This window comes from Camelus dromedarius, chromosome 7, assembly GCF_036321535.1.
Source record: "Camelus dromedarius isolate mCamDro1 chromosome 7, mCamDro1.pat, whole genome shotgun sequence".
NCBI lineage: Eukaryota > Metazoa > Chordata > Mammalia > Artiodactyla > Camelidae > Camelus > Camelus dromedarius.
In genome coordinates this window covers 37,906,197-38,482,912 of record NC_087442.1, presented here as the reverse complement: position 1 = coordinate 38,482,912, position 576,716 = coordinate 37,906,197, and the positions used below count along the sequence as shown (strand labels likewise).

General features: G+C 41.5%; 1 protein-coding gene across 2 annotated transcripts; it reads left to right on the top strand.

Moving 5' to 3' along the window:
* The first annotated feature begins 120,330 nt into the window (after positions 1–120,330).
* On the top strand, positions 120,331–380,721 carry BMPER (BMP binding endothelial regulator). 2 transcript variants are annotated; one of them, XM_064487450.1, is made up of 15 exons: positions 120,331–120,520; positions 143,319–143,404; positions 173,235–173,334; positions 199,640–199,722; positions 203,129–203,219; positions 207,114–207,196; positions 272,010–272,109; positions 277,055–277,164; positions 281,751–281,891; positions 284,007–284,111; positions 288,062–288,107; positions 303,772–304,101; positions 310,473–310,809; positions 368,650–368,780; positions 379,319–380,721. In XM_064487450.1, the coding sequence occupies exons 1-15, from the start codon at positions 120,448–120,450 to the stop codon at positions 379,498–379,500; spliced, it is 1,998 nt and encodes a 665-aa protein (XP_064343520.1). In that variant the 5' UTR covers positions 120,331–120,447; the 3' UTR covers positions 379,501–380,721. The 2 variants fall into 2 exon arrangements, with proteins under 2 accessions (XP_064343520.1, XP_010986377.1); XM_010988075.3 differs by lacking the exon at positions 120,331–120,520 and adding an exon at positions 142,018–142,261.
* Positions 380,722–576,716: the final 195,995 nt, after the last annotated feature.

The window sequence follows — 576,716 nt, the reverse complement described above, 5'->3', positions numbered from 1 at the left end:
CAATGTGTCACAGATATAAGGGTCATTAGTGAGCACCACTGGCTTGCAGGTCTGTGGCTAGACCTCATTCTGCTTCCTTTCTGGGGATGACATTTGTTCTTTCTGGTTTGGAGCTGACAGAGACCTCTCCTGGCGTTGGTGTTAGCAGTCTTCCAAATGAAATTAAAACCTAACGTGCATATTTAGTTGGTCTTAAAAGTACCTCACAAACAGTCGTGATTGCTGAGATCTGTGCTCTGCAATCCTCCATGGGAATGGAATCTGGAGGTTTTAGGCAGACAGGTGATACAGTTTGGAGTTGGTGTTGAGGCTTGAAGACTGTAGCATTACAGCATTCAGTTGGATGTGATTCAGAACAAGTTCAGACAGTCTTCCCTTTAGAAATCTATGCATATCGGAGCTCTATTTGTCAAGAGGCTTGAAGGCATTTGGCTGCCAAAGTGCTCACATGGAGTCTGGACGACAGCCCATCTGGCCTCCTCTGGACTATCATTAAGCGCACACTCTGAATGTTTGCCTCGCTGGTTTGGTTTCCTCCATTCTGTTGTCCTTCCTCACTCTTTCCCTTCACGCCATACATGATATGCTCCTCACTAGCCTTCTCTTTAGTTGTACCAGATCAACTATTCAACTGTAGTAGCTGTTGAGCAGAGACTATCTTTTCTATTGTCTTTCTGGAAAGACTATCTTTTCTATTGTCTTTCTGATTGTTCCAGGTAGCAGGAGCTCAGAAGTGGGAGGGGCCTGTTGCTTTCACTGGGGACAGTGGCACTGCAAAAACTGTGGTGGGTTTGATGCATAATGATGAGGCAGATGATGGAACAGTCAGCCCTGGATTGGCTTCTCGTCTGCAGGCTGAGGAGTCATTAGAAGGTCAGTTTTGAGAGGAGCTCCAGACTACAGCAGAGTTCCAATGGAATAGAACTTCTGCATCAAAAGGTACTCTGAGGTACAAATCTCATGTCTGAAAGAAACCAGTTCTTGTTTTGTTCTGATTTGATCTTCAGTCTTTGAGGCTGAGGCAAATCTGTTTAACAGAGCCCCCTTGTGGAGAGTCACAAGGTACAGTGTTACATTAAAGGCTCTGACAAGTTCTGAAGCAAGGAAGCCTATTTCTTTTCATATTGCACTTCCTAATATTATTAAGTCATGGACCTCTTTTTTTCTGTATTTTACTATGTACTTACTGGAAAACTAGTGTTCTACAAACTACTCTTTGAGAAGCACTGCTCTAAGAATTTTATAATTCCAAAAATTCTCCTGCCTTCAAAAACAAAAACAAAAACAAACACAAACTTGTGTTCCCCTGGTGATTAATAATAATAAGTTTTGAAAAAGTTAGAAAGGCCTGTTTTCCCTTTCTTTAGAAATAGCAAGAAAAATGGATGCATAAATTAGCATATGCTAACTGCTACAAAACAACTCCCTAAATCTTAGTGGGCTTAAACTGTAAAGATTGATTTCTCCACTATTCCACAGTCTAATGCAGTTAGTGGGGAGCTCTGCTCCATGCAGTCATTCAGGGATCCATACTCCTCCTACTCTGTGGCTTTGCTATCTTCAGAATGGGGCTTTGAGGTCCCCTGATGTGGTCCAGTTGAAGGTGAGGGAAGAGAGAAAGAGACAAGAAGACACATGTTCTTAACTTTCTGGGTCTAAAAGTGACATAGCCAATTATGCTCACATTCCATGGATGAGATCAGTCCTGAGCCCCACCTAGATACATGTATGCTAGGAAATGTGGCTTAGCTGTGTGCCACACCAGCTGTGTGGCCTTAGCTGTTGAACATCTAAATCATCTCTGTCTCTGTGAGAGAGAAAAAAAATTACTGCATTTAGGAGTCTGAATCCTATTCTGACGCTAATCTTAGTGGGAGACCAGAAGGAAGGGACCCAAGAGATGGAGAAGGTGGTGGATGCTACTGAGAAGAAATCAAGGGAGGCGAGAGTTTGTGGTGCCTGCAGCAAAGAGAAAGAGATATCCAAGAGCTACCAGTGAGATGAAGAGCCAACGAATCCATGATCTCTATGAATAGGGAATGCCACATTGAGGCTCTGAGAAGGGACTGAATACTGTTGAAGTGCATAGGCAAGCACCAACCCCAGGACGGATGTCGGGGTAGTAGCTATCCATGCTACGTCTGTACTAGGGAATTGCTCTCATGTTGTTTATAGCATATCTGAAGAAGAGACTTTTCTTGGAGGGGAAACAACAACATTTCTTTTAAGTGAGCACAAGCCTGGGAAGAGTTTCATTTCACTTTTCTTAGCTTTACTTTTGTAAGATTTTTTTTTTTTTCACTAGCCCAGTGCTTTTCAACCTGTGTGCCACCAATGGGTTACATGTCCTGAGATAATGGTCTTCTCACACTTTGAGGAATGAGACAGGGTTGGGATAGAACCCTCAGCAAACTCCTCGGCCTCTGGTCATCTCCTCTGTTCACTGTAGTGAATCATACCAACATCATCATTTTTAATGTTCACCATGATGTGGAAAATCCTGGGAAGTGGCCCATGAGCTCAGTATCAGTGACTGCTAAGGCACCAGTTGGCACCAACTGTAGTGAGCCACAATCAACCCATAGATTGCAACATTTATTTGTTTATACCCTGCATTGCATTAATGCCTGTCAAACAAGGTGCAATCCAATGTGAAATAGTTGAAGAAAATATGATAAAGGGAAAATAAGGGTTGGAAGGAGAAGAAGGAGCCAAGAGTGAGGTTGATACACAAAAAAGCATTGCTTGGAAGGAAACTGGCCCTGAACTTTCTAGCTGCCAACGCCAAAAAAAAAAAAAAAAAAAAAAGATAATAAAGTCAGTTGTGCATTCCATGGTATCAATAAGATAAAAATAAATTGGATATTCAGAAGGATAGCTATTCCTAATACCAAAATGGGTCCTAAAAGAAGATACTATTTTCATAATGACCCAAACCCTTCACAACATTCTCAGAGTGAATACAAACACATGTGTTGAGGGACTTTTCTTTATAGTGTCATTCCATGTATGTTCAGGTCAATACTCCAAGTTTCAGGCTAGGAAAAGCAGTTTGGGAAGGGGTGAGAGTGGAGCCAGGAGTGCATCTGTACATGAAGATGTTCAACATCACTGGGAATCCAGAAAATGCAAGGCCGCTTTCCAGCTATCACATCGGCAAACATCATAAAGAATTCAAAAGAATAATAATGCATCATACCTGTGAGGGTGTATAGAAACAGGAACTTTTTATAATACTAAATGGATACAATCTTCTTGCACCACAGTTAGGCAATACGAAACACATCAAGACATGTGTAGTCTAGAGGAAGACTTTCTAGGAAATTCATGGAAGGGAATAATCATAGGTGTGTCCAAAGATGTTGCTACAAAGATGTTCATTGCTGTATTATTTCTAATATCTAAAAATGAAAAACATAGGAGATTAAACAAATTGGAATTCACCCATAAAATTGGGATGGGCATTAAAAATCATATGGAAGAAAAAATTTTTAAATGAATCATGTTGGATGATTTTTCTTGACATGGAAATATATTTGTAATTAAGTAAATGAGAGAAGCTTATCACTTAATAGTATGTACAATATAATCTCATTTTCTTAAAAGAAAAGAAAATGCACATATATGTACACACAGCACTTCCAAAAATATAAATAGTGGTTTTCTGCTTAGGGTGATATTTTGAGTAGTACTTCCTCTGAGTATACACTTTTTTCCCATTTTCTCTGTTTCTTTTTTCTTGTCTTTATTTTCTAAATTTCCTACATCAAGAAACAAAACTTCCTGTTTAAAATGGAGGTAGGAGAGAATCATCTTTACACTGTTTAAATTCTTGTTTCAAATAATGGTAGCGAGCAGAGGGACAAATTGTATATATTATGCTATGCTCTTTGTGTAAGAGATGTGACGCTCTCCCCAAAAGTGCCTGTCACATTATTATTCAGTGCCATCACCTCTGTAGTAGTTTGTGGTAGGGTCTTCTACTTAGATTAATATACCTGCTTACCAAAGGGATGGCTTATAAGGCATTCACCCATGCAACATCCTCTTGGTCCCTTGATGATGTCATCTTTTTCTCCTCAATCCAACTGCAGTTCTCACTCCCATGGTCACATCCTGGTCCTTGCCATCTCCAGGAGCTTCAGAAATAGAACATCTCACTCTAGTTTAGCCTCTTGTCCTTTCCAGTTTTTCAGTCAACATTCCCTGCTTTACGTTTGTTCTTAGAATTAACTGAGACCCCCAGTCCTGTGATCAGCCCCTCTCTGTGCACATAATTTGTCATCATCTATCACCTACCTCTTGTCTTATTTCCATGTTGTTCAGTCTAGATTTCATAAAATGACTTTCTTGCACATGCACTAAGTTGAGTTCATATGTTCCAACCCTGGGTCAATCTGACATCCACCTTCTCCTGGCATCTGAATATCACCAGAGGAAATTTGCACAATTGGGTAATTTTATAACATCATATATTTTAGAATAACTACCCTAATTGGGATCTCAATGGAGCACAGCAAACCTGCTTCATTTTCCTGGAGAGCTCACTCTCCCCCTTGTTTCCCACCATGGCGATTCCATTCCTTCTAAGTTTTCTTTAAACCTTGGTTTCACTGTAATCCTTCCTCAATTTCAGCCTCATGGTGGAGGCTCTGGGGCAGCCTCTCACCATGTTTCCTTCTGCATCATCATTTGTCTTCCTGGACATTAAAAAACAAAAACCCAAAACAATGTCAAATAGAAAAAAAGGAAGGAAAGAAGAAGAGGAGGGAAAGGAAAATGAGAAAGAAAGGGATGAAGAAATTCTTTTAAAATAAAAAGAAGCTAGAAAGTTACAAGGAGAATAAAACTAAAGCATTGCCTGCCAGCAAGGTGAGGGGAAAAACGTAAAGGAAAAGGAGTAGAGTATTAAAAATCAATTTAAATCTTTGTAAGATAAGGTACATGAGGTTAAATGGGTAATATTTAAAATAAAAGATAAAAGGCTGGAGGCTAATAAGATAAAAGGTTAAAAACATAAAAGAAGAGGTAAAAATGTTAAGATAAAAGGCTCATGAGATGAAAAGCTAAAAATGCAAAAGTAGATGAGATTAGCAATTAAGTTCAGGAATTCAGGACTGAAAAGACTAGGCTGAAAATTCTTCAGAGTTGAGTGCTTAGGGGATAATAGGTTTCCTGGTGACTTCTATGCATTTTCTGGTGGCGTCTGTGACAGCTGGCTCCTGGAACCTCCCACTACCCAGCAGTCATGATGTTGGTAGGTGGTTTCCTGATTGTTGGCTTCTTTCTTACCTCTGCTGCCAAAGATTCTGCACCCAATTCCAACGTGTGTGGGGGTTCCTAAATGTCCAGGCAAACAACTCTTCAACATCAGCTGGGTGTCCTACATCTCAACTTAATTCTGAAACTGTTTACACCCAGAGATAGCGTCAGGTTCCACGGATTGAGGGTTCTGTCCAATAAGACTGCTCCCACCCACCACCCCCCATTCAGATGTCAATTACAAGTCCAAGTTGTCACTTGTGCTTTTGAGTGACAGGCTCCTTGGGTTTAATTAATTTGCTAGAGCAGCTCACAGAACTCAGAGAAACATTTTAGTCACTAGACTATCCATTTAACATAAAAAGATATGATTTAGGAACAGCCAGATGGGAGAGAAGCTCAGGGCAAGTTCTGGGGAAAGGACATGGAAGCTCTTCTTCTTATAACTTATCTTGGAGGCTTCATTACATAGGTTTGCTTGATTAAATCATCAGCCATTGGTGATCAATTCAACCTCCAGCCCCTCTTCCTTCCTGGGAAATAGTGGAGGTGGGACTGAAAGTTCCAATCTTCTACTCACAAGGCTGGTTCTCCTGATAACCAGCCCCCAGCCTTAGGTGCCATCCAAAAGTCACATCATTAACATAGCAAAAGACACCTTGAGTGCTCTCCTCATTTTGGAAATTGCAATAGTTTTAGGAGCTCTGTGGCAGAAACAGGGAGGAAGACAAATATATATTTCTTATTGTAAATCACAATATCACAGCCTCAATCATAGGTGTTTGGTTTGAATTTAAGAACCTAAGGTGTCCTTGCGTGCTCTTCACAGCTCCCAGCTTTTAGGGAGCATCCCAGTCTCCTCAGCTTAGCCTGTGGGATGCAGCAGGGGTGCTGCACACAGTCTATGCCTCCAGGCCTGGAAGTTGAACCACCCCATCAGGGAGCACCGTGCCCTCATGCCTCTTTGCTTTCATACTTTCCAACCTATTTGCCTGGAATGCCATTCCTCCCGCCTGCTGCCTGGATAGGTTTTGTGGATTTGCTTGTCTGCCTTCCCCATGAGAGCAAAGGTCGGGGACCGCTGAGAATTACATGAAATTAATAATAATAATAATAAAGCACTATCCATTTATTTTCTCATCAGAGCAACAACCCTGCAAGGTAGGTCTCGAAGGCCACATTTTGCAGATTAAGAAATGAAAACTTAGTCATTTATTTATTTGACAATTCTTCATTGACCTACTATGTGCCAGGCTTGGGGGTGAGGGTTAAATAACTTACCCAAAGGCACCCCTTTAGAAAGTTGCAAAGCCATTTTTTGAACTCAAGCCCCTCCAATTTCCAAGCCTGTGCCCTCACTACTATGTTTTTTCTCCTCAGCACAGAGTAGGTGTTCACTAGATGTTTGTTGAAAAAACACAAAAGAATGAATGATGCAAGCTCCTCATGTAATATGGAAATTTGTTCTTGCTTTCTTGATTCGCCTCCTCTGACATTTGGCTATGATATCACTACTTGGAGGCCCCTGTGTTTGCATCTTCAAAGTAAGATGCTGCCAAGGACAAAGAGTGTGTTAGAAAGATGTCAAAGGTAAACACATAGATTGCAATACAGCTTTCTTGAGAATCTTCCTTTGAGAAGGCTATCAGGATATGAACTATTGAGTTTTCAAGTCTAAGATTTCTAGGATTCATTTTTATGGTTTGGCAATGGAATGTATGGTTTAAACAAACACAATAAAATCCCAACTACCCGTGGCCAAGCAGCCACTTGCTGTCTTTCAGTGTGGGGAAGTAGGGCTTTTAGGACTAGAATGTATCCAAAGAAAAGGTATAAAATGACTTTATCCTTTTCCTTTTTATAAATGTTCATTTAAGACATGCCAAATTCCTGAGGAGGTTGTCGTTTTATTTGTTTATTTTTTGATTTGTTAGTAGTATTATAGAGCATGAAATCTTATTTAAAAGGCATTGTTCTTTCTTCAGAAAGATGCCCAGGATTTGCATTCTCAGAGACTAAATCCAGAAATCAAATACAGCTTTTCCCTCTTTGGGGCATCTCTATGTTCCTTAATATATGCAGGTGATTTTCCTGCTAAAGATTCTTCAGAGACAGAGTGCAGGCAATTTGCTGTGACTCATAGTGAGTTGATTTATGTGGAGATTGTTTTAAATGTAGTGTATCCCTTGGTACGCAGTATAAGTGCTAGTGTGTCGTCTCCATATGGTTGGTGCAGGCCATTTGAACAAAGTACCAGATGGAAATCATCGTTCAAATTATTCCTTTCCCATCTCCTAAATGCAAACAGCCGAATGGGAAACCATTTTCCATAGCTTCCAAAATAATAATAATAATAATAATAATAATAATAATAATAATAATAATAATAATAGTAACATTAATAATAATAATAATAATAATAATGGTGTTAAAAATCCTGACAGATACCTTCAGAGGGCATGGTAGTATAATGACCGTAACTGCTATAATGGGACTCTTTTACAGATGGCAGCCGAGGCAGATCAAACCCTTCATTAGTCCTTCTAAAAACTGTCATATACTTTCTCTTCTTTATGGTTCAAAACACAAAAGACCCTTTGTGCCTTTAGAAACTTAGCTGCAATTCCAACTAAAAAGAGAAGCACATTAGCTGCTTTTATGCATGAGCCATATCATCAGCATAAAAATGAATTTGTAATATTTTGCCACATGTGATGTATTATTGCTGGGCTGTGTAAACAATACTGGGCCTGAAATTGAGCCTTGGGGACTCCCTTTACAACTGACAAATTGAGAAACAAGGCCATCAACTCTCACACATTGCATCCGGTGAGTAAATAACTCAGCCAAGATCCATTTCCAGCCCAGTCTGAGATAATCTCTGTCCTGTAATAATAAATCATAGTCAAGGGCGTCGGATGCCCCAGGCAGATCTATAAACCTGTAAACACTGCTATGCTGCACAAGTTTGATCTCTTTTAAAAGCTCAAGCCAAATCATTCATGGGTTTAATCTCAGCATTGGTCATAATTACATTCACAGCTCCTGTCTGCCCATCAAAAACAGCAGGGTTGCTCTTTGGAAACAGATCAAGGTAGTAGGCTTCTGTCTTTGTTGATTCTTTGGTTTCCCCTTCTACACTCATGGATTAGGCAAGAGCTGGTATCTGCACTGAGAATCAGGTCATGGAGACCCAGGGATAAGCTCTATTTATTGCAGAGGAAGGAAGCAGAAAAAGATTGCATGGTAAAGTGGAATTGCTGAGGCAAATGATTCTCTGTCACAGGACCTGAAACAAAAGTTTTGGCCAGCTGTGCCCTGGAAGATGGCAGATTTGCTCAGTTCTGCTTCCTAACTGTTTTTCGTCCCTTTGTTTCAGTAGCATATGTCCCTGGTTTCATAGGTTTAATTTTCTGTTTAGTGCCTATGTTGGGTACAATGGGACTGTTAACAGTTGTTGGTTGCATAGGGTCAAAGCTGATAAATGAAACTTAATGTTTGGGATTTCTCAGTCTGTATTTAGTTCTCTAACTTACCCTAAAATTCACTATGTATGCCTCTTCTTATGAGCTGCACACCCATGAGCTCAAGAACCAAAGCCGGAGAGGCTAGCAGGCAATATTAAGAGAGAACTTGGAGTTCTAGGTAAGATGCAGAATCCTTTTATGATTAATACTGGCATGAGAGGGGATTTGCATTTGTTAAACACAAAATTCCAGACACAGTGCTGCCAGGCTTGGAAATGTTCTCTTATTTAAACATCACAGTAATCTTGTTGGTGGATGATACAATCCTTATTTAAGAAATAACAAAACCAAGAGGCCAAGTAACTTGTCCATGAACACAGAGCTGGGATTTGAAATGCCCTTTTTCCTATGTCTTACTCCCTCCTAAAAGTGGTATCTTAAATTTATGTTACCTCTTTGTCTTAAGGCTTGGAAGGCAAATAGGACTTACACCAAATTTGGTCAATTAGTAGTAGTGCCTGGAATGCTGCATTGAGAAAGATTCTCACTGGGAAAGATTCTGTGGTCGATTAATGATGTCTGGCATGCGTGCTGCAGGGAGAACATCTGCACAGGGGCTGAGCGTACGCTGACCCTCCCCTCAGGTTACTAGGAGGCATGGCCTATCTTTTGGTAAAACTGTGCCTGTGTGAACTTTGTGTTGAGTAGTAGTGTGTATCCACAAGTAGCCTGATGTTTATAGATTGCTGGCAATGTATTGTTCACGACCTGTTGAGAAGAAATTTCCATAAAAAGAATGCTTCCAATTGCTACTCTAGGAATGATGAAGTTGTGGTCAATCAGCATTTCAGGGCTCATATTCTTAGAAGTAGAACACACCTGATGGCATCCAGGAAATATCTAGGGCACCACACCCGGAAAGCATCCTATTTAGAGAACAATTATTTCCTATTTTCTAGTTGAGTAGGAAAAAAAGAGGGAAGTAAAAGAAGCCTAAATAAATTATCACAACAAAAACTCCTCCAACCATTAGGTAGCACTATAATCGATTGCCCGTCTTTTATGAAAGTTTTGTGAGTTGCTTGCTGGATGCTGTTTTCTTTCCACATTCAATTCTTTACCCCACTTCTCCAACCTTTTGTCCTCAAGACAAACCAACCACTCAATGGTCCAGTGAACAAATATCATCTCCATCAAGTATCCTTTTTTACATTATTTTTTCCCCCTATAGATCTCATATTTTAAATGCTTTGGTCTAGCAAACCAACTTAAATTAATAATAAAAATTCATGTTTGGATTTTCATTCATCAAAGACTGCCTATCAGAGCTTCTACTCAGTATAACAAGTGTTACCAGATGAGTTGTGTTTCACTAGCTTAAAAAAAATTAGTGTTTTAGATAGTATACATGTATAGTCTTATCAAGGGTAAACATAAGGATTCTGCTGGGCTTTCTGAAGTGATGGGAATTGTTCACCAATGCTCATTACTGCCTTTAAAGACGTTTGGGAGTGAGTGTCTTCAAACCCACTTTGAGAATGAAATAATTAATTCCTGGGTGCCTGGTAGAAATTTGTACATACAGGATGGTGATGCTAACTTCCTAAAACCAATGCTTATTGATTCTCTTTATTGGCCAAACTTGATCATAAATTCAAGCTCCTCACTCAGAATTAAATTCTCTATTTAAGATTCTTACACATGAATAACATCTTTAATTCCAAGGCCTTAGGACTCACCCAGAAAATGAGGCCACATTTAGTTTAAATTAAATCACCAAAGGTCTTCTATGATTAATTGCTAATAGTGCAAGAGACTAGAACTCAGGACATTAGGGATCACTCACAATTTTAACAATTAGACCACGCTTCTTCCCAGATACAATTTTTAAGACCTACAAATAAAAATAAACATGTTTTCCTGGCTGCAAGATTTCAGCTTTTATTTCATTCCCAGTTAGCGCCTGGAACCCAGCCGTCCAGAAGCGTCTGAGAGAGGGAAAAATAGTAAGACCAAACGTTGCTCAAAACATTGGAGACAAGTTTGTTCTAGCATGAACTGGGATTTTACTAGATTAGGGATTAATATAAGCCACTTCCTTCTACATTATTTCTCACTGTGTAGTGAGCATGATAACTCAAGGGCCAATGTCATAGATGTCTTAGAAATCAAAATTCAAGAATTCAATTACGAAGCATACTTACTCTTTGGTTTCTTCCACTGATAGAAGGAAGGATCTTCCTATTGGACTAAGCTTAAAAAGTGTAAAAATTTTATGGTAAAAGCGATGCCCAGCCAGTGTTTGTATTATAAGCTAATCAGGCTGATCCTAATAGTCACCTAATCACATTACCCTCCCTCCCTCCAACTCTGTCCTTGACTAAACATCTTCCTAATAATGTGCCCCAAATGGTTTCAGATGGACATGCACCAGAGCAGATGGGAGAGGTGATTTAAATTTTTTTCTGAAAAGAAAGGAACTGGAAGGGACTTAAGTGTAAAGTATCATCAAGAACATTAGAAGAGATCTGTGAAAATTGTCACTTGCCATTATTTAATCCAGACAATAAGATTACCAACATAGTAAGGGTCTTTCAACAAGAGTTGACTGAGATAGTTGCAGGAAGTCACTGAGGATTCAGAGCCCAGGGTGAGCTTTTTCAGAGTCTGGTTCATTGTATTCTCAGTGTCTAGATCTTAGAGAATTCAAGACAAGAGCAAAGTTCAACTATGTCTGAAGAATAACCTAAGAAGTCCAGAGGCTGTTGTTGGCTTAGTCAATGCAGGCCCAAAATAAATGGACAGATTTCAGAGGCAATTTATGATCAACTGGGATTCAGAAAATGCAGAGTGTGTAAACCAGTGAAATTTGGTAATCTCAAAAAGGAAAGGAAGACTTCAAGTCCCCAGAATGGTACCAGATATGACCAAGATGCAGACAGGTGTCTACCAGCTGTCATTCAGGCATAATCCAGGGCGGGACCCCCATCCTGGTTTAGAAATTAGGAACACTGAATTGCACCACTGTGACTTTCTTTTCCTGGGGCTGTGTCTGGCCTGAATATAAAGATGTTTGGAGGAGACCATAAATCTAGCCCATGACCCTGGCTTCAGTCCAGTTCCTCTCACTTCCCTAAATCAGGTCTCAGAGCAACTTGAGCTTAATGCAGGGGAAGATAATTCTTCTGACTGTGGAAAATATTAGACAGTGAAATAGATGAAAATATTGGTTGTAAAATCTGACTAAGAAATAGGAAGAGAGTTATTTAGACCTATTTTCTTTCTGCCAATCATGGTATAGATATAATTAGCCCTTTAAGCCCCAGTTTCTTCATCTTTAAAATGGGGACTATAGGAGTATCTACCTTGAGTGGTGGTTGGGAGGATAAAATGAGCAGTGTAGGTAATATACCAAGGCTGTTGTAAGTGATCCCTAAATGACAGGGGTTTTTTCCTTCCTATCCTAGAGGTGAGAGACTCCAACTGACTGTTATTCTGTTTGAAAAGACTCTTTCTTTTGTTATCTTTCACACTATGTACACACACACACACACACACCACCACACACACCACATACACCACACACACACACACACTCCTACAGGTATTAAGGAAAGTGTTCCTTTAAAGCTGTGTCGTGCTTAATCTCTCAGGCCTTGGTGAAAGCTACAGCCCCTCTGCTTGGACAGTCGCTAGGTTCAGAATGACTTTTAAAGGACCAAATGATGGAAAGTGAAATGCTGAACCAGTTTCTCATTGTACTGAAATGTATCATTTTAGTGACCATTGTTTAGAGACAGTGTTCTCAGTTTTTTCATGGGTGCCTGCCCTGAGCCTAGCCAATGTGATGACGTTACAAAGTTCATGGTTCCTGTGGTTCTGATACAATAGTGTTATGATAACTTTCAAGCCCTGTGCTAAGTGTTGTACACACCCATGAGCTCATGTAACTTTTCACTAAGACCCTAACACATAGCTACTCTTTGACTCTTCATTTTAATGATAAGGAAATTGAGGATCAGAGAGGGTAAGAAATTTGGCCAAGTTCACAGAATCAATATGTACAAACATAGGATTTGAACTTGCATCTGTGAGAATCAGACCCCAAGTTCTTAACCGCTCCCTTTCTTCACTGCCTCTCATTCTACCATGGTGATGGGAATGGCAAGCATATATGATGCTGCAGTATTGACTTAGGGTTGAACTTCGGAATGAGAACTTGGGGAAATGGGCTGTCACGTGACCTGTCAAAGAGTTGCCTGTTACTGTCCTTTTCCAGAAGAGGGGTGTCTTGTCATACCAAGCTCAGCCGGGTGAAGACCCAGCCCTTTTCTTTGACCTTAGCTTGCCTTTTATTTCATGACTTGGGCTGTCCCTTCCCTTGCAATTTAAGAGAGATCATCAAAAGTTTATCTCAGCTATCCCTCTGCCCCATAGTAGTCAAATCAAAAGCACAGACAGGTCAGATTTTCTCTGAGTTGCAAATTTGTCAAGCGTCTTGTAAATGATAACTCTTCCATCTTACCCCAACGCTGTGAAGTAGATGTTCTAATCACCATTCTGCAGGTGAGAAACCAAAGCTCAGACAGGTGACTAAACATGTCTGAGGTGAGATAGCTAGTTGGGGGGCAAACTGGCACATGGATCTTAGTTCTAACTGAATGCGATGCTCTTGCTTTTTACTCACGCTGCATCCCAACACTCTAATGCAGTGCTCCTCAGCCAGTGGCAGTTCGGCCCTGCAGGGGATATTTGGCAATGTCTAGAGACATTTTTGTTTGTCACACTGGGGGCAGCTACAAGCAACTAGTGGGCAGAGGCCAGGGATGCTGCTAAATATCCTACAATGCACAGGACAGTCCCCACAACAAAATACTATCAGACTCAAATGTTAAAAGTGCCAAGTTGAGAAAGCTGCCCTGAAGGTACACGGGGAAGCTGTGTGGTTAGGGGAGAAAAGAACAAGCTTATGGCATCCAGGTCATCCACAGAGAGTGTATCTCATCCCTCAGTTCTGCAGGGGAGGTCTAATTGCCTTCATTTCACACACAGGGAAACTCAAGCTCAGAGAAGTTAAGCAACTTACCCAAGATTGCAAAATTAGCAATCACTGGGGTTGAAATTCAAATGAAGGCTTCCTGACCAAACCCAAAGGTTTTCTCCTTTGTCATAATTGCACTTCCCTGGACGCTTGCTTTTCTCCTTGAATTTAGACTTTTAGTCTGTCTATACATTGTTCAGCTGGGTCAATGTTTCTCAAGCTACAAAATGCATCATTTTCACAAGACAGTTAGTGAAAACACAGATTTCTGGGCCCCACCACAGAGTTTCTGATTCAGTGGGGCCAGGGCAGGACTTGGGAATTTGCGTTTCTAACAAGCTCTCTGTGCTGCTGCTGCTGCTGGCCTGCTGGCCACACTCTGAGAATCACATTGTTAGGTCCTTCGCGTGTTTTCCTTTCTTCTTTTCCGGGTCTTCTCCTGCCTCCTCCTGGCCTCTCCCTCCCCCAGCTGTCTGGGAACAGGGGAGTGCTGAATGTGCAGCCTGGCTCCCATGGACAAGCTGAGGTTGACAGGCCCGTGAAATATTAGTGGAACATGTGAAACCCACAACCTTACTAGTGCTCACTGCAGAGCTCAGCCAGACTACATGCATTATTGGTCCAAGTGGTCCTTACAGTCTCCCGGGAGTGAATTAAAATCATTTGCTGGTGACATAGGCGGGTGAGCTGGTTCTGGGTCGGGTCTAGTCTGGGTCAGAGAGCACAGGCTGATCTGTCATCGGAAACACTAAAATCCCCTCCCCTGGCGTCTCCTAGGGGACCGTGGCTGCCCTCTGCACAGAGACAAGAGGGGTGGAGGTGCAGATGGAGGCCTGTGTCCCGTCCCTGTGTCTGGCAGCTGTTCCGCTCATGGGGTGGCTGCTTTGGGCAGCAGTAGGTGGTCTGCTTAAGGGGCTGGGAAGTCAGGCTTCCTACAGGCCTGGAGGTTCCCTCCAATTTATTACCTCTGAATACTTGGAACATCTAATGTGCCCAAGGTCCAGGAATTTGTGATGAATGTTCAGTCAAGACATATGCTGTGCTCAAACCAGTGCTAAGTAGGCCGAGGAGGAGGAGATAGAAACTAGTATTTATTGAGCCTGATTATGTGCCAGGCATTGAGCTTGATGCTCTACCATCATCTTGTTTAATCCTCATAACAGTTTTGCAAGTTCAATGTTCTTACTAGCATGAACAAACCAACTGACTTACCCAAGCCCATGAACCTTGTAAGTGGGGTCGCCAGGATTTGAACCCAGGGTAATGACTCCAACAGCTGTTATCTTTCCAGCTAATGAGAGACAGAGAGAGAGAGTGCTTGAGAGCTTGGGGTTTGAAGGGGGTGGGGATGCCTTATGTCTAGTGATTTACTTGGCAGTTCTTATGACTTTATCCAACCTTTGTCAAGTAATTTTGGAAAAGTACTTCTTCTTTTGTGTGGTGCTGAGAAATTTAGAACGAGGGAGAAATAATACATCAGTAAGGCTGTAAGGGGATTGTTTCCATCATTAGGTAAGTGATGTGCAGAGTGAATATTCCCCTCAGAGCTTTGTAAAAGACATAATAAAGTCCAACTATTAATAGATTTTCAGAAGAGGGATAATACAAAATATTAGGAAGCTGAGACTTGGTCAGGGTACAAATGCAGTTTGTTCTCCTCTCAAGCAAAGTTTGCCATCTTGTCTTAGAAACAGACAGAACTCCATTGCTTTTTTTTTTCCATTTTTTATGAGTAGGAAAAAGAAATCAACTTGCTTCCTATAGTTTCCCTGACTTGTGAGAATAAAATCAAAATAGATCTTTGTAATTTTATCCCATCCCAGAAGAAGACAAAAGAAATATAAGCCCAAGGGATTCATCAACCCACTCTCTCTGTGGTCCCCAATACTTGGGTCTTAATTGCGAGTGGGAAAGGCACTTGAATTGGTAAGACTTTTTCAGCATCCACTCATCTGGAGCAAATTGTGATATCCATGGGATGGGAAGAACCAAACATTTAAACCACTGTTGTGGATAATTGGCCTTAAGCCTCCTAATCCTATAATATGCTTAGTGATGTGTGTAATAGGCCTGACTTCCAGCACTGCCAATTGAAATTAGACCCAATTCACAACATACATAATAATACCTTTCATTACTTAATGCCTTTTACAGTTGTGTAAAGCATTTTCAGTTACATTATCTCATATACTCCTCAGAACAACTCTATGAAGGAGATATTTTCATCTTCAATTTATGGACAAAGACACTGAGCCTTAAAAAGATCACACGATTAGTAAGGGGCAAAGTCCCAACTCAAACTCAAACATTTATGTCCTATCCAAGTGCTTGTTCACTACATTTCTATCTGCCTCTTTGTTTTGTAAGTTTGACTTTGTTCTTTCAACTTGATTAAATTTTGTTTAAAATAGCTTTTCCCTGATAAAAATAAACACATATTCCTACTGAAATATAGAAAAATCAGTGAAGGAACTCTACCACCTTGACAAAGACAACCACTTGTCAACATTCTGCTGTATTTTTTTTTTTATACATATTGAGTCAGCACTTCATTTTGATGGAGTTCAGATTGCATGTCTATCTTTCTGTTTTCTCTCCCTAGGTGGCCCTAGCACTATTTCTAGTGCATAGAGCCTGAAAGTTGCTCTGAAGAGATTTACTGAGTAGTTGGAGGGATAGAAGGATGAATGTGTGCATTCATAGGCATGTGTAGGACATAATAGAATTAGAAAAAATTGTCCCTGCCTTTGAAATGCTTGCCAGCTAAATATGACAAGACTGGACATTTGCTCATGGAGCAAATTTTTGGAACCAACAAAACTATAGGGAAGCATCCAAACCCAGAGTTAATTACGTGGTGTAATTATGTAATTACCATATGTAAGTGCTGAGAATGGGACTGAGCAGCATGAATTGGGACTAGTCCAGGGTAGAGTTCCTGGGGGTGTGATCTTTACTTAAATCTTGAGAGAAATGATGTTTGTGGTTGGCAGGTAGGTGTTAAGTTTCTCTAGTCTTTTCCAAAATGATGGACCACAGAGAAGAAACTGTGTCACTATTACTTGAAAATTGAAAGTTACTTGTATTCTAACAATTTTCTTTTGGGTCCCTTGAGTGAGAGCACAGTACATTTAGTGGGCCAAGGAAACCTATTCTTTTAATCCATTTATTGAAAATACAAATATAGCCTGTGTTTCTGAAAAGTGCTACTTTCTAATCTCTTGGGGAAATATGAAAGGAAATGAAAATGGCTGCTTTACTATTTAAGCTTTGGGAAAAAGAAATGGTGCAAGCTAAATAATTTACAGATTAAATATCTGGGTGTTAGAGAAGAGGTCAGCTTTGTTGTTTTTAGAAGAATGATTTATGGGTCTACTTAGCTTTTAAAGTCCTGCTGTGACATTTTGAGAACATGCTTTTCCATTGATAAGTAATACTGTAGTGTGACAGATGAGGAACAATAGCATAAGTTTGGCCTGCAAAAACTAACAGCTCTGAGATTTAGCATAGAAAATGAGAAATTCCCAGAGAAACTCTAGGTTGATAGTTTGAGAATGACACCCAACATCGCTTGGAGTCCTTGAATACCTTTTCCAGTGGTCTTCATGATTCAGTGGAATGTGCACAGAATTTGAAGTTAGATCTGTGTTCAAATCCCAGCACTACCACTCCCTAGATGTGGGCCTTTGGAGATTTTACTTAACCTTAGTAAGCCTGTTTCCTTACTCTCTATATGGTTTAAATGGCTATGTCACAGGGTTGTTGAGAGGATGAAAACAGTTATGTAGGTAGAGTGGCTTACATAAAACTTGATGTCTACTGGACACTCAATACATTCATACACTCAAACATTCATTCAACAGATGTTTGGCGTGTTGCTAGAGGCTGGGGAATACAGGAATAATTAAGACATTTAGTCTCTGCCCTCGTGGAGCTAACATTTTAGTGGGGAAGACAGACCTAAAATATAAGTAAACAAATAAGTATATATAGTCACTATAAATTTAGCCAGATGTTAAAAAGTTCCCAAAGGCTGAGACTGAGAATATTTGGAGTAAGTGTGAAACTACTTCACAGGTAGGAGAGGGAATACCTTTTTGAGCAGGTGACTTGAAACAGAGAGGTATAGCAGGAGAAAGAGCCAGCCATGAGAAGAGTGGGGATAAAGCATTCTAAGCATGTGCAATAGTCCTGAGGCAGGGAGTAGCATGGAGTGTTCCAGAAACTGAACAAGACCAATGGTTATGGCCTGGAGAGCAAAGAGGTGAACGACTAGGGAGGAGGCAGAAGTCAACAAGGATGGGTCACGCATAACCTTGGTAGAGAGTTTAGATTTCATTCTAAGTACAACTTCATCATTAGTTTTATTCCTTTCCCATTATAATTTCAACCATTATTTACCACCAAGAACCTGCCAGCTGTCATCCAGTTTTGTAGGAATTCCAAAGAGTATGTGCTCCAAAAATTAGTGAATTAGTACCAGGTCGGCAAGAAAGCATATCCTGTTGTGCGGTTAAGCCTCTGGAACCAGCAGTGAGTGGCTCCTAGACCAGCACTCATTTCACTGCCTCACAATGTGTCAGAGCTGTGGTGGGCTTAGAGGTCCTCCAGTTCTCTCCCCCGTTTCACAGATGGGAGAGGAGGTCTGCATCGGGCATGGTTTTAAGATAACAGGGAGAGAGAAATTGAAGAGCTAATTTATTGGTATTCTGTTTTCTCGAAAGGGTGCTGGGTGCTTTCCTACTTAACTTCCTTAACCTTCACAGATACATGTAAGGTAATCATTTTGGTCAGGTTTCCCATATGAGAAAGATGAGTAAATTGGCAAAGAAAGTGACCCCCTGTGCAACTATTTTGGAAAATAATTTGGTTTTACTCTGTTAAATTGAATTTTCATGTACCCTTGCAACCCCAAATTTCCACTTCTTGGTATATTCCCAAAGGAAATGCATACATGTGAGTGCCAGGAGACACATATAAGAATGTTCAAAAAAGTGTTGTTCTTAGTAGCAAAGAACTGGAAATAATCCAAATGCCCATCCCTAAGGAAAGGATGAATAACTTATGGTATAATCGCACAATGCAATATTACACAGCAGTGACACAGAGTGACTTTCAACTACCCACAATGATATGGATTTCATTCAATATAACAGTAAATGAAAACAAGTCCCAAATGACTTCTTAGAATATTTTACTCTTCTTACAAAGTTCAAAAATAAGCAAAACTAATATATCAAATTAAATTAAACATAATAAATTAATAAAAAATATAATAAATTAAATTAAATATAATAAATTAAGCATACATATATGTGTATGTGTCAAACTTTTTAAAGCAAAGGAATAATAATCATAAAATTCTGGATACTGGTTACCTCTGTGTGAAGAGGCAGGAGATGGGATAATAGAGACACATAGACAATATAGGTAGATATACTTCAAGTCCTTGAGTACAGTAATGGGTTCGTGGATATTTATGGCACTGTAACTGAATGAATGATTGAGTATTGATTGAACGAAATAAAAGTTCCCCCGTTAGACCAATGATGACTGTTTGAACTAAGATAATGAATAATAGACTCCACAATTGAAGTTCACTAAAAGAAAAAAGTGACTTTTTGGTCTTTCTGTTATGCTGGGATGCCTGAGGATTAAAAACAAATCTTTGACCTCCTATTAGTAGAGCTCTAAGCTACCCTCTTTGTAATTTCATTATGTGTCTATAGCCACCACTACCTATATATCCGCAACAATACCACACTATTTTGGATTTTGTTGTTTATTGTATAGATTTGTGGTCTTCAAACTTTTAAAATCATGCACCTAATCAGTAACACATTTTTGAACATCCACTTCTAATATCTGTGAATTTATTGATAAACTATGTACATCTATCTACTATTATTAATATATCTTTTTTTGTTTTAAACTAAAATAAAATATAAATAGAAGTTTGAATAAATAATTTCTTCTCACACTCCAATAGATTATCCTGTGCATCCCACTTTGGGGAGATCTGTAACTCACTAAACCATGTTATACAAATACTTTACTTTTGTATTTCAAAGTCTCACCATAAATTTTCCTATTTGATGTTCATGATATCCTTAAGAGGCAGGATGAGCAGGTAGCATTATACCATGGCACCAAAGGGAAAAGTGAAGCTGAGAGAATTCTTGGTTCTCTCACAATATTGCCAAGAGAGGGGCAAAGTTTGGAATAGGAGCTGGATGGCCTGGCCCTTCTCATGGGCTCTTCCCACTGTGTTTGGGAGCTTTGAGTCTAATACCAACAGTGTTACGTGATTCTTGAAGTCAGGCCAGCCTGACTTCAAATTCCAGCTCTAGTGCTTAGTTGCTATGTGTGCTTGGATGGGTTACCCAATCTCTCTCAATCTCAGTTTTCTCATCTGTAAAGTGGGGATGATTTTATCTACCCCACGTGGTAGTTGTAAGAAATAAAAATAAGGCCAATAGATTAAAACCTAATAGGACAAGATAGTCAATAAATGTCAGTTTTCTTTTCCTTATTCCTGCTTCCCTGTCCCATTATATTGTCATAGGTGATTTAGCAATTTTTGGAAGGCAGAGGAGGAAGCAGTAATTTTAAACAATATATGAAATACAGTTTCATGTATTTAATTTTAAATGCAGAAAGTCCTAAACAGTATTAACTATGTCTCTAAATCTGTCTCATCCTTAGACAGGATTTTTGGCCCCTAGGTGGGCAGTGCCATCACAATAGAAACAAAACAGGCCAAGGCTGCTTAAAAGCTGTGTGGTCCACACAGAACTTGTGTCTCTTCCACTTTTTTGGTATCAAATATGGTGTCACATTGAAATAGTTCATAAGTGTATGCACTTAAAGAGCTCTAGCTCTTTGGATTGTAATATGATATTTTTCTTATCTCTCTCTGATGGAGCAGCAAAAATGTTTTTTGTGGCTAAACAATTATACTGGCAGGAGAAGGACCTACTAACCTGGGCACCAGAGAATCATACAATTCATATGCACCCTTATCCGTGAACAAAATTCCTATAAACATAAGATATAATAACACTTCTTTACAGAGCTGACCTACTGAATGCCTGCATGTGTTTCTAATTTGCGTGGAATTGTTCTCTCAGGAGATTCCATTCTCCCTTAAAAAACACAAATGTACAAACACAAAACTTGATTTAAATGAAACAGACACCTTAAGAATCTTAACAAGTAGAGTTGACCTTTGAATATAGTTCTACAAAACTGTATTGTGCTCCCCAAGTGTTGCCAGGAGGCCTCAGACAGATCAATGCATGACAGCCACCTTCCTGAACTTCCATAAGCACAGGTCCAGAGGGGGACAGATTCCATGAGACCCACGGGCAGGGGTGACTTGGCCAAAATCAAGTGGCATTGTTTTTCCCCACTGTGCCAGGCTGTAATCAAGAGCCCTTCTTTCGCCCTGGAAACTAGCATCATGTGCTTCCCCTCATTTGATAGTAGCAAGGCCTTTTAGCACAGAGACCATGGGAGGTTGGCTTTCTGTGTGAAGAGAACACACGTGTGCAGGAGCATACACATGCCCACGCAGGATGTGCTTAGCCACACGTAGCTGTCCACACATAAGTTTTTCTTGACCAGGAGTCCAGGTTCATTGCCATGTCACAGATAGAGGTTAGGGAATGAGATAATAGAACAAAATATACTAAATCTGTTCTGAGAGCAATTTACCATTTTGCTGATGACACTCTGACATCTTAAAAAGGCTTGGGTAATCTTTTGACCTTCATTTCTGATGGTTTTGGCCAAGGGCATAGTGCCGCTTATGGGGGCGCCATTCGTCCAGAACAGGCAGATCCACAGGGACAGAAACAGATCAGAGGTTGCCAGGGACTGGGGGCAGGAGGAATGTGGAGTGACTGCTTCATGGGTACAGGGTCTCTTTGGGGGTAATAAAAAGGCACTGGACTTAGGCAGCGGTGACAGTTGTACAACATTGTGAATCTACTAAAAGCGCCTGAATTGTATATTTTAAAACAGCGGATTTTACATTTAAGTGAATTTTACCTCAATTGAAACAAAAATAAAGAGGGACCAGAAACTAAGAGTGTTAAGCACGGAACAAATGTCAGATTCCCCCCAGTGCTAGGTAGGGAATGAAGGGCTGACTGCATCCTGGAGATTGCTGAGAGCCGCTCGCGGGGCTGGGACCAGCCTGGGAGGAGGGTGGTTGGAGTTCAGCATTAGAGACAGGCAGGTCTGGGCTGGTGGCCCTGAAGGCGCCCATTTGTCTTTCCCTGGTCACTGCTCCCTACTCATGCCTGCCCCTGTTTGGCTGGTTTTTCTGACTTTGGATTGTGTTCTGGGGACTGACTAAAGCAGGAAGTGCTCCCTAAAATGCCTGGGTCTGATGTCCCAAAGCACAGCCTCTGCTCTCCTTTGCCTGGGATAGAATCCAGCCCAGAGGGGTCCTAGTGCTGATGCCATGTGTATCGCTGGAGCCTCCACACAACAGCCCTGGGGTCCCCCAGGGAGCCCATGCTGGTGGCGAAGTGCAGGGAAGCTAACTTTCCCAATTTCAGTGGCCAGAACGTTACCCACGCATGTTGACATAATGTGCATTTCTCCTCGACAAGAGAGCCTAGTGTCATTTCTGAGTTCAGTTCATGAGGAAATCAATTTATTTCTCAGGTAAATCAATTTGTGTTTTTTATTTGGGAAATGAGAAAGTTGGGGCTGAGTAACTCATGTAGATTTTTTTTTTTTAATCAGCTCTCTTACAAAACATTAATGTTAGGCCTGAATTTGGACGTGTAATGTAAAAGATCTTTTCTTTTGTGCATACAGCAGGACTGAAATGGTTTTCTCTGGCATAAACTCTTTTGTCTTGAAAAATACCAGTAATGAATGCTATGAATTTCTGTATCGGAAAATCTGAATCACCCTGGGATCCACATGAGTTCCTTGATGAAAATGTGAAATTAATTTTGTACTAAATAAAACTTGAAAATGGTTTCAATTACAGGGGGAAAAAAACGTGAAATGAAGACAGTAATTCCACTGTATCATATTCTTGTTTCATTATTCTGAATTAAAAATAATCATTTCTAGATACTGTTCCATTTCATAAAAACATTGAGATTATGAACGTTAGAGGTTGTGGTGATACTTAATACAAACTGTCACCTTATCAAGAGAGTCCATGACTGCTTTGGAATAGGGGGAAATGGAGGGAAGAAACAAATATTTATGGAGCATCCCCTGTATGCCAAGATCTGGGCCAGGAATAGCCACAGTTCTTTCATTTTTTTTTCAAAGTACCTTTTAAATTTTTATTTTATTTTGGAGGGGGGAAGTAATTAGGTTTATTTACTTATTTTAATTTTTTTTAAATGGCGGTACCGGGGACTGAACCCAGGACCTTGTGCATGCTAAGCATGTGCTCTACACTGAGCTATGCCCACCCCACCACAGTTCTCTCATTTAACTCATTAATACTCTCATTCAATACTCATGACTGTCTGAGATAAATACTGATATCTCTGTTTCAGATGAAAAATAAAAGCTCAAAGAGATTTTATAAGAGATGACAAAATGATACAGCTTATAACTGGAAGATTATGTGTTTCTCTCCTACTCTGAGGTCCACTTTTCTTTGCAATCCCATAATCTATTATGGGAATTCAGACAACGCCCTCTCCCACTCTGTGGAGAAGACCTATGCCATACCTTCCCCCTCTTCAGCCTGGGCTTGTACACCACCTTAAATTTGGCCCAAGTTTCTAATCTTAGTCATCGTCCTTGTCCCCACAGTGAGTGGAAGGAAACTTCTTGAGAGAGTCCGCATGACGTATCAGGAACTGTGGTCTGGATAGAAAAGTGAACAGAACACAGTTCTACTCTCTGAGAGCTTCATTCCAATGGCAAACTTTGCAGTATTTGACCTCAGTGTGTTCACCTAAAAATGGCAATAATGGTACCTGACCTTAAGGGTTATTGTGCAGATTAACGTAGTGTCAAGTGACTAGAATCAAAATATGTTAATTCCCTTCCCACTACCACCTCCAGGTTTGGGCAAGAAGCAGATGAGAAGCTTCCTTAGAAACGTTAAAAGGCGAGATGGAGTTGGAAGGCAGACAGCAGTTGGGGTTTTCTTCTACGTGGTGCTACCGAAACCCTGGTGAGTTCACATAAGCATATACACACGCCAGTGTATGCACACATCTTTTTAAACTGAAATCTGACTGCGGTATAGTTTCTAACCATCAAAGTAATTTAAAGACCACTCTGTGGTGGGATTTCATGACAGCAGGATGAGGCCTGAGTAGAAATGGTTTCTTTGCCACACTCTGAATGGCACACCACTTGGGGTCTCTATCACTCTGTCAAAAATGGGTCCGAAGCAGAACAAGAAACCGGAAACACTTTCCTCATTCTAACATTTAACTGCTGTCAGTCAAAGGAAACTATTTTTAAGTAGCTAGTTTTTTCAAGAATGAACTGGAAGCCTTTATTGTTAGAGGCAGAACACAGATTAATCACTGCAGGTGTTGAAGCTCCCTCTCACAGGCCTGACAGGTGAGTCAAAGACGCACAAACCAAAGAAAGAGCGAGCGAGCGAATGCTTGTGTGGGTGAAGATGTGAGAGCTTCATCCTTCTGGGCTCCGAGGCTCCGTAGTGACTCAACACAGAGCTTTACCAGTGGTCTTGAGCCCGAGAGCGCTAGTCTCGCTCAAACCCACCAACTCTAAGTTTTCTAAATAATTCAGAGCGCTTTCATCCATGTTCTCTTGTGTTGCCCTGGAAGGCAAATAGAAAGAAGAACAAAAGCAAAATAACATCTTAAGTTGAATTTCTAGAATGTGTTGGGTACTGTGCCAAGTACTTTCATGTGACTTTATTTTACTTGGTAGGAAATACACAGGTTTAATCTTCCCATTTTGCTGGTCAGGAAACCGAGTTTCTGTTGGATATGGGCTTTTGTCTTTTTAAGTGTGTCTGCTTATGAATGTTTATAGTACGTTGAGGAGAGTTGGACACAAAAGCGATCAGAGATTTTATCCATTTGAGACTGAAGGCAGATGTTGGAGAAAAGCAAAGCAAAATCTGAGAATACATAAAGGAAACATAATCTGGCATTGGGGGGGAGGGAATACGTACTGTGCATGCCCGAGCACCACACCCTAAAGAAGGCGTCCCTTAATCTAGTCCCTAATTCTGGATCGCTGCTTGTTGGTCGTGTAATATGGTCATTTTCCCATATAGCAGGTTCACTACTTTGCATCTTGGAAAATGCTAGGGAGCTGTAGGCATGATTCAAGCCTGTTCAGGTTTGGCAAATCAACAAGCTCTTCAAGCCTGATGAAAACAAATCCAAACAAAACGTGAGGGGCTTGAAAATGAGTGACAGGATTTGGAAACTGAGGAAAGTATTTAGATAGACCCTTTTCATCACAATTGTCCTTAAGTTTGCTGATCTTAAAGACAATGATGGAACATCTTCCTGCCGCTCTAGACTCACTTGCAAAGTGGTTTTCAAACTGCGTTCTTTGGAATCCTAGGGTTCCTTGGAGGACAACCCCCACTCGTGGGGATCCCCTTGGGGAAAGGGTATGGTTAATCTGGAGGGGCACCAGCTGCCTCCCCATCACCCAGCTCTTCCCTCCCCTCACCCCACCTTCCTTTCAATCAGAGCAGCTCTGCTTTTATCGGTTTTCTGTATTGGCCTTCCCCATTTGGTTTAGTTTATAAAAGTTACATTACAACTAATAACAATTTTAAAATCAAGGCTTTAGGAATGGTAGCTCTTGGAATCTAATACAAAAAGCCCTCCTCTGAGGAGATTTACCTTAAGGTTAATGACTTGGAGAGATTCACCTGAAAAAGTGTGGGCCAGAATTTAGGGAAGCACGTTTCACTTTCCAAAATCATGTCAGCTTTCAGGACTAAAAAAGAACAAAACCATTGTGAATACAAAACATATCAGAAAAAGAACAAAGTGTGGCAACACCACCAGTGAGATCAGACTCCCTTTAGGCCACAGACTTACTGATTGGAGTTTTCTGATGAGGCAGACAGATTCATGGAAGGCTGCCAGGAAATTCTGGACATCAAATTGCTTTTGCTAAGCCAGCCCAGTGGTGTAGTAAAGAGCTAAGGAGTCCCAGGAGAGGGGTGGGAAAGGATTGGTCTGTGTTTCTCTACCCCTGATGTGGGCCTTTTTCGATTAGGAAGTGGAGTGTGAAGGAAGTTATCGGGGGTGAAATCAACTCAGCAAGAAACCTTTTTAGACCAAAGCCCAAGGAAGACTAATAAAACCAGTTAGGCTGCTTCATGCCTACCCTATGTTGTGCATGTAGGTCAGCTCGCTTTACAGCAACGATGGACACCCCCAAAACAAAACACTCAGTTCTACGAAAGGATTTCAAGCCCCCAAAGGATGGCCTGGTCCTTTCAAGGGGCATTTGCTACGTGAAACTTTAGTACAAGCAAATATCTGACACACACTGTTTCTAAATTAATGATCAAAATGAAATGTTACCTATCATATGGATTAGGGATTATATTTGGCCGAGAGAAACAAAGGACCTCAACGCAGAGCCATAAGCAAATTACTGGCTCTTTTTTCTTAGATAATGGGAAGTCTGGAGGCAGCTCAGGGGTGTCAGGATCCTGTCCTTGGTGAACTCTTGGGCTTTCTTCACTGCGGACCAGTGGTTGCTCCCACCTTTCCTGGCATCTTCTCCAAATTCTGGGCAGGATGAACGGGCAGATAAAGGGTGAAATGGCGGGAGACTGCTGAGCTCTTCTGTCTCCTGCTCCCACACTCACATTCTGAGGAGCTTTTCTGAAAACTTTATCCAACAACTTTAGCTTATATACTTTATTTAGAGCTACATCACATGCCATTCCATCCACAAAAGAGGTTTGGAAGTACTTTTATCTGGGCATGTTGTTGTCCCCAACAAAACTGGAGCTCGTTTCTAAAGAAGGGGAGAAGGTATACCATTCTGACAACTAGCAGTGTCTACTAAACCGACCAGAAGATTCCCTCCTCCCAACTCCTTAGGGCACGTCCGTAGCACCTCAGGGCCTGCTCTACTCCACCTTTTTAAGTACGGCCATCCCTCAGTGTTTGTGTGGGACTGGTTCCAGGACCCTCATGGATATCAAAATCTGCAGATGCTCAAGTCCCCTATATAAAATGGCATTGTATTTGCATATAACTTACGGACATCCTCCCATATATTTTAAATCATCTCTAGATTATTTACAATGCCCAATACAGTGTAAATGCTATGTTGCCAGCATGCAGCAAATTCAAGTTTTGCTTTTTGGAACTTTCTGGAATTTTGTCCTTCTGAATATTTTCTATCCATGGTTGGTTGAAACTGCGGATGTGGAATCCACGGGTAAGATGGTACTCCGTTCTCAGTGTAGTTTTCTTTTTGTCCTGGGTTCTGCTTTTCTTCACGACCTCAGGTCCCTCATTAGATTACACATTGCACTTGGGTAGCAGGCATGTCCCTGGCTAATGATGGTTACAAGTGCAGCTTGAGCTGAGTCACATCGCTGTGTGTGGGGAACGCTGAGTCCAGTCCTTTGCAGACGAAGCAGCTGGTGGCAGGCTTGGGAGAACTGATCGGTGATTACAGGGCTTCCTTTCAGGTTTGCTGTCATGAGGTCAAAGGTTCACCAATGCCAAGTTTACACAATTTGTTCAAGTGTAGCCATTGTTCCACTGACGCAGCTGAGAAATGACACATCCCTGGCCTAAATTGTGCTAGAAACTGCTCTTATTTAATGCCTTATGAATTCTCTGGCTTAGTTCCTACAGCAGATGTTTCAAGCTTAGTATATCTAACCCCAAACTCTGACTATATTTCTGTCCCCTCCTCAGTAGAAGGTAACTTCAACTCCTACTTTGCTTATAACAAAAAACATGAGGTCAGTTGACACGAGTTGTGTCCTTTGTACCTCTAGTTCCAGTGCTGGACTCTTCCCCACGGCTCTTGACCCTGTCCTTCTCACCTCTTCCAGGGCCTTGTTTGCCAGCGAGCACTTGCTCCCTAGCATTTTCAGTCCCTTCATCTTAACTAGCACCTTCTTATTTCTGTACAAACGATCATGGCTACTCTGGTCCAGATAAAGCTTCCCTTTGTTCTGCTACTCCTGTAAGCATCTCCTTTTCTCCCCCTCCCTTTTCCAGCAGGTTAGCTGCATCCCCCACTGGAAGTCCCATCTCCTGACTCTTGTTGGATGGTCCTCTCCACACTGCCGTGTGCCCTGTCTCTCTCTGTCTCTGGGCCCAGGACCCACTCTCCTTCACACTTAGTAGTGGAAAGTGCTCAGGAAAAAAGGTGGGGGTGTGGGGCAGAATCTGAAGGTTAACAACTGTATGGTCTAGATTGGGAAATTTCTGGTGATTTTTTAAAGGAATCTGTTTATTCTTCTATATACTTTCTAATTTTTTTTTACATTAAGCATAGTTTTCATCAGAAAAATAGCTCAAATTTGTATAAATATCTATCTACTTAGAAAAGTAAGTACATAAAAGCAAGAGAGAGAGAATAGAAATCAAGAGAAGTGGACTCAAACCTTATTCTTTCATTCACTAAATGTCTCTAAGTGGGTTTCCTCATCAATAAAAATCCATGAAACAGCAACCTTACTGCCTCCTTTCCAACCTTCCCAGGGTTTTTGTGAAAATTAAATAAATTAATGTATGGTAAAAACAATTTTTCTTAAATTATCTTCAGTAAGGACCATTTTTTTCCTTTTTCTTTTTAAAAAATATGTTAACTAATGTCCATAGTTATTTAATTTCCTTAGTTTTTACCTAATGTCCTTTATCTGTTCTAGTATCCCCTCCAGGACACCACAGGACATTTAGTTGTCATGTCTCAGCTCCTTAGCTGTGACAGTTTCTCAGACTTGCCTTGTTTTTGATGACCTTGACAGTTTTGAGGGGTATTGGTCAAATATTTCATAGTGTCCCACTATTGGAATTCCTCTGACAGTTTTCTCATGATAAGACTGGGGCTCTGGGCTATTGGCAGGAGGACCACAGAGGTAAAGTGCCATTCTCGTCACATCACATCAAGGGTACGAACTCTCAGTATGCTTGCTGACTGTTGAAGTTGACCTTGATCACCTGGCTGGAGTGTTTGTTTCTTATTGCCATTCCATTTTACACACGGTTCTGTTGCATACCTCTTGGATGCAGTCTATGCCACTTCCAGCTCATATGCTAGCACAACCGAATGAGGCCACTGGTCACATGCTTGGATGGTATGTCCACGTTGAGTGTGGCCATGTCAAGTGCCAGAAATTTTCTCATGCATACTCTCCACTCACCTGCTTATCTCATCCCTGACCAGTAAACAAACGTTTGCACACTGGCTGGGTCTGTGACCCCACTTTGAGTAGCATCATGTTAACACATCCAACACAGGAGATTTCAATAAATAATTTGAAATCAAACTGAGTATGATTCAGAAATGAAAGGTAAATGTGAGTTGGAATTTCAAAATCATTGCAGTGAGAATGAGGAGTGATCTTGGTGAGAATCCTTTCAATTCCCTTATCCTGCAGTTGTGGAATGTGAGCCTCCGGAGTTTGGCTCCAGATGGGAATGTGATGGCAAACCAATGCTAAGCCCGGGTCTCTGGTCCCTAACCAGGCCTCTTCCCAGCCTCTGACTCAGACTGGAATCAGAGAAAAATCAGGTCCCCCTCCACAAAAAAAAAGCAGGGAAGAAAACAAAGGTGGAGGGGGACAGGGCTTAGATCTACAGCAACACTAAATTTCTCCCTGACTTTCTGACCTCCTTTTACCCCATGAAAACTTCAATGAGCAGCTGAGAAAACCAAAACATTTAAAGAGAAGCAGACGTGCTTGCCTGGATATACTTGGTATTCTGATACCAATTACCAGGTTATTTATGCTTTCAAGAGAAATAAGTTCATCTCCCCTTGGCACTGTCCCATCTGTCCTGCCTCAGTACAAATCAGAGAGAAAGAAATTCAGGGCTGAGGATGGAAAACAAATTAGTAGGTGGTAGAGTCCCCCTCCTCACCTGCCCTGTTCACTTCTATTTCCCTTGGGGAGGGGGTGGAGACAGAAAGGAGATGTGGGTGACGGGCTAGAGAAACAAAAAATCAGGGGCGTTAGGAGACGTTTACTCATTTGACTCCTTCTTCTGTGGAAATGTATTTAGGATTAAATTAGACATGACATTTAGTAGACTCCCACCGGAAAAATATTTTCTTATACCTGACGGGGCTCTGGGAAAATGGAACAGCCTGGCAACCAGGCTCGCCCGGCCAGGGTATGGTGGGAAGATTAGATTCCACGGGGTACAGTGTAACGCGCCACATAGACCCTGCCGGGTAATGCACGATGGGATTCTGGGGCTGCCTACTTCTTAGCCATTCCTCAGCTGCTTTTCTCTAGTTTTGGAGGTTTCAAGTTTAGAAGGGAAGGGTAGTATCCGACATGGTTGTTATCTGACTGGGCACTGCCTGCTTCACAACTTTCCATCACTGCCTACGTGATGAGGTCCCTGAACCTCACCCACCCCACATCCGAGGCCCACCTGCCTCTGTGGCCTCACCTGCCTCTCCCGCCCTCACAGATCATCCTCACTCCTTTTACCACCACCCTTTTGCACAAGCTCTCTCTTCATCCTAGAAAACCTCCCTCCTCATCAGCTGTTGAAATCACATTCATTCTTTTAAAAAAAATTTTTTTATTGAAGTGTAGTCAGTTTACAATGTTGTATTACTTTCTGGTGTACAGCATGTCTTAATCATACATATACACACATATATTCCTTTTCATATTCTTTTTTACTATAGGTTACTATAAGACTTTGAATATAGTTCTTTGTGCTATATAGTAAGACCTTGTTGTTCTTCTATTTTATATGCAGAAGTTTGTATCTGCAAATCTCAAACTCCAGTTTATTCCTTCCCGGCCCCTTCTCCTTTTGGTAACCACAAGAATGCAGCAATACTAAACCTATCCTAAAGAAATATTGAAAAGTCTTCTCTAAATAGGAAAGAAGCAGGAATCTACAGAAAAGAGAAAACCACAATTGGAAATGCGATAACTACAATAAACAGCAAGGGTTACATGAAGATGTAAAAGAGGATATCAAACCTCATTCATTCTTGAAGCTGCAGCTCAAACATTACCTCCTAAAAGAATCCTAACCCAACTCCTCAGGCTCAATAAATGGCCCTAACCCCACCCCCTGCTGCCTATTGAATGTGTCCACAGTCCAGCACTTAACAACATTGTTTTCAGCATTCATTTATATGCAAAGCAGCTACGAAGTGCTACCAGGCTCACTGTTAAGAGCTTTGCATAATTTTCTTATTGAATCCCACCAGGGTCTATCAAGTAAGTTCCATGATTACCTTCCTTTTGCAGATGGAAGTAGAGCCTCTGAGAGACCAGGTGACTTTCTCAGTGATACAGTTTTTATAAGATGTATTTAAAGCCAGGACTTTCTACTCTTGAATCTTCTCCCTTTCCTTGGCTAAACTGCCACATTCAACTCTGCTGGTTATCCACGGATCTAACGCCATCTCCAGCCCCCACCCTCTTGGGAGCAGAATCCCCATCAGATTGCTCTCTGGGTTCCCCTGGGCCCTGGCTCACTGGAGCAGCCTTGACTATTTGTTGGCTAATGTAAACTTACTACTTGCTTGAGCTCGCTCCTGAAATCTTACCAGGGTGAAGCCTTTGACTCAAAAGGTTGTAGATGATGCTACTTTTGTAAGAAATAGCCCAGCATTCAGGAAAATCCACAGCTGAGTCTTAGTGGCTGCCATGTGATTTCCTTGATACTGAGGGCTCTTGTGGTTAAAAACAGGAGGCTTTTGAGTGCCAGTGAAACCTTTCTCTTAATAACCAACCTTAGCTCCATCCATCTCAGATCCACTGCAAGACTTGAGACTTTTCATGTCACTCTCTCACCCCTGTCATGGGCAGCAGTCTGTTTTGAGAGTAAATCATGACCCAGCAGCTGACAGCTTCTGCACAACTGGGGGACTAGGGAAGTCTTTGGAAGCCATTGGGTTGCCTCTTTTTACTCTCTTGCCCTGGGACAAGTCTCAACTCCCAGACTTTAGAAGCAGCTCAAAAAATAGAAAGACACATCTAAAAAAAGAAATTCAAACAAATTCACTAAAACACACAAAAGACTTTTATGTGTATGTGTGTGGGTGTGTGTTTATCTCATCAGCTTCTATTGAGTCTCTACATAGGGTTCCTTGGTCTGTTCTTGAGAAGAGGCAGAAGTGCAGATCCTCAAGGCAAAGATTCATGGCATCCTCGGGGCCAGCAGAGCCCTCGCGACCAGGCTTTGAGTGTGCTTTCCTTACCTCGGAAAAGTATTTCATCTATTCCCACGCATCTCTTTTCCCTCATGATGTTACCAAGCTTTCCCCATCCAGAGACCCACTGGGATTTTAAATGCGGTTGCGTGACATTCATAATTTAATTTGGAGGGCTGGCCTCCTGACAATGCTGATTCTCCCTACGTAGGAACATCATGTCTCTCCATTTACTCACGTCTCTTAATCAGATTTTAAGCTTATCTCCATACAGGACTTGTGCATTTCTTTAACTGTATTTCTCAAGGGTCTGTATTGTTGTGGCTGTAGCTGAGATTTGATGTTGGCTTTATGCACACACACGCCAACTGTTTTTAAAAAGAGGAGTGTCTTGGAATGAGACAAGTGGGCTAGATTCCTTTTATAGCGTTTGAGACTGTATCACCGCATGGATATGTGCTTGTGGCTCGCAGGGCCTTGGTACATGGCGGGAGTTCAGGATCATGAGACTGATGGTTAGGGAGAGGGGTCCTTAATCATCAAAGTGAATGTGGCCTGTATCGGTACTTCCCCTAACTCAGGGACCTCAGCAATCTTGTGTTGTTGCTCACACACCTGCAGGTTGGCTGTGATTCAGCTCATCTCATTGGGGCTTGGCTGGGGCCTCTGCCTTGGGCTGTGATGGCTGGGGTTGCACTGAGCTTGCTCTGCTATCTCCTCAGTTCTGCACAAGATGGTACAAATGTCAGATGGAACTTAAGGTCTCTTAAATTCTGGACATTAAATTGGTTTGCTGTCAATGCTGGGCACTTGCATTGGCCAAAGCAAGTCTCTCAGCTGAACTCAAAGTCAGAGGGTAGTGTGGTAGCTGAGCTAAAGCTGGAGCTATGTTTCTCAGAATGCCCTTCCCTGCATGGTTCTGGAGGAGAGTTGGGCACCAGAGAAATCTGCACAAGATTTGGAAGGTGGAAGCAAAACTACGGTCATGTCTATGACTGTCACAGATCATGGCTGAGGACCTGCTGGCTCACCTTGTCAGTGTGGAGCAGCAGCCAGCCCACAACTCCAGTGCCTCCCACAAGATCACCTTCAGCTTCTTTGCACCCTGTGAGCTCTGTGAAGGGAGAATTGCACCAGTTCTGCTGCAGGTCTGCACAACCACTGGAGTCTTGGAGGCAGGGGGACACCCATGTGGGAAGTAGCTCATTCTTGTGACCTCCGATTGGCCATTGCTCTTCTCCTCTTGGCATACAGCTTTCCTTCTCACATGCTGGCCCTGCTGACCTCAGGCCTAACAGCTGATGCAAGCACATCACCCTAACAATGACTGCTTTACACACTCCCAAGATCACGTCGAGTCTAATCCTAAAATAAATCCACTGTTTGCCCCACGGTTCTGCTTCTGATTGAACCCTTCCTGATGCAGGTGAGGAGGTGCACCTTCCCCATGACATGGCCAGAGCAAGAGAGGGTGAAGAATTGGGGCCAGTCATTCATTCTACTGTGTCATGTTCTAACCCTTCAAAGATGGGAGTGTGTGTGTACAAACCCTTTCTGAATATTTTTTGTAAGGGTTAAGGCAAATGGGGTTTCAGTTAACTTCTAGAACAGAGCAACTTTAATAATCAGTATCTCCCATATTGCTTAACTAGAGATTTAACTCTGCTGCACTATCCATTTTAAATTATCTGAGAGACCTCCAGACAGTAAGTCTTCTAGAGAAGTTACTAATACTTCATTATAAAGGGATTTTTTTAAAAAAAGGAGTCTCTCTTTTCAATCAAAGCTGAAGGTCAAATCGCATTGTAACAAATGCTCCTCCAACAAAATCGTGTATTATAATTAAATTTCTAAGGTCTAAATCCTGACCTATTTACTTGGAGGAATATTTAATAGGGTAATATGGTAGAATAATTAAACAACCTCGGTCTCTTTAGAGTTTTTTTTTTTTTTTTTTTTTTTTAACGGGATTTGATCTTTAGCATAAGTAATTTCTTCTTTAATTTCTTTTACCACCATCCTGGATTCCCTGTTTCTTACTGGTCCAACCCATGGGCTTAAGTAACATTTTAAATGTGAATTTCCTAAGAAGTCTTTTGTGCCTTTATTTTTTCTTAAAACAATTTTGGCTTGCCTGGCCAGGGACACCAGCTTTGGGGCTTTTAGGAAGATAAGACACTTCAGTGTTTTCTTGACAGCTGAACTAAAGAAAACCTCTTACACACACGTCATCTGATTTGCTTCATGTCATTTTGACCGCTCCTTCTGACAGTTTCTATCTCATTTTTCTTTCAAAAAAGGGTATCAATTTCAAGGTTTAGAGTACTTAGGATTTAGAATCTTTGATTAAAAAAGTGAAATTTAATCTTGAATCATGGGTAGGGAAATGTGAGCGAGGTTAGCAGGCTTCCCTTTGATAGAAGACTCTTGTGACCAGTATTTATTATGGTAATGCTTCGTTATTATAAACCTCCTATGAATAATATTTAGGGGAACTCCCACACAACAAGGCATACATTATAGCACCCAGGTTAGGAGGGGGGTGACAGCAATGAACTGAGAAGCACAATTATCTCATGGTTATGCATGCCTATGGAGTGTGTTATTACTTTTGTTTTTTACAACTTGTAGAATATTTTCGTTGTAGGTGAAGCATCAGACACATTTTTATTCAAAGGAAGAGAAACAAAACGAAGGTTGTGTCTGCTGTGTGTTCTGAATAGTACCCTGGTGGCTCCAGTCCTCTAGTTGGGGGGCTAATTTATAACTGAGCGTCTCCCAGGCGCCAGAACATTCTGCTTTATTGTCTGTGTCATGGTCTTCTGATATCCATGGCACAAAAGGAGTCATTATTTGGAAATAGTGATTAGTCCGTTTGAAAAGAATGGCTTGCTGGTTTGCCTCCAGTAGGTATTGTTTTTGGTTGATTTAGTAAAAAAAAAAAAAAAAAAAAAATCAGTAAAGCTTGGTGTGTTTGTTGTCCAAGAAAGCATCCAAGAAAGCAAGTAACCATGCAGCTGGCATTTATTTTGTTGCTAGAGGTTTTCAGGCCATATAGACTGGGCTCTAGGGTAAAAATAAAGCAATTCTGGGGAATAAAAGGGAATTAGTGACTGTTAAGTACTTAATGAGTGCCAGGTAGTTAACGCAAGGCATCTCTTTTAATCCTCACAGCAACCTACAAGGTCGATATTATTGTCCATTTTTGCAGAGGTGAGGAAACCCAGGTTCAGAGAATTTGAATGAGTTGCCCACATTGCTAGAATGTAATTGGCACCTATGCAAACTGAGGTCTGCTTGATTCTGTAACTTAAACAGGCTTCCATTAAAATAACATTTCCTGAAGTGCACTTAAAATGGGAATACCGTGGATGAAGTGTGGAAAGAGACACGGGGAGGGATGGGCCATGAGCAAATGCGTTTTGGGAATATGAGGTCAAAGATCCTGATGTACTTTTTAAAAGCACAGGACTTCTCAGAGCTTTATAGTATACCACCACACAGGATTTGCGACCTGCAAATGCCTTTTTTTTTCCAAAAAGGGATCGTAATATTAAGAACCTCACAATGCCATTTGTCCCTCAAATGCTTTTCGAGGGAGCATTTGGTGACATTAATGTTCTCAGGAACACCCATATCTCTGCTGCTGCCAACCTGGTGTTCTCCCACATCTGCCTGAAACTCCTTCACAGATGATTTTTTTTTTTTAACATTTTTTATTGATTTATAATCATTTTACAATGTTGTGTCAAATTCCAGTGTTCAGCACAATTTTTCAGTTATTCATGATGATTTGATTTGAATCCAGGAAGAGGATTTTTTTTTTTGTCACTTGGTATGGTTGCATGACCATCTTGCTCTGAAGAGAGAGCGAGCAAGCAAGCCTGAATCTGTATCCACACGAGGTGACCGTGTGAACCTGCTCCTTTGCTTGCCTTTTTCCCTTTTGCCTTACTTTTCACCTTGAGTATGAGCCCTCTTCTGGCCACTAGGGCGCAGACAGCAAGCCTCACTCAGCCTTCTGTTCTCGTGTGTGCTTCATTCACATCTACTATCCCAAGCTGGTGTAAGAGGCGGGTACACACATGGATAACGATGCTATAATATGATGTCAAATGATGGTGGAGAGATGCCCAGAGTACAATGGTAGTACCGAGGAAAGAGTGACTGTATTGGAGAAGAGAAGGAGGGATGGGGGAGGAGCAGGATGGGATGCCTGGGTCTTAAAGACAAGTGTATACAAGGAAAAGGGCAGTTCACATGGAGGGAATGGTGCTAGCAAAGGTCTACAGCGTGAGGCAGCATGATCTGTGTAAGAAAACAAGCCATTCCAGCAGTGGCTGAAACATAAACTGGGGGACAGGAAGTGGGTGAGTAAGAGCTGAGGCTGCTGAGAGGGATGGCAATCAGGCCATCCATGGAAGACCTTTCTGCTATTTAAGAAATGAGAGCCATCTGGAATCTATGGGGGGACATTGTGAGGTTTGAAAGAAGAAAGCGATAGGGTCAGATCTGAGTTTTAAGTTCCCTTTGTGGACAAGGCACAAAGCCTGAGATGAGGAGACTGATTATGAAGCAGTGAGCAGTAAGAAGATGTGAGAAGTGAGATGTGTCACCTGTACTAAGGCAGTGCGAACAGTGATGGAGGCAAGAAACAGATTCGCACCATATTTAGGAGGGCAAATCATGATTGGGGGTTGATTGGAACTAAGGAATAGAAAACATACTTCAGCTAGAGCATGGATTGGAAATGAGGGGCATGCCCATTCATTTTGATCTTTTATATCAAAGGGTGTGAGATAATTCTAAATGCAGAAGCCCCATTGCTAATGCTCTCATAGCCTCCTTGTTCATTTGTTCCCTGCTGAGGCTTGGAGAAAATTGCTAGTGCAACCTGGGAAGAGGTCTTAACCTGGATTTGCATGCTAAATAGTCAACAGCTCAACTTAGAATACAGAAAAGCCACAGGGTATGAGGAAGGATCTGGTCCCAGTTTCTACATGTCCCACGCCCTGGCTCTGCTACCTGGGACCAGCTCTGCAAATCTGAATGTCCTCATCTGCAGAATTGGAGCTAGCCTCTGCTCTGGGGTGTGGGTGTGAGGCTGATCTCTCTGCAGCATTCCTCCCTCTGTCTTGGCAGAGATTGATGCCACCCATCTAGCTAGCTAGGCAGGCGGCCCTCACCTGAAGCTCTGTGCTTGGTCAACGAGACTAGTTTCCTTCTCAGATAGAGGAGGACCATCTTTCTGACTTGGGAATGTGGGGAAGTGTGCTCCTCTACCCAGCCTTCCCATGGTCCCTCAAGGTCCAAGAAGAAACTTGGAGGGCATTTGTGACGGTGAGATGCCATCACAGATATAAAACACTTTGTAAACCCTAAAAGTTTCTTCCATTTGGTTGTTTTTATCCTGAACAAGGATTCTGTTTGTTCAGTCATAAAACTTATCTGGAGAGAATACCGTGGTAGTTTATCCTTTCTGTTCCTTTGCCTTATACTGTTGTCCATAATTGCTGTGGCTGTTGTGGTTGGCAGTGTGACCTGATGATGGTGAATCCCAGCAGAACTCTTACTCATTCATTCCACATCAAATGAAGGAAGCACCTGACCACTGAGGGAGACCCCTGGATGCCCAGATGCTCTGAGGATCAAGTCCTAGGGCCTTCAGTACCTTCAATTACTCCCTAACCCACCTGGGACCACAGAGGCCTTGTATTAGTTTTCTATTACTGTGTAATAAACTATCCTTCAAATGTAGCAGCTTAAAAGAGTACACATTGATTATCTCACAGATTCTGTAGGTCAGGTGTGGATTAGCTGGGTGTCCCTGTGTCAAGATCTTTCACAAGTTTACAGTCATGGTGTCAACTGGGACTGTGTTCTCATCTGAAGGAGAGAGAGGGCTCACTCCCGAGCTCACTCGTATGATGTTGGCAGAATTCAGTTCCTCGAAGCCCATTGGACTAAGAGCTCCAGGTCTTTGCTTCCTGCCAGCTAAAGGCCTTTTTCAGCTCCATGTCATTGGGCCTCTCCATAGGGCAGTTCATGACCTGGCAGCTGAATTGCATCAGAACAAGAAGGGGATGCAGGACAGAAGCCACCTCCCTTTGGAAACCAAGGAGAGACCAAGACTCTCTCCTTGATCTAACTCCAGTCAGGCTCCTGTAAGCCCTTGAGGACCCCACCTTGGGCTCTGTCCTTGGTCTGCTTGTTTCAAGTTTAGCGAGAATCCTGCTGAGTCACTTTAGCTGGAATCCCCTTGGTATCTGCCCACCATTGATACCTGACTAAATTCCTCATCCCCAACCCTCCATATCTTGTCACCCTGGCCTGACTATAGCAAAAATTCTTCTGGGCCAGGTTAGCCAGATCCTCCTCATCCTTATGTTTCCTTAGTCATTTTTCATCCACTGACCCCTCTCCCTGCTCCTTGGCGATATATACCCACTTGTCCTTCTTGTATTCAGAATCGAGCCCAGTTCTATAACTGAGGCCTCTCTTCCCTTACTGCAATAGTTCCTGAATAAAATTTGCCTTTACTTCTCTTACTTCTGTCCAGCCCTGGGTTTTGTTGTTGTTGCTGTTGTTAGTAATGTCATCTGGGAAATAGCATGCCATCCTTTTTGCCATATTCTGTTGTTTAGAAGCTAGTCACTAGGTCCAGTCCACAATCATGGGGATGGGATTGCACAAGGCTGTAATACTGGGAGGCAAGGATCAGGAGGGCCCTCTTAGAGGCTGCATACCACAGGTCTTATAAACAGTGGTCACAAGACTCCTTCTCTGGGGCTGTCTCACAGTCTCCAAATGATTGCTGCGCCTCCAGTGGTCCCTCTCCACTGGGCCCCAGTTGGCTTGATGGTCTAGGCTTTGATTTAGGTGATATTCCCAGGGTTCTCCTGGGACTTTTGGCTTCTACCATCCAATGAACACTTGGCCACAGGCTCCTGCTAGGTCACTTTCCTCTGTGGACCAGAGCTCCCAGCTCCTGCTTATCTAGGAGGAGGATCAAAGAGGAGCCAAGCTCAGTGCAGCAACCCACAGAGTCATATTTGGGCTTCCTGAACTTTGAAGACTGCTAGTTCACAATCAATCTAGAGTTTCTTGATAACTAAATCCTCTTTGTCCCCAGATGGAAATCAATACCAGGTTGTGGGAGATGTTATCGTCTGAAATTTGTATCCATCATCTCCCTGGAGAGCATGCAGGCTGGCCCACTGAGGCCTACCATCTTGGTAAAAATTCCTAAATGAATCTTGAATGCCTTGAGGACCTGGAGTGACCTGTTTTTCCACAACATGTAAGCAATCTTCTCTAACAGCATTGGACATTTCCCTTTTGGGCTTGCTAAACTGTGGAAAAGAAATATGAAAGAGCTTTTAAGATGCTTTCTGATCCTGGGGTGAGCACAATTGCACTTTTGTTTACCTTAATGCACCAGGATCATTACCCAGGTGCCCCATCTGGATGAAGCCTTGAAAGCGTATTAACCTGTTGACTTTGTTAATAGTAATTTAAGAAAATCTCTCAGGCTCCAAACCCAGCTTTTTAAAGCCAAGTAAAATGGTCTTTCCTTGTTTTCTATGTTGACGTTCATTAAAGATTTGGGTAAATGTAACTGAACGGTGACTATGTTGCTTTTTGGTGCCGGCCAGTTATGTACATTGGCTCTTGCAGGCAGAGGGTTTTTGATCTGCAGAGTCTGTAGAAGATGAAGGCTTTGGGTGTTGGCTGACCTTGACCTGAACAGGGGGAGGACTTACCTTTCTATCCTGTGGTCTAGTAACAGAGACGGCAGTGCTAAATGCAGGGGAGTCAGTGGCTTTCCAACCCCACTATGACAGAGGGCCTCATTCCCCAGAACCACCACAACTGCTCAAAGGAAGTTTGTGCCTCTCATCTCCCTGCTTCACCGCCTGCCTCCATTTACCCAATTAGAGCAGCTGAGGCCATGACCTGCCCGCTACTTTCCTGGTTTCACTCAGCCGACCCACCCGCTTTGCCTTTGGAAGGCATGATGGATTGGTTTGAAACAAAACCATCTCGTTCCCAAACTGAAAGGTTCCTTTTTACAACTGGGAACAACTTGAAACCACTGGAGAAAATCATGTGCCAATTATGTATAAACTCCTTTACCACAAGGTATAAAGGAAGCCATAATTCGGGGGGCTTATGTTTGATTGAATTCATCTGTTTCCATTTTGTAAATAGAGAGGAGGGAGAATCCATAGTCTGGGACAGTTGACATAATGCAGCTTCTATTCCTGGGCAAAAGAAGGCATGGCCCTGTGGCTTCACTCCCCAGAGCCAGGCTTCCTAGGTGTAAAGAATCACCAGAAATTCCTGTGCTGGAGGGAGGGGAGGTGAGACTTGCTCAAGGCAGTGCCAGACTCTCCCAGAACCATAGACACAGAAGAGAAGGGACGATGTTTTGTCAATCACCCAGCCAAGAACAATAATCTTCAACTGGGGAAATACCCAGGTCCCCCATCCGGGATGAGATTTACACTGATGGGTCTTGTATTTGCCAGCAGCTGACAAGTCAGACTTCACCCTTAACATCCCTAAGTATGTTGGTACTAATTAGATGAAAAATGAGATGCATTGTTAAAACTGGCTTTCCTTTCCAGCTTGGCAGCTTGACATTATGGGACACTGAAACCTCAAATTGCCTTGTAGAAACATGCCTGAGGGTAACTGCGCTATGTGGGTAGGGAGGACCCAGTAAGGGAAAGAATAAAGATCCCTTCACCATCAATGCCATCTGTCATTAATGAAAGACTGGCTTGTTAATGGGCCCAGTAGATTAATTGGTATCTTTCTCCAAATGTGTGTGGCTGGTGACCCCTGATGCTTGGATGCACTGGTTTGGAAGTCAGACAAACTTGGGTGTAATCCTAGATTTTCCACTTAACTAGTGGCATGACTTTTGGTCCCTCTTTGAGCCTCGATCTCCTTATCTGTAAAATGGAAAATTTCATTGGGCTGTTATGATGAAACAATATTCAAGAATCAGGTAACATTGTAAAATTGCATCATTGGCTCTTTCCTTTCCATTCTGGGCTTCTCATTTGTGGAGAAAGCTGGCTCCTGTATCATCTAAACTCCCCATGATGGACCAAGAGGAATCCTTATCATAGAGCAGAGAATGGCCATATTCAGAAGTTGTTATTAAGCGTTTTTTTAGAATCTTTCTGTATTCTCCCCAGGCCACTGTGGATCAGCTGTTTCTATTTTAGCAACTGTGATAACTGGCCCTCTGAATCACTTCTTATCTTAAATCATTTTCTCTTGTTAAATTTTTAAATATAAAAATATTTTTCCCCCAATGCAAATGGATTGCTGTAGGACCATTGCTGTTGTTTCTATCAGGTCAGCCCTTGGTCATCCAGGGACTAGGAGTTTCATGCCTTATACAGACCCTCGTTCCTCCCTCGCCTCCTTCTCATCTCTATTCTCAATTCTGCAAACTTTTCATGGTAGCTAAGTGGCTTACATGGGTGATCTAATTTAACCTTCTTGACTGCTTTACTTCTACTCCTATTTTACTGAGAAGGGAAGAGGGTACAGAGTAATTGAGCACCTTGTCTGAGATTATCCAACAAATAAGTGTTGGGGGTGGGATTTGGACCCAGACAGTCTGACCTCAGAACCTGAGCACTGAGGGCTGCGCCTCCACCCACCAGGTGTTCCTTCAGCCCATGCAGAGACACTGCACACATGACGGCACAAGTCATGGAGCTCAAACCAGATAGAAGACTCCCTTGTGAAAGATGATGGCGGGGCAGGAAATGGAGTGTGAGGTTCGGACACAACTGGAGGACTCACACCAACACTTAGTCCTCAGGCTGCCCCTCCTCATTCTCATAGGCAGCTGAGGTCTGGAGTGAGCGCTACTCCCGGAAGGAATCAACTCCCACTTTCTCTAAAATAAATTTTACTGTATTTTAAATGAGGTGAGGGGAAAAATAGAGAAACATACTATAGCTTCCCAGGGCAAGTCACTCTTGACATCCTAAAATAAACTTGGCTACACTGCCTACGTCTCTGGAGTAAAAATTGTATTCAGTAGTTATCAAGGTTTGTGCTCAAGCGACTGCTCCTCCTGCCCCTCCTGCCCCTCTGGAGCCTCAGAATTGTGTTTTTGTTCATGGTTTATGCCATGACCACACATCTGACATATTTTTCCTGTTACTTGTTTCAGGCACCAGAATCACTCAGCTTCCCCTAGGCCTGAGACATAATGGCTCTATTTTGCTTTTAGGATATTCCCGCCTCCGGTATTCAGACCTTCCTAGGTTTGCTTAGTGATGTGAATGCAACTTTTCTCATGAGGCAACAACTTGGGCTTTCTGGGCAGCCCTTTTGCCTCCACCCATTTGATGAGCAGATGTAGCCCCTGCTTGTGGGACAGACCTAGACGTTTTGGAGGATCAATCCTATCAACGTGTCCAGGGTAATTTGTCTTTGTGGGATGGGTAATGAAGGGGTCTCAGAGACCGAGCAGCACAGTAATTTGTTCCGTCCCAGACAAGGATGTTCTTATCAGGGATTTACTCTCCGTGCTGCTGAGACACAGCCTGTGGAGCTCTGACAATATTTGCTTTTGAAAGGCTGGAAGTCGGTGAACCCCAGCAGCACTCTGGCTCCCTTCAAGGCAACTGACCTAATCTTACCCTGATGTAAGCGATTTTAATTCGAGATTCCGCCTAATGATTCTAGTGATTTACATTGTTGTCATTCTTGAGTGTGATTATGTTTTCAAAGAAGGGGATCAGCCTGTGGAGACATTTTCCTCTAAATGCTTCCTTTGAAGGACTCTTCTCACCATGGAAGGGAGGGAAGCAGACAAAAGAGGGTCTTCGGTAAGACAGCCAGGGTCTCTCCTAGAAACTCGGGGAAGAATAGCATCTATTGTACTCACGTGACGTTTAGATATCTGTCATCCCACATCACTTGTACTGATCTTCTGAGCCGTGCTTGGGTGTGTTGGAATTTTTAGAGTTTTCTATGCTCAAGTGTGGCTTGACCCAGTGTTATTGTCCAAAGGGTCTCCTTGATTCCTACCACCCCAGAGATAGAGCAGGCACTCTGCAAAGCATTTAGATCCAGAAGGGATACTGTAGGGAAACTTGATGAGCCTAGTGATTATTTGAAGACTAGGAGGAAAGTCAGAGCAAGGAGTAAGGAGATAGAGTCTATAACCATTACCGGAGAACAGTCTTCAGAACTCTGGTAGCTGCTGAAGGAGGGAAAAGTTCTGGCCAGGTGGTTAAAAAGTATCTTGAGTGAATGTTATGATTGTCTGTGTCCTTCCTTCGACATTGGCGGTACATCTAATATACACCAGGCACTGCTAGGGTCTTGGGTTTACAAGCTCCATCATCTGTCACTTGAATGATTATAAGAGCCCCCCAAACTGGTCTCTTTGCTTCCATCTATTCCCTCCCCTTAACAGTCTGTTATCAACAGAGCAGGCCAGAGTGATCCCAAGAAAACCCATGTTCAGATCATATCACCCTCCAAAGGCTTTCCACATCTCAGAGTAAAAGCCTGGACAGTAGTCAGCAAAGATGTACAAGATCTCTCCCCGACACCCATCCCCCACTCCAGCACCTCTAAATTCTCAAGCAGCCACTGAGACCCAGCTCACATACCACTTCCTCCTGGAGCGGACTTTGGGCCTCTGTGTGCCCCTTAGCCCTTTGCTTGTGTCTCAGTTTTAGCATTCACTGCACTGACACCTAATTTTTCTCTCATCTTCTCTGCTCCCAACATAGTCTCTGAGGTTCTTGCAAAAGGAACTGGATTTTACTTATCTCAGAGTCATCCCAAGACTGAATGCAAAGGAAGTTATCACTGAATAAATAAATGAGCAAATGAATGTGTGAGTGACTGAGTGCTCCTCCTCCATGGTGGTGTGCATGGCTCAGGCTGTGCTGCGTGGAGGCCGGCCGGCCCATTCCACAGCGGGGCCCTGTTAATGGATAGCACCACACCTCGCCGTGGCTGCATTTGGTAGCAAAAACACTTCATTTTCCTGCCCCAAGAGACACCTGGGGTCTAACTACAATTCCATCCTAGGCTTCTGGAAAAGTGAACCCTGGCTGGAAGATGCTTTCTTGCTTCCTCGGTCCTGGGCTGGCCCCAGAAGAGGGTGGGTAGGATGGGGAAATACCTTTGGAGTCTGACCTGTGCCCTGCCTGCACCCTGCCATGCTCTCTGGTTGAGCTGGACTCTGTAGCCTGGCCCCCCATGCTCTGAAGCTCCGTCGGTATAAATATTGTCCTCCACTGTGAGGAAACGGGGAAGGAAAAGCCATCATGGGGGCTCGTGTCTGTGGTGCCTTACAGGAGATAAGTCTGGGCAGAGCCAGCTTTGCAGTCAGGCTGCTGCTGTTTCCTGCGGCAGGGGGAAAAACCCTACAGGAGGCTCTGAAGGGCCCCCTCCCCACCCCTCACCCACGGGCACTGATGGCACCTGCTGTGGGCCAGGCCTGCCTCAGGGGCAGGCGCATAGTGGGCTCCCAGCTCCTAAATGGTTTGGAGAAATTATAGAGGGGAAAGCCATTTGCTCATGGCACACTGCCCTGGTGGGTTAATCCAGTCCATCAGAGAGAGCTCTTCCTGAACAACTTGTAATTAATCTGGAGAGCTCACGGCCTCGGGAGATTATGAGACCAAATTACTCAGTAGGTTTCAAAAAGTTAGTCGTTGTCCATGTGGAGAGAGTAGCATCTTCATTGGACAAGCTGGCGGTGAGCCTGCAAGGGCTGTCAGTGGGTCTGCTGGGGCAGAGGAAATGCAAAGGCCTGGGGGAAGAATAAAGGTAGTGATGATGTCAATTCTCATAGTAGTCAGCTTTTAGAGACCAACTGTTCTGTGCCTGACTTTGTGAGCTAAGCATTTTATTTGCATCTGCTCCTGTAATTCTCATAAGTGGTGGATACTGTTATTACCCCTTTTGACAGGTTGAGGGGAAAGGAGCCCAGAGACATTAAGTAACTTGTTTATAGTCACACAGCAAGGGTGCTAAATTAAAATCTAAACTAAGGCACAGGGTCTCTAGATCACCCATAAATAAGTGGGTTTTAGTTCCTGTGCTGCGATGGGTTGGAATGACCTTGGTGAGACCACACACATCTTCTCCTTGTGACTTAGGGGCATGTCTTAGAGGGGAAAATACATTTGATCGTTAGCAGCATGACCTTACAGCAAGACATGTAATCTCTGAGTTAGTGTCCTCGCCTGATGAAGTAGACATAATGATACTCTCTTACCCATTTTGGGTGGTTAATGTAATGGTGTATTGAAGTACATGATAGACACAAAAGTGCTATTCAATAGTCAGGCTTTGTGATGAAATTATCTACAGTCATGATAAAGTGAAAGCATTAGACCCGGGCTCTCCGATAGGTCTTTCTGCTGTAATGGAAATATTCTTTACGTGTGCTGTTCAGTACGGTAGCCACTGGCCCCATGTGGCTGTTAAAGCCCTTAAAATGTGACTAGTGAGATCGAGGAACTACATTTTAAATTTCATTTAATTAATTTAAATTTAAACAGCCAGCATGGCTGGTTGCTACTCTGGTGGCAGCACAGGAGATGGTTTCATCTGGGAAGGGCTTTGGAGACCATTTAGTCCAACCCCTTTCTTACACAGATGATGAGACTGAGGTTCTAAGTGGAGCAGGAACTTGCTCAAGGTCAGACAGCAAATTAGCAGAGAGCAGGTCTAGAACGAGGTCTTCAAGCACGCTGATATTCTCCACTTTAAAAATTCTGTGAAGAGAAAAAATATGTATGTATATATATGTAAAACTGAATCACTTTGCTGTACACCTGAAACTAACATTGTAAATCAGTTACACTTCATTAAAAATTTTTTTTTTTTTGAAATTCTGAGTATCCCTGATTTAGGCCAGGAAATTAGAAAAGAGGACTGATCATTATTAACCTAAAACCGATGTGAAATACTAGGAAGACTGGTTTCGAAGGTGCACTGAGGCTTAAATGGGCGCTAAGACAGGGGTGCCCACGCCAATTTGTGTGAAGCAGCACGTGACTGTCTCCACTGGGAGCCTAACTGGGTGTTGCTTTGACCGAGTAGGGATTTTCTTCCTCAGAGTCAACAGACAGGAAGCCCTTTTTCATTGAAACCCATCTCGACAGTGATGGAGACACCTCTGGTGAGGTCCGTCTCTCCAAGGAATGGCCCTGTCGGTGATGGCGGGCTTGGGGCAAAGTGGACTGTAATGGTATATCTGTGGAAAAAAAGAAAAGGCCTGTGGTGTGGCTGCAAAATCACAATGTATAATTGGGCCTGATTTTTTCCATATGTATCAACAAAAACAGCCTTGCTTTCATGGAGATGAAAGCGACCCCTTTCTTTGGTCATATTTCCCTTTTGTGTATAGTTCCCAGGTCTCTGCTGGGTTCATCATTTTCTGTTTAAAACAAACCTAAAAGAGAACAAATCAAAAATTAAGGTATGGAAGGACTTAATAGAGAAAATATCTTTCTTTATATTTTTGATGGCAGAGAGATATGTGTTTTTCTGTTTTCTTTCTTTTCTTAACCAAAATAAAATTACTTTGTCAGAGTTTTATTCTTGATAGTGAAAGCAAATAAATGCTTAAGCGCAGTAGATTAATGTATACGTGTGAACTGCCTTTCTTAAAAGACACTCATATATTCAATCAACACTCCTTTTGTATTAGTTTGCTCAGACTGCCATAACAAAAACCACAGACTGGAAGTCTTAAGCAGCAAAAATATATTTTCTTACAGTTTTGGAGGCTAGAAGTCCGAGTTCAAGGTGCCAGCGACTTTGGTTTCTCCTGAATTATCTCCCCTGGGCTTGAGACAATCACCTTCTTACTGTGTCTTCACGTGGTTTTTCTCTGCAAGTGTCCCTGGTGTCTCTTCCTCTTCTTATAAGGACACCAGTCCTGCTGGATTAGGGCTCTACCCTATGAACTCATTTAACCTTAATTACCTCTTTGGCTCTTTGGAGGCCTTATTTCCAAATACAGTCGCACTGGAAGCTAGGGCAACAACATGGGTACTTTAAGGGGACATAATTCAGTCCTTAACAACTTATTGTGCACCTTCTATGTGCTGGGCATTGGAGAGACAGAGAAAAAAATGATATACAACCTGGCCTCTGACAGACGTGTAAAAAATGAACGTGATATGCAATTTATCTACACAAGGGCATTGAGGGAGAGAATCCACCTTGTTTTGGGGAATGGACGAAGAAGGATTCTGAAAGGGCTTCAAAGACAAGATGCTGAGTGAATTGAATTTTGAAGGGAAGTCTGGCACGAGCAGGATGGCAAGAAAAAGAATAAAGAATACAGATGAAATAAGCCAGCTCTCTCTCCTGACTTCTGGAAGGTTCTAAAATACTCTCCCCCAACTTCAAAGGCCTAACTTCTAGGCTCAGAGATGATTTCTTTCATTAAGCAATTGTTCCCTTAAAAACAAAACAGAAAGAAAAATCAGCATTGGCTTCGAATGCTCTTGGCTACAAACATCCTAAAACCACGATACAAGCTGGAATGAACAACAGGAGCATGAGTATTTCGCCCTGAGCAGATCAGTGCGGGGTTCTGGGCACAGTGTGATCACTAACTAAGTGATGGCATTGAGGACTTAGGCTTTTTCTCTTTGCACTTCGCTTTTCTTACCACTGGCCTCAGCTGGTTATAATGGCCACCAGTGGAAGTCAGCCGACATGCTTCCTTATTCACACCCTGAGGGAGAGAAAGAGAAAACCTCTCCCCCCATCATTGTTGTGCTGGAGTTGGTGTCCTGGCTCGTGAGATCCGAATGTCAAATTTTTAGGAATTTTGCAAGCAGGTTGTTAAACACAGCAGTTATTAAAAATTAAATCATGTAAACGTAAAGTGAAATAAACTACATTAAAAACAAAGATAATAAATATTCAAAACTCATCACTCCCTGTTATTTTACTAGTTTTACTATTATCCATGCCCTTGACATGATTTACATCTGTCTGAATGATGGAGCTATTGCACTTGCCTCTCCAACTCCGCACTGATGGCTTGAAATAGCTGTGGTGGAAGTGTGTACAGCACAGAAATGGGCAAATGCTGTAAATCAGGTCATGATTCATTGTTTATTGATTGTCCAGCCTTAAGTGATGGAGAAATGTAAATAATGCAGATTAAACTTTAAACAGTTCTAAAACTGTTACATTGTGAATAGTACAAAAACTTGAGGGATATTTTTCCAATGTTACCTGATTCAGCTAAGAAGTCATTCACATCATTGACAAATGAGTGAAGTTCTGACCGTGTGTCTTCATTGTTTTACTTGTTATCAGAAGCGAAAGCAGCCAACATGCATGTCAGTACTACACTCATCCATCAGTTACAACTATAGGTTGGTTATAGATGCAAGAATGGCAAAAGCCAGCAGGAGTATTCTGTAAAAATCAATTTGTGGTGTGGAATTTACAATAAGGAACATTTCACGTTTTATCGTATTTGTAGATTTTGGGTTCTACCCATCCGTTAGATCAGTAAAAATTTACAATAAATACACAGATACATATAGATAGCAGTATCTATATGTATATATGACTGTATTTTTCCTGGGACAGCCCACTGTTAAGCATTTATTAGCACCACTCCCCTATTCCTTTAGTTTGATTAGGCCAATCTAGCTTACATGCCCACCCTGAAATCTGAAATGTCATGCATTAATTCCCCTTTGTGGCTGGGAATGGGTAGTTTCCTGAACTAAAAAAGAGGATTTGTTAGGAAAAAGGAAGCAGGGGATGAATTTTGGCTAGGCAAACAAAACTACCTACAACTATAAGGGTCACTCACCCCCACCAGCAAAAATGATACATTAATACCATATCAGTCTTTTTATTTCAGTGTGAATTAATGTATGACACATTTTCCAAAAGAACAGGTGGCTCAGAGCACACTGGACAGAACTATTGACTACTTGGGCCAGGTAGTTCTTTGTTGTGGGAGCTGCCCTGTCAATACAGGATGTTCAGCAGCATCCTCGGCCTCTACCCTCTTGTTGCCAGTAGCACCCCACCTCCGATTGTGACAACCATAACTTCCCTAGACACTGCCAAATGTCCCCTGAGGTCTGTTTAGCTGATCAACTACTGATTTCAACCCAAGACTTTGGGTGTCATACCAGAAAGTTTTTAGTTTCTGTTCCACTCCCTCTAAGGTAGTGCTGTCTGTAATCGAGTGTTAAATTCATGGCTCAAAGTAATACCAGAGGAAAAGACACATTTCTAGGGGCTGGAACCCTGGGCCCCATAAAAGTAAGTCTGGGGGCCAATCTTCTGTGCTTAGGAGAGGAATGTTTCAAAGACTCCAGATACTAACCTCTCCTCAACTTGGTAGATTTTACCATGGCTATTTTCACCTTTAGGACTCAAAGGGTATGAAGCCCTTGACCTGAAGATCTGTATATGAAGATCTTTGAAAAGGTTGGTTCATTTTAAAAAACTTAAGAAGATTTTAGGATAAATTAGAAGGAGGAGTTTGTCTCGCTCATGCTTGGGTTCCAGAAGCATCAACTTTTCAGACCACAGCCATGGTCTGATGTATGTTCCAAAGGAAGCAAACAAAGGCATCTGAGCAATATGTAAACTGTCCAAAGTCTGGGAAATGTCCTCATGCCAGAATCTATCGACATTTGTGTAAAATAAGCTTACCCAAAGCTCTCCTCTCCTTGAGAAAGCCCTCCTTAGACCTGCTTCCCCTTCCAGCTTCCAGCTGGCCTTCATCTCTCCTCAATACGAAGGATCTCAAAGGATTAGTCTTCATTTCTGTCACAGTTTGTTCTCCTTCTGTTCATTCCTTGGATTCTGTCCCCAGATACCAACAATACTGTTCAGTTGTGTTCAGTCACCCCCTCCAAACGTCCCACTCTTTCTCACCCTTAGAACAGCCTTTGACTCTGCTGGTCGTCCTCTCTACCTTATGTTTTTGCCTCCTGTGAGTTTCATAATGCCATGGTGTTCCTCCTACCTTTTGATGAGTTCTTCACTGGTTCTCTTTTCTCTGTCTCCTGATTGGATAGAAATGTTCCTCAGGATTTCAGTCTGTTCCTGTTCTCCCCTTTCCTCTCTCTCTGGGCCGTCTTCTTCTCAGCACCTCCCAACTCTAAGTGTGTAGCTCCCACGTCTACATCTCCAGCTACACACGGCCTCGCTCCTTGGCTCCAGAGATGGGTATGTTCATCTTCCTGGGCGGCTCGGGGAGTGGCATGTGTGCCTCAGGTGCTTCAAACACAACACGACTAACATGGAACTCCTTACCTGTTTTCCTAGCGTGCCGCCTTCTCATCTCTGTCACAGTTAATGAAATTGCTTTCTTTCATGTCTCCCAGGGTAGAGACCCTAAAGACACCTTGACTTAAACTTCCCATGTGACTCAATCCCAATGGGCCACTTGTGTCTGAATCCTGTGAATTTTGCTATTGTCATTTCCCTGGTGTACCTGCCCCTCTTTCCACTGTCACCAATCCACTTTAGATCACAGTCTGGCAAACTTTTCCTTAAAGGGACCGGATAGTAAATATTTTAGGCATTTCGAGTCATACTGCCCTTTGTTGCAACTATTCAATTCTGCCCTTTCCCTGCTGGTAACCGTAAGTTTGTTTTCTATGTCTGCATGCCTGTTTCTGTTTTGTAAATAAGTTCATTTGTATCATTACTTTTTAGATTCTATATATAAGTGATTTCATATGGTATTTTTCCTTTTTTTTCTGTCTTACTTCACTTCCAGGTCCATCCATGTTGCTGCAAATGGCATTGTTTCATCCTTTTTATGGCTGAGTAGTATTCCATTGTGTGTGTGTGTGTGTGTGTGTGTGTGTGTGTGTATATATATATATCACAACTTCTTTATCCAATCATCTGTCAATGGACATTTAGATTGTTCCCATGTCTTGACTAATAGTAAACAGTAAACAGTGCTGCTGTGAACATTGGGGTGTATATATCTTTTCGAATTAGAGTTTCCTCTGGATATATGCCCAGTAGTGGGATTGCTGGATCATAGGGTAACTTTATTTTTAGTTTTTTAAGCAATCTCCATACTGTTTTCCATAATGGCTGCACCAAACTATGTTCCCACCAATAGTGTAGGAGAGTATCCTTTTCTCCACACCCTCTCCAGCAGTTACCATTTGTGGACTTTTTAATGATGGACATTCTGATTAGCTTTGATTGCATTTCTCTGATAATTAGCAACAGTGAGCATTTTTTCACATGCCTATTGGCCATTTTTATGTCTTCATTGGAGAAATGTTTGTTTAGGTCTGCAGCCCATTTTTTGATTGGGTTGTTTGGTTTTTTTGTTATTGAGTTGTATGAGCTGTTTGTATTTTATGGATATTAAGCCCTTGTCAGTCGCATTGTTTACAAATATTTTCTCCCATTCCATGGGTTGTCTCTTCATTTTATTTATAGTTTCCTTTGCTGTGCAAAACTTATATGTTTAAGTCGATCCCATTTGTTTATTTTTGCTTTTATTTCTTTGCCTTGGTAGACTGACCTAGGAGAACGTTGCTAAGATTTATATCAGAGAATGTTTTGCCTGTGTTCTCTTCTAGGAGGTTTATGGTGTCTTGTCTTATATTACAGTCTTTAAGCCACTTGGAGTTTATTTTTGTATATGGTGTAAGGGAGTGTTCTAACTTCATTGATTTACATGCGGCTATCCTGCTTTCCCAATATGACTTGCTGAAGAGACTGTCTTTTCTCCACTGTGTATTCTTGCCTCCTTTGTTGAAGATTAATGGACTGTAGGTGTGAGAGTTTATCTATACTTAGCACTATTCAATATGGCAATTACTAACCACAGGTGGCTATTTAAGTTTAAATAATTGAAATTTAATAAAATGTAAAATTCATTTCCTCAGTTGCATTAGTCACATCCCAAGTGCCCACTAGCCACTTGTTACTAGTGGCCATCATATTGGACAAGGCAGGTATAGAAATTTTCCATCGACATAAAAAGTTTGAGTGAGTAGTGCTGGTCTAGGATCAGCAAAGTCAAATGCCTCGTAGCTGAAAGTTAACCAAAAAAGGGTGGGGCTTTGTTTGAGAAGGTAAAGTTCAAACATGGTAAACATGCTGGTGATGAGAGTTGGATCAAAAGCTACAGATGGTTCTACAGAGTTGAGGCCCACTGGAATCTGCCCAACATCCATGTGAAATGGGAGATAGTCAGCCCTGAAGAGATTACCTCAGAGACTCAGTAGTTCCATTTACCTGCTGAGAGTACCAACTGTTACAGATGTTATTTGCTTTTTTCAATGTAGATTTAAATGTATATTTGGGGAAGGGATGTTCCACAGCAGTATTTGTCAAAATGGGAATCAAGATCAAGTAGTGGGTCCTAAGTCGTTTAGGACACAAGCAGACCTCTTAGAAAAAAAGGACAGACTGGGAAAAATCAGTTGGCTCATAAATTTAAAGGCCAATGTTATTTTCTGAATCTTTTGTGTCAGTGATATTGGTATGTATTTCTTAATGTGAGTCAGGCCCTAAACGTTTGAAAACCACTGCTTTTCAGAACATAGATTAGCCCAGAAAGGGAAAAATATGTTTAGTTTTTTAAATGCAAAACAAAACCCCACCAGACTTAAATATCTTTATGTAGGGCTGTGTGTGGAGAATATATGCTCGAACCTTTCAGTCACCTGGGCAGAGGAAAAAAAAAATCAGACTTAGAAACAGCCTCGCAGAATCTAACCTGTCTGTTCTTTACTCTCACTTTCTGGAAATGTGTGTCTCGTTACCAATTCCTGAATGGTCTGCATCACAGAAGAAAACTTTTTTCCTGCCGTGGGAGGTAGCTTGTCACTGGAAACTGCTGGAGCTTGCCTGCCGGAAGTGGACTGACCCGAGGGGCCAAGGTTAGCTGGTTAGATCGTGGGTGTCACCCCCGCATGCATGTAAGAGGCAAGACCAGAAAGTCCTTGAAGTTTTCCCCAGCTGCACAGCCCAATAGTTACCTTCTTGCTTGGCAGAAACAAAAGCTCTATTAAATTTTGAAAGGAGAGAATAGTGCTTGTCTTATTCACACATTAATATGATTTATTTTAAAATCCTGATTCTGTTGCCTCAGAATGACTAATAATGCTCTGTTTATCTCTTGGAACATTGACAGTGAGAGTTCAGATTTCTCCCTCTAGCCTTCAAAATGGGCTTTTTTGGAGCTGGTGGGAGCCCAGTGTACTCACTACCCTATACATTACATAGTAACATGGAAACCTTGATTGCTGACTTTGGCCAATTTAATAAAATTAAAAGAAAAAAAATCCAGTTTAATGAAAACGTGTATGGATGGCCACCCAAATTTGTTGAAACCCTGAAAACTTGATTAGTCACTTTGAAAAACAGCCTTGATTACTTTTAATTGTCATTAAAAGTTCAGTTTTAAAATTCTTTCCTCAGGTTAAACATCCAATCAGTTCTGACTGAAATTTATACATCGGCTTGTTGTAAATGAGCAACATTTCCATAGGCAAGAACTTTGTGCTTCGATAGGGGTAGATGTTAACTGAAATTTTGGAAGTGGTTTTGCCTGGGCATTTGGATGGATGAGACCATTCCAAATTCTTTTCCCCTGAGCTTTTCCTATACAGATTTCATGTGGTGACTAACAAAGTTTACTTCAGAATGTTTCTCTATATTTGCTTTTAACCCTTCAGTTTTCTCTATGAGGCACTGTGAGTGTTAACAGGGCGCAGCTGCCAGCTCCCTGAGTTAATCGTAATTACATCGACCCAAATTCATATCAGCTAACAAATTTAGACTCCTGGGTTCTATATTCCCAGGGGCATCTCTGCCTGACTCTCTGTGGGCACCTCAGACTCAACACATCCATGTATTCCTGCCTCAACCCTCTGCATCCTCCAGCTGTAACCCTGCCTTGGTGAACGAGCATTTATCTCATATCTTAAGCTAGCAGCCTTGACGCGGTCTTGAAGGTTTCCCTTGTCATCAGCCTCCCCATTAACTAACAACATCAGTGTTCTTTAATGATAAATCATTAGGGTTTATCAGATCTTCCTCAGAAATGCCTCTTAAATTTCAGACTCTATGGGCAGTGCCTGCAGCCGGGCTCACTATCTCTTACCTGGATGATAGCCCCAGCTCCCTAAGTGGCTTGCCTCCCCATTTCAGTTCCTCATCCCTGCATTGTCTGTGTTATCTTCCTCAGAACCAACAATCATACTGCTGACACATTCTGCTGTTGGACTTACTTCTGTAGGACAAACCCTGTTATCTCCTGTTGTTTGTGGGATGAAACCAATCTCCCAAGAAAGGAAAATGTCCGTCACAATTGGCCCTTCCCAGATCTGGTGCTTTGGCCACACTGAATTTCCTACCACTCCCTTCAACTGGAAGGTGTTTTTACATTCCCTGCCTTTGCGATGCTCTTTCTCCTAGAATGCTCATACCCTTCCCCCGCAAAAAATGCCTTTTTATCCTCCAAGACTAAACTCAAATACCACCTCTTTGGGGCATCTTTTGCAATTGCTCCATGAAGTCTGTTCGCAATTGCTCCCTCTTTTTTGCATTTCTCCGTTATAGCACTTTTCATGTTGTATCACAATTATCTACCGAAATATGTGTGGAATTCATTAGAGCTAGCCTTCAGATGTTGCTGGATCTTCCCCAACCAGTTTGTAAGAGAGCATGACCCTTCCTGGTTTCCTTGTGATTGGGTGGGATCAATGACTAGTTCTGGACAATAAATTGAGAGCCGGAGGGATGAGTGTCATTTCTAGACTGGAACGTTTCAACTGCTGGTACAAGAATCTTCAGACGTCTCTTTTCTTCTAGCATGATGACTGGCAGTGTTAGAGATGGTGATTGCTCCTTCAGCCTAGGCACCTGACTCACAATGCGTATGTAACATGAGCAAGAACCTTTGGTAATTTGGGACAATGAGATTTTGGGGTTTTCTGTTACTGCAGCATAACCTAGCTAATCCTTCCTGGTACAACAGGTGTCACCCCCCTGGGACAGTGAACTCCTCAGCGGGCTTCTTTCTATTTTCTGGGCATCTCTGTTGTCTTGCAAGTGCACAGTAGGTGTTCAGTGACATGCTTGTTGAATAAATGCATGCATAAATAAGGTATTTAAATCCTAGGGAGAGCAATAGAAAGTTATTAGTAAAACTATAGTGTTTCAATGCCTATTAAAAAATAACAGCCACTTGAGAAATGCCCTTAAATCTAATTCAATACTGTTTTCTCTGATAACAGTTTTCATTAAATTTTCAGTGCAGTTTTGTATTCTGGCTCTGGACCTTGAATTGCAATGAGGGCAATGTTTGTTAAAGAAATCGTACAGGAATACATGTTTTGTGTGTAAATCTCTGTGTGGTTGGGTCCTAATGGACCATTGGAGCTTTTTAGGAAACAGCACCCAACAATGTGCACGTTGCCATGATTAGGTGAGCTACTAGACTGGCCCGAATGCTCTGAGACCCAGTAACGGGCTTCAGATGTCTATCTACTTATCCCCACAGAAGCTAAGGGACTAGCTGTTTTGAAGCAACTGGTTACTGAGACTTACATTTTCCTTCAGGGATCGAAAATGACAGGGAGCTGCCCTTAAACCAGCTGTATGTTTGCCTTTGGAAGTGACCAAAACTCTGTGTTAAAGCCCCACCCATGAGCTAATCACTTACATTTGGAGCTGCTTTCTCTGTCTTCCTGGCAGAGGCTCAACATTGGGAAACTGTGGCTAATGGCAGGGAGAAGGAACCCTCCAAGGCTTATCTGGCTGGGGAGGGCTTCAGGGGATCTTTATAACCAGAGAAAAGTAAAATACGGCTCGATTAACCATGATAAGATAGGAACAGGCAAAGTGGACAGTGTTTTGAAAGGGGACAAGCAGAGACACAAGGGACTGTGGGAGGGAGTCATGGTTTTTATTTTATTGCATTGGAGCACGCCCAGCTTGTGCTTCTCCAAACCTATCATCTGGGCAAGGGGTTCCAAAGCCTTTGCCAGCTCTGAAACTTCTCGCAGTATGACTTCTTTCCATAGACTGAGAAGGGGCGGGGGAGACAGTGCACTGAATAAAAGAGGATTCTGCCTTGGACTCAGATACTTCTGGCTGGAGGTCAAGCCTCAGAGCTACCACCTATTAGCTGTGTGACCCTAGGCAAGGTGCTTCACCTTATCGCACCTCAGTCTCTTCATCTATAAAATGTTGTGCTTATGATATCAGAGTGTTGTGAAGATTTAATGAGATAATGCATGTAAAACTCTTACTATTATTAAGCACATACTAAAACCTCCAATAAGTTGAGTGGTTATCCAGTTCCAAATATGCATTGGGAAGTCCAGGACTTGCAAGCGGTGTTCTGCTCCTGAAAATGAACCAGAATGGAGAGGTTTAGGCGGTGGGAATGAGGGACAGAGAGCTGGGGCACTGGAGGTGAAAGGCCATTTTTGTGACAACTTGTGCTTTGGGTTCTCGTCAATGAAAATGTCTTATAAGATACACTTACGGGTCCTGTTGTCTCTGCAGCAGGCGGCAGCAGCTCAGACCTGCAAGCCTCCTGCTGATGTTAAGAGCCTGGGAGTCGAACAAAGCTCACAGTCTTTGCTTCACAAAGCAGTGGGCCAGTAGTGGCTGTTTTTTCAAAGGCTGCGTTTGAGCTTTGTCAGCTGGCTGGGCTGAAGTGTATCCTGTGTCCACTTCCCCTGTCAGCCGCCCATGGCAGGAACACGTTTCTTCGCTCAGTGAATGGCAGGACTTTAGGGCTCCCTGTTGACAGAGCCAATCCATCTTTCTGCTATTGCCATCTTGAAATAACTTTGGAACAGCTTGTTGGGGGAAGTGGAAGCAGCCATGATGACTGAGAAGTTTTCTCAGGGAAGGAGGAGCACTTATTGCTAACAGTCTTTTTCCTTATGGAAACCCTGATGAGGGTATGTTAGGGAGGGGGCCCAAAACTTCTGGGCTCATTTATGGGGGGAGTGGGAGGCCCTCTCACAGGACAGCCCAATGTACCCCACTCATAAACTCTCTTAACACAATGTCTTTAAAGGAGATTTAATGAGTAGGAGAGCCCCTGACAAAGTCATCTTGCATCCTTCTCAACCTCTTGGAGCTACTATTGCCCGGATCACCTACCGTCACTAGAGCAGAGGTGGTGCTACTTCCTGTCCCTACAATGGGCCTCTGGCACTGGCCTCAGAGCTCCCATGGCTCCAACACCTGCTAGGTGTTTTGCAAGCATGCTACTAGTGGTTCATTTCCATGTGATTGGTCTTGGGTTTTGAGAAATGTTTTCTGTAGGCAACAGAAAGCAAGGGGATGGAGACACACCTCATCACGTTTAGTGCTCCCTCCCTCAGAGATGGATTATCCTCTGTATGAAATAGCCCAGACTCATGGGAAACTAAGTCTTCCTAAAGGCTGATGAGAGTGCAAACCAGCATTCTTGCTTTTCTCTTCTTCCCCCAAAGTCAAAAGTCAGGTTATGGGACTCTCTTGTAGAAAACCATCTGTCTAGTTTGGCCAGAGGGAAGGTTGTGGGCTGAAAGTTTAGCTTGGTCAAAGTGACTACATAGGCGGTTCCAAGCTGGTTCTAAAGTCCAATATGGGCAGGCTCATCTCAGTACACAACTCCAGGGGGCACCATTCCTATCACAGACCATGTGACTGGCACCCTCTGGAGTTGTGCAATTTACAACCTGTGTGGCAGGAGGCAGCAACCTGAACTTGAGCCTCATTCCCATGTGACAGTAATCCTCAGATCCTCAGCCTCGTGTTAGGTTCAATGTACTGCTGCATCATTGCACTAGTCAGTGGCTGCAAGTCACTTATCTAATATTAAATTTGCAAATATGTTCCTCCTTTATTATGAGCTAAAGAAAGCCAAGATCATCATTGCTGGGTCACTCTTACCGGGATTTAGATATGCTGGCTTTGCTTTTCTTATTTCAATATTAGAAATGAGAGACAGAGGGAGCAGGTGGAGGTACAGCTCTAGAATGTGAATTAGGTCTACCTGAGCATTGTGATCATTTATCTTAGTGTGCCAGCACTATCAAAGTCCTTAGTTATGTGTGTTCTGATGGAAACAGAGTCAAAGATCACCAGACCAGAACAGAAGAGAACAGAAGCTCTTTAGGCAAGGACTAAACCATCATTCTTCCTGAAGTTGAACATACTGCCTGGCATGATTAAAAGGTGCATCAACACTGAATTTAAATTTTTACCACCAATACTCCCGGCACCACCTTGCTTTTGGAGGCCTGGTGAGACTTTAGCTCTCACACTTCAAAGCAGAGAAGAAGACAGAGATTATGAGGTGCTCCACCCATTCCTTATCCCTCGCCTTGGGCTGCATTTCTCTTACTTAGTACATGATGACCAGCATTTTTAGAAGAATATTTTCAAAGAGAAGTGATAATCTTGTTAAATTTGGCAAAATAGTTTTATTCCCTGCTTTTTCTCACAGCATTGTCACCAACCTTCAGTTTTTGATTAGCTAGAAATGTGTCTTGCAGGAACATGGGATGTATTTGGAGAGCAGCAAGTGTCACGCTTGGTACAGATCCCATTTTTTTTAAATGGGAAGATCAAGGCAATTGATTCAGAGTTCTATCAAAGGTGACGCTTATAAAGGCAGTTTTCTCCTCCTTAGCTGTTTTGTGAATCCAGCCCATCTTGGCTTAAAAAGTCACAATAATCCTCTGGCAGTGCTAGAGTTCACAGGGTCCTTAGAGATCACCTAATACAGCCTTCCCTTCACAGCAGAGGTCCTCGGAGGGCACGTGAATCTGATGCTTGAGTAATTTTGGCAAACGTTACTTGCCTTCAGCCATGTGGGGCAGGAGGAATTGTCAGGGACCTGGGGGTTGGCATTTGCATCTTGGCTCTTCTGCTTGTGTTTGACCTCTGGCAAGTTCCTGGACTCTGTTCTCCTTGTGTATTAAGCAGGGGTACAGTTTCTCTCTGCCTGGGGATTGTGAAGAGAATTAGAGGAGAGGGTGCCTTTCACCGGGCCAGCCACCTGGTAGAGTCACGCTGTCATCATTAAAACGCGCTCCCTCCTAGGTATCTCCAAAGCTAGTCCTTGCCTCTGATTGAATCATTAACTCTAAATTCTCTATAAGAACCATCTTTCCTACACAGTCAATAATTAGCAAAGCTCTTTTCCCACCACTGCTGCCTATGGACTTGAAGGGAAACTTTCTGGGCTCACTTAGGGACTGAGCCCTTGATAGGGTGCTTCAGTGGTTCTTCAGAGCATGCCCTAGGGAATTTTAAGACCACTCCTAAGTGAGGGGATGACTCCCTTCTCCTGTGTGACGTCCAGGTTCCCAATGACCCTTCATATTGCTGTTCGGGGTTGTTGCGATCTTGCGGAGAGTTGTGGCACACTCTTCTTCTCCTTCGTCTTCCTCCTCAAAGGCAGACGCTCATAGATTCACATTTTAGTGACTTTCCGTATCATATCCAAGGCCACTCGCCAAGTTTGTAGCAGAGCCCGAAACCTAGGATGCAAAACACTAGACCACGTTCCCTCCCTTCCTACCACAAAGACTAAGAAAAGCTTGTGGAGCAGATGGTTAATGACAAATGACTCTCATGCAATTTGAGGCTATCCCAGGCAAACAAGATGCTCGTGTATGGAAGGCTGTCTTTCCCTAGGTCTCTCTGGGGCTTTCTCTGTATTCTTCTCCCACTGTAACTAGAGTCTGGACTTGAGGTTGGGATTTCAATTTTAAGGTTTATGGTACAGCATTGATTTGTGTGGTTGCTTAACTGGTTAGGAACCCTTCAAATTCTACTTTTCAGCCACCTCTTATGTTCTGTCTCTCATGTTCTAGCTCCTGGGAGGTGTGACTATCTGCTGTGTTAGAGCTGTGAGCCCCTGAATAATGTCCTAGACTTCTTTGCAGCATTGTATCCCTGACTTAGTTCTGAAACATGAGCATAACTGTACCCTCCCATTGACTGACTGCACTGCCCTGGAACTCTGACCTCCTCCCAACCAGAAAAGGCTACATATTGTATGATTCCAACCATATGACATTCTGGAAAAGACAAAACTATGGAGACAGTAAAAAGATTAGTGGTTACCAGGGGTTAGTGGGGAGGGAGGAATGAATATTGGAGCACAGAGAATTTTTAGGGCAGTGAAATTATTCTGCTTGATACTGTAATGGTGGATACGTGTCATTATACATTAGTCAAAACTCAGAGAATGTACACCAAGAGTGAACTCTAATGTAAACTATGACCTTTGGGTGATTATAATGTTTCAGTGTATGTTCATCAATTGAACAAATGTACCACTCTGATGGGGATGTAGATATCAGGGCAGCTGTACATGTGTTGGGGCAGGGAGTGTATGGAAGCTCTCTGTACTTTCTGTTCAGTATTGCTGTGAATCTAAAACTGCTCTAAAAAGTAAAGCTTTTTTAAAATGTAGACTTTTTTTCCAATTCTCCTAAGAATTGCCTTAGAGATTAGATTTTTTAGTAGGACATAGGGGATGTCGGATGTCCCTTGGTAATAATTCCCACCTTCCATGCCTTTAGTACCATAGCTCATTCTCTTTTGGTAAACTTTGAATGAATTGACCTTGCTGGTAGTTTGCTGCCAGTGGTTAAGGCAGGCATTACAGTGAATGAAAAGATGTACCATTCTGTGGCAAGTACAGTTTGTACCAGGGCAAAAAATGCCAAGACAGAATACTGTTAACCACCAGAGACTTTTCTACCCAAGTCTGGAAACAAGGTGGGGCCTGCTGACGTGCTGGTGATGATCTCTTCCTTGATTGTGTTCCATGCTTTTTGAATCCTCTATTTGAGTCAAGATAAAAACCATTATAAAGAGCTTTATCTGGGCCTTTGAGAATGAAGTCATTCCACCTCAAATCCTTTGTAGAACGAGGCAGGTGATAAATATTTCCCTATGTGAACAAGTAAGTAAGCAACACACATTTTGGTCAATAACTCTTGCTGCTCGTTTTATTAGGTTAATCTCATTGCTTAATAAAAAAAAGTTGTTTTTTCACAAGTTCACTCTAGGTCTGGGGGAGCTGCAGGGGTGGGGCACGAGGAATTTTCATGTGAACCTAGAAAACTTGCTTATCTGTTCCTTATACCTGCCTCTTTCCACACCCAAACACTTTCCCCGGATCACCAGGATGGTTGGGAAAGGACAGGATTAGGTAGGAGAGGACGTGCCTCTGTCCCTTCTCATCCTATGCAATCAAGCTACTCCTTACCAAGTGATGGAACCAAGAATGATCAGGAAGGAGGGATAGTGTTGACACCAGTGTGGTTCTACAGGCACTCCAAGTGTGCTGGTGGAGTTTTCACGGGCTTGTTGAGTAAATCCAGGAAAAGCATTCTTACATCTGTGTTGTTCATCAGTGGACATCCTTGTGCTCTCAGGGCCTCCCCCTTAAGATTTGGGTTCTCAGTCAGAGAAGTATCAGTGAGTCAGGTGTAAGATCCTTTTTCTACCTTCTTCACATTCACTGAGTAACCCCAATAAAATGTGGGAACTTTACGAGTCCAAATACTTCCCTAGCACTTGGAACTTTAGAAGCATTGCAAATACCTTCTACCCTAAATGCCTGATACCTTTTGGCTTGGTGTCACTGGGCTCTAAGGGGACTAGATTTTCCAAAGGGATTCATCCAGGCTTCATTTTGAATGAACTAAGAGAACGGGACCTATGAAAATGAAAGCAGTCTCTTTTTCCACAGGAAATCAGGTCTTCTGAAATTTGAGTGTCTTCGTTTGTGTTGGCATTGAGTTTTGGGTGAAGGTTTAGCTGGATTCTTGTTTTCCTTAAAATGTTCCTGTCCATAGATATAATAGCTAATGAAGCTGAGTCACATGATCCAAGTTGGCAAATATTTTACTTAAGTCACCAGGAGTTTGGCATGAATAAAGATCGAACAAAGATTTAGGATTAATGTCCTTGGTCCCAAAAGGTGAACTAAGTTTTTGAGACTCTTCTTTAAGGGATTTGCATCCAAAGTGCCATCCACCATCTGGGTATTCAACAAAAAAGAATTTGGATTTTTTTTTTTAGGTCTCCCTTTAGTCCACTTCTAAACCCACATAAAAGCAGTTTGGGACTGGTCGGAGCCTCACAGAAAGAAATAGGAGACTGAGATTTTTGGATAAAAGTTTTTCCTTTTTATGGAGATAATTTGCAATAATACCGACTTTCAGCATAGAGTCCATAGCCTTTATCTTGATCAGAAAACATTTTGGATAGGGTGGTGGGGTGGGGGTGAGCTCGTTGCCTGCAGTGACTCCCGCACAGGGACCCTGAATAAGACATTCATTGGCAGAAAGGCAGTGGTTACTGAAAATGGGTGGGGGAAGGGTGGAGGGGAGGTGGAGTTGAGTGGGGCTTGGGTTCCTTTCTCCTCAGGGAAGCTATTTTTTGCTTTACATGCAAAGAATTGCTTTGTACAGCCAAGTTGGTTTCGATCTTGTTTACATAAAAGAAATCGAACATTTATTTTGTGCCGGGTTATTTTTTTCTTCCTTTGCCAGTCAGAGGGTCCTAGGCAAATCAATAAACAAAGACCCTGCTCTGTTTCCACTTTGTGGCTGGGGATTTGAACTGGGTAACCCTTCAATGACTGGATTAGCTACTTCTGTGGGAACTGAGACTTTCTGCCTTGGTTAGATGGGTTATCGGAGACGTACTGGTCATGCAGCTGACGATGAAAGTAGGAGAGAAGGAAACTGCTTCTTTGGCCTTTGCAGAAACCACTTGCAGCCCTGAAGTGTGTGATGTGTTTGCTCTAATCTTCACCCAGGCAACGGCTAGCATTGTTGTCGGGCATTACATTAACCCAAGTGCTTTTAAAAACTACAGCTCTGAAATTTGACTCTGCAAATGTGGAATTCCATAGAGGGGTTCCATGCTGAGGGGCAAAATATATTTTCTTTCTTTCTTTTTCTTCCCTAAATTTACCTGCCGTGAACTTTTGGACAGACCCTTTGTTCTCTTGTTTTGGGACAACATGAAAAATAAGGGGGGATGTTTACAGTATGAAATCATTCCCTTAACCAATGTTCAACTGACTGGCCTTTCCCCTTTTAAAGTTCACAACAGTGATTTTTATAGTAGACCATTGTCTATAAATCCCGACCACTTAATTTCTTCTTTAATTCCTTTTAGCATCGGTTGGAACAGAATGGCTGAGGTAGGGGGGAATCAGGGCTTTGGTGTTAGACCTAGACTTGAAATCTTCTTTCATCCCATACCAGTCAGTTGGCCTTAGATAAATTATATAACTTCCCTAAGCCCCAGTATCCCCTCCATAAAGCAGGACTGACGAGACTTATTTTAGACACAACATCTATAAAGAGGTTGGCATAGTACATCATACCACAGGCTCTCAATAAAAGATACTTGTTATTGGTTTCATTCTTCAGAGTTGGAAGTTGTGGTGACAGGGTCCTTCAGTGCAAGAGGGCCTGTGTCACAGATTGGTGGCAGTGGCTCTTCACTATTCCTAGAGACATTAGGACAATACTGGTATGATCAGTAACATGTCAACATGTCAGACATACAAAAGATAAGTATTTGTGAGTGTACATGTGTATAAATGTATCTAATATACCCCACAGAAAGCTTGCATAAAATTTAAGTAAAACAAATTAAATTGAATTAGGCAGTCCTTGCTTTTTGCCAGATAATCTTGTTATTCAAATAATCTTGTTCCTTTGAGTATACCTATGTTTGAGCACGTGTAAAATAGTAGAAAAAAAATAATGAATTAGTCGAGAGAACTATGAGTCTAAGTTCATCCGCTTACTAACTGTATATGTTTATTATCTAACCACTTAACCAGCTGGAGAAGTACATGGAGTACTAATTAAAATTAACAGCTAGTATTTATTTAATGAGGACCTGTAAGAGGCCAGACAGTGTTCTAAACTTTTCACATATATCAAAGTCATTTGATAGTTACCTAAATAAAGTCTCTTGGGGTAGGCTATTCTTCACCCTACGTTACAGATAGGATCACTGAAGCTCAGAGAGATTAAGTATCTTGCTCAAGGTCACACAGATGGAAAGTGATAGAGCTAAAATGTGAACAGAGTTTGACTCCAGAGTCCATTGTTTTAGCCACCATGTTATTCTCCCTCTCGTAATGATGGAGAGGTCTGTAAGCAACAGCCCTCAGTGTGAGTCCCAGAAGCATCCTTTCCATCTACATGATCTTTGTGAGATTTCCAACTTGAAATCTCTTCAGGTTTAGCTCAGATAGTGGGCTCATGGCAATTTGAGTGTAATAAAGTAACACAATAAAAACTATGTAAAAGGACCAAGTTAAAGTCATATCTCATGAAAATATTAGAATCTGAAAGTCATTGCCAAGGGCAAAAATCACCTGGAGTCAAAACTACCCTGGAAAATTTCTTAAATTGCTCACCATGTTCTGTGTATATAGCTGTGTGCATACAGCCTGTTAGAAAAATGTTAAACCATGAGGTAATGGGTTCTCTACAAACTCCAGTGAGCGCTTCGCATGTGACTAGCCTTTCCTCCTGGTGGCAACACTACTTAAATTATTTTTTTTCTTACTGACTGTATAGAATTGAAATCATATCCTTAAACACAAATGATATGGCCTGACTGGACTCTGCAAATTTTAGCTGAATTAGAGCCGCTTTCTTGTTGGTGGGAGCCATCTGGCATTTCCCAACATCAGAATTGCCATGAGGATCAAATAAGAAGGGAAGTTGAAACTTTTTTTTTAAGAGTCTCTAAACATGCCACTGTATTATCTTGGAGGTGTGCACTTGTGTTCACCTTGAATCATCATTGGAGACCTGTGATATTCAGCAACCTTTGCTCACAGTCACAGCCACTCAGCTCACTGATAAGTTGATTGATCGGTTGGTTTTTAACTGCTTCCTTTTCTGACTCTAGTTTTCTTCTGTCCTGTAAATGTAGTATTCAACAAGGCTTAGGGACACTTGAATCCTTGCTCTTTCACAACATGACTTTCAGCTCTCACATCCTGTCACACCCCCCCCCCCAACTTAATTCAGTTCAGTGCCACACATTTATCGCGGAGCCTGTGCACCAGGCTCTGTGTTTTCTGCAGTCCTCACTGTCAGGACACTCCAGTTAGCTGAGCATCCCCCTTCCTTTTGGAAACTACTTCCTGACTTCCTAGTTTCTGTTGCTGGCAGTAGCTTCTTCCTGTCAGATGAGGCTGACACCTCAGTCATATCATAGGAGGCTCCTCTTGTCTCTCACTCCTGAAGAGGCACCAGGTTCTGATTCTATAATCTTCTAATTCTTTCGCCTTCAAACCATTGCAGGAGCTCCTAGTCAGTCTCTGGCACCATGTGTCTCTCCAGGTTCATTAGGGCATGTGTGTTTGTGAGATTAATTTTCCTTAAAAGTGGTTTGTACTGCTTCCAAGAGAAATCTAAATGCATTCTGACCACAGCCAGTTTTTCTTTCTGCTTCTATGGAATTCTACATGAATCCTTTTCTTCAGTCACCAAGTTGTGTTTCTCACTGTTTTCCCAAATACCCAGCATTTCTTTTCTGAATACCCTGTATTCAGGAGATGGCAGTTCTTCCCAAAATTAATCTGCACATATAATAGAGTTGCAATTGAAATGCAAATGGATTTGTTTTTGTAACTTCTGAAATTTGTCTGAAAGAATAGATACACACAAATAGCAAAAATATATTTAAAAAGAAGAAATTGGAGGGGACGCTTACACTGGCAGATAATAAATTGTAACATAAAGCTGCATTCAAATAAACATGCAGAACCTGTAACAAATGGATAGAACAATGGAATAGAATAGACAGCCCCAAGCGCAAGGGTATGCCTATTTTTTGTATGTGGGGATAAAAAACCTCCAGCACTTAAAAATAATGTGAAAAATGGATCATCCAATAAATAACGCTAGAATAATTTTTATTTAAAAAATTAAGTTAATCCTTTACCTCTAACCATAAACTAAAATAAATCTCAGGAAGATAAAAAAATAAAATAAATAAAACATACCGTAAAACACCAGAAGAAACCTTAGTTAACTATTCATATAATCTGGGTATGTGGGAGGTCTTTTCAAGCATAACCCCAAGGCAGAAACCATAAAAAATTTAGATATGTAACTACATAAATGTGAAATTATGCATAAAGTTACCATAAACAAAATGAAAAGCAAATGGTAAAACTGAGAAAAATATTTGTAACATGTAAGACAAACAGGAGATTAATACCTTCAATATAGAAGGAATTATTACAAGTCTATAAGAAAAAGATAAACACTAGAATAGAAACAAAGGGGCAAAGGCTATAAAGAGGCAATTCACAGTGAAGAAGTAGAAATGCTCAATACAAATATGAAAACACATTTAAACTTGCTTGTAATCTAAGAAATGAATATTTAAATGTACCCTCTGAGGATTAGCACGTTTCCTTTTTCACTTTATAAATTTTTGTATTCCTTAACAATTTTTTAAAAGACATTCAAATAAAGTTAAAAAATAAAATATGCTATTGTGAAATTCTTGTAAACTGGTAAAGAACTTTTCATCTTTTTAACCTTTGAGAATGATCTTCTAGGAGTATATTCATTGGAAACTTATCTATCAATAAATACATTGTTAAGAGAAAAACGTAGCCAATAGATCTGAATATGTGATGAGGTCCCATTTTGGTGAAAATATATGTAGAAATATAAAAACATGTAGGAGAAAATCTGGATGCATATAAAATAGAATGTTGATGGTTTGTTTCTCGGTATTGGAAATATAGTGTTTTTATTTTCTTAGTTTTGCTTAGCTATTTTCTAATTTTTCAACCATGAGCTTGTCTTGCCCTTAAAAAAAACCTTTTAAGTATAACATACATACATAAAAGTATGTAATTTGTAAGTATTGGCTTGATATATTGTCAGTGAGTGAGTACACTTTGTTATATTAGTTTCCTAATTTTAGCATCCTTTGCAATCTGGATAGGCCAGGAACCTCTCAAATTATCAAGCACTGGTTCCTTTTTGTTAATAGTTCCTTCCTCAATTTATCTTTCCTCTCACATTTTACCATAACCAGCAAGAAGGGACGAAGCTGCATCTTCTACACTTTGCTTGAAAAATTCCTCAGCTAAATATCCAAGATCATGATTTACAAATCCTGCCTTCCATCCAACAGTAGAACTCAATTCAGCCAAGTTTTTTCCCACTATATAATGTGAATTGCTTTTTCTCCAGTTTTTAAAAACATGTCCCTCACCAGAAGTACCTTTAACATTCACATTTCTTACAAGAGTCTGTTTAGGATGATAAACATAGTCCCTACAATGATAGAAGCTTTCTCTTCTGCTCCCTTTACTTCTTTCTGACCTCTCATCAGAATCACCTTAAAAGTCCATGTTTCTACTAGCTCTTTAAGGCAACCTAGCCTTTTTCTATCATGTGCCTCAAAATTCTAACTTTTACCTGTTACTCAGTTCCAGCACCACCTCCACACTTTAAGGTACTTGTTACAGCACCAGTCCCCTTCCCAGAACCAAAATCTGTGTTAGTTTCCTAGAGCTGCCATAACACATCACTACAAACATGGTACCTTGAAATAGAGATATTTATTCTCTCACAGATCTGGAGGCCAGAAGTCCAAAATCTAGGTGTCAGCAGGGCTGTGTTCCCTCTGAAGTCTCTAGGATTGAATCCTTCCTTGTCTCTTTTAGCTTCTGGTAGCTCCAGGGTACCCTTGGCTTGTGGCTGCATCACTTCAATCTCTGCCTCCATCTTTACGAGAGTCTTCACATGGCCTTCTCTACTCTGTGTAGCTCTGTGTTTTCTCCTTTTCTCTATCTTAAAAGGACATCCATCATTGGATCTATGGTCCACCCTAATCCAGGATGATCTCATCTCAAGATCCTTACCTTAATTACCTCTGCAAAGACCCTTATAAGGTTAGATTCTAAGATTTGGGTGGACTTATCTTTTGGGAGATACAATTGAGCCCACATTACTGATATAGCTACCACTCAGGTCAAGAAATAGAATATCCTCATGCCTCCTGCAGTCTCTACTCCTCTCTCAACTCCATGGATAATTGTTATCCCTACTAACAGAAGAGGTTGGTTTTACTTGTTTTTAAATATTATGTAAATAGAACCATACACTATGTAGCCTCTAACATCTGGCTTCTCTTATTCAACGTTATATTTATGAAATTCACCTGTGTTGTTGCATGTAGCAGCGGTTTGTTCATTTTCACTGATACATAGTATATTTTATTGCATATCTCATACTTTGCTCACCTATTTTTACCGTTGGTGAACATTTGGGTTGTTTCCAACTTGGTGTTTCTGTGAATAATGTGGTTTTGAAAACTCTTGTGCATGTTATTTGGTGCACATATGTAAGCATTTTTGTGAGGTGTATACTTAGGAGAAAATTGTTGGATCATAGTATATATGTTCAGATTTAAGAGTTAGTGCCAAACAGTTTTCTAAAGTGGTGATGTAAATTTGCACTCTCTTTGGGATGTATTTGAAAATTCCAGTTGCTTCACATCCACACCTTTACTTGGTGTTGTCAGACTTTTTCATTTTAGCCAATCCACTGAATGTGCAGCAGTATCTCATTGTGGTTTAAATTTACATTTCCCTGATGACTAATGAGAGTGAGCACTTTTTCATATGTATATGTATTAATTTTTGTTTATAAATATGAGTTAAAGTTGTATTGAAAAATTACTCTCCTGTCAGACATTTCTATTGAACCACGCAGGTGTGCTTCCATTCAGATGACACCTCAAAAATACGCTGGTGGGAGAAGACTCACTTTAGTCTGTGAGATAAGTTACTTTTTCTTCCCTATCTGTTTGCTAGTATTTCTCCTTTTTTCCAGTCTGGGAAAAAAGTCATCTAGTTGAGGCATGGAAAACTTTTGTTTTTAATCTGTGAGTGGCAAATTTCTGAAATATTCTTAAAGTTTTTAAAGGTCCACCCCCCCACCCCCGCCACCCCAACTTACCCTACTCCTACAAGAAGTGGTCTTCAATGTCATGGAAACCTAAGGGAGACATAGTTACTTGGTTTAAGCTCTGCTTATTTGAGATTGGCTGTATTTCTTTACACAATTCTCATGTCCCCAAGCTTGTGGTAGAGTTAGAGAGTCGCCACCTTTTCTACATCAGGCTATAATGAATTCTATCAGTGACAAAGAAATTGCCGTGTTAAAGAGGGCAGGTATGGATAGCGATGATCCAAATCTGAAAAAGATGGTGAGAATGTTGGGTGACAGCTTTGGAATCAACACTGATGACTGCTAATATTTACTGCATGTTTACTCTGTGCTGGGCACTGCACTAAGAACTTCACAGACACGGCCAAAGTATTCCTCACAATAGTCCCATGAAGGCAGTGATGGGAAATTAGACAGTTATTCCCATTTCTTCCCTCTCTTTTGGTTACAATATTATACATTCTCCCCTTAACCATGTGACTTTGCAGTATTACAGCAGGCAGAGCGTAAGCTCCCACTTCATGGATGTTGGCTTTGGCCAAGAGACTTACTTTCACCAATGAGATATTAGTAGACATTACAGGAGCAGTTTGTTTGGGTTTTGGGCAATTGACTTCTTTCACTACTGTGGTCTGAATGTGAAAAGCAATCTCCAGGTAATCTGTAGTCCCTTAGTCTGGGTGGCATCACAGGCCCTCAGGTGGAGTGGATCTGAATGCAATTGGAAACCTGAGCCCAACCTAGATCAACAGAATTACAGCCAACCTGCAGACTCATGAGTGTAAAAATTAATGTGTGTTGCTGTAAGCCATTGAAATTTTAAGAACATTTATTACTATGCAACAGAAACTGACTAATAGATCAGTACTCTTTTTACACTCATCTCCTCAGTGAGTAAATTTGGGCTTTGAGAACTTAAATAATACCCCCCAAATGCACACCTAATAAGAAAAGGAGCCAAGATTTGAGCCAAGACTGTCTGCTTTTTGAGCCCCTGCTCTTAACCACTACCCTATATCTCCTTTGAAACTTAAACAACAGCTTGAGGCAATGGGCCAAAAACAATAGGATGGAATTTAATTGGAATGACAGTTAAAATAACAACAAAAACAGCAGTAACTGGGATATAAGCAGAGAACGAGCAAGGTACTCCTTGACTACAGGACAAATGGTGTTACTCAAAGACTCAAGGCTCAACTGAGAAGGAAAATGTGGTTCAGTACGAGGCCATATTAGTGGAGGGACACTGGCTAGAAGAAGGAAGATGACAATGCTTTCTACTCTGGTTTGTCAAAGGACACTTGGACTGCTACCTTTAGTTCTAGGCAATACATTTTACTAGTAACATTGACAAGCTGAACTGTCCAGGTGAGAGTGAACAAGATGCTGAGAAAACTCCTAGCAGTTGTAAAATGAAGGAACCTAAGTATTTGACCTGAACAAGAGAAGGCTCCAGAGGGAGATGACTGTGGGGACATCTAAAGGGCTAAAAGAAGGCAACATAGAGGCCAAGTTACCATCACCTCCAACCTGGACTGCCACTGTTGCCTTCAGCACCCTATTCCATTCACCATATGCAGCCACAACTGATCTTTTCAAAACAAAAATGTCTTGACATTGTGTGGATTTTTCATGGCGCCACCCCTTTCTCTCTTCACCAGATACACCCGATGCATATGCAGGTACTTACACACACATCTATGTATACTGTCTTCCATATGCATTTCCTCCAGTCCACAGAGCTTGAGGCAATGTTTAGTGCTAATGCTTTGTTAGAGGTCTGGAACAGAGAGCCAGGTAGAAATAAGGTATGGGAAAAGGGAAGAAACAAGACATGATGGTGTAGTTATGTGGCTAGCCACAGCTCCATGAAGAGACAGGTAGTGGCACAATTAGTTGGGTATCTCCAGATAGGCCATATGGAGCCACTGGGTCTCCAACATTCCATAGGAGGAAGGAAGAGTGGAGTGAGAGAATTTATTTGTTTATTTATTATTTATTTTATTTTATTTTTTAAACATTTTTATTGATTTATAATCATTTTACAATATTGTGTCAAATTCCAGTGTAGAGCACAATTTTTCAGTTATACATGAACATATATATATATTCATTATCACATTTTTTTCTCTGTGAGCTACCATAAGATCTTGTGTATATTTCCCTGTTCTATACAGTATAATCTTGTTTATCTATTCTACAATTTTGAAATCCTGTCTATCCCTTCCCACCCTCTGCCCCCTTGGCAACCACAAGTTTGTATTCTATGTCTATGAGTCTGTTTCTATTTTGTATTTATGCTTTGTTTATTTGTTTGTTTTTTAGATTCCACATATGAGTGATCTCATATGGTATTTTTCTTTCTCTTTCTGGCTTACTTCACTTAGAATGACATTCTCCAGGAGCATGCATGTTGCTGCAAATGGTGTTATGTTGTCGGTTTTTATGGCTGAGTAGTATTCCATTGCCCCTCTTAAAGAATTTATTTGTTGATTCCTTCCCAACTCCTGTGGATGCATTTCTTGTGGAAATTGGATCCCAGTCCCTAAGACATGAAGTTTCATCTGATTCTAGAAGTGATAGGAGACAGCAGAGCCTCCATGGGGCCAATCAGCAGGGCTGAGATGGGGCACTCAGGGGCATGCTATGCTAGAGCCTGATGTGCATGCAGTGGGTGGGCCTAGACAGTGAGTGGTGCTGGGGGTCGGATGGCAGCTCCCATGGCTGTGTCATCCAAGGTGTTACATGAGTAAGATTGAGGCAGGAATCTGAGGACGTGGTGCATGTATTGGGTCTAGCATACACACACACACACACACACACACACACACGTTCCTTCAATTGTTCCCACTATTTTGAGAATAAAGACAAAATCCTTTGCATGGCCTACTGGCTCTTGCCCACTTGCCTAATGTTGGAGTCACAATGGCTTTCTTTTTGTTCCTTGAGTTATCATGATCCCTCCTGCCATGAGTTTGTTCTTTCTGAAATGTCCTTGTCCCTGACCCCCATTCAAGCATCAACTCCTATTCATCCTTTAGTCCTCAGCTTGTCAGTACTTCTGAGGAGCATTTCCAGCTACCCGCTCCTCTGCCCACTCCTGTAGCCTAGCTGGTACCATACCATGGAACTCTCTTTTCTCTTTCCTTCTGAGTGCTTTGCCCACACTCATCAGTCATATGTGATTCATGTCCATTTCCACAAGTAGAATATAAGCTCCTTGATAGTGGGGCCACATCTCTTGCTCCCCATTCCCTACTATACCCCAGTTCAAAGCCAGACACTACAGCAGGTACTCCTTCATGCATAAAGAGTTTCAATCTGAAAGAGAAATAGTATGACAATGAAGACCAGTTTATACGTTATAATTATTCTAAAGGGTCTGTGGGCTGCCTCAGGTGGGTTTCATTTGTCTGTTAGTGAACAGAGATTCATGGATCTAAGATTGATTCATACATCAGGTAAAGGTTGGCCCAGATGACCTCTAAGAGTCAACTCAGAGAATTTGTACCTTAAATACTCCACATATTCAGATCATGCCTTGAATAGAACTTACTGGGAGGTGCTCTGGCATGCTGTTCACTGGCATTCTCCCTTTCCTCCTTGAATCTCCAGCCCAAGGAGCATTTTGGAAGCATTTGATGCTTCCAGCTGGATATTCAGGAGGTTTGACCTTGTTGGTCTCTCTGTTTCTGGTGATTAGAATCTGTGATCCAAAGACTGGCGTAAAATTTGTCACCAGTTCTGTTTACTCAGCCCATTTGGGCACTTGAATTTGGAGAGGGTGGTAGGTGGGGAAGCTCACAGAATATCGAATTCAGTCAGGATAGGATGCGGAGTGCAGACAGGGAGGAAGTGAGCAGGGGGTGAGAGGGACAGAATGAGTCAATATGTCCTTAGCTAACGAAACTGGAGAGGGCTCTGCAACTTGTCAAAGGCTGGCCCTCAGGCATCCCAGGATGAGCGCTCACAGTTTTTGCACAGCGCCCTTCTGCTTTACTGTGTTGGCTCCAGCCGGCTCAGCATGTGCCAAAAACCAGAACCCCCAAAGGCTGGCCTGTGTAGCAGCGCGTCTCTTTAAGAGTTTATTATTTTTGCAAAGTTCTAATGTTCCTTGCCTATGGTTTGCCCTGGCAAATGCTTGTTAATTCAGTTTCATTGTTGCCTAGGGAAAAAGAACCCCAGTGACCCACTATAATAACCACTTTAATGTGGGGGCTGTGCTTTGGGCCTGTGTAGTATCCTTTAACAAACGAGCAGAAGTGGCCAAAGTTATACTAGGCAATGCTGCCAGAGGTTTATGATAAAATCTCCAGTCACTGCCAGGGACAGTGTGAACCCTGTCAGTCTGAGGATTAACTTTTCTGTAGTAACAGCTAAGACTTTTTTTTTTTTTTTTTTTTTTTTGATGTGGGGGCAGGCACTGTGCTGGTGGTGGAAGTGGGGGTGAGCGAGATGCTTTCACATGCATGCTTTCAATAAGTCTTCATGATAATTCTCTAATGTGGATATTATTATCCCTGCTTGACCAATGATAAAACGGAGATGCAAATTGTTTAGATGATAAACCCAAGGTCACACTCGTGATAAATACTGGGTCTGAAATTCCACTCAAACTCCATTACTTGCCCTGCACCAGGCTGCCTCTAACATAACTTGAGAATATAGAGCCGGATGGCCTAAGGCTGGTTATTTGTCACCCATTTGTCAATAGGAACCAACACTTCACCTGAAATCATGCAAAGAGAATGAATTAGGGACAAGAACAATGAATTTTTCAGCTGGACCTTCACTTTCCTCCTAGGTGGCATATAGAAGGTGTTGACAAATGTCGGAATAAATTACAAAATTTTGAACTAGTCGTTGCTGTGTTTGTTCAGCTGCCTCTTGTCTTAAATTCCCATTCCAATGCTGAACCCAAGTTTTCCTTTGTCTGACAGATTCCAACATGAACTTTAAATCCCCCAAATAATACCTACTTTGCAGGGTTGTTGTAAGGAGAAACTGAAAATTACAATAATATGTGCAAATGATCACATTCTCATCTATCACCTCATTGCATTACATGAAAAATTAAGATCTGGAAAATGCAGGAAGTTAAAATGTGAATATACAGACAAAAGAGTCCTATGTAATTTTTAATACTGAGCAAAAAAATTTGGCTCTGAATTTCCTGCTGGTCAAAGTAAAAACAGAAATAAGATGAGGTATAAGATACTAATTTTCATGAAGAAAACACTATAGAAAATACAGTTTCTCAAGGGACACCAAGATTTCCCTGGCACTTAGATCTGAAATAGATTCCTCTAGAAGATTGAGGCTGACACTGGATCATTTAGTGATCATTGTCTTCATCATTCCCCTCCCCCCATTGCATTCAATAGAATTTTAAAGGTGTCTTCGATATTGCAGTAGAAGCACAGTCCACTGAAAGGAATTCTGCAAAATGACTGAAAGACTGTGGTTCATTGGTATAGATTTCTGGAGCTCCAGCAAATTCAGGATTAAAATCTAAAATTAAAAAAGACAGAAAAAAATTTTTTAAAAGATGGATAAATGCACATCTTTTCATCTATCTTCTATAAATGACATTTTAATCAATGGAATCTCAATCAAAAATTGGGCAAAGGGTAGTCTGAGGTATATAAGGACAGTAGTGGCCTCAGAGTTTTTTCATGGGGTGGAAGCTTAAGAGGGACAGTCTGGCTGGGCATGAGGGTCCTGAGTAGAGTGACCAACTTTTCCACTTTCCTTAGAATCTTCTTGATTTGGGGACTAAAAAATCCCACTTCCCCATGTGGAAACTCTGACTGGGCCCCTTGCTATGATAGGCTGAGAACCCCCAAAGTTTAACTTTTGTGTTTTCAATGATCTATTGAGGCACAGGAAACTGTGGCTCTGGCCTCCTGCATCCTGCTAAAGCGACACAGTGTCCTGAAGAGGGACGTGGAAAATCAAACCCCTATTAGAGTTGGTCGGAGCCAACTGTGAAGATATTGGTAGAATATTTCTTTCCATGGGATTGGAAAGGATCTAGTAGAGTCCAGACCAGCCACTCTAGCCTTACTGAACTGGAAACTGTTCCTAACCATTTCAGGTTTTGGAATTTTCTGTGTTCAGGAAAAAGATGCTAATAACAGATTTTTGAGTTGTTAAGTCCTAGAAACAATGCCGGGTACTTTTTACATGAATTATCTTCTTGGGTCTTGGCACTAGAGCGTGGTGGTGGAATGAGGGTCCCACTTTCCAGGGGAGGCAAGGAGGTGTGGGTGAAGCAGCTAAAGTCGTAGAGCTGGTACGTGAGGGGAGTTCTTCCTTTCATTGCCTGCCTGTTACTCTTTTAGACATTATCAGCCTTCACTCTAATAGAGACTGGCTACCTGACCTAATCCATGCTTTTTTTGAATGCCAGCTGGATTGGAATTGAGGTTTTGGGGAAGGCATGGTGGAGAACTGGTGTTTTAGATGATGAGCTAAACTTGGCGCCACACCGAAGCTGGACGTCCCCAGCCAAAGCGGAAGAAGAGCTGTGCAATTCTTCAGTCAGTTCAGGGCCACCCAAAGTGATTCTGCATCCTCACCTTGCAGGCAACCTCTGGGAGCTGCAGGGCCCATACAAGGGACACTTGCTTCTTTTTCTTCTCTTCATTTCACTCCATTCCTGAGCAGCTAGTCTTCCTACTGCCCTTCACGCAGAGCCAAGGGAGGCCTACACAAGGGATGTGATTGCTCAGCCCCCAACAGCCAGGAAGGTGGTCTTTGATTTTTGATTTCCAAGCACCCAGGTATTTTAAAAGTCAGCACTTTCTCCTGTGGGACTTCAGCTGTATTGGCATTTTTCTGGTGAAGTGTGAGTTAAGTGAGTCGTGCCATTTGGGAGATCGGGTCTGCTGAATTGTTCTTTCTGGCCCTTTATGCCGATTGCTCTGTGTTGGAATAGCAATTCCACCGCATCTGCCTGCTATGAGTTCAGCTGGTGTCATCACCGTCCTCCTGGACCCATCAGCACTCACTGACAAACAAGGGAACTGGATCTGTGTTGGACACAAACTTGACTCAGTTATGTACTCTGTCTCTCTGTAATCCCTCTGGTATTGACAAACAGAACTCAGGGATGCGGGCGGCAGTGACAGCTCCTGCAGACAGCGTGTGTTAGCACTGGCATTATCGTCCTTGGCCCTGACAGCCTGGGCACTAGAGAGAGGATTAAGCAATTAGTATTGTGTATGTTACAACCATCTTTTTATTCCTTGTGACTTTTCAGTTTTGCTCACTTCATAAAGATGTAAAAGGGGGCTTTGAGTAAAACAGATGCATTTATGCATTTTGGGGGGCCTGATGGGTAGCATATGTCTCAGACATTCGGGCAATGTTGAGACATTATTAAGTTTCTCCATGCACAGAGCAAATTATCTTGCCTTTGTAACAAATATTGGCTTAAAGGGGACTTTGAGGTATTTTGCATATATTTAGAAAATAAAGATCTATTTGAATCTCAGACTTATATTTGATGGGTTGGTAGGTTAGAATATCACTTAATGGACTTTGTTCCCTAGAACTTTAGTGAAAGGTGGCTTAATCTCAGAGGGTTTGCCCTTGAGATGGGTTTAATATGATAGTTACATATAGCTATTTATTTTGCATTTATTTTTGATTTGGCCAAATTCTCTGGATATTCAAAAGGAATGTCGATCATATCTCTCAACATCATTTTTATGAGTGATTTTATACATTTTATACATTTCCAGGGTAGAGAAGTCTATTACAGCCATTATAAATTAGGACCTTTGGTCTTTATCATAGTGTGTGATTTTTAGGTTGTAAAATTCTGCCCCCTTATATTCTATATTTTCATTTCTCTTAATTTATTTGTTCATTCAAGACCTTTTTTATTGAGCATCTACTATGTGGAAGTGGCAGAAGTCTAGAACAATCTGAAATATATTCTTTGCTCCCTGAAAGTCCACTGATTATAGAGTTATCACAAGACATTCTATAAACTAAGTACCAAATAAGCTATGGCAACAGTGAATGGAGTAGATTTGCTGCAGGAATGAATCAGTGAGGATGGAGAAGACAGACAAGACTTTACAGAGGAGGGAGTGTTAAGATGGCCTTTGGAGAAGGGAAGATGTGCAGGAAAGAAGGGGGAGGTTCTTGTTGGGGTAAGAAGGTAATTAGCTATTCACATTTGGAGTTCAAGTTAAGATTGGAAAGGAAGATCAGGGTGGACTGGGTCAGACCTGAATTGTCACGTTTTTCTGATGTGAATGAGAAGGCTAGTTTAGAAAGACATTTGATAGGTATTCACAGGACAGGTTGGCAGGTGGGATGAGCAAGGTGACATGAAGAGAGACTGGGGATCCCTGAAAATCCAAGGGTGCAGCAAGGGGGCCCTCTCCAGTTACCAAAGAAGGGGAGAAGAGTGAGGCTTTGCAGGAGAAGAAGTAGCTATGCTGAGTTGTTAGGAGGCGGAGTAACAACCAACATTTTTGGACCCCTTCTCATGTGCCTGCCAAACTACTCGGCCCTTTGCATGTATTTAATCCTCACAGAAACTCTGTGAAGTAGGAACTATCATTAGTCTCATTTTCAGATGAGGAAACTGAAGCTTAGAGGAGTCAAGTAACTCGATCAACGTCACACTGTGAAACTCCAAACTCCCAACCACTGAGTGTGTCTTACTGCCTGTCTGTGGAGGGAATTGAAGAGGTGGAGGGAAAACAGGAAGAAACTTTTAGAAAATATTGGAAATGTAACATTTCAAAAGAATTTTACTATTATTATCATCATTGTTTTTAGCCTGGAAAAACTAGCCAGCTTGAAATAGAAATGAATAAATTACATTTTCATATAGAAAAAAAGATACTCTATAAAGTGAAAGAGAAGTTCATCCAAAATGTCCTGTCTTAAAATAGACACAAAATTCAGAAATGCAATGCGTGATGTTTATCTTATTCTTCTTTATTTACATGTTCTCATACACAGAGCGCTATCTAATATGAGACTGCCAATGTGTGCATGTGTGTAAACGTCACACAGGGTCCTGAACAAGTTTAACCTTGATTCAGGCTTGACGTGAAAAAATGGCTGTCGTTTCGACTTTTAAAAAATTATCTGTTTATTTCCCTTTCGCTGTCGATCACTCCTGGTTGTAATGCTGAAATCCTACAAATACAGCACAGTTAACTAGCAAAATGAGCTTAGTGTTCTCGGGGCAGTGCAAGTTGAACAACACATAATTTGGCACAATTTGGTGGGCCTGAGTTTAAGACAAATACAAGACTGAGAGAGCATAGAGGCTTTATTATTTCTGAGTGAGTTCATGCAGTGTTCGTGGGTGGAACTGATCAGAAACCCCCACACGGCCCTCTGCCACATCCAAGGCGTTCAGTCCTTATGCTTTCATAAGCGTCGTATTCACAGCACAACGTTTCTCCTTCCCAAATAGGAATGTTGTTGTTTCAAATGACCATCTGTGCTTTTGGCAGAATAGTGACTGCCATCTCCTTTTGCTCCCCCAGGCCCTGTTGGTGTCAGGGAGAGTTTGGAAGGGCAGTGTGAACATTCAAGGCAGAGTGTGTGGACACACGGCTCTGGTTTTCTGGAAATTAGGAAAAGGATGGTGGAGGGGGGCTCTCCACAGGGCGGGTAAACGTGGCTCCACTGTCCGGTTGGAGTGCTTGAGATTTCATTTACAAACAGGAGAGAAGGATGTTAATGGAGACTTGCTTGAATTCTTGAGAAAAAGGAAGAGGAAAAAAACTAAGATTTGATAAACAGCAGAAGTCCTACTGTTTAACACGGGCAACTACAGTCAATAACTTGTAATGGCCTACAATGAAAAAGAATATGAAAAGGAATATATGTATGTATATATAAAAATATATGTATATATGAATCACTATGCTGAACACCAGAAATTAATACAACGTTGTAAATTAAAAAAAAGAAAAGTAAGACTTTTCAAGTATCTATGTTGGATAACTCAGGTGGCCATATACCCAGTCCCAGATTTCGTTCACTACATACAACTCAACACAACAAGGATTTGACAACAGAGGTGATTTCTACTTCATCACAGTACCTCCCTCCTTGTCCCAAAGTTGCAATAAAAGAGGGTTTTATCTATGCCAAAACAATGGTACTCATCCAACAACAGGGCAAATTAATTTCTTTTCAAAGCATTTGAAAGGGCTGCATGTTCTTTCCATTGTTTTCCGGTGGTAGGGAATTGGGTTTATCCCTTGCCTCCACATACTCTCTCCTTCACCTCAACCTCTTGTGACCAGGAGTCAAATCTGGGGGGAAGAGATGAGGACTTGATGATCACAGTTGCAGCTGTAATATGGGCTCATGGACTATAAGAAAGGTAACAGATCTGTACAAGAATTAGACCCAGAACCACTTTTTCCTACCATGAAGTCAGTGGCTGAACTAACCCACTGGCCAGAATCCAGGTAGTGAGTATTTATAGCATCATGTTTCTACACTATTTTGTGTCAATAAGTAATAAAGTGCTTTTAGCCAGAGGGTGTTTGATAGATCTTAGCCAATCACAGCTAAGAGATGCTTTCAGTCTTTGGGGTAAGCATCTACTACAGGAAACAGCCCAGAGAGTAAAGAGTTCTAGAAAGGGGATCTGAAACCTTGATTCCTTCTCCACCTCTCAGTTAACTAGCCATGTGACATTGTATAAGTCAGTAGACATTTCTGGGATTCTGTTTCCTTACGTAAAAATAAAAGAAAGAAAGAAAATGAGGACAGTATGAGGCATCCCTGCCTTTGGGCAGGTCCTGCTTACTACTAGTTTTTGTAAATAGAATTTTCCTTCAACAGAGCCACACCCATTGTTTACATATGTGCTAATATTTCAGCTAAAACAGCAGGGCTGAGGAGTTGCAACAAGGATAGCATAACCTGCTAAGCATAAAATATTTACTGTCTGGCCCTTTACAGAAAAAGCTTGTCTACACCTGGATTAAATGATCTCTGAGGACACTTTCACTTTTTGTCCCTAACACCAAGAAAGAAGAAAGGGAAAGTGAGAAAGGGAAGAAGGTGATTTTAAAGTTATAAATCTGAATCAAAAAACCAGAAAGCAACTGGCAAGCAATTCACAGGCCGATTGTCCTAACAGTGACAGGTTGAAGCACCCCCTGCTGGCCAGGAGGACCTTTTGCTGTAACTAGGCTCAAGGACTACAAGAAAGTTAACAAATCTCTGCAGGAACCAGACCCTCAGACTCATTTTCAATACAGAGGTCACTGTTGGTCAGTAGGGAAGTTTCCATTTGCTCTTGATGAATTCATAAAGCACATGCTTTCCAACATGTTGATTGTCCACTGTGGATCGGGTGCCCCTGAGGAAACACAGCTGTCGCCCAGATTTGGGTGATGTAGCGATCAACGTGTTATGTAAGGAAACTAGGGGAATTTGGGTCCTCAAGCTGGCGGGTAAAGCTCCTTTGGAGAGAAGTAGGACCATGAGAGGACAAGGAAAGCTTGCCTGAAAAGAAATTAATCATGGTGAATGAAGCCAAAGCTAATAAACAGTGCTGGATGGGTTCTCATGGCCTCAGACAGTAGGTGAGGATGGTTATTGTTGTGACTGCAGTAAATCATACTAATCCCAATGCCAAAAGCCACTTTGAATGATGGAGTGAAGTGGCCTGCAATGGCGACCAGGAGGCTCTCTGTTGCTGCCCCTGTTGGGCAGGGCTGCTGTCAGCTCTCTCAGGCAAGCCCTGCATCCTGTCTTAGGGGCCCAACTCTGCCTTCAGAGGAGACTTGCAGACTGGCAGATTTGAGTTTGGTTTGGAGTTTTGTTGTGTGTTTCTTGGCAGGAGGGGACCATCCTCCATCCATGGAGCGCCCCGGATTAATGGCTAAAGTAACACCTACTGGCAGGACCAACCCAGGCTGGGGCAGCCTTTCTGCTGTTGACTCATGACTCCTCTTGACTCACAGCCTCGCTTGGTTTTGTTGGCTATTTGAGGCTCCTGCCCTAAAGTCTGCCTGTTTCATGATGTGAAAAATATACTAAAGAGTACACGTTCCTTCCTCCCCAGAGTGGAACATGTGCTCCTTCGTGGGCAAACCTCAGGGAAGTCAAGAGGAAGTTGTTTTGTGCGACAGTGAATCCCAAGCCAAAAAATAAATTAGCCTTAACTTACAAAGTTTTGACTTGGTTGCTTTCTTTCTTAAGTTTCCTTGAACTTCTGCCCATAATCTTGGGGAATGGTTGAGATAAAGTCCTAAGAACCCAAATCCGAACGGAGGCTTGGGTTTTTCCTTTTGGCTCCAGTGAATTGAGGTGAAAGTTGCCACAATCTTGGTGTGTTTTCTTCTCCTCCAGGATAAATCTTTTTGGAAACAAGATGGGATATGAAAATATATGGCTATATGTTGGTTTACTGACATTGTTTTTTCCCTCTCTCTGAACCCAAATTGTGCCAAAATGTGCTGTTTTTTTCTACTTAGTAGAAGGGTGGAGATTTTTATTTCCCTAATCTCTCTCTCTCTCGGGAATATAAGAAAATCAAAACATCTCCTATGAAGTTTTAAAATGGGTTAATTTAACTTGGAGCATGGCTATTACCCTCTGCTACGTATAAAACATTTATTTATATCATGGGTAGACATTGAGTAATGTGAATTTTCTTCATTTGTGAAGGATATAATACACAAACTAAAGGAATGGTGAAGCATCTGTTGAATTGCCTTAGTCCCCTTATTACAATGATGCTTAAAAAAAAAAAAAAGAAGAAATAAGAATGAAAAATGAACCGAATTTCAGGAAAGCTAAACAAGAAGTTCCTGTGCAAAAGGGCATGCAAAAAGGAAACTGCTGGGCACATTAGTCCCTGTGTGTGTGTGTGTATGTGTGTGTGTGTGCACATGCACGCACATGAGCTCTCACGCAGTAGGGTGAGAAACTAGGGGGAGTCTGACTTAGGAAAGCAGTTTCTGGAGTGCAAACGTAAGAAGAGAGGTCTCTGAGATTCAGGGCAGTGGAGCGGGAATGGATTCCATATCTACCAGAGTTCTTGTGTGGGCTTGTGCCTGCTGGCCTGTGTAAAAGCAATAACCATCATCTCTGAGCTTCTAGGAAGGAAGTCTGACCTGGTCCCCATATGTCCTCCTTAGACAAGAGACCAAAGCTTGGAGCATAGAAGAAAAATAAAATGGATTTGAATGAAGGATTACTGAGAAGAGGAAGGCAATGAGATTCAGCCCAAAGGCCAACCCCTCCCCACCGCCTCTTACCTCTTGGCCAAGAACAACTGGCACTGGAATGTTCTCTGGATTTCCAAATGAAGCCTTACCTGACAGTTGCTTGATTGCCTCAGTCAGGGGTGGGGGTGGGAGGAATTCTTATTTCTGCAACAACTCAGTTCAGTTGAAATTTTCCTTTTGTGGGTCACCTTTAAGCCAGGATCTTGAAGATGTCAAAACTACCTGCTAAAGTTAATTATTTTCCAAATGACATAGACCACAGAGAAGGAGATTTGTTTTCATCTCACCTCCTCACCCTCCACAAGTCGCAGCCGTATGTGGACTATGGGGATTCCTGTGGAGTCACTGTCCTGGGAGGAGAATCTATCTGGAGCAGTGACCTTGTCATTGGAATTCATTTAAAAATGGACACTCTGGGGGGACCTTTTCCTATGTCCCACCTCCCAGGGACAATGAGCACTTCTAAAACTTTCAAAGACATTAATTTGTAACACTGTGTGACAAATGGTGGCATTGCTCCAAAACATGTGGATTTTCCTTTTATTGGTCATATCTGTGATGCTGAGCCTCCCAGGCACATGGCAAAGTCACACACTTTACATGAGCCATGAAAATCCATCAAGCTGACATTGACTGAAGGAACTGAGAATTGAGGACCTTGTTGACACAAGTAGATGGTCAATACATATTTATTCAATAGAATATATTTGCTTTTAAGTAGAAGTTGAAGAGTTTATGGGGAGGTGTTGCTTTAAGAGAAGCAAAGTGACTTGCAGATGGGCTCACTCTCTTGTTGGCTTTTTAACCTTGAGCAGCACCTCATCAGGTAGATATTTTTTAAAAAGATAGTACCCAATGTTGGTGACAGATTGGGAAAGGGACATACTCCTACATTGCCAGTAAGAGTGTAAATTGTTATAGGTTTTGGGCTAAAATTTTTCATACACTATAATTCAGTAATGCCTCTTTTAATAATTTATCCTAAGGACATGATCAGTAATATACTTAAAGGTATATATATATATGGATTTTCACCACATTATTTTAAGAGTGGAACCTTAGGAAATAACAAAATTCCCAATATAAGAAAATGGTTAAATTACTTATGACATACATATTCTTCAGACCTAAAAATCAGTTTTGAAGACTTTAAAGATGTAGAAAGGAATATTCTTCCAATATAATGTTAAGTGAAAAAAGCTAGGGAATGAAATGAATTAATTAAATAATTGTAGTACACAATATATGTATAGGAAGAATATTGGAAGTACATAGTCACTGATGCATTTTAGTTTATATCTGGCTGGTGAGACTATGGAAATTTTTTTTCTCTACTTTTTATATTCACCATCTTTTCAACAACATGCATATATTCCTCTTATAATTAAAAATTTATCATTGCGTTTTTTGGGAAGCACTGAGCAGTTTATTAAAGGGTATGATGGAAGTAATACTATTTAATTTAGCCATGCCCCATTTTATCCATAAAATATTTGAGGTTAATTATGAGAAATAAATATGGTAAAATGATTAAACATAATTTAAAAATCAGTATTGAAGAAAAAATAAACTTGTGTACAATATCAAGACTGAAAGATAAAAATAAAACCCAGATCTATCTGCCATGAACTCCTACTTAATTGTATTAGTCAAACCATGGGTTGGATGAGGCTTCCTAGTGGCTGAAGCAAAGAGGGAAAACCCCTTGGTGGTGCAGAGGCAAAGTTTTGAGGCCCCCAACCTGAGACATTAATGTGGGCCTTTAACTGGTAGACATCAAGGGGTGAGGTGAACATACTTCTTGGCAATATTTCCACTGTGGAGGCTGCTGTAAGACTGTTTTTGTAGCGTTACTCAAAGGATGTGAATGGAGTAGCAAAAAATGTGACCCAGTGAGCAATGACATGGGGCCTGTCCTACTGGAGTTTCTTCCTAAAGCAAAACTCAACAAGGACTTGAGTGCGGGTGGTTTATTTGGGAGGTTATCCCAGAAAGCAGAAGCGTGAGGCAGGGAGAGCCCATAAAGAGGTTTGGTTGGTTTGGTTTGGTTTTTTTGGTAACGGCTTTATTGAGACGTAGTTGGAACACACACAGGGAAGCTTATTCTTCTTTCCATTCTTAAGTAAATATACAGTTCACCCACTTAAAGCATGCAGCGCAATGCTCTTCAGTACATTAAACAGCCTGTCATTGAGTTGGTTACTGGGGATCACTGGGGTCCCATCATGCTGGAGACCCTCTGAGGAACTAGGTAGAAGACTCCTCGGAATTGTTCCTCAGAGGAGAGGAGGCTGGGACATCGCCCCTCTCTGAATATGGGCAATGTCATATGATTCAACCTATTAAAGATTATGTTGCCAGGGCATAAGGTAGAATATTTACTGAATCTGACGTGGTCTTGATCTGCAAGTACTTTAAATCTAAGGCATGGGAAAATGATGAAGACTCCTGAATCTTGCAGACAGTAGGGGGTCCTTTGAGCAGTAAACCCAAGAAGAGATCACATCACAGACGAGCAGGATGGTTGGTATATTAACGGAAGTGAGGAAAGAATGAGGATAATGTTTTAGACTGCTAACTTCAGAGGACCAGCGTCTTCTTTTTCAATATCTCACTTCCCTAAGCTAGTTGCTTTCAAAATCAATTGTGGAAAAAAAAAATTGTCCTGTGAAATTCCAGCTCAAGTAATTTGTAGTGCTACCTAATGAGCAAAATACATGTGCCACGTATATTAGTTATCTTTGTCATGGGCTGAATCACCCATAACGACATTTATCATCCTACAGTTTCTGTGAGTCAGGAATCCAGGCACAGCTTAGCTGGGTCCTCCAGCTCAGGACTGCTCACAAGGTTATAATCAAGGTGGTGGCCATGGCAGCGGTCTTCCCAGGACTGCAGCAGGATCCACTTCCGAGCTCATTCATGTGGTTGTGGAATGGAGGGCCTCAGCTCTTGATGGCTTTGGGACAAAGGCCACTTCTAATACTGGCCATGTGGGTGTCTCCAAAGGACCATGTATGTCATGAGAACTGAATTCCATCAGAGCAACACGTGAGAAAGCAAATGAGGGCAAGCAAGATGGAAGTCACAGTCTTTTATAACCCAGGCTTGGAAGGAACCCCCAGTACCTCAGAATGTGATCATCTTTGAAGACAGGATGCTGATAGAGGGGAAGTGAGGTCATTAGCATGGGCTCTATTCTAATATGACTGGTCTTTTTCTAAAAAGGGGAAATTTGAACACCAAGAGATACACAGAGAGAAGACAGTGTGAAGAGACAGGGATAACACCATGTGAACACAAACACAGCCATCTGCAAGCCAAGGGGAAAGGCCAGGAACAGATTCTTCCCTCACAGCCCTCGGAGGAACAAAACTTACCTACACCTTGATTTTGGACTTCTAGCCTCCAGAACTCTGAGACAATAAATTCATGTTTTTTAAGCCACCCACTTTGTCGTACTTGGTTACAGCAGCCTAGCAAACTAATATAAGTGGCCAACAAAATGGATGGGTTTCCTGCAGTCATAGAACTTACAGTCCAAGGGCTGTAACCAAATAACCAGATAACGAAATGTAATTAAAAACTGAAAGACATACTCTGAAAAAAATGAACAAGGCCCTATTGACGCATATAAGAAAAGAACTCATCCTGGTGCTGCACACTCAGATCTGAAGGATGAGCAGGTATTATGGAGATAAAGAGTTACATTCATCCAGCACAGATTCCTAGATGAATCTGGATAAAACTTTGCTCTGGAAAATTCCAGCAGGGAAGAGTTTAAACACTACATCCACTGGGCTGCTAAGCGTTTCGAAGGAAGGATAGAAATCCCATTTCTTGAGCCATTTGAGATGGTAGAGGAGAAAACCCTCCAGTGTCTGTTGTAGGGAGTTTTGCTCTGACCCGTTGATTTAATCTGCGTCTCTTTCATTTTTCTGATTCTCTAGTTGCCTTTCAAGCTATGACCTGACAGTTGAAGGGGCTCTAATGCCTCCTTTCTGTAGTCATGACATTTCTTCCTTTATAAAACAAATTGTGCAGGGCTAATAAATTAAGACACCCTCACCCCAAAAAAGGTGTTAGTTAAAACAAAATCAGTTACTTAGCAATTTTCGCATTCTGAAGGAGGAATAACTGTATTAAGAAGTTGAATATTGGGATAAATTTGGCCTTTGGCAACCGAAGAGGCTCTTTTCAAATGTAACATTCCTGAGCAGTGCAAAGGTTTTAAAACTGAAGGCATTCCTTTAGAAGATTTTAGAAGCCATTTGGATTATCTAGTTGAAAATCACAAGGTTGATAGTTGATTCGGCTGGCATATGAGTCATCTTATAACCAGCCTTTTTTAATTCAACACCCCAAATCTGGGATGCTCAGATTTCAGCCGAATTGACCTTCAAAATCTGGGAAATGTGTCAGATGGCTTTAGCAAGCCAAAAGCCTTGCTTTTGTTTTCCTACACACCACCTCCAAATGGATAAAGTTTAGAGGCAGTGACAGTCTCTTTGCCATGTGGGCCTGTGTCACTGAGACCTGATTTGTTAGTGACATTAGATTGTCCAGACAGAGGCGTGAGTCTAGATTGCCACCAAGGTCATGCTGGATGGGGGCAGCCAACTACGAACAAACCCAACCTTCCCTCACTTTGAAACCTGGGCATCTCAGCCTGAGCTGTGAGGCAGGTAGGAAAGCCCTGATTTCACATCTTCTACTTTTCTACACGCGGTGCTTCTCTGCTCTGCTGTATTTGCCTGAGTTTACTGCCTCCTCTCTGTCCACTGTCATAGCAGCCATCCTTTCCTTCTATAACTCCCTGTAAACATGGGCTATCATCGGTCATGAAGGCCTGGAACCTGGTTTATATTTGAACTTGTTTTCACACATTCTCACTCAGATCATTTAAGGGAATCTCTTATGCCTGTAAGGATGACATCTATGTCCAGGAAAAGGCATGTCAACACTGGGAAACATTGTTGGGTGAGCCCAACGAGGTGCCCAGTCACGGATTCCAGCCAGCCCTGTCTTGTGTCCCTGGTATCTGATGACTAAGGATCATGAAAGAGTGGCCGGTCTGGGAAGGGAAGCTCAGGCTTGCTCTGGGATCCAGACAGCACAGGCTTGAGAACAGCTTGGTGGGCGGCCAAGGACGGCCGTGGACTCTTCACACTGTCGGTATGCTCAAAGATGGTTGTGTCCCACTGCTGGTGTTAAAATGAGGTCGGAGCCCTTATCTTGGACAGCCACAAAGAACAGCATGAAATCTGAGACTGAAGGTTTGCTTGGGGCAGAATGAAAGCACATGCTAATGGCTGTTTGTACATTGCTGTCAAATTCTACTTGAATTGATGTGTTTGCTCTCGCTCTTTCTCTCTCCCTTGCACTCTTGTGTGTGCACACACACACACGGCACACTGTGCAGTCAGGAGGTGAAGGAGACATTTGCCCCAGGCACAAAATTTAAGGAGATCCTTAAAAAAAACACTATCATGGTAAATAATGTAAATTTAAAATAATAATGCAATATTTAAAAAAATCAAAATTAATGCAAAAAACCCCCAAGATGAATAGAATATAAAAACTCTAAATAGAGGCAGGATCATTTTTATTGTTTTTTCCTTTGCCTTCAGTGCCAAAATAGTTCAGCTCAGCATGGCACTGAGACCATTCTTGTCTTTATTTAAAATTTTTGTGTGTTTTAATGATGGATAATTAATTTTGATTTTTAAAATGTTGCATTAAAATGATAAAGACAAAAATTATTTATCTTGATTATTGTGGAAATAATAATTTTGTGCCAGGACTGACCCTGGAGACACAGGTGTCAGACAGACAGACAGACATGTGTAGACACACACACATACACACGCACGTGTGCCCATTCTGCAGTTCACAAGGAATGTAGTCATCTTTGCCTAAAATTTTAGCGTATGCTATCCATTATTTGTTATTTCTTTCTTGTCTTCTCACAAGTGCCGCTTTGTAAAGCAATTCTCTTTTGAGAGCTATTTTGCCAGGGAGCATATATTACATTGTTTTATCTTGATATCACATTATCAACTTGTACACAGATTGTGCTTTGACTTTCAGGTAGGAATCTCTGTTGACGTAAATTTTCACAAGTCTTTCTGTCCAAAACTCATCTTTTAGATGTCTGGGAGTCCCCCTGGGCCTCAAACCTAACAGGTCCTAAAACAAACTCATCACCCCACTGCCCCAAGCCTTCAGCATGGTTAAAGCCTTTTCCACACACACACTTATCCAAATTAGAAACCTGGGATTCGCCTTTCCTGCTCCCTTTCCCCACTGAGCCCTTCCTAATCTGTCTTTGCAGGATCTCTTGATTTCTACCATCTTTCCCATTCCCATGTCTCTGCCCCGTTCACATACTCCAGTCCACTCTCCTTCTGACAGGCCTGGGCTCCTGTGCTCCCCTTCTCCAGGCCCCGCTTCTCACTGCAACTAGAGGGGCATCTTTAAAAGCCAGATTGGAAGAGTCCCCTTTGCCATGATTGTTGGAGGATTGATTGAGCTGTTTGCATTTACTGAATGTCTTCCCATGCCTGGCACCAGTTAGAGCAGGGACTACACAGACTGCTTGTCTGTCCTTACCTCCCACGCCCCTCCTCCAGGCACCATATGCCCCACCAGCCACACTGCACTCGCCAGCTGTAGCACCGTTGTCCTATTCAGAGCAGTGGAGACCATAAATCACCCTGTTCTCTTGGCTTTAGTTACTTGCTTTCCACGTTGTTCTCCAAACTACTTCACTCTTTCCTGAAGCTGATCCATTTCTACTGGAACCTGTTTGGTTTGGTGTAATTACAGGTAAGCTTAGGTTTGGGGCATAGAAAGAAGACTCAGTAGGGAGACAATAGTGAAGGAGGGTATAAAGAATGCTTTGCCCAGGGGCATTTGTCAGGGCCGGGACCAGAGCCATTTTGTTTTGTTTTTCTCAGAGAATACAAGGGATTCCCCAACCAAGAATTAAATAGAATGGAGTACGGTTTTGGGGATAGGTGGAAGTTGGCGTCTGAATCTGTAGAACAAGAAGCTAGAGAGCTGCTGATCAAAAGGGGTCACACATAAGTGTAAGAGCCAGAGTTTGGAGCCAGAAGCCCAGAAGCAAGGGCATGAAAGCAGATGCAGGAAGATCAGGAGCAGTCTGAAAGGGGTGTTGGGGATGTTGCTCAGGTTGGGAGGCCATAGGCTTTTACCTACTGTCTGGAGCAGGGGCAGCCCAGCTGTGGCCAAAGTCTGGAATAGGATGTCTCGGTTATGATCCAAGGTCATAGACGTCCACTAGTTAGAGGGCCAGCAGTGGGGGTATGCAGCTGGCCTGGGCTGCTGATCTGCTACCTTCTACCCTTGGGTCATTAGTCTTCTGAGGTTATCTTTCCTAGACCCTTCCTAAATCCACTATTGATAAAATATTGTTTCCTACTAAAATGGCTCCCAAAGTTTCTCTTGGGAAGAAAGAGAGAATTTGAGTGACTTGATATCCTGTATTAAGCTCTTTGTATAAATTCCATAGAGTTGGATGAAAGGGAAAGTCAAAGGGAGAGTAATATTGCTTTTCAGCATATTTTGTTATTCTCTACATTCAGATAGACCAAGAGCTAAACCTCACCAAACAGAACCGTGCATCACACCCACTGCTACATTTTGGATTAGACTTGAAAGATGGACAAGGAGGCAATGCTGATTCTAAGTTCCACATTTAAGCAGAGTTGTTTCACTTTGTCCAGCATTTTCACAACTCTGTTAATTGCATTGTGAATGACCTGCTGACATCAGAAAGAGCGAGGCTTCATATCTGTGGCTGGTGACAAGAGGGTGGGGGTAAGGAACCTGAAGCCCTGTCCCCACTGCATGAAGAGATGCACCCAGCATAGCACTTGGCACACAGATGCCTGGCAAATATTTGTTGACCAAATGGGTAGGAACACCAGTGACATGCTTTTGTTAATAAGAATATGAAAGCTTAACTTGATTTTGAAAACATCCTCTTAGAAAAGATGTAATGCCTGAATCTAACATACTCTTGGTGAACTTCCATTATCAGGGAAAGCATTTTGAAAGAGACTCCCCAAATTGAGAAAAGTTTTTAAAAATATATTTTTAAATATATTTTTTAAAGTAAGTTGACAGCAGGGCAGCTTCAGAGTGAAGAGGGACAATACTCACAGGCAATTCTGGAGGACAGTTCTTGTTTCTTGGCTTCTATCTAAACCCTTTGACTTTCCTTCTGGCATTCTCATCTTCCTGTCTTTGGGGGAGTGCTCTGTTGTATGTGGGTCCACAAGACTATGACTCACATTATGGAATCTAGGAGTCCAGATTCTTCTTCTCTATTGCTCAGTGTCACTTTTAAAGGCCAAGGGTGCAACTTAAAGGCCAAGCATATGATCATAGGGCCAGGCACATGACCTGAGCTCAACCAATCAGAAACTACTTCTGGGAGTCATTTGTTTTAGAAATATCTTCTTCCTAATATAAAAGGCCCTCTCTTTTATGACAGCATGGACTCAATTGACAGCTCTCTGTGAATACATTATCCTGATCTGCAAAATCTGGAAGCCAGGAATCACTGAGGAATTAGAGCACAGTTCCCACCACCTGGGGGGTACTTCAGCTCTTCAAAAGACTGAGGCATCTCTCAGTAATTAAACAACCCCAGGTTCTGTGTGCAGAAAATGAATAGGAAATGGTAGATGGGATTCTGGAGCCGAAGCTTCCCTCACAGTCTGTAGGTATAATTACATTCGGCCCATCAGAGGTTTGAATTCCAGGAGACTGGCTTGAGGGCAAGGGGTCAGACCAGTGTTTACATGGCTGAATGGAAAAGTGGGAGAGAGGAATGGGTGAGTCAAGATGCATCATGCTGGCGTGAGAACGAATTCCTGTCTTCCTCAGCAACATCATGCACCAGCCAGCTGCAGGAAAGACGAGGCAGTCCCTCCAAAGCGAGGTGGGGTGGAGAGAAAGTTGCCTTAACTTTCTAAAAAGAAGTTAATACCCTATTTGTCTCTTTATCTAAAGTAAGGAGACTCCTAAAACGAGAAGCTTCTCCTTATAATACAAGGCTCCAGGACAGTGAGCTTTCACCTCAAGACTTCCTTTTGGAGCCTACAGAAGTCAACTGTGCTCTTCCTGGGGAACTGACAAAGGCCTTGAAGAAAATGCTGGTCTCCCTGAGGGAGCAGGTTCACTGTGCTTCTCTCATTACAGTGGAAAGGGCTCATCTTGCACTTTTTTTTTTTTTTTTTTTTGGTCTATATGTTCAACCCTACTGTAGGCGAAAAGCATCCTTTTCTCAACAGGAGTAAACTATCATTTTGTTAATATTATTAATCAGTACTATAAACTGAATTGTGCCCCCCCCCCATTCAAATGTTGAAGCCCTAGCCCCCAATGTAACTGTATTTGGAATAAATCCTATAATTAAGTAATTTTGGTTAAATGAGGTCATAAAGGTAGGGCCCTGATCTGATTGGATTTGTGTCATTACAAGAAGAGACACCAGAGATCTTACTCTTTCTCTGTCTCCCCACCATGTGAGGACACAGTGAGACGGTGGCGTCTACAAACCAGAAAGAGAGGTCTCACCATCAACCAAAGCAGCTGGCACCTTGATCTGGGGCTCTCAGCCTTCAGAAGTGAGAGAAATTGATTTCTGCTGTTTAAGCCACTAGTGTGTGGTATTTTGTGATGGCAGCCTGAGTAGACTAATAGAATCAGTAATTATCCTGAACTGCCTGTGACTTCTTAGAATAAAATGTTTACCCAGAGGAAGTGATAGACGTCTCTTTGTGTATCACACTGTCATTTAGAAAGACAAGGGTACTAACATTATTCATATTTTTACTTGTTTTTCATTGGGTACATGCCTGATAGGAAGCTGTGGGTTAGAGGGGTTTTGGAACTTGCTAGATCACAGAGTGGGCAAGTTGAAGGCCCTGGTCAGATATGACAGGTTTGCTGGGCTCAGAAACTGGGCTGTACTTGTTTGCTCTGCCTTCTGCACCATCCCAGCCTGCAGCAGACTGAGTTCTCACCTTTCTCATCTAACATTTCACTTTTGCTGTAGGAATTAAAACCACTTCATAAGCTGAGGAAGATTCACTGAGATCCATTGTTTATTTGATCCCAATTTTGCAAGGAAAGAAAGAATAAAAGAAAATATTTACAGAATATGTTGCATTTTTAAAAGCCTATAAAAAAAAGGAAAGCCTAGAAGAGTGACATCAGATGGTAATAGTGGGTTTTTTTTTTTTCCTGAATAGTAGGATAACAGTGATTTTATTTTGTTTTAATATTTTTTTGGACACTTTCACTTCACACGCTCAGCTTTCATAATCAGGAAAGCAATTTTTAATAGTGAAAAGGAAAACCCACTGTCCTCCTCATGTGGCATATGTGTGCTCGGCCACAGCACATGGGGACCAATGGCTCCTTGTCTGGAAGCCTGGGCACCAAGGTCAGGGCTCTGGAGAACCAGAGAGAGAAGCAAATGGCAGGAGCTGCCCCCGAACAATCCCTTTATAGAGGGGTGGGGGTGTGGAGGAGATACAGACACTGGTTCAGTTCCAAAGCTAACTGGGAAAGTGTGAAATGATTCCCATCTGGAGCTGCCTGGTGACGGGAGAGGAGGTGAGGCAGGGTGGGGGTCTGTGGTGGGGTGCCTACAGCTGCCTCCCTGTGCCCCTGCCCTTCCTCCCAACTGTGACATGGGAGGAAGAATGACACCTCTCTCTGACTTTTGGGTGACCCAGCCACTCTGACAGGGTGGCCACTGTCAAAGTGACATTTCCAGATAATGAATTGACCCACAGAAGCTGAGCCATATCTTTGCAGATCTATCTTTATCAAATAGGAAAGAAATGAAAAGCGAATTTCTTGCTTGTGTTCTGGAGAGTTTGTGGCCTAGATGGGTGGTATTCTCCATGGTTATCTTGGCAGTAATCAGTTCTTGTTCCCTCTTATAGCTTCTGAAGTGCCATTTTTGGCAAAAGAGTGGGGGAGAAATATTAGATGTTGAGGAAAAAGAAATAGTAGGGTTCCCACCCCCAACTCTGTCCCTCAGTTTCATGATGAGAAGTTGTGAACGGTAGAGAGCTAGGATTTCTTGAGAGGGAAATCACGGTGAATAAAAGCTTCTTATAAATGCTAGAATATTCTGGAGGGGATCCTACATATTACAAAGTAAAAGGGCTATTGTGTTTTCTCCAGGGAAACTTGGGGTGGGGCGGGAAGCAGTGACCTGAACACAGCAGAACTTCTGGAAGGATTTGCAGCTTTACCAAAACAAGGCTCTCTTTGCTTTTTTGTAACTGTCTACCTTGGCCATTAGTTTCTGTAACTCTTGGATGGCAGAGATCCTGTTCTGTTAATCCATTTGCTCCTTCCACAATTATTATTTAGCATCTGTTATGTGAACAGGCATGTGCTACTCACTGAGGGGAGATAGATATATAGATATAGATATAAAATAATATATATATATATATATTATATGTACATTTATTATATATATTTTGTGTGTACATGGTAGTGGGCTGAGTGATGGTCACCCAAAAGATAGATAGGTCCATGTCCTAACACCTGTCAGGTGTGCAATTTTGAGTGATTTATATTTCCAGTGGAGATAATAGTTGAACCTCAAAGGATTAAATGAGATAACTTAGATAAAGTGCCTACATTGTCTAGTGCAAAGCAAGTCCTCAGTAAATGTCAGCTCTTTTTATTGTCCTTCTTGTCTCAGTTTAAATGACCCTCCTAGGGGAAGCCTTGCCTGACCTGAGATTGTCTCTCTCATATGTTCTCATAAACTCACTGTCCTTCACCCATCATAATCCTCACCACTCTTTATTTCAATTGTGTGTTTAATGCCTGTCCACTTTGATGAACTGTTATGTTCTATTGTTCCATGAGATTAAGCATCTTTTTGTCTGCCTTGCACACTCATGCACATTTACATGTATATTATATGTAGGAAACATTACATAGATCAGTGAGTTTCCCAGGCACTCTGACTCTGGAACCCCCCTTTTCACCATTACAACGCATTGCTTTTTAGGATGGAGAATGACTAGGAGTAGGACTGAGCCTGGCTTTCTAGGCAGAGGCACCAGGCAAGGGCTTAGCACACTGGGAGATGTACAGTAGCTACTTCTGACATAAATGACTCCATCCAGTTCACATCTTAGTCTGAAAAAGAACTTAGAGCCAAATTATGACCTTCTTTCATCAATGGTCTTAGTCTCGGCTTCTGCAGAAGCAGATGCTAAGACAGACTCTGATGGAGGTGATCCTGGGAAACAGAGGTAGGAGAGTGGGGTGGTGAGACAGGGAAGAGAAGGCAGCCAAGATAAGAGTTTATTATCAAGCAAGTTCCCACTGTAGGTGGCTGAAGATTAGTACTGCTGTGGATGGCTGGGAGCCAGCATGAGCACACCCTGGGGTGGAAAGTGTTCTCCCTGAGAGGCAAGGGAGCTGGGGCATTTACACACCAACATCCATTAGTATTTTGTTGAGGGTTCTTCATGGGTGACATGAATTCCCTTTACTTTTGCCCAGCCAAGTAGCAGCAAAGGCTTTCCAACAGAGAAACATAGGTGCATTTCCTTGGGAGGCTGTAATTTGGGCCATGGGGAGACTACTGTGAACATCTGTCTCAGGTGATTGGAAGGATTCATTTTCTAAGGTTCCTGGTCCTGAAGCTGCTTTTGGAGAAAGCAGTGGGGCATTATTTCCAGAAATGCCACCTCCCCTAAACTGGACATTTTGTTCCCCAACTTAAACCCATATTCAGTCAAAAGCCCTACAGCAATGAGTGATGGAGTCAATTCCTTTCTTTTCTTCTTCCTCCTCTTCCACATGATCAAACTGTGTTTATTGTGATTTGAACAGTGCCTCTATTTAAGGTAGAATATTATAGAGAAATAGGCAGCCATGTTGAGGGGTGGAGGTGGGGGTGGGGTCATGAGCCAGGAAAACATAGGTAAAGAGAAGAAACCTGTATGTGGAAATCATCTCAGTCACTCCCAAATCCTGTGATACAAGTTTAGCATTGGAAAATTAGAGAAGAATCTTTTCTTCTTTTTGTGGGATGGGAGAGGGTATGGGCACCTGGGTGTGGGTGTGATTTGAAGTCCAGCACCTCCCTGCATATCTCAAGTCCAGTGAGAGAAGAACCTTTGGGACCTGTGTACCTTTTGGAAGCATTTACCTTGGGCTTCATAAAATTGAATGTGAAAATTGTGTGGAAAGTTGTTACCAAATCCTCCTGAGGGAGGACACACACATGGTGGGACTGAGGATGGAGGGAAGTGGATTTCTCTCCTCTCCCACACTGGTGGCTGAGGTCTCTTGCTCAGAGCCGCACTGAAATGAATCACTGGGGGGAGGAGGGAGGGAAATCTTTTCTTACCAATCTAAGAACCCTCAACATTTGTAGAAAGGGGGTCATTTCAGAGGCCTCAGAGGAATTTCTGGAAGAAGAGGTATAACAACATCTCTATAATCCCCCGCTAAGGATAAAGTGAAATAAACTGCACATTTTTGAAAGCAGTAACAGCAGTGAGCAGCCTCAGAAGTTGGTCCTCAAACTGGGACAAGGAATCCCTGGGAGGTGTTGAAGGCTGAAGTTGTTCAAACTTCAGAGTGCTGCCTGGTGATGGTACCGACCCCGAGATAATCATTGCAGGGTGCAGGGGGGCACAGATGAAGGGTGTGGGAAGCATGGAGAATGCTAGCCACCTGGAATTGGGGAGCAAAAATCCTGGAGCTATACTGCTCTTGCCTGGTGACAGGAGAAGGTGTCCAGGACGGTCAAGTCCATGTTAGTAAGTGTTTGAAAGTCAGTATAAAGTCTATTCAAGAACACTTGAGGTACAGTAAGGCCAGCAGGTCAGGAGACGATTCCCATTAAAAAGAGTTTGTTACTCCCAGTTCCCAAAAGGAGAGAGTATGCCACATCAAGGTGGGCCATGCAGGGAGGCACTGGGTTCAGTTAGAAGGCAGAGGGAGAGAGAGAACTGTGGACAAGAGCCTTTATTATGGTTTCTGCTGGGAGGAACAGGCAAGGCAGAGTAAGCAGGCTTAAGGTTAGCCCGTTTGAGTGATTTCAGTGGAGTCAGGGACAGAGGAGCTGTCCCTGGCTGTCCGGTACCCGGCTCTGGGGTGATTAGGGCAGATGGAGAGTAGCCTGGAGTGTGAGAGCCTGATGAAGGAGGAGGTTGTTGGGGTATGAGTTCTAGACTGGTTGGTGTGTATTTGAAAAGTGTGTTCCCTGGTGAGTGTTCATATCTGGGAATTAGCTAACCCTGGGACAGGCAGTCTCTCCACAGTTAGCAAGGCCCTGAATGTCAAAGCCATAGCTAATACCACAAGCCCGCTGGGAGGTGGTGAGCATCATTTTTTCTTTTTCTTTTTAAACCTTTCATAGAAGGTTAAAATACTTTACATTTTAAGTTGTGGCCCCTAATTAGCCACAGAGACCAGCCCTAGTGTATCCACTCGTGAAGGGAAGTGGTTATATTTGTCCCAGGCCTCACATGGAAAGGATTTTGAAATCTTTCTCTGTAGAAGGCCTCATATGCATAAGTACAAAACCTTATTCATTGATAATAAACTTCAGTGGAAACTCTTAATCATGTTTTTAAAGGCTGCTGTTTCAAAGCAATCCAGTCAAACCAAAGCCTTCATTATTTGAGAAATGTTTTTATGCAGAGTCGGTTGATAACACACTTTGAAAATGAATTAATAACGAGCTTGGGTAAGTTGGGTATTCAAAAAGATGTCAGGGAGTGTCCCCCATTGGAAGTGGCACAGTGTGGTATAAAGGGGGTGCCTGTCTCCACCCCACACGTTGCGGCTCTGAACGCTGGCTCCCGGTCTTCCTCTCGCTCTCTCGGGCTGCCCTGCCAAGAAGAAACCAGTCAGAAAATTACACAGAACACTGTATTTCACTATATGGCACTATTGTCACTCCCATTTGCATATGAATTTTCTAGACTCAGATGGCAGTACAACAGCACACAGAACACCAGGGAGCATATGAGGGAGTGGGTGGTTTTCTCCAGCACATGAATTCCTGTGCTTGACCTAAAATAAAAGGCAATAAATGCAAAATGTTTTTAAAAAGAGAGAGCTTTAAACCTCAATAGACTCTGGTTCTTGGACTTGTGAGCACAATTTGGTCTTGGACTCACTGGGCGAGCTCTCGGGGAGAGCCGAGCACTTAGAAGCAGGAGCACACGCATTTCAAAGCAAGGGTTGGCTCTGGGAGCTAAGGGTATCCTGGTGTAGTGCAGCATCCAGAAAATGTAGCCAGCAGTTCACTTCTGTCCAAGAGTCTGATGCTCACGTTGGAAAAGTTCTCTCCGGTCATCCAGTGCAAAGTAACCGTCTTCAACTCCGGGCCTTGGGCTCTGTGCTAATCCTACCCAATTTTAGCCTGTCTGAGGGCTGCTGATATGGCGACTCAGCTCTCAGTAGACTGTGCTGTGTGGGGACAGCTGGAGTTTACTCTTCTGTAATGGCTTTCTGCCACCACCCCTGGACTTGCCACGGGCTCCCACTCCTTGTCAGCAGTACTTAATACAAGTGCAGAGTCAACTCTAGCCCAATGTGGTAAGAGGTATGACTTATGCCATTTGCAGAAGAAAACATTCTCATCCTCCCTAGGTCAAAGCAGATGTTGAAGGGCTGCCCTACTCTGCTCAGGCCTTTACAGTCAGTCTGAGTGACCCAAGTGCCCGTGAGCCCAGAAATACAGGCCATAATCCCCTCCAGGGATTCAGGGTATCGATCATTTTTTATGAAAACGAAACCAAAAGAAATGGGCAGGTGGGAACAAGAGGTTGCAAAAATTTTGCCACATGAGAAAAAAAGATTCCATCTACTGCCCCTATCATTTCATAATAAAAGTAACACCAAAATCATGAATATTGTCCTGTTTTCTCATTTCCTCACTGTCTGGAGGAAATGTTGGCCTAGATTGCTAGGCTAGGCAGAAATAATTGACTCGTATTCATTGTGTCTTCCAAGTATACCAGGCATTCTTTTCAGCTCTTACATGTATGATCTTATTTTTCCCTCTTTAAAGTTCTTTGATGATTTCATACGGTCTTTTGCAGTGGTGGCAATTTACCACTTACGTCATGTTGGGTGCATTGATAGGGCCTTTCCTAGGGCATTGTGTGTATAGGGCTCCTGAGATTAACCGAGGCTCAACTGGAAGAGTGCTCGATTGATTAACAGATTGATTAACAATGCCTGCCAGGGGAATGTCAGTGTGGCAGGGAGGAGGGGTAGGGTGGGTGGGTATTTGCCACCCCACAGTTCTCCAAAAAAGTTTCAGAGTCCTCAGTGGGCACTGAAGGTACCTGACAGTTGTTGGAATGCCTTTCCAGATTTGCCTCCTGCCTCCTTTAAATTCAGTGCCAGGGCTTCTCCAACTACCATAGGCACATGGATCTCCAGGGTTCTTGTTAAAATGTGGATTTTTATTCAGTAAGGCTGAGATTCTGCATTTCTATCAAGCTACAAGATGTTGCTGGTCCGTGGATCACACTTTGAATAGCCAGGTGGCTTACCAGTCATTCTTGGAACCTACAGGGTGCTTTTACTTTCAGTTAATAATGATTGCCATTTATTATTTACAAGGTGCCAGGCCCTGTGCTAAGCATTTTGCATAAATCATGTTATTTAATCCTGACCAGAAACCTCTTCGATAGATAATTGTATTAATCATCTTATTTTATAAATGAAGTAGACCAGACTCCGAGGTTAAATAACTTCCTCAAATTTAGAGGACAGCAAGGGGTTGGAATTCAGCCCTGACTGGACCACAGAGCATACATCCTAACTCCTTGCTACTTAGTCTGGGGATTCCAGTGTCAGCGTCCCCCTGGGGACTTGTTAGAAAAGGTCCTACCATGGACCCCACTGAAACAGAATCCGTGTTTTATCAAGACCCCAGGTAATTTGTGTGCACAGTAAAGTGTAAGAAGTGCTACTCTAAGCAACTATGACTTCTCAGATTTCCTCATGCTATTCCTTTCAAAATAGAAAATCTTGGATCACAATTTTTACCATACCATTTCAATCAAGGATCTTTTTTTTAATACTCTGCAGTTTTGATACCACAAATGTGACCCAAAGGGCATTTTTACTAGGTTGCTGAGGAAATTTTTGGCTTGCCCAAAAAAATCAACACAAAATAAAACTGACAATGGCTAAAGATGCAAATGGTAAAGCTTATCATAAATGAAAACCTACCTAATGGGTCATTTCATGTCGATCATATTGGATACTGTAGGAATTGGCTTAGGACAAAAACTAGACTTGGTTGAAATAATCAACATGAAATAAAACTGTCAACAGCTAAAATTGCACATGGCAAGATATAGATAAAAAAAAAACTGATAAAAGAATCACATCTTCTTAAAAATGAAACTGCAAAATTGGACCCAGAAACTTGAACTTGGTGAAATAGTGGCCTCAGAAAGAAAGTTCACAAAGGCAGAGATTATTACTCTAAACTTATTTGTAGACAGCAAAAAATCCCAATTAATGATTCAATATTAAGTTCTGTGAGGGCAGAAATCAGTACCTATTTCATTTATTGTGTATTCCCAGCATCTAGAACAGAGCCCAGCATATAACAGTGTCTCAGTTCAAAATGTGTTGCACAAATTCTTCAAATTTACAAGGATTACAATCTGACTTAAAAAATTCAGTAGAACAAAAACGAAAATGGAAAAAGTATTTTAAAAGGTTTAAATGTGCAATATAGGATTTGATCAAAGAAGGAAAATTATTTAATGACATTTGACCCAGAGAATTCTTTTCATCTGAGAAAGATTTCATGAGAAGATGATTCATTAGTGTTGGCAAAATTTGGATAAGAAATTCATAAACATGAGCTAAAATAGGCTAGAAGGGTGAGGTCATACTATCCACCTGGTCAAATGGTGGAGTCAGAAATACGGAGCAAAGCAGCTGCATGAGAACAATCTGTATTCCTTCTTTCTGGCAGCAAAACTTAATTATCTTTCAATGCCTAACTGAAATTGAACATCTTGCATTAGGCCTTTTCGGATCCAAAGGAGGACATATTGTCCCCACTGTTTTCACCCCTACCATTTTGACCCAAGGATGTGTTGACAATACCGAAGAGCCTGTTGAAACTCATCAAAGTTGGAAAGAAGTCTTTTGAGAGCAGTGAGAGTATTTTCATAATAGAACAACCTTCCACTATTTGAGAATTGCTTGCAGTTTTATTACAGTTTAGCTAAGAAATAAGTACTATCAGACTGTTATTTAGGTCATAATGTATATTACTAAAGATAATATATAAAATACAAAGTGTTAAATGATTAACTGCCTGAAAAGTTACTTCTTGTTCATAATATTGAAAACTATAAAAATTCACCAAAAATAAAGAACTGGATATAAATATTCCATTAAAATAAAATTGCTCATCGTTGAACTATACATGGCAGTTGAACTATTGATGAAAGAATAAAAACTTCTTTCAAAATTTAAATCTGAATAATTGAACTCAGGAAATGGGACTAGATGAAAATAATCACAGAGTAAAGTTTACAGGGTTATCCAGTACCTATGCTTTTAAGTATGTTCCATAAAGACATAGACTAAGTATGAAAAAGTTGTATCTTAAAATGTTCATTAAGAAGTTATCTATAATAGAAAAAATTAACAAATACTGCTAAAAATGGAATATTCAGGGAATATTAAGTAAATTATGTCACCTTCTCTTGATGGCTGATGGCTATTTCCTAGACCATTAGCTCTGTGCTTATGTCTGATCATTTTTATTTATATGGAGATGAAAATAATATTTTCCCCATTCACCTTAACAGTTTCACGAGCTGGCAGTTTTGTGGGTGGTTGTGTGATGTCGCCGAGTGACAGAGCCCTGGAAACACAAAGGCTACTGCTGTTTCATCTCCAGGATACCAAACACCAAAGCTGTGTCAAGGGCTTGAGTTGGGGCAGTACTGAGGGATCAAAATGTAATCTTGGGCCTGCCTAGCATTCTGGGACCTAGAGATTGGAGGATGAAGGAATGAGATGTAGAAAACACACTCGGCACCCTCAAGTAAAAACCCTACACCCTGTCTTTCTTGATTCATTTATTCATTCATTCAACAAATATTTATTTAGTGCCTACTGCCCACCAGGTGTTGTTCTAGACAATGTTCTAGATTTAGAACCCCAAATCCAGAGATTGGCTGGTGAACAATAGAGATAAAAATTCCTGCCTTTGTGGAGCCTACATTCTGGTAGAGAGAGACGGTCATGAAAGTATATAAATAACTTATACAGTGTGTGAGAAATTGAGAATAAGGAAAAAACAAGACAGAGAAAGGTTACAGGGAGTGCTGGAGACTGGGGCTGTAATTTTAAATTGGGTAGTTGGTCAGAGAAGGATCTCATGAGGAGATGGCATCTGAGTAGATTTGAGGGACGCAGACCAGTTAGCCATGCAGATACCTGGGCGGTGCACCAGGCATAGGGAGGGGCTTCTTTCTGGTATTTTCTAGCTTTGGACTTCATCTCTGGCTCAGTCTATGGTGGAATAACATAAACCTTGAAAACAGTCTCGAGATTAATACATTTTTAGAAGAGAAACTTGGAGGTCCCCTCCAAATTTGGAGGAGGGACCTCAAGGGTACAGAACTATCTTAACCTTAGTCAGAAACTGTTTATAAATCTGCAGCTTTCCAACAGGAAAAAGAGCTAGGAAGTTTTGAGGCCCCATAAACCCTCTTTCTGCCATCAGAGTTTATATTAGACTTTCCAAAATGTTTTTTTCAGGAACTCAACCTGAATGATAGCTGCTCAGTGAAAAAAGGGTTTCATTCTTAAGGAAATTTGGGAAACACAGTGTGCTCTCTTCCCAATTTTGAAGAGTGCCTTTGAAAGGCTGTGCAGTAAAGAAGCCTGTTGATCTTGGTTTAACCCCAAGCTTTCCTAATGTACTCTCATGCCATAGCTATTAATATCCTATGGAGCATATGCTCAGCAGAGCACTGTGGGCCGCATGATAATGTTCAGGCTCGTTGCAGCCTGTCTGGTAATTGTTCTTTCCCTCCTCCATAATCTTGGTGTTGTGGGATTGTAAGGCAGGGCTAGGTGATAAAATTCTCCTGCATAACCACTGGGTCCTGGACACAGAGGGCAAATATAGAAAAGCTTTCAGAATGAAACTGACTTGCTGGCTAACTGTTGCTTTGAAAGGAGTCATTGCTGGTAGGAAATGTGGTCCTGCAGAAAAGGTCCATCAGAGTCTTCTCAAAGATGGGCAGAAGAATATTTGGGGAAGCTACACTACCTTCTCTCCAGGGTAGACCAACCCAGAGACATAATTTTATTGCACACCTAAACATGAGAGTGTGAGAGAACTGGGATCCAAGAAGCAAGGCCACAGGGATTTTAGGGAGTAGACTAATTCTACATAGAAATCTCACAAATGCTTATCTTTTGCTGTCCACTCAGCTGAGCTCAGATCTGACTGTCCTACGGTCACCACTCTTTCTTAGTCTATCTTTAGCTACTAAGATCTGGGCTGTGGTTATTCTTTTCTTCTGTAACTTTTCTGCCATCCTTTAATCTTCTTTTTCCTCTTATTTTCTTCTATTCTTTTGGCTAGCCTTTCAAATTTCCTATCCTTCCTTTTCCTTTTTCCTTTCAGCTCTCTCTCCTTTCCCCTCACCCACAGTATCATTCTACACCCATATATGACCTACATGGCTTCATAGGGTCTGTCTTCTTTCCCTGCTTCCATTTGGTCCTCTTATTTCAGGTCTTTGGCCCAGGAAGTCAGACCTTTATTTCTTTGGTGCATCTTTTTTCAGAGCTACCTAGGTCACACCCATTTTGGAAAGCAATTCTCTTTGACTTTGTTTACATTTTTAGTGATACATAGGATGTATATTTCCGTTATAACAAAATCTCCTATTTGGGAATGTGAGATAGACTTCCATACTCACCACATTCATCAGTGCAAGGAATTTATTCAATTATTCAATCATTCATTCATTCATTGAGCAATGTTTATGTGCGAGCCACTGAGGGGAGAGAGACAGAAGACACAGTTCTGCTCTGAAGAAGCTGACGGGCCAGTTGAGAGATACAGGGACAAAAACCAGACAATCTCAATAGAATTCAGCAAGTGTTCTACTAGGGGTAAGGAAAGAATGCTGTTGGAGGACCATCCCTAACCCAGCCCAGGAAGATTATGGAAAGCTTCCTAGTCTCAAGGGTAACCAGTCCTTAATGCGGTAACAAGAGGTACAGGAGCAGTACAAGTTTGAGCTCTCAACTGAAAACTGAATTTTGAAAAACTTTTATCTTCCATTCTCAGTTTGAGAGCTTCTCAATACTTAAAGACTTTCCTATTGAGATCAGTGGTATTATTAATAAATGGAATTTTAAAAAATACTGTATATGCCCTGGTTTCAAACAATAGTACAAAGCTACAGTAATCAAAACACAGACAGATCAATGGAACAGAGCAGAAAGTCCAGAAATAAACCCACACATATATGGTCAATCTATGACAAAATAGGCAAGAATATACAATGGGAAAAAGAGTTTTTTCAATAAATGATGCTGGGAAAACTGGACAGCTACATGCAAAAGAATGAAACTGGACCACTTTCTCTCATCATATACAAAAATAAACTCAAAATGGATTAAAAACCTAAATGTAAAACCTAAAACCATAAAACTAGAAGAAACCTTAGGCTGTAAGGTCTTTGACATAGGTCTTAGCAATATATATGTATTATATATATTATATATATTTTATACACACACACACACACACACACACACACACACACACACACACACACACACACGTGTATATATATTTATTTGGGTATGTCCCCTCAGGCAAGGACAATAAAGGCAAAACTAAACAAATTGGGCTTTTGGAAACTAAAAAGCTTTTGCAAACAAAAAAGGAAACTGTCAACAAAACAAAAAGGCAACCTACTGAATGAAAGAAGATATTTGTAAATGATATATACCTGATAAGTGGTTGATATCCAAAATATATAAAGAACTCATACAACTCAACATCAAAAACCAAGCATCCTCATTAAAAAATAGGCAGAGGACCTGAATAGATATTTTTCTGAACTAGACATATAGATGGCCAACAGACACATGAAAAGATGCTAAGCAGCATTAATCATCAGCGAAATGCAAATCAAAACCACAGTGAGGTACCACCTGGCACCTGACAGAATGGCTTTTATCAAAAAGACAAGAAACAGCCAATGTTGCTGAGGATGTGAAGAAAAGGGATCCCTAATGCTCTATTAGTAGGAATGTAAATTGGTGCAGCCACTGGGGAAAACAGTATGGAGGTTTTCAAAAAAGCTAAAAATAGAACTACCATATGATCCCACAATTTCACTTGTGAATATTTATCTGAAGAAAATGAAAACACTAATTCAAAAAATATATGTGCCCCTATGTTCATTGTATCACTACTTATAATAGCCAAGGTATGGGAGTAATCTAAGTGCCCATCAATAGATGAGTGGACAAAGAAGATGTGGTATATACATACAATAGAATATTACTCAGCCATAAAGAAGAATGAAATCTTGCCATTGCAACAACATGAATGGACCTAAAGGGTATTATGCTAAGTAAAATAAGTCAGACAGAAAAAGACAAATACCATGTAATTTCACTTACATGTAGAATCTAAACAACAAAAATGAACAAATAAAACAGAAACAGACTCATAGATACAGAGAACAAAATGGTGGTTGTCAGAGAGGAGGGGATTTGGGGGATAAATGAAATAGCTGAAGGAAATGAAGAAGTACAAACTTCTAACTATAGAATAAATAAGTTATGGGCTTGTTATGTGCAGCATAGGGACTATACTCAACTCGTATGGTGACAGATAATACCTGGATTTATTGTGGTAATCATTTTGCAATGTATAAAAATATCAAATCACAATGTTGTATACCTGAAACTAATATAATATTATATATCAATTATAATTCAATTTAAAATAAATTATGTAAATTCAAAAATTAAATTTAAAATATTATATAATGAAAAGTGTTAACATTTGGATGATCTGCATAAGTCAGTGTAATATTTTCCACTGAATTAAATTATAAAATCATGCAGGATAAAAGATACTTTCAGAATGCAAGACAGGCAATGGATTTAATATAAAAGAGTATGAAATGTTCAATTCCATGATATCAAATTCTACACTGCAACTAGCCTTTGAGAAATTAACACTCATCAAGATATTGTGTACTATCAAATAAAAGTATCTAAAATTATCTAGCAATAGTATAAAATGTTTCTTGCTTTTCCAAGTATATAACTGTGTGAGGCTGGGTTATTTTTAGAAATTTCAACCAAAACAACATATTGCAAAGTATGAATACAGGAAAAAAGAGAGTCCAGCTGTCAATATTAGCCAGACATTAAAGAAATATGCAAATATGTAAAAAAAAAAAAACCCTACTATTCTCTCATTCTTTTGGTTTCAGAAAATATAGCTATTATTCATAAAATGTTATCTTTTCATTGAAGTATAGTCAGTTTACAATGTGTCAATTATTTCTAGTTACTTTTCATAAAAGGTGTTATTTATGTTAGGATATAATTTTTATATTTAAATATTTTATATTTAAAATTAAATTAAGTAAGTAATATTTTTAAATGTTCTTAGTTTCAGTTTCTAATGTGTTAAATATTGCTAGCTATAACTCTGATAAACTAAAGCTCTTTGGTATCCTCAATAATTTTTAAGACTGTAAAGACGTTCTGGGACCAAACATTTTAAGAACCACTGGACTAGACAATCCTTTTTTAAGCTTCCAAGAAGTCAAACTACTGACTTGAGACTTGTGGGTACAGTGCACTAACAGCAGCTTACAAGACCCTCTCTCTTCTGGGTCTATCTCTAAACTTGGAGAGCAGCGATTTTGGTCTTTGCCAATAAAAGTCTTTTTAGTCTTCATTTATCACTTGCATGTACTTACACTTCCTCACATGCTTCTGTTGTTAAATACAGAATTTTTGAATTTTCATGGGCTCACTGTCCAATCCCAATTGAACACGTTTTTTTCTGCCTTTTGCAGTCTCATGCATCCCTGTGATGCTGTTCTTACCTTAAAGCTGTACAAATATTTATTGAGTGTCTCCCATGTGCAAGGCATTTTTTTAGTGAGTGGGGAGACAATATAATGAAGGAGATGCTACCCTGTTCTTGTGGAGTTGATAGTCCAGTCAGAAAATGTAATGTATAGTATAGTCATCCCTTGGTATCTGTAGGAGATTAGTTTCAGGAAACCCTGTGGGTACCAAAATCCAAGGATGCTCATATCCTTTATATAAAATGGTTTAGTATTTCCTTATAACCTATACACATCCTCCCTTAGACTTTAAATCATCACTAGATTACATATAATACCTATTATAATGTAAATGCTATGTAAATAGTTGCCAGCTTGTGGCAAATTCAAGTTTTGGTTTTTGGAACTTTCTGGAATTCTCTTTTCCTGGATGCTTTCCATTAGTGGTTGGTTGAATCCATGGATATGGAACCTGCAGATATGGAGGATTAACTGTATTTAATTGCACACTTACTTTCTATCAGGTTCTGTGTGTTTTATATGTAGTATCTCCCTCTCATCACAACAATTCTCTGAGGTTAGTACTAGTATCTCCATTTTACACAGAAGGAAACAGGTTCAGAGAAGTTAGGAAATTTGCTAGTCACTGCAGTGGACATTTTTGGTACACCCACCAAGACCTTTTCTGTGTATCGTCACCAGTGCTGTGCATCCGTCCCAAAATTTGATGCATCTGGCTGCTAATGGCTTGTAGCTGCAAAATTCTTCACAGGATTGCCTGCAGGTACCAGGGCTGCCCCACATCCCCAAGGGCCCAGGAGTTTACTGCTGAACCTTCCCTCATGAGCTGATGGCTGACTTGAGGTGGGAAACCCCACAAAAAAGACCAGTAGGACCCCCAGGCAGGGCTACTACTCTCCTGCTATCACCATCTGGTTCCCTGGCCCAGTGGCTTTATCTCACTTTTTGCCTCTGAAATGGCTAAAGTCTAGGAAAGTGGAGCTCACTCCTGATTGGTCCATTTCCCTCACTCCTGATTGGTCCATTTGTAGTACTTCATTTGCATGGAGCTCATTCCTGATTGGTTATTTCCCTCACGCCTGATTGGTCCATTTCCCTCATTCCTGATTGGTTATTTCTCTCCCCCCTGATTGGTCCATTTCTACAAAGCTTGTTCCTAATTAGTCAACTTTTGTTATACCTTATTTGCATATGATGTTGCAAAGTGTAAACTGGCAGCCTATAAAAACCTGTGTAAACCTACAGCGAGGTTTGGCGTGTTAACTTCTCTGGGCTCACTGGGCTAATAAACCTGAGTTCTCCAACTCTCCGAGTGCTGCTTGGTCTCTCGTCTGGATCCAGGTTGCTGTCACAACTGAGCTGTAACAGTGAGCTGTGACACATTCTTCTGCAACAACTGATGCTCAGATAGGAAAGCCCAGCTTCTTTTACCTCTAGATAAACTCTGGGTTGCAATTCATACTTCAGAGATTTCCAGGGAGCAGGCTGAGGCTGGGTCTTTAACTGAAATCAGACCCTTGCTTAGCTTTTTCTCCCCTAGTTTGCTTCTCAAACTTTTACCATTTTTTCCTGGGAGTTCTTTGTTGAGAATTCACTTGAACTTGAATCTTTAGCTCAGGATCTGCTTCTGGGAGAAGCTGACTGAAGCTAGTTATACACCTTAGTGGCAGAAGTCAGGATTTGAACCCAAGGCTGACAGACTCAAATAGGCGTACTTTTAACCAGCATGTGTTCATGTGTTCCCGGTTTATTGATTTGGACTTGGCGAGTTGGTCTACCTAGATGTTAATTCTATACAACCACCTTTCTCATCCTGCCACACACAAGGGTGTTTCGTTTCATCTTGAGGATATGTGTACTTCATGCTCTTGATAAAAACCCTGCACAGAGGAGAAAGTCACAGGTTGTCAAGCTTTTAAAACCAGTCAGCTGAAAACAAGAATGTGTAGGCACACGCTAGCTTCCTCCCCTCCCCCGCCGAAGAAAAAATAAAGGAAATAGCAACAAACTCTTCTTTCCCACCACTGATGATGGTAATAGATAAGTGAATGGAGAAAGAGTGGGTTGCCTGTAACATACCATGGGCTGCTTCCATGGGATCAACAGCAGTAGCAGCTAGAATGTTCTAAGCTATCACCACCTTTGGAGAGGAGAAACAGCGGCCTGGTGTGGGGGGGGGGGGGCAGTCACACCGTTACCATGCTGAGCTCTGTCTAATGTGTTGAATGTACAAGCTGTTGTTACCCAGTGCACTCGCCACCTGCTGATCTGGTCCCAGAAACTTGAATCAGGGTGACTACAACTACCCATCTGTTGCCTTTACAGAAAACACTGCTGGTCTTGACTGTCTTGGTTGCCCCCTTGTATTGTGGGGTCCTTGAGTTTGCGTGGTGTTAAAATTCACTGGAGGCATAGGGACATGTATCCTCCAAGCAGCATCAGCATCAAAGATATTTCTGTGAAAAGGGCCCTTCTCCGTTGCTACAGAACTATTAATTTTTTCAATTAATGAAGGATAAGGTGGTCCACTGGAGAATTTTGGCTTGGAGTTCCAGTATTTAAATAGGTATGCTAAGTGGGAGGCTGGAGAGACCTTAGATTGATCTAGTTCTTGTGACCTCTGGGGCTGGGGTGGGGGTGGGGGCAACTAATTTAAGTGCTGACTTTGGAAGGAGCTGTTCTGTTGAAGTTTGGAGCCCTGGGCTCAGGTCACAGCTGCGGCATTGGAGTATTTCACCGAGCTACACTCAGTTGAAAAGCTGACAGTCCATCCTGTGACATGCCTTGGGATCTACTCTCATCCCTCAATTTTATCTTTTCTCTCTTCCTCCACAAAAAACTTGAGTCTTACTTGAAACTATGCGTATAGGCTGTAGGGCACAGTCTATTTTTCAATTTAAGGAAGAAAAAGCCCCAGTGAGAGTCTTGTCTTGGGGCGGGTTAGGTGCAGAGAACCCTGTCCCGTGATCCACGCTCCTTTTAGGTTAGGCTGAACACAGTGCTTTCTTCCTTCTCTCTGCCAGCAGGTCTGTTGAGTTTCAAAGCAAGCATTATCTGGAGAAATCCACTAAATTTTGTACTCTGCTCTGGGAAATTTTCTATAGCAGATATTGGCACAAAAAGTGCGTTGGGGGTGCGGCTCACCAGAACCTACTCAGATTGCTAATGAAGGTAGAGTAAGAAGCCACACTCTGACAACTTCCCTTTTTTGTTTCCTTCCTTACCCTATGTCCTCCCTTCTCTAGCCTGAAGATACAGATTCTGGAAACTTCCCTGGGGTGGGGATGATCAAATGACCAATGACCAACCTGATCCTGGGAGAACCTAGACTTGGCCACAACCTTCAGCAGAAAGCCCCAGTAAGATTTCCAAACTGCATTCTCTAATTTATGGAACTGAGAAATGAATCAGTTTTCAGTGGATTGATGCAAGTGTGTGAAGTCTTTCAGAGGAGATACTTCCTTTCATTGTGGCATCAACATGATCTATAAGTGATGTGTTCAGTCCTAGCTTTGTCTCCTCTCCCTCCTTCCCTTTCATTTCCATTTACTTGGGAGAAGAATCTCTTGAACAAAATGTGTGTTATGATCTTAACCCCTCCAAACACACTATAGTCTTCTTGGGGCACAGGACATCTCTCTCCTGGTCATGGTGGATTCATGCTTACATTGTGAAACCTAGAGAAGTAGAGGATGGGAAAGTCTTCTGGCTTAAAATTCAGTTGAGGGTTTGAATTACCCATAATATACCAACTGCCTCCAGAAGGTTGATTTCCATCTCAGCTCAGAGAATATGCACTCACGCAGAGACTGGGCAAAATTGAGAGGTGGGAAAACTTGGTTTGGCTCCCACGGCCTCGCCACCGCTTCCCAGCAAGTGTCCTGCTCACTTCTTCCCTCTCCTCCTTTCCCTTCATCTCTTTCTGCTCCCTGCAGACCCATCGATTCTGGTATCAGGCATCTTTGGATTTGCAGCTCAGTGTCAGTGAATTTAGTTCAATGTGTAACTCTTCTCTGCATTTATCTTATCTTTAATTATGGGAGGAAAGGCTCTGCTCTCTTAAAGCCATTGTCAGGGACCTCGAGGGTTATTGAGGGCCCAGAAAGAAAACTTCTTCAGGAACCAAAAGAAACACCATCTGAAAATTCCTCAGCTAACAAAATTGAGTTTAGGACATCTGCTTTTGGCCCATTCTCATTAACCACCATGTCCCTGGAGACTGGTTTTCCTCCTAATATGGTGAAATATGCCAAAAGTAAGTAAATTCTCCCGTGGGATTTAAAGGATTTAACTGAATCACATGGAAAGTTACCAGATCTTCTGAATGATTTATGTGGTGGAGGCATGGTTCTATTTGGATGAACTTCTTGCTGTATCACAAAAAAAAGAAAGTAAAATATTCAGTATATACTCACCAAGTGGTTCCAAGGGCCTTGCCTTGAAAAAAGACACAGTTTGTTCTAAAAGTTAGTCTAGAAATGTATAAAAAGAAGTCACATTTTTATATTGAGTTATCACGTTGCGATTTTTTTCCACTGGCACTGTAAATAAAGTTGCTTTTCTTGGTAGTGCATCAATTAATTGCTCATGAATTTAAAAAAGGTGTGTACATGTGGTCTTAATCTAGTGCTAACACATTGGATGGAAATGTGAAGTCCCTCAAATTTATACCGAACACTTAAACACATGAGAAAAATTTTAGAATCTGAAAACCACATGGGGATGCTGGGTCCCAGACACAAGCCCTTATTCCCTCAAAAATCTACAGCATATCTTAAAAGTGGAAGTTCAGTCCCACTTAAAAAGGGATTATTTCTATTCTCAGCCCTATTTTAAAATGGAACAGTAGAAATGAATTCTATTGGGTTCTGTTCACATCTTAGTGACCCTACAGGAAGGATTCTTCTCAATCAAACATTTAATTGCCATTTACCTCAAAGACCCTAGATAGTGTGTGGTATTTTTCAACAACTAGAGGGAATCAGGAAAAAATAAACAACTTCAGTCTTTTTTTTCCAGAGGTGTCTTCAACTAGAGAGGCAAGAATTGTCAATGAATCTTACATTATCATAAAGAAAAGAATGATCTGTTTTTGAAAAGAATAGAATCCGGGGATCCAAATGGAATTCATGTAGTTGTGCGCTCCAGCGTGTGCCTCATGTTTCAGGTGCTTTTGGGAACGTGCAACATGTCTCTCTGGACACACCTCCTCACTGTGCTTTACCTAATAGTTTCTACTCAGCAGTGTCCCTCACACCACCTGAAAACCAGCAGTGGTCCTAAGGAGGGAATTTAGATGCTTATTTATGTAAGCGACTGATCCTCTTGGTTTAGGAAGGCTAGTTCATAAAATACAGTTGACCTTTGGAATGAGGTGGGAGTTAGGGGCACCGACATCCCACCCAGTGGAAAATCCACATATAATTTATAGTCCCCCCTCAGTAATATACACGGTTCCTCCATCCATACGTGTGGTTCTGCATCCATGGATTCAACCAACTGCAGATTGTGTAGTACTGTGTACTAACTATTGCAGAAAATCCTAAGTGGACCTGTGCAGTTTAAACCTATGTTGTTCAAGGATCAACTGTATTAGGTTTAGAGATTATTCTGAGAACCTGATTAAAAAGAAGAAAAAGGGAACATGCATATCATATACACATGGCATTTTGTCCCAGGGTTCCAGTAACTCTAGGCCTAGAACATCATTTTGGGAGAGTTTTCATTAGGCCTACTTAAAAAACATCCATGGTAGACAGTAGGAAAGAAACAGGGTTCTGACCTTGGGCAGAGGTATAATTCCTATTTCCAGTGACCAATTAATCCAATCCACCAGAATAACTTTTACCCTTGCTTTTAAGTGGTTTATAAAAATGAACCACGGAAAATGGCACTGCTAGGAACTTTTCAGAACTGGAAATAGGATCAAGTTGGCTCTAAAAACAAATAAATATAATATACACCAAATTCAAGTTGTAAATGCTATTCAGGCCAGAGAGGCAAAGGAGGAAATGGTAATTACTTGGGGGAGAAATGGTAGAGGTGGGTGGGGAGGGAAATGGGAAGGAAAGACCAGATGTTCAATTTTTAACATCAGTGTTTCTGAAGCCAGGAATATACTGCTGACCCAGGCCTGATAAAATGTGCAGGGATTTCCAGCAATCCACAGTCAGCTGACTTGTTTAAGGAGAAAAACAACAATTTAAAAATAATAAAGTTAGGCTGTAAATATAATTTTCTTATCTGGGATTCTGGTTATTTATACCTCAGAATGAATAGCTGCATAAAGATCTTATTGTTTCACACTGGAACAAGCTTCAAGGCCAGGGAATGCCTTGACTTCATGAGGTTATCAGAAGAAAGTGCTGTCTTTTTAGGTGATAGACTGACATGGATTTTATTCAATTGCCAGTCTGACATTTATCAAGATGCTAACAGTTATATCAAAAACAAACAGAAATCTTCATCTTGTTGCTGGATATATGGCAGTAATACTCTTCCAAAAGCTGATGGAAATGAATTTTTTCGCTTTTCGTGAGAGCCATTTTACAAGTTTGTTGTTGCTGTTAGAACAAAATGATTTTACCAAAAACACTGAATGAGCTGTACATTGCCTTCAAAATCTGACATTTGGTAGGTTTGGCTGCCTAATAATATCATTTAAAAGTTTACGATCTGTCCACGTTTGATTTGACCTTGCAATTACCAAACCAAAGAAAAATGGCTTTTACAAGGATATGAATCCAATTGAAACTTTGCAAGATTGGAATCATTTAATTTTTGGAGGTTATGTTTCGTCCAAAAGCCTTCTGTGGTTTGTGTACCCCAAGAATAATTTTCTATCCAAGGCATAATTGAATAAAGCAATGGATAAAAGCATCTCCCATGTTTCCAAGAAACCTAATCTGGTCCAGGGGTGGGAGTCCATGATCTTCTCTCCTACCACCCTTTACAACATAAGCTGGTAGGAATTTTGCAAGCTTGCCTACACAAAGAGAATTACACTGCATTAACCAAGTCTTAAAACAGAAGTTGTCGATTTTATGTCAGGTTTAAAAAACTTTATCCCAAATAAGTATATTTTCTTTTTTATCAAAATACACAATTTATGTTTTTCAGTACTGAAGAGAGAGAATAGATTATTTTCAGCAGAAATAATCCTGCTTTTTTTTTTCCCTTGACTCAAGATAGACAAAAATATTTTTGCTATTTTCTTAGAAAGAATGACCTCAATATCAACTGTTAGTTTCTGGATACAACTTTGGCAACCTCAGTAAACCCATGGTATCTTTGTGTTGTATCTTGTTGTTAGTTTGAATCCTTTATAATCCAAAAACATCCCAACTTTCTAAGGCTTAGGCCTATTTATTCCTGCACCTTAACCAACCCTGTCTTTCCTCCAAACATAAGTCCTAGCTGATAAGCTAAACAAAAAGTCAGTGATAATATGGAACTTACAGATTTCAGCAAGAATTTCAAGGTGATAAATACTTGCATTAATTTCATTCTATATCCATCATTGGATTAGTTACTAATTAAAGCTATCTAACCAGGGGTGTTTGGTAAACATTTGAAAAACTCTAATCAAGGGTTTTCAGGAAGTTGACACAAGGTGTGGTGGGCAGCCTCCCAATATTCTCTCCCTTGTGCAGTCCCCTCCCTTTGAACGTGGGCTGGGCCAAGCAACTGGTTTTAACAAACAGAATACAGCAAAAAAGATGAGCTGTCACTTCTGAGATTAGCTTTTATGATTCTAACTTCCATTTTGCTAGCATTTTTGATTTTGTCTTCTAGGCTCGCTGGCTTTGATGAAGCTAATTCCATTTTGGAGAGGAGTATGCGGCAAGGAACTGAGGGAGGTCTCCAGACAGAGAGAAACTGAGACCCTCAGTCTAAGACCCCATGAAGAATCAAGTCCTGCCACCACCTGGGTAAGCTGGGAAGCTGATCCTTCCCAAGTTGAGCTATGAGATGACTATGGACCCAGCTGACACCTTGATTGGAGTTTGTGAGAGGGCCTGAACAGAGCACCCCACTGAGTTGTGTCTGAATTCCTGGCCCACCAGAACTCAGAGCTGATAAAAGTTGTTTTAAGCCATTAAGTTTGGGGGTAATTTGTTATGCAGCAATGGATAACTAATACACAAGTGCTACAAGGATCATGTTTTATTCTGTACTAGTTGATCTAACTGTATACTTAAAATAGGTACATTATATGGTATGCAAAGTATACCTCAATAAAGCTATTTAAAGTGTATACTGGAGCATGGGTTAGAAAGCATAAATAATATTAGAAACAACACATACATATATTTATGAAAGAAGTGGTATACAAAGTATATGAGTTGGCTAGAAGTAATGTACCATAAAGTACCTCTCTCTGCCTTTGCATGTAAGAGGCATACGAATATGTAACTCAGGAGTCCAATACTCCTTTAAATGGTTCCCTAGGCCTAGAATTCTCATTCAGCCCTGGATTAGGACATCACATGGAGGGATAATTGTGGCTTGATGTGACTCAGGTTAGCTAAGATCTACTGCTGGAACACTGTGGCCTTTGTCTCAAGTAAAACGTCCAAGCAAGCTACTTGTCAAGGAGGCTGAAGGATGGAGTTGATACTTCCCTGAGTGTACACGAGCAGATTCTGAGACATTTTTGTGCCTGCACGTTAAGAGTTGTTTGTTTGTGACAAACAGAATTTGGTCAGAGAGTTGCTTTCATTGTAACACACTATTTGCTACAGAGAACATGAGAACTTTGTAGCTCTCACATTTTTCTAATAGAAGCTAAAGAAATCAGCCAGAAAGAATGAAACACATGTGAATGACCAAGTTGACTTAGACCATTCTGCAAAAGTGCTGATGTGCCAAGAGGTTAATGCATCCGACGGCTGGTGTCCCTTAGCATTTTTCTTTGATATGGCAAATAATTGTGTAAACTGGCCTCTCAGCCAAGCCATCGGTTAATTAGCCATCAGTTAAGCAGATGGTACTGGCTCTTCTCTCATTGGAAAGCCTTCCATGGTTTCCTGTTTGCCAAGAATGACATCCAGCTCCTTTGTCTTGAGGTTAAGACTCTTACAACTTTTGCTTTCCTCCCTCTATCAAACAGCAAATCAAACAACTTCTGAAAAGTGGGCAGTTCTTATACTTTCATGCTTCCTTGTCTTTACTCATTTAATTCCATCCAGGTGAATGATATGCCCATCCATTAGATTTGGACGAGCAGCAGCTTCTCATATCTCAGGCCCTTGGGTACAAAGATTAATCAGACACGCCCATAAGAAGCTTATTGTTTAGGGTGTGAGTTGGCCATGTCAACAAGCAATTCCAGTACCATTTGGTGAGTGATAAGATAGGTTTCAGTGGATAGATTAAATGTGGACACCAATTCTTTATGACTCCTCCTATTAAAAAGTGGGCTTTTTGCCCACCTCTTGAGTCTGGGCTGTCCTTGTGTCTTGCTTTGATCTGTGGGATGCAATGGAAGTGACATTGTGTCCTTTCTGACCCTTGGCTCTAGACACCTTGCAAGCATCTGCATTCTCTCTGGGAAGCCAGATGCCATGTGAAGAGGCCCAGAGGAGTCTACTGGAGGACAAGAGGCCACATGGAAGAGAAATGAGGTGCTTCAGCTGATGGCAGCATTGTAGTAATCGTGCTTTTTAATTTTCTGTATCTTACAATGTTTTGACATCTTGAGGGGCTGTTACAGCTGGGGAGAGACTGCCCCTCCCAAGGCTGGGTAATTCTTGGAGGAGGAGGTCAGCTTGCCTGGAGGCTGTCTTCCATTAGCAGACTGCTCCATCCAGTGCCGAGCCCCAACCCACCTCCATATCTAACTCATTACCCTGCCTTAAATCAACCCAGGACCAGCTACCAGACAGCTAGGGACAGCCTCTGTGTCCCAGAGCCTGTAGAAATTATTCAAATTAGCCAGTCCTAAACAGTTTACCATGCCTTGCCTTTCCCATGAAAACCTGAAGAAAGTCTCTGGCTTTCCCCTTGCTTCTGCCTCCTGTCTAAGACCTGGTACTTTCCCAAGTAGCCCTGCATAGTGTGTGTCCCCTTCTCTTGAGAAATGTAAGTAATGAAAAGCTTCTTTCAATGCCATTAGCATCACTCAGTCACCACCATAAATTAACATCCCAGGGGTACAAATTTTAGAACAAGCACCAACTGGTGGGATTCTCTAGCCTCAGTCAAGCCTTCATCTGACTACAGCCAAAGGAATGGTCTCAGGTGACACCAGTAGAGCCACCTGTCCCCCGCTAACTCCAGTTCAAATTGTAAAGCTATGAGAAACTAAGTGTTTATGGTATGGGGGGAAAATGTGCTGCAGTGGAAAACTGCATTGTCTAGGGTACATGCTTCCAGGTTCCCAGATTCTGATTCTACGAGGGCCATTTCAGAACACTGTAAAGTGTTGCGAACTGATTTCAATCCAAAACAATTCTTATCTATAGACATACAAATGAATTCTATCCCATAGAGACAATCCTTCTTTCCCCTCTAAAAGTCAATATTGCCTCCATTTTCACTTCAAAGTTCCTTTGCGCCGTATAGATTTATGTTTCTCTGACTTCTTTGAATCAGTTATGATGTCTACCTGTTTCCCTCATTTAATTAATGGGTTAATTAAGATCTTTAATGCATGCTCATTTTATATCAATACGAGAGTCCTGATTTTACCTGTTTTGAAAATTATCCCCTAACATAGTTATTTGAAACCATTAGGTTTTGAGGTACAGCAATAGGTAAGTGAAAATAGTAATAAATAACTGAATCGACTATACATCAATAAGAAATAAAAATAAATAAATAACTGAATCAATTGCTGGCATTCCTTTTGCCTCTATTTCTTTTCTACCCATATTACTAATAGAAGATGCCACTTCTTTGTTGCATAGATGATAAGCATTCATAAATGAAAATATTGGGAACAGTCATGTAACATTCTGACTCAAGAGAGGCAGTAGAGTGATGAGGTTAAAGTCATGGGTTTTCACCATTTAATATGCTTGGGTTCAAACCCAGATTTCTCCATGTCTCAGCTGTGTAAGCTTGGGCATATTTGTTAATATCGCTAAGCCTCAATTTCCTCATGAACCAAAATCATATTACTGCATAGGATTGTAGTAAGCACTAAACAAGATCCTGGAGCAGATACCTTTGATTGCCCAGCTGACATCCATTTCCTTACTTCCAAACAGAGCCCCAAGTTAGTCTAGGTTGTCCACATTACCTACAGCTCAAGAGAGGTGTCCTGAGTGTGTCAACTAAAGAGACTATGGCTCTTCCTTGACACCTGCATTTGTTTAAGAGAGGGCACAGGATTGAGTTGACCCAGTCATACAAACAGGAATGCTTTGCATCCCATGTTGGGAAAAAGCATTCTTTTCTTTTCTTTTTTCTTTCTTTCTCCTGCTGGATGTGAACCAGGAATTGTATGAACTCTTATTGCTGTAGGCAGCCATCTTGTAACCAAGAGGCAAAACAGCTGTGGGACAGAACCTCTGCTGAGAGGCAGAAAAGCAGAAGGACAAGAGCTGCAAGCTTAGAGCCTGACCTGTAGTCAGTGTTCAGCGTGTGCGATCTAAGCAGTACCTTGGGTTCTGCTGAGTTGGAGAATCCTCATTTGAATCTGCACCAAAAGGATCCTGGAGTATCAGCCAGTGAGGATTGGAAGAGCTACTCTATTTCCCGTATATTGTGTAAGATTTCCTTGAATGAATTGAAAAGTGCAGTTTTAACATGTGACCAGCCCTAAATGATTATTCTTCTTAAAACCAAAACTCAAGTACAACTGGGACATTGGCCTCTGTGTTCATTGCCTGTAGTCATAATTCATTTCCATCAAAAATATAGTCTCTTCTGCCAAATTGTTGAAATTACAATTTTCGAGAATCTGGCAAAGAAGTATTTTTCCATCAGAGAGGTAGCGTTTTTACTGTGAATGTTGCTCATGATATTATAAAATAACAATAGTCAAAATCTTGCTTCTGATAATAGAGTCCCCTTGAAGTATCTGCTAGCACCACCACGAAGTGACCTCCAATTCCAGCCCTCCGTGGGGGATGTGATAACAGAGCTGGAAATTTTTGCTGCTGGCTAACACTTAGCATATTAGATTTAAGCTTCCAAGCATTCTTCTGTATACAGTTTTGCCAAAATGAAGGCACACACGTGCACAAACACACAAGCAAACTTTTTTTTTTTTTTGAGAAAACAAAGCCAAAACAACCACATGAAGGAGGAAGAAGCACACTCACAAGGCATGAAGTCTTGCTTTCTTCTAGCCTCTTAAAAGCAACAATCTCATTTTAAGATGTGGGATGAAAAAAAAAAAGATGTGGGATGAGAATAGGGAGTTTATCTAAAGTGATGCCCAGTTTTGGGAGGAGTTCTTGTATACCTTTGAGTCACAGCACTGATTCTTGTGTGATTTTGACAATGATCTGTTTCATCTCCTAACAGGACCTTTTTCAGGCTTTCCGTCTGGTCAGGTTTTTGGCCCTCCCCAGCAGGATCCAGGGACATCTCCACAGTCAAGTACCAGCCTGGGTTCTTGACTAGAACCTAGGTCCTCTGTGATCATTCAGTGCCTAAGAAGAAGTCCAAGTCCCAGTTAGGGTTAAATGTAAAATCCCGTCTGTTGGTACAATTCATTAAAAGACAATTTGCCTATAATAGCTACTTAATGTGCCTGCAGTATATTTTCACCATAGACAAAATCAATAGAGACAGTCAATAAGGAGAATTATCACCAATTTCCTGACAACTCCATGGTGACAGCGGCTGGAAAGCCAGGGCAGATGGGCAGGCCACCTGGATGGGCTGCACTTGGGAAGGGGTTGCCTCCCAGCCTGTGGAAGACAGTCTAGACTGGTCATCTCATAGTGCCAGCCTCGTCGCTCCCAGGAGAACTGCACACGGTCCCCTTCTACTGCAGTAGACCATGACCTTGATCTCGTACTTCCCACCCTGGCTCCCAGCCCTTCCCTGGGTGCAGACGGGATAGGGTGAGGCTCTGAGACTGGACTGTTTTGATTTTCATTCTTGTTAACTCCAACCAGGAAACTCTTTAGAACAAGGGTAGCTCATTGCTAATTCAAGCTGAGGGAGGTTGTGCTGTGGAGTTACAGCAGAGCAGACATATTCTTTCATTCTGGAGTCCTCCACATTGTTTGTCTGTCTTCGCCTATTCTATCCATGCACAAAGCCCCCTCGCAGTAATGACAGCACCAACAATATAACATAAACAGAATAGGACGTCAAGGTCCTGGACTAGGATATATGGGACTATTCAGTAGCTATAAGTGAGTTGCACAAAAGGACATGAAGGCAAAACAAAAACAAAAACAAACAAACAAACAAAAAACCCCAAAGAGCAAAAAACTAACCTCCAAAAGACTTGCTACATGTTGTTGATTAAGAAGACAAACACACGTGTTCCTCAGCGAGGCCTGCCTTCTTCCCTGCTCACTGAGCCAAGTTTATTCAGGTAGTAAAGTTGTCCAGGTGTCAGGGAATGTCACCCTTTTCCAAAGCCCTGCAAGAAGCCTGTCATGAACTTCAGTTTCCATTTGCTTGGCACCCTTACCCCAGCCCCTTTGCAGTGGGAGTGGCGGTGTTCAGACCAGTGACACGTAAGGGGAAGTATCCTAAGATAACAGGGCAGAAACTCCTATAGGGAGAGCCTATTGCATTTACTCTTTCCTTCTCCTTGTGCCCTTAGTGTGAAAGCTTGATGGACTGTGTTTTTGCCACCATCTTGCAACCTTGGAACTTGGAGGAAAGATCAGCAGAAGTGTCAAGTCACAGAACCAGACCTCCCAGGACTACGTCTCCAGACTTCTGGTCACGTGAGAGAATCAAATGCTTTCACGATTTAAGACACTATTGGGAACGCTGTTCACTGAGGCTGACCATACCCTACTGATACACATAGGTACTATGACTATCTCTAGGGTTTAAATGAAGACAGTTGAGGTTTCTGGGGACACATTAGTGTGTAGCAATGCCTGGGCTGGAATCCTCCTCTTTCTGAATCCAGAGCCAGAACACTTAGTCCGCCTTATAATAATTCTCTAACTTTACCTGGGGACCTTGTCAAATTGCAGATTGCTCTACTTCACTCCAGAAGATTCCATTTGGCAACTTTGGTGTGGGGGTCACCAGAATCTCCATTCTAAGCAAGCAGTACAGGTGGTTCTGATACGAGGGCTTCCAAACCCCAGTTAAGGGTCACTGCCTATGTTATTTACCCCTCGATCAAGTTCATTTCTTTCCAAGCCTACCCTTCCATCACTTCAGACTGACCTCACTACAGCACCCATACCTCCTCTCCTCCCCCTCCCCCTCCTCCTCAGCACAAGAGGAAATCCAGACCCTGGCCTATCTTAGCATAAAAACATCAGGTCCTAATTCTTTGGAATCTGAGGCTGAAAGTAAGAACAGTTAGGAAGAAGGTGGAAGACCATCTCTTCTCCTCTTAAGCAGTTCTTTCTCATTTGTCAACTGGACATCCTGGGGGGTCACAGATTGAAATAACCAGCTCTAAGCCTTATTTATTCCACCAACCAGCCATCTCTTTACCTAGATGTCAACTCCTTGAACAATAGAGAAGTAAAATCATCACGAGTCTTTGTCTTGGGAGAACGTGTAGGAAAGGAGGAGGGGAAAGTAATGCACACATTCATTTTTGTCTCATGAGGAACCCACGTGGTTCACTGTTATTCAGCAGAGATCAGTCCCTGGCTTTGCCTGAGAAACACAGTCCAAACTCAATACTGTAGGAAGCTGTGAACCCAAACTTTTTAATTTTTTTCAAGAATTTCCTTTTTAATAATTAAAAAAAAATCGCCAAGCCCATGTGTCCCATAAAAATAAATGAACGTTTTCACTCTTGAACCAATAAAGCAGATGAAAGTTGGAAGCCACGTAATGCTCTCTGTGTAGCTCATCTAGGCCACGCAAGGACTTGGAGAATCAATCAGTTTATGGCTTGCCGATGGGAGAAACTGAGGAAACACCAGGTCCGTGACCCCAAGTAGGGCCACCAGAAAGTTGCCCGCCAGCTACTCTTTTGGAAAAGCGGCTTTCCTGAGGGTTGGAGAAAAGCCCAGATTCTGTAGCATGGCAAGTTCCAGCCTAGCCAGCAAGTTCAGCTGCGTTTCTAGCTGAGTCCTTCTTGCACCCAACGACCCGTTACAGAGGGCCATGTTGCATCCTGCCTTTGTGCCTGCTCCCCCTTCTTGCTGAAATCCCCTCGTGCTCCTTCCTCACACAGCAAACGCCCACTCATCCATTGCTCACTTATCACCAAGGGCTGTTGGTCCTCCCCTGTGGCTGCACGGCCGGGCCCTACTGCAGCACTTGGATACCCGATGACACCTATGTGTTCTCATGTATCTGGCCATCCCTCCATCTCTCATCAGAACATGCATGGAGCATCTCGAAGGCTGGATCCTGTTTAGTTCATTTTTATGTTTCCAGGTTGGGTCACACAGCCAGGCACAGAATAGATGCTTATTAAATGCTTGTTGAAGGCACACATTGATAAACCAGTGTAGACGCGGGGTCATTTGAGAAAAAAGATGGCACCTTCCACCCCACTGTACTCCCTAAAAGAAGTTGGAGGAGGAAATGTGAAGGAGGAAGTTCATTCAACTTTCTGGCTAGCCTTTCCCAGAGGCTGTGTCTCCTCTTTTGGTCCAAGGAATGTAAACACTCAGATTCCTTTCACTGATAAACAACTTCTTATATTAAAAAAAAAAAAAAAAAAAAAAAAGAGGAAGGAAAGCTGACAGTTACTTGGGGGAATGGTTTCTGCCGGGTCGCCAGGGAACATGTTTGTGACTGAGATGGGTATTTGGGCAAAGACACTACAGGGAGGGCTGGGATCACTTAAGGCTTATCCCCATTTTGGGGGGATTTTTTTTAAGGCTTTTCTTCTCTTGGGAGGAAGTCACATCCCGGCAGTGGCTGTCACGCTACGCTCAGTTTAGTCCTGAATGAGAAAACCCTGGGCTATAGCAGTATTGCCCCTCTCTCTCCTTCAGTTCAAAGGCTGGAAATTGAGTAACAGACATACCATCAAGAGGGATTTTCCTTCCACCCAGAGGGTGTCAGCCTCCCCACCAGGAGGCTGGAGTCAGGCCTGGTTAATGTATTTACCCAGGCCTCCAGGCAGGGCGGCCCCCAGTGATAGAGGGCTGCCCCCTCTAACCTGGGCTGTCCCGCTGGCTTTCTTCTCAGAGATCCAGAGACTGCTATCTCTGAGCAGCCTCTTCTCACAGAAGGTTCAGGTAGTTGAATTTTCACAGTGGGAGACTGGGGAAATTGGCAAAAGGGTATTGATGGGAAAAGCTCATAAGATGGAGTCGAAGAGAAAGTTCTGAATCTTTAAGCAGAGTGAACTTTGTTCCCTTCACTGGGGTACGTGGTACCAAAGAAGAAAAGATGGGGACGTGGTGGCAGGGGAATAGGACAGGGAGAGAATCAACCTTCGTAAGAGCCTGGACTGATGGTGCTGTTTTTCATGTATCGTTTTATTTAACACACTGAGTGCCCTTGAGACCTCTATTATCCCCCCTCCCACTGCACATATAGAGCGAAACTGAGGGTGATGGGGATCAGGGGGCTGCCCAAGGCCACACAGCTGGGACCTCTGGGGGTCAGGATGGGAATATGGTCTGTCAGGGCCCCGGCCATGAACCAAGTACAAGGAGTAGAAAATTCATTTAAAAAAAAAAGAAAAGAAAAGAGCTGTGCTGAACAGTTAAAAATCAGATCAGCTTGTATTTCTTAAGTGGTCTTTCTCTGCCAGGCATCATTCCTTTTAATCCTTATAAAACTTCCATTTTGTTGATGAGGAAACTGAGACTAGGAGAGGTCATGCTGCTTATTCAAAGTCAGAGAACTAAAAACTTGTAGAGTCAGACCTCAGACTCAGGGCATCAGGAATCCTAATTATTGAATTACTAATTCACTGAATGATTAATGTAATAGATAAGGCAGGGAAGAATGCACTTCTGCATAAAGGAGCAAGAGACAATAAGAATGAGCTTGTAGACACAACATTGTAAAATGATTATAAATCAATAAAAAATGTTTTAAAAAACGCAAAAAAAAAAAAAAAAAGAATGAGCTTGTAGACTCTGATGAACCATTAGGAAAATAATGTCCTCCCAAGACGCCAAGTTAGGAAGAGTGGAATCAACCTGGTTTCAGGGGGTAAGTAGGAAAAGGAGCAGAGAACAGGTGAAAGCACTTTCTGCTGGAGGCTAACGCCCCCTACAGGTCACAGCACCCTCCCACTCTTCTCCCAGGTCTTGGGATACCTGCAGATGCCAGGATATTTTAAGCTCTTTTGTGGTGGTTTTAAACAGGCACACAAATTCTTTGATACTCATCCCATGAGATAGGAAGTGTCTATGTACCCTCCCTTTGAGTCTAGGTGGGCTTGTGATTTGCTAATACCTAACAAAATGTAGCAAAACTGACTGCAAGAGTTTTGAGGCTGGCTCAGACAAGGTGACCCAGTTGCCCCCGTTTTGGCTGGACACTCTCCTTTGGAACCTTGAGCATGTGAGAAATCTGGCTCCCCTAGGGCTGCCAGACTATGAGGAAGCCAGGTCATGTGTTCTGGCCAACAGCCCCAGGTGAGGTCCCAACTGACAGCCATCCTCAACCACCAGAGATGTGAGTGAAGACTTTTCCTGATGATTCCAGTCCACAGCCTTCAAGTCACACCCCTTCCACCTCCATCTTTTTATCTTCCCAGTCCAGATCCCAGATATCATGGAGCAAAGACAAGCTATGACTTTGCCCTGTCAGGATTCCCAACACATGGAATCCAAGAGCATAATAAAGTCACTGTTTTATGCCCCAAAGCTGTGGGGTGGATTTTTGAGCAGCAAGAGTAACCGGAACATCATCTCACTTCATTTATTTTTAGGGGAAGCCCATGTTCCTTTCCTTGCCCCCCATGCCAAGCTCTTACTTTTCAGTGAACTGTGTGGATACAGTGGCAACCAACCTCTGAAGACCGCACGGGCTGATCTCATCCTTTGATGAGGGCATTGGGAATGGCAAAGATGAGCCGGCTACTTTACAACTGCCTCTCTTAGCCAGGCTCCCAGGCTCCACTCCCAGCCCCTTTGCCATCCTTCACTTCTAGCTGACAGCTCCTCACCCCCTCCCCTGTGCATCCCATTTGGATGGCAGATACCTTTCAGTCCACTGAGCCCCCAAGGCAAAAGCTTCCCATCAGCTCTAGAGCCATTTCTGTAGTTACTCCATTCACCACACCCCGGGAGCAGCTATGGGCTTTTTGTGAAAGTGTCTGGTATAAAGTCGCCTTAGCGGGTATTTACCTGGCTTGGGTTCTACCCTACTGGCGCAATTCCGTGGTTGTTAAAACTCTTCAAAGAACTAGATGAACCCGTTTCTCTTAAATTGGTGCCTGGTAGGAGATTTCTCATTTTCCCAGTACAAAGTTCATTATGGTACCCCACTGCTAACTCACTATGAGCTACCCTTTCAGCCAGGCAACAGAGAACAAAGTTCAGAGTCCAAATAAGACTTTTCTTGTGCTCTTTGGTTTTTTTTTTTTCTTTTTTCTGAGTTGACTCTGGAATCTAGCATCCATCCAGCATGGTGTGCTGGTAAAGTTTTGGATCTAAACAGCTCAATGTCTCTTCTACTTACTTGCTGGTACCCTTAGCAAGTTATCTAAATCCTCTGAGCCCCAGTTTCCTTATCTGCAGGATGGAGACAATAATTCTTACCCTGGATTGCTGTGAAGATGGAAACAGATAATGTGGTAACCAAGTTGGCTAGAGTTAGGTTAGCTGAAAAATCAGGTCTAATATTTTGTTATTATTTTTGTTGTGGTTATTGTTCAGTAAATCCTACCAGCTCTATCTTCCAAATAAAGCCAAAATCTAGTCATTTCTCATCACCTCCACTGCCAATCACCTGGTCCAAGCTACAATTACCTCTATTTGCATGACTGTAATATGCTCCTAACTGGTCTCCTGGTTTCACCCCTGATGCCTTTTGCCCTTCCACCCAGCAGCCAGAACAATCCTGTTCAGTCTTGTCATGTCACTCCCAGGCCCCAAGCCCTTCAATCACTTCCCTTCTTACTCCGTAAAGTTTTTACAATGGCCTACTAGTCTGTGCAAGGCTGGACTTCTATTACCACTACGCCTTCATCTTTTCCTCTTCTCTCTCCCTCTCTCTCCTTTCTTGCTGTTCCTCCAACAGCACACACCTGCCCTAGGGCCTTTGCCCTTTCCATTTCTTGGCCAGAGAATGCATGACTTGATCTCTTTCAAAGCTTGGCTCAAATACCCTCTTCTCCCTGAGTGCTTCCCTGACCATCCTATTTAAAATATCCCCAGTGCCTCTTTTCTGATTTATTTTTCTATAGTTAATCACCTTCTAACATACAATTGACTGACTTACATTTATTGTCTATTTCTTCTAACTAGGCTATAGGCCAGTTGAAAGCAGAGATTGCTTTCCTTTGGTTGATTGCCATCTTCAGTGCCCCAAACAGGGTCTGGCACAGAGCAGACCCTCAAATATGAGGCTGCATTGACCACAGAACACAGAAGCAACTTACTTGGCTGCTGGCTAGTATTTTACATTAACAAAGATGACTGGGTGCATTGGCGGCATCATCAATAGTTTTGTCTAAAAACATTGTCACGGTGCTGCCCTTTTCTAGTTTGAGAATATACTTACGACAAAAGCCTTGAGTAAAAACCCAGCTGAAGTCAAAAGATGCTGGGACAGTAAGACCGAGGTCTTCTGATTGCTGATTCAGAAGGCCCCTGAGAATCAAGTATGGACTCTCATTTTCAAGACCAGCTATATAATTTGCAGGGCCGAGTGCAAAATGAAAATGCGGAGTGGCCCCTTGTTCAAAATTATTAAGAATTTCAAGACTGAGACAGCAGAGCATTAAACCGAGAGCAGACCCTTCTGAGCTCAGGGCCCAGTGTCACTGCACACATTGCACAAGCACGATGCTGGCCCTCCTCATTTTCTACATCTGTATGTACATTTTTCATCCAAAGAAAACAAACCTTAGGAGGCTTGTTTACTTAGTGAACTTTATCCACCTAATGTCTCTTTAGGTTGCCACAAGGCTGGAATACTTAAGAGTATCCATTCTGCCTGAGATCCACTGATATTCAGGCTTCAAAATAATCTATTTCTGTTTTGTACTGAATTCTACCACAACCTCAATTTTAGAGCAGAAAGATTAAAAGATACCTAAAATACTCTTCCTACTCCTTGAATAGGTTACAATCTTATTCAAAGACAGTGCTAAATCCTGAGGCTAGAAGTGTCCTGGGGCCAGGTAAACAGGGATTGAAGCTTCTGAAAGAGATAAGGTCATTTCTGGCCCATCACCACTGTTACCCGTGGTCTGACCAGGAGTAGCAGTCTCTGGTTTAATGGTTTACAAATGTGGTTCAGCCTGAGAGATGACCCGAAGACACAGTGAGAATGGGACTGAGATACAGTCCAGGGTGGAGGCAGGGCCCCAGGACTCCAGATGCCATCAGGTAATTTTAGCCAGTGATGGTGACCCGTGCTAGAATCCACCAGGGCGTTGCTGGAGAGTCAGCTCCCTTCCTTGGGCTTTATTTTCTCCATCTTTCAAAGGAGGATTATACTGTTCAGAGGTTATTTTTTAATATTAAACAGATTTTAGATATCCTCTTGCATTTTGAGTTTTTTGGAGTCAGGCAACACACGCACACACACAAAAACCCACACAAGTTCCTGGACCCCTTTATTCACATTTTCTGGGGGAAAAGAAAAGAAAAAAGAAACTTTTTGCATATTTTCATTACAGGTCCATTTTGACATCTTAAATTTTTAAAATGACCTAAAGTTACCTCTAGATTTTCAAAAAGTTCTAAAGATGAGACGATCTGGCCACAAAAGTCTAAAAAATATTAAATTAATGAGAAACATTAGTTCAACATTTCAAGAACAATTTGTCACCAAACAAATGAATTGGAACTTATGGAGGTCTTTCTTACAAGACTTCAAAGGTTTTTCTTAAAGATAACTAAAATAAGTTTCATACACTATCTAAAAATTTCTGTGTACACCTACATCCTGAAGTGAATTGTTTTTTTTGTGGGTCAGAAGTAAACCATTTGCACAGGAGGACATGTGATCATTCATATTTACAAGGGTAAACTTTTCTTCACCTCCATTTTGGTGTTTGATAGGGCTGTGAACATTTCAAGGGAGTTTGGCTTTAGTGTGATTGCTTAAATGTGTCCATTAAACTGTGGGCATCGGTTTCATAGGAAGTGAAATGTTACAAGGTTCTCAACTCTGGTAGAGACAGAAAAATTCTGCCCAACACATTTGGAATCATAGGTTTCTCGCCCTTTACATAAATATTCTGAGAATTTAACTCCCTATCTGGTTTTCCGCAAGGTTCTCACATAAGCAGGACCCACTTTCATTCTGACCATTCTCATTCATATATTGTCTACAGAAGGCGACAGCCGGCTCCAGAAATGGGAGACTGGGCGTGGGTCACCTTGTTTCTGTGCAGTCTTAACGAAACTGCTGCATTTTCGGGGATGGCTAGCAGGGTGCAAGGAATTCCTTCGCCTGCAGAGAAATCCACAAGGAACGTTACAAGGGAGCCGAGTTGTGCTATCTTAATGGCGCTTAGCCTGGTTCCTCTGTCTCCACCAGGCGATACATCCCTGCAAGCCAGTCAGCCAGGACCTGCTCCTGTCCGCATATTCCCGGCTCCTGCAGAGATTCTCCTTTTCCAAGCCCCCCTCCTCCCCTCTGATCTTCACATTCTTTCCTTAGATATGTTAATACCCTCTCAGAGGCGCTACCTGGGGCAGCCTCTCAGTCTCTTTCAGGGGATTTTATCTCTCTACCCAGATCAGCGATGGCGCCCGTAGAGTTGTCTCACAAAGCTGCCTGCTTCCCTGTTTACAAGTTCAGGTGAGGGTTGCAGGCTCGGGGTACAACTTCTGTGTCCCAGATGCCTGACAGGGGTTTTAAAGCATTCATACTTGGATTGTGCTAAATTCAAGGCTGGGCCCCTAAATAGCTATTGTTTCTAATTGATAAAAAGGGATAAAATAATTGATAGTGCAATTGATAAAATAATTGATAATTATTAAAATTATTAGGTTGGATCATAGGAAATTGCCAATATTCAGCTCTATAATTATAGAAATGTTCTGTTTCGACCTAATACTACAAAATGGTTTCAGATATCAATGAAGAGATATTGAAAGATTTTTGTTTTGTCTTTTCACTGTGTTCTACCCCCCAATTTCTTTTCCTGTTCCCTGTATACCTGTGCTAAGACCACGCACACGTACAAACACAAACATACACACACTAACAGTATGACTTACTTTTTCTTTTTTAGGCCCTTAGAGAGTTAAGGAAACCAGACGACAGTGAGGTAGCACATTTACATGAATAAAAAGCAGTTCTCCTCACAATATTCTTATCCTTTGTTCAGGAATATCCACCCCCCACCACTCCCTCTCTCCCAGCTCTGACGGAAATCATTCTTTTAGCTTGAAAGCAATGAAGGCTTGAGGGCAGGCAGCTTGTACAGGGAACAAGCCCCAACACTGAGTCACAAAGATCTGGATTCTGCATTTGGTTTATTTCTTGGTATGTGATCTTGGACAAGTTACCTAACCACAGTGTATTCCTTTTTCTCATCTGAAAGATGAGGACAGTAATACCTACTTTATGGGTTGAAGGGAGCCGAATAAGATAATGTACATAATGTACCTAAAACGGGGCTCCAAACTCAGTGAAACCAATAGAATGAAACATCCCGTCCCTGGAGCTTCCGGCCTCCATGCCTCCCCGTCTACCACACGTGGCTCAGAAACCAAAGAGCCGCACTGTACGTGAAGTGACATGTGGCCTGGGACATTGGGTGTCTCAGTAGTAACCAGTCTGCCGGGTGAGTCATGGTTTGCGATGTATCTGTCGCTTTGGGAAAGATAACTTGCAGCTGGGGAGGCACAGAAGTGGCTTTGTGGCGTCAGTGACATTTGGGCTTGTCCCTAAGGATGGTTAAGATTTAGACATACCCTCTAGGCCAGCATGGTCTCATTAAACTTTCTGCAATGATGGAACCATGCTATCATCTGTGATTTGTGTTGGCTAAAACGTGTGGCTACCGAGCACTTGAAATGTGGCTGGTGTGGCAAAAGTGTGAGTCTTAAATTTAATTTTAATTAAACAGCCACGTATGGCAAGTGGCTAAGGTACTGGCCAGCACAGGACTAGGCAGAGGAAAAAGCAAAAGTGAAGTGACAGAAGCAGGAAAGAAATCTTGGGGGCAGGCCTGGCGTGCACCCCGCGTTGCCCTGGCTGCAGCCCAGGGTGCGAGGACACTACTTAGCAGCACAGGCAGCTGGAGGGAGATGTGCGGCGAACTGATCATCAGTGTAAAGAGTTTAAATGTTCTTTTCTAAGCCATGGGAGCTAGTGAAGGTTGGTGAGCTGGGGAGTGACAGCATGTCACTCAGCTTCGGAGTGATCAATCTAGCAGGAGCTAGAGGAGCGGAGTTACTCTGATTTGACCCCCTAGAAGCTGGAAATGGAAACTTTTGGGAGTGTGACTGTGAAAACCTAGGTGAAGCTCTTCCTGAGTGCTGGGCACTGTGCAGACAGCTCTGCCCTGCGTTATCTCATGTCACTCGGAGGCAGGCGCTGCCAACAGATCTGTCTCACAAAGGAAAATGGGCTTCACCGTTGGTTAAGTTACAAGTCCGCCAGCAAGTACGGAAAGGAAAATTCGAACTCAGGTCTGTTGGATTCCAAAGACCGCAAAGGAAAGTATTTAACTCTACTCCACCTCTGTTTTTGAGCTCCCTGGGGGAAATAAGAGAAGTCAGTCTCCCCTGGCAGTGTAAAGAGAGGTGACACCAAGCCAACCCTAAAGGTGAGGACTTGACAGTAAACGAACTGGGTGTGGCTTTTCTCAAGACCTGAGACAGGAAACGCTTTTCTTTCCACCTGCATTTCTCAATGGGACTCCCTGTTCTGTTGCCAGGCCTGACCTCTCTCATCTTCCTACTGCCTTGGTGAAAGACTAAATTAGGCTATTACCGAGCCCATTAGCTTGCCTATTTGTGGGCCAGAAGAGTTATTATCTGTATTTGGGGAACTCTCCAAGAGTAGAGACTTATTTCCTTCCTGAGATCTCTTCAATTTGCAGGCAATTATCTGATGGCTTTTAAAATTTCTTTTACAATCTTCTCTTAAAAGGCAGCTCAATGTGGTTTTAAAAACACCAATTTGAGAACTAGGCTGCCTAGATCTGAATCCTGGTTCAGTCTGACTTAGAGCATGTTGCCAACAATACAACCTACCTCAATACAACCTACTTCACAGGCTATTTTTAAGGAATCAATGAGTAAAGGTACTTAACATGCTTAGAATTGTGCAAAGCATTTCCTATATGCGGTTTACAAGCATTACCATTTGCCAAAAACTGGGCGGGGCTGGGGCAGGAGTGTCCAGGAGGAGGAAGAAGCAATTCTCAGAAGACCGCTCTAAAACATCTGGGTGTGAATCAAAAGGAATTGGTCAGAAAGATAATGGAAGGCCAGTTTTCTGAGTTAAGATCAGACTCTTCCTTAAAGAGAAGCCATACAAATGTAAACACTTGCAGAGAAGGTAGATTGGAAAGGAGGGAAAAAGGAAATTTTGACAGGTACTTGAAAGAACAGTTACTACGTGCGTGGCAGCAAACCCTTCGCACTTTCGGGCAGATGACAGGGGCTTAACCTCAGTCCGGGTCGCAGCGGGCACTTGTTAAATTGCAGCTTCCAGAGCTCAGTGCTGCCACCTACAGGGCCTGCGAGGCAGAGCGCGCAGCTCTCAGGGCTCCTAGGCGGCGGGGAGCTGGGTCCACGCTGGGTGGGTAAGCACCTCACTAGCCGTCATTAACTCCCCTCTCTTACAAGTTTTAAATGCTTCTGGCCCCAAAAGTTCTGGGACACATTTTTAAACATTATTTCCAAAAGTGGGGGTGGGGATGAAAACATAAAATGAGGCAGAACTCCACACACAGAAATGTAGAAAATATCACCCTGATGTAGCAACAAGTGCCAGGCACTGAGTTAGTGGCTTGGCACATGAAACTGCATTGAATCCACACAAAAGATAGTGTCAGTAGTATTCTGCCCATTTCAAGGTAGGTTAAGGAATCCAAGACACAACTGTTTAGAACCTGAGCCACTCCCACTCCAGTTGTCCACATGTCATAACACACTACCCGACAAATTGTTTTTGCATCGTTCCCATGTATAAAAGGGCACACAACTGAGTTGACCAAACAGAATCAACAGTCACAAAGAGCTTCTGTTTGCACATAGCAAGTGATGCCTACCGTGAGCTTTGAAAATCTGAACCCCTCAAATGATGCTAAAGCAGAAATTTTCACTTAAGGACTTTATTACCACAACTTCAATCTTTGTCCATTTGTAAATTATTTCTATATATGCAAGCCGGCCTGAATGAATTAATGTCGTAGCCTAACTACAAAGTGCCCTGTCTTGCTTTTACCAAGTCAAACTCTTATAATTAATTGACATTTGGACACATTTGGGCTACATTTGTACTACAAAGGTTGTGTTTGAATTGATCATCCTGTGGTACTAACAATGCTTCTCAAAGTTTAGTGTACACATATTCACCTGGGGACCTTGCTGAAATGCAGATTCTGATTCAGTGACTCTGGGTTGGGGTCTGAGGTTCTGCACCTCTAATAAGCTCTCAGGTGATGTGGGTGCTAGCAAGCATGTTTTGCGTTTCAGAGAACTTAAAGATTTGCAGTTCTGTTGAATCATCAAAGTAAAATTTTACTGGCTTGCATATTACTTATATTTGATTGTTTTCAAATGCTTTGAGAATCAGTAAATTATATGTTCCACCTAAAATACTTTATCAACTGAAACAAGGAATTTACCAGGATATTCTATTCCTTTACCCAGGCTGGATTGTAAAGTGTTTATCTTTAGAAATTCTGGGACCTAAAGAAATTTCACCTTTGATCAGAGACTAATTTAGTCACCATGAAAATTATTTTCCAAACTCTAAGGGAGAGTAATGGTGGTACTAATGCAAGAAAAACTTGTAAAAATTAAACTTCCCGTTTTTTTCAGGTTTTTCAAGCTGACGTTTTTTGCCATTTAGGAAACTGGCTATATGGAAGTATAGAGTAGTAGACCTGGTGACTCACTTAGAAACCAAGAAGCAGTTGGGAGGGTATAGCTCAGTGGTAGACAGTATGCCTAGCATGCACAGGGTCCTGGTTCAATTCCCCAGTACCTCCATTAAAAAATAAATAAGTGAATCTAATTACCTCCCCCTTGCAATTAATTAATTAAAAAACCCAAGAAACACCATCTCATATCCCTCAGATCTGGGGGGTCCATTGATGCTTACATTTAGCAGTGTCTCCAGATGTTGAAGGGCAGAAAGTAACACATTCACATGTCATACAGAGCAAACATCTATGATGCTCATAGGACAAGCTATTTATAGCAGTAAAGAATAAAATGACTCATCAACAGACTGCCACTTAACTTGTTTGTTTTGTCTGGTCCCCACTGAACGGCATCTGTTGGTATTATAATAGCTAATGCCCAGCAGTTATTTCCATCATACACCTCACTGGGGATGAGAAATGCAATGGAACTAGATCCTCTGTTTGGAATTGAATTTTTCCCCAACATCAATTAAAATGAGCAGGAAAGGTGTTGTGTTCTCCCCTACGACTTCTTATTTACACGAATAAAAGCTATATACTTAAATGGTTCAATGTAAACGACTGCTTTAGATGTCGTAGAGAATAAAATGTCTCAAATTAGAATAGTGGAAATTATTGAATAATAACAACATGAAAGAAAGTATGGTCACTTCAACAGGCACAAAGTACCTGTTCTGCACATTGCAGTTTTTCCAAAAATGTGCATTTATTGCCTTGCATGGCCTTAAGATTGATTGCTAGGTTTGCATAGCAAAGACTGACATGGATTAAGGTACTGGCCCCTCCCCAGCTTAAGTCTGAAAAATCCACAGGGTCACGTTTTCAACCCTGGACCAATGAATGTGGTCAGAGGGATGAGAGATAACCATTGGCCCAGCTTTGGCCACGTAATCCCCCTGTTTGCTGGAAAAGTGTGAGGGAATGGGGGGGTTATAATTATTTCAGACTTTAATCAAACCATATATTTTGAGAAATATTTCCCTAAGAAGAGGCTTACTCTTCTGGGAAAAACTCATGTCCATCACAACTTTGGTCAAGTGACTTCATTTATTTGAACCTTAGTTGAAGAGTCTGTATGTTTGTTTGAAGGAGTAGAATTAGGTGCTTTCGGAGGGCCCTTTCATATCTAAAATCTCTAGTTTTCAGTTACCTTCTTAGGTATGAAATGATTTCATATCCATCCCTGAAAAGCAGACAGAGGTGATGCTATTTCACTCTCTTATTAAATGGGGAAACCAAGCCTCCTGAAGTTAATGAGTTTGCCTCAATCATTAGAATGTAAAGTGGCAGAACTAGGACTAGATATTAAGTGATTGGATTAGTTCTGGAGAATTTCCTTTGAACACTACGTACATTAGTGAAATTAGTTTTATTCATTCCATAATGACCACTAACTAATTTCATTGGTAGCAAACTGCTATAAATTAAGCGAGAGTTGAAGGGATAGTTCTGATGAATTAAATCTCGGGCACTTGAATTTTTAATTTTGCTGCCTTCTGAGAGGTGCTGAGATTGTTCATTAATATGATTACTGTCGCTTTGATGGGAGTTACTGGAAAGTTTGGCTTGGGGAAAGAAAAGCAACTGAGAATTCAAGTTGAAAGCAATTGCTTTTAGAAAGAGACTGAAGGAAAGACTGGGAGGAACTGATTATTATCTTCCAGCTCACAGACACTCGATATTATTCGTGAAGCTGATAGCAGTCAAATAAGTCACTATTGTTTGTTTTAAGATTTCCCTAAATAAATATTTACACCACACAATCAATGAAGTCTACAAAGTCAGTGGGATGGGTTTTATTTTTAACAAGTCTTAAATTAATTGTATATCCTGTGCATCTACAAACATCTATTAAGATAACTTTGAGCACTAGTTTGCAGCTCCTAATGATTGGCTTTCTTTTTGAGTAATATTTCAGTCTAACATATAACATTTTTACGACCAAAGGGGAAAATAATCTTTGATGAAGAATGTATAAAATTATGATTTGAAAGCCTTAATGCGTCTGCCTTGGGTCTGCCAATTAATGAATTTATCCTCAAGGAAATAAAAATTAATAGTAAAAAGGATGTTTGCTAAAGCACCTCAGAGTAGTAAAAAAAAAAAAACAAAAACAAAACAGGAAACAACTTAGATGCGAGGTTACTAAAGAAGATTATGATACCTTCATAAAATTGGGACTTTTGTATAATAATTTTAAAATGATGCTGCCAAAGAATAATTAGTGACAAAAACATTCACAATAGCTTAACCAACAAGAACAAACGCTCCAGAGTCAGGCTACCTGGATTCTGATTCTAGTTCAAGCAACTCCCTGTTGTGTGACCTTGAACAATTTACTTAATCTTTTGTGCTTAATTTTACTCAGATATAAAACGGGGCCGGTAATGACAGTACTGCCTCATAAGCTTGTTGGGTGAAATGAATGAGGTAATCTAAGTAAATTGCTTAGCACAGAGCCAGTCACTATAACAAGATTATAAAACAGTACAACATTTTTTTTCTTTGCTAATCTGTTTTTCCAACTTTGGGGGCCAACAATTATGTTAATTTGGTGATGATGAAGAAAATACAAGTTATTTAAAAAAATTATTAAACATTTTAAAATTATGATAATATACATATAACATAAAATTACCCACCTTAACATGTTCAAATGTACAGTTTAGTAGTGTTAAGTACATTCATGTGGCTGTGTAACCAATCTCCAGAACTCTTCATCTTGCAAAACTAAAACTCTAGACTCATTAAACAGTACCTCTCTGTTCCCTCCTCCCCCCCAGCCCCCAGGCAACCACCATTTTACTTTCTGTCTCCATAAACTTGAATACTCTTGATACTGTACTGGAACTATACAGTATCTGTCTTTTTGTGACTGGCTTATTTCACTTAGCATGATGTCCTCAAGGTTCATCTACATTGTAGCATGTATCAGAATTTCCTTCCTTTTTCAGGCTGAATAATATTCCACTGTATGCATATACCACATTTGGTTTATCCATTTATCTGCTGATGAACATGTGAAGTGCTTCTACCTTTTGGCTGTTGTGACTAATGTGGCTATAAACATGGGTACAAATAATTACAGTTTTTTTTCAAAGAAAGCATATTATAAGTTCCCCTAAATTTCCTAAAACTGGTAAGATGCAAGTAAACAGGGACTACAGGTGATTGAAATCCTAGACTTGCTCTTTCTCTCTGAAAGTGCTTCAGTTTTTAATAAATAAATAAACTAATTAATATATTGAGCTTTTTATTAGGCACTTTGTCTTTGAGGCTAGTTATTTCAGAAAATTTTATATTTAGTTGAAAATAACAAGGGAAAAAGCCAACAACAAGGGCTGAAACCAGACAGGTGCTGCTCATCCTCTCATAGTCAGGACAGTCTGAGGTCATCAGCCCAGAGCTCATATTGCATTTCATGGTTTCAGAGTCTAATCTTCTCTTTTCTTGCTCTGCCAAGTCCCTAAAGCTTTCTTCCTGGAGTCTTTTCTTGGGACTAAGTGGCTGCTGGAGCTCCAGCAGCTTTATTTCTGTTTCTATTCCAGCCATAAGAAAGGAGGAGAGGAAGAAGGAAGAGTATGTCCCTTCTTTAAAGATGCTTTCCATTGGCTAGAAGTTAGTCATGTGGTCACTCTTATCTGTAAGAAAGGCTGAGGAAAGTGGTGTTTATTGCCCATAAGCCATATGCACTGCACAAATTAGGGGCTCTAAAGTGAGGAAAAATGAATACTGAGGGACAGCCAGGGTTTTCTCCCAGAGTGTAACATGTTAATTAGCATCTTGGAATATATATCCTTAGGTAGATAATGTTGAACTGTTTTTCTCTGAGTCTATAGATAATCTTGAATAATGATTCTGAGGCAATGGTGATTTGCTGGCTCAGCTGATGCTTCCTCCAAATGAGACTGAGCTTGTAAAACCTAGAACGATAGACTGGTGCCTTGAGTTTGTGCTGAGATTCCATTTATTATTCCCCACTTAAATAGACAGATAGGGCTGTGGTTTTCTTGCCAATGAAGCTGGTGATTGGGCAAATTTGGTTGGGGAGTTACTGACCAGATAGAATGTGGAAGACCCTCTCTCCAAGATCATTCTGTACTAATGAGCACACATTGGTGCCTACCTAGTGGAGTCAGATTTTTATCTGATTTCTATAACTTCCAATATGAAAATAATTTCTTGATTAAATATTTTAGATGTTGACAAAAGTTAACATCTTCTTTGAAAAATAGCTGCTTTTGTTTTAATTGTAGAACTGGAGAATCTGTGACACTCCAATGTGGTTGTTTTGGCTGATGGATATTTAAATAAACAAGTACTATGTGAAACAGGAAAACTTTACCCCATTACTCATGAAGTACCATCATCCTTGAGGCAGAGATGGGGTGAGGTCAGAGGTGGGTGAGGGCCAGGGAAGGAGTGAGGGGAGTTTATTACAACATTAATTCAAAAATTTAAAAAAAAACAGTGATTTTGTTATTTCAATGCAGCTGTGTCTAAAAATGCCTTGGTCCCATCATCTTTTTTCAAAATGCCCTGCTTTAAAAGTGAATAAACTCTTTAATGAGTACAGTTGTATGAAAAGAACTTTAAGATTACAAACAATAGAGAAAATGAGAAAAAGAGCAGGTTAATTATTAATTATAATAATTATATAATTAATAATTAAAATTCCATTTTAATAAACATTTAAATAAAATAGACCAATATCACTAAAATTATGCTTTTGTCATTGTCCTCACTCTCCCTACTGCCACAAAAAGTAATTTCAGGGCTTCTGATTTTTTGGAATGATACTAGAGCCCTCTGGCAGAATCTAGAGGACTTCTCATCAGCCTCAATGGTACACTCTCCTGTCTGAAGAACCAGAAACTGAGCAAATCAATAGCAAAGCCCAGTGCAGTTCTTTAGTGTTTTCACCTACTGACCTAAGAGTAAATTCACTGTTCAACTGGTGAGCCATATTATGGTCTGCTTTTCAAGGTCCTGTAACTTGCATCATTGGTGACAGTTCAGTACAATAGATACTTCAGTACTGATTGCGACAACTCTCTAACTTTAATCTGCATTATATTTAAAACATCCAGTGATCCTTTCCTCTATTCTTATGACTCAAGAAGGCAGAACACTGAAAATGGAAAGCATCTTGATCAGAGAGCCAGAGGAGCTCTGTTTAAACAGACAATGCCCTTGACTAGCTGTGTGGCCCTGGGCTAGTCACTTCCCTCTTAGCCTTCAGAATTCTCATTCTTAAAGGCAAAGCATAGGGAATTGGTTTGTATGATCTCCAAGATCTCCAGTGCTTTAAAAAATGTTAAAGGCAGCATTTCTACTTTCATCCCAAGAAGAATCATATAATCATTACTGAAGAGGCTGAGACACTGATTCACGTGTACTATGCACTCCAACCCCCAAACCCTTTCGAACAGATGTAGGTGAAAATGGTGCTCTCATGAATAAATGTGCAGATTGCTGACGAGACCTGCAGAAACAATTTCCATTCTAAAGAAATACAGTCTGGTTGTTTCCAAGAAGTAGGCACCTATCCATGGTAAACACCCTGTTGCTCATTTGGGCTGGATACTTCCAGGGCTGCCTATGTAGCCCTCGGTATCTGCGAGCCTTTCCACAGCGCTGCTCAGCCAACAGACAGCGCCAATTGAATGACGGCTGCCCAGTCTCTGTATACGTGTGTCTCCCTGCTGTTACTTGCTGCCACTCCTGAATTGTCCTTTCCCCTACTGAAGCCTTCTCCGCTTTTCAAAGCTCAACTCCTGTGCCATCTCCTCCATGAAGCTAAACCTCCTCTTTCTTTAAACTTCGCTGACAGGCCATGTTATGCTCTCTTACATTCACTTCAGACCTTGCACTGCATCCATTTCTAAACATGCTTTCTCTTCCTTACTAGACTGGGCTCCTAGGTAGCAACTTCCCTATCCTCATGAAGTCTAAAATGCCTGATGTCTTTCCATAAAGCAAAACCCTCACGCATTTATGGAATACTTCCGGCCCTCCCTAGTGGTTGGTATCACAATTTCTTTACCCTGCTGCCTTGTTTGAAGGGTCTATTTATTTCTGTTTTTAGGAAGCTGGGTTGATGTAATTTCTCTTGAAGTTACTTTGAATCCATGTTACTGAATGGTGTATTTGCTAGCATTTTTCAGTGCAAATTCAGCATCATAGTTTTGAAGGGAGATGAAGAGAATTTCTCCTACCACGGGCCTGGTTCCTTTTGGGTCTGATTAGGTTATATGTTTTATTTTAAAGAGAATGAGATGGCTCATTGTCTAGCTGAGACTAGAACAGGCCCTAAGTTATAGAATGATCTTTGGGTCCCATTAATTCCTTTACTCTGAAAAATGTCATAAACAGAGTCAAACACATTTTGTTCTCCTTTGGATTTCAGTCAAGAGCTTTTGGGGATTTGGATGGTCCCACCCTTTAAACGTGAAGGCAGATCCATATGCTTTTCAGTGCACAGCCTCTTTCTTCTTTTCTTTCTTTTTTTGACCTCAGAATATCTCAGCTTTGTGTAGACAGAGACCAACTGGCAGCTGATAGACTGTCACTTGAAGGGGTGGTGGCAGCAGCAGTGGAGGGCTGATAAGCTCTTTGGGGAGAAGGAAGAAGTAGGGCCCTTTTGCTGAGAAGGCAGCAGGGAAAATCACTGGTGGCAGCTGATTGGAACAAATGGGAAGAATGGACAAGTTTGCCAAAGGCTTCTGTATATCCTTCCCATTGGTAAACTTCCAGGTAGATGAAAATATTTTCCAGGTAGTTTTTAGGTTCACACCTATAGGGAAAGTTCAGGGCACTACATCTTTGGTTTGAGAAATGCCACACACACCTAGATTCCATCATACAGACTTTTGTCATGCAAACCCTTGAAGATGTCTGCCTATAACTAATGTGTCCTCTTCAAATATTCTGCAATTCCATATCTACTGCTGAGGTCTAGGGCAATGAAAAGCCTCCCAACCTCTCCGTTGTTCCGTTTTCCTTAATTAAGTCACGATTAGCATCTTTAGCTAAAGCCTCATGCAGGGAGAATCTTTAGAGAGGGGTGGTGGTTTCATCGGACTGTAATTATCTGTTGTAATAAATGTTTTTATTTTATTTTTTTAATCGGTCTCTATGGATTGAGAGGTAAGGCTGGGTTTAGAGATTTCTTTTTTCCTTTTTTTTTTTTTTTTTTTGCACGTTCTCTTTATTGTTAGTGAATACATTAAACACTGATTTTCAAGAAGCTGCCTGGCCATGGTGGTTATTTGGGGAGAAAAAAAGCAACCACACATCATCTTTCTTCTCTTTTAATTTAAGTTTTACACTAAAAATCTGTTTTGAGAGGGAAATGGAGCGTGCTAAGCTAATGACAGCTTTCCCTTCTCTGATTTTTTCCGTGTCAGAGCAATGCGCTTGTATCGGCCCCTTGGCGTGCCGGTTTGTGGGCATTGCTGCCTTAAAGGAAGCTCTCCATCTACTCGAAAAAATAAAAACAAATAAACAGCGCTCCCCTACCCCTTCCAAAGCCAGGAGGGCTTAAGAGGAAACTATACTAAATGTGTCGGCAAACAGACTAATTCATTTGCAAAGGTATAGTTTCTGCGACTACAGACAACCCACTTCGCCGGGAAATTGTTAGGTGCGCCCCGCTGGGAAACATGCTTGGCTAGTCGGTGATTGTTGTTTGGATGCAACCAGGCCGACCAGCCAGGAGGGTCGGCGTGTGGTGGTGGTGGGGGGGGGGGGGGGGCCGTTTCCATTCTTGGGGAAAGGAAGCCGGCGACCCACGGTGAGCTCCGAGGACGGCTGATCATCAGGTCCCAACACTTGCCAAGCGTCCCCTAATTCTCATTTGGTTACAAAAACTCTTCTCTCCTCCTTTGAGCAGAGGGTGCCACGGCTTGAGCGGAAGGCCGCGGTCCGGCCAGGGTGGATCCGCCGGCCGTACGGTCGGACTTATTGTCACCCAGGTCTGCGAAGGCGAGAACTCCGAGCCTCGGCGGCTCCAGCCAGAGATTAGCCGCCCCGCGGGTCCCTCCCTCTTTCTCGGGTGAATGAATGATTAGTCAAACAGCACCCGCCCCGGTCCGCCCGAGTTTGGAAGGGAGGAGTCATGGAGCGACTGTTCCTTTTTTTTAAGGGAGAAAAGCGTTAGCTTCTGTACGTTTATTACTCTACCTTGCGCGTCGTTTCAATTTCTGTCTTCTCTACTGTCATGACGCGCAGACACATAAGCACAGAGCACTGATCTCGAAGGCCCCTCGCCCCTCTGACTGCTCGGCCTGTTGAGTCCGCTGTCGCGCCCCCACCAGAGGGAAGTAAAGCAGGGAGTGAAAAGTTAGGGGGCCCCCCGGCCCCCGTTTGTCGCTCCTTCCCAAAGCTGGGACACCTGGAAAGAGTGGGGGTGATGAGGCGCTCTGCGCCCCATATTCTGCTCCCTCCCAGGGTTGGAGCACCCGGGCGTGAGCAGGGGTGGTGCGGCATACCCCCTTAGGGGAGGTTTCCGCGGGGAAGGGAGGAGGCGCCGCGCGCTCCGGGCGGTGGAGACACGCCTGCCCCGCTGGGATCCGCGCCTAGGGGCAAGTGGTTTCCCTCGAGGGGCTGGGGAGTGGGCTGGAAGCCCAGCGGAGACGAGTGCAGGGCGCGGGCTTCTGCAGTCCCTCCTGCGCCGGGGCGCCCCCAGCGGGTTCCCGGAGGCGCCCGGTGCGCCCGGGTCTCCGACGCCAGAGCGAGCGTGCGCGCTGGCCGGGTCGAGAGCCGGTGGGCCGGCAGAAGGTGGGAGTGCAGCAGTGGAGGACGCGGCGGCAGCGGCAGCGCCCCGGGGCAGTCGCTGCAGCCCGGGCGGCGGCGGCGGAGCAGCGGTGCGCAGCGGGCTGCGCAGCCACTCCTTTCTGCCTATCTCCAGCTGCTGTGACACCCCCTTCTCCCGGCCCCCGCTCTGTTGTAGAAGGGCAGACGACTAAACCGCTGCAAGCAACTCCTTAAAAAAAAAAAAAAAAAAGCCGCATTGGAGGAGCCTGGCCGCAGGACCCTCCTCCCTGGGCGCCCCCCACCCCTCGCCTCCCTCTCCCGCCTCCCCCGCCCCCCCGGCTCCCGGGCGCCCGCCTCCCTCCTTCGCGGACTGTCTCCCGACTCGCCGGCTGAGAGCCCTTTTTGACTGCGAGCGGTGGTAGCGGAGCATAGGCGGCGGCGCGGGACCTGCAGTCGCCCGGGATTCCCTCCAGGTGACGATGCTCTGGTTCTCCGGCGTCAGGGCTCTGGCTGAGCGTCCCTGCCGGCGCTCGCCCGGGATTACCTGCTGCGTCTTGCTGCTGCTCAATTGCTCGGGGGTCCCCATGTCTCTGGCTTCCTCCTTCTTGACAGGTAGGGGAGGGGGCAAGAGGCACCGGCCCTCCCGGATGCTGGTTTGGTACCTGGGAGAGGAGGCACTGGCTTGCCCCGGGGACGGGAGGGTGGGGAGCGAGCACCTTGGAGCCTGCCTCTCGCTGGCGGATGGGGATGAATCGAAGCCAGCGGAGTTAAAGGGTGGGAAGGCAGTGAGTAGGTTAAGCGGTGGAGAGCGGGAAGGCTGTTGATAGCAATACTGTAGTGATAATGGAAATTGTTCTATTTGAATTTGAGAAATTATTTTTAGTTTTCTTCAAGCTTTATTTTGATCTCTTCTCCCCGATACAATTGAGAAGAAATTTTACACCGTTTTCCACCCGTCAGCCTTTCTCACTCTATAGGTTTCCAATATAGCTTTTGTACTGGGAGTGACTTTTAAAACATCCGCTCTCTAGACCTTGAATTTAAAGAAACCATCATATTTTAAAAGGGTAATAATAGCAGGATATAATAATTATATGCTTTCAGGCAGGTGAAGACCTCAGCTGCTATTCTAAAGGACATACTGTACTGACACCTGGTGCAGAAAAGAAAATATTGAGTCAATTTCTAAGAGAAGAGGAAAGAAGATAGTGTTTCAAAAAGTGATTTCAACTCAAGACAGTATGCGGCAGATTCATATGAAGGCCTGTTCATTGACACGGTCCTGAATTTTGTTCAAATTTAAAATCTACCCTAATGGCCAATTTGAATTTTTTGCATATGGGAGTGTGTGTTTAGTCGTAATGCCTTCATAAAGGAGGGGTACTATTAAAGACCCAGTGAGATACTTAGAATTGTGCTCAAACCATCTGAGAATAGAAAATCTATCTATATAGCACAGCTTTTTTTTTTTTTAAACCTGTTCTAATAAAACTAAAATAGATTTTTTTTCAGAAGGACCTTTTCTGGTGAACTTGATAAGTTAAAACTCATTAGGAATTTCTGAAATTTGGGTATAGCTATTTCAAAAAGGATGAGTGTAAAAATTCTATTTTTTTGTAGTAATGCCAGTCAGCTAAGTTTAAATAACTTTTTTCTTCCTTTACTTCAGGTTCTGTTGCAAAATGTGAAAATGAGGGTGAAGTCCTCCAGATTCCATTTATCACGGATAACCCTTGTATAATGTGTGTCTGCCTGGTGAGTATGGAGATCAGGTAATGCGAAGTCAGTTGCTTCCTCTGAGAGGGTGAGTGGATTAAGTGTAGTAATATAACCAGCTTTTAATAACTGATTTTAGTCATTGCAAACGTGCACATAGCTGGTGAATTGAATTCAGTGGAATTTCTGAGTTTTATGGACTTTGACAATTTCTGTTTTATCAGGCTGGGGAATTCTTATCTTTGATACCACATTACGTAAGTAAACTTAAGATGGACTTTGTATGGCATTGTCTCAGTGATAATTACCATTTGCACTTCTGTTCCCGGGAATGGCTATTGCCTCCAAACCACTGGTGCCACCAAACTTTCTGCCTTGATTCTGTAGTCTGAGCTTAGTGTGAAAATGTTAACATTTAGGTATAAAGGTCTGGGATAAGGTATGTGAGCAGGGGAAAGAAAGGTGACATACACAAAGCACAAACATCACGGCAAGATGTAATCTTGGATTTCTTGGCCTCTTATACCCTTGGCTCTCAAAACCAGTCTTTATATTTCTGATTTGGAAGCATGAGTCAGAAAGGACATTCTATCCTTAGTAGAGAATGATACTTGGCTGTCAGCTGCTTAGTTAACACTGGCAGTGGCTAGTAGGTGAAAAAAAATAATAATTTGTTTCCATTTATTTTAGCGGAATAGTTAATGATAAGATCTAATAAGTAACCACATGGGGGAGATTAAGTTATACGAGTAAGAAGTTCTGAGATGACACAGAGACTCACAAAGAGCAACATTTTTGCTTAAAAGTGCTTTACACGCCAATCACTTTTGGCAAACTTTGATTAAGAACTACACATCACAAAACCCTGTTGGAAATACATTAAGGCAGTCAAATGCAAAGCCTCAGAGTGATAGATGACTGAAATTTATCAGATCAGCATGCTGTATGGAACTGGAAAAGGGATTCTTCTGTGTTTTGGTGAAAGCCAAGCCATCTGGGTTTAAACTACCCAAACGTTTTCATGACAAGAGATGAGGTCAGTGTTGCAAAATGATAAATGGGTGAAGGTGAACGTCTGTATCAAATGATTATCAGGTTCTGAAGACTAAGGAACTCAACAGAAATAAAGGTTAAGAGACATTATGCTTGCAGAGATGCTAAGTATTGCTGCTTTATGAAAAGAGAGCTAAGCGAGAGGGACCCTTTAAGTTTTGTGTTTATGAGCTGCCTTATTAAGGAACAATCTTTCACTAAAGGACCTGTTGAAAAGAAGCTTTGCGCTTAAATTCTGGCGTGGCTGTATACTTACAAATGTGTGTGTGTGTGTGTGAAAGAAGATAATATTTTTTAATTTCTCCTATCTGTATAATGTGAGTAAATTATTTTATCTTACTCTCTTAAGATTTCAGAACAAATTAACCCTGATGGGGAAACGTTTAAAGGAACTTGAAGCTCCACATGTTTTTCCTCTTCGGCAATATTGTTACATTTATAAAGTTTAAATATACAGGTTGGGTTTTCCAAACTGTTCCCAAATAATGTGAAAAATTCTCCACCCAGCATTGCCCCTTTTCAGTCCTCCTGCCCTGGGGGAAAACCTTTCTCTGAAAGTACAGCCTTACTGCTAGTAAGACAGATGTTAGAATCTTGCTGTTTTGAAGGTAAAGAGTAAATCTAGGAATGAAAAGATGCATCAGTAAGAATTCTGGAGTGATATTTATTCCAGAAAAGCACTGATTAAGTTCAGAAGGGTAGTAGATTCATTTATATCTTTGAGTAACATTTGGAGGTATCTGCCTTAGTGAAAGCTGTCAGAAATACTTTCTAAGCATATGAAGTCGAGACTCTGGCAGCTCGACTCACTTACTATTCAGAGGATGCCTCAGAGCTCTCACTAGCTGAAAGGCTCAGTGATATGTTACTGTGACCTTTGCAGGGGTTTAGGATTACAGGGCCCAAGTTGTCATAGTTATTATTGCTTCCCAAACATTTGTAATACTGATAAAGTTGAGTAAGAAGAGGTGGATGGCCACTTCTTTATCTGTATCTGCTCTTGTAAGTTTCTGAGGGACCCACTCACGACAGTGAGCCCCTCAGAAACTTACCATGTGCCATGAATTTCAAAGCACCCAGACCGCCAGGAGGTTAGTTGGCATTTTTATATTTAGGCTAGAAGGTAGACTTATTGAGCAAATAGATAATGTCAGATTAGCAACCAATATTTATATGAAACACTTTATTTGTTGGTACTTATCTAAGCCTACATTATTTCATTTAATCCTCACAAAAATCTTTTGAGGATTTTTACACCCCCATTTTACAGATGAGGAAACTGAGGCTTAAGGAAGTTTGGTAGCTGGTGCAGGTCATATTTTAGTAAACAGTGGAGCTGTAACTCACTCTCACCTGCCTCTAGAGCACACACCTCTAACCAAGCAAAACAGGCTATTTTCTAAGTTAAAGATGTGAAAAAGCTAGGAAAAAAAATAGAAAGATTGTTGAGTTATTTTACTTTTTGGCATTGCTTGAGTTATTTTGCTTTTTTTCTCTTGAGTCTTTCAGGAGTTCGGTTAGCTAACATTTGTTAATCACATTATACGAAAGGAAAATCTCGTTATGATTTCAGTTGACCTGCAGGGAGCTTTAGTTGTGAGCTAGTTTTATATATGTACATTAAGAGGGTATGTAATAGTCAAAACTGTACTTTGGATAAAGAAAATAGTCATATTTAGTTTGTGTTGGTCCAGCCTTTTGGCAGAAAGTTACCTAAAGCTGAGTATAAGCTCGTATCTTATTTCATAACATGTACTAAAAAAAAAAAGCTAACCTCAACGTATGCTTAAAAAAGATGTAAAATGTTACAGTTGGGAGGAAATAGGTGGCACAAAGTCCTGCATATAATTACAGTGTAAAAGCTTGAAAAACCCCGCAAAATCAACTTAGCCTGATTTAAACCTTGAAGCTCCGAAATGTTTCAGAAGGTGGAATGAGCTCATTTCTGTGGGAATTTGGAGGATGACAGTGGGCGCAGTGGCCACGGCGAGCAGGACTGAATAATTTTATTCTCATCTGTCCTCGTCTGCCTAGACCTGAGCATCTTGCCAGCATCAGCCACGGTCCAAGAATAACCTGTTTGTTAGCTGACGATGGATATCGTTTTAAAGTGTGTGGGTCAAAAAGCTGCAGTTCAACTGTTCAAGGGGAAAGGTGAGAAGTTGGACCACTGTCCCAATATTCAGGGAAACGGGGAGACAGTTTGGATTAAAGATGCAAGTGCTTCATTATTCAGTTTGAAAGCAAAGCACAGCTTTTTCCCACCTTACAAAATGGTCTTTTGTGGGGCTGAGGAAGGAAGGCGGAGACTTACTGCTGTTCTGTCTGATGTTTTTCTCCTTCTCGCTAGAATTTTTTTTTCCTGTAATGCCTAGGACAACGTGTCGGTGCCTCCTGTGAAGTACAGCTGTCCCTCCAAGCTAATGACTCTAAAGTGGTTCTCTGGATCTTTTGGGCGCCCGCAAATCCGCCCAGTGTGCCTGGGGAAGTGGTACCCCTGCTCTTCTCACCCCGTTTCCACCTAACCGTAGCGTGGAAGGAAGTGGCACAAGCCAGTGAGCTCGGCTCAGTACTGGAAACCTGAGAAAACTTTGGAGGCTGGGACTCAGAAAACCAGAAGTCAGTCGGGGCTTAGTTTGGCATACATTTTCTTCAGCAAAAAACATTATTCTGAGGTTTAAATTTCCTCTTTTAAATCCAGAGGTGCAATTTCGAAATGGACCCTCTGCTCATAAAAAGCAACGTGAAATTTGGTGTTACAAGAAGCGGGGCTCCACCTAGCCCGGAGCCCACCAAGTGCTGCAAACAGAGGGGGCTTTGTCTGCTGTCTTCTACTTTGTAATCGCAGAAATCCCCCGTCACTAAATAAGCAGCTACCAGAATCTCTGATTCTCTCGGGTTCCTTACCTCTGTAAAATCCTTGTGCTTTTTAATTGTTCAAATTAACTGGCTAGAGAATAGTTATCTGTCATCTGGACAAGTGTTAGGCATGTGTTTGAGGACGAGGGAGACAGCTGTGCATCAGGATTCAATTTGTGCGTGTGTGCACGCCTGTGAAGGAGAGAGGTGGAGAGGGGGAGAGTGAGGTGGGTGAAGGACGAGGAGAAGGAGAAGGGATATGAAGCGGTCCTGATGTGTTCAGAGAGATACTGCACTCAGTACGTGCACATCTGCAGAGGTTGTCAGAGGTTTTTTTTTTTTTGAAAAGTGTTTTGTATCATTTTTAGGCTTTGGGTTTTGGATGCTCAGTAAGGAAATGATCAAGATTTCTATGTTTCTGTCTGTCTGTCTGTCTGTCTGTCTTATTTATACTTTGTTCAGAAGGTGTTGTGACCAATTGCTTTTCCATGGAACAATTTAGTTAATAGAACAGTTTTAGGGAAAGGTAACTAATTTATGGCATCTTGCTGGCAAACTCACCAACATCAGCTCTGAGACAGTTATTATTACCCATGTCTTTCTTTTTAGTTTTCATATATGTACTAATTATTGTTTCTAAGAACAGATTAGATCTTTAGCTTTTTAAACTTACCTAGTTATCAAAGGAATACAGCCAACTACAAAATAAGAAACAACAGAATGTGGTAATCCAATCATTAGGACAGTCAAATGTGCTTACACATATTCAAGAAATCAAAATAATTAGTTCATTTGTGTCATTATTATTACTGTTTTTTTTTTTTAGATTCTTCATATAAATGATGTCATATGACATTTTTCTTTCTCTTTCTGGCCCACTTTACTTTGAATGATAGTCTTCAGGTCCATCCATATTGCTGCAAATGGCATTATTTTATTCTTTTTTATGGCCGAGTATTGTTCCATTGTATGTATGCACCACATCTTCTTTATCCAGTAATCTGTTGATGGACATTTGGGTTGTTTCCATGTCTTGGCTATCATAAATAGTGCTGCTATGAACACTGCTGTGCATATGTCTTTTTAAATTTTTTTTCCTCTGGATATATGGGTATTATTACCCATGTCTTATTGAGGCTCAGGAGGTGGAGCGAATGTCCTGAGGTGACATAGTTATTGAGAGACAGAACTGGGATGTGAAACCAGTGTTTCCTCCTCTAAACCAGCTTGTTTCTGCCAGTCGTTTACTACTTAACAAAGTCTGCAAATACTTCCAAGGGCTTCAGAGAGTTATTTCAGCCTCTGCAGAGCTGATGTGGGCTCACTGTGGTGGGTATTTAGAGTGATTTTGGTCTTGTAACACAAACCAAGACTGGACTTGGAGGCCCTTTCAGAGGAAGACACAGTTTGGACAGCTATTGGCTGATACTGTATTATTTTGGCAAAGAGATTTGGCCCAGGCATCAGACAGACCTGGGTTCAGATCTTGGCTCTGTTAACTTACTGGTGGTGAAATAGGGAAAGTTATCTCACCTTTCTGAGCCTCAGTTTCCTCATCTGGAGAGTGGGATGGCTTTCACCGCTGCGCTCATAGGCTTGCTGTGGGAAGTAAGTGAGATGCAGCAGTTCGGGCTTGGCCCCGGGCTTGGCATGCAGTCAGCTCTCTGGGATGATTCATGATTGTTGTTGCTGATGATGACGTTACTGTTTAAACTCTTATTTCCTCAATGGAATAGGATGTAAAGGTTCATCAAAAAAAAAAAAAAAGAGAGAGAGAGAGAGAGAGAGAAATCGATGGAGAAGAGACATAGGGATAGTGATGCCAAGCCCACCCATCGTTATGAATGAACAGGGCAAAGTCAGTAATGTTTTGTGGGGTTTTCTGTCCCTCCAGACTTGGACTGGACCGATCTGAGCTCCTTCCTTATTGGTCCAGGGGTCTGTGAGCCCTGGTGTAAGTTTTCCCCTTGCTCTCCATTAAACACTAAAAAAACTTTCCGTGGAAGAGGGGCCTCGTTTTTCTGCAGAGTATTTACATCTTGATGCCTGTGGGGTCACCTTCACTTGTACTTTTATTAGCAGAGGGATAGGGTTGGGACTCAGGAGCGCTGTAATCCTGGAAAAACTGCCTAGTGGTCTGGCATCATGGGGATTTTCCTGGCCTGCCTTGTGGAAGTCTCCCAGCCCCGTTCCAGACCTGAGGGGGTTTTTGCTGCCTACTTCCTTGTGGGCTCCCCTCTTCCCCACCCCATCCCATTTGAAACACACTTTCTTTTCATGTCAAGGCACCGGCCTTTACAGTGCGCATCAACAGTAAACTGTGTTTTAAGTGTAGGAATTGATGGTGAGGAAGGAGAGCCCTTCCCCAGATGGGGATACAGATAAAGTGAGGGCAGGAGAACAGGACATAGTGGCCAAAGTCAGGCAAGGCACAACGATGGAAAGTAAAGCCCATTAATAAAAGTTTGTTGAATAAACAAAGTATATCAGTTTCTCGCACCCTCTTCTGTGGTGCTTCTGTCCAACCAATGGTCTACGGGATACTTTGTGCTCTAGAAGAATACTAATAACATCACCTTCCGTGGCACCGGGAGGTCAGGTGTGCTTGTTGAACTTAGTTAAGATCAGCAAATGAGCTGGGTGTGTATTTTAAGACCTCTCGATTCCCAGCTCCAGTTCTATAAAACACCGCTCAAAGCACTAGGGATAACAGGTTATAAATTCAATAATATTATTCTTTCTTCCTTCTCTCCACACTTCATTCTCCCCTTCCATTTTTAGCCTTTTTTGTCTTTGAAGCATTGTGCTGGTTGGGCGCCTTGGGGAGGCAGAGACCAATAAGACAGATTCTGGCCCACAGCCTAAGTGAGGAGAGAGACACGTGCATAAATAAGTTTCACAGGAGTAACAGGAAAGCACTAGACTAGACTTGAACCCAAGTACTAGGGGAGTTGTTGATGAATTCTGATTGGACTACCTGGGACCTCAATGGGTGGAGCAAAGAGAGTCTTGGCAAGGCATGATTGGAGGGAAGGCACAGAGGAGTGTATGCTTGGGAATCATGGGACGGTGGAGTCCAGTGTGCCCAATGTGTCCGAAGCTCTGATGGAAGCTGAGTTCGAAGGCCTGCGTGGAGCCATCAAGGGGAGAACCTTGAGTGCAATGACAAGGAGATCAGTTCCACTAGTGTAGTTGGGGGAGCCATTTAATACTTTGGCATAACCACATGACACAATAAGATGTGTTTTCTATAAATGTCTTTAGAAGCTTCTGTGGGAGATGCTTAGAGTATAGGAAGGCTGGAGTTTGGCCAACAGACTCCAGGGATGGTTGTGGTCAGGGAGAGCCAGCAGCCTGGAATAGGGATGGGCAGTGGGAAAGAAGGTGTTGGGAGAAACCAATATTGCTTATTCTTTCAAATTACTTTAACTATCTTCTAGTGCTAGAATATTTGGATGAAAAGGCTCCAAGTAGTGCCCAGAAAAACATAGTAATGAAAACGCAGTAGTCATTACAGTGGGATGATGTGCTAGTGTGTCTCTTTGCTAACTACTTGGTGTCTCTAGAGCGTTTCTAGGTGCTGCTACTTGAATAGAATGGTTACTTCCAGATGTCTCTCTGAAAATTCCATTTTGGGTGCCAACTCTCTTTTCTTATTCACAGAAGTAATGTGATGCATGTGACTGTGCTTGACCCCGCTGGCAAATTATTCAGCCTGGTAGATACTACCATGATAGTACGTACTCTCAGCAGTAGCACACATTTTATACAATAATCGAAATTGGATGGCTCACCTTAAAAAAAGTGGACCCATGTGCTGGGACCCCTGGACTTGCAGAGGAATTTTTGAGCCCAAGTTGATAGCACTTGGCAATAAAATAGCTGGAAGAGGTGAGAGATGGGATGGATTGAGGGGAATTTGGGAATTCTAGCCAATGTTATAGATAATGTAGGAAGGGAAGAGGCCACAGATACGAGGGATAATCAGTTCAGACTTGATGGGCTGGGTTTGATAGACTTTCCGTGCAGAAAAGCCCAGTAGGCTCGTCAGAATGTAGATCTTGATCTCAATAGAGAAATCAGGACTAGAAGGCAGCAATTTGTTAACTGTCTACGTCGAAATAAACTTCAAAACTTTGAGAGTACTTATTTGTCTTGGGAAATTGAGATTTCAAGAAATGAGCGTACAATAGTAACTAGAAGACGGGCCATATTTAAGAGAAGTTTAGAAAGGAAGACGCCAATGACCGAGCTAGTTACAGGAGACAGAGAAGCAGGAACGTGCAGGTCAAGACAGAAGAGATTTGAAGAAGAAAAAACCTGATTTGATGGAAAATTGCAGAGTTAGATGAAACCTTTTAGGAAACGATCAAAAAAGGAACTTTCTCATCATCTTCTCGGACTATTTGAAAGCATCAACACTGGTGCCCACCTCCCCGGTACCTGCTGCACATTTTCACCTGGAATAAAATTGATCATAGATGGAATTTGGTGAAACCCCGTTTGAGAGAAATCCCAAACTAAGATTACTGTAGGGATGTTGAAAATTTAGTGCAAAAATCACAAATTTTCCAAACTTTGATATGAAGAGATTTTAGCAAAAGTGAATAGATACCACGTGACATTTTAAAAGGTCCCCAAACGGAACTAATTTCATGAATACAAGTAAGAGATTTTTGCAATGTCTTTGGAATGTTTCTAGAGTTCAATGCAAAAACAGACAAGGCTACATTTAGACATTTTTTATTATGAATAAGAGACACAATATCAAAGAACCTGCCTAGTATAAAATCTCACCATTATAAACTTTAAAGTTTGCTCTATGAAACAGCTAATGATGCTTTAAAAAACAATGTGCTATAATTTAATCCCTTAGTTAGAGCCTCTGGGAAAAAGAGTTTCTTTTTTCATTAAATTTTTAATGCCTGTTTTGTCATTGAAGTACAGCTGTGGAGTGGCGGCCTTGGTTCTGAAATTATGGGTTCAAATCTCACCGGGGCCACCGTGTAGTTGTGCATCCCTGGGCAGGCAGTTGGCCCTCTCGGAGCCTTCGTTGTGGGTGCTGAGCAAGTCACACTGACACGTGTGCCCTTCAGCTCCATTTCTAAAGAGGAATCATACAGACCCCGCCTGTTGGCTATAGCCATTCACTGAGGTGATGTGTATGGGTTAAATGGGCTGGTGTTTGTGAAAGCCCTTTGTAAACAGTGTAAGTGGAATTATGATTAAGGGCAAGAACTTGAGTAGAAGAAAGCGACGCATATGCTGTGAACCAGTTTTTAGCACGTACTTCAATGCGAATATTTTTTAAGAATAACAGTGCAGTGGTTCCTGTGTCTACTCCTTAATAGTTGTATGGCCCTGGGTGAGTTGCCTAATATTTCTGAATCTCGACATCTTTATTTTCATCGCAGGGCTTTTGTCAGAATTGTGAGTTAAAACACTGAAAATTTGTAAAATGGGGTCTGGAATTTGGTAAGCACTTCAGAAATGATCGCTACTGCCACTGTGTAAATGCTAAGAAGTGATTCACTAGACTACTGAGCTACTTCTAAGAAATGATCAAACGGACTCAACGGCTTTTATTTCATTTTATTGTCAATTCCTGTGCAGTGTGTTTACTCTGAATTTCTGTCAGGCTAGACAGTAGAACTTCAGTAGAGGTGACTGCCATCTTTTCTGGTAAAAGAAAATTCTGGAAGTATTTGGGGCTTAGCAAGATGGGCTGCTCCTCTGTTTATCATCTTCAAGAGTCCACTTGTTTGATTGGCTTCCATCTATGGGCAGCGAATGACAATGTTGCGTTCACAGTGAGGCCGAGCTGTCCTTGGTGACACTCGCCACTGAATCAGGAAGTGGCAGGTGAGAAGCAGAAAGCAAATGACGGAGTGGACCCCCTGAGCCTGCCACTTCTGAGTCCTCACCCTCTGAGGGTGTGCAGAGCCCTGCCATCTGCCCAACCGCGGTCAGTGTGTGGATGCCCATGGTGTGGGACCTCTCCCTGTACAGAGGAATCCCAGGTGGACTGACGTGACCGGATTTGGACAGGTGGACCCTAAGACTTCACAGAGCTTTGTATGTTTGCGGTGAGTGGTCCCACCAACTCCTCTAAGAACGTGCATCTTCTCGCCTATAGCATGTTCTGTGTTGCACGGTAGTTACTTGGGCAGCTTTATCTTATGAGCTGAGATCTTTGAGGGTAAGAACCTTGTCCCTCATCTCTGTAAGCCCCATGGCTTCAGTGAGAGGTCCGCAACTTGGGACTTGAGTGGGAGTCAAGCTGGAGTTTCCTGTTTATAGTTTGGGTTGTTAACACTTGGGCTAGTTGCCCCCGCCTCCGGCCCCCAAGAATGGAACTTCAAGTTCCAAAACATGATTCTCCCGGAGTTTGTCACAGAAGGTCAACCTCCTCTATAAAAGACATCCTAAATAATCTTTACAAAAACACTTTTTTTCCCTTTGAAAGGAAGGTACTCACATTTGAAAAGTAGGATCCTATAGAATAAGACCTGCTTTTATTTGTGACAAAAGGAACATTCCCTCTTACAGAAATATCCTGCTGCCGAAAGCAGCCTCCTAAGTGACAACGCAGGAGGCGGTGCCAGGAAGGGGGGCGGGGCGGACCTGGGATTTTCTCAGTTCTGCTTTTAAAAAATCACAATGAAAAATGCCTCCGATCCCTGTGTCTGCCATTGCCTGGTCATTTCCTCCCCCTCCCAGTGAGGCTGACTCCGAAACCTTGACACAAGCCTCAGTGTTTATATTAGGTTTTGGATGTTAGCTCCCTTGGCTTCGGGGAGCCGACTCTGTTGAAAATTATGTTTTTCTTTTAAGGACAAAGGCCTTATTGTATGTTCATGTCGTGCAGTGTAATGAGTTTTTTTTTTTTTTTTTAATGTTAGGTAATGGGTGGGACTAACCCAGATCTGCCAAATGAGAAGCTCAAAGGTCTGTATCCTAAATGGCAATTTGAAGGTTGTGTGCAAGTTACTCAACAAGAGAAAATGAGAGGGTGGGACAAATAGCATCTTCAGTGACCAGAGCAGGTCCCCTGAATACCCTGCTTTGATGGAATAACTAGAAAACAACTCTGGGAGAGGATGTGCAATGTGAGTGATGATATCCCCGGAGTACTTCAAAGGGAAAGACCGTGAGAGAAAAAATAACGGCGATAACAATCCTCGCATTTTCACTTGTAAAAGCACGCACTTCCCAAATAGCTCTTGTATTCTTGGTCAAACAAGTAGATTTTGGCCAGATGGACTGTCATGGCTGCTAAGGCCGTGGCATAGGCTGAGCATCTTATTTTGAGATGCCGGGCGGTGGGCCTCTCTCTTGTGCTGCTGGACTTTGCAGCTGTGAGGGACCCCAGAAGACTGTTTCCAGGAGGGACCGAGCTGGCCCTCTGAAAGGAGCCAGGAAGACTAGAGGGCCCAAAGCTGTTCTTACTTTTATTTGGGCCTTGTAGCATCTTTTTCTTAATTTTTCCTTCTCTTTCTCAGTTAAAAAAAACTTTTTTTTTTTTAAATCTATCCTCCTAGGTTCCCCGTGGAGGCAAATCTGCAAACTGCAGCATTAGCGATAATGTTCCTTTAACCCCACACTGCTTTCCTTTTAGTGAGCAGAGTAATGACATTTGCATTCTTTTCCATATTTATTCTTTGAGCCTCTTATTAAAATATACTGGGAGGATTCCTTTTCCATTTTCTTTTCTAATTGAATAGAACCATTCGAGCCAAGATCAGACAATGGCTTCCTCTGGGCTCAGAGGACAGGGCTGCATCTTATCCGTGGCCTGGGGGGAGGGACTTGCCACTTCTGCCTCCAGGAGAACCTTGCTGTGCAGTATTTGACCGCCTCATACTGTCCCAGTACCTCTCAGAAATTCATGAATTTTGGACACTTCTGGTTTGTGGATTTATAGAGCAACAGCAGAGGCATCACAACTTTCATGTGCCAGTGTTTCTTGGTCTCAGGGGGCTGCCGTTTTCCTGGATGAGAGGACTGATCAGATGAGATATTCTCCCCCTTGAGAGCGGCTGGGCCACGTACCTGGGTTTGTGCTCCTTGAGCGGAACGGGACCTATTAGAGTTGATATGTGGTGGTTTCCTGTTTTCAAGCACATGTGTGAAACGGTGGTTCCAGGACCCACGGAGGTCACCCTGCAGCCTCATTAGCACCTCAGGTTAACACCCAGATGGAAACTCCTTTCTCCTAAGAGGTGACTCAAGTCAGAAACTGGGGACTAGGTGGATGGCAGGGAAGCGGCAGGGGCCTACCTATTTTGGTATCATTAGTTATTTGCAGGGTGGCTTCTGTTGGAGGAAATAACATCACTTTCTTCTCACTGGGATGTGCAGGGAGGGCCTGTGCCAGACAGCAGTGGCCTCCTTTCCCATGTGATTGCCTGTGTGTGTAGGAGACTAATTGGGATTTATTTAAAAATGTGACTTTTTTTTTTTTTCTGTTTCATGCAAGCCATACACTGGGCAAAGGCAAAGAGACATTTGCTTAAAATACTTTACACACTAGTTGGCCAAGTGACAGAAATATAGAGCTCCCAGGTTTTGGCGTTAGACTGAAGCATATGAAATATTGGATATTTGGTGCTGACCTATCGAAACAGCAATTTTATGTCTTTCAACCTCAATTTATGCTTTGAGCACCTCCAGGCTTTTTCACTGGAGATAGTTATCCTGGCGGGTTGTTGCAATGTATCTTAATGAAGGGGGCCTTTAAATTCAGGGTGAATTGACACTGGGTTCACAAACTAAAAATCAAATGTGGTGATATAGTAAAACGTAACACCTCTCAATCTCTGAGCCCCCCTCTCTGAATCAGCAGGCTCTTCTGCACGTCCTCAAGACCCTCCTGATGGTGTCAGGGAGGAGGGAGGGAAGCAGTATTCACCTTGGTACTGACGAGATGGGGCATGTGGTGGGTGTCCTGCAGGAAACTGGGAACCAGACTGCAAGACCGAAGTAGGAAAATGATTGATGGTTATTAAACACAGCACATATGTATCAAGCATTTATGTTAATAATGGCCCGAGGCACTGTGAGATTGGAAAAATGCTTTTTTTACATAAACAAAAAGAGATTAAATTATGGTCCAGATAGTTTTGAAGTTAGGTCTCTTTTATTGCTTTCGAGTTCTTTGAAAATTGATGAACACATGCAGACCATAGATGTTAACTCTTGGTTGGAGTGCCTGATTAATCAGAACAAATTATTATTCCTTGACTGTACTAGATGATATATTTGTATACATATGCATTGTGTATGTACGCATTTAATATAAAATTTGGATCATGGATTTAGTTTGCAAATGACTTTCTCCCCTTAGAGAGTCTAAAATAAAACTGTGAACATGTGAGTGAAGCAATGTGTTGTATACACATTGGAGGAGGCCCTTAGGGTAGACCTTTGAGCACTGGTGATGAGGGACAATTGCGTTCCCATCACTGGCAGCCTCTCCCTCCTTCCTCCTCACCCACCCACCTCAGTCTGAAGTGGCCTGTCTTCTCTCACACAAGTGTAGGTCATTAACAAGTCAGTGCTAAGAATTCTGCCTTGAGTTTCCCCTGTTTTCCCACCAGGGCCCCAGCAGAGGTGACTCTCAGTTTTTAATGTGCACAAGAACCTCCAGGGAGCGTGTTAAAAGTGCAGATTCTGGGGTTCTACTCCAGAGATTTGGACTCAATAGGTCCGGCAGAGGCCTGAGACTCTCCATTTTTAATAAACTCTTCCCAGTGACTCTATACAGGGGGCCAACATTTGAAAAACTCGTCCCAACTGAGGTGAATAGAAAGAGAAGGCTCTATGAACAGAACCATAGATATAGATAGATTCCTATTGAAGCCACACTAGGTAGTGGTCAGGTACGGCTCAAACTCTGTTACTGGTACCAAACTTATCCATGGGTCAACTCTTATTTATGTAACATGATATTTGTGGAGCTGTCACACAGTTACCTTATACATTAGCCATCTTTATTGAAGTGCTCCTTTTTCTCTTCGAGTCCTCCCCTCCGTCAAGCCTCCCTTAGTCACTTGATCAGAATTAATCACTTGTTCTTTGAAGCCTTACGTTGGTTTCTCAATCTATAGCCCTTATCCCTGCCTACCCCGGAGTTTCATTATTTGCTTGGCTATCTTCCTACTGGACTTTGGGCTTCTTCAGGGCACAGATAGTGTCTAATTCTTTTCACCATCACTCAAAGCATCTTGAACAGCACCTTGCACACTGTAAGTCTCAATCACTACTTTATGAATCAACACCATGTTCTTAAATTGGAGGCAGCCTTACCTTCCTCTTCCTCAAAGCCTCGCGGGGAGGTGGATAGAGGTGGCTTTCTCAAGAAACCTGTTTCATAGTTGAGATAATTAAGGCCCAGATAAGTAAAACAAGACAAATCTTCCACTGCAAATCAGTAAGAATTGGGACTCTAATTCAGCTATGGGAATCTTGACTCACCCTGGGTAGTCTCTACTGAGATAACTTTCAGAGGATGTTTCCTGACCACAAGTGTTGAGAAAGCACCCCAAGGGGGTGAGAGAGAGATCCAGCAACTCACTTCCCTGGGGAATATGTTACCCGTGCCTGTGGTCCAGGGAGGTAGAGTCCTGCCTGGTGCCTTTGGGTGGGACAGGCGGACCCTCTGGGTTGCTGCCAGCCTTTTCATGGGATGGACTCCCGCAGGGATACACTCCGTTTCCTGTGGTCTTTCTGTGACAGACAGCAGCTGCAGGGTGAAGCTGATGTGACGTATGTTTCTTGCTTCTCCAGCACGAGCCAGCTAGATGTAGCAATTTGACAGAACGGCCAGGGTTTTATGACAGACTTGCTGTGATTCAGCAGCATCTGGAGGAGCCAGAGGCAAGCAAAGGAAGAGCTAAGGGCCAGGTGAAGCGGGATTTAGAGATGTCACTCCGCCCTAGCCCCTTCCGCTCCCCAGCCTCTGTAACAGAAGCTGTTTCCTTCTGCTGGCAGCTTCCGTCCGGTAGGTCCCTTCCTTGTCCAGAACAGGCCCATTCTGGGAAATCCCAGTCCCCTCCGCTCCCCTGATGCCCCTGGGTCCTGCCCACGCACTCCTTTCCCTCGTCCAGGGGAGCAGAGAGTCAAGCGGGCGAGGTTCTGATTCATGCTGCCTTCACGTGGTTCTGGTCACGTTGCTAAACTATCTTCCATGCTTTTAATGAGAATCCTTTCTCTAAAAAAATTTCTCAATGAGCCTGGCATTCCATTGTTCCAGGGTTCCACCTTTATCATTTCCATCTTTATTATTTTTCACCGTGTTATTTTCCTTCTCTGTTATTAGCCCCACATTTCCATGATGTCACCCCTCCTCCGGTTTTGTGTCTTGTTTTTCTCCGTTTCAGCTTTTAATTCTTGGTTCCAACCCGATAATGAAATGCACAAACAGAATGACAGTGGGGTGGTGGTTCTTCCTATACGCAGCCTGTCGGCCAGACATTTGAGGGATGGAATGGCCAGCGGGGAGCTCTCTGACATTGGCCGGTGGAGGCCAGAGGAGGGCCGTTTGTGATCATGACTAAGGGGTCAGGGGAAGGATTGCTGGGAACAGCTAGGCTAGAGCAGTGTCAAGCATCCAGGTGGGGCTTTAGTAAATATTTTTCACTAACGATGGTGTGCTGATATAATTTAGCCTGGTGGAGAGAATGCCCAGGGGAACTTTAACAGCCTTCAAGTATGTGGGAAGAAATACGATGTTGAAAGGACAGAGAGGAGTACAAATCCCAAAGTTGCAACATATCCTCAGCTCCAGCTTCTCCACTGGCCGCTGCCTCTCCCTCGCTGTCAGAGTGAGCCCCAAGGTGGCTGTGGGGTCTTGGCTTCCCTGCCTCTTGGCCAGTGCCTGCCTGTGAGTGCAGGCCTCTTCCCTAGATCCAGAAATCCTAATTACCCTGCCGTAGATGAGCTCATGCTCCTAGCTCTGAGGCACATTTGTTGGGATCAGAGATCGAAAGCAGGGTCTGACTGTGGACTCTGTTCATCCCAGAGTTTTGGCTTTAGACTGTTAGTAAAACTGCAAAAGAAAGCTTAAAATGAGGGAGTTTCCTTTTTCTCCCCTTTTTTTTCACTGCCAGGGGCTTAGTGTTCTCTTACTCCCACATCCATCTTTTACACTCACCTTATCTTTGCTCACCAGGCTCTGGTGGGTCCCAGCTCCCTTGTTCCGGGATGTGGATCCTAGAATTTTTCCTTGGTGTTCTCAGATCTTCTAGGCAGTCAGCATTTTCCTGAACTTGAGTCTGTTCCCTCGGAGATGTAGCTTGGCAGGCACGGTGGTTATTAGCACTAGGGGTGAGGAGTGGCCAGCAGTGGTCAAGACAGCATCTCTTCCGAGCTTTCTATGGTGGACAGCGACAGCGTCCTGAGGCATCTTGGTCTGTAGGTATTGACACAGTGGCAGGTGCTGAGAGAAGGTGACCTCTGGTGGCCACTGGATTAATTTAATAATCTCAGCCAGTGATCATGTGCAGTTGTGTGCATCTGTGCCTGCGTGTGCGTGTGTATAAGGACTTACACGTCTAGAGTTCTCTCTGCATTTGAATGCTGGGTTTATAAGAATTTTGTTTATTTGGCTGCTCTTTCTTAGACCTTTTTACGCTGGGTCTTCCTTACCTTCTTGAACTTTAAATATTGGAGGGCTCCGGAATTCGATCAAAACATTTTCTCTGTTTGCACTCTTTCCGTAGGTGATTTTTAGGTAATTTCATGGCTTAAAAACCATCTATATGCTGAAAATTTCTACGTGTTTGTTGCCAGATCTCTCACCCTTCAAGTGGGCAGACTTGTAAATTCAAACGTCTACTTGGCATCTCCACATGGATACCGAGGAAGCATCTCAAACTTAAAATGGCCCAGAGATATTGTCCCCCTCCCACCCCCAAATCTCATTTCCCTCAGTCAGCAGTGCCAGCTGCCCGGCTCCAGTTTTTCAGTCCATCATCCATGGTGTCCTTCTTTCCTCTTTTTCTTCCATCCTGTGTTCGAGCTATTAGCAAATCTTGACAGCAAAACCTGGAAAATGTATCTGACAATTTCTAACTACCTTCATTAGCCCTTTTACCTCTGGACAATACAGTATCAACCAGTGACCCCTGAAAAGTTTATATCCAGTTATTTCACTTACTTACAAGAAACCCTCCAGGGGCTTCCCATCTCTCTTGGAGTACAGTGCGGAGTGTCACCAAGGCCCTGCGTGATCTGCCTTCTGATGCTGTCTCCGGCCTCCCCTCCTGAAGCAGCCTCCCCTCTCAGTCTGCTGCTCCAGCATGAACCCACCACCTTCTCGATAAGGGCCTTGGCGCTGTTCTGACCTGAAACACACCAATATGTTTACACATCCTCATTTCTTCACTCTAGCCTCTGAGAAAATGTTTCCTTTTTAGAGGTTTCTTTTTTTTCCTCTGACCACTCTCCCTAATAGTGCACACCCTGTCTTTCTGTTCCTTGTCCTGCTTCATATGTTCCAGAGTCCTCATCAGTGCCCATTATTCCACATATGCCTTTGTTTCCTGTCAGCTCCGTGAGGATGTGGCCTCTCCTACCTACTCAGGCGGTACCCCAGGGCCTGGGTCAGTACTGGGCCCCCCCCAGTGCGTATCTATTGGAGGAGTGAGTATATGCCGTGTGTGTTTAATTTTTTGATTCAATAATTTGAAGATCTAACTAACTCTCTTCCTCCAAAATAAGCTGAATTTTCCTTTCTCCTCTAAACTCTGCCTTTTCTGTAATGATGACTTGCCATTTTCATAGCTCACGTTACCTTGCTTTGCACGTCGAGTCGGATGGTGGGAAAACCTGTACAAGTACACTGACCAAAGGTGGAAAGTTGTCTCCAATGGACTGTAACATAACCACAGTAAAGTATTTATTAAGCAATAGTAATTATAAGATAAAATGTATCCTGTTTAAACCATTTTAAAAAATAGACATTACTGCTTATACTTAGGTAGCAGAATAGTGACTGGTTTTGGAATGTAAATTACAATTCAGTATGTTGGCATTTTCTACTTTACCTGAGAAGTATTGTAAAAGAAAAGCTAGCAAATTGTGTTGACTATTACAATGTCATAGAGCAAGAGAAAAGTGGCACAAAATATTTCCTGTGATACACATAAGACAGACTGTTCTCTCAGCGATGCCTGGCCGCGTTGCTGTACCTACTGGGGTGTCATCATTGAGGGAGATTCCGTCTGTGCGTTGTCAAATCCCAAAGGCCAGACCTACATAGGTCAGATTCTGTCTCAGTGAGATAATGGTGTAACATAATTTCTCTGAGGCTCATTCAGGGGCCCACGTAGTGTCTGGAGAACCAAGAGGATCTGGATGATCTCAGGGAGTTTATGGCAGTGGAATTTGGTTGAAACAGACCTTCGCCTCCTCTGAACTCGTGAAGAGCACTGTGTCCACTCCTGTTGCAACATGTGAGGTGCTTTTGCTGTGTTTGTTCTCTGGCCCTGCTCCCTCTTGGACTGTAAGCTCTTCCAGGGCAGAGAATGTAACTGATTCATATGTTCTGTTCTCAGCAAAACCTGGCACGGTGCCTGGCCCACGGCAGGGGCTCAACAATATTTGTCAAGTGGACTCATGGATTCTTAGTCAGACAGATTTGGATTTTGCAGTGCCAAGGTTGAACCTGCAGAAAAATCCAAGTTTGGAGCCAAGATGTCACATTTTCTAAAGGCCATTTGTTTTCTGTTGATGTTTTTGTCTTATTTTAGATGTTAAAGCTTTGGAGATGCTTTTTTATGATGAAACCCTTTTAAAAACTAGTTATTAAGGGTAATCAGCATGGCAGATCCTTTCTTTTTTTTTAAGTGGGGCACATGTCATGAATCCCTTTAACAACACGTTTATGTTAATAATGTTTTCTGGGTGACAACTTTCATTTCTTAATAACACCTTAATCAGAAATGGCATATATGCAAAATTGGCATTTGTTGACTGTTTAATGAGTTTGAAAGTGGAAGCTAGTGGATTAAAACTACATTCTAAACCTATGAAATACACCTGTGGCTTCTCTGGTTCTTTCTGACATCTGCATGTGGCCCTTGGGGAAGCCCTGGTGAAGAGAACATGCTGTTAACGGCCCCCGTGAATGAGTCGGACCAACCCGAGCTCACAGGCTTGCCCCTGATTGGGGGATGCTGTCTGAGGCTGGCTCTTTCAGTTCTGGGAGCTTCCTCCTGCCCCCTCGCTCCCCTTCCTGACATTGCTCAGGCTAACTGGACACTCTGCCGTCAGTACCAGTGTGAATACAGCTCGGGGGCAGGGATGCTTCCAGCACCTGACGCATCAGTCCATCCTTACCGCTATCCGGAGGCAGGATGGCAGGAACCAGCTCTAAAACCTGCCATCCCAGGGGTCCCTTTGAAAGCCTCTGTGATTGCTGGTGGTTGGGGTCAATTGTGCAGATGTCTTTAAAAGTGTCTCACTGGTGCCCAGAAAGTTACTTTGTCAAGATGACAGATGGGCTGCGAGCAGTTCCTCTGCCCTGCCTGTCCCCTGTGATGTCAGCTCCATTTACTTGTCAAGATCAGGTATTTTTGTAGCTCCCAACAGCACACGGGCTTTCACGGGCAACTCATGAAAAATCTTCTGTTCTGCTAAAAATCTGCTCCGTGGCTTGCTGTTGCCCCGCAGGAATAAGGGTCATTTGAGGACCTGGTGAGCCTCACCCACTGTGGGTGGGTGGTGCAGGGAGGAGGTTAGTGCTGATGAGCAGGTGACAGCCCTCCAAGGTGGGTCGTGAGAAGTGGCTTGCCATCACCCGTCTCCTGGGCAGGACACAAACAGGATCTAAGACATGCGGCTTCCGTGTTTTGGATGTGCTTGCTCCTCACGGACAGAGAACCGTCTGTGTGTATTAAAAGGGTCCATTGAGTTTGCAGCTTTGTTGTACAGCTGGGATGCCCAGCTTCTTATATTGGATGAGTCAGAAAAGGGGCTGCCAAAGTGACCTCCCCAGGTATCCTTCCTAAACACCATATTGAGATCTTTCCTATGGCAGTTACTCCACTTTTACTATTATTTTTAATTTTTTAACCCTCACTCCTCATTCCCTTCAATGCCCCTGCCAACCTGGCCAGCCACCTCCGTGCTGCTGTGGAGATGGGGAAGCCCGATTAACGCCCTCTGGTGTAGCTCCTGCTGGTGGTTGGGGTTGGACCCCCATTGTCTTCTTGTTAGTTCAGAAGAACTCATCAGAAATACGTAAACATATTCACAGAATCTCATCTCCCCCCGCCCCCAATTTTGCAGGGGAGAAAGCTGATTCATTACTCGTCCCGTGCTGAAGGGCGCCTGTTGTGTAAAAGAATCAGAGTCAAAGGTGTTGGGTGAGGTAGCTGGGCCAAGTGTGCACAAGGCCAGATTACTCTGCAGGCCTTTATCCCCCTTCGCCCTGGGTTCATACATTCGTCCCGCGTCAAGAGTCTGTGGGCGTTTTCTCCGCAGCCCTAACTCCATCCCACATCCTAGGTGTTTGAGTCTCTTTTCACTGGGGAGGAGAAAAGGGGTAGACTGGAGAATTTGGACCATATAAAGGAAGGATGCTGACATCCACTCCTCTCAGCTCACGTACCTGGATCCTGTCCCTGGGCAGAAGGGGACACAGTCCACCCTGTGGTTTTCAGGCCTCCTTCTGGGAGCAGCAGTGTCACGGAGCTGTGTCTGTGACAGGGCCCCCTGCACTCAGTCACTGACCGCTATGTGTTCAGTCCATTCCAGTTACGTTAATGTGGTGCCACCAGCAGATTGCTTGCTTATACGATGTACAGTATAATAAAAACCAGGCAGTGCTACTTTCTTTGGGCTACTATTTTTATTTGGTTGTTATTTCTTTTGTGTTCTGCCATCTCTAATGTTTTGGTTCTATTTCAAAATATGATTAAACAGAATGAGGAGCTGCTTGACTCTGCCCTGTTTTAAATCAGAGCTGTACTTGAGTAGCTGGGACAATCTAATGGCCTGTGTTTCTTTGTTCTGAGAGTTCCTTGAAAAGGCCAAAAAAAAAAAAACAAAAACAAAAACAAAAAACTCAACCAAAAAACACAACCCAAAAAAACCAGACCAAAATCTTTAAACAATGGAGGACCCCCAAACAATCCCTCCAGCAAACTCAAGCCCGTTAAAAAAGAATTGAAATGTTAGGTGAGTAAAAAGGGCCCCTTATTAATCCCCCGTTGCTCCTGCTGGCACGTGTTCCATTTTCAAGGTACAGTATCAGGAGAACACTGTCATTTAGTGATGTATGAGGGCCATATATCATCAGAACATCGTCTGGGTAGAGGACATGGGCACTAAAAGACACGATTCTGGCCAGACAGAACGGCAGGGGGTCTACTTCTTTTCTCCAATCCCTCGTACCCCCCTCTTGCCTTTTTCTTTAATCTCCCTCTGTTTTGTATTGCAGAGAAGTGAATTTCTTCATGGGATATGACTTGTTGCAAAATAATCAGGGGGCCCCAGTGGGCTTCATAAAGTCTTTTAAATGGCTGGGCTTCAAGGGCAGCTTTGTTCAGAGTTTGCACTGTTAGCTGGGCCAGGGGAGGCCGAGTTTGCCAGGGTCCAGGTCTCTGGGGGGAAGGCTCGCCGAGCTTAGACTAGAGGAAGAAAGAATAACACTCCCAGATGGAGTGCGATGGATCGTGTGATGTTTTGCAAGATGCTTTCACATGAAGTCTCTGAAAGTATGTTCTTGCAAGATGCTTTAGCGGGAAGACTCCGAAAGTGTGGCCGTGGGATGCAGCCAGCCTCCTGAGAGAGACACCCCCCAGCTCAGATGGAAGGAAGGAACTGAACGACTTGGAGGCTTTTGGTCCAGGCTCTGGTCTGTCTTGCCAATGACAGGGCACTCAGAGACTGAGACTTGTTTTGAGTTTTTAAGTCAGAGACTAATCTGTCTTTCCTAAAAGGCACTATTTTTACTCCTGTGTTCAACATGAAATCATAAACGAAGGTTTATAATGGTCTGAAAATGGAGAGCGCTTAACAAAGGCAAACATTTCAATTTCTTGGCTGCAAGGAAGAGATGGCTCATCTCTGCCTCCAAACCCAGCTGTGTGGCATAGTGATGAAATCAGCGGGTCCTGGGCTTGGATCTCTGCCGCGGCTGGCTGTGTAAAGCTGGGTAAGCCACTTCTCAGAGCTTCAGTTTTACCCATAAACTAGGGGTAAATCAGTGCCTTCCTCAGGCTTGTCTTGAGGGTGAAAAAGGACATAAAACACAAAACGTGTTCAGCACAGTCTGGCAAATAATAGATTTTCTGTACACGTCAGGTGCTATTATTCTTAACAACTCAGCAGCCTGCCTGGAGAACTATTACGCCGCTTTATTGTTTGGTTAGAGATAGATTGCGGCTCTGCGGCTTTGGTTATTGAAGGGGTTTGCAAAAGCAGTGGAGGTTGGGGGTGGTTCAGAAAGATCTGGAAGTGTTACTTTACATTAAAAGCAAGGGCCACTGACACCTCTCACTTCTACAGACCTCAGACACCTCCACCCCTTGTACTGATCTCACTTAGCTGGGGAAGAGAAAAGATTTTGGCTGGGAAGTTTGGGTCATTTTCCCTATCGAACGTCCTCTCCTCACCTTAGAAATGGCTTTGTCAGTTTTTTTTTTTTTTCCCCAACTTTCGTTGAGCTGAGAGACACACGGCCCAGAGACTCATAATCGTACACTAAGGCTTTGTAGTGGACCAAACTGCCTTTCCTTTTTTTTTTGTTTTTTTTGTTTTTCTCTCCCAGCTCTTTCTGTGCAAGAGTTACGGTGAAGTCAATTGCACTATCAGTAACAAAGAACAAGCAAGTCAAAGCTTAATTAAAATAATAAATCATCAATCAAATTTACTACTGCCATTGGCAACCACTGAGCTATCTCTGTCTCCCCCACTGCCCTGGTGATTATTTTCTAAGAGATTAAGAACAGATTTCGTCCAGAGGAGTCCGGCGGGAGCAGGTACAAACTCGTGTTGTCTACTAAGGCTTGCAAAGGATTTTCTCTGACCGTATGTTTCAGAGAGGGAATCACTTTGCTTTACTTTTTTCGATTATCAAAACTGGTGACAATAACAAAACCTGCCCCCTCTGGGTCTTTTCTTTTGGCGTTTGCCTACCTCTCTCCATTCTAAAACTGTAACGTCTCACAGTCGGGCCTGTTTATTCAAGTATTGGCCCATCCCTTCCATGGGGCCCCTTTTACAGGTTGCTTTCTAACAGGGCAGGGAGCATGGCAGGAGACCTCACATGTCTGACCCAGGTGGCCTGTCTTAGAAAATTTCCAGACTCGCTCAGCTATATCCTAATCTATTCCTAAAATCTCAACAGTCATGCGGGAGCTAACCTAATTTTAATATGATACACCCATAAATTTTAATGCTGTGCCTTAGCAACCAACCTCCCTGCCTGGCCCCTTAATCCAGGTCTGGGAACCAGGTTCTCATCCCAGGTCCACCTCTAGCTAGCTCTTTGAGGGACCCGAGACACTTAACTTCATTGTATGCCATTCCTCCGTCTGCAAATCTTAAGAAACCTGTGAGGATTAATGAAATAACGTCTGCAGAGCTCTTTACAAGAAAAGTGCTATGTAAACATGAAGTATTATTCTTCTGTTTATGAGACGTTTTATAATATTGCCTAGGAGATATTGTGACCGGTGTTCAAAAGTACCGTAATGTTCCTTTTGGCTTTTTTGAGGCTGGAATTGGGTTACAAGGAGTCACTTTGAGGAGAAGTTGACCTCTTTGACTTTATGCATAGGAAGGCTAGGCATTCCGAGGGAATACATGTGCTGGTGTTGGGTCACCTTCTTCCTTGGGAATCTTGACGTAAGACATGTGTTCCTAAAAACAAATTCCTCAGTGAGCAATTTTGAGACTCTCAAATAGTGAAACGCTATTGTGTGTGCACTTCAAATAAATTTTCTCATAAAAAGAATCTGATTTAAGGGTCAGAGTGTCCTATTTGTGCTCACTGACCACGATGGCTTTTGAGTCAAGGCTAAATCCTCTTCTGTAATTCTCACTTGGGTCCAGAAGTGACACTGCTGTTTTTTGTGTGATCTGCTAACGTCTGATGTCTTGTTTCCCCTAAGGGCATGTATGTTTCAGGAGAACAGATAGGAAGCTCGCAGCATGATTTCCTACTTGCTCCCACAGCACTGAATGTGATGACACGGGTGCCAAGACTTTGGTCCGGCTGCTCTAGAAATTCCACTGCTGAGCTCCTTTACTCTGTTATTCTGCTGGGCAACCATCCCTTGACAGTAGCTGATGACAGAAGGAGTATCTTATTCAGGATGACTATGGATCCAGCCCCATGGGTATTTGCATTTTGACAGGGGAATCAATCTGTAGAGCCCCTTCCCAAATAAGATTGCAGTGATGAGATGACAAAGGGGTGTGTGCATATAAATGGGAGGGCGGGGTAGTCTGGAGGGTTTCTAATTTAGGAAAGAGTAACTTCTACCTCTTTATCCCTGCTAATGATCCTACCTGGCCCATGTACTTTTCTTTTTTCTTTTTTTTTAGTGGTTATAATGTGTTTATTTTCTGTCCCTCTGAGATTCAGCCAGGTTCAGGAATTTGTCCAGGATTATAGAACTAGGGTTCAGATTCTCTCCTAGAGGACCCTGGGTAGCCCGCACCTCCTCCGAAGCAGTAAGATAGTGACTAAGTTCCCATGTACTTTATTAACATATTTTGCTGTTCATTTGGGGCAGAAAGCAAAAACAAACAAAACAAAACAAAACAAAACCAGTCACGATTTCACAGCCTTCTTGATTTTCTGCAAAAGAATCTGGCACTTAGAATTTGCTAGTTTGCCAAAGGACAGCTGTTTGCCTCCAAGGCAGACTTTGCTTTCCTAAAAGACACGGATGGCAGGAAAACAATGCCATCTTCTCGAGGTGGAGACCCGAGTGGTCAGCCACCTTCTAAATATGGCTGATCACATGGAAGCCCTGCAGGCAGGGCACCAGGTATTTTCATTTTCTTTCTTATTTCAAGAGATTAGTGTTGCTGTTTCATAGTCTAGAAATACAGTGTCTGCCAGCTGACATTTCTCCCTCATCTCTCTCATCACATCGGCTGCTGTGTTTTCCTCTCCAGATTTTTGCATTTTATTATTATTTTAAAATACAAATGAAAGGTCATGTAATACTTTCCATATTCTGTAATAGGATTGGTCGTGGAAGAATCTTAGAAAAAAATATCTTCAAGACATTGGCTTGAAACAGAACAAAAGCATCTCAATTTTTTTTTTTTAATTCTCTTTGAGGAGAGCAAAGAGGAAAATCTCACTATGGTCTTACTGTCTTCTCTATATTCCACCCTCATCAACAACGAGCATCGTTTCCTTCCAACCAGACACTGAAAAGTGCTCAGGAGGCACTAGCAGGTCTCTTGGCCACAATTCCTAAGCCCGGGGAACTCTGTGCTGCCATCTAGTGGCAGATGTTAGACATAGCAAGCCGGTTGCTGGAATCCTGTTTGAACTTGGCTGTGTCCAGAGCTGTGGTTTGGCTCGCATCCTTATAGAGCTTTGTTGCCAACCATGTAGGCTTTTTTCTTTTTCTCTCCCTATGCCCCCCTTTTATTTTTGCATGTTGGCACTTCATTTCATGCGCCTCCAGAGGCTATGTTTTGAATTTTGATATATTTGGTCTTTCGGGAAGAGGGCAATAATGCAAACAGATGCCTTTGACAACAGGTAAATCACAGGGTGGCTGACCCTAGAAAGTGATAAACGCGGAGAGACACAGACTGAGAATGAAAAACATGATGAGGTTTATTACTCTTATGCACTGGCTAGATTGGAGTTTTTGCATGTCCTGACTTTCCTCCAGTGCATTTTTGCCACCATTTCAGCAGCTTAGATTGGGGGAGACTCAAACTCCAGCTGGAATCTTGGGGAAATGTTATTTGGGGATGTGAGTCTAGCTGTCAGAGGTGTGAAAGGCACAGATACCTGTTAATACTCAAAAATGGTGCAATTTTCCTTGTTAGCAGAGAACAGCTGGTGTTTGTAGACCTCCCCACAACTGGGGATGACACAGCTCCTTGGAGTTGTTCTGCTCTTGTTAGAGCTTATTTCACATGTGTGGAACCACCTGGGAGGCACCAATCTCCCCAGGGGCCTTGGAACTGTGTCACTCTTTTGTTCTTGTCTGTATCCTGAATGCCTGGGAAGTAGCAAAGTGCAGCATTTAAATGTGTGCCTTTGGAGTCAGACAGACCTCTCTTTGTGTTTCAAATCTGCCTCTTGTATGACCTGGGCAAATTTCCTAACCTTGGTTCCTCACCTGTAAAATGGGGGATGATGTGGAATTTTTTTGTGAAACGCATACAAAATCCTTAGCACAGAGCCTGATGTGTAGAAAGCACATAGTAGGTATGAATCAGCAAATAACAAAGTGAACCAAATGAGCCACGCCCTTGAGCGAGAGCAGGGGACGCTTGGTGCACGAGGAGATGAGGCGGCCACTGGAGAGGGACTCGTGAAGGCACAGCTCTGTGTGTGCCACTTCTCACCAGAGCTGCTAGCTTGAAGACCAGTGTTTTTGTCTCTCGGCAAAATCAGGGAAAACAAAGCGAGTGGTCTTAATTAACCTGTGCTTGAATTTACTCTGTAGCTGCTGGACTCAATTAAGAAGATGGAGGAATCAGCCTCTCATCAGTGATTTTCTGTAATTTTTCTTTCTTTCTTTCTCTGAGGGCCTGAGATTCTAAGTATGTGCTCGGTATCCACGCAATCAGACAGCAGGGAAATGATCAGAATTGGCAGCTCTGTACCAACATGACCCTTGGTAGAATATAAAAAAACTCCATGTGTTATTAGAAGGGGGAAGACTCCACTAAACCTGTAGCTAAGATTTAGGTTTGTTCTTTGTGTGTGTGTACACAAGAAAAAATTCCAGATGTGAATCTACGCACCATCTGGTTGAAATCACTTTTGTGCTGAACAGTAATTACAAGCTATTTATTATGAATCTTGGGATCTTGCTATGGAGTTTGACTGGCTGCTAGGTTTCTAGTTTAGCAAAGAGTTCCTGTACATGAGGGAGTGTGTCTTCTTACTTATTAGACCTCAGATTTCAACTTCACACCCTGCTCTGACTCTCCTTAGAGTTTTGAATTCCTTGTGTTTGAGGATTCTTCCTTTCAGAGAGTAAATGCGCTTGGGGGCGGCCTTTCCCTTAAGGCTGCAGCCAGCCTTGATGAATGCATAAAGCCGAGGTAACAGATGCTCCAAGGTGATGCCCTGGGGTGGGGGCAGCAGCTGTCAAACTAAGGTTTTGCCCTTAGCAAAGGAGGAACTGCACTTTGCAAAGCACTGCTCATAATGCCAAGCAGCATATACACCTGATTATCGTTCCTGATTACTTTGGTGGTAGTAAAAGAGCACTATTAATTTTTTAACATAGACCTTTTAAATTTGAATTGTGACCATAACTGTGTATTACATTTGTAATATAAGAAAAACTGTGAAAATAAATCAAAGAGCCATGACTTACAGTGAGTCAGGATGCTACCAACATTATGGAGAAGAGAGGGTGGGGGAGGGAGCTTTGGGGGGCTCGGAGCCAGGATACCTGGGTTCAGATCGCAGGAGCTGTTCACTATGGGACTGTGGACAGCTCCCGAGCCCATCTCGGCCTCTCTGGCAGGGAGAGTACTCCCTGCACAGCAGTGGTTCTTGGCCCAGACTGCTCATGGATTGCCTGGTCCTTAGATAAATCAGATCTGATCTTCAGGGTGTAGGAGACAGTGCCGGGCTTTGTTAAGAACTGCATACAGATTCTGATGTTCAAATAAGGGTGAGGACTACTGTCTCACAGGATTTTAAGGACTCAGTGAGGTTAGCCCTATGAGGACCTCTTCCACATAACAGACACCAAAGAGGGGGAAGAAAAGGAGACTGGATTACTCAGGCCAACCACACCTTCCCATCATACACCGATAACCAATCAACGAGAAACAAAAGGTCTGCACGCCAGCCCTGTGGGAGGGGCTACAGTGGCTGAGCACTGATGCCCTCTCTCTAGGTAGCTATGCAGGTCCTGGGATGGCCCCATCTGTGTGCTTATCACATTGGTCTCAGGGTTCTTTACTGGAAATGATGGTCCTTTTCTATATGTGTCATCTAGTGGGAACTGGTCAGGGCTTATTATTCCCAGGCGCCAGTGGCCTTGCAAAGCCATCAGGGCTGTGAGACAACAAGACTAGGTGGAAATGGAGCTGTTGGGATGGCAAGGCCCAACTGTCCAGGGCTCCATGGACCTCACTCTGGGGGAGAGTTAATTGGTGAGGGAGTGGGGTTCTGGGACTTTCAGAGGCTCTGATCGTTCAACAAGGGAGGAGATGATAATCTGGATACATTTTAGAATGAAATCCTGGGAGCATCTTGGGGGGTCTGGAACTCCCAGGGTATTGGAGGGCAGCACAGAAGGTGACATGTTTTATCTTAGAACTGCTAAGGAGGGTGGGTGTAGCTCAGCGGTAGAGTGCATGCTTAGCACGCACAAGGTCCTGGGTTCAATCTCCAGTACCTCCATTAATAAAAACAAAAACAAACCAGAACTGCTTTAAAGCTGAATTTGGTGTATGGGCTGGACATGGACTCCCAGCCCCCAACACACACACACACACACACACACACACACACACACACACACACACTCACACTCACTCACTCACACTCACACTCCTCACGCCCCTCCTTGGTGCTGGACCAGAAGTGGTCCAGCTTCCATACTCTCATGACAATGAAGCATACTGGGTCCACTTGTGAACCTTCCCAAGGTCATTGTCAGGACTGAGTCAGGATTCTCCTGCACATATTCCAGGAGGGTTTGAAGATCATCTCGAGGTAAGAGAGCTGGACAGTTGCTCCTCTCCCATCTGCCCCCACATCAGGCCATGAATGTGGTCGTACCAGCCTTAACTCAGGGTAATGGGCATTGTGCACATTTGTGAGCTCAACTTGAAATCCACCTCTGCCACTGCTGTATGATTTTGAAAAAGTCGTCCATTTTCTCTGAGCAGCTGTTTTCCTGTTTGTAAATGGGAGTTAGTCATCATACTTAGTGATATACTTAGTTAATGATAAAATCATAGGATTTTAATAAACATGAAAGCCACAGCAGCTAGCACTTAGGAGACACTTGTCACAGTTCCAATCTTGTTGAACTTTTGTGACATGGTATTTTTGGTTCATGTGCATCCTGTTCTACAAACAGGTATATACATCATGTTTGGATCTTCTCAAAGTCATTTTTACAGCTAACCTTTCAGGATAAAACCAAAGATGCAAATGGTCACCACGCTTTCATTAGCATAAGTGCTAATATAACGCAGCTGTCCCACAGCTATAAAACACTGACGACCGTGTCTCTGCTTGGCATGGGGAATATTATTTTTTCTCTTACTGAGCCGATTCAATACTCAACTTTGTCATTATTTGAGTTGGAACTTTAGATTGCTGCATTTTAATGCACTCAACTATTAAGGATTGTTGGACAGCCGTGTGCAAATATTTTTGTTCTCACGATGCAGCCCTGGTCCAGGTAGCCCAATGGGCAAAATATGATTTACACAAATATTATCGTTTCTATAGTGTGTACGAAAAAGAAACCTTAGAGCAGAGCAGGAGAAAGCCTCTCTCTCTCTCGGAGTTGGGTTATCACAGTTAAATTGGCTTGTAAAGAAGGGACTTTTCATCCCTTCTCATCTGCCTCTAATCTCAATCTGTTCCTGGATGGATTTTTCTCTTCCCCAAAGAGCAAAATCTCATTTGCTATCACAGAGTTTTCCTGCCAGGATGAAGGCAAGACAGGAAGAGGGAGGCTAGGAAAAGCTCAGCCATGTGCCAGGATTCTGGGGACTGTCTGAAGTTGCTATCAATCTTCTTTTGTCTCTTTCTGCCCAGAACAAGGAAGTGACCTGTAAGAGAGAGAAGTGTCCAGTGCTGTCCAGAGACTGTGCCCTGGCCATCAAGCAGAGGGGAGCCTGCTGCGAGCGGTGCAAAGGTGATTTATGTCTTGGCCGCCTTCTCTTTTGGCTGTTCCTTCAGGCCCTTCAGGCATTTCTATTTCTCTTTCTCTCACCTTTCTCTTCACTCAGCTCTTGGCTGGGGGGCAACAAGTGGGTGTTGGGAGGGAAGCTGGGGGTTGGGGGCTTGGTGGTAAGGGAGCTTTCTCCTAGTGGGGGGATGAAAGTGTGGTGAGCATCTGCATCGCTGGCTTATTTTCTAAAGTAAGTTGTTAGAATGTCACAGAGGAGATGTGACGTGATGCTGCATGTGGCACACACACACGCCAGCCTGTTTTGTTAAGAAGTTTCAAAATGGTTTTTCCAGTCTCTACGTTTGCCCTGCCCACCTCTGCCAGAGGAGTCTTTAAGACCAATTTTTTATCATTTTGGTCCCTATGAAATTTTTTTCTTTCCTTCCAAATTAAATATAAATTCCTCCCTCTGTCTTTGAAGTGTCCCTAAAATACTCTTGCTCCAACCCCATCTCCCGGAGCTCTCCGGCACGTCTCCCTTGACCACGCTGTTCTTGCCTCTCTGCCTTAGCCCAGGTCGTGTCTCCCTACCTGTCCAGTTGCTGCCTGTGCTCCAGGTCTCCCAGCCCTCCTTCATCACTTTCCCCGTTAAGTTTCCATGGCATCCAGAAGTTTGCACAGACACTTCAGTGACATGCTTTTTCCCTTTCATTGTCTCGTTTGTGTTCAGTAGATCATCAGCTCCCGAGGACAGGAGCCAGGTCGTGCTCTGACATCACCTAGTGTCTGTCAGCATATGTGTGAACAGTGCTTCATAGAGTGTGGTCCCCCAGGGGTCAAAATGAGCACAGTGGTTCAGGATGTGGGCTCTGGAATCACACTGAGTCAAGTCTGAATCCAATAGTCCTGGGTTGTAAAGAGATTTATCGCCCCAAAGATGCATCCTGGGTTGCAGAGTGTTCCCCGAAAGTTCACGGCCACTAGGATCCTCAGACTGTGACCTTAATTGGAAATGGGATGTTTGGAGATGTAATTAGTTAAAATGAGGTTACACTGGATTAGGGTGGCTCCAAATCCAGTATGACTGGTGTCTTTATAGGGAGAAGACAGAGATGCACAGAGGAGGTGGCTGTAACAGGAGGGAGGGGCAGGTATAAACACCTGGGCTCTGTTGCTCAAATTTGGATTCACTTGCTCTGGGGAGGCAGGCTGAGCACCTGTCTTTTAAAAAGCTTCCAGGAGATTTGACACACAGCTCAGCGGGAACCCCTGAAGGAAATGTTCACCTAGTACAGGTGATTTCTATCCCACAGAAGAATATAACCTTTTAGAGGGGCCAGGGGGAAGCCTAAGAGAGCCATCAAAAAGAGCCCTACGGACACCAGGGACACCTACAAAAGCACCTTTTGTAGTGACAATCCACGAGCCTCTACACTTAATGAGGATCCTGTGAACTTTTCAACACACACTGTTATAAAAAATCCACCCATCCACCTGTTAAGGATTAATGATGGTTTGTGAGTAACTATGGTTATTACAGGAAACTATAATAATCGTTTGTTAATGCCTGAAAGTAAATAAATAAATTAATTAAAAAAAAAAAAAAAAGACAGAGAGGCAGAGGTTGGAGCTGTGCTTCACAAGCCAAGAAATGCCTGGGGTTACCAGGACCTGGGAAAAGGCCAAGAAGAATTCTTTTCTAGAACCTTCAGATGGAGCAAGGCCCTGCCAACACCTTGCTTTTGGACTTCTAGCCTGCACAACTGTGAGAGAATAAATTTCTGTGGTCTGAGGCCGCCAGGCTTGTTCTCGCTCGTTCCAGCAGCCCCGGAACACTAATGCCCCAACATTTCCACTTGAGCCGGTGGAGACGTGGGACCTGTCTCTCCCCCGGTTCCCTCGTCTGTTAAACGAGAGTAATAATTGTGCTGGGGGGAATCAGACAGGAAGATACACTCAGAGTGTTTAGCACAGTGCCTGGCATGTAAACATTTCTCAGTTAATACAAGTATAATAGGTCCTCTGGAAATACTTGACAGACTTGATTGTAAAAACATGTTTTCTGAAACCTTTTGGAGCAGGAGAAACCAACCACTGGCTTCTTACCTCTTTTCTACGGAATTGGGAGTCAGATGTTTTACCCATGTAATTTCTGAGGGCTACCAATGCAAGATCTGAAATAGTAATTTCTTAGGAATCTCCCAAGCAGATGGTCAGATAAAGTAATTACAATTAAGAGTACGTTACTGTGCCAATGTGTGTCTAAGTTACTGTTGTTTCACCTTAAAGAACCTCTTTTATTTCATACTTTTTTAACTTCTGATTTGCCATCTTCATCTTGCAAGGTGGCCTGGAGTTGGCTGCCACAGGATGCCTGAGGCTTACGGTCCATTTCCCGTAATCTATAGTACAGGAGGGCACTTTCCGTTGCTGTAGTGTGTAACCTTCTTTCCTTCTTGTGCTGCTGTTTTCTTTATCATCATTCTGTCCTCCGATTTTCCTAGTCTTCCAAGGGAAAGGGATACTTGTGACAAATACATTTCCTGAGTATTTTTGAGCTTAAGAAGTCTCTTCAAATTAAACTGGACGCAAGAATAGATCAGTGATCTTGGTGTCCTGAGTTCTCTTTCTGAAGGTACTGTCAAGACATTTTGGCAGAGGTCAAAATCCCCAGCCAGTGCTTCGTGAAGGTGACTTCATGAGAGAAACTCCTGACTTTTCAGGCTCAGGAGGAGGGTATTAAAGTTGCCCCCTTCATTTTCTTCTGTTTCTACTCTGTAATACAGTGTTTGCCTCCTGGGTTTTAAGGGACACAGTTGTATTGGCCCTTAGCTACTAGTTTATTTATGTTTTTCTGATTAGAGGAGTTACATATGCTCATAGAAGATGCTTTGAAAAATAGTCTAAATTGTGGCAAGGCAGAAAATAAATTACTAATAGCCCCACCACCCGGAAGTAAGAATTGTTAATATTTGAGGTATTTTTTTCCTGTTTTTTTTCCCATGTAAAAATGTTTACTAGTTGATATCTTATTACTTGTACTGTATTATTTCTGGTTTACTTTCTCCCACTTAAAGTCAGGGCATAACATCTTCTCAACTTATTTTGAAATATTGTCCTTAACGGGTACATCAGATTCTGTGTGGAAATATACCAACATTTATCGGGTCCTTTCTCTGCTTCTGGGCGTTTAGTTGTACCCTGGATTTTAGCACTGGGCAAGGGTGAGTACAGGTAACCAGCAGTAAAGAAATAACGACCAAAAAGAGCACCAACAAGGGTCCAAGAGAGGAGATCTTGGTGTTAGAACAGAAACCGCTCTGGGTTTGGCCTCCCAGGGAATCTGGGTAAACCTTTCCTTCCCCCCATCTCTTGCCCTCTGATCACACAGGGGAACAACAAACCCTGAGTGTGGAGCAAAGATTCTGAGACGGCAGCAGTGCTTCCCGAGGCTTCTTCCAAGGAGCGTGCGCCATGCCAACAGTGGGGGATTTGACTTTATACAGAGGGATTCAGTGAGGAATCTATTAATGAGGAGTTTGTTGATCATATTTTATTTTAGAGCAGAAGGATGTCTAGGCAAGATTATCCCAGGGTTAATTTTTTTTTTTTCAGTCAATGCGTACATCTATTTGACCATGAGGTAGATATTATTTATGAAGCCCATTTTGCAGATAAGGAACTGACTTAACAACCTGTTCAAAGTCACAACAAAGTTTGAACCGGCCAGCCGGGACTTGCACCCAGATCCTACAGACCCCAGGCCCCGTGCCTGGCGGCCAGCCGCCTGTGGGGCTGGGGGAGGGCCCGGGACATCCGTGCCCGGTGCCCCGGATCCACATCCCGCGCTGCTCTCGGACTCCGCGCTGCCCCGGAGGCCGCTGGCCACCTGCGGGCGGAGGAGGCGGGGACCTGGTCCCTCCACGCGGGGTCCGCCTGCGATCCCGGCATTCCTCCCGCCCTGGCTTCCCGCCTCCGCGTCGCGCCCCCTTCTTGGCTTCCGGGGCGGGCCCGGACTCGGTGGTAGTGACTTGAAAGACGCGGGGTGAACCCCGGCCCTGTTGTCTGCCCACCAGCTTCAGGGTCCAAACTTTTTAATCAGATCAAGGAAGAGTCTGCAGTGATTTTTTTCTTAGCAAAGAAATGGAGCCTCTTGGTTTTTTGGATCAGTTAACGCGTGGTGACAGGAGAGCTGATGGACTTAATCCTGCTGTACTTTGGAAGGCATTCACTGTCAGAGGTACCACCTTATGCTGTTTTTAAAGCTGCTTACCTTGTAAAGGTGAGCACAGCACGTACCCAGCTTGGCAGGACATGGGTCTGCCAAGGCTTCCCAGCAGAGACAGCCCTTCTGGAAGTTTTCCTACCTCCGCAGGCACAAGGGGAAGGGAAGGGGGCATCTGGTATGCTAACTGATTGAAGCAATAGTCCAAGCTAGTTGCTCTGAGTTCCCCTTGAGTATTGTTTCTGTTTGTCCTTCCTCCTACCTGAGGGAGTCGTGAGTGTAAACAGTGTTTCTCAGAATGCAATGGCCCAAAGAATCACCCGCGGAAATGCAGATTCTTGGGCCTTGCTCAGGAATAGTAGTAACGGAGATCCTCGCCGTCTTTGTCAAGATTTCAGGGGCTCGTAATGTAGTCCTTACTCGGAGCCGGGCACTGAATCTGCACACCCTAGCAAGGGAGGGCCTATCACAACCCCCTTTTACTCATGAAGAAGTGGTGGCATTGAGAGGTTTAGTGACTTGCCTGAGGCCACAGAGCTAGAAATGACAGAGCTGGGGACAGACGTCAGGGTTGCAGGCCTGCTGTATCAGGAGCGGCTACACTGGCTCCCTGAGGCTACATTCTCAGGTCTCCACCCAGACTGTCATTGGGGGCTGAGGCTTGAGAACCACTGCTACCAGGTAAAGAAAGAGGAAGAGAGAAGGGGGCCCTTCTTCATGAAGAAAGGAGGAGCACACCTGTGAGAGGCTCTTTTTGCAGTCAAATGCTCTACCACTGAGCTATACCCCCTCTGTGAGAGGCTCTTTTCGATATCTGCTCCAGTCGGCGCATCTTTGGGGTGAGAAATCCCTATGTTCTTCACAGCCGTGAGGCTGTGATCCTTTGCTTTCTTACTATTTTGAAATTTTTGTATCATTAGAATGATGGTATAAGAAAGAGTAAAATAATGACCGGGAAGATATAAGTCAAATGTTGAGATGCGGGTGAATGCCTATCAAAACTCTTTCCTACATACTCAGTCGGGTCAGTAAACAGCAGGGAGCTGGGTGGGATTTGAGCTGAAAGAACTAGCAAAGAACCTTCTGTCATTTGTTGAAACTTTTTTTTTTCTTTTCCAACTTCTCTTTCTTCCTCCTTCCTCCTTAGCATAATTATCTTTAATTTGAACTTTAATTTTGAACTGCTACATTAATACATTATCATTCTAAAAATGCAAACAGAAAAGGGCATCAAGTCTCTTCTGAGCTACGAAAACCAACTCTTTTCAGAAAGACAATTGTTATCAACTTACTGTATCCTTCCCACACCTTTTTCAGTTTATTACATTATACATGTACATATACATAAGTATGTAATTTTGTATGTGTGGTTTTATTTTTTACATAAATGAAATAGTACTTATTCTTTCACAATTTGCTTTTAAAAAATATCTCTATAATAATATGACTTAGGCATTTTTCCATGTCAGTTCATGCTTTTTAGTTGCATGGATTCCACAGCATAGATGTACAATCATTTATTTCACATCTCCCTACTGATAGACGTTCAGATTCTCAGTTCTATGCCAAGCTGCAAGGAACCAGCTTGCCATTTTTATTGTGCCCGCATGTGTCTGATGCTCAAAGACAGAAACCTAGAAATCAAAGTACAGTGGGGCGAGGCGTGCACATGTTAAATTGTAATGGACAGTCATCAGTGGCCTCTAAAAAAGGCACAGCTAGTCTCCTTTCCTATTGCCTTGAGAGTTTTTAAGCCTTTCTTCCTAAAAGATGATACACTAGAAGGGGAGTTGGTTTTACACATAGCAACAGTTAGGCGAATCCGCTGCTTCTGCCTTAAAAACTTGCCCCTATAGCCATGTTGCCCACACGCTGCCCATGCAGCCAGTTCTTTTAGACTGCCACATGCATGCTCCTATCCCAATTCTTTTCTGTTCTGAATCTCTCCCATATTTTCCTCCCCCTTTCTGTGGTTTTGAGAGAAATGGTATCAAACTTCTTCTAAAGAACCTAGCCAAGGGTCAACAATTACTTTTATGTTTTTCAGTGGAACATAGAGAGTGCAGATAGTTGTCAACAAATTAAGATTTGAATGATGATATTTTTGCAAAATCTCAGTGCTGGTGAACTGAAGTTATAGAATCAACTCAATTTAGAATATAGACTAGATGAAAAAAGTGGGAAGCCATTCTTGTTTCTAAGAGCGATTTTTTCAGTGAGAAATACCATCATCATCACTCTCATCCTAATTATCAAACGTACTCCACATCTGACGCATTTGAAGACTCTGTGGTTATTACTTTTTGTTTTCGATGCTTCCAATATGGGGAAAATGTGGAGAGAATGCATGTTATCAGCTCATTCTCTTAAGAGACAATCTCCTAAGAACTTTGGGCCATTTAAAATTCCCATATTATATTACTTTATGTTTATATCTATTTTATTCTGTATGTACTGACCAAGATATATAGGCCACTTCTGTGATTAGTGTATATTTGGGCCACTTCTGTAATTACTGTCCATGGTTTATTTATAATTATATGAAGCCTTATTTCATGCTTTAAATAATTACAGAAGTTTACCTTTATTACATCCGTAAAGCCCTTGCTCATTCTCTATGGGTCTTTACGGCTGTTCTTTGCTTGAGGCCAGGCTGCTTATCAGGAACACACATCACGGATGACATGGTTCCTACAGGAAAACAAGATCTTCTATATGCTGATCACCTTCTGGTGGGATGAAAAGTGGAACCTGCTTGTATTTACCAAGAGCTCTGATCCCTTGAGAAAGCTGTGGCATTTGCCTTTCCACTTCGTATTGTTGAAGCCCTGTGGGTAGTGAGGTGTGAATCATCCGGTTGATTTTAAAATCTTTATCCCCACCTGTTACCTTCATAGGCGTTTCCCCACAGTGCTGAGTTAGTTGGTTTATGGTCACCGCTTAGTCCTCACAACAGCAAGGTAATTTCTGTGAGAAAACAGGAGGCCTACTAGAGAAGTTAAATCATTCATTTGCCAAGGTGTTCGTGACCCAAAGATCAACCAGAGGATGGCCAAGGAGCTTACTCTACTGAGGGGACAAGGAAATACCAAACAGGCGGCAGGCGGGGAGGTTCTCCAGGAAAGGCATATCAAAGTGCATAGGGAAAGGGAAGGGGGCCAGCTCGTGGGCCAGGGGCTCAGGAGTGCACTGGGGAAGGCTTTCCAGAAGAGGCAGCTCATTTTCGTGATCAAGAAGGAGCTCACCACATCCAAAGAGTGCTGTTTAGGGAAGGGCTCCCAGGTGAAGGTCATGATGCACACAAAGGCATGGAATAGTTCTTAGGCATTGGCCGCCACTCAAGATCACCTAGGGAACTTATGAAAATACCAGTTCCTGGGCTTGTAAGTTTTTGTTTATTGATTGTTTGGGGGAGGGTAGAGGGGTCAGACGAAAATGTGAAGAATCCTAATACGACTTCTACTTCTTTTCCTCCAAAAAAGATGTTGATATTGAAAACTCAATGATAGAGTAAATCAGCTGAGGACAGAAATAGGAAAGCTCATATTTCCAAAGGGATTCTTAAGAAGGTTTTGTGTGTGTGTGTGTGGATGTGTGTAGGCACTTGTGTTCCTGTTTGCTTCAGTCAGATGGCTCATATGTTCCATTCGTTCATTCACTGATTCAGCAAGTATTTCCTGAGCCACATGGCAGGTATTTATGGGATGGCACTGCTCACCAAATTGTTCTTACCTTTTCTGAAGCCAGATTATTCTTTAAAACAAAATAGTAAGTAAATTATAACTGATTCTTCTCAAGCAAGTGTTTCAGTGTACTTTTCAGATTATTTTATGCTAATAATTGTCATACATTTTTCATCCAAACAGCTTAATAACTGGGCAAAAGATTAATCTAATTTGGAAAAACTCAATATTGTTTGATGAAAACAAATGAGATCATCAAGAGTCAAACAGATGGTTTTGGCAGCTTTTCTGTGTTTACTTGGACGGAGACTCACCCTTTAATTTGGGGTTCTTTCATGAACAATAATGTACTTGTTATCTGAATATATGTTTGTTATTAGTGGATCATAAATGAATAAGATGTATTTCAAACATTTATAGGTCAGATTCCATCCTCTTTCTTCATATAGAGCATAAAATATTAATTGTCTACAATACTTTGATGAAAGATATAAGAAAATAGTCTTTCATTTGTCAAATGGGATTTGTTTTCCGCAGTCTTGTTTTTGATTTTTCTGTGCTCCATCTTGTTTTTCTATGGGTTGTGATCCCATGGGTGGTATTTTCTTATAGTTTAATTTTTATATTTGATTAAAAAATATCCTCTGATTTCTCAGAAAACAAAAGGAAAGAGGCAAAATATAAATATGTTGTACACTGATTTCCAAAATCAGACAGCCATCCCATGTTCTGGTAAATAATTAAGGAGCAAAGCATGCATGGAGAATTTTAGGGGGATTGGGTTCATTCAATGGACCAAGAGGTGACCAAAGTCAAAGGGAACTATGAATAATAGTAAAAGATTGAGTATTATTAATTAGAGCTTGCCTTTCATACAGTACAAGGCTATGAATAAGAGACCTCTTCTTGTGTTGCTTCGAGAATAACCTGGAAGATGACCAGGCCTTTCAGAATCTTGCTCTGTGGCTGTTTTGGAGGGAGTCAGCCATTTACCATATATAAGAATGAGCATTTAAAAAAAAAACTTAAAAAAATAATTACACTCCCTGTGTTGACAGAGTAAATTATCCTATTGTTTATACATTTTTAAGATGGAAAGGTTGAGTAAGCCATGCATGTGTCAATCCGGTTGTTTGCTTTTAACCAAACTTCTTTTGAAAATCATAACCGTGCGTTGTCTGTTGCCCAAAACAAAAGAGCAGCTCTTTCCTCAGCCTCTGTTTTCCTTTCTTTCAGACGTGACCAAATGTCTTTGGTAGTTATACATGATTGATCTGGATGTGGTTTACCCCAGGTTTCATACCTCAAATACGGAGTGGCCTGCCTTAAGGTTGATAAAACTCATCAGTCACTTTAACTACACTGTGAATTAGATTTAGAAAATATTTTGGAAAAGACAAACCCGAATCTTTAGGTTTCCATAGACACTGTTATATTCATCCTGAGGGAAGGTCATTATCATTCTGATTTAACTAATGAAGAAGCAGAGATGCTGAGAGAGGTGAAGTGATGTTTTCAGGATCCCACAGTTGCTCAGGGGTAGCGGGGCCCTGACCCCCAAAAGCTCCATCCTTCTTCCTGGCATTACGTCTACCGCCTGTGAGATCAGGAGGGAGGAGAGACCTGGAGAATTAGGAGGACTCTGGAGATTAAGCAGTGAGAAAGATGCTGGCGTCAGTTTTGTCTGCATCAGTTTGGTCTCTGTCACCCCACTTCTCCCTCCATAGACTTTGACAGTTTGGATGGACCAGCAATTTCAAAGGAAGTATGTGGGCAGAGAAGCTTTGTGGAGATGATTGGAAACGGCATGTGGCTTAGAAGGTGGTGGCTTTTCTTACTAATTAACATTTTGGGGGGAACCCGTAGGTTTCTTTTCCTCTTCAGTATCCATGACTGTACTGCAGCCAAAATCCAAAGAGACAATTTAGAGCTTTACTGTTTTGTGAGAATGTGTATGCCTGGTTTCTGAAAATAATAGATTTAATTGCATTCATACAATTAAAACTATACAAAAGCGTCTATTATCAAAGTAAAGCTTCCTCCGACTGTTGACCCTGGCCACCTTGTACCCTTTGTTGGTGATAACTATTTTTCAGATCCGTGGGAATCCTCCCAGAGCCAGTCCCTGCACACACAGTGCAGTCTCCACCAGCTGTACTCCTAGCTGTTTTAACGCTGAGACCCTGACCTATCACTTAAAACATCTTGGGAAATTGCTTTGCTCTGGAAAACATCCCCTCCATTGAGCTACTCAGTGCCACTGTTACTTTTACCATGATTTTAACCTAGGAGAATCCGTAATGTTTTTTTTGTTGGAAGTTGTTAGATTATGAGATGCCTGCATATACATTATAACCTGTAACTATTTGAATTTTTAAATAATTAATTTTATCTATCCAATCCAGGAATTTGAGTAGAGGTTGTTATTATGTTTTTATGAGACTGACGCCCTACCTACTGCGCTAACGAGGCAACTTATTATGTTTTTAAAGACAAAAAAAAAAAAATGGGAAACTTGAGAGATTTCTTTTTCCTCCCTCCTTTTCCCTAACTGGAAAAAAGATGTATAAAATGTTATATTTCATAGATTAGTTTCCCATAATATAAACCAGGCTGTTTTGGCATTTACATAAAAATGACCCTATTTGTTTGAAAAGATCTTGTTAACATTAAAATCATACATTACAAAAATCTGTTTTTGTTGTTAAAAACTTGTGAGAAAACTTAAAACACAGATCTGCTTTCCTCATCAAATATGTTTCAGCCCTTTCATTCATGGTGTCATGGTTTTAGATTCCATAGGATTTTGGAAGGCAGTTTAAGGAGTTTGTGATTGCCTTTAAGTTAGAAGATTAGATTTCCAAGGCTTGCTGCTGACTTGAGCTGCATCAGTTTTTATTTTTCTGAAGTGGGCAAGTTGTGAATGTTCCTCATTGTGACAGAGGAGGATGGTGGCCCTGGTCCTCTAGTGTATCATATGCAAAGTGTTGCCATCAAGTGTCTGCCTGGCAGCTGTATCAGAACATGGGCTCCTCTCCCATGGCTACCAGCCTAACAGAGCTGCCTTCAGCTACAAATGCCCAGTCTGTTAATTTTCTACTGATGTCTAACAAGTTATGACAAAATTAGTGGCCTAAAATAACACTTGGGATTTATTACCTCACAGTTCCCATGGGTTAGGATTCTGGGCATGGCTTACCTGGGTCTCATAAGACTGCAGTCAAGGTCAGTCAGGCCTGAGGTCTCATTTGAGGCTCAAGGTCATCTTCTAAGCTTGTGTTGTTGTTAGCAGAATTTGGTTCCTCGCAGCTGTAGAATGGCTTACTTCTTTAAGGCCAGCAGGAGAGTATCTCTCTGACCTGTAGACTCTTTTTAAAGCTCATGTATTAGGTCAGGCCCACTCAGGATAATTTATCTCTTTAATAACTCATAGTGAAATCGATTAGGGATCTTGATTACACCTGCAAAATCTCTTCATCTTTGCCATGGGACATAACCTAATCTTGGGAGTGACATCCGTCACATTCACAAGTCTTGCCCATGCTCAAGGGCAGAGGATTTCACAAGGTGGATGTATCAGGGAGTAGAAGTCTTGAGGGTCACCTTAGAATCTACCAGCTGTATTCAGAGCAGCTCTGGTATGCACAGGATGTAGAAGCAACTGTTAAGAATGGCCCTTAGAGCTAGGATATACCGTATGGACCCTGCACTCAAGTGCTAGTAAGTGCTCCCCCTTGGCTGTTCCCTCTCCTCCTCTAGTTAGGTGGCCACCAGCCCGCAAGGTCTGGCTCCTGTTTATCCCTCTAGCCTCCTCTCATTCTGGATTCCTGCGGGTGAAAGACTTTCTTTTACTTCCCTCAGTGTTCCGTGCCTGATTCTTGTCATGGGTCTTTGCACATACGGTTCTCTCTGACTGGTGGCTTTTCCACCCTGTGTCATCAAGTTGACTTCTACCCTTTTTTCAGCTTTCACTTCAGGCATCAGCCCCTGGCCTCCATGGCTACTTGCCATAGAATTAATTATCTCCTTCTAAATGCTAGGCACAACTGTGGTATCTCATTTTGATTTTCTGTAACTTCAGCTGAACTGGAGGTTCTGTGAAGGCAGGGATTGTAGTATGCTGAGCTGTGATCACTGTGCCTGTCACAGAATAGTTGAATATAAGTTGGAGAAAGGCAAGGAAGAGAAAGGAAAATTGGAACCAAATTCTAGTCTTTCTACTTCAGTATGGGTCTCATAATAGCAACTGCATATTTAATATATTACTATTAAGCTATACATCTCAAGTCCTTTTCAGAATTGAGCAAGACTTAGAAAAAGTTGAGTGAGAATTACAGAGAGAATAAAAATGGATAAATAGGAATGAAAAATGGCTGGATCTCTAGAAACCATTCTCAATCTCCTGACACTTCACTGGTTTTCACTGAATTCCATACAGGTTTAAAAAAAATCCCTAAAATCACCATAGCCTAAGTGTACTCTCATGTTGTAGTGGCTGTAGTATATTTTAGTACTTGTAGACTTAGTGATAACCTAAATGTAATTTTTGGTAGATCTTTCACTGTATTGTGCAAAGTTAGCAAATAATGTATAGTCATGACTTCAGATTCCCTAGTTACCACCATTTTGATATGATTTTGTGGTTCCTTGTATAAAATCATATAAAACATATTTAAAAAAATTTTTATCTATTTTTATTGAGATTAACATTGGTTTATAACATTAGATAAATTTCATGTATACAGCATTATATTTCTACTTCTGTATACACTACAGTGTGCTCCCCACTAAAAATTTAGTTCCCCTTGTCACCATATGGTTGATCTCTTAACCCATTTTGTCCTCTCCCCTCCCCTTCCCTGTGATAACCACTATTCTGTTCTCTACATGTTTGATAAAGCACACTTTTAATTTGGCTTTGAGTTTTCTGCAGCTGCTCTGAAAACTGTTCTGTGACTGCTTATGACTTGCCCACCGTGGAGAGTAAAACGCTCTGCACTTTAAAATGACTTTCCCCCCTCCTATCTTATATTTCACTATGGGAATGGAGTCACCGCGATGCTTACCATCTCAAAATGTCTTAGAATCGAAACAGTCTTATATCCTCTGAGATGTGTAATAACATTGTTTCATGGAGGCTCTTAAACTGAGAAAATAAAGCGAGGTATTCTGAATGGAAAGTTGGACTGCATCATCAAAGACTACAGGGAAGAAATAATTTGACACAGAAGCCCCTAAGTTCTATTTAAGTTCTCTTATTTGCTGCTTAAGTTTGGCAACTGCAAAATTGAAGCTGAGTCTGTATGTGTGAAATGTATCTATTTGTGAAGGTGCATGAATGTACATGCATCTATTTATGATTTTAAAGATGACCATCATGCTGCAATTATAACCATTTTTGGGTTTTGATCAGAGAATACTCTCTGCCAGTCCCTCTAGAAGTAGGCACAAGTTTCTTTTTCTCTTTTGATCAAATATTTTACGTTGTCTTTTCAAGAGGTATCTCACCCTGAGAGCTAACGTGTATTTGCTGTAGAACTGTATCTGCTGGAGCGGCTGACGTTGAACAGGACCGTGTGATCTTGAAGGTGAACAAAGTGCACTGGTGTGCTCATGAACTTGAGTGCCTCCTTCACTCGTATGGGCTTATCTACACCAGGGCCATCTAATTATGTTCCCAGCAGCTTGGCGGTTAAAGGGCTTCAGATGTTTATCTGCAGACGTGCTTGGGCATCGACCGGCTGATGGTTAACACATGAGGCAGCCCTCTGACGACCTGAGAATGTCTGGACGTTCTCCGAGCCGTACCTGGGCCCAGCAGAGGGATCAGATTTAAACACACACTTGGAGGTTTTGAAGTTTGGGGTTCTGGAGACTGTGGATGGCCACCTTGATGGGGCTGTGAATGCAGTGTAGTAATTTCAAACCTCTAGTGGCAGGACCACATTGGAATGCTAAGTGCAGACACCGGGGTCCTATTTTCAGGCATCTTGACAGGGAACTTCTGTGCCTCAGGGCCTCAGGATGGAATAGTTATAGACTCAGTCATTTGAAGAATGAAGGGAAAGGGGGCTGGACCTGGAACTAGATCTGGAATCAATTCCCAGCGTTGCCACTTCTTGTTACTTGACTTTCACTAAGCTGCTTCTCTCTGGGCTTTGGTTTCCTCTTCTGTAAAAGGCAGAGGCCTTGAACCTGAATGTGCCTAGAATTGCCGGGGCTGTTTATGAATTATTCAGGGGCTCAAGTCCCACTCCAGACCAAGTGAAACGTAATATCCAATGAGTGAGGCCCGGGCATATTTTTTTTTTATTATGGTAAAATACACAAAGCAGAAAATTTACCATTTTAAAGTGTATAGTTCCGTGGCATTCAGTGCATTCACAGTGTTGTGCAGTCATCACCACTGTCTATTTCTAGAACTTTTTCATCATCCAGACTGAACCTGTATTCCCATTAGTGACTCCTCATTCTCCCTTCCCTGCAGCTCCTGGTGACCTCTATTCTATTTTCTGTCTCTATGAATTTGCCTATTCTAGGTGCCTTGTAAAGTGGAATTATCTAATATTTGTTCTTTTGTGTCTGGTTTATTTTATTTAACGTGACGTCTTCAAGGTTCATTCATGCTGTAGCATGTATCATAATTTCGTTCCTCTTTAAGGCCAAATAATATTCCATAGTATGTGTACACCATATTTTGTTTATACATTCATCCATCAGTGGACATTTAGTTTATTTCCACTGGGCATTTCTATTCTTTGTTAGCCCCTAGGTATTTCTTTTGGTTAACAATTTTGGAGGCCACTGGAATGAATGTTCCTCTGATTAAATTATGAGTTTGTGTATACCAGGTTTAGGAGAAGGAAGGTGAGATATAATGTTATAACTGGAAAGATGTGATTGTTGGTATCCTTAAGTATTTTATCTAGGTTTATAGAATAAACAGCATGACCTCTGATGCCAATAAAATACCCTAAACTCCCAAATGTTCATGGCCTGCTGTTAGGAAGAGAAAAATTTTATTATTTAACATTATAGTTAAAATAAATAGTTCTGTATACAGTGATGTTCTGAAGTGCTTATTTCTCTAACTCTGTGTTCAGTGACATCGTGTTGCTAGCTCGGAATTGACCATGGTGGTCGTATTTAGACCTTGGAAATTGGAATACACTAAAAGGTCAGGGCTTTTCTCCTCTGGAGAGCTGATTGTTAAACACTAGGAGCACACCACTGACTACCGTGTGTTCGGTATTTTTCTTCTTTTTAACAATTATCACTAACAAAAGAAATACAGTTTTTACCGTCAGCCTTTGTTGAAATCCAGAAGTCCTTGGTTCCTCTTGGATTTGGGAAGTGCAGGAGATTGACAGTACAGAGCTCCCGTGATGTGTCTCCATGTCAGCTCTGTATTGGTCAAAGTGGAGGCTCATCTTTTGGTGGAGATTCCTCCTCATTCCTCTCCAGGTATGACCACATCCCTCAGTGACTGCTTTTCTCAGCAGATATTTGCTGTGTCTTGTACAGAGTCTGCCCACAGATTAAGGTCTTTTTCAATTTTGTCCTGTTTTAGAGAGGGTGAATTCTTCTCTTTAATGTCCTTATCTACCCATGTTTCGAATGTAACAAAGACCTACCTCTGGTTTCATGGTATAAGATCAGAGAGGGCTACACCCAACCTCCCAGCAGACTCTACATACATGTTGGGCTATGTAATCAGACATCCTTTCTGCTGACCACATAGTTCTAAAATCATCCCAAGCAAATGAGGCTCTGCTCAGACTTTCTAGAAAAGAGCCCAGGTAAAGAAGGTGGCAGATAAGAGGCAAAAGATGGGCTGCAGGAATCTGCATGTTCACAAGCCCCCTAAGGATGCCTTTGGTCCTTGGACTGCTTTTTGATGAATTCTTCCCCAAAATGTACTAGGCAAACACTGACAGGCTTCATCCTGCAGTGGGAGATGCTCCTGGATGACGTGTGAATCAAGCCTGACCTTCCCATATAAATTCTTCTTAAAATGCTATAAAAGGGGTATGCCCAGCAGGGGCATTTTGTAGGCATAAAAAACTTATTCTAAAATTTATAGGCAAAGGACCTAAAATAGCTCAAACAATTTTGTAAAACAAGAATAAAGTGGGAAGGATCAGTCTACCCAATTTCAAGACTTACAGCATAGCTATAGCAATAAAGTCAGTTTGATGTTGGTGGAAGGATGGACACAGTGATCAATGGAAAAGACTGGAGAACCCAGAAACAGACTCATCCAAATATGCCCAACTGATTTTTAATAGAGGTGACAAGTTAGTTCAGTGGAAGAAGACAGACCTTTCTGACATATGATGCTGGAAGAATTAGACATCCGTAGGCAAAAAAAGAAATGTGATCTAAACCTCATATATTATACAAAAATTATCTCAAAATTGATCATGGACTTAATGTGAAATGTACAACTCTAAAACATATATAAAAAGCATGTAGGAGAAAATCTTTGAGACTTAGGCTTGGGCAAAGAGTTTTTAGATTTGGCACCAAAAGCACTTCCCATAAAAAGGAAAAACTGATAAATTCGACTTCATCAAAATAAAAAAAAAATTGCTTTGTGGAAAACCTTGTGAAGAGAACAAAAAAATTAGAAAGTGGGAAAAAGATATGAAACAGTATTTCACCAAATAATATATGTAGATGGCAGTAAAGCACATGAAAAGATATTTTACATCATCAGTCATTAGGAAAATGCAAATCAAAACCACGGTTGCCAAAGCTTAGGGATGGAGGCTGTAAGTAGAGTGAGTGTAGTTATAAATGAATAGCCTAAGAGGTCCTTGTGGTTATAGTACAGTTCTACATGTTGACTAGTTACACAGATTTTCATATATGATACAACTGAATAGAAACACACACACACACACACACACACACGCACACACACACACACACACACATGATTGCTTATAAAATCAGTAAAATCTGAATAAGCTCTGTGGACTACACCAATGTCAATTTCCTGATTCTGATATTGTACAATAGTCATGCAAGATGTCAGCACTGGGGGAGGCTGGGTGAAGGGTATGTGGAACCTCCCCATATATGTATTTTTTATACCTTTCTGTGAATCTATAATTGTTTCAAAATATAAAAGGAAGAGGAAAAAGGAGGTGGTAAAATATTCCCAACAATTTTTTTTTCTCAGTGAACCATACACATTCTATTCAGTCAACCATAAAGGTTACATCTGTGTAATGTGCTTCCCAAAGTATAAAAATGATGCAGGGCACTACATTAGTCACACAAATGATGTTTCATATGTGTGTTAGATACTCATTTCTTCTTTCTGCTGGTCAAAGAGGTTTTCACTGATATCTTTGAAATTATGTTCGGGAGACTGAGGATTCCATTCGTGACTTGGAATCTGTAGCCGCCATAATTTATCCCATGAGGTTGTTGGTTGTTTTGCTGTCTTCAACTAAATTTTATTTTCTTAAGCTGCTCCTGTGCACCCCAAACTGTGAAACATGTTTCTGTTTTGAAAAATGCATGAATCCAACCTGAGATGTTTGAATGTGATCTTTTGATCCCTCGTTATTTGTTGCTTCTTATTGTCAAAAGGCCTGAGGCATCACATGGTTCATAGCCAAAGTTAAAGGCATTTAGAACAGAGTTTAAATGTAAATCCACAGAATCAGGTCTTGAATCTTCAGCCACAAAACCTGCATTTTACTTTATGATGCTGGTTTTCAGACATCGCTGGAACATGGTGTTACAGTGTCATGTAAGTGAGCAAGTGAAAGACAGCACATCGTCTCCCCAGGGGTATCATTTCTCCTCTTGAAGCTGCCACTTTCTGAGCTTCTTTGGTGCACCTCGCGGGACCTGATTCATGAAGGTGGATTTTGGAGTAAGATAAAAAGAGTGGCTGTGTGACCTGGACAAAATAATTTAGCTTTTCTTTTTTTTTATTTTATTTTATTTTTTAACTTTTTGTTGGGGGGTGGTGGTAATTGGGTTTATTTATTTATTTAATGGAGGTACTTGGGATTGAACCCAGGACCTTGTATGTGCTAGGCACGCACTCTACCACTAAGCTATCCCCTCCCCCCAAGTAATTTAGCTTTTCTGAGTCTGGTTCCACATTTTAAAAACCAGGGGTAAATTGTTTTCTGCCCTAGAATGCTTTTTATGAAAATAAATTAAATCACAAGTGAAAATTCCAAGTACAATGCCTCAACTCACCTGTAATAATTATGCAATGCTTTTAGTGTTTTCTCTTCTCCTGTTGGAGGGTTATTTACATAATATTTCTGAACATATTTTTAGAATTCATCTTTGGAAATGACCTCTAGTGACATTTTCCTGCCCACATTAGAAAACCAGGCTTATGACTTCACAGGACAGTCTCTCCTGGTTTTCCCTCTTCTCCCAGTTTTGCTCAGTATGAGCTCAGCCTAGTTCTTTCTTTTTTGCCTGTCGAGAAGCCGTGGGTGCTGGCTGTTTGGCAGTAGGGTAGCTGCTGCAGTGCTGATTCAGCCTAGAGGTAGAAGCACTCTCAGATTTAGAAGTATTTATGGTTAAGACCAGATCAAATGCGGCAATGATGAGGGATGTGGCTCATATAGAAAAAGTTGTTGCAAGCATTTTTGTCCTTCATGCATTGCATATTTCCTTTATTGTATTAATTATATTAAAAGTTTGAAAGCATATTTTATCAAATAGAAACCTAACTTATTTGTGGCTCATAGAATGTGTCCTATTACCTTAACATCAATACCAGATATTGTATGTATTACAACACTATAAAGTTATGAGATGGGTCCTGTAAGCCACAATTTCATCACCTTACAGACTTCAGTAAACCCATAGATTAGAAATCCAAGTAAGTCACATGGAGATTTTGTGTTCCTATATACTGGTAGAGTGAGTTGAATTTACAGGTTATCTGTACTCATCTGATATATCTGTGTCTTTAGGATTTTATTCATAAAACCATCAGAAATTAAGTTAAATAGTGTTCTGCCATTTATTTTTCTATTGTTGACTATTTCATTTCAATCATCTGTTTAATTCATCATTGGGAAACAAAACCAAAAATCTATAGAAAAGAATGTTCTGTAAAAAAAAAAAAAGAAACAAAACTAAAAAAAGAGAATGTTGTGGCATGGGGGCACATGCCACTCTTTAAGAACTCAGTTCATGGGCCTGATTCTTTCTCTTGGTATTGAAGAAATGGTTTGACTATAAAATTCCCATTAGCTAAAAATAAGCAAAATTGCCTGCAGGATTCATGGTAGGTACAGCCTTGAAGAGTCATAAAAGCCTGTTTTAAATGAATTCCTAAGGACATGATTTAAGCCCTAGAATGACTAGTCAGATTTTATGTTTATCCCTTTTGATTATACTTCCATATGTTCCTGGAGACCAGTGTCCAAAAGTGGTTCATTAAAAAGATCATATTGGTCTGGGGTAATTTGGGGCTTATTGACCAAGTCCAGGGGGTGGGGCTGCCTGATGGGGTGGGGCTGCCTGATCAGTTGGCCCTGCCCTGCTTCCCTGGACCATGTGGCATGAACTGACTTCAAAGACCCCGTGGTTGGTTTAATTTTAAATAAATATGGCAGTTTGCATGCTACCCCCACCTCAAAAAAAAAAAAAAAAAAAAAAAGAGAGAGAGAGAGACAAGAATAAACCAGTAATTTGGAAGACCAAAGTGGATTTTGAAAAGAAAAGACATCCTCCTGAAAATTAACTAAAAATTAGCTTTGCACATTGTGGGAAGAGGGGACTGAGAATATGTTGACAGGCTTCTCATTTCTAGGGTTGAGTAGGTGCTGGGATGCTCAAGGACTCTCCTTCATTGTGTTCAGCCCTAGCCGGCCTGGTCCATGGTGGAGTTAGGAAGGGGGTCGGTGTAAGAAGTGAGAGACTTTGACATCTGAGTTGCTCCAGGAAAATGTGGTGGAATAGTGCATGAAACTGGTCTAGTTGCCAAAGGAGAGTATGTGATGGCCAAGGAATCTCATCCTTTCTGCATGTATTTTTTTCCTGTGGTTTACAGGAATAGCTATATATTGGTGCTTATTATTTATTACCAGTGAAATGAAACATTTATTAAATACCTGTTACACAGAAAGTACTGTAAACAACCTAGAAATAGACATTTGAAAGGCCAGATGTTCCTGGAGAAGGAGCACAGGAGCACACCCTCAGTGGGGAAGTTTCCAGGAAGGCTTCCTGGAGGCTGTGACCTAAGTTGAGTCTTGGAGGAGGAGTTAGCCAGGCAAATAAGGTGAGCCTGGATGGCTCATGTGTCATTGTCGGGATGATGGAGATGTAGGGAATGGATGAGACCTGGGTTTTTCAAAGAAGGGGCCAGTGTTTTCAAAGTCATAATGATGCAGGAAAAATGGATGTAGGGCGAGAGGATGGCCATGTCCTAGGTCTCGGTTGAGCCCCTGGAACATGCCCCACCAAGTGTGGGTCCTTAGCTCCCTGCAGGAAAGAATTCAAGAGCGAGCCACAGTTGAGTAAAGGTAGATTTATTTAGAGACATACACAATGCATAGAGTGTAAGCTGTTTCAAAAGGCAAGAGAAAGGCCACAAGGTGTGGGGGTTGGGTGCTCAGATTAGAGTAGAAGTAGTTACACACTTCACAGACAGAGTGCAGATCGTCTTCAGAAGATGAGGGAGCAAGAGGTGGCCATGAGGCGCCCTGTTGCCAGTTTTTATGGGCTTGGTAGCTTTATATGCTAACAAGTGGGAGGACCATTTTAACTACCCTGGGAAAGGGCTGGAATTCCCAGGAAGTTGGCCATTGGCCCCTCTTTGACCTTTTATGGTCAGCCTTGGAACTGTCTTGGTGCCTGTGGGCATGTTATTCCCCATGCTAATATATTACAATAGGTGTATAATGAATCTCAAGGTCTACTAGAAGTCAAATCTCCCACCATCTTGAGCCTCAAGGCCTACTGGGGGTTGAATCTTCCACCATTGTGATGTTAATTGCTGCATCATTCCTTGAATGGCTGTATCCTGCTTCCTTCCTTCCTGTCTCAGCAAGATGAGATTCTCTGGCCATATTTGGGGGGGATTCAAAGTGCAGCATGTTTGCAGTGTGGTGAGTTTGGGAGCAGCAGATAAGAGAATAAAGAAGTGAGTCAAGTCCAGACCTGATAGTTGTATATGCTGAGCAGCTTGAGTTTTATATTAAAGGTCAGTAGTTTTCAATCCTGGCTGCAAGTTAGACTCCTCTTCCACTTCCTACTTCCATAGGCTCTGATCCAGTTGGTCTAGAGAAGAAAGGTTGGGGATAGGTACCAGTGTACAATTCAGCCCAGCTGAGAACCATCAGTCACTGATAGTTAAAGTGTGTGAATGAGTTAAGAAGACCTGGACTTGAAAGAGCACACACTGGTGGCTGTGCAAGGAGGATGCTTGAAGAGGGACCCTGTCCCAGTCAGGAGCAGCCAGTGAGCCTGCTGTAATCGTCCAGGTGAGGAACAACCAGCAGCTTAGTTGAGGAAGTGGAGGAGTGGAAGGAATGGAAAGATACTTAGAAATTTTTATTTATTTTTAATTTTTTTTTAAGTTTCTTTGAAGGGTAGGTATTATTATGTATATTCCTTAATGAGGAGCCAGGACCCTGCCCCAAGGCTGCACTATTGTTTCTTGACTACTCCTCCCTTGTTTCTGCATTCCCTCCCTTCCCTGATTAGCAACTGTCTGAATCTGCCCTTTGGAACTCAGGGAAGATCAAGGAAGCTGAATGAAGCCTGTATCCTGCAAAAGAGAAACAAGGGACAGAAAGGATTTGTACCAGGGAGTGTTGGGTGGTTATATAAGTGGGGGCACCAGGCAGATAAGGTTGAGGAGAGGGAGGATGATCCGGAAGATGGCAGTATGCCCACCTTCAGCATAAAAGGTCTTTACTTCCTCTATAAATGAATGCCAGCAGAAATCAGTTGGAACCTGGCTGCAACTGGGTGGTAGTAACAAGGACTTAACTGGATATGATCCAATTCTCATTGTAATATAATTAACATTGTGGTTTAGGCCCCCACCATGGGTTTTTCTGTGTGCATCATGGGTAAGGACATGCACAAAAGAGGGTGAGCATGACTAAGCACTTCAGGGGCTAAAGCCATCAATCAATCAGAAGACCACCTCTGAGCAAGGGTATGAGAAGGGGGCAAACAAAGACCATTGCTATCTGCCCTTGAATCAGCTTGCTTCCTGTTTTGGGAGGTGTATTTTCCCTTTGCTAAATAAAACCTTTAAGATTGTAAAAAAAAAATATATATATATATATATAATTTAAAGAGAGCATCTAGAAGATGTGTGGGGGTGGGGGTGGGTAGAGGAAAAAGGAAAATGCGGTCTACTTGCCACAGAGAAGCCCTGTAAGATAAGGACAGAGTGTCCCCTAGATCGGGCACTTAGTAGGGCAGCTGTAGCCCAGGAGAGTGATGTTTCAGTGATGGAGGCAGAAGCCGGATAGCCTTGGTTGAAGAACTTGAACCTATGGAAAGAAGCATTCAAGTTCATTATCATTAGGGAAAGGTGGATAATCCCAGGGACCCAGATGGAGTTCCAGGAATGAAGGAAAAAGGCTGGAAAGGTAGATTGGGACCACTTTGTGAGGCTGTTGGTTGCCAGGGATTAAGTTATTGGCAAAGGTAAGATCCAGTTCTCTGCTCTTAGGCTAATGTTAACATGAAAATAGAGAGGATTAAGACTAGAAGGGTGAAACTGGGTGGAGCTAAGGCTCATTAGAAGGCCAGTGCTATTTTCTATGGACCTGATGATTTTTAACAGCTATTTTAACAACAGAATGATGAAAATGTGTGGTATTCTCTCTCCCTTGGGATGATGTGGCTGCTGAAAAAGGCCACAACTAATAGGAAAAATGAGTTTTATTGCTTAACTGTGGATTCAATTTATTTGTGTTCTTCCTGTTTCCATTGCCATGTTGTTTTCTGGGTTGAATAGTTGACTAGGCCAAGCTTCTCTACATTGCATTGTAGAATGTTTAGTATCACCTCTGGCCTCTATGCGCTCACCCTCACATGTGACAACTGAAAATATCTCCTAACGTTATGAAAAATCCCTTTGGAGGGGGTTTAAAGGGGGAAGGCAAAATCACCCTAGATTGAGAACCACAGATTTAGATGTATTGTAGTGATTTTATCAGAAAATAACCACTTCCTCCTGCTGCAGTATAGATGGTTTTAATGAAGCTTGTGAAATCTGAAAAGCTTTTTATCACCAAAAGAAAACTAATGAATGTTTATAAATTCTGTTGTCGAAAGCTGATTTAAAAATATTTAAAGAAAAAAGGAAAGCCGCTTTATTGCTTGACTAACCATTCCTCTGCCTGCTTCTCTTACCCACCCTTTCATTTAGTTCCCAAATCTGCTAGCATTTAATGTTTATAAGGACAGAGTGGATTTTCATTCCTAGGCCATTAAGTCCTCAGTGCAAAGGGTATAGTGAATTAGAAAGTGCCCAAATAATACTGCCGGTTTAGACCTGGATGTAAAAATGTGGATTTCATGTAGGACCTGATTCTAGCGTTAGTTTAATACCTAATGCCTCTAGCTTTGAGTAAGCCACTTTAAGCTTTCTCTGCAAATATTCTTATCTGTAAATGAAGGAGAGGAAATATATTTTCTGTAAGTTTGCTTCTAGTTCTGAAACAAACTTGTCTTCCACTAGAGGTAGTTTGAGAAACACTGCCTCAGTGTGTGAATGGGAATTTTTCTTTGCCCCTCTTTCTACCCAGGCCAATAACAGGTACTTAATACATTCCTCTTCTGGGGTTTCAATGAAAAGAGGGGCAAGATATTGCCTGTCTGCCCTATTAGCAGTGTAAAGTTAGTGGCAAATAGATTTTATTGTAAAGAAATTTGCCTTACAGAGAAGAAGAGGTAATTGTGGTAAATCTGAGGTTCGCTTTGATTGTATGTATACGGGAGGCTTCATGTTGCTCATGTTGGTGTCTTTCATGAAGATAACATGTGTTGCGTAGAACGTGAACCCAAAGAGCAGTAAAAAAAAGTCCATTTTAAAATTGTCCTATTTGCAAATGTTAGCCACTATATATGAAAATAGATTAAAAAAAAAAAAGAAGAAGAAGAAAAATAAATAAATAAGTACATAAAATTGTCTTATCCCCAAGAATCCCTTACATATGACATCTACCAGAATGCTTGGTCTACTGGAGTCCCTAAAACCAGTTGATGATTTGAGGGGAGGTGAAGAAGGAGAAGGTATGGATTCCACTTGTGAAGGAGATTAACACAGATGTTTTTGAGGCTGTTCAGTCACTCAGACTCATCCAACATTTGGCACAGTCTACCACACGGACTCGGGTGTGGTAGACTGACATGTCTCAAGGGCAGTTAAGCAATGAAGCACTTCACTGATTGACCTTGGTCATTCCACGTTAAACTGGCGAAGGAGCCGGCCTTCCAGTTGAGTTGTCTGAAACAGAAAACACTGCTGGGTTCCCTGCGTTGTGGACCACTTGCGCCAATACCTTTTATCCTGAATTGCGTAACATAATCCAGAGCAGTCTGCCCTTCTCCTGGGAGCCCTTGCGCATGGCTTGGCATTGTTTGGGAACAGTCTCTGGGTATGCGCTTCCTGCCTTGTCTATACTTCCTCCAAAGTGAGAAAGGCAAGCCCTTTGCCTGCCCTATTAGCAGCATAAAATCACTCTTTCTTTCAGTGTTTTTTTTTTTTTAATCCAGAGGATGAAAATATATAACATATTTGGAAACTCCACTGGCAGACTTGGCAGGCGTTTCATATTTACTTGGACTTAACATGAATTGGATTTGGTCCTCTGATTTCCCTGCCTCCATCTCTCGGAACAAGTTATTTATTATCCGAGTGAGTCTGTGGCAGTGGATCAGACATGCACATGGCATGTCTATTGTAAGTGCATTTGTTCCGTAAGATTTATGCTAGCCCAAATTGTTTTCTATTGGTTTTCATTGTTGAAAATTTACTGTATTCATTCTGGGTTTGGCGTTAAGTATTTGTAGTGTGCTAGGGGTTTCTGTGGTTGAACATTTCATCGCTGTAACACTTCATGCAAAGGAAATTAAAAAATGTACAGTGAAAGCATTTCCCTAATATGTTTCCAATCAGCTGTGTACTTTAGTAATTTGATTTGTAGGAACTGGAGAGAAGAGTATTATTGAGCTATCTTCAATCATTCATAATTCTCTGGGAATTCAGATCATGGCTCCATGTTTATGAAAATGTCTATTGAAATTTTCTTACGTCCGTTATTCTGTTTGTATGTATTGAGGATTTTTTTTCATTACCACAGCAGTATCTAAAGTAATTCAAGGAAGGAGGTGAGTCTCTTCTCTGTATCTTGGGCAAGAAAACCTGATGTGAACTGAGGTTGATTGGCTTGCCAGAAGCCAGTCATTGGTATACAGAGGCAGGCCTTTTTATTTCTGCGTTACCCCATGTGTGTGTTCCTGCTCCTGTACCCTTTGGGCTGAGTAATTGGACTGTAATTGGTAAATTCTTTGCCTTATGGGCTCCTAATAATGAAATATGCAGTGACTGGAGGCATAGACAGGTGTATCTTCCCTGAAAATGTAACTCGTGGGGTGGAGGGTGTTATTTGGATAAACTAAATCAAAATCTAGGCTGCAATCCTTGCACTATTAATTCTTTGGCTCTTTCTCCACGGACTTAAACTAACTGGCATGTTTCCTTTTTTGAGGATCTCTGGCCTTTGACTTTGAATGAGCTTGACTTCTGTTTTGGCTAGTGAATGGGTATTTGATAATCCATACATTGTTAGTTTCAGATTTCCTTAATCTGGTTCACTACCTAAAAGTAAAATCAAAGTGATATATGAAATCACAGTTCTTAGAGCTGGGAGGCAAGGCTTGGGAGGTTTCATTTGTTGACGACAGTAGCTTTCAAGAGTCTTAGGGAGGTATGGGATTTTGTAATCATTTCCTTTATTTTAATTTTTTTGCTTTTATTTCCTCCCATGTTTTTAAACTTCCCTCTTGACCTTCAGCAATCTTGAGTTCATTTAGTCTTGTGTAAAATCCCCTCTCACAGTGGTGTTTTTAGCTCTGGTTCTCCTCACACTTCACAAGGCATAAATAAAGTCGCGAGGTTATGCATTTTGGCCAAGAGAGTTCATCAATCCATGGTTTTCCATCTGAAAATATAGTCTGTGAGGTTAATCTTTTCAGTAGTCAAAGAATTAATTTAAGCGACAGCCAAGTGGTTATTTAAAAGGCTTAGTTGTGTTTGGAGGAAAATATCCAAAGAGCACGATGGCTCCTGTGGTCACTAATTCTGGCTTAGGAGATGGAACGTCTTTTGCTCCAAAGATAAAGGAAACCCACACTTATTCTTGGCCTTTTTTCCTGCTTCTGTGTTTCTGTCTAGGTTGTACCTATGAAGGAAACACCTATAACAGCTCCTTCAAATGGCAGAGTCTTGCTGAACCCTGTGTCCTGCGCCAGTGTCAGGTAAAGTCCGACTATTTTACTCTCCAGTGAAAAGAAATCCATAAAGTTCCTCCTCATAAACCCCTTGCAGACAACAGAGAGCAAAACGCCAAAGAAAAAAGCAAAACAAACATGAGAAACAAATGGAAAACCAACTGTCTCCTTGTACATATTTATTGTGACATTCACCATAACAAGACAGGTACAGGATAGATAGCGCATAGGACTTGCTTCCAGAAACACACAGCAGAATTGTTCACCATTGTTAAACTGTGCCTGGAAAAACTCCGAGAAGATGCATATGTCCTTGGGGGAAATTCATGTCTTCCTGTGAGTCAGCTTTGAGCAAAACACGAATTCTTGTTAGCAGAAAGAGGTATTGTTAGAGGATATATGTTTTCCCTCTTTGATTCAAAACCATTTTGAACTGGAGCCAATCTGTAAACTGTATTAAATCAAAGCAATTAGTACACTGTAACCCCAGTGATTTCAACCCGACAAATTTAAGAACCACCAGCCCAGCTACTAAGGAGCCCACTGTGCCTGGCGCTTGCTGAACTCTGAAAAGAGCACTGTTTCCACGTGGCTGTAATCGTTACACAGGTCTTAAACACAGCAAGATAAACCAAAGGGGAAATGAAGAATCTCAATTTTCAGACTCCTTACCTCTAAAGACATACTCTGTTAAAAAAATTAATGCTCATCTCATTTTGACATAATTAAAAAATTATTTTCTGTAGAGAAGATGCCATTAAATTGTCTTACCCATAGCCTCATTCCACTGTCCAAGGATATGCTTTTGCATTTAAAGGAGAAGGACGAGTAGAATCGTGCATAATTCTCTCTGATCTTATCTCAAGTATATTGACAGTTTATTGAAATCTGAATTGTATGTAATCATGTTATTATATGCCCAGAGTGGGCATGTTCACTTGTAAGATTTTCAGTTATTTATTCAGTTAAATATCCAGCTTATTTATGCAGAAATCTAAAGTATTTATGAAAATAAGCTGGGGGTAGAATAGATATGAATAATAGATTCATTGAATCAATAAATATTTGTTGAATTTTTACTTTGGGTTAGACACTCAGTCAGCTTCATGGAACAAAATGATGACAGCAATGACTTTTAATAACATCAAAACCCCCACATTCATTCGATAATTTGCACCATTCCTTCCCCACCCTGCTTCTTGACTGACGCAGTTTCCAGTGTTTGACAGAGATGCTCTGAAAGCCATGGTTACATTATCTTTTAAACATGACAACTGCACGCCTTTTGGAGTGTAGTATAACATTTGTGTAAAACAGTCAGAAGTCTTGAAGATGCTCAAGTTGCATGGACCAGTGGTGAATGTTGCTGCCTTTGGATAAAGGCCATTTAAATGAAAACTATTATCTGGGAAGGAATATTTTGTTGACTGAATAACATATTAAGCCATCATCAGTTGTGGACACTGAAACTCCTATTGCTTATCCTCTTTGGTCACGAGCCACTCAGCAGGGCCCAGAGAGAATGATGCAGGAATAGTGAATTGTGATTGGAAGAGATACTAAAGGCCAGTGGCCCTGGAAGTCAGGAAATGCTGAGCTGTTGGATGAAGCACAGAAAGGGGACCTTAGCTACCAAAGATGAACTTTGCCTTTTAATTTTTCTCCTTTTATAATACTTTGCCCAAGCCCTGCTAGCTAGTTTTAAAGTATCATTTCATTCAATGACCATAAAAGTAAGCCTCTGTTAAGGTAGTTACAAAAATCTACTCCTCTGCTCAGCTCGTATCTGTGGACTATCTTCCTTCTTTAGGACGGAGACCTTGTCTATGAATGCGGGAAACGACTCTTTGCTGGTACCTGTCAGGGAAGTCTTCATTTAAGATGCTCCTCTGCAGAATGACACAATTGCAACCCCTCTCTCCAAGATCTTCTCATCTCAGGGCACAGGCAGTAACAGAAGAGAGAGTATAGTGTAGTGAGTAAAATATGGGTGTTGCCACCCACATAGCTTGCTACTTAGCCTCTCCAGATCTCACTTTCATCCCCCAGAATATGAGAAGAGTACCACCTCATAGGGCAGTTGTAAGAATAAGCAACACTGTCATTTAAAACACTTCTTGTAGAGCCTACGTGGACTGGGTACGACCGGGTACCAGACAGATAACAGCTAGTCTAGTGATCTGGTTTATTTCTATTTGAGTTGAATTCTAGCTTTTTTATTATATCTTCCTACCAAAGGAGTTCCAATAGTGGAAAATTTACCTTTATTTTCCACTTTAAGTGTCTTATTGGAAGAGGAAAATCTAAAGATCAGAGACGGGAAATTCATGCTGGGAACTAACCTGAATCCTCCATCTGGATTGCAGATACCAAGGGGAAATTGATCCTGGGCCATAACTTTCTGCACTGCTTCAGTTGTATAACTAAAGCCCAGTTCCTTTTTTTTTGACGTTGTGTATTGCTGGCATTTTTGCATTTTTTTTTCCTTCCCAAATGTGATATAGACCGTAGTAAATTCCCCTGGAAGTGGAAGCCTCAGGCCTGACACCTTTGAAGACATTTAGGATATAACCTTCCTTGTTGGGTTGAGATGACGTAGTAGCAGACAGGATGAAGAAAATTATCTAGATGTCAAGTTGTTACATATTACCTAGTTTTTTAAGCTTATGTTACCCTCTCCCCTCAAAACAAAATTAAACAATCCATTTTCTACAATGGGTAGAGAATATAGAGAAAATGAAAGACCAATTCTGAAAATTAATTTTAAAACTATTTCAACTGACATTAAAATACTGAGGTCCCAAGATCAGTTTGCAATGAGTCCCCTGACTTCATTAATAAAATCTATGGTGTCTAATTTGGTGTAACGTAGTATGAACTGCAGAATAGTTTTATCTCATTTCTTCATTTGATGATTGAGAGTCAGGCTCTCAGTGAGGCTCAGTGAAACTTCTAAGATTGCAGAGCTGGTGTCTAGTTATTCCTAGAAGGGTGATGAGGATTTAGGTCTCCAGATGCCAGTCTGGGGTATTATTTTGTACTCTGTGCCTCATAATTAATGGCTTAAAGTGTAATAACAATTATAGAAAATACAATTAAGTGTTGAAAACTTGAAACAGTTGTGAATGAACAGCTGGATTCCGTCAGCTACTGACAGAGGTCTTAAATACTGGATTTGAAAGAAAGAAAGAAATTAGAGCCAAAGAGAAAGAGCTAGGACGGGGAAGAGAAGGGTTGACAGGATTTGCACTTTGACATGGAAAGTGTCAGTGGTGTGAGCTGGGGAGATCAGACCTCTTTTGTGCCTTGTCCCTCTGGACCTGGCACCCATCCCCCCTTGGCATTTTTTATGGCCGAATTCTTCTACTACTTTTGTCACTTTCCAAACGTGGGAATTCTGGGTTGACTTTGCTTGTGGCGTTCTGTTTTTCAGGAAGGCGTTGTCACAGAGTCTGAGGTGCGATGTGTCGTTCATTGTAAAAACCCTTCCAAGCATCTGGGAACGTGCTGCCCCACGTGTCCAGGTAACACTCTCAGGAAGGGGAAGGCGGCAAGACCCCATCCCCTGGTCCAGCACGATTCTGTTGAAATCTTCTGAGGTCTCTCAAGAGTGCATGATTTTCCCCACTCCCGCCTGGAATTTTTCTCACTTTACATCTGTGTACCTGATGGGTTTAGAGAGCAAACTCCTTTGCATAGAAATGTCCGGTTGGACTCTCTGGTGTGCCCGGGATGACTGCAACGTGCTGTAGGTCTTGGCATGTGGATGCTCCAGGCTTGGAGGCCTGTTTTCCACTCCACAGAGCCACAGGTAACGCTTATTTTGGAAGGAAAGGCTGTGGCTTGCCCTTGCTTCCAGAAATGTCTTTTTACTGCCTCGTATTGCAATACCTTGGCCAGAGCTCACGTTGGTGATGAGGTGACCAGATGTTTCCTGAACCCTGGGAGCTGTGTCCCTAAGTGGATTTAGCTGAGGGGTTTGCTGGTCTCAGTTTTCCGTGTGGTACAGCAAGTGGGACCCACTGTCTTTGTAGAGGGCCCCGTGGCCTCGCCGACAGCAAAGGGATCTTTCCTTTCCAGTGACTGGAGTGTTTTCCTCTTACTTTTCTGAACAGGATTACAAAGGCCTCCCGCACCTTTTCTTGCCCTTAGGTACAAGCCCAGGGATTTTGAGGTGAGAAATTTTTTTCTGATCCCTTAAGCCCCTGGCCCCTACTCTTCAACAGATGTTCTGCATTTTGGGTTTTACTCTGAGTGCTTTTCCTCACTGGAGGCGATACTCACAACTACTTCGCTTTGCTTTTGAAGTTAATCTCCAAAGGGCCTTCTGTTCTGCAAACCTTCCCGGGAAATGGTGAAGGCATCGCAGTGGGATGCTCTGTGAAGATGAGCCCCCGGTCCCTTCCCCTCCTGCCATTCTCCTCCACACAGTCGGCAAGGCGCCCAGACCTGGGTCCCTTCCAGAGTCCAGCCTTCTCTTCTTTCTGAATGACAGCAGGGACAGTCTCTCTCCACTACTTCTAGCCTCCCTGAGTTCCCTGGACAGCCTTTATTGAGCCAGACATCCTTTTCACACTAGTATTTCTGTGAAGCTTGTATTATTGGATAAGCTTATATGAAGGCCAAAAACTGGTTGAGAGTGAAATAATTCTTTCTATAATTCAGTTATTTTGTGTCTATCAGACAGTTTGCCTGAGAGCTCCTTTTCTCTGAATGCATTGAATACTTTGTACCGTGTAACCATATTCTTAAATGCCTAAAGGGTCTTTATTAAGTTAGCTCAGTAGTTCTCTAGGCTGCGCACGAAACTCACCTGGGAAGTTTTAAGAAAATAATCTGACGCCCAGGCTGCATCCCAGACCAATTCCGTCAGAATCTCTGAGGGTGAGATTCAGGCCTCCCAGAAAATTTCTGTACACAGCCAAGCCTGAGATTGATAGCGGGGCAAATTTTATATGCTATGTAGATTTAAAAGTTATTGTAGCTCCTAAGTATGCATTCAGTTGTGTCAAGGACACCGCTGCTTTATTGATACAGAATCAACTCGGCATATGTAACATTCCTTCTCACTTAGGAGACAGTCATATTTTTAGGCTGCCTTTGAAAGTGTGCATATACAAACAGCAGAGTGAATTTACTTCTGCAGTTGAAGTTATCATATTTGAGCAGTTGCTTCTTTCACGTTGTTTTTTGGTCGAGTTCCCAGGAAGGAAAGGCTGAGCTCCGTGATTGCACATTGTACACTGTTGTGCTAAGTCCTCACCGCCATCCAGTGAGTGTTGGGGAACTGTCCGCAGTTCACAGGGAAAGAAAGTTGACTCAGTGAGTATAGGTCCCTGCCCAGGGCCCCTGAGTGAGTAAGGGCCAAAGACGGGGTTGGGTTCTGGCTGCTTCTTCTTGGCCACCATACTGCACTACCTCCCCTGAACCCACACATGATAAGTGTTCTATTTGGGTGCAGATGCCTCGGGAGGCAAATTTTTAAAAGTTAGCTTGCCAGTGCCACACACCAGCCCTCTGACACCCGGGCAGGCACTGTGCCCTTGGTGAGGGGGTCAAAAATCAACTTTGTTCTCTCTCCTTACTGTCAAAGGCCAACCTTTGGGATGCAAATCAGAAGACCGAGGAGAGGTCACATCCAGGATGCATCATCCTTTGTCTTGGGAAGGAGGCCTCAGCCAAGTCTAGATAGGGACAGTTAAGGGAAGCCCCGGGGTGCTCTCCTTGGTAATTCAGAAGGATTGGCATCTGTCCTTGATCATGGAATGGTATTCCACATAATGACAAACACGTACAGTTTGTGGTCAGTCTCTTCCTGAAACAGATTTCAGGGCATTCTTGGTTGTCTGCTGCTTTCTTTCTGTCTGACTCTTCGCTCAAGGAGGTTGGGTTGTGATGAGAACAGTGTGCATGTGATGTTCATTTAAAATCTCCTTATTTGAATTGTTCAATGTAGACTATTGTGGTTAACCTGTCTAGCAAACCCCCCATGACAGAACCAGTGATGCAAACATATATGAAAGCATTGAAGACCCTTTGTTGGAAGTGTCCTTTGAAAAGAGATGACTGGGAACCTGCTATTATTAGCAGTGCTGAGATACAGCCATGGGGAGGGATCCAAGCTTACCAGGTCGCCCTGCATCAAAGGGAACAGGAGGTGGCTGATAGCCAGAAAGATCTTAAAACCACAGTTCACCCAGCTGTTCAGCTCCAGGAGCATTTGTCTCCATGCCTTTCAGTTGAACAGAGGGCCCCATATCTAGCTTTAAACGAACAGGTCCAGTGGCCAGATCAGGTGGTTCTGGGTGATGCTCATTTCCCTTTGTCAGGAACCAGCTGCTCTAAGAGTTTGGTGGGTGTTGATGATGACTTCTGTTGACAGGCCTTGAACATCTGCTGTCAGTCTTTCCCAAGAGCCCCGTTTGTTGTGTTTTGCCCATCAGTGGTGCTGCTCCCAGCACTGTCTACGATGTGCAAAGTGACCTCAGCTAATCTGGCAAAGCATCTCCTAAGGACAGTCCTGAGAAAGGTGATTTTGCCATTAGCTGACAGTCCTCCCATGGCCCATGTGACACAAGGTTACCAGCCAGCCTGTGCTTCTGGTCATCGGTGAGATTGCTTAAGAATATAGCAGTGACCTGAGCATCTCTCTGAATCAGAGGCAACTCATGGGCTTTTGGTCCTGTTTTTAGCCACACTTGGTGAGGGCATCATAACCCCTTTAACAGCACAGAGGGCGGGACTGAAAACCGGTGTGGTACTTCCTGCCTCGCCTTTGTCCTTTCTCGTCTTGGTGCCTGACCCTCTGTGTGTGTGGCCGGTGGGCCAGAGCTGAGTTTGCATCCCAACTCTGCCACCTGCCAGCTGGGTACACTGCTTCCTCTCTCTGGGCCACGTTCTCCTCATCTGTTGGGATGATGACGAGTCTGTCCTTTGTAGGCTCACAGAAGATGGAGTGAGATCAGGGGTATGGTAGAGGTGGGGCACTTGCTGGCCCTCTCAAAGTGGCAGCTCTTTGTGTCATTTGCTCCTTGGCTCATCCTTGACTTCTCTCACTTGACCTTCTCTTTGCTTCTTCTGGCCTGTCTGGGGTTGGCTCCCCGGCTGTGGTCGAGGTGATCATGGGGAGCTCCTCAGATGCTGCTGGGCTCACCACCCTGCCCTGCTCTCGCTTGGGCTCCCAACCAGGTGCTTTAGATGCTTTCTGGCTTCTTCAGATTTCTGGGCTCATGTCGATCTCTGGTACTTTATCATTTTTTTTTTCACTATGAATCAATCTTGTTATCTTGTTCTCTGGTTGGAAGGGACACTGTGCTGGGGGGCGGTGAGGTGGGGGATGGATGGGCAGTAGGTAGAAAGATGGTGTCAAGCTGAATCAAGGCTGCTGTCTTAATTTGATCTTCTCCTTTGCTTTCCAGGCTGTGTGTTTGAGGGGGTGCAGTACCGAGAAGGGGAGGAATTTCAGCCAGAAGGAAACAAGTGTACCAAGTGTTCCTGTGTTGTAAGTACTGCCCTGGATGTTCCAAGGCTGTTCCTTCTGGCTCAGTGTGGCTGGGTCTCACCAAGAGCAGCCCTGATTCTCTTGACAGCCTTTCCTCCTCTCCCTCCTGGTGTGGAACCAAGGGAACAGCTCATGCCTCTAAAGCAGGTTTCTCAGCCTGGGCAGTGTTAACACTCTGGGCTGGCAGTTCTTTGGGGAGGGGATCCTGTGCTTTGTAGGATGTTTAGCAGCATCCCTGGCTTCCACGCATGAGATTCTGGTAGCGCTCACCTCCCTCAGTTGTAACAAGCAAAAATCTCTTCCGACATTGCCTCGTGTGTCCTGGAGAACATGGCCACTCCTGATTGAGAACCCCTGGTCTGAAGAGTGAGGGAGAGAGGCTGACTTCCCTCTACCTTCTTCTTTGGGAGGATACTTATCCTTTGCTCTTTGGGCCAGAGAAGCTTCTCACTAAGGCAGCTGTTGAGTTCTTCAGTGCAGTCAAATGGGAAGCAGATGGAGATAAATGCAGTTTACTTCAGAGAGAAGCTGATCTGAGGATTGGTCAATTACATTGAGGGGAAATAGACAGGAGGAAAGGGCCCCTACCGAAACTGTGGGCTCCGGCAGAGAAGGGATTAGTGAGACCAAGCCACAGACTTGCCTTTCTTAAGCGCTGTTGATTTGTAATTCATATACTAAGGATCTCTTCAGAGTGCTCAGGAAGGAAAAAGGAACTTGGCACATGCGATACTTCTTTATTACCGTATTTTTAATTTGTAGTAAAACCCTTGGGGGTGAGTGTGGTACTGGTGATGATGTGGAATCCAGTCTTAAGCAGCTGTTCCAAGTTATTTACAGTAGGGAGTTAGTACAACCATATATTTTTTGAACTTTTAGTCTTTTATAATAAAGAACATACAGTACTCATCTCAGGATATTAAAAAAAAAATACATGGGGAACTTCAGCATCCTAATTTCACCAAAGCAGAATCATATGTGGAGCATCCTAAATCATAGTATTTGTCATTTTTCTTCATGTCTTTTCCAAAATATTTCCCCCTTCTTCTAGCACACGTGCACACACAACCTAGAGAGTCCAGATTAAAGTAAACCTGACCAAGGGTGATGGTTTTTGTTTGAGGAAGGCGGGAAGGAAGGAAAGGAGGGAGAGAGAGGGAAGAATTGAGAGGATATGCATGCCTATTGTTACCTATCTATAGATAGATACAGGCGTGGCTAGAGATACATGTGTAAATATAAATATGTAAAGCACAGAGTGCACATCATATTGTAATACTGTACACAAACACAGAAGTGATTTATTAATGAAGATGAAGATGAGTTTGCATATTCAGACTCAACTTCCATGTTTTTCCTGTCTTGCTAATTCTAGTTAAATAGCTTTATGTTATTTTTGATGCAAGCAATTTCCATTTGCCACTAAATGTTTCTCAATTTTATTTCTTCCATATTGGTAGCTATAAAGTTTTCTGACAATTTTTTTAAGTTAATTTAATTTCATTCTTATGGGTAGATTGAGGAAAAAGAAGACACATTTCAGCAGGAAATTTTAAATCTGCACCTGGGTGAATTGTTTTTTTCCATAAAGATGTGCCAAGGTTAGGCAGCTGAGCCTCCTTGGGGAGGAAATTTAGAAGGTGGCAAGGAGGATGGAAGGTTCCTAAAGTTCTGCCAGTGAGAGTGACACAGAATTATCCAGTGTTGGGAGCTGGAAGTGAGCTTAGAGATTATACGGCCAGGGGTCACCTATCAAATGTACTCAAGCCATTCAGATTTTAGGTGTTTTTAAACACAATGTGTGCTGAACGAAACACATCAGAGGGCCAAGTTCAAGCCCCTGGAAATCCTGCTTTCATTTTCAGTTGAAGAAAGAAAAACCGAAAGATGTGGTTAACTTGCCCAAGTTTTCCTGCTTTATGAATTCTCTCCAGACCTATATTCTACCTCAATTTCTATATCCCTGTATTCTAAATTCCTACATTGCTGTATTCCTAACCCTATATTCCTTCTGGTTCTCTGTGTTGCCACCCTCAGCACTTAAGGGGCAGCCAGTGGCTTTGACCGTGTCCCTGTTGTGGGTCTGTGAGTTAACAGGGTAAGTGGAAGGGACGATGGAGCTCTGGTTTGGAGACAGGACATTTGTGAGTCGGCTTGGGTATCGGGAGGGTCATAAGAGCAGTTTCTCTTTTTGTGAATACAGAAATTTGAGGCATACGCTTTCTTTCTGAGGCTTGTTACTGAAATAAATTGGGTTTGTTTTCTTTTTAACATGCTTTCATGTTGTTATCTTTTGAAGTAGTACACTAAAAAAAAGATAATGTCTTGGCAGTAAATGGCCCTGTCTTGAGAGTGGCAGCTGGGCAGATGTTTGCTTTAGAAGGCAGTATTGCAGACGTGTAGCCAGGAGTGTGGAGGTGCCGCTCCGACGCTTGGTCGTGAGAGGTGTGGGGAGTGAGTTGCCGTCTTGCTGAGTGAGACAGAGCTGGACAAGGGCTTCGGACAGGACCCGTGTGAGGTCAGGTGCTCAACTGAGAGGTTACAGGGAGGGGCATAGGCTGCAGGTTCCCTAGGACAAAACGAAGACTGTGTATGATAACCTGCTGTGCTTTGGTAAAAAGGAAAGCAATAATACTATATGTAGAGAGATGTAAACACATTTATGCATTTGAGCATATGTGGTATTTGTGTGCTTATATATTTGCATGAAGAGATGTCCGTAAATGTGAATGTCTCTATCCACACACACATACACATCTACATAAACATGCCTGTCCATATAAACACAGACACACATATTTACACGTCTAAGTTTGAATTCTTCCAGAAGCACACCCTGCAGCAAATGTGTGAGTGTAAGGAGTCTCTGTGGGAGACAGAGAAGACTCTGCCAGAGGAGTGAGGAGATGAGGCGAGGATGGGGAGGCAGCCAGTCCAAGGTGTGTCACTGAGCGAGTCTCACTGTGCATGAGCAGGGCTCACTCCTGCTGGGCAAACTCTGGAAGCCCGTGTAAGAGTCATGCCTCAGCATTTCCCACCCGGGGGATAAGAGAGATGAACTATGTTTACGCCAGTTCCCATCTGCTCCAGGGAAATGTCGATTGGGTACCATTTTGAGCCTGCCACTCAGGTGACCAAGTAGCCTCCAGTAAGAGGAGAAAAAAACAGAAGGGCAGGCAGTTGAAAGTCTGGTGTGTGCATGCAAGTGTGAGGTTGAGAGGAGGTGGTTGGGGCAGCAGCAGTCAGCTCCAGCATATATGTGTATGTGTACGGGTACATGTATGTGCCCACAAATACGTACATCGATATTTTCACGTCTCTGAATATGTATGAATATAGGGGTATACACGTGTATGTGTATGTATCCATACACACGTCTTTGGAACCCTGATCACTAGCTTCTCCCTAAGCCCATTACTCTTTATTATGCCACCAGTCCTTTGCTCATGCAACCACCCCTATACAGAGTTCCTTCTTTTTTCTTCTTCACCTGGTGAGTGCTTGGCCTTTCAAAGTCAGTTATCACCACCCTACAGCAAGTCCCTGACCACTGCATCCCTAGGGGCAGAAGCCATCACTGCTTTCTTATTTGCATTCCTGAGGCTCATGGCTCGCACTGGCTGGCTTCCCTGCCATCCTTCCCTCCCTCCTTCCCTCACACGCATACACATGAACACGCAGCACACTTCCAGGTGAGCATGTGCCCCACTGTAGCACAGTTACTGGTTTGTTTTCCTGTGTTTGGCCGTGTACTCCATCAGGGAGGAGCGTGTACCTTCTGCTCATCTTGCTAGCCTCCGTGCTCAGCACTCTGGGCGCTCAGCGATGCTAGCACTCTGCTCCTCTCATATTGCTGTCTTGTGATGGATGACACTGTAATCTAGTCATCTCTTCCCTCCCAAACTGTGACAGTTCTGCCCTTTAAATCTGGCCAGCTCCTTCTTGCCTGGGAGAATAGCTATTATGTTGGCTAGATATTTCATCCTCATTAGATTACTGTTTGCCTTGGAGCACACCGTATGGAGTCATGATGTGTAAAGCATCTCTAGCGTATATTACCCGTCTCTGATGGATGAATTGCCAACTCCTTGAGGTGTCCCTCATTCTCAAGTAAATATGGTATATGTCACGTGACTTGTTTTTTACATCCAGCCTCCTTAGTTATACTCTCCAAATTTGTGAAAACCTGTTTACCCATATTTTCAGGATGTGGTGACAGAGGCAGACCACCAGAAAGACTCTTCATCTGATTGAGATGGATTCCTCAGATGAGGGAACAAATGCCTCACACATGATTTTACATCCTTGATTTAGCTCAGGGCAGTATATACGGCATTCCAGACAGCTGAGAACATGCTAACATTCGAAGAGGTCTGGAGAGGATTTCACAACCGCTCTTCTTACCCATTCCAGAAGCAGAGCGTCTCACATTTTTAGTTGTGAAAATAACATCATGATTGACAGGGAAGATGCAGTGCTTTACCATCACTTGTTAAACTGTTTCATCCCCACCCCTTATGTAAATGACAGAGCCTAGACAATTGCTTCTCTGGAGAGCCAGTTCTAATGAGGATGGGGAAAGCTTGCGTTCCTTTAGCTGTTTCCTACAGCTGTCTGAGTCACAAGAGGGTGCCTTCCTTATGGCATGTGTGCAGTGTGAATGAGTCCTACATTCATTTTAAAACCGAAAGCAGATGATTCTTTCCTAAGAAGGAGGCAAAGAAGATGATCTTTCCTAAGACAGAAGCAAATTAAAAGCAAAGACAGTTTATAAAGTACACCAAGCATTGGTTTAAAGCACACGGCTGCTTCTGTCGTTGAAGCTGGAGTTTTTATTATGTGCCTGACTGAACAGCACGCAGTTCTCTATGCCTTTGTTCATTCAGATTTTCAGGGAACAGGCTGGTGGCAGTTTGCACGGACGTTTCTGTAAAACCTGATGTCATCAGGCTGGTGAGGCTAAAGACCAAAGTGCCAACGAGAGGTGTTCGTGCTCTCTTTTACCAAACTATTTTAAGAACCCTTTGGGCTCAGCATTCTTGGAAATTGCTTACCGAAGGCAGTGAAGCCCACAGAGTTCTAGGACATTCTTAAAAGAGTGGCAAGTCCTCTGTCTGCAAAACCAGCCAAATTAACCAGCCAAGATCAATTACTTTTGCTGACAAAAGTGTATTAAGTTCTGAGGATTTTTACTAATAAACATGGGTTGTTAATGGGCTGTCTGTGATGAAGGGGCTGGACTTTATTGGCTCTTAGAAGCCCTGCAGTCCATAAACACCTTTGCTCTCACTTACACTGTAGATACTGCAAAGTGCTGTCTCCCAGGGAGAATGAAACTCCTAGCAAGGGTATTTGGAGAGAGCGAAGGCGGTGGAGATCATCGTGGTACCCATTCCTCTTAGACTGGATTCCCTAAGATGTTCCATACAGCCTGCCACGGTCCAGCCTTGGCCAGGCTCTCTGGCCTCCCCACTGACCCCTCTTCCTTTCCTTTGCTCTGGCCTCTGGGTGGGTCCTCCAGATCCTCGCTACACAAAGTGTGTACCTGACCAGAAGTGACGGCCTCACCTGAGAGCTTGTAAGAAATGCAGAGTCTTGGGCCCTCCCCCAGACCCAGAATTGAAATCTGCAGTTTAGCAAGATTCCCAGAGGATTCACCTGCCACATGAAGTTTGAGGCGCGCCGGTCTAGTATCTCACAGCCTTTACCCAGGTTTTTCTTTCTTCTCTCCTTTTTGCTCCTCTGTGGGGTCCCCGCACCTAGTTAACACTCCTCATCCTGCACCTGGAAGCCTAAACATTCCTTCTTTAGGGGCACTTTTTCTGACTTTCCAGACTAGACCTTGTTGCTAAACTGCTTCAAGCAGCCCCTCCTTTACTTCCTAAATATTTACAATGATTTGCACGTCGATATTTTTGTTTGTGGTGGCTTTCTTTAACTCCACAAGGGTAAAGTGGTAAGTTTTGGACCTTCAGTGCTTGGTGCAAAATGGGTATTCATGATAAGTGAGTGCTGACTTTGACTTCCCTTTCTTTCCCCGCTGCCTCCCTCTCCCCTCAGCTACATTATCTGCCCTGCTGCACGTTCCGTCCTTTCCAACTTGGAAAGGAACCTGGATTTATGTTCAGCTGCTGTAGTACTTACTATAAATTGCTTGGTGTGGAATGTGGGTGACTTCCCTGAGGAGGTCTTGTTTGAAAAGTGTTCTTTAGGCTTTAAAGATTCCCACTACTCATGGCAGCAGGGAGACACAGGGGCAGGAAGTGCTGGCGGATGGTCAGGGCCACTTGCTGTGGCAGAGCTTTGGAAAGAGAGCATATTTCTTGACCCTCTGAGTTGACCTTGTCCTGAAATGTGGGGAGACGTGTTGGACCTCTCCCTGCTCCAGGGTGTCCAGCTTCAGATTGTACTTCTCTGTAATAGGACACAGGGGGACATCTTGTCATTTCTGTGGCCACGTGATGCCGTGGCAATCCAAGTTCCATATCCCCAACCACACCGCTGCTCTTCTGACCTGGGAGCCTGGGACCCTCGATGCCTGAACCCTCTCACATGGCCTCCACCTTACTTTTGGTAATATGTGCAATTTGGCCCATTTTAGTGATTGACTGTCATTACATCTTCCTTGTCCATGGGGAGAAATTTGGCTACATCTGGGCAATAAATTGGAGAATTGAGCAATTATCGAGTGAATTAGATCAATGTGGGCAGTTTGTCTAAGCAGTGTGGGCCCAAAACCCTCAGAGTAGTTTTCAAAACTAGTCTGAAATATTGGTGTGACTGCTTCAGTGTTCCATTTTGCGTTGTGCTTGTACTATCACCCTGAGGCCAAAAAGGTCTTGGTTTTGAAGAGTCAATTGAAAAACAAGCAAACAACAACAACAAAAAAAAACGCTTTTCTTTAAGGGCTGGGTAGCAAGCACTTGGCCACTAGGAGGGATCTCCAGCTTGCTTAGAAAAGTGGCCGATGCACTGCTTTTGGCTGGACCATGAGGTTCTGGATCTTGAAGTTTTAGGTTAGAATCAATCCGAGTCATTGTGATCTCTCGGTCACCTAAGGCTTCTGTTGGAAGGTCTGTTGTAACGCCAGTCTCTCAAGATTGACTCCATAAATATACAACTATTGCTATAGGGGTACTGAATTCTTGCTTCTTGAAAATACCACCAGAATGACCTGTTTATCAGGCAAAGCTGAATTTATTGCTTATCGTAGTCACTGATGATTCCGTTGATAGAGTCTTAAAATAATGTCTGAGAAGGAAGAGGACAAAGGTAAGATATTTATGAGTTTTTTTTGTCGAGGGGTGAGGTCTAGTTTTAAGGTGGGTTTTTCCATGTAAGGACTTGATTTGGATTGGGCAATTTCTAATAAACTAAAATACTAGTTTAGAATCAGTGGAAACTACAAGGTGAGGGCTTCAAGGCTTGTCCTAAAGAGGTCATGAGCCTAGTTGAGTTATCTGTGTTACTAGTTGAGTACTTTCAGCAAGTTCCTGAAATCACCAGGAGGCTTAATTTTTTTGATGTTAAAAAGATTGGGAATAACTGTTGTACATTTTAAATCCTATTTCAGCCCTGCTTCATGTATTTTCAGGCCAAACACTGAATTTTAATCCCCAAGTATGTTTTTATTTTTTGTGGTTTCTTATGCTTACTTCTTTACGTAATTTATAGTTGAAGTATCCTGTAAAGTTATTTTTCTACATAGGGAGCCACCATCGGAAAATGAACCTAATGGGGAAGAGAGTTGGCAAGGAAATTTCTTGTATGACATTTGAACATTTTATAGGAAAACACACAGTTTAAAAAGAGATCAGCAAATGATTTATTTATAGAGGAATTACTGATAATAGTAGCTACTTTTACTGAATGTATACTCTGTGCTAGATACCGATAGTGTTTTAATGTTAATTTTCAGAGTTGTCCTGCAACCTAGGAGGCATTAGCCCCACTTTTTTTTGGATGAGGAAACTGAGATTTGAGAAGTTCAATTGCTTGCTTAAGGTCAAAAAGTTAGTAAGAATTGAAATCCTTAACTGCTTGATTATAAAGTCACATGTCATTTCTATCCCATCCACCCTCTCTCCCCTACTAACCAGTGTAATTTTGAGATACTATGTATGATTGTTTGTGGACATTTGAAAGTGGGAAATGTCATTTGAATCTATGGAATGAAGAGCAACCAGAGATTTCGAGGGAGAAATGATGGTGATGTGAGCATCTACAAAGAACTCCAGTTTTGGTGCAAGAGATATTAACACCATAAAAATGTGAGTTACACTTCCTTTCTCTGAAGTTCACAAGTCTTAGCAAACTTAAACTCATACCAGATTTCAGCCTTGGGCGTTCAGCCTAAGTATATGTCACAGTGATGCCAGAGAGAATGAAGAACACGTACCTGTTACCCTCACATCAGTTGGAGAATGGGGACACTGTGATCTACAGTGCGTCTCTTTGCCAAGAACTTATCAATATAGAAAGAAAATGAGATAGTTGCTGGGGGAGAGCCATGCTCAGTGCCTCTGCTTCCAAAGATGGATAGAGATAAATGCTTATCTGATGGGGGCCCATCTATTCTTTGCAATAGTCACTGATGGAGTTTAAGCATCAGTCTTGGATAGCCCTCTTTGGAGATTATATAGAGGAGCTGCGTTCACCTAGACACGTGTTTCAGTGGTTCCGTGGATGTAAATTCATCCTCCTAGTAGAATGAACCAGCAGTTGTGTAATTGCTTTTGTGCAGTTGCTTTCTCTTACCCATCTAAGGAGCAGATACATTTAGAGATTTGAGTGAAGCTTGGAATGGATATTGAGAGTTGGTAGAAAAACAAGCTCAATTGATTAAATCTCACCCCATTGTATCTTTGCAAAGATCATTCCTTGTCATTTTTTTCCTCTTCCTTTTATTCTCTTTAAGGTCTGTCACATGATGAACCCTTTTTTTTTTTATCTCCTTAAGGTCCCAGGAAAAATACTGATTTTACTTAAGATTGAAGAACTTTCCAAGTGTTCCTTCTTTCCTTCTTCCATCTTTTCATCAATCACTTGCCTCTGCAGCCAACTAGTCATTTATTAATTTAACAATGATTGAGTGTCTACTGTATGTTAGATACTATATTAGGTATTGAGTGCTCAAAGATGAAGGGGATTTCACTTTTTCTCTCCAGATAGTTACAATCCATGGAGTTGGGTGTATTTATTAAAAATAAACCCAAATAAAATCATCCTGTAACATATTTTTGTATGCCAAGTATAAACAGTATAATATATATGCCAACTATAACCTATATAATAATTATAAAAAGTCAGATGTATTAAAAAATAGAAATAATTATACAACTCAAAGAAAACCACACTTAATATGATTCAATATATTTCCTTCCAACCTTTCTTCCCCCATATTGACACATAGTTATATAACTAGGTAGGATCACATTCTATATGCAGTTTTGCATCTTGGTTATTTTAGTTAACATTATATTGTGAACATATCTCTCTTTCATTAAAAAGTCATTGAAAAATAATTTTTAATAGCATATTTCATCAGCATGCTATTATTTATTTAATAATTTTTTATGTTATTAAAAATTAACATTGATTTCAGTTTTCACTATTAAGAATAATATAACAAACATCTTTGAAAGTTAATCTTTCCTTGTTTCTCTGATTATTTCCTTAGGCTAAACTCAGAGAATAAAGTATAATTAGTAAGTCAAGGATACAAACATTTTAAGTTGTATGTATGTGTGTATGTTGCTAAAATCCTCATATAAATGATGGCCTAATTTCTGCTTCAATCAGCAATGTCTAGGTATATATCTCCCTGCACCAAAACTATTTTTCCATTTGAGAATATTGTTTTCATTAACATTTGACTTCTGAAACTGAACATTTTTCAGGTGTTTATTAGCCAACTGTGTTTCTTCCGTAAATTGTGTATTTTCCTCGTTTTTCTGTTGAGTGGTTAAATTGCTGTTGAATTCTGTGTATGTATGAAGGATCGTAATCTGCTGTTCATGTTAAGGTGTGTTTTTAAGAAAGCTGAGAACATTGCTGTATTTGCAGTTTGATCTTAGTGTGTTGCATGTTGGATAATGGCAGAATTTGCTGAAATCCCATGTCTTCTTCCAATCTTTTTGCTTCTAATCTTGATGCAAATATATTAACCAAGAGAAAAGTGAGTAAGGGTTGTCAGCTCCCAAGTTTATTTAGTCCAAGACCTTTCTTTATTTAAGATCCCCTCTTCCCATCTCTGATCCCTTCACTGGGAGATAGTGACCATCTGGACCTGCTTCCACACTGAAGGGAAGTTATTCTTGGAGTTTCTTCCCTTACCTGTGGCTCTGCAGCCTCCCACCTCTCTGTCCTCCCAGGCTTCTCTTTCTGTCTTGGCTCGGAGTGAGAAGGGTTCCTCCTGCTTTCCTGGTCTGATCTTCCACTCAGGCTTTTGCCCCCATCCCTTCCCCCCTCTCTTTGTTCTGGGTTTCAGATTTTAAGTTTCTTGTGGCCAGGCATCATGTACCTCACATCTTTGAGTACGGTGTCTTGCCCATAGGAAATAGTAAATATTTGACTAAATGACTAATCTTATACTTTCTTATTTGAGTATCTGTGTTTTTGAAAATGAGTTTGACGATCTAGAACTTTCTACCTTCCTACTTTGGTCTTCATTTCTATTTTGAAGGCAACACGTTAAACTTGCACTCTTCTTTCAGTGATCATGGTGACATGAAGGATTTATGATAGATCTGGAGAGGAGTAGACTCCAACCTAAAGCACTGAAAAAAAACTGGGGAGGAGGCTTCAGAGTAGCTGTGTGAAGAGGATGGGGTGGGTGTGGGGTGAGCACTGCTGCCTCCTCACGGCCTGGTAGGATGGCAGGTGTAAGAATGCTCTTCCTGTGCGGTGGGAGGAAGAGGAAGGAATCATTCATTAATGAAAGTAAAAGAAATAGCCTATTTTGTCAGCAAAATAGAATAAAATATTAAGGTTACAGTACTTTAGAATCTCTCCAGAACTTTCTTTTGTCTTTTTCTCCATTATTACCTAGAGAAATTAATTTTTAAAAAATTGATACCTGTGGGTCTTTGTTTCTTTCCTTGTTTCTGCTTCATGCCCCCCCGGCACCCCCTTCACTCTTCCATCCTTTCTCCTTTCCCTCATGCTTCCATTTTCCTGTCATCTCCAGACCTCCCTAAGCTGCTCCTCTTCCGTTCTCATCAGTATCTCAGCCCGACAGCCTGTTTTAGTAAAGTAGCTGAATTCCTTTCCACTGCTATCTTGGCCTCTCCTCAAATAACTGTCCCAGAGTTCTGTACCACCAGATATTCACATAATATCTTTTGGATGAATTGATTACACATCTTGGCACCTTTTAAATGTCATTGGAATGTTCACTTTGGAGGGTGGCAGTGCTTTTGTGGTCCTGTGAATGGCTTCAATTACCACCATTCCCTCTGAGTGGAATTTTAAATGGTCCCACTTGTTTAGTGTCAGAAGCAACGTTTTACATCACAGGCAGCACGGTCCTCCCAAAGATGGGAGGATACCGGATCACAAACACACAGGGGAATCATGTGAATGCACATTTGACATTGTCTTCTAAAGCCCATCTCTGAGCCTACACTGAGTCACAGCGATGAATCATCCTTTTTAAACCTACCTAAGTTCTCTAACTGGTTTAGAAGAGCCAGCTGGAAATAGCGAGCCAAGTCTGCTCTTTGGAAAGGGTTCAGGTTTCCAGGATCAGGGTGAACCTTCTGTGTAAGGAGCTCTATGAAACGTACAAACAGCCAGGACTTATATCTAGTGTCAAACACATCTATCACGTAACTCTACATGCTTCTTTTTTTTTGCGCTAGTGCCTTTCTTCTGTTCTGTGTGCTACACATGACAGAATCAGATGATGTGATCGTGATTAACAACACTATGTCCCAGATGCCGTGTGCAAGGACTCTGCAAACCTCCGAGTATTGCCGGTGTTAAACAAAAGAGAAAACCCCCGGTATTCACAACGAATAAAAAGAAAGGCCATCGTTTGTGCATGACATTCACTTTATTGGGGGGAAAAAGGTACCTCTTTCATTTTTGGTCACATTAAACATAAATTTATAATGTAGTCAAACATCAGTAAAAGCAGTTACTCATTATGAAGGAGAATTCTTGGGTCATATTTTAATAACTGAAATTCAATAATAGAAGTTACATTTTAATTTCAAAATGAGTATGAAAAATTATCCTCACCACATCACTAGTGCTGATCCATATCTTAATTTTTTTCATGCTTTAACTTGACAAAATAAGCTTTTAATATACTTTCAGATTTTTGCTGCGGAGCTGTGTGGACTCTAGGGTGCTTTTACCTCACCAGTCCGAGTTGATGAACGGGATTGGTGGATGACAGGAGTGACTGGTCTTGACATTGGTGGGAAATATGTTCCTTTTCAGTTTCAAGTTCAAGAAAAGGAGAGGGAGGGGACTCTTGAGAATTTTTGGTTTTGTTATTAGGTTTTCAGCATCCGTAATATTCATAAACAATGGACACAGCTGTCTTTAATAACTCAGCCCGCTAAGTGAAAGAACAGAACACGCGCCAGAAAAACATCAGGCTGGAAGAGGGGTTTTTCCAACACAAAAAGTTTCATATATTGAAGCAAGATTTCGTTTCTAATCAAACTGGATGCTGACTTTAAACTTCTGTCATGAAGTAAAATCATTTGACCAAGCACTGGGAAAACTGTACAATGAAGTTTTGGGCGTTTTTTTGAAGTTTCACTTCTGCTACCAGATGGTTCTGAGTGGTGTTAGGCATGTGGATGTGTTCCGCTCCCCTTAGGGGGCATTGTTGTGGGCAGAAGGCCTCTGATCTGGGGGTGAAGAGGCCTGCAGTCCTTCCCTGTTTCTGTCACCTGACCGTTACGTGACCTGAAACCTTCCTGTTAACTTCTCTGAGACTCAGTTTCCTTATAAGTAAAATGAGGAGGCCTTTTGGTTCTATAATTCCATAATTCCCCAACTCAGAAAAGGCCTTTCTTTTCCCAGGGAGCAAATTATTGGACAGAGTCTAAATAGCAGTTAATAGAAATTATTTTTTCTAATGTAGTAATAGATCACCACTACATTTTAAATTTTACTTTAAAAAAATTACTTTTTAATTCATACCCAGTAAAGTTCACTGTTTTTGGCATACATATCTGTGAGTTTTGGCAAATGCACACTCATGTACATTTTAAAATAGTTAATATTATTATGAATTATATTAAAAACGCAGGAAGTCTTACCTATCATTGTAGTAATACCACAACTTATCAGATTAAAAAAGACAAGCTATTTTTGACTCTTTGATCCTAAAGCTTCTCTGAAATATTAAGACGTGTCTGATGCCTAGAATGAGGAGCAAGAGACTCTCATCCGTCTTGGGTGACGTGAAGTTCTTCCCTCTGGAAATGAATTTGCAGGTTTTGTTTGCAGAGCAATGTTTAGAGGTAGAGGAAGCTTTTCTTTTTCACCCCACAGCAAGGGTGAGGCTGTAAAATCGGATGGTAGTGAGAGCCAGGAAGAGAACTCCACTTACAGGTTTCTTCACTTCCTCACTTGCTGACTGGATGAGGTTTAGTGTGTCTAATTATTATACAATCCTAGATTCATAGCTCAGAGATGGAAAGGCACTCCAGTAGCTTTCCGTGCCTCCACATCAGTATAAAACCAGGCAGAGGGGAAACTGATGGTTTTCTGGAAGAGTTTTGAGGTTCTCTAAGGAGAGAGCGTGTCTCCTGACCTTTTCAGCAGTGTTTGTTCCTTGAGGCCTGTGCAGATGTTAAGTGTAAAGTTTGCTTCCTTCTCCATGTTAACCCTTGTTGCTTCCCTTTTCTAGGCGTTTTCCAAACGTTGGTACAGAAGAAGCCGAGTTTGCTGTGGGGTGGAGTAGCCATGACCAGAGTATTAGCAGAGTCAGGAGTGAACTGGTGGGTTCTGTGTATTCCACCTGGGATCCGGCCCGTGGGCCCTGGTGGAAGGGCATGGTCTTTGGAGTCAGTGGGGAGGAGATTTAATTCGGCTCTGTTCCTTGAACAACAGATACACCTTTGGACCTCACTTTCTTCCTTCGCAAAATGGGGAACAACTTCTGGGCAAAAAATATTCAGGAACCTTATGTTTTCTTCCTCCATCTCTAATACGGTTGCTGTAGAAACAGGACCTCCATGCATGAAGTGTTTAATGCAAAACAGAAAGGATCAAGGGTCCTTGCTTCTTGCTGTAGAAATAAAATAGAAGATTTCAGAGAAACTTTAGAGCTTGGGAGCCAAAACACCCTTCCCCTATTTTTTTCTTTTTTTAACATTAAAGAAGTCCCAGATGGTTTTGAAGATTTCGTGGGATGATGCATACGAAGTGCTTTGCCTAGTAACCAGGACTCAGTAGATGCCTGCCCTTTCCTGCAAGGCTGAGTAATTTTTAGTTATAGTCCTTTCAGTGGTAACTGAATTTAGGACATTCATTTGTACATCAAACCTAAATATTTTAGACCAGTGTTTCCTGGATTGTCTTTCTGAGGAGAAACCTCCCAGACAGCTCCTTGGTGTCTGATTATTCCCCTTCGCACAGTGGGCCACATGAAGAAGCTGCCTCTGCCTTCAAATTCCAGAGCCTTTCTTGCCCATTGGGAGACAGTATTTTGCAATCTGAGGCATTCTTTTTCTTTGCTTAGGGAGCTGCTACTCTTTCTCTGGGGCTTCTTTGTAATGGGAAATGTCAGCGCTGTTCTCATAACACTCTAGCCCTCCTCTGTCCACTGGAAATATAATGTGAGCCACATATGCAATTTAATAAAGTATTAAAAGTGCAAACTTTTTTTAACTTTCCAATGGTCATGTTAAAAGAAGTAAGAAAGAAACAGGTGAAGTGAATTTTAATACTGCAGTATATTTAACCCATTGTACCCAAAATACTGTCACTTCCATATATAATCATTACAAAAATATTAATGGGACATTTTACATTCTTTTTTCTTCTTTTCATACTAAGCCTTCAACTTCCGGTGTGTATTTCATCCTCACAGCACTCCTTGTTTCCGACTAACCACATTGCAATGACTTAGTAGCACATGTGGCTAGTGGCTACCGTGTTGGACATCATAGGTCTTCCGATGTCACAAAGGGACAGGTCCCACATTCATAGGACCTTCCCTTCTGCCTGCTAGCACCACGTGCCATACTGACATTCTATCTGTGGTCTGCCTTGTTGATACTGTGCCAAGAAATCAGGATGAAAATAAAAATGGAAGTTAATGACCAGACAGAGTAATCCTTTCTAAGGGTTTTCCTCCCCCTGCTCTGAATCCTTCAATGGCATCCCTTCTTTTTGGAGTGAAAGCTGAAGTTCCTTCCCCCTACCCCTAAACCTTATCTTCCAAGACTCTCCCTCACATAAATCTTTCTAGGCACACTGGGCTCCTTAAGATTCCTTGAACATGCCAGGCACCCACTCACTTCAGGCCTTTTGTGTTTATAGAATGCTCTGCCTGGAATGTTCTTCTTCAGATACCTAGCTCTGGCTTCTTCATCTCCTTCAGGGCCTTGCTCGAATGTCACCTTCTTAGGGAAGTCTCTCAAAAGCAATATTGTTTAAAATGGTGAGTATTTTGCTACCAACTCTTGCTACCACCTGACACTCCTCAAACCAACCTATTTTTTTCCACAGCTTTTTTATTGCCATCTTCCCCCTGCCCTGGTAGAATATAAGATTCATCAAGGCAAGGATATTGTTTTGTTCACTGCTGTATTCCCACTACCTAAAACAGAGCTTAGCAAATAGTAGGCGCTCAACAAATATTTGCTGAGTAGCTGAATGAAGAATACCAAGCCTTTGATAATCCTAAGAATTCAGAATTCCAGTCATAGTATTTACCAACAGTTGATTAACACTTGTCAAAGCCCTGTCTACTACCCTGCCCAAGATTAATGGAGTTATCTAGCTGAATTTGGAAAACACAATCAAATGCATCAGCTTTGTTCTTGTTTGGAAGACCCACTAATGAGCCCTTATGTTGTTGTCCAGGTCAGCCAGACCCCAGTGGAAGTCTGGCCAGTGCCCTCAAACCCAAGCACTGATCACTTTTAAATGGTGACTTGTTAGAATGTCAGAACAGATTCAAATTCATTAGTTCTTAAATGCTTTTCCTTCTTTGAAAGTAGGTATTTAGGAATTCTCAAAATTTGGGAACTCTCAACTTGGATATTTAATGGGGGCAGGTTGGATCACCTCCACCATCTTTACAAATCCACAAACCCTTCCAGCAGACCTCTCCTGTTCAGTTTTAGCAAAAGCCTTGAGAACATCGTGAACATGTGCACAGTGTCAAGGCTGAATGCTAAGAGGGGTTGTTGTTGTTGGCTGGACCCATGTGGGGAACAGCGCTAACCATGGGCTTGTGCAGCCAAACAGTGTGATGTGATCCCTCGGAGGCCGAGCGCCTGGCAGACACCAGAGTCTGGTGCAGTGGCCACACCGCTCTTCAGAGGAAAGGCCAGTCTAATTCAGAAGCCAAGCAACTTTCTTTTGTCTTACCTTTTTTTCTCTTCACGAAGGCGAAGTTTGAAGGCCTCAGCAGGAGGGGAGTCTGGTGTCAGAGAAGGCTCACTCAAGATTTTGAGACTTGTAATGTGGAGGTTAGCAAGGAGCTCTCCACCTCTCTGTCGTCTCTGCCTGCCTGCTCTCAGTCCCTGCACATACAACGACTGTACATATATTTCACACTAAGTCATTCTTCCTAGCAACAGCACGGCCTCTTACCATTCTCTTACATGTTCTCAGGGAGAAAATCAAATCTTTGTCAGCTGCTTAAGAGTCACAACTCAAGGTAGAGGTTTCTAGATGGTTCTCTTTCCCACTTCGAGTTACCTGCCTGGCACTGAGTTCCCAGTGGGTTTCTTGTACTCAGAACCTGCCATCTGGTGAATGAGAACTTAGAATTTTTAAGTCGAGAAGGTCTAGTGGTTAGTTTAAAGTTCAGTAAGATAGTTTTGGATTAAGAACACCTGAAACTTTAACAAGATATGTTTTCTCCTTATAAAAAAGAATTACATATGTGAAAGTGTGTTCTTGAGCCTGAATTTTATTATGTAGTAATTTTTGTGCTTCCACATTTTCATTACTGTAAAAAAGGCTTTACTGTATTTACTGGTTTATACCAGTCAAGCATTTGCAAAAGATACAGTTTGACAAGAACTTCTGAATTCCTTCAGAGAGGATATTTTGCCTGAAATCAGTTTCCCCTTTCTCTCAAAGAGGCTTTCCATCTGAGACCCTCATTCCAAACTTTATAATTAAGATGAGAAGATGATATCCATTCTGTTGACTGCTTAGTTCCTGACCTGCCCACAATCCTCACTAAATGAAGCCAAATGTGTTTTAAAGGCTAATGTTGAACTGTGTGTAAACCTGGGGCTTCAGGGTGATGAAAAGACGTGATGAAGGAAGGGAGGCCACAGAGAACTCATTTCATCCTCCAGCCTTTTTTCCCCCCACTTTTGCTCTATCTCCTTCTTCCAAATACCTCTTTAGTTTCTCCCACTTCCTCAGAACTTCAAAGGTAACCATGGTTAGAGGTGAGCTGGAGACCTCGGCAAACCCTCTAGTGGAGGGTGTTGTATCCAGAGCTTCATGGTCAAGATCTGCAGGAGTTTTGTATTTGGTTTATAACCATGTTTGTTTTTCTAATCTAATAATTGGCCCATTTGTAATCCTTTTCTGTAACAAACTCATGAATCTCATAATATTCACATGTTGAGCACCCAGGCAGGAGAAGTGAAGGTAGAAAGGAGGTTTAAGGACAGCTTGATCAAATTGTATTTGAAAAAGAGCTGTGTGCTCAAATATCCCCAGTCCCTTGTGCCCTTGTGACTCTGACATATTTCAGTGAGAGAAGTGAAACAGTTCATTCATTCACTCATTCACATATCAGCAATTTTTACTACATCTCCACTAGAACTGAGAGCCTGGCTCTGTTCCAAGTGCTGAGAGTGTCACAGTGAACTAAAAAGATAAAGCTGCCCCCATTGTGAGGCTTACATTCCAGTGGGCGAGATAGGCAACAACCAGGAGAAATAATGAAATGTATATATGTTAGAAGGTGAAAAGTGTTGAGGACAAAAACAAAGCAGAGAAGGGGGAGAAAAGTGTTAGAGATGGTGTGGGTAGTGATTTTAAATAATGGAATCAGGGACAGGCTCGCCGTTGCCTCACCAGTGTATCTGAGAGCGTTGGAGCTCAAACTCTACTCTGCTTGCAACTAATAGACACTCGTATCTGTTAAATGAAAAGAGGTACTGATACTTAAGAAATCCCCAGAGATTTGTATAGACCAAATAATGAATTTTAGGGCATTTAAATGTATGGATCTCACATTGCTAATCCTTATGGCCATTTTAGGGCCCGATTTTCTGTGATTTTTTTTTTTGAGAAATGACTGATGCAAATGAATTTTGTGTGAACAGACTTTTGATATGCAACCCCCCTACAGTGTTTGCACAAAAATAAAGAGCATCACCATTCTAAAGAAACAAATCTGCCATCTTAAGTAACAGTTGAAACATTACCTAGGTAGTAGTCCATCCAAAAATGTTTAACCTGAACCTTATCATGAGGAAATACCAGGCAAATTCATATTCAGTTCTGGCTCAGATTCTTTAAAAATATGAGTGTTGTGAAGGAGAAAGGAAATTTGGGCAACTGTTGTAGATTAAGGTGGTTAAGAGAGACATGACAACTGAATGCAATACATGATCATGGACTGGATCCTGGACTGACAAAAAGTACTGTAAAAGGCAGTGTTAGGGAAACTGGGGAGATGTGAAAATAGACTATATGTGAGATGACAGTACTGCATTTATACTACTGTGATAGTTACCTTGTGATTATACAGGAAAAGGGAAAGTGTTCTTAGGCCTGGGAGGTACATGATTGTGTAGAGTAAGGTGTCTACAAATGAGTCTTAGATGGTTCCAAAAAACCCCTTTTAAGTGGTTCTCTCTCCCTCTCTAAAAGTATTGCAAAATACTAAAAACTGGTGATTCCAGGTGAAGGGTGTTCATTGTACTATTCTTGCAACTTTTCTGAAGATTTGAAAAATTTCAAAATTAAATGTTGGGGAAAGAAAAGGAAGTGGTTGCAAATGTACTCATCATCTTATCAGCCAACCCGTTTCACCATTAGTATGATGTTAGCTGTGAGTGTTTTTGTAGATACCTTCATGAGGTTGAGGAAATTCTTTTCTATTTCTAAGTTCATTGAATATTTTTAACATGAATTGGTGTTGGAATTTGCCAAATGCATTGTCTGCATCTATGGAGATAATCAGGTGTTTTTGATTCTTTATTGTATTAATATGGTACATTATATTGATTGATTTTTATATGTTAACCCAGTCTACCTTGCATTTCTGGGATAAATATCACTTGGTCTTGGTGTATAATCTTTTTTATATGTTGCTGGATTCAATTTGCTAGTGTTTTGTTGAAGATTTTTGAGTCTATATTCATAAAGGTTATTGGTCTGTGGTTTTCTTTTCTTGAGATATCTTTTGTTTTTGATCAGGATCATACCAGCTTCATAGAGTAAGTTGGGAAGTATTCTCTCCTGTTATTTGAAAAAATTTTGTGGAGGGTTTGTGTCTGTTCTTCTACAAACATTTGGTAGAATTCAACAGTAAAGCCGTCTGGGCCTGGTCTTTCTTTTGTGGGAAGATTTTTGATTACTGATTCAATTTCTTTGCTTGTTATAGGTCTATTCAGATTTTTAATTTTCCTCTTGAGTCATATTCAGTAGTTTGTGTGTGTCTAGGAATTTGACCATTTCATGTAGATTATCTAGGTTGTTGGCACACAGTTGTTCATAGTATTCCCTGTAACCTCTTTCATTTCTGTAAGGCCAGTACAATGTCCACACTTTTATCCTTGATTTTAGTAATTTAAGGCTTCTCTCTTTTTTTCCTGCTTAATCTAGCTAATAGTTTGTCAATTTTGTTGAACTTTTTAAAGACTCTACTTTTGGTTTTATTCAATTCTTTTATTCTTTATTTCATTTATCTCCATTTTGGTCTTTATTATTTTCTTTCTTCTGATTGCTTTGGGTTTAATCACTCTTACTTTTCTAATTTCTTAAGGTGGAAGTTTAGGTTATTGAGTTGGGATCTTTTATCTTTTTTAATATAGGTGTTTACAGATACAAATTTTTCTCTAAGCACTACTTTAGTTTCATTCCATAAATTTTGGTATATTATGTTTTTATTTTCATTCATCTTAAAGCATTTTACAATTTTTCTTATTGTTTCTTCTTTGACTTACTGGTTTTAGGAGTGCGTTGTTCAATTTCCATATGCTTTTGAATTTCCAAAATTTTCTTCTTATGACTTCTAGTTTTATTCTATTGTGATTAGAGGGCATATTTTTATGATTTCAGTATTTTTAAATCTATTGAGACTTGTTTTATGGCATAACATGTGGTCTAGTCTGGAGAACTTTCCATATGCATTTGAAAAAGAATATGTATTCTGCTCTTTAGGGTGGAGTATTCTGTATACATCTGTTAGGTATAGTTGGTTTATAGTGTTGTTAAAGTCTTCTTTTTTCTAATTGATATTCTGCTTAGTTGTTCTATCCATTATAGAAAGTGAGGTAATGAGCTCTCCAGCTAGTGTTGTTCAATTATCTATTTCTTTCTTCAACTCTTTTAGTTTTTGCTTCCTGTATTTTGGGCCTCTTGTTAAATGCATGTATGTTTATAATTATGTCTTCCTGATGGATTGACCCTCTCATCATTATAGAATCTCTAGTAATAATTTCTGTCTTAAAGTTATTTTTGTCTGATACTAGTATAGTCCCTGCTGCTCTCTTTTACTTATTGTTTGCATAGCACAACTTTTTCTGTCTTATTTTTCACTTACATGTATCTTTGAATCTAAAATTTTTCTCTTGTAGACAGTACATAGATGGATCATGCCTTTCTTTTTAATCCATTCTACCAATCTCTGCATTTTGATTGTAATGTTTAGTCCATTTTTGTTTAACGTAATTTCTAATAAGATAGGATATATGTTTGCTATTTTAAATTTTATTTTCTGTGTGTCTTTTTTGCTCCTTGATTCCTCCATTACTACCTCCTTTTTAAATTAAATAGATACAGTCTAGCATATCATTTTAGTTCTCATTTTGTTTTATTTACTATATATATATTTAGTCATTTTCTTAGTGGTTGTCCTGGAGATATTATTTAACATTTTATAAAATATCTAGTTCAGAATAATACCAACTTAATTTCAATAGTATATAAAAACTTTGTTCCATATAACTTTTTCCCTCTTCCTTTCTACAATTATTGTAATATAAATTACATCTTTATAAGTTATAAGCCTATCAACACAGTTTTACAGTATTGTTTTACACAGTTTCTTTAAATATTATAGGAAAATAAGGAATTAGAGACAAATATATATTCTCATTGTCTTTTATGTTTACCTATGTAGTTAATTTTTAATGGTGACCTTTATTTCTTCATGTGGATTTGATTCGTGTCCTTTCATTTCAGCCTGAAGGCCTCCATTTAGCATTTCTTATAGAGTAGTTCTGCTAAAAATGTATTCTCTTAATTTTTACTTATTTGAGAATGTCTTGATTTCTCCTCTGTTTTGAACAATTGTTTTGCTGCATTTAGAAGGTTTTTTTCTGTCACCATTTGGAATATGTCTCTGGCCTCAGTGGATTTTGGTGGGAAATGAACTTTATTTTATTGACGATTCCCCTGTATGTGTTGAGTCACTTTTCTTTTGTTTCAGTCAGGAGTCTCTTTGTCTTTGTCTTTCTATAGTTTGACTATGATATGTCTGGTTGTGGGTTTTCTTAAGCTTGTCCTACTTGGAATTTGTTGAACTTCTTGGATGTGTACATTATTTCTCATCAAGTTTGAGAAGTTTTTGGTCATTATTTTTCATGTATTTTTCTGCCCCATTCTCTCCCTTTTCTTTTTTTTTAAGGACTCCTGTTATTTGTATGGTGTCTCTCACATTTCTGAGGCTCTTGTTTATTTTTCTTTATTCTTTTTTCTTTCTGTTCTTCAGGCCAGATAATGTCAATTGATCTGTCTTTGAGTTCACTGATTCTTTCTTCTGCCAGTTCAAATCTGCTATGGAGCCCCTGTAATGAAATTTTATTTTTTTATTTTTTGGGAAAGAGGGCAGATAATTAGATTTATTTATTTTTTAATGGAAGTACTGGGGTTTGAACCCAGGACCTTGTGCATGCTAAGTGTGCAGTCTTAGCACTGAGCTATACCCTCCCCGCTGTAATGAATTTTTTATGCTCTCTCTTTTATGAGACTACATTCTTACACGTTTCTTTTTTCTTTAGACATGTTTTCTCTTAGTTCTTTGAATGTATTCATATTAGCTGAATTAGTTTGCATAGTACATATAACCTCTGGGCTTTTGCAAGGACAATTTTTATTATCTGCTTTATATGAATATGTGTATTTAGGTCATACTTTCCTGTTTCTTTGAATATCTCACTTTCTTGTTGTTGTTGAAAACTGGAAATTTTAAATAATGTAGTATAACAACTCTGGAAATCAGATTATGCTTTCCCTAGGGTTTGTTGTTGCTGTTTGTTTTTGTGGTTGTTGCTTTTTGTTTGTTTGGTGACTGTTGGACTAATTCTGTAAAGTCTGCATTCTTGGTGATGTGTGGCCATGGAATCACTGCTTAGTAACTTTAGACGTCAGCTGATGATTGGATAGAGATTTTCCTAAATGTCTTGTACCAATATGCCTTCCATCCTTTGCCGAGGGGCTCTGTGTGTGTGTTGGGGAATACTTTCAACATTCTAGCAGGGAGTTCACAACACTGTCCTATCTTCTATTTCCTGATGGAGCAGAGCCTAATGGTCAGACATATATGAGAGATATGGACCTCCTTAAGTGTTTCCTGGAGATACACACCTGGCCTTTCACATATATGTGGCCTTTAGATTCCCAGGATACTATAGGATCTTTTCAAAACTCTATATAGACATCCAGCTTTTCCTCTTAAGATTTTTGGTCAGTATCTTGTTAACCCCAACTGGTAATGCTGTTTCAGACAATTACTACGTTAAACAATTACTACTGATCATTTTAAACAAATGCCTTGGGGATAGAATAGAATGAGCTCTGAGTTGGAGTAAATAAAGACACATTCTGAGAGTGAAACTTTTCAGTGATCTTCCAGGCAGATGAAATAGTGACAGATGCTCTGGGAATGTCTGGGGATATTTGGGGAACTCCAAACTCATTCTTCTTGCTCTAGTGGCTGCTAGGCAACTCTAGTTGTGAGGCTATTGGTTTTCAAGGCAGAGCTGGGGACAGAGGGACAAGATTAGTGTAAGTTAAAATGCCGTAAAGCTTGCTGTTCTTATTGAGATTCAGTTATTTTTCCTTAATAAATACTTCTCAGATTGTTGTAAACCTTTAATCTCCAGAGCTCTGAAAATGTTGATTTTTAAAAAATAGACTGTATTCTTTTAGAGCAGTTTCAGGTTCACAACAGAATTGAGATAAAATACAGAGTTCCCACATAGCCCTCCCCACCAATACATACATACTCCCCTACTCTCAACATCCCTCATCAGTGTGGCATATTTAGTACAGTCGTTGAACCAACATGGGCACGTTATTATCAACCAAAGTCCATAGTTTACATTAGGGTTCACTCCTGCTGTTGTACATTCTATGGGTTTTGACAAATGCATAATGACGTGTAGCCACCACTATAGTATCATACAGAATCATTTCATTGCCCTAAAAATCTCTTGTACTCCATCTATTCATTCCTCCTCCCTCCCTCTCCCCAGACCCCTGGAAACCATGATCTTTTTATTGTTTCTGTAGCTGTGCCTTTTCCAGAATGTCATTTGGTTGGAATTGTACAGTTTGCAGCCTTTTCAGACTGGCTTCTTTCAGTTAGTAATATGTCTTTTAAGTTTCTTCTGTATCTTTCATGGCTTGATAGATTTTTTTTTTTTTTACTGCACATATATTTTTAAATTTACGTATAGGTATTGCTAATTGTTTCTAAGAACGTTTAGAGCTTTAGCTTCTTAAACTTACAGTTATTGAAGAAATAAAGCCAACCAGAAAATAAGAATTAACTCAAAAATATACAGCAACATTATTTATAATTGCAAAGATATGGAAGTATCTTAAGTGCACATCAATATTTGAATAAATAATGGTTTTTATATATGTGTATATATATATATATATATACATATATATGTATACATGTATGTATATATGTAATGGAATACAACTCACCCATCAAAAAGAAGGATATTTTGCCATTTGTGGCCCTCATTCACTTTTTTTTTCACTTCCAAAACCAGAATTTTATAACTGGAAGAGATATTTTCATTACATCAAAAACAACAAAATACCTAGAAATAAACTTAACCAAGGAGATTACCTATACTCTGAAAACTGAAATGACACAAAGAAATGGAAAGATTTCTTGTGCACTTGGATTGGAAGAATCAACACTATCAAAATGGCCACACTACCCAAAACAATCCACAGATCCAATGCAACCCCCATCAAAATATTCACGACATTCCTCACAGTAATAGAACAAACAATTCCAAAATTTATAAGGAACCACAAAAGATCCTGAACAGTCAAAGCAATCTTTTGTAGGTCTCTTTTTCTTTTTTTCCCCTCTTTTTGTTCTTTTTTCTTATGGCTTGATGACTAGAGAAAGTCCTTTAACATTTATTGTAAAGCTGGTTTGGTGGTGCTGAAATCTTTTAGCTTTTGTGTATCTGTGAAGCTTTTGATTTCCCCATCAAGTCTGAATGAAAGCCTTGCTAGATAGAGTATTCTTGGTTGTAAGTTTCCCCCTTGCATCACTTTAAATATATCATGCCACTCCCTCCTGGCCTGTAGAGTTTCTGCCAAAAAATCAGCTGATAACCTTATGGGAGTTCCCTTATATGTTATTCATTGCTTTTCTCTTGCTAATTTTAATATTTTCTCTTTATCCTTAATTGTTGTCAATTTGATGAGTATGTGCCTTGGTGTGTTCCTCTTTGGGTTGATTCTGTGTGGTACTCTGCGCTTCCAGGACTTGGGTGATTGTTTCCTTTCCAAAGTTGGGGAAGTTTTTGGTTATTATCTCTCCAAAAATTTTTCAGGTCCTTTGTCTCTCTCCTCTTTCTGGGACCCCTATAATGCAAATATTAGAGCGCTTCATGTTGTCCCAGAATTCTCTTAAACTATCCTCATTCCTTTTTATTCTTTTTTCTTTTTTCTGTTCTGAAGTAGTGATTTCCACTGATCTGTCTTCTAGCTCACTGATCCATTCTTCTGCCTCATTAAGTCTATTCTTGGTTCCTTCTAGTGTATTGTTCATTTCAGAGATTTTATTCTTCAACTCTGTTTGGGTATTCTTTATATTTTCCAACTCTTTGCTAAAACTTCACTCTGTGCATCTATACTCCTCTTGAGTTCTCTGAATATCTTGACCATCATTACTTTAAACTCTTTCTCAGATAAATTACCTATCTCCTCATCATTTATTTCTTCTTCTGGGATTTTATCTTGTTTCTTGGCCTGGGAGATATTCCTTTGCTGCCTCATATCATCTAGCTTTCTGTGTGTTTGTGGATTCCTCCCACAGGCTTTGGGATTATTGTTTTCTTATTTCTAGTATCTGCTCCTGGTAGATGAGGCTAGACTAGAGGCTTATGCAGGTTTCCTGGCAGGAGGAGCCAGTGCTTGCCCACTGCTGGGTGAAGCTTGGTCCTGGACCTCTGGTGGGTAGGGCTGTGTCTAGAGGCCTTTGTGGCTTAGGAAGTCTGATGATGGGTGTGGCTGTGTTCCCACCCTGTATGTTGTTTGGCCTGAGGCTTCCCTACAGGCTGTTGGGTGGGGCTAGGTCTTATTGCTAGTGATCCAATCAAGATATCAGCCTCCAGGAAAGCTCATGTAGATTAACACTCCCAGAATGTCTGCCACCAGCTTTTATGTCCCCTGAGTGAGCCACAGCCATCCCCCATGTCCCCAGGAGACCTTCCAAATTCAGCAGGCAGATCTGGCCCAGGTTCCTATGAAATCACTGCCTCTGCCCTTGGGCCTGGTGCATGAGTTTTCATGTATGCTTCTGTGTTTCCCCCAGTCCCATGAGGATCCCAGAGCCAAGCACCCCCTGGCCTTCAAAACCAGATGTCCTGGGGTTTCCTTCTCTTCCCAGTGCCAGGGCTTGAGCTGGGGAGCCTAATGTTGGGCTTAGAGCTCTCACTCCTGTGGGAGAGCCTCTGAGGCTTAACAAATCTTCAGCTTGTGAGTCGCCCACCCAGGAGATATGGGGCCCAATTGTATCGCGAGCACGCCCCTCCTACCATCCTGCTGTGGTTCCCTCGTTATGTTTCTAGTTGCAGAAGATCTTTTTTGCTAGGTTCCAGTCTTTTTTCAATGGTGGTTTAGCATTCAGTTGTGGTTTCGTTGTAGTTGCAAGGAGAGGCAAGCTCGTGGTCCTATCACTGTGCCATCTTGATTGGAACTTGAAAATATTGATTTTGACAGTTCTTTTTTATGTTCTCATTGTTTTATGGAAGAGTAGATTTTCATAAGTCCTTGCTCCACCAATCTGGAATTTGTAAACTCTGTAGAATCATTTTATGTTACTTTTGCATTTTATTTTATGAATTCATTTCATTTAAGTACTAAGAAAGTCCTTGAGGTTAAATCTTTTGTTGTGTTCTCAAGTTTTTACCTAAGATAAATACATTTTTAGAAAAATGATCACTATATCAAAATATATTAATATTCTTACATTTTTTGTTATCCTTTGCCAATTTATGTTTCACAAAGACTCAGTGCACACTTTAGCCATTAGTGTTTGTAAAGGTGTGTTTCCTGCATACTTAGCAACTCTGGATATTATAATATATACATAATTTTTTATTATGAAGTCAGAAAATACAAAGTTCAAGTGCCATCTTTTAAAAAAAATTTAAATAAACTACAGTAACAACTAGGATAGTGGCCAAAAATATGATCTAAAAAAAAATAATTTTTTTCTTGAAATAATCATTGTATCACTGTATTCTCTATTTAAAATACATACACAATACTAATTTCATTTTAAAAGCCTTCGACAAATATAAATAAAATATGACAAGTTTTTAAATACTTAGAGAAATTTTGGTTTATATCTTCTTAATTAGGGATTAGGTTTTACAATGTGTGAGTGAATCCCTAAGATCATCATATATTTTTGGCTCAGTTATACTGGAAATGAGATACCTTACTAAACTCTGCCACTTGCCAAGGAAAAGAGGAGGAATGTTGAAAAAACCATAAAGCCAAGCATATGCAAACAACCAGAACTAAATTTGATGAGTACTCCAGATATTGAACTTGCTAATCTGTGACATTCTCCTTGGGTGAAGAGACTGCTGCTGGGAGCAGGAGGCGCTTTTTAGGAAAGGTCGCCGACACATCAGGCTTAACTAGCGATAGGGTAGATTGGACAGACGAGCATCACTAGTCATCAGGAATTCCCAAGAAATGTGCTGATGATGTTGCTATATTACTTGGAAGCAGTGATGTTTCTCAAATACCTATACTTTGTAATTTATGTCATCTTCTTTGGAACGTGGTTGGAGAGAAGTTGATGAATTTGGTGTTCATAGTTTGACCTTCAGTGCAAATTGGCACCTTAACAAAGAAAGCAATCCATGTTTTATGTGATTGTTCCTTTGTACTAGAAATGGACAACAGGCCAGAATGAGGGAGATTGGAGAAGCACGTGAGGCTCCTCCACCTGATTCAGAGTGGTCCGGCCCTTTGCTGCCAAGGTACCTTCTTTCTACAGTTTTCTGCCCTGCTCTTAAGGTTAGAAACCTCATGCACGTGACATTAAAATTAAAGTTAAAATTTTCTTTTAGATATGTTTTATATGCACATGTACATTTCTAAGGTACAAGATGATAAATGGTGAAAACAGTCTCCCACCCACCCCGTCACTCAGTCTCTTAGTTTTCTCTGTAGGTAAACACCCTTAACAGGTTTTGTCTATGAATATACAGCCAGAAACATATTCATTTCCATTTATATACACATATTATCTTTTCAAGTGGTAGTATTTTTATATTCTGTTCCATGTTAACTTTTTCACTTAACTATGTGTTTTGTATATTGTGTATATTTAAGAGTTGCCTCGTTATTTTAAATGGCTGCACATTATGCCATTTATAGATATAGGACAGTTTACTCATGGGTATAGAGTAATTTATTTATGAATATAAGTATATTTTTCAGTATTTTGCTTTTATAAACAATAATATATACCTATCTCAGTTTAGCATGTGCAAATATTTCTTAGGATAAAGTCCTAGAACTAGAGTTGTTGTATCAAAGAGTGCATGTATTTTAGTTGTTTTGGGGTACTGCCAAACTGCTCTCCATGAAAGTTGTAGAGATTTTCACCTCCACTAACAGTGTGTGGGAGTGGATGTTGGTCCATGCCAATAGAGTATTTTTATTGTTTTATTTTGTCAATATGATTGATGAATATTATTTCATTGTACTTTTAATTTGATTTTCTCTTACTATGAGTGCAGTTTGACATCTTTTTATGTACTGAAATTCATCACATTTAAGAAACCACTGATTGTAAGACATCTGGATTTCAGAAAAGGTAAAATCTAGCAAACTAAGAATCAATGAAATATGATACTTGAGCATATCTATTTCCAGTTTGGTGAGGTGTCTTTTGTTTATTTCTCTACTGGGTTGTTGGTCCTTTTGTACTGATTTCCAAGGGTTTTTATAAATTAAAGAAAATTATCCCATGTCTGTGATATATACTACATTCCCCCCCCCCTTTTTTTTTACTATCAATTCTGTATTTTTTTTCCAGGCAGAATTTTTGTTTTTAGTGTGGTTAAATTCATCCAGTTTTTCTGTATTAGCTTATGGATTTTTGTGTCACTATAAGAAGGTCTTTCCCACACTGAGATTTAAAAAATTACATTTTCCCAGATTTTTTTAATTATTCTGGTAGTTTTATCTTAATACTATACCGCTCATCTTTTTATAATTTTCCAGAATTTTCTTATTATTATAGCAGTTTTATTAACAGTCTATTTAGTTCTAAATGTTGATATATTTGTTGAAGTTATGCTTGGACTTTTTATACAAATTAACCTATCATCTGACAATACTTTTTATTTTCTCCGTAAAATATGTATATGTTTTAATTCTTCTCGTGTACGATTGCTGACTCACACCGTAAGAATAATGTTAAATGATACTAGATATCTTTGTCTTGTTCCTAAGTTGAATGGCAGTGTCCTAGTGTTTCTTTATCACCCTTGGGACTGTTTTGTGGGCTGATATAGCATCATGTTAAGGAAATATCTATCCAACCTTATTTTTTTAAGAGTTAAGTTAGTGTATTAAAGCAAAATTCTTAAATACGCTTATTATCGAATGCTCTGAGATTAGGCTTTGTTCTTTCTGAACTCTGAAGGACTGGAAAGGGGGATGAAATAACTCTTCTAAAACTACCCAGACTCTGCTTCATGAGGTGCTCTATTCGTGGAAGGGAGGATTTACTTTCGGGGAAGACTCTCCATTTGTTCTGAGAAGGGCTAGCTTGGTCACTTCATGCAAGTGTTTTGACTTTATTGGCCACCTCTAAATGCAGGTAGTAGAGTTGACTGTACAGTAATATCATTACCATCTTTATAATAACAATTAGTGCTTAATATAATGAAATATAAGAAATAGATGTAATAATGTAAAAGAGCGCCTTGAGGCTGGAAAAGTGTGCATCCCTACACGGAATTTATAAGTAGGAGAGAGAGGTGGTTTTCTTCGGCTGCCCTTTCAGAAGAGAAGAGGCATCACAGGATTGAGAGATGCAGTGGAAGAAGCTACTTTTAAACTAAGGAGAATATTTGCAAGTCTCCTCTTTTGGTCTGTCCAATCAGTTTCAGGTTTTGTTTTTAGAAAATTAGAAATTCCCCAAACATTTTTTCTTCAAGAGCATCATTCTGTCTGTATCTCTAGTCCTGTTCTGTGATTCTGTGTCCACTTGGTCATTGTACTTGAGAGTGGGGAAAGTGATCATTGGGCATTTTTGTTGAACTAAGGCAATCTTAGAAGGAAAGTGACCTTCCAGGTAATTCTAAGATACCATGTTTCTGCCTCTCCTCTCCCAGGGCCTGCAGGTTAAAAATTACTTCCAGCTGCAAATATTTTTATACATCCACCCTCCTTCACACATCATATAAACCACACTCTTCTTCAAGCAGGCCCTGTCTTCTCACCTCCAGGACTCAAGACATGTGGTGTCTTATGTTTACAGTCTTTTTCTGCGATTCCTCTTCTATTCATCTTTAAAATTAGCTCAGATGTCACCTCTTATGAAGCCTTCCCTGATTACCTCCATTACTTGCCCTCTTCTTTCTCTAAATGCATTTTGTCCATATTTCACCATTAACATCTATCACCTTATTGTGTAGTTTTGTTTCTGTTTCCTGAGTATTAGGGATAGTCACATTTGTGATGGTATTAAGAAGGCTACCTTCCATTTTTCCAATAAGAAAATTCAATAGAAATGTTTTTGGTCAATTTGAATAAATATATTTTGGGGGCTGTGGATGGGATGGTCAAAAGTCTACTTTAATGTTTAATTTATTAATTTAGTTTTACACACATATTTAAAATAATTATATGAAATATCATTTAAGGAACATAGTGGTTCTATTCTCACATCTCATAAAACAATTTTATTCAAACTAATTACATGCAACTACAACATAGACTTTTGACATCACTAGGGCTGCTCTCTGAGTCATCAGTCACGGTTTAGCAGAGGAAACCTTCATTTCCACTTAAGCTGTTTGAGATCCAGTACTTATTAAATCCATGCATGATGCTATCACAAGTATCCAATGATACAACATTAGGGATACTGGTTTTTTTCATCTACCTCTAGAGTTATATTCATGAATTTCACAATATAACCATATGCTGAACTTCTTTTTAATGGATGATTTAAACTTTGTTTACGATGACATGCTACACTTACTAAATGTCGACTTCTGTTCTAGAAATAGTTACCATATCTTTGTTAAATTTCTTTGCCTTTTTACTGATTCCACTAGATGACCTCTCTCAGCTCATCAGACTAATGGGTCTTACTAAATCGTAATTTGGTGTTCAGAATAAAGTAAATTAGAAAATGCCTTATTAATATGCGAGGTTTGTGATTACTTGAATTTTTAGGGAAATCTCTTTTTCTGAGGTATAATTTATGGTAAAAACAAACAAACAAAAAAACCCCTCCTCAACTTATATTGGGTATCTGTGGTGTTTTCTTTGAGAATATGATTCTGGCTTATGTTTCCTTTATCCAGGTACTGATGCTAATAAGATTATCTGGCAGAAACTAAAGAGATTAATTTGACCACTATTAACATGACTGTCTCAGATCATGGGAAGACAGTAAAATGAGAGCAATTTTTTTTTGCTGAGAATTGTTTTGGAGTTGGCTGAATCTAGCTTTGAATTCATGTATAGAATTGACATCTTGTATGATATTTTTAGGTAAGCTACTTACAGTCAATGAACCTCAGTTTTCTCCTCTGTAAAAAAACTGAAAATATATACTTTATGAGGTTGTTATGAAATTTAGAAATTATAATATACATGCATGCACTGAAATTTAGAAATTATACATGCATGCACTGAAAATTAGAATTTATAATATACATACACACAGGCATACATACATACATGTGTGCGTGCATGCATGAGTGTGTGTAAAAGGCCCTCATTATTATTCTCTTCCTCTAGAACTTTTTTTTCTTTTACTCACATCCAAAGCACCATCCCTCAAATTCTCTACTTAAGGGGTCCATGATTACCTGGTGTTTTTTATAATGACTTTGGAGATACACTCTGGCCGTCTCTCTTCTACAGTACCACTGGGCTTTTTCTTTCCATTCTTTAGATCCTGGCATCTCAAAAGTGTAGTCAATGGACCTCCAGCAACACCAGCAGCGGCGGCATCACCCCCACCCCCATCTGGAATCTTGTTGCTTGGCTTCTCAGACTTTAATGTGCGTATGAATCATCAAAGGAGCTTGTTAAAATGCAGATTCTGGTTCAGTAGGTCTGGGATGAAGCCCAAGATTCTGCATTTCTGACAAGCTCCCAGGTGATATTCATGCTGTTGGTCCATGGACTACAGTTCAAAGAGCAAGGTCAGGGGATGATGCTGTGCCTTTAAGAATTTATTAGAAACTTGTTTGGCTGCTTGGAAGGTATCCTTGGAAGGAAATAAAAAGCATACTTTGCATATGCAAAGTTTCACAATCTGACTGAGCTCACTCATCCTCACACCACTCTCTATGGAAGATGAGTAAAAGTTTCCATTAAAGGAAAACCTTTTAAACCAGAATATAAATAAGGGCTTTGCTGCTTTCAAGTTGGTCACGGCAAGAAAAATCGGTTGATACTGTATCTTGAAATTCCTTTGGATAAGGAGAACAAGCACATTCCAGAAATCCAGGCCCTTCTTCGAAAAGAGGATAACTTTGCTGGGATTTTTTACGTTGCTGGAGATATGAAAAATGAAAGCCAAATTCAAATTGCAGCCCAGAACTCAGGGTTTGAGGTTTAAAACCAGTAATATTTTCCCTGTAAAATCTCTTTGGAAAGGCTTTCAGAACTGAGTCAGCTCGGATGAAACCCATTTTCCGAAATTTTGTTTCTGGAAGCATTTAATTGAAAGGAAAAACCCCAAGAATGCATCCAGAGTTGAATGTCATGCAGCAACTGGGAGGGCCTTGAAATAGTAACAATGGGAATAAATGAAGCCAAATGAAATCTGCAAATTATTAGGATGAAATTGGCACGGGGCACAGAAACTTAATAAGAGGGAAGTAAGAGAAACCCATTTTCCAATACAGACTGTGTACTGAGACGTTGTACAAAGGAGGCCGGGAACAAGAAACTTCTGTAAGCTAAAAAGATGGCAAAGGCTAAAAGTTCAGAGGAGGCTGAACGCCTCTCATTTCAGTTTGATTTCCTCTGAGGGATGCTAGCTTCAAAATCTCATTTAAATGATAGTCCTCAATGCAGGCTCTTACAAAATGAAGCCCGCCCCCCACCCCGACCCCTCACATCATATAGTCTCAAGTACTCTGAAAATTGAGGTAGGCAGAAACCCAATGCTGTATCCGGAAGGAACTGGCATTAATCATAAGGCAAATAGGTCCTAGCTAAGGAAATTGACTTAATTTTTAGTTTACTACATATTTAATTTTTCTTTGCTTAAAATTTCTGGTAGAAAAAGAGCAGAAAATGTTCTGTAACTCCAGTTCCCAATTGTACTACCTGACACACCCCACACACATAGGGAAAACCAGACAACATTTCTCCCTCCATCCCTTCTCCAGGGTGTCCCCATGTGAGATGGGAAGATTCCACAGCATCTCAAGCCCTGGAGACAAATAAAGTCAAAGAAATTGTTGGTATTGTACTTAAAAACAAAATATACTAGCACCAAATTATACCAATAAACTAGTCATATAACAACAGTCCCAACCAAATAAAACGATCAAAGAAGTATGAACAACAAGCTTAGCAAAGACTTATAGAAGGAACATGAAAGATCACTCATAACAATAAATCTCATTGGATCAAATATGCCTTTAAAGATGTCAAGTGGAATCAATATTAAAAATTTAGCAATCTGTTATTTCTAAACTTTACTTTAAAAAATAACTAGCTCAAACTTTTTGAAAGGGCAGCATGTTTCGGTGCCCTTTTTTGGTTGTCAGACTTCTAGAATCTCCAGATGTCTCAGCCTGTTAGCCCTGGCTGAACACCAGGCAGGCATGGCTGACAAGGACCAAACACCTGAAAAGTGCATGTGGAACACTGCGTGGAGCCCTCTCTCCTGGGCTCCAGCTGCCCTGGCTCATCTCTGCTTGTCGCTCTTCTGATACTGGATCAGAACTCACGGTCGTCCTCCCCCAGGCCTACTTCTCTACTGGTCCCTGTCTCAGCAAGGAGCACAACTCTGGCCACTTTAATGCCAGACACCCAGGGATTGTACTCTACACCTCCTTCCTCTTTTTCTCCCCCCATTTTATTGGGAAATAATGAGCATACATTACCGTACCAGTTTAAGGCATACAGCATGATGGTTTGATTTACAAATATTGTGACGTGATTACCACGGTAGCTTCCGCTAACATACATCATATCGTATAGATATGATGAAAAGAAAAGAAAGAAGGAAGAAAAAGGAAAATGTTCTCCTTGTGATGAGAACTCTTAGGATTTACTCTCTTAACAACTTTCCTGTATATCCTACAGCAGTGTGAGCTATGGTCATTATGTGGTGCATTCCATCCCTGGTACTTATTTATAGCTGGAAGTTTGTACCTTTTGCCCACTTCCCTCTAAGTCCCCCTTCCTACACCTCCTTCTTCTTTCCACCACATAGCGTCTACCAAGGCCTGCAGAGTTTGCATCACAAATATTTCTTGAATCTATTTCTCTCCACGTTCGTGGCATCCACTGCAGTTTAAGCTCTTACCATCTCTTGCTCTCCAGTGGCTTCCTAACTAGTCTTCTTAACTTTACTAGTTTTATTTTATTATTTTTAAAATTTGAATAGGCAAACCAATTAGTTGAGAATTTGGGATTTGCAGATAGTAACTACTATGTATAAAATACATAAAATATAAACAGATAAACAATAGCACAGGGAACTATATTCAATACCTTGTAATAGCCTATAATGAAAAAGAATATGAAAAGATGTATATATATATATATATATATACATACATATATATATATATAACTGAATCACTCTGTTGTTCACTAGAAACTAACAAAACATTGTAAACCGACTATACCTTAATAAAAAAATTAATAGGCAAATCTCTTTTTTTAACATTTTTTCAAAAACAACTCTATTGAAATATAATTTACATACCTCAGAAGTTACTTGTTTCAGTGTACAAGTCAATGATTTTTTTGTAAATTTAGAGTTGTGCAACTGTTACCAAAATCCTATATTCTTTTTCTCAAAGTTTTTATTATACAAAATTAATATCTACAAAAGTAGAGAGAATAGTAAAAGGAGCCCCTAGGTACTGTAATTAGCCATCGACACATAGCTCATCTTTTTTCATCCATCCCTCTACCTACTTTCTTCACATACACTGGATGATTTCAAAGCATATTCCAAATCGAAGATCATTTCATCTGTATGTATTTCAGTATGTATTTTAAAAATAAAGACACTTAAAACCATGAATACACACATCTTTAAAAAGCTACCAATAATTCCTTAATGTTATTAAGTGTTCAATCAGCTTTTAATTTCTCTCTCACTTTCTTTTCTGTATGATCGGCTTGTTTGCAACAAGGTTTATTATTTGAAGTTGGTTTATAGATCTCGTAAGTTTCTCTTGACTCAAAGTTTCCCTCTCCCTCTTTTTTTTTTTTAATTGTTGTTATAACTTACTTATTGAATAAAACCACAGTGTTTCTATACTAGAATTTCTCAGGCTCTGGGTTTCCTGATGGCATCTCTGCAGTGTCATTTAACATGTTCTTCTGTCTTTTTTGTTATATCTGGAGTATTGTAAGTTTGACTTTCTATAAAGAATACATCATACTTGGTATCATGAACTTCCATTGGTAGGCACCTAATGTTGGGTTGTACTTTTTTTGGTGCAATTAAGTTACATCTGGAGATTCAGGTGTTGTCAGCCTGATCAGTCTATTTTAAAGTGTCTCATCAACCTTCCATCTAAGAGTTGTAGCAGCCGTTGATAATCATTGCTTTCAACCAAAATGCAGCCACTGCGAACTTTTTTCTTTTACACAGTGAGCTTTTTGAAATGAAAATCTGATCTTGTCTTTCTTCTGCTTAAATCAGCTCCCTCTTCTTTCCCTCACTACACATCCCACTGAATCTCAGTATAGCCTGGTGGGATCACTTCATTGTCCTCTGACTACTTTGCAAACCCCTTGAAGGTACGGACTGTGTCTGCTGTCCCTCATCATAAAAGGCCCAGGCTGGTGCCTGACCAGTACTAGTACTCATTTAATACTCTTGGAATAGATGAAATCAATGAGTAAGCTAGTGAATTCAATCAAAGGAAGATTATAGCACAACATTTATTTTTAAAAGGCATATTGTATGGGTGTGTTTTCCTGAACGTGGGGAAATCTGGGAAAGGCAGGTAGAGATTGAAGAAACCAAAGAATGTAAAGCCAGGTGGAGATGGTGGTGACAGTGCATTCAGAGATGTGGAGGGGGACTCAATGTAGATAGAGAAGAGGCAGCAGATGAGAAGTTTCTTGGAATACATGGGATGGCGTGAATGCTTAGGGGACAAAGCAAGGAGGGAGATTCTTGAAACAAGATATGCTGTGCTCTGTGAATGTGTGAAGCAGCCCTGTGCCCCATTTCCAAGGCCCTTGAAGGCATCATTGTAATGCAATGAATTCAGGTCCCTCAAAGCAGCCCATTCATTTGCTGTTGGTCTGCGGCGTGTCCTCGCCGCACTGTGCAGTGCTGTGCCAGGCCAGTACTGCGGAGTGTGGAATTTACTTACATCTGAAGAACTCGGGCCCTGAAAACACCTAGTGTAAGAATTCTTGGTTGGGCAACTTAAGGTCTTATAGGAAAATGATACCGAGGAATGAAGGTCCAAAAGCCTTTATAAATGGTTTGCATGTCCACTAAATAAAAGAGTCAGGTCAGCACAGTAGGGTATTTGTACATCTATTTTCACAATACAAGAGTATTTGTACACATATTAACATTAACAAAAGTAGATCTCAAATGATTCATTTTCATTTATCATTAACTTTCACTTACTGGCATATTTTCAGTCTTTCCCTCTGTTTTTAAAGGATGCTTGTAAATTGGTTTTGCTTTCTTACCAGTAATGTGCACACTGAGAAGTAGTGTTTCTATCCCCCATGGTGTACTCTTCCCTATGGGGGAAAGCAGAATATTGAATACCCTTGTGATTTCACAGTAGAGAGCCTCTCATTTCATGCTCTGTCTGTCATGACTGGGTGTACTCTGAAGATTCATCTAAATGTTCACTAAAATTTTCAGGTTATGGGAGAAATATACAGAAATAAAGATGAGCTAGCATACAGACTAAGAAAACTAGACTCTGGAGTCAGAATCGCTGGGTTTGGAGTCACATTTCACCACCAATTAATTAGCTGTGTGATCTTGGACAAGTTACTTAAGTGCTCTGTGCTGTCGTTTCCTTATCCATAAGAGAGGAAATAATAATAATTCATCACAGTGTTGGACAAAGATTAAACGATTTGTTAAAAGTGCTTAAAAGCATGCCTGGTAGTACACATAAGAGGTATAAAAGTGACACCTGTAAGGATCAATGTTGTTATCAATCCATGCCTATGAGAATTTTACCTCGGGGAAACTGAGATGAGTGAGGGATGCTCACTGTATCTGACAGCTTGTGAATGTTGTGGATACATGCATCTCAACAGTTGCTGCTGTGACAACTTTTCCTGCTTTCCTGTAGTGAGATGCAAAGAGCGGAAACACAAAAAAGTTCAGTTAATCATACAAGGGGAAAAATGCACATTTCTTTTACATTTGGGTAGATGAAAACTTTGATCAATTAGAGTAATATCAATTTTCCTCTATTGTCTGCTAATTCTGACCAGAAGGGGGACTTCTATCAAAGACGGAGCGCTCTAAACCTATGGGGCTGAAGAGTGGGGCATATTTTCTGGATCTGGAGCTCTGAGACCCTGCCCCAAGCCATGCAGCTCAGAGAGATCTGAGGGTGTGCCTCACCTCAGGCACAGGGATCCGGGGAAATCATGCATGTTTTTATGAGAAGTGACAGCATTTTGGGAACCATGGCTTTGCTGTTTCATTCAGATATGACACTAAAAAGCTAGCCCCCACCCCCAAAAGAAAACACTGTAAAGTTTTAAGACTTTTAAAGAAAATTCAGAGGGGACCATTATCCCTTGATCATATTTATTGCAGTGATGAAAACCTTTGTTTTGGATGGTGTTTAGCATCCATTTCTCTCTCTCTCTCTCTCTTTTTTTTAATCCTCTCCCCAGGAATATAATGGGATGTTTGCCAATTACTTTACTAAAATAGAGAGACAACATGGCTCAAATATCCTTTGATCCCCAGTGACTGTATCAAACAGACCTGAGAAGGTTTTTCTTTTGTGATTGGTTCTTTAATAATCATTGCACGTGCCCATAATAATCACTTTACTTTCTTTCTTGAATGTTCAGACCTACCTGTTTAATGCAATGCCTAGAAAACATTTTAAAGCAAATTGATAAACTCATTGGTCCAAAATTTCCAAAATTCATCTTCCCCTTCTCTTTCAATATTAAGGCAGTATTTGCCCTTGTCCCATGTCTGGCTGTTTTTTAGCTCACCATGATTTCACAGATTACTGACTGCATGTTAAGATCATATCTGCAATTTCTTTTAGTTCCTGGGGTGGAATTAATCTGGGTCTGAATGGAGACTTAAATTGATTTAAAGTGATTGGGTTATCTTTTTATCACCTCACTTCCAGTGGATGTTAAATTCTTCATAATTTATTGTCCTCTGAGATTCACAATTTTCCAGTTTTATCTGAAAAACTTCCCGCTCATATAAAATATCTTTGCTCACCTTGCAACCCTCCTGCCGAATGCATTCTTCCAGCTCTTAGGGAAAGCCTTTTTTGAGGGATAAAGGGAGCAGCAGACAGTTTGTTACATAATATAGACTTACTGCAAATTCAGAATTTTTAGGCAAATTTGGTGTTGGTCAGTGTTGTTTTATTATAAGCCACAAAACTCAACTTAATTTTAAGTCCAAAATCAACTCGATATTAAACCAGAAGGGATTTGGGAGACTTTACTGAGACTGGGTGAAGCAGGAATTGCAAAATTGTCAGCATCCCCCTGGAATGCCACGCACTTGATAGAGATTTTCTGTGTACTGTGCTGGTTGAGTAATGTGAGTTAGTCTCTATCAAAGCAAGTGGTCTCCATCAAAGACTAGTCATTAAACTTGGGGAAATTCTGGTTCAGTTGATAGGAGGCGGCATTTAGAAAGTTTTCAAACGCGGCATTGTGATGCTAATGATTAGCCTGATCTGGGAACCACTGAGTGAAGCTGTGATCCCCTGACGTGCTCATTAAAGCACAGATTGCCAGGCCTGTCTCACCTGCAGTGGCCAGTGGCACAGACTCAGTAGATCTGGGGCCAGGCCTGAGAATGTGCATTTCAGTGAGTTCCCAGGATGTGGAGGCTACTGATGAAGGCTTTGAGAACCAGTGAGCTAAAGTGCTAGCCAAATGTTGTTGAACATAGAAGCCTGCGTATCTAATTTTTTTTCCTTATAATATCTAAAATATTAACATCACTGCTACCTGTGTGGCTGTTGCTTGGGAGATCCAGCCTCCTCTGTTGAGTGCCTCTACCAAAGAACCCAGAATGTCAGTGAAAACCAGTGGTTGAGTTTTATGACTGAGTATTGGGCAAGGATGCATTTCCTTGCTTGGCTTAAAATCCACTAACTTATCTTGTCAGTGCTGGTCTCCAGAACCAGCATGTCTCCTGAGCTGCATTTACTGAGTTTGAAGTCACCAGCAACCACATCCAACTTGCCATTCAACCTTATTTTCCAAGAGAAAGTGGAGACCATATCGGGTTTGGAATCTCTAATTATGGGCTGTAGGAAAATAGGTTGACTTCAAAGAGACCTGGGCATGTGAGGGAACAGTTCCTGTCTTAGCAACCAAATGGAAATCTGCTCTTTCCGCTGCTCCCCACCCCCACTGCCCTAAAATACAAAGGGAAATCTCACCTTTAGCACATACTGAGACATTTCAGATGGCTCTAGCCTTTTAAAGTCAGCATGAGCAAGCAGAGATCGAGTGTTGAAGGTGGGCTCCTTTTTATAACCTTCAGGTCCTCTTTTAGGAAATCTGTGTATGAATCTCAACCGTCACTTTGGAAAGGCCCTGGAAAAATTCTGACACCTCGCAAAAGTTTAGAGATGAAACCGGACACCAAGACGAGTTCCATGTTTCGTTTCCAGTCCTAAATGTGGCTTGCACTTGTTTAGTGCTTCAAGTTTCTGATCCTTTTGATGCAGATCTGCCTTGACTTTCTCACAAATGCTTCCTGAGATGTTTCATGCTGGAGAGAAACCATGTTGCAGTGGAATTTTTCCTTGGAAGTTGTCTCCCTTTCCCCTGTAAATCTGGAAGATGAAAGACAAAAATTCCCAGGAGGTAAAATCGCAAAACAAAACTGGGGGGAAAAAAAAACCCATGTGGCTTTAGGCTGCATGCTCCTTGCCTCACCTTGGAACTGAAATGCGCTGCTTGCCTTGACTCCGCAAGGGATCTGACAGGCGAAAATACTAGTCGGTGGCAGGAAAGACCCTGTGCCTAATCTACTTGTAACGTCCTGTTCAGTGCTCAGGCTGGGAAAGGAAACTGCAGATGTCCAGAGGACTGAGAAGCACTAGCCCCAAAGACAGGTGATCTGCTCGACCACTGATTTAGTTACTCTCTGGAAGACGTTGATCTTGAGGGACGGCTGTTTTGTTTTGGAATTGAACTGCCTGCAAGATTGCATCACTGTCCAGCGTATAATTTTGGAAAAACTGAAAAAGAACATCACTCTCCTCCTTTACCCTCCAAACAGCATGTATACAGTGGAGACTTGGGTTTTGATTCCTACATAAATCACGTGGTATGGGCAGCTGGGATTAGGAGGAAACTGCACATGTTAGCAGGCCAGGAGCCATTCTTTGGTCAGGGGACTAAGATCAAGGGCCCTACTGTCCAAAGTTGACCCTTGTCTCAGCATCTCCTACTCAGATTTTACTTCTGGGGCCCAAGACACGTTAAAAACATTTCTCCCCAGTCTGATCTGCATCATTTGTACTCTGAACATCAATAAAGTCCTTGGAGGATGAGCTCGGGAAGCCTTCATGGCAAGCTGCCTGATGTTGCTGAGATTAGCCTCCTCCTTGGAGTGATGCCGCAGGGACACACACATCTCTTCCATATTTGAGGGAGTTCAGGCAGCAAGAACCACTCATTTGTTTCATTTCACAAATATGCAAGGAGCTTCACTGTGTGCTGGGTCTTGTGCTTCATGCTGTGGGTACCATTGTGAATAGGGCAGATGTGGTTCCTGCTTCATGGAGCTGTAGTGAGGAATAAAAGTAAATAGACTAGCAATTACAGAGCAGTGTAATAAGGATCATAAAATGGTATGAAATACTTAAAAGCTCTGTACATGAGTAATTGGTGCTCAGAGACTAGTAGAAAGGTGCCAGTGAGACTACACGGGAGGGGAACCGACCTTATTGAGGGGAAGAGGGAGAAGCTGTCCTTTAAGGTTTTCTGGAAGAAATTATGGCCAGGCTGAAATCTGGAAAGTGAATGTGGAGGTGCCAGAGGTAAGAAGAATTTGGAAGGGAAGCCAAAAGAACAGCATGTGCAAAGGCTCAGGGACCAGAGAAAACACGAAACATCCTAGAAGGAGAGTGGAGTGGGCAGCAGAAGCAAGAGGTGGTGAGAAGCAGATGGAGATTTCTTTACTGACTTTTTCCCTGAGAAGAAAGAGGAGCAGCCACTGAAAGATTTAAGCAGTTAAAAAACCTGATCAGAACTCTGGAGTGTAGACCAGGGATTTGGGAGTGGGACGATGGCAAGTGTCTTCAGTTTCTTTCTTCTTTTGCGCACCCAGGTATAGAAGTCAGTTGGCGGTTAGCTTTAGGGGACAGGAGCAGGGTCTTGCCCCGAGTTACAGATTTGCAGGGAATCTCCAACTCGGCTCATGGTTGAGGCCATGGGAGCAGATGCCCGTCACCTTTGGAAGTATGTGCAGGTCGGCAATGCTCAAATTGTAGTCTGTTTAAGAGTCACACCTAGTGCTGGTTAAAATAAAGACTCCTGAGTCCCACCCCAGAGGTTTTGGTTCTGAAGATCTGGGCACTCCATGGGAATCTGCATTTTACCCAAACTCCCTGGGTTATTCTGATGCGTGCAGTCTGTGGGTTGTAGGTACTTGAAGAAAGTAAACAATCGGGCTAAAATGAGAAGTCCCTGGAGGAAACTTGAGGCGCAGGATGACTGGACTGAATTACCCAGAATTACTCCCTTAGGCTCATGTCTGCTGAGTCACAGCCAACAAGAGTGCCAGCCAGTAATGGGCAAAATGTGGTCAGAGAGAGTCCTTCAATGGATCTTTCGATGGGATTTCACCTTGATAAATGCATTTTCCCAAACAAGAAAATCAAATCATTCCTCCTCGCTGAAGAGCACATTTCTTTCAAAAAAATTGTATGTAGACAGACATTCATACTAAACATACATGTGTGCATAAACACACATGAGTTTGATGTAGAGGGAAATGCTTCACAAACCTTGATGCAGTAGAATCACGTGCTTGTGGAATAAATGCTCTTTATTTGGACAAAGCTAATGGAAATATGAGAAGAAGATTGAAAAACTTGTTTGAAACTTTTGGAAAAATATTTTAGGATGACTAGCTCTGTTTTACCATGGATTCCAACTACTGACGTTTATTATCTCTGAATTCTCTGACAGTACTGAATGATCAATTGTAATGAAGGTTTCTTTTATCTAATTGAGACTAATTGTCTTGTGTGACTTTTTAATAGCATTTAAAACAAATTCTACATATGTCCTCAGTGAAAAGATTTCATTCTGACTTAGTGAATTCACATCTAATCAAAATGAAAACTTTTTATACAGTCATGATCCCAAGAAGAAGTATTATTTATTGGGCCTGACATATGCCAGAGACTTCTAATGAAGGTTTAGGTGAGATATTTTGCTTAATTTTTCACAACAGTAATTTCACAACATCACAACAATGGAAGGTCTTGCCATTTTCAGATGAGGCATTTATACCTATGCTCACAGAGCAATTAAATGACTTAGCTAGAGCTGGAAGCAGAGTCTGGCTGTGAAGCAAATCCTCAAAGAATTTATTGGAGAACTGTGACTTGTGCATTCATTTTCTGATGCTTTACCAAAGATAGCAGATTAGCATTCTTTCCCCACTGGCTTGTATTGAGACAGTAGAAACATCAAAGATGTGTTATCAAGTCCCTTGGTGATACTTCATTATGTAAATAATGAAGTACATTATTTTCTAAGAAAATACCAAATTGTCTAAGCCATACTCATCCTTTGTGTTTGAAGCGTTCATTCATTTATTTGCTCATCTAAGGACTTTCTTAAATGGCAGACTCTGTGCAGACGTTTAAACACAGCAGTGAATCCAGAGATGAGTCATTTTCTTGCGCTCTTGAAATGTGATGGCAGTGATGGGATGCTAGGGAGCCAGAGAGAGAACAGTGAGTTAAACAAATTTAATGACTGTTCTGCTCCATGGTGCTTATCAATCATGACTTCTAGAAGTCATCTTGGCACTAATGAAAGCTGTCCAACTTTCATTAGATGATGCCCTGTCATCAAATAATGGGCCTTTTAGGGATTCTTTCCAAATTATAGGACTCGGGAAGCTGCTTTAATTTTGAAAATATGAGAGACTTGCAACTGAAAAATTCCTCATTCCATAGGACTCATTATCCTTGTCTCCTTTGTGGGTGTGCTCTGTGGGGGGCTACTTCTAGAGATCGCTTTCCATGCTTTGCCTTCTGTTGTCCTGCGCTGGGTTTGGGGGAATTAACAGTGAAGAGAAGTACTCGAGCAATCTCCCTCTCCGTTTCCATGGCCTCTTAGGGGAGATGAACTCTTGAATTCCATAAGGCAATGAGACTTCCAACATTGGAGACTTGAGAACATTGGAGGAAGAATCTGAACTCCTTCATGAAAGTTTTCTCAATCAGGAAACTCCAACTCAACATTCAAATCAAATCCTTTTGAAAGCTCTACATATAATTGTTATAGCCAATTTCTGAGTTTTACTGCTCAGCCTGATGGAAGAAATACCTGCAAGGGTAATTTAGATTTGTCTTCACTTAACGAGATCATGACTGAATGGACCGGTTCCTTTAACATTTGAAAGAAAAGGAAAAAAGGCCAGAGAAGAGGTGGAAAAAGATCTATCGCATTGGCAGAAATGCTCAGACGCTCCTTGCCTTTTCCCTGCAATGGTCCAGAGTTTGTTTCAGATACAGTAGTGGTCTCATACCGTCTGTGGTGGTAATGTGACCGATCACCCTTCTGGGCTTCTCTTTGAAAGTCAGAAGTGAAAGGTAATATATCCCCCGTCACAGAGGTTGATACGCGATCTGAGGGACTTTGAGCCAACTTGGAACATTTTGAAACTAGTAAAACAATGAGTTACGACTGAGAGGGCCACGGAGGAAAGGCACAACCTGATGAAACTTGGGCTGCACGTGACACAAGGAAGGTCTTCTCACAAAATCGGCTTCACTTTGGAAGTATCCAGTTAATCCTCTTAATATTTAGATTTTCCCAAGTGACACAGAAGAAATAATGGCTTAATGATCGACAAGTCATCTGTCCTGTTTGTACCCATACCCCACAGCTGTCACAGTTTGTCACCTGTGGCTAGTCATCATACATCTTTGGGAACCCAGACTCTTGAGTTAAAACATTTTTCCGTTGTCGTACGTGATGGGCGCTGATGAAGGTATGGTAGACGTAAGGTGAAAAAACATATAGCTTACTCAGGGTGGGAAATAGATCTGATGTCACTGGGTTGTATACACCTTTCTGTTTTTCTGTTTTGTTTTGTGTTTTTGCTAGCAGGGGGCACCACTGCTACAGTGGCTGGGAGGGATGTTAGTCTTCAAGTCTGCCCTCCTTGGCTGGCTGTTTCTCTCTCACGTTTCTCCTGTTCTCTGGCTCTCTCCATATTTCTTTATCCTGAGCCCTTTCCTCCCAACTTCCAATATCTCTTGCCAAATTACTAAATGATCTCAAGTTTTCTGAGGCTCTAAACATACGAACTCCAACCTCTATTATACAAATTTGACAGAAAGATTGGGTAAAGAAAAATTACAGGACTTTCTAGAAAATATTGAATAATGCCACGTGCTATGACGTTTTAGTATGAATTATGCGGCCATCATACTGAAAATTTGAAGTGGTCCAAGTACTCATGTTTAGAATCCATTTTAAATCACTAGTAGGAATTTAGTGGTGTTTTTGCACATTTCATTTAAAGAGAAGGTTTTGTGAAATTTTCTTATTCATTTAATGGACTAGACATCCAAGCTAAGGGTCAAAATAATACGTTGGTGTAAATTGTCTTCTCTCAAAGTAAACCAAAAGTGAAAAAAGTCACCCTTGAGTCCTGTGGGGTTTTGTTTTTTCCCCAAGAAGTGCCACTTTATCACCACAGAGCAAAGGGAATAGGATGGAAACAGTAATCTGAATAAAGTCTGAATAATAGAATGAATTATTTTCTTTATTTTTAATATATTTTCATTTTTAATTAAATTAATATGTGGGTATTGACGAAGATCAAGTAGTGCTAAAAGGTTAACAGCAAAACCAATACTCCCCCCATCTCCCATCCTGTGTCCTTTTCCTCATAAGTGACCAATTCCAGTGTTTTCAGCTGTTTCTTCTGACGTTTCTCTATGTTACTCAGTAATGTGCATGAACTGCTCCTTCTTGATTCATCAGTTTTAAATGTTACCTATAGACTTCCTATAGTGGTTGTTTCAGATTATTTGAGCTGTTTTTGTATATTTGTCCCCTTACTGATACATTATCTCAACATGTGACATATTAATATTGCTAATAATACAAATCCCGAATAGGAAAGTATTCATTAAAATTCCAGGCTCTGCACTCAGATTTCAGTGCAGGAGGTGCAAGGTGGCCTCCTTTTTACGCAATATGCATTTTTAGCAAATGACTTGGGTAACTCTGATGCAGGTGCCTGAAGGAGATATTTGGAGAAACTATGGCTTAAGGTTTGACCCTTGATTTTTCTCTAGGTGTCAGATGATATAGGGTTTCCAAAATTGTGGGGGATCCACAGGCACAGTTGTTTGTAGGCAGTGACTCAGGGCTTCTGTTTTAATGAGTAGATGAAATGAATCTGTAGACTCTGTGCAAATTGTTTATATATAGTTTTGTAGTTGCTGCTTATAAGTAAGGTTGAAAGTGGTTTGCTTCCCCTAAACATAACAAACATGTACCCCTAAAATGATTCACCAAGGAAAGCATAAACTTTAACTTGACCTTTTAATCAAGTGATTTATAATGTTTAAAGTGGTCTGAGTTGCTTTCTTTACTTTCTAAATGTGTTTGTATTCGTTTAAGAGGCACAGCAGCTCCCAGGTGTGACAGCAGGGGGAGGATGCGGAGGGTAGTGCTCAAAGAGTCAAGGTGCAGCCGGGCAGAGGGACAGGCACCGGGGAGTAAGCCCTCCAGGCAGATGTTAGCGCCCGGGCCCTGAGACGAGGTAGCGGGATCACAGGCGGGCTGTGCCCACTGCCGGGAGGCAGGAGTTCACTGTGCTCACATACCCAGGGGGGCAGACGTCACATACTCTTTAGAAAGTTCTGCTTACAAGGAGGCTTGGGGTTCGGCGGCAGAAAGAGAAGTGATTCTAGGTCCCAGATGCCAGGCAGAATAAGTGTTCAGTAATAATAATAATTTAAAAAGGGACGGAGGCAGAAGCCCAGCCTGAGAGCATGAGCCAGTTTGGGTGAGAGCAGATGGGGGAGGGGGGGGACTAGTACTCATTTCAGGTCCCAGGCACGTTTGTCCATGAAGCAGATTTGAGGTATAACAGGGGAGCCTAGAGTGTGTTCATGTGTTGCTTGTGCCTAAAAGGAAAAGCTTTGGAGATGGAGCTGCCAGGATATTTCTGACTATGTATTGGGCTTTTACATTTGTTTGGAAGCTGAAACAGTGTTAGCTTGTCCAGCTCCAAGGATTTAGGGAGGGCAGTGATGCCCATGAGCAGAAAGTGTCAGGAAAAAGGCTCAAGAACTCTTGGAATTTCAGGAGTAATTCCAGATCCTCTGTTTGGTTCAGCATTAGAATATTCCTCCTGGTCTAGCACAGTAAGAAAGATGATCCTGTGCCATACACCTCTAAGGAGTTGGGAAGGTGGAGGGCTTAAGACTGGTTGATCTCCAACTTTCTTTTGCCCTGATTGGTCTGGGAAGTGGGTTTGGGCTGTGGCTCTAGGTAGACAGATTTGGAGCAGTGGTGGGAAACAGGACCAGGCAGAGTCAAAGGCTGACTTTATGAGATCATCAGACACTTCAGCTGCCTTCATTGTTAGGATTCACAGGTTCTCCATTGGATCATTTCTTCCTTCTGTGTCAACCTAATGCAAGGATTTCTTGGGTTTTGAAATGAGGGCGATATGGAAACTTCTCACTCAGCTTTCTTTAGATACAAATTCTAAGCATGTGGCTAAAAATGCCATGTTGTTGGGTCAACAACATGATAGGTAGGGTCTGGTTTACTCAAGACAATGACCATTGTGAGGACACCCTGCCTAAAACATTGGAGAAAAGTTAACTGGCATTTCCCGGCCATCAGATTGATTACCAAGAATTCAGAGTCACTATAATGAAAATGGCCACTGTGTTTATTTATAAAAGTACTTTGTTGGTCTTCTAAGTTGAAGCTGATGACAGATGTGTTTTTAGAGAAAAAGTACAAACTCTAGAAACATAAGCATCTGCTCTTTCTCAGGCTTGCCTACTTGGTTTATCCTTCATTTTTTACCCACACAAAGGGCTTTCTTTTTTCTACTGAATACCTGAAAATGTGGGTGTAAATGACTAATATGGATTCTTGACAGTTTTACTGGAACAAAACTGGTGTTTTCAGGCTTTGATTGCCCAAATCTGGCTGACTGTGGGTGGTGTTGATTATCCCTGTTTTTGGCTCCATCATCCATATGGCATTAGAGTCTACTAAGTGAACTTGTCGATTTAAGTGATGATGTACAATGTTTCCCTGGGACCATAGAGTTCATTTCTGTGACCCAAATGCGCTGCTCTACTTTGGTTTGTTTATCATGGTTATAAGAATTACTTCATGGAGGTAGACCTCGAGAATGTAAAAGTCAAAGCATTTAAGTCAGTGGTTCTCAAAGTGTAGTCCGTGAACTCCTGGGAGTCCCAAAGACTGTTTTAGAGGTTTTAGGAGTTCGAAACCATTTTTATTGTAGTACTAGGACATTATTTGATTTTTTTTTTTTTTTTTTTTTTTTTTTTGGCTATGTTCACATTTGCACTGATGGTGAGTTTAAGTGCTAGAGCCTTAGCACTGATCAAGGCAATGGCACCGAATTGGCCATTGTGTAGGTCACCACTGTATACTCTGTTTTAAAAAAAAATGCCATTTTTATTTAAAAATGTCCTTTGTGAAACTAAATTTAATTTGTTTTTATTTAATCTCTGCCTTGGATACACATTGTTTTAGCATGGGAAGTTTAAAAGTTTGCAGAATATTGAAATACAATGGATACTTAAAGAAAAAACCACTTAGGTGTTTATTTGAGTTGTGAGCAGAGTCAACCACTTTTTTTTTTTTAAATGGAACTCCAATTTTACTTGGGCATTTGGCAAAGAAAAAAAAAAGTGAGCATGTCACTTTAAAGAAAATAAATGGCAGTTTAAGTCACCAGTGATAAAACTTTAGCCTTCCTGTAAAAATTTGAATTTTGGAAAACTTTTATTTGCCATTGTGAGCTTGACAGATTTTTTTATACTTAAAGACTTTTCTAAATTGGTAAAAAATGATGATAAATGTAATTTATTTTTGATATTTGATGATAAAATATACCAACATTTGGAAGATCTGTTTAAATCAGTATTTTCCAAATGACCAATACATACTATTACAAAAATCATGCATGAGAAAAATTTCCACTCAAAGGACAAGATATGGTTTCCAGTTCCATATCACAACCAACCTTTGAAATGATTGCATTTTGATACTATATTAAAGAAGAATATCCACAGTTATGTGAAATGGCTCATAAAATCTGCCTCTATTTTCAACTTCTTATCTAAGACTGGTCCCAAAGCAGCATACTGCAATAAATTGAAAGAATCAAATAGGAAAACCCAATATCCTCTACTAAGCCAGGCATTGGAGAGACTTGCAAAAAAGTAGAACAGTGCCACTTTTCTCACTGTCTTTTTGTTTTTACTTGGGAACATATAGTTATTTTTCATAAAAACGTGTTACTTAGGTTAACATAATGGGTTTTTGTTATTTTAAAATGAACAAGTTTTAAAAATTGTCAGTTTTACTTCTAGTACAATAGATATCAATAGGTAGATATAATCCATGCAAACAAAAATTTTGTGGTAGGTTCAGTAATCTTTCAGAGTGTAAAAGGATCCTGAGGTAAAAAACTTGAAAACCACTGGTTTCAGCTATGTTTTCCACACGTGATCCAGACTAGGAATCCATATCTAGTTTAAATGTAAAGCAAGTCATTTTCAACCACCCACCAACCCCCTCTAGTTTTTTCAGCATTGCCTTAGTCCTTTGGTTCCTATGTGTCCAGAAATGCCCATAAGATATCTTTGCTGGCCACCATCTAGAGATTCCCAGATTGGCACGTTGTCCACCTGGAAATAGGTACCAGCCACTGGTTCCACCTACCCGAAAGGAAAGAGAGGAGCCCGTGTGCGGTTATGGACACATGGTCATTGTCTCTCACACCTGGCTAACTCCTTTATAAAGAAAGGTGGACAGCTGGCTGGGGGTAGGGTGGCTAGCATGAATGATTCTGTGTGAGACCTTTCTTATCTAAAGACTGAGTTGGAATTTGGAGGGGTGTTTATGAATTCATCATAAAGAATATCATCGATACAATGGAATATTTAGTGGGCAACTAAATGTTAATTATGAAAAATCATGAAAACTGCTTGCTAGGGGGGTGGGGCATAGCTCAGTGGTAGAACGAGTGCTTAGCTTGCACAAGGTCCTGGGTTCATCCCCGGTACCTCCACTAACAACAACAACAACAAATATCTGCTTGCTAGGATTCTAAGTGAGGAGGAACTTCTCAAACCTCTCATAGTGTCTAAAAATAATGTTTTATTGGTATTACTATTCTAATTTCCATATCAGGGCAATGAGGGGCTAGAGGTGGGTGTGAAATTCATTCTCTTTTGACCTCTGTCTCTTTAGAACAGTGAAGGAGAGGCCCTGCGAAGGGCATTGATCCTTCTGGCTGCTCCCAGCCTGGTGTCCTTGCCTGATCCCTGAGGCTCCTGCCTTGTGTCACTCTGTTTATGTGGCTCCTTGACCTGGATTACCAATCTGGGGCTGTCATAACCTGTGTTGTGGTCCCACGAGGTGCCACCTTAAGGGAGCCGCTGGAGCAAATAAGCCTTTTCCTTGGATCCTGGTTTCTGCCATTACTACCTGCTGAGAAGTCTACAAGGGTTCTATTTGTCTACAACGTGTCACATTTTAAAGGCCACCCAGAGGCTGGGACTGAGGGGCAAGTTTGCTAGGCCAAAAAAAAAAAAAAAACCAAAACAAGAGAAAGACATGCTGAAATACTCCTCAGCATATCATACAAATACCCCTTTTGAAAGGCATGGAAACCACATATCCCACATCGTCTGCCTGGGGAATTTGTAAGCAGCTATGTTTTCAGAGGATGTGGGAGGTAGGATTTTGCTACTATGGTATTTATAAATATTCCAGAAATGCCAGACATTGGTAAGTGACATGGTTTATGGAATTGGAAAAGGGCCATGTTGAAGTCTAGAATTTTTCCCCCTATAGTAGAATGTGTAAAAGTTCTGAAAAAATCAAGAGAATTCTGAAAAACACAAGAAAACCAGAATGAATTGGAATTCTGAGATAGCTTGTATTGACAGCATCCTTCAAACAAACAAAAAAACATCATCAGAGTGGTTTGGGGGATCTATAAAGATGTAACGTTAAATTGAATTTGAAGAGCATATTATTTATCGTAGTAATTATGGAGGAGGCTTTGGGGAGTAGAATTGGTTGCTTCATTAAGGAATATCAATTGCTCAATATAAGGACTTGTTTAACCTAAAATTGTCACCAAGAAATTTGTGCCAAGGAGGAAGGATCCTATAGCTGTAGATACTTAGGATAGATATACAGGAGTAAATGGAAGTTGATTTCCTTATTTCTGTAATTGTGTTCCTCGTTATATTGTACCAGGATATGTCCATGTGCGTTGCAGAGGGTTCCATTTCAAGTAAGTCTGAGAAACACCATATCCTACGTTCTCCCCATTGGACAGTCACACGCATTACAAGATAAGAAAAATCCTGCAATAAAAAATCCTATTTAACTTTGTTTGACACAACCTCACTCATTTCTCGGCAGGAGATTTGTGTCATGGAACCTGCAGTTAACCTCTTATGAAACAGGATTCCACAAAGTACTAGTTTAGGAAATGGTATAGGAAATAACTGAATATAAATTACCTTGATATTTTTGATGGAGAGATTTAGTCAATCCAGGAAATTCTTCTAGTGGCTCTGAAAGAAGACTGAAGTCAATGTTGGCGTATTGCTGGTAAGGAGTTGTCATTGTCTTTCACATCTGGCTAACTCCTTCACTGGAAAGATGGCCAGCCAGATGAGGCTATGACGCTTTGCCTGCGGGATTCTGTGTGCTAAAAGTCACAGCCAACTATTTTATCCTTCCCTCTCGACCTCAGATGGATTGTGGTTACACGCCCATCAATGACATTTTTTATAGAAAAAGCATTTTTGAAAAATGGTTGTACAGTGACCTACTGTATCTGTGGGGTTGCCGCACATATTCAAAGGGAACACCAGCCTATTTGTGGTAATGGAGCAAGGGAGCGTGCCAGCATGTGTTACTTTCTAGAGTCAGATGAAATGATTATTTCCACCAACCCCCAAACACACCCCTCCTTAGGAAAACAAACACTTGCAAGTTTATTTTATAAAAGCTGCATAGAACTTACATAAATATATTGTGACAGCAGCTGTCATACTGCATATATCAAGAAAGGGCTTTGAAATTTTATGCAAATACATGGGCAATGTATACACTACTGTGCACCCCAAAGACTACTCCTTGTGTTCCTGGTGCCAAGGAAAACACAAGTGTTCTCCAACTAATTCAGAGGAAAATTCACCACAGCCCAGTACCTTCCATAGCCCTGCTCTCCTGGCCAGTGAAACATACTTTGAATGGCTAATCCCAAAGAGAGCAGGGTTAGGGTAGGGGTGCTGAAGGTTCATTTTTATCGGTAACTTTTATAGATTAAAGTGCTGGGCTGGGCACTTTAAGTACTCGCACTCATAAAATTTTCACAACAGCTTTGTAAGGAAAATAACGTTGTTTAGTAATAAAATGACCAAGACTTAGATTAAATAAATTGCCCAAGGTCACTCATTTATTAATTTATGGAGCTGATTGGGATTTAAAATTAATTTGACTCTATGCATTTGTAAGAACAAAACATTTAGTGAGCACTTATTGGTGCACAGACACTGGGCTAAAAGCTTTACCTCCATCATCTTATTCTTTACGTGAGCTCGTGAGAGTGCGTACTGTTGTTTTTCCTGATTGACAGAGGAAGAAATTGAAACTTAGAGAAGTTAAGTAAATTTGGTGCAAAGTAGTAAGGGATGGAACTGGGGTCAGAAGGAGTCCTTAACCCCAGGGTTTGTTCCTTTAAACCATGTGGATTTCTAGTTTTCCTTCTTGATTTAGACTCTGGAAACTCTTCACATTTGTACTAAGTTTAAGGCACAGATCTGCTCTTACCTTCCCGAACTAGGACTTCATAAACATTTGAAATGTCATTTTTTTCCCTCAAACTTTTTATTCATTACCCATTGTCTATCATTTCCACTTTCATGGGTGGTGTTATTTCTACAACACTAACAATAGATCAGATTTGGAGTTTTGATAATAATCCAGTGCAAAGACTTTACATCTCAGTATGAGATGAAGGAAACGACCTCTTTATAAAGGTTTGCAGCCTTTTGCCCCTAACCTTGGGATACACGTATAACTGACGCTCACCTCCTTCACCTCTGCTTTCTTTGGAATTAGGAACGTTTGAGAAGAGAACCATTTAAAATATTTGCTATGAACAGTTTTGGTGCAAGACTGCTTCTTTCATTTGGAAGGTTTAAGAATTCTGCTTCTCAAAGTAAAACCCATTAGATCCTTTGAGAACTGTGGATTTTGAATCCGTATGAATTTTGTGGTTGCTCAAGTTTTCCTACCATGGCATATTTTATTAAATGAGAAGCAACCATTTTCCAGGAAGAACTGATCCCAGAGAATGGGCCACTTTTGATTTCAAAGTTAATTCCCTGGGAGGGTTTGCAAAAGAGGGGACGAGACTGGAGCCTGGAAATAAAGTACTAATTGTGTTGCTAACGTAGACCTTTTTTCCATTCTTTTAAATAAGGTTAAGGAATTAACCTGCTCAGTCCTATGGTTCTCCATCCTTCTTGAAACAAACCTCTGGGATTGCTAAGCATATTGTCACAGTTAAAGAGCTGTTGTCAACACGGACCTCATACACACACAAATTTTCCAACCAGCTGCTGCCTCACCAAGGTATCTACTCTCTTCGGGCTTCTCTGAAGCATGGTAGCATGTTCTGGCCAGTCCTCGTCTGATGTTATTCCAGGAGAAGCTCAATTGAACATAGTTCATTGTTTCTATAAAAAGCCAAGCACTTTCTCTTTCTGTCTGGCCAATAGATGAGTCCATTTGCCACACCTATGCTTTGTCTGTACGTGTTATTTTATACTGCCCAGTGCTGACACTGATCATCTTTCTGTAGAAAGATGGTAAGTGTTCCCAGAAAGTCAGAGTTCGTGATAGAAGAAATATCTCTTTTCTGGGCTGGACAAGATTCCGTCTTCTCCCATGTCTGTCTGCTGTTGCTCTCTCTGTTTGGCACTGCCACCACTTTTCCAGGCACTTTGGTTCTCAGCCTGGCATGGCTGCTGCTTCCACACTCTGATTGCACACGGCCACTAATATTCTGGAGACCTCTGAGGATAAGTGGTATGGAAGGGATGTGGGAAGGAAGGACTGACTTCATTTTCCTTTTCGTATGTTTTAGTCAATTATAGGAATCCCGAATCAGTGGGCTAGTCCTTGAATATTTCACAGAGACACAGTTCTTTTGCGGTTACTTTCAACATCTTTCTTCCCCGGGACCAACATGGGATCCATGGCGCTGGACTTGGGATGGCCTGAGTGACGGATACTGAGTTGTGTTCCCAGTAATGCCTTCCTTCTGTAACTAGGCTCGGTAACTAGGTGATTCTGTTGTGCTACATCTCTTCCTCCCTTGGGATGGATTTTGATCTCACAAGAAGACAAAGAAGGGAACCTCTCTCTTTCACTGGACTTGCCCAGACATGTCAGATCGCCAGCTTTGGCTCAGCTGGGAGCCCCCTGCCACAGCTGTTTCCAGCAGCCTGTGTACTTCTTTTTCTTTGATCATATTTGGCCTAGATTACGATCATCCCAGGAGCTTGCCAAGATTGGGTTGCGGCCTGATTTTCTCAAAACACAAACTTAAAATTGGTTGACAAGGCCAATACCCAGGAGCATCATGGTTTGAGTGAATAGTATCGGAAACCTCTAGTCTCCCTGGACAGTGTCCCCTGATGGAGGCCGGAGTGTTTATAGGACTCCATGATTGTCGTACTTACAGCGTTTTAGATTTTGTTAGAATTTTAGGGAACTGTCACCTGATACAAAGCAGAGAACTGCATGTAGTAATGTATACTGAATAGAGACTTAAAATTTTTCATTTAAAGACCACGGTGTCAAACATATAGAAACTCAAATGTTTGTTGCACGGATGAATGAAAGCCAAAATGCTGTGACTCGTCAGTTACTATTCAGAAGCTAAAGTTTAAATGTCATCTTCTCTGTAGTGTGTTCAGTGTATCAGGAGATATTTAGGAAATATCTGGAAGACTTCTAATTTTTGTCAATACGATGAGGGGATCCAGATACATTGTAATTAAGACTAATTCATTTCAAGACAACAGCTATTTTTGTACCTCAGGAAACATTACTGGAGCCCAAACATTTTTGAGTTATTGCCAGTTTTAATTGACAGCCCAACAAGTAGGTGTTTAACTGAAAACCAAACACTTGTGATGTTACTACGGTCTTGCTGTGGAGCTGGGAAGATAGAAAGGCGCTTGAGGGAGACAGAGAAATATTAACATGGCTTCCACCCTCAGTGAACTCTCCATCTAGTTTGGTCAAATGATAAATCCAAGTGAAAGATTGTGGAAACAAAGGAAAACAGCATATGAAGCGTGTGATGTAAATATAAACTGTTTTTGGTAGCCAAAACATAAAGGCCAACAGAAAGGTTTTAGAGGAACAGTTGGTCCATCAGTGATGCTTGGGTGCCTGTCTTTGTGGGTCAGTGTTTCTAGAGACTCTTGTCTCCATCACAGGCCTTCGTGTGGCTTCCTCCTTAGCGCCCATCCAGCTCCTCTGCGATGCAGGCAGCCTGGGGAACATGAAAAATGCTCTTCTCCCCCGCACAATGGTGTTATTTCCTTCCTTTCAGGAATGGCTCATAACTCACAGGAGGTGTGAGTTCTGAATGATCGTTCTTTTCATCTCCCTGGAAGTGGTCCAGACTGTAGATAAAGCGTTTGATGTGTCAGCAGTAGGCCTGTAACAGCTTTGACGACTTACATGATGATGAAAGGTTGAACTTTGATAAAAATGGCAAGAAAAGGAAAAGGGCTCATTTTCCTTCTTTTGCTCTTTTTTTTTTTTTCTCTGGACGGCAGTTGAGAAACGTTCTACCAGGGTGGTCTGTGAGGTCTCTGGGAATCTAAAGTATCAGGAGGGTATTCTCGTGTAGATTTGTTTGTTTATTGATTGATTGTTTCAGAGAGGGAACCCCCATGCCCGCCGGCATGACTGGACCTGGTTCTCAGAGCCCTTATCAGCAAGCCCTACCTCTCTGCTCAGTGAGCCCTGGAAAGAGGTGTCCCTTCCCTCAGGGCAGATCACTTATGCTTGGCCATCCCTTAGCTCCTGCCTGCGACACCAAAGGAACCAAGGCTGGCAAATCTGCTCGGGTTCCCAGGGAGTCTCTCACCCCTCAGTCTGTAGGGCATTTGCCCCAAGATCTTGTAGGAGTTTGGTCCTGTAGGGTGGTCTTATCTTCCTAAAATCAACAAAGAAAGGACTGAAATATTTGTGGAAACCCACAACCAGTTGGAATTTGCCTCAAACAGTATCCCAGTCTTCTCAGTGATTTGTACGTCTGTCTGTGAGGAAAGCTGGGTTTTGGAGGAAGAGGAACAATTTCTACATTTTCTTTTTTAAAAGAAAAAACATCATAAAAAGCAAAAACAAAACGCAAAACCTGCCATTCAGCTAAGTGACAAGGAAGAGCTAAAAGCAAGGACTCAAAAGAGGAAGACAGACGAATTTTATCTTTTCAATATGAGACTTAAGCAAACACACAACAGAAACCACCTTTTAAAACAGCATTAGCGAAGCAATAATAAACACATTTACATCACCTATTTATTTATGACTCTGATACTTATTTCACGAAATTATGACCTTTGGCTCTGCCTCTGTGTGCACTTGAAGCTCACCTCTGTCTCCACGGCCGGGCTGGACCTGCTCACCTGCGCAGCTGCTGAAAATAAGCCCTGTGCTGTCAGCGCTGAGGGCCTGACCGTGGTACCACCCCACCCCGCTGAGGCTGTGCAGGCTTTCACGTCCCGTGTCTTGCAAGTATCTCAGAATAGGATGAGCACAGTCAGACTCTCTGGGAGCACTCGTCTGGTCATAAAAGGATACGGAAGTCCCTGCAGGACTCACTGGCAGAAGCCAGAGGTGACAAGTCCTGCAACTTGGTGGGAACTTCAGTTCCGGGCCCCTGAAGAGGCCCGTTGGCAAACAGAACCTCCTTCCTCTCTCATTAACACCCAAAACGTTGCTCCTGAAGGTGCGCATCAGCATTTAGGATTGGCCTGTGGCAGGGAGGAGAGAGAGGGAGTGAGATGGGAAACTCAGATTGTCTGGATTGAATGTCGCCTTCTGAAAGGTAGACATGGAACAACTAGAGATGATTGTAGGATGGGGAACAAACAAGCAGTGACGAGCTTGTTCAGTTCAGCAACCATGTGACTGGATTCACAGGGAGATGCCTGGCTCTCTCCTCCTCTCCGAAAAGCGTGGGGAAAACGAGCTTGTTCAGTGAGGGAAAGACTGATAGAACAGGCTATATTAGTGTGCTGTCGTGACGTTAGGCCTGAAATAGTACATCTGGGACTGCACAGTGAATTGAAATGTCTTTAATAGTAACTTTGGTCAGCAGAATAAAGTACTTACTGACCTCCAAAATGTCCACCTCCTAATTCCCCAAACCTGGGACTGTTAACTTATATGGCAAAAGGGACTTCACAGATGTGATTAAGATAAGGATTTTGAGATGGGGAGATTATCCTGGATTATCTGGACGGGCCCTTGGACAAGAGTCTCTATAAAAGGGAAGCACAAGGGTCAGAGTCAGAGGCGATGCGATGATGGAAGCAAGGGCCAGGGTCAGAGGCAGTTCTGAAGATGCTGCGCTGATGGCTTTGAAGACAGAGAAAGGAGGCCATGAGCCAAGGAAGGCAGGAGGCGTCCAGAAGCTGGAAGAGACCAGGAAACAGATTCTTCCCCAGAGTCTTCAGAAGGAATGCGGCTCTGCTGACACTTTGATTTTCGCCCAGTGAAACTGATTTCAGACTTCTGACCTCTAGAACTGTAAGATAATAAATGTATGTTGTTTTAAGTTACTGAGTCTGTGTGGTGATTTGCTTCAGCAGCAATAGGAAACAAAAACAATAGCACGAACAACAACACAATTGGACTTAGAAACATTAATTGATGGGAAAAATAAAAGGAATTTGTTTCAGGCTTGATTCTCAAGACAGGTCATGGTTCTCTGAATAGGTAGTGAAGAAGAAAAAAAGGTTTTTGTTTTGTCAGCCCAGTGGGCACTTCTCAGGGGTCATTGTTTGCTCAAGATTTTCATGGGACAAAAGAAATATCTTGGTCAAGCTTTGCTGACACGTCTTTGATTATCTGTGTATAGATTTAAAGTTGAGTTTTATTTTATACGTTGGAAACAAAAACCCATGTGTAGTATAATGTTCAGATTCTTGGGGTAGAATGTCTCCAGGATCTGCACAGATGATGATAAAGCCTGCCTTGAACTCAGTACAGATGCCTTGGTGAAGCACTGTTCAACCCCCATCCATCCCCACCCCTGTTCCTTCTGCCCTCTTCCTCCACAAGCCTGAGTAAAAGTGGCCTCCAGCCACCAGACAGGTGATATGGGAGAGAACCCCTCCACTGAAAAATGTTCTCCATCATTCAGAACACATGTATTGAGCACATGTTATGAGCTCTGATGTGTGCTAGCTGCCAGAGGAACTAATAAGATAAATACGCCATAATCCCAGCTCGCTGGAAGCTCCTGTTGGTGAGACATTTTGCAAAATGTGGTGCCTTGGACAGCAGCATCCAACTTAGCTGGGAAGGTTATTAAAAATGCAGGTTCCTGGACTATGGCTTGAGAAAATATTGGTCTAGTGCAGTTGTTCTCAACTGGAATTGAATTTGTCCCCCAGGGACCTTTGGCAGTATCTAGAGACTTTTCTGTTTATTACAACCAGAGGATGAACAGTGATACTGGCATCTAGTGGACAGAGCCCAGGGATGCTGCTAAACATCCTACAATGTGCCCGATGGCCCCCTCAGACAAATACTTAACTGACCCAAAATATCAGTAACACCCAAACTGAAAAGTCCTAGTCTTGTGGGTAAGTCTCACAAACACACATGCACAAATTATTATACCACATGGTATACACATATATGCCAATGGAGTGTGTGTGTGTGTGTATGTGCGATGCACATGTGTGTGTATGTGTATACACCTTTCTCTCTCTCGCTCTCTGTAGTGGGCTCATCACCCTCTATAATTTGCAGGTGTCCTCTTTCCCCTTGTCCACTCCATTTCTGTTCCCTCAGCATGACAGCTCACCTGCTGCCCCTCCTCTGCTTTGATTTCCTGTTCTGCACTGGCCAAGAACAGGGGAAGCCAAGTACCACATCCTTTACTCTTGGAAGTAAACTAATGATCTGAAACTAAATTTCCAAGTTGAGAGGCATGGATACGGACATCCTTTCTTTGGGGGAAGTTTTTTGACCCAATTTGTGATTCAGAGTGGGTGCTCTATTCACAGATCAGCTTTATACCACTGACTGTTGTGATGTATGAATTATGGATCACACATGAAGTTTTTGTACCCAAGATATATTTCTCCCCTACACTAACCCCTGTTCCCACCTTCATCTAAAATCAATGGGAAAGTCCATTCTATTTAAAGAATTGAACACTGGGGAAAAAAATCCACTCTAGAATATAGTTGAGTGTAGCTGATTGGTTGTAACTGGTTAGAAGTGCACTGCCGGGCTTCCCACCTCCTGTTAGGGGGCCAGGCTCTGTTTCCTGGTCCAGGGATGAGTGTCATGTCGCATGCTATGGGATGGGGTCCAGCCCCCAATTCTCAGCGGTCCTCTGGGGTGGGATAAGCATCCTACATGCACATGGCTGTGGTTTTATCATCTTGCACTCATCACTATATTCAGGAAGATAGATTTTTTATTATGCAACAGAACTGCTGCTCCAGGGTAAACTTTGACACAAAGCAATTGTGTTCTTGACTAAATCAGCTAAAACAAAAATAAGGAGGACAGAAAATAGACCTGGGACAAGTCTCAGGTCTTTCTCTTTTTTTAAAAATATTATTATTATTTGTAATTTTACTTTTTATTGAAGTGTAGTTGATTTACAATGTTAGTTTCAGGTGTACAGCAAAGCAATTCTGTAAAACAGGTACCTTTGGAGAAGCACTTGTGACAAGCAATTGGAAAAAATGACCACTTCTAAAGAACAAACTTGCCTTTTCAAGGACCGGCAGATGGTGAAAATAGAAACTCACCAGTACTATGGAAGTTCCTAGCTTTTCTCTTCTTATTGACCAGATAGGAATACAGTCATTATTCCCTGTGTATTTTAACCAGTTAGAAATTTTCCAACATTCGACAAAATACATGGGATACTAGGATCCTATCAGCTTTACAAGTTGAAGTTGAGTCCTGTTTTTTGAAGTATCAACACCAAAAAACATTCAGTTAGTACCCAAAATGTGCAAAACCCAAGGAGATACAAAGGTAAGTGGATGCTGACAGCCCTGAACTCTGCCATCTCATCAGCCTCCTGTAGTTGAAGTGCTCTGCAAAATTCATCTGGATCCTGGAGCTCACTCTATGTGGCAGCTCTTCCTTTCATTCAACCAATTGTTACTGAGATGTTTTCTTGAGCCCATCACTCTCCTGAAAGATATTAGGTTGAAGGGACTGGTCCCTGACCATATAATAGTATATCTTAGAGGCAAGGCCAGTGTTGTCTCGCAGAGCTAAATGTTTACGTATGTGTCAAAAATATAGGAGTACAGATGAGAAAGAGATATAGGAAGATGGAGGAGGTTACTGGGATGTGAAGGGGTCTAGAAGCCTTTCACAGATGGCAAGAGGCTGGGAATAGACCTTGAATGATGCAGGATTGCCCTAGGGGTCAGTGATGTGGGGAGAGAGGGAAAGAGGCATGTATAAAGAAGATAGAAGGCATAATTGTGTGGGGGGACAATAAAGAAATGAGATAGACTGGAACTCTCTCTCTCTTGGTGTTTGGAGGAAAGGAGACTGGAGAGAAGATGACGTGGTATCTTGATGAAGTAGGCTCACAAGTGTAACAAAGCACTAATGCGTCTGAGTGTTTTAAGACAATAAAATTGATTTTGTGCTCATTTAACAGTTCATTGCAGGGGTTTAGTAGGTAGACCCCCATATGGTGACTCAGGGAAGCAGGCTCTTTATGTTTTTTTGCAAAATTCTTGCTATTCCCTCCATTCAGCAGGCTATCCATCCACTAGGGAGAGAAGGTGAGAGCATGGAGCCTTGAGCATGAGCAGTTTGTATGCGTCAGGCCGAGAAGTTTGTTAATGTTATTTCCATCCACCTCCCATTGGTCACACCTACCTGGAAGGGAGTCTGGGACATCTAGAGTGGCTCTGTGTCGGGAGAAAAAAGATTCTTGGGAGCACAGTCTCCGCTCCATTGAGTTTTTTTTTTTTTTAATATATTTTTATTGAAGTACAGTCAGTTTACAGTGTGTCAGTTTCTGGTATACAGCATAGTACTTCAGTCACATAGGAACATGCCATTGACTTTTACCCTGAGTGGGTTGAACTTTGTCCTGAATGCGGTGGTAAGTCACCCTCCATCTCAGCGCAGGAACATGCCCTGTGGTGATGTAAACTCCATACAGGCAGATTTTTGTATTATATTCACTGCTGCATCCCCAACATCTGGTAGACCTTAAATAAATATTTGCTCAAAAAATGAAACAACAGGTGGATGCTGTCAGTTTTTATGGCTGAGTAGTATTCCATTTTATAAATATACCACATCTTCTTTATCCAGTCATCTGTTGATGGACATTTAGGCTGTTTCCATGTCTTGGCTATTGTAAATAATGCTGCTATGAACATTGGGGTGCAGGTGTCATCCTGAAGTAGGGTTCCTTCTGGATATAAGCCCAGGAGCGGGATTCCTGGGTCATATGGTAAGTCTATTCCTAGTCTTTTGAGGAATCTCCATACTGTTTTCCACAGTGGCTGTCCCAAACTGCATTCCCACCAGCAGTGTAGGAGGGTTCATTCTAAGTGAAGTAAGCCAGAAAGAGAAAGAAAAATACCATGTGAGATTGCTCATATGTGGAATCTAAAAAAAACCCCAAAAAACAAAAAAACAAACAAAGCATAAATACAGAACAGAAATAGACTCATAGACATAGAATACAGATTTGTGGTTGCCAAGGGGTGGGGGGTGGGAAGAGATAGACTGGGATTTCAAAATTGTAGAATAGAGAAACAAGAGTATACTGTAGAGCACAGGGAAATATATACATGATCTTATGGTAGCTCACAGAGAAAGGAATGTGACAATGAATATATATATATGTTCATGTATAACTGAAAAATTGTGCTCTACACTGGAATTTGACACAACATTGTAAAATGATTATAAATCAATAAAAAATGTTAAAAACAAAAACCAGGTGGATGCTGGAAAGGGGTCTTGGAGATATTGACCCTTGCAGGATGGATTAGTGGAAAAGAGTTGAGGCAGCGAAGCCCATTAGAAAGCGATTGTGCTCATCTGATTGTGAGAGCCCGAGTTAGTGCAGTTACAGTAGGAATTAATACATTTTTAGAAACAGAAATGTTTACTTCTGCGATTTTAACTTTCTTAGTTTACAGCACAGCCTCGGCTTATAGTTTAACCAGAGTCCCTGCTGAGTTGAAATCATAGAAGCAGGTTGTGAGCCGAAAGGGCCTGGGACTTTCTTCAGAGGTATTAATTGGAATCCAGCCTCGGGACTTGGGCCGTGCCACAATACTGCAACCCAAACAAAATAAAACTTGACTAAACTAGCAAACCCAGATTGGAGTTCAAGTTACTTTAATGGACTCTTGGGAAACACAAACTGCAGTTGTGTTATGTACGCAAAATTCGCTCTTCAACCTTATCATAAGGAACATGACTGGAGTACACACAATTTTTTGCCAGCTTTCCAAAGTGTTGGTCAAGTTAACAGCAACGCAATTATGCAATATTTTTTTTAAATTTTAATTTTAAAATCTGCTTGAAAAATAAAGGCTGATCCAACAAGAACAGAGAGGATCAATGAAAAGAATACGTTCTCTGTGCACCTAAGAGAAGCCTACACACAGGCAACTCCATGCGGCCCGAGGCTTGGCGATTTGGGGAAGTTGCTTGCAGATGGACTTCTTTGAAATGAAAAGCGAAGGACAGCGTTATGTCTTCCCTCTAGATGTGACTCTTGTGGTTTCTGTATAAGCCAGGGCAGACCTCAGAGTCTGACCTAGACCCAGGTTATGCACCTCTGAAGTCTGCTGAGAGACCAGACTTTGGGAGTATGCAGACCTGACTGAGGAACCTCACAGAGAACAGCCAGGGATTCCTAGGAGATTTTTAGTGATTCTTGCTGATCTGGAAATAATGTAAAAACAACAGAAGAGCTTTTTGTGGGATTTTTCGCATGTTTTCTATTGGTTTGGGGAAGAATCCAACAGTAAAGTGGCTGAAAAATAATAAATATTTAAAAAGACATAACGTGCCCTACCCTTTTCATCCATCCCTACCAAAAACTAAACTGTCATAACAAAAATGGCAAGAACAGGAAGGGAAAGCAGAAACAACAGGCGACAGTGGTGTGCTCGGATGGGAATGAATATAATCCAGATGGCTAATGCCTGGTGTTAATACAGAGAGTGGCGGAGAAGGTGTGAGGAAACGCCGTGAGGGAATCTTTCCCTTGCAAGGCCCTGGACTCTTTGAGGCGTGAGTTCCTCATTTCCTGAGTCCTCTTAAGATATAAATTCCCGGCTTGAGACAGCGGGTACTTGAGGGTCTCCTAGTCTGGTTTCTGGCTCAAATCCTAGAGAAGCCAATTAATTGAAATTCCATTTGCCTCATGATCTATTTACCAAATTTACTGATTTTCTAAAAAAAAAAAAAAACCCAAATCCTTAATTATTCATAAATTTGATAGCAATTCATATCGCACAGGAGAGTTTTCACATGAGCCTTGCAAAGTTGTTGGATGTAAATTGACTGGAAATCACCCCCCCCACCCTGTTCCAGCTTTCTGAAGATTCAGTTACAAGTTGCTGAGGTTGGAAAAACAGGTGTGCCTGCTGAGGGATAGAGAATGGGGAGACCCATCTTCACATCCTAGAGAGGGCGAGAGATACTGATGGGCAGAGAAGTGAGGGATACTGAGGAAGAGGGGGAAGGAATGGGTGTCAGAAGTGATGGATGCTGGAGGACAGAAAGGGTCAAGAATGCAGGGCAGGGGGAAACCTGAAGTCTCTAGAACGTCTTCCAAGGCTGCTGCAGCTCTGCCGGCCCTTCTAGCATCAATCGTCACATACCTGCTTAGTTAATAGGAACAGGTTGGTTGGCTTGGTGACTTAAGTGAAATGCTTTTCTGAACACTGGCTTTCAGTGTATCCCGTTTCAGCAGATTGGCTACCTCCTCCAATCTGACCCTTGCTCAGCCGTCCCAGCAACACCTTTAAGCTGTGGCTGGAAGGGAAGCCTTCCTGGAGGAGACTGACTGCAGGACCCAGAAAGATGGGGGGGTCCAAAGGAGGAGGACACATCTTGGTAAAACCCCCAAAGTTGCTTTGTTTGCATGGGGCTTGGCAAGAGAGGCCAACTTGTCTCAGTTTGCCCAAGACTTTCCTGGTTTTAGTACTGAAAGCCTCAAATCTCAGGCAAACTGAGATGGTTGGCTGGTCTTAAGAAGGAAAAAAGATAAAGAAAAGTGGTGGGGGGGAGGGGTGATGCTGTAACCATCTCTTTTGGGGTGGTCTTCTCACAGGTGCAATTCATGGGGCCGGCAGGGAAGATAAGAGGATGCTTGGATCTGAGCAGTCACCCCAGGGACCCAACACCAGGAAAGGCCCTAGGTTTGTTCCAGATACCTTGGTTAGACAATATAAATGCACTTACTTTTCTAAATGTGCTTTTTTTTTCTTTCTCTTTTCTTCAGGGAGGCAGGACACAGTGCGTGAGAGAAGTCTGTCCCATTCTCTCCTGCCCTCAGCACCTTAGCCACATTCCCCCGGGACAGTGCTGCCCCAAATGTTTAGGTGAGTGGCTGTTTTCAAGTCAAAGAACAATGCAGTTTATTCCCTGGGTTTCTGCTGAGAGCCTTCGTCCACTTTGTTATCCTGGGGTTCTCAAGTTGTCCTGTGTCATGGCTTCCTACAGACAACATGGACTGACTACATGGACTCAAAGAGCGTGTACAGGGTTTATCCCTCCTCTGGGCCACCCCAGAGCTTTCTTCCCTTGTATCTGTAACCCAGTACACCAGACAACCTGGGACAATAGCCCTTTGTGGGGAGAACAGTAGTGAAGAAACTGTCTTTCATTGGACATACTACAATTTAGGAATATATTTTTGTGGGGAAAACAGTATTGGGAAACTGTCTTTAACTGAGCATCTGACAGTTAATAGGAATGTATTTTAAGGGCATGTGAAGTAAACACATGGAGGAATACAGCCTAGTGTTACTTTCAGAGGCAAAAACATGCAGGAGGAAACATGTCAGAAACTAGACGTTAGGAAGGGAATAGTGAATAATAGTAAAAAAATGAGGATTAGCTGTTTCTTACTGAGCATTTACTATGTCCTAAGCACCTTGTGAAACACTTTATATACCTTTGCTCATTTCATTTTCTCCAGAAGCTGTGACCCATGGGCGCTGAGTACAGCATGCTGATGTGTGATACAGGCGCCATTATTAGCTGTGTTGTACCGAGAGGGAAGAAGGTTCCTAGAAGGTAGCACAGCCAGTGGGTTCTGGAGTTGATACCAGAACACGAGTCTCAGTGGTTCCTGAGCCCACGCTTTAACTTGCTGCCCCTCGGCTTCCCTGGAGTCATGGAGAGCAGCCCGCAGGTTGCCAGCTGAGAGGAGACAACCCGTGATGGAGTCTCGAGAGTGAAATTCTTTGGCTTTTGTTTGTGCATCTGTATGTCCCCTTCCTCCATGGGGTCCTTGGGTCCATGAGCTAGTTGAGATCAGACTGTTTAAGATTCAGAGAGAAGTCACTGGATCCGTCACATGAATACAGTAGAACTTCCAAAATCCCCACTAGAATCTCCAGGGATCCTCGAGGAGGCTAATATTTTCCCTTGTCGCCACTGGCTGTGTTTCTCCCCTGCTGTTTGCTCACTTTGTTCTGTTCCTCTTCCTCCTCCTCCTTGTTCTCTCCTTTCCTCTCTCCGCCTCCTCCTTTTCCTCCTCTTCCATCTTCCTCCTCCTCCCCCTCATCCTCTTCTCCTTCCCCCTCTCCTTCCTCCTCCTCTCCCTCCTCCTCCTCTCCTTCTCCTCCGCCCCCTCCTTCTCCTTATTCTTCTTTGTCAATATCATTTTATCCTTTCAGGGACCCCCCCCATCATCACCCCCTGGCCAGCCCTTCCACATCCTATGGTGCTATTGAATCAAGTCAATGAGGGTGATTACAGGGAAGCACAGTGAATAACATAAAATGAAATATGAAGCTCCCTTTGTTCTTAAAAGATCTTAGCTATTTTGCCTTTAGCAAAATTTAACTGTCTGTCTCTTTTATTTGGGTTCCAGACTCCTATCAATTACTGTCCACACCCTTTCCTGGAATCATCTGTTTTTCTCTTTCATAGTTTGCTTTCCCCAGTTCCAAAACAGCTGTTGATTTATTTTTCTCAGTCCCAGCTTATCACAATCATACCCTGAAGTCTGTCTTTCCACAACCAAATTAGTGACTAAAGATGTCTTGTTAAACTAAGTCAGCTCTCTCCTCTTTGAGGGATTCTGCTGCCAACTCTTCATCTCACAGTGTTTGCCTTCCTACTGTGTGGACACCCACACCTACACACACCCACACACATCCACACACACGCATGCTTTTAAAGTAAATACAAAGATATTATAAGAACAAAGGACAATTGTTTAGACATGACTGACTGAAGACCTTTTCACTGATATGTGTGCTTCTTGGATTGCCAATGTCTGCTTGTGACCCTGGCATAGAATTAGCCAGTTTACTGTCATTGAAATCATGCTGTGAGGCACGGTGGCAGCAGTGTTCCATCTAAGCAGGAAAGTCATCACAAAGGAGGTGTCATTTGGGGCCTGGCCTTGCAGATAAGCAGGCCTGATGAATGCTTTGAAGCTGGTATCTACGTTGGTATGCTGAGTCAGGTCAGGGCTTTCTCATATGAGCAGTGGTGGTTGTATTGAGTGCAGATTTTTTTGTCCATTTGTGGTCATAAGACAGACTACAAAAGGAATGACTAGTCTTAGAAAACTCAAAAATCATAATTCTCCCAAATGAGACCTTTTTCAGTTGGTCCAAACCCCAGTGGAATAATGTGGAAATGGCTTAAATTATGCTGGACACGGAATCTCTGAACTAGTCTTTTGAATGTTTTGTCTTATTTTGGGCCATGATGACTTTTAAGATAAGATTTTATGTTCTTTGAGATTAGAAAGAAACAGGCCCACACAACAAAAGACAGAAAGGGAGAAAAAGGAAACGCTGGGATGCTTACTAGGCACTGAAATCTTAGGCTAATTAGACTTGGCTTGTTGGACACCTGTTTGCTTTCATTTTCCCCCCTGACCAGGATTCATTCACACGACATACCTCTGCCTTTTGTATTATAACATCCTTTTCCTCTCTTTTCTCGTTTGCAATGACAGCCTCATCAGGTTTGTGTACACAGAGCACCCAGTGCTCCTCTCAAGGTGACACAGCCTGGGATCAAATTTGAATTGTCCCACCACGAATAATGATAATACTTACCATCTGCTGCCTGTTGGGGGTGTTTAATCAGTACCAGGCCCTATGCTAAGAGCTTTACATCAATATTTTTAGGTAAAATTTACATTTTCTGGAGGGATAGTTCAAGCCAGTGGTCACATTTGTTCAGTGGGATAAACTCACTGAAGAATCTTTTTGTTTAGCAGTCTACTGATGTATCAGTCCACCAGTCCAACCATGCATGCATGCATGCATGCAACAACATTGATTACTATAATTATAGGAAAAGCAACAAGCTATGGGAACACAGGAAGGCACTGTTCATTCTTGGAGGTGAAAAGGCCCCTAAGGAGACAGTGTGGCACTTAGTCATAAAGAAGATGTATTTTGCTTGGTGAAGAAGGAAGCTTGACTATAGCTGTATATTTATTTATATCCAGCATTTTGTCAAAAAAGATTTAAAATCACTTATAAAATATATGAAGCACATGTAGATAAAAGATAGGAAAAAGGTAAACCACGTGATCACAATTTGAAAAAAATACTCAATTGAAGCAGAGCTGTTTTTAATTCTTAAAGGACAGAAATATATCTCTGATGGATTAATATAGAGGACAGTGCTTAAAGCAATGAAAAATAATGTTGTCATCATTTTTGTGATAAATAAAAAAAATCTGCTTAGGGATGTTTCTTACACTAGAATGTCCTAAAACCACGGTGCGACGTGACAGAAGTGATTCTGGTGGGGTGGGTGGCCTGCATGCAGCTTTCTGATGCTTCAGGGTAACCCTAGGGGGTTCCCTCGGGAAAAACCTAGAGAAAGGGTGAATTTTGTATTTTTGCAGGTAATCCTCTTATAAGTTCTTACAGACTTCAAGAGACTCAGGACCTGGGTATATACACAAGAATACCTGTTTCAGTTAGGGTACTGGCACTTGCTAGGTGCAAGTACAATCATTATACTAAATTTTGTCTAACCATGAAAGAGTTTTTGATTTTATACTTCAGTATCAACACTGTAGTTAGAAATAGTAAGGTGTTACTGCGAGGAGGCATTATTGATACCATTTTATGAGTCAGCTAAGTAAGGCCCAGAGAAATCATGCTGTGTCACCAGGGAGTTTATACATGGGACCCAAATTATAACTCACCGCCGTCTTTTGAGGCAGGTTTGCTTTTTGTAGTGAGACTCAAAACTAACGCCTTAATTCTGCCTCTATACTCTATCTGATAGCCTTGAGCTTGACTCTAATGGGAAAATATCATTTTTCTTGACATCTACTAACAGTAATCCCAACAATTCCAATTCTGAGAATAGCATTTAGTATGTGATTATAGACATTTCAGCATTTCATTGGGCCTCCTAATAAATAGAGATTGCTTTTAATCTTTTTACAGAAAGAGTGTGAATGTAAACTTGATGAGGAACCATTAATCTTTGACTTCTCAATGTGGTCCTTAATTAAAGTAGTATTTCAGGGATGTTCTTATGTGCTCCAGGGAGTAGAAACTCAAATACTGAAAGAAAGGAGAAAATTGGTTTGTACTCTTTATTTGGGGTTGTTTTTTTGGCCCTTTGGGTCACCAATCAAACCCTTACATGAGCGAAAACCAAGCTAATTCTACAGACACATGATGCCTGTGGGAGGCTGGACACTGCGTGTGGAGTTGGGGTCCGCCTCTATGTGCTCTTTGAGCAACTTCACCTTTTACACCGTGGACTTACAATTTCTTCAGCTGAGATGCTGTCTCTTTAGTTCTTTTTGCTCGTTTTAGCCCTTCTTCGGATATCTTGACTCCTCCTGCCTCCTCCCTGCCAATATCCACATTTGGCATAATTTTATGTATTCTTTTAAGATAAGCTCAGGCATCACATCCTCCAAGAAGTCTTCTCTGTCCTCCATGTCCCCACAGTTCCCAGATAGGCTTCTCTTCAGAACTGTCTTGTTTTGAAATCATCTCCTGTGGGTTTGTGCCCCAGGAGACTGTGGACCCTATAAGGACAGGATGTCTTAGTCATTCTGGTTCAGCTGTGATAGGCTTGTAATGAAGATTTGTTGAACTTACAAGATTCAGTGTGGTGTCAAAGCCTTTTTAGTAAAAACTCTCTAAAGTCATGACTCCTGGGTTTCCCCGGGGAATATGGACCCAAGGCTCTAGTTTTATGCACCAGATTATCTAGTCTTGTAAGAATGTTTAATAGTCCTGAGATGCAATTGTTGACAATGCAGCGGGACATCTCTGGCTTCTGTCTTGCTAACACTATGCTGTTGCTTCCCTCTAGGTCAGAGGAAAGTGTTTGACCTCCCGTTTGGAAGCTGCCTCTTTCGCAGTGATGTTTATGACAACGGGTCCTCGTTTCTCTATGATAACTGCACCACGTGTTCCTGCAGGGTAAGGGGGCTATGAGGGGCTGTGGTCCAACAATGGTAGCATTTTGGTTTTTAGTGTTAATATTATAGCCAAACATGATAATGTGTTATTTATGGGGAGGAGGCATTGCTGATGCCACTTTACGCATCAAATCATACCTCAAGGTTCAAACATAGGACCCAAATTACAACTTACTGTCATCTTCCCCAGGCCAGTAAGTCAGCTCCTGCTGATGAGAGTTAAACTCTGGGGGGCTGTCCTTCCTGGGGGACTGTCTAAAATCAGACAAATGCATGTGGCAACGTTCTCGGGCTCTGATTACTCATGAAGAGTTCTCTGACACACCTGGCGATAAAAAGGGCTTTAATCACACTCAAGAGAAAAGAAGAGCATGGATTAAAGTTTATCACAAAAATAAACCTGGTAGTTTGGAAAGAGAGTATTTACGTGTTATTCATTGTACCATTTCTTACTTGAGTCACTGTGCCCTTTTCTCAGAAGGCAACCAGAATTCCAGTGACTGGTAAAGAAAGAATTCCAAAGCTCCAGAAATTTAAAGGGATACACATCACACATTCATAGACTATGCTTATGTGGTGCTTTATTTCTAAAACCGAGAAAATAATCATTTGTATGGAGGACTTTAGGATCGTTCATTCATGAGTTAACCCAGACATCTGTGTGACATGAGTTTCGAATGATACATTTTCGTGGTGATAGCTGTTGCTTTGTTTTTAATAGCTAGAGGGCTAGCGAGGGAAAGAGGAGCTTTCCTCAGTGTCAGGTATGAGTCAGTCGCTGGGATTAGAGTTCAGAAGTTCCTGATTACTTGAGGCGTGCTTTGTTAAGCAGCGGGCACTACTTCGGGGAGGTGGCTGAGTAAGGGCTGAAGGTCTGTTCCCTGGCACCCAACAGTAATTCCTAAGCCCGAGAATACTTTCCTGAAGCGCCCACCTCTCCTCCGTGGTTTGCGTTATCTTGGCGCTGAACATACAGCCACTCCTTCTGTTTGCCTTGGCCTCCATCTCAGGACTTTCTTTCTCTTCGGGAATCTCACAGGTTCTAGCTTCCTCCTGGGAACACAGAGCCTTTGACAAAACACATCCCATTCCCAGTTCTGCTGATCGCAGGAGAGCCAGGCATCCCAAGTATGGTAGGCAGTTGTACTGGCAGTGTTTTGGGTCTCATTCTTTGAGAGATTCTTTGTGAGATGATTAGGCAATGGGTCCCAGTACCCAAAAGAAGTATAATTGATACTGCTCCTTCAAGAGGTTGTTTTTATCAGAGTTTGAGTTATGGTCATTTTTGGGAAATTGGATGTTTATAGAATCAGGCTGCAGTCATTGGGGATGATCGGTATTTTTTTTTATCCTAAAGATTATATTTAGACATTTGATATCAAGATCTGATTTATTAATGACATTTTATACACATGAAGGGGTTTTAACTTTTTCACAGACATTTTTTAATTGAAGTATAAATGGAGGGGGATAAATTAGGAGTTTGAGATTAGCAGATAGAAAACTGCTATATACTGAATAAACAACAAGGTCCTACTGTACAGCACAGGGAACTATATTCAAGAGCTTGTAATAACCTATAATGAAAAAGAATATATATGTGTAACTGAATCACTATGCTGTACACCAGAAATGAACACAACACTGTAGATCAGCTGCCCTCTCCCAGCACCCCAATCCAATTTCTTGGCAGGTGCAGGACACCTGTTTTAATAGTTCTCTGAACGCAGTCTGGTCTCAGGGCTCCATGCTTTCACAGTTGATGATTCTTCTGCCTTAAGTGTCCTCATCTCCTTTAAATTTGATTAGCAAACTCCTCTTCATCCACAACAGCCTATCTTGGGTGTCACCTCTGGTGGGGCTTTCCCAACCCACCTGGATACATGATTGTTCCTTCTCTGCTGTCTCTACCCCTTTCCTGGTTCTGTTTATCACATTATATTGCGGTTTTTGTTCAGGTTATCTCTCCTGTTACTCTGTGAGCTCCTTGAAGACATCCATCTCTGTTTCCTCAGTGCTCAGCCCAGCACCAGGCACATGATCTAGTGGGTACTCTGTGTGTGTGTTTAATGGAAGTTGGGAAATCTATTATGAAGTATGCATTATTTGAGAGCTGGTGAGTGCCCTTGTTTCCCAAACTAGAAATCAAGACTTGCAGTTTGACAAAGGATTTTTTTTTTCAAACTATGAGTTGACATAATAATTTCTCTCTGCCAGTCAGTGTGCCAAGTACTTTACATATTTCATTTAAACTGCCCAATAAACCTGAGAAGTAGATATTACCACACTCACTTTGAAGATGAAGAATCCAAGGCTCAGGGAGCTGGATTTACACAAGATAACACATTTAATAAACAAACTCACATTCTACCCTGCTCTGGTTCAACTCTACATCCTATCCCAGCTATATGAACCTTTAAAATAAAGACTAACAAATGCCTTTTTTTGAAGGGTCATTTCATTGCCATATTAATCTTAGATGGGTAAGTTAGTGGGAGTACAGTAGATGGTACCAGAAGTGCCTCTTAAGGTCATAGAATTACCATAGAAGCTACAGAAGTTCCCTCAGTTGATTTGCACCACCTATTTGTATATAATGCTCGGAAATGTGTCCTCTCTCAAAGCTTCCTTGTAGGGCCTATGCCGTGGAGAGGGGTTTGGTCTCTCATTCCCCTGCTGTTGATCTCATGCTTACTCACCGCTTTGAGAGCATTGCTGATCTACCCTGGGGCACTTCCTTCCTCCATCCTGCTTTCTGCTAAGCTACATAAATGTTTTACTCTTACAGTCATTCCCCAACAATCTAGTCTAGGCGAAATTGCATCCTGTTGGCTGGGAAACTGGAAAAGTTTGCTTTTCTGAAGCTGCTCTGTCGTTTTCTTAAGTGCATCGTTGACTGAGTCAGTAGGCACACAGCTTACTTGGCTGTTTTGTTCATGGAATGACGCTTCTTTAGAAGTCAAGCCACACCCCTTTACATTACAGATATAAACTTGTCACTCTCAGAGCTTAAGGGGCCTCATTTAAGGTCACACAGTTCTGGGAAGAGCCCCAGAACCCAGGGCCAGCTTTGGAATATCTCGTTCGGTTCCTTTGTGAGCACAGAACACACTAAGGAATTTCTTCTCGACATAGAACATTAGCTCTTTGTTTTCACTCTGTGATCAGAGATAAACTGCCTCTATGCTAACTCCTAGAAGGTGTCACAAAGCCATGGAGGTGACCCCAGGGAGCACTGTTAATGAAGGCTGCAAAAAAGGAAAAAGGTGGGAATAAAGAAGGAAGCTGGTTGGCCTGTATTGAGCTGAGCCTTCCTGCCACACACTGGCTGGAGTAGAATCTTCTGTCTCTTGAGCATGAAATTATAACCCCTCAGAAGGTAGGGAGCATGTGTCACACTGTTCATAGCTTCCTCTTCTTCTAATCTAGAAATTTAGTCAGCAAGTAACATTTGAAGAGAATGAGAGATGTATTGCAATGGATTAAAATATGGTATCTCAGCATATATTTTATTTTTATTTAAAATAATTTTTTAATTGAAGTATCATTGGTTTACAATGTTGTGTTAATTTCTGGTATACAGCCTAGTGATTCAGTTATATATATTCCTTTTTATGGACTTTTTCATTATAGGCTAAGGTATTGAATATAGTTCCCTGTGCTTTATAGTAGGACCTTGCTATTTACCTGTTTTATATATAGTATTTAGTATCTGAAAATCCCAGACTCCCAATTTTTTTTAACTTTTTTTATTGAGTTGTAGTCATTTTACAATGTTGTGTCAAATTCCAGTGTAGAGCACAATTTTTCAGTCATACATGAACATATATATATTCATTGTCACATTTTTTTTTGCTGTGAGCTACCATAAGATCATGTATATATTTCCCTGTGCTATACAGTATACTCTTGTTTATCTAGTCTACATTTTGAAATCCCAGTCTGTCCCTTCCCACCCCCACCCCCTTGGTAACCACAAGTTTGTATTCTATGTCTATGAGTCTGTTTCTGTTTTGTATTTATGTTTTGTTTTTTTTAGATTCCACACATGAGCGATCTCATATGGTATTTTTCTTTCTCTTTCTGGCTTACTTCACGTAGAATGACATTCTCCAGGAACATCCATGTTGCTGCAAATGGCGTTATGTCGTCAGTTTTTATGGCTGAGTAGTATTCCATTGTATAAATACATCACATCTTCTTTATCCAGTCATCTGTTGATGGACATTTAGGCTGTTTCCATGTCTTGGCTATTGTAAATAGTGCTGCTATGAACATTGGAGTGCAGGTGTCATTTTGAAGTAGGGTTCCTTCTGGATACAAGCCCAGGAGCGGGATTCCTGGGTCATACGGTAAGTCTATTCCTAGTCTTTTGAGGAATCTCCATATTGTTTTCCACAGTGGCTGCAGCAAACTGCATTTCCACCAGCAGTGTAGGAGGGTTCCCTTTTCTCCACAGCCTCTCCAGCATTTGCCAGACTCCCAATTTTAAAGCAGTCAGTTGTGGGTTGTTAAAAGAAGGCCAGTTAGGGTGTTTGGTAGAGGTGGAAGTGGTTTTTGATTTCTCGTTTGCCTTTGGGCCCCCAGGACTCTACGGTAGTCTGTAAGAAGAAATGCTCCCACCCTGGTGGCTGTGACAGAGGCCAGGAGGCCTGTTGTGAGGAGTGCCTCCTACGAGTGCCCCTGGAGGACATCAAAGTGTGCAAGTTTGGAAACAAAATTTTCCGGGTATGTCACACGTCAGGCTCGTGGGAACCACTATACTGTACTGATTCGTAACAAGTTCCTGACAAAAATGCAGATTGGAGTATTGCATATTTTGTATATACATCTCTGTGTGTATAAATTGTACTTATTTATATTGTAATAGAACACATAGGGGCAGAGAAGCAACTGTTTGAAAACATGTTTTCCTTTGGCTTTACTTTTGCTTTATAAAATACTTTAAACCTGTGAAACATTATTGCCTTTCCCAAATGTGGTGGCCAGTGGTGGGGACTGAGCTGCACCCGGGTGGTGCAGCTATGGGTGCCCGAATGCCCGGCCCAGGGGCATCTCCAACAGTTGGAGATGCTCAGTGCCCCTTGCCATGATCCTGATGTTGTTAGAACTTTTCTACTAAGCTGCTTTTTCAGAGAGAGATTTTCTCATTTGGAAGATGTTCAGGTGAGGATGTTCACGCAGTAGGTACGTGGCCAGCACAGCAGATGAGCAAGGTGAGAGAGCCCTGCCCCAGCTGAGCCAGCAGGGCTGTGTGCGGGCCCTCTGCTACCCATCTCAGGTGTGTTTCACATTGGTTTCTGACAGCCCCGGTGGGAAGTTACACGGTGACCGTTTCAACGTCAGGATGAAGATTGTTGGCTTTGTTCAAACTGCCACCACCTATTTGGTTTTCCCCTGGAGCAGAGGCAGTCTCTCTGTACCTGAAGGCGTCATCTCAGGACACTTGTGAGAATTGAGACCCTCAGAATCAAATCAGATATGGAGGCTCCTCGGGCATGCTGCCCTTGGCCAGACTTCCTATTGTAGGGTGGGAGGGAGAGTCTTGGTTCTTACGGACTCTGTAGGAAGACCTGATGTGTCGCGCCTAAGGGAAGGGGGTCACATGTGTGTTGTGTCTACGCAAGGCTTTCAGAGCCACTTGTGTGTCCATTTCACACAAAGTCATCCTCTGTCTTCAGAGCACTCAGACGCAGTAGACTCACTCTCATGAGAGTGTTGTGTGCAAAGTCCTTTCCAGGTTCCTTTATGTGGATGAGGCCTGAAGGAATTAGCAGAGGGTCCTCCTTGAAGCACTGAGTCCTAGAAATGCCCTCAGAGAATTTGCAATAGTCAGATACCCTTTCTGACGGATTCAGTCGGAGAGATAAAAGGCAATAGAGAGTAGATCGTCCTTAAAATACCTTCCAAAAAGGAGAAGAGAGAGGTAAAGCAATAGTCCGTATCACAGGTCTGAGCCAGTTTTCCTGTTTTTAATAAAATTTACTGCTTAGATCTGTAAGCCTAGAAAGAAACCCTTGCTTTGTTTTCAGGCCTGACTCTGTTGCCCGTAATCTCTTTTCTCACAAGCAAGGATGCACATTCCTGCGTGTTCTCCCGAGGTACAGGGTTTTTGTGGCCAAGCATTTGGCAGTTGCAGATGATAAATCCAATGAGCCAAAGAAATTCCTCAAACAGCCCTTCCTGGGCTAGGAAATGGGACTCAAAACGCTACCCAGCTTTCCTGGGAGGAGAGTATCAGACAGGCAGGGACATGGGAGGAATGGCTCTTGGAGTTTTCTGTCTGGGTGCCACATTTTCAGATGGCTTGCTGGTCAGGTGTCTGCTTGCCAGTGGGAATCATCTAAGTTAGCCTCTATTCTTTGTATGTTCGTGCCCTGTGTGGGCCAGAACCATGTCACATCTGGGAATAAACTAACCACCTCCGGACATCTCAATTAACTGCTGGCATCTGGGACAGCTCAAACCTTTCAGCCTATCAAATGGGAAACTTAGCTCTTTGTTGTTGCATCATGAATGGAAACTCTTGTTTGTCTCTCAGGGTGAAACTCAGTAAACAATGCAGGAGGAGCAAGATGCAAATGTGACTTGGTTAGACGCACAAGAACTCTTTTTATATCCTGGAGGAGGGTTGCATGCCCACACACACACACACACACCTTCAAATCTAACCTTTCTATTAAATCAGCTAGGCGTAGATAAACACTTCCGAGTCATTTACTCTAATGATGGCATCCATCACTCTGGGTAAGAAACGCTTTCCTTGAAAGACAAATCCCAGCCTGTTGGATTAGCTCCCATCAGCCTCCAGCTGATAGTGGAATCCTGTGCTCTCTCCTGCAGGATGGAGAGATGTGGTCCTCTGTTAACTGTACCATCTGTGCTTGTGTGAAAGGCAAGACAGACTGTCGCAAGAAGCAGTGCGTTCCCATCAGCAGTTGCCCTCAGGTACGTCTGCAGGTGGAGGTGGACTTTCTCTTGACTTCAGCATCTTGAGAACCATCCTGTGGGTGGCGTAGTCACCCACTATCTTCTGAACACAGAATCCAGATCCTCCAAAATTCCAGGTTCTGGAATAGCTCTCACCTTGTCCTAGTCCCCACTCTCCTATTTCTTATTGACCTTCTCCCAGTTTTTTGTCTTAACATTTCTAACTCCTGTTTGATCTGCTCCCTTGTATCTTTTGCTGGGTTTTCTGTTGAACATCATAACGTGCCTTTGCATTTTTCTCCTTTCTCTCTCTCTGTCTTCTCAAGTCAGTTTTCTTCCCTTAGTCATTCAAAGTAATATGTTTATTAATAAATTCTCCTAGGGGTTTCACCTGCCCAATAGCACCCTCCAACTCCTCTACTGAAAATTTCCCTCTTTAACCCTGGCCTGTCTTATAGCCCCAAATAGAAATAGCATCTTTATGGAAATATCTCTTTTCAGAAACCCACAGTTCCAGTGCACTGAATAAAGCAACCATTATCTTCTCAAGCCTGAGCTTCACTGAATTCACCTCAGCAACTTGAAACCTTTCAAGGTTTTATGCGTTTTGGGAAAATGTCAAACCTATTCAGTACCTTCTAGTGAATGAAAAAATATGTCCATATATTCAGGACATGTCTTCCGTTCTCTGTTATAGGCAGCTTTTAATTTTATTCACATCTGTTATTATGATAAACAAAAAGTTGCTGTTTTTATTTGAGTGCCAAATGAGGCACACAAAAACAACAGCTGTGGCTATTGCACAACTGAATAAAGAGGGGGAGAGAAAAAAGAAAAAAAGAAAAACCCTAATTAGTCTTGCTTTAAAAAGCCTCAGACATAAAACTGAAAACCTCCCATAAAAGAAAAAAAAAAAAAGAACAGGAGATACAATGAGTAGACTTGAACACGGTCTGCTTATAAATATTCATTGGGAAAAATGGGATCACATCATTTATGCCAGTCCTCAGGGAACCCTCGCTGCTAATGAACTCTCGCAGCACATGTTAGTAATAATGGGCTTCCTTATTCTACAAGACAAAAACAGAACGCTGTGCCAACCTGGTGGCTCAAGTAACCAGCCTCAGCAGGCCGCGGGGCGGTTTCCAGCTTCACTTGAGTCCTGCCACTTGTGGCAGGGGTGATGGTTTTCATTGTCCTCTTGCCGTGAGGAGGTCAACGCTTTTTATGTCACCAGCATCTCTTCTCCATGGACCATATTTGGGCCAGGAGCATCCGTCCCTCCAGGCGCCGGCCTTTCCCCACCCCACCCCCTCCCTGTCTTGTCACAGCCAGTCAGTCAGTGCCCTGCTCCTGCTTCCGGGGCCACCTTTCTGTTTCTAGGCACTTTTCCAAGCATTCCTCCAGTCCACACTTTCCCTCCTCAGGGGCCAGCACCAGCACTTTGGAAGATAAGTTAGTTCTACCATGGAAATCCTGTTAAACACTTAACTTCCCTTCCCCTGCGCTGCCTGGGGAAATTAAAACGAAAATTTTTTTGAAGTAGACGGTATTCCTGCTTTATCCTTCCTGGCTACTACACATCTCTTTTTCCAGAAATATACATGCCTTGTTGAAGAAGAATCTGTGGTTGGATTCCCTCCCTGACAATCCCCTGGAGGCAAAGGAGTGCCTTCTGTGAGGAGGACCGAGGGTTCCACCAGGGCCAGGGTCGCTATGTCACTGTCATGTCATCATTGCTGACATGTACTGAGACTGCCTCTGCAGTTGCAGGACCGACCTTGTTTGACGCTGAGACCACCCTTCTGAGGTGGATGCTGCTACCAGACCCTTCTTACTGATGCGGTCACAGAGCATCCAGGGTTCACAGCGAGAGACACGTAACTCATGAGCACAGGCTTCACAGCCTGCGCTTGGCTTATCCCCTACCCAGTTTGGTGATGTTTCCAGCCCCGCTCTTGTTTCCTGAAGAAGGGAGATGGCCGTTTGTGTGGAGGTGCAGGTGGAGGGACTCATATAGTCACCCTCTGCTGGGGCCTCGGTTTAAACAGCTCTGCTCCACTGGTACAGAGCACCTGAAACACCACACCCTGGGGCTGTCATTCCATCAGCCTGAGCCAACCTCCTTTGGCTTTGTCCTCAGCGGCTTTTAGTCACGAGAAGCGTTAAGAGACCTCTGTGCCAAATGGAAACAGATAACAGCTCTTGCCAGTGGAAGTATCATGATGCCCCAAACCATGGGAAGGCTGCATGGGATGGAGTTTTAAGTCTCATTCAAACTTGTCATAGCCTTTAGTGTCCCATTTTAGGCTTAGCTGATGCAAAAATGATTTAGACATGGTTCCACTTCTTCAGTTACCAACTAGCTTTTCTTTCTTTCTTCCTTCCTTTCTTTCTTTCTTTCTTTCTTTCTTTCTTTCTTTCTTTCTTTCTTTCTTTCTTTCTTTCTTTCCTTCCTTCCTTCCTTCCTTCCTTCCTTCCTTCCTTCCTTCCTTCCTTTCTTTCTTTCTTTCTTTCTTTCTTTCTTTCTTTCTTTCTTTCTTTCTTTCTTTCTTTCCTTCCTTCCTTCCTTCCTTCCTTCCTTCCTTCCTTCTTTCCTTCTTTCCTTCTTTCCTTCTTTCTTTCTTTCCTTCCTGTTGGTTATGATTTCTTTTTCTTTTTTTGAGTACCTGAATCTATTCTTGATGCAGTGGGCAAGTAAGTGTGTGGCCTTGACGCAGGCCTTGGGCCACCTTTCTGTGGTCACTGTTTCCTTAGTTTCATAGAAGGAGGGGAAAGGGGCATCAATATTTAGAGGGTTGTTTTGAAGTGTAATTGCAATAAAGTGTGAAGGATATACAACATTCTTTGTAATGTATAGCAGATACCCAATGAAATTCTCTTAAAGATGAGAGAGAATAAAAATCTGGAGTGGAGAGAAGGTGGCCTATACGGTCGCACAAAACTAGGTTTGATTTTGGGCCCTACCACCCTTGTATTGCATGGCATCAATTTCTTCATCTATAAAAAGGGAAATAGCTCATAAAGTTCTCGTGCATCTTAATGACAAGGACTATGACAACATAATATTAATTAAACCCTAATATGTTCTAAATATTAACCTATTAAATCCTTACCACTCAGCTGATGTTAGGTAACTTAAGGAAAATACCTAATGGCATATTGGTTCCGTAGCATGTGCTTCAAATGTTAATCTTTTCCCACGTCTCTTTTCCTGCCAGTCCACTGAGTCAGAGATAAGACAATGCCATTTTCCGATAGGGGTCCTGAGAATATGCTTCTTCCTTTAAATGTCAAGCATTAGGGGAAAAAAAATGAAAGAAACGCAGTGTAGGAGATTACACTGCATTTCCAGAAAGGTAATGGAAAATTACTCAGCATTTCAAAACCCTCAGTTTCATTGGCCTTGACTGCATAACAATGACTTAACATGATAGCATCCCACTTTCTGAAACAAGAAATCAGACTGAATTTGATCTGTAGCACAGATATGTTCATAAACGTAGGCCCAAGCTTGGGTGACGGTTTATTTTGGGGGCCCCTCCTGTAAGCAAAGAGAGAACGAAGGCCTTGCATGGATTGATAGGCTGGAAGATTATGACAATTCCTATTTTTATGAGCATGCACTGGGTCTCCAGAGGGCTAGATTTGAGTAGCAGTAAAAAAAGGTAGAATCCAGACTGTCCCCATCTTCCCTCCATGTGAGAAAAATCACACCATTGAGCCTTTTCAGTATTGTATTTCTCGGAGGATAAAAACAGGAAAGCTTTCTGAATGACTTTGCCTGGCCTTAGAACTTGATACTCGAAACTTCATTTTCACCACCATCATCACCATCTGGGCACTGAGTTCAAATACAGCTTGGACTGATTTCATTGGTTTATCTGGTATTAGATTTAAGAAAGAGTTTTGTCCTCAGCAGACCCTGTTTCTTAACACTAAACTCTTTTTTTTTTTTCCTCGATTAGGGTAAAATTCTCAACAGGAAAGGATGCTGTCCTATTTGCACTGAAAGTAAGTTTATTCCATTGAAAATGTGCCATTAATATGTGTTTCACATTTTATCATGCAGCAAGGGAAATGGTGGTGTAACTTTTCAGCCTATTTCTATAGGTACAGGATGGGGTCTTCTCACCTCCCTACAGACAATTTAAGTCAGTGGTAATCTTCGCACAGAACATAACTGAGACAAGTGTAGATGTTTCCATCAGAATTTGTTGCTATGAGAAATTGAGAAGATAAATGGTCTGATGAGGTTTTTAGAAAGGACCAGATAACTTAATGTACGTTTTAACTTCTAATAGCATTTGCAGCCGTAGCGGCTAAGATAACGATACCCAGTAAAACCAAACATCGTGCATAATCTAGGAGAGATTTTCCTGCTATCATTTGAAAGTCAAACAGCTGTATTTCTTCCTCCCTCACCCCCACCCCCATGTCACTTGGGCACATCCCGTGTTGCTCTTGGTAAAAGATAAAACAACAGACATTAGGCTGGCAGTGGTTTGACCCTCCTGTTATTTTTGACTGTTACTGAAGCTTCTCTCTAACGTGGCCTGAAAGCCATCTGGGACTGTGCTACGCATCACAGACAGCATAGCAGCAGACTTACTGTCATCCCCACATCTAGACATGCCCAGATCTATTAGCAAATCCCCGTTTTAGTCCTCCTCACATTCATCTGGTTTCAGGATAGCTTTCTGAAGTGTTTCATTGAAGGGAGAGTATTCATAATGTCACTGTCAAATTAGTTCTGAAGTATGATAAGCAGGATTAACCAAGCCATGGAATCTATTAGAAGGTATTTTATGAGCCGTTCAGGCTTAGAGAAGTGGGCTTTGATGACGGCTGAAAGCAGCTTTCACATGGGAATAGATTTGTTTATTCCACTTGCCTGAAATCAGAGTTTATAAGAGTTATCTTGGCTCTTGTTTTTGGACAATAAAGAGTTCATACATAAGTTCATTCTGTATATTACTATGTACACAGATGTGTATATACTACTAAACACATATCTCACTGGTTTTTTGAGACAGATATTAAATGGTTATACACTGTACATTGGATAAAAGTGCTGGTTGAATTAATGAAAAATAAATTATAGATTTCATTAAAGAATTTTTCTTTAAAGATAATGAAGTACCTGAAATAATTCAAAGGAGGCCAACCAAGTACGACTTTGTAGAGCCTGGGAATTATGCAGGAAGTAGAATTAGCTATGATTAACACACCAGTTGATTTTAAAACATGTGTATAAACTATTACATTTAATCATCTTCCCAGAGACTCTCTGAGGAAACTTTGTTTATGGATGGTTTGGAGACTGCTTCCAGCTTAATTCCTTGTTGGATGAGCAGAGTTGAGTCTAAACTGATGAAGTTTCCCGCTGTATCTGTGTGCATGGAGATGTTTGCATTTCCCTAGAAAGTATCTCCTAGCTGAAGCAGAGACAGACTTCCAGCAAACTGCTCAGATTTTCTAGCTAACCCTTTTGATTTGCGTGAGCACAGAGGGGCTCCATCTGCCTATCTCACTGCTGTCAGGCAAGACCACTGCTGCTCAGCTTAATACAAACATACAGCCAGTCTCGTACCAAAACAGCCTGCATCTCGAATCATCTGACTTTATGTTACCAGAATCAAGAAGGGTGATTCTTGAGATCGTTGAGAGGAAGGCTACGTTTCATTATCAGTTTATCCACTCCGGACTAGCCTTTCCATGTATAGAAAACTGGTGGTTTATCAGAAAACAAAAAAGAAAGAAGAGAAGAATAGAAGGATGGGCATGACAAATCCAAACCAAAAGTTTTTAAGTAGACGTATTAAACGTTTATTGTCCATGTATTGTACATTGCACCATAAATATAAATACCATATGTGTGAATGAGCCCGTGACTTCTGCCACTGAGAGAGGCAGTTGGCAAGGGGAAAAGCCACCCAGCTGGAGGGGCAGCAGGGAGACCACTGACTCTCTGCGCCTGCGTCCAGCAGGTCAGTGTGGGAAGAGTCCAGGCATGTGGTTCTTGGTCCAAATCGAAATGATATCATCAGATGGCAGTTTCTCAATTTCCTTTGGTGTTCTTTCCATCTGTTTACTCTATCTTGCTCTCCAGAAGTTCTTCCATCAATGCTGTAAAACACATTCTGTTTAGAGAGGTTTATTTGTTCAGACTGAATTATGAGATGGCGTGACTTTCTGCTTTTTTTAAGCAATGCCCAGATTTTCATAGCACATTCAGGTAGACTTACCCCAATGTCCTGTAGCTAGTTGCCTAAAGACCTCCTTTTTCGAAATTCCTTTGTCATTATATCCAGGATCCAGAACAAGCCTTTGGGCTCATTTTTTTCTTCCTCTGTCAATTATGAAAGCTCTTCTGGTACATAGGTTTCTAGAGCAGACAAACGAAGGTTGAAGTACAAACTAATGCTAGTGTTTTCGAAAACCAGAAAAATGACTGATTTCTGTCTCGTGCAAACAGGATCACACATGCGTGTACATACCCCACTAATTACTGCAGAGTTTTCAAGCTCAGTATTATTGATAGTTTGGCCAGATAATTCTTTGTGGTGGATAAGTCTTTCCTGTGCATTTTGTGAGGTTTAGCAATATCTCTGGCCTCTACCAACTAGATGCCGATAGCAACCCCTCCCCTGAAGGTGTGACAACCAACACTATCTCCAGACATTTCCAAAAGTCCCCTGGGGGGCACCTTCAGCCCTGACTGAGAACCACTGGTACTCTAAACAGGGGTGACAGCATAGATGAAGCCAGAAATAAACACCTGTGGTATGAATCACAGTAACTGGATTCTTGACACAGTGATTAGATGAAATAGAAGGGGGAGGGTAGAGTGAGGCTGACCTTTTGCTGATGTAAAAAATGACAAACTAAAAGCCTCTGGATTCAATTGAATGTGTTTCTGTATTTTCATTGTCTAGCCCTACAAAAAAAATTATAAAGGCATGATTATATCTTGATTGATTAAAGTCACCATCTTTGCTTTAGTTGCTAGGAAGCTAGAAATAAATTTTTATCCCATCGCTAGTGGCATGTGGGTTTTGTGCAGTGAGCTTTCTCCTGACGTCATCTTATGTGTCTACTACTCTTACATGTTTTGGATTATTTAGTGTGTATGCCTATAAGCTACTTCCAATCCTCTTTTGAATGGAGGCAAGGAAAAAATACTTAGATACATACATCCATACATACACAAATAAAATGAGTTGATTCCATGGTTTCAGAACCAAAGCTTACTTTGATTACCTGCAGTAGTTAAATGAGTGTGGCATTATTTCCAACAGTGACATTGCATTGTCTGTTTCTGAAATCCCACACAATTCCTGCTTTATTGACTGGCTTAGTCTGTCTCGGCAGTGCTTGGGGCTCTCTCAGACCCCTGAAAGGAACAGTGAAGAGGAAACCTGAAGTAAATGTGTTGTACGTTCTCAGAGGCTTCTCTTTGCCATAGTCAGTGATAACAGTAATTTATAGTTTTGGAGGTAATAGGCAACAGCTGAGGCACAAAATTGTTGTACTCCCTAAAGTACAACGCTTTTTGTGGGGTTGGTCTGAAAGACCAGTGATGAGTCTTTAAAAAAAAAGAGTCCTCTTAAAGCCAGACCTGAAGAAAGTGTGAAAAGGATTACTGTCTTTTAATAACACAGGACATTCTCCCTTTCAAATTGAAAAGAATTAATTTGGTTCGGATGATTTATTTAAAATAAAATGTTTGGAGTGAGCTAAACAAACTTTATAAAGCTTTTGTGCAAATGCCGTTTCTTGCCAAAGTATGAGCCATAGACTAAAGCGGTCCCACTTTCCCTGGGCTGATTGCCGTGGGACCATGAGTTGGGTGCCAAGAAGGCCACCGTTCATTGTGTGCATAGCACTTGGTTTACCAAGTGAAATGTTACCTTACTGCACGTGTGGCAAACAGTAGGTGGAATCTTGTCCTCGCTACCTGACAAGAGACCTGAGTCAGATAAATTCTTTGCTGGCAGAATGTCTGTTTTCAGACACAGAGGTAGTACTTAGTAGCGAAGTTTTCACTAGCAGAGGAGTGGATGTGTGCGTGTGTGGATGTGTGTGTGTTGAGAGAGAGAGGAGAGAGAGAGAAAGAGACTGACTTTGAGAAAGAATTTAATCTCAACCATCTACAAGACCAGAGGCAACCCAAGGCAGCCCAGACATAGATGTCCAATCTCCAGTCTCATGGATTCATTAAGTAGTGCCTGTAGCTACATCAGTCCTAACCATCGGGATCCAAACCCAAAATGAAAGTTCACGATTACATAACGCAGAGGAGGATAGGGTATACTGAGCACAGATGTGCGTTTAATTGAAATAACCTCAACTACACATCCCACAAGTAACAGGAAGTATCAGATTTCAGCAACTTAGGGTGCGAGGAGGCTCACAGTTGCCAGGTGACTTTTTAAAAGCCTCAAGGGTTAGATTCCCAGCTGTGCGCAGCACTGCTGTGCCTGCTGTCCTAAAGGACCCCCGCCTGCTGCGTGCGCCCAGCGCGGGCACCGTGGAGTTGCCCTGGCTGGTTTTGGCTCACCTACTTAAGACCCTGAGTGTGCCTGCAGCTATCTCTAATTAAAGAGTAGCTGGGGTTGGGGGGAATGCAACAACATCTTAATGAAACAGTGACCTTTGGGCCTATTTTGTGAGAAATCTCCACTGACAGAGGTTCCACAAATTAGTAATTCTGTGTTTGAGCAAGGTTTCTGGCCTCCGAGACTGTAAGCAGCTCCAGGTTCCTTAATGCCAAGAGTCTGTCCTTAACCCGGGAAAGCAAGGAAATTTGAAACCGGAGTTCAGGATGCTTGTAGAATAAGAATTTGTGGTGTTGACTTTAGCCTTGCCAAGGAGGTGTTAAGCAAAGTGGCCACTGAAGTTTCTGCCCCAGCATCTGGAGGTGGATTTGTCACTGCTCCCAAGGCCCAACCAGCAGACAGAGGTGGCAAATAAAACCCAACTGTACCACACATGGTGTCTAGGAAACCCCACACAGGCAGGAGGGGCATTAAAAGGGTGTGAGGAAATCAGTTTGTTTTCTGTTATGGATGCTGTTCTGTGCTAAGGGATACTGTTCCTTTAAATTTTCTGACTGTAAGTTGATGCAAAGTTGGAGGAGGCAGAAATTATTGGGGGCCATCTTCTATCTACCACCTATTGTCATTTTCTACAGGGTGTTAATACTTCATAAGTTCTGACCGTATACTTACCAGTCATCGTCACCACCATCATCCTCATCATCAAATAACAACAATGGGCAATAATTGCAGGGGCAGCCATGGCTCCTACTTGTTCAGCATCTTCTGTGTGTCTGAACGCTGTCCTGGGCTATCTCATTTGATCTTTGATCCTTGCAGCCACCTTCTAGTCAAGTCATGTTATTAGCTCCATTTTACAGCTGAGGTAACTGAGGCTTAGGGATCAAGTGGTGGAGCCTGAATTCCTACAAGGAAGTCTGGCCCCAGGGCCTGGGCTGGAATTTCTACCCTTGACTTCTTTGTCATTTTTGTACGGTCAGACAACTGATTGCAGTTAGGAAGGGAAGAGAAGGTCTGGAGGGCTTTACAATTGGTAAGGATTAGAGACTGGTGAAGGATCTCAGGAGGAGTTTCCAATTTGGCAGGGTTTCCCTCCACCCCACCCAGGAAGAAACTTAGATTCAAGTGCCCAGACTTTCATCCACCTGGCGACACCGCCACCTTTCTGCTTCGGCTCAGAGCAGTGATAGTTGGTGTGCTCGACAAATCCAGCTGGCATGGTTTTCCATGTCCTCTCACTTTTCCCGGTATTTTTCTTCTCCTTCCTGGCAACTCAGGGTTGAGATATTTCCAGCAGTAAATGAAGATCTCTCCCAATTTTCTTACAATAATAAAATACATGTAATTTAATATTTGAAATAACTGTGTATAAATTTCACTGGGAGTAGGAAAGAGTTGAAGTTGCTCTGCCAGTCATGGTCATCATATTAACATGGAATTGTATAAATGAATGGACCTTACTATGAGGTCAACCCTCTTACTTCTTAGGTGAGGAAACTGAGACTCAGGGTAGTATTAACTGAAGAGTTGGGATGAGTTTTTTTTTTTTTTTTTTTTTAACCTCCTACTCCAGTATTCATTCTGTAACATCATATGGCCCCCCTGGATTTTTGCTTGGGATATTATTAAATCATTCAATGAAAAGTTGCTTTCTTGCCTAATTTTTAAAGACTATGTTTTATACAGAAAGATACATATTTATAAATACATATGCATTATTAGACACCTGGTCCATTTAGTCAAGGCTGCCATCTTGAATCACAAAAAAGAGGCAAGCATCCAGTTTTTAAAGGAACTTGTGACCAAAACGTCTTAACAGTGGTACACCTAAAATGCGGCTAAGTGAAAAAACAAACAAAGAATACAAATCCCAAACTCTGAAAATGAAAAGTATACTTTGTGGAAAAGCCTGTATAATAAATTACACATTACTCTATGCAAAGCTGAGGCAGGTTTATACCTCTCTGGAGGTCACATCTCCCACGAGTAAAATAAGAACAACAAAAATTGCTACTCTGCTGCCTCTACAATTGCTTCTATTACCAGCAGCGATTTATTGAATATAAATCCGTGTCAGGCATTGTGATAAACACTCTCCATGCATTCTGTCATTTAATCTCACAACAATCTGTGAAGTGGAAGCTATTATCCCCATTTTAGAAATGAGAGATCTGAGGGTCTGAGGAATTAGATAAGGTGAGGTCAGCTAATGCCTGGTCCATGAGACCCCAAAGCCGAAACTTTTAAGCACTATTGTGTGTTCTCTGTTGACTACATTATTCTTCATTTTGGAGGCTTGCCTCTGGATATATACAAAGTTTACCAATTTCTTTCCTCTATACATGATCAGGGTCTTCTATTTGAAAGCAGTTGTATTTCCTCACCTTTTAAAACCTTAGCTACGTTTCTGAGGTCCCTTAAACTCTTCAGTCTCTTGGGTTATAATACTTGAGTTCTAACCTTCCCTGGGAGTTTGGAGAAATGACTCATTAGCTGCACTCTGTAGTTCCCTTTGATGTGAAGTTCATATTGATGAATACTGTCCTCTTCTTCCTCATCGCAGTCCCCTTTTTGGTTAATACTCTCTGCCCCCAACCATTGCTCCCCTCCTCTGCTCCACACTTTCCTGTCTCTCTTCAGTACATACATCTGTTCTCCTTTCACTTGACACCTTTTAATCCTGTGAACTCACAGCTCTGCCTCCACGGTACCCCTTCTTTAGTTAACTCTCTCATTCTGGTTTCATATTGTCTGTACTTCCAGGTTCTTAATGTAGGACTTCTGGACAAGACGCTAATATGGTAGATCTCAGTGTCTCATTTTTTTGGAGACCACGTTCTTCTTTCACAATGTACTGTATTTGAATTTAACAGTTGCTACCTTTGATTCTCCAAATTATCTTGGTTGGGAGTTGGATGAAGAGATTAATGGCTGATTTCCAGCCCCTATCTGTTGACTGAATTCTGGCACCTCCTTTATCCCAGCTGCATAGGTTTTGAGTCTTAATGTTATTTCTCATACTTTTGGCATTTCTCTCCCATGTTGATCATCGGTCATCAAGTCTGGTTGCTTGTCTCTTTGCATTGTTTTTCTAATAAATAATTTCCTTTCCATTCCCACAGCAGCCAGACCCTCATCCTTTTGCCTGCAACTAACTTCTGTTTTTCCTTCCGTCAGCCCTTTCTGCATACCACTGTCAGACCCAAACTTGGCTTTCACAAGGACCTACACCAGCTTCCTGCACTGGTCTCTTGCAGAATTTCCCAAAGTTTGTTTTATAAAACGCTAGTGCTGAGGGACAGTAATGAGTAATATTTTTGAAACAAGATTCTGTGATTAAATACATTAGGGAAATGCTGGGTCAAGTAAACTTAGATATGTTTCCTCACTGCAGAGTTCTCAGAGCCCTTTCTATGCCAGCGTGCAGGGTAAACTTTCAGGAGGATGATGGAGTACGGGTACCTCCCGAACTAATTTGGGCTGCAAAGGTTTTTCTTATTTCTACTTATTTTGGCAGAGTCACAGGCAGGATTGATGTTTCAGAGGAAACAGGTTAAGAAATGTTGGTTCTTTGGACTACATTTAAACTTCTTGGGCTGGCAATAAATCTCAGGCCAATTTATTTATAGATGGCTTGAGTGTCTCACATCTCTCGGAGCAACTACCCGCTCTGGCAGATCTGTCTTCTGCTCTTCTTGCGCAAACTGCCTTCTTTTCCTTGCCCATGACTGTTAACATTCTTCTTTTGGCCTCGAGGCTTACTCCATTCTAGTCCCAAACTTACCTTGTATATGTCTTTCCTAGACCAACTCAGCTCACATTGTCTTTTCAACAAATTTCTGTTTTATGTGTATGTTACAGTCTTATTCAGTCCTATTTTAGCCAGCCTATTTGCTTGATTTGCATAGTTTTATCATAATAAAACTAACAATAACTACCGTCTGAGCATCTATTATGTTCTTAGCACTTTTGTGATCCTGTCTTTATCTTTATAATCACCCTGAAAGGTGGTGGTTCTTAGACACACTTTACAGGTGAACAAATTGAAGTTGTGTAGGTGGTGTGTGCATGATTTTGTAGTCACTGAGTGGCAAGACTGGGATTCAAACCCGGACTTTCTTCTCAGCAACATACTTAAAGTTCCCAGAGCTTTAAGGTGGCTTTAAAGCTAGAAGGTAGGTTAATTTAGAGACGTGAAACCTATCTCTTCAGCTCAGGTACACAGCTTTCTTTATTGATAAATAGCAATTTCTAGTTTAAAGAGACCAGACGTTTTGGGGTCAGGGCTTGGTTGATAGAGTGGCAAAAATGCTCATCTGTAACAAGTTTGTATTAACACTTGGTGAGTTTCCAGCATTCTGGAAGGTGTCCTGGAGGACATGGATTAAAAAGCTGATACAGACTCTGAGTTTAGGAACTTGCAATGTGGTTGGGGAGATGAAATGTAAACACCTTTAAATGAGAAAACCATATAATATAGTTTATAGTTAACTTCTAGATAGGTATTCTTAAACTGAAGTTCATGAACTCCTAAGAGGTCATTGATCAGTCTTGGGACAGTGTGTCTGTGAACCTCTACATTTGAGCCAGTATATTCATGTACACTTGGAAGGGTATCTACACATTTCTTCAGATTCCCAAAAAGCTCTGTAACCCAACTCGTTAACTCCGACTGCGTGGGATGCTGTAATACATAGAGTGTAAATGGAAACATCATGGCCAGGAAGGCACTGGCCTCAGAGCCACAGACACTGGGTTGGACTCTGTCTTTACTGCTGTTCTCTGGTTGACCATGAGCAACATGACAACCTCTTTAAACTCATTGCTAAGAAATTAAAAGAAGAATCAGAAAAGTAGTGAGGCTTAGAGGAGATAGTGAAACTATGGAAAGTATCTGGCATAAACTAGTCACTTTAGAATAGTCACATTGGCTTTTGCTAAATGTACTAGTTTCATTTTGCTGCAGATACAAACTTAGTATCTTAAAAACAGTACACATTTTGTTATCTTAATAAGTTCCGGAGATCAGAAGTTTGAAATGGATCTTAATCAGCCAAAATCAAGGTGTTGGCAGGGCCGCATTCCTTCTTGAGGCTCTGGGGGAGAATCCGTTTTCAAGCTTTGTCCAGCTTCTTAAGGCTGCCCGTGTTGTTTGATTCAAGGCCTCCTTCTGTCTTCAAAGCCGACAGTGGCAAATCAAGTCCTCATGCTGCATCACTGACACTCACTCTTCTGCCTTCCTCTTTCACTGTTAAGGATCCTCATGATAACGTTGGTCCTGCCTGGATTATCCAGGATAATTCCCCATCTCAGCTGAGTAACCACCTTAGTTCCATTTGCAGCCTTAACTCCTTGTTCTGCGAGCCTTCATTAATTATTCAATTAATTAATGGATTAAGCAAAATTCTATTTATTACCTGCCATAGGCCATTCATTACAATGAACTGTTTTAGTGAATTCAGTGTGGTCAGTTTATTTTTTTCCACCAAAATATATTCTTTAATTAATTAACCCATTTATTTAACAAATATTTGACACCTGACCAGGCATGTCTGTGAGTAATGCACAGATAAGTCTGTTTATCATATTTATATCTATAAATACAGATCCTCCAATATACAAGGCAGCCTGCCAGGCACTAAGAAATACACACAAAATTTACATATAAGGAGTTTAATGCCTGGTTTAGGAGTTAAGGATACGTTATGACTAAAAGCTAGGGTAGAAAGTGATTTATCATGAGTGTGCTGTGGGCTTGGTGACCATATTTTTAACCCTCAAACTGAAAAACCTAGTGTGACTAGAGGAGAGAGTATTTGAAATGAAGTCTGTCCCAGAAAATCTGAGCTCTGTGGTCAGTTTTGTTCTGGGGATTTAAAGGAAAGAGCAGTGACTTTGGCTGAGGCACTGGGAAAGTCGGCAGCTGGGGAGCTGGCACGGGAGACTGGAGCTGAAGGACTCCTGTGCCATAAACTGTGAAGTTCAGGCCACTGTTCGAGCCAAGGTGAGAGGTGAGAAGCCCTGGGCTCAGGTGGGGAGGCTGTAGGACATCAGCAGGGCTTTAGGGTGAAATTTAGTTTAGGTTCGATCTCGAAGGTGGTGATGCTTCCTTTGCTCTGCTGTTGAAGTTGGTGAGTACAGGAGGTTATGGAAAACATGTGGAAAGAAACTTATATTCTTAACAGTATCCCTACCAAACCTTTTCTTTTCTTTTCTTTTTTCTTCTCTCTCTCTCTCTCTCTCTATTTCTTCCTTCCTTCCTTTCTTTTTAAATATTAGCTTCTGGTGCCTATGCAACTTTTTTAAAAAATCAGTTTTTATATGTAGATTTGTAAGTATATCTGGTGGAGAGAGATCCACTATGCCTTCCCCCCACATTCACACAGTAAAATCAGATTAAGTTCTTGATTTAAGAAGCCAAGGGTGTATTAGTTTCTGGTGTACAGCATAGTGAACACTGTAAATTAACTGCACTTTGGCTTAAAAAGACAGAGATTGGGGAAAAAAAGAGAGGGGGGTGGAAAAAGGAAGCCAAGGGTGTAAAATCTTAAAGGAATCCAGGTGCCCCTTGGTGGAACTTCTGTCGGCTTTCAGGTCCCCTGGGGGCAACAGCCGCCTCTGAGCGAGGCCAGAGCCTCCTGTGCGGAGAAGTTCGGTTCCTGCTGGGTCACACACAGCCTGTTTATATTGGAAGCTTACGTCATGTTCAGGAAGAGCCTCGACCAACTGCATAAGGGCTTGTGTTAAGAGCAATGTTTCTAATCCCAGCCTTTCCTGGTTCTTGACTCAAACTTGGCATCATCACGACTCCCAGCCACCTGGGGTTCTCAGGAGCCCCTGCATGACCCAGTGACCCTGGTGTCCCACAGGGCCTGTTTCACGGCAGTTTGTGTTGAGGAAAGCTTAAAGCCATATTTTTTATTTGATAGACTTCCTCGTGGTTAGAACACTGCTCCAGAAACGTCCTGATCTGTGTGGTGGTGTGGTACGATGAGTTAGAGAGATGGTCCTCTTTGCAGAAGTAATGGACTGAGGGTGAAAGTCACTTTCTTTGTCTTCAAAGTGATCTTAATGACTGGGGGAATCTTACATTAAGTGAAGAGGAAATAAAATTTCATGTACAGGATAATCTTAATTATGTTAAAATACATGCACACACAGGCACCCCCCCCCCAAATTATTATTAAACGGATTATTTCTTGGTGGTGGAACCATGAGTGATGCTTTTTTTCTTATGCTTTTCTGTTTTTGTTTGTTGTGTTTTGGGGGGAGGAGATTAGAGTCTCCTCAGTTTCTCTTATTTTCCTTATGACATGAAGTTGTATAATTTTCCCTTAATTTTCTTTGACGGATATTTGGAGAATAATCACTGCTCGCAGAAGGAAGGCATTTTATTAGAATAAATATACCCATGGCAGAAATAAATGTACCTGATGAGATTAAGAGAAAAACATTGGAATTATGTTTTCAGAAGCAGCCCGAATCTCTCAATTCTCATAGCAGTCTTATTAAAGCACATAACATCAAAGCAAAATGTTTTCATGCAGTTATTTTTAACTTTTGAAAACAAATGTCCTTATTCCAAGAGTATACGTAGCATTTGTAAATAATAACATGTACATGTAAATAATAATGTATATACACAGAAACAAGAAAGAGGAAAATAAATGTCACACATAATTCCATTTCCTAAGAGGAAAAAATATCCTTAATATTTGGGTTTCTACACTTCTCATCCTTTTTCCCCCAATGCCTAGACGTTGTATACATTTTACTGAACATAAACTGAAACAAAAATGACGTCTGATGATTGGACTTAAAGGACTATGAAAAAACACACCACTGCTTGTAAACTGGCATTTTTCTCTCTGTCCTCCAACTGAAGCATATTCAAGCAAGGTTAGTTATAGAATGGGCTGTTTATTCAGCTCCAGTGATCACTCCAGTCTTTCCAGAAGAGTGTGACCAGACATCTGGACGTCTTGGACTGCGTCTCCTTTCACCAGGTCTGCTGAACAAAAATTACAGGAGGATACAGTGTTCATGTTTGTCCCCCAAGTGTTTCTCCAGTTTTTCCCTTTTCAGCGAAGCAGATTTGTGTGACCCTGAGCTTCTCAGTTTCAGTTGTTCTCCAGCACACATTTTCGCTGCTCCTGCAGGACTGGGCATAGGGACCTTGAGGAGCCAAGAAAAAGGGCCAAGGTTTCAAAATTATTTTAGTTTGTGATGCACACATCCCAAATGCAACACGTAGTTCTCAGGCATCTTCCTCGTCATGAAATTTTGTTGGCTTCTTCTGTATTGCTGTTACACGAAAAATCATCCTGATCTCCAAACCCTTCTCTTCCACAAGTTAGGGACTCTTGAAAAACGTCTTTCCTGACAGCCCTGCTCACACACGATTTCCCTTGCCCGGTACCCCTGGATGTCCCGCACTGCTTCCTGTGTGGTTACGAGCAAGCTGAGGTTTCCCAGGGCCCAGGGCTGCTATACTAAGGCAGTATATTTTCTGATGCTTCTTTGAGGATTTGCTTTGTCACATAGTTGACCGTATCTACAGGTACCCACATTTTGACTCGTAAAAATAAAACATGAAGACAACAAAAACGAAAACAGACATGCATAAGGCAGAAAGGAAAAAAAATCACTCATGGCTCTACCACCAAGAAATAACCACAGCTTATAATTTGGTGGTATGTGTGTGTTTGAGTATTTATCTTAACACAGTCAAGATTATCCTATAGATAGAATTTTGTTTCCTGTTGGCATGAGCATTTCTTCAGTCATGAACATCATCAACAAACTTTTTCAGTGACTACCTAATAGTTCATTTTCTGGATATACCACCAAGTGCTTAGCTGTTTGTTTAACATTAGCAGACAGTCTAAATATCCATTTTCTTATAATGTGTCCATGATCTGTAGTGCTAAGGTATGTAGTGAATTCTTGGCAAATGTTAGCGATGACTGTTTTTGTTAATGATAGTTTTGATGCAGTTGGTGTCATCACCGCTAGAGAAGTTGTATGTTGTCCTCTGCAGACTCCGGGCAGAAGATGCAGGCATTGCCTGTGCCTGCTCACAGCTGAGAGAGGATTTCCAAGGAGTATAATTTCAACTCCTTCATTTGTGCCTGGGATGAGGTCCTTCTGTTACAAGCTCAAAAGCTCAAAAACTTTGATTGATTCTGGGTTTTTTGCCGAGTATGTGGAGTTTAAAACTCTGAAGAACCCTGGCTTGAATTTGGTGCATCTGGTGGTCAGGTTAACATTTAGTCCTTCCGTGGCAGGTGGTAGTATTAACTCTGAACTGTAATTCTCCTGGTGCACCCTGGGGTGTCCCAAAGGACTGCCTTGCTCCTTGTCAGCCAAAAAGCACCGTTTTCATGCCAGGGAGGGATTCTGCTTGTCAGAATGGGGGCGGGGAGAGGGAATGGGTGATGGGACAATTTTGAAAGTAATCACTTGGAGAAAAAACTAGAAAGTGCAGTCTTGGGTGGTTAGCTGGGTGGGGACACTCGGGGGGATGTAGTTAGCTAGGTGGGGACACTCGGGGGGATGTAAGATTAGGAAGGTGGAGCTAGGACATAATATGAAGCAACAAACAGTAAAATTGGAGTCACATGAAAAAAAAAACCAACCATGAAGGTTAAGGAAGGAATAGAAATGGAGGGTGAATTAAATTGTTAGTGCTGAGGTTTCAGAGCTTTCTCTCCAACCCATTTCTTCCACCCTCCTCCCCCAACTAGAGCCTTTTATATATTCTTTAAAGTATTTGTTCACTGAATCTATCCTGCAAACCAGAAACTCTCTTTTGTTGAGTCTCTATTAAATGTTGACAAGGAAAGCTAACTTAGAACAAGTTATTAACTTATTAAATTCCAAATACATGTGATTTAGATGGAGCCATATGAAACTGACACACAAAATGACATAATGTATCATAACATAAAACAACAATACTCTCCAAACACTTTAGAAATTAAAAGCAAATGTTTGCCTTGGATCCCATTGGTCCTATCAGATCATTGGCACATCCTTCCTCTCTCTCGATGCTCTATTCTTCCCCGACATACTCAGAGCAATTACTTATAGGAAAGTTTCACATTCTTGACCTGTTCTAGTGCTGCCTGAAAATTGCTTTTTTATGATAGTTCTTTCATCATGTGGGCTAATTTCTCTAAGTGAATTTCTCATTTTCTGGTTGTTCACCCCTTCTTAAAAAAAAACAGATAAAATATCTTTGCATGCAGAACAAATAAATGCCAAATTTTGTTTTTAAAAAAGAAACAATACTTAATTTTCTCTAAAAACCTTTGAAATACTCCAGTGTAAAACTTTACCTGGGTATCGTAAGTATTTGAATTAATGGTATTTTGAAATGATAAATTCATTGGAATTTCTTTAACTTACCAAATGCTGGGTTTTACAATTTATCTTTTTTTATCTAACTTTAGATTTTGATACACAGATCAAACTATAGGAGCCTTGTATTTCTAAATAAAACACCCAGAGACTATCAGTTTTATTGGTATTTTGGTTCCCAAAAGTTTAAACATGTATCTGTTTGGCAATTCTGTTTATCTGGCCTTAAAAATACATGAGTACTGAATATAATACATTTGTTTAAACCATGAATAACATTTAGAATACCGTGTTTCCAAATGTTTTGAATCAGTTAAATGGAAATAATACCAATGCTTTGGTGTATTGTCATTTATGTTGCTCTCTTTTATTTATTCTCCGTTCTTGTTTATATGGTTATGGAATTAAGTCAGTTCTATTTACAAAATTATCCTAGTTTCATTTCTCTGTCCTTGACATTAAGACCACAGAAGCATATTGAGATTCTCAAATAGAGATGCCTTAAAAAATTCAGGAGTATTATAAGTAACTTTTAAATGTACAAGCACCAGAAGTGTTACATGTCCTATGAGATTTGGTACAAACTTTTAAAACAACTAATCTTTTTTTTTAAGTTGATTTTCCTTAGTGCAGCTCTGCTCAGTCCCTCCCTTACCTGCCAGCTGCCCCTGTCAGGTTTATTGCAGGGACCCCTGATTTCTCTTTGAATCCCTCGCTCGGTTTATGACCTGCTTTTGTCTCTCACTCATCCGCAGAGCCCGGCGTTTGCACGGTATTCGGAGATCCCCACTACAACACTTTTGACGGACGGACATTTAACTTTCAGGGGACGTGTCAGTACGTTTTGACAAAAGACTGCTCCTCCCCTGCCTCGCCCTTTCAGGTGCTGGTGAAGAACGATGCACGCAGGACCCGCTCCTTCTCCTGGACCAAGTCAGTGGACCTGGTGCTGGGCACCAGCACTGTCAGCCTCCAGCAGCACCTGACCGTGCGCTGGAACGGCTCGCGCATCGCGCTGCCCTGCCAGGCGCCGCAGTTTCACATCGACCTGGATGGCTACCTCTTGAAAGTGACGACCAAAGCAGGTGGGCTTCCAGAAGCACGGGGCTTCTGTGTCTCTCCGGCCCTTCCCTCTGTCTCACCCTCTTGGGCTCAGGAGCTACAGCTGCTTCTCCTCCTCCACGGAGGAAAACCAGAGGCAGAGAAGTGTTCCATCTGTAGGCATTGTCTCATCCGCACTCACTGGAGCTTTGAAGGGGGATCCCAGAGATGGCACAAAATAGCTGAAGAAATTTGCACACTGGGGAGCCTTGCAATCCAACGCGAGTCTCACCAGTCTTGCAATCTGTCCCCATCCAGTGCTTTTCCATCCTCATTCCAAAAATAGCAGTTGTGCTCTCCGAATAACCCCTTTCCTATGTTTTGTTGCTATTTGAGGTCATTGATGTCCAGCTTGGAATTGTCAGTGTCCTTCCCAGCTTAGCCAGTAATGTGCAGTTTCACATCTGGGAGAAAGACTGTTTCCTTGTTAGCATCTGTCCAAGAAGGAGGGATTCCTCAAAAGCAAACCGCAAACGTGTGGGTGTACAGATGGGAGTGTGGATGATGGACTGTATGACCAGCAGTCCTGGCCGTTCTTGACCCTGGAGAAGGATGCTCATGCGTTGAGGGCTAGAACCATTGGCTCCTGCTGGAGGACACTTAAGGATGCTTGCTCTGAAAGCATCCCCCAGCCTTGGGCACATGGAGCTGGCTGCTGAGGCCTTTTCTCAGCATCACATGTTGCCTGAGGCTTGCTGGACTCTGTGTTTCCATGCTGTGGGCAGATCCATTTCCTCTAGGCCAAACTGTTCATGGTTGCTAGTAGGTTACCCCTAGGGGTTCAGTGAGGCTTAAATTCTTGTCTGTGAGGTGCTGCCTAAGAGAGACATCTTAGAAGCAGGACTCAGTCTTTCAGTATCAGCCTTGAAGAATGAATTCAGCTCGTTCACACATTTTATTATATCATGTATGGTTCCTTCCATGCTGCCTTTGGTTAATGCATATTGTTTGTCAATTGGATAATGAATTGCATGTTTTCCTGACCGATGCTGTTTCTTTAAGCATGATACTTGAGGAAATCAACATCTTTCTTGCTTTTTGCATTGATGAGAGTTTAACAGTGTAAAAGCATCAGCTGGGTTCCAGGTTCTTTAGCTAATATGGACCCGAAAAGGAAACAATTGATAAAGGAGGCACTTCTGAGGGACTATAGTGACTGTTCTCCGGAGCACCTTCAGAACCCGGCTAATTGTTTCCATTCAAGCCAGAATGTAGGTGGCAAATTGATTTGAGCCCATGGAATGCCAGCTCAGCTAAACAAAGGCAGGAAGCCAAGGAGAAGCCTGGGAGCTTTTATTTAGAGAGTATAACATGGTTTCAGTGAGAAATGTTACATATTAATGTATTGGAACATTCTATAAAGAAGGAAAGATTCCCATTATTCACTTTGAACGCGGTAGATGTGAAAAGCTCCATTCATTCAACTTTAAAGGGATTAGTCCATCCCAGAAGTTCAGACACCTGTTGTTGTATTCAAATAACGTGCCACTCTGCACATGCAGCCCTTGGCTCATTCCTTAGAAGGAGGCAACAGTTTTTGGCTCCATGAAAAAGGTACACGAAACGATCCGTTATTACACAGTACTAATTAGAGGAACCTTGCTTATCCATTTGCAAGCCAGCTAGACACAATGGAGTCTACTGATATGGAAATTATTACACAGCCTATCACCACAGCCTAGTTCTCAAAGGGATTCTGGATGCTCGAAGATTCCTAACATTCGAGGAAGTCTGATACTGTTGCTCTCACAGCTGCCAGTGCCTTATGGGATAAGGGCGCTCCTTGTAAGGATTTCACATGGTGTAAAAATGAGCAAAGGATGAGACTGCTAAGAAAATAGTAAATGATCATAATTAGACAAATACCATAATTAGATTAGTGAATTTAAGTCTCCTAGACCTTGAACTCAGGTTTACAATTTCTTTTCTTTTTCCTTCTCTCTTGCCACAATGGAAATAATTTATGTGGTTCCCTTAATACCCAGCTGAACAATTTCCTGTAGCACGCGAAGTGCACCAGCTTTCTGCTTCCCACGGAAGAACTGTTTATTTCTCTGGGCAGTAAACTTGCTTTGAAATTATCCTTTGAGTGGAGCAATTCCATTTCCAGACAATGGTCTTTTCCACCCTGGTCCACCTATCTCAGTGTATACTACCCTTTAGGGAGATTTTCTTTTTATCACCTATTGATTGTCTATCTCAAATATCCCAGTATACCCTTTGAGTGTTCTCCATCCATAATTGTTTTGTGTTTTTTTATAAGCTCGTGATCAAAGGGTACTTTCTTCAAAATAGCAGCTTAAATCAAGCCTGCAGCTGGAGGATAGGAGTCGGGGAGGAAGGACGATTTGCCCCTGTGGCTTATAGACTCAGCACTTCATGATGGAATCATTTGGCAGTGAAGCACAGGTGGCCGTGTGGCTTGGGTGGAATTAGGCTGTAGCTGTTTACCTAATAACAACTGGGGTAGTAAGAAGGCACCAGGCAGGGCTTAGTAGTTTGAGAAAGCACTCTCACCCCCATCACAGCCCCCGCACCCCAACTCCCGGCACTTAGCAGATAATTCAAAAATATTTCCTTTCTGCCATCTGTTCACTTCATCAACTCCACCTGAAAGAGTTACGTCAGATCCACCTGAAAGCATTAACACGTGGGAGTGTGGCTTTTTATTTTACTTTTGCTAGAGCTCTGTACTTGACGAACCTGGAGAATATATTTTTCTTTTTTTCTTTGGCGTAAGCTTTGAACAGAAAAACTGTCCCTATGGTATGTCTACAGATCCTGCACCTCCTCTCTCTTTTAAAAGCAGACTGCAGCAAGAGCAATGACAGCAATGCAGAAACAAAGAGACACAAAACAGACAACCCCCAAATAAAAGAACAACAGCTCCCCGACCAAGAAACAAACAAAACAACAACCGAAAACCAGAAGTAGTGTCTGGAGCTGGGTCACACCTTTGAAGGGCGAAAAACAAGTTGGTAAAACATTCACTGGTGAGAAGGGAAAATTGGAAGGCTCTTCATACGGTGGAAGGAATGTGGCCGCTGCTCACATCCCAGATGAGACATGTGCTTCAGCTCTGGCCTCTAACTCTGCCAGTGATTTCTACAAATGTCCCATGCAGAGAATTGGGAAACTCATCCCAGCTGCAGAAAGGGCTAACCCCAACCTCTAAGCGCTTCCACGATGTTTTCATCTCATAAGATGCCTATTTAAAAATATCTTTTGGAAGAGCAGGTTTTTTTTTTCCCAGTTACGACTTATAAATTTTTTGCCTGTCACTAATGTAATTTACTTTGCATGGACTTTACTCATGCTGAGGGTAAAAATAATCGTGCAAACACACACACACACATGCACATGTGTATATATATATACAGCACTAGACAAAGGCATCTGTCATCAAATAAGCCATCCTTCCACAAACTGAAGCCCAGCATTGTTCGGTGAAAATTCTCTTAATAGAATAGTAACAAAGAAAAGAGGAGGAAAGGAGAGTGAATTACAAATGATTCTCCTACTTTGGGGACCATGTTTCATGAAAGAGATGTCTAGAGTCTTGAGAGAAGAGTTTATTAAAAACACAATGGGTCTGCATCTTCCCAAGCATGCCTGGACCAGCAGTCCATTGCAAAGAAAGAATGATTGGCTTGTTCACTGTGAGTTGAGTTCCCATGAACTCAGTTGCCCAAAGTCTCAAATTTATTATGTCACTGCCAGTAATTTTGTTGGAGCTCCTTTGGATGTAAATTCTCAACCAATGTGGCATTTGGAAGAATAGCATTTGCCTGCTGTCTAGGAAAGAGATTTGTAGTCTGGAAAATTTTACAATGTGGAGAATCTTTGGAATTAGGCTCTAAAAGTTAGAGTGTTGTATGGAATTGATTTTCTCCCCTCGTTTCTCTGGCTGGGCAGCTGCCTAGTTACAGGCTTAGGAGGTCAAGTTTCTTCTATACCTTAGAGAGTGCGTTACAAATCATATTATGGTTTGCTTGTCCTTTTTCAAAATGTTATTTCAGTGTCTTAACTAGCATGAAATTCACAAATTTCTTTGGCTTTGCAGATTTGTTGTATCAATTTACAGGGTAATTCATTCATTTAGTGAGTATATACTATGTGCCAGACAATGTGTTGGGTGATGGGGTATGAAGAAATAGAAATCATTTTATGTGATAGTTGTGGTTGTCAGAATTGACACCATCTTCTCTGAGATCCACACAGGCGGTCAGTCCAGTGTGTGGATAGACGAGCAGTGGGTCCTTGCTCTGATCACCTTGTCCCATGACTGTTTTCTCTTCACTCAGTTACTGTCAAGTGCCCAAGAGAGACTTTCTGATGACCTTCTTCCTTGATTTTTACCCAACTCTATTTAACTGCGTTTTTGGAACTGAGCTTCTTCTCCCACCCAAGAAATCTTCTCTACCATTTGCCTTGGACTGAGAATGCTTCCATTCTTTTCATTTATCATACAGTGATTTCCATATGGGCCTTTTTGTTTACCTCTTGAGAAATCCAGTTTTAGGCCACTGGTTTATTCTACCAATCACTCTCCCTAAAGCGGATCTGTAACTTTCTTGTGGCCGTTGTGTGGCCAACTCACAGGAATGCTGTTTGGCTGGGCTTCTCCTCCTGGACCAAGTCCAAGGGAATATTGACTTTAGCATATTGGCTTAGGGAATATTAGCTTTTAGCATCTTACTTCTGGAAGTTTCTTACCGATCTTACATCACTCTGATTTTGCCTCATGCCAATATTATACTCGGACAAGATCCATTCCCTCCCTCCCCACCCATTTCTTCTTTCTCATCATTGCCTTATCCTCTGACTTCTGAGCATCTTCTGAACATTTTGTCATCAGGCTAATATTGATACTTCAAGAATGAAGATAAAGTCGTCTAAAAAGAGTCATGTTGCCCCTTCCACAGGCTCAGAACAGACTAAATCAAAGGCTAGGTTTTATCAGAAACCCAAGAGGGTAAAATTAAAATATCCACAGCTAGGAAGAGTTTCTATTTTTTTGTTGTTAAAAGAGGACTTTCTCTATGGGCTGTCACTCTCAGGAGACAGTGACAGTGAATAAGGAGAAGTCTCAGGGAAGAAACCTTCTCTTGGTGCTCATGCCACAGAATTGGTACCTAATTCATCCATTCACTTGGGGCTTGAGTACTGCCAGGATATTACTAGAACAGTAAGAAAAGTTTCCACTACACACTTGAGACATAAAGAAAAACTCTGACCAGAGTTATCATTTACTCTGGGCTGAGCCTCAAATGGCTTTTCGTGAAACCCTCTCCTTTGTCTTATTGGACAGTGTCTTCACATACGATATCAGGATAAATATGAGAACATTTCTTCTTAACCCTCTGGTTGGACTGATCTGTGCTGTGTGACAGCAGAACCTGGTTGTCCAACATGTGACATAGAAATTCCACCACTCAGTAGGGTCTCTGGCTAGAGTAAATCCTGGAAGCTTCGGGTCAGCAAGTCTGGAGAGATATATGAATGTTCTCAGACAAGTCCTCCAACTTTTTAGATGGTACATTAAGCAAACCGAGAGGGGCCTACATCTCTACCTTCTAGAGTGGAGACCATTTCCTAGGTGAACAAGAGAGTGCTGTTCCACTGACTCTGTCCCACACAAGAGGAACTTTTGCCCATGATCTGGTAGCCTCCAACACCTCCTCAGATGTTGATGCTTATGATCAGCCCACACATGGAGGCCCCAACCTAGGGCTGATAACAACTCAACCCTGGGAAGCATGTCTCAGGGATGACTATAAAATAACAAGGGAGCAAACATTTTTCATTTGTATGAGTGTTGTCTTTTGAAGAGGATGTGTTCAGAAGCTATATATTTATTACTTTACTCTTCCACTGTAACAAATAATTTGGACATTTTCATTTGGCATTTGGTATAATCATATGGAGGGTTGGATAAAGAAAAAAATTACATTAAAAAAACTATCATCTTTTTATCTTTCCATGTCTATATTATAGTAGTCATTGGATAAATGAAAATATGATTTGGACCAACTCAGCTACTCTAGAAAAGGACAAAAAGTTAAACCATAAAGGAACATGGTCAATGAATAGTCACCTACAAATCAAACTAGGGCACTTCAGATATCACTGTTAGGGCAAACTTTATACATTTAAAAAATTCTAAGCCCCAATAAGGAAGTGATTCATGTAATATCACACAGTGTTTGATATGGCAAGATTAAAAGGTAATCAAGAATTTGATTAGATCCTTAATGTTTTCCGTTTTAGAGGATAGTCAAATGTGCAGTGTACAGATCTATACACCTGGGAATTATTGGTGGATTCAAGAGTGGTTGATCCTCTTTTCCTCTAGGTTTGGAAATATCCTGGGATGGAGACAGTTTTGTGGAAGTCACGGCTGCCCCCCATCTGAAAGGCAAGCTCTGTGGTCTCTGTGGCAACTACAATGGACATAAGCGTGATGACTTAATTGGTGGAGATGGAAACTTCAAGTTTGACGTGGATGACTTTGCTGAGTCTTGGAGGGTGGAATCCAATGAGTTCTGCAACAGACCCAAGAGAAAACCAGTGCCTGAACTGTGTCAAGGGACCGTGAAGGTGAAGCTTCGAGCCCATCGGGAATGCCAGAAACTCAAATCCTGGGAGTTTCAGACCTGCCACTCAACTGTAGACTATGCCACTTTCTACCGGTAAGTACAGTGATCTGGGAAACAGGCTTGGGTTACAGACCAAGGATAGACTTGACCTTGGAATAGAGGGTATCAGATCTCTTGGTATACAAAACAAGGTCCCCTAAAGCATAGTGTAAACACCTCTGCTGCTTTCTCATCTTGAGACTGGTCTCATCTTGACTCAGTCCCATGTTATGTTCCAAATTAGGAAATTGCAGGAAGGATTTCATAGCTATCTCTTATAGGTGATTCTGTTTTTGTGTCTGCAGGTTCACTGGGAAGCTAGTGATTCTCTAGGATTTTTCCAGGTGTTAACTTCTTGACTCTAAGATTAAGGAGTACTTCCCAAATTCTGGCCTTGAAACACAATGGTATAGGGCAGAGGTGGGAATCTCAAATCATTACGGCTGCCTTTGGGTGTTTCGGTGAGCTTGGTTATTCTAGGTCTAAGGAAGAGTTCGTCAGGTTTTTCTCATCGCCTAGCCCCAAACAAATCTGCGCATGGAAAACATGGCTGTGATGTAAGGATTCCTCGGATCTTGGCTAACTATGAGACTTTGTGTCTAGGTCAGAGGAGAGTAGAAACGGGACTTGAGGATGGAGGAAGGAAGGTCTCTCATTAAGACTATGGATTCTGTAACCTTTTCTAACTCTGATTAACCCTCTTCCATATAAAGCAACTGGTTACAAAGGAAACTTGGATTTGACTTCCATACGACAAGGTGGCATTTGTGAGTTAATGAGTTTGGCCTGATTGTACTTGCATTTATTGCACAATTCCATGGGTTCGAGAGCTGTGACTGTCTATAACTTTAACCACCACGGCTGTGGGAGGAAACATGAGATGAACACAGCCCAAAAAGGCCTTATTTAAGTGATTTGCCTGCCTGTGCCTCTTAAAATGAGAAAACTCCTGTGGTCTGAAGCCACAGAGAAGTTATTTTTACTCTTTAATTGCCACCAGTTTATTTCCCCTAGTTCTTGTTAAATGTGATTTTTTAAAAATTATTATTTGATCTTTGGACATAAAAGATAAAGTCCTGTAAAGGAGGCTCAGAGTGGGGTGGAAAAAGGACCGTCCTTGTCATCACAAATCCCTGAACAGGGCTGCATCTGCCAAACGATTTGGCTCCAACCCATATGTTTCATTCCTTCAAGCCATTTTCTGGTTATAATTTGAATTCTCTGGGTTTAGCTTCCTTCTCCTCCCTGCACCTGCCCACCCTAGATTGACCTCACCCTTGTTTGGGGGAGAGGTAATTACTATTTATTATTACTTATTTTTATTAATGGAAGTACTGGGGATTGAACCCAGGCCCTCATGCATGCTAAGCATGCACTCTGCCACTAAGCTATACCCATCCCCAGCCTTGTCTATTGAAATTGAAAAATCTTAATGTAACATTTTGGAGTAAGTTAAGCACCTGGACAGACAAACCAGGCTTCATTTGGAGTCTAAATATCCATCATGTGAAAGTCTGATGGGAAACAGAGCACAGCAATTAAGAACTTGATGGTCTCCCAGCGCTCAAAATCCAGTCCAGCTCTACAACCTTGAATAATTATTTAAGCCCTCTAAACCTTAGTTTGCTTATCTAGGAAGTGGGGAGAATAAAAGAGCCTACCTTGACAAGCTGTCATTCAGATTTTTCATGAGATCTTCATAATCTCTTCATTCAGAGATTATGAACATTAACGCAGGTGCTCAACCCAGCGCCCACACGTATTAAGTACTCTGTAATTGTTGGCTGCTATCCTATCTTCTACCATTAATTAAATGATTAACAAGGGTAAGACCTCTTTTGGAAGCCCGCTGACCCAGGTGCGGATTTGGATTGGACATGTCTCTATCTCAAACAGAATGGAAAGGCTGTACTTCTCCCAGAGCTCCAGCAGTCTACACCTTTGGTTTTCATCCCATTTCAAAGGAATGTGTTGAAAACAAAAGTTGGAGAGTGAACCTGCAGAGATTGGTCCGTTTTTGCAAACTTCTATTTCTTTTCTCTCTTTGGTGACTTATTTCGTATTATGATCCCTGGACTTAGAGTAGGAATGTGATGAGCACCTTGGCAGAAGTCTTGAGAAATGACTTGGACATGAACAGAATCAGAATTGTTAGGTGGCCAGGCAGATGCTCGCTGTCTGCTCTTGAAAGTTGCGCGGCAGCTCTAGCAGCACAGCGGGGGTCACTGTGTGAGGGGCTTGATGTCTGAGTTTGCGGAGCTTATGGGAATGCTCTTGGGATCTTTGTGCAGTGAAGTTTGGAGGATGGACTATGGTGGGAGGTGGGCTCGTGTTCTGCTGTGCATGGTGTAGTGCCCCAGCACGCTCCAGGCCAGCCACCCCCTGGAAGAGGCCGGGGAGCTCAGGAGGGTAGAGCTGGACCATCCTGCTGGTCACACACTTTGCTGATAATCTCACTCCCCAACCAAGAGGTGCATCTTCATGCATTTTCAAGTAAGGGTGGCCAACGTTTGGTAGATCCTGGGTTTCTTTCTTTCTTCCAAGCACAGGTGTGGCAGAAGAAAGAAAAGAAACAAGGTCAACACAGAAAGGGAATTACGTTCTCGGGGGATCTCAAGCAAGAACCAGACCCTAGGTTGCCTTTAGGAAGCAATGGACAGAGGATGTATTGGGTGATGCCAAGCTGGACGTAACTTCAACTCTGCCACTCTCTAGCTGTGTGGCCCTGGTAGCTTGCTGAGTTTCAGAGTCTTTACCTGTAGAATAGGTATTCAATGCCTGGTAGGATTGCTTCTCCAGGGACTGAGGTCAGCAGGCATTGCCGCGTTGGCACGTGATAGGTGGGCAGTACTGGCATGGTGTGCTGTGGTCCTGTGTCCCTTCCTTTCTGTGGGGAATCTTGCCCCCAGCTCAGCCACTCACCTTTCTGATTATCAATGTCTTCTCTTGTTCTCATCACAAAGATGAGATGAATCTGTGGAGCAATTTAAAAAATGACCCCATTTCTCTTTTGTGACACTGACTGAAATACTGTAAGTGAAGATTGCATTGCAAGCCTTGAAAGAAACTGTTGCTTTTGTCTTATAAGAATAATATATATTAATGTATGACATTTAAATAATATTAAAAAGAACAAAACAGCAATCATGTGACATTCCACACATGTAAACTTTTTTCGGTATGTTTTATGTCATTGGTGACATTTCTAAGATGAACCTGTAAACACAGTTGTGACCAGGGCGGTGATCTTTTTTATGTCAGTATAGGACTAACAAGATTTGCCTTGATATCATGGAAGGTCATATGTTTGAATTTCGTATGAATTTGATTCCTTTCATTTTCCCCTCATCCTCCAAAGAAACATCTGTATTTTCCTTTAGGACAAAGATACAAATGCAACCTTCCAAGCACCACTGTATTTGTAACTTAGAGAAGGGAGAGAATAAAGGAGTATTTCTCTGAGGGAATGTTACCTCTTTTGGGTTTCCTTCGTCATATGACATGTTCCACAGGGAAAACTCTGTTATAGATTTAAGACAGCTTTGCTTATAAGATCAAAATAATAATTCTGATTTTTCTGAATTAGAGTTTAATTTTGAGATGTCTAGATTTGAGAACTTATTTTATTTTGGTCTCTTACCCAGTTCAAAATGTGTAATAGAAAATTGTCCATTGCCTCAAAACTCGAAAAACTTTGTAAATGAATAAGAAATGACTACATATTAGCCAAGACTTTTTTTTTTTTTTTTTCCACTTTTGGGAAACTTTCTAAGTTTTGCTCATTTCTTCTTCACAAATCAGTTCCACACATTTTGGCATCATTTGGCATAAAAATGTAGTGTTTAATGAAAGTCTTTGTGATCAGCATAATTTAGCTTCATTAACTCATTGAATATGTTTGGGTGCAAAATAATTCAGTTATGAATCACATAAAAATTTTAACTGGCTGCATTGATAATGTGTCTTAAGTCCTAGAGTTGTTAATTGACTTGTCCTCAAATTAGATAATCCTCTTTACAAATTTTTTGCTTAGTCTTTGCTGGCATGTTATAGAGACATTTCTGGTAGCAAGGGAGGTAGGATACTGTGGAAAAATGAATGTGAAATTATTTGAATTATATTTGGACTTAAATGCAGGCTCCCTTGAGGGGAAAATGTTGAGTCTTCGTGTCTTTTCTCATTTTTCATCTTCACCTCCCTCTCCCAGACTCACGTTGCCTTCACCATCTGTGTCTTGGCTGCCAACTGGGAGATCCAGGAGGAATAGGCAGCCCCCTGCACAGAGCCTCCCTCAAGGTCCTCAGCGGCCAGTACCAAATCCACCCCCAACCCTGACTCAGCCGTGCTGACAAGATCAGCCTGGGCAGCTTCAGGCACAGAGAGGCCAGGAGGTGGGCTGGGCTGTGTGGGTCACCCTGGGAGAGAAGGCTGCGTATACCTCGGGCTGGTGGATGAAACACCAGCAACAGGTTTCTTCCCAACTCAGACCCAACTCTTGGATGAAGTAACCTGCCAGCAAAGCAGGCCTCTTCAGTCAGGGCTGGCCCACATTTCAGAGAAGCCAGGAAAACAAATGTGAAGTGCAGTGGAGCCCAGACATTTACAGACCACAAGCATCTTAGAACTGTTTACCCCTCTCCACTCCCCTTCTTGGGATATAATTCACAGGAGCAAAAACTCCGTTCACTTGTTCGGTTTGGGAGAGTGTCTGGGGATTCCCAGTCTAGGAAATGTTCTTTTCTTTCCATGCAGTGGTTTTTACAGCTGTAGGGACTTGAAGGAAGGCCAGAGGATTCACAGATGTGTCCTTCCCACTGAGGTCCTGGGAGGTAGGTGGGGGAGCTGGTGCAGGAGAACACTGGAACTCCGACAGCACACGGGGTTGGATGTACTGGCGCCCTGGGACTGCCAGTGGCTTCCTTCCAGGGGAAGATCACAGACTTTGTGGATGACCCACTTTGTGTTTTCCTATAAAGGAAGCTAATCATTTATTATAAAGCAAGAGGAGAGATCCAGGCAAGGAGTACAGACTTTATGGGGGTGTTCGTGTGTTTGTGTGTGTGTGTGTGTGTGTGTGTGTATGAAAACATCATATAAAGCTAACTGCTATTCTGTAATTAACATCAAGCCAATCTTCCCTTGTTTCAAAGAAGAGCAGGCTTGGAACATTTTTGTTTACATCTTTTAATGACTTGTCTCACATTACCATTAGAACTATGATCCTAAATCAAATGAGATGTTCAATTCAAAGTGTGATGTTCTAGGCCTGCCTTTTTATTTTAGGATGAGCAGTCACTCTGAACCTGGAATGAAGGTGACACCAGGTGGCAGTAGACACCTCGGTTGTACCACCTATCAGACTTCAGCCCTTACAAGTCCAACCTTAAAGTTCAAAATGTTTTCCCTGCTCAGTAGTTCTCTCCTTTTTTTTTTTTTTTTTTTTTAACTTCTGCCCTAGGCTACTCCTTCACCAAGTTTAAGTACACAATGCGCATTCCTGCCTCTGGGTCCGGGTCTTCCCCTGCCTGAGGTGCCCTCATCTTCTGCATTGATTTAAGCTGAAGGCACAGCTTAAGTTTTGTAAATGTTCTTTCTTCGGCTTCTTAGATATGCTGATTGTGTTTATCCTAGTTTAGCACTTGCGCTGTGCTGCCCTGCATTGTCTCCCGCCAGCTCTGGATTTCAGGTTATTGCGGGGAATGGGGAGTCTTTTCTCCCCTTTTGTATTTCGCCCACCTCACCTGTGGCAGGTGTGTCTTGGTTCCCTTCCTAGCCTCTGTCCCCTTCATCTCCATCCTCTCTGGCCTCCTGCCACCCCCACTGCCAAGTCCATGTTAGGTCTTATGTCCACACTCGATTGTACACTGATAGTCAGAATGCACACGCATTTCTGTCCTTTCAGGGAATAGACTGGTCAAGCCAGCGGCACCCGTGGTCCACCTCTGTTGCCATAAGAACTCTTAGCTCTTCTTACTGCGTGAGTCTACTTCCGGGGCTGCCAACGGCAGGCCTCTGAGTCTCAGGGTCCACCTCTGCCTACTCATAGTTCACTTGTAAGCCGCTTGGACCTCCTAGATCCTCTTCTTTCCCTTAGCTAATATTTGGCCTTGCCATCTTCTTGTGCAGTATTCTGATCCATAGATGTTTCTGCTTTTGGCCTCTCGCAGTCAGTCTTAGGACCTAAATTAGCCTCCTCTCAAGGAGGCACGACTGAGCTCTGGGTGATTTTGCCAAAGTCAACTGGCCCTCTGTCCTGGCATTGCTCAGCGTTCTCACCAGGAAGTCACATGTCTTCTGCTTTGTCCCTGATCCTGCGCCTTCTGCCAGGTTGGAACCAAAGCCTTATTGTGGTTTTCTGTCAACCTTTCATTCATCCTTCCTTACCTTAGCCACAGGTACATTTTTCCTTCTTTGTTCCACCAGTGTAACCTGAGAGAAAGCCCTTAAATTGCCTTCTAACTGCCTGGATCTCAGCTCAGAAGGGCTTTTCCTGGTCAGTGTAATTTTCTTGGGCCAAAGCAGAAAAGTGGCCCACTTAGAAAGGTAGGATGTTCGGGATGTGATTTCCTCCAAGTCCAAGACCCTATCATGTTGAACTTTTTAATATCAAAAAGAGGCAAACACTATCCTTTAAAGAAGAACAAAGAAAACTGTACCTGTCATGATAGGTAGGTTAACATTTCAGGAGAGTTTAGGTCGACTGTGCACTTAGCCAACCACAGAGTTAGGGGAACCACCCTCACTTCTGACACCAGCATTTTGGAGGTGCTCCCCACACCCCCCTCAGGGGCACTGGTTTTCTAGAAGGACTCACGGAACTTCCTGAATGCTGTTACATTCATGGTCATTATTCACAGTTCATTATAGGGAAAGCGTGTGGATGAAAATTACGAAGAGATGCTTAGGGCAGAGTCCAGAAGAAGTCCAGGCATGGAGTTTCTGCTGTCCTGTGCTGTGTAGTCATAGACCGGCGTGGACTCTTCTCAGTCACAACATGTGGCACTATTCACAGGGTATTTCCAGTCAGGGAGGTTCATCTGAGCCTTTGGTGTCCACAGTATTTACCGGGACTCAGTCATTCACCTACTTCCTGCGAGGCTGACCTTTTTTGTCCAGCCCCTCCCGGAGGTCACACTAAGGCCTTTACTCTCCAGCTCCTCTGGAGGTTGGAACTGGTATCACGTGGCCCAAAGCCCCCATGATACACCACACTGTTAGAGTGTCGGGCAAAGTGCCCAGGCCAAAAAGGACCCTCCTGTTGGGCAGGACATTCCGGGGGGCTAGAGATCACTCCCCGGGAGCTAAAAGCTAAGGCCAGTCTCTCTTTGGGCAAGTTTTAATTCTTCATACACATCCTGCCCAGCTCAAGGTTAACTGTAATTTCAGTTTGATTTTACTTTTAGCTTTGAGTTTATTTTCAGCATAAATTTCCTGGAATCCTGCAGTGTTTCTCCTCAGAAAATTACATTCCTGATCACAATTAGATGGGGCTTTTGAACACAGATTCGAATGAGTGTCGTTGCGGCAGGTAAAACACTAAGTGTTCTGTAGCATCTCTCTCGGCTGCTCAGGGGGCTTTGATTGCTCCTTAGTGAGCAGGCAGCAGTCTGAGGGAGCTGTGTTGTCTTTTCATTATCAATGGGTGTAAAGCCCTTTCTGTCCATGAAAGTGATATGAGTAGTGGCTGATATGAGGAGTGTTTTCCTTATGTCACTGTTGAGCTAATTGGGGCATCAAAAGGTGAGGGGACTCATTCCAGGCTCCCCATGGAGCCTGAGCAGCCAGCCTGCGAGGACACCTTGTCTTGGGTCTCTGTCCGAGAACTTGTCAAGAGCCACCACGACTGCTCTCAGAGTCCGTCCCTGTCCACTCAAGTCTTTAAACATCCTGCTTCTGCCCTGGGCTTTTGGAGGAGGGTTTCATTGTTTAATTCACTTCTTAGAAGAACTTTTGATGGAGCACCTGCTGTGTGCCAGGTCCTACTGTGGGTGTGGTGATTTTGGACTGACCAAGGGAGACAGAAGCTCCTCCTTCAGACGACCCATAGTCTAGCGTGGGCAGACTTCTCCACACAAATCTTACATGCAACCTCATTTTTCTTCTGATCTGAAAAGTAAAAGGAGCAGTAGGCTTTCACACACAAGCTTTCACAGGGACCAGTGGTTCGAGCAGGGACCAAACATTCAGGAGTCTGCACGTGTTAAAACAAAAAAGAAGACTTCAGTGGGCAGTTTTGTTAAAGAAGAAAATGCGGAAATATTATTATTTTATATCCAGAGGCCTCTTTTCTGGGCTAATGGTCAATTATTCATGTCTAGGAGTCAATGAAATCAATCAATAATAAATTAAAACAGGTATATATTACCTAATGTAAAAAAGCACACATAGATTATTTTATAGTTAGGATTCATTGAACAAATACTTCACCAGGCGCTGTTCAAGGTGCTGGAGGCATGGCAGTGATTGAGATAGATGAGTCCTCTGGCTCACAGAGCTTGCAGTGCAGGCTAGTGAGAAAGTCAAGTGAGAAAGACAAGTAAACAGGAGTGCAGATGGGGAGGGACGCATTTTTGATAGAGGATGCACAGGATGCTGTGGAAACCTGTTGGGGGTTGGCTTCCTGGAGGAGGTGACTTCCTAAGCTAAAACCAAAAGCATATGTAGGGTTTAGCTGCACAAAAAAAGAGGAGTTAGGGGTTTGGGGAAGAGAACAAAGGGAAAGATTCCAGCCACAGAAGACTGCGTGTTCAAAGTCATGGAAACCAGGGAGAGCCTGGCACAGGCAGCTAACAGAACGATGCTCCATGGGGCAGGGTCATAAACTACGGGAGGTGTGGACAGTGGGACGGGAGGCAAAGACCGTGACCAGATCATTACAGTTTATGCCCCAGCATCCATCAGACACGAAGAGGGCACGCTGTGGTGTCTTTCACCTATTACCTGGGAGCAGCTTATACGGGGCATTGGTTCTGTAAAGTTGAAGACTTTTCATTTATTCATCACGCATTTATTTCTCAGTTTGTATACACCCATCATGTAGTCTGTGCATTGGGTCATGGTTCTTAAACTTCAGCAGGAATCAGAATCATTTAGAGAGCTGATTCAGTGGGTCTAGGGCAGAGGCTGAGAATGTACATTTCTAAGGTGATGCTGGAGCTCGAACCACACCTGACACTCAGCAGGAGGTGGAGGAATTACAAGAAGAACTGCCCCCAAGTTCTGTGGGTCCCCGAGGGACTCAGTTCTCTGAGACCTGGTCTATTCAGAGACCCTCTTATGGCTGATGGAGTTTACCTTTCTTTGTCCTGTACAACCAACCTCCAAACATTAGAGACAAGGTTGCAGAGTGGGTCCATGGTGAGGGGTTAAGAGCTAAGCACATGCCCGCCTAGACTAAAGTGGGGATTGAAGCTCAGTGGCGTTTTATTAGTGTGTTGTTTAAAGTGCAGGCACCAAACAGAATACTACTTAGTTGTAAAAATGAATGAAATTTTGCCATTTGCAGCAACGTGGATGGACTGGGAGGGCTTTATGCTAAGTGAAATAAGTCAGACAGAGAAAGACAAATACTGTATGATATCACTTGTATGTGGAATCTAAAAAATACAGCGAACTAGTAAATATGACAAAAGAGAAGCAGATTTGCAGATACAGAGGATAATTTAGTGGTTACCAGTGGGGAGAGGGAAGGGGGAAGAGACAGGAGTAGGGGATTAATAGATATGAACTACTATGTATAAAATAAGTAAGCTATACGGATACATAGTGCAACACAGGGAATGTAGCCAATATTTTATAATAACTATAAATGAAGTATAACCTGTAAAAGTTAGGAATCACTGTATTGTACACCTGTAACTTAGATACCATTGTACATCAACTATACTTCAATTTTAAAAATGGAGAAAATAAATAAAGTACTGGCACTAAAGTATACCATTTAATGTCTTGTTTTGTAAGTGAAAGGGCCTTGGTCTTACTGCTTCCTTTTTCGTAAGGCCAGGCCGCGCAGAAGTGTTGAACTTGTTCAGTGGATCATTTGTGAGCCAGACTTAGAATCCAGTCAAAGTTCTCCTGGCTGCTGAAACACTTTTCACAGAGAGCCCCATGCGGTGTTGCGAACCACCTCGATCACCTTGACCTGAATAACCCAGGGCCTCGCAGGCGCTCTCGCTGGAGAGAATCCTGGACACGGTGCATTTGTTGCTGGACAGAACTGGAGCTGGTGTCCCTGTGCAGAGGCAGAGCTGACCAAACCTCCCCTCCCCCCTAGCACGCAGGACAGACAGGCCCGGGGCCAGGGGCCAGGCTGGTGAGCCTAGAATGGCTGACAGGATGTATCTGTAAAAATCTGTTTCCTTTCTACTGGCTTCGGGCTTTTAAAGAACCTGGTCAATGGGCACAGACAGTAGAGAAATAAATGATTTACAAGGCAATGGGGAAATCCGGTGATGAAGCTGGAATTAATAATTCTTTTAACATGAAAGAGCTGCTCTCTGTGATCTTTACTGTCTTACCTAGTGTTGGAGTTTAAGCAGAGAGAGGGGTGAGCTGGTTTCTTCATTGTGTCCCAAGCAAACGGTCCGTGTGTGAGGCATTTTGAGCTGCTCAAAGAATATGGGCCCGAAGACCTTTCAGAACCCCTGAAAGCTTTTCCACATGAAAAGGAAACCAGGAAATTGGAGTCTTCATTTTGTCTCTGTGATCAAAGCCAGGGAGGAAAGATATTAAGCAGATACTGGCTCGTAGTGTTGTAGCCACTGTTAGGATTTATTGACTGAACAGCAAATAAGGACTGCAGGAAAGCTGAGGTTGGTATTTACTTGAGGGAAAGAAAAGATTCGGATTCAGAAGTTGACTGAGAACAGAGGCCTGCGTTACTACAGAAATGAGACCATGGGCCTTGGTAACAGGAGGTGGCGACAGCCACGTTAACAGCATTGACTGACACGCGTTATGTGCCTGAATCTCAGGGAAGCCTGTCAGTCCAGCCCAGCGTTAATAGTAATGGACGATGCTGTAAGAAGAGGAGGGTGAGGGCTTACGTGTCTGAGCGCTGTGTGCCAGGCGGCCAGGTAGGGCATTCCCTGCACGTCGTGGTCCATTTGTGTGGATGAGAACACGAGCTGAACAGAGGTAAGAATATCACTCAAGGCCACCAGGCAAGAAAGAGGCAGAGCCAGGATTTGAAACCAAACCTATTTGGCCCAGAGATTGTATTTTTGACCATTACCACCATAATCTGCTAACAGTTCCTCTTCGTAACCTATCCTTAACCCCAAATCATCTCCACTTTCTAACCTGAGTGTTTTAGCTCAGGTTTTGCAAATGTTTCACATACTACAGTTTGTTTTTTGTTTTTTTTTTCTTTTTTTTTGAAGGATATTTTTTCCTTTTAAAAGATGTTCCCTCCGCTATGTAGGAGGACTTTGTTGTTTATTTTATGTATAGCGGTTAGTCATCTTGCTGGGCATGTTTCAGTTGATGTCAGATGCAGTGATTCTTGACTTCTGAGAGGCCACAATCCTTTTTGAGATTTTCCAGAAAAACGCATACACACTTGCACGTACAAGGATTTCTCTGCCTAGGGATCCAGGAACTCGGAGTTAAGAAATCCTGCCTCATTCTTCCCTCCCTCTGTCCCCTCAATTCTTCAGTAGATTTTTTTTTTTGAGCCCTGTTAAATGTCAGGCACTGTGCTGTGTGTTAGGATTACAGTGGTGAATGAAATAGACATGGTTCCTGTCTTTATGGAGTTCATAATCTAGTAAGGAAGACAGTAGACTGATATCCCTACAAATGAATGTGCTATGATATGTGTGTACTTGAAGGAAAACTTTGGTGTGTATGACCATTTCATGGGTGGGTCAGACCCAGTAAAAAATGCGTACAGGGTGAGGGGGAGGCAGATGGCTTGGAGAGGCACCTTCCCCGAGGAAATTATATTTGAGCTGCTGAGATCAAAAGGATGCAGAGCAGTGACCCAAACTGAGAGGCAGGAGGAGAGGGGCCTGGCCAGGAGTGTTGTGCTGCGTTCACACTCCTCGGAACCGCCGTGTGCCTCTCCCAAGGAGCTCTGTGTCCTTCTTGAGTTACACTCTCAACATAGTAAATTCCATTACACGGAATCTCACCTGTCGATGATTCATTCATGTCATGGGTCAAATCATATTCCCCCTGAAGATATACCCCTCTCATGGAGCTTTACAGTGGGTTCTCTGGGTTTTCTGTTCACCCTCAAGGGAGTCCATATTACTGAGTCTGTTGTATCTAGGGTGGTGGGGTTTTTTTTGCCATGATACACGTGGAGTCAGGGCTGTGTTCTTTTTCAGAATGCATCTGGGATGATGAAGACACACTGCTACACATGTGGGTGCACACTCACAGGAACACCTGCCTGGCCATGTCCATGCGCCACAACACACATTCTAGGACATATGTGCGTCAATATCCCAGCATAAAATTCAGACTCTTACTATTCAAAGCACCATCCTTGGACCAGCAGCACTGGGGGCTTGTTAGAAATGCAGGATCTCAGGCCCCACCCTAGCCCTTCTCCATCAGAACATGTAGTTTTGACAAGGTTCCTGTGAAATTTGGGTTCACATTTGAAGTTTGAGCCCTGCTCGTTTGGTCTTGTCCATTTCCACATTAGCCTGGCCCAAGCTGTTGAATAGTTTTGTCCAAATGCTTCCATTTAAGGCTTGATAGCACATTGAGACACACACACACTTTTTTTTCCCCCTAGAAAAAGGAGTTCAGATACTGCGCTGTGGGACAGTTGTAATGTAATTCGACTCCGGCGTGTAACAGACGTACGTGCTCACAGGGGGCTGCGGGCACACCATCACACTTCTGCAAAAGGCGTTTCCACCTGTTCATGGATTATTCTTCCCTTTATTATTTACGTCAGATGGAAACTCTCTTAACACATTTTGTTGAAGTGACTGATGATGCAAGGCGCTCGTCCACTCTTCAGGGAAGACGCTCACATTGATGCGTTGCAAGGCCATTTGTGTTTGCTTCCTTCTTAGGTCTTTAAAAGGTCTTCATGGGCGTTGGGCCACAAGACATCATTGAAGGGCAGCCCCAGGCATCAGCCCTGCTCAGGCATTTGGCCTGGTTAGCCATGGCTTTCACAGCCTCCTGCCCCGGACCCATTCCTCCCTGCCCTCGGATTCCTAGACTCCGTCCTTCAGTTCTTGCTACTGGTGACTGATCACCCATTTGTCCCATATTCTGTCCTTTTCCTTGACTTGAGCATCACCTACGAAATCAAGTAAGAAGCCGCTTTCACACGAGTCTCAGGTGCAGGGCCCCCCTCGGATGGTAGAGCATCCCTGCTCGGGCAGAGTACAAAGCCACGTACCAATGTGGTGATATAACTTCTCTCTGCCCTTTGATGGGTCCCCTGTTTCCCAAGCTGAGCTTGATTAAGTTTGCTGCAGCACGTACCTTTGCTCACCTTGCATTAATTAGATTTTTCAGTTGTGTATAAAGAAAACCCCAGTTAAACTAGTTGACACAGTAACATGTTTAATTGACGGACTCACGTAGCTGGAAAGCGATGGGGGAGGGTGCTTGCACTTCACTCGTAGCTTGATCCAAGGCTTAAAGGAGGCCCCCAGGATCTGTGCTCTCTCCAGTTCCTGCCCCAGTTCTTCTCTGTTGAAACACAGTCCTTCCCTCGCCAGATTCTTCTTGGTTATCGCTGCAGACGAATTACACAGGCAGAGGGGAGTCTTCTCTCTCCAAAGCCCCAGCAAGTCTCATGCACCTCCTCGATCCTGACTGGGTCTTGTCCACAACTCTAAGCCACTCACTGCAGTCGGGAAAATAAAATGAGCTGGTTCCTTTCGACGAGTGGTTCCCAAATTTCAGTAGGCCACCCACCTGGAAGGCCTGTCAAAACGCAGATCACTGGCTCCACACCCAGGTTTCTGATTCATTCGGCAGGTCTGAGGTGGGATCTGAGAATCTCCAGCAGGTTCCCAGGTGGTGCTGATGCTGAGGTCTGAGCATCAGCCCTGAGAACCACTGGTTTAGACCATCAAGACCACATCACAGGGAGAAAGCTGGTGTCCCCAGCTTACTTCTAGGTACTCTTTTACCTGGAGAGAAGAGAAGGGGTATTTACGTCCCTCCCCTGTCTAGTGTCCTTGTGCTTCTGTTTAATCCCCGCTCCCACCAGTGTGCAGTGAGGAACCTCTACATCAGGTGCTTCTTAGGCCCAGGGATGCAGCTGTAATCAAGACAAAGTTTTTGCTCTCCTAACCTGGAGGGGTGGCGAGGACGATAACAATAAGTAAATACACATATATGAGGCGATTTCGGGAGCTACAGAGAAAGACAGAGCAGAGAAGGAGATGGAGGATGGGGGGGCCTTGGGGGGGCTGTTTCACGTAACATAGTGAGGGAAGAAGGCCCTTTCAATGAGGTATGATTTGAACTGAGACCTCAAGGGAGGGAGGGAGGGAGGTCCACTCAAATTTAGAAAAAATACTTTCCAGGCAGAATGCAAGAACTTGGAGAGCTTGAGGAATTACAGAAGGTCACTAGATCCGGGGCAGAAGGAGCGAGGGGAAGAGAGAGGGACAGGTGGTGGAGAAACAGGGCTTTACAGGTTGTGGGACGGGCCTTGGGTTTTACTGTGAGGAGGAAGAGACACCTCCCTGAGACATGGACAGCACATCTGGGAGCAGGGCTTTGGAATGTGATAGAATAACCCTGGATGTGAGAGCACGAGCTGTGCCTTTATATCTGGTTAACGTCCAACTACTGCAAATCCAGTGTGGGGCTCTGAGTGGACCTGGTGTCTTTGCTCCCTACCCTAACTGTTTCCTGTAATCACATGTTTTGAAATTCGATATTCTACAGAGGAAGGTATTCATTGCCCTTCTGTCTTCTGGTCAGTGCCTCTGCAGTCTGAGTGTCTTTCTAGTGAAGTCTAATAGAAGATTGTTTTCCTCCAACTTTAAACTCTGAGCGATTCCCCTGGCATCATATAAACTTGAAGCTTAGCCCATTTCTCCCATTCTTCCTCAAGGCAGAGGGGAAAAGGGATTGCAATTGAATTTTGCTCAGGAAAACATTTTAGAAGCATATAGATTTTTAAAATAACGTCCCCTCTGAGAAAAGGAAGAAATGAAAAAGTAGGTCTGATTCAAATACAGGTCAAATACCGCCAGGTCACGTGTTCATAGGTCTGCAGGGCTGCTGAGAAGGCCTCGTGGGACTTTCCAGAGGGTGAATCATGGAGCAATTCTAGCAGGAAATGTGAACGCAAAGCACCAGACAGTCTCCAGAGGGCCGGTTGGTCCAGGGGGCTCTCGCCTCAGCCTGACACTGTGATTCTGGGGCCAGTGATGGAACAAGCCTAGCCCATACAGCCCTCCTGTGCTTAATCACTCATTCATTCCAGTTTACACTCCTGTGTGTGGCCGTCAGGTCTCCATCTGGCGATGCCTTATGTTTTGAAATCTGCTCATTTTTACCTACGTTACTGCAGCCGTTTCAGCAACCCCTGAGTGCACTGAGTACCTTCCTGTGAATGTGCCTTGTTTACATTTGATGTCATTTGCTAGGACTGGCCCTCCCTGCTTCTCTCTGTTCCAGCCCAGTGTAAGGACCGTTTCATTCTGAGAGACTTTCTCCAGCTAAAATTGATTTCTGCGCCCCCCTTCCCCGCTCTGTCTCTCGTGCTTCACTTGTTCCATTTTATGCACTAAGTCCATTTGGCCTTCAATATATTACCGTGATTCCTTTACGTGATAGCCTCCCTCAAGAGATGTAAGCTCTTGAGGAGAGAGGCCATTTGTCATTCACATTTGTGTCCCTCCCCCACACCCATCACATCCCAGCATATGCCGGGGGGAATCAGAGGAAATGTTCAAGAAAGGTACAGAGAGTTGCACTGAACTGCATCCCAGGTCTGGCTGAGCGATGCTGATTGTGGGACGTTTCAATCCTGGGACTTGTCAAGCAGTTTCCTGTTTTTTGTTTGTGTTTGTTTTTGTCTTTGGTATTTTTAGATAATCTTCCACTCTCCACCCCCCCCCCCCTTTTTTTTTCTGAGGACAGTTGGATTACACTTTCCTCAGCTCAAGGTCACTTTTCCTTTTTCTCTAGAAATTTCTAGAACCACCTCTGAGAAAGAGAAATGTGATTTAACCCAACCTAACAAGCAGTCCATCTCTAGGGCTGAAATATGAGTGTGTAGTGGAGGTTGGGGAGGCCAACAATGAGCTCAGACGTGCTCTGCTTGTGAATATGGCCTCTCTGGCCCCGCGTGGCAAACTTGTCTTCCCTCTGTTGGCCCCCTGCCTGGGTGAGAGAAGGACCCAGGATGTCACCACCATGGATCTCCCAGCCTGACAAATCCATGTACAGCGTGTTCAGAAAAAGAATTTCAGCTTAGAAAGGGGGACTGGAGAAGGCTGACCTGTGCACATTTTCAGGGCTCTGGGATTCCCAGAGATGTCCCTAACTGCATTTCTGTAGCTCTACTTGCTTTCTTTTGTTTAACAATCTGTCTGCTCAATTTATCCTAACTAGGAATTGCCTCCTACGTAGAAATGATTGGCTCGGAATGTGTACTTCGTGTGAGGGTGGGAGGTCCATGGCCTTCCGGGAGGAGGAGGGAGGCAGGTGATGCAGCGTGTCTTCGTGTCTCCATGTTCTTGGCTCTTCCCCAGCGTGTTACTTAGAGTCATGGGGCTCCTAACTGCCTATCCTTTGCGAATCTCATCTCACAGATAAATTACAGTTTGAGGCCTGTGATGCGTGCACAGCTGCACCATCAGGGCCACCATGGTGTGTGAATTCTGAGCACATTCCTGTACGTCTGCAGGTGCTGGCAGCAGCCTGGCTGCTGCAGTAACGCAGGCCTCCTTGTCCTGACCTGGACTTTCTTAAGAGAGGGCTAAGAAGACAGGTTCAATTTGGGTTTTGTTCCTCTTCCCTCTCAATGACATTGGAAGAAAACAAAAAGCACCTGAGGACCTGTCAAAGTCAATCATATTCTGCTTAGAAACCAAGTTCACCACAGAGGGCCAATCAGTGGTGTCTGGACTCACCCGTGTTGAGAACAGCTTGATCTTGGACACGTGAGTCAAGTTATCTTTCCAGTGGAAGATGAAGTAGTTTTTGGTATGTGGATTCCTCGGTGAGGAGGAAGTTAGTCCTTTTTTGACTTACAGCCAATTAGACAATTTAATGTACAAAATGGGTGTTTGCTTCACAGTCCTATGTAAGAAAGGTGGCTGTGTCCTTTCCAAAGAGTCCATTTGCCTTGAGATGAAAGGATGAACTACTTTCCATGTGAACTGACAACACTGTTTCACTCATGCTAACAGTGTGTGTCCTGAGCCGAAGGAGCGTTGGGACCGTTCTCATTGCTGTGCTTTGACAAATTAGGGGAGCGAAGTGATCAGTTAACAGACCCATTTTCCACAAGGTATTCAGACTGTGAGAGGTAAGTAAGTGTCAGATTGATGTCCAGGCCTTCAGGGTCACAGCTCCCAACGTCTATCTTCCAGATGTTATTGTTGATTCTTGCTAACGTAATACCCCTGTTGATCTGACCACAGGTGCCGCCGGACTGTGTATGCAAAGCTTACGCCAACTAGGGGGCTCATTTCAAGTCTGGGTGGAAATAAACAGAACGCAGTCCTCTATGTAGCTCTACTGGGCGCATACTCCACACACTTCCAGGGGAAACAGCTACCGTAGGAAGGGGACCTTGCATTTCCTGTGCTTTTGTTGGTTCTTATTTTTGTTAGGAAAGACCTTTAGCCTTTTCTGCTTGCAACTTTATAGGCATCATTAGGCATAATGGACCCTGTCCAGCCTTTCATACCCTCTTCAACCAGTTACCAGCTCTACTGAGCTATCCTGCCTAAGGAGTTATGCACAGATCACTTCTGTCCCTTTACGGGCTCTGTGATTGGGTAACTTCCCGGAGCTTTCCTGGTCTGTGAGACGGGATGAATAAGAGCTGCACTCTGGGTGGCTGTGAGAAAGAGCCCAATGAGACAGTGAATGTGAAGCATCTAGGCATTGCTCTCCTTGTCTCCCCGCCTTTCTCACCCACAGATATAATTTAAGCCCTCATCCCCACAAGCCTGCACTATGGCCATAGACTACTGAACGGGGCCCCTTTGCTAGAATCTGTTTTCACCTCTAAATCTCTCTCCACCTTCAGGTGATCCTTTGAGCTCTTCGGTCCTCTCATCAAAAATGTAAGTGGTCTCCCTACTCGAAGGACAAAGTCCAAATGCTGTAGCTTGGCATCCAGTGTTGGCACCAGGCTCTACCCTGCACATCTTTTCAAATAAACACTTCATTTCCCAAACTGTCTGGTCCAGCCAGACGGATGGGCTTTGAGTGGAACCATGCTGTGTCATGCCTCTGGCCCTTTGCTTAGACCATTTCCCTGGAATCTTCTTCCCCATCCTTCCAAATCTACCCATCTTTACATATCCAGCTAAATTTCACGACTTTCTTACATCTTTCCTGTCCACCAAAGACACAGGCTTTTTCCGTTTTTTGGGTTTTTTTCCTGAACTCTTTCATGAATTAACCACTCTGTTGATTCGGCTGTTAACTGACCTACCTAGCTTCTTTTGGTCACTAATCGGAGTTCAGATCCTCTGTTGCTTTTTATCCTTTCTTCAGCTTATTTCCCCTCTCCTCAACTGGAGGGTGTAAGTGTCCCAAATGTGACTAGATCACGTTTCCATTTCCCATCTCCTAGCATAACATCCTTGCATTGGAGGCCCCCAGTGGTTGATTTGAGGCCGAAGAGGTTCATCGTGATTAGAAGGAACCTTTTCTTCAGAGGACTCTCTGTTTGTAGCATGCGTAAGCAGTCGACGTGGCAACTCAGCACGCAGCATCTTAATCTCGATTGGGACATGCCAATTCAAATCCCCTTGTTAACAGCACAGCATTCTCAAACTAATTTGTCACTGTATCCTCTGGACATCAGAATGCTAATTCTCTCAGACTTGATAATTTCTGCCAAAGCTCTGAGCGTGGCTCTGGCTGACAGCCTCCAGAGGCTAAATTGGAACAGAGGCAACTGACTAAGTAAGCCATTTGGAGTGTTACGTAATTTGGACTTCGATTTAGGTTTTTTCGGAAGTGAAATAGAAATATGACACCAACTCAGGCCCAGGTGTTTTTCTCCTCTCTTCTGCATTCTGGTCTTTCAAAAATAAATATGGGGCAGCTCTCTAGGTTTTAGGATTGTTTTTTGTTTTTTGTTTTTTTTCCCAATAGGACTCCTTTTCCTTTCATGTAATTTTGGGCCCCTTTTCTGGTAGAAACTCTGTGACATACAAGGTTTGATGCTCAACATAGGAGGCTGAGTGGTTTGGGTTCCTTGGTGTGTTGAGTTCTGAGGCAATGGCTAAGAAGGGGGGCTTACTGTCTAACCACGTGAGCTCACATCCTGCCTGCACCATTACTGTGTGCCATCAGGAAAATGGCAAGCTTTCTAAGCCGCGAGCTCCTCATCTATTAAGTGCATAGACTACCAATATCTACCTCATGACATTTTTGCAACTGTTACAGATGATATATTTTACGTACTCAGTACAGAGTCTATGATAAAATAAATGATCCACAAATGCTGGTAATTTGTGAAAATGCTATATATTCATTTGCCAATGTAGTGATAGGGAACAACATAAAACTAAACAAACAAAACCTTTTTTTTTAGATTATGATCTTGGACTTTGTAGAGATTTTAAAATATCAATGAAAGAGTTGTGCTGATTCTATTAAGTCAAATTATGAACAGTGGTTTTGACAGGTAAGTGAAGAATGTTACTTATACCCATCTCTGGGGTATTGGACCTACATGGAAGTTGTACATTTTTGGTTATGAAATGAGCCTGGCTAATTAGAAATGGTTTTGCATCATAACCGTGGATAAGCCAAGGAGGTACATGGGACCAGTGGAGGACACCGTTGTGAACGGTTCCCTGAATGTGAAATCAGCGTATTCCTGGGGTCACCAGCCTGCCTGCTGAGGTCACACCAGAGCTCCCAGTTTCCACGTGAACTTTCTTTCACTGTCTTATCTTGGTCACTAACTCTTAGTGTCCCATCATGGTATGCTAAGTGACAAATGGAAACATACAGAGTGTGTGTTGGCTACCAAGTCCCTCACTTAAGGACAGATGCTCCTTGTCCTCATCTTTCCCTTTAGGGTTTCTCTGTAACCTTTAGTGGGGATCTTGAGTATGAGAGTGGAGAAAAGGAGAGGACTTTCTGACTACACTGTTTCTGTCTATATATTTTTTAAGTATTTACACAGGACATGTGACCTTTAGAGCCGTTTCTACTTGATGCCAGATTCCAGGAGCAGAATGAGAAAAAGACCCTGACAATTCCTCATGGATTTTTGACTGTTCCTAAACGTTAGATTCTCCTTTGAGTGGTTAAGTAGTTCTAATTCTTACCCTGGTAGGGGTTACTGGATGGCCTAGTCTTAAATTAAGCCTCAAATATTTCTTGCAAGACAGTGAGCAGTCATGGGGGAGGATGGAGTATGATTTTCAAATGGATTGGTGTATCAGTTGGGTTCTCCAGAGAAACGGAACCAACAGGATATATAAAGAGATTTATTATAAGGAATTGGCTCACATGGTTATGAAAGCTGACAAGTCTCAAGATCTGCAAGTTAAGTCAGAGACCCCAGAGGATCAGATGGGTAGTTCTAGTCTGAAGGCCACCAGGCTCAGAAGATCCAGGAAGGGCCCATGTTCAAGCCCAAAGGCAGGGAAAAACAATGTCCCAGATGTCAGGCAGTCAGGAACAGTTCTTCCTTTCTCAAGGGAGGGTCAACCTTTTTGTCCTTCTATTCAGGTCTTTCACTGAGTGGATGGACCCACCCACATCAGGGAGGGCAGTCTGATTTATTCAGTCTCTAATGAGATTTAAATGTTAATCTCATCCAAAACCACCCTCACAGAAACACTTAGAATAAAGTTTGATCAAATGTCTGAGTACCCCAACGGCCCAGTCAAGTCAACATGTAAAATTATCCATCACAATTGGAGTACAGACTTCTACTTTGATCCACCTCTCCAGTTCATCCAACAGCCGTCCTATTAATTTGTTATTCTTTCTCGGGTTTCTTACTGGCATAATACATAAAACAGTAACGAGACTTCAGCTCAGTCTGCAGTCACTGAGTTCTCACTACATGTGGGTGCTGGTTAGGCTTTGGTGAGGGAACAAAGAGGGACTAGTTATGATTTCTGCCTCAAGATTAAAACTTCCTCTGTACCAGACGCCTGCTGCCAACCTAATTTTATAAATTCATTTTCTTTAATATAATTGATCCTGAGTGTGTGTGCACTTAAAAGGTTCCTTTGAAAACTTGACTTTCTCCAGGGAGTTTAACCAGTCTCGGTGGGTTGGTTCCTCTCCACTTGCCCTCTGCATCTTTTGCATCCATGCAAAATGAAGGAGCTGCTTTTTATCCTTCTGGTTTTTAATGTTACGTAGAATCTTGCTGACAGTCACTGTACAGTGAGAGGGGAAATGCCAAGCAAGGAAAACCCTCCCCAGAAGCCTTTCAAATGAAATCATGCTTCTGATGATATTTTGAAGCTGTGACCTGATTTTGAACCGTGTATCAAGGTTTCCACTGGCTCTCGTGTGCAGTGAACTTTGCTGGCTGTGTACCTATTGGCTCTGCTGTAGAGTTTGCATTTTTATCGTCTTTGGTCTTCTTATAAGCAAAGGACACCTGGCTTTATAAGCACCCAGGTCTTATTACTTCAAGTTGCCAATCCCAGCCAGTTTGTTCCAACAATTTCCCTGCAGTCCCCTCCTTCCTCGCCCTCCGTCCCCTCCCCCTCAGTGTCTGTGTTTGCTGGGGGTGAGGGTGTGGGGCAGCGGGGAGAGAAGGAGAGTGGATGCACAGGTGAGCATTTGCTTCCTGTTCGCTGTGATTAGCACAGCGTTGAGGGTTAGTGCCAGATTGCACAGCCTCTGGAGGGTTCAGGAAAGGATGTAGTGATGAGAACAACAGCTGGCCTGCTGGCCTGGAAATCACAGGAGCAGTATGTTTGTCGCTTTCCTCATCACTGTTGTGTGTGCCTTCAGACTTTCTATACTGTGTGTTCCTGTGATATTTGGAAGAATCTGTCCAAATGGATCTAGGGTGGAAAGGTTTAGTTGTGTCCTGTGGAGACCCTGGATGAGCTGCATCTGGGAAGGAAGTTTCCTTTGGGACTCAACAGGGCTGGCCTCAGACGCTAAAGCTATTCTTCCTAATCCAGATCAGATTGGTTTTTAATTTAAAAATGTATAATTTGAAGTGAGAAATGCACCCAGGTTGAGTAATCAAATGAGTGTGAAGATTTAGGAGTAGAAGAGTTAACATTAATCTTAGGGCAGTGAGATGATCACAAAACTCCAGGTTAAGGTACAGGACAGACTTCCATGGACTCAGAAACCTCCGTGTGAGAGATAAAGATTGCTTTTGCCCTTAAAATGTTTCCAAGGGAAAAAGTCCTTCTGGTTCACTGGTTTTCTTTAAGGCTAATGGCTGAACCTGCTTTGTGAGCAAGGCAGGGAGAGTAAATGCTGGGATTTTCCTGAGAAAAAATTGATGCTTAAATTAGTTTTCAGTGACATGGTCCTGTTAACAACTCCTTGGAAAAATTACTGAGGGGAGACAGCTTTTTATTATTTTTTCTTAAGCTGTTATGGGATCTCCTGCTGTTACATAGAATTTCAAATGGGAAATCAGAGACTCGATCGCAGAATCTTTCAGTTCTAGATTATTAGCAGAGGTTTTGTCCTGGTGAGCTGTACTAAGGTTTTACTTATCCGTGGCCCTGCATCAACCCTTTTTGTTCAAATTTAATTTGTCCCCCAGTTACCTTTTCATGAATATGGATGGTCTGCACAATCAATCAGATGGAATTCGCCGTTGATCCAATTGGGTTGTGCAGACTTTGTTGACTGGCTGAAGTCTGAATGTTACAGTCATTTGGAGGCAGTTGGGTGGTCTGCTGAAAATAAACCTCATTTGGGAATAATAAGGTGGAGTAAATCTGGATCCAAGACTTTGGTTTGGATCTCAGCTGGCATTGGATGATGATAAATAATTCCTCGGTAATCTGTGTGAATCTCATAGGCTAAGACCCCTTTCAGCTCTCTGAAGAGAAAACAGTCTAAGGCAAAATTATGGTCTGTGGGAATTGCTGTCAATTCTGAAGCAAACCTAAAAGAAACCATCTTGTGTTGTCTAAATGGTTCCTAAAGAATGGATAGGACTATTTTTTAGTAGAATTCATAGAAACTTTGGTATAAATTTTACATTTAAACTCTTGGGGACGTTTATGAGATTTAGAAAATTCTTCCTTTTTAGCAGGTTAAAATCCAAACAAAGTATGCTTCAAAAAGGTATGATGCATCTGTCGTGAATGCTGCGGGAGAATCAGGAAACATAGATAATGAAGAAAGTAGAAGTAACTCCACCAAGATAACTGGTTTTCATTATTTTTAGGCACACATATATGTGGATAAACATAGACACTTATTTAAAAACAGCCAGATCCTATTATATATACTATTGTAAGCTATTTTTTTCATCTAACAATATATTATTAACTTTCTTATATACCAGTAACTATTCTTCTATGATATTATTTTTAAATGCTTGTATGGTGTTTTATTTATTTTTCTTCTCATCTATGAAAAACCTAAACAGGTATATTATGTGCCAGACAAAGTTTTGGTTGCTTTACAAATGTTAATTCATTTCATATAAATATAGAGATAACAAAGTTCATTTTTCCATTCTTCTAATGGAATATTTAAGGTGCTTTTATAATAAATTTAAGTCTCATTGCAGTGAACACACCTTTTAGCTAAATAGTTGTGCTTATCATCATTTCCTTAGGATAAATTTTTAGAACTGGAATTTCTAAGTCAAACTGTATGCAAATATTAAGGCTTTTGATATACAGTAAATATTGATTTATTTTTAAACTGTCACCAGGAAAGCGAAGCCAGTTTTACATTTTAACTAAAAATACGTGAGCAAGTGTCCTTGCTAGCATAGAGTATTTTCATTTTCATTAAAACCAAACGAGACAAATCTAGAAAACCCAAAAGCAAAGGGAAAAAAAAACTTTTTCCAAAAATTATTTCTCATTTTTAATGGCATTCATCATTTTCTTGTTGATTTTTGGACATTCTTTTGATATTGAAGATATTCAACTTGTAATATCCTGCAGTTTTTCCCCTTAGTCATTTGTTTTGATACTCTGATTGTAGTCGTTTATACCATATGCAAGTGTTCCTTTTCTGGTAGCCAAATATATCTATTTTTTTCTTGGTGGTTTATGGGTTTTCCCTTTGCATTTATGCTTATGTGGATTTACTTGCCCCTAGATTGCATAAAAATATACACAAATTTTCCTCAAGTACTTTTATGGTTTCATTTATTTTATTTTAGATCTTTAATCCATCTGGAATTTATTTTGGTCAGCATAATTTTTTTGAAGCTATCTAGAATGCTTTCAGTACATAGGAACAAATCTTATCCATGTGGTTTTTAAGCAAGTTTTATAATGAAACTTCAAACCGTGGGCTTAATCATAGCAACAATTTTTAAAAATTAACATTTATTAATTTCTTCCCATGTGCTAGGTAATGTGCTAAGGGCTTTGCATGTATTATTTCAGGGGCTTCCAACGAGAAGCTCAGTTTAAAATGTTAGTTACCACGGAGGCATCATGGTAACCAGTCATCTTCCCGTAATGGCCTAGGACATTGCTGGGTAAGGGGCATAATCATCCAACTACAATCCAGGTTCACCTGTAGGTTCCCTCTTCTGGTCCGTGTTTCCCCTGCTGCTGGGGTGTAGTCTGGGCAGTGTCACTGTCTTTCCTTTCCCCGCTAGATTCTTCTTCTGCTGGTTTCTAAGTGCAGCGTTCCTGTGAATGAGTGTTGTTGCGTCTTCTCTCTTACTGACAGCATTTATTGATACGGTTGGCATTTTTATTGCCTGTCTGTTTTTAATCTAGGGGAAGAGATTCCTGCATAATAGGTGTGGGTTTCCATTTTTAGGCAGCTGTCTTCTTGTGGCTATGTATTTCATCCCCTTCCTCTTATAAACACCACAGGCAGCAATATCTGCACATGTTTTTCCAGGCTCTCTGGGCGTTCACCTCCATCCCCCTGGGCCCAGAGCCCCAGGGATTTATCTCGCAGATGGTGCTGCTGTGCCTTCAGCCCGCCAAGGGCCTAGACTTCTTAACTTTCCAGCAGTTGCTATTTATGGATTCTCCTCATTCCTTTGTACTTCTGCTTTAGACACATGAACTGTTAATTTATGAAATTTTGCTCATATTAGCACTGAGGTTCTTTTGCATTTTGTTTTTCTTTATTGACCGTTAAGAACCCAATTCATGAATTCATTCAGAAGTGTTTCCCAAGTGCCCAGTAGTTCCCAAGAACTGTACTAGGCATGAGGGATGCATACGCAGATAAAAGAGGCACGATTTCTGTCCTCACTGAGTTTACAGTCTAGCTAGGACAAAGGCATTAAGTAACCACATGAATAAATGTTATTGCAAACAGTGATAAGTGCAAAGTGTGATCAAGAAAAGTGAGAAGAGTTGTGAGATGCTTTAATGTAAGCCTGGTGTGGAATTGGGCTGTAGGGAAGCTGAGCTGAGGAAGGGATCCTTAAGATGCCAACTGATAAGGAGTGGGCATGAGTCAGACGATAGCTGTACTAATGGGGCTGAAGTGGTGCCTCTCACTGTGGTTTTGGTTTGCATTCCCTTGATGACTGTTGATGGCTAGCATCCTTTAATGTGTTGACATTCATCCTTACGTTAGAAAACAATGAAAACCTCATATCCTCATAAACCTCATATTGATGAGAGAATGAGGTAAAAATGAGGTAGAATATAAACTCCATGAGGATAGGGACCTTCTTATCTTATTCATGTCTGCAATCCCATTAACCTAGTGGTAGGCAGCAGTAGTATACAGCAAAATATTGGCTGGCTGCCTGGATGGATGGATGGATGGATGGATGGATGGATGGATGGATGGATGGATAGATGGATAAATGGCAAAATGGATGGATAGAAGGATGAATGGATGGATGGTTGGATGCTTTCTTTCTAATGAAGATAAAGTAATTTCTAAAATGGAATATAATTGTTTTCCATCAGCCTTTTCCATTGCCTTGTGCAGTTTATTGATTCATTCTTACATTTACAAAGAAAGAAAACTTGTCAGGTATTAGATCGCTACAGCTTATTTTCCTTGTCTCTCTGAATTATTCACTTTTCAGAATTACAGAACTGTGGAAGTTAGAAGAGTTTTTGTAACTTTAGAGGTCAAGTGTCTTAATTAAATGTTTTATTCTTTTTACCTTTCCAAACAACTATTGTCATCTTCTTTGAACTGTTCATCTGTTTTCATGATTCTCAACAAAATCAAACATCAAAAAATAACAGTGACAATGACAACAACAAAAAGATCATTCCAGTCCAACAGCCATGCATTAATAAACTTCCAAAAGCAAATTGGGATTCTCAAGCCATTATCTTTCCTATTAATGGGTATTACTATTGGTACATAGACAATAACATAGACAATTATTAAATGCCATAGAGTCAGACTCTTAAAATAATTGTAAATCCATACCTTCCCAAGCAGAATGTCATCTACTCTTAGGTTTTTGGAAATTATTTATGATGCAGTCAAATGTTAGAGCTGCTGGTCAAATGGCTCATCACTCGATGGGAGGCCACCTCAGAAACTTAGGCATTTCTGAATTTAAAACTGTACTCTCTCCACTTGTGACATTCATTTTTATGAGACTACCAGAGTCAAAAGTCCAAAGCTCACATTCCCATCAGGATGTCTCTAAGATCTGCTGAGTCAGAAGCACTGAACTCAGCTCCTCAGAAGGGTACATCAAGAAGCCATATCTTATCCTAGGCCAGTTTGGGGTCAAAAAGTCCTGAGTAATAGGAAGCAGGCAAGCACACCATTGGTTGACAATCGATCTTGATATTCAGTTTTTATAAACAGAAGTGATAAAATAATTATCTGTTAACCCCAAGACCTTTGTGATAACCTAGGAAAAGTACTTTAAAGTGTTGTTGTTATTGCCCTGTTTTACTATTATCTTTTCATTTTCATTTTTGTCAGCTGTTATTTAATACCTCGGAAGCTGCAGGTCTCTGAAAAGTCTTTGCATAACACAAGCCAAACTTACTTCAAAAATCATTTTTCACCCCAAAACAGAAGGTTGAGATAGAAGACGTTCTGCCAATTTGGCATCAGAAAGGTTGCTGTAAGGCCAGTTAAAAGGACACTCTGCAAATGTAATAAATGCAGGCCATCCTAAGGGGGATGAAAAAGCACTTTCCAGAACTTTTATTCCTTGTGTTAAAGATTTAAGCGTAAACCTCTGAAAATCCCTGAGAACTAAATTTCTACCTTCAATGCATTTCTTTGTTATGGTTTTTCCACTTTCTTTTTTCTTAAGAAAGGCTTGAATTCATTTACCCCATTTTATTAAAACAAAACAAAATAAAACTTAGCACCACAAAAGGTATTTTAAAAGAAATTATTCCACTATCTCTGCATAGTGCTGTTCATATTTGCATCTTCTCTTTTTTCTTTTTGCAGGGCCTTCCTTGCTTAAAGGGGAGGAACATTTCCAAAGCAGATTCCTTGTGGGTGGGAGGGTGGCTAGTTGATCTGGGATCTATTGCCATAAAGGAGGAGCATTACCTTGGGTCAGCAGAAGATAACAACGCCTGGCATGTATATTTGGTATTTGATGAAAATTTGTTGGATGGATGGATAGATGAGTGAATAACATGAGCAAGGAGAGTGTGATGGTTAATGTTTGTGTCAGTTTGCTTAAGCAGTAGTACCCAAATATTTGCTTTAGCACTCTAGATGTTTCTATGAAGGGATATTTTAAATGAGATTAGCATTTAAATCAGAAGACTTTGAGTAAAGCAAATTACTCTGTCATGTGGGTGGGCCTCATCTAATCAGTTGAAGACCTTATTGGTAAAATACTGACCTCTCTCAAAGAAGAGGAAATTCTGCCAGCAGTCTGCCTTCACATATTGCAGCCTTATTCCTTCCCTGTGTTTCCAGGCATACCCTGCAGAGTTTGAACTTGCCAGCCTCAGCTATTTGTGAGCTAGTTCTTGAAAATAAATATCATAAATCTCTCTCTCTCCCAAGGATTATTAGTTCTGTTTCTCTGGAGAAGGCTGAACTCAGGAGAACTTCTCTGGATGAATACATAGTTCACTGACTAGGACTGCTTAGAGTTAAAAATAATGAGGGAAATGTGACACAGCTGGGTCAAGTGTTCAAAACGTGTGTGCCAGGGTGCACATAGCACCCACAGCAGAGAAGGGCAGTGTTGCTCAAAGTTAAGAACCAGATGGGCTGAACATCTTTCAGCCAAGCATCAACATATCTCTACATGCTGGAAGTAATGGTACACGTGGTGTACATGCAGTTTTGTTTTCTGCTTTTCCTCCTAATACAACATCATTCGACATTTTCTCATTATGCTACATAGACTTCAGAAATATTTGTAGTGGTTATAAAACATTTCATTGTGTTCTCTATTGTGGGACGTATGTTTCTAGCTCAACATCATAGATAATGCTTCATGGAATAGCTTCATGTATATATGCTTTCTGATCTCTTCATTGTTTCTGCAGGGTAAACAACCAGTTACAGGATTGTAGGATAGGACAGTAACAACATTTTGTTGTCCTAAATGTGGTAGAAGGTAGAAAGTAGAGAAATAAAGAAGAAAAAGTACTGTAGATAAAAATCAGAAAAAGATGAAAGACAAAAATCCAAACAGACCAGTAACTGGAAAATTATAAGTGGATTAAAGTTTCTGTTACAAATTACAGACTCAGATTGGATTTCTAAAAGAAGTAGTTGCGTAAGGTTATATGTGGTTTGCAAAAGGAATACCTAACAGAATGGTGTTGAAAGTAAAGGGATGGAAAAAAATATATCCTAATACTAACCAATGAAAGCTGGTATAGCAATAATATCAGATAAAATAGAATTAAAGAGGAAAAAAATTAAAATGAGATACTAGAAACAATATACTAAGAAGATATTATAGTCATGCATATGTCCATTCCTAACCACATTGCCTTCACATATACATCAAAAACTACCAGCTTATAAGCAGAATTTGGCAACTCCTTAATTACAAGGAAACATTTCTAATCACACTACTCCCAGAAATGGATATATCAAGCTGAAAAATTGGTTTAAGAATATGGAAAATTTGAACAATTAGAATTTAGTGTGATTTAATAGACATATATAGAGCTGCATTCAAGAAATAAAGTATACATTTTTTAAGGAATTCATGAAATGTTGTCAAAAAATTGACCATTTATTAGACTCCAAGAAGTCCCAACATATGCTGAAGATTGCTATAACATATAATACAATTAAATTATTTAAATTCTCAAAAATATAGCAAAAGTGCTTATTAGTATTTTCAGAAGTAGCCCCAAATTGGAAGTACTTTATTGTCAATGATTAGCTTAAAGTGAACGAAGTCGATGGACTAGTATCAATATGCATAAATTTTGAAAACATAATATTGCATGGAAAAAACCAAGTTCAAGAAGGATATGTGCAGTGTGATACCGTTGGTGTAAAATTAAAAATATAAAAGAAGACCACATATTGCTCATGGATACAATTATATGTAGTACAAGTATGAAATTATTATAAAGAAAGAATAGTCATTTGTCTTTGGGGCATGGAGTTAGGGCTGGGAGAGATCAAAGAGTTTCTATTATACTTCTAATGTTTTCTTTATTTTAAAAACCTAAAATAAATATAGAAAAATGTTAACATTTGTTAATTCTGAGTGCTGGTTACATAGCAGCTTGCTGTATTACTCTCTGTTCTTTTCTGTTTGAAATATTTCATTATGAGCAAAACTTTGGGTTATTTGCCTGGAGACACAGCTAGCACTTGGTATTTCAGTTTCAGTATTTTGGTTTCTTTATTTTTTATTGTACAAAAGTTCTTAATGTTTATAATTTCAAACTGAATTCCTTCCATTTTTCCAAAGTTTATTTATACTTAAAAAGTGACTTGGTTTTTAGTCTTCCACTCCTGAAGTTTATTCTTTCTTTGCATTCTTATGCACCTTTCTCCTTGACCCCTGAGGGTTTTGGTCATGAATATTAAACAAGAAAGAATTAGAGAATCAGTTTGCATTAGAAGAACCTTTGGTGTAAGGATGAAATACAAATCTACCCTTATCGTGGACTCAACACTGAGTTAAGCTTGATTGCTATTCAATGAGCATCGTCCAGGACCTCTTTTACTTGTCAATCAAGTAACATTCACGTTTATTGAGCATCTATGACATACCCAATGCAGTGTGTCAAATCTAGGGCATTGTGGCAGACCAAAGAAATATAGATAGAGCAAGGACTTTTTCTGCACTTGAAAAAGATGACAGTCTACCTTTGTTGTCTATAAGAAGCCTTCCCTTAGCTAGGAAATAGCAGTACTGGAAAGAGCTAGGAAAAAGCAGTACTGGAATAATCAGAGCCCTGATTATTAGCACTTTAAAAGTAAAAGAAAACCTTTCTCCACCAAAGGCCAGCCACAGAAACTCCATCCCTGACTTCCCATAACAAGACTAGTCCTCCTTCTCACTGCTCCCTAGCTCAGGACTGGGACTCAGGGGAGGTTCATCCTACAACAGTCCTTGTAGCTCTTACCGTAGCCTTTAACGTGCTATGTGCCTGATTACTTGGCTGTTCCCTGCCCAACTCCTAGCTCCATGAGGCCTGGGACTCCATCTGCCTTGCTTAGTGTCCTGGCCTCACACGTAGTAGATGCTCAATGCATATTTGTTGAGGGAGAAAGGGGAGTAGATGAAATGCATAGTAAACTCTTTGAAGCACGTGGTAAAGTCTTTGAGGAATACAATTGTATTTTCCATGCAATGAAGTCACCATGAACATAGGAAAAAATTAAATTTACCAATAGCATTGATAATATTAGTATTTTAGAGGTGCACACATCTGAAGATTTCCATCATCATGAAAAATTTGTTTTTAATACTTTCAGACATCTTTAGTGGGGATGGGGATGGGACAGTGGGTCAGGACCCCAACTTTTGAGACAAAAAGACAGAATATAAGTGACAGAGTCATATTATTATGGTGATAACTTTGGATCTAGTTTGAATTCTAATTTATCAATAAGCAAATTATGAATTTGTATATTTTAACTATTATTAGAAACATATTATTTGTGACACCTACCAAAGCTGATTTCAGTACACCAGTGAGTGGGTCTCTAGGTCCAGTAACCAGTCTCTAAATGTCTTTAAATGCTGACTTTTATAAGTAAAAGATTGTTTGAACACATACCCTTTATATATATACACACGTATATTATTAGAACACGTATCCTATATATACATTTATACACATACACATATTACATATATGTTATAGTATACATATGTATCATATATAACTATGTATTTCAATACTAGTACATCATGTATGTTATAAAATAGGAAAATATAAATTAAAATACGGCAGAATAATAATAAATATAAACTGAAGTTCTGTTTTTACCTCCTTATTCTCCGGGGGACCCCCTTCCGGCCCAGCTTTGTTGTACTGCTAAGGCCCCCTGACCCCAGATTCTGATTGAGCAGGTCTAGAATGGAGCCCGATTTTTCCATTTCGACTTAGCTCCTGGGTGATGCTGAAGTTGCTGTATTCTCAGTAGCTCTGTTCTAGACTAGCACTCCTCAAACTCGAATGCACATTCAAATCCCCAGAGATCTTGTTACAATACAAATTTCGGTTCAGTAAGCTGGGATAGGGCTGATTTTCCGCATTCCTAAAAAAAAACCCAGGTGAAGCCCCAGGTGAGGTCAAGGCTGCCAGTTCAAGTAGAAGGACCCTAGGACAGAGTTCAGCTGGACCTTAAGTTGAGTCCCTTAGTGAATTTGCAAACAATGCCAGGCCTACAGGGCAAAGCTATGAGAAATAGAGGCTGATTTTGTCAGAGAGAGAGAGCCTTGCTAACAAGAAACCTCTTGCAGCCCTGTCATTTGTCCTTAACTCCTTCATTCCTCCCTTCAGGAATTCTGGTTTTGCGGTGAACTTAATTGAAGGACAATTGTGAGTAGAGAACTTTGAAGGAGAAGATTACAAGTCTTTCTTTGAAATGTTTCTAATAATAACCAAGATTGTTCATTTTCCTCTGAGTTCTGACATGTACACAGGGATGGTTTTCATCCCAGGTCTTAGATAACGTTTACCTCAGCAGTTAGCTGATTCTTTTGCAAAGGTTAATGGGCAAATAGAATGTTCTTCTTAGAGTTCACAGAAACTCTTCCAGGCAGTCTTTGTACTTATATTGCATTCTTTAACATCAAAATTCTTTCTCTATAGAATATTGCATAGAAGGATACAACTAACTATAAGAGCTCAAAACAGACCAGCATCTGGAAAATTAAGTAAAATTATTTTAATGCAAATTTAGGGGGACCAGGCTTATATTTTGACCGTACAATTTTATGTATACAACAAAAGTGGAAGAAAATCACCAGGCTGTAATGTGCTTTCAGCACTTTTAATATTGGAAAAATACTTCACTCGTGGAAGATTCTAAAAATTTTAGCTTAGTTCCTCTATTCTAAAAAAGTGAGTTTACTGACGATGAGGATTCCTGTGGAGAGTCAGGGGCTAGTGTGGTCTGTGACCCCTAAGGACAGGACCTTCTTAGCTGTGCTTGATTGGGGTCAATAATCTAGACCATCACTCAACATCTGCTCGTGGTAAGGATCAGCTTCCGGGGTTCTCCGTCAGAGCTGCACCAGGGAGTCACCTGAGGGTTTGCTGATACTCTGGCCACATCTAGACCAGTAAAGTCAGAATCTCTGCCGGTTGTGGTCCCCAGCATCAGGGTTGTTTAAGCTCTCTGATGATTCTAAAGTGTAATCAGGGTTGCGATCCAGTGGGCAAGAGGCCTCGGTTCTCTCACTTCTAAATTTCATTTTTTGATCTCCTGAATTACGGTTCTGGCTCCTCTGCATTTGCTCAGTTTGAGCCAAATTTACAGATTAGTTTCAAGTCTACCTCTCCCTGCAGCTCTACATTCTTCTCCATTAGCTAAACACTTTCAGCTCTCCTCTGGCTGTCCTTTAATTTGAAAGCATAATTTCTTCATAGTTTCCAGCTACTTAAGGTCTACACTAGGTTTTGTTTGTTTGTACTTGAAGAAATACATGTAGATTTCTTGTGGGTTGAAACTATATCTTCTAATCCATTCTCTCTCCTAGGAAGATGCGAAATTAATGTGTCTTCTCAGTTAGATTATCTGCGGTTCCCAGTGCATAATTCAGTGCCTGGCACGTAGAATGTACCCAGCAAGTATTTGTTGAATGTATAAGTCATTGACTTTTCTCTCTCTTTAACTCTCATGTTCAAATACTCAGTCAGTTTCTGAATCATGTTGATGTAAGCTCTTAAATAGATCTAAACCCACTTCCTTGGTTGTAATCATCATCACCTTGATGTAGACTGTCATTGTCTCTTTGTGCTTTTAATTTCTCTCCCTCCTCCCCCAAGTGCCTCCATCTCCCAGTATTCATGCAAGTTCTCTCTCTGCCCCTCAGGTTCCACTGAACAGCCAAAGAGATTTTTAAAAATTATTTTCCTTAAATGTATTATTTTAATTCTTATCTTATTCTCAATACTTAACAGAAGGCAGACTTTTTAAATACAAAAATAAAGTCCATTCTCTGAGGCAACCTCTCTTCATTTACAGAAGTTTGTACATATTAATGTTTGTTTCAGACAGATTCTGCCATTTTTAAGTCTTCTGTGATATTGGCTTGTTGGTACTGTGAACTGAATTTTTATGTACGGTGTATTTCCAAAGCAGTTATTACTGGCATTTGGTAAAACTGGTTTTACAGCTTATTTTTTTGAAGTTTCCTAGTTATAGACTGTCTTATCATTTGCAAGCAAGAATAATTTTGCCCTTTCCTTTTTAAAATCTGTGTCTGTTGTTTGACTTCTTGTGTATTTTTAGGAGATGTAACTTTAAGAATACTGTTACTTAATGGTAGTAATGGAATGCATCCTTTGTTTTTGAATTTACTGACATGCCTCTAACACTTTATCATTAGGAATAATTCTGGCTCCTTAAATTGAGATAGATGCTATTCATTGTGTTAAAGAAGCATTCTTTTATTTCAGTTTTACCATGTTTGTAAACCTTTAAAACCAGGAGTAAATGTTTAATTTATTGCATATTTTATTGCATTTGTCAACACAAATATATAGATATTTTTGTTTCATCTATTAATGTGAAAAATTAAATTATTAAATATCTTGATATCAAACCAGCCTTGCATTTTTAAAACAAATACTACTTGGTTTGATATGTTATTCCTTTAATATACTGTTGGATTTTGTTTAATTGTACTTTATACGTTTTTTGCCCTTATATTTGTAAATAGATAGCGTGCAGTTCCCCAGGCTATGCTCTCTTTGTTTTATTTTGGTAAAACTATGGTTTTACCTACATATGTGCAACCACTTGTACCACATAAAATTAATTGTAATTCCCCAACTAGGTGGTGTCATTTCAGGGCTGAATGTCTTTATATCTGTCATTCTCCCTGCTGTCCTTTCTTTCCTTGTTTGCTTTTCAAACTCATGCATGACTAAGATCATTGGTGATTATTGGTCTCCCGCTTCATTGAAGTTTTCTCTAATATACTGCCCACATTCCCAGCTCAGTTGATCATCCCTTCCTCTGTTGTCTCTCGGGCAGAATTGTGGAGATAGGACCGATCATTCTTTCATTTTTCTTTCTTAAAAATGTGCCCGTCTAGTGGGAGTGGTAGCATTCTTCATTCCACAGATGTTTGTTGAGCACTCCTATAAGCTAGTGACTATGCTAGGGACTGAGGATTTAGCAGGAAATTAGACAGGGTCCCTCATGGAGCTTACATTCTAGTTGGAGAGTGGGGCCAGAAATAACATAGTAATCTACTAATTCATATAATTTCTGATTTGAGAGAGGGTGGTAGAGTTGGGGCAGGGGATTATTTTAGACACTGATGGTCAGAGAAGGAATGACTGAGAAAGTAATATTGGCCTGAAAATCGAGAATGTGTGGGCGATTCCTCTCCAGTGAGCCTGGAAGATTGTTCCAGCCAGAGGCAGCAATGAGCTTGACACATTTAAGGAAAAGAAGGAAATCCAGCCTGGTTGGAAGGTAGTGAGCTAAGGCTAATAAATAGAGATGAGGATGTAAAGCAGGAAGGGCTTAGCTCATGAGGCCATGTGGAACATGATTAGGACTTAGGTAGATGGTATTTTTAATGTGATGAGACATCTTTGGAAACTTTTGATTAGAGGAGTGCTACGATGTGTTTTATACTTTTAAAAGAACATTTGGCTGCTGTATGGGAAATGAAGAGTTTATGTTCCTGTATTATTATAAGTAGTTACACAAAAATACTTAACTGGCTGCTGTATCTGGAGGCATCTGTTGATATCTGTGCTGTCACTGGAAAGATATGGGTAAGAAATGATAAATTTTTGCTGTTGAGTCATAGTAAAATCTTTTTTGACCATTCATTTTTGTCCTCTTTACTCCTATCTTCTTCCCAGTGTTTGACTTTCAACCATTGTCTTTATATGGGCTATTTCTTTTTTTTAACTTTTAAATTTCTTCTTCCACACAATACACCTTACCAACCTCTTCACATCATTGACTGGCTAAATAGTCATCAGTCACATTGCTAGATTTTTATACACCTGGAAAGAGATAAAGTGGAGCTTGTAGTTTTTTGTTTTTAAAGCCAAATTTCATGCTATGATTGACTGAGCAGCTTTATTTTGAGCCATTTATAAAACATTAGTCAGCCCAGCCCAGAGGTACTTGAAAAGGTGGCAATGAAACAAAGCAACCTTTAAATTGATTTAGCATAACACTTAGTTACCATTTCATGGTAGGCAAAACAATAGTAAATCTTAAAAGAGGACTCTTCCTAGGACATTATGAAAAATAAAACTAGCATAAACTCATTGGTTGCTGTCAGCACTCCTTTTTATGGTGTTTACATGAATGTTGGTAACAGAGAATGAGAGAACTTATTTGTGGCTTTTGGCTGACGTTGGAATACATCAGTAGGGATGTTCAAGTCTGTCTGTAGCTCTGGTGTTAACTTTGTCTCATAAAGAATCACATTTTGTTTACTGGACAATAAGGAACACTCTTGGCTCCACTCCTGCCTTCCCTCTCGAACATCTGTTCAGCATTTTGACTGGGTGCAGGGGTGTGCTGGAGCTGGCTTGCAGTGGCTCTCCAGAGCCAAATGTTAGAATCTCTTCCCAGCTTCATGTTCAGTCATCAGTGATGTCATGTCAGTAGCCTGAAAGCAGCTGCAGTGGGAGAATTTTCACCACAGACATTGGCATAGGCTACAGATCGGGGATTCTCTCTCTTCTCCCCAACCCCGCAAGAGCCAGTTGCTAAACATTTACCACCACGTTGCTGCCTGGATGTTCCTCCAGACACTCAGCATATTTAAATATAAACTGTTCCTTCTTTCCACTGTCCCCTCCTCCTTCTGCATTCCTCTTATTTGTTGATAGACTTTAAACCCAGGCTCATATCTTTCCCTTTTGTCCCAACATGAGATCCTTTTGCAAACTCCACAGAGTATACCTCCTCCTATCTCATGTGCTTTTTGTCACCTCTTAGTTTCTACTGGTGCTCCCCCAGGTAAGTCTCTGGTTTTTTTTTTCTCTCCATGATCTCTAGTTGAGTCATCTGCAATAGCTGTTTGATCCCCCATTTAATCCCTCACATCCACCTCTTCAGCCCATCTAACGCATTCTTATCAACTTACTTTCCTGAGCTGTGCTTTGTTTTTGTTTTTTGTTTTTTTTTTTAACATTTTTTATTGATTTATAATCATTTTACAATGTTGTGTCAAATTCCAGTGTTCAGCACAATTTTTCAGTTATTCATGGACATATACACACTCATTGTCACATTTTTTTTCTCTGTGAGTTATCATAACATTTTGTGTATATTTCCCTGTGCTATACAGTGTAGTCTATTCTACAATTTTGAAATCCCAGTCTATCCCTTCCCACCCTCCACCCCCCTGGTAACCACAAGTCTGTATTCTCTGTCTGTGAGTCTATTTCTGTCCTGTATTTACACTTTGTTTTTGTTTGTTTGTTTGTTTTTGTTTTTTAGATTCCACATATGAGCGATCTCATATGGTATTTTTCTTTCTCTCTCTGGCTTACTTCACTTAGAATGACATTCTCCAGGAGCATCCATGTTGCTGCAAATGGCATTATGTTGTCGGTTTTTATGGCTGAGTAGTATTCCATTGTATAAATATACCACGTCTTCTTTATCCAGTCACCTGTTGATGGACATTTAGGCTGTTTCCATGTTTTGGCTATTGTAAATAGTGCTGCTATGAACATTGGGGTGCAGGTGTCATCCTGAAGTAGATTTCCTTCTGGATACAAGCCCAGGAGTGGGATTCCTGGGTCATATGGTAAGTCTATTCCTAGTCTTTTGAGGAATCTCCACACTGTTTTCCATAGTGGCTGCACCAAACTGCATTCCCACCAGCAGTGTAGGAGGCTTCCCCTTTCTCCACAGCCTCTCCAGCATTTGTCATTTGTGCATTTTTGAATGACGGCCATTCTGACTGGTGTGAGGTGATACCTCATTGTAGTTTTGATTTGCATTTCTCTGATAATTAGTGATATTGAGCATTTTTTCATGTGCTTTTTGATCATTTGTATGTCTTCCTTGGAGAATTGCTTGTTTAGGTCTTCTGCCCATTTTTGGATTGGGTTGTTTATTTTTTTCTTATTGAGTCGTATGAGCTGCTTATATATTCTGGAGATCAAGCCTTTGTCAGTTTCACTCGCAAAAATTTTCTCCCATTCCGTAGGTTTTCTTCTTGTTTTATTTCTGGTTTCCTTTGCTGTGTAGAAGCTTGTAAGTCTCATTAGGTCCCATTTGTTTATTCTTGCTTTTATTTCTTCTAGGAGAAAATTTTTGAGATGTATGTCAGATAATGTTTTGCCTATGTTTTCCTCTAGGAGGTTTATTGTATCTTGTCTTATGTTTAAGTCTTTAATCCATTTTGAGTTGATTTTTGTATATGGTGTAAGGGAGTGTTCTAGCTTCATTGTTTTACATGCTGCTGTCCAGTTTTCCCAACACCATTTGCTGAAGAGACTGTCTTTATTCCAATGTATATTCTTGCCTCCTTTGTCAAAGATGAGTTGACCAAAAGTTTGTGGGTTCATTTCTGGGCTCTCTATTCTGTTCCATTGGTCTATATGTCTGTTTTGGTACCAATACCATGCTGTCTTGATGACTGTAGCTCTATAGTATTGTCTGAAGTCTGGGAGAGTTTTTCCTCCAGCCTCTTTCTTTCTCTTCAGTAATGCTTTGGCAATTCTAGGTCTTTGCTGGTTCCATATGAATTTTATTATGATTTTTTCTAGTTCTGTGAAACATGTCCTGGGTAATTGGATAGGGATTGCATTAAATCTGTAGATTGCCTTGGGCAGTGTGACCATTTTAACAATATTGATTCTTCCAATCCAAGAGCATGGAATATCTTTCCATTTTTTAAAGTCTTCTTTAATTTCCTTCATCAATGGTTTATAGTTTTCTGTGTATAATTCTTTCACCTCCTTGGTTAGATTTATTCCCAGATATTTTATTACTTTGGGTGCTATTTTAAAGGGGATTGTTTCTTTACTTTCTTCTTCTGTTGATTTATCATTAGTGTAAAGAAATGCAACTGATTTTTGAATGTTAATTTTGTACCCTGCTATCTTGCTGAATTCTTCAATCAGCTCTAGTAGCTTTTGTGTGGACCTTTTAGGATTTTCTATATATAGTAGCATGTCATCAGCATATAATGACACTTTTACCTCTTCTTTTCCAATTTGGATCCCTTTTATTTCTTTCTCTTGCCTGACTGCTGTGGCTAGGACTTCCAGGACTATGTTGAATAGGAGTGGTGATAGTGGGCATCCTTGTCTTGTCCCAGATTTTAGCGGAAAGCTTTTGCGTTTTTCACCGTTGAGTACTATGCTGGCTGTAGGTTTGTCATCTATAGCTTTTATTATGTTGAGATATGTTCCCTCTATACCCACTTTGGCGAGAGTTTTTATCATAAATGGGTGTTGAATTTTATCAAATGCTTTTTCTGCATCGATTGAGATGATCATGTGGTTTTTGTCCTTTCTCTTGTTGATGTGATGTATTACACTGATTGATTTGCGTATGTTGAACCAGCCTTGTGTCCCTGGGATGAACCCCACTTGGTCATGATGTATAATCTTTTTTATGTGTTGTTGGATTCTATTTGCTAAAATTTTGGTGAGGATTTTGGCGTCTATGTTCATCAGTGATATTGGCCTATAATTCTCTTTTTTTGTAGTGTCTTTGCCTGGTTTTGGTATCAGGGTGATGGTGGCTTCATAGAATGAGTTTGGGAGTATTCCCTCCTTTTCAATCGTCTGGAAGAGTTTGAGAAGGACTGGTATGAGTTCTTCTTTGTATGTTTGGTAGAATTTCCCAATGAAGCCGTCCGGTCCTGGACTTTTATTTGTAGGGAGGTTTTTAATTGCTATTTCTATTTCCTTTCTAGTGATCGGATTGTTCAAGTGTTCAGATTCTTCTTGATTCAGTTTTGGTGGACAGTATGTTTCCAGAAACTTGTCCATCTCCTCTAGGTTATCCAGTTTGGTTCCATAGAGTTTTTCATAATATTCTCATATGATATTCTGTATTTCTATTTTGTTTGTTGTAATTTCTCCATTTTCCTTTCTTATTTTGCTAGTTTGTGCTCTCTCTTTTTTCTTCTTTGTGAGTTTGGCCAGAGGTTTGTCGATTTTATTTACTTTTTCAAAAAACCATCTTTTGGTTTGGTTGATTTTTTCTATGGTCTTGTTAATCTCTATTGTATTTAATTCCTCTCTGATCTTTATTATTTCCTTCCTTCTGCTGCTTTTTGGGGCTTTTTGTTCTTCTTTTTCTAATTCATTCAGGTGGTGGGTTAAATTGTTTATTTGAGATTGTTCTTCTTTTTTGAGGAAGGCCTGTATCGCTATAAACTTCCCTCTTAGCACTGCCTTTGCTGTGTCCCATAGGTTTTGAGTGGTTGTGCTTTCATTATCATTTGTCTCAAGGTATTTTTTAATTTCAGCTTTGATTTCCTCATTGATCCATTGTTTTTTCAATAACATATTGTTTAATCTCCATGCTTTCCTTTTTTTCTCCTTTGTTTCTCTGTTGTTGATTTCCAGTTTCATGGCATTGTGGTCAGTAAAGATGCTTGAGATAATTTCTATCTTCTTAAAATTGTTGAGGTTTCTTTTGTGCCCAAGTACATGATCGATCCTGGAAAATGTTCCATGTGCACTTGAAAAGAATGTATATGCTATTTTTTGGGGGTGTAATGCTCTGAAAATATCCACCAAATCTAGTTTTTCTATTGTAGTATATTTAATTTCTCTGTTGCTTTGTTTATTTTCTGTCTGGAAGATCTGTCTAGTGATGTTAATGCAGTGTTAAAATCTCCAACTATGATTGTATTCCCATCAATATCCCCCTTTATCTCTGTTAGTAATTCTTGTATGTACTTAGGTGCTCCTATATTGGGTGCATATATATTAACGAGTGTAATATCCTCATCTTGTATCACTCCTTTAATCATTATAAAATGTCCTTCTTTATCTTTCTTTATGGCCTTTGTTTTAAAGTCTATTTTGTCTGAAATCAGTACTGCAACACCTGCTTTTTTGGCTTTTCCATTTGCATGGAATATCCTTTTCCATCCTTTCACTCTCAATCTATATGTGTCCTTCTCCCTAAAGTGGGTCTCTTGTATGCAGCATATTGAAGGTTCTTGCTTTATTATCCAGTCTGCCACTCTGTGTCTTTTGACTGGAGCATTTAGTCCATTAACATTTACAGTAATTAATGATAGATGTGTGTTTATTGCCGTTTTGAACTCATCTTTGCAGTTGAATTGGTATATCCTCTTTGTTCCTTTCTTCTTCCTTTTGTGGTTTGGTAATTTTCCTTTGTATTATCATGGATTTTATTTAATTTTTGTGACTCCTTTGTAAATTTTTGGCTTGTGGTTACCCTTTTTTGTAAATCTATCCACCCATTACTATAACTGTTTTTATTAAACTGATAGTAACATGATCTCAAACCCATCCAACTGTTAAAAAAATTTAAAAAAGAAAGAAAAAAATATTCTATATTTCCCTGCCTCCCTCTCCCACTCTCAGTGATTTGTATGTCTTCTTTTATAATTTCATGTTTACTTTATTTGTAATTCATGAGTTATCACCTTTCCAGTTGTGCGTTTCTCATTTCTGTAGCATCCTGCTGCTTTTCTATTTAGAATAGCCCTTTCAATATTTCTTTTAGCATGGGTTTAGTGTTGCTAAACTCCTGCAGCTTTTTTTTGTCTGTGAAACTCTTTATTTCTCCTTCTATCCTTAAGGATAGCCTTGCTGGATAAAGGATCCTAGGCTGCATCTTTTTTTCATTCAGGGCTTTGAATATATCTTGCCACTCCCTTCTGGCCTGTAGTGTTTGTGTAGAGAAATCAGCTGAGAGCCTTATGGGGGTTCCCTTGTAACTTACTCTTTGCTTTTCTCTTGCTGCCTTTAGAATCATTTCTTTATCCTTGACTCTGGCCATCTTGATTATGATATGTCTTGGTGTGGGTTTATTTGGGTTCTTCCTGTTTGGGACCCTTTGAGCTTCCTGTACTTGGATATCTGATTCCTTCTTTAAGTTTGGGAAGTTTTCAGTCATGATTTCTTCAAAAACCTTTTCAATCCCCTTTGATCTTTCTTCTCCTTCTGGGACCCCTATTATGCAAAGATTGGGATGCTTTATATTATCCCATAGGTCCCTTATGCTATTTTCATTATTTTTTATTTGCTTCTCTTGTAGTTCTTCTGAATGGGTGCTTTCTATTGCCCTGTCTTCTAGATCACTAATTCGTTCCTCTGCATTATCTAGTCGGCTTTGCACAGCTATTAGATCATTCCTCATCTCTGTCAATGAGTTTATCCATTCTACTTGGCTCTTCTTTATAGCTTCAATTTCATTTTTGACATATTTTATATCTCTAAACACTATCTCTTTTAATTCCTTCAGCAATTCGATCACTCCTTTTTTGAAATCTTGATCTAGTAGGCTATCGATGTGTATTTCGTTGATCTTTCTTTCAGGGGATTTCTCTTGTTCTTTTAATTGGGAAAGGTTTTTCTGTTTCTTCATCTTGCTCATACCTCTTTGGCACTGTGGTTTATGGAGTATCAGTTGTTTATTTTGGTCCTTAAGGATTTTATCTATCTGATGCCTATTTAGGAATAGAACTTAGGAAAAAAAGAAAAAAAAAATAAGAGAGAGAGAGAAAGAATTTTAAAAGAAGGGAGAAAGAGGGTTTGAAAACAGTGTATAATGAATAATAGAAGAGTGAGTTGAAGCAGAGTATTAATCTGGTTGAGACGTCCTTTTAAAACCTTTACAAAAAAAGGGGGGGGGGAGATGAATAGATGTATTTGAAACCTGTGTCTAATCAATAGCAGGACATCAAAACCCAAGAGAAATAGAAATGAATTAAGAAGTAAAAATTAAGAGAGTAATAGAAAATAGAACAGGTAAAAACATTAAAAAAAAAAAAAAAGTGGGGGGGGGGGTTCGGTGTTCTCCTGGAGTCTGTGTGCTTTTACTGTGAAGTCTTTCTGTCTTCGTCCTGTTTTGGAAGCTCAGCTTGCTGTTTTTCAGAGGCCCTCCGTTGGCGCCCTCTTCTGTGCTGCTCCCAGCACCTGTCGGCAAGCAGATCGCACCTCCTGCTAACACTGGGTCAGGTGCAGCTCTCCTCTGCTGTGGGCGGGCGGGTCGCTGCCCCTCTGGATGCCGCAGTCAGATGTTGCAGACTGGCCGGGTAGGAGGTCGGGTCGTGCCCCCTCCCAGCACCTCGGTCAGGGGCTGTGTTCCTGCCTGAAAGGCGGGGGGCCGCTCTCGCTCTACCTGCGCCGCCGCCGGTAGCTCCGCTGCTCTGTGCGGCTGCACGCTCCGCCCTGGTCGGCGCTCCGCCCTGGTCGGCGCTCCGCGGGCGGGCTCGGGGAAGACCAAGGGACAGCCCTGTCCCTGCTCCGAGCCAAAACCCAGCTCCTTGTTTGTCTTTGTGGAGCAAGTTCTCTGAGGGACCAGGATGGAAGGATCCTATCTGCCCCGGGCTGCAGGCCAGTCTCAGTCTGGCCTTTGAGGCTGCTAAGCCCTTCGGTGCGGATGCAGGTTTCGTCCCCGCCCCTGCCTGAGTGCTAAGCGCGTAGGACATGGCGGCTGTGCTTGAGCCCCGCCTCTCTTCCCCCGAAAACTTTCCGCGGGTTTTCAGAGATGGGGGTGTGCACCCTTCCCCCGAGAGCACATCAACCTTGCTGTTTTATGGAGGGCCCAGGTTGTTCTGCCCTGTGCACCCACCGCCACGGCACGCAGCCCCTTGCGTTCCCCCGGGGCTGCCTCCGTGTAGCCACTTCCGTCCTCCGCCTGGCTTGTGCAGCCTGGCCCTGCCCGCGGCTGCAGGCCCGCGTCTCAGGCTGGGTGTCCGGGGGACGCTCTGTGCCTGTTTAACTTAGTTCTGTTAGTTAAGGGCTGCTCTGTACAGATCCGAGCCTCGGAGGCTCCCCCTCCGTCCCGCTGGCCTCTCAGTTGGAGAGGGGAGACCCAGCGAGCGCGCGCCAGTCCTCCTTTGCCGCTCCCTCCCCGCGGGACCCGTCCTGCGCTGCTTTGCCTTTTGTTCTTTCTTTTTTCCTTTTCTCCTACCAGATTTTTGGCGTCTTTATCTTTTGAAGAGGGCAATGTTCTGTCGGAGTTCCGCAGGTGCTCTGGTTGGCTGAGTGGGTCTGTAGATGTGGGTCTTGGTGTATTTGTGGGAGAGGGTGACCTGCGAGCGTCCTTCTACTCCGCCATCTTCTCCGTCTCCCCCTGAGCTGTGCTTTGTATCGTGTCACTTTGCTGCTCAGATTTATCAGTGATTCCTCTGATTTCCCAATTAGGTTCATGCTTCGTAGCCTGGCACACAGAGCAGTCCATTACGGGAGCACCACCTACCTTTCCAGTTGATTTCCTACAGCCTCTGTTCCCCTCCCGGATGCTCCGGAATCCCCAAATGGCACATGTGGCATTTCAAACAAAAGGATTATTTCTAAACTAAGAGTTTTCTGAAAAGCCTTTTCTTCCACTTTGCCTAGGTCAAACTTACTCTTTCTTTTAAGATGTAACTCAAGGGATGCCTCCTCCTTGAAATCTTCTGTCATTTCTCCTCACTCGCTGACCTCCATGCCAAAATAATCTCTCTCGCCATCAAACCCCCGTCACAATACCCTACTGCTTTTTCTAGCACTCCATCATTTGCCTCCTTTCATTACAATTTATTTTAGCACATTGTGTAGTTTGGAGTAGAAACCCCATCTTTTTCATCTTTGCCCCTAACTTGGGGGTGAGCACAATGCCCTGCTCTGTAGAGACTTGTTGAAAGAATAAATAAAAGGGAAAAAAGATATATACACTTAGGCTAGACATTCTTTAGCTGGTAGGTGTAAAGGAAATAAAAGTTCAAGGAGTAAAAAATGGTATAATAGGAATTTCTGGAAGGCCCCCCCCCCCACCAAAGTTAGCTTTTAAGTGGGACATTTTTTATTTTTTGTAATATGTTTGAAGAAGACATCATCTGGATGCTGGAACAGAATAGAACAATTCCATACTGTAACAGAAGGTAGAGTCTGAACAAATGGGTGGAAGTTACAGAACACATTTTCACTTAATGTCTAACAAAACTTCCTGAGAAATAGAAGCCTTAATTGTCTATCACAGGAATGAGATTCCTAAAAAGCTACTGAGCTCTTATCACAGACAGGATGCAGATGTATGACCATCTGTCAGGGATGTTATAAAAGGAATTCCTGTAGGGAGGAGATGTTCGCTAAGTCTTTCAAGACTCCTGATTCCATGATTTTGTGACTGTTTATGAGTCATCCAGCCTATTGGTAGAAGTTTTGAGCACTCACTGTCTTAAACCAAGATGAGTTTCCACAATGGTTGCTGTTAAGATTTTTATTGTGTAGTCGTGGGCATTAAAATTTTTAGAAAGAAAGTGTCTAGAAAAGCCCCCTCTCACCACCTCCCCTGCAAAAAAATGGTTGTAAACTTCAGGGCCTCTGATTTGGGGAGAAGTGTTCCATCACTAATTTCAGATCATAAAGTTAAAAATTAACGTCTAGAAAACCTGCCGTATTGTCTCTTTCTCCATAGGCACTAAAGGCAAATTTCACCAGCAATTTCTGCCTAATTAAAAATTTGGCTTAGTTTTATTTCAGCTCATTTGCCATGGGTCCCCAAGGGCATGGCCTGAGAGAGCAGAACTGTCACTCTTCAGGGTGGTAATCTTGTCCCTCATCTGGTGTCCTTCACCTGGAAATGCCATTTGCAGATTTCATTCAATTCTGCCCTCTTCTTTGCCAGATATTTGTATTGGGCCATTGGTCTTCATCCACCTGTTGATATAGAGGGTAAACTTGGTTTTTACCCCCTCTCCTACTGTGCCTTGCATAAGCATAGGTGCTTTTGTGCTTGCCCCTCCCACCCCCAGGAATTTTTTTTTCCAGGAATTTCCTAGCAACGGTAAGTGAAGAAAGGGCAGTAATTCTCAGAATTACCTAACCTCTCCATCATTTTGACTTTAATACCTTCTCCTGGACGTCTTTTTCCCTGGTGCAAAACAAGTTCAAGTCTCCTTGACCATAATGCACACACACATGCTACACTTGGCTTCCCCTCAAACTATTTCCCAATTTCTCAGCTTCCCTTCACTGCCAGCCTACTACAAGAATGGTCTTCACTCAATGCTTCACATATTTTCCACCATCAGTACGTGTCAGGATGATTTCTGTCCTCACCACTCCCACTCAACTATGCCCACTAAGGCCATCACTCATCTCCTAGTTGCCTAATGGCCAGTTTCCGATCTTCTTCCCCTTGGCCGTGGGTAATACTTCAGTCTACGGGATGCCCCCTCCTCCCTCCTCCTTGAAACTCTCTCAGGCCATTTAGCCACCTGCTTCTCATAGTCATCTTAGCAATCATTTAACAGGATTTGACTGTAAAACATCTATCAATGATTTATTCAGAAAAATAGATTTTGAGCATGTAATGTCAACCAGGCACTGCCCCAAGGCTGGTGAAAGAGGGTGTACAAAACCTGCCCACCCTGGGGTCCAGTGGGGTGGATGGAGCGAGGTCTCAGTTCCATGAGGGCAGAGTTGCAGGTGGTGAGAAGGGCCATTCACCAACACCATGAGCTTGTTTTAATAGCAGCCTCATGTAGCTTGGGGAACTCAGAAGCCTGCCCCAAGAAAGCTTTGGACCTGCATGTTAAAGGAGGAGTGGGTTTTAACCAGGAGACGGGGAAGGGGAAGAACATTCCAGCAGAAGGAACAGCCCGCACTGTATCAGGCAGTGTGTTGTCAGGGAGAGAGCATGGGCCCTGCATTGCCACGTACTAAACAGTCTGATGTGAAAACAAACCAAACAGAACTTAATTGACCTCTTTGGGTCTTAGTTCTCACTTTAAACATTCTGCAGAGTTATATGGGCTCATACATGCAGCGCACCTGGCATGGAGCAGGTCCTCAGGAAATGGTGCCTCACCCCAACCTCTTCCACTCCCAGGGCTGTGAGCATCAGGGGGCCTTTAAGGCAATGTCCCCCTTGGTTGCTTCTAGGAAACAGGCCTTGCCTTCCATCCTTCTGGGGCTTGTACAAGGGCGCTGTCCTTCCAGGAGAGGGTGAGAAGGAAGCCGGTGAGGAGGCGGTGGGCCCATGGTGTTTATGGTTTGGGTTTGGGAAATTTCTGGTCCCTGAACCTGTTCTCTGCGATTTGAGAGTGGTTGCGTGCCGTCTCCCATCCATGGCATCTTCGCCTCTGGGAAGGACACTTCTCCTTTTAGGTCTAGCGGACTGCGTTTTTCCTGTGCACCTTGGGGTACGGAGTGCAAAAAGCACTTCCTTGTGCAGATGGGATGTAAATGCCGGTTGACCGTGGAGGCACGGCGGATGCGTGATGAAAGGCATCCAGCATCTGAAAAAGCTCACCGCCGCGCCGCCTCCTCCAGGGGCGGCTGCACTGCCGCCCTTTTGTGAACGCACATAGCGGAGGTTTGTGGGGCTTGGCAGCCGTCCACTGCCTAATGTGAAAAAGGCCTCTGAAAGGATCGTCCCCTTTGAAGCTGCTGGGCTGGTGGTGGCTGCTGCGTGTGGCTGGGGTGTGGCCTCCAGATGCTGGATGCCTTCACTTTCATGGATTTTCCTCACTGCCCCTCGGGAGAAGCTCTCCCGATAGCTGCCCTCTTGGTGGGCAGGCGCGGTCCAGGCAGGCGGACCTGTCCTGGCGCTGCAGGGGCTGGGGGTCCCCGAGAGTGGAGCCAAGGGGATGCCACCCTAGAATGAGAGAAGAGAAAACAGCCTACCACCTTGCACACCCTCCTCACTCTGAACTTCAGCTGGGCTGGGATGAGTGAACCACGGTTTCTGCCTTGGTGATCTCTCACCATCATTTCCATAGCTGGGTGAATTTCTCCTCTTTGGGGATGGCCATGGCAGGAGTGGGATGGTCTGTTTCCTCCCTTACTTTTCACTAGAATCCTATGAGAGGCTGTACAAGGTAAACTGGCAGGTAAAGTGACACAGCTGGGGTGGTGACTCCACAGCGCTTTCTGCCTCACCTGGCTGCCTCCTCTGACTCTCTAATAGTTGCTCTGCAGGAGCACCTGTGCGGGCAGACTTTCCTCTCCTGGGGCCAGAGATGCACAGGGCGCCCTGCAGCACAATGTAAGGAGGCACCCTGTCCCCAGCGCAGTCCTGCACTTACAGGAGCCCTAGACCCAGCCTCCTTCATTGTGCTGCTTGTTGCCCGCTGCCTTTCCCAGTCTAGCTTTGCCCTCCCACCACACCATGAATGTCCCCAATCTAAGGCAGGGTTGCCTTGTACACAACAGACACTCAATTAGTGTTTGTCCAGTTGAATAGACCAGTTTCAAAGACAGTGTATATCTTGTCTATATCCAGGGAGAAATATGAGACCGACTCACCCCAGAGAAGACATATTGAGAGTCTCTGGGTAAAGAGCCCCCCTGTCTCTCATTCACGGAGGATCTTTCCAAACACAAATACTACCGAGGGTTAATCCATATTTAGACCTATCATGGAATACTGGTAGTGCAGGGACCCTGCGTTTTCACTAATGGGGAGACAGGAACGTGGATGAATATTGGCCCCGTGCTGGCATCTTCGTCTCTGATCGGGTTACCTCCTCAGACGTGGTAGAGAATGTTTCTCCCGTGCTTAGGTGAAAGGTCTAGTACCCTTTTGTACTTGGAAGTTTTTGTAAAAACAGAAGTATGTGAAGCTTAATCCAGTGCACAGAGGAAATGAGATTTGACCCAAAAAGTGGAAAAGTTTAGGCTTTCCCCATTGATGCTCCACCTCACCTGTCCTCCTGCACCCCCTGTATCGTCCCCTCCTAGGCAGGCACTCGGGGTGCAGACTTCTATGATCATGCAGGTATTTAGTCCACCAACAAGCCTTATGATTGTTACACAGTGAGTGTGACAGTGATGGATTGAAAGTGTTTAAGAGAAAAGTGATTGATTTTTCTGACAAGCAGCCATTTTTATGTTCTGTTGTATCAGCCAGCCTCCCCCTAAGAGTGAAGGATAAGACGTAAATGCTGGAATCCAAATTATGTTTATTTGGCACGCCAGTCCTTGGCCACTAGAGGGGGGTAGTGACCAGGCTTCCTCTCTCCCTGGCTGACTGTGAGACATCTTTGCCCAAACTGAAATAATGTTATCCTTCTAGGAGTGACAACTCAGCATATGTCTGTTCATCAGCTTTTCCCTCCATGAAGCCAGTGTTTCATACTAGAGCAGAGAGGTCATCTTTCCCAAGAGCAGTATCTCTAACCACATTAGGGAGTGTAGAGTCTATGGCTTCGGACCCTTTAAATGCATAGCCCCTGAGCATGGGACAAACAGCAGGATGGTGCACACACCTTCCCCAACCCTCAGACGCAAGAAGTATTAACGATGGGCTAGGAATCATAGTCTCCATGTATGATCTTATATATGGCCCTATCAAGGGAGAAAATATTTTAGGCTGCAGAATACGTATGATGGTTGTGTAGTCTCTGCTCAAAGCAAGTGTGAGGGACTCTTGTTAAAACTGGCATCTGTGGAAAGTCATAGGCACTGCTCCTCTTTCAAGGCGGTAACTGTGTCCAAATGCCTGTTGTTCCACAAAAACAACCCCTGGCTTTAGACGGGTGTTTGAGGCTGATGACCATTTCTGGAACGCCGATGCCACACTGGCCTCTACCGTGCAGGCCATGGCATTTGCCTCCTGGGGAGTGTTATGGGGACAAAAGCAATCAAGATTTTTCATTATCTGGAGAATCTAAATTAGGCACAAATTTAGAGTCCCTAGGTTTTAAATTGGAACCGTGTGTAAGTAGGCCGTGTGTACACGACAAGAGCAGAATCCAGGCAATTGGAGAAGGGGTGCCCTGTGAATAATTAACGAAACCTACCAGGCTAGGTAGGTTATTTCCCTGCTATTTTCGTAGTTGGATTTTTATTCTTATCAAGGCAGGAAGAGAGCGGTTGCAGAGGGAAGGACACTGAAGGCAGGAAGAGGAAAACACATGGGCTGAGGGAGGGACGAGTGAACCACGGAGGGTAATGGAAGCATCTTCGTGGGCACTGAACACTGACTGAGTCTGTGTGGCTCCAGGTGTCACACCCAAGAGTTAAGGTTGGAGATTATGAGGGTTGGAATCCCTGAAAGAAAGAAATGTCTTAACAGGAGACCTGCCAGGTTGTGCTGTGAGGAAGCGAGGTCTTCAGGAGCAGCTGTGTGACTGCTTGGTGCGGACTTTTTGGTTTTGGTTTGGTTTTTAACATTGGAGGTCGTATCACATGATGATCAAACCTAAGATCTGGTGACTTGGAAACTCTGGGCTTTTACTTGGGCCCCTCCCTCTGCCTAGAATTTCCTTTTCCGCATCCTCTAACCAAGCACAATTCCACAGATCCTTTGAGACTCAGTTCCTGTGTCTCTCCTACTCTGTAAAGCCCTGAACATCCCCGCCTCCCCGGAGTTAGTCCTCAGTATCCCATTGCAGTAGCTTCCTGCCTGCGAAAGCCCTTCCATCGCTTGGAGTTTGGTTTTTAATATCTGTGTGATCTCCCTTCTAACTGGGGCCCATCTCTGTGCTTCCCTGAGTGCCTGCAACAAACAGCTTAGAGAACTCACTCTTCACACTAAGGAGTGGGCTAAAGGTCTACCGTGTGTGTGTACTGGGGGGACGATGGGGGTCTTTGGTGAAGCTAGACTGCAGATAAATTCAGTAGCCACAACCAGAGAAGCAGCTGGTCTCCCAGTTTCTCCTGCCCAGTCTCCTCAGATGGAGTTCGTGAAACATACAAGCTCACCTGGAAATGCCTGGCCTTACTGTGCGGTCCTGGCAAGCCCACGCAGCCCAGAACCAACATGTGAGCCACTCTTTGATATCACATATTCTCACTGATAGTTAAGCCACAGTGGTGCCAAACAGTGGCTGGCCAGGGACAGGCCTGGAGGGAGCAGCAGAGACTCTCTGCTGGCTGGCTTTGCAGGCTTGCCCCACACTCTCATTAACAACTCAATAAAGTAACCTGCTGTTTCTCATTATTGAATCTTCAGGCCCTGTTTTTTGCCAGAGTGCCCTTTTTTTTTTTGAAAGTCTAAGGGTGCCTGTATAGCACTGAGGAGACCTGAGGTGGCCACTCCTGAGCTATGCTGCGAGTTACTTTCTCACATATAACGTGACGAGGATGTGCCTTCTCACCATGGCCACTACCTCTAGTTACTTCCATGCAACTCAGGGCAGGGAGGTCAGGGCAGAACTTCAACGGTTAAACTATATGTGAATTTTTAAATAGTGTTGTTACAGAAATTTATTCTGCTCACTGCACAACAGGCCAATAAATCAGGAGACGAGGTGTTGGGGCAAGGAATAATGACTTTATTTGGAAAGCCAGCAGACCAAGTAGCTGGAGGACTAATATCCTAGAAACCATCTTGCCCCAGTCAGAATTCAGGCTTCTTTTATACTAAAGGGGAGGGGGTGTGGGTGGTTGTTGTATCAGAATCCTTTGTTCTTGCAGCTGTCCCCTCCACATAGGTCAGGTCATGATGTTCCTGTAAACCTCCAACAAGACAAATGCAATTTTCTGTTCTGCAACTTTTTATCTCTATGTGAATGGAAAAGTGTTATGCCTTTAAAGGTCAGAGCCTTGAGAATAAGCTCTCCCGTATCTTTCAGGCTTTAGGCAACATTCTTTTACAAAAGGTGCAGAACTGGCATGACTAAGCCCAGGAAACAGAGCACAGGGTTAGAGCTAAAGGAGCAGACCTAACGTGGAGTCAGATTTGTTCTTTTCTATTATAGTCCCTCTGTAGCTAAACACATTCTGTCCACCCAGCCAAGATTCTGCCTCCCGTATCCTTTCCCTTCCTCGTTTCTCATTGATCCCGAGGCACTGACAAGCCTAAGATGACTTCATTTGCATCTGTGAACTTCCCAGATACAAGGAGCAAGGGAAGCCACCTGACCCCAGCATGGTTTTCTAGTCATCTTCTGGTCCCGTTCTCCTGTTGCTCTCGGAGAGCCGGGAGCAGCCAGAGACCTTCCTGGTGGCAGAGAGGAAAGCCAGGACTCTGACTGGTTCCCGGAGGGGGCTGGCTGCTGCCACTCACCGCTGGCCCTTCTGTTCTCCCAGAAGCCATGTGGAGAGTTCCCAGTGGTTCATATATCTGTCTTTCAAAAACTGTCTGGGTAGCGAAGTCATGAGCACTTGCTTCCTTCTGACAGGGGTGGCCCTCGTGCCAGGAAAAGCAGAAGGAATGCCACTGGGTATACCGTTGCCAGGAAGCAGAGAGGTGTTTGATGTTTTGATTTTAGCAGTATTGGAGGCTTGCCTTTTTAATAACACTAAGAACTAGAGGTTGTTCTTACAATATTGAATATGTGCTTTTCTGCAAATGTGTCATTAATGCAGAAGTCTCTCATCAAATTCCTTTTTTTCCACCATTCGTTAAATCTAAAAAACCCAAATCCTCTGGGATCCAGGAGAGGAGTGCAAGAATTTCAACGTGACAATGACAGTGGAAAGGCTCCTGTAGAAGTAGCTTAGCTCCGAGGTTGCTGTGGCCTGCAGCCCCACGCCGTGACCATGTGAGGCCGTGGCCCAGGAGTGGGGACAAGGATGGAATTCCCGCCCTTCAGATATCGAAGTCCAACTGTCTGGCCCTGTGGAAGCTGTACAAAGGTCATCAGGCCATTCTCACCCACTCTTTCAGTGATTCACTGTTTACTGAGCTGTGTGTTCAAGGCTCTGTGCTTGCCTGGATGAGTAAAAGACAGTCTTCAGCCTTAACCAGTGAAAGGGGTAATTAGGATGCAAAGGGTCTGTGCAAGAATAAAGATGTGGAGGGGACAGGATGCAGTAGGAAGGGGCTAACTTTTCTTGGGCCAGTCAGGGCATGCCACGGAGGAATTTGAACTGAGCCTTAAAGGATAGGCATCAGATTTTTCCAGTGGAGAAGACAAGGAGAAAGCGGAAGGAAGCCTGAGGGTTATGAGACAATCCATATCACTGGATGAAAGAACAAGTGGGGAAGAAGAGGGGATGACCTAGATGGTTTCGTAACCTTGAATCTGAGGCCGAGAAACCTGAACTTCCTCAGAAGGCGCCCGGTAAAGCAGCAGGCGTGAGCTTGATCTTAATCTCACTGTGCCTGTAAATCCCTCTGGGGAGGGCAGGAATGGTTTTCTAACATGGATGGGGCTGCGTTCTTGGTACCACCGTCCAGCAGAACTTTCTGCAGTGATGGAACTGGTGTAAATCTGCACCGTCCAATATGGTGGCCACTGAGCACTTGAAATGTGATTAGTGCGACTAAGAAACTGAACGTGAAATTTTATTTAATTGTAATTAACTTCAGTTTCCACGTACATAGCTCCATGTGGCTAGTGGCTGCTGTCTTGGAGCTTTACAGGAGGCAGCAGCCTTTGAGGAGGGCTCCCCTGCAGATAAATTGTGGTAAGTTGTCTTTCAGGGAGCAGATGGACCACAGGTGGTTCTGATCCTAGTACTGTCCTGGGTTCTATGAGGAAAGGCTTCCAAGGGTCTTACTGCAACATGGCACACGCACATGAAACAGAGACGGGAGGCATTGGTGTGTGACAAAGTGCTGGCCGGCACGGACCCTGCAGTAGCTCTTGGCATTCTCTTTCCAAATCACTGCACCACGCAGCTGTGCAAACCCCACGGAATGAGAGTCCTGCCTGCACCTCTCGGCTGTCGGGAAAGATGCCAAGAGCACAGGGGATAAATCAAAAAAGCATTTCTCGATACGTTAATTAAAAGCTCCTGTGACGGAAAGTGTGCTTTAAAGGGATTGCACGGGCTGGTGCTCTTTACCTGCAGAGCAGAGCTTTCCTGGAAAAGCTCAATTGCAATGCAACTTGTGTTTTCCCATTGGAGCAGTGGGCGGCTGGTTCCTGACCAAGAAGTCAGCATCAACAGAATACAACAGACAGAACAGTGCCACGAAAGCAGAGAAACCAAAGCCATAAATCTCAGTAACTACTTAAAGTGATAACATTCTGCTACTTATTTTGTAAAACGAATATAAATGTGGCGTATTGGTGCATACTGACTAAGGAAAGGACGGCAATCTTCCATTGACATATAAAAATTCAACTCTGCTGCATCATGAGTTAGATTTCCTTCCTACTGAATTATTAAGTGTGATAAACACGGATTGAATATTTGAGTGACTGTCGTTTTGCCCCTCTCTGAAATTTGAAGGGCATTTGAAGATGGTTTTATTTTTCTCCTAATAAATTCCTTTGTGACCAGCAGAAGCATGCATAATTATTCTGTTATCCATTCCATCTGTCTGGGTGTCGAGTTCACAGCATCAGTAGATCAATGAGGTGGAAATCTGAGGACACAAAGTGAATCGCATCACAGCCTATGTCAGGAGGCCTCTGATACACAGGAAAGATTTTTGCTAGAGAATTACTTAATAACTAAGATCTACAAACAGAAACTTTAATTTTCTCCCATTCTGTATTCTTTATCATTCTAGTTCCTATATCTGGATTTAAATATTAATATTTCCTTATCTTATTCTTTTTGTTGCTTAAAAAAATACACTGTGATTTTTATCTTTTTTAAAAAGTGACATGTTCATTGTAGAAAATACACAGGAACAGAAAAAGAGCCATAGTTCCACCACTTAGAGGTGACTGCTGTGAACGTCTTGGCATACCTACTTTCAGGTATTTTTGTTTTCTGTGTGTGGCCACACAAGACAAACAGTTTTTCTCTTTTTCAATTAATCCTTCTTACACATTTCCTCATGTTTTAAAATATATTTCCTAAACATCATTGTAATGTCTGCAGAATATTTCATCATAGTGATCACCTAAATATATGTAACTAGGCTTCTATTGTAGGTAATTTAGATTTTTTTCTTTTCTTTATTTTTTTCTTTTCCCCATTTTAATAGCATTGTGATTAAAAACCCCTGTATATAAAGTCTGTCCACATGCATTACTATTTCCTTAGGTGTGGAATTTCCCCAACAAATGATAAGAACCTTTCTTAGGGCTATTTATAAATGTTGCCAAATTGCTCTCTAGAAAGATCTAATGCTATTCGGAATATGGGTGTTGCGATTGGAAAGCCCTGAATTATAGCCCTAGTTTTGTAGTTCTGGATCTCTTGTGAGCCACGTGACCTTGGGCAAGCTGTTAGCATCTCCACGCTGCAGTTTCCCTGTCTGTTAAGTGGGCCAGTAATACGCCTGCCTCATATCCGGTTCTTTGTGGAGTAAGTGAGATCATTCATCTAAGCAAAATACTCAACGTAAGAGCTAACAGTTTAACACTTTTGCCAGCAGAGTATGGACTGTCTGCTTCTCCATTCTCTCACCAACCCTGGGCACAATTTTGTGTAAAAATCAACTTGATAAATGGAAAGAGACATCTTATAGTTTCAACTTCTGTGACAAAACACATCTTTCAAGCCTTTAAAAATATGTGACGTATTTCAAGTCAAGGGCTGATTTTGACAAATGTTTTTCCCTCAAATGTTGTTTCTCATGAGTGCCAAGTAATAGAATAAGCTCAAACCTCCCACAGCTTGAAAGGGTAGATAAATCACTGATTACGCCTGCGGGCGCTGAGTGGTCTGGTGGTTGGGTGGGGTACGTGTGCAAAGCAGATATTAAATATGCACTTACAACACTTTCTCAGCAGTCTCAGTGAATCGGTTTCGCTGTCCAGAATTTATCTTAGATTGTCTACGTGGCTTCATAAGACAATCAGCAGAAGTAAAGAGAGAAGACGGAAAACATTCACCAACAGTCCTTTCACTCAAACAAATTAAATTTTGTTTTGTCTCCTGTGCACACAATTTTACAGAGTTCCATTAGGCATTCTTTCCAGTCAGAGGATGCGTTTCCTCCTGTTGAGATATTTTCCATGCAAGGACCATCCGTCATTTTACGAGGCCTGCGAGGTGCCATCCCACCAATGTCATGTCACAGTGTACAGGGAGAGAGACCCATCCCCCTGGGCCAGGAAGGAGGGTGGGTGACAAGAGTCACCCGGGGAAGTGAAGCATAAGCGGGCTTCGAGGGTAGAACCTGGGGCAGCCGAAAACGTTGCTGTGAAGCGTGAGCATGAATGCGGCGGGCGTGGGTCGGTCTGAGCTGAAAATGGAAACAGCAGAGGAAACGGTGTTGAGGAGGCGTCACCCTCAGACATTTAGAAGGCGTTTTAAGGACAGGCTTTATTTGGCTTTTCTTGGAAGCCTCGAAGCTCCACATGGATTTGAAGACACAATGCGTGTCTAGTATCAGAAATGGCTTGCTAGTGATCACGATTGCACGGGTTTTCCGTAATGCAAGTAGAGAAGGTATTAGGAAAGACAGTCTTGATTATTACAGAGAGAAGAGAGAGCAGTTTCTCTGTCCTGATTAGCGTGTCTTAAGTATCGGGCATCAAATAATCCCTCATCTGATGAAATGGAAGAGCTCTTGAGGTTTCAGATCTGTTTCTCTTTTGTTCCAGTTAGTTCCCATTTCCCAAGGCTGTGCCCTTGAGTGTTGAAATGTAATAACTTTGAGGGGACCTGGTGAGTCTATTGATCCTTAACGTGGTTTCTGTCGTTTAGTTCTTGTTCAGAGCAGGGGGTGTACCAGCTTCCACACAGAGCTAGCTGGTCCCTCTCTGTAATCAGTGTGTACTCCTGCCCCACACCAGGAGGAAATACTGACATACTAGCCTTGGATGACCGTGTCCTGATCACTTTTCAAGATCATCGGTGCTATTGGTAATCCTGACTATTATTTTTTCTGCTTCCAGCCTTGAATTAAATTCTGTAAGGAAGAGGTTCTGCTGAACAGGATATGAAAATAAATAAGGGTAGTCTAATTTTATTACTCTTGGGGCCCTCGCATAAAATGTTAAGTCAGAATTGCTAGGCAGTAGCTTTCCTGGAAGATGAAGATGAGGAAGGTGGTGTGGTGTGACAGAAAGAGCACTCGTCTTGGGGGTGTGATTTAATTCACTCTTTAGTCGCTTATTAATGTGATTTTGGGCCTCTCCATTCATTTGTAAAATGGCCTTTTCATTTATAAAACAGAGACTCTGCTGTGTCCCACTTAGCACTCAGTGACAGACTGCATATGAAAGCCCTTTGTAAACTGTAATATTATCTACCAGGGTAAGGTTGTTATTATGTCTTTGAGGTCAATGTGTTTGAAAATTTATTAGTTTGTATTTTAAATACACTTCCCTTCTCTTTATGTCCTGGTCCATCATTTCCATGTTTGAATTTGACTACAAAGACGTTGGCTCAGTCTCCTTCATCTTTCAGTCTCATTCGGGGCCTGAAAGTTTTGCTTTATTTGGAATTGGTCACCTCATGTTCTAAAGAGCGAGGTTCTGAGTTCCTCAAAGACTAAGATTCTAAGATACTGCAAAAATGAATCCTAATTTTATGTCTTCAGAAAGCCCTGAGATTTTATGCTTTCATCAAGTTGGTCATTATTTTGCTTATATTGTAGGAGAACCTGTTATTCATGTATCAGAGCTACTCACAAAGTGGCAGTACCTTAATTGGGGGCTACATCCTAAGAGCTGCCTCTCCAACGTGGGCATATGTGATTATTTACATCTCACTAAAATTAAGTCAAATAAAAAATTCAGTTCTTTGGGTACACAAGATGCTCCATAGCCAGTGGCTTCTGCTGTGGACAATGGAGGTTGTAGGATATTTCCATTGTTACAGAAAGTTCTATCGGACAGCCCTGCTCTAGAAGAAAAGGAACCCTATAGCTAGAAGAAAGGGGACATTATTCAGAGGTATCCAGTAAGATTTCATGCAGAAATTCTACCCTATTTTTAAGTTTCCAACCTAAAATAGCAACTTTTAATGGCCAGTCAAGATTTGATATCCACCCACCACCTCGCCCTTTTCTGCAAGTCTCATTTAGGGTATTTATTTGATGATTTGGTGTTTTTGAATGTTCACTTCTTTCTGTTGGGTCCCTTAGGTCCTGCGTGACAGACATGTGTGAATGTCCAGTCCATAAAAACTGTTACTGCGAGTCATTGCTGGCGTACACCCGGGCCTGCCAGAGAGAGGGCAGCAGCGTCCACTGGGAGCCTCAGCAGAGCTGTGCAGGTGAGACACGCCCGGTGGGTCCCTTGGGCAGAAATTCCCTCCAGTGCCCACGAGGGCAGTAGAAGAGACTGGGTGATTGGAATGGTCACGCCCCCCCTTGGCCAAAGGGAAGTCTTATCAGTGGCCCAGCTGGAATGCTACTCAGTAAAACACAGGAGCGTCCCACTGGGCGGGATAGAAAGCACTTAGGAGAAACACTTCGTGACAAGCACATCTGAACGGTTTAAGGATTTCCACTGTTGCAAAATCCTCCCAACCTCAAGCTACCAGCTGGATGTGCTTAGCACACGGATGGTCACAGCTGTGGTGCAGGTTACGTGCGAAGCAAAGGAGAGTCGGGACAATTACGGTCATTTAAGGTCTTCAGGATGAGTGTGATTTTCTTTCTTTGAGAGATTGCTATACAAGCCCTAGGACAGTGTTCCTTTTCCCTCTGAGAGGCGGTTTACTAAGATAGTTGTTACAGTTCTTTGATCTCGGGCAAGTTAAGTAGCTTATTTGGTATCTGTCAAATGGACTTCTTTGTTCATCCAAGAACTATTTCTTATGAAATGGCTAAGTTCTAGACATTGAACATAGCACTGTGGGTCCTTTGGTGACTATTTAAGAGATGAGGTGAGGTTCCTGTCATTGAGGTGCTGGCAGCCCAATGGGAGAACCAGACAAAAACAGTAACTCTACAGGAAGTACTTGCTAAGTGTGGTAAGTGTGATGAAGGAAACCAATAGGGCTGAGCAACGGGAAACAAATGGAGTGGCTACTTCGATGGTGAAGAGGGAAGGCTTCTCTGTGGCGGTGATATTTCAGCCGAGCATTGAAGATTGAAGGGAGTCAGGGCAAGTGTTCTATGCAGAAGAAGCATATTTGATGGCCGCAAGGTAGGACTAAGACAGTATGCTCTCCAACTGGGAGTCAGTGTGGCTTGAGCATGGTGGGCCAAGGAAGATGAGAGCAGAGTCGAAGTCGGGTCTGGACCATGCAGGACTTTGCAGGTCTTGGGGAGGAGGCCAGCTTCTATTCCAAAAAGAATGGAAGCTGCTGATGGGCTTTAAGCAACCCTCTTCTGGCTTTTCCAAGATCACCCTGCGTAGAGGCAACTGTGTAGAGAACACATTGAATGGGGCTGGATTGAAGGCAAGAGGCTGTTGAAACAGTTGGGGAGAAAAAGTGACGGTGGCTTGGATTAAGATGGAGGCAGTGTGTAGAGGGAGAAGAGGAATTCTAGATCAATTTTGGAATTTTACAGTAGTATCTGCTATGCAGAGTTATACGCATAGTGATCTGTACGTGAGACAGTGGGAAGAGTTCCACTCGTAGAAGATACTCAGTCAGTAGTAACTGCTGCTCTCACATAGACTTGATGATGAGATGAATGTTCGCCATTTACTTCAAGGGCTGGCAAATGTTTTTCTGTAAAGGACCAGATTTGCCTGGAGCGGAGAGACTGGCGTTGGCAACATTCTACACTAATCCGCAAAACCTTAGCTCTGATATTAGAAAAGAAGGCAGTTCACGACATTGCTGACGCTAGAGTGTCTGCATTGGTGGAGGGCAGGAGCTGTCACCTGCTTGGAAGACACTTTGAGAAGAATGGTCTTGAATCTGTATTTTCAGTGCATGGACATCGTGTTCACTTAGACAGTGGACTGTCTCGACTTTGGAGTCACTCTGGGAGCTTAAAAAAATAAACCAGAAAACCGTACCTGGGCCCTGTGCCCACATATCCTCCCTTCATTAGCCTGTGTATCATTTGAAACCTCTCAGATGATTCTAACTTGCAACCAGGGTTGAAACTACGGAGTTAATTTGGATGCTTGTTTGGGTGGCTTTGGTGGGTAGGATGACAAGGGTTTGGGGATTGCTAAAGCTTCTTCAAGCCACCCCCTGACACAGTCACTCATCTGTGTCCTCATCAAGCACCCAAGCCCATTTATCTGCTTGTGACTTCCCCTTTGGGATTTGCTCTCGCCTCCCCTGCATGCCCAAGTCCAGTCTTTATATCTGAGTTCACTTCCCGTGGCCAAAGTGCCCCTCTGTCAGTGCTGCCCTTCTCAGAGGAGTACTGATTTGATGAAAAAAATAACTCACTCTAAGATGTGGCTGAGGGTCCTGAAAGGTGAGGCTGCCTTACCTCCCACCTAATGCATCAGTGCCAGGTAGTAGAGCATGGGAGTGTTTTTGAGAGACTGGGTCCTTCTAGGACACCTTGACCACTCCTATCTTCTTTTCTCTACTTTGAGTCCTCCTTCCCTTGAATCTACCAGAAAATGAATAAAATACATGGACTCCATCCCCAACCATTCATCCTGGTGCGACGTGGGGCTCAGCAGAACTTTATTCATTTTATTAGCTGCGGTGCCGTGATGAGGATCATATCAGGGACAGAATATGTGAACCCTCTCTTCCTGGCCCAGAGGTGTATTTCACACCAGTTCAGTGCCCCTAGTCAATGCATTTGAGGACTCCACTCCCCACCCCCACACCCCAGGATCCTGATTTCCGGGACTGAATCTCAGCAGCTAAAATTGCTTTTCTAATGGAAAGGGAATATGGCTCCTGAAAGGTTCCATTTACCACTTAAAATTAGTGGAGCCATCAAAGTGAAGTATAACCCTGTCAATGTTTGGTTGCAGGGGAACCTTTTACACACACACACACACGCACACACACACACACACACACACAACCCCTGAGCTTCCACAGACTGACAGGTGGTATTTACAGAAATAAGCAGCGTCTCTCTGTAGATTCATTTCCGATTAACCTGGGATATTGAAGACTATAAGAGTACTCTTTACTTGTTCTTAGCTCCCAGATCTTCTGACTTATGACAGCACTTAGGGCCATTAATGCAGAGAAGACAAATTTTCCAGAGTAAAAAAAGCTTGAAAGTTGAACAGATAAGAAGCCAGCCAGGCAAGAAACTGAATGAACAGGTGACATCTCTAATCTAGGCTGAATTTTAGCTCTATCATGACTGCCAACACGAAGTACATGCCCTCTGGCTGCGGCAAGAAGGACTAACGAATCTCTAGTTTAGTACAGGAATTACTAAACACAACAATGTGCAAAGGGCTATTGTGAAGGGCTATGAAAGTTTAATAATGACTGTTTATATCAATGCATACTATTTTCTAAGAACCTCCTTTGCCCCAGGGATGGCTCTAGTGCTTTATATTACATTTGAATCACATTTAATCCCTGCTATAATCTATATGGTAACATTCTATCACCACATTTTACTGTAAAGGACAATAAGCCTTAGAATATTCAAGTAACTTGCTAAAAGTCACAGAGCTAGAAAGTAAGAAAGGAATCCAACCCAGGTCAGTTTGCATCATAGCCCTTGTTTTTAATCATTATGAGAATACAAGTAAGCAAATGCCTTGTAGAGAAATATATTTAAGTATGAGTACATGTGTGTATTTATATAAGCATTAACCAGTTTATCAATATTTGTTATGTAGATCTTTCCAATTTATTTTTTTGTGTGAACACTTTGATGTACTTATTTTTTTGGTCTGTATAATCTTGTTTTGTATATATATATTTTTTATTGAAGTATAGTCAGTTTACAATGTTGTGTCTGGTATACAGCTTAATGCTTCAGTCATACATGAACATACATATATTTGTTTTCATATTCTTTTTTCACCTTAAGTTACTACAAGATACAGAATATAGTTCCCTGTGCTGTACAGCGTGAACTTGTTCATCAGATTTTGTGAGAATCCTCCTGTATTTTCAAGCGAGAGACAGTCAGAGTTCAGTTGGTGTTCTGTGAGATTCAGTGGGTTTATAAGTGTAATTCTTGGTGTGTTTGTGGGACAGGGTGAGCTGTGAGTCTGTCTCCTCTGCCATCTTGGCTCCTGTCCCAGATCTTTCCAATTTCTATTCATTTGTTCCTTATCATTGATACTTGTTACTTGTTACCTTCTGACTCTGTAACTTTGCCGTGATCTTGCTCCCGCGTCTTACTTTGCCATCCTTAGCAGATTTTGTAGGCGACGCTACTAATTGTCACTGCACTTCTAGTAGTGCATTTTGTAAGTAGGAAAAGTGCTGTGATGTTCAAAGTGGTGTGTGTATTTCCGCAGCACATCAGATACTCTGCTGGGTTCTGTGAGCAGTTTCCTCCTTGTTTTATTCTACAAACTCCAGGTGATTCTGGCCTCTTCCCTGCAGTAACCTCGGCTCCACTTATATGCACTGAGCTTTTCCTTGGCTGACTGGATGTCTCCTGTAAAGGTCTGGGAGATAAAGTCAGTACTGTGACCTTCATTACCTTGGAGACACACAGAGCCACACTTCCTGAACTTATCACCGAAGCCAATGTGAAACACCTCTTGGGTAGCGCATAAAGCAACACATAACGCTGCCTGCAAGCATTACTGAGTAGCTGCCCCCTAGAAAATAAATCCCTGCTAACCCCGACCACTTTGGTAGTTTCCAGGTTTTTTAAAAACGTATTTGACCACATGAACACTTTTCAAATGCATACGTGCAAATCAAATCACACTGATGTTTTTAAAAAGTATTGTTTGCCTTTTATAAGTGTGAAAAAAATTATATTCACAGAAAGGTAAGACAGGGACCAAGCTAGGATTACATTTCTAGGATGAGCTAAAAGTTGTGCCAATTTGGAGGCAAATTTAATCACGTCATTCCCCAGTTAAAAGCCTTCCAAGACTGCTCTTCGCCAAGGCTTACCAGCTCTGCCTCCCTGCTTACTACCTCCCTGCCTTTGTCTCCTCCCGCCCTTCCTCTCAAATTCCGTGCTCCCTTCGTCCTACAAACTGGTGGTCCTCCCTTTCCCCACGGGGCCCTGACGCTTGCTGTTGCTGACACCCCCGCCTTCGCTCCTGCTGCTCTCTCTGCCTGGGAACTCTCCCTGCCATTATCTGTCTGGCAGCTGCTACTCACCTCTTAAGTGGGATCTGTCCTCAGAAATCTTCCTGGATCCCTACCCCATCTTCAACATTAAGGTGATCTCTCTCTCTTACTCCTTCACTATACTTTGTCCCCAAAAGTGCATCTTGTATTTAATTGAACATCTGTTTATGTGTCTCCTTCACCTATTTGGCTGTAAATCCAGGATCCTGTAACTGGAGGTCAGAGAAGATCTCTGATTCACAGTTGATTCCCTGGCCTAAGAGAATGCTTGCCCCATAGTAGACACTCCCTAGATATTTAGTGATTTAATTTGAATTGAATGGAGATGGTGTTTATATGATGGATAAGATCCTTTTTTTCCTAGTAGTTCCTCATTTTCTGTGTTCTACTCTATCTGTCGATGGTGAGGGAGATATCTAGTGTTCAAGAATCAAAGGTAAGATGTCACAGAGAAGCAGTAGAAGACTAAGTGGTTGAGTTAGAAGAACTGAGAGGTCAGAGAGGAGAAGGCTCGGGAGAGTGCGTGTTTATAGGAGAATGAACGAAAAGGAAAGAACACGGGTGGAAAAGAGGAAATTCTGCTGAGTTTTTATACTAGAAGGGATCTTTGCAAGATCTGAATGGGAGCAAAGTATCTGGAGGGTAAAGTGAGTTAAAAGAGGCATTCTGGAAGCAGCAGAGCGGAAAATGAACTCAAGGCCAGCCAGATGTCATCCACATTGGGAACTGGGATGATGGATTAAACACCATTAAGATTAAATCATCATCCAACAAGCACAAGCATTTATCAAGCTGCTCCTCTGTGCTTGGTCCCGAGCCAGGATTTCGGGTCATGGAAGACAAGGACTCTGCCCGCAGGAGCCCCAGCCTCAGTGGTTCACTCTGTTCAACCAGGGGTGCTTATTGTCTGGAATCTTTGAAGTCTATCGCTACCTGGCCCCACTGTGGACACAGAGCGAAACTCTTTAGAGAAGAGGCTAAGGAATACATCTCTTTTAAAAGATCCTCAGGAGAGTTTTGTGAGCATCTCTGATTAAGAACTCCAGCTGCACTGTAGTTGGGTGATTGAAACAAGTAAACAGATAACTATTATGAAAGCTGCTGTGGGACACAGGAGGGAAAAGTATCCTGGGGAGAGCCAGGGAGCTAGTTGAAAGAGGTGACATTTGAATAAAGGCTTGGGAAATGATTAATTTGGGAAGAGAATCCCAAATGATGATAATCAATTTCAGAGCTCTTTGACTAGAAATTAAAAATGAAACTATAGTAACTGATTGAGAGAGAGAGAGGGAGCGAGAGGGAGAAAGTAGAGGAAGGGAGGGGAGACAAGACAAGACAAAACAGTGTCAGGGGAAGAGTCTTGGAGGTAATTTGAACATTTAGGGCCAGGGAGTAGGCTAAGATGCCCGAGGAAGAGAAGGTGTTTGCAAGAAGTTAGCAGAAGAAACTGGAGATTTCAGTGTCATAAGATAAAATGGACAAAAAGAGCAAATAATTTTTGGAGAGGTCATGTGAGAATGGGGACTGCCAGTGTGTCCGTGGATACGGTCATTATGGAAGATGTTGGTAGGATCTGCTTCAGTAAAGTGGTGGGCGAGGAAGATAGGTCACCAATGTTAATTACACAAGAACTGGATACAATGACTGTAAACTTTTCTATAAAATTTGGATTTGAAAAGTCAAACAGATTAGGGAGTATTTTCTGTTGAAGATTAGTATTGATCAGGAGGTGTTTCTGATAGTTAAAGGATGGGGCCAACAGAGAAGGAGAAGGTGAACGTGCAGGGAGGAGGACAGGTAACAGAGCAAGTTCCTGGAGGAGATGGGCCAGAAAACAGAAATGGCAAATGAAGAATAGATGCCATCAGGAGGAGACGCAGTAGGGAGGTGGGTTAAGGGCGCTGGTGCAGGTGACCTAAACCATCCATCGGAGAGGACCAGTGTGCTGGGACTCGGGGAGAGCACCGCTGGGTTTTAGTGGAGGAGGATGGGAAACAGGGGCTTCCATTGTGTACCTGCTTATACTTTGGAAATATTAGTTGCCCTCTCCTTTGCTGAAAAAGACATGTCTCTACAGTGACTGAAGCATGAATAGGGCCAGTTCTCAAACCTGGCTGCACGTTAAAATGAACTGTATTTTTTCCATTGCTGTTCTGAATTACTGATAATTTGGTTCCACCTTCAGAGAAAAGGTTGAGAACTGAGTCTAAAAGAGGGGAAGATGGGGTGAATGGTGGTGATATTTACCAAGCTTGAAAATGGCACGAGATTAAGGCAGAGGGCATGTCTTCAGGATTGGCTTGGCTGCAGGAGGTTCCTAGAAGCTTAAGGAATAGAATTAAATTATGAAAAGCCAAAACAGCTTATTAGAGTTACATAGTGGAAGTCACATTAGGGAAAGTAGCCTTAAAGAATACGAGTAATGCTTTCCTTATCCGCTGTATCAGTTAGGATCCAGGCAGAAAACAAGCGGCACACTCAAATTAATTAGTTGAAGTAAGTTTACTAGATGGACTACTTTAAAAAGGGGTGTGTAGGATGTAGGGAATTAACAAGGAAAAGTCCAGTGCCCTGGAAATGAACTGTCTTTACTCACAGTAAATTAATACCAAATGTGGGGGTTTTATCTCACAACCACCAATTTTCCAACCCTCCAGAGACCATCTGGCTGTCCTAAAATTCACTTCAATTTTGACGCTAACTACCCAGAGTTAACATCATACACCACAGGTTTAAGGGCTCAGTCCCACAAGACACCTCACTTCAGATGCTGGTTGTGAGTATTGGGTCCCTAGATTTTACCCTCACTTCTGTTTGACTTGCCTGCAAAGTCGGGGGAGAGATGTGTTCTCACAACCCCCTTCCCTTTCAGGCTTCATAGTTTGCTAGAATGGCTCACAAAACTCTGGAAAACACTTTATTTACTTTTGCTGGCTCATTATGAAGGATACAGATGGACAGCCAGATGAAGAGGTACAGAGTAAGATCGAGAAGGGTCCCTGAGCACAGGAGCTTCTGTCTGAAGGGAAGGAAGACACCATAAGCCCGGCACCTTAATGTGTCTGCCAGGTCCGAAGCGTCCTGAACCCCTGTCATTAGTCATTTAGGGGTTTTAATGGAAGTTTTCCTACGTAGGCATGATTGATTCAGTCGTTGGCTGAGGTTATTGATTCAATCTCCAGTCCTTCTCCCTGCCCCCAGAGATCCAGGGATGGGGCTAAAAATTCTAACCCTCTAATCACGCCTTAATCTTTCTGGTGACCAGCCTCAATCCTGAAGCTGCCTAGGGATGCTAGCCACCAGTTCCTATCATACCAAAGACACTTATCACTGTAGAGTTTCCAAGGATTTTAGGAGCTGTGAGCCAGGAACTGGAGACAAAGATTGAATATTTATTTTTTATAATATCATACCTTAGCTCATCACAGAGTGACTGTTATCACCCCTGGGCCTAAAGAGGCAAGGGGAAGGTTGGCTCTCTGAACTTGGGGACAGAGAGAGCTGTGGAGAAGGCTGCTGGCCTGGAGCAGTGGTCTTTGTTTGAGGGGTGACCCCAGAAGGAGGGTGCTAAGGGAACAAGGACCTGGACCTCACTCTTGCCTTTCCTCCAATCTCCCATCAGTGTTCACCATTCACAGGGGAGCCCATGGATGTCCTTCCTGGAGGTCAGCACAGAGCTGCTCACAGGATATAGAGCAGGACAAAGGAGGGAAGAGGGTGGATCTTAAGGGGCACGTGGAAGATGTCCAGTCCCCTCTCTGCTGCAATTATGTTTGTTTCATGAGTCATTCATTCACTGAGCAAGTATTTATTGCTGGTTTCCACACCTAATGCCCTCTAGGTTCCAGAAAATATGCCAGTGGTAGAGATGTAGTGGTAGACCAGATGGAAACTCTCCCTTCAGGGAGCTTACATTCTAGTGTGGGAAGACAGAAAGTAAACATGGTACAAATGGTAAAAATGGTAGTCATTTGTGTAAAGAAGAGAAAAATAGGGAAAAGGGGTAGAGGATTTGTGGATCCTATCTGAGATCGGAAATTACCTTTGAGAAGACACCTCAAAAAAGTGAGTGTGAGCCAGGCATAGGAATCAATAAAGTTACATTTGCTGTTTGATTATAATTGACCGGTAATTTGCTCCCAGTAACTCATCCCTCTGTTGGTGTATCAGACAGATGGCCAGGTCATTTATCTCTACCCCTACAGCATCTTGCTCAGTGGCTTTGTTCAAAACAGGTGGTTAGTAACAGCTAATAGTTTAATTACCACCTGGTACAGAGATAAATATGCCAGTGCTTAATAGGGAAATTCGAATTCATGCAGAGAAATGGTAAATAGGGAGCCAAATATTATAAATTCAGTTCCATTCAGATGTTTCTCAAAGTTCTCTGTTTCACGCAGCTCAGGTTTCTAATAATGTGTAAGAAATGGTGAGAGAAAATGGGCCACTCCTTGGATGGACATCCATTTAAAATAGTGTAATGGGTATTTGAGGAGCATTCGTACAATTTACTTTCACGGTTCTCATTAACTTACTGTTTGTTAGATATGGTCCAACACCAAAAATGTTCTGTGCTAACTCTAAAAATACATTTTGAAAGACCCAAAGTCAGGCCCACTGGCTTGAAAACCAGTTCTGTTTTTCAGTGTTTGAATTACACAACTTCACCAGGTATTGTTCTGCAACCTGCATAAAAATAATAAGAGAGACACAAGCTGATGGCGATCATCCATTGTTATTGCTTTTGTTTGGAGCAGCCTCAGATGGAGGCTGGATTGTTACTGTTATTCTTCAAGAGATCCTCTTCTGAATTCCTACATGTGTCAACATTCCAGCTCCTGAGAATGAGGGCTGGCCTCTTTTGATTTTCATTGGAAATAACTCAGATGGAAAAGTCTGAGTGTCATCAAACTTCCCGAATGTCGGCAGTATTTTTTTTTTCTGACAAATCTATTCATGAGTTTTCAGGAAGTCTCAGAATATTGTCAAAATCATTTTAGCTCCAAGTTAACAAAGATAGTAAATTGCTACGATTTGGCTACATCATCATTTTTCTATTCTCCCAGCCAGCCAGCTACTCCCGTCTTTCTTGGGCTCTACACCACTCTTGCTCTAACTTGCCTCAAATTGATTAATTCAACACAGGATCACTATGATTAAAATATGTCACACATTTCCAATACCCTTGGCAGGTTTTTTTCCTGTACGTGTAATTCTGTATATTTGAGTATCAATGTGGTTACAGAAATTACTCGTATTCATTGCACCTTAATAGCTGGAAGGACCATTTGGAGTTAACTTTCATACTATTCTCAGTCCCTAAATAACCTTATAGATTTTTCCTTGTAGCTTTACTAATGGATGGTGTGTCCCATCTGGGACTAAAGCTTTTTCATTTGATTTGATTCTGAAGTTTACTGGCCCGGCAAGAGGCTCTTTGAAGTTGTTTTTCTAGGTGCAGGTGATTCCCAGAGTGTGTGAGGAGTGTTGGGTGTTTGTTATTCCTTTGTTAGAATGCAGATGTGCACCTGCGCCGGGGAACCTGTGTCGTGAGTGACATGAGCCTGAGGAGATGGCGTGGGGCTGAGGGTGCATTAATCTGGCTATTTCCACATGTTTCACCTTCGTCTCCTCCTCCTTTGTAGCCACCCAGTGTAAGCACGGTGCTGTGTATGATACCTGTGGCCCGGGATGTGCCAAGACCTGTGACAACTGGAACGAGATTGGTCCTTGCAATAAGCCGTGTGTTGCTGGTTGCCACTGTCCAGCAAACTTGGTCCTTCACAAGGGGAGGTGCATCAAGCCAGTCCTTTGTCCTCAGCGGTGACCTTTGTTCTGCTCCATCAGACTTTGAACCTGGTGTCCTTGACACTGAAGTGGAAGAGCCAATGAAAGACTGCAGGATTTGTGTGCTGATTGTGCAACCACACACACACGGAGTATATATGTGTACATATATAGATATATAGATATATTCAGAAACATTTCATCATTTATATAAACTATAGGTGGATGATTATATGTATATTTTTTGCTATAAGACATATATTGTTTCTCGGATCCTACTCTGTAAGCCATTGAATACATTGTATAAATAAACCAGGTGTTTTTAATTTAATAAGGCAGCATGCAGATATATTGGATGGCTTTAACATCACAGACATTTGTCATTTTTAAGGAAGTTTTCAAAGAAATCTAAATTGCCTGCCTGAATTAATTTTAGCTTTGAATCAGGATTTGCAGTTGAGTGGGAAATGTGTTTTTCTGGAGAAGGGCAGATTTATCTGGGGGCCTTCCAAAGAAAGGAATGTGTGCCTGAGAGAGATGGCTAGTGATTGGCGACAGGCTCTAATGGTGCATGTAAAGCAAGGATAGGCTGTTAGACTTTACTGGGTCATGGTCTGACATTATTTCCCAAACTGATTGGCTGGTCGCCTAGAAATATATATTTGTCACTAGAGCATAACCGAAGAATCAACTGCTTTCTTGCCCTCTTTGCATATTCCTTGAGTCTCCTAATTACATACGTGTGTATGATGGATGTGTCCGCCTCCGTCACACACTGAGATGATGGAGTGTCTGGATGGCTTGTTAGTTTTACTGAGCATGAGCAGATATTTGAAGAAACTGTTGCATAACGTGAGACAAAATATCCATTTCTCTGACTCACAGCAGTCTAGGATGGGCGAATCCAATGAGTGGAAGTAAGCTAGCTACATTTTCTGACTATTCCATATATAAAATGAGAGCCTTTGATTATTTCTAGAGGATTCTTAGTCCAAACAGTATTTGGCAACAGTGAATTTATCATAATTATTAAGCAAAAAGAAAGGCTTTACAGGCTGGTTGATTTAACATCAGTCCAAACAAAGAATGGTCTACATGTTTGCTCTAATTTCCTCATAGGTTCCTACTAGTTACTATGTGGTTTTCTTGGCTTTTGTTTTCAGCTGAATAAGAGAAAAATGTCAACAAAACAAAACCCACTGATGTCTAAAAATAAAATGTTCTGCATTGTAGTGAATAAAGGGTTTAAGATTTAAAACAATGGATTTTCTGTTTCAAGATGTGCTGTGTTATGCTTCATAAATAAGCTTTGTCAGCTTCAGGTGTGTCCATTTTTAACAACTTTATCTGCATATTTTTTATATACCTGACAATAACTTAATTTTTATAAGGAGTATTATTAATAGATAATAGCAAACCTCCAAAGTTTTGAAAGTCAGCATGCTGTCACAGATTGTTAATTTGTGTTCCTGTTACATGTGTTTATGACAGCTGAAGGAATAGTTTGGATTTTTTGCTGGGGCATCTCCAGCCGTTTGAGAAAGTGAGTAAGTTCCACAGTGTAATAGTGACTGGCTGTGACAACAGGGAACATGGTTGTCATTGTGCTTTTGAGTCATAGCCAACCTCAGTATCTGGGACCCGAGGCAACCAGTGCCTCAGTGCTTCACTTGAAAAGGAGGCTTTGATGTAGGAGACTTGGGTTCCAGGTGTGGTTTGTGACCTTGTCCCCATAGTTTAAGCCTTTGAGGCCACACTTTTGCTTCTCTGAAACACAAAGAGGCTTTGTAGTATATGGGCAGCATTGAGGATCAGGGGACCTAGACACTCTGCCACGGGTGAGATTACTTGCACAGTAATCTGAGACCCAGTGCAAACCCTTCTACACTCATAACCTCATTTACTTCCCCCCTCCCACCCCGTTCTGAAAGGAGAGGTAGGGCAAATCAGTTGACCTCTCCTGACTGGCTTCTTTCTTATTCTTTTAGACAATTTTTAAATTCCTTTCCAGTTCACTCTGGTTTTTTTTTTTTTTTTCTTTCTTTCTTTTCTGTGAAAGAGGGAAGCAGAGGGGAAATGATGCAGAAGGGAAAATTGTAAATGGTTATTCAGTGCTCATGATTCATCCGTGGACTGGGTACCTCTACCAATTAAGGCTAAATAGCCTCTTTCCCAACACTCTCAATCATGGACAGTCACAGTGGATGCATGATGAAGGCCCCTCCTCATTGACTGTTTCCATCAATTTGGGTGGCTTGATTACAGGGTTATGTCACCTACCTTATCTAGGGTTTAGTTTAACCTTTTTATACTTTTTAAAATTCCTAATCTTAGAAGAAAGAGAAGGCAGAAGGAAAAGGGTGATTCAGGCAGCTGTCTGATGGGGGAGGGTAGAGAAATCAGCTGAATAGTTGGTTGGCATATTCTGTTTTTGGCTCTGCGCTAAAGCTGAGCAATGATTTTGTCTAATGATTGATTATAATGGAGATTAACCAAGTGCTTCAATGCTAGTGGCCCCACTTTAATCACACGGGACGTTTTCAGTGGGCTCTCAAAGCCCAACTCCTGCAGAGTTAGATGACTCGAAATGAAAACATTCTACTTCTCTTTAATGTACATAACCGAGGTTAGCAATTAGTATTGGTTCCATGGTATACAGAAAATTAAAAGATGGGGTAATATCACTTTATTTACGTGTATAGATCCTTACTCTGATTATGCTACTAGCTATGAATATTGAATTTGATGAGGGGCAAAGACCCTTGAATGAAGAACAAGCACAGTTACGATGCCAATCGCACATACCGTCATCCCTCAGTGTCCACCAGGGATAGGTACCAAAGTCTGCGAATGCTCCAGTTTCTTATATAAAATGGTGTGGTATTTGCATATAACCTACACACATCCTGCCATGTAGTTTAAATCATCTCTAGATTACTTACAATAATTAATACAATGTAAACACTATATAAATAGCTGTAAATGCTATGTAAACAGTTGCCAGCACATAGCACACTTAAGTTTTGCTTTTTGAAACTTTCTGGAAAATTTTTCAAAATATTTTCGATCTGCGGCTGGTTGAGTCCACAGATGTGGAACCTGCACAGATAAGGACGGCCAACTGTAGTTGGTGCGCAGTAAAAGTAAGCTCTTTCTTCTCTCCATGTGAAAATAGTACTGTTTTGAAAGTCCTAAACTAAAAGTCTTGAACTAGCAGGAAGAATTCATTGTTGACATTTCCAAGGTCAATTTTTGTTAAAAGGGTGGCACATTGAGAATTACCAACTCTTTCGGTGAAAAGCCACCCCTTTAAACTCACTGAGTGCTTCCTGAGCTTCTGACTGCAACAGGAAAGAACAAATCTGACTCCATATTGGATCGGTTTCCTTGGGCTGCTTGCAGCTGGAGATCACATCTGGGGACATTTTAGTTCCAGTCTAACTGCTCCAAGAGTGGAAGGGATGCCAACATCCCTGTCACCCACTCCTCACACAGCTCCCAGGGGGCTGTGGTTCCAGATGGGAAGGTCTGTGCTGGGGCAGGTCAGCTGTGGGATGGCGTTAGGCAATGGAGTGACGCCATCAGAGCTTTGTCTCCAAGGCTGGAGTGGAGGTGGGCTTTTCAGTCCAAAGAGCAGGTGGGGGGCCCCTGAGATAGTCCAGGTGAGAGAAGATGAGCCTCCAAACTAGGAGGCAGGAGGAAACAAGGGGGGCACTTCGGGACAGACTGGGTGGCAAGTAGGCAAGTGGTGGGGGGTGGCTGTGGCAGTCTGCCACATAAGGAACTTAAAGAAATTTCTGTCATAAATCAAAATGTTTTCTCTAGGCTGTGTTTGGTTCAGTCCAGCAAACATCTTGAGCACTGGGATTCAGACACAGTCCAGGATGGATGAATGACCTGCAGTAAACCACAGGAGCACACAGCTGGCCGCGGGAGCCTCCGGACGCCTGATTTGGGGTTTTCTGTTTGGGGATGTGTCTGGGAAACTTGCCAGAAAAAGTGACTCCCGCAACGAGCCTTACTAGGCTGGATAAGTTCTACCTATGCAAAGAGATTGTGTGTGTGTGTGTGTGTGTGTGTGTGTGCGCACGCGCGCAGGGATAGTGCACTCTGGGAGCATAAGGCACAAGTGACGGTGTGGATAAGGAGCAAGACAAGCAGGCAGCCTGGGGGTGCAGAGAACAACAGGATTGGGGTCCTGCTGGGATAGCGCGGACTCAGAGCTTTTTGGAGCTATGGCCACGCAACTCACACAGCCCGAGAGGTCTTTTCAGTCGTCCCTTGACTTCTACTGGAGGGAGCACAAGTAGGGCTTGAGGATATTTTGTCGTTTTGTTATAAGCCCTCGTTGCTTCCTGTCTCTGGTGTGTTCGAATTTCCTTACTGTGTCTTCTGAAAATCTAGGAAGGGAAGGGAGCGTGAAGAGGCATCTGGTGAGCCTGTTCCGTCTGAACGTCAGCGTTGTGCTGTGCAGAGAGGAGGCATCTCTCAGGCCCTCTAGGCGTTCATTGCTTTAACGGAACTGGTCCAACAGCGATACATTCATCAACCACTGCTTTTGTTGACTTGGCTGTGGACAGATGGCAGATGTAGGGGATGCTCAGGGTCCAAACAGCTGGACGCTAGTGTCAGCAGCTCTGGTCAAACTGACTGGTAAAAGGCCTGGAAACACAGTTCACCCAGAGTTCTGGTTGGAACAATTCTGTCATGCTTTAGCCGCTTTATGTCATAGCCTAGTTTAGGCCTTGAAAACTTGACAAAAACTGCTTCTCTGCTTCCTCCAACCAGAACTTGGCTGACTGAGTAATTCCCCTGAGGGGTCCTTTCAGCAAGGAAATCTGGGGCTTTAGGAAATGTTTGTGGTGATGAAAAAGTTTCACTTTGGCTCTGAGAGCGTGAGTACCATGTGTTCTATTGTCATTCTCACCATGTCCCTCTGTGTAATTTAAAGAGTCAGATCCTGAACAGCTCCTTCTGGCTTGGGTGCTTAGACAAGCTTGGAGGAGAGTGGAAGGCAGCAGGCAGTCTGGCCAGAGCTCCCCCCACCCTCGGCAGGCTGCCCGTGAGCCTGTGATGCCACGTGTCCCTGCCCGATCCCCCGCATGCTTCTGCGGAGGAGGTGATTCAAAGCAAGCGGGCCACCCAGGACAAATTCCCGCTGCCCTCTTCAAGACGGTCAGACCAGGAGGATTCTGTCTGAGAAACCTGGCTTGCTCACTTCCCTTGTTCTCAGAGATAACTGGCTGTGATAGGAAACTGAAGTGGAAATAAGGAGAGAGGATTAAGAGACAAGTTTATCCACAGCAGCAACAACGCCTGTCCACCTCTAAAGCCTCAAAGTGGATGTGGGACAGACCTCTTGATCACACTGAAGCGCGTTCTCCACTGTTTTATGTGGTGACATCTGGGGTATGTCCATTTTTATAGTCAGAGCGGCTCAACCTGAGCAATTTCTTTCCTTCCTTCTTTCTTTCTTTCTTCCTTTCTTCCTTTCTTTCTTCCTTCCTTCCTTCCTTCCTTCCTTTCTTTCTTTCTTTCTTTCTTTCTTTCTTTCTTTCTTTCTTTCTTTCTTTCTTCTTTCTTTCTTTCTTTCTTTCTTTCTTTCTTTCTTTCTTTCTTTCTTTCTTTCTTTCCCTTCTTTCTTTCTTTCTTTCTTTCTTTCTTTTTCTTTCTTTCTTCCTTTTTTAAAAAACTTTTTAATTGTGAAATTTAAAACATAAAGAGTACAGAAAACAAAAAAACACAGCTCAGTGAATTTTCATAACACAAACAATTGTATAACTATCACCTAGGTCAAGAAATAGAATGTTACTAGTGCTCCATTAGTCTTCATTAGTGCTCCCTTTCCCATTGCTACCCTTCTTTTCCCATCACCAAAGGTGATCAATAATCTGATTTTATAAGTTCTTCTTTTTTGTCTTTATAAGTGTGCATTATTAAACACTATTGCTTGGTTGTACTTAATTCCTTTTAAACTTTATGGAATGGAAGTATAAAGTATATATTGATTTATGTTTAGCTTTTTTAGGGATCAACATTATGTAAGTTTTAGGAAACTGCAGTTCACTTATTTTTATTGCAGTGTAGTAACATGGTATATAAACACATTACAATTTATCTGTTCTACTGTTGAGAGACATTGGGACAGATGGTGTTTCCAGGCTCTTGGTGTCCATGTGCATGCATTTCTGTCAGATATATATGTAGAGATGGAATTTCTGGGTCTAAGAGTGTGCAGATATTTACATTTAGTATATGTCTAATGGTTTTCCAAAGTGGCTGTACCAATTTACAGACTAATTAGCAGTGTATGAGAGGTCCCATTGCTCTGTATTCTTGTTTTATACAAGGTACCAGCAGTCTTTTTAATTTTAGAAATTCTGGCATATATGGGGTGGTATCTCATTCAGGTTTTACTTGGGATTTTCTTGATGACTAGCTGATGTTTACTGACCGTGGATATCATTGGTAAGGTTTCTTTGCCCATTTTCCTGTTTGATTGTTTGTCTTTTTCTTATTGAATTGTGAGAGTTGTTTGTATATTCTGGATATGGACCATTTACTTCTATGTATCACAAATATGTTTTCCTTCTCTGCGGCTTGCTTTTTTACTCTCTCAATGATGTGTTTTGATGAGCAGAAGTTTTTTTCTATACAGTGCCCCCTTTCCTACTTTTCTGTGGTTTGTGCTTTTGAGCAATTTCTTTTCCGTAATGGATCTGCACAGCTATCTTGATCTGGGATTCTCTGAAATGCCTTGGGGAGAATTCTTTCAATGTTCCCTTAACATGTTCAGCTATTCCACCCTGGCTGGTGAATTTAGACCCTAAGCCTGGATGAATTTGCCTATTGTGATCTCTTGTAATTCATGGCATGATGGTCGTGCTCTTTCTTTGCTTTGCCGTTGGCTTGGGCCACAGAATGGTTGGGTTGCTTTGGTTAAAGGAGATAAAGATGGTGGCCAGAGGAGCATCCGGAGGAACTGGATGTCCCGCTGAAACTGGAGGTGCTTGCTGTGTCTGAACTCTTCCTGAGAGCCAGAATGGATCCATCAGTTTCACTCTTCTATCTGGGGATGGAGAAGGCAGCAAGCAAGGGAAGGCTTTTTCCATATTAATTCTCTCTGAATTTGCTATTTATTTTCTTTGGTTTTACTTTGGGGAGAAAATGTCAAGGAACAATATGGTGTACATATTTTCTTTTTCGTCTTAAAAAATACTGAGTAAAATAGATTGTTTTTCAAATTTGGGGAATTTTATATTTCATGGGATTCAAGTTCTACCTAACCTAATTTACTGAATGCTAAAATTTTCATATTTTGTTGCTTTCAACTGCGTATATTTTGAATGCAGTTTTCCAAAGCAAAACTTGTTCCCTTGAAATTGGTTCCATGATTTATTGTTCATATGGCTCTTTCATTTGGGCTGTTTTGTGACAGCAAGTGTGTGGAAATGTTTGCCTAAATAATGTATATGCGTATTATTTTTCTCATGTAACAACATTTATTGTCTTTATACCAGTAATTTGTTTCTACTCCTCCAAGAATAAGCACACCGTGAAGGAAGAAGCTTAGTAGGGGACCGGGCGAGGCTGTGAGGCAGGCAGCAAAGATGCAGCAGCTACAAACACATGTGTCTTTCTGCAGCACAGCCTACCAGGGGCTGTATCAGGCAGGAGTTGTGCAGATGTGGCTTTATCTATGATGCCTTCAAACAAATGGAAGCAAATAAAATCCAGCGCTGAGATTCTCATCCTATGAGCTGCACGGCCTGCCCCACAGTGTCTACAAGAACGTGCTTTTATGACACATGGGAACAGGGTCCCCAAGTCTAAAAGCATCTACCGAATTCCATCAAAGCTGGAATCTGTCTTCCAGATGTCTCGGCTGTTGGTGGGGGTAGGGACAAACTTCCAGATGGACCAGCTTTCTCACAGCATGATCTGGCTGGATGTTGGGGATTGTGTCGTCCTGGTCTGACTTGGTGTTTGGACCCTGGGAGTGAACAGGTGGTCCAGGCAGGCCACCTCAGGTCCTCCACGTGGGTGTGCACACGCTGGGGAGGGGTTCCTGCCAGATGTCCAGTGAGCCTGCAGGACTGGCCTCGCTTTCTGCTCACACTCCTTTTCTGGTAGACAGAGGAAAGGCTTCCTTCGCAGACCACAGAATCTCAGCATTTAGAGCCCAAAATCCAGCAACTGGATTATAGCATGCTGGGCCAATGACAATTGTACTAGAGAAACAGATCACAAGGGAGCTTCCTGAGACTTTTTTTGATCAGGAATTAAAACAAAGTGTCATGTCAGCTACTAATTTGTGCCACCCTCCCTTCTATATATGCTCCTTTCCTTCACCTTTCAGTTCTTTCCCTTTTTTCACTTCTCTCATCCTCTCCCTAAATGGGGCTGTCACATGCTTCTCTTTACCAGCCCCCCAACCCCCACTCCAACCTGGCCTGCCCTCCTGGCAGCATCTTGTGTTCCAGTGCTTTCTTGGCACTTTGGAAAATGTAGCTGTCCTGATTCCTACTCCCTCAAGAATCAATTTGTCAAAAAAATATACTTGAGCTACTCTGAGGTCCACACATCATCAGTCTTAGGTACCATATGTTCATTTTCTTACCTTGAGTCTTCCGGCATTTAACAGTTTTAGCTAGTGGTGTAATCTTAATGTGAGCATTTAGGGCAGTGGTACAGAAGAGCAGGGAAAATGTCAGAGGGCAGATGCAGTGTGGACACTACCTCGTCCTCGGCAGAGAGGATTGGCTCTGTTTACCACATGCCCTTTGGAAACTTTTTTGTTGGGAGAATATTCCTTCTATTTTTTTCAGTCAAATGTCTAGAATTTCTAACATCAAAAATTCATTGAAGAATGAAAGTATTATTCAGTTTTCTCTTCTCTTGTGTCCTGACCCACATCCATCCCCCTTCCTATGAAGAGTGGTCTCACGGCTATTTTCCTTTGGCAATATGAATGAATTTTCTAAGGCTTTTCTTTCTAAGGGTCCTGGGTGAAATTCCAGAGGTACGGAATGAAGGTGCAACTTAGTAAAATCAACTTTGTTGAATATGCTGAAGATAATATATAGTTCAAGCAAACAATTTTCCGATCCAAGGATAAAACATAAAATTTATTTACCATCCCTAGGCAAGGTGACTTATCTCTCCAGCTAACTCTAAGTAAATTTTAGTTACTGTTTGTATTCTGTGTTGGCATTTAACATCCTTCCCCAGCTCTGCAGAAAAGAGCACCATGAGCTACGCTCAAGGTCTTCAGGAGAGGAGACCAGCTCTATCTGCCCTCTGGACCTCGCTGATGGAGGGACTACACAGCCACCCAGGATCACACTTTAATCATCAAAAAGGACATTCAAAAAACACATAACACAATACACACATGCACACACACATGCACACACACACACACACACACACACACACACACACACAAATGCCAACAGAAATTTACTATGCCTTTAGGAGTCTTTTAGATAGAATTTTATGTTCCATTTGACCTTTTGTTTGAGATACAGAAATTCCCGAACATAAAAATGTAGTGAACCAGTTCAGCTGCTTGTCAAATTGCAGAGTGGAAACCTCAGCTTACTACAAATTGGTCTAATTAAGCCTTATTAAAACTGATGCCCCAGGGTGAATTTTTATCCCTTGCACAAAGGATGAAATTGCAGATTTCCACATACAATGCAGGCGAATCTGATGCTTTTATGGGTGAATTTTCCAAATGGGGATAGCAAATGTGCCAGAGACAGCATCCCTGAAGCACATGGGGATGTATAACTGCTCAGTAATTGCAGTTTTCATTTGAGCAAATTAAATGGAAATGAAAACGAACGCCATGTCCTGTCTCTGCAGCATCTCGGTAGGCTAGGCTCAGGCAGAGGGCAGGGGCCAGGAGATGGCAGAGGTGCTTCGTGGGACATCTGCTCATCTTCTGCACCTCCTCCAACTGCCTCTTCTTTTCTCCTTCCCTGAAACCTCAGTGGGCATCTTCACTGAAGGAAAGGCTCCCATCAGACAACATCCCTCTGCAAAGGCAGCCATGCTGACTTTTTACAACAAGCCTTCATTCTAATGTGACTGCTCGTCTGCTGTGAGGATGCTGGAGCTGGAATCAAATGAGGAGCGCAGGGCAGAGCCGCGAACACCATACAGGACATGCTGCTCTTTGCTCCTTCCACCAGGCACTGCGTCCTCTTCAGCTGCTCCTCGGGGCCAGGAAGAGTCGCCACCAGGGGAACGGTGGGAAATGGAAACTCACGTGGCTGGAGTCTGTGAATGCGGGGGCACCTGCCACACCTCACTAAGGAACCATTGAAGACAAGTAGCCTAGTCTTTTTTTTATATAGTATGTAGTTTGGCTTAATTTACATAAACATATGTTTACTTGAAAGTTCTTAACCTGAAGGAGGCACTCAATACAGATCAGTTAAATACACAAGAAAAATAAATGCCACGAGGGTGTACTCTGGGCTCTGTCAATTGCGCAGGGTTACAGTGATCACTGAATGAAAAAAGAACTGGGAACATCCTGAAATCTGAACTCTCTCTCCATGCTCACCGAAGCGAACGCCCTGACTAGAGCTCTATCCATCTTTTTCCTAAATCTTAAACTTAGAAGAATCCTTGTTTTTTTGTTTTGCTTTGTTTCTCCTACTCAAAGCACCCCTACCTATTCTTGGTGGTGTCAGTGGGGTGCCTGTATCCAGCGCCAAGAGCATGGAAATTTGCAGTTAGGGAAGCTAGCTTTATGTTCCTGGTTCCCTATTAACATGTAGTGTGACCTTGAAAAAGTTGCTATATCTTTCTGAACTTCTGTTTCATTGACTGTAAAATGAAGACAATCCATTCTCATTAAATCGTTGTGGGAATTTTAATGAGATTGTATACCTCCCTCCACCCCCTCCTTCCCTGCCCTTTATAAAAATAGATCACTTACAAATTAGGGGTTTTAAAGTCTGTGGCAGCCTATTGTCATTTCCAAGAGATAAATCCTGGCAGGCTGGGTGTCTGATTTGTTTTTTTAACTTTGCTAATATATAGAGAGAGACGATATGGGGGAGTTTATCACTCACTTCTTTTAGAACAAGCTCCCACAGATCTGAGGTTGTTTTAAACAGTAATGTATTTAAATGCAGGCAGAGATCATAGAAAGACAAAATCCTCAGCTGGAGCCAGAAGAAAGACCATTCAATCAGGGGGCAGTAGCCGGGAACCCCTATTTGCCCTGGGCTTTCTCTCCACTGTGTTTTCTCTGAAAAGCCTGTGCCAGGAGAATCACAGAGAAGCCAAAAGTCCGTCCCTATCAGTAGAAACTGAAAATTCTAGACACAAGAATCAATCTTTTTTTGTTGTTTGTTTGTTTGCCAGAGAATATTTTTACTCCAATGGCTGTGAACCCAGGACTGTGATCTGGAAACCTCTGATAGGATATGAGCATTATCTGGGCCATGCTGTGTGCATCACCCAATTGATGGAGCTCTCACTCCTTACAGATAAGCAAATTGAGGATTAGAGAGATGGAGTGATCTGCCCAAACATGTGCAGTTGGCAAATGGTAGAGCCAGGGACTGAAAAGTCCACTTGACATACATGATTTCCCCAGCCACCTTGAAGCCCTGACAGTATGGTCCATGGGAAGCAGATATTCTACTGAGTTCAAGCATCCTGATTATTACCTGAGGGAGGAGGCAAGTGAAAAGGATTAAGCCAGCAGCAGTCATTGCCATGGAGCATGAAGACAGCGGAGGAACCCATCTCCTTACAATGAGGTTTGAAAAACAAGTAGGTAGTCCTGGACCGATGGGACGTGAGAATGCAGATGTTGGCGGTGAGGGGGAGAAGTGAGCCAAAAGAGAGGACCTCAGAGACATACTCTGCCTTCCTCATTGCATCTTCTAGTTAGAGAAGAAAGAAGCTGTGCTTTACAGTGAAACAGCCCTGCTCTCAAAGCCCTGGTGGGCCATTTTCCAGCTGTGGGACCCAGGACATGGAGTCTGCAGGGGTATCGTACATCAGGGCAGGTGCTGAGCGAACCAGGGGGTTATTCAGTGCAGTCCTTGTTAGGTTGGGGTTGGGGGCTGGTTCTCTACCACATCCATTAATGTGCTCGGGGAGAAAGGGCTAGAATTTGGATACAGGTCACGTAAAGAGTCTTCTACAGCTGACAGTATACTACAAACAGCACCAGTTATATTAAAAAAAGGCCTTTTGTCAATTTTCCTGTAATTTCCCCGCCACTTCCCTATCTCCACCCTAGTTGGCAATGAGTCAGCAGAACCAGAGTCGTACCAAGGGAAAGTAGCTGTTGGCCAAGAGTTAGGGCTTCAACATATGAATTAAGGGGGGACATGATTCAGTCTGAGACAGTCGGCTTCCTCTGACGCTGCACTGGCCGAGGAAGTGGGAGCCACCTTGCTACTGCCAGGTGGCAGAAGTCCGTGTCCTCTGCTCAGCCTCCACTGACCCCCTGGGGTGGGAGTAAGGGCACTTTATCACCACTGCTGGCAGGCAGACGTTAAAGCTTCCCACTAGACCTTTGCTGGCAACACCTGGGCTGAGCGAGAGTGCACCTTGTTACTGCTCCCCACGCAGCCTCCACTGACACCATGAGGGGGCGCCTTGGTACCACCAGGTGGGCAGGAAGGTCCTAGTCCCCTCCTCAGTCTTCTCTGACACCACTCCCGCAGGGAAGGTGGGCCTCTACATACAGCCTGGTGAGTATAAACATCCCTGCTTCCCAGTTTCCCATCAATTTCACTGCATTTCTATATGTTAGAAGCAAATCACTAGAGTCTTGCCCACATCCAAGGGAAAGGTACTACAAAAGGGTTAGGGATCATTGGAAGTCATGTCTGAAAGCGCTTGCCGCAGGGAGGAGAGCTTTGGTTAACAGTGCTTCACTAAAGGAATTGCTGACTCAAGTCAGAGCCAGTACAAGAATGTAGGAATCTCCAGGTACAGGAATTACATAAAATGGAATTCCTAGACTGGCATCAACTGAGGCTACTTTTTCTCTCACAGGCTGCATGATCTCTTAGGGTGCCTCTGCGTCTCTGGTCTACTGTGCTATTCTCAGTCACTAAGAAACTAGTCCAGATATGATACTGTGTTACTTTATCTGGATTTCCATGTGTTTTTAGGATATAAAGTGTCGGAATTAGATAGACCATTTATTAGCTCCACCATTCACTCATTGTGTAATCACGGACAAATGACCTCTCTGAATCTCACTTTTTTTACCTGTAAAATGAGTGTAAAGGGGACATAATATGATCCTTGAGGTTGTTGCAGAAAAAGAAGATAAATTCCTCTTAGCAGATCCTCCTTTCCTTATCAACGCTGGATTCATCTTATACTTTAGCAAAGATTTGCACTACAGAAGTGGCTGGGCAGGGCACAGAGCTAGATCTTTGCCTAAGAATCTGATCCTAACTCCTTAAAGCTTTTAAGACAATTACAATTTCAAAATTTTAGAGTTTGTTTGGGCAAAAATATCCATAATCTATTGATTTGTGAAAATTTTTATTCAAAAATAGGCCAGGACTTCTTCAGGTAAGTAGCCTGATTTCTCGTATTGTTATTTGGGTAATAAATAGGAGTTCCTGATATACCAAATACTTTGGAAAAACTCAGGTGACATAGATACACAAGGAAGAAAAATAAAGTGATATTAAAAATGGATGACTAGAATTTTGCTTCTACATAAGATGGAATTTTGAAGGGTGACCAATTTTGCTTCTAAGAACAAGAAAAAATCAGGTTATAAAGTAAGAATAATTGGCTTAAAAGCAATGGGGTGCTGCTGAAGCAGTGAGGACTTGAGGGGTTAAGACTGGAGAGGTTAGAAGCACAGAGAAGTGAACTGAAAAACCCGTTGGTGCTTTTTCTCCTTGTGGCCATTGGACTAATTCTGGCCAGAAAAAGAGGCTGAGCACCCAGCCTAGCTCAAACAGAGACTCAGGAAAATGGCTGACAAAAAGAAATGAAAATAATGAGAAATGAAAAAAAGAACATCAGAGTCACAGGGGACAGAGTCAAAATATTGAATATACATGTTACAGCGTAACTGAAGGAGAATAAAGAGACAATGAGGTAGAAATAATATTTGAAGAGTTAATGGTTGAGATTTTCTAAACCTGGTGAAAGAAACATTGTAAACTCTGAGCAGGATTTTTTTTAAAAAAGCAAACATATTTAGGCATTTCCTTACCAAATTTTTAAAAGCCAAATGAAAAAAAAGAAACACATTATTTTTAAAGAAACAACTATAAGACTAACAGCTGACTTCTCCAGGGGAACAATGAAATACAGAAAACAAAGGACTTCAGTGTTTTCATGCTTTACTAAAGGAAAATAAATGCCAGCCTAGAAGTCTATGCACAGCAAAAAATATTCTTATAAATGATGTTAAATGTATTTCTAAAAATATCTTTTCAGAAAAACAAAATCTGAGATATTTTATTGCCAGAAAACATGCACAAAAAAGAATTCTTCAGACAGAGGGAAATGATGCTAGACAGAAGCATGAAAATGCAACAACAACAAAAAAAAAGCAAGGGCAAATACGTGGGTAAATAAATTTTGACTGAATAAAACGATAATCACAATGTCTTATTTTACACACACAGTAAATTAAAACGCATAGCAACAATACACAAAAGATTGGAGGAGCAGTGAATGCAGTTAAAGTGTTTCAGGGAAACTTAAAAAGTAAAAATTTCTCTTAGACTTAGTTAAGGATGCTGTTGTAGTTTCTAGGATAATCACAAAAAGAATCATAAAAACAGTGTATAACTAAGATACTACTAGAGAGAAAAATTGGATGATAACAAAGGAAAATGTTGACTGTTCCTTTGCACCATAAGGTAGACATTTCTATCTCCTAGAAGATGTTTTTCTATTCAGATAAACTTCTTAAAGGACCTTTTGAATGTGAAATGATAAACCCTTGTGTTGGTTTAGATGGGAGAGAAATGAGAAAACAAAGACATAATTTATTCCACATAAAAAGGCACACACAAATGTGTGAATTTTGCCCTGGAAGGTGAGGTAATCAAATGAGTCCTAAAAAGAGGAGTTCTAAAAATAGGTGAGAGGCCAGTGCCCCAGGTGGGATGTGAATGGGGAGAAATATTTTGTGGCTGAGTTTCTATCATCTTCAAAACTTCATAAAGCTGTGAAGTGCACAAGTGTTGACGAACCAAAGAGGAAAGGCTGCTCTCTACAGTTTGCACTCATCTAGCGGAGTGAGAGCAGCAGCTTCAGAAGCTGAGACCGTGAAGAGACGCTGAGAGTTTAGCCAGAGCTCAAAATCACAGCAGGCGGGCCCTGAGTGAGCAAAAGCCCTCTGGAAAATTCTCTGAAATCCTTACGATTTGATTGTGTATACGTTGTGGGATGAAGGGGTCGCTCACTGAACTTCCCTTGGTGCTTGGGGCCTGAGCCTTTTTATTTGAAAATTAAAGTCCCCCAGAGAACAGGAGAATTTGGAGGCAGCTGGCTCTGCATGTAAGCATTGCTGCCTGTTGTAGCCCTCAGTAAATTCTACGATGATCATTACAGCCGCCACAGAAAATAAAGTCTTTTTGATTCAAGTCTTCTTCCGTCTCCTCTTCCCATTCTCCAATCTCCACCAGACTGAATGGATGATGTCAAGCTAGAGACATTTATCTGGAATCAAATGTGGAGGCTTAATTATCGCAGACAAAAACCACTAATGAGGAAACAACATTATCTTTCACACACGAAGCTGTTTTGATGGAAACTAATTTATGGCAAGCATTCTACCCTCCAGGCTTCATTATCAAGGGCCTCTGTCCTGACCAATTTCTCCCTCCCCCATTCCCGTATCATTTCTCTACTTTCATTAGCTCAATCTCACAGGAAATCAGAGAGAACAGACAGTGCTTTCCACACCTTTTACAGGAAAGGAAGCTGTGAGGCAGCCAGGATTGGCTCCAGAAAAAACCGCCAAATTACAACGCTTTCTTTGGGTGCCTCTCGCTTTTCTTTTTGGCTGCCTTCCCCGCGTGTCTTTCTCTTTCTCTCTCTGTCTCTCGCCCTTCCTCTCCCTGCCATCTGATGCCTGACTGGTTGAAGCCTTTCTTCTGTCCTCGCCTAATCAATCCTCGGCCATGCTCTTTATTTCCTTGTAAATAAGAATCTGATCTGGGCCCGGGTGCTGGCGGTCTGGATTGAGCACGGGGTTTTCCTGCCTACAATAGAGGAAAAGATGAGTAGCCTTTGGAGGATGGGGGTCGGGGAGTGAGAAGGTTCAGAAAGCAAAGCTTTGGAAGAAAAGCATCCAATGGGACTTCCAGGTGCTATCACAGGAGAAGTTGGGAGACATCATACAGTCACCAAGACAGAGAAAATTACAGTTAAATAACTCTCCTCCAACCCTGTTTTCACATTGCTTGTCTTTCCTAGCCTGAATTAGCTGTAGAATCAGCTACAAAACCCATGCACTGGCCTTTGTAGCCCTAGGTGGGCTCAACTGAGGCCACTCTGCTCTGTGCCAGTGCCCAGCTCCAGAGAGGACCTCCAGGAATAAACTGGATGGTAACTGCTCACCTCTGTGTTGGCCACTGTCAGAACCAGGGCAACCACTGCATCATGTGTGTCTGCCCCCAGCAGCCGGGAGCCAGACTGAGAGCAAGAGTCCAGGAGCATGAGCAGCAGAAGCTAATAGTCTGAGTAATCTGAGAACCAGGTAATGGAGAGTGAGCTGGAGAGGGCTAGTGGTCCCATTCAAGGCTGGTTTGAACACGGCAAGTGTCTGGGACAATGCCGATTCTGCCACTCTTAGGTTGCCAGACTTTGGGTCAGTAACTCATTCCTTGTCAGACAAAGCCATCCAGCCATAGCAGCTGGGGCAATGCAAAGTTCAGGTGGGGGCCGAGACAGGGAAGGCATATGTGTTTCGTGAACTTTGCCAACTTCCTTCAGTTTTAGCGGCTAGCTGGAGGACTGGCCGTGGGAAATGAGGTGATGGGGACCTCAGGCTGCGAATCTGCTGATTCTGTTAAGGCATTTAAATGTCCCTTGCTGGATCCAGACTGCCAGGTCCACAGTGGCATTCACAAAGATTTCAAATATCAGAGAATTCTGTTCTGAGTGAAATGATACACTGTGAGTGGTGAAGAAATCAATTCCACTCTCCCTTATTGACCAGTAGGGAGGCAAAGAGGTCCAGCAGTTATCAGTCTTCCATTTGGAGGTAAGACCGTTTTTGTGTGTAGGAGGAAAGAGCCTCAGAGATGAATCCTGAAGTGGCAGTGCTCAGAGCTCCCCCAGGCCAGGCTAGGGCCAAGCGCCGCCCCCTGCCCTAGGGCAGGGCGCATGCTACTTGGCCAGAATCTGATGGCTTAGCCAGGCCAACCATCTGGAACCAGCTCTCTCCCCGCTGCGCCAGTCCTGCTAACAATAGTTACTCCCACGCCTTGTTGTCATTACTTCCAGATTGTGGTGGAGAATGTCGGCTCTACCTTTCTTTAGGTCTTTTTTTTTTCTTTTTTCCATGGCCGGATGAATAGGCTTCCGGAGGAGACTAACAAAACATGGCTCTCTCTCGTTGCCGGGTGAGCACACGGCAGCTCTGTTTTTCCAAGATGATGGCATGGCTTGCCAAGAATGAATTAAATGTTTCCACAGAATCATTTGCTTCACTCCTAATCGGCTCTGTAAATTATTTTCCTTCCTCCCACCAGTTTAAGAGGGACACATTGGCTCCCTTGGTCAGGCACCTCAGGCTAAGATTTTTGGGAAAGGAAGAAATAGAAAACCATGAGAGGCCCTTCTAGAAATCTAGGCAGGGGAGAATGGAAAGGTCTGGGCTGAGTACAGGCTTGGCCTCGGAGCAGTAGCTGGGACAGAAAACACACAGATGCTCCACAAGCGCTGTGCTGACTGAGATGCTGGGAAGCAAGGATTCCCGGGTCATCGGCCCCGGGGCACAACAAAATCACCAGTAGGAGTCACAGATGCCAATTCTGTGACTTGCTCCTGCTGGAAAGTCCTGGTAGGCCAGCCCCACTTCCCTGACTTCAAGGAGATACTTGTTAGGGTGGCTAATGGAACACCTCTTTCCCAGAAAGCCTCAGAATCCTTCTCAACACCGCGCATCAGACCACTACCACCAGCACATTCGAGTTGGTTCTTATGATGACACGTTTTTGCCTTCCTTAGCTTAAGCATCCCATTGCATCTCCCCTCCCTCTAACCGACACACCTATGAATGCTCAAAATTAACAGATACTTACTGCCAGCTTGTACTGGACATTGACCCTGGTAGGATGTGCTCTGCCAGGGGGCTTGTAGTTTGTCTCAGAAACATTAAAAAGATGCAAGTATACTTGATTGCAGTGGGGGAGATGCTGGAGCACAACTCTATTAAAGATAGAATTTATCTCTTTTCAGAATTGATGAATGTGTCTCCTATTTGTATTCATTTGTCTCTCAAGGGCTAAGAGAAAGAGGTTGTATTCTGAATTTATTGGTGTGGAAAAGCTGTAACTATCCTACAAGGCAGAGTGGACAACCTGAAAGGTGTTTCCTCCAATGAACCCTGCCATAACCTGGCCAACCCCTGGCCATAAGAGCAGCTCGAGTAACTGCAGGTCCTGCCATGTGGACACTTTTTTCCTGATGCAGAAGAAGAAGGAGGTGATGATGTACAGCTCAATTATTTTCATGAGTTACTTAGTATTTTGGATCCATTAATTAGTGCCAAAGGGTGGGGATATTAGGTAAACAAAATACAAATAAAATTTGTGAAATAGCTAAATGATGTTTTCTCCATTAATGCATCAAATAACTGCAAAGGCAAGCAAAAGTGAATTATATAAAGTCTTTAGTTCTAGCTTTTCTTGAAATTCAAGACTCAGTTATGTAGCTAAGAGCTTAGGAATCAATTTCTTCTGACTTTGCCCCCACGATTCCGTAACTGCATGGGTTCTCTGGACTGGTGTTTGGGACCCTAATATTTGACTGCATTTCTTTCCATGTCTTTTCATGGCCCCAGAACTTCTGTTTCCAGTCCAAAGGCTTCACTTTGGCCCCACAGGCCAGTCCCATGATGCACTCGAGGACTGTAAGAATCCCAGGTACTGGACCTCTCTGGACACTGGCCTGGTACCTCTGACCCAGCCCACAGCTTTGTCCAGGACCTTGTAACAGAGTTCCCACTTTGCCTCTCTGCCCATCACTCCCGTTGCTCCAGGGCTGGGGGTTGGAGCTCTGTGCTGAATTTCTCCAGCTCAACTTAGGGTTGGCTCCTTCTCAGGCCCAAGTCAGTCTCCACTCTCTCCAGGCTTCAGGGTGACCCTCCATCCCAAGTCAGTTGCTCCCCTCTCCCTGAAGTTGGGATGGAATGAAAACATTGCTTCCCCAGCTTTTCCTTTGCTTTCCTGTCCCTGAAAACAAATCAACTTACCGTTTTCATCTCAACTGGGTTGTTGCTGTTTACTGCAGGGGATAGACAAGAGTGAGGAAAATGGCCATCTTGGGCAAGTGATGAAGCTTTAAAGTACCCATGGCCTTGGGCTGCAGTTTCTAATGTTTTCTTTCTGGAATGGTAGCTGCACTCTCCCTTAGATTTTTACTCTTGAGAGGTGAGCCCATTTATCCAACCTGGAAACACCTTATAATTTATCATCCCAAGTGGGAATAATTTTGAGAATGAAAGAGCTGCTGTTAATAATTATGCCAGAATAATAGGAATTAACCAGGACTATTATGATCAACAGTCATAGTCCTATCCTGACCTTTCTTTAGCAGCCCATATAGAGAAAACTTTCCCTGGCCAAGGGCTATATCTGGGCCATTTCTCTTGGCAGTGGTATGTGGATGTGACAGCCACCATATGGCTTTAAATCCAGGAAGATCTTGGTGCAGTTCCTGGATTGACTCCTGCAGGAGTCAAGTAGTTTCTTTGGTGACTCTCAGTTTCCCCATCTGTACAATGGTTATAATGGTGACTGTCTCATAAATGGCTCTAACGATGAAATAAGATAACATAGATTGACTTGGGATACTTCAGTCAACTCTAGTTTCCACTTCTTCATCTTTTCCTTAATGAAACCCATGAAGCACACCAACTTTGTTTCTTTCCACTTAGTCTCCTCTAAAGGGAAGATGGTCTGTGATCTGCTATTCAGTATTCTATCTTAAAAGGGATTCCCAAGTTTGCATTCCTAGCATCTTCTAATGTACCAAATAAAAGGGCTGATATTTGATACATTAAGTGAAGTAATTTTAATGTATGAGACAGAAAGACAGATTTAGCTTATGATCCAAATATGCATGACATGAGATGCATTCAGAGGAAGATGCTTTAGATGGTAAAAATGAAAAAAGATTAACCCTGTGCTGGAGCATGATTAAATGACTGAGAAGATGGCTAACGGTTTTAGGATGAAAACTTTAGCTCCAGACTACTTGTTTTAATTCCACATTGAAAGATTTTATGCCCAGTGCTGGTTGCTGGGAGAAAAAACTGACTAGAGACACATGTAATTGCTGTGCCCTTGAATCAGTCTCTCACACTATCTCAACCTCAGTTTCCCAACCTGTAAAATGGGCACAACAATATGAACTGAACAGGATTGTGATGAGAATGAAATGAGAGGCCTGGCAGTGTTTGACTGTCAAATACAAACTGAAATGGGTTCATGAATTAGTTTATTTTTGATTCTTTAGGAATTTGAATTGAATCTGGAAAACCATATACCCTTGCATCTCTTCTTTTAATTTCAGCTGGATTTTTCTGCAGGGCTTAATGAAAATTTCTTGTTTTTAGAGCTTTGAGGCCTAGTCCTGTAACATCAACTGACTTCAAGTGAGAAGTTAAAGGGAACTCAATTAGAAATCTCCAAGACTCTCACCAGGCCAATTTAAACCACTGCCCCACCCCCCCAAATGCCAGTTTTGTGGGACATAATAGTTATTCCTCTAAAAATGGGATGCATGGTCAAATGTCTTTGGGAAATGCTGGGTAAATAAAATGAAACAGATTTCTTTACTGCACGGCTTTTTAAATATTTAAATGAACCAATATGCATCCCCAAGATGGGGCCATGTAACAGACATTGTCTCCCAAATGTGCTTGACCATGGTCCCCATATTTTCAGACACCAATGATCCTTGGCATGCTTTGGCAAACACTCTTCTGGTAAGTTTTATGAATTTGGAAAAAAAATGTTTACATTATAATATTAAGCAAGAACTAAATTTCACGTACTGTAAAATCACGATTATGTTAAAATGTCTTTAAGAGACTGGCAGGAAATATATCAAAATATTAACATACTAACTAAAAGCAGTAATCTGAGGGGGAAAGAATTTGGGTTTTTTTGTATCTATTTTACTTAACCTATATTTTCCAATTTTTCTACGATGAACACATATTACTTTCATAATCCAGAAATCTTCCTTTTCTTTTTTTCTTTTGGTTAGACAATCTCAGAAGGGGTTGCTTATTTTCCAACTACAATGTCGGCTCCATCTGAGTGAAATATGCTTTTCACTGCATCCTGAGAAGATGGAAGAACCACAAAAAGCCTTTGGAAGCCCTTGAGGAATTTTGAAGACAGTAAAAGTAAAGATTACATCCTGAAGAAAAATACACAAAGTTGTAAGAGCAGTAAGAGAAAAGTGGTGACAAGGGATGGTGTGTATCTAAAGAGAAAAAAATAAGAAACATAGTCTTTCCTGGAAAAGAAAAGGAAGTTTGTGGTCCAAAACAATGGCGAGTTTTTGTGAGAACCCACCAAGAAGGAAGGAGCGCACCAATAAATACCCAGAGCCAAATGGCTGACAGGAGTCTCCTAGATCACAGCCCGCCTTTCCAGCTCAAGCCAGACCACCTGTGTCATCGTGGGTCTCTTTACAAAAGGACAATCCCTGGGTTCCGTTTACAAGTGTGCTCCTCCCACCTGCGTCAGGATCCTGAATCAGTGAGTTCTGACAGGGAGCAAAGGGCAGGAGGAAGCCCTGTCTGTGAATGAGGCTGGATGAGTAGCAGGGAGGTGCGAACAGTTGTGTGAGCCCTGTGGATTCTAAACGGCAGCAGTTTAATGTACTAGAAGATCTACTGTCTGGTTTAAATCTTGACTCCACCGCTTATATTTGTCTGGCTCTGTGTACTTTACCTCTTTCTGCTTTAGTTTCTATAAAATGGGGATAATAGTAATAACTGTCTCATTTAGTTGTTTCGAGGATTCAGTGAGATAGTATCATTTATCAGGGGGCCCTTCATAAAGAGTAGCATTAGGATTAATAAGGAAGACACATGTACCCCAAAGGTCACAACAGCACTGTTTCCAACAGCCAAGACATGAAAGAAACCTGAATGTCCACCGACAGATGGTTGGGTAAAGAAGATGTGGTATATATTTACAATGGAATACCACTCAGCTATAAAAAAAAGAACAAAATAATGCCATTTGCAGCAACGTGGATGGGCATGGAGATTGTCATTCTAAGTGACATAAGCCAGAATAGATAGCCAGAAAGAGGAAAAAAACACCATATGATACCATTTATATTTAGAATCTTAAAAAAAAATGACACGAATGAATCTATTTACAAATCAGAAACAGATTCACAGACATAGAAAACAAACTTGTGGTTACCACAGGGGAAAAGAGGGGTGGCAGAATAAATTGGGAGTTCAGGATTTGCAGGTACTAACTACTCCATATAAAATAGACAAATATCAGGGTCTTACTGTAGAGCACAGGGAACTAGATTCAATACCTTGTAATAGCCTATAATAAAAAGAATATAAAAAGGAATACACACACACACACACACACACACACACATATGCTGTACACCAGAAATCAATATATTGTAAACCGACTACATTACAATTAAAAAATACATTAAAAAAAGAAATGAATAAAACCTGCAAACAGTTACCTAGGGCATGGGACCCATGGGTGTATCATTCTGATTTCTGGACTTCAAATTACTTACATAATGAGTGGCACTGTCAGCCAGATGCAGGCCGTATTCATACAATACTGAGTGAGGGACGTTTCTTAACTGGCCCACTTGCCTCCTGGTACTATGAACTGAAGTACAATTGTCAACTGAGGTGAACTTCTTCAAGGTGTTACGTGAAGTATCTCCAACTTGGGACTTGTGTCGATCGGGTTTTGCTGCAATGATGCTGTGTGAAAACCAACCCCCCACAAATAGTAACAAATATTTATTTCTTACTCACAGATTTATGGGTCAGCTGTGAGTCTATGACGCTTTGCTGGGCTTGGCTGGGCTTGGCTGGGCTTGGTTTCAAGCTGTTGGTTGGGTTCAGGTCTGCTCCATGAGGGTCTCATTCTGAGACCTAGGCTGAAGGCTACTGGGCTGTGCTCAGATGTGGTGAACAAGCAGGGCATGAGAGCGCATGAGGACTGCAGGGAACTTGCCATGCCTCTGAAAGCCTCAGCTTGGAACACAAGGCACTTCCACTGACAGGGACTTTGCCGTCTCTGCCTGCAGTTGCTTTCTGTTTAGCGCTTTCATCGACTGAACATCTATTACTCCGGTAATTTTTGCCCTTTTTGGAGACAGAGAATTTCTCTTTAAAATACTCAACAAATAAATGATTAGACAATTGAATGAATAAACGTGCCCACTGTAGAAGCTCATAGGTACTGACTACAATGGGAAGCAAATGAAGTCCAGCCAGTGCTTTCTAGATTCTTCTCTCATACTCAAAATTCATTAATCTGTGATTACTTCCTGTTTCCTGCTACCAGCTTTCCCCTTCTCCCTTACTGTTCTAGCTGTCTCAATCCTAGAGCTAAAGCTGATCTCATACGGCACATTGGCATTCTCTTTCAGTTTCCTTAGGGAATAATTCTTTTTCTGGGCAATGTCATTTGCTAAATTGTATCCTTATAAGCTGAAAAAACACATGTCTCACCCTGGGGAAAGAGGTGTATACCCTGCTCCTATAACCTGCCCCTCCTGGGTGTTCATTGTGAGCCTATTTTCCAAAGCATTGTGTGGACTGATGGTCTCCTTGCCCACTTCTCTGTTCAGGGATGGGCTCAGGCTACTTCTTTTAGGACCATCTGATACACATAAAACACTGCGTCTCAAGACCAACGGATGCTCAAGCCAGCTTGGGGAAGTCACGTCTGTTTTATGCAAGCAGACAAGGTGAATTACTGAACTAACAGCTTTCTTAGGTATGAGCTCTACAGTGTGATCAATTATATATAATGTTCACTCAGGCGAAAAATGAGCTGGCTACGAGCTGGAGTGCTTCAAAGTCCCTGGAGCTACTCCCCCTTCAAATGCATGTGAGCGAGCTGGTGACTTGTGTGGTACCTTATTCACAATGGCTGAATTGGTGAGAGATGCATCAGACTTGCCAGATACACTGTCCTCCCTGTTTTGGTGTGGATGTAGTGTTTGCCCCTTCAAGGTCCCTTTGTAAATTTTGTCTGATTTACTGATCTGTCTCATTACGTGCAGGACACTTGACAGTGACAGCAGTAATAACAACTACCATTTTATTGAGTGGGTTAGGTGCTCTGTGAGCAATTACAGTATTAAGTCCTCCTAACAAGACTGTGAGGGAGCTCCTGTTATAATTTTCCAGGGGAGGAAATGGAGCCTGAGAGAGGTTGCATGGCTAGTAAGGAGAGAGGTCTGATCAGCCTGGTCCTGTAGCTTACACAGTACACACTACATTAGACTGCTCTTTGGCACTTAATGTATTTTGATTAATATCGGTTGAGTGAATAAATGAATTCACGAATAAATGTCAGAGTAAATGGCTTTGCAGGGGGGTAGAGTGTGAAGGCAGAATGCTCGGTCTGAACCTGAAAGGAGGGTTTATATCCTGTTTGATTCCCAGCAGCTGCCCCGTGGCTCCTGACCATGAGCTCTTGGGAGTGAAGGCAGAGTACATGGAAGACGCCTTGGTTCAGACCTCAGCTCTGTTTCAAGGCCATTCTGTGCATCACAGGATCCCCAGGTCGCAGCCTAGTGGCCGGTACAAATCAAGAGTTGAAAATATTTGATGGATAAAGGAATAAAGGAATGTGATGAGGTATATGAAGGTCTCTATTGGTTTCTGGCACAAAGATCTCAATAAATACATTTGTGCTGGGGTTGAAAAAGAGAAAAAGACAGAAAGGGAGAGAAGATGGGAGCGACAGGAGTGCTCGTGAGAGATGGCATGTCCCTGGAGCTGGAGGGAACAGAATTAGGCAAAATGCCCTGGGTTCTTGCTTCTCCAAGTTCTCTCTCCTTATTCAAGCCCTGGCCCAGGGGAGGACAAATGTCACTATCTGTTCCTGAGAGACTCAGGAAGGTTCATATTAGGGAGAATAAGAGCTGTTTGGCCCATTTATTTCTTCCCTTCCTTTCTTCTTTTCCCTCCATTTTCCTTTCAGTTTAGGAAATGTCCCATTTTGTAACCCCATTCAAAAACTATATACAACTTGCAAGGGCAGAGTCACATTTGGACCTCTGGATGATGGCATTGGACAAATATGATTTTCTGTTTTTAAGAAAATTAACTTTAGAAAGATCTCTTTCCTTTTTTACATTAGGGGAGAGGCTCATTGGAGAGCCCTCAAGAGACTTCTTACAAAGCCAGTCGTTCTTAAAAAGATATTTTTTAACTTTTAAGTTAATGAGACGGACACACATGAAGCCTATTTCCTCACCAATTTCATATTGTTTTTCTACTGAATGACACTTTATAAACGTAGCAGAGCATCTTTTTTTAAAAATTGAAATATGATCAGTTATAATGTGTCAATTTCTGGTGTACAGCACAATGTTTCAGTCACACATATACATACAAATATTCATTTTCGTATTATTTTCCATTATAGGTTACTACAAGATATTGAACATAGTTCCCCATGTTATATAGAAGGAAATTTTTTTAATCTATTTTATATATAGTAGTTAATATTTAGCAGAGTGTCCTGAGAGTTTGACCCCTAAATATTTGAAATATGATTTGAGTTGCTCGCCCAACCTGTCTTGTCCTAGTCCTTCCCTCTATTTTTCTGGAGACAATGGGAGGGGAGGTATCATAAGATGTCTAGAGCTCTTTAGGTTGGCTTTAATTTTTTTTGCAGTTGTCATTAATTTTTACTTAGTAGGCAATTTGAAGTAGCATATGTATCACTTTTACTAAGATTTGGTGCTTTTTATCTCTGTAAATTTAACTATCTGAACTTCAGTTTCCATTTTTATAAAATATCAAGCGCCCACATCATGAGACTGCTGTATGAGCTGAATAGCTAGTGCCAAGCTCACAGAAGAGTGAGCCAGACTATTGAAAAGACGATGAAGGGACTTATGCCATTCATATACCGAAACATAATTGTGTCCTTCGGTTCTGTATCACACAGTTGTTTTATAGGAGGCCTCCCATCACAAAGATCTCTTGCAGCAATAGCAGAAGGTACTAGAAAGACCTGGGTTTGAATTCTGCTTCCACCACATTTAACTGTGAACTCTGGCAAGTTACTTACCTCTCTGACTCAGTTTACCCACGTGTAAAATGTAGATAGCAGTGCCCCATGGCATTGTGGGAGGACTCAGTAGGTAACTCAGCGTGTATGAGATACTTCCCTTCGTAGATAGTCCATAGCAGGTGCTCAATAAATGTCCTCCTCCTCTTCCACCTCCTCCTCCTCCACTTCCTCTTTCTTTTTCTTGTAAATAGAAATAATTATAGGACCTTTACTTGTAGAGTTGTCACAGGATTAAAAGTAAAACATTTAGTCTAGTGTCTCACACATAATAAATGTTGCATTGGTTAATCTTACTTTATATTCATATGGCACTTCTGTGATGGAGACAAGACAGGGCAAGTCTGTATAAAAAAATTTTTCCTATTGGATCTAGACTAGAAATACAAATAAAGGGAAGTAAATAAATAGCTCATGTACCTTCGCTCCTTTTTTCTTTCAGGCCATTTGGTTTTTCAGTTGTCTTTCCGAGGCATTTCAAGGTTGGTCAACTTAACTTGGAAATCTTTAAATGAACTATGATGGAAAACATTTTCCACCCTCCCCCGGCCAGATTCTCCACTCTAGGGCTGATCCCAGATGCTAGTGATATCCTTGGTCCAGAGCAGTATTTCATTTATTGAAATGCACTGTCTGAAACTTAAATATCAAGGAACAGAAATGAAAAAAAGATGCCTGGTGTCCATAGGGCATGACCTAAACGACTTCCATGCTCAATGAGGAAGACTGAACCTTGGTGTGTATGACTTCCCTCTGTGTTTCACAGCTGGACGATCACGGATGGGGCCCCCAACATGGCCCCAGGGACTCATTCCTACTTTGTCATGGGTATAGTGGGAGTGAGGGATGGATTTGAAGCCCCTGGTTTCATGTCTTGCAGGCTGCTTGATTTTAGACAAATGAGTCAGGCTCAGTTTCCTTTCCTGAAAATGTTCTAAAAAATGCCTACCTTAAGAGTCTTCCTGAAGATTAAATGGAGCAAATATAGGGGAGCGCATAGCAAATTGTACAGAGTTCTATAAACATGGGGCCTTTTGTTCTGTGGACTCCTTAGGTCTGTTCCTTGCTTCTGCCTTGCCTCCTTTTCTGACTTCTCCACACTTGCATGTTTCCACAACTGCCCAGAAGTTTCTCCGAGCAGCTCCCTTCTTCCTCCGCCTGTGCGGCCCTATCTCCCTTTGAGGTTCAGGGACGGGGCTAAGGCAGCTGCTGAGATTGGAGACAGGTGTGAGGCTCAGATATCTGCTTCCTGCTGCCTCTTTTGGAAGCAGATAAACAAAGCGTGGGAAATGTTTGCAGTGACATGGGCAGAGCTAGAGTGGGGCAGGGTAAGGTAGCAGAGACAGGATCCTAAGAAATTTGGGCTTCCCCAGTGGGGCTGAAGTGGATGGGCAGTTGGGAGGCAAATTTCTAGTGCTAGTAAAGTCTACAATTTCTTTTTACAGATAATAGAGCGTATAATTCATCCCGTGCTCTTATTTCTTTTTTCTCCTTGTGAATCACTCTTGTTCAACCTGGTATGGGGGAATTTCAGCAAAGACTAAGACTCTGTGGCGTTATTCAATATGGAGCAACAGGTCACCCTGAGCAACTGTGTATTTTGTGTGAGGGCAGCAGGGAGTCCATTATATGGACAGGTGTTGACTCCAAGAACATAATCCATAAGCCTTTACCCCGTATACCATGCCAACCCGGCATCTTACCCCCAGTCCTCCTCTCCATCTCTCCAACCACCTCCACCACTCCAATCCAAGCTGCCACTTTCCCTCACCTGCACCTGGCCAATAACTTCCCTTACTTCAATTTTCTCTTCCTGTAGTCCCCCCATAATCCATTCTCCACAAAGCAGTCCCCAAGGAATGATCTTTAAAAAAATAAATCAGATCATATCACTCTCCTACTCAAACCCTCTAATAGTTTGGAGTGAAAATCCAAACTCTTTATCCTACCTCACAAACTTCTAAATCTGGGCTGTCAGATTTGGAAGCCGCTCACCGCACGTGGCTATTGAGCCGATGAGGTGCCGTGCGCTGTAAGGATAAAATACAGACCAGATTTTGAAGACTCTATGTGAAAAAGAGACTGTATGAATGGAAATCATCTCAATAATTTTTATATTTATTACATATTGAAATGATAATGCTTAGATATGTTGGGTTAAGTAAAATCTATTATTAAAATTAGTTTCATGCATTTTTCAACATATATATGGCTACTAGAGAATTTTAAATTATGCATGGTGGCTCAAATTATATTTCAGTTGAACAGTGCTGCCCTAAATGATGTGACCTCTACCTGACTCTGTCCTGCCCTCTTTCATCCTCCTGCTGGTTCCTGAGCTCAGCCACACTGTTCGTCTTTCCTTTCCATGAACAGGCAATGTTCAGCCCTACTCTTGGACATCCACTCTCACTGTCTACTCTGCATGGAATGCTTCCCTTGGTCTTGGCACGGGTGGCTCCTTCTCTTCATTCAGATTTCAGCTAAATGTCACCTGCTGTGAGATGTCTCCTCTGAGCGTCCTATCAAAATGGCTATCCTTTCACTTTTTATTCCCATAACATCCCAGTTATTCTCTGCCTAGCATTTGTCATGGGCTGATAACTTCTTTCCCTTTTTTCCTTTCTTTCACCCGTTTTTCCTTCCTTACCTCCCCAACATAATGTCTATAGAAGCAGGTACTGTGTCTTGTTCTTTGTTGTATGCTGGTGACAAGAGTAGATCCTGGCACACAGAAAGCACTAAAACAAAATGTGGTGAATGAATGAACATGCTTTTTGAGTCATAGGAGCCGTGTTGACCAATAGCCAGAGATGAACTTATGGAACATGTCTTAACTGTCAGAAATTGAGAAAATAACTGTTTTGTCAAAGTAACAAAGTAAATCGATGCTATCTCATTTGGTTGGCAAACTATGGCCCGTGGACCTAATCTCGTTTGCTATGTGTTGTAAATAAATACTGATTGGAACATGGCCACACTTCTTTGCTTACATATTGTCTCTGGCTGCTTTTGCACTGCATGGCAGAGTTGAGTATTTATTAGAAAGACTATGTGACTCATAAAACCTAACATATTTACAAACTGGCCTTTTACATAGAAGGTTTGCTGGGGTAAAGGGATGACTTGGAATGGCTATAATCTCCTCAATAAGTCCATTATTCTTACAAATAATTGCAGAACAAGAGTAAAAGGAGTTTGGTGCACATGAAGCTTCAGTACAACTTCCTCAGTCCCCCACCCCACCCCCGCCACCTTATTGAGGGCTCTGAGCATCCCTATAAAGACAAGATAGAGTTGCTTGGTGAAACCACCCTAAACTTGTGACAGACATATTATCACACATATACGATAGATGAGCTAACAGAGATCCAAGATAGGTAAGACACAGAGCTGGGATTGAAATGTCGATCTGTCATATCACTTAGCGACGGTAGATTCAGAATTCCAAACAGATTGTCCCCCACTCCCATTGCATCCACACTTAAAAAATGTCTCCCTGACTGCTCTGACTGTCTTCTTTAGCACTTTAGTTTTCCCTCAGCCTTGGTAATTAATGTTGAGTCCTGGGAGGTTTATTGTAGTGCACATCTGGCTCCCGTCCAAGCTATTAAAGAGTCTGAAGAGCCTGCAAACAATCAGGAAATAGTAATGATCTTTGGCTTAGTTCTAATATGAAGCAAATGAAAGTGATGCTTAAAAATTGGTACCAAACTTCCTTGGCACATGCTTTGCTCTTTGCATATTGTTAAACATTTTTTTTATCTACAGAAGTTCTCCTTGGTTGATCAAGATTGCCTTCATCTCAACCCATTGTATTAATGTCTGTTTTTCGTCTTTCTAGCCTTCTCTTTCTCTTATTACCAAGATTAAATTTTTTTTCTTTAAATTTTTTATTGAAGTTTAGTTGATACAATGTTAGTTTCAGGTGTACAGCAAAGTGATTTAGTTATGCATAAAAATAAATATATTTTTTTCTTTTCAGATTCTTTTCCATTATATATTATGACAAGAAATTGCATATAGTTCCCTGTGCTATACAGAATGTCTTTGTTGTTTATCTATTTTATATATATAGTAATATGTGTCTGTTAATCCCCAACGCCTAATTTATTCCTCCCCACCCTTTCCCCTTTGGTAACCATAGTTTGTTTTCTATGTCCATCAGTCTGTTTTGGTTTGTAAATGGAAAATTCTGTATTAGATGAATTTTTAAATAATTGTTTTGGAACTATTATGTAATGCAGTCAAATTCATAAAAAAAAATCACAGAGTACCAAAAAAATCAAAAAGAAGTTCAAATACACACAGTTCTCTTTGTGTGTTAGAAGTAGAATATTCTATACAAAAGTCAGGATACTGAAATATATGGCTTCAGACATAATCTGATAGCATGCAATCTAATACTTAAGAAAAATGCCATCTAACATACAAATTTAAATTCATCTTTTGAATATGCTCAACGTGTTCTAGGTAATATACTAGAATTCACCAAGATTAAATTTAAATGACTTGAATTGACAGACAGCCATCCAGATAAGCATAATGTGGCCCAAAGGAATTATTCATAATAGTAGAAAAACAAATTTCTATAATTAGTTTATTCTCCCTAGACTCTGCCTCCTCTCCACAGTGTGAGTGTGGCCCTCTTCCTTGGCCCATTATTACCTGTTGCTTCACTGTGATCCAAATCCAGCGTCTAATGTTACTGACCTAGTGACTCCAGTGCTGTGTACCGCAATCCCCTAGCTCCATGCCTTCTTGGTTGGGCATCTCAGTAAACAATCCAACCTCGCTTTCTGCTCCTGGCACCTGTCCTGGAAATGGTTCTGAGCAGCTAACACCAGATGGTACACATCTGTCTGGCACTCCTGAGTCACAAACCATAGTCTTGGTCCTCATGATGACGAAAACAAGGGAGGAGTCGTAGAGAGGAAATTCCTGCTGACGTGACTCAGCATGTCAGTCTCTGATACACACGTGCACACAAACATTTGTTGGCTGGCTGGCTAGTTTGGGGGCTGTCTGGATGGATGGGGATGAAGATGAATGAAGCAAAGAGTAAGTTTGGTTCACCTGGACTTCCTTAGGGATGGACAAGTGGATATTGTAATGGTTGTTCTAGTGTGCTATTTTATAATCTTCTTCAATTCTAAAAAGCATGAAATATCATCTTCTTGGTCTCCCATGACAGAACTTATTAACCAGTGTTGTTTATTTCCTGACACTCAAACTATGAGCTGTCAAAACCAATCTGCCTATTTTTTCAATTTTGGCTTGCTTCCGAAAACTGAAATTTAGTCTTTTATTGTTGTGAGCTGTTATTTCTCTTTCAGTTAATCCAAATTTTCACGGGTACACAAATAGTGTGATTCCGCTGCACTGCCAGTCAGGCTCTGAGTCACTGAGAGCTGCATCTACTGGCTTGGGGCATGATCTACCTTGTGGGCGCTGACATAAGACAAAACCAAGTTATGTTCAGGGGGGAGCAAGCCGGTGCGGGGGGTGGGGGGACACGCCAGAAATAGCTTCCCTTGTGTAAGGTTTCCTTACTTAGTAAATGTGTGTGTGTGTGAGTGTGTGTGTGTGTGTGTGCGCACTGCAGTTTAGAATCAGGTCTGTGCAGGGTGCAGCTGTTTCAGCTGATGGGCAGTGAACTGGCTGCAGCAGTCTTGGCCCCAAAAGTGTCACACTGAAGTTCGTCACCATAATTTCTTATGGGAAAATCACTTGTGACCTGAGCTTTTTTAGGGTGATCACTCTTTTTCAAGAAGAGACTGTGCCCAGCAATACTGAGGTGGTAACCACAAGCCTGCCACGTGCTGGGGAGTCAGGTCACACCCCTAGTGCTGGGCTCAGTCCTAGGTGCTCTCTGAGGAGGGACCGCGGTGACCTAGGGAAGCAAGCAGATGAGAGAAGGCTCCAGGCTGCGTGTGTTGTCTGGAAAGCAACATCAGAGGTAGTATATGTTCTGTGCGGGGCCAGGGAGCAGAAATGTGATGCACGAGTGGGAGCTCAGGGACAGCATCTCTGTCGGTGTATTTGGTCCAGTTTAAAACTGTTTCTTATTTGAGAGGGCTGCCTTGGAGGTAGAAATCTCACTGTTGCTCCAAGCAGAAGTCAGAGTAGGGATGGTAAGAGAGGGGAACTAAGGTTTCATGGAGGATCCAGGTTTTGAGGGTCCCAGAGTCTGTACAGTTTGGGGATGCCTCTTAAAAACTATAAAATACAAATAGCAATTACATAGGAAGCTAAGTATTTATTTAGAGTATGAAAAGAAATCACAACAGATTACTGGAATCTTGGAGATTTCAGGTTTCCTGCCTCTGAGATCTTTTCAGGTAGTTTTCTAGGGATGGTTTTCCAGAAATCCTTTTGCTTTTAAGCTGTCTTTCCATCTCCACATAGGACATGCTGCAATTCTCAGCAAAACACTCAGCTCTCTCATGGGCGCCTGCAAGGAAAAGCCCCAAAGCTTAAACCTTCACGGTAAATCCTCCTCGACTGAGCTCTGGGTTGAGATTTGTGGATATTATCAGATATGAGGTGGACCAGACTCTCCTGCAGGGGCTGGAATGGGCAGGTCCCAGATGATGTCGGAGTCTGGGGAGGAAGAGCTCACTTTTGCTGAGTCCCTGGTGCTTGTCACACTCCACCAGTTCATTTCCCCATCCTCGGTCAGTGTCGCTTGACCGTGGAGGAAAGTAAGGCTCGGAGATGTGAAGAGTCAGGCCTGGTTATGTCTGGTTCTCTATTCTTTTTCTCACTCGGAGCTGCTAAAGCCTTCTTACTGGGGAAGTTTCCATCCTGGTAGAAGGAGAATGATCTCTTTTTGAGGACAGACTGGGCTCAGAGGGCAGCCAGAGTATCTACCCAAAGTGAGAGTGAAACACAATACACACACCAGCATCAGGTCTGTCTCCGTGTATATGTGTTCCCAGCTCAAGGAAGATGCTTTTAAAACCAGAGGAAAGAATTCTGTGTGTGTGTGTGTGTGTGTGTGTGTGTGTGTGTGTGTGTGGCCAAAGGCACATGGTGTTAAGACTGCTTTGATGAGAAAATTACCACTGACATCCGAGGGGAAATCAACTTTTATTTAAAATAACAGTCTGGAATCTTGCATATTCTTTTTTCCTCTCAGAGCTGCTTCTAATTCTTCCTTAAACTCAAAGGAAATTTTTAGTGACTGTCTGGGCCTTGTTTTCCCCACTTACAACCGTCCTCAATCCTCCTTCAGTTCATTATGAAGATGAATATGAAAGCAGTTTAGCCTTTAATAGACCCATATGGATACAGATCACATATGGTTATAAAAAGGCATTGATATTAGTTTTGTTGTCATTAAGAAAAACAACCGCAAATAATAATAACACTAATTAAATTACAAAAGAATCCATCTCCCTTTTTTAAAAATTAAACTATGGTCAGTTACAATGTGTCAATTTCTGATGTACAGGATAGTGTCCCAGTCATGCATATATACACATAATATTCGTTTTCATATTCTTTTTCATTGAAAGTTATTACAAGATCTTGAATATAGTTCCCTATGCTATACAGAAGAAACTTGTATTTTAATCTATTTTTATATCAATTTCCCTTTGATGGAAGTGAAAGAATGTAGCATTTTTCTTTTTATTATGGCTATTACATAATTAACTTATATTTATAGAAAACTCAGGACAGATAAATCATAAGGAAAAATTCATAATCTCACCTCCCAGATATAATAAACATTTTGGTAGAAATTCTTTCTTCATTTCCCTCACCCACGTGTAGATGCATGTGTGTATAAAATGTTCTAGTCTTTACCATTTTTCTAGGTGGTATCATACAATACTCTTTCGTAACCTGATTGTTGGTGTAGTAATATATCGTGAACATCTTTCCATGTCAATGAAATCTAGTTAATCACATCTTCAAGGGACTGGGCTATATTGCATTGTATTGGTGTACCATAATATGTAGACATAATTTTTACTGCTGAAACTGAACAAAAATGTATCATCCTACACAATGACACAATGAACATCTTTTACTTGCTGATCTGATCGTTTTCTTGGGAAGCATTCCTAGAAGTAGAATTATGGGGCCAAAGAGTATGTGCATTTTATGGTTCGTGCGACACAGGCCAAAATTCCCTCCAGAAGGCTGTCCATGTGCTACTCCCACCTCTGTGCCAGAAAAAGCCAGCTTCCCTATTCCTCTGCCAATAATAAGCATTCTCATTCTCTTTAAACTTCCCCAACTTGAGATGTGAAAAAATGGTGTTTTGTATTCATTTGCATTTCTTGCTTAGTGGGGAGTGGAAACAATTTTTTTCATATGTTTCTTAGCTATTTGTATTTTGTCTATTATAAATTGCCTATTTATTTCCTTTGTTCATTATTGTATAGAAAATTATTCTTTTATCTAATCCTCCCAGAGAAAGTATACTTAGCAATTTTTTCCCTGCCATTCAGATTCTCTTAAAATGTGATTTCCCTGATGCAATCTCTCCCCACTGAAGAAAGACAGGCAATAATTTTAAGAAGCAAAATGTACTGGCACTAAAATTTCCACAGAGCATATTTGATTTTTTTAGCTAGCATTTTATCCCTCAATTTTTTAATATTGAATTACTCTGTGTGTGTGTGTATGTGTGTGTTAATGACCTTGAACTTTTGATTGGGGTTCAAAGATAAATCAGATATTTAACTTTTATGTTCAGTTTGAGCTCCAGAATCTTCTATAGTAATGTGTTTATTTGTGTATGTGGGTGGGTGGGGGGTTGGGTATAAGCTGTGGTGTCCATAAGGTGTCTTTATCTCAATACCGGAAGGGCTTTTGCAACCCAGGCACTTATGATGACAGAGCAGGCAATTTGCTGAAGATGATAGAACCTACATTTTGGTTATCTATTAGAATAAGAACTATGTACATAATTCACTATACAGAGAACTTAAGCAAAATTACACATAAAAATTATAAATGATACATAGTATCTTCTGACATTACTTTCTAAGTCTCCACCAGGAATTACAAAGACCTCTGCCCTGCCCAGCTCTCCAGCATTCTTCTGTATTTTCAGGTCTCTTTGGCTTCTACCCTTCCTCTTGCCCCAAGTTGATCTCTTTCTTACATCAAGGCCCTGTTTCCTAGTTACTGCATGCTCCCATCTCCACAGTTGCCACCTTACTCTTCAGTCATTCTTTCTTTTCTTTATTTTTATTTTGTTATTGAAATAGAGTCGTTTACAATGTATTAATTTTTGGTGTACAGCATAGTGATTCAGTTTTTTATTTACATATATATAAAATAAATATATATATATATATTCTTTTTCATGATAGGCTATTACAAGGTATTGACTATAGTTCCCTGTGCTGTACAGTAGGACCTTGTTGTTTATCTGTTTTATATATACTGGTGTGTATCTGCAGATCCCGAGCTCCTGAACTGGAGAAGTTAAGCACATTTGCTTCCTTTGATGCTCTTTCGGGACGATTGTCCTGGTTGCGGGTAGCATCACTTCCTGGACTGAAGCTTCTGCCTCTCCCAGAACACTGTCAGCCACCCTGTGCTTCAACAGCACTGCTTCACTTCCCACCCGTGCTGTGGAAGTGGGAAGGACTTGAGAAGCTTTTGTGGAAGGGTACCTTCCAGACTGACACCTGGTTGAAAATTATTTCCCCCTTCTCATTATCTGGAAATGTGAACACAGTGTCACGTCAGTGAGAAACCCATAATCAGGTCATCTGGCTGCTTAACCATGTAACTCTCAAATTATAAGGGCTATTTACACCAGCGGTCCTACAAATCTTTGTTTCCTTAAGGCAAAAGAAAAAGACCCTTTAAGTCTCCAATGAGCTACATGTAGCTAATAATTTTGAAATATTTATTAGTCTTTCACCTCCATCTGAGATTTCTTGTTTCCCTTTGGTAATTATGAGTTCATACAGCTGCAGCTAGGGTAAAAGATACACTGACTTCACCCAAACAGGGACACAGCACATTTTCAATATTCCTCCAAGACATTGCTAATACAAGGCAGGTTGTGTCTAATTGAATTCTACTGAAAATATCTGGGGACATCAAAGACACTGCAGCACAGAGCAGGAAGAAACTTGTAGCTGTGTTGTCAGGAATCACTATTCCTAATACTTGGTCTGCTACCCTCTAACCCAGAGAAAGCTTCACCTGGGCATCTCTCTTAATGGGACCATCTTCCCTCCACGTTGCTGGCTCCGCAGTCTCCACTCCTGAGAGCTTCCTCCTATCTCGTCTCTCAGTTCGCAGGCTTCCATCTCCTATCAAATATCAAGATTCTTGTTTTACAATTAAGCAAAGCCATTTATCTTCGCTTTGCCTTAACCGTCTTCTCTCAGGTTATGCCAAAGCCTTGTCTGTCATATCCAACAGGGCCATTCAGAAGCGAGCCATTTCCTATTGAGATGAAGCTCGTCTCTGAACACAGAGCTGATGATGGTCAGGCAGCAGATATCTAAAACACACCCGCACTGACCATTAGGCAGCACAGCCCTTAGAGGCTGGTCCACCCAAGCCTCCGTCTTGGCTATCCATGCCCACATACATCTCTCTCACGTCCTTTCCCCGTCAGTCACCTTCCTCTCTTCTTCTGTTGCATTTAGACAGCCAACTTTGCAGCCCTGCCCACTTTCCTGGAGTTTTAATCAAGAGATCCAGACAGCAGACTTCTGCTTACTCTTGAATAGCAGATCCAGGGCCAAGTTGTTTAACGTCATTCTCCCCAACACACGTTGTCAGCCCACATCCACTTCCTCTATTTCCATTTCCTCTCTTGCTCATGGGGTTTCTCAAACTGCTGGAGGCAGCCCAAAGAGTACAGTAACTAGGTCTTCTCTAGGTTTATTTTTCTCTTTCTTTGACCTGCACCATTTAGTAAGTGATTGCTTTAGCACGCCACATGGTTGAAGTAGCCTCACAGAAGTGCTTCACCTCGTTCTTAAGAAAATCCAGTGTGATGCTTGCTGATCAGAAAGAAGCCTTAGCCATTGCTGCCAAGTGCTCTTACCCCGTTCTCCTTCAGAAAAGCCATACATCATCCCACCTGGCCCAGTGCTGTTCGGCCTAATGCTGTAATTGCACTGTGATTACCTGCACTGGACCTCCTGCCTGCCTCAGATGCGATCATCTCTCATGAGTATAATTCATTGCCGTCATTGAGGGCTTGGAGGTGATTCGTTTCCACGGTCTCCTGTGGCTTCTAAATAAAACATTTTAAGCAAAGAAGAGACAAAAGGGAAGGCTGAGAACCGTGATGAATTCCTCCATCACTCCCAGCTGACATGTTCCCCTCCCAGACCAGAACCAGTGCATTAGGAGTAAAGAGATCACTCATTTCATGATGTTTTTGTAATAAATTGCAATGTTCACTATAGTGTGATTGAAGCCGTTTTTAAGAAAGACGCTGTGGGAAGGAAAAAGTTCTCCCTCAGTCCACTTGAGAGTATACTGACTTTTCCGTAGGAAGTCTTGCTGGTTAACCTGACACCAAGCGTGTGGCCAGGAGGCTGCTCCCTCAGTCCCCATGACGGGTACCAGGACCCTAGTACCACGTGAAGGCATTTTTGCTCCTCTGCATCTGAACCCAGGCTTGCCCCAGAGGGTGATATACCCACCAGAGATGAGGGCTTTTCTTTGTTGGCTATGCCCAGGTGTGCTGAAATTGCTGCTCTCTATTCTCTGGGAGGAGAAAATAAAAATACTCATAGTGCAAAAGAATTCTGTGCTTAGGGTTGGAAGTGAGGAGCGTGTACTTTGAAACGGAGAATAAACTTGACCAGGGAGGCGAGAGTATGAAGAGGTCTCCGAGGCGGTGCTTCTCGGTGAGTGGCCTGTGGACCGACAACAGCATTAGCATCACCGGGAGCTTGCCAGGACTGCAGAATCCTTTCCTGACCCACAATCTGCTTTCATGACTCACCTAAACCAGTGGTTCTCAAATGGCAATCCTGGGGCCAGAGGCATCATCATCACCTAGAAAAAACTAAGTTTTTTCTAAAACAATAGTTTAATTCTGTGTCCGCCCTCCCCTCCCCCCAGACCTACTGAATCACAAACTTTGAGGGCCAAGCCCTCCAGGAGATTCTCAGGCTCACACGTGAGTGAGAACCGTTGGTCGAACACCATTGTCTTTGCTGGGGATTAGTTCAGAAACCGAGGCCTAAGACAATCGATAGCTATAGGGTTGCTTCAGGAATGTGAATGGGACCCCAGCACAGGTCAAAGAGACACCAGTGAAAGGCTATTCAAGTTTCTTGAGGAAAGCTTTGTCACATTTAGACATGGCCTTAGGAACCCATGGCTTCTCATCCTGCAGACGATGCTGCATACCTACAGAGGGCAAATATTGCCACAGCATCTGGCTGGCAGCCTGAAGGGGAGCTGGTATAGGGATGAGGGCAGAGGAGAGGGGCTAACAGGCAAATGATGCGGGAGCCAGCTTTCCTCTGGATTATAATTATGTAAGCCGTTCCATTTCTTCATTTCAGCCAGCTCAAGTTAGCTGTTATTTGCAGCTCAGAGCAGCTCACTGACACAGCTTTGATGCAGTGAATAAACTGCATTGGCCTAGTTTTGCTCATGGTCTCCACCCTCTTCAAATGCAGGCACAATGTTCAACTATCTTATGACTGGTACAGTCCAGACACCGACCAGTTGGAGGCAGTGGTAACTAAAACCATTTTACTATTCACTTAGCAGAGCCCACTCTGATCAAACCTTCTTTCTGATTGTTCCTGAGGCCCTGAGGACACCTCTTCTACAATATGCCCTCAGGGTAGTCTAATTTCTTCTTTGTCCAGTAAGCCATTTTTGCTTTTCTGAAATCCTATGGACTGGCTCACAATCATGGAGATACATCCTACCGTGAATTTCTTTATACTCTAATTTCAGGACTCTGTTTTATTTCCAATTTGTTCACACATGAAGGAGTAGCTACCACTCATATCTTAATAAATCATAAAATACTTTCTTCAACTCTCTTCCTCCATTTTTCTTCTTAAATACTTAAATTTAATAAAATCTTGATTAAAAAGTAAAAATTAATAAAACATTTTAAAAGATTTATTAAAATTAAATCAGGACTTAAAAAGTATATACTAGAACAACGTATGTGAATTCTAACTTTAACTTTGTTCAGGATTATTTTAGTGTTGAACAGAGTGTGTTCTAATTCTTTGAAAATTGTTAATGCCTGTATAATGTGCCTATGTAGGGATAGCTATTTATTAATTAGGATACTTGATTCACAAGAAAAATAATTGCATGTATCTTAAACCATATGGGATTTTAATGTACTCTATAAAGAGATAGACAGTGGCTAAATTAATTTATTAAAATCAGAAACCAGAGCCTTTAACATAATGACCATGGGCACTGCGGTGTGTGAAATGAGATGTACGCATTTTAATATCATTTTTGCATTCACAGCTGTTGGTAACAGCTAGAGTGTGATAGCCTGAAATTGCCATCCGTTCGCTGATTCCTGTTGCTCTTGTCCATAAAGCCATTTCACTTGAGTGTAAGATATGAGCAATGAAGACACCGATGATTAACAACTGGCTCTCTCTCTTTTGGAAGAAAATGATACTGAGTGTGTCATAATCTTACAGTTTTCAAAAAGAAATGCCTTAGCGGGATTCTACTTTAACTCAGACCTGGATGTAATCCTGGTGACACTGAGAGCTATGTAGACACGTCACTGGGCAGAGCTGAGATAATCATGGTGGTGACATTTTCACCACCAAATCCTCTTCCTTATCCCTAAATAATTAGTCACGTACTCCAGTCCCAGTGACAGCCTTATCAGAGTGGTGGCTGGGAAGGTATTCTTTAAGTTTTGATATAAAATTTTTAAAAAATCCATGATAAGCTTGTTTCTAAAATAATCTGTATAAAACCATAGCCTCCAACTTTCCATATTGATCTAAATTAATATGACATCACATCACGATGGCGTGTTTCCTTGTGACTGGACAGCCTATACCTGATGATCACACTATGTCATTCACTAGATGACGTTAAAGCTAGACTTCTTAGCGACATTACAGTTTGTCTCTCAAAATGATTAATCAGGAACCTTAATCCAGCTCTTTGAGTCTTGTTCTTTGCTCCTACGCTCACTAAGAACATGACTGGCAGAAGCTGGCGTTCATGGTGGGGTTTTCAAGGACCACTTCTTTCCAGAGTCCTCAGGCAATTGAAAACATGGCTTTTAACTCCTGTTGTTTCTTGTGTCACTTGAATTATAGAACCTGAAGCAAGAATGTGACACCTTTACTCTCAGGGATTCAGGGAAAGAGTCTTTTTATTTCTTTAATCATAAATTCTTTCTTATCTTCTTTTTTAAATTTTTTATTGATTTATAATCATTTTACAATGTGTCAAATTCCAGTGTAGAGCACAATTTTTCAGTTATACATGAACATATATATATTCATTGTCACATTCCTTTCTCTGTGAGCTACCATAAGATCTTGTGTATATTTCCCTGTGCTATACAGTATAATCTTGTTTATCTATTCTAAAATTTTGAAATCCCGTCTATCCCTTCCCACCCTCCGCCCCCTTGGCAACCACAAGTTTGTATTCTATGTCTGTGAGTCTATTTCTGTTTTGTATTTATGCTTTGTTTTTTTGTTTTTGTTTTTATTTTTGTTTTTAGGTTCCATGTATGAGAGATCTCATATGGTATTTTTCTTTCTCTTTCTGGCTTACTTCACTTAGAATGACATTCTCCAGGAGCATTATGTTGCTGCAAATGGCGTTACGTTGTCGGTTTTTATGGCTGAGTAGTATTCCATTGTATAAATACACCACATCTTCTTTATCCAGTCATCCATTGATGGACATTTAGGCTGTCTCCATGTCTTGGCTATTGTAAATAGTGCTGCTATGAACATTGGGGTGCAGGTGTCATCCTGAAGTAGGGTTCCTTCTGGATATATGCCCAGGAGTGGAATTCCTGGGTCATATGGTAAGTCTATTCCTAGTCTTTTGAGGAATCTCCTCACGGCTTTCCACAGTGGCTGCACCAAACTGCATTCCCACCAGCAGTGTAGGAGGGTCTTATCTTTTTGATTTTCTCCTTCTAGGTTTCTTATAGTGTTTGTACTGGCTCTCTTGGATCTGTTCTGTGTATATTTTATATCTATTCTTTTCCCCCAAATTCTGCAGGAGCAAGCCAGACTTTAAATTAACTGGATTGATAGGTTCTACTATTCAGCATATTTTTCTTGTCTCCATTATAAATGTTTTAAGTAATTGTATGTATTATTTTGATTGTAATCTTGCCTGTTCTTGATGAATATTGCCTCAAAAATTTCTAACACTTTTCTGTTTCATATGTGGACTGAGCGCAGAAGGGTCAGGTACAGTGAGCCAGTGTTACTAAATCGGCCCCTATCCAGTGACTTTGACAGGATGCAGTTTGGGAGATAAAAGGGCCATAAGTGAGTGGGAAGATATAGCTCAGTAAACTCCACGATACATTATGGTGGACACCAAACAATTTCAGCATAACAGAGAAAAAACTTCATTCTCCCTCTGGGTTCTCAAGAGATCGATGGCCTTCCACTACCTCATAAGAACTGAGGTGCCCAGGGAAAATCTACAGGCAACAGTAATAGAGACAGAAGCCCACATAAAATATAGTGGAAGCTATTGGCAATGTAAACAGTAGAGATTAGTGTCAACATAATTCTGGGTATACATATGACATCTCTTAGGGACTCCCAGAAATTCACCAGGAGTGGGAATGACTTTTTAAGAGACTGAATTAATGCAGGTGATAAGCAGACACTTGGAGCTATCTGGATTCAGGTATAAGTACTAATGTGACATTTGTTTTCTGTTATAGTTATTTGTAATATTAACGAGTTATAAATCATGATTTAAGTTTTGGTGAACCCACTACCCATATAAAAAAATGAACATGAATAATAGCATGGAATATATTTGTGGGCCTCCCTTGACCCTGTCTAGAGGGAGACCCTATCTTTTCCAACTATCTTGAATTTTGTCTTATCATTTTCCTTGCTTTTTGAAAATTGTTTTTATGTATTGCTTGCATCTCTGAATAATGCGATTCTTAGTCGTCTTTTTATTTGAGATTTATAAAAATAATATCAAATGATCTTTAGTGTTCTGTGACTTACTTTTTTTTACTTAACATTAAAATTCAAAGACTCATCCATATTGTTAGAGACATAGTTTATTCATTTTCACTGTCATTTAATATTCCATGGTGCGACTACGCCACAGTTTACTTATCTATTCTTTTATCCATGATATTTGGATTGCCATTGTTTTTGTTTTTTAAGACAATTCTGCTGCGATCATTCTTTTGCATGTGTCCTGATATAAATATGTCAGCATTTCCCTAGAGTGGAAGTTCTAGGATGCAGGGTATATACATGCACAACTTTATAAGATAATGCCAAACTATTCAACTGGTAGTATCAATTTATTCTCCACTGGGAATGATTAAGAGTATGTTTTGCTCCAAATCCTACCAGGTTTGGTATCATCAGAATTTAATTTTTTCCAATATTGTAGATGTGAAATGGTTTCTTATTGTGACTTAATGTGAAATTCTACCATTACTAATAAATCGAGGGTATTTTCATATTTGTGTTGTTTTCTGTGAAATGCATGCTAACGTTAATGATATTCAAAATACTTACAACAGGTACCATGAAACTGAATGCCTGTGAGAGTACATCAAATCAATTAAAATAGGCTGCATATTAGCTTTACTTATTATGTCTTTTGCTCAGTCTTCTGTTGGGTCTTTTGACTTTTTCTTACTGATTTCTAGAAAATTTTTATATATTCAGGATACTAATCCTAATTCTTCACCTGAGTTGAAAATATCCTCTCCTGGTTTGTGGCTCGTTTTTCACTCACTTGAACAAGAGTTGTTTGGTGAACAAGAGTTCTAAATTTTAATATAGTCAAATGCATAAATCTTTTCTTTTGTGGTTTGCACTTCTTTTCAAAAATCATTTCTTATTTTGGGGTCAAAAAGATATAAATATATATACTTTTAAGTGTTTAACTTTAGGTGCTCATACTTGTCTTTATTTAATTAGAAATTGATTTTTATGTATAGACTATGAAAGGGATTCAATTTCATATTGTTTTCCATATGCAGTTTTGATGGAGGTGTTAGTAGTAGAGGTGGTGAGAGCAGGTCTGAGGGTAGAACCGACAGGATTTGCTGGTGGGTTGGATGTCAAGTGAGAGAGAAAGAGAAAAATCCAGCATGGCTCCAAAGTGTATGAATGCACTGCACTGCAAATGCAGTGTTAATAACTGAAAGGGAAGACTAGGATCTTTTTCTTCAGGCAGAGACCAGAATTTGGGGTTTGACCATGTTACGTTTGACATGAGTGGTATGTATGCACAGGAAATTGTTGAGGAGACAGTTGGGTACCTGAGCCTAGGGTTCAGAAGAGAAGTGGGGCGGGAGGAGTTGTAAGCATTCAGCCTTCCTGCCGTCACTCTCCCCTGGCTGTTAGGTGTCTCATCCTGCACATAAGTAGTTTAAGAGTCAGCCAAGGGCTGCAGGGTAATTAATATGCAGATTTGAGATTCCCTCCTTTTGGAGATTTCCCCCCTTAAATTTTTAGCATTCCGGTTGCCCTAAACTCTGATCTTGCTTCCAGGAGCCTGTTACTTTCTTCTTGAGCTCTGCTCTCTGCGTGCATTGCATGCAAACTAGAGGGGTGGCCTGGAGAAACAATCCTTTAAATGAGGATCTCACCCAGCAGGGTTTTCTTCTTTCAAACGTCACAACCTCTCCAGGTCTAACAGTGTTTTGTCATTCTCCAGTGCCTTCAAGTTTTTTTTTTTTTTAATTCCCTAAAGTTAGTAATTGTTATGAGCAGGAGGGTTGCTCTGATCTAAGTAATGCCACCATTAATGAAATTTAGAAGTTTCTGCCTATCTTCTGTGGAGAAGCAGCCCACATTTCCCATATGCTGTGTCCTTAATCTTCTTTTAAGTGGTCTGGCCTTCCTAGGAAATCTTACTCATAAGGAAAATCGGTCTGTTTTATGGTCAGCTTGGGCTCTGGGGAGGGGAGAAGAGAGACCAGATGACTGGGTGGCTAATCTCTCAAAAACAAAAAGCGTAAGTGCCACTTGGGTGCAGTAGAACACTTTTCCACAACCCACCCCCCAACTCCCTGCACCTCCCTCATCCCTGCCCCAAGTATTTTCCGTCTCACAGTGGATGTTCTGCATTTGTCAGGGTGGAATCAGGGAAATCACTGATAGCTACAGTTGGTTTTCTGGTGAGTCATCTATAAGCAAGTTGCTGCGAAGTGTGTTATAGCACAGTGTTACAGCTCAGTTGTGACAGCAACCTGAATCTGGGCAAGAGACCAAGCAGCACTTGGAGGGTTGGAGAACTCAGGTTTATTACGCCAGGGGGCCCAGAGGAGTTAACACCCCAAGCTCTAGAACCCGTCTGTAGGTTTACATAGGCTTTTATAGGCTACCAGTCTAAACTTTGCAACATCATATGCAAATAAGGTGTAACAAAAGTTGACTAACTAGGAACAAGCATTGTAGAAATGGACCAATCAGGAGTGATAGAAATGGATCAATCAGAAGTAGTAGAAATGGACCAATCAGGAGTGAGCTCAGGGAACCAATAGAATCTTAGGGGTAAGTTCCACTTTCTTAGAAGTAAGCTGTTTCAGAGGCAAAAAGGGAGATAATGCCGCTGGGCCAGGGAACCGGATGGTGCTGGCAGGAGAGTAATGGCCCTGCCTGGGGATCCTGCTGATGTTTTTCATGGGGCTTCCCACCTCAAGCAAACACACTTCTACAATGAGAATTTGTTTTCCTCGAGAGACAACACAAATTGGTCTCATGTGAATAGCACATTTTCTTCCTAATAAAAGGTTCCTCCCCACCCCCATTCTGATAAGGAGCGTTTGCCTCCTTCCTTGTTTGATGAACAAGAGTTTATAATGATGATCTTCTTACTCAAGTTCCCCCATAACTGAGATGGGCTCCCCGCTCCATCTAAGAAGAGTGATGCCAGGCTCAGACAGATTTCTTCTGGTAGCAAACCTGCCTTTAGTGGGCACCTGATGTTCACCTCACCACATGGTGTTGCTCGCTCTGTGATGTGGGCGGCACGTGACCTCAGCCCCCTCACCCTCTTTCCTGTGCCCCCTTTATCCCCTGCACATCCTTCCTCCAGTGTCCCCATGCCACCCACTCTCGGCCCACTTGTGTTCTTGTAGTTCTTTTAGTCAATAAACAGACAATTAAAATTTAGAATAAAGTTGGCTCCTTAGGGCTTTCTCACATTTCAAAGAGAAGCACAAGAAGAGAGGCTCTGAGGAGCAGTCTCTAAACGAAAAAATGATAACATTTTAGACACTGCAACCCTGAGGAAACTCCCCCATCCCACTGCTCAGTCTGTGGCCCCATCTGCCCATTTGGAAGGCCAGACCTGCTGACAGAAGGGCTTTCCTAGAGTGTGAGCTACTTTGGGTCTTGCCAGCAGCCACAGGGAGTCTTCTGTTCCCTCTCTCTTCTCTCCAGCCCACTGACCCCCATTCAAGGTCAACTAATATGTAAAAAGTGCCAATATGTGTGTTGTGTTTTCACTAATCTCCTCTCATCTTTTCCCACACTTTTTATGTTCTGAAGAAAAGGTGGCTGAGCATCTTAGAGGTAAGTTGACTTGGACAAAGCCACCCAGCTAGTAAGGACTTAAACTAAGAGCTAGTCCTAAATTCAGCACTGCAGCAGCACTGAGACTCTCCCTGTGTCTTATAGTTACAGAAATCTTAATTTCTCCATTAACTTTGAGGAGCTCGCTAATAAAATCTTCTAGGTTCTGAGCTATGTTATCTTTTGACCCACTTTTCAAAGGAAAATCCCTTAAAGCTTCCTACATCTGGCAGTCCTGAAAGCAAGGAAGACCCTGCAACCTGCCTGCTAATTCCTATCTTTGGAAGGGGTCCCAGGGTCTTAACATTTTTACTTCTTTCCTTTCCATATGATCCTTTGAGTCATAGGAAGCTCTTCTCATGCCATATAATTTAGTTGAGTTCCCAAACTTGGTTCCCTAGACAGATTGCATAAGAATCACCTATGATGGTGTTCTAAAAATACAGGTGACCAGGCCCCCATCACAGGTTCTGACCCAGCAGAACTCAGGTAGGGTCTCTCAGGGGTTTTGAGGCACAGCCATGTCTGGGAGCTCTTGGGCTGGGTGAAGACTCAAGTCACAATGTTGGAGACTAGGGGTTTGGTCCTGGCATTACCACCACTCCCTGCAAATCAGTATGTTCACTTGTGAGATGGGAGTAAATAAATTCTTGCCTTTATACACCCTCTGAGGCAATGAATGAGGGCAAATTATGTCGTGGATGTTAATACGCATGGTGAAAATACTTTACAAATTGAAGTTTATTTTTATTCCTCTTCTCCACAGGCACAGCTAAGGGAGCGTCTAAAGTGTGTATCAATCCAATAGTTAATATCCATCAAATTTCTACCCAACAGGGTAAAAATGCTATGACCCCTTCCTCATAAGGGGCAGAGACTAATTTTCTTGGGCTCTCCGAGATGATCTGCTTTTTGATACCTAGTCTGTTGGCTCTCTTCCAAGTCTAAAACTTTATGACCCATCCTTTCAACTTTAATCCCACTTTTACAAAGAGCTTCCTTTTGCCTTCAGGGAGATGTCATCCAGGCTCCGTTGTCTGCAGGACTTTGTCAGTAAGCCTCTATGACCATCATTTTCCTTTCCACCATTTGATGTGTTGGCTACTGTAGTTCTTCCCCAGCTGGAGTGTGAATTACAAGGGCCTGGGAAGCTTGTCATAAATGCACCTTCTCAGGTCCTGCCTCACATGATTGTGGTCCAGAGGGGCTGAAGTGATGCCAGAAAGCTGCATTTAACTAGCACTGTAGGGAGTTCTGTACACATGATCCAAGCTGCCTGCTTTAGGAAATACTAAGCCTCACCTTCTGTACTGCAGCAAGTCCATGTGTGCTTGTTTTGATTCAAGCCATGGGATTTGCAGCATTTAGAAGGGATGGGCCTGAGGATGGCCTTTTCACTGTGAAAAAACGTTTAGCTGAGCACTGTCGAGCCTTGCTACTCAGCTTGTGGTCTGCAGACCAGCAGCCTCTTTTAACATGGAAGTTTGTCACACATGCAAAATCTTGGCCCCACCCCAGACCTTTTGACTCAGGGTCTGCATTTTAACAAGGCTTCCAGGTGATGCACGTGCTCACTGAGGTGTTGGGAGTACAGCTGTAATGACCAGAACGTGGGTTTGGACTGAAGCTGACTTAGGTTTAATTTTTGGTGCCATAATTTATCAGTTCTGTGAGCAGGGTTAGTGGCTTCACCTCACTGAGTGTCTCCTAAGGAGTGAAATGTCAATAATGGATATTGTGACTATTATTTGATTTAATGCCCCTCTATGATCTTGATAGGTGTATTGTCTAGGAGAAATCTTGACAAATAATAGTGCTTCATAAATGTCAGTTTCTCAGCACTCTTTCTACCTTAATTAATAGTGGCTAAAATTTATGTGGGGAATATGGAAATTGCTTAAGAAACTAAAGTGTTATTTAAACACTACAGGCAGACCATTTAGATATCTAGACGTGAACAGACCAGGGATACTTTCTGTGTGACTGAAAGAAAAGAAAGGTGAGGATAGGGAAGAAAAGACTTCAGGGATGGGTAACAAAGGTGACTGAGTTCTCCCCGGTGATTCCACAAGGATCAGGCAGTGTGGAATTGGAGGCTGAGAGAGGAGGCCAGCCAGCCAGCGAGGACAGCTTGCCCATGACGGTCTGGAAGGTGCCAGAGAGATGGCAGTTATGCTGGGAGTGAGTCAGAGAGGGCTGCCCATCAGATGCCAAGTCTCAGCATGGGCAGGATGAAACCTGCGGAAGTGGTGAGCTTTGGAGACGTCCTAGGCAAGGCACTCTGCAGCATCCCGGGACAGCTGGGAACCCGGAAAGGTGCCACCACAGCCAGCACACCCTCCCGGTATTATTTGTATGTCCGGAGAGGCAGTTGCTCTATCATTAATGATGCAGCCTCTAGAGTCAGGAGTCTCCACCCGGCCTCTTACCACCTGTGTACTTTGGGCAGGTTACTTAACCTCTCTGTGCCTCTTTTTGTTTTCAATATACAGCTAATGATAGAATCTATGTCGTAGAATGAGAATGGGGTTTAAATCAGTTAATGCATATTAAAAGTCTTACTCTGAATATGTTATCAACATTTCCTGTTTATTTATATAGAGTTATGGTATAACATCCACAATATGAACAGTGAATGAAAATTCAAATGTGGAAGTCAGCTAGGAATTCTTCGTGTCTCTCAGTAACCTCGCAGCACCTAATGTTTGACCTGTGTTAAAAAGTGATTTCTGTTAGTTAAACTCAATATAATTTTATGATAATGGTACTTGTCTTCTAATTTAGAGATTTCCAGGAGTGCTCAGAAAGGGGAATTTATATCCAGCGATAGTCAATAAAGCTAATTACCCAATTCTGGAAAAATTGCACTGATAAAGCAGCTTCCTTTCTGTTATCTCCATGACTCGTTCACAGAACATAGCAGAGAGAGAGCTTCCATCTCCATAACTCACACTTCCCACTGTTTCATTATGTCACTCACTGCTCAGAAGAGAGCAGCCCTCGGTGAGGTATTCCAGGCCCTCCCCGCCAGCTCCCCATCAGGAGACCCTACCTGCCTGCAGCCGCCTGCTGCTCCTACTGTCCAGATCTGGGCCAGGCATTCTGTGTTCTCGATTGCAAAAGACACCTTATTCTTTTAATTAGATCCCTCTAGAAAACATCTAAGGATCCAGATTTTCAACTGCTGTCAAACACTGACAAGTCTGTCTGATAGATTGTGGAGAATCATTTTATAAGCTGTTCAAAATAAATTCAACTAAACAGTGGCCATTTCTGTGAAGTGGCTTTGGAATTTTTGACATTGTGTGACATAAAAGACATTTGTTAAACTTTTGGGGAGAGGGTTAATTTTGATACTTCATATTATACCTTTTATAGGATGGATTTTTTGCTCTTTGGAGGGCAGTATGTGAAATCTTCAAATGGTGCTGCCAGCAGGCTGGCTGTCACCATTGTCATGATCATCTTCATCATCCCAATGGTGACTATTTATTGAGCATCAGCCAGTCTGCCAGGAAGTTTTGCATGCAAAATAGAAAGCTTAATGTCAAGCACTGCACTTCCTGGCAAACACTTCAGGGTAAATACTTGCAAAAATGTACTATAGGTAAAAACTAAACATTTAAACTTCCATTAGAAAAATGAATATACACCTATTGAATCTTGGAGGATGTCTGCCAAGCCTAACAATTTTGGTTTAAGGCTGTTATCTGAAGTCTTCTTTTTGACAACAATCAGATTACAATGCAAATTATGAATGAGAGTTACTTGTATTCCATCATGATAAATCAGAGAATAGAAAACAATCTATACATTTTTGAGAAAAGAAAATAACACATACATACCTATTCTTTCATTAAGTAAGTTTCAGTTATTAAGCTTTAAGTTAAAAAGAATCAAGAGCCCAAAGCAGCTCTGTCTCTCACTGCCCAGAATTGTGATTAATCTGTCATACAGCTGTTTCCACCAACCCTAACCGTCACCTTGTTAAAGAGCAAGTTCAGTAAAGGCATCCGTAATCTGGGTCAAGACAGCTTCACCCACGACACACAAAGTCAGAGGCTGGGAAAAGGGCAATTCATAGCAATAGGTTACTACATTGTTTTCTGGACAGATTTCATCTCAAGATGATAAGGAAGTGGTCAAGCATATCAGAGTCATACTTAAAGTCTTCTTTTTCCTTAAACTAAGTATCAGCTTAAGACCCAACAGCTTGTCCTTTGTTCATGAAGCAACTGGCATAAGGGACTGGAGAGAGAAGGGGGCTTCCAATGAATTGCATGATTTATGTATGGTTTGGAGGATATCAAGGAAGTGTTCTTTAAAGGGAGAAAAATTACATAAGGCCTACATCATTAGGTCCAACAAGTTAGTGAAGAGAAGGTCTCAATGGAAATGTCAACATTCTAGTGACAGAAAATCTTTACCAGGCATGTGTTAAATTCGAACTTCTCCATCTGGTGAGTTTTATCTACAAACAAAACAAGGTACGCACCCTACAATCTCCTAAACTTTCCTTGGATTATGAAGTTGAGAAGAATGAGTCTCCTAGACATCAGATGAGACCTGGGCTTCCGAGGTTTTATTCACAGATTCCCCTAACCTCCCTTTATTCTCAGTTTTCAGTACGTCCAGGTCCTCCGGTAAGTGTTTATGTCATGGGTGTGTTCTGGAAGGGATGATAGTTTTATAGTAAAATTTAAACTTAATATTATTCTGAGTGGACTTTATTGAATTCTTTTCTAAATTCTGTTTCTTAAGTCACATCACCAAGCTGGCTCTGTTTTATCTGGCTTACTGACAATGTTTTACAAACCGGTAACTGGAGAAGTGATAATAAAACATCACCAATGGAACGTGAATGTTCTTCATTTGACTTCACTACTTAACCCTTAATACAAACCCCCGTCCAATTGTTAAGTTCCCATGAATGCTGGGACAGCTCTACCAAGATGACACTGAGGGGAAGATTATCACCTTCGGCCAATTCAACATACAGATCCTTAGATGAATCAGCACTACAGGAAGCCAAATTTCTCCTGTCAACCAGAAGTGTTGTCATTCAGCAGAACCAAATAATGATCACCATTTATTCCTCAGGGACTCCACAAAGAGGCCCCGGAATTTGCTCATCAAGGACATCTTCAGCACCTTGAGCTATGGGGACTATTGATTTGACATCAAAGATTGTTTTTACCGACGGCAAAGTTACATCATGATATTGAAACAAAGCACGCTTGGCTTCTTAGAGAACTGAGCCAGCACCAGAAGGAAAACACTCCTGTGGCCCGAGCTGAGGGGCTTAATTTACATTTCCTTTATGCTTACATTCCTTTAAGCTTACATTTTCTTTAATCTTTAATAGGATGGTTGGCCAGTATACCCTAACTCTAAACAAAAATAAAACCAACTCCTTTATAGCCCAGAATGAAAAAAGGTACCTTTCTCATAATATTTAAGGAAACATTTTTGGAGCTTAAGTGTTACAATCAGATGTAATTGTAATAGGGAAGAACAAATCTGACTCCACATTAGATCTATTCCTAAATTTAGCTCTAACCCTGGCTGTTTCCTGTACTTAGTTGTGCTGGCTCTGCACCTTTTGTAAAAGAATGTTGCCAATAGCCTGAAATAATATAGGACCGCCCATTCTCAAGGTTCTGACCTTTAAGGGTATAACACTCTTCCATTCACATAGAGATAAAAAGTTGCAGAACAGAAAATAACATTTGTCTTGTTGGAAGCTTACAGGGACATCATGCATGACCTGACCTAGGTGGACAGCTGTAGGAACAAAGGATTCCCACATCCAGAAGTTTGCAACAACTAACCATACTCCTCCCCCCCACCCCCCTTTAGTATAAAAGGAGCCTGAATTCTGACTTGGGTAAGATGGCTTTCTAGGATAGCAAACCTGCATCTTCTTGGTCTGCCGGCTTTCTGAATAAAGTTGTTATTCCTTGCCCTAGCACCTCATCTTCTGATTTAGTGGCCTGTCTTGCAGTGAGCAGGGTTAGTTTGGACTCAGTAACAAATTTTGGTGAAGCTGCTCGTGACCAGCTGGCCCCAGTCAAGGAATTTTCGGGTAAGGCCCTGGCAGCTGCTGGAATCACTTGTCCAGAGGATCTTCCATTCAAAATTCCCCGAAGTGGCACCGCTTCCTAGCACCTGGCAGCTGGAGCAGGAATCACTATCTGGGAGCTGATGGGCTCCATGCAGTAGGGTAAGCCACTCTGGTGTGTAAAACCAGAAACTTTATTCCATTCTGTTTGAGGCTTTTTCTCTCCAGAACAAGCCAATTTGTTTTGTATTTGAGTGGGGTGCCCTGTTGGAGAGAGGAAATAGTTGCTGGACTTTTACTGGATTTGTGAACCAGTTTATTTGTTTCTTTGGATGCTGGCATTTGTGTGCGCCGTTTGTGTTCTGTTTGTCTTGTATTTCTGTCTTTAAAAAAATGGGGAATGTTTCAACTATCCCTAAGGAAGTTCTCTGAGGCACATTTTGGGTAAGTGGCCTGATTACAGCTATGAACCCTTGCCTAAGTGGAAGATGAACAACGTGTGGCCGTCGGACCTGTTCGGATCTCCACAAGGGGTGTATGCAGGGTTATGTCCATGTACTGCCACCCTTGTTCTGTAAATTTGTGGTTGTTTGTGGTCTCCTGTATCCTTGGTATATGTAAAACCCTAAGAGCAAACTTGTGCATTTATTTAGGGTTTTCTGTTTGTCCTTTGGGTTTTTTAAATTTCATTTTGTTGTGGTGTTTTGGTACTGTTTCTCCATTTACAGCCAAGTCAGTTTTGTGATATTTAAAAGTTTACTGATGTCAAATCGAGGAAAGAAACAGAAAAAAAAGGCAAAAGCAAAAAAAAAAAAAAAAAAAAAGCCCAAACTCTGTCTGTTCTTGCCTGAGAGTGAGACGTTCCCAGGGAGGACAGAAAGGTTCCCTTGGTTTCTAAAATCACCAAAAGCCTTAGCCCCAAATTTAGCCAGGTTGGTTGATGCCAAGGCAAAATGCTTAAAGAGGATTAATTGCTATTTATGGTTTTACAATAAAATGCTGAGGAATGGTGGCCTTTGAATGACTCTATACAATCCTGCAATTACAGGTATTCTGTGAAAAAGCAGGCAAGAATAATGAATTCCTTTGTATGCAAGCATTTGTGCTATTACATCAGGGAAAATAAGAAAAGGAAAGGAATGAGAGTTAGGGTATGTTGCTTCAAACCTTAACTCCTCTGGCTGAGCCAGCTGTCCCAGCCGTTCCGGGCTCTGCCACTGTATCCACCCCTTCCACTGCCTCCCGTTCCTACACGGCCAGCCCCAACTCCCGACCCTGGGCCTTGGGAAGTGGTTGAACTGGCTCCCACTCCTTATAGGGATCAGTTAGAAAATCCTGTGCTAGTTCCTGGAACACAGGGACCTGGTTTGGTATTGCCATCCAAGACCTGACAGTTCACCCAGTTTGGACCAGGAGCCACTCCCTGCACAGGACAATTTCTTCTACATCAGTATCTCAGCAGGCTGGGTTTAACAAAATTAAAGAAGTCCAGCAGAAAACAGGTGAAGGACTCTCTGAATTTTTGGAAAGGATTTATCAGATCTACAGCAGATCCTGAGGCCCCTAGAAAATGCTAGAATGGTAAATAGGAGAAAATTGAAAAAAATTAGATGGTGCATTTGAAATGGTAGATGTTGCTTTTAAAATGTTAAACAACAGGGAGATACTCACTCTGGAAGGTCGTCACTTTACCCAAGGTTGCCCTTATATCCTTCCTCGTCACCTCACTCAGCTCATGTTTTGGCTTTCTTGATCCTATGCTGCCCCTCTTTGTTTTGGAGAAGTTTGATTTACCAGCTGGATACGTGGGACTGGTATTCCTGGGTTTGGCACTATCCTATGCCATTTCTTCTTAACTATTGGGCCGATTCAGTGGTAAAATGCCACATCTAAGGAAATGGCTTCTGGTTTTTAGAAACTTAATCACAGCCTGATGCTACATTGTCTTAGGACCTGCCCCAGCCTTGCACATTGAGAGGTAATGGCCCTCAGGGAAATGAACGGGAGACACCCAGGCAGCTTTCAAGAGGACGTATTTCTGTACTGGTATCAGAAGCTTCCGTTAACTTAGTTCCATGCTGTGCTATTCCATCCTTGGGCCCTTCTCCCCCAGGGAGGCTGAAAAGAAAGGAGCCAGCAATACAGTTATTGGTATGATCTTTGGATGTTATGCTTTGTTTGATTTGCTGGCATCTTTGGCATTTGGAAAATATCTTGTACATATTAGAGCAAAATTTACGTTTGTAGCAGGAATGTTTGTCTCAGGAGGAGTTATAATTCTCTTTAGTGTATTGGGCCAAGTTCCAAAAGGACTGGTGTTTATTGCTGTATGTTTTCTAGTGAGAATAACTGATGCAGTAAGTTTCACTACAGCAATAACCACATCTTCTATCTTTGCAAAGGCATTTCCAAATGATGTGGCTACAGTACTGGGAAGTCTTGAGACTCTTCCTGGACTAGGGCTAATGCTAAGTCCTTCTTTAGGTGGCTTCTTGTATCAATCCTTTGCCTATGAGTTGCCTTTTATTTTTCTGGGATGCATAGTTCTGTCGATGGTACCCCTCAATATGTCTATTTGATGAGTCTGATCCAGGAAAACAATTAAAAAAAAAAAAAAAGACAGGAGCCTTTCATATTGTAGGAAGAGGAACACTCTGGTGATAAACAAAGTGGCCTAGGGGCTCCCCTGGAATTGAGGCACCCAGTTCCAATTTCCCCACAGAAATGCTGGGTAAAACTGACAGTGGGGAATGAGCTGATTGACTTTATAATGGATCCTGGGGCAACATCCTCTGTCGTAAACACCAAGGTGGCACAGAAAACATCTCAATCCATCCCAGTCACAGGAGTCTCTAGAGGACAAAATCGTTCCTTCTTACAACCTCTGCAATGGCAATTAAGAGACCTCACCCTGAAACAGTTTGCAGGAGAGATGCCACCTTATAATGGATTCAAAAGTAGGTAATGGGGCCTAACTTACAAAAGACTGTCCAGTGAATCACTCAAATTTCATGACTTGTGCTAAAAATAACCCAAAGACTGCTGTCGGACCTTCCCAGATGGGGACTCAACACAGAGGAAGCTGCCCCACTGAGGACTGGCAAATAGACTTTACTTGAATACCTCGAGCTGCAGGAAATTTCAGATACCTGCTAGTGTTTATGGACACTTTATCAGGAAGGGGGGAGGCAAATCCCACCCGGACAGAAAAAGCCTCCAAAGTGGTTACAGCTCTCCTTAAGGAAATCAGCCCCGATTTGCATTGCCTAGCACCCTTCAGAGTGATAGCAGGCCTGCTTTTGTCTCGAGGAAGTGTCTAAAGCATTGCAAATTAGTTGGAAACCACATCCTTCCTGGGGACCACAATCAACAGGAAAAACCGAGAAAATGAATCACACATTAAAAAGGAACATTGCTAAAATCTGTCAAGAGACTAATTTAACTTGGGATAAGGCCCTGCCAGTTGCCCTGCTACAGACAGATCAGAGTGGGTACCAGAAGCAGGCTTAAATTAAGCCCCTTTAAAATACCGTATGGAAGGCTGTTCCGGGTGCCTTCCCCGGGCTAGAAAACCTGTAAAGTCTCTGAAGGACTTAGCAGTTGCCAATTACTTAAAACTCTGGGCACTATACTAACCTCTGTTTGTGAGTTTGCCTCCAGCAGGTCTGCCTGTCCTTTCCGACCTGGAGACCGAGTCCTCCTCAAAACCTGGAGAGAACGAGGGCCTGAACGTCTGCGGGCTGCAAGGAGGACAGGCCCCCACGTGGCAGTACCACACACCCATCTGTCAAGCTAGCCGGGGTAAAGCCGTGGGTTCATCACACTTGGATTAAAGCAGCACCACCATCTGGTTCAGCAGAACCAGAAAACGACCCACCTCTGAAAAAGTACATTATGAGTTGTTTTTGGGATTCCAACCAGACAAGTTTGAAGATGGCATCATAATGCTGGGAAATACATTCCCTAAGGGGATCAACTGGATATAAAAAGATGAGAATCACTGTGCATATTGAGTCACTGAGCATGAACTAAAATTACAGCTGCTTAATGAATAATTCGACTTGTATCTCTCTAATCCAGTCCATTCGAACCCAGGTGTTTTCTGTTTGAAGCCCTCAGGACTCAACTATACCCAGGGTTACAGCATGTTTCTTAGGGTGGCTGCTTCTGACCATGGTAGAAACATCTCTGGGGTCATTTTCTTTCTCTGACTTCTATTTTACTAGATTAAATTCCTGAATTCTTCTTTTGCTCCTCAGCCTTGAAGCTCACTATGCCATGTGGAAGGTGTGCGCCTGATTGTTTCATTTTGCTTTGATCTGAGATGCAGCCTCTCCCAGCCTTACACAGTGTAGCTCATGGTCTGGTACATCAGAATGCCCCACAGATGCTCGAGCCCCGCAGACCTCCGGCGCCCCCAAGTTGGGGGGCCAGGAATTGACTTGAGAAGGCATCACTTTGTAAGTCTAGCCGTGTGTGCAATGTTGAGGTTGGTCTGCCAGAGGGAAACAGTTCCACTCGGATGAACCAGGCAAAGGAAACCTTGACTAGATTTACTGGGAGAAACCTGCCATTTGTTGGAGGGTTGAGCGTTGTCCTGGAATCCTGACTGTGGAGTGGAGGGCATTTTCAGGCAGAGAGAACCACATTTGAGAACACAACTACATTCCACAGAGGAGTACCACTGCTTGATCGGGCACCTACAAGCATGTCAGCATGGTGGTGCAGGGGGTTTATGCAGTGGGTTTATACATTGAGAGTGAGGAGGAGCCAGGAAGAAAAGACTAGAAAAATAGTAGCAGATGATGTGTGATCTAAGCTGTGCGGGGGGATTTGACTTGATCTTGTACATGCTGGGAATACTTTGTATAAGGGTAACAGGATCAGAATCAACTATATTTCCTGGTAAAATTGGTGGAGCGTATGATGAATCATCCAGAGATTTCGCAGATAAAGATACTTTACAGGAATATAAGTGTCACAGATTCAAAGCAACTAAGAAGCTAGTCCTCTCCACTCCATATCCCACCAACAATGGCAAAAGCATCTCTGCTGAATGTTCACAATATGCTTGCTCTCCAGATAGTTGTTTGAGTTTCACCAGTGGTGCCTTGCTGGTCACACTGGCCTCCCTTCGGGATGGTTGGACTTTTCTCTCCACTTAACCCTTTTCCTACTTCTGCCTCCTTTTTATGCTACCTCTCACTGCAGGTCCTCCGACTAATATTTACTGCTGCGATCTTTTAAATAAAGTACACGTTTAAAAGTCTTGCTATGATTTAGATTCTGATCATGGGACAGCTGTTTTCACCTAGACATGCTGTGGGTAGGAAAAATTGCTAGAAAAATTTAGAATAGAGCTTTCTCTTCCCAGTTGGCGTCAGATGATGATAGGTGAATTAATACTTTTTTGTCTCTCAGTGTTTTTCCATTTTTTAAAGTTCATTCCATGTCAGAAAAAAAATCAGAATTCACTCCTGCTGCATTTTGATGTACTTCCTGAAAGATTATTAGCTAAATCAGTCATACTCGCAGAGAGATGATATGGTCCAACTTATTCTCATAACTTACAGTTTGGACTGATTTTTCCTTTGCTTTCTTCCAAGCTATTATTTTACTGGCAGTAAAGAAAAATGGACCCATTGAGCTATCAGATAATATTTTGGAACCAGGATTGTTTTCACCCTCATAAAGGCCAGCTTGAAATCATCAGCAGGGTTATCAGAGTAGCAATGTTTTGTCTTTTACAAATGACTGGAAATGACTGGAAGTCCTGACCAAGGAATTTTTGGACTCAGCCAGGGCAATGAATTATGATTTAATCTTTATTTTAAAACGAATTATCCTAAACTTACTTCTAGTTTGTATGAAGGATTTCAAAGAAAATGTGACATGTTTTACATAAGATTAGGCGACTGGCTTCAGTCAAAAAATCCTATGTAGCTGCTAGTTACCCCTCCTGAAATGCATGATCCTTGTTATTTAAGAAAGCATTTGTTTTCAGTAGTCTCTGATTACTGTTGCTCGTTACTATTATTGTAGTGAGGGTGTGTGTGTGAGTGTGAGTGTGACTGAGCTGGGTGTCCTCCCACTGAACCCTGGCATGACATAACAGGTAAAGATGGGCCTTACTGTGATTCTGTTTGTAAATGGAGTCCTTGACTGTCCTCATCCTCACCCTTAATTCTAGTTCCAGTTCCCTATTTTGAAATTAATTTAGCATCTCTATCAGCAGGTCTGTAGTCATTGCATACTCAAGATGTCCTATTTTTACCACCTTGACTCTTTTGTACTTTCTCTCTTCATCAGTAGAGCATTCTTCCAAACTCCAAGCCTGGAAACATCTTTCCTTCCTCCTTCAAAACTCTGCAGATCCATAAAACAAAAGATCCCTAAATTACTCTGACAGTGATTCTCCAAGTAGATCAGTATCTTGGTCTTTGTTGCCACTGCACAACCACAGTTAGAAGATACATCAGTTCACGTCTTCTACTCCGTGTGTCTCTGACACCTCCAGATGTCCCTCTGCTGTTCAGAAATTTATGTGTTTCCCCATTGCCTGAGCAGCCCAGTCTAGTCTCATGTTCCCATCAGGTTGGCCCTTCTTCTTGAATGGTGATATTCCCACCTCTTCTCAGTAAATAACCTCAACTCTGAGGCCAAAGTCTATGCACCTCCCATGCCTTTCCACATCAGCACTGATGCTTAGCCAATCCCTGGAAATGGCAACTCCCCTTCCTTCTACTCCTTTTATCAGCTTTGCTATTTTCTACCATCACATGAAGCCTGTATTAATTCTCTCCTTATTGGTAAAGCGATCCTTAGTAACTTTCGCTGCTACCAACCTTGAAAAGCTCTGAGCTATACATTTGCTGGCTCATAGTGGGCATTCAATAAACATTTAAATTAAATTAAATTTGGTCATATTAATCTCAGTCTCCTTCAAGTGCGAAAGTACTGTCCTTTAAACTATAGTATAAGGTCTTTGAATTTAATAAACGGTTGCCCAATTGAATTGACTGATGTGTTGGAACTAATTTTAATTTTTAAGTATGTACCTGCACATAGTCCATCAAACATAGCCATTTAAATATAAAGGAAATTTAAGTGAATATTTTTCTTCTACAGTTTATCTGAGAGGAGGAGAATTGATGTGATTACCCTCTTTCTCCCTTTAGGGTACATAATATTCTCTTAGGAGTCAGGACAAGAGCTGTCATTTTTGTCTTTCAATAGCATTATGAGCTCAAGCATGCTGACACATGGCATTGTGTGGGAAGACAGTTAAAGGAACAGTCTCCGTTTTCTGGATTGCTACATTCTAGTTAAGAAAACAGTGATGAAACAATGCAAGACTTTGTGCCAACATGGATGTTTTTGGCAGTGTGCTAGAGAAATACACAGAGGGATTATGAATGGGTACAAATGCAATAAGAGAAGGCTGTTAGGGAATGGGGGTACTAGAGATGAGCCTTGAGTAAGGGGTAAGAGTTTAATGAGGAGGGTTGATGCAAGACAATAACTCTATCTGTGTCTTAGTACCCCTTCCTTCCATAAAATGAAGAACTTGGGAAAGATTACTTTCAGGGTTACTTCCAGGGACCCAAGGTAGGGAAGAGGAGGGTCATGGCAGAGGAGGAACAGTGATCATAGCAAAATAATTAGCTGAGCAAGTCTGAGCAATGAAGCTGGTGAGGATAGGAAAGATCTTTGAGTGACTTTTGGTCTTGAGGAGGTAGACAGCAGGTGCCAGGGGTTCAGGATATTCCCGGCAGACAGTTGAAGGTAGGTGGGCTTTTTTGTGGCTTCTCTTGATCAGGTATAGCTCCTGACGCCAAAATCCTGAGGGTTTGGGAATGTCTATATCAAACTCAGCTTGAACAATGGCTTCAAGTTCTAGATAAATGTGTATCTTAAGGGGAATGAAGAAAATTCTCCTGGCTGGATTATGAAACTCATTCTGAAGAGAAGAGTAAAATAAGGTCACACTAGCTACGTCTTGAATGCTTAATAGCCACACGTGGCCAGTGGCTACCACGCTGGACAGTGCAAATGTAGAATACTGCCATCACTGCAGAAAATTCTCTTGGGCAGCTCTGCTTTAAATCTCCCAGTGAGTTCATTCTAAGCCCCAGAGTGAGATCAGGAAAGAGGAAACACTTGCCCTCCCCAAGCTATCTTTAGTTTAATAACACTTCAAACATTCTCAGAACATCTCAAAGAATGTCACCAAATTATTTTTAAGTTAATTTGTTCCAATTCAGGTCAATTAAAACAAAAAAGATGTCACACTCCGTTTTTTTTTTTCTGTGAAGAGCAAAACTTTTATTGTTCACATCTCAGAAGAGCTATTTGAGCAGAGCTGAAAATAGAACGTGCTTGGAGAGTGAGGCTTGTTTGTTTCACCAACTGCATCACCAGCACCGTTTGGAGACATCCATGTGCAGGTGGTCCCTTGGTGCTACGCCAGGTGTTGTTTCATCGGACAGATCCCTTTGCCATCTCACCCTTTGGGTCTTCTGCCTTTTTCACTGAGACTTTCTGGTGCCTTCCAAAGAGTGAGAGTCAAAGTCAACTGCGGAGTAAACAGTATATCCTTATACAGGAGACACAGGCATATCAGGTTGGTATCTTGAGGGGAAACGTCCCATCTGGCCTTGGCTCATTATAAAACAGATTAATCCTTTTTAGAGCTAGGCGTCCTCTCCTTGTCTTGTAACAATTTGGAGAAAGGAGTTTCAAAATGCAATTAAACAAATAATGATTCTTCAGATCCAAACAACCTAGCAAGGACCTCCGAGAGCTTTCCTTCTTTTTGGGACAAACCCTAGACCCACCAGGCTGACTAACGTAGAGCTAGGAGAGGAGGTGCAAAAGTGAACAAGCGAGGGAGAAGAAGGTATTCCTGAGGATTGGAGGAGAAAACAATACATGCAAAGTGTGACTCACCACCTCCCAGCCCCTCTGGTAGCTGCCACTTGTCCCTCTTCACTCGAACCCTCAGGCGGACCTGCTGTGATTTCACACACAGGGCAAGAGAGTCGTACATCAATGAACGTATCTTCAGCCTTTCTGCAGGGGTCCATTTGGCTCATCAAAGAACAGAGGAGAGAATGAGTCACATGGCTTGGTTTTCCTCTTCCATGCCTCACATCAGTATAGACTGAGGTTTAAAGCCCTTCCCCCAACAATGTATTTACACAGCAATAATATTTTGTTCAATGGACTAAATGAGGCACCAAAGATACTAAGATAAATAAGATGCCGTCTTTGCCCTGGAAGAGTTCAGGGACTATGAGAGGGATGTAAAATATCTGGTATGAGTGTCACCATTTTCACCTGCCTTATTATAGGAGATATTGTTAATTTATTACTCGTTCATTCAAAGATGAATGGAGTGTCTGCCACATACTCAGACTGAGCCAGGCACTAGTGACACCAAGGTATAGAAGTCAGGTAAGGTCTCTGCCCTTATGAGGTCTGCATTTAACATTTACCTGATGAAATGAAACAGGGCCTCAGAATCCTTTTCAACACAGTGCTCTCATACCACTAATTCCTTAGACTGGTAGAGACCCCATTGTCTGAACCATGGTCTGGCAGGAGAGACAGAGTCATACATAAAATACTAAAATGCTGAGAGACAAACACTACAGCAGACGTGCACTACAGCAGGGCGACTCACCTGTGCTCAGGGAAGTCAAGGAAATTCCTAGAGGAAATAGTTTTCCAGGGACTCAAAGGAAGTATAGGAGTCCGTAAAGCAGAACAGAAGTGGTCAGTGGAAGAGAGCATTGCAGGCAGAGGGAGGACCAAGAGCAGAGCCCAAGGCACGCAAGGGAGCAAGTGATATTCAGGGAACAACACATGATGAGAGTGTGGCCAGTGGGTGAGGTGCCGCGGTGGCCAGAGGTCGGGAGAGGGAAGTCTGGAGAGGCAAGACTAGGCTCCATTGTGAGAGATCATCTATTTCAAGTCATGGAGTTTGGACTTCATCCTGATGGCAACTCTGGGAGGAGCACTTTAAGAAAAGTGACGTGCTCAAACTTGAAGAGAAGCAGTAGAATTTAATGCTTTTGAGAGCACAGCATGGAGCCAATAGCCTAGGATTGATTCCATCTCTGCCACTGGCTAGCTGTGTGGCCCTGGGGCTGTCGGTTAGCGCCTCTGTGTCTCAGTTTCCTCTTCTGTAAAGTAGAGATGGTAATGATAGCATTCACTGCATTGTGACAATTAAATGAACTAAAGTGCTCAGAACATTGGCATATAAAAAGCCCTTTGTGTGGGATATGTTTATACTTATTAGTCTGTTTTTGCAAATTTGGAAGCTGAGGCACCGAAAGACAAAATAATTCACTCAAGACCACAATGCTTCTCTGTGGTGGAGGCTGGATACCTATCCATCACACCGAAAGGTTTTGAGCATGCATGTTATCATTCGTCTCTCCCCATGGCTCCTAGAAGATAGTTTTGTCTGTCTAGATGATGAAGAGTAAATTAATTCTTTTAAAAACCCTTTGTCATTTCGATTTCCCCCTTTTATCTTAAGGTGCTCCAGCTGCTTCCCATATTGTGTTCTTTCACTCTGTTGTTCTTTCATTTTACCATGTACCATTTCAATTTCCCCAAACACAGTGCAATTTATCATAATGGAAAACAAATAAATAAATAAACCTGAGCAGAAACACAAAGCACATTTTTCTCCAGGAAACTTCCCCGATGTCAAGCACAGTCAGAGAAAACCCAGTGGCACCTTCAACAAACATATACATCAATAAGTGCATTAATCATATCACCGCAAGAAACTGGTCCAGCTCTGCTGGAATTTTTTGCTTAAGAGAAAGCATTTTCTTGAAGATTGGCCAGAAATGTCCAATTACTGCACCAGTTCAAGCCATTTAAAGTTTGCAACGCTTCCCACATTTGCAAAATAAGCACAGTGGCTATTAAAGTGTCCTCAAGGAGGCATTTTTCTAGATCTCTATATATAATAACCAAAATCCTTTGCTCCCCAGATGAAGCCTATAATAACTGTGGTCAGAAGTAGAGATTCTTACCACCACTTTGTGTTAAAATCAGGCTGTGTCTGCCCATTCCCAACGTGGTGTGAGTGGTTAGGAATCGGGGTCTGTGATCACAAATGAGAAAAGGCGTCAAAGTAGGCGTCAAAGTATATAGACCTATATTTAGCACATATAGGTCTCAGGGCTCTAGGTTTTTGCCTTTTGCGGAATAAAATAGCTGAAGCTTATTTAAAGGGGTATGTGATGTAATGGGGTATGTGTTTGGTATATTCTAGTCTTTTCTAAAGGGAGAATTTTTCGGGTGGAGTGGAGAATATAAAACTCCATGGATCAGAGCAGGATGGGATTCTGTGTTTAAGCGAGAGGTCTCCATCGTATGGCTCTGCCTGGTGGTACTTGGGAGCATCCAGCATGCCACGGGTCGCCAAGGATGCAGTTAGTCCAGTGGGGAGGTGGGGCCTCACATACAGCATTTGGTTAAAGAAGCACAAACAGGAACCAACCCTCCAGGATGACAGAGTTTGTGGTTCTTACATCTGAGGCACATTAGAATTTCTCAAGGACACATTTTTTCTTTTCTTTTTAAAAATTACAAAATAGAAACATAACATTACCCTATAAAGTACAGAAAACCTAAGTGTATATATCCCATGAATATTTAAAAAGTCACCTTACCCATACATCACCCGGAACCAGGCACCCTGCAAGTCTCCCCCGGGCCCTTTGCTAGTCAGTATCCACTGGACCCTCAAAGGCAATCACCACCACACTCGCCTCACCATGGAGTTGTTTTGCCTGCTTCTGAACTTCAATTAAATGGGCTATATGCCTTTGTGCCTGGCTTCTTCCATCAGTATGATGTCTATGAGAGTTGTTCATGTTTCTACATATGGGAGCAGTTTGCTCTTTTCACAGATGTATATTATGGCCATGATAATAGGTGCATACAAATTCCTATCTTATTATATCTTCTTGTCGAACTATTATACCTTATATCTTGCTGAACTGAAATTTTTCTCACGAATGTCTCCTTCATACCTAACAAAATTTCTTGCCTTAAAATTTTTGTTGACTGATCTTAGTAATGCAATGCCAACTTTTTAAAATTAGAGTTTGCAATGATATGTCTTTTTCTGTCCTTTTCCTTTCAATATTTGTGTTCTTATATTTTATATATATATAAAATCTTACTGGAATATTATATATATTTTACTAACATATATGTATATGAATATATGCAGAATATAGATATATGTAATATATAGGATATAAGAATATGTAATATATAGGGGTATGTATTATATATTTTAGTTTTTTATTTAGATAATTTAGTCTGGCTGCATTTAATGTAATTACTGATATATATATCTGGATTTAAATATACCATTTTACAATTAGTTTTCTATTTTTCCTATCTTAATCTTGCTCCTTTTTTCTCCTTGCCTTCTTTTTGTGTCAGTACTTTTAAATTTCATTCCTATTTCTATTAGCTTTTTAGTTGCATATTCTTTTATTCTTCTCTTAGCGGCTGCCTATAATGGATCCTTGACCTAATAGAGTCCACCTAATATTAGTACTTGTAGGACCTCTCAGATAATGAAAGGGCTTCACACCACAGTTTCTATTTATATCCTTTCTCACTTCTGTGCCATTGTTGCCGTTTCCTTTCATTCTACATTTATTTGAACACTTACAAGATGTTACTATTATTATTAAAAGGGGAATATTTTAAAATTTACTCACATTCCTTCATTTTCAGTGCTATCCATTTCTTCTTTTTTCCCCATTTTTTATTGAAGTATAATCAGTTTATAATGTGTCAGTTTCTGGTGTACAGCATAATGTTTCAGTCATACAGATATATACATATATTTGTTTTCATATTCTTTTTCATTATAAGTTACTACAAGATATTGAATATAGTTCCCTGTGCTCTACAGTAGAGACTTGTTGTTTATCTATTTTATATATAGTAGTTAATATCTGCAAATTTCAAACTTCCAATTTATCCCTTCCCATTTCCTTCCTCCCCTGGTAACCATAAGTTTGTTTTCTATGTCTGTGAGTCTGTTTCTGTTTTGTAACTAAGTTCATTTGTGTCCTTTTTTTTTTTTTAAGATTCCACATGTGAGTGATATACGGTATTTTTCTTTCTCTTTCTGGCTTAATTCACTTAGCAATGACAATCTCCAGGTACGTCCATATTGCTGCAAATGGATTATTTTATTTTTTATGGCTGAGTAGTATTCCATTGTTTCTATTTATTTTATATATAGGGGGAAAGAAGTGGGGAGGGATAAATTGAGAGTTTGGGATTTGCAGATGCTAACTGCTATGTATAAAATAGGTAAACAATAAGGTTCTACTGTATAGCACAGCGAACTATATTCAATAACTTGTAATAGCCTATAATGAAAAAGAATATGAAAAGGAAAACATGTATATATGGAAAACTGAATCACTATGCTGTACCCCAGAAATTAACACAACATTGTAAATCGACTACACTTTAATTAAAAAAAAAAGTAGGTCTCAGTTTTACTACAGCTCTTGGAAGGTCATGTGTCTTTTTTCTCTGGCAGCTTTTAAGATTTTCTTTTTGTTATTATGAGGTGCCAAGGTGTGCTTTTCTTTGTTTATCCTGTTTGGGTGTAAGACATTCTTGAATCTGTGGCTTTGTATTTTTCACAAATTTCAGATAACCCCTGGCCAGTTTTCTTGGCATATTTCTTCTGCTCCATTCTTTCTTCATTTCTTCTTAGATCCCAGTCACACAATTTAGACATTTTCACTGTATTCCATTTGAGACTAACTCTTTTTTTATTTTCCATTCTTTATTATTTGTATATGCTTCAATCTAGATATTTTCTACTGACTATCTTCCAGCTGCTGATTCGTCTCTTCTGGTTTATCTAATCTGCTGTGACACTCATGTATTTAATTTTTAATTTTAGTATTACATTAATTTTAGTTCCAGAATTTCCATTTGATTCTTTTCTATATATTTTAGTTCCCTAGAGAAGTGATCCACTTTTTCATCTTTTTCTTGAACATATTAATTGTAGGCATTTTAAAATCCATTTCTGATAACTTCAATATTGTTATTACTTATGGTCTGTTTCCATCATATTTTCTCCCTTTTTTTCTCTGGTCTTTAGGCATTTGGTCCAGTTTCTTGGCATGTCTATTAATTTAAATGCTAGACATCATGCATGAAAAATAGTGTGAAAAATAATTAGGGCTCTGGAAGATTTTATCTTCCTCCAGAGTGAATTTAATATTCTTCTGGCAGGCAGATAGAAATATATCTTAATGCAAGATCACCTTAAAAAACACAAAACAAAAAACTAGCAGCAGAGCCAGTATAACACACAAGCAAGTTTGACTCCAGTGACAATGTTTTTAAATATCACAATAAACAACCTCTTAGAAAAGAAAAGGAAAAAAAAATAGATCACTTTAATGCAAGCAGCGATTACTATGATTTTAGGCTTTTGAGTCACACGTATTTTTTGTTTGTCTTTACCCCTAAGGATTAGCTCTGTTTTTGGCGGGGCGCAGGGGTTCAACCAAAATCTTAGCAGGCCCAACTCAGTTTTAGTCTCTCTAGTACCATAAGACTGCCTGAGTTTCTGATTAGCTTTTTCGCTTCTTGGCAGATAATTTTGCTTGGTTTCCTGGCTTCTAGCACTGCCTGCTTTTCCCAACCCCTACGCACCACTTAAGAACTGACAAATGCCTTGAGAGTAATGGACATACATTTTGGGCTCACCCGTCTGTGGGTTTTTTTTCTCCAGGGTCTTGGTCCCTCAAGTCCTTGTCACATTGGTACCCTGAATTATATTTTTTTCCTTTGCACCCCAGAAGGATGGCTGAATTTTTTAGGTTACTGATTTTTGTTCAACCTCTATGCCCCATAACATGAACTAGCAAATGCCCCAAAGGATAATAAACCAAAAAATAAAACATATACCCCAAATAAACAAACAAAACAAAAAACAGCTGCTTATCTCAACGGGCTTTCCTTCTTTCTAGGATCTTCTTCCCTTTCATCTTAGGCTGGTTTAATTGTTCACCAGACTTCAGTGTATGTTAATACACTTTTGTGCCTTTTTGTAATGTTCTCAGACATGTCAGTAGCTTATATGACACAGTTTGCCTTTTAAAATTTTATTTTAGTGATAGAAAGTTTTAGAAAATTTCAAATATATGGAAAATTAGGAAAAAATGAAATTACATGTATCCATCACCCAGTTTCAACAACTAACAGCTCAAAAGCAACCTTATTTTATCTATATCCTCACATACTTTTCCTCCAAGTCCTTGATAACGTTGAACCAAATCCTAAACCTGATTCATCTATGAAGTTTTCAGAATATTATTTTAAAAGGTAGAGATTTAAAAAGAACCATAATACCATTATCATATTTAAATAATTAAATAATTTTTAATGTCATCAAATGTCCAAAGTTTATATTATCCAATTATCATAGAGAATATTTTTATTAATCATATTTTGTTTTAATGGGATTCCAAATGAGGCCCATTTATTGATTAGTTGATTAGTGACTAGTTGAATGGTTCTTAAATAATTTTTAAGATACGATTTGCATTTTTATCTCTTTAACTTAGGTAATTTTTATTGTTGAGGGAAAATCTGCATTTTCCTCAGTAAGGATTTTGTTAACTGCATCTCTGTGGTAGCATCTGAAATGTTCCTTTGTCTCCTGTGTTTTCTTTGTATCAATAGTTAAATCTAGAGGTTGTTCAAATTTATTTAATTCTTTTCACTTTGATTTCCAGATTGGTTGAAATTAATTTTGCCATTTTGACTTTTTTATTTTTTATTTTTGCCAGATAAATCATTGCCCATCGCTTTCTTTTTAAACTTCAAGGTATTTTATTTTAGATCTATAAATTTTGGCAGTGTATAGTTCAGTCTTTTTTTTTTTTTTTTTTTGAACAATCTGAGTGCCTTTGTCTTTAACAGATGTGCTCAGATGTTACTGTCACAACTGGTGAGTTTGGTCTGACGTTACCTTGTAACATGCTCCGAGTTCTCCAATAGTAACGTGCTCTGAGTTCTCCATTGATGCCCTTATGGGGCTGCATAGCCTATTTTTGTTATTGATGTTTATTTTATTATTTATTTTAAATAGCCAGTGGGGTTTATTTGATTTCACTTTCTGCAGTAATTTGGAAGGTATACATCTACTTGAAAGTTCCACTAGTGGTTATCTTTAAATCACACACACACACACACACACACACACACACACCCTTATATATAGTAGACACCAGTGGAGGTGATGAGATGCAATTTGGTTTACAGCCCTTCTTTTTTTAAGTATATTTTCCTCTTACAGTTACCTAGTGCAGAAGTTCCCAGCTGGGGCAATTTTGCCCCCTGGAAGATAGTTGCCAATATCTGGAGACATTTCTGGTTGTCAAAACCTGGGGAGAGGGGATGCTAATGGCATCTAGTGAGTGGAGGTCAGGCATGCTGCTCAACATCCTACAACGCACAGGATGGTCCCCACACCAAGACTTACCCAGCACCAAATGTCAGCAGTGCAGAAGTTGAGAAATCCTGATCTAGTTAAACCTTTCTATCTTGTGTATGAGGAGTTTAAGACTCACAGATATGAAGTGTCCTGTTCAAATTCAGTTAGCTAGTTAGTGCCAGAATGAAGGTAATAACCCAACTATAGCCTTTTCCACTGCAGCACCCTACCCCCTTAACAGATGTTCATTTAAAACAAACCACTCCCTGTGTATGTCAGATAACTCTGCACAGGGCACTCTTTTTCACTGAAAGATGGTAGCAATAGCTTTTTTGCTAGTCAAGTGTGAGACCATTTCTGCTTATTCACCTTTTCAGCTGAATAAGATCAGCTAAAATGTGGTTGGTATTACAAAGCTACAGTAAATTAGGTGAACAGGAAGCACGTTTGGTTTTCTGCACAATGTTGAATGTGAAATACACAGAACTTGAGAGGAGGTTGGCTGAGAGGTCATCTCATTCCACCTCTCATCCATCATGGTCATGTAGACTGTCTCTGCTTGTACAGTTTCAGGGAGGGGAAGCTTAAGTCACTGAGATGCAGGTTGTAATGATGATTACTGGAAATGCAAGGTATAATAGAAATTGCAACTGTGATTATGGTGACCATAAGGTAACAATTGGACTTATGTTCGTAAACCAATCAGGGAAGAGTTTGTCAAACAGAACAATGTGAGTATTGTTGAAAAAGTGATCACAAGGGAGTACAGAGGGAGGTATAAATTTGGAAAGGTCTTTGGCATGACAGGTGATACAATCAAACTTTTCAGGTCCTAAAAGGAATCTCTGCTTCCAAAGACAAAGGAGCCAACCCACTATGAGAACCTAAGTTCCTAGATCAGAATTATCACTCCTGCAAGGAAAATTGCAGGGAGAATTTCAAGATTTAAGTCACGATGGCTAATTTAACTGCTGAGTTAATCAATGGCTGCAAGAGAGAGAAGGAAAATCTAAAAGGTTTCTTGCAAGAAGTCAAGCTGATAAGGTCACTGAGGTATTGCCTGTCTCTTATGTGGCAAAGGAAGAGGAGGAGAAAATATTCTTTACCTGGATCAATATTTTGGATGTGGACAGAAATAAAGAAATCACCAAAATTAAAATCAAAATCTGAATTCTGATTTTGAAAACTCTACTGTTAATTTCTGACAGTGGACTTTTGTCCTATAATTGAACTTTTTATTTTACTCCCATTTCCAACCTGACCTCTTTCCTTCAGCCTTCCTCAACTCAGTTAATGGGACTACCATGTACCCAGGTGCTTAAGCCATAGACCTAGAGGTGATTCTCAGTTCCTTGCTCCCCCGTATCCTCCCACAACCAGTCCAATACCATACTACATGGAATCTATATCCTCAAATCATCTCAACTGGAGACACTTGAAACTTCTCCAGTGTTATGATCTAGGTATAAGCAACCATAGTCTCATATTTGGAAAACTGCCATCATTTTTCTGGTTACCCAATCCTTGACCCCTTCTAATCTATTCTCTACATGACAGCAAGAGGTTATTCTTTATTTAAAAAGATGATATCATAGCCCTCTTCCTGGATATGGCCAAATGTTCCGTTAAGAAATCGCTTCAGGGAAATGGGTATAGCTCAGTGGTAGAGCACATGCTTAGCAGGGTCCTGGTTTCAATCCCCAGTCCATAAAAAAAGAAATAGCTTCAATAATAATAATAATAATAATAATAATAATAATAATAATAATAATAATAATAATAATAATAATAATAATAATGCCTTTAATATATGTACCGTTATCAATTGGTCCTAAGACAGCACTATGATGTAGTTTTTATTAATCCTCAATCTATGAATGAGAATATTAATGCTCAACAGTGTTAAGTAACTTGTCCAAGAGTGTAAACTTGGGGAGTGCCTGAACTGTGATTCAGCTGTTTGATTTCCAGATTATATTGGCTGTTCTTACTCCTTGTATTTGAGAAATGGCACGTCCTCTCCTCCTCTTTGCAAGGAAATTTTTTTTTAATGTTTTTCATAGCTGACTCTTCCCACAGGCAGAAAGGTGAGTTCTGTTTCTCATATTTTACTACTTTGAATGTAAACTGGCTGTTGTGGTTAAATTTTCAGTAGTTCTGCATTATTATCTAAGAGAATAACACAAGGGACAAGAGAAATAATCATGACATTTCTGAGGCTAATCTTCAATAGTTCTTCTCTCACAATGAAATATAGTTCTAATTTTTCCTAAACAAAGGGGGTCTAACAAAGAATATCAGCCTAATAATGAAAATGTGAATTTTAAAATACTTAGCTTGTTTTTCACATAAATTTGGGGTTTTATTCTCAAGGGAATTTAGTTCTGAATGGTATTTTGCATTTCATATTCAATTAAATTCAGTACAATGTATTCAGTATGTAGATGGGGAGGGCAGGTTGTGGAGAAAAGGAAGCTGATGTTTGATGTTAGACCAGATTTGGGCCAAAGACCCATGCTTACCACCTACTAAATGTATGAAAGTGTAGAACTCAGTTGTTCTCTCTAAATCTCAGTTAAACTCATCTGAAGGATGGAGGCTAATTCCTACCTCAGAAGGTTAGTGTGATGATTAACTGAGTCAACGTATGCTAAAGGGATTACCATTGTCCCAGGCCATGGAAGACTTCAAAAGAATTGGTTTTATCTGAAGTATAAGAGATGTAAGGTAATGCAGGGTTATAGAGACTGGAGAAGGTCCAAGTAAATGAGTGATATCGGAAAGATTTCATGCAGTAGGTTAAGGTGGCGTTTAAAGAATCAACAGAATTTCAACAGGTGGAGATTTGTGATAACAAAATTCCAGTCGAGTAAATGGATTAAATAAAGGCAGAAGAGTATAGCTGTGATTCAGGAATCACTAGTGGTGAGGACTGGCTTGGGGTAAAAGGTTAACGGGGGAGAGATGAGGAATTCATAGGGTGATTGCATTGCTATGATCCACTTCAATCACATCTAAAAACAACATTCACTGTAAGGTGCACTGTGATTTCACGCTCCATTCAGAAAGAAAAAAACCCAGCCAACTAAACAGTGACACAAAACATTTATTTCACTGAAAGAGCTCCTTTAGAATTAGTTATACATCATATATCATTCCTATGCATAAGTAGGAAAGAAAAAAGAAAAGAAAAGAAGCTGGTTCAAGAATGCCTAAAGCATCTTCACTTTCAGCATCCTGAGTTACTTGTGCATTCAGTAGCATACTGTCCTCTGCGGCACCAAGAGCTGGGAATGTGGTGTTTCTTAAAGGAGTGCTCTGCAATTTTCTCTGGGGTTTCCTCCAAGCACTGACACCCATTCTGCAAAGTCTGATATGTGTTCTCAGGCAGTGGTAACCACATCACTCCCACCATGTGGCTGCCAGAGATTTTAAGGCACAAACTGATTTCAGAGATATTAAAATGCAAGGGAGGAGGTGGGAAATGTGCTTTTAAGAGAAATCTTTGGAGGCTGATGACTGCAAAAGGTCTTGAAAATACATTATGCTGGGACTTTAATCTGTAGTCAGTTGAGAAGCACAAAATGCTTTGGAGTCAGATGGGTGTTTCGGGTGATTCATTCTGGCAACAGGATAGGAAGGATGGGAGAGTTGAGGCGCTCCCAGGTCTGCGGGCTGTTGAGAGACCAAGAGGGTCTCAACCAGGGGAATAGCTGAGACGATGGAAACAAAACAAGAGACTCTCCATGGGAGGACCATGCTACTAAGCAGGTTCCAATATCTCCCTGTGTTATTTCTACACAAAATCTAGTCATTTAAGTTAAATTTTGTTTTTCAGCAATCATCTGCCTGGGCCCTAAAAATGAATAAGATTTATAAAAGAAATCTGAGAAACTCCAGTTATCCAGACTGACAACAAAAAATGTTTCCACCTTTGAAGTTTTTAGCAGGTCGCTAGGCCCTAGGCTATATACAGAATAGGCAAAGATGGATGTGACTCCATCCCTGCCCCTGCGGAACCCACAGTCTCCCAGGACATGCAGAGAAACAAGGGTCAGAACACCATGTGATGCATCATGTGCGGAGGGATGCAGGGGAGGAAGCGTGGGCACAGGGGAGAGGGCATCCTGTGCCTCCAGAGCCCGTGTGGATGTAAAGGAGCAGCAGAACGGATTTGATTTGATTTTATCAAGATATAGAAAAGCAAAAGCAGGGGCAGGGCAGGGTGAGCTTTCCTGCCCAGAATTCAGATCTCTTCTTTGGGTAGCTTTGTTCATCAGTTTCTTCAGGGCAGGTGTGCATACTGGTTCCGAGGTCCATCAGGTCCCACGGAGACAGGCGTGACCCACACATCCTTTGTATCCTCTGTCTTCTTGTAAGGACCAGGACGTATCAGGAACCCAGTGTGGCCCTGATGGTGGTTCTTCCCTTCTCCTAAGTATGAGCCAAGTTGGGGACAGAGACCTCCCCTCACCGGCATACCTACTGCTCTGAGAACGTGCAATCCCTGTGGAGGAAGAACATCCAGGCTGTTTTTTTCCAAGCCGATGTGTCTCTGCCTCGTGAGAAAAAAATCTGCCTCTTGTGGCAAAATTTATCCTGACTTAGTGAGGCAGGAGATTGAATTTTCTGCTAGATCGACATGGGTGACTTGTACCCAGAAAAATGTCCAGGGAGAGACTACGGAGATGAGTTTGACTGTTGTCTTGATTCATTATGCCAGTGACTGGTGTGGTTCTCTGCAGGGTCTGCCCCCCTGAAGGAAACCCCAGTTGGACACAAAGATGCTGCTTGAGGCTAATGTCCTGTCAATTACTGAGACTAGTTTTGCAAATATATATGTATAATGCAAAAAAAGAGACTATGAATGTTGAGAATAAAATCTGCCTAAATTCAGCACCCTGCTGCTGTCTAGATAGTGGTGAAGGAAATAAATCTCTTTGGTGGCATTATTATCCATATGTTTATGATGTTTTAGATTTAATCTTCTATATTTAATGCTGGAGAGATTTTCCAGCTAGGATGAGTCCAACTGTGGTAATAAACAAATGGCAAAATGCAAACTAGCTCAAAGCAAATGATGGGAGAAGTCTATTTGTTCCTCACATAGAGTTCAAAATGAGTGTTTATAACTGACAAGCAGCAATCAGCAACCCAAGCTCACGCTTGCTGCTTCAGAATTCACTGTGCTCACGTATAAGAACCTAGCAAGCAGGCAAAGGCATCAGGGATGATGTACGGGTGGTTTCTGGGGTCAGGCTTGAAGGAAGCCCATGCCACTGCTGCTCACACTTTATGGGCTAGAACTCAGTCGCCTGTATGCACTTGACAGCAAGAGGGTTTGGGAGATGTAGACTAGTTGTGTGTTTCAGAAGAAGAGGAAATAGATTATAGGTGAGTGAACCGTTAACCAGTCTCTGCTATAGTTAGTCACCTCCTGTTCACCAAATACGGTATCTATCTTGCTATTCTTCCCACACAGAAAATACACTCAGACTCCTCATCGAGGGAGGAAACGAAAGCTCCACAGTCACCACATCCAATTTTGATCTCTGTGTGACGTACAGTCCTCTCCATTAGTTCCAATGAAAGTTACCCAGGAATAAATCATTTGAGCCTGACATACTCCATAGGCAACAACGGAGCATAGAAAAGACAGCAGCAAAATTCCCATTTAGAAAAAGAAGACACTTGTCTTCATCTGGTCCACAGTGATGATGGAACCCTGCTGGGCAGGCACTGGAAAAGCCACCTCATTTGGAGATTTCTCAATTACGCCCTGATTCTGCTGTATGGAAGGAGCGCTTGGTACCTGGTTCCACCCTCAGGGAGGTTCTTACACTTTAACTCTTTTACTTATGAAACGGGCTTTGGAGAGAATACCATCCTTAGGGGATGCAGGGCTTTTCATGGCCCATTTTCTGCTTATGTAAGGTTGTTTGCTCATGGACTTAAAATGTCAAAGATGTTTTCATGCCCAGGATCATGGTTTCTTTGACAACACTAGTCCCTCAAAAACTGTGTAGGTTTCTGATTGATTTGCTTCAGTAAATCTAACGTACCGGCAACACTATCCCAATCTTTTCTTACTTAATTTTTAAGCAGCTTTGTTTCCTTATCTCTCTTTCTCTCTTTCTCTCTCTCTCTCTCCCTTCTGCCTCCTCCTTCCCCACCCTTCTTTCTATAAAATTAATGGTAGCCTTATTGAAGTTATCTAAAAAGAATATACTTTTTGAAGGGGTGGGGAAGGTGACACCCTTAATCTGATCTTTGCTGTAGAACTGGGTCGCTCTGTGCTGTCACCTCCAGACACTTGATATCACTGGACAGCTAGACTCTCAGCATCACCACTACTGTAAATAATTTCTCACCTGTTTCAGTGTCCTTTGATTAGGAGCACAGATTGGGTTGGTTAAGCGCTTCTCTAGCTGCCACGGAGTATGAAAAGGGAGTAACTGGTCTCAATGACTTCCTGTCTTTTGAGAGGTGAACCTCTTGTCTTATCATGATTCAGACAGTCCCTTTATCAGCCCAAGAACCATATGTATCTTTTCCCTTTTCAAAAATGCTGTCATCTAATTATACTCTTAAGGAAAAAAGTAAACTCACCAGTTCCCCAAAAGGAGACCTCTCAAGTTACATCAAGGGCTGCGTCCTGTTCCAAGTCTGTGATCTCCAGGTTATACTCACTCCTCTGTTTTCCTTCCCAGTCAGTCTGGACATTCTACAACTATAAACTAAACTGTAAAATTCACCATCCAGAACTTCAATTAAACATTGAACATCATAGTACTTCGATTAAAAAAAAAAAAAACCCATAGTGCGAGAAAGAGATGAAATAAAATGAAATAAAGTAGAATGTAGGTAAGATACATAAATATTATAAGGAAGGGCTTTCTGGTAGAGGCTATGCTTTTTAAAAAAATTTTTTTAACATTATTAAAATTATTTTTGGGGTTTTTTTGGGGGGGGGGGTAATTAGTTTTATTTACCTCAATGGAGGCACTGGGGATTGAACCCATGACCTCGTGCATGCTAAGCATGCGCTCTACCTCTGAGCTCTACCCTCCCCCTCAGGCTATGCTTGTAAGTGAGGGATTATAAGGCTATAGCTTGCTGGTATTGTCTTTTCTTGCATTTCTACTCAGTTTATTTTTCCTTTTGCTTTCAACCAGTACATCTGCTAGTCGGTGCTCTTGACCCAGAGAAACTGACCCCAAACTTCATTCCTGAGAGATTTGAGCTCCTGGTAGCTCTTCCTTTATTGCCCTGCAGTAGTTTTTCTATTAACTTTTACTATTAGTCCTGGGTTTCATATTCCATATTCCTCTCCAGCTAAAATGTGTAAAAGCGTCTCTATATTTCCATGATAATCATAATCATTGTGATAATTATTAATGACAGTTGACATTGTGAATTCCTTTTATGTCTACTTAAGTCGCTTGAAAAAACCCAAATGACCATCATCTAATTTTGATGTAATCACTTCTGAGTCTCCTGATAGAAGCATTATTCCTTTATGATTTTATATGTATAATAGACCAACATAATCATTGACTTGTGAGTTGGTGGAATGGTAAAGTTTTCATAAATGAACTATGGCACACATCTGCAGAGAAGTAACCCTGAGGCAAAAATGAACTCCTGTCCCTCTCAGGTAAAACCATACTGCTTCTGGTTATTTCTCTTTAGTGGGAAGCAATAAAAACATTTGCCAGTTGAATAATTGTGTACCAGGTATTGGAGCTATCTCCCTTGAGCCAATTTCTCAGCTGTAATTGAGCCATTTCACACGATCAACCTTATAATAACCTTTTACTCTCAAAGACCAATAAGACCAATGTGACTTCTGCACATTTAACTGTAGACAACTGGAGATATGAGGGGAATTACCATCCACGCAAGTTTTGAGGCTGAAGGTGGCACCAAACTCTGGATCACACAGCGAGTAATACTGTTTTTGACTCACGCACTGGACATGAAGGACGAGTTGCCGGGCCACTACTTTGCCCTTCCAGCCACAGTAGCATCAATAATGGCTCTAGGAATCAATGTAGGAATTCCTCTTGTTGCTGAAGATTTTACTTCCACCTCTGCACTGAAGAGCAGGGAATATACCACAAATGAGATCTGCATCTCACCTTGTCTACCAGGAGTTGGTCTCGAGTCATAACTACTTATTACTTGATTTAAATAATCTCACTCAAATTTGAGGAAGGCATATTTCTAGTTTGTTTGTTCGTTTGTTCATTTGAATGATCGTGATTGTAGTATTCTTTCCCAAGAGTAAGCCATCTGTTCTGTCAGAGGAGCTCTCCAGGACTGGGAATGGATGAGGGGCCAATTGTGTGGATCACAATCGCCTTCAACCTGATTTTAAAAATTGACTTTCTGCCTCCTTAGATAAGCACCCTCAGAAAAGATTTCTATAAATATTTCTTATTCTTGCTTATATAATATGAGCAGTCATTAATTTTTTAGCAGTTTATTATGGTCATTTTCAAATATAGAGAAATAATGAATGAAGTTTACAGTGAACACATGTCTACCTACCACCTAGATTCTACCTTTATCACATATTTTTTTCTTATCCTTTTATCTTTCTTTAATCTAATTTCTTTTATGCGTTTCGAAGTATGCTGCAGATTTGACACACTTCCCCCTAAATAGTTCGGCATGCTCGTGAGTTTTGCAAAATTTATGCAAATGTATAACCCAATCCACCATTTAGATATGGAACTGAAGTTTTCCATATGTAAATTTTCTTTCTGAATTTAGTTTTGTAATGATCTCCAGGAGCATGGTGAGTTATTATTTTCCTTATGACCTCGGGGCAGTGAAAGGTGGGTATGGATCGGGGTATGAGGAGAATTGATTTACTCTCATTTAGTAACCCCATCAATAAAGCAGAGGGGCTCATTCAGCAGGCAAAGGAGGGTCAGATTTTATGCATGAAGTGAGATTCTTGTAGACAGCTTGTCATTCGGCCTGCCATCTTATTTCTGTCTTTTCTTTTCCTTGCCTTCTTGTGAGTTCCTTGGATCTTTTCATAGAATTCTGTTTTGATTTATCTGTTCTGCATTTTAGTACATCTCTTGGTATAAAATTTTAAGTGATTTTTCTAGGTACTAGGTTATACATACATAATTTATCTACTAACAGTCTACTAATGTTGACATTTTTAGCAGTTCATGTAAACTGTAGGAGCCTTATCTCACTTTAAGTTCCTTTAGCCTTTCCCATTTAAAATCTAATGCCTTACATATTTCCCCTACACATGTCCATAATCATATCAAACAGAGCTACGCTTTTTACTTCACACATCACACACAATTTAGAAAACTCAGGAGGAGAAAGAAAGTGTAGGTACTTATTCTTATTCATTCTCCATTATTCTTTACTCTTTCCTGATTTCCTACATTCCTTGCTTTACCCTTTCTTTCTCTTTCAAGAACTTCTTTAGAATTTTTTTTTTAAGGTAAGTCTGCAGGTGACAAATTCTTTTAGTTTTCCTTCATCTGAGATTGTCTTGATTTCTCCTTCAGGCCTGAAGACTATTTTTCCTAGATACAGAACTTAGGGTTGATAGCTCCTTCCCTTCAGCACTTGCAAATTCTGGTGTGACTTCCTCCTGGTTATTCTGATAGAACTCTGCTGTCATATAAATTACTTTTCCCCTATAGATAAGGTGTCCCTCCTTTCTCACTGCTTTCAAGATTTTTTGTCTTTAGTTTATAGAAGTTTGATTATAATGAGTCTTGGTGTACATTTCTTGGAATTTATCTTCATTGGGTTTCACTAATTTTCTTGAATCTAGGTTTACGTAGTGTGGGAAAATTCGGGAAATTTTTAGTCATTTCTTTGAGTATTTTTGTCAGCCCCAGCCTCTTTCTCTCCTTCTTCTGAGACTCTGATAGCATTCATATTAGATCTTTTGTTCTATCCAAAGACTATTTGTTTTATTTCAGCCTATTTTCTCTCTGTTATTCAGTCTGGGTAATTTCTATTGTTCTGCCTTCCAATTTGCTGATTGTTTCTTCTGTCCTTTTTATTCCACCGTTGAGCTCATCCATTGAGCTTTCCATTTTGGGTTTTGTATTATTCAGTTTAGATAGTTTATTTAATAAATAATTAAATAAAATTTCCATTTGGTTCTTCTATGTGTCTTCCATTTATCTGCTGAAATTTTCTTCTTTCTCATTTATTCCAAGTGTGCTCGAAATTATTCACTAAAGCAATTTTATAACGGCTGCTTGAAAATCCTTGTGAGATAATACTAACATCTGTGTGATCTTGGTGTTATCATCTGTTGATTGTCTTTTCTCATTCAAATTGACATTTTTTCTTAGTGTGATAAGTGGCATCTAATTGTATTTTCGGCATCCTGGGTATTATGTTATGAAACTTTGGATCTTACTTAAATTATTAAATTTTCTGTTTCAGCATGATTCCACTGACACCAGGCTAGTGAAAGGAGTTTCCCCTTTGTTACTGCCTTATCTGATCTTCATTTGACTGTGATTTAAATGAGAAATTTTTACTGTGTTAGGCCACTAAGACTTTGAGATTGTAACAGCAGCTAGTATTAACTAGCCTAATATTTTAGGGAAACGTATTTGTTTATCTGCTGTATACACATCATGGAGGCATTTCTCCATTTGTTTTATTAAGAGGCACAGTGTAATGTGTGGTTAGGAGATGTGGGGATGGGGGTAGGGGGTTTAGAGTGAGGGGACAGCAGCTTCTTTCTGTGCTTCTTCAGGGGTATTTAGTATATATTTTTTTACGCTCTATGTTATTATTTTCCTGGACACTCCCCTTGCCCTCAGGAGAAAGCAATCTCCAATTGTACCCTGGTGAGCAGTTTGCCTCCTGGGATACTATTCTGCCGTCGGGCCCAGTGCAGCAGCCCTTGTGGTCTGAAGAGAGAATGGTACACCCCGCATCGAGGAATGTTCTCTCTTCACTGCAGGATCCAGCCCGCTGTTTGTAATAAGCCCTGAAATCTGTGTGCGGCAGGTGCTACTTACTTAGGGACTGTGTCGTGAAGCACAGTCGTACTGCTGTGGCGCAGTGGAGCAGGGAAGGGAAGACTGTTCAGTGACACAACCTGCTTTTCTCTCCCACTCAGATCCTGATTCTAGGAGAAGGGACCCAAATCTGCTCCTCTCCAAACTAGATTTTCCTCTTATCCCTGATTAAAGAGAGAGAGAGAGTAAGGTGACTGCCCATCCCCTCTCCTGAGGCTGGGGTCCAACCATGAGCAGAGGGCCCTGTGCTTCAGAGCAGGTAAAATGAGGTAAAAGCATTCTGTAACCTCAGAGAGTACTCAGCAGTAAAGTGTGTGCTTAGCATGCACACAGTCTTTTTTTTTTTAATTTTATTTTTTAATTGAAGTGTAGTTGATTTACAATGCGAGTTTCAGGTGTACAGCAAAGCAATTCAGTTATACATATACATATATATACATATATTTTCAGATTCTTTTCCATTATAGGTTATTAAAAAAAATTGAATATAGCTCCCTGTGCTATACAGTAGGTCCTTGTTGTTTATCTATTTTAAATAAAGTAGTATGGGTCTGTTAATCCCAAAATCCTAATTTATCCCTTCCTCCTTTCCCCTTTGGTAACCGTAGTTTGTTTCCTATGTTCATGAGTCTATTCCTTGTAACCAGTTATTCTTAGATATGCGTGCTGTGAGGTGACATCACATTGGAGGTTTTGAAGTCAGGCCTGCTTGTTTTCAAATCCTATCTCCACTTCCTTCTAGCTAGTTAATGTGAGTATCTCTCGACTTCTCTCATCCCCAGTTTCCTCAGCTCTAAAATAGGACCTGTAAGACCTGCTTCTCAGGGTGGAATTAAAAGAATAACATGGGAAGCACTTAGCTCTGTGTCTGGCACATAGTTGATGCTCAATAAATGTTAGTTTTCAATCCTTTTCCTTTCCTATTCCTATGAGGTCTTCTGGGTCGAGCACAGACATAACTCTTTCTTGTGGCCCTGCCCGCTTCAGTATGTACATTTCTGGGTGTACAGCTCAAGACTTCTTTAACTACGGTTATACAAACTTTATAGCAAATAACTTTGGCCACTTTAGTCAGTTGTCCCCTTGAAAGATGCCCCCGTCCTGCTCTACCACATATGCCACTGGATCAAGACAGACAGAAGGCAACAGAATAGACAAGGCACTAGACTTGGCGTCAGAAGCCCTGGATGCGAATCTACTTTCTAGCTGGAGTGTTGGTTAAATTAGAAATCTCTCCAAACCTCTGTTTACCTGTATGGAAAATGTCAGTGATAGTTTCCACAGAAAACTTTGTGAAATGCAAAACCTAGCATAAATACAAAGTATTTCGGTACACTTCCAGGATGCCATTTTTTTCTTCCCGTTTGCCTTGTTTATCTGTATTGCCAGGTGTCTGGTGCTACATGCAACTTCCTTTTTTTTTTTTCCAATAGAGGTACTGGGGATTGAACCCAGGGCCTTGCACATGCTAAGCACACACTCTACCACTGAGCTATACCCACCTCCCTTCCCCAGGCCCATTGAGCAGCTGTGTTTTGCACATAAGGGTGGTGCTTTGGCTGGGTCACCCATCCATGCCCCTGGATTCACACCATCTTTCTTTGCTCACTTCAAGAATGCTTTGATTTCAACATATGCAACCTTAAAACATCCCCATCAAAGCACAGCACAGGGAGAAAGTACTATCTTTCCACAAGATTTTATGTTTTGTACACTTGTTTCCATCCATCCACAGATCCCTGATGTGGTTTATACATCTTTGCCGAGGTTTAGCAAAGTCTCACCCCAATCCCGCGCTGGCCATTTTACAAGAAAAGTCTAAAAGTTAACAGAGCCGACAGACGTGAAATACAATGTATGGATAAGTTGTCAGAGATATTGTTACCTGGGGAGTCATCTGTTTGAATTTTCTGACTTTACTTAAAAAGCCTAACCACCTTGATGTTTGTTTAAACTTGAATTCGATTCCATTAAGGGGTAACTTTCCTGTTGTCTCACTTATATGTTAACAGAGTTTTGTAATTTTGAGAATATATTTTCTTACAGTCGGAGACTTCTGGACTTCTGCTTTATTTCACAGCTGTCTACACTTGAGGCCATGTTTTTGGACATCTAACTTTTAATTTTCCTGCCTCCAGCCTCTTTGGAACCAACTCAAGTTCTGCAAAGCTATACAGGGGCTCACTCAGCAAGCACAGTACCTATTTCCAAGGAGGAACACTGACTTTTGAAAAGAGAGTGAAATAACATTTTGGAAATCTCATGTTCCAACTCTGTTCTGACTCATTAGTTCTCTCTATGGGATGCCTCGATGATCCAAATCATCCACCCGCCTTCAAACAGGCTTTCATTTCTGGAGCTGAGTTTGGTTCCTCGGTGTGTTTCCTCTGCTGTCTAGCGAGTTTTGCTCAGTCTTTGGACTTTGACACAATGCAAGCTCGTGTTCAACTCCTGCTTCTGCTTTTTTTTTTTCCCTTCTTTTCTCACTTGGGGCTCCTGAACTAAATGGATCCTGCACAATTTAGCTCATGCCTTATTGCAGATGTTACCACTTTGCTCCAAAAAAGTTTTCCTCATATTCGATTACTTTGTCACTCAGGCTTATCGTTATGTTGACATATTATTCACTCCTGTGTCTCATTAACTTAGCATTCTGATGTGCTGTTACAAAATAGCAAATGTATTTGATGTCTTGAAGTCCTGTGTGGAAAAAAAAAAGGTTTATTTGTAAATTTGTCCCTCTAACTGAACACTTCGCAAATCTATTCTGCCATCATTTCCTTTCTTTTGATTCTGTTTAAGAAGCAAAGAATGGTACATTTCTGGGGACTAGTAAAATTCTTTTACACAATGATAGATATTCCAGGAAGAAAAAAAGTCCATTTATCTCTGTTTCCTTCCTTTGCTTTCTTGCTTTCAAAGGCTTTGGTGGGATGCTGATAGTGTATGAAATTGGTCAGGATTTATTTTTAAATTTCTTTAACCAAGGAGGCTTTAATCGCTTCCCTGTAAGAAAAATTCCATATTCTATTAAGTTTTTACTAAGGGGAACCATGTCTTGTTCTACCTTTAATTTTAATATTCCTGATTTCATCCTGTTGTTTCTGGTTAGATCCTGGAGGCATTTTTACCTGGTTCTTTGTTCACTGAATTTTAGAACTGGAGGAAAACTTAGAGGGTGTCTTGTCCATCTTCTCAATTTTTCAGATACCAAAATTCAAGGTGTCACAAAACCCGTCTTAGCAGAACTGAAACCAAAGTTCAAGTTTTCAGATTCTCAGCCCAGGTCTCTTAACCTCCACGATGTTCAAGGACACTGAGTATTTTCCCGTGTTTTGCCCAGGTTCTGTGAATTTTCTTCTTAGAATGTGTCACTTGGATGTGCCTCAGGCCCCTCAATTTGCTAATTGGTTTAATTTCCCTTTTCAGGGATAGGGCATTTAAAAAATTTTTTTTATTGAAATGTAGTTGATTTATAATGCTAGTTTCAGGTGTACAGCAAAGTGATTCAGTTATACATATACATACATATATATATATATATATTTTTTTCTTTTTAGATTCTTTAGGGGTAGGACATTGGGATAGCTAAAGACTGAGAAGGGTGTTCATTGATTCAGTTACTTCTTGAGGCCAGGAATGACATCACATTCATTTTGGTAGTTCTGAGTACCATTCCTTGTACATAGAAGGTTCTCTATAGATACTTATTGAAGAAGTGAATGAATGAAAAAAGAAAAAACACCGCTTATCTTAACAACCTGTGTGAACTATGAGGCATGTGAAAAAGGAAAAAGATTTACTGACATCAGCGAAAATATAATCTTGAAGCGGAAAGCACAGGTGGAAAGTAACAAAGTAAGAACTAGATTTAATTGCCAAAAATGAGAATGCTATGAAAGTTCAAAAATGAAAAATGAATACAGCTAGAATCTATAAAAATATAGAGAGTGTGGACAGAGGAAACATCAAGACATGTTATGGAAAATGGGGATGTGTCTTCAGTTTGAAGGGAATATCTTCTTGACAAATAAAGAAAAGGGAAATAAAGGGAAAATTTACTTTCAACAGAGAAAATTGAGAAATAGAGAAAAACACCTATAACCTAGGGAAAAGATGGAGAGAGAGAGAAAGCAGAGATTGTGTGACCAATTCAAGTAAATTCATGAATAATAGATCCACAGTTTTTAATTCATAGTTTAAAAATATAAATTATTTTATTATGCAAGTTTTAAGAGCATCTCATGAATGCACTCCAGGGCCTTTGTCTCACTGCTGAGAATTTCTATTGAGTAGGACAAATAACTTTCTCAAGTAACTCATTTATTATAAGCTAAAATTCTCACTAATTCTTAAAGTGAATTGGGGAGGGGCAAGTGCATTTCTTTGCTTTTGATTCAAAACACGAGGTTACTACTGAATTTGGTAAGTGGTTTAGATTTTTTAGCCACATATGAAGCATCTCCTTAGAAGAGACAGAATGCTGAATGGCTTCAGTACTGAAGTCTGCCACCCTGGGGGTCGGGTGATTCTCAAGGATGGTAACACCCCTTCTCTAGGGGCGTTAACTTCATTATCTCCATCTGAAAAATGAAAATTCTACCCCAAGTCCTGCTTCTCCTTTGGAACAGAGGAAATGCACTGGACAGAAAGCCAGAAAGCCTGGGCTTTGATTCTGGCTCTAGACCTGGAACAATGGCATTATACTTCCTGAGGCCTTGGTTTCCTCATCTGCTAAATTAGAGCTATATTCTGAGGTCCCTTTCTCTCTCTGCATTAGTTAAGGCTCTTTGATTACAAGAACCAAAGGAATTCACTGAAAGATGGAATTAGAATCTACAAAGAAGTCACACAGCCAGGCTTCAGAAAGAAAACCTAGGAAGAGTCAAGGTTCAGAGGAGGAGGATGTAACATCCCTGAGGATGCTTCATAAAGATGCATGTAGCTCCCACATCACACCACTTGAGGTTCAGGTTCTCAGTACCATGGATTTGATTGTCCAACACATTCCTGGGCAAGGGGTGGACCTCTAACCCTGGCGAGGCCTAGCCAAGGCTCTCTTCCCAGAAACTGAATTTCAGGAAAAGTGACTGAAATAACACAAAGGTAATGAGATATGCTCCCAGGGAAGTCAAGGCTGCAGCTTGTAAGGACCAGGTCCAAGGTCTTGTCTCCCAGTGACTCTAACATACTTTTCTTCCCCCAGGACACACACATTTTTGCTAGAAATAGTAATCACATTTTGTGTTAGACAATGTTCTTCCTCCATCAGACACAGATTTTGGAGATGCTTCAGTGATCTATTGCTGCCAAAAAACCATCCCCAAACTGGTAGCTGGCTGAAGATAAAAACCATGACATTGGCCATGATACTTTGGGTCAGGATTTTGGGGCTGAGTGGAGATGGCTTATCTCTGTTCCACATGGTGTCAGCCAAGGAAGCTGGACCACAGCTGAGGCCTCCACAATGGTCTTCCTCCCATTCCTGGAGACTGGTGCTGTCAGCTAGGGAGCCCCAAACTACATCTATGCTTAGCTTCTTGCCCTGCCCAGCCTGCTTCGTTACTCCGTTACGCACAGTTCCCACCTTAGTCCCTGCATCCAGGGAGCACGTCTAAATCCCTGGGCCTCTAGGTCTTCACGCGCACGTGAGAGGAGTAGGGCTCAATTGGGTGTCGAGGTCCTCCAGGCTGGGCTTGGGCAGGCTGCCCTCTCCTGCTCCCCTCTCTTTTTCTCCCTGAGTGAAAGGGGAGTTTTCCCTAAATCCTGAAACCCATACTGTCAACAAGCAGCAGAAAGTACATAGTCTTTCAAGTCACCAACATCTAAATTTACTTCTGGCTACGGGGCCTTGGACCTACTCCTTAATTTTTCTGAGCTCCAGTTTCTCCATCAGAAAAATGGGGATACCCGTGTCTACCTCAGATCATCAGTATGAGAATTAACTGCAATAAAATATGTTTCAAAAACATTTAAAATAAATAAATAAATAAAATATTTTAAAATAAAATACCAGAGGGCCTGGTACATAGAAGGTGCTTAAGAAATATTCTTTTTCTTTTTTTTTTTTTTTTTGCTCAATGGCTCCATCCTTCTGGGATATTATATTCTTCTTGGGACAGAATAGATCAAAAATCCCAGAGCAGTGCATTTTCCCATGACATGGCTTGATGAGCAACTCTGCTTAAATGATGTTCCTGGAGAGTATGGTGATTTGGTGTTGAGTGTCAGCTATTGAGATTTGATGCTGACTCTTAACCGAGGGCTATGGTAGGGTCCCGAGATCCATGATTCCCTAGTATTAAAGGAATAAAAATTATGTAATTGGAGTTGTTTTGTTTCCAAGGACACAGAATTCAATAAAGAAAAACAGATGAGAAAAAGGATTTCAACCTTTGTCGTATTCTTTTTTTTAAATAAATATTTCTTTTTTATTTTATTTATTATTGTATTATTTAATTATTTTATTTTGGTGGGGGAGGGGAGGTAATTAGGTTTATTTATTTTTAGAGAGGTACTGGGGATTGAACCCAGGATCTCATGCATACTAAGTATGCACTCTCCCACTTAAGCTACACCCTACCCCCACTTGTCATATCCACTAAAAGAAATATAGGTCTACCAACTCCATTCCTTCCTCAGTTTAGGCTCTGCAGGATTCAAATCAAAAGCTAGTTCTCACTCCAAGTTAAAACTTCATTAAATGATATGCCTATTTGCTTCAGAGTCAATAAAATCTCAAGACTAAACTACAGAAATGAAAACCACAAATCTGTTCACTTATTTTACTATCAGATTTCATACCCACTGATAATTCTTTCTTAATTCTTAACACTTTGAATGTTTTGCCAGTTAACAGCGAGCCTGACTCCTTTCTTCCTACAGGCAGCAAGCCACAGTTGCATTTAAGTGAGGGTTCAGACTGCCTGGTCCATGGTTGAATTCATCCAATCCTGGTGCCATTGTGAAGAACGGCCTTTGAGAGCCATTTTCTATAATATATCTCTTGGAGACACTGCTTTCTCACTCACATGGCTCGCCTGACCATTTGAGTTCCTTTCCTTCACGAGAGAGCCACAAGCCCTGATTGTTCAGTTGTGAGACTGCATGGGACTTGCAAGACTGTTCCAGGATCATTTGTTAAGCACCGAGCCTCACGCACCAGGTAGCAACTTGAACCAACTTTCAAAGCATTTACTCTTAACTTACACCCATTGCAGACTTCCTCTGTGAGTTAGATAGCATGCAGCAAGGGAGGTTTCACATAGACCTAAGACCTCACTTAGTGAACCCCAGAGAGCTTACAGACTGGGGCAAGTTTTTCTACATAATTGACATTCTCACATCCATCATTTAAGGAACCTTCGTGCTTCTTAAATCTCTGCTCTACTTTAGAGACAATACCCAGAAAAATAAATAAAAGGGACACTATACATATTCAGCCTCACTAATAATCAAAGAAATACTAATTAAAATAACTGCAGCATTTCTGTCCATTAACCTGGCAAATTTAAATTAAAAGGGGAATTTGTGGAAATGGGCACCAGCACACATTTCTGACCTGGGTATAAATTAGGACAACTATTGAGAAGGACAGTTTGATGGCCAAACCCTCAAAAAGAAATTATGTGACCACTTCAAATAGTTCCACTTCAAACAATAACCCTAAAGAAATAATCAGAGACATGCTCAACAAGCTCTTGGCAAAGATGTTATTGAAAGTGTCATCCTGAACAAAAAAATTGAGATGAAATGACCAACACCAAGAAATTAATTCAATAAATGGTGACACATCCATTCAATGAAATACCATACACCTGTCAAAAGTAATTTTTCAGAAGAACAGGTGAGAAAAATAATTGTTACAAGAAAACAGATTACATAAGGGCACAATATGGTGGCCATTTCATTTAAAGTAATCAGAAGGGGAGAAGGTATATCCCAGGGGTAGAGCACATACTTAGCATACATGAGGTCCCGGTTTCAATCCCCAGTGCCTCCATTAAAAAATAAATAAATAAACCTATACCCTCCTCCAAAAATAGTAATAAAATTTTTTTTTAAAAAGTAATCAGCAACACATTTATATATAAATATTCTCTGTGGGTAAGTATACATGTATACATATGTATATATCTGTACATGTATGTGTGTGAATGTAACACAGCATCTCTTTCCTAGACCACATCACTAAACTGATCCTGTTTCCACTCTGTGTCCCTCCAGTTAATTCTCCATAAAGCAGTGAGGGTGACCTTCTTAACCAGATCATCTCACTGCCTTGCTTTAGATCCCTAACACCTTCTTTTTACCAATACTTTCAAGGCCACGTGTGGTACGACTTCTTTCCATCTTTCTGGCCTCTTCTCTTTAACTCACTGATTCTAACTGAGGGGAGTTGCAGGGGTGGTGGACCAACCTCCATGTTCCAGAGTTGACCTTTTTTTTTTTTTTAACATATAATCATTACATGTTGTGTTGGATCCCGGGGTGAGAGGGACCAGGAGACAGATTATGGAGGAGGGTGGCAGAAGGAGCCTCAGCATCTCCTCTGAGGGACAAGCCCCACTGGGGAAGAGCCAGAGTGCAATGTACTTTTTTTCTTTTTTTTTTTTTTTTTAATATTGTGGCAGAAAAAGCAGAGGAAATACAGCCAGGAGACCACTAGCTGGAAATAGTTGAAGAAAGGACTTTGCTGGCTTCTCAGCCTCTAAATAATTGTAAAAGAAAGAAATCCATCATTGGAAGCACCAACTTACCAAGCACTTACGAGGTGTCAGCTTTACCGCTAAGTACTTACCACACATCACCTTGTATAACCCTTTAACATATCACAGGAATAATCATTAATCCCATTTTAAGGATGAGGCAACTGAGGCTCAGAAAGGTTAAGTTACTTTGTCATAGTCACTTAGCTAAATAGCAGCAAGTTGGGATTTGAACCCAGCTTTATGAGCTGCTAAGCTCATGGTCTTAACCATTTGGTTACACTGACTCCCAGTGGAGATGGGAGTGGCAGAGGTTTGGCAATACTTCCTGGGAAGAGGCAGGGAGGGAGGTGACCTTCTCTTAGATAGGTAGTGACCATGAAGACAGAGGAATGGGAGTGTCACTAATACAGGGAGGTGCTAGCTCATGCTTGAGCCAGGCCCCTGTGGGGTGTGGAAATCTGAGGCAGGGAAAGGGCCACAGTTCCCAGGAAACTACTGGAGAGAAGGGATTGCAGGAGAGGAGAACTGTGGTTCTTGCTGCCAAATTGATGAGTTGAGCTTAAATAGGTAGCTTTGTGTTGTTCTTACCTTTTAAACCGTGCTTCTAATACTTGATTTTTGGCGCCTCTTGTGTTACAGAGTCTACATAAATATCTGTATAAAAAGAAGGGGGAAAACCATAACCTCCATGGATTCTACTTGGGAACATAAGAGAATAAATGTTCCAGCGTGGCTTCCTGCCCCGTGCACCACTTTGTGCTCATCCCTGAGGGTGGGAGCTGGAGCCCAGCCTGAAAACGTAAGGAGAGGTTTGGGCAGCTGTAAAGAAGAGCTAAATTGGAGAACTAGGAGTCTACTCATTTAGTTCAGGAAAACATACTAATAATTCTTTCTATGAAATGAAAGCGATGGGAGAGGATGAAAAACCAGCGGCTGAGTGGTTCTACCTAACAAATGAATAGGAATTTTGAATGTTTCCCCTGGTCAGCTGACATGAGAGAAATTTATGAAAGAGTAGAAGAAAGATCTTAGTACAGAGAGTCAGAGTGGGTCCCATGCCATGAGCAGGCATAGCTGGGGCACTGAGAGGAAGATACCACCTTATTGGTGGCATCTCTTTCTGGTTGTGAAAGCCAATGGACTTACACCACATGGTTGTCTGGTATTTAAGCTGTTTCTCATCCTGTGCTTTTGTAGCATGTAAGAATTTCAGAAGCTCTAAAATCAAATGTGCAAAAAAAAATCCTTTATTTTTTTCTAAGGTGAAAATGATTACTATATTTTTGTTGAGCCTCCATCTCAACCAGGGCCAGAAAGGTAGGCTAATTCAATTTGGTAATCAAGAGGTTTCTCTCTCTAGATTTGCATCTAAGTTTCAGGAGACTTAATGGAGCCTCAATTCATCAGGAGAGTAGGGACATGCATAGTAGGGACTGCATTTAGTTGCAAATATGAGAAAAACCAATTAATTAGTGACTAATAAAAATAATCAGAGATGTGAGTTTTCTCGTGTAATAAAAAAACTGGAATCAAGGAGTCCTGGGCAGAGAGGACGGCTGTAGGATGCCATCAGGGACGTACGCACTTCCTGTCTTTTCACTTGCGTGTGGATTTTGTCCCCACGCATGTCTCCTCGTGGACACTAGGTGCCTGCTTTGTCTTCAGCCCTTTGTTTCCATTCCAAGAAGAAAGAAGAGGAATAACCAAGGTCAAAAGGCACATATAAGCTGACTTAGTACCTTTAGGGAAAAATTTCCCAACTTCTGCTTGTATCTCAGTGGCCTGAATTGTGTCACCTAGTCATTCCCTGCTTGAACAAAGTTGGAAAATGTAACTTTTTCTTTAACATTTCCAAACAAAACGGTTGTCTGGTAGTGAAGAAGAAGAGATCATGACCATTAAAAGCAGGCAGCCAGCCGCGTCTCTCAGGAGCATCACACGATCCACATCAGCATCCTTTGAACACTGTTACTCCTCAGCCCCCGGCAAATGGTCTCTCTCTCCACGGACATTTACTTTCCTTCTCCACCGAGACATGGTGGTCTGGGATTATCATGGATTTTGTGCTGGCATCTGGGTGGATGGACGGGTGATGTTGCTGATTTGGGCATCCAACACAAGAGGGGACCCAAAGGCCCCATTTCAAAAGCTGCTCATTTGAGTAATAAAACCTCAGTAGTGTTTAAGACAGTCTCTTTGATTGCTACTCTTCGAACCTGGGCACTGCAGTAACACTTGCAATTTACTACAGGCTAGAATAGATCTAAATCCCATGGAAAATCAATTGTTTCCTCACTTGATACTTACAGATAACTTCTAGCGTTTAATTAACCTCAGAACCTCAAACAACACTCTGTAAATTCTATGTCTTTGAGCAGAACAGTCTTGATGATGTCCTTTTGTTCTGGGATGTGAGTTTCTTTGGTCAAAAAGACAAACACATGACCCATTTTCTCCAGCTATTGAAAAGCAGGTCTCCAAATAATTTAAAGACAAAATGAGGCAAGTTGTTTCTGCCCTCTGTTAAGATCAGAACCTGATTTAGAAGGAATAAATCACTATTCTTAATATGCTAGTGATTATCAGTCTACACATTACTCCAAACTTTCCTTAAGCTACTGTCTGCTGTGTTAAAGGAACACTTTGAGGTCAATACATCTGTACTCTGCTTTGTGAATTTCTTCTGGGTTAGTGATTACTGAGGCTCCTGTAGGATTCTCAGGCAGCCTGGCTCTCCAACATCCAGCACTTTCTTCTGGTAGCACTGGATTTGCAGCAACTTCAGAGAATCCTTCCCAAGAGATGGGTGTCTTTGCAGGTCCTGGACTATGACACAAGGGATGACTGTCCAGGGAGTGGTTTAAAGGAATTGTCATTCTTAGAACTCAGAAAGGAGTAGGATTCCTCTGGGAGGGTTTGGGGAGCTGTGAGGACTTGAGAGACTAAAACAACCACTATTCACCTCTTTGCAGTTACTGACTCCTCAAAGAATCTCATGAAATCTACACATCCTCTGCCCTGACACACAAATGCTCTAGGTTCCCCTTTTGAGTATTCTTTCAGGGGAGTCAAAGAATGAGTTAGGGTCAGGTTAAAAGCCCGTGCTCCTAGACGCTTGTACTGGCAGAACGTGTGACCATGTCTCACCTATCGTGGCATAATTGAAGTGCAGTAAGGGAGAAAGGCTAAGAAACAGCAGAAGACAACACTGGGGAGACTAGGGTCTGACCCGACTTCTGCCCTCAAGGCTTCTGATCTTCAGAACTACAGCTTTCACCCCTCCCTCAGTGCCTGTTCAATCCCAGATGCCTGGACCAAGCTGAGCACTTGGTCTGCTCCGTTCTTTCTAGATTTAGGATCAAAGTCTAGGAACCAAGCTTGCCACACTCTTAGGAACATGTCCTTGCTGTATATTCTGTTTTTCAGGCCTGAGTCTCATCTTCTGCCCTTTTGAAGTTTTAGAGTCCTGTCCCCACGATGTGAATGGGTCTTGGATTTTTTCCTATAACCCACCTCTAGCCTTTCTGTGCTGATGGCCCCGATTACAGGCTGATTACAGTTCTTATTGCTTCCAGATGACTCCAGGGGAAAGTGCCACCAGTGAGCAATGGACATTTCTTAGGTCCTATGGAGTTTTTCAGGTTTAAGTTGATCAGTGAAATAGATGCCCTGCCGATCCCTTTGTACCTGCTGTCCTTCCCTTCATGAAATGTTATTCTGCCAGATTCTGTTGGATGCAAGGTCAAAGCTCCTGTCTTCAAGATGCTTACACTCCTACTGGGTAAAAAAGAGACATATAATGTGATATGCATCAGGAGACAAAGATAAACAGTATGAAGATTGTGATACACAGAATTCTCAGAGGAGAAAAACAAAAGAAAACTGGCTTTGAGCCAGAGGGCCCAGGAAGTCAGGGATTTGAGCAGAGTCCTAATGGATGGTGATGTTTCCCACAGGACAGCCATTCTCAATCTTTTCTGTTATAGACCTTTGAGCATGTGATGAAATAGGGGGGGAAAAAGAGAGCTGTGGCAAAACCAGCTCAGAATTAAAAGTTAAGGTCCTGGATTGCAGCCACATTATCAGAGTGACCTGGACAAGTAATTTATCAAAATGCATCTTGATTATTTTATCTATAAAATATCATTGAAGGAGATATGACTGGATAATGATTCAGGTCTCTACTTGCTTTAAAATTATATAATTCTATGATCTAGGTCATCACCATGGATAGAGCCATACTTAGGTTGTTTGAAAGAAATAACACTCTCCTATCAAAAGACAAAAATAACCTTTCTACCTCATCCCCCAGACTGTAAAATTATTGGAAAATATGTGATACGCACAGTGAAATTTTAATGAACCTATCATTTTGCACATATTTGAAGTTCCATCATAATATTGAAGGCTGACTTTTGTTGAACAATCAATACTTGTCAAGCAAGTTGCTAAGTGCATTGCATACATTATATCATTTAATCTTTGCATTAATTCAATGGACTAAGTGCTATTGTTGTTATTCCCATTTTACAGATGAGGAAACTAAGGCTTGGAGAGATCATATTACTTTTCTAAGGAATCTCAGTTGGATTTGAGTTTAGGTATTCTGACTCCACAACCCAGGTATCCCATCACTGCTGGGGCTTATTTTTCCAGTGGAGTGAGATTTTCCCTAACTAGTTTCTAATGTTTCTTCAGGTCACAGATGCTTTGAAAAATCAGTTGCATTTCCAGTCTGTAAACTTTCATCCAGAAAGATAAGTACATACACACTCACAAATACATATGCACACTTACACACGAACACATACAGATCTCTTTTCTATACACATCAGGATCCTGGAAACTCTTTTGTGGTCTATTCCAAAGATTTCAGTTCAAGTTTTCCTGCTGAAAGCCAAGAATAGCTGGAGTAGACTGTGGAAGGTCGAGATTAGTTGAGAGCACAGGTGCCTTGCTCCACCCCTGGTTGGAACAGGGGTAGAGGTGACAGAAGATGCTAACACAAGGTCACCCCACGAGAAACTGTCAGCCTGATGAGGTGGTGAATACGCCACTGTTTAAGGGGCATGGACCTGGGGACTCACTTCTGAAAATAGGATCATCTTTTACCAATCACTTTTTTTTTTTTTTTTTTTTTACCATGAGCCTTCTTGGCTCGTCCCCAAGTACAGTGCCTCCCTGGAAGTGACTTAGGCCTTTCAAAACCAATCCTAGCAAATGGTATTCTCTCTGCTCAGTTTTCCTTAGAATGAGACGTGGAGTCAGACATAACTGATTAATAACCAACACTCTAAGGGTAAAAATTCTCAAGTGAGGTGTAAAAACTTCAGCTCAGTTTTGCCCTCCCACTCAGAAGAACCCCTTAGAAATCGAGGCTGAGATACGCGTCATAAGAACACATCTGCTTCGTTTTCCGCCTCTCGTCTGGTTCGTCGCTATGAGTTTTTGTTTAATGCCAGCGAGGCACAATCTTTGCGAGGGAAGGGTGACACGTTTGTCCACTAGGGGGAGACTTGCCCACACTTATAACGGACACTTCTCGGAGTGGCCTTTCCCTTGCTATAGGTAAGAATTGGAACTTGATTACCGCGGCAGCTCATTTACCACGTTTCCTTGGCTAAGCAAGGCATTTTCGTTTGATTAACAACATTTTCTAGTTCATGTTCAACTCTCAATTTGGGAAGCAATGAGGAGGGGGCGGGGGATGATTATTATGCAGAGAAGGTAGTGACTTCCCTCCTCTTTCCGTGACCTCCGAGACGCGCGCCTCCAGCTGGACCCTGGAAGGCGCCAGCAGCCCGTGCCTCGCGCGGGAGAGACAGCGCAGCTGCCGCGTCGCCAGCTCCGGCGTGGGCAGCGCAGCGGACCCAAAATATGCACCCTGCAGCCAGCCCTGCCGGTGCCTTTTTTAGATCGTTTCCGGCCAGGCTGACTCACGCAGCCAAGACAGCAAAGTGTACCTGAGGCGATTGCTGATGGTATTCACACATCTTTATTTTCTTTTCTATTTTTTCTCTCCTATACTCTGCCCGACTTCCGTCCCTTTCCATCACCTCTGCCAACTTCAGCCTCAGGCCCCAGAGCCGCTCTTGGCAACGGCCAGTCCTGTGATTGGTTCTCAGCAGCAAAGGAGCTGGTGACTGCGACCTTGTCTGAAGGTTACTCCCCAAGTTCTTGAATTTTCTGAGCATTGTGCATCCAAATTATGTCTGGAGTTGTACCTGTTCTATCAAGATTTGCAATGCACACTTGTGCCCCCACGCTTTGCTGAGTTTTATTTTTCAGACTTCAGAAGTCATTTGAATTGAGAGAGTTTTTTCGTCATTAAACTAGAAGGTGGATGGCATGAATGTCACATCCTGTGCCCACCATTCTTACTCCTCCTTTCGTTGAATTTGTAGCAGGAATACACACTAGAGGACAGTCAGGGAGCTGAGCTATATTTCTATTTTCTTTTATTAACCTTAACATGCAGTAGTTGATTCAGAAGAGAGATTATCCTGATATGTGTCTAGTTTCCATATCTGAGGATGTATTCCTAATTTAATATCTACCTAATAACTCTTTTTTTTAAAGTTGTTTTAAACCAGAAGAAACTATAGGTATTTTGTCTTCTAAGAGGAGAAGTGTAGTTCATATCAGTGCGGAAATTAACCCAGTCTGCTGCTACTTCCCATGGCGGGGAGGTGGGGAGGGAGGTTCAGAGCAGCAGCCTGCGTGAGGGGGACATTAGTAAGTGTGTGGAGAAGGCATGTCTTCAGTGTTCGGCAGAGTCATCGGTGGCGGCAGCAGCTTCATAGACAGCAGTCCTGGGTCTCTGCTCAGACATCAAATTTCCAAATAACAGCAGAGGACTTTTACTTTTGCTTTTCCATCCCAATGAGCGATAGCAGCTTCTTGATCTTAATCTCTGAGTGCCTCTAGCCAGAGGCCTGGGATTTGCTTGAATTTCTGTACAGAGAACAGTTAAGCTCTCGCCTGCCCCGGTTTCATTCCACTTTCCAGACAGCCGGGTGACAATTCTAGCTTTCCCAAACACACCTGATAGATGAAGGAAAGATTGTTGTTTCTGAAGAAATAAGACCAGAGAGAATCTGAAACAAGGGACGCTAGGCAACTTGGGGGGCTGAAAACAAGAGGGGTTTGGTGCTAGTCTACAAATGGAACAGGGATACTCAGTCAGCTTTACATAGCCCGTTTCTGGATCACTGGCAAACAGACATTACCCCACTGCCCTGCCTCAGACTAAGGTCACGGTCATGGTCTCCAAAAACCTGAGCACCTGACTCCCAGACATCAACATTTGGGGGTGCTCCAGTGAGAAGTCCACCTATGTCATTTCTTTAAAATACATGCATCTGTTATTCTGAATTTTGACTATTTTTCAGTGAATGAGAGCATAGATTTAGGCCAGTAGTTGGAGCAGGACATAAGGTGGAGGGGTTTCAAGTCTGAAGGTCCTGCAGTCTTGTTGGAATAGTACAGCAGGGAGGAAAAACTTGATGCCCCAGGAATGAGTGGAAAGTTGCAAGAGCCTAGTCCTTGAGACGACGAGAAGGGATGGCTGGAAGGGTGTGGAAGAGACGACGTGAAAACCAGGATTCCGGAGCAGCAGAAAATCAGAGCAAAGTGAGGATGATTAAGCAGCCCGAGAATTAGCAAACCTCTCAAGGAAGACTTTGGACATTTAATAGAGTGTGAACTGATGGCTTAAGCAAATCTTCGCTAGATCTTAAGGGGCAGGTGACCCATTTCACATCTGAGTTCATTCCTGTCTCAAGGGGAAATGGACCATTTTTTTCTTTCTTTTTTTAAATTGAAGTATAGTCAGTTTGCAATGTTGTGTCAATTTCTGGTGTACAGCATAATGTTTCAGTCAGATATATATATATATATATATATATATATATATATATATATATATATATATTCCTTTCCATACTCTTTCTATTATAGGTTACTATAAGGTATTGAATATAGTTCCCTGTGCTATACAGTAGACTCCTGTTTATCTATTTTATATATAGTAGTTAGTATCTGCAAATCTCAAATGGAAATAGACCATTTTAAGCTGTTTCTAATTAAAAATTTGTCTACTCAGTGTTTTCACCTTAGCCTTGCCTTTTTTAGTTTTGTCTTTTTTATATATACTGTATGTGCTGGCCAGATTGGCCCAAAGGAAGCCCCTTCCCACAACTATTTATCAAATGAATAACTAAATTGGACTTACTCACTCTCTCTTTGACCCTGCTGGAGCACCCTATTCCTGCAGTCCATGTTTTCTTGGATCTGCACTTCTGTGTCCAGGGTTATGGTTATTTGTGAAGTTGTTAATATTTTCCCCACTAACATGTGAACACATTGAGGACAGTAACTATATTTTATTCCCTTTGTTTACCTAGAATGGCCTGGCACTTTATCATATGTATAGGGAGTAAATAAAAATCAGCAAATAAAAATTTGCTTTTAATTTAATTTCCCCACCCAAGTGTTAGGACTCATTAGTGCACTGACAAAAACCAACTGGTGTCCTGTTAAAGAAGGAGGGGGGCCTCCTTCTTTAGCTGTGGCACCACCTCCTAAGGAGCCCAGATTGCAAGTAAATACCTTCCTTTATCACTCCACTTTCATGATTAAGAAATTTTTTCAAACTCACTTGCCTTCTTCACACCTTTTGCAGAAGCACACATACCTGCAAAGGCACACATGGCACATAAGCAAGTGTGCACTAACTCACATGCATGCTCATTTGCACATGCACACACACACTTTCTCTATATATACTAAAACTGAATCCTGATCAGTTTTTTTTAAATCAGGTTTATTGTGGTATAATTTACATAGAGTCAAGTTTATTATTTTTAGGTGTATGTTTCTGTAAATTTTGATAAGCACATTGTATGAGTTAGGTTCTCTAGAGAAACAGAACCAATAGGATAAATTAAAAATATTTATATATATGAAAGGATTTATTTCAAGAAATTAGCTCACACAGTTGTGGGGCTTGACAAGTCCGAAATCCACAGGGGAGAGCCTATAGCCTGGAAATTCTTGGGCAGGAATTGATGCTGTGGTCTTGAGGCAGAATTTCTTTCTTTTTTTTTTCTTTTAATTGAAATAGAGTTGACTTACAATGCTGTGTTAGTTTCAGGTACACAGTGAAGTGATTCAGCTATACATATATATGTCTTTAGTTTTGTTCTTAAGGCCTTTCCACTGATTGGATGAGGCCCACCCACATTATCAAGGATAATCTTCTTCACTTAAAGTCAGCTGATTGTAGGTGTTAACCACATCTACAGAATACCTTCATGACCACTCCTAGATTAGTGTTGTTGAAGACCTGGGTACATAGCCTAGCTAAGCTGACACTGAAGACTTACCAGAGCTGGCACGTAGCTGTGTAAGCACAACCATAATGAAAATACAGAATGGTCCCCCCATCCCAGAGAATTCCCGCATGCCTCTTTGTGATCAGTCCTCCCGGCGCCGCCCACCCCCAGCCCTGTCAACCCCTGATCTGTTTTCTCCCTGTATTTTTGTCTTTTCCAGAGCATCGTATAAATGAAATCGCACAGTATGTGATCTTTTGAATTTGGTTCCTTTTGCTTAGTGTGATGCAAATGAGATTCACCCACATTGTTGCGTGTATCAGTAGTTTGTTTCTTTTTACTGCTGAGAAAGTTCCCTTGTTTTCCCTTAGTGCCATGATTCTAAATTAGTTTTGTTAATGGGAGAGGTATTATCTCTTATAGTTCTCTAAATCAGGCACATTGCAGAAGTTTGGAGATATATAGGCATGCAGATTCAATAAAAAGACTGGAAAGTTTTCCTAGACATAACCCAATGAGAAATCATATATGAAGCACAGTGCCCCCACCCCCATGCCTGCCCAAGTATTTTTCCTTGGGAAAAAAAAAACAGAATGATTTCATTGACCACATAGAGTCAAGGCTAAGGTGGATTTTCAAAGCATCAGTCATTGTAATCTTCTTTTTGGCCATGTGGCACAGCAAACTATTTCAGGACAGACTCAGTTGACACTGATTGTCATCATGGCTAAAGGCTACGCCACAAAATCAGATCAGGAAAGGGTTGGATTCCTGAACTGGTCATGAAGATGCTAAAAGGCATAACACTGCTGATAAGATCAGACATGGCAGATGGTCAGACATGACAGACCTACATGTTACAGCATAGGTGTCAATCACTCCACGTGCAGTGGAAGTGTGACTTTCAGCCACATGATCTGACATAACAGAACTCCCTGGGATCTGTGCTCAAGAAGTCAAGGGAAGTCGAGGCTCTAGTCTGGTCGAGTTGGGTCAGCCCCTCTGTATTTAGTGGACCCTCAGTCTGCCATGACTAAACTCCCTCCCTGTCTGTCATGTAGGAGTAGAGCCTTTTAGATGGAATCTGGAGCAAGATCTGAGCTATGAGCTCAGTACCAGAGCTGACCTCCTGTTTTATATTGTTGATCTACTGAGCGTTGGGCTCGGGTCCTCCTTTCTCAGTCAACACATACTTATCCAGAAGTTTCTATGTGCCCCTCATGTGCTCAGCCCTGGGGATATAAGAACAAATAAGAGTCTCCTGGTCCCTATTCATGGAACATACATTCTGTTGTGGACACGGGTACAATCAAGTAATTGAACTAACACCTGAAAAATCATAGACTGTGGTAAGTCCAAGGAAGGAAACAAATGAGGAACAGAGGTTCAGAACATTCTAGATGGGTGGCAAAGAAGTCCTCTCTGAGACTTTTGAGAAAAGCCAGCAGGAGGATTGATTCTGGGGGAGAAAGTTATGGACAGAGGGAGCAGCACGTGTAGAGGTCCTGATGAGGCTAGGTGCAATTGGAACAGACTGAGCGAGTGTGAGAGGGACGTGGGACCGGTCAGAGCAGGTGTCAGATCATTAGCAGCCTGTGGGCTGTGATAAGGAGTTTGGGTTCCCTTAAGTGAAAGGGGAAGGCTTTGGAGGGTTCAGAACACAGGGGTCAGATGATCTGATTTATGTTTTAGGAGGATTATTTTTGCTGCTATGGCAGGGTGTGTTACAGTGAGGCAGGACTGAGGGGGGCGAGAGCAGTTGGGGTGCAGTTGCACAAGTCCAGGTGCGAGGTGATAGTGACAATAGAGGTAAGAGGGATGGCTGAGAAGATAGATTGGAAACCTTGGAGGGACGGATATGCCCTATTAAAGGACTGTGAATGGGGAGTAAAGTGAGGCAGAAAATGGACTGATTTACAGATCAAACCTCGTGGTAGAGACTTTTGATGTTTAATTAAATGTGGAAAACTGGCTCAATCAGTGTTTGGAGCTCGACAAAAATGAATTACTATTTTGGGATTCAAATATATAATTACTAAGATTTAAAGTTATGGGAATTGATGAGCTTACTTCCCCAAAAAAGAAAAGAGGGCTCCATACAGAACTTTGAGGAAAGGCAGTACTTTATTCAGATAACAAAAAAAAAAAAAAAAGGAGACCAGGGATACTGAGGCCAGTAGGATAAGAGAAAATCCAGGAGAATGTGATGAGAAGGAGGTCCAGAGAGAAGGGCTCCGACAATGAGGGCGTCATCTGTGGGGTTGAATTCTGCTGAAGGAATGAAGTTCTAGAAGCTTCCTTTGAAGCTCAAGTGCAGCTTCCTTGAAGAAGGGAGAGATGCCAGAGCCTGAGAAGACGCCAAAGAGCAGCTGGATAGGAAAATCCCCATCAAACTGATCCCACAGGGCCCCTGAGAACCTGTGATTGAGGTCTGATTTTGTTATTGTTAACTATGGCTTAAATCAGTGCCATTTGTGATTTATAAGAAACATATGTTTGGTCATTCAGATGACCAAACTATAGTTCGCATGTACATTTGGTCTTCATCCTGGTTCCTGGCTCATAGTGCCCCAAACTTGGGGAATTTCTTGAGCAATAAGAGCAGTGGAATCACCTTTTGTTATAATCTTTGGTCCTTGCCCTCAGTTCCCAAATTATTTCAGAGCCATAAAGGTGAAATGGATGTCTTGTTACTCATAACAAGACCCTTGCCACCACAGCTGGGTTTCTGTTAACGAGGTGACTTTTGTAAACACCTAAATATGGGGGGAGGGGTTGCTGGTTGCTGGAGAGGACCAACCACAAGTAGGGGGTTGAAACTTTCAGCCTCATCTCCTAATTTCTGGGGAGGGGAGGAGTTGGAAGTTAATTAATTACCAATGGTCAATGACTGAAATTAAGCACATTTATGTAATAAGGCTTCCATAAAAACTGGAAAGGAAGGGGTTTGGAGAGCTTCCAGGTTGGGGAACCAGAATGCTTCTACATGGCACCATGCTGAACCCCAGCTCCAAGAGGACAGACTCTCCCTTGTTCAGGAACTCGTCTTACGTTATCTCTTTATCTGGCCATTGATTCATATCCTTTAATATCTTTTGTAATAAAACAGAAATCTAATGAGTCAACTGGCTTTTTGAGTCCTGTGAGCAGCTCTAGCAAATTAATGGAACCCAAGGCTGGTGCTGTGGGAACCTCTCATTTAGGACTAGTTGGATCTGACCTTAATTCCTAACTCTGCCACAAGTTGGCTGTGTATTCTTATTCTATTCTTAGGCAAATTGTTCAAATTTTCTGAATCTCAACTCCCTGATCTGTAAAGCAAGGTTGATTTATCTATATACTTATTCTAAGTTATGCATTAACTAAGGTAAGTAAACAATTTTGAAAATTGCAAAGTTACATGCAAGGTTAGTGTAGTAGGAATGACTCCTGGTCCACAAAGAGATGTGTAGGAAAAATTGTGTTTTATAATTTTACTTTATATCATTTAATTCTGAATCTGAAAGGGTTGAAAAATCAACTTCAGCCGTTATTCAACTTCTATCTCCTCTAACTCTAATAGTTAGTCAAGATTCTTAAGATTTTCCATAACACCCCAACATTGCTTTGGTACCACAGATCCCACTGGTTACTATGGAAATATATGATTCCTTCATCCCAGCATCTTCTGTGCCACACTTGAGTGAGGTACAGCCTCCCCAGATAAACTCTGCCATCATCCTCCTAGAGGGGCTCCTGCAGGGGAGAAAGCCCAGGCCTACTTGAGGAAGGAAGGGACCCCTTTTCCTCCTCAGCCTTGGCCAATCATCCTTCCCTTTCCTTCAAAAAACTTCAATTACTATGCCCTCCTTCTGGGACTCTTCACATTTTCTTCTTAAAGCACTTTGGCTTTTACAAATTTGAGAAAAGCCATTACCTGAGAATCTTCCTGTTCCTTTTTGCTTTCAGTTCTATTGAAACTCCTAAGATAAGGATGCTCCAAGGGACCTGGATGTCTCTGGGGAAAAAATTAGGAGTTGGGAAAGGATAACCAAAGCTATTTTAATAAACCATGTTCCATGACGGTTGCTTTTACTAATTTGCATGGGAACTCCGGTAGTCTTGTTGGACCACCTGCTTCATAAGGGAACCGGCCAATTCAAGACCTTGGAAAACATTGGCTTTAACCATAAAGGAGATAGATGTGAAAGTTCCAATTCTTTAAAAGAAGATGCGTTTAAATACCAAGCACTGAACAGGAGAAACTGGTCCACTTGTGAATGCAGGTACTACCTTCTCTCACTTGGGAGAAGTGCCAAGTAACTAGGCACCATTCGAGGGATCAATACGTATTAACTGAGCACATAAATGGATACTTAAAGCCAACTTCTTCCAAGAATGGCTGTGGAGCAATGAAGCAAATTTCCTGATGAGGGCCTGGTTGTCATGCTCAGCCAACCGAGGAAATGAGCATCACATGGACTAACTGTTGGAGTCAGTCCTACTTGACTAGACAGTGGTCCATTTGGCTGAGCACACAGTTCCATTCTCACCCAGGTTTCTGTGCCTGAAACAGCATTAATAGAGATCTCATTTAAAGCACTGGCCTGTGAGTTCAGAACAGTGACAAACTGAGTGTCACTATAGGATGTGTGCAATTCATCAACATAAAGTCCCCAAGGAGATGCCAGACTCCAGCAGAAAAGCCATTTTCCAAAATTACTATGTAATGATGAAAATTTTTGGTTCCACGGAGCCTGAACTTACCACAGCCTTACCGATGTTTATCCCAAATCTCCAAACAAAGGAAGTCTGGTGACATACAAAACGCCTCCCTTTGCCTGCTGCCATCTCTGTCTATATACACAAAGGTTGTAAAATCTCAATTTTCATCATCCCAATTTCTGATCATCTCTACTCCCTAAGTTTCCAGTTTCCTCTGCTATTCCCACTCTCGTAATTTTCAACTCCCAAAAACAATCAATCTATTAACCTTAACACACTTTCTCCATTAATCTCACATCCTCACTTCCCTAATTATCCCACTTCGGTTCTATAGATCATGATAATCACTCTTGTGATTGATTGTGATTATCTGTTAAAATCTGATCTCAAGAGTACATCACCCCACTTGGAAAACACAAAATCTGGTTAAATCTCCATTTATTTAAATGCCTTGAACCAGTAAGTCTCCCAGCTTTTGTTAAGGGACTCTCTTTGTGCTTGGGGCATGACTCCATTGCCCTATAGACAGTTCACAACTCTATTTTAGCCTTCATTTTCTGTTTGTGCACAGCCTCAAGGTCAGCCAGAGGTGAGAGGTTAGGACTTTTCTGAGATTTTTTTTTCTGAGCATGTGCACAACTCTGCATACGTATGAAGCCTTTTAGATTCTGTAGAATATGTCAAAGCTTTTCTTTTGAAATCTCATTTCCAAGCTTCTCTTTTTAAGTGTTTTGATCAGCTTTCCTTTTAAGTGTTTCTGATAGTTATTACACCTTAGGCAGCTGCAATATTAAACAATTACCATCCGTTGTTTTGGAAAAAAAAAAAAAAGGGAACATGCTGGTAGCAATGAGCAAACTCAAGTCAGGTCAAATAAAGACAAGCCCTGTGAGCTGGGGTTCCTAGGTAGCTGTCATGCAAGTCAGATGATAACAGGGCTTTTCTCATGGCTCCTGACCTGCTCTCCCCCTCCCCAGTGGCTGCTGGGCCACTGCTGGGTTTTTATGGAGACCCTGGAACTGGGGAGAAGGAGATGAGATTAAGGCAAGTTGAAACATTACAGAGCTCACTGTTCTTACTGAGATTTGTCTATTTTTCTTAAATAAACATTCCTCAGATTTCTGCAAACCTTTGGTTAATTTTCAGAACTCTGAGAAAGTTAAATTTGATTTTTGCAAGTGTTCTCATTGCTTTCGTGGAGGAGTGGAAATTTGGAGATCCTTACATTGTCATTCTGAGCACAGTATTACTTTTCATATTATGCAAACCCCATGCTTATCTCCCATCTTAAAAATTAAATCCCTTAACACCATGTCCTCCATATTTATTCTTCTCTTTCCATTAAAGAGGTACTGCCCTATATTTATTCTTCTCTTTCCATTAAGACTACTTGAAAGAATTGTCTGTTCTTATTTTCTTCTTTCTCTCTTCCAGTTCACTCTGTAATCACTGCAGTCAAGCTTTTGTCCTGACTTTTTTTTTTTTTTTACTATAAAAAGATCTCTTATCAAGGCCACCCATGCCGTTCACTTGACCAAACTCAATAGTAATTTTTTAATCTCCATTCTACCCAGTCTCTTAGTCAAATTGTTTACAGATAACTCTCTCCTAGGTTCTAGTCTGAGACCTTCCCTCTTCTCCTTCTGCATAGTCCCATGGGAATTTATATCAACCACATGTTGACTTGTAGTAGATATCACTAAAATCTGAACCATTAATTATAGAGAATAAGATCTATAGTTGATCAAAGCATTGGGGTACAGAAATGTCAGTAGGGTTATTACCAGAATGGAAACTATGGGAACTGTGCTCTGTGATGGCAGACTAGCAAGAGGCTTATTGACACACCAGGCTTCTTGACAGAAATTATGATAACGTTGACATTAAATGGACAGGCCCCAGGATTATGTATATATAGATATCACCTAGAAACCCTATATAATTTAGCTGATACATTATTGTTCATTCATTGTTTACAGGAGTTGGTGAAGCTCTTAGCCAGGAAAAGCTATGGAATTATCTTTTTTTTTTTTTTTTTGCCTCCAAAGCACAGCTTTTCTCTTTTCTATTAATCACGTTCAGATTCTCTTCTGTATATGCCACACTCTGTTTTTCCATATTAGTTACCCAGGCCTTTGTATTTTAAAACAGAAAATGCTCAGCTTTTTCATCAGCAGTTGCTGAAAGTTCAGAAATTAAATGCGAACTAAGCTCCTTCATTCAATATAAAGTCCCTCAGGGAGTGACCTTGAGAGTGTGGTTTACTGTACTGCAGGCCTGGTAGATAATCGGCACAGATTCATATTTGTTGACTGAGTGCCTGCTGCCAGTTACATATCACTCGGAAATGCCACTTGAGTTCTGTCTCACATGCTCCCAGACTGTGGCCACTGGCTCTGCCCTCCCACGGGAGTGCCGAGCAGCAAGCGGGGACTCTTTTTGGTGGGAAGACTAACTTTCAGGTTAAGTGTAAGATCAAAAGGATCAACAGCAGAGGCTCTAGGCTTAAAAAGACCTGAACCATGGTGAGAGCACTGTTGGAGGGGATCCATTTCCTCATCACAGTGTTGAGGTCTCAGGACTCGTTGATCCATAACGCAGGATCTCGTTCCTTGTCCTGTTCAGTTCTGCACCAGCAGAGGGCTAGTCCCTCCAACTACAGTGCCCCCCCCCCCCCCCCCCCCGCCGTGGGTACTGACTCCTTTTATCTGCTTTCACTCACTGCCTCCAATTCCTGTCAAGGAATCTCTTTATCACCTTTTTTTTTTTTTTTTTCTGTTGCTTTCAACAGAACAGAAGAGTAAGTAGTAACTATTTCCCATACCCAGTGTTAAACTGTGAAGCCATTCCTCTGAGTTGGAGAATGCTCTTGAGGCATTACTGCCAGAAGGCCACTTTAAAAAGCAAACATGGCCCAGAAACATAACTCTTCTCAGGAGCATCCATCCTGTCTTATTTTTTCTGGGTCCTGGGCACAGTTAGCATCCTGTACCCAGTTTCTGTGTCATCTTAATCAGACCTCTGAGGTTCAGAATTGGTAGCAGCAGATTGCTAAGAGTGTTATTTGGAAGTAGACAATCCTTTCTTCAATCCTGTATTTGAAAATTCAGTCAGTTTCATCCCAGGAACCCACTTGAATATGTAAGCTCTATTTTCATGTTCATTTGGAGGAGACATATTAGGTAATCATTAATTCCAATCAAAACATTCTTTCTCTGTAATCTGTTTAGTTGTTTTTAACTAACACAAAGATAGATTTTAAAAGTCGTTTAAGCCTGTCAAAGGAAAACATAATAAACTAGATAAAAGAAGCTCTCTTAGATGTATTAATATCTGAAGTCTTCTGAATGCATGCTACTAGATGCAAGTTGTATTTTAAGTAGCCGCAGGTTACAAGGACGGGGACTAATGAATTGTAGAGGAAGGTAATTAACTTCCTGCAGTCCATAGAAGCTTGCTTTGTGAGACCCTCTCTGACATTTACTTAGAGAAGACCGGAACATCTGATTAGCATTGTTGAGAAAACTGCCCACTTCTCTTCTATTTTCAGACTCCTTTCAGACTGGGGGTGTAGCGATAGCAGACTGTGGAAATTTTGGAGTGGATCAGAAAAGGAAGCTTGGCATGTCAGAAGCTGTTTTGCTATTAACCAGCAGTGGTGTTAGGGACAAGTCATTTAAACTCTCTATGTTACAGTTTCTTTATTTGTAAAATGAGAGGGTGGCACACAATGGCCACATCTTATGATAAATGATCCAAGCATTCTCATCCAGAGAAAGGCATATGAAACATTGTAGGATGCTCCACAGTTCATGAGGGTTTAAATGACATTTAAAACAAAAATCAAAACTGAACAAACTTTCTGACCCAGATAACTTCTTTCTCTGACTTACTAGAGCATTAAGAAAGGAGAATGACAGATTTTCCTTAGGCAATTGACATACTGAACATGCTAAATATGTGGTTTGAAATCAAAACACAATTTAATTTTTATCTCCCACCATCCTTTTAAACATTATCCCCTGGTGATAATCTTACCTGTGGTAATCTTTCTTCGGCAGACTCGTGACTTTTTCTTCACTCTTAGGAAACAGTGTGACATTTGCTTTAAGTAGCAATCACTCTCAATTTGGAATATTATGAAGGCTAGCTCCTTAAAGCCATCAAAGTGTCAAAATTGGAATAACACGTTCTTCCCTGTACCAGTGTGGACCTGCTTCTCGGAACAGGGAGCCTGGTCCTGCTAACTTCCCCTACCACTTGTGTTACTCTTAGCGAGGTCTTCATGGGGAAGGCTTAGAAGGGTAAGAGGTGTAGGGAAAGTCTCTCTAGGCGGATGGCGTTGTGCTTTATGGACCCCACAGCTGGTGAAAGCTGTTTACTGATTCTCCCATAAAGTGCTTTCAAAGACCCCTTAGAAGTTTCCTATTGGAACTCTCTATCTTGCATTTTCCTCGACTCAGGCAGGAACATGTTTAATCTGCGTTCCCAAATGAGACTCCTTTCTCAGCCCTAGGTCACCTGTTGTTATGCTCCCAGCTCCTCCGCACCACCCCCCTTCCAGCTTCTCTTTGCTGAGGTCCCCTTACTCCTCCACTGGACAGGACCTTGGACAGTTCCATTCCACCTTAATTCCACTCACTCCTCTCTCACTGTGGGAAAACTTTATCCTTTGCCCCTATAAACCCTGGGAAACCAGTCTAATCTCAACGAAGCAACTGTCCAGGCCTCCTCTTTTCTTAAGATTTCCGGGGCAATTCAGACCACATTCCAGAGCTGGCTTTACCTTCTCAATTGTACATCAGGGACCAGTCTCTTCTATGTTTCTTAATAGAACAGAATTTCAGGCGACAGAATTTCAGCACTGTCTGAGCAGTCATCTTGGAGACCACCTGCTGCCTATTCTAAGGGCCACTGCCCTGTGGGTCTTTAGGCTGGTGCCTCATTTTTGCCTTATGATGCCATACATGCTCCCCCAAAGAGAAACATAGGGAAGCAGGCAAGACAACAGCAAAAAAAAAAAAATCTTTCTTCCCTAAATTCCTCCCCAAAGCTTCTCTCTGATGTTCTATATACCTTTGAACTCATGCAAGTGTCCAAAAATTTAGGGATTTCTATTAAGTATAAATTCTGCACTTGAGAGTGCTGGATAGGTTTGCCTCTACCATTTCAATGCAATATTTATTGTATTGGTGCTTCAGCTGAAACTAATTACAGGAAGATTCTCATTCTAACATCCTGTGACAATGACATTAAGCTCAGGGCTGACACGCTACTAGAAAAAAAAATTTGAAAAGGTAATGAAACAATGGAAAACATTTTAATTACCCTAACATAAACTTATGCTTTTATTTTGGGGTCAGTAAAACCATACTTCTTCTTTTATAGCTGTAATCTCATTGTACATATGCTTTTACAATGTATTTTTTTTAACTTATTCCTCACCAACATTTTGTAAAATCATGCTTGGAATTTTAATGTGTGCATATTATCCCAGATAGTGACATGCCATTCATTCATCAGAGACCCTTTGAATGTCTACTCTGTGGCCAATGCTGGTTCAGGGGGTGGGGTTGCAGAGTTAAAAGAACTGAGTAAGCCCTCTGTTTAGGGAAGTGCAAGTTATTATGATGCAATATGGTGTTTGTCACAAGATACTTAACCCATATTAAGTGGGAGCAGAGAATAGAATGTATTTTTTTTAAAAAGGAAGTTAGGAAGGAATCACAAAGGAAGCATTGAGTTGAGATGTTTATGGAGGGTGTGTGGGAGTCTGTTAGGTAGGCAAGCAGGAGGAAGTCACCCTGGTGGATGGAACAGCTTGTGCAAAGGCATGGAATTTATTTTGATCTTATATGAGGTGTGAGTGTTTTCTTTTTTCTTTTTTTTCTTCAAAACTGTTATTGAATTGTTCTAAAATTACTCATTAAATAATTCTTTTTCCTCAAGAATAGAGAGTTATACTGGAAAGCTAGCTTTATTGTATATTAAGTTTATTGCATTGCTTGGTTCACATATAGTCTCTCCATGCAGTCCAAGGACTTACAGTCTTTTGGGAGGGTCAGTACCACACTTCTTAAAGAACTGTTGCTTTTTAATGGTTTCAAATACCTAATAAGCTAATCTACCTTCATAAATTCTTTGCCAAGCGTTCTTTTCTAAATTGCTCTAATTCTAATATCTGCTTAAAAGAACATAGCTCTTTGATATTTTTAGATATCAAAAATATTTTTGATATTTCAAATACTTTTAGGACAAATTTGCTTCAAATTTTTAGCTGAATCAATCATCAATGTTATGACATTCTCTCTGCCTTTGGCTTTAGATCAAAATCTTACACAAAAGACTTCAAGCCAAATCCTTCAGATTTTGTGAAAATGTTTTGCTGCTGGGATTGCTAATGTTTTCTTTAGGTTTATTTCTTCACACAAGCCTAAATGCATGTACTTTCATAATCTCCTAAATAATTTCAAAATATATTTTTAAAAAAAGAAAAAGCCTGGGGTTTAGTCTGAAACTTCCAAATGTGTAATTTGATCAATTGAGCAAAATTACTGGATAATTGCCCACTTTTGTACTTTACATATGGAGGCATTCTTATGAGCATTCAAAGATGGTTAGGCCATTATTTTTATGCTTGGTGTTAGGTTTACATAAATTTAACTCCACAGATTTCTTCCTTTCCTTGCTCTTAAAGCTCAGAAGAAAATATATTCCCAAATAACACATACAGTGTAGTGGACCTATTCTGGCCAACTTTTGGGTTCATATGTACCCCAAAGTACCTTATCAACAGCCAGGATGGGTCCCTGGTCACTGACTTGCATATAAGGAGAGTGAGGGGGACGTGGTGAGCATCCCCTGAGGGAATGTCACAGATACTCAAGAGTTTTTCTCTTATTTTGGAAAGTGGGTAAGACAAAAGTTTTCAAAAGATATATACTGTGCAATAGGTGGACCCAAGCAATACTGCTGAAATGACAGAGTGGCTTTGAAACTTCAATACTGCTGCTCCGGAATAATTCCAGAAATAGTAGCCTTGCCTTAGACATAAGCATTCCTGCAAGGCTCACGTGAAACATCATCCTTGAGTGGCCTTGGAGGTAACTTACCCAGATGTAGGGAGATGAGAGTTTGAAAGAGCATGACATATGCCACATGATAGCAGAGAGCACCCCCCAAAACTCCAGTGAGACTAATTTAGGGGCTCCCTAGTTTAATTGGATGAGACCTAGAGGGGGCTCAAGGTCCTAGGAATTCCTGTGGGTTAATAAACAGGGAGAAAGGTGCTATTAAAGCTATCATTAAAGGAGTTAATAATATTTGTTTATACACAGAGACTAATGAGATCTAGTGGAAAATGAATTACATGTAAACACTACTTGAATAACTTACGGTTAATAAACGTTAACTGAACTACACTGGTCCCTTTCACCAAGTTCTGTAATTCTAAATGATTTTGGAAAGAAAATTCAAACAAGTAACCTTAGAATATTTTGAGAAACTGGCAGCATCACATAGTAGAAAACACACTGAATTGGAGTCAGAAGGTATTATTTCTTATACAAGTTCTTTCACTAATTTGAGGCACTCATTTCACTTCTCTGGCCTCATATGCCTTGTTTGCAAAATGAAGAAGTTAGGAAATGTGCCACAAAATTACACCAGTCTCATATACGACTATATATGCAAAATTCTTCAGTAAAATGCTAACAAATGGAGTCTAGCAGTGTATTAAAGAATAATGCACCTTGACCTTGGAGGACGCTATGGTCTGAATGTTTGTCTACCCCTAAATTCATATGTTGAAATCCTAACCCTCAAAGATGATGCTATTAGAAGGTGTGACCTTTGGGAGGTACTTAGGTCATGAGATTGGAGCCCTCACGAATGGGATTAGCACTCTTATAAAAGAGACCCCACAGAGCTCCCTAGCCCCTTTCACTCTGCAAAGGCACAGCAAGAAGACGCCATGTTGGAATCAGAAAGCAGACCTTCACTAGACACCAAATCTGCCAGCACCTTGATCTTGGACTTCCCAGGCTCTAGAACTTTGAGAAGTAAGTTTCTGTTGTTTATAAGCCACCCAATCGCTTGTATTTCATTACAGCAGCCCAAACAAACTAACACAGAGGGTTCCCTTCAGACATGGAAGAAGGGTTTAAAGGTTAGGAATTGTGTTAATGGAATTCATTACATAAATCGTCTAAAGGAGAAAACCATAGGGTTATTTTTATAAATTCCAAATTATATCGGGCACTATTGAGCACCCATTGTGATAAACAAAACAAATCTCTGTGCATGGTAGATTCCCCCTTATCTGGGTAAAAGCTAGAAACCAACAACAAATATCAATGAAGAGCCTAAGGCAATCTTACTGCACACGGAACCAAGCTTAGAATGTCCCCTGAGGTAGGCAGTCTGCAAAGATACCACCCAATGGACACATCTCCTGGTAGTCACACTCTAGTGCAGTCACTCCCACGTTGAATCTAACCAGCCTGTGACTCTCTTGTTAAGTAGAACATGGCAGAAGTAATGCGGTGCTAGCTAGAGCTAGCTTAAAAAGACCTGACAGTACACAATTCTGTGTGCTTGGAAGCCATCCACCCGTGTAAACATCTAACTACTCTATTGGAGAGAGAGGACACTGGGAGAGGACCTGGAGGATGAGATGCCACATTGGAGAGAGACTCATGGAAGGGCACACGCCTGTGAGTGAAGAAGTCAAAACAGTAGGTAAAACCTGCCATTGTGGTTTTGTTGTAGTTGCGAGGAGAGGCGAGTTCGTGGTCCTACTACTCTGCCAACTTGATTCAGTCTAAAAACTTGCATTTCAGTGACTGCACCGAAGGCTAATCAGCTACAGTGATAAAACCATCAAGACATTGGTATAAGACTAGAAATATAAATAAGTGAAACTGAATAGGGAACCCAGACACAAACCCAGATATCTAAGGGAGTCTGAGGCATACACACACACACACGTAAGTGCATACACATATATGCAAAAGGAAATCAAACTGATGTTAAAAAGGTGAATTGTGTACACAACACAGGTTGTTGCTTGGACAACTAGAATTCAAATGTACAAAAGGAAAAAAAAAAGACTTAGATTGTCCCCATCATAAATAAAAGTAAATTCTAGATAGATAAAAGATTTTTTAATGTTAAAAAACAAAACTCTGAAAATACTAGGGAAAAACAGGCAAATATTTTTTGTACTCTTGGAATGTGACAGCAATTATAAGCAAATAAAAAGTTCAGGAAACATAAATGATATAAAGAAATTGACTAAATAAAAATTAAAACTTTGGCACTATAAAATTATACTACAAACAAAATTAGATGATGAACTGAGGGAAATATTTGCAACCCGATTGACAGAAAGATGGATAATGTCCTTACTATACAATGTTCTCATAAATCATTAGGAAATGATGAGTACCCTGTAAAAATGAGAAAAGGCTATGAATAAGCATTGTACAGAAAATGAATAAAAATATCTCGTGAAATCATTACTAACCAAAAATGCAAATTAAAAAATGAAAGATTTATTTATTTATTCATTCACTCATGCCAATGTTAGACAGTTTAAAGAATGAGAGCATTTGCTTTAGGAAATGGTCACTTCTGATTGTTCTCTGGGGTTCAAGATCACTTTCTTAAAAACACTTTTTTATTGAAGAGTAACAGACAGTGAAAAATGTTCAAAACCTAAATGTAATTCTTCTTAAAATGTCACGAAGTAAACATCTCTATAATCAGCATCTGGCCAAGAAATAAAACCTTACCAGCATCTCAAAAGTCCACTTCCTGGCCACCCCAAATACTACCCCTTTCCTCTTATTCCAAGGTAACTAGTATTCTGATTTCTAGCTTTCCGGTTTAGTTTTATCCATCTTTGAATTGTATGTAAGTGGAATCATTCTTTTATATCTGCCTTATTTCTCTCCACCTTATGTTTGCAAGATTTATCCTTGTTATTACTTATAATTATAATTCTAGTATGTTAAATGTTGAATAAAATTTCACTGCTTGAATATATACAATTTACCATTCTACTCTTGAGATCCAAGGTGCTTCTAGTTTTCAGCCATAATGAATAATGATTCTTTGAACATTCTTGTATGTGTCTTTTGTGTATACGCTCAAACATTTCCGTCCATTCCATACCTAGGATTGGAAATATGCAGAGGGAACATGCATTTTCAATTTGAATAGATAATAACAGAATGTTTACCAAAGTTGTTTAAGTTTCCATTTCTACCAGCAATGTGTAAGGGTTCAAGTTGTTCCATATCGTTGCCCATTTTTTTGGTCACTTTTTTAAACTTTAGCCATTCTGGCTTGTATATAGCTTTAATTTTCATGCTCTTGGTGACTAATGAAGTCCAGCGCTTTCTCATGTATTTACTAACCATTTGAATAAACTCTATAGGCAAGAGCCTATAGTTCCAGTACCTTGTCCATTTCGCCTTGTTTTTCATCCTGAGTCTAGGAGTTCTTTATGTATTCTGCATGTAAGCCCTTTCTTTTAAAGGTGTCGCTAATATCTTTTTCGATTCTGTGGTTTCCTTTCTACTCTTTTAATGATATGTTATAAAAAGATGTTTCTAATTTTAATTTAATACAGATTACCCATGTTTTCTTTTATACTCCAATTCCTCTGTCCTGCAAGTCATGAAAATCATCCTCTGTATTACCTTTTAGAATTGAGCTGTTCATTTCAATAGCAACTAACCACATGTGGTTAACCTGAAGTTAAATTAATTGAAATTAAACAAAATGAAAAGTTTTGTTCCCTTGTTCATTCTAGCCACGTTTTAAGGGCTCAGTAGCCAAAGATACAGAAAAGTCCCATCATTGCAGAAAGTTCTGTTGGTCAAATATGTTCTAGAAGGTCATTTTGTTTTGCCTTTTGATGTGATGGCAATAAGAATGTGGGTGGGAAGCTTGTGGGAAGAAATGTGAGAATGCTAATCTTCTCATCTTTAGCAGGAAGGCAAATGATGTTCCCTAAAATGAACACAAGTAGAAAAATTTGTTTTTATGACATTTTGCCATTTAAAAAAAATTACGTATTCTCTTAGCTTTGGAAGGAATCTTTTAGAAAATATTTCCATTGTGAAGAAATACTGAAATAAAGATTGCTAATTGTTTCTGTGTAGCTCATCCCTTTTCCTTCCACTAAATTCATATACAAGTAAATTTATAATTAATTTTAATTATATGTTTATAATTAAATTTAATTATATCCTGAGTTAGGATGACCTCCGTTAATAAATTCCATCAGACCCTTGTTTTCCTTCCTTTGACCTCAGCCTCCTTTTCTTTGTTTTTCCTTCTGCTATTTCCTTCTTTTCCTCTCTCTCCTCTGAACCTTGACAGAACCACAAAGCTTGCAAAAATAGCTCTTGAAAGAACTGTTCTGTCAGTTGCTTGAATGGGACTGTACCAATGATTCTGAGCAACAAGCAAGAGAAACCACAACATTCTCTACCTCTGGCAACCACAAGTTGTCAGCAGTAAGAGATTTTTTAAAAATGCAATCCAGGGAAAACCACAAGGACACATACCCGTCCTTTTCTTCTGTAAAACTCCAGTCCTGCTTTGGTCTGGGGAGTTACCTGGTTTTCAGGTTCTTCCTGATATGCATCAACTAATAAAGACTGTCCTTTATTTGAATCACTTACATTATTTGTTTCCTTAACTTCATGTCTTGGGGCTTGAAAAAAATCAACTTGGGAGTAGAATGTCTGGTTTTTCCCAGAACACAAAGATGCCATCAGAAAACCCCCAAGTGTTGCTTATAGGGTGCACATTTACCAAGCTGTGGCAACTTCGTCATCAAAAAGCCTCAAAGCAGGTACCATTTAATAACTTGTGTTAAAAGATAGCTGTAAAATAAAACAATGACTGCAATAGTATATGCTTATTTTTTATTAATTGTAACACATGTGTGATAGTTGATACAGGTGGTTAAGTGTTGTTTCTATGAAGTATATACTGAATTTTTATCTATGTGAGCAAGAATGGGTGCATTTTGGGAATTGCGAGCAATCAAAATATTTCTGGGAGAAGAAAGGATTTTATTAAGAATAGGGAGAACTGAGGGAACCTGGTGCTCATACACAATAACCAGGTGGAAAAAGAATTCCAAAGAGTACATCAAAGATGCTGGGCAAGCCAGAGGACCAAGGGGAAAGCAGACTGCATAGACTAGATCCTCATCTCGTTAATTACAAAATCCTGGGTAGGGCTTTAATCATAGTAAGATGTGAATAAAGCATACTCAAATTTCTAAAAATGCTAACAGACTGTATCAAAATTATGCACAAATTTGAGAAGATCGTGAATTTTGCACTGTACAAAAAAGCCAAACTTTTCTTTTGGTGAGGGGAGAGTGGGTTGTTTAAAGGGATGAACTTGAAAAGTTCCATTTGCAAGTGAGGGTTGATTGCAAAAAGAGGGTCTTAGGTGCACCCATCTGGCTTTGAAAAAGCTTGGACACAACCAGATCTTGTGCCATGACCAAGAATTGGTTATTTAGTACTCCAGAACCCATCATCTTAGCAGATTTCTGGGAGATTGTATTTTCTTTTCAGGGTAGTAAGATTACTATAATCCTGGGGAGGTATAATATAAGTATAGAAAAAAGTGAAAAAATAAATCAGAATCACAGTATCATCACTTTCATATTAGGGTAAGTAAAACCTTTAAAAATAAATTTTAAAATCATTCTAATACTCCATGAATGTTGTCTGTTTTCTAGGTGATTGATTCAATTCGAAAATTGACAAAATAGACTCAATTTTATTGAAATGTTTTGGAGAATTTGGTTAATGACATTTAAAATCAAGTTTAAATGATTTAAGAGAATTCATGAAATATGTAAATGTTTATGTTTGTGATGTTTGAAGTTTTAGAAAGGTGGTAATAATGTAGATATAGATTTTATCAGACTGAAAATTCAATAGAGAAGCCAGAACTAGAAACAGTCTACACATTCAGGTTTGAAATGTTTATAAAACAAAAGCTGATTTTCAACACAACAACAGATATAATGAAGGGTTAGGGATGAGGAAGTCTTTGCAGTGATGGGACAGCCTGAATCCTCATTACAGTGACAGTTACTTGGCTCTGCAAAGATAAAATGTCATGATACTTATACATGCTCCTAAAATACATAATTTGGGGTGAGAATGTGTAAAAACTGATAAAATCCAAATAAGGTCTGTACCTAAGTTAATAACATTACATAGATGTCAATGTCCTGGTTTTGACACTTTCTACGTATTAAGTAAAATACTATCATTGGAAGAAGTTGGGTAAAGGAAATTCTCTATACTATTTTTGTATCTTCCTGCAAATCTTAAACTATTTCAAAATAAAAATACTATAAAGAGTATATAGAGAGATAATAGTTATTGCATTAAAACAGGCATAGACTATCTTACTGGTGCAGACAGGGGGGTCAGCTGAACCGGGGTCAGCTTCCCATCGTCCCTTCGTCTCATTTGGGTGCTCTGCCTATGAACTCAGGTGTTGGCATGGCATAAGAGGTAGGTTGTACTGAGTCTGATAAGGCAGCTTATTATTTTTTAATTGTTATTAGTATTGTGGTAGGATTTAATGCGACAGGAAACAGCTATAAGCATAAACACCACAAAACAACCGTATATAGTAATTCTTCCCTCTGGTTGATGCCTCCTTGAAAAATTAATCTTCTTGCATCTCCCTAGATCGTTTCTCCCCACACAAAAGCTTTTTGGTTATTAAGGATGCTACTCTTCCATTTAAAACTACCCAGTTGTTTCCCCTGGCACTTGGATAAAAATATTAGTCTCCCTACAATGTCTCAAGGACTTATAAACCCTGCCGACGGTTGACATCTTTAACCTCATTTTGTAAACGCTCCCTCTTCCTCAGAGCATCTTAGCTGCCTCAGCCCTTTGGCTGTTCCTAGCACACCCGTGGCACTCTCCTGTCCCTGGGCTTGCATTTACCGCTCCCTGGGCCATGTGGTCACATTCTACTTAAAGAGACCTCACTTGGCCCTCTAGATAGACGGAGTCTTTATAGAAAGAGTCTACTTAGGTAGCCAGCTAGAGTCTTCGCTAGACCACTGTACGTTTTTCTTTGTAGCACTTACGACGAACTGATTATTATTTTCTGTATCTGTTTATTTATTTTTATCCACCTGTCTTGATCCACAGAGCCTAATACATAATTGATGCTCAATAAATATTTTTGAATGAATAAATGAAAGCTCCTATTCCTGGTGCTTATTCTGGGAAGTATTAATAGGGGTGATGGGCCTCATTCTACCTCTTATATTTTAGGGCAATTTGATATTCTATGTCTAGTATAAGTTCGTTTTGTGACTAAGTTTAAAAAAAAGTATGCCCACCTACACACATTTATGCTTGGAAAAACAGGTGACTACAAAGGTCTTTACAGCTTTAATAACCTCTGAGCCTAGATTTTCCAAATTGTTCTCATAAGGTTTAAGGAAGGGTGCATGGCACAGCTTACCTCTAAATGGTAAGGTATCAAGGTAGAATCAGTGGGTTCCATTTTTCAATTATGAATTAATGTAGAAGCATGAGTCATAGTCAGTTTCTACGAGCCTACCCAAGGATCCCTTAATAGACAGATTAATATGTGCACCTGTGTTCTCACCTTTAATTCCTACAAAGTGTAGGTCAAGGACATCAGTTACCTCTGGACACCAGTCAGGCTTGGGAGAAAATAGAGGTGATAACATTTTGGAAGGTAGAAGTGCATACTGAGGGAGTGTGATGACTGTTTGCAGATTAATTCTTTCCTTCTCCAGATGGTCTCTACATACAGGGAAGCAAAATATTTGCTCCTATATCTTGGCCCTCACTTTAAGCAGAAGTACTATTAGGTTTGAAAGATGTGACTTATCTGCCTGAGGTAGGAAGATAAGAGCTCAAATAAAGTGATCATTAAATTTTTGGTATGCCTTTTCCTTTTCCATACATATTTAGGCATTTTGCAAAGATACAGACAATATACCAAGACAAGATTAAACCAGAAGATGAAGAAAGGGCCAGAGAGGCATGAATATGCAATGGAAACAGAAGTGAGGGTTAAACAAAACTGCGCCTCTCAGAGACCCACGCTCCTTGCAAATAGGGTGCAAACATTGGCTGTCACCTTCCACAAATCTAGTAAAGAGAAACTAAATCAATGACACTTTTTGTAGTATTTCTAGCATAAGTTAAATCAAATCAATTGTTTTGTCAATTCACAGCTATTCCCCATGGCAAAGCAGGAAAGGATTTCTGAAAGCTTTTGTAAAGAAGATGTTATTCTTAATCTTGCCATGATGTTTAACTTCATTTCTTTTAATGTAGGGCAATGGCATAACTCCAAGATGCAATTAGTTGAAACAATTATCTGGCGATGGGAGTGATGGTGGAGTGTGAAGTGGGGGTGGAGGCTGTGAATAACACTTTAATATAAATACATGTGCCTTTAACATAATCATATACATTTTCTTTCAGTCATTCCAGGATGGAAGTTGGCAGGCATATATATTTTTTTTCCTATACCAAATTAGAATCAGCCCCCGGGACTGAGGGAAACAGAGCTGGGGAGACTGGAAGTTGAAAGCCAGTAAGAATCATTATTTCTGCCTCACTGGTCAGGCATATTTTGAGCAAATGAGTCAGCATCGTGTGAGAGGGATGTTGGGGCTAGACTTTATCAGAAGTTACGTAAATTTTTCAGAGTGACTAAAACTGATCTGGCTAGTTATTTAAAGCTTTGGGGAGGAGGACTGAGGAGATAGGAGGACCGAACTTATTCTGTGACCGGGACAGCTCTGACTGGGCAATTTCTCTGTCCTCGCTCTCTCCCGAATGCCCTCTTTCTGGGACTTATAAATATCACTCTCTTAGGTATAAGTTGCTCATATTGGCCAAAACCTGTGGGTTCTCAGCTCTGGGATATCTGACAAAGACCCCAAGCTGTCAAACCATCCTTCCATATCAGATCAGTTAGTTGCTCAGGGCATTTGCTGGCCCTAAGGGGTAAGGCTATCTTGGTGATGTGTTGTGATTCTTTACGCATTGACTAAGCACATAGTATGCACTTGATATGTACATCATTCTTAAGGAAATGGCAGAGATCAAAACATATTTTCTGTCCTTGAGACATTCAAAATTTAGCAGAGAGCCTAAATTTGCTAGATGGGTAAATTCATAGGCGAGGTGTTAACTGTGCAAGAAAGAGTAGGAGGGTATGAAGGGATGGAGATGGGGAGAAAAGACATGCAGGGTGAGAAAGCGACATGGGGGCATGAAAAAGCCTGGTGAGCAACAGAGTTGGATGAATTCAATAAAGAATAGTCTGGAACACTGTCAACTCCCAGAAGAACCTATTAGTTTTTAAAGAAATACTTACCTGTACTTTAATAGTCCAAAAAGTAAGCTTTGGTGCACACAGAAATCCTCGGAAATAAAAGCAGACAAATGCTGTTATAAGATTGAGGCTGGCTAATCTAAGTAATATAACATCGTAATGTGACATATGATATGATTGATATGATAAGGTATAAAGCCAGGAATTCCTAAGGAAGAACGTGTTACAACTGCTAGGTCTACCTATTTACTGTTTTTTGTTTGTTTGTTTGTTTTTTAGTATATATATGTATATATATATTTTTAAGTTGAAGTTTTGTCAGTTTGCAGTGTTATCTATTCACTGTTACCTGTCTTCTGTAGGTACAGCCCTGGGGGGGATCTAAGGTAAATATGTTATGTCATCAGGGTGTTGGTGCAATATTACCGGTGTAATTGAGGAGGGTTCAGTGAAAAGACTATTTATAAAGTTGTGGTAGGGCTAGAGGAAACCGGCAAGGGACAGTGAGGGCCGTGGGCCATTCACATTTGGGGGCTGTTACTGCTCTGATCGCTGCCTGGGCAAGGGGATGGCGTGGTCCTCAAACCCCAGGAGGAGCTGTGGCTCTGGGTGAAGGCAGGTCAGCAACAGGCGTTGTGGCCGTCGATGGAGGGACAGACCCTCAGCAGACCCGTGACCCATGAGGGAGCTGACAGAACACACCCCCAGGCCCTCCCTCTGCTCGATTTCCTGCGCGTGTCTCCTTGTAACCTGAAACCAGAGGGCAGGGAGGCCCAGGTGCAGTCCCTAGAGCGCAGCCTCTCGGGCCGAGCAGGCAGAGAAAGATGGAGAAGGAACCTGGAGAACAGAACGCAGGGCCATCCAGCCCCCATGGGGAAGGCCAAAGCTCATCTTCCTCACAGCATCTTGGGGGGGTCCCATTTTGTTCACCTCCATGACATCTTTGATTGTCATGACACTGTGGGGGTGCATTGCCGGACACCTCTGCAGAGCTTAAAGGGTCAGACTCCCCACGTTTCAATAAGCTAGGCATTCCGTGATACAGAGTTGCTGCACGCTCCAGCTAACTCGTTCCCCTTCATCCTAAGCGCTCCTGTCCCATAGGCAGTGGGCTGTCATGATTTTCTCAAGTGCTGGTGACATGTTTAGGTACAATATCACAAACCGGGTGGTGAATCGCCAGATGACAAGGAAGCTTCCCAAGACAGGTGGCTCTTGTTAAGTTACTGCAAATCTATTTGTCTCCTTTACCCCAAACCAGCATTTGCCCACCCAGACCCCTAAATCCCAAACATTTCATCAGCCTGCAAGGGGATTAAGAGTAACCTGTCTTTCATTATAAGGCAGCTTATAAATAAACCTCCAAATAATATATTCAGAAGTGTGCTTCCGAGGTCAGTATAACATGCCAGATGTGGGGAAGGGCATTTTCTATGAGAAATGTGTTTTGAGAGAACAAGGGAGTGGAGGAGGGTTGCCTTGGAGAAAGTGTTACTCGTCTCAGAGGCCTCTGGCCAGGATACAAAGAGAGGCAGGTGGTTAAAGAAACATTCTCACCTTCAGAGACGTTCTCTCTAGTTTGGTTTGAGTTTTAATATCTTAAGGGTGAATTCTCAACCATAACCTCTCTTATATAAGAAATTTCCACTATTATCTTGAAAATAAAGTCTGGCTTTGCATTTCTATGATGCTGGGCCAACAGGACATAAAATATCAACACTCATTGCAGTTCATCCCCCCACCCCCAAGAGTCTACGTTCTGGGCTTCAGTCCTCCTCAGGCACCACGGCCAGACCCCCTCCCCATCCGGCTGCCAGGAATGGAACCACGTTCCGGTGTTCGGGGAAACCACTGCCTCCATTCTCTTCCATGCACTGGGAATCCTTCAAAGGCACTCCCTCTCTCTTCTTCTATGTAGCATAACCTCAGAGAGTTTAGATTTTCTTAAACACTAGGAAGAGGCCCTGCCCTCCAGAAAATTAGATTTTAGAGTCCTGCTACATGGTGAGAATAAAAATTTTGAGTAAACAAGATAAAATACCTCTCATCCTTTCCAAATCTTTCCAGACAGAAAGAACAAATGCAAATTAATATCCACAAAAGTTCTCCTGCCATGGTGGTCTTCCCCAGCGCCCTCCATGCTGGGTGAGCAAGAGTGCTGATGTCTGCAGCTCTGATGAGCATGAACTGTAAGGCACCATGCTAAGCCTTGGGGTGACAGAGAGGACTCGTATCTGCTGCTGTCAACGAGTCTATTGTCTAAAGGGCAGAAGCCATGCCCACAATGACAATACGTGGGATAAATGCTATGTCGGAGGGAGGTCCAGGTGAGAGGAGGGGACTGCCTGGAGCCATCTATCAGAGGAGTAGCAAAGATGGAGGATGTAATATTTGCACTCCAGATGATGTCAATGACCAAATGATTGACTCAGCAGAATTGTTCAGGGACAGAAAGGACAGCTAAAAGTTAGCAAACAAAAGAGACCCAGCTTTTCATGGGAACAAGAGGTGTCACTGGTCGGGTTCCCTAGGAAACAGACTCTGAATCAGATTTGCCTGCAGGAAGGTTGTTGGGGAGGAATCAGTACAGGAAGCACACTTGTGGGGGATACAGAAGCAGGACTCAGCAGAAGTTAAACTGCAAGGTGGCTGTAGCAAAGGCCTTGGTAGATGACACAGGGAGCTCTAGAGCTGGGATGGCTCTGCAGAGGGGTCTCAAACTGAAGCAAGGGAGCCAAGCCTTTATAGGTCCTCAAGTGTCAAACATAGGAAGGGGTTGTTCATGGCAAAGGCAGTGGCGGATGTAATCTTGGGAAGGAAAATTCCCTTTGGCTAAAGGCGATGCCTGGGGAATTGAGCCCTTAGCAGGCAACACTCCCCCAGCGAGAGGAGGGAGTGCTCTGTCCTGAAGGAGGGGACCTGGGGAGCGGTGACCCATTGCATCCACTCAGCAGCCAGAGACCAGCACTGCTGTGTCATGTCTGGTGGGACAAGAGAGGACTGAGTATCAGTTAGGGTGTGCTGGGCTATGCTGCAGTAACAGGAACTCTCAAGTCTCAAGACAGACCAAAGCTTGCTTTCTTGTGCATGGCATTCTTTTTCGAGGGTTGGGCAGTCACTTGTAACTTAGGGATCCTGGCTCTTGCAGTCTATCCAGAGGCACAGTAAAAGAGAAGGAGGGAGAAAGGAGGATCATGTGAGGGGCTTTATATCCTGGTCTGCAAGTCGTGGACCTTGCTTCCTCCCCTGTCCTTTGGGTGAGATCCAATCACACAGGCACAACTTAATTGCAAGAGAGACTTGGGAACATACTCTTCTACGTGTCCAGAGAAAGGAAATGGGGCTGGTAGTATCTAGCCAATCGATGGCTGAGGCAAGCTTGCTCTGTGCCCAGTATAGGGCGGGATCACTGGGTAGCATGGCTCCTAGCATCCAGTATTAAACAGGACAATTAAGGATTCTCCCTTTGTTTATAAGTGTGAGTACTTAAAAATCTTTCAGATTTGTTTTCTTTAGCAACACTGAGAATTGCTCTAACATTATAGAAGCTTTCCTAAAACTTGGAAAAAACTGATCAAGCATACATTGCAAATTATTTATTAAAATGAGCCAAGCAATATTTTTGAGCTACCAACAATGTCCCCTTTCTGACTGTAATGTTGATAGTTTTGTGCAGGAGGGATGCTAGGGTGGGGGTCCCTAGGGTGGGAGGGGTTCATCGCAGACTCTTGCACTTTTCCGAGGAGTTTGGACATAATTCTGAGGGCAATGGTTAAGTCTGAAGCTTCCAGCAGGATGGTAACCTGACACCTCCCATTTGGTGTCACTTAGAGGCAGGCAACACATAGTGATTAGGTCAAGTCTGATACATGAGATCAGAATGTGTGTTTGCCAGAAATGCACTCGTATTTGTAGTTTAAATCAAGATATCAGATTATCACTATTTATAACAATTCAACTTAACCCAAAGGAGAATTCTTTGTGTAACCCTCTTCCTTGAGCTACTTCCAGAATTAAATTTAATCAAAGGAAGCCACTTCTGTTCAAGAGAGAATTTCAAAAGTGTCTGCCTAGCAGGCGGTCCTCTGAACAACTTTCTCCCTCCATCAGTGAAGAAGGCTGGATATTTCACCCTCTTCCAGACAGCCTTTAGGAATGTCTTACCCTATTTGGAAACCCAGGACTGCAAGACTCTTCCAGCAGCGATTTGATTTCTAAGGAGAGGCCAGGTGACCCTGTGTCTTGACAGGAGGGAGCGATGATTCCTGAATCGCAACATTGGCAAAGCCCTCAGTGACCAGCTTCCTTCCACTCATTAGACTTGGCTGGAAATGAACATCTGGCAAGAAGCTCGTCCATGTATTCCTCCTTCCTCCCACTCCTGAAGAATTCTGATTGGGGCCAGCACTTTACTGCTGTTGGTTCTATATTTTACTGCAGGCAATGACTGCCCATGAGCAGGGGCCTTGCCTTCTACGCATTGTTATATGCACCACAGTATTTGGTGGCGCTCCTCGCCCTCTGCAGGGGTTACATAACTGTTTGTTACAGGGGCCGGAGTGGGAGGCAGGCTTGTTTCCTATTGCTACCTCATGGGGTAAGATCACGTATCGTTTTTTGGCCTCATCTAGAAGATGGAGAGGTTGGACGTTCTCTAAGCACCTTCTAGCTCTCAAGTTTCTGAATACAATTCAGTCTGGGGAGAGATGGCGGCGTGATGCCACCTCTGGAGTCTGGGAGATCTGTATTTGACTCTCAACTCTGCTGCTGGCTGGGTGACCAAGGCATGTCACTCAAGCTCCCCAAGGAAAACATTTTCAATTTTGTGGCTTTCTGGTGAGGAATGTATGGCATTTAGGCAAAGAATCTGACTCACAGCAGGCATGAAACACACACAGATTTAATAACAAGAGACTAGGAGTAATACTTGACTAATACTAGATGTCACCAAGTCCAGAATTTCTAAATGCAAATTAATGATGTTGGTAAAAGTATCTTCTGGTTTTTGGTACCTACTGTGGCTAGACTCTGGGGTTGATGCTGGGGATGAAAGATGCCTAAGTTTGCTGAGAAATCAGACAATTAAATGGATGCGTATAATCAATTATAATGAAATGCAACAGATCAATTTTTCAATATCATCTTCAGAAAGCCAGGAACAAAAGGCAAAAAAAAAAGAAAACAGTTCTGAAAAGTAGGAACCGTTTTACCAAGAGGAAAGCCAGAACACAGTACTTTTTAATTAAATATTTGAACAAGACTTTGTAAGGCTGACCGTGGCTTAGATTTCCCTAATCCAGTGACGCTGCATGTGCTAGGGGGTGTGTGTGTGTGTGTGTATGTATGTGAGAGAGAGAGAGAGAGAGACTCTGTGTGTCTCTGAGTGTGTGACTTTGTGTGTGTGATGATATGTGTCCGTGTCTCTGTGTGTGTGTAAGACCCTGTGTGTCTCTGAGTGTGTGTGACTGTGTGTGTGTGCATGCGTGGTGACACGTACTCACACACTTGCCCCTTTCCGGCAGACATGCCCGGGTTCTGCGGCATGTTCCCACAATCCCATGGCAGGAGGATCAGCATCTGCCATCTTCTCACACCAAGAGCAGCAGAGCATATCAATGTAACAAGAAAACGCCTCCCTCAATCAGCTCTGGGTAAAGGACAGATGACAAATAACTATATTTCTAAAGCTGGGAACACTGTCTGCATCTTCCAAGAAATGCTGGTAAAAGCTTCACTCGCTTGTAAATACAGGGGCTCAGCTGGCACAAAGAGGTGGATTTTCCCAGCGAGATGCCCCTAAATGGCACCTGCCTGCCTGAAAAAGACCCGTGAGGCACTGAGTTAATTTAGCTGTTGTTTATATCCTGCTTGGCCCCCTAGCTGGGTCCAGCCCTGGAATATAAATATGCGCTGAGGCAGCAGGCTTCATGTACGGAAGGTCTGGGCATCGCAACCCGCTCTTTGGGACTGAGCTGATGAAGATCGTGGGCGGGGCCTCAAGGAGCTCGCCAAGCTCCCAGCCCTCCATCTCTGCGGACTGTGGAAGTCCACCACGGACCTCGTGCTTTGGGAACTTTGTATGGCTGGGTGCTATTTTGAGACATGATTTTATTTATTTGTCTTCACTTTCTTCTCTTTTCTCTCTAGCCCTTTCACACAGGCTGTCTGTGCTTCATTTGCACAGATAAGGTATGTGGCTGGGCAGAAAGCCAAAATCACAGGCAAGAATAGCTGGTGTTTTGTTTATATGCATTTACAGAGAGTCTAGGGGCTTGGGGAACAAGTGACAGGGGTGAGGGGCATTCAGTGGCAGAGGCAGAGTGACCTGGAGAAGCAGAAGGGAGAGTCTGGCTCACGTGTCCTCCCCAAGAGTCCACAAAGCCCTGGGCTGCAGGAAGAGAGAATGGAGTACAGCTGTCCTGATGCAGTGGGGTTCAGCCTGGCTTCCAGCAGCACCCGGATGAGGGGCCCAGACCCCAGAAGGGAATGCTGTGTGCAGTGTCTGAGCAGAGAGCCGCAGGTGATGTTTCCAAAAGATCCAAGCAGAAAGGGATGACTGGCATCTCCAGCATGACCCAGGTGTGCCCAGGACCAAAGACCAGATGTCCCTACCCATCACTCACCAATCCATCCAGGCTTAACCCTGAGGATGACCAAGGTCCAGTTTCACAATAGGCCTGGTGTGAGGGAGATGCTGGAATAAAAGTCGGGCTGGCTTCTATAAAATAGATGCAATTTTTTTTTTTTTTGCATGCTTGCGTCTGTGGGCTGGCATTTCTAGCTACTCCATATGGATAACTAATTTCCTAGATTAACAGTTGGTTTTTACTGTCTGCTTTGAGGCTGCTCTAGGAAACTCTGCTCTTCACACCAGGAGAGGGAGACCCCAGGAGATGCAAGAGTTGTCCTGGGACTACAAGGGCTCTGTGAGCTCCACCCTGGTGGGCGATACACTGATCTTCCCTTCCCTGAGGTGTTTGCTTTTGTTAGTCAGTTAGGACAGTGCATCCTGAGGGCACAGTACATCTCTAGCTGCCATCATCTCATTCAATTTCTGTTGCTTTTTCTTTTGGCTTAATAACTTTGATCTCTGTGATATCAGGGTAGCACATGTGTGCGGGGTCAGGTGGGCACAGTTCCTAGAGACTGCTCTCTAGAAAGGCCTGGGGAACCATTTGTCTACATTCTTCTCCTTCCTCCCTCCCTCTTTCCTTCCTTCTTTTCTTCCTTCCTTCCTTCTCTATTCCTCTTTCACTCCCTTCCTTCTTGCTTTAATTTCTTTCCTTTTTCACAATTACCGAGAAGCCTGCAATAGAACATATTCTGTGATCTGTGCTGGCAACACAGTGACGAGCAAGGTGGGCCTAGTCTGTCCCCTTTTGGAGTCTCTGTTTCTGTGGGGAAATCGAGGTAAGTAAACAGGCAGTTACCATCCTGTATCATGAATGTCCGTATATAGCACCCAGTGCTAAGAATCTCAGGGAGAGGGCAGGAAGCTTGTTCCTGGGAGGGGTGGGAACCAAGAAAATCTTCCTAGAAGAAATAATTACAAAACACTAGCCAGATGTAGGGAGTTCAAGATAGGAGAGAAGTGTTAGGAAAGAGAGAATGGCAGAGCTGGGAAGAGAGGGAAAGTGGAAAGTGTTAAAGGTATTTTAAAATATATATATATATATTCAGTGAACCTATAGTGCTTACTACTATAACCAGCCTTACGGAGTAGATCATATTATTATCTACATTTTACAGATAGGGAAACTGAGGCACGTGGCGGTTAAGAAACTTGCCCAAGAAGTTCAGTGTGGCTGCCCCTACCATAGAGTGATTGCTGGTACCAGGGCGTCACAGACATTGTCGGGTCGGCGGCACCAAGAGCCCCAACAGCAGGAATCCAGAAACAATGTTCAATAGATTGACTCCCAAGGTGGCACCTCAGTGGAGAAACAGGACCCTCTGATGAGGACCACTGAGTACTGCTCTGCCCTAGGTCCTGGGCCCAACAGAGTCAGTTCTCTGCAAAATTCCCCTTTGCTCCACGCACTTCTCATTCCCTCGATCCCTTATTTATGTTAGTGGTTTGCTGAGCAAGGCTTTTTCACAGAGACAACCTAAATGGGAAACTGCAGACAAGACTCTACCCAAATTATCATACACTTCGAGTAAAAGAATTCTTAAAAAACAATCCTTAACAAGCAGATACATCATGATCCTCTCATGAATAAATTAAATAAAGCATAGTTCAGATAATGATAACCCACTTGAAAATAATTTATGTTTCAGATTTGGTAATCCTGGCAGCCCACTCCAATGGTTACCCACATTCTCTGTTTGCTTTTGTCTTACGGCTCCCCCCCACCCCTTTTTCTGGCTGATGTTCTCTTGTTTTGCAATTTCCCTGACTTCTTTATTTCGTTTACTTGATAAGGTTTGGTGAGATGAGGACACATTTAAAAATAAAATCTTGCAAATAATATTTGGGTAATTTTTGAATGTTGTGATCGTACGCCTCTATTGGAATTTTGTCATTAAGATGCTGGTAAGGAGGATCACGCCAAGCAAAGTTTGCATGGAGCCAAGTCATGCTCTGTGCTTCCTACTCCCCTCAACTACTTATAGGAGAGAATTTGGTTTATAATGACCATCCCAGGACTTATCCTGAAGTCTCAGAGGGTAACTGAGAACTACAGGCCATCAATGTCCTTTGGTGCCATGATAAGTATTCATTCATTCATTCATTGATCCAGCACTTGAGAGTGGCAGCTCTTTGCCAGTCTCAAAGTGTGCTTGACCTGCCTAACAATTACACAGACACATACGCTCTAAAATAGATCTATGTGTAAAGTACTGTATGTAAGTGTTAGCAATGCTTTTTCAGAGGAAGAGAATTTGGGGCTGGCCCTTGAAAAAGAAGAAAAAGCAGCAGGAAGTTCCAGGTAAAGGCAAAGTCATGGGGGTATGGTAGGGAGGTAACAGGCTATGGGACACTTAGAGACTGTGGTGGCCAGCTTCTGAGTTGGCCCCAATCATCCTCACCTCTGATGTTCATGCCCTTGCTCAGTCCCCTCCCACACTGAGGCAAGGCTAGTAGAGGACTGTAGAAGTGACGGCATGTGACCAACGAGACTACTCATGAAAGACATTCTGTCTTCCACCTTGGTCCTCTGGATTGCTTGCTCTAGTGGAAGTCAGTTGCCATATTTTAAGTGCTCCATAGAAAGGGCCCTGAGGGGAGGAAATAAGCCCCCTTCCCGCCAATGGCCGACATCATCTTGCCAGCCATGAGAGTGGGCCACTTGGGAGGAATTACAGCCTCCAGCCCCAGTCAAGGCTTCACATGATTGCAGCCCCAGCTGACCTCTGACTACAATTTGGTAAGAGACTCTGAGCCAGAATTCCCAATCCAAGCTGCTCCTGAGTTCATGACACACAGAAACCATAAGATAATAAATAAAGATAATAAAAAATTATTGTTGTTTTGAGCCCCTAAGTTTGGGGATGGTGCTGGACACCAGTAGACAGGTAATATGAAACTCTACCAGTAGTTCACACCCTCCGTCCCTCTTGATTGACTCCATATGCCAGGGCAACAGACTGTTTTTAAGTTGTGAGTCCTTGGGTCATTCATGGAATGATTCTTCCTGGACACTTTATGCCGGAAGAAAGAAGTTTCCAGCTTTGTATCGTCTGGGAGTCTGGTCCATTTCCTCCTTTGTTCCAAACTATTTCAGAAAATTTCTTCTCTCTTTCCCCTCATTTGTGATTTAAATAAGCAATAGTACCCAGAGGCTGAGTAAAGAGAAACAAAAGAAGAAATTATAGCTTCACTAATTTGTAGAGTGGAAACTCTACTTTGAATCACTAAGAAGGAATTAAGAGATATACACAGGGCTTGGGAGTTCAATCCTAATGCTCTGTTCCCTGTGCATTTCTGCGCTCCGCCCCTCAGCATTCCCGTCTGGAGCCTCCAACAGCATCCAAGGAATATGGTAGCCCAAGCAGCGGTGGTCCCCCAGGTGGGCTCCCAGCCAATAGCCGGGTCGACCTCGGCCTGCGTGCTGCTGCTCCTATACAGCTGTACCCACGTGGCGGTCTCAGATCAACGCTACTTTCCTCTGCCTCTTTCTGGCCCTTCTGGGATATGTCCACTCCAACCAGAGCAGACCCAGACCCAGGTACATTTATCCCTAAACCCAATCCTTTGGAGCGCCTGATGTCCAAGCTCATGGGATCTGTCACACAGGGCAAGTTCCAGGCATGCTTGAAGCCACTAGCGTGTATTATTCCACTCTCTCTTTTCACCTTGCCCTGCGCCAGTCTTCTTTCAGGACTGGGCTCATGCCTCAGTTCCCTGGACAAGCGCTCTTGATCTCTACTTAGACCAGTGCTCTGTCCCGTACCCTGGAAGTATGCAAGGTGGACATGTTGCTGGCAAATTTCCAATAACCCTTTTCTCTCTGTGGTGACTAGATGCTGCTGCTCATCATCTCTTGCACAAACTGCTGTCTTGTGAGCAGAAGAACTACTCCTTGGAGCCACGATCTGACCATCTGCTTGACTTCTTTCTATGCTGTATACCACCCACCACTCAGAATTCTTCTCGGAAACAAGAATTGTCTGGGTCATATTTGAGCTCCTCCTTTAAGTTTTAGACACTGAACAAGACCATCCCCGTCCTGCCAAGTTTCCTCCCTGGTCCCCCAGTACACATATTTCATCCTTTTGCGACATGTTTCCCAGACAAGCCTTCCAATGTCCCAGCATGCCCTGCGCTGGCACTCCATGAATGACGACTGCCCTGGGCTCTCTGGGAAAGAAGATAATTGGATTTAAGATTCAGTTCTTGCCTCTCTTACCTTACCATCAAAAGAGGCGTTTGTTATCAAGACTTGTTTGGTGGAAGATGGAGCAAGAGTAGTGGTAAGAAGCTCCAGAGACCCTCTGAACCCGGGTGAGGGTTTGTAGAACCAGGCTTCTCAGTGGGACATGCTCACTCTGTCTGTCCTGGGGGATGACAGTTCCAGAACTCTAGAGAACTCTAGTTTTGTGCTGAGTGGAGCCAGCGGGAACGGAGTAGGGAGATTTTACTTCTCTTACCATCTCCATTTGCACCTCTATGCAAGCCACTCAAGATAAACATAAAATCTATCTAAAAGCAGTGTGATGGAAACACAACTTCAAACACAACAAATTCCCTGCTCTTTTGAAATGTCAGTTTATGATTCTCCTGCCAGGCTCCCGAAGTCTCTCCTGGAGAATGCACTGCTCCAGTCTTTCCCTTCCTTTCAGAAAATGAGTCCTCCAGTTTCATTCTGCCTGGAATTCATGCCTTCTTCACTTGAGAAATTCTTCATTTGCCAAGTCCCTGCTCAAAAGTCATCATCTTTATAAAATTATCACTAATCTGGGTTTTCGCCTCTGTTGGGGGGACTTCCACAGACTTTTGTTAATATCTCCATGATGGTGCTTTTTATATTTATTTTAATGTATTTTGCTACAGGGTTATATTTTATAAACTTTGTAACCCCAGCAGTTTGCAAGTGCCTGAGGACCTAGTGGGTACTCACTTTTTAAAATGGTGACTGAAACTGGACAGGACACTCTCATGCCCTTCGAGAGACTGTATGAATTTTTCCTGTATCATATTTTGCCTCTCACTGTCACTTAGCTCATCCAGTCTCTGAACCTGGAATGTTTCACTCCCTCCTCCTCTGCCTGGTGAACTCCTGCCCATCCTTTAAGACTTGGCTTGGGCATCACCCTCCAAACTTACGAAGACTTCCTTGACCCATCCATGTAGTTTTAGATACTCTTTGTAAGGAGTTTCCATAGAACTCCGTGAGCACACCTGGAGCACTACTGTACATTGTTCTAGATTATCTACATGTGACTGCCTCTTTTGTGAGACAGTGAGCCTCAGTGGAGCTCAGTTAAGCAACAAGGAAATATTTATGGAATGAATGAACAAGTAGAAAGTTTTTGTTGACTACCACACTTGACCCCTACTCTTAAAATTCTAGGAAAACCTGCCCACAGGAAGGACCACTTTCTTGAGACAGTTTTGTAAAGCTCTGATCCTTAACATCTCCCAGTTAGAAATCACAAAGGAAGCTGAAGGTAGGAACAGGATTTCCTTCTGGGACTCTCAGCCCTGCCTTTGGGCTTCAGCATTTACAATTCTAGGCTTGAATTTAGAAGAAGGCGACTAGATTGAATTGTGTCACATGCTGCCTGCACTCAATTGCAGTTCAATTATAATTTATGGATCGCTTTGGTCATCGGGGACCATTATGATAACCAAATGCCATGGCCTTATTACAGCACCTGCGCTCATCCATCTTGCACAAATGGACAGTCAGACACTAAGCACCCATTGAGAAGGCTGTTCCCAAGCTGTGCAGGTCAATGCTGATCTCTGATGAGTCCCAGGTTATGCCTCTGGACTGACATTATAATTTGTGTTCCCCTTTTAGGGAAGAGAGGACAACACAACCTGTTAATAGGATTTGCGTAATTTTTTTCAACTTCTCAGGTTGTTTCAACACCCCTCTCACTTTCCTCTAAAGACTAAGATAATTTTTTCCTCTTTTATTACATTGGTTTTTCCTCTTTTCAAAAATCTGGCTAGAGTTGAGAATCAGTTCCTATTGTGCCCTATATTTTATTGTCATCTGAAAATGGGATTACTTGTGGGTTTTTTTCTCTTCTTTAAAACCAATCTATAATAGCGAAAATGAGATTTTTCAAAACCAGTTTATGGAGGTATTAGTGACATATAAAGAGCTGTTTATTTTTTTGCAAAAACTTGATGAATTTGGGGGTACATAATACACCCGTGAAACCATCCTCACTGTCAAGGCCATACATATACTCATCAGCTCCCAAAGATTTCTCCTGCCACAAAAATAAGATTTATGGGCTATGTAATGGCATATAGAGATATTATATTTATCTAAAATACTAGTTCTGTATTCACAGGGGAAAAATCATTTAATTAAGAAATAGAGTCTCTGAGAGGTGTTTTTTTCCCTGTAAACATTAACAGATGATTTGGAATATGACGTAACAGACATTTTGCAAGTTGATGTGCCTTTCTAGGAAGTTATGCCATCCGAAAATCATTTCCTGTTTTGTTTTTAGTTAAAATGTTGCAGTCTGAAGCTAAACCCATGATAAGCACTTCCCAATCCCATCAAACGTGTTCCAAGTGGCCTTGTTTGGTTGTAAAGGATGGAGGCTAACCTCAGAATAACTCAGAAATAAAGGAAGCTGTATTTCACCTGGCAGGGAGCTCAGCCTCATTGCACCTCATGAGAACAGGGCTGGAACTTGCTCAGCTACACAGCCTCTCTCTCGTGGCACCTGCTTCTCACTGCACATCTGCTAAGGGCTTCTCCATCGACTAATTGGCATCTTTGTCCCCTGCTCTTCTTGCTTTGATGTTATACATGTACACCTTGAGTTGCCATGTCCTCAACTCAACATCATGAGTTTGATTTACTATCCACCTCTACTTCTAACTCAGGTTCATAACTGCCAAATTCCAGATTCCCAAAGAATGGAACTTGAGCAGCCCAGCCCATCTTTCTGAGCCAGATCTCACAAGTGAGTGGTCACAGGCCAGTCTGTACACGCTTCTCTTTGAGTAAGATGTTCAGCGTTGTTCCAATTGGCTGTGACAGTAATAAGGTAACATAATATAAACACGACCTATTTAAGCAGAGGGTCTGAAGATGCAAAGTACATTACAACAGAGGTGGCTGAAGCATGCATTTATCATTAGCATTTGTTTAGGTAGGAAAACAGTGTTTGTTTGGGCCTATATATATCTTTTCTACATGGGAAACAAGGACAGGTGTAGTCATCACTCCCCATGACTTTCAGAGAGTTAAGATCCTCCAACCAAGCAGTCTCAAGAGACTCATTTAGAAAACAAAACAAAACAAAACAAAAAAACAGAACTGGAACTCCAATCCCAGTAACTCGCTTGAAAGTGACAGAAGTGCATTTCAAATTAGCTTTAAAGCCAGAAGAGGGTTTGATGCCCACACAAATCAGTCACAGGAAGGAAGGGGTTACAGCTGACCTCAGAAATTCCTGGCTCAGGGCCTGGAGGCCTGTCTCCGTCTCTGACTTTTGCATCTCTGCATATTGGCTTTATTGCTCCCAAACCAGTTGAGACTACGTGGATCATCTATCTGCTCAAGGCTCTTCCACATCCTTGAAAATTCACGTTCAGAGATGAAAGGGGATTGAAGAAATCCTGGGGAAGGATTCTGATTGACTCAAAGCTTAATTACACACTGTATCATCAGAGTTCTTAAGAGAAACAGAATGAGTAGGATGCATATATAAGTACACATATTGTAGAGAAGGCTGGTGGGCTGGAACTCAAGCAGAAATTAATACTGCAATCTTGGGGCAGAAATTCTTCTCTGGGAAGTCACAGATTTTTCTCTTCAGGCCTTCAGCTGATTCAGTGAGGCCTCCCCATGCTGTCAAAGGTGGGACAACATGCTCATGTTAGATGTTAATCACATCTACAAAATACCTTCATAGCAACATATAGAGTGGTGTCTGATTAAATAACTGGGTACTATAAACTAGCCAAGGTGTCACAGAAGACTAATCATAGAACATGCCCGCCCCTTTGTTCAGTTAATGGGGCAACAGGAAAATTGGAAGAATTCAGATCATTTGCCTACCCATATAGGTCTTAGGTGGGGACTCAAGCAACAGAAGTAAGATTGGTAGATATGAACACCTGTAAACTTGTAAACCACCTCACTAGAAGCCCTAGAAGCTGGGCAGCGCCGTGGAATGTGAGAACATGGGGACGCTTGCCCCGCTCAATTTGTAATGGCAATGCAGTCTCAACACATGCTTTGTTTTTGCTTCTTGTCTTGCCCTTTTGACAGTACTTTGCTTCTCATAGTCTCCAAGGATTAATGAAATGTGCAGGAGCAACAGCACAAATAAATTCATAATGCAAAATATTTATTATTCATAGATCACACATACATTAATAATTGACAAAAATTAAACATTGTGAAAATTTCCAAGCAGCGTTTGTGATTCGTGCCACTTTTTCTCCAGCTCAGAGTTAGCCATCACTGAGTCATCCAAAGGACATATTTTGAGTGCAGCTGGATGACAGCAGCTGCATGACCGTGGTGGTGAACAAGCTAGTTAAGACCCTTTATTTCTATCCTGGCCCTTCTTCCCTTTATTGCTTATTTATCTACATATCTACTTGAAACGGAAAATAAGAGTTTAAGTGAATTGCTCAAAGGCAGAGTCTTCTGACTTCTAGTCCAAGGCTACTTAAAGGTTCACAAACCCCCAGCATCATCATCATCTGGGAGATCGTGAGAAATGCAAAGCGCTGGGTTTATTGAATCAGGTTCACTGGGCCATCAGAACCACTGAACCAGTCTTGCTGAGTGTGGGATTCCGGAATCTGTTTCAAGCAAGCTCTGTAGGTAACTCTTATAAACCACCAAAGTTCAAGAAAACTTAAAGCTACTTATCTTTACTTAGTCCCCGTATGTTGGATATTAATAAACCTTGCTTTAAGTTGACTATTTCACTGTCCCAGATCCTCTCAGAAGAACCTCTTTCTAAAACCCTGAACCCCTCTGTTCTGTGTTGGAAGGCTTCCCGATACACCAGTCGGTCGGTATCTGCACTGCCCTAAGGCAGTGGTTCTCAGTTGGAGGTGATTTTGTCCCAGGCGTTTGGCAGTGTCTGTAGACATGTTTGGTTGTTATGACGTGAGCGGGAATGATACTACTGGCATCTAGTGGGCCACGGCCAGGGGCGCTGCTAACCATCCAGGAATGTGCAGGATATCTCCTTACAACGAAAATTATCCAGCAGAGAATGTCGATATAGTGCTGAGGCCGAAAAACCCTGCCCTGGAGAATCCTAAACAATTGATGACCGAGACGCCTCAGGATGACACTTTGACCTGCTCTCCCCCTTCTCCACCCCCCACATTATTAATAGCCACTTAGAAATGGCAACGTTTGCTTGCTAAGCAGAGAAGTATTCTGATTTTAAACTTGATTCAGCAAAAGAAACTGCCACTTGACAGTGGAATCACAATATATCACTCTACACTCATCCATTATCTCCCTAATTTTTTTCACGTATCGAATGAACCAACATCCTCATTAATATTTTACATAGCTATGTTATACACTTAATAAAATGCATGCCCTTTAAAAGTCATAATGTCCCCACCAGGACTTGTATATGATATTGTATAATTTTTCTTGAAACAGGGATCTGGCTTGGAGAATGACTTCAATTTGTTTTCCAGACACATGTGACATAAATCACTATTTCACTGACTCTGATCACCGGACCATTGCTGGCCTGCAATAAATGTTTCCCAGCCTGCAAACCTTTTACCATGGAAAGTTCCTATTTTTTAAAAGCTATGAACTGAAATGATGACCTTTGACAGGCAATGAAACTTGCAGCATTACTTGTTGAAGTTCTAATTTTCACTCTATCTTAGCAATAAAATAAATAATTGAATAGAGAAAGTGTAAGATAAATAGTGCCCATCTTAGCCCGGTATCATCCAAAGCAGAGTCGGAGGTAAAGGTTTATGATGAGCAGTTAACTGGAGAACGTGATTACAAAGAAGAGAAGCAAGGGATGGGGGAATAAAGCAGGGAAGGAGGGAAATTCAACTGCACTAGAAGCTGGCTACACCGTATGTTGGCCACTCAGCGGGCAACTGGTCCCTTCATACCATGAGCCTTTGGGAAACCCCATGAAATGTATCTCAAACTCATCAGCTTGGGTAAGAAAGAGGGAAACAGTTTTCTGTTAGCTGCCAGTCTCATGGGTCAGGGTTGTTGTACAGGATGCCTGCTTATTTGTGAGTGCTCACTGTTCTGGAGATGCCCAAAGATAGGAAGCAAGAGGGGCTTAAAGCAAAAAAAATACTAGGTTGCACCTGTCAAAAATTTGTGGAAGACTGCAGAACTTGACCCTGAAGAGGTACCTACAGTGAGAGGTGAGGCCAAGAGTACTAGAAGAGGTGAGCAGAAGGTGTTTGCAAAAGAACCCTTTAATGATGTACTTATGTGAGGTTGAGCTATAGTACCCATACATCTGTTGTATAGAAGATGAGTGTATAGATGTCTGAGACACGTGCTACACCCCTGTAAGTATAGGTACGCATACACAGGCATACATGCATGCACACATATCATGTACACATACAACTGATAAGAATAAATACAAATAAATATCTATACACGTTAAGTGCTTATATAATATTTGATAATGATAATGATAATGGAGATTTTCAATATTTTTCTTGTCTAAGCTTAGCATTGCCTAAAATGTATGGTTACTCTTATTTTGACCTCATTTGAAGGGAGTTACCAGTTGACATTGAAATACATAGCTACACTTCTTATCAGAAGTTCATGACAAAGTGTGACTTTCCACTGGCTGTGAGCTTCTTGAATTCTTTGGATAAGATATTCAATATTGACTTTTTCTGCTGTTTAGACTTAGAATCTGACTACTTCTATTTCAATCCTGCCTATGTAACATAACTAGCTGTGTGACCTTGGGCAAGTTACTTAACCTTTCTGTGCACCAATTTCCTCAATTGTGAAATAGGGACGATAAGAGCACCTACCACATGAGATTATCATGGGAACAAATAGTTAAACATGAAAAGCCTTTAGCTTGGGGCTTGGTACATAGCAGAAGCTCCCAGTACCTTAGCTATTCCTAGCTGATAAATGTTAGCTTTCATTATTGTTTTTATACATACATATCAAAACCATATGGAAGAGAACAGAGGAAGAGAGAAGATGGAATTAGGTGGCCTAACTTTTCTTGCATCATTTCCTACCAATAAGCAATTTCCAATGTATTTGTAAACTGAGCAAACACTTTAAATTGCATGTCTTTGGTTTGTTTTAAGCACTTGCCTATCCTAAGTTTTATTCAGAGATAAACTTCTAATGTATTTTAGAGGGCATTTAGTATGTCATTTGAGAATTGCTGAGTCACACTAGGGGGTTACTGAATGGAACAAAGCCTTTCAAGTAAAAATCCAAGAAATGTTAAAAGCTAAACGGGAGCTAAGTGACTCTGGGTGAGTGGACTTGGAGATCACACTTGTGGCCAGAGGGTAAGAAAACCCTCAGATAAGACAAATCAGAAACATTCTGTGAACCTGCTCTAAGTCCTATTCTAATACTAACTGTACAAAGCTAGGTAGGAGAGTCTCTAACTCGAGGAACTCATAATAGTAATCCTGCTGCTTAGCTTTACACCAAAAGTGTAAATAAAGTATGAATGAACCACATGCATAAACCTGCTTTAGGTGTAGAACAAAATAAAATCGACAAATCAGTAGAAGTGTTGTTTAAGTGGTCTCAATAAAAATTCAGCCAAATTGATTCTTTGGTACAAAGAATATGATTCAAGGAGGATTATACAGGGTTTTAGAATTAAGGCTTCAGTGTGTCTTGGTTCCCATTCACTATTAGATATAAAGGGCAGCCTGGGAGCCAAGTCTAGGCTAAGCCCTATTCCCCTAGAGAAAGAACATTAGTCCAGCCCAAGTCCTTGAAGATGAGAGGAAGACCCAGAGGGGAATTGGGAAGCCGACTGTTAAAGAGTGAATGTCGTAAGGCTCTTACAACTGGAATGCTCACATTCTGTCTGAGGGAAGAAATGTCACATTTAACTGAGCACCTACTATGCACCAGTTTGCCAACTTCTTTATAAGAAATGCACCATTGTTTCCATTTTATATTTCCAAAGACCTCTAACATTCCAGAAGTTAAGTTAGCCCTCCTCGAAAGATTATAATGATAGTAAGTAGCCAGAGCAGAATTGTAACCCCTACCTGTCTGGCAGTGCACATCATCAGACTGCTTTTTCCTCTGGGTGTAAAAAAGTGAACGCCAGCTTGCCAAGTGCACGGTTGGCCTGTCACGGCTAACAGGTCAATGACCGTGTGAGGTCACGCGCAGTGATTTGGTGCCAGCCACTTCTGAGCCCTGACGCTGATAGAAAAATGCTCTTGATATTTCAGAGCCATGAGTTTGACAGGGCAGGTGGAACAGCTGATATCAATTAGAAACGTAAGTTAGGATTTTCTGGCCAACTTAAAAATAAATCGTATGCATAGCCATCCACAAGTTGGAGTGGGAGTCATTTACTGAATCAAGTAATTGCCTCTCAACGTCTATCGCAAGTTAACTACCTAAGGCAAGTGAGACAAAACACCCTTGAGAGAATTGTGTTTGTTTATCCTGTTTAAGTAGGCTTTTAACTGTGGCATGTCCCTCTACTTAACCTCCTTGACCTTTAAAGTTGATTCTATACTTATTACTCATGTTGACAATAAATAATACAAGGCAAAGAATTGATCTTCTACTAAAGGTAAATTATGTGAGGGGAAAGAGAATGGTGACGACAAGTCTCTCCGTATTGTCTCTGTCCTCGGCTATATATCAGGCTAAGCCCACAGGTCCCTTGTTTTCCAGAGGTATTGGGGTTGGAACAGAGCTCCTGCATCAGAGTCTTAGAAGATTGTCACTGCTCTGCAACCTTGGGGAGACCCTTAACCTCTCTGATCCAAGGATCCTCATTCAGATGTAACTAGCATTCATTTACACACTTTGAAAGGGGCAGGAATTTTCATTCATATCCTCATTTACTTACTGTATGCACCCTGCCGCAGATCCTGCCAGGTTGGTGGTAGTGTCCCTGCTCTTCAGATGAAGAGACTAAGGTTTAGAAAGGGAAACTGTTTTGTCCCAGGTTACAATAAAGAACTCAGGTCAGCTGACCCCCAGTTCCATGCGCTGCCTGCCATAGTGGGTTGGTCATAGTCTTCTCCACCCTGGTAAAATTAGAATTTTCTGGTTTCAAATTAGTAACAATCAGCTGTTAAGACTGTGCAGACTTGATCTTCTGCTTAGTGAACTTTGCTCTACCAGCAATCATCAACGACTTTGATCTAACCTCTCCCCCTCCCCATCATAGCCAACTTCCTCCAAGGCCTTTCTTTTGATTCTCTGTTCTAAACTTTGACTCTCTTTTCTCCTATTCTCCATCCCACTGCCTTCATTCTGCGACTGTCTCCTTGACCTCTGTGAAAACTTTCCTGGGCCCCCATCTCTTCCCCGCCTCCCACCAATCTATTCTCTTTGCACTGTTGGCGGCTTGGCTTTCTATATTACAATTCTCTCTGCCGTAAGAAACCCTTGACTCACTCTCCATGAGTCTTCCGGGGTCAGGTCTTGTAAAGCCCGCATCCCGTCTCATCCCAACCCCAACAATAAGTCAGCTGTCTTCAGCAGTCTAGACTCCCTGTGCGGCTTCACGCCTCTGCACGGTTATTTCTGTCTAGAACTCTAGTGTCACCTTACCAAAGAAAGAATTTTCTTTATCCTTGAAAGCTCAGCTACCTAAAAAACTTTCCTCCCCCTCCTTCTCCTCCTTAATAACGCCCACCTCCCCCTTTACTCAGATCTACTACTCACCCACAATTGTTGACTTAAACGGAGATTGGAGTGAAGAGTTTCCCCACAACTGGCAAGCAAGGTGAGTAACATAATTCTCTGAGAGTTAGCCCTTAAAACCAACTACACAGGATCAAGGCAGAGAAATGCGAAGTCAACTTAAAGAGATAGAATAGTTTCCAAGCTTGAAAGACTGGGTTATAATAAATCTGAAACCCTTGGGGCAAGATTTGCCTTGGAATTCAGACAGTGCTTTGTAATCCAATGAATATACCATATGTTCTACATATAATACCCTAAGCAGAATGTGTTGTGAAAATCATCGGTGTTTGTGCAATGAAAGCATGAACCTCACACTAAGAAGCATAAGTAAAGATTATAGTTTCATGTTATCTCAGGTCAGAGTTGCCCTCAATTTACTACAGCTTTTGGTTTTCAGAGCTTTGAGGGTTTCAGAATTGTGAGTTATGGGTTATGGACTTGAATATCTCTAAATAAAGACATTCACCATCAGAAAGGGAAGAAATCTACCACGGAAGGACAGAAGAGGGAGAAGCATGGAGCCCTTGCGAGCAGGAGGCTCTTCAGCAAGAGGAAGGCTTTCTTCTAATCTGATCCATTGTCAAGGGCATCTTGTAAAAAATTTTTGAAGAAGTGTTGGGCTGTCTCAGCTGAGATCATTAAACAGCTTACTCCTCTGAACAGCCTTAGTTCAGTTCCCTATGTCCTGAGCCACTGGGTTATTATCAATCTTGGCATCTATAAAATACTTGGAGAAGACAGTATGCTTTTCATAACTTTAAGAATTCCTATTCCTGTGATGTGTACACACACACACATTAATTTGGCAAATACGTACTGAGAATCTGGGTGAGCAGATGACTCTAAGCCTGGCCCCGGACCACACACGGTGAACCTGCTGACATGATAGATGTGGTTACCCTGTGAAGTTTCCTAGGAGCCAGGATGCTGGGTTCCCTATAATGCTTAGGGCCCAGCCTTACTGATGCAAGGTACCTGGGAGGTTCCTTATCTTATTTAACTGTCTACATTAGTCATGTTTATTTTAATTATAACAGGTGTCATTATTCCACAAAACTCAAGGTACAAGTAATGACATTTAAAAAAAAATAGTTCCCTTAGTTTAGGTAGGAATTGGCTTGCTCCCCACCTCTTCCTTCCTGACGTTGTCAAGAAAACAAAAACCAAAACCTTCTGTAGAACAATGTATCTGTGAAAGAGACTGGGGGGATGAGGGGAGGGGTTTAGTAACCTGCTTTACACGACTAAGAGTAAAGGTCCCTGTTTGCAGTTGCTGTCAACCACCATACAAGGCCACAGCCACTCTCTGACTTTCCCCTCAGCTGTTCCAGCTCTGCTCCAACTCATCAGCAAAGCTCGTGAGGCCCTGCAGAGGAAGGCGAGTTTCCACGAAAGAGATTCTCTCTCCTTTTGCCCAGGCTCCCAAGCCTCAGGCCCTGAGTGCCCAGCCCTTGGAGAGCCCGCCCGCCCGCTGGCCACTTTAGCCTCAGGTCTGTTATCCAAGATAAGCTTTTACTCAAGTGCTCCAGGATGTCCTTGGAAGAGAAACTGCAATCTCGATTTCTCATCTTAACACTTAAGGAGCAACTTTTATTTTAAATCCTTAAAAACACAAATCTCACCACCTACCCACCTTGGAAAATAAATCTAAATTCTTTTCTAGGGCCTGGGGTCCTCAAAGACTCAGGGACATTTCTTTATTCAATCATGGTCTGTTCTTTTTATGTCTTAGGGGAAATGAATCTGAGAATGTATTTAATTTTACCAACATGCCTGGAATCATTGTTTTATTTATGATGCTGGAAGGAAACAGTTGCCATAGTCAAATTAGAATCATTAGAGGAAGACAATGAAAGGACTGTTTACAAAGGGATAGGCAATTGGTTAAAAAAAATCATAAGGTTTATGAGTTATCTATTGTTGTATAACCATTTACCTTAAAACTTAGAAGCTTAAGACAACAACAGTTTATTAACTTGCAGTTTCTGTGGGTCAGAAATTCAGGAATTCGGGAATACCTAACTACAGCTTAGGTAGCTGTATCTGGCTCAAGAAGCCCCGTGAGATTGCTGCCAAGCTATCAGCCAAGGATATGGTCTCATCCAAAGACTTGACTAGGGATGAAGGCGCTGCTTCCAAGCTCACCCACACAGTTGTGGGCAGACCCTGATGCAGGGTCTCCCACAGGGCTCCTCTGGAACATGGAGCTGGCTTCTCCCAGGCCAAGTGGTCCAAAAGAGAGTGACCAGGGAACGAGTCAGAACTTTTTTTTAACCTTATCTCAAAAATGACATCCTATCTCTTCTGCTCTATTCAATTTGTTAGAACTGAGACAATAATTCTAGCTCACAGTCAAGAGGAAGGGGTTATACAAGGGTGTGAGGACTAGGAAGTTGGACCCAGGGGGCCATATTGGAGGCTGCCTACCCTACAAGGGATTGTGAAATATTCCAGGGTTAGCTATAGCTGAGCTGTTTCCATCCCTGGGGAAAAGGGACAAGGAGAGAGAGAGTAGTTTACAGAACTTGGAAGGAAAGAGTTATGTGGAGAGGGCAGCCTTGAGAGATATTGCATCCTTGGGTCAAGAGAACAGATACCTTCAGATGACCCCACAGGGAGAGAGCAGGTGAGATAGATACTCTGATGTCTTTTTTTCTCTCTCCATCTCTTGATGGACCTCTAGACTGGCAGAACCCAATCAGATGCTCTGAAGCAAGAGAGTGCCTTGATGTAGTCCCTACAGGTCAGCCTGAAAGGGCAGAGTGTCTCTGCAGGGAAAAATAGAAGATACCAGAACATTATACTAGCATCTAGAAAATTTCCTGTTAGGGACATTTAGGTCCCAGGGAACCTGTATTTAAAAGATTAACTTAGTGTAGCACAGGGAACTATATTCAGTATCTTGTAATAACCTATAATGGAAAAGAATCTGAAAAAGAAGATATATGTATTTCTGTATCTATAATATGTAATCTATATGCATCTGAATCCCTTTGCTGTACACCTGAAACTAACACAATATTGTAAATCAACTATAGTTCAACAAACAAGGTTAACTTGAATCATTATTTACTTTATTTAAAGTGTGAGTTATCTTAACAACTGCATTTTAAATTCCTGGTCAGCAAGGGTGGAGCCACATTTGTCCTTGAACATGATGCATGAGTTTGCCTGTGCCAACACAGGTTCTCAAAAATCATAGTATTTGAGAACTAGAAGGAATCTTAGATATTATTTAGTAAACACTTTTTATTTTAGGGATGAGAAAATTGCTGAGATGTTAAGTGAATTGCCTAAGATCGCACAATACTAAGCCCATGTGTTCCAACACTACCTATAATTTACTAACTCCTTAATAGTAATGATAATGATAACACTGCCAGTCTAGAAGCTTTTAAAGTTTACAAAGAGCTTCCGCCCACATCATCTCATTTAAATCTCACAATAACCCTGAGGTACTTGGAAGGTAGATATTATTTCCATTTTACAACTCAGAGAGTGACCCACATAGATGTTAGCTACATTCAATAGAACAAAAAGGGCCGTAATAGGCATAGAAAATAGTCTGGAAGTTTGGGGCTTATTGAATTCAGCTATTCAGTCTCATCACATAGGATTATCTCCTCTAATTGGCTAAGGTAATTCTCTAAACTGCTCGATGAGAAACCGAGATAGGATTATCCTGTATGAAATGGTGAATGTAGACTGAGGTAGATCTCAGGGAATCTTCTAAGAGGAGAAGGGGAATCAGGCAGCCCTGCTAACGGGTTTGCCTTCTCTACCACTGATGGGAGTTCTTCCCGTGCTTCCTGGTGATGTATCTACAACATCCTCCCGGAAGCAAAGCCTCTGTACTGCTGGGGCAATCTACACAATGAACAAAAAAACCCAGCAGGCTGGGTAGGGGGGGCAAGAAGACAGTCTTGGGCAAAACTGTGTAGAATTTGCAGCCTATACTACTGTTCCAGTTATCAACAGCTATTCATCAAACCCCAGAACTTAGTGGCTTAAAATAACAACCCTTTTTATTATAGCTCACAATTTCATGTGTCAAGAATTCAGGCAGGGCTCTGTTGGGCAATTCTCCTGTTTCACTTGGCAATGACTGGAATGGTTCGGTGATATTCAGCTCACAGCTGGTCTGGTCTGGAGGAGTCAAGGAACTTCATTCACGTAATCAGTGTCTTGATGGGGATGGCTTCAAAGCGGAGCTCACCTCTGCCACGCTCCCTCTCCGTGTGCTTTCAGGGCCCTCTATGAGGTATCTCCAGTAGCGGAGTTGGATTTCTTACGAGGCTGTTCAAGACTCCCGAAGACTTAGCAGGCAGTTGCTAGCCCTTCTTCAAGGCGAGGCCCAGAACTACAGCATTAGTTCAGCTGTGCACTTTTGGTCCAAGAAGTCACAGGTTGACCCCATTCAAGGAGAAGTTTAACTGACCCCATCATCTGGTGGGAGCAGTGCCAAAGAATTTATGACCATCTTTAATCTTGCACAATTCTCACCATAAACTGCTCCCATTTTCTACATTTTTTTCATAGTTACTCCCCATTCCAATGTTTCCACAATTATAATCTGAAGGAAATAATGAGAACACAGACCAGGGGTAACTTTTAACCCTAGAAAATGCCCCATCAGTTGGGACGACTGATCTCTCTAGTGTAACTGATGTGTGTCTCATTTCACAGACCTGGGTTTAAGTGATGTAATGTATTCATAACCTTAAATACAATGCTCTTAATCCCTCTAACCAGCCACTCCTCTTGCAATTGTTCGCAGATTCTCCATCCAAGATATTTCAAGGGTCCTCAGGCTTGTTTACCCAGGTCTGTTGCTCACCTCTCTCTGCCAGGAGCTTGGGGCTATCTTTCTAAGCAGAATTTTGCTGGAGTGGCTGTTGCTTCTGTCAGTGTCTCTGGTCTCGATACTAGTTCACTTTGATCCCACCTCCTGCAGCAATATCTTGGCACACATTATTAAGGGAATTCATTACTGCTATTTCAATCCCCATGATGCTATGAAAGAACGATCCTTTCCAAATGAAAAGGACAAAGCTTCTCCTTATTTTTATCCTTACACAAGACGTGTCCCATTGTGAAGCAGCCCAAGTGTCCATTGTTACCATACTTTTTATTTCCTACACAAGTCCCTCAGGGTTGCTGATGTAACCTGAGACACTGGCCCTGGATAAGTTCCAGCACCTGCCTGGCCACATGTTATGTTCGAATTTCCCCTTCCAGACTTTGCTCAGACAACTGTGCTCCCAATGGATCAGGATGTAAATTTCCCCTTTACTTACGGTGTGTTCTCTCCCAGGACCGTCACCTGCCCATTTTCCCTCCACTAGCTTCTGTTAGGACTTGTCATCCCCTGATTCCCTACTCCCCTTCCTGTAATGTCTCATGTATGTCTCTATGTCCTGGGCCTCAGTGTTCACAGGGTTCCTGACCTTTTTTCTTTAGTTTCCCCTGGGGACCTCTCTCAGGCTCTAAATCAATCAATAAATGCAAACAGGTATGTGATGTGTGTATGCACGTTTGAGGGTGAGATATAGTGTCTAAATCCCTTCAACAGAAGCATCTTTGTCCCAGTCCCTGTCCCCTGAAAGCTTTAGATTCTTGGGTTCTATTCAAACATGTATTTCCACATTTGCTTTACCTTTGCCTTGGCTACAAACATGAATTGAGAGAAAAATAATTTCCACATAGATTTCCAGTATAAAGATACTTCTCTTTCCTCTTTATTTCTCAGGGGACTAAACCAAAATCTGGTGTCCCTCAAAGTCCATTCTGATTGGTCTGGTTACGAACACAGGTGCTTAGCATGGAGTAGGGCCCACCTGCTGCTCCTGCCCAGCCTAGGGTGGAGAACGGTGATACAGGGGTTGTCCGATTCTTTTAGAGACTGAAGTCTGGAAAGTGTGATTCCCAGAGTTCCTCCTTGATTCTCAAATTTGGTCACCCCTGTGAATGGGAAAGATCTCTTGTTCCCAGGGGAGGATTTGTACTGTCAGGAGTTACCGCCACTTCTAAGGATGATCACAACATCTTGGAGACCCTAGAACATACCGCGGGCAGCATTAGCATGTGAGTTTGCCCCACGTCCCTTCTTCTCCATCACACATGGAGACAGCATAAGATGGGACCCCAGCACAGTGTGAACTGCCTCCTAAAGTCATTAAGTCTTATAAACAGATAATTCTAATCATACACTAATCATCTGTGTCTGATTTATTTCATCAACATGTCACTCAATTAATTACCATTACACATTTCTGAGCTTTTGTAGCATGGTAAATGTACTCATTATGAAAAGCTCTGGTATTTGGCACTGAGTGTTCTTTTGCTTTGTGCTTTTTTTTTTTTGGTATCTTTTTTTCCCATCAACATCATCTCTCCCCTTGTCACTCTCACTTGTGCAAACATCCTGATCTCAGAATCAAATTAGATTCTGTACAACTCCCCAAGCAGTCTCAAAGAAGAAAGGAAGGGGAAACTGATGGCAGTTTGAAAAGAAATAAAAGGGCCTTTAGAAAAGCCTTGCCACAGCCCTCACCGCAACCCCCATACTGTCTGCTTGCAGAATGTTCATGGTAGGTTCCAGTGAAGCTTACCAATGTTGTTTAAAAAATTTTTTTTAAACAAAAACGACGAAATAAATGTTTTCTTGTTATCAATGCAATACACATTCATAATAGGAACTGTGGAATTTCCAGATAAGGAAACGGAAAATTTTAAAAATATCATCAGACGTAAATTCTGTTAACACTTCGGTGAATGTTCTTCCATGTTTTTTTTTTTTCCTGCATATGTAAGTAAATATGAGGGCATGTGGATCACACTATACATTGTTTGGTAACCAACCTTCTCATTTGACAAACTATCTTGAATATATTTAGTGTCCATGTGAACAATCTTTTAGATCTTCATTTAAGGTAAATTATAGCATTTCATTTTATGGCTTCACCATCGATTATTCCACTGTTTACTTACTGATGAAAATTTAGGTTGTTCTATTTTGTCAGTCTTACAAATACTGCTATGTGGAAAATGCTTATAAATACATCTGAAAATCTATAAAATCAACATCAAACCCCTACTTGCTATTTGGTCTGAGAGTTTGCACATTTTAGGAATTTTGATACATAGTACAAGTTCCCTCTTAAAAGTGGGTTCAGGTTGCCTTGGGTAGGAGCAGTATACACAACGAACATTATTATTATTTCTAAGCTTTGCCCACCAAATGAAAACTGGCATTTGGTTGCTTTGTAATTCTTAAATACGTGGTTAAATTGAATGTTCCCTACTCCGTATTTTATTATTTTTGTACCTTCTTTAGTGAATTGTTTTAGCATTTATCTGATAAATATTTAGATATTTATCTAATTACTTTTGAACAAGATATTTATCTATTCAAAAATACTTATCAAATACATAATATGTATCAGATGGATTTTTTGGTCATTCTCTTTTTCCAGCCATCTGTTAGGATGTGTCTAGCAGTCTTACTGATTTGATTCAACTCTTTATGTAGTGAGAATATTACCACCCCTGTCTCTCTTATATATGCCATTTTCTAGGGATTTTTTTTACTGTCTTTAATGATTTTATGGGTTTTTTCCCCTATGTACAGAGCTTATATTTTTAATATGATCAAATACTCAATGTGTGTGTGTGTGTGTGTGTGTGTGTGTGTGTGTGTGTGTGTGTTCATACTTAGAAAGGTCTTTACCATGAATAAAGAAATAAAGGAAAATGGGGTGTTTAGAATCATAAAGCTGATGCTGTGGCTTCAAAGATTCTTTTATTAGATGTTAGAGATTGGTGTGGCTATAATTATTTGGAAAGTAGCTTAAACATTATTACAAGCTATTCAGAAAGCTGTTGATTTCTGATAGTTTGATGGAGTCTGAGATTGGCCTAATTAATATTAAGAATGAATCTATATTATATTCTTGGAATTGTAATTACATTTGGGTAAATGTCTTTACCTCATCACAGTCCCTCTGTCAGCCTGATCTAATTCCACATAAAGTGAGAAAATGGAATGGAATAAAATCAAATTTGCAGCATTATGGAATACAGAGTTCATGAATTTTGCTAAAAATTTCTTAGCATAACCTGTTCATAGTGTAACCCACTTATTCAGGAAAGCCTTCCCCTGACCCCTAGCATAGAGTAGGTTACCCTCTGTCACCTTATTGCGACTCCTCATTCCTCTCTTTCAAGTTACATATGGAAATGGCAATTACTTAGACATTTGTGGAATCACTGGTTTAATGTTGGCCTCGGCTGTACCACGAGCTCTGCCAGGCACACCTGTTTGGCTGATTACTATAAGCCCAAGACCTAAAACAGTGCTGGTACTGAAGAGTGTGGGTGCTCAGAAGTATTGAATAAATATACAAATGGGCCCTTTCTTTGTGGATATGGTATCTCCATCTTACCTTTTGTGTCATGTGGAAGAAAAGAGGGGAAAAGAAACTGACAGTTTACTCTTCGGCTTAACTTTGGTGAAAGAAGAGAGAATGAGCCACAGGTGTGCGATGGCACTGCAACTGGCAGTGATTCTAACCAGACCACAGGGTGCTGCAAACGAAGGCCCTGGGCCAAACCCAGCCATGCCCATTCATTTGCACATTGACTATGGTTGCTTTCCTGCTGACTCCCGAGTTGAGTAGTTGCATCCAGGCTGCAAAATTTGAAGCATGTATTATCTGGCCTTTTACAGAAAATTTTCTGCCCCCTGCATTAGATGAGTGAGTGGGCTTACTCAGGTCATAATTCCCAATAGTCATATTGGCATTATTTCTCGATTCCTCTTTTGTAGTACATTGAGGAAATCCATGATCACATGGCTTGAGCCCACTGTGTGGATTTACCTAATGAACAGGGGAGAGCAAACTTGGCAGCCCAGGATGTGGTTGACCTAGGGAGGCTGGGGACAGGCCTAACAGGCTCCTTTCTGGACCTGGAAAGACAGGAGAACTCTATGTAGGGCAGTAAATCTAGCAACAAAAACCTAAAGGCTGTAAATTTCATATGCCAAACTTCTGAGCATTTTAATCTGAGAGTCTTTCTCTTACAGAAATGTGTTGTTTGTGGAATTTTAAGATCTTGAAAAGACTGTCCTCACTCTCAATATAAACTTCCTACCTGTTAGTACTGGGTCCTGTTGGCTACACATAGGAGCTTGTCCTCAGGTCTTAGAGGGTCTTGGAGTTCTCATTCTAAACCCCAGGGGCACTTCCCATGCAGGGAACTTTCTCTTTCCTCCATGTAGCTACTCAGTATATCCACTGGACTTCCTAAAACTGCAACCTCTTGTTTGGATTTTAACAAGAGGTTGGTTTTAACACACACGCCTGATGTGTGACATGATGGAAGGCTAGCAGAAGTGTGAGATGGTGCCAAAATCTCACAATTGGAAAGATGCCCAGAAAGACCCATGTGGTTTTTATAGGCACAAGGAAACCAGGCAAAGGAAAGCTGAAAAATTCTCTTTTAGCTATATTTTGAAACCCAAACACTAATTCTAAGGTCTGGTAGATAAAACTGGACTATGTGGCTTAGACTAAAGATTCAATGCAGTCTCCCATTTCCCCATTTGAAAACAGTATCTGAGCTGATTCAACACAACCTAATGCTCTATCACCCCCAACAAAGTTCTGGAGGAGATTGATGTAGCGAGAGATAGACAGCAAGAGAAAGTAGTACCGAACCTGCCTGGACTTCAGCATGACATAAGTCCATAATGAGGTTAGAATGTCAGAGAAGAAGAAGAATGTTCGAGGGGGTCGTAAGATAGTGGGTATCAGGTCAGGTTCCTACTCGCGCCACCCTGATGTAGGAGGGAAAAGAAACAATCAGCTACTCCTGACCTTCTGGTGCCCAGTGATTCTGTCCATTGGAAATGGGGCCCATTAGATGTCCTGGAGCCTGGCTTTTGAGATCTGTTTTCCTCCTACTTTTGGAGGAGCAGGAATGGAGAAGAGTTAATGAAGCCATTTCCCCTCCCATACATGCCTGTACTGTCGATCAGGAAGAGGCTATTTCTTTGAACTAAAGTTGCAAGGGATAGCAATAAAAGGAAGAGGACTTGATTTCCGTCTATTATTCACAGGGACCTCAGGGGCAGAGTGACTCACCAAAGACAGAAATCAGATGCCCCTGGACATTGGGGACAAACGTTATTTTTATATCACTCCTTTAAGTGAGAGGAAGGTGGGACACAGGACAAGAGCATCTCTGGGGCCCTCACTTGCTGACTCTTCGATGTCTGAAAGGCTGGTAGAGGTAGGGAAACTGCCTTTAGAGGCAGCTACACTGACAGTGAGGCATAGTCACCAATAACCTGAGCACAGAGGAGGAAAAAATCTACACAAATCATGAACTCAAACATGAGGACATCTTACAGCTGTAGAATATAGAAACTTATATTTCTGAATAAGTTCTGGGAGCCAAGCCATCAGGAAGATGGAGAGCCATGTTCAAGAGATTTGGCTTTAGGGGGAAAATAATGCAGGTTAGCTTGACATCCCCTTTGGGAAGAGTCCAATCCCAAATGGTTTAAAGTCAAAATGTTTTGGTGTTTGAATTTAACTCTTAGCTAAGGAACGTAAAGAAACTGCATCATAACCATAGCTAGTATGGACAGTAGTTCCCCAAACAGGGCCAAAATGGGATTCACAGCCTAAATGCCCTTTAACTGCAACTGACTACTCACCCATAGTGGACACAGGGTCAATATTTTGCCCCAAGAATCCCATGTTTCTTGTTAACTTTTGCCAGTAACAGGGCGCTTCTGGGAACAAAGGAGCCATGTAAAATAGATTTTTGAAGAAGAGGAAAGGGAGGAGGTGGAGGTGTCTATCTGCCTTATATGGCAGAATTCGTTGGGATTTGCAAGTCTTCTTTCTTTCCAGTGGGGTATTGGGAGATGAGCACCCCATGTCCCCGGAAGCATCCTCTCCGCCAGGACTGCCTGGCTCCGCTGGCTGCCCCACCACACAGACCCTTTCACCTGGGGTATCTCCATAGTGTGCTTACCCTCAGCGGGGACCACAAGGTGGGAGTATTTGTTTAACTGTTTATTGCACACATACAGGATTCTTTTTTTTTAATTTAAGAGCTATTTTTTTTGCTCAGCAATAGAGTTGATATGATAATGAAAAATAATAATTGCAATAAAATCATCTATTTCACAGCCTTCTCTTTAGGCCACGGTGGATGCACCCTCACGAACTCTGCGTGAAACAGGCACAGCCAGCTCCGCTGAATGCCGGTTTGGGGGTGATTTTTCTCCTACAGGCTTTTCTGATGAGTTGAGTGTGGACGTCTTGGGCTCCTCACAGTCTTCTCAGTGCAATGGTTTCTTTCCCTTGGGTTTTCATAGTTTTAAATTTATTTCTTTGTCTTTGGAGGCATATCTTGAAGAAATTTTTTTCAAGGTAAACCCTAGCATATCTAAGATTATCTTTCTGTCGCCTCCACGTAAAAAATCAGCTGTGTATAAAATTCTTCAGACACAATTATTTTCTTCAGAATTCTGCAGCTGCTGCAGTCTTGTCTTCTAGGGAAGTCGGTTCCTGTTTTAGAAAACCCGCAATTTTTGCCTGGAAGCTCCTGAGAGTTTCCTATTTTAAAACGAATTCATCTTATTCAGATACTCTGCTAACACGTATTTAGGTGTGCACCTAGTCTCCTCAGCTTGGTCTGGTACATGCTTAATATTTTGTATGTAACAGAATTGGATTCGAGGGGGAGTCTATTTCTTTCTCTTGGTGCAGTTTATCTAATTTTTGTGTTATTGCTTCTGTTACAACGTCCTACTTTCTTCCTAGAATGACACCTGTAATTTTATACGATGATTTTTGTTGGCTGCTTCTGCTTTCACTTGCTTTGTCCTCCTTTTTAAAATACATGTGATTGCTTTTTAATCTTGTCTGGCCATAAGACTACCCGTTTTTCCAAAGATTAAGTCTTCAGCATGAATGCCACTTTTCCTTTTGCTGGGATTTTTTTTTTTTCTACTGTTCATTTTTGTTGTTGTGAATTTACTCATTTTTGGGGAGGGGCTGGGTAATTTAGGCTTACTTATTTATGTATTTAATGGAAGTACTGGGGATTGAAACCCAGGACCTCCTGCATGTTAAGCACACAGTCTACCACTCAGCTATACCCTCCCTCTGACTTGATTCTTGTCTCTGAGGCTTATCCCATCTCGGCGCCTAGTGCAGAGAGGGTAATTGTTCTTAGCCCCAACATCTGTTTACTTAGGTGCTGGCTGCATACCCCTCTTAGCTCTGGGTCAGCTAGATCAAAGATTGGCCCAGTTTTTTGGCTATTAAGAATAAAGCTGTTATACACATTTGAGGACACATTTTTGCATGAACACAAGATTTCATTTCTCTGGGATAAATTCCCAGGGGAATAATTACTGAGTTGTATGGTCGTGGCATGTTTAGTTTATTAAGAAATTGCCAGGCTGGCTGTATCATTTTACATTCTTGTCAGCAGTGTAGGAGTGATCCAATTTCTGTGCATCCTTGCCAGCATTTGATGTTGTCATTATTTTTCATTTGATCCATTCTTATAGACATCTAGAGATTTGTCACTGTGGTTTTAATTTGAATTTCCCTAATGGTTAACGATGCTGAATGTCTTTTTATGTGCTTATTTGCCATCTGTATACCTTCTTCAGTGAAATGTCCCTTTACATCTTTTGCCTATTTTCTAACTGAACCACTTTATGTATTTATTTTTATTTTTTTGAGAATTTTAGGTACTAGTCTTTTCTCATATATATGGTTCACAAATATTTTCTCTCTCTCTCTAACTTGTCTTTTTTATCTTCTTGAGATAGGTCTTTCACAGGGCAAAAAATCATTAATACCAATGATGTCTGATTCATCCATTTTTCCCCTAATAGATCATGCTTTTGCTGTTAATTCTAAGAGCGCTTTGCCTAGCCCTAGATCATGAAAATTGTGTCTGTGTTTTTTAAATAGAAGTTTTATGGTTTTACACTTCACATTTAAATCAGTGACGCATTTCGAGCTTTTTTTTTTTCTCGTATTAGGTGTGAGATGTAAGTTGAAGTTCAGTTTGTCACCTATGGATGTCCTACTGCTGCAGAACGTGTGTTTAAAAAGTTATCCTTCCTCTATTGAATTGCTTCTGCAACTTGGTCAAAAATCTGTTGGAGATATTTGTGTGGATCTACGCTTGCGTCCTCCGTTCTGTTCTGTTGCTCTGTGTCTATCCTTCTGTTAATACTACGTAGTCCTGATTATTCTAGTGATAAAACAAGCCTTGAAATTGGTAAGACAGATTCCTCCTACTTTGTTTTTCTTTTCCAAAAGTATTTTCACTATTCTATTATTCCTTTTGCTTTTTCTGTATAAAGTTTGTAATAATCTTGTCTATATCTAAAATCTTATCTAAATCTAAATGTAAATAAAAAATCTTGTTGGAATTTGGATAGAAATTGCGCTAAACCTATATTATCAGTTTGAGGATAATTGACATCTTTACTATGTTGAGTCTTCCAATCCAAGGGCGTTTCTATCTCTCCATTTATTTAGATTTTAAAAATTTCTTTTGTCAACATTTTGTAATTTATCACATACATGTTCTATACTTGTTTTTACCAGGTTTACACCTATTTCTTTTTTCTTCTGAGGCAATATTATGGCAGGTAGTATTATATTTTTAATTTTAGTGTCCAGCACATTTGTTCATAAAAGTGGAATTTGTCTTTAAGGACTCATGTTCTCTAGTTTGCCACACTTCCCATCACTTCCCATCTGGCTTCTGAAGATGTTTTTTCCATGTTAACTTTGTGGATTTCCAGTAATTTGGACAGAAAACATTCCTGAAAACTTAAAATTCAGGATAGTAGATTTTTTCCTGTATATGACCCCACCTAAATCACTTTAAGTTAGAAGAATGTGATCTCTAAAACTTAACCCAAGAATTTTAGGTAATAGAATTAACAGCCAAAATTAACAGCGGAGAGCTCTCCCCCTGCCCCGCCCAGCTCCTACCTCTCCAAATCTGAGTACAGAAATCCCTTCACCTCAGTAGGGCTACCTCTTGGGCAGGACACCTTTAAAATGACTTTCTGGTCATTTTCTGGCAGTCTCCCAGGCTCCCCATTCTACAACATTTGGACGTTTTTCTACACTTGATTTGGCAGAATTAAGAGACTTTTTAAAAACATTCTGCAGATGCTATATACCATCTTTTGCATTGATGCTTCAGCTGAAACATAACTTTTATTTTTAGTGTTTTCTTCCATTTTTAAGTAAAAATTCAGTAACTTTAAGTAAATTTACCAAGTTGCTCATAATCCAGCTTTAAAACATTTCCATCACCTCAATAAGATCTCTCATGACCATTTATAAACTTCCAAATTCAACATTCCATTAAATATGCACATGTAAATGGACAGTGTTAAATTTAAATTTTTTTTAAGTTTTTATTTATCTTGCCTAATGTATTTTTGACATTCTGTTGTTAGGTGTATATATGCTGAGGAGTTTTATGTGTTCATGTCTTTGATTCCTGTTTCCTTTGTGTTCTGCTGCTTTTTTTTTTTTTTTTAATGTATCTTTAGTGTTTATCATCAATCCTTATTTAAGCCTCTTTGGCCTTTCTCCCTGCTATGGGGGAGTTAGTTCTGCTTGTCTTCTATATTAATATGATTTCTAATAATATTCATTCTACTCTACTACGTCCAACCAATAGATTCACTTACTGGATGTGGACGTTGGGCTCCTGGCATTCACATTAGGAAGCTTTATTTCTATGTTTCTATGCCACCAAGTGTTCTTGGCAAGCATGTCTCCCCATGTTGATATCAGATCCCCTCTGTTCCTTGTTCCCTGGTGGCACAGCTACCTGGGACAGGCGTCGTCTCTGAGAGTACTCCTTCTTTGATTATTCACTGAGGGTAATTATTGCTGGTTTTCAGAGGTAAGAAAACATCAGTGATGTGTTCTCTAAAAGCTCACGTCTGCCTCTCGCCTCTAACCCCTGCTCCTCTGAGATGGGGCATGTTTCTGAGGATTTGTTTGAGAGCTTCTTTCTTTATTCCTTTTCTTCATCTCATTATGTCCTTGTCTCAAGTTGATATGTCTGTCAATGCTTAATTCTCGTTATTACATCTTTTAATAATAATTACAGAAAATTCTGTATTTTTCTTAAACCATTGTGTAAATGCAGAATTATTATAATATTTCTGAGGAGGGTTTTTCTTCTAGTTAAATTATTTTTAAATGGCAGGGTCTCTAAAATAATGACTACCTAGTTGATGCAGGACATTTTTTGATTTATCTGATTTTGTGATATTATACTTCATCTTGGAATAATATCATAGCTTCCCTCTGGGAAACATAAGAATTAGAGAATTTTGGTTGCAGGCAATGAGAATCAATTCTCAATAACTTAAACAGAAAGTAACTTATTGGGAGGAACCGACAGAAAGCCCGGACAAAAACAAGATGGAAATCAAGGCAACTCTCTGGCTATGCACACCAGAAATGGACAGTCATAGTGCGGCTGCTGAAATGAATGTGCTCCAATGATACTATTTGATCCTCGATCACTCAGCTCAAGATTCAAAGTCCTTCCTTGCATGAGAGCCTTAGCCTGGCTTGGGAAGGCCAAGCAGGGCATGGTGGTCTACCTCACTGATATTGTGAATCACAAGGGGAAGAAGTTTCCCTAAGAGGAAAACAGAGTGCAATTACCAAAATAAAAACAGGAAGAGGCAGGATTGTGAAAAACAGCAGAAGTCCACTACAAGTTTTTAACTAGGCATCTCAGTTTTAATTGAAGGGAGCCATGCTACGTGGTCTTGGTGAATAATTAAGAGAGAAGAGTGGAGGGCTGACACGACTCTGGAATCTCCCTCTCCTCTAGGATTATGCTGGCAAATAACAGTTTCTATCATCTTGGATTTCTTTATGTACAGTTAATGCCACCAGTTGACACACATCCTGTAGTCTGTTTTACCTGAGTGCACTTTTCAGTAACTTTTGTACTTGTTTTGGAATTGTTACGCTTTCAAGATATAATCTTAACTTACCCATGTTTGTCATGTAGGCGCCATCATCTATGATGTCAGTGGCCAGTGAGATTCTCAGATCTTTGGGTCAGATGCCCAGGAATGGACACAGATGCTCTAAACTCCCCTTCTCCTCCTTCAAGACAACATCACCTCCTCAGAAGGTCCTCCTTCCACCGTGTTATCTAAGTAAGTCATTATATCTATCCTCACTGTTTAATTTCTTTGTAGTCTTTATCACAGGTTGAAATTATTTTGCTTATTTGTTTACTTGCTTATCTTCGGGCTCCCTCGGTGAGAACAGGCACCATGGCCCTCTCACTCACCTTGTATCCCCAGCACTTAGCACAGGACCCTGCACACAGGAGATGTTCTTCTTACTGGAATGCTCATGCTGCTGCTGGTTAAATTTGAGCCCCTAGTATGCAATGCAGAATTTAAAACATTTCATTGTATTTGCTGAGGTCATGCTGCCCTTCTATGCTTTATAAACAACTATCTAGCACTTTATACCCCTCATTTTTTCATTCCAAATTCCTCAATAATTTGACTTCACAAAATAATCATAGTCAGTAGAATCACTTGGACAAATTTTCTTATTGCACTCTGCACTGATCAAAGTAAAAATAAATGCTCTGACATCTTGGAAGAGTGAAATGTATTATACACTATCTATTACTTACAGGAAATAATGATTGTGACTTTAGTTTCACCTAATTACTGTCTGAAGATACTTCTATAGATAAGGTGAAAATTGCACCCTGGAATTTAAATGGCATCATTTGACATTTCAAGTTACTGACATTTTTTAAAATTAATTATAGTGTCAAGGTAATGCATGTGACTCCGTTTCCAACTACTTACTTTACTGGGATATATTCCACTCAACAGACAGATTAGAGACCTGGTGGGGTGACAGTGGAGTCCCACAAAACTGTTTATGTAACAAGTAATTTCAACTATGTGATATATTCCCATGTGAAGTAATCCAAAGATGTGAAAATATGAAATTGTAGAAAAGATTATAAATTGTTTGTTTACAAATGATATCATCTATTAAAAACTGATTTGCCACAAGAATTTCCACCTTCTGAACAACTTGTTGCCTAATAAACAATAAGTGACTAACTTGCTTGAGAGGAAACTTGTAAATGAGAGGAGAAAAATACAACCTAAATTAAAAAAAAAACAGCGAAGGTCAGGAGTTAATGGTTATTCATTCCTCTAATCAAGTAACATTATTTGAAGACCTGCTAGGTGCCAGATGCTCTTAGGATCAACAATCAGATGTGAAGATAAGTCATGAGCTACACAGGTGCTCATGCAGATTTTGTGCTGCAAATTCGGTACCCAAAATCATGTAGTTAAGTCAATGGCAAATTTTTCGTTTTGCTTTGATGGGGAAACACAATGCACATTGTGTTCAACTAAGACCCAGCTCAGATTTGCTAGGGAAGATAAAGACAGGCCACTCTGATGGAAGTGGCCTGAGCTCTTCCAGCCACCATCTGCCTTTGGTCACAAAGAAATTTGGCTTTGTGGGTATTTCAAACCCATGTGGACTATGCAGTTTTTCTCTTTCTCTCTTGGCATAGGGTAAAATGTTAAGAGTTCATCTGTTCTAAGCCTAGATTTGCTACACAGAGGTGATGTCATTTTGTTGCATGCTTTGTGTGTGTACATGATATGTAGAGGGAGGCTGTAGGAGAGAACATAAACTGAATCAAACTGTATTGTGTATGCATGTGTGTGCTCGCGTGTGTGCGCGCGTGTGCACAGGTGCTAAGTTGCTTAGGGTATTCATATTCACCTAGAACCATTTCGAGGTCTCTAGATAAGTGCCAGATGTCATAATGTCCTGAAACCCAATAAGAAGGCAGATCACATTGTTTAATTAAATTACCCAATTAAGGTTTTTTGTTTGTTTGTTTTGTTCTGTTTTGTTTTGCCTTCAATTCTCCCTGAGCCTCTTTTAATAAAGGCAGCCTACTGCTTGTTGTGGGTTGTGGGGTTTTATAGTAGTTGGAGAGGCATTGCTATGGAAGAGATTTTAAAAAGATGTTTCAAATTAGAGATGAGTTTAGTCAATGTAAATCTAGTTTCTAGTGTTTACTCCTTGAAATTAAGCTCCAAAATTCCCAGTAATTCTTCAATGCTGCTGGATTATAATTATTATGGGGAGGCAGAAGATGTAAAGATTATTTTTGACTAAGGAGCTGGGGAATGCTTCATGGAGAATTTGCCTGGCAGAGAACTTGCACTGTATTATTGCTGAAATGTGATGTGATTTTTCTAAAACTCGTTTTTGAGAGAACTCATTTTGTAAGAACTCACTTTTGTATTAGAACTAGAAGGAAAATTATAGACAAAAATAGTGTAGCCCCTACTATTTATAATAACAAAACTGAGTGCTAGAGAGGGAAAAAGGACTTATCTATGATTATAAGTAGTTACTGGTGGTGTTGGAACTCAGGCATTCTGTGCTGTGATGCACTTTGCAGCTACGTTAAATGAAAGTAAAAACACTGGCCATGTGAGGAACAGTCTGGCATCACTGAGTGGCTTCCCTATTATGTTTGGAGAGCCCTATCCAGGGTGGATCCAATATGATCCATTTTTCTCTGGTAGGTGAAGAGGCTTCTGTCTATATATGTGAAGTTGCATTGATGTTATGAGACCTGTTTTACCAGCTTCGCTTCTGTAACAACTTGGTTTAAAATTACAGCAGACATTTTTGCAGTCATTCATCCTGTGCTCTTCTCATCAACCAAAATTCTTGACTAGTAAATTTTGGAATAATTAAGATTTACCCTAGGGAAAAGACTTATGTTTTGACTGGAAGCTGAATTCATGTTTGCTTTGTGAGAGAAAAGCATTGAGTATTTAAAATGTTTAGCAGGACTACTACATCCTTTTTTTATTATTCATGATTTAAAAAAAAATCACGTTATATATTTACTATGCGCAAGGTACTGTGGTGGGTCGAGCATAGTAATAATTAAACACTTAGGAGTGAAAGTGCATAGGAAGTTTCCAGCACACGGTAAATATTCAGTAAGTGCTACTTTTTTGTACCTCAAAGTTTTCCTGACATGTAACAGTCATAGTACAAGTTTTAGTTCCCCCTTGTATTCTGGCTTTCCCTGAAAATTATTAAAATATAAATACAACAGCCTAACAGCTGTCAAATTATATATGCTATCAACATTCCTCTCTTAAACAAATGCTCTCTCTGGGATTGAATTCATCATCTTGATTTTAGAAAACTTTGTCAAAAACAATTCAAAGGAAATAAAAGCTATCACCGTGAGAATGAAAAATTAGATAAACCCAAGAGTTGGAGTGGATATAAAATTTCCTGTACCAATTCTACTAAATTTTTTAGAAATCTAGATGAATTGGTAAATTTCTGGGAGAATATAAATAGCTAGAATTGACTCAAGAAGCAGCAGAAAACTTAATAAGTTAATAAGGAAATTTTAAAAGTTGTTTATGAACTATTTCCAAAAAGATGCTAGACTTAGACCATTTTGTAGCTCGACTTTCAAATTATTAAGGGATGTAGTATCATCCCCATGATATTAAATTGTTCCTTTGTACATTATATATATTCAGTGTAAGTTAGAGTTTGGGGCTTTTGGCGAAATTATGGCCAGAATTTCCATGAAGAGTTAGAGAGAAGATATAATGTCCTGGTGTGGGAAGAGGAGCTTAATTAACATTATTTTTCCCTCAATAAATAATGTCTTTTTATAATTTTTGAAATACATATATTCAAAAAATTTGAAATATGCATATCATATATGTTCAATATTTTGAAATATATATATCCTTCCTTCCCATTACAGTGCTATAGAGACATATATCACTATATATATATGAGACAAATATAATATTGTAAGTCAATATCATAAGTAATATCGACTTAAGTTGACTTACAATATTATATTAGTTTCAGGTGTACAACATGAGGTTCGATATTTTTCTGCAATATGAAATTATCACCATGGTAAGTCTAGTTACCATCTGTCACCAAACAAAGTTTTTGTATTACTGACTGTATTCACTATGCTGTGTATTATATCCCCATGACTTATTTATTTTATAGCTATATATTTGTACTTTTTAATCACTGTCACCTATTTTGCCATCTCCCCATCCTCCTTCACTCTGGCAAGCGCCCATTTATTCTCCATGTCTGTGAGTCTGTTTCTGTTGTGTTATGTTTGTTCATTTGGTTTTTATTTGTTTGTTTGTATATATTCATTTCTTCTTTATATTCTTTGTAAGTATATATTCTATACATATATATATATATTCTTTGAAAACTAGAGTGTGTAATTAGAAGAAGAAAAGAATACGTGTACTTGAGGCAGTTGGGCATCACATAAGTGATGTGAATGTGAAACCATGGAGCTGATGGCTATTAAAACGAAAACTATGAAACTGGTCTTCATTTGTCAGTCTTGGGCTGAAAAGGAAGGCAGAGAAGTCAGTTATAAGCTTGGTGAACTAAGTCTTCCTCAGTCAGTTCCAATGAAACCTAACCTTAACTGGCATTTAATATGTTTCCACATGCCCAGAAAGTTTAGACCTACGAAGTTAACCATGGTTTCTGAGCAATGCCCTCAGTTGTGTTAAACATAAAATGTATTTGACATAAACTACTACCATAATTGGGATGAAGGAAAAGTAGAGTTATGACATCTCATTTTTATTTCTTTGTGACTTGATCATGTTACTCATTTCCCTATAAAATTCCTACACTGTCCATAAGAGTAATTAAAGCTTTATGTGAAGTGATAAAAGGCAAAAATGCATTGGAAAAAAATACATATTATACATATTCTTCTATATATATTCTATCCTTTGTAAGGATATGTATTCTTTATATATATTCTTTGTAAATATGTATTCTTTTCTTCTCTATATATTCTTTTCTTTTTTATTCATTATTTATCAGTGCACACTTTTATTCCTTCTGTATCTTGGTTATTGTAAATAATACTGCAGTGAACATTAGGGTGCACATATCTTTTCAAATTAGCATTTTTGTTTTCTTCAGATGAAAATCCAGAAATGGAAATGCTGAACTGCATGTTAGCTCTGTTTTTAATTTTTGAGGAACCTCCATACTGTTTTCTATAGTAGTTGTACTAATTTACATTCCTGCGGAAAGTGCATGAGGGTTTCCGTTTCTTCAGGTCCTCACCAGAACTTGTTATTTTTTGTGCTTTTGATAATGACGGGTGTGGGGTGATATCTCCTTGTGTTTTGATTTGCATTTCCCGGTTGATTAGTGAGTCTATTGAGGTGATCATATGGTTTTAATTCTTTGTTTTGTTAATGTGGTATATTGTATTGATTGATTTGTAAATATTTAAGCTTCCTTGCATACCTGGAATAAATCTCACTTGATCATGGTGTATGGTCTTTTTTATATATTGATGAATTCAGTTTGCTAGTATTTTGTTGAGGATTTTTGCATCTATGTTCATCAGTGATATTGGCCTGTAATTTTCATCTTCTGTAATGTCTTTGTCTGGTTTTGTATCAGGGTAATGCTGGCCTTGTAGAATGAGTTTGGAAGGGTTCCTTTCTCTTCAATATTTTGGAGTGGTTTCAGAAGGTTAGTATTAACTCTTCTTTAAATATTTATAAAGCTGTCCAGTCCTGGACTTTTGTTTGTTGGGAGATTTTTGTTTACTGATTTAATTTCATTTAATAATTGATCTGTTTCAATTTTCTATTTCTCCTTGATTTAGTCTTGGAAGATTTCATGTTTCTGGCAATTTCTCCATTTCTTTTAGGTTATCCAAATTCGGCATATAATTGTTCATGGTAGTCTCTTATGATTCTTTATATTTTTGTGGTATCAGCTGTAATTTCTCTTTCATTTCTGACTTTATTTGGGCCGTCTCAATTTTTCCCATCATGAGTCTGGCTAAAGTTTTATAAATTTGGTTTAACTTTTCAAAGAATTAGCTTTTAGTTTCATTGATCTTTTCTATTTTTTTTTTTTTTTTTTGGTCTTTATTTTATTGATTTGTCTCTAATTTTATCATTTCTTTCTTTCTGCCAACTTTGGACTTTGTTTATTCTTCATTTGCTAGTTTCTTAGGTATAAAGTTAGATTGTTTATTTGGAATTTTTCTTAGGCCTGTGTTGCTATGAACTTCCCTCTTAGAACTACACTTGTGTCTCATAGATTTTGGAAAGTTCTGTTTTCATTTTCATTTTCATTTTATCAAGGTATTCTTATTTCCTCTTTGATTTCTGTGTTGACCCATTAATTGTTTAGACATGTATGACCCTTAAATTGAATCGTCAAGGTCAGACCCACATCTTCACATTTTTGCTTGCTCAACCCTTAGTACTATGAATTTTAGGCTGCCCTAAAAGACTGTTTTGTGCTTTAAAACAACTGGAAAATGTTATTGTGAAGACTTCTCTTCCTATAACACAAAAAAGAAGCTGTAATCAACCATTTGTCGGGAAGTCCCACAAAAGTCTATTACTGTATTTACATTTTGTATGGTTTAGAAAGAAGGGAACTCCAGAATAATGGAAATAATGGAATAAACAGCTTGGGACTTCAAGGGGTCCTCTAACCCAGCTAGGTTCCCACAAGGCTACTTTTTACCATGTCTTGTGTTGAGCTATACCCTAAATAACTATTCAAGTGCCCTATATTAATCATAGTAAAGCTCTGTAACTTTGCAGCAAACCTTTCTTCTGCTCTTTCTTACTTCTGCCAGGCTTTACAAAGCCGTGTGGTTTGGAAAGGACACATATCTTGCAATAATTATTTTCTCTGGGTTCTTTAATTCCTAACTAATTGAATTGAAATGCCTATTATATAAAATAGGATTTTATTTGGTTACAAGTGGCATGAAATGTGAAGAGCTTTATTTGCCTCATGTAAGGGCAGAAGTCCAAGTGTAAGGCATCCAGGGCTGATATGCTAGCTGAACGATGCCATCAAAGATTCAAGTTACTTTATCTTCCCGCTCTGCTGTCCTCAGCCTGGTGCTTTTATGCTGATGTCACAAAACCATGGCTTCACTGCTAGGTATCATGCCTGTGCTGCAGGAAGAAAGGAAAGGGAAGGAGAAAAGAGGTGGCAAAGGGCTCAGAGAACATGCCATCTGGACCTGATCCCTTTAAATCCACTTCCCCAGGTGTCTAATCTATAGACTTCATGTTATATCTCATTGGCAAAAAATTGGGACACAAGGATGCTGCTAGCTTCTGGGAGGCTGGAGGTATATTTTTACTTTCCCATTTTGATTGTAGATAAAAGCAAGGGCTATCGGAATGGCTTCTCAATGGTCAATCCACAGTAACTGCCCTTCTTATGTTTGAGTCTGGAGACATATTTGCTTAAGGTAAAAAAAAAATGAAGACTATGTTTCTTCCTCTCTGTTATATGAAATACAAGAAGTTTAGAATGGCCAGTACATGTTAGGATACAAAAGAGACTTATCCTGGCCCACACTGTATGTCAGACTGTAAGCCTACACTGTATGTCAGACTGTAAGGCTACAGGGAAAGATAAGATTAGCACATTCGTGGGAAAAATAGCAAATACTCATATCAATGTCTTCTGTCCCCTCCAATAAAACTCCTGCTGGATCCCTTGGTCACATGGTGGTTATGAAATTGTGTTGGGCGGGGAATAGAATTAGCAGGAAGGGGCAAGTGAGGTTCAGCTTGTGAAATCATTGTGAAAGTCTCTTTCTCTCTTCAAGACAGGCTTCATGGAAGACTTGATCTAAGCAGAAGGGCGGGGCGGAGAATGAGCCTCCTCTGGCACAATGTGTACTGCACAAAGTCTTGCAGTCACTAACTCATGTAATTCTTAGGACAGCTCTTGTGATGGACACTATTATTATCTCTGTTTTACAGATGAGGGAACAGGTTTCTACGAGGAAGTTAAGAAGTTTAAGAATCTTGCCTGGGACCTCACAAATGCCAAGTGGCAAAGCTGGGGCTTGCTTTCAGGTGGGTCCGGCTCCTAAACGGGCAGTGGAACCACAACCCTCTGCTGCCTCGCCTGCCACCCAATTCCCTGTCATTGTGCTGGGCAGACGTTCTCTGCACTTCTTAAGTTTACTCAATAATCTCAAGAGGACCCTTCACTTATGGGAAATCAGTTCTAGTGGCCATAACACCTTGAAGTCTGTGAAAAGACCTTTCACTCTGTGAAGGCAGGAAAAGAGCTTAATGGCATAAGCTAAGGTGCTTTTGACTAGACTCGGAGAATGCAGAGGTCCGGCCACGTCACCATAAATACGTTCATTTTCTGAACCACCTTTTCTCCCTTGGAAAATTTAATAATAGGATGAGATGATACGTCAGGGCTTTATGGTTTTAAAGTTGACGGTTCTGTTATCTGGTAGATGCTTGAAAATGTTGGGTAGGGCCATACCTCAGTTATGCCTACAAATACTGATAATTCATCCTGCAGATAGGTGTGCATAAACACGTATCCTGCATTTCCACCAAAACAACAGTGTTTCCTGATCCAAATCTATAGAATGATATTTAATGAGTATTTGCACAACACGGAATTTGGTAAATGCCAGTTTTCTAATTGTACAGTGTCACTGAAACTTGATAAAATGTGGGGATCTTTTTAAACAAATGGAGCTATACTTTAGGTGTATGGTTCTTCATGGGAAGTGGCTCTTATTTGAGAGACTGAGAAATTAGATCCTTTCCTCAAAATATGCATATGTACATACACATACATTTTTCCCACAGGACCATCAAAGCTTACCCAAGTTTTCTAGGTTAAAAACTTCTGCTTTATATGTTTTTCTTGGTGAAATTGCATATTTTGTTTCTGAGCAGGTGCAATTTTGCATTTTAGGTCCTTTCTCTCTCTCCTCTCTAACAAATGTTCAGATTCACCCTACACCCACATGGGTTTCTCAGTACAATCAGCATAGCAATACATATGTTAAAAATGTTGTTTTGTTAGACATAACCTAAAATAAAGAATAATATTAAAAAGGGAAATCTTATTGCAATGATAGTCTCAACCCTGCTAAAATAGTTACTTGTCTTACTTTCAGGATTATGAGTTTTACTTTAACTTATCTCAGCCTTCTCCCTATATTTAGCACGTTAGTCTGTCAGTTTCTTACTGATAATAGTTGTCAGTACATAATTGAATAATTATATTTTAATTTATTCAAAATTCTACTAAGTGCTTCATATTGTCACTCATATATATTAACACCATCTGAAGCATAATATAACATTGTATTTACTAATCAAAATATGAAGAACCACAGAGCTGAAAAATACAAAACAACACCACAAAACTGAGTTTCTTGCCTGCCTGGCATATTAGTTTGGTAGCGCTGCCATTTCAAAGTCCACAGATTGGGTGGCTAAAAAAACAGAGCTTTTATTTTCTCACAGATCTAGAGGCTAGAAATTTGAGATCAAGGTGTTGGCAGAACTGGTATCTCCCTCCTTGACTGGTAGATGGCCACCTTCTGCTTGTTTCTTCATTTGGTCTTTCCCTCTATGCCTCATTTTAACTCAATTACCTCTTTAAAGATTCTATATCCAAACATGGACACATTCTGAGGTACTGGGGGTTAGGACTTCAACATGCACGTTTTAGGGGAAGGAACACCATTCAGCCCATAACCTCTGGAAATGGAGAAACTCTGCCACTGAAAAGTCCCTGTGACTAGAAGAGGAAGGGCCAGATACAGGATAAACAAAGGAAGTTTGCATACATAAGGCAGGATTCTGAAGGGCATCATTCAAGTTGGTCCAGGAGAGGATTCTGCCTCTCCCTTAGGATGGGTCTGCACGCTTCTGGTTCACTCCACAGAATCCCAGGCACAGGTCTCAAAGGTGAGCCACGTGGGGCTCCACAGGGTCATAGCCCAGGCACTTTCAGATGCACATGCTTGAGATTTGGCAGATTTTTCCTTTCAATGTATTAATATAAAATTCTGCAATTTCCTAATGCTTGGAAATCTCTTGCCAAAACAAACTATCAAGATAACTTGGTAAAAAAGTAAACAATCCTACTGTTTTTTTTTCCCACAGTTAAATCATATACAAGGACAGGAAACTCAGTTTAAAGGCCCAGCTCAGTTCCCCACATCAGCTTCTCTGGGCCTTGGTTAATTCCCTTCCTTTCATTAGGTTGCTGAGTTGGAGAACTAAAGCTCACGGCACACAACGGTCTTTCCTACTTACAATGACCATGATTTTGGTGTGGAGATTCTGATAGGCAATTTGAAGGAAAAAAAAGATTTCTTTCTTATTGACTTATCAGAATTCTCTTTTATTTGTTCCAAAGTACTTTAATTCTAATTAAAGGCTTAAAATATCGTAGGACCTTCATTTTGAAGATGGAAAATAAGGAGACAAAAGAAGTGTATCATCTGAGCACGAAGAAGTTAGTCTTCAGACTCGGGTCTCACTTGTTCTTTCTTATTCTCTAAACTTTGCCGTAAATGTTGCAGTGGTGAAGAGGGCTGCTTCTTTTTGCAAAATCTTCGAGTCAAAAGTATCGCACACCTTTTGGGAAAATTCAGATGGTAAGAGATAGCCGACTATATCCTTACAGCAAAGGACTGATCTTATTCATCAATCTCTCTCCAGCTGCCCACATTAGGTCAGTCTTATGCATAGGACGTGGTTGGCAATTATTTATTTAGTGATTAAATTTCTGATTCTTATCCAGTTGTATCATTTCTTGGGTGTCAAGGAAGTTTCCATCTCAAAGGAAAAAAATATAGAGATGCAGAAATATAAGTGAATGGTATTCAGAGCAAAAAAGATTTACCCTACAGTGGCTGACCATATCTGCTAATTAACCAACCAGTTAGCAAGCAGAACTTGGGGAAGAGTTTCGCCTCTACTGGTGTTTGAAATTAGCATGTACTTTGTTTTTCATAAAACAGTTTTTGATCAGATAAGATAATATAGTCACCTCCTATATTTTCCCACTCTGGAATGTTTTGGTATACATGCAGCTTAAACGCTCATGCTCTGAATCAAATTCTCCACCTTTTTATTTCTGTACAAGTACTTGAAATGCCCCAAGCAGAAAGGTTTGAAAGGTCTTAAAAAGGCCAGCTAGGGTCAATCTGGTTTTAAATTTCAATGTGGGAAACTTGCTTGCTAAGGGAGTGAGATGCTTTACAATCGAGCAACTAAGAACTGTGGGCCCCCAGGACAAAGGTTGGTAAGCACAGGAGTTGAGACCAGTTTCCTGAGCCTGTCCGAGGCTGGATGCTATTAAAGGAAATCTAGGGATGGGGTAAAATAGTAGAGAAAAAAATGAAGATGGAAATTCACTCAGACATAAATCAGATTTTATTTGAGCCCCTAGGCTACTGTCTCTGAAATCACCTTGTTCTTGTGGACAGATTTCATTTCTTGTTTGGCATGTTTTAGCCCTCTGGCCTCCATTTCAGATGCCTCCAAATCTGGTTGCCATGACAACTCATGGTTTTGGGTAGGGAAGGAATCCACACACAGCCTGCTGCAGCCCTTCTATCTCAAGTCCTGAGGGCCCTGGCTCCACTTTTCCAGCCAATCTGGCACAGGGGAAAGAACATGATGTGAGAAAACTCAGGCTCATCGGAATAACCACTCCCAACACTCCAACAGTGCCCTATAAACTTTTCCTTGGAAAGGGAGCTTCAGTAGAATTGGAAGTCAGTATGTCAATAACATATCCACTGCTCCCAATTTGGGGCAATGCAGTCTTTAAATATTCAGATATTCACCTATTTAAAGTGCTCAGTTCCATCAGTTCTGGATGGATCTTGGCACGGTTGCATTTCAAGCCAGGCTATGAGGGTTGGGAGACTACCTACATCGACCTTCTCCAGAGTCACAATTTAGCAAAAAAAAAAAAATGGTTTTGGATCACCTAAAAAAGTAAAGTTTTTTCCATTTCTTGAGTAGCCCATGAATTCTCACGGGTAGAGGTGTATATTTGACTTTTTAACAGTGGCTTGGAGTTTGCTGTGATGCCACTCTGTGATTTATTTATTTCAAAACCAACTTACACGTGTAATTCTGAGCACTCACTGTTCATGTCTCTACTCATGACAGCAACTCACAAGAATGTATTAGTAGGAAATACTTGTCCCTTCTTCTTTTTCATGTTTTTTTATAAGAGGGATTTTTCTCTACCTTCAAAACATGGAGAATGTTAAAGCCATGTTTCTAAAATCCTGAGCTGCTGCTTATTCACTTTTCTCTAGACTAGGAATGACTTTTCTGATGAGTGAAATTAATGAGAACCTGTCTATCTGGCCATGCTTATGTGAGGTCTGGTTCATGACATGGAAAAGACAACAGAGAGCCGTCTTTGGTCTCCTCTATTCTGCTAGTGCCTGAGATTTTAGGGCAGACTGTGGTCCTCAGCGTAAGTAACTGAATAAATGAGCTCTGAGTCTGTTCAGACCCAAATCTCTCTGCAAGTTTGTGCCAAGCTCTACATTTGGGCTAAGTTTAGGAAGAGATCACAGAAACCCTCCTTTATGTTCCTGGGTGCTCTCCATTTGAATGTTATCCAAGGAACTCTATGCTTTAGGAGTTACTGGGCCTTCATGAATAATGATGCTTTGATCCTGCACTTGGCTGCTCTGATTTATTGGTTCTCTAGTCAGTAGGATCTGGCTGGAAGAGGCCCCAGTCTTCCATTAGGACATAACAGGTTTTGACAGTCCACAGAAAGTGTGCCTTATCCTCAAAAAGGCAAAATGCTTCTGAAGATTTCTTCAACAGAATGGAAGATATAGCTAAAATTCCCTGCTCATCAAAATTGCAGGAAAAGCATGGTGGCTCAAATCTGGAGGAATTAAAATTTGAGAAGACAGTCTGTGGAAGCTATCACAGAATTTGCTACTTTCTGAGAACCAGTGGTATGTTTTATTAATAGAACTGGAGAGAGATTCTGGAAATGCTACTTACTATTTCTAAGGTATATTTAAACACACCTGGATTGTCAAGGCTTCTGATGTGAATGGTAGTACAAAGCTATGTAATTGAGATGATTACTAGAAAAAATTAGAAAAATGGAGATGATTATTAGTGACTATACGATTTTGTGAAGAGCCTTTGCATCAGCAGAAACTTCTCCTTTCTGACCTTTTTTTGTGGTAGTTTTGCATGTTTGTGGTCTCATTTTTTTCTATTCCTACTTTTCTTTTGGATGCTGTTTAATCTTTAGGATCGTTCCTTTCTGTCCATTATCCTCTCTTCAGTGAAGTTTCTTTAATGGATGATGGGAATGTTGGCAGAAGAATGGTCCATGTGTCTTGTTTCTCTTTCATTTACCAGGATACTTAACTTTTACTTCTTCTTTCTTCCTTTCCTTTCACTCCATTGCCTCTGAGGCATATCACACCTTCTCTATGTATCTGGTTCATCCTCAGAAGCAATGCTTCTCCAAACCTTCCACTTCTTGTCTCATAACAGGGGGCCCAGGGAATAGAATGTAAGAGAAAGAACCATTCGTGGTCCATGGCTGGAACCAGCATGTAAAAACTCTCCTATGTATAATGCTGTGCCAGTTGTGTTGGCAGAAGACGTGCTCTACCAGAGACTCCTCATGGATGATTAAAGGAGTTAACAAAAAAGAAATATTCAGAAATCAGTATCAGAACCTCACATCATGTCTTAACACTGTTTCCTACACAGGAGAACTACCTAAGACATTCACGTGCTGCATTATCTTTGCCTGGGATTTGAGACGCAGTTTTGTGTTTTTTACCCTGAATGGCTCACATTCTTAAAAAGTTTGTTTGGTTGCCTCGGAATAGAACTCCTAATGGTCCCAGCTGCATGACTGGGTAATTCAGGAAGCTGACCTCGGTGCATCAAAGGCTCCTAGAATGCACTGCTGTTTCTATTACTATTTGGAATAGTTGACCATTTTCTCTATCTTAGAATGGGAAAAAAGATACCTATCAGGAATTGAAGAAGTAAAATATTTTTTCTTCTTTCTTTCATTCACTCAGGGAGTAGTGTACACATGTGTCCTCCCTGAGAACCTTATTAAAGCATGATCTTCATTTAAACCAAGATGACCGGACAAAAATTCAGTGAAAGGATATACAGTGAAGATTTAACACATTTTTAATTGTACCACCAAAACAAGATGGGAATGTAGGTTAAAAAATAATATGTAAACATTATGAATTCTGATAAAGTAGGCAGAATATACCTTTTAAAATGTGAGAAGGGACAGAAAATTAGGAAAATACAGTAACGTCATTGACTGATGTATAGGTCATGGAAAGAGTCAACAGATACTACATAAAAGAGTATGGGAGACTAGAAGGATAAGGAAGCAGCGGAGAGGAGATTGAGGGCAGTAAAAACAGTACTCTAACAATAGGAACCTTTACAATAAAAATACCTATTTTCCTAAGTACCAAAAGCAATTGAGATTAAAGCAAAGGGGACAAACAAGACATAGATTTAAAGCTGAACTGGTTTTGAATTTAATGTAATAAATTTCCAAATGAGTTTTTTTTTTTTTTTAAAGCCTATGAAGTTGATGCTAAATTTCACACAGGAAAATAAACTCAAGACAAGACAGGGCTTTGAGTGGAGACCAGCCCTACCAGATAGTAAAACAAACTACAAAGCCTCTATAATTAGCACAGTGTGGTGCTGGCTTATGAATATACAGGCAAACTAACACAATAGAACAGACCAGTGGTCATCAAATCGCAGCTCACAGGTCAAATACAATTCACTACCTGTCTTTGTAAATTAAATTTTATTGAAACACAGACATGCCCGTTCAATTACATATTATCTATGGCTGCTTTAATGCTTGTTAAAGTGTTGAGATGTGACAGAGACTACAGGGTTCACAAAGCCAAAAATATTTACAATTTGGTCTTTTACAGAAAAAGCTCCCTGACCCCTTAAGTAGACTATTCAGAAACAGATCCACAGATTCAACTACATAGAAAAATCTACTATATGATAAAGATATGTCAAATCACTTCAGCACTGATAGTTTTTTTTTTTAATAAATGGTGTTGGACAAATAAGTAACCACTTGGAAAAAGGTAAAGTTAGGTTTATTTGCTTTACATACATACAAACTCCAAATGGACTAGAGATCTAAATTAAGCCTCCCCGCCAAAAAAAGTCAGAAGCCATGAGTGCTAGAAGAAAATACAAATGAATTCTTCTCTAATCTGGGTATAAGAAAAGGTTTCCTAATTATGACTAAAAATTCAGATGCATGAAGAAAAGACTAAGTTCAACTACCTAAGAACCAACAAGGTTTGCATGGCAAAAACGTTATAAGCAAAATCAAAGAGACAAATGCCAAACTGGGATAAAACATTTGCAGCTTGTATCATAGATAAAAGCATATTGTCCTAGTTTATAAATAACTTCTAAAAATTAAAGTAAGAAAATTTCTCTAGATACCACAATAATCATATACCTCAATAAGGAAATAACACTTATATGGTATTGTGGCCAAGAATATGTAACCTGAGTATAATAATTAGAAACATCAGACAAACCAGAGATGTGAAAAATTCTAATTGAAAAAGGAGAGAGGGAAATTGTATTCTTTGAAGTGTCAGTGTCTTAAAGGACAAGGAAAATCTATGGTATTGGTCTAGATTAAAGGAGGCCAGAAGGCATGTGACAATTAAAAGCAAAACGTGCCCCTAGACTGGATACCGTACTGAAGGAAGGAAATACTATAAAGAATATCAGGTCAATTGGCATCAATGAAATACAAGTTGTAAATGAAATAAAAACATTATGGTAAATTTATGGAATTGGTAAAAAGGTACATGATTGTTTTTGTACTATTTTTGTATTTTTATTATTATAACTTTTCTGTAATTTTAAAACTATTTCCAAATAGGAAATTTTTAAAAACTGATAAGGAATCCATATCAGTGTTTTGGGGTTGGCTTTCTCTTGCCATCCTCTTCCCCACCCTTTCAAAAATGAGGAATTAGCGGGATATAATACTCCAGTGAGTAGTGCTTTCTTAGGGTGATACACAAAAACAAACAGACCAATGGAACAGAAAAGAGAATTTATAAAAATACCAAACACGTGGCTACTTGATATTTGACAAAGGTGGTATTTCAGTGGAGTGAGGAAAAAAGATTAACCTTTCAATAAATGGTGCCAAGTCACTTGGATATTCATTCATATGAAAAAGAATAAGGAGACTGAAAGGGGCAGGAGGAGAGGAAAAGGACTGGAGATCCCCAGGCTCACACAACAGAAGAAAATCAATTTCAGGTGGATTGTCATTCTGAATGTGAGAGGTACAACAAAGTGTAATGAATAAACATAAACATAAACACTCATCGTAAAGGAAATAACTGATAAATTGGATCACAATAAATTTAGCAAATTCCGTTCATCACAATTCATTTTAAAATGTCTAGCTAAAGACAATGTAAGCTGGGTAGCAATTGGCCTTCAATTTCCTCCACAAAAGATACAAAACAACTTCATAACTATGGAATTTCTACATACAACCATACCTTCAGCATTAACTGAAGACAGGGAATGTCAAAACTGGAAAGTAGTCATGGGTGGAAAGAGAAAAATCAGCAAATCCCCAAGTATAATCCCTCATGCTCCCTCCAGCTCCCTCCCTTTTTCCTCTAGCAAAGGCAGAACTAGGCAAATGTGGGGAAGAAAAAAAGAGAAGGGCTAATAAGGAAGACTGGGAGTTATCTGGATCAGTCACTAGAAAAATTAACTCAACCTTCAATCTGAAAAGACTGAAAATATTCCAAGGCGTGGGCTACAGGGCAGATACTTTTAAGTATAGGTGAGTTCAACGGCCAGGCCCTTGTCTGATTTAAAGGGGCAGATGCAATGTGTAAAGGGACAATTGTTATTCAAAAGAGTAAGACTGGCTGAAGGACAGCCTTTGTATGCACAGGTCCTGGGACAGAACAAAGGGGAAAAATATCCTTTGGCAATTTGGTAGTGAAGGGGAAAATAAGAAAATGGGAGCAATATAAAGACAAGAGAGAACTACAAAACCGGAGGACTCACAACCCCTCCTCCACTAACAAACGAACTAAAACAAAGCAGTCCACTCATGCACCAGGACTTTGCTGGGAAGAGAGAAATGGATGCCATTAAACTAGGAATCTTGTAAAACACCAGGATATAATAAAAATTAGCAAACAGAAGAAAAGCACACAGAACTATTGCAGAAAATAAGGAATGAAATATCACATATGTCAAGTAAGGGAAGACACTCCCCAAAAAACAACCATGGAGCTGAATATAACTTTAAGTTTTAGTCCAAATAGAAGTAAATGAAAAAAAAAAAAAAAGAATTAAATGTAGTCAAGCATTTGAAGAAATGAAAAGTCACCTTTTTTTTTGGAATGAAAAGTACTGTTTTTATTATGCTTTTAATAGTATGTTATATGCAATCAGTTTTCTTTTTTTTAATTTTCTTTTTTAATGAAGTGTAGTTGATTTACTATGTTAGTTTCAGGTGTACAGCAAAGCGATTCAGATATATATATATATACACCAGATTCTTTTCCATTATATGTTATTACAAGAAATTGAATAAAGTTCCCTGTCCTATACAGTAAGTAGGTCCTTGTTTTTCATCTGTTTTATAAATAATAATGTGTACCTGTTAATCCCAAACTCCTAATTTACCCCTCCCCTGGCCTTTCCCCTTTGGTAACCATAGTTTGTTTTCTATGTCCATGAGTCTATTCATGTTGTAAATAAGTTCATTTGTAATTTTTTTTTAGATTCCACATGTAAGTGATACCATAGGATAGCTGTCTTTCTCTGTCTGACTTACTTCACTTAATATGATAATCTTTAAGTCCATCCATGTTGCTGCAAATGGCATTATTTCATTCTTTTTTATGTCTGAGTAGTATCCTGTTGTATAAATATACCACAACTTCTTTATCCAGTCATCTGCTGATGGACATTTAGGTTGTTTCCATGTCTTGGTTATTGTGTTGCTGTGAACATTGGGGTGCCTGTGAGTTTGTCATATATGACTTTTATTATGTTGAGATATGTTCCCTCTATGACCACTTTCTAGAGAGTTTTTACCAAAAATGGATGTTCAATTTTATCAAAAGCGTTTTCTGGATCTATTGAGATGATCATATGGTTTTTATTCTTTAATTTATTAATGTGGTGTATTGCATTGATTAAGTCACCTTGAATCAAAAATTCTAAACTTAAACCAGAATGGACAAAAATAGGGAAAAAAAAAAGTGAGGTGACTGAACTCAGAAAAGCAGTGGAAGAAAAAGACAAAATTTTCTTAGAAGTGAAGAAATAAATTGCAAGAGCCCAAGGAAAAATAAACTCAAATAAAAATTTAATAAGAGGCACTGAATAAAGGTGATAAAACAACCAAGAATATAAAAATTACATTACGAATGAAGTAAAAAATAAAAGTCAAAAAGAAAGTAATAGAAATGAAAGACTGGCAGAGAAGCAATAATATTTACATTACTGGAACACATAAAGAGGAAAAATAATGGAAGAGAGTTAATAATTAAAATTACAATTCACAAAAACTTTCCAGAAATAGAAAAACATCTGAACATACACATTAAAATGGTTCCCTGCATACCTGGGAAGATTAAACCAGAATGACTGACTCTGAGACATAGCCTAGTAAAATGATTAGATTTCGAGGATAAATTCCCTGTGGTCTCCAGGCAGAACGATAAAATATTTACAAAGGCAAAGGAATTAGACTAACAGTTCCTTTCAAAGTTAGCATGAAAGCAAGGCAGCAATGGAGCATCACTTTTAGAAAACTTAGTGAAAGAAAATGTGAAGGGCTCTATATCCAGCCAAGCTCTCCTTCAAACATCAAGAGATACGTAAACAGTTTTGAAACATAAAAGAACTTGGGGAACACTGAGCTTATCCCCAAGTATGAGGAACATAGTAGCGGTGAGTTTTGCCCAACAGTGATTACTGGGGAAAACTCAGCAAAAGAACTGAAGTGAGCATTATAAAATATATACATGTACATATAAGAATAATTGTGCTGTATACCAGAAACTGACACATTGTAATTGACTGTACTTCAATTAAAAAAAAAGAATAAAGCAAAGGTGGAGATGAGGGTGGAAGACTAATATATAAATATATAAATATGTACTGTGACAAAGTAGAAATAATGCACATATTGGGAGGAGATTGGAGAGGGGAAGAAGAAAATAAAGCTCACTGTTATTTGCTAACAGGTGATAGTAACTGACACAATAAGACAAAACAAAACCAAAAACCCCTGACACACTAAAAACTAAGAAGTCAAATAAGAAAAAGTGGATTATGGATTTTTAAATAGGTATAGATGCAAAGGTAATTACTAACAAAAATATAAATTTTCCTAAATTCCAAAAGTAGGAAATATACACATACACATATATTATATATTATTTATAAAAAGTAAATATGTGTATATAAAATACATATGCAAAAGAATACAAATCTCATAGAGGAAAAAAGCATAAAATATAAACCAAAATACACAGAATCATAAAATATTATGATAGACTTGAGAGAAAACATTGGTCATAACAAAAAATAAATATTAAACAGATAAGACTTCCAGTTTGGTTCGCAAAATGTAACCCAACTTTGTGCTGTATTTAAGAGACACACTTAAAATGATTCAGAAAAGCTAAAAATAATGGAATGGACACACTTATAGCAGGCAGATGGAAATAGAAAGAGAGCAGGGTAGCTGTGCTAATATCAGATAAAGAATTCAAGTCCAAAAGCTATGATATGACAAAGATGGAGACTTTTTAATGACAAAGTCTGCAATCCACAATGAAGATATAACACATGAATATCTAGGCATAAATGAAGGAGCAATCTTTATGAAACGGAACTACAGAAAGTGCAAGGAGACATAAAGACACACTTATTGATAGAAGACTTAAATATACCTCTTTCAGGGTAAGACAGATCAAGAGGACAGAAATAACTAATGAGACAGAAGGGCCAAACAACATAATCGAATAGATCACGTGGATACATATCACACCCTGCACCAGAGTGACAGAGGTGGCATATTCTTAACTGTCCACGGCACGTTCACAAAAATTGATCATATTATATATTGAGAAACAAAGAAAATGTCAGTATCTCCCAGAAAGTATAAACAGTGCCAGCAGCACTCTGATCACAATGCAGTACAACTAGAATTTACTAAAAAAATACAAAACTAACAACAATAAAGGGAAATTCTCTTCGACCTAGGAATTTTTAAAACTTGCTATTGAAACCTCCTAGGTGAAAGGGGAAATGTACAGTGAAATGAAAGAATTTTTAAAAACGACAGTGACAATCACCACAGGTCAGAAGCTATGGTAGGCATCTGAAAGAGTGGCCAAATGAAAACTGATACTCTAACCACATTTACCAATAAAACTGAAAGAAGATAAATAAGTGAATTAAATTCCCAGCTCAAAAAACAGAAGTAGAGAAGACAACAGTAATACAAATTTAAAAAAGACACAAGGGTGCCCCCAAAATAGTCCCTTCCTGGTTTTTAACTATACAAATGAGTATTTTCAGTAGTATCAGAGAAAATAACAGTATTTGCTCTGAAATGGCAACCTGGTCTTTTAGTAATTTCTGTTTCGTATATTTGTTGCTCATACCATCACTGCGGGCCTGAGCAGCATTTTCTCTAATAGTCCTTGTGGTCTCAGCCTGCCCTATGAAGACATTATCAGATGTGCAACTACCACCCAGTGAAACAGTGACTTTTTAAATCTAAGAATGATGATATGTTTGGGAGGTTTTGATATTAATTGAACTGTTATGCAGTGACTTTTAGGGGAAAGGAAGAGCGGTTCAAGAGATTCAGAAGGGAGCCTTTTCCCTTTGCTGTTTCTTTTTTCCTACACTTGTCTTGTAAGACAGCAAGGAGAGAGAACAAACCTTTTCATATGCCAGTGGACTTACCCAGAATTGAAATGACAATGAGAGTAAAGCTGCCCCAGTGTAGTTAACTACAGAAGGCACAGGTGTCGTCCAATACGGATGCAAGGATCATCATCCAGCCACAGAGTCAAGAGAACGGCTTGTGCCTGATCGAGCACAGGGATTTCTTTGTGCCCTAAGTTTTAGTCTCATACCTTCTTGAAGAAGAAAACCCACATTTGAGAATGATCATAAAGATGTGCATCTTAGTTAACTTCGCATTAGTGTAAGTAAGAGGAGGAGAAATTGGGGAAAGAGGGGAGGGAGGGAGGGAGAGTGGGAAAAGGGAAGAAAGGAAACCTCTCTGTATCAGCTCTTGCTAAGTGCTTTTGCATATGTTATCTCATTTAATATCCCCCCACGTGGTGCGAGGAACATGACGTATCTCCTCCCTGTTTTAGATTTTAAGGCTCTGACTCTGAGAGATTCATAAAGTCGTAAAGCTAATAGATGACTGAAGTACAATGTAAATTCCTATTCTTTTGAGTCCAAAGCAGGATACTCTTTCCATAACTCTGCCTTTGTATCCTTCTCTTCCTCCCATTCTTCCCTTTTTTCACTCAGTAAATATTTACTGCCTGCCAGCGTGCCAGGGACTGTTCTAGGCACTAGGGCAGAGCAATAAGCCAGACAGACAACAGTTCTGCTCTCATGGAGACCACAGTCTAATGGAGGAGACAGAAAATGAATGGACATATAACAGGAGAAGTATTGCATCATAGTACGTGATGGGAAGATTATTAAGCTAGCATGCTAAGAGAGAGAGTGGCTGGGGTTCTGCTTTAGACTGGAGGACAGGGCAGATTTCTCTGAGTTATTCCAGGCATAGACCCTCATGAGGAATGAACTTGTGTGTCTGAGGAGCAGAAGGAAGTCTAATGGCTCTGATGTGTAGGGAGCAGGGGCCAGCGAATAGAAACGAGGTCAGAGAGGTTAATGGAAGCTTGATCTTGTGAGAAATTGTAGACTAGAATAAAGATTTTGGCTTCTATTTTGAAGTGGGAAACTTTTGAGTGTTTTAAACTGGAATTTGTTAGAACCTGCTTTATGTCTTGAATTGACACCTGAGCAAGTGAGATTATGATAAAGTCATTGTAAACCATCTCCACCCAAATGGTGGAGCAAAGGAAACTCCCACAGATAGTACCTTCAGTAAAATAATGGGCACTGCTCGGGAATGCCTTCATGAGCTCCCAGGTCTAGGAAAGGGCACCGGCTGCACACACATGTAGACAAATCAGCCTAAGCCTGCTCTCAGAATTATCCAGCAAACACTTCCTGTCCAAAGGACTAAGCCTCACTTTGAGGGACTAGTGATAGGAAAAGGATTAAAAATTGAACAGAAGACAACAAAGGTGGGGTTAAGGTGGAAAGGAGCCCAGAAGAAGAAGATCCCAGGAAATACTGAGCAGGAAATTTATCCTAATTAAAGGTCTGAGCAGTGTCTTGGAAGGTGAGACCTTTGAGCCCCTGATAAACACAAGGATGGACGCAGAAAACCTCCCTGAACTAACTAGATCCAGCTCTGAGGGGGGAGGCTAGTGTACACTGAGACCTTTCATTTAGTTCTTCTCAGAAGCAATAGGGAAGCTCTTGAATCATGAAGCTGGAAAATCACCCTGACCCATCCCTTTCCCATCACAGGAAAACCTATCTCAGTTAAGCATGGAAACAAAGAAGGAATATGACATAACCCCTTACAGAGTTATAAAAAAATAGATGAAAATATACTGAATAACATACTGATAGACAATGACAATGTACCAAAAATGTGACCACAAAGCAAACAAAAACTGTAACCATATTTCAAACCAAGTTAAAAGAAATTGTAAAAATGACTGGAGCTTTAAAATTGGCACAAATCAGAACTAGATGAATTTAGAAGTGATATAGTCAGGCAACAGGAAGATATGAAATGATTTGCTGCAACTTGGATGGGCCCAGAGATCATCATTCTAAGTGAAGTAAGCCAGAAAGAGGAAGAAAAATATCATATATCACTTATATGCAGAATCTTAAAAAATGACACAAATGAACTTATTTATAAAACAGAAACTGACTTATAGACATAGACAGCAAACTTACGGTTACCAGAGGGGGAAAGGGGGTGGGAAGGCGTAAACTCGAAGTTCAAGATTTGCAGATGCTAATGACTATATATGGGATAGATAAACAGTAAGTTTATACTGTAGAGCACAGGGAACTATATTTAATGTCTTATAGGAACCTATTATGAAAAGGAATATATGTATGTATATGTATAACTGAAACATGCTGTATACCAGAAATTGACACAACATTGTAAACTGACTATACTTCAATAGAAAAGAAAAAAATATTTAAAAAAAAAGATATGAAATGAGAACTGACATAACACAGGAAAGGACTTTATAAGAAAAAATTCTGAAATGAAGACCAAATGAGAAGGTACACAGAAAGGAATAGACATCATGGAAAATATAACGGGGCAAATATGAAAAGTAAAGAAGAAAAGTGAAAAAAATCAAAGGGAATTTTTTTAAAGGAATAAAATAGATTTGAGGGAAGGTGATACATATGAAGGTCCAGGAAAGGAGATCAGATATTCATATAATTGGAGACACCGAAGAAGCTCTGGAACAGAATAAATATTTTAAAAAAGCATAATTCAGGAAACCTTTTCTAAAATAAAAGCAGCCTTGAATTTTCACATGCAAAGGGCACATCATCCTGTACCTTGGAAACATAGCCCAGAACATTCAACAGAGAGACATGTTCTAGTAAAAATAAAGGACTTTTAAAAAAGAATCTGAGAATCCAGGCAAAGAGCCACATTATATATGAGGGAAAGAAAATCAGATTTGGATGCTATCCTGACAGCCTCTCCTTTTTTAATGTTAAAAACAATGGAAAAACATGTTTAAGGTATTCATGGGAAAATATGACCCAGGATTTTATATTCAACAGAAGTCTCCTTTAATTATAAAGGCCACATTCAAACAGCTAAAAGAATATGGAAGGATGCTGTGAACATTGATCCCATGAGCTCTTCCTGAAAAATCTATTAGAAAATGAGCTTTAGACAAACCCAGATGATTGAAGAACCTTCAGCTCAAAGTCTGAGGGTGACTACTGAATACATTCAGCTGCGAAACTAAATTAAAACACAGGTACCTGGTTACCAAAATATTTAACTGTTTACACTTTGACAATGTAGAGATAAACAAACTAACAAGAATGTGTGAGGAGAAGGGGAAGATTCATTGAAATGTAAGAAAGTTATTGATTGTATTAGGTGCATGAGCTGGGAGAAAAATGATAACCTTTGAAGCTGATGAACAGGTCATAGAAGTTAAATATATGTAAAATACTCTCATTAACACTAGATAATACTAGGTGACTAAAATTGTACAGTGAGGAAGGAGGAAGAAAGAAGGAGAAAAAAGATTACCAGTAAGTTCCATATTGGTCATACTGGTAAGTGATACTATCCAAGGAAAGGGAGGACTAAGAGTATGCTATAAAGGTTAATAACCATTAGTATAAAAATACAACCTTTTCTAAGCACACACACACAACCCTTCCTCACAAAAGAGAAAATAAAGCAGGCATACAGTGAAGAATTTTATTGTATTAATAAATATACATGGTATTATCTCACCTACTAAAGAACAAGATTTTCAGACAAAGCAAAATCCAACATTACGCTTTATTCCTGAAATGCACCTAAAATAAATTATTCAGAAAGGTTAAAAACTAAAGGATGCTCAAATATTTACCAGGGACCTTCAAAGGAAAAGAAAATAGAGAACTTAACCTTGTTACCAGATAAAATAGAATTCAGATAAAAGAGTATTAAATGAAACAAAGAGGTACACATTATACTGCTAAAGCCCACAAATTACAATGAAGATATAATAATTGTTAATATCTACGCATTCAATAACAGCATCAATTTTCATAAAGCAGAAACCACCGGGAAAAGAGAACCAGAACAAACACACACTGAAAACAGAAGACTTTAACAGTCCTCTCACAGACAGAGACCCCAGACAGAGAGAGATCAAAGATATAAAACTGATAAGGATATAGAAGATCTAAAACAATTTATTAATTAGTATGGAATTTATTGATCTATTTGAATAATATTCCTTCTTTTCAGTTGCATGTGAATTACTTATGAAATTGATCAAATAATTGGTAGGCGTCAAAGAAAATTTTAACAAGTCCCAGAGAACATCTGAAAAGATACGTATGTACATTTTATATACATAAAGCATTCCTGTGCAAAACTGGCATTTAATAACAAAGTAAGAAAACAAAAATGTCCTTTCATATGGATAATAAAAAAAAATAAATGACCAGCTTGGTAAGGACTGAGACCATAGAAAGTTAATGACTGTATTAAATGCTTTGGAGACAGAGAAGAGGGATTTGCTGATGGATATGATAAGAACAGTAAATATAAAAAGCAATGAAGGACAGGTCCTAGATTCTGGGCTTAGCAAATGGGGGATCAGTTACTGAGGTGGAAGAAACTGGAAGCAAATCTAGTGAGGACAAGATGGTAGTGGTAGAACTCAAGATTCTATTCTGATCATGTTAAAAATGAGCTGCTTCCTTCAGGAATTTTGCATACTCATCTTCGTTGCAGGCAGCCTATCAAATGTTCCTTCTGGGCACATTCAATAATCTTCCTTAAAGGAGTTCTGGTCAACACATTTCGCTCCATCTCATCATTTCCCCCAAGTAGCCTAGGGTTGCAGTGTTTCAGGGCCCCATGTATACTGCTGATCTCAGCAGCTGCCCAGCTGGCCCACCCCTTGGTCTTGCTCTGGCTTGGCTGGTGACTCCTCATCCCTTCTCCTCATTAATGGCATCTCTGCAGAACATAAGAAAAGCACATTGCAAACGATAAAGCATTGGCTCTTGCTCACTGTGAAGCTCTCTTTTGTCTTCAGTATCAGACACTTTACATCTGCCTTCCCTTCTTCACTTTGGCTTTCAGCAGCTTTTTGGCATCTATTTGGAAATGTAAAAAATCTTGTTACCTACTTGTGTTGGAAATAGGTGAGCTAAGATGAATATCTTACTGTTACCCAGAGTTAAATGTGATAGCTTGCTTGTCTGCTTTTCTTGAGACAGAATCAGTTCTATTTACTTCCTTGATGTTTGGTCATGTGTCATGAAATCCAGTGCAGATTCAAAGGCCAAGGATCTGAGAAAACCAGGACAAGAACCAGAAAGGAAAAAAGGGAGCCCGCAGGACTATACTACTTGCGATAGTAGAGTGGTTTCTTTTCTTTATTTCCTTAATTTGTATTTTCAAAATGCGTCAAGAATATTTCTTCATAATTCAGTTTTCTAGGGTACACAAGAAATTCAGTACTTTCCTTATTAACATCTGTGCCCTCAGTTATATTTCCAACGCAAGCCAAATGTTCTTCAGTTGTATCTTTTGATTGTTGCTTCCTTTCTAATTATTGTGATTTATTTTTCAAGAAATTCATAATTCTTAAATGGATTTCCATTTATTATCTTCCCATTACTCTGATCTTTAACTTTTTTCGTTGTTTTTGCCATTTTCCCCTGCATCATGAGACAGCTTCTTAAGTTTGACCTTTATAGCTCTTATTCACGATGCTGAATTTCTAATTCTGTCTTCTAATGGAGACAGCTGTTGAATTTGTCTAGTTTACTTATAGCATCCATGTCCCTTTGAATTTCTATTCTAATTTTATCTCTTCTCTGATAATGGCTTCGTGTTCCTGCCTTACAAAGCTGGGTTTGTTCATAAAATCATTTTTTGTGATATGATTTCCTCCAAGTCTTTAAAATGATGAGAAGCGACTTACCTGGATCCGGTGTTGGCCAACAGTCAGGTTTTTGTGGCTTGGCTTTCCCTTTACTTAATTGATTGTCATTTTAAAAAATATGTATTTATTCTTCTTTCTTGGAAAACATACACTATTGATAGGATATATAAAAATCTTGAATGCCCAGGATGCACTGTAGCATTTTTCCAGAGGACAATATAGCACAACATCACAGTGTCCACCTGTCACTGTCCGACTCCTTGTCTTCTAAGGGTTGCAATTGCTGAAGCTACTTGACTAAGAGGAACATTGGAGTGGAGTGGGGAATGATGTCTCACTACTTCAAAATAATAACTTACTGGGGCAGAGAAATAGATGTGCTGCTTTCAGCAGATAAAGGTCTGAATTTCTGATCTGAAAGCAAAGATGTGAGCGAGAAATTTCATATTCTTTGTACTTCAGGCAAGAATATTTCCCTTCCCTTAGGTGAAAACCATATGCCAATGTCTCTTTCATATTCTAATTCTTATTTCTGCTTCATATGCTTTTAATTAATGAAAATGCTCCCTATGGTCTGGCAATATGTTGACTGTCAGCCTTAGTTTTAGATGTAATTGCAAATTATAATCATTTCCTGAGTTCCCATAGGTAGTCCATTGGGAATTGGGTAAAACTGAATTAAAGAAAGCTAGCCAAATGTTTTAACATAATAGTAAAAAAAAAAAGTATTTCAACATAAATATAGGATTTTCTTTACACGTATATCTTATATGGTAGAGAAAACTTGTAAAACATAAGAGAAAACAGGCAGATTACATCAGTAACACTTTTATTTACTAAATTAAATTTGCAACATATAATATTAATAAAATAAAATACCTGAGATGCAGGTATTAATCCAGTGCTGTAAGCACATTGTTATAATTTTCTGGGAAATGGAAACAGAGCTTTTGAGATGCATGAGGAGAAACTGAAAAGAACTAAAATAATAGTAATAATAAATCATAATACAGAAATTGTAAAGAGGGACTTAAAACCAAAAATTAGAGGCTTCTAGACACCTCCTGTCATTCATAGAAATTATTAGGAAATAAAAGGATATTTAATCCATTTTTTTAGCTTTGTAGAGGTGTAATTTTCATACATTAAAATTCATGCATTTTAAGTGCACGGTTTGAAGGCCTTGGTAAATGTACACAGTCCTGCAGCCACCAGCATTTTCAAGCTTAAGGATGTTTCCACCCCACCCCAAAAGCCCCTGATTCTCCTTAGCAGTCAATCAAGGCCTCCAGCACTGACCTCTGAGAACCACTGCTTGGTTTCCAGTCCCTATAGTTTTACCTTTTCTAGAATATTATCTAAATGAAATCACACAGAATTCAGGCTTCTGTGACTGGCTTCTTTTACTTCCATGTTCCTTAGATTTATCTATATTGTTAGTGTTTTAAGAGTTTGTTCTTTATTGTTGAGCAGTAGTTCGCTGAATGGGTAGCTCACGTGTTTATCCACTCAGCAGTTCATGGACGTGTGCTCTTTACAGTTTGAGGGTATCATGAACAATGCTGCTACAAATACTTGCATAAGCTGATCAGAAGACACGGATGTTCATTTCTCTTGGGTAGTGAAATTGTTGGGTCATATGGTGAACTTATATTTGACTTTTTAAGAAACTTCCAACATGTTTTCCAAAGTGGCTGCACTGTTTCACATATCAATTAACAATACAGGAGGGTTCCAGTTTCTCCACAACTTATTAACATTTGATATCACCAGTTTTTCTATGTTAGCTATCCTAAAGATGAGAAACACATTCAAAGGCAAAGCATACTTGCATGGTCTCTCAAAGCTTGCTGGGTTCCCTGGGGTCTCACACACACATGGAGTTAGCAGTCAGCCGGGTGTGCATGGAACATTTATTATCTGTTCTACAGATCTCTTGGATCTCATTACCAAAATCTCCCTGTAAATTCTTAGCTGCTTTGCAACCTACTCCACACTAAGACCACACTCTCTGTCTGATAAAGTGATAGGTTTTAACTACCTAAGTGTGGGAGGTGTGGAAATGGCTATATTGTAAGAAGGCTTACAGACTCACCGTTACTTGCCAATGAAGCGTCAGTCAGTCATTCCTGAGCAAACCTTTAAAGGTGTTGCTTGCCTTTGGTCAGTTCCCTGTGCCCTGAAATTTTTGTTTTTAATAACTTTGTCCAGTTTATTCTTGTTGTCAGGTGAGTGGGAATCTTTTCTCCTCTGCTCTCCCCTCTATATTACCTACCGCTACCTGAAATAGCATCGTTTGTCCATTTTTGTGAAGTGGAAAGAGTTGTACACACACACACACGCACCCACACCACACATCCTTACCTTAAAATGATCTACGTGCCATGTTATATCTGCCTCAGCCAGGCTGTGCAGGTTTTGAAAAGCAGTGAGGCTGAGGCTAAGGAAGTAATGAAATTAGGTGTTTTCAGTGCATGACCACAGGCTTCACACACACGTGGTCAGGGGAAAGAGTGGAGGAGAGCAAATTAGAGCAAGAATGATTTTACCTTGAGCGTGGGAGAGGAGTCAAGAGGAATACGAAGAATAAAAATGATGAATAATTTCGTTATCTGTGGGTGTATTACATGTTATTTTAAAGATAATGATGGTCCATTACTCTTTGTCTTCAGTTATGATTCTAATATAAAAGAAGATGGCCAAAAGTAAAATCAAGAATAAAGAGAAAGTTCCTTTGTTAAATATTTGAACAGGCCAGAGGGAGAAGTTAAAGAACTTTCTTTTCCTTCAGTGAATTATGAGTAGAAAAAATAGTGTCCTGAAAAGAATTGGAATCAAATTAAGATAAACCTAACAAGTATTGGAATCAAATTTAGATAAACCTAACAAGTATCTGATACTATTTCCAGGTGTAAATGACTATAAGTTACATCATGCTATAAATTGTGCTAAGATTCGGGATAGTAGTACTTAGCAATTACTTACACCTACGACTAAGTATATAATGGATTACTATGACAGTACTAGTTACAATTATTTCCTACCCTCTCTCAATTTATTCATATGCAAAACACATTATGTATTAGAATTATTTAGTTACTCAGGATCAAAAGAAAGTATTGTCTAGCCAGTATGTGGGTTTTAAGAGAAAAAACTGTATATAGGCAAAGCCTTATTATTGTCACTACGTATTATGTGCTGCCTACCTCTTTTGGGCTTTGGCCACTGTATCTTGCTTTTCATAAAAGCAATTCTACTTCTGAGATAAATGAATCTTCATGGATAGGTTAAAAATGGGCAAATCACTATGTACCCTGAGTATTCTCAGAAGCATAAATTTGTATGTAGGTCTGACAATGAAAGGAAAATTATATGTGCAACACACAGTTGGCCCTGATAATAGATACCAGGAAATCTAAGCAAGGCCATTCTAAATGGAGAAGAAGGGTGACTCTCCCACCTGCATTTTTTTTTTTTGCAATTCTTTGCTGATTATGGCTGGAATTTTACTTTCTCATTTGTGTTTACAGATTTTTCATTTAGTTATATTAATGATATACCTAATTCCCAGTGCTTTATATATTTTGAAACATTTTCATTTGATTTGTTTGATCACAACTCTGCTGTTATCCTCAGCACACAGATGGCTTTCAGAGGAGTGAAGAAAGAAAATTACTGAGTGGGTGTATCAGTCAGTGGCCAAAAGTAAAATTAGGTAAAACCCAGAATTTGTGCTCAGATATTTTTTTAAGCTAAGGGAAATGTTTTTTGTTGTTGCTTTTTTTGTTTTGTTTTGTTTTTTCTGTCTTGCATGCTGATGCAAGCTCTAGAGAAGATGTTGTTTCTTTTATAGTCAGAAAAATGGAGACGTTCAGGATGGTCAGTAAGAGGTATCTCCTTTCTTGAATGCATTGTTAGATGCAGACACCCTAGCAAGAGATGACTCGTGCTAAAGATTAAGAAAATTAAGTCCTGGGTAAACATCCACAATGAGGAGAGGTCATTTTAGAAAATTCACAAACTTTTCATTTGTTTCTGCAGTAGTTTATTCATGTACCTGTCTGATGCCTTTACCAATGCCTAATTTGGCTATAGTTTCCTTTCCATGTATGTTTATTCTCCTACTGAACTATCAAAATACTGGAGGCAGAGTTTATGTTATGAATTTCGCACAGCACTTACCATTATGCTTCGCACACGGCAGTTCACAGGACTTGTTTGTTAAATGAATTAATTACACAGCCTTATTCTTGTTTTTATATTATAATTACATTTCTTTGGTTTATTGACAAGAACTGACAGTTTGGATAAGCTAAGAAGAAGGCATACAGTAGAGGAACAGACCATAATGAACTGATGTGATATGTGGGGGATAAAACAGTGACATCAGGGAAAAGAACGAAAGTCAGAGGGAGAACTGGAAGTCACAGGAGGAAGGATGGAGTTGTTCAGAAACGGCTACAAAAGGCACTGATTGGGCTTGACCTGGGTTAGAGAGCAAAGAAAGGTACAGAGGGAGGGCAGGGAAATGCAGGGAAGTGAATAAACTTGAGATCTATTTGGCTGGATATAAGTGATTGGGATAGGGTGGTGTCAAAGAATGACCCAGTTTTCCAGTTTGCACAACTGGTTGGAGAAAGGCACTATTCACGGAGATGGAGAATACCCCTGTCTCTCTAGGTAATGCTCTCACCACTCATCCTGAGATTTAGGCTCCTGAAAGAACGGGGTGTAAGTGGAGTTGTGCAGGGTAACAAGATGCACTGGGAGGCTGCTCTGGACTTGAAATATTTGTCCATTCAAATCTTTTGAGCTGAATTAGACCAGTTGTATGTCCTGCTCCCACTTTGAAAGCAGGAACCATGAAATTAATAAAATCATTTAGGTTTTACAAGCTGTGGTAGTCTCAGAACTTTATACAGGGTGATTCCGGGCTACTGAACGAGGACTAATTCCAGAAACACCTACACGCTACAAGCACCTTGGGTCTTGACTTTTTTCTATCCATCCCCTCTTATACTCAGCCCATCACTTGTAAGTTGCAACATTCACCATGTCCTGGTTACTGCTCCTGGCCTCGGGTGGTCTATGTGATTAACGCCGAGTTCTAAAAATTCAAGGGTAGTATTTTCTGTTTTCCTGAACTGATTTATGTACTTTTTCTAAGTGGAGCAAAAATTTATTTTAAGAAACATTTTGAGTTTAAACAGAGCTTAATTTTTCCTTCTGGTTGGTCTCTACATGTTTAGAAGATGTTTTGTGTTTTAGAAACCCAGGTTATAATAAGAAATGACTCATAAGTTCGTAAGATTTGCCTCCTTGTCTGGAAAAGCCTACTGACTGACTATACCAATATGGTCCTTTTAGAGGAACTTAGATCTTTTATGATTTGACCTCAGGGTACAGATGGGGAGTAAAAGTGCAGTAGACACTGGAACTATGTGAAAGACAAAGTCTCCTTGGAATTCATCCATAATTTATTCCATAAACAAGCATGGACTACCTACTCTGTACCTGCCATCAAGGATACAAATCTGAGTAAACAGTATTTTTGAAAGTCAAGAAGGAACATGCCATCTCATGAGGGTGGGCACATGCCATTTATTGTGACCCCTCCATGATATCTCAGTGGTAACCCAAACGGAGCTGAGCTTTTGTGTAAGAAGTGGATCAGAGTAGCAGATGGAAAGGTTCAAGAATCCGACCAAGAGAGTTTCAGATTGCCAGGCTGGAGCCGCTCTCTTTAAGGCCCCTTCTCAAAAGCTGTTTGAATGAGAGTCCCAAACAGAATGAAATTTTGGCTGGGTTCAGGTTCAGATCAAAAGATATTTGGAATGCTGATTCAATAGCTATAAAAATAGATTTGTTCCAGCCCAAATTAGTTCACTATTTTTGTTAAAATTTAAATAGTTGAAGAGAGGAAAGAACACTTGGGTTTGTTTTGAGGCTTTCAAGAAGGCAGGGCGCACAAGGGGGCTTTGTGAAGTGGGTTGTGTCAAGCCCTCGACGGCAGGGAGGGCAGACAACTAGACATGGGAGAGCACAAAGCGGGCAAGCACATGGCTTCTCAGGTTGGTTTTACTCTCAACAGACTTGAGAACAAAGCAGAGCAAGCCTGCCAAATTAGCTGGCACAGAACATTAAGCCAGGATGAGGAACTTTTAAAGGCAGAAAAGACTTTTAATCAGGAGGCGGTACCCTGAGGGAGATCAAAAGCCCATCAGATACAACTGTTATGATGGAACTTAGTGCTAAAAGGGCCGTTTGGATAATTAAAGCCTCATATGTGACTTTTATTGCCTCCATCCTTAGATGCGCCTGGACAGAACAAAGGCCCCTGTCCACATAGGGACCCTGTTACAGGGCCTATACTGGCTGACAGTATGTGGTTTGAGGAGGAGGACGTGTTGGCCACCAGTGACAACCCAGAGGTTACAGCCTGGCAGCCCATGGGCCAGATTTGACCTGAAGATAGGTATTTTTTGACCTGTATAGTGTTTAAGATTCCCATGATGTAGTGAGAAAAAAATCTGGTTCTGTGACTTCCATTGAGATACCAGACCTGGAAACTCTGGTCCTAAACTGCGTCCTAGCAGCTGCTGGCTGGCTCTGAGTGGCATCTGTCCCCTTTAGATGGGACATGAACTCTCTGGTTCAGCACAAGCCTAGTGCTTGAATTACTGCTTATTTTCTAAGTAATAACCTCTATATCCATGTCTGCATACAAATGGGAAACTAAACAACTGAAAATGAAACAAAGAAGATCACACAACCTTTCTTACCCTGGGGTCCACTTCACCTGTCCACATCACTGCCTAGTCTCTGCTGCAACATCTGATTCTGTCACTGTTGACCTAAAAAATGCTTCGCTAGGAACTTGCTGGGATTGTATGGAAGATGCCCATGAACTGCACCCTTTCAGAAAATAAAACCTGATATAATTTTTACTGTGTTTTTGCCAGAAAGTGGCTTGTTAAACTCCTATTTCCTTCTTGGCTTACTGACATGAGATGAGTGTGACAGGGAAGAGAGAAAAAGGTGTTGGAGGCAAACAGTCTTGGTTTAAATTCCAGCTTTGCCAATAATCATGGGTAGACTTGAGCGAAGTCACATTCTGGCCACAGCTTCCTCAGCCCCAAAAATAGGTATACTAAAAATTTTTCACACAATGTGATTCTGATGATTAAATAAGGCATGACATAGAGTGCCTAGCACATAATGACTGCTCAGTAAATGACATGCTATCAATTACGATCAAATGATTTTATATTCCAGCTCCAGATTTAACCAAGATTTTATGACAATAAAATTAGGTAACCTGAAATATGTCAGATGCAAATGGGCTCTGCTGCGTAGCTATGTAGCCCCCTCAAGAATGTAAGAGAAATAAGATTGCTTGTTCAGATTAATAAAATTAGTAACAGTGGATTGGAGCAAGAGTCAGCAAACTTTTTTTGTAAAGCTCCAGATAGGAAATATTTTAGGCTTTGCAGGCCACAGGGTGGCTGTCACAACTATCCCTCGTAGCATGGAAACCACCACAGAAACACAGAAATGAATGAACGCAGCTGTGTTCCAGTCAACACTGTGTTTATGGGCACTGAAATTTGAATTTCTTATCATTTTCACATGTCACAAAGTAGTATTCTTTTGATTTTTTCCAACCATTTAAACAAGTAAAAACTATTCTTAGTTCTTGGGCAGTCCAAAGTCAGAAGACTGGTTGAAGCTGATCATGGGCCATAGTTTGCCAACTCCTGCATAGAACAGTAATACAAAAAAATCATAATAAAAAACATTCTAGCTCACAGAGATAGAATTCACTTAAGGCTTTGTATCTAAAGAATCAGAAGCAAATTTTGGCAAAGTAAATCCTATCAATACCTGCCTGACCCCAAGCTCATCCGGAAGGACTGGCTGCCCCCTCTGGAAACTGAAGTGTCGGACTCACATGGCCTGATATGCTGATCAGTGTTCAGATCGTGCCAAACTCCCCTCACTCACCAACGGTCCTCCTTAAGCATATTTGCCTTTTTTTTTGCTTACAGGGAGGAAACATACTGGTCAAGCTAACCCAAATATCTATTTTGTTTGACAGCTATTTCTTATTGCCAATGTCTAAATTCTGATTCTGAGTTACTCATCAATCTTTTGTAAGTCCTTTTATTTTTTCTTTAAGCCCGAATCAGCATTTCAAAATCCAATTAACTCAGGGATATATATGAGAGTGTTTTTATGAGCCTACATCATGGCTGAGGGCCAGGTCCTCCACACTGGTTAATTTATGAAGCTAATCTCACTATAAAGGTCCTTTCCATGTGGCCAGCCAGCCTCCCAGAGTAAGTCCGACGTTCAACGCTGTGCCACATCCTCTCCGTCCCAACTTCAAACTCTTTAGAAGGTTGGTGTGGGGATTCGTTGAGTTACTACGCGTAGAGTAATCCTGGTACTTGGAAATGCTCCGTTAGTGTTCACCATTATGCTGCTCATGACCACGATGATTGACAGCTGTTGTCCCTTTACCCTGGTATCTTAATTATACCCTTTAATAGGCCTCACTCCTTTTTTATGTTCCTGATACTAAGAGATAATTCGTTTGAATGGGTTGCTAGGACAGAGCAAATTACATTAGACTATCTTGAATTCTTAGCTAATTTAGAACTCCAAAATAGCTCATCCTTCCACAGGGTGTCAAAAAGTGCTTTCTGCTTATGATCAAGGTCACGTTTAGAAGAGGAAAGGTCCTCCAACGCACTGAGCCCTTACTCTCTTCCAGAATCACTAGGCTTTAGCATTTTTTAAGAATCCTGTAGGTTGGTGTAGCTATTCCCTCTGTATCGACAAGGAAAATGAATGAAATCATGTTCCTAAGGTCACAAAGCTGGGATGTCATGGCTCCAAGATTTGAATCGGAATCTCTCTTTCTCTTCTTTTTAAAACAGTATGTTTCCATTTATGTGCACATTCTTTGTGCTACAATTGTCATCTAGATTACATCTAAATATGTTATAAACTCTACCATACAATGCTATAATTTTGCTCTAAACTACCATTGTCTTTTCAAAAAATAAAGAAAGGGAAAAAGCTAATGTTTGCATTTATAATCACACAGGTACCATTTCTGATAGGAATCTGTGTCTCTTTGGCTTCAAGCCTGAAGGTTGTCTGCTGCAAGATGACAGGCAGCTCTGTCAGGTCCCCAAACTGATTCTCTATCCTTTAGGCTTAGACATAAGACTGTTCTACTACAGTACAAACCTTCGCCTGTAGAAAGGGACAAAAATAAATAAATAAATAAATAAAGAGTAAGTTGCCCACAACTTTAAAGTAATATTAGGAATAACTACTATTTACTTAGGGCTTATCACATATCAGGATTCCACTCAGAGCTTTACAGGGACTTTCTCATTTAATTGCATTACTGTTAATAATTAGCAGGAAATCTCATTAGCTCCAATTTGTAGACAAGGAAACTGAGAGAATGATAATTTTCTCAATACAAAAAAGCTACTAAGAGACTGAGCTGAGATTAAAACGCGGGTCTGTCTGCCTGCAGAGCCTACATTTTCGCCAAGATGCCTCCCATTATTTTGTGTTCTGTGGTTGTAACTACAATTATTATATTCCTGTGTACTTACTCAAATCAAAGAACACAAGATTCATCTTACAATACGCTAAGCAATGCTCTCACATTACCATATATTATTCACAATCCTAAGGTAATATCAATTATAAATCAATTATAAGGTGACTTCCAATTTTTTCTGATAGAAAGATTCCCCCAAAGAGGCCTTCAGTTTTTAGCTTTTTTATATATACATAAACTTCGGGCATTTTTTTTTTTTTTTTTTTTAGTGGAGGTACTGAGGATTGAACCCAGGACCTCCAGCACGTTAAGCATGCACTCTACCACTGAGCTATACCCTCCCCCAAACTTTGGGATTTTAGATTAAATAATTACCTCATTATTTTCAGTCTATCAACTTACTTATGCATACCTATGCATATATATTTAAGTTACCATAGAAAAGCATGGGTTAATTTAGAAATTTTTTTTTCTTAGTCTTGCACTTAATGAAATGATTTTGTTCAAATTTTTCATGTGCATCTTTAACACAAGATCTGTATCCACATTATAACCGCTTTTTGAGTCATCTAACATGGTTTTCCAGAACACATTATCTTCATTTCCATATAAGTAATTTGAGATAGGGCCCATTTTGAGGGTTGTTTGTTTTTTGTTTTTTTTTTTTTTGAGTATGATGGTTCCACTGTAAAAATTTTCCCAAGCCACAAGCATTCATTTTTAAAATTTAGGAATTTGTTTTTAATTTGTTATATGATCTCTTTGACTTAACAATGAACTGTATTGTGTTTAGGTACCTAAAAAACCTTTACAACAGTATGTATCACTGGCAACAATGAAGGCAAAGGCCAGGGCTAATTATTAAATCTATCAACACTTCCTTTTATCCGTCTCCTTTTTTATTTTGAAACAAAACACACTTAGAAGTACTAAAGCTCACATGATTATTTGGAGGCTTAAATGAGACAATGTGTGAAGATGCTCTGCACCCAGTAGGAACTCAGTTATTGTAAGTTCCAGAGACCAATGCAGTGCAAGCAACTGGCGAAGGCAGTATTCTGACTTCTGTCCTTTGGGGCTACGGCACTTTTGCCCTTGTTGGAATCACTTGATGAACTATCTCCTTTATCACCAAAAGACTGAGAGGCAGTGCACTCAGCCGGCTTCCAAGGCTGCTGCCTGCTCGCAATCTGGTCACGATAACTTTTCTTCCAAAATAGGTCTTAAACTGCTCCTCTTGATTTATTTTCCTTTATTTCTCAATAATAATCATTAAAATAATAATAATAATTTTTCTGGTCTAGGTAGACAGATACAATCTACAGGCTATTTTAGATGTCTTGTGGTATTTAAATGCAACAATGAGGTTGCAGCTAAGGTATCATTATCTCTCATTTTCTAGATGAGAAAATTGACGTGCAGAGAGGTTCAATCAGTTTCTCAAGTTCCCAAAGCGAGGATCAAATACCTGTCATATAAACTCCTTTGCATTCAAAAATGAGTCCTGTTGGACAAAACCCACGGGGACTGCAGGTATATTCAGGAACACTGTGCAGTATACACACCCTTTCCCTTTTCTCATTGTCAAAATCAGATGGAATGAAAATTAAAAGTTATAATAAAAATTAGATGAAATGGATTAAGACAATGCTCTATAATTTTCTACAGAGAAACAAAATACTTTGTGATTCAGAGAACATGCTGTTTGGGCAGCAAAGTGAGGGAAAATCCCCAGACAAACCCAGTCAGGCCTGGCCGTCTGGGTCTCTGGCTTTTGAGCATTATCTCTCCGTCAGAAGACCCTTTACCTTTGTCCATCCACTTTCTCCAAACTTCTACGCATTCTTGAAGAGCCCAACTCAAAAGTCATATCCTCTATCAAGCCTTTCTCAACAACCCTAGACATAGGTAGATGTCCCTTCTCCGTGCTACCATGGGTCTGTGAGATCCCCGGATGCTGGGACAGACATTTATTCATTATTTGCCCTGTGCCTCCACTCTACGTGGTGGAATTCCCACGTGGCAGGTATTTGACGGAGTTCTCCCCAGGGTCACACATATGGGCTGAGAAAGACTTATCCACGCTCAGCTCCAGGGGTGCCTAGATTGTCTTTACCAGAGAAAATCATCAATGTATCCCATATCCAGTCAACATGTTTGATCCCTGAAGGGCAGGTGGTCCAATTCAGGTCAACAAAACATAAGACATTTGCTACAGGTTTCTAGAAGGAACAGAAACTTCCTTGCTCTTCAGGGAGAGCCAAAGGAAAAGATGAATTCTCATCCTCTGGACTCTCAACCCTCTTAGGTAACCTCCAGACACTTCACACTCAACACCTGCCAAGTAGAAGTCACCACTCTAATCCTGCTCCTCCCCCTGTCTCTCCTGTGTTTGTGAACAGCACTCAGAGCATCCAGGCATTCTGGGGCCTCCTGGTCATCATGGGTTCCTCCCTCTTCCTGACCCCATAACTACTCAAATGATGTCTCACCATCATTCCTCCTAAATACTCCTATAATTTCTCACTTTATTCTTCCTTCCAGCAAAATTCCACACCAATGACCACTTAAGGCTTCCATGCTCTCTTGCCCGATTTTAGGGACATAGTGCCTATTTTTCAGACTTCTATGGGTAATTCTACTGTCTTCTTCACTGGGTCCTTTAACTTTGTCTAACCTTCAAATGTTGGAGTAACTCAGGTGTTTTCAGGTATCAGTTCTAGTGAAACTTTTGGTCTTTTCCAGTCTTTCAACTCACTCTCTGGGAGATGTCATTCATTACCTCCAGCTTTAAAGACCAGAAGTATATTAAGAAGTTCCGGCTTAAATACCAGAAGTAAAGAAGTTCTTGATTTCTATACTTATTCTCTTCTTGGAGTTTTATTCTTAGGTATCCACTTGTTTACTTGATGTCTCTATTATAATGCATTTCAATCGGCATATATTTAATATGTTTAAAATTAGACTTTTAATTTTGTCTCACCTAGAGTAAATCACCACCACCTTTCATCTGACCACTGCTGTAATATCGTAATTGTCTTCTCTGCTCCCTCTTCTGCAGCATTTTCACCCAATCCAGTCTTCAAACAGCACTGAGAGTGACCATTCAAAAAGATTAATTACTTTAAAACCACTCAACTCCTCATTGCACTTCAAACAAAATCTGTGTCCCTACCTTGGCTTGCAAGCCTCCTACATGTTCTGGCCTCTGCCCACCTTCCCAGTCTCAGTTTGTGCCATTCTACCCCTTGGGTTCTGAGGTGAAGCCACACTGATCCCCACACACGAGTTTTGTCCTGCCAGAGCGCCTGAGTGAACTGTTATATCCTTAGCCTGACAGGCTCCTCCCACCACTTGCTGCACGGCCCCGCCTCTCATTCTTCAAGCCCTAGCGTAAATATCACAATTTGGGGGATGAGTCCACCTATCTCTCTAAATCAGTATCATTCCCACCTCATTATTCTCCATCCCAGTTTCCTGTTCATTTCCTCCTTAGCTTTTTCTTCTGTGCAATTACTAATCTATTTATTCCTTATTATCCATCTCCTGGACTGGTACATATCACTGCACAGTGCACTCAGTGCCGAGTCACTAGGCTGTAGGGTCTCACACTTTGGAGCTAAATCTTAGCTCCAGTACTTACTGTCTGTGGAAATTAAGCAAGATTTCTAACATTCTCCATGCCTTAGTTGCCCCATCTAGGAAATGGAATAATCATATGTAAACTTACTGGAGTAAATGAAAATTAAGATAATACACCTATAGCATTTAGAACTGCATTTAGTACAAAGTAATTACTACTAGCAGAAGTACTGCTACTCCTGATGATGATGATAGTAGGAAGTGGTAGCGTTCAATAAAACTGTTGAATGAATGAGTGAGTGAATAAAGGTTCAGATTTATACTCTTGTGCAACTACAATGTGTCAGGCTTTGTGCTATTTGCCACCAGTAAAAAAATAATGACTCACTCAAGGCTCAGATGGTGGTTAGCATTTTTTAGCAATAAAGTCTTTTAAAATTAAGGTGTTTACATTGTTGTTTTTTAGACATAACGTTATTACACACTTAACAGACTACAGTCTAGTATAAAAATAACTTTTATATGCACTGGGAATCTTTTTTAAATTGTGTGACTTGCTTTAGTGTGTCACTCGCTTTATTGCAGTGGTCTGGAACCAAACTCACAATATCTCTGAGGCATGTCTGTACTTTGTTATGGACCCAAGGAACATGGTTTGCATGGGAAACATTTAGGAGATGTGATCCAGAAGAAGCAGGCAACAAAAAGCCACAGGGAAATATTTACAGAAAGTTCCATGTTCAACTAGATAAGAGACCAGATGTTACCACAAACTGCTCATGTTTGAAAATTTCTTCTACAGAGTTCTGGCCAGGAAAAATAGTTGGCGTCTTCTTGAAAACACGGGTAGCTTTTAATACTGGCAATTAGATACCTCAGTTTCTTTCAGTTTTCATGTAGAGCTACCACTTCTGTCAAGCCAGATGATAGCAGGTTTGGTCATGTTTCAACACAAACTGGAAATGTTCAAAGAATGTTGAGATTATAATTCCCAATGAACCTTTCAGTTTTTGTCCTTGCTTCTATGACCTAAATTATGTTCAGAAAAGGAAAGATAAAGTCGTTATCCTTAACCATATGCAAATTTAGGGATCGTCTAGGGTGGACAAGTGAAAATTTGTCCTGGAAACATAAGGCTTCCAGGCAACCAGTTATTAAATCCTTTGGGTTAGAGTCAAGCCAGATGTAAGAGGAAGAAGAATTCTCTAGCAAGGATTTAGGATCAGTCTCTGTGAGCAAAAAAGGAAAGAATATTTGGCTTACTCTTATACCACGTAAAGCAGTGAAGCCCATTGAAATGGTCCAGGGCTGACATGAACAGCAGTCCCAGATGCTGTTGGTCCACATAGGCTAGTCTGTGCCACAGTAACAAACAAGCCCCCAATCTCGGTGGCTTCACGAGAACAAACATGTTTCACTTCTTCTTCATGTTTTATTGCCAGACAGGTAGGTCGTGGGACTAAGCTCAAGGACTCCAGCTGATGGAGCCTCCATGTTAAAATATATTTCCCTGATCAACCTAGCAGTATTTTTATTCAATATATGTTTATTGAGTGACAGCAGTGTGCTGGATCTAGAGATACAGCGGAGAATACAGCCAAGGGCCTGGCTGTGTGAGCTCTATATCCTAGTAGCTTTAGGCAT

Coding starts and splice junctions, on each gene's coding strand:
- BMPER (XM_010988075.3), top strand. CDS start 142,129: ATGCTCTGGTTCTCCGGCGTCAGGGCTCTGGCTGAGCGTCCCTGCCGG. Junction 173,335..199,639: donor CTGCTGCGAGCGGTGCAAAG/GTGATTTATGTC, acceptor GTTTCTGTCTAG/GTTGTACCTATGAAGGAAAC. Junction 288,108..303,771: donor CTGTCCTATTTGCACTGAAA/GTAAGTTTATTC, acceptor ACTCATCCGCAG/AGCCCGGCGTTTGCACGGTA.